This window comes from Rhinatrema bivittatum, chromosome 3 (genome assembly GCF_901001135.1).
Source record: "Rhinatrema bivittatum chromosome 3, aRhiBiv1.1, whole genome shotgun sequence".
Taxonomy (NCBI): domain Eukaryota; kingdom Metazoa; phylum Chordata; class Amphibia; order Gymnophiona; family Rhinatrematidae; genus Rhinatrema; species Rhinatrema bivittatum.
Genome location: NC_042617.1, coordinates 285,662,725 through 286,209,518, shown reverse-complemented (window position 1 = coordinate 286,209,518; position 546,794 = coordinate 285,662,725). Strand labels below are relative to the sequence as shown.

The window sequence follows — 546,794 nt, the reverse complement described above, 5'->3', positions numbered from 1 at the left end:
ATTCTGAGCTGCCTCCCCCAGTCTGAAACCATCATCGAAGGCTAGCCCAGTTTTATGAGTATTATAAAGGGGGACATTTTGGGCCTGGCCATCACTGATGACATCAAGTTGGGCATGGCAGCCCACAGTACCAGTTTCCCAGAGCAGGAATGGAACTTTGCTTTGCCCGTGTGCACTGCCACTGGTGCCTTTTTTGCCACCCATGATGCTTGAGCCAATCAGAAGTGGGCATGACAGGCAGCACTACAGCAAGAGCAAGCTCAGGCACAGAGGATTTGATCTGCACCCCATGCCAGCAACCTCCAAACTTGCCCCCGCCATCCACCACCACTCCTGAAGCAGCTTCAACCTCGTCAAGGAGCTGAACGCCTCTCGTCCTTATCTCTAGCCTGAAGGTAGGTAATGGTGGTGGATAAATGCTGCTTAAAAGAATATAATGAAATGGCTGCATTTTTCTTGGTGGCTTTCTTGAGCAGGAGATTTTTTTCTCTCTCTCTCTCTCCCGCAGCATGTCAATCCTCAAGCTTCAGCAAAGGGAGACTTTCGTTTTTGGCCTGATGCAGCCTGAGGACTAACCTGCTGGGGAGGGAGAAGAGAGAAGGGGTGGGGGATAAGAAATGGAAGAGAGAGGGGGATGTTGAGGACCATGGAGAGGGGAAGATAGAGGTCAGGTTACTGTTGAGTGGGGGATTTGTAAATCAGTTTTTTGTTGTACATTAAGTATTGAAATAAAACTGTATTTCAACTTTTATTCAGCCTTTATGGTTTTGTATACTGTTCTGCATAGATTAGGTTTCTTTTTTAATTAAATCCTGAAGAAAACTTGTAATGTTTCTGTGTGTTTCAGTTTTGAAATAAAATTAATGAAAACACTGTAAGGAGGAGGCATCAGAGGACCGACTGTAGCAGGAGAGAAGAACAGAGGCTGTGCAGGAGGAGGGCAGGCAACATCAGAGAAAAGAGGCTTGCAGGAGGAGGAACGGCTGCAAAGGAGAAAGGAAGCTGTGCCGGGTGATTGGCTTATGAAGAGAAGACAGGCTATGAAGGATGTCTGGCCTCAGAAGAGGTTTGTGGGAGGAGAACCAGCTAGAGAGGTGACGAGAGGCTGTGTGGGAGGAGGACCGGCCACAGAGGAGGACTGACTGCAGAGGAAACTGTGGGAGAAGGTCCAGCCGCAGAGAGAAGAGAGGCTGTGTAAGAGGAAAATGGCCATGGATGAGAAGAGAGGCTATGAGGGACGACTGGCCATAGAGGAAGCTGTGTATGATGATTGGCTGCAATGGAGAAGAGTAGCATTGTAGGAGGAGGACCAGCCATAGAGGAGAAGAGCGGCTATGTAGGAGAAGGATCAGCCACAAAGAAGAGCGGCTATGTAGGAGAAGGATCAGCCACAAAGAAAAGTGGCTGTATAGGAGGAGGACCGGCCACAGTGGTGAAGAGTAGGGATGTGCATTCGTTTGCGATGAAATAAGAAATAGAGACGATATTTCCTATTTCGTTGCATTTCAGGGGGGCGATGAAATGATAAGAAAACCCATGAAATTTCGTGTGGTTTTCTTATCATTTTTCGGGGGGGGGAGAAAGGGCTCATTAAAAAAAACAAACCCCCAAACCCACCCCAACCCTTCAAATTTAATTAATTGCAACTCCCGACCCCCCAAGACTTGCCTGACCTCCCCCCAAGACTAACCAAAAGTCCCTGGTGGTCCAGTGGGGTCCCGGGAGCGATCTCCCCCTCTCAGGCCGTCGGCTGCCACTAATCAAAATGGCGCCAGTGGCCCTTTGCACTTACAAAGTGACTGGGGCTATCGGTGCCATCGGTCGGCCCCTGTCACATGGTAGGAACAATGGATGGCCCGCACCATTTTTTAAGATGGCGCCAGCCATCCATTGCTCCTACCATGTGACAAAGGCTGGCCAATGGCACCGATAGCCCCTGTCACACGATAAGGGCAAAGGGCCATCAGCGCCATTTTCATTACTGGCAGCCGACGACCCGAGAGCAGGAGATCGCTCCCGGGACCCCTGCTGGACCACCAGAGAATTTTGGCAAGTTTTGGGAGGGTTGCAATTAATTCAATTTGAAGGGTTGGGGTGGGTTTCGGGCTTCGTTTCGGGAGCGGCCGAAATAAAATCAGCTCGAACCACGGGAAAACGAAATTTCCCGTGGTGGGCCGATAACAAAGGCTGAACTGAAAGATTCGGCCGAATCACATCTCTAGTGAAGAGAAACTGTGAGAGAGGACAGGCTGAAGAGAAGAGGTAAAGCTGTGTTGAACTCAGCCGACATGGAAGGCCAGGAAGATCTTTATTCCCACTCTGCTGCTGTCCCACCTTCTCCACAACCTATTGTCTCTCTTACTATCTCATTAAGAATCAACCCATCGGCAAGGGAGGATAATGAATGATGTCTATCTTGCAGACCAAGAATCTTCTTCACTTCTTCCCTTAAAGTCATTCCCCTCCCCATCATTCCTCTTCCCCTTCTAATACCCTTTCCCTTCCCCCTCTTTCCAAATCCCTCCCCCCTCTCTCGAAGAGGGATCCTTCCCCCATCCCGGGGCCACAGCAGGAGCGTCCACGTCGCGGCCCTGGGGGTCTTTATGACTGCTAATCCTGCTAACACCATCAACCAAGCAATAATACCAACTAAAGATCCCTGAAGACTGACACAGACATCAGGATCATCACAAAACTGGCGCCTCTTCAAGGGTTGACACTGAAAGTTGTATCTCCCAACATTGAGAGCCTCTCCTACAACAAACAACAGCTACTCTCCAAAATGTGCATTAAAAACAAGTGTCAAGTGAAGAATTTGCAAGAGACATGCAAAGGACCAACCAGCAATTGACCACAAATACCTGACATGAAGCTGGTGACTGAAAGACCACATGAAGAAAATGCCAGCACAATCCTTGCAAAGGCAGACCTGCCTACTGAGACAACATTGACTGATATCAACGATCAGGGGCATAGCGTCCATACTGTACAGTGATGCGCAGGCACCACCAACTTGAAAAGCTGTCTCCTCTGCCTCCCCTCCCCAAGCATGATTGTTCCCTCCACCTGCAGCATCACCATCCACTCTCATAGTCCCACCTGCTCCTCCGCTGAAACCAGTTATATTGGTAAAGTAAAGCTCTCTCCCATTCAGGGATACCGACTCTAAGCTGCCTCCCCCGGCCTGACATCGTCATTGAAGGCTGCCCAATTTCATGAGTCATAAAGGGGGACATTTTGGGCCTGGCATTCATTGATGACATCAGGCTGGGCGCGGTAGCCCAGGGTGTCGGCCTCCTGGAGAGGGAGTGGAGCTTTGCTTTGCCCGTGTGCTCTGCCTCTGGTGACTTTTTTGCCACCTACGATGCTTGAGCCAATCAGAGGTGGGCATGGCAGGCAGCACTACAGCAAGAGCAAGCTCAGGCGCAGAGGATTTGATCTGCACCCCATGCCAGCAACCTCCAAACTTGCCACCGCCATCCACCCCCCACTCCCGATCCAGCTTCAGCGTTGTCCAGGTGCTGATCTCTCGCCTTTATTTCTTCCCTGAAGGTAGGTAATGGTGGTGAATAAATGCTGCTTAAAAGAATATAATGAAATAGTTGCATTTTTCTGGGGTCAAAGGCGATGGTGAGCAGGAGACTCTTTCTCTCTTCTCTCTCTCTCTCTCCTCCCTCCGCAGCAGGTCAAGCTTCAGTCTGGAGCAGGCAAAGGGAGACTTTCTTTTTGACCTGATTCAGCCTGAGGACTAACCTGCTGGGGAGGGGGTGGGGGAGAGACATGGTAGCATTGTGATGGGTCAGGAGGGGGAGGAGAGAGGAGATGGGGGACAAGAAATGGAAGAAAGAGGGGGATGTCATGGACCATGGAAGGGGGGGGGGGGAGACAGAGGTCAGGATACCATTGAGTGGGGGATCTGTAAATCAGTTCTATGGTTGTGCATTCAGTTTTGAAATAAAATGGTATTACAAATGTTATTCAGTCTTTATGTTGTGCACACTATTGTGCACTAATCAGGTTTCTTTTGTAAATAAATCCTGAAGAAATTTTGTAATGTTTCTGTATGTTTCAACCTTGAAATAAAACTATTGAACATATTGCCAGAAGGAGGCAAGAACAGCTGCATCAGAGGACCGGCTGCAGCAGCGGAGATCAGAGGCTGTGCGGGAGGAGGACCAGCAACAGAGGAGAAGAGAGGCTGTGCGGGGCTCAGGACTCACAGCAGTGAGAGGCTGAAAACTGGTCTGGTTGGCGGAGGAACTACTGCAGCCCCCGAAGAAGGAAGAGAGAGCAGTGCAGCAGCAGGAACTGTCCCAGGTAGGAAACGGTTATGTACTTTTCTCTGTACTGAGATCAGTGGCGAACCAAGGAGGGGTAGCAGGGGGGCCAATACCCCCGGGCACAGGGACATACTTTTATGAGGAATGGTGGTTCTCTTTTTCCATTGTTACACACAGAATTGGCTTCTTTGGGTTTCCATTTCAGTTTTTGTCTGCATATTGCTGGTTCTAATTTGTGACCCTTTATTCTGTATTTGGTGAGGATCTGTTTCTGCTCTGTGCATGTGCCCATGATGAGAGATTCTGCTAGCATGTAGTGTGTGTGTAGGGATCTATAGCAATCGGGTTTGTTTTGTTTTCTCAGTAGGTGGTGTATTGGTATTGTTGCGCTCGGGGGTGGACCCTTGTCCTGGAGCAGTGGAGAACGGCTCCCTGGTAGGGACCAGGAAGCACCTGCCCCCAGGAGGCGGAGCACTGAAGGAGACAGAGGCTAGGATGAGCTTCACCACTGGAAGCCTGCGGTCCCCTCGGGTGGAGCCTGAAAGGACCTGGGCCGCTTGGACTTAGGTGGGGCTCGCAGGGTCTCCTGGAGAGGTAGTAGACAGGCGTGCCCACGGACAGCAAGGGAGCAAGATCGTAGGTCAGATGGAGCAAGGAAGACCAGAACAGCGTAGGCGATGACAAGGCAAGGGACAGAGCCAGAATCAGGAGATGTAGTCAATCAGGCAGAGGTCAGAATCCGAGGGTCAGTCCGAGGAGTGGTCAATAATTCAGAGGTCAGGTTCCAGAGGTCAGAAGGCAGGCAGCAGGCAGAGAGGTCAAGGAACAGGCTGAAGTCAGTACCAGTGAGACAGTCCAAGGGTACTACCTGGTGAGATGGACAGACGGACGCTGGAACAGTAGGATGCAGGAACAAGGCTGGAAGAGAAGGATCCTGGAACAAGACTGGAACGAAACTGGAATGAGACTGGAACAAGACTTCACTCTCATAGCCTTATAGAATTAGTTGCATGAAGCTAACAAATAATTTTGATAGTAGTTTTACTAAAAGTGTGAATCTTGCCAGTTTTTTAAAATTACACAGAAGACCCTTGGGCCTTTAATATTAAGACTTTATTTTATAGCCAGTTTTAAAGCAGGGAGCCATACTGCGGAGGTAGGTGGGATATGAGGAAATGCCATTTTGGCTTGCTCCCTCCCCCCCAATTCTTCTGTCTAGAGATACCACTGATTCTCTGTGATCTTTAACCATTAGTACAAGAAGGATGGGGGGTGACACTGGAGGGGTACACAAATGCATTGGCCCCCTGAGCACCAGAGACCCTTGGTACAGCCACCCGCTGAGATTGTTCAAGATTTTATTTTAGATACTGTAAGTAGGGACAGCAGTTCTCAAAGGGACTTCGGCAGGTAAAGTTACATACTAAACGCCGGCAGATAAGGATAAAATGATCCAACCAGTCTGCCCAGCAAGGTGATTAGTGCAGTAATTGCCACCATGCAGGTTACCTTAAGCCCCATCAGAGCTGTTAAAGCCAGGACCCCCCCCCCCCCCCCCCCCATTGTTATTCATTTCTTCTGTGGTGCACAAAGACTTGGCCTGGTGATTAAAGCACAAGAGAGGAAGACTGCCCCTGCCCTACCTCATCATGCCTGAACTTGATCTAACTTCATATAAGTAATGTAGAGACTGATAAATTTCTGGGAAAAAATAAAACTGACAATGAAAGTCCCTAACTATAAAAAAGAAATAAATTAAAAGAAAATACAACAAAAGGAAAACAATGTAAGTGCACCTCCATAGCCCTTTTTAAAAATTGACATTATATTGGATGCTCTCCAGTCCCTAGGTATAGTGACTGATTTTAATGATATGTTACAGATTTCCAGTAGCAGGTCTGCAATTTCCTATTTCAGATCCTGGTTATTTTCTGTTATTCAGCCCTCATTGGTGATCCAGGAAACTAAAGATCAGCGAGTTGGCAGTCAGTGCTGGGCAAAATGGTAGAAATGTTGCCACTGATGCTTAACATAGTAACAGCTTTTGTGGGGTCAGTAAAGAAAGATTTATCCCAAACTTAGCTGGACAAACTGCTGGATTTAAAATCTGCCCCAGACATAGCCGATTAAAGGGCCAATGCAAAACAGTGTGCTCAGCAGAGCGCACTGTTTAACCTGTGGTTGGATGTACGTCCAAATTCCCTTATGCTATAAGGGGATTAGTGCATCCAAAATGCGCATCCAACCTCCCGCAAAGCTAATAGTGCTAATCATATGCAAATGCATGTTGATGAGGCTATTAGTTATTTGCCCCAGATCGAAAAAAAAAAATGTGCACCGGAACCGCACATTTTTATACTCAGAAATTATCATGGCAATATTAAGCCAGAAGAGCCAAAAAGCTTAAAAGTTAAAAAAAAAAAATTGTAGGCAGTCAGGTTATGGAAACAGACGCTCAATTAACGAGCGCCATTTTCCTGACGCATGGCTATGCACCAGTTAGAAAAACGAATGCTTGTAAAATTGAGCAACTGCTTTCCAAACCCTCCGACAGCCGACCTCTCCTGGGCACCTGCTACCAAGGAGGCGCTAGGAGCACGCAGTTGTCCCTAGCGCTTCCTTGGCAGCACAACCCTCATTTAAATATCGCATCGTGCACCCAGGAGAGGTGTCTGGGCTTGCATTAGGAAAGCGGGCGCCCAACACTGAGCACTCGCTTTCCATGCTCATTTATTTATCAGGATAATTTTTTATCAGGGGTGGACGGGGGCGTTCCAAGCTGCAGTGCTTTTCTGTAGTTCCTTAGACTTAATATTGTGGAACCGAAAAAGGAAAAACCTTAATAAATAAAAAAAAAAGTGTGCCGGCAGTCACAATTAACCACTGTCCATTTTCCTAACCCCTGGCTGTGTACAGATTAGAAAACATTGAGAGTCCGTTTTCCTAACCTGCTGACAGCCACCTCCCCTGGGCACCCGCTGCCAAAGAGGCACTAGGGGTGCACAATTTCCCCTAGCACCTCCTTTTTACCACGGCAGCCCATTTAAATATTACATTGGGCACCCCAGAGAGGTGCATTGGCGCGTTAGGAGAGTGGGCGCTCAATCAGTAACACCCGTTTCCCGCGTGCTGATATTGCATCGGCCTGGTTTGGAGCCTGCAAGGCTGCTGTTACTTGAAGAGTCAAGACTTTCCTTTTTCTACCTGCTGGGTCTGACAGAGGAAGGCAAGGATAGGAGCACAATACCTTTCAGCACCCAGTCCAATATCTTGCAGCTTCAAAGGAATATCATGTCACACAAGTAATACCACAACTAGCAGCATTTCAGTGTTTGCTCCTGAAATCAGCACCCAGTGGTAACAGAACAAACAGACAGCCTGATGCAGAACGGCCAACATTCAGCTTGCCTGCAATTGAATGCTTATTTTTGAGCATAAATTTTACTGCCGACGCAGCAAGGAGTTTTATGCTCATAAAATGAGCATTCTAAAATGGGACTACTACTTAGTGCCCTCACATGGAAATTCCATGCAAATGAGAGCATTAAGCATTACTTCTCGATGCAGATGGCTGCCTTGGGCTGGCCAGTATTTTCTTAGTACTGCAAATTTAACTTCAGGATTAGAGTTGGAGTTAAGTATCCAGCACTACTGCGCTGGCATTTAAAACCTGTAAAAATTATATATTTAAAAAAAAAAAAATGTTAGACCCACTTTGCTGATAATTTGGTGGATAAGGGAGGATGTTGTCTAGTAGACTGCTCCTATGAAAATTTGTAGTAATCTACTCTCAAAATATTTGTAAAAGCACACTTTATATTGTCAATGCATGCGCGCGTATGTCTGAAAATCTACCCCAATATTACTATGACAAGTAATATAGCAGAATCAGTCTGTGCACATTTACATGTGCATACTCATACTCTATAGGAAACAAGCACTTGGATCTTGGGTAAAAGAGAAAAGTATTAGCATTGGAAAATTAGCTTTTTGTAAGTTATAATAGAAAACCACTACTCCAAAATTCGCACTTAAATTCTGGCTAGAATATTAGCATAAATTGTCAGCTTAATCTCATATCATTTTTTAATCCTTTAGATGAACTATGCGGTCCAGATGGATGGTGAACAAGTGGCAGATACCTGGGATACTTGATCTCTGGATTACTGGAGCATTGGAAACAACTTGCCTCAAAGAGAAACTCTCACAAAAATAATAAATGCCTTACCTCTTAGCTATCCCTTTCTCTCCTTGTCTTTAAATAAAAGCATAATTATGTTTTATACTTAATTCAGATGGCTCATTAGTATTCATTTCTTGTCTCTCATTGGCTTCAGGCAGGTATCACCCACCCAAGCTCTGATGCAGAGATACAGTATACCATTCATCATTTCAAATATAACTTAGTGTTTCATGGAAAGTGAATTATAATAAATCCTAGCATTTTCCCTTCAGTAATATCCACTTGGTATTTCTGTTGACCAAAAAATAATACAGCACTGATTTCCAACTAAAGAACTCCCCCTGTTAACATCAAACAAAGGTGTTAATGACCCTTCCTTTGACTTTCAAAGGAATGTTTGGTATTTGCATTCTTCTGTAACTGCCTTAAAAGATTTCAAGGAACTTTTTCAAGTTACCACTGGGCATTGCCTGAGTTCAAAAGAAACTGGCAAGGGGTTATCTCTTTTATCATTTAATTTACTCTAGCCAGGCAGGAAAAGAACAATTTAATGACCCCCCCTAGATTTCCCAAATCAAGCACCAAAATCCAACTACTAACATTTAAATTCTGCTTGAAAGACATCTCCAGGTCAGAGACTTCAAACTGCTTACCAGGATATTATAAATTGATGTTAGAGATAGGGATGTGAATCGTTTTTTGACGATTTAAAATATCGTCCAATATATTTTAAATCGCCAAAAATCGTTAGGGCCACGATACAATACCAATTCCCCCGATTTATCGTTAAAAAATCGTAAATCGGGGGAAGGGGGAGGGCAGGAAAACCGGCACACTAAAACCCCCTAAAACCCACCCCCGACCCTTTAAATTAAATCCTCCACCCTCCGGAACCCCCCCAAATGCTTTAAATTACCTGGGGATCCAGCGGTGGTCCAGAACGGCGGCGGTCCGGAACGGCCCCCTCAATTGAATCCTGTTGTCTTCAGCCGGCGCCATTTTGCAAAATGGCCGCCGCAAAATGGCGGCGGCCTTAGACAAAAACGATTCGACGCAGGAGGTCGTTCCGGACCCCCGCTGGACTTTTGGCAAGTCTTGTGGGGGTCAGGAGGCCCCCCCAAGCTGGCCAAAAGTTTCTGGGAGTCCAGCGGGGTTCAGGAAGCGATTTCTTGCCGCGAATCGTTTTCCGTACGGAAAATGGCGCCGGCAGGAGATCGACTGCAGGAGGTCGTTCAGCGGGGGTTCCGGACCGCCGCTTTTGCAAAATGGCGCCGGCTGAAGACAACAGGATTCAATTGAGGGGGCCGTTCCGGACCGCCGCCGTTCTGGACCACTGCTGGATCCCCAGGTAATTTAAAGCATTTGGGGGGGGTTCGGGAGGGTGGGGGATTTAATTTAAAGGGTCGGGGGTGGGTTTTAGGGGGTCGGCTCACGATTTTAATGATTTTCAAGATAGTTTACACACCCAAACGGCAACAATACGATTCCCTCCCCCTCTAGTTAGAGATGTGAATCGTGTGATCGATCATCTTAACGATCGATTTTGGCTGGGGGGGGAGGGAATCTGATCGTCGTGGTTTTATTTTTTTAAAAATCGTTTAAATCGTAAATCAGGGGAGGGCGGGAAAACCGGCACACTAAACAACCCTAAAACCCACCCCGACCCTTTAAAATAAATCCCCCACCCTCCCGAACCCCCTCCAAAATGTTTTAAATTACCTGGGGTCCAGTGGGGGGGTCCCGGTGTGATCTTCCACTCTCGGGCCACGGCTGCGTTAATAGAAATGGCGCCGGCACTACCTTTGCCCTGTCAGGCAAAGGTAGCGCCGGCGCCATTTTGGTTCCTGTCCCCCGACGTCACGAGCACAGGAGATCGCTCCCGGACCCCTGCTGGACCCCCAGGGACTTTTGGCCAGCTTGGGGGGGCCTCCTGACCCCCACAAGACTTGCCAAAAGTCCAGCGGGGGTCCGGGAGCGACCTCCTGCACTCGGGCCGTATTGCAAAATGGCGCCGGCCGTATGGCCATTTTGCAGTACGGCAATACGACCCGAGTGCAGGAGGTCGCTCCCGGACCCCCGCTGGACTTTTGGCAAGTCTTGTGGGGGTCAGGAGTTCCTCCCAAGCTGGCCAAAAGTCCCTGGGGGTCCAGCAGGGGTCCGGGAGCGATCTCCTGTGCTCGTGACGTCGGGGGACAGGAACCAAAATGGCGCCGGTGCTACCTTTGCCTGACAGGGCAAAGGTAGCCCCGGCGCCATTTCTATTAACGCAGCCGTGGCCCGAGAGTGGAAGATCACACCGGGACCCCCCACTGGACCCCAGGTAATTTAAAACATTTTGGGGGGGATCGGGAGGGTGGGGGATTTATTTTAAAGGGTCGGGGTGGGTTTTAGGGTTGTTTTAGTGTGCAGGTTTTCCTGCCCTCCCCCTCCCCCGATTTACGATTTTTGACAATAAATCGGGGGAATTCCTATTGTATCGTGCCTCTAACGATTTTTGACGATTTAAAATATATCAGACGATTTTTTAAATCGTCAAAAAACGATTCACATCCCTAATGTTAATATTCTCTATAAGTCCCTTTTATTGTTGGTTTTTTCTCTGGTGTCCTTTTTACTTATCTGTTGAAATTCTTTCCCTTTTTCTTTTAAAGTGAATATATTAATACTTTCTCCTGCTTCTCTCCTTTCTTCTCATCTTCCTTGTTTCCTCTTCAGATTCTTCCTGCCTGCCCACTTTTCCCCATTTTTATTTCTTTTTCTCTTTTTCATATGTTCTCTCCTCCATTCATCTACCCACATTATCTTCTTGCCCCCCCCCCCCTCCATTCATCTACCCACATTATCTTCCTGCCCCCCTATTAAATTCAGAGTCCTGAGTCAGCCCCATCCCCCGACCCTTCTCGTTTCCTCTTCCCTCTCATGTTGGGTCCTTTCTCCCTCTCCCTGCAACCAATAACCAATCCACTTCCTCTATTTTCATTCCTTCTCCATCACATTCCCTCCCACTCTGTGTACTTTTTCCCCCAGTCACCAGTTCTCTGTGGCCTCTGGTCCTATCTCTCCATTCCTTCCTCCATCCTGGGTCCTTTTTCCCTTTCTCTAATCACCATATCCTCTCTCTCTTTCTGCCCCCCCCCCCCCCCTCCAAATCCCAGGTTCAATCTTTCCTCTCCTCAATTTCTAGAATACTTTCCCCAAATTTTCTACCCTTGACTCCCAGAAAGCTCTTTCCACATCCCCAACCTTGGAAAGCTCTCACCATGTCCTCTTCCCATCAGGAAGGTTTTCCCTGTCTCTCCATTCCAGCTCTAGAAGTCCCTCCCTGCAGTCACCTCCTTCTCCTGAAAGTTCTCTCCACATTCCTCCCCCCAAAAGCCCTCATACATACCCTCCCCAGTTCCCTGAATTCTCACTGCCCTACGAACTCCAGAGCAGCCTAGCCTCCTCTCAATCCTCCCTGCTCAGCAGAAGGAGCAGCACAACAGTGTCAATGTCCTGTGCTATGTGTGTCCAGCCTAATGATGTGAGCCCCATGGATTCCATTGATGTTGTGCCTCAGACCTTGAGACTGGTCCTTCACAGCACAGATAGCTGATACTATGTGGCATTCAGTGATGGGGACTATGAAAAGAAACAGGACACACAGACAATCCTTTATTCAGGCCCTCCTATGTTGCCTATGCCGATTTCTTACTTAGAAAGGAAACCAAAGAGGCAGAGGAAAGGCCACTATAGGGTAACATCCATGCTATGACCTCTCTCTCATTCCCCATGCTTCATACCTCACTGCTGCTGGGAAAGCCTGTAGTCAGTTGGATTGTCAGCAATCATATTAATGGTCTAAACGCCCTGACAACCACCAGCATTTCTGTATTAAAAGCCTTGGTCAAATTTATTTATTTATTTATTTGTGGCTTTTATATACCAAACTTTGTAAAGAAACATCAGATCGGTTTACAGTAAAACTTCAAAATCAGCAAACAAAGGCTTTACATAGAACTTATAAGAAAAACAGTGTTTAAAACTATAAAATTGGTAACGAAGCTTAATATCGAAACTTAAATACGGTTATTGGAAAACAGAGATAAAGTTGAGGGAATTGTTTGGGGGCAGAAGCAAGGAGGAAAAATTGGAGGTGGGGGGGAATAAGGATAGCATAGGTTACAAGGATCTATTTACAAAAAAATACATTTGTGTGGTTATATAGATAATGACATAAAAGGTGGGTTTACAAAATAGTTGCGACTGTGATAAGATAGGCATCATATACAAGACTATGAATTTAAAACTGAAGGATCTGTGCTGGTGGCCAGTTTGTAACTGCAATCTATTGCTTCTCCTTAGATATTTTTATCATGTGAGTTGTGAACCATTGTGATGGTACCCCCAAATGAAGGTATAGAAAAATTGTCAAATAAATAAATAAACTTAAATGAACCCATAAAGAGATATTTCTCAGACATAATTCATAGCATAGGCATTTATGCAAGAGCACTTTTTCTACAATGAGATGCCTCACTGAGAGTGCATCAGAGGAATCTCATGCACAGAAGGTCCATATGTCACATGTATGTCATACGGGAACCCTGTAGACGTTTCTCTGCAATATCCGACTCTCTATTAAGCCCTAGTTGCACGGTTGATTCTAACTGGGACTCCTTTGCAACAGTGTCTTCACTGGAGGTACAAGCTATTTTAAAAAATGTAAATTCATCATACTGCTCCTTGAATCCAATCCAAGTTAGTGCCCTTAAGTGATCCGCAGACATCTCGTTTATAGCCAAAATAGTTAACTTGTCCTTGGAGGAAGGCGCGATACCAGATCCATGAAAAAAGGCCATAGTAGCACCTATTTTAAAAAATTCTTTGTTGGACCCGATGGATCCTATAAATTATCGACCTATTTCTAATTTATCCTGTCTAAAATTATTGAAAAATCAGTGCACAAACAGTTGTGAGATTATCTGGAGGATACTCCTTACTACATCCGAGACAATATGGTTTCAAGAAAAACAGAAGTATGGAAACACTTCTGTTATCTTGGACAGATAGCATTATTCTGAGGTTTTGAGTATGGTCAAATAGTCCTTCTTGTATTGTTGGATATCTCTGCTGCCTTTGATATCATTGACTGACCCAACTGACAGAGTTTGGAATCCGCAACTCAGTTTTTAGTTGGTTTCAATATTTTCTTAGCAACAGGAAATTTGCTGTGAGAATAGGTTCCTCCTATTCCTCATGGGTTGACATAAAAACTGGAGTCCCTCAAGGATCGAGTCTGTCAGCCACCCTGTTCAATATCTATCTGGCCCCACTTTGCAAACTGCTGGATGGTCTGGGGCTTAACTTTCAGATTTATGCTGATAATATTCAGTTCTCATTTCCTATAGGTGTTAGGGAATGTCAGTTTAGTGAACCCTTGGGCCGACCTGCAGGAGACTGGGAAAGATATTCAAAAGTCTCTAGTATACCACAGGCCGGGAGGCAGATGTTCAGGCTGGACATAGAGGTGCTCTTCACCATAGAAGCTGGTACTCCCCCGGGAGGAGCCAGTAGGAGCCCAACCGCTGGGACTTAGGTGGCTTCACCCTTGGAAGCTGAAGCCCCCCCGGGAGGAGCCCGTAGGGGCCCGGCCGCTGGGACTTAGGCGGTAGTGGATCAGGACTGGGAACTGGAACCAGACTAGGACAGTAGGTCAGTACTGTAACGGGGCTTGGGTTCTGGAACCAGGCAGGAACTGTAGCAAGACTCGGATACTGGAACCAGGCAGGAACTGTAGCAGGTAAACAGGAACCAGGCAGGTACTGTAGCAGGTAAACAGGAACCAGGCAGGTACTGTAGCAGGCAGGCAGGAACCAAGCAGGCACTGAAGCAGGCAAGTAGGAACCAAGCAGGTACCGTAGCAGGCAAGCAGGAATGGAGCGATTAGCAAAGCAGGACGCTCCGGGGCACAGCGCAACAGGGATCCGGTAGGTAAGCCCATTGCAAGGCCAGGACTGGGTGGCCGCGGCCGGCTTATCAAGGCCACGGCGTCTGACGTCAGGATTTGGGCGGAGTCACCACTGGCGGGTAACAGCCTATAAAAGCGCCCAAGTGGCGTGCGCGCGCACCTAGAGACAGGGCGTCCATCCATGGAAGGCTTCCCGGTGGCGCGGCCCTTGCCGGGACGCCACCGAACAAGACAGGAACTAGGCCGGTGAAAACGGGAACAGGTCCAGAAACACGGAGGTAAGGGTCTGGTCGTGACGCTCGCGGCCAGAACCGCAACAATAGGGACCTCAGTTGCTACCTCCTTACAGGAACGCAAGATATACGTCAGTTATCTTGAGATGGTTACATCAGAACAGACAACATAAAAAAAAAAGCGGAAATTATATCTCAAGATATCCTAAGACTGAAATTTTCCCGGCCTTCCATTTTCAGAACCAAGAAATAGCAGAACGTGATCTGGGTGTCATACTGGACACCAGGCTGTCAATGAAGCCTCATGTAAAAAACCTAGTCAAGTTTGACTACTATAAACTCAGAATGCTAAGGAGACTCAAGCCTTACCTAGAACAAGTGGATGACTTTAGATTAGTGCTCCAAACATTGATCTTTTCAGGCTTGGATTATTGCAATTCATTATTGCTTGGAGTTCCATATAATACCATTAAACCATAAAATAATACCATTAATACCATTAAACCAAAATGATAAGGGGAATGGAACAGCTCCCCTATGAGGAAAGACTAAAGAGTTTAGGACTTTTCAGCTTGGAGAAGAGACGGCTGAGGGGGGATATGATAGAGGTGTTTAAAATCATGAGAGGTCTAGAACAGGTAGATGTGAATCGGTTATTTACTCTTTCGGATAATAGAAAGACTAGGGGGCACTCCATGAAGTTAGCATGTGGCACATTTAAAACTAGTCGGAGAAAGTTCTTTTTTACTCAACGCACAATTAAACTCTGGAATTTGTTGCCAGAGAATGTGGTTAGTGCAGTTAGTATAGCTGTGTTTAAAAAGGGATTGGCTAAGTTCTTGGAGAAGAAGTCCATTACCTGCTATTAATTAAGTTGACTTAGAAAATAGCCACTGCTATTACTAGCAATGGTAACATGGACTAGATTAGTTTTTAGTACTTGCCAGGTTCTTATGGCCTGGATTGGCCACTGTTGGAAACAGGATGATGGGCTTGATGGACCCTTGGTCTGACCCAGTAAGGCATGTTCTTATTTTCTTATGTTAATTTTTGAAGAATTCTGCAGCAAGAATTCTCTCTGGAACACATAAATATGACCACATAACTCCAAAACTAAATAAGTTACATGGGCTACCAATTTTGTACAAGATTCAGTATAAGGCACTTACTTTACTTCATAGTACAGTTTATAATAATGACACTTCCTAGTTAGTCACTAGACTACATCTTTATACACCGGTCCCTACCATTCAACAGACACATTTAGGAGAAATAAGGGACAGGACAATCTCTGTAGCAGTCACTATTCTGTGGAACAAAATGCATGAGGCTTTAAGATTACTGGTTGGCATAAAATGATTTTAAAAAGGGCTGAAAACCTGGTTGTTTAAGCAGGTTTTTAGTGAATTACCAACATAACTAAAGGATGATTATTATCTGAGGGCTGCGTATTGTATGATCTTACAATATATCAGATGATGCAATTGATGATGATCAATACTTGATTATGTATATCAGGGGTCCTCAAACCTGTCCTGGAGGGCCACCAGCCAGTCGGGGTTTTGGGATATCCTCAATGAATATGCATGAGAGAAAATTTGCATGCACTGCCTCCATAACATGTACATTTTCTCTCATGCATATTCATTGAGGATATCCCAAAAACCTGACTGGCTGGTGGTCCTCCAGGACAGGTTTGGGGACCACTGATATTATTTTGTTGTTTTAAGGATTAGAATGTTTGTTCTGTCATTTTAATTGTGTGAATGTTTTCCTGTGAAACCACTTTAGTTTAGAGTGGTACAGGAGAATTTTTTAAATAAATAAGTTAAAGAGTACAAAGCAGAGTAAGCCAAACTTTCCCTGTTACATAGTACTACTTTGGCTATGCTGCTTCTTGGATAGCCTTCTGCACCTCTCTTCCCCTGCTCCACTGTCATGCTACTGGAAATTGTACTTCTAAGTTGTACAAGAGTGTGTTATTTTCTTTCACCCAGTGCTGGCTTGCCTTTTGCTTGATGGTATTTGCTCCCCTCACTCACCTCCTTGATTGTACCAAAACCATGTATCAAGGACTGAAATATTGCAGTTAGACATGTCCTAGTAATGAGGAACAGCTGGGATATGCATTTGGATAAATTCTGCTCAGCACTCAGCTTCCCCAACTCCAAATTAGAGTTGCATATTTGCATCGGGCTTCTTGCCACCAGTGGTTGTATGGATACAATATTGGATCAAAACCTAAAAGAAAATTATCTGGGTTCTAAACCGAGTGAATCTTGGCAAATTATAATTTACTTTTATTTATTTTTTTATACAGTGTTTCAACTATTCCTTTCCGGTGTCTTCTAATGTTTGTGAACAAATCTGATGACCCTGATCAAATTTGGGATGAGGGGAAAGCAGGTGAAAGCAAGAATTCTAAGCTAAACTACTGAAACTTCAAGAACAGGACACTTGGCCAGAATAGCTTGGTCTGTCCTTAATACAGTAATTTGGATTTACACGGCACCTTTCATCCAGAAAGGATCCCAAAGGTCTTTACAGTTCAATATTTCAGAAATAGGCATGCAGCTACCTCTAGGGTGGATGACCTGGTACCCCTACTGAACTCGGGCCAAGGAGTTTTCCCGGACGGATAGGGCAAGTCTGTAGATGGTGGCCAGGTGTTATGGTTTCGAGGTGTTTGAGTGGATTCTTGGTACTGTGGCAGATGACCATGCCCATGGGGAGGAGCCCCCGTGGGGAACCACAGTACTGGGCTAGACTCAGGACGTACAAACACAGAGTTTTGTCTTTTATTGTGCAGCTGATGTATACCACCAGAGGTGGCAGTAGTGAAGTGATCTAGATATAGCAGTCCAGGGACCCTCTGCAGAGGGAACCCATCTCACCAAGATGGTATAGGGATATCCAGGTGTAGGTTTCCCAGCACAGCAGAGCTGTAGATGAGACAGACTGAGAATTAGATTACTCACTAGAAGGTAGCTGTAATGTTGACGATCCCACCAGGCAGAAGTAGATGGTAACAGGCACCGAGGCAGGGAGAGCAGGCCCTCGAGGAGTGAGTACCTGATCCCAGTAAGGCACCTGAAAGAAAGCAAAGGGCCCCCGAGGAGCGGGTACCCAGGTTAAATGAATACCCCGAAGGGCAGCGAGAGCTTCCAGCGGCAGTACGGAAGCAGCAGAGTAGCTTAGACCAGACGAGTCCAATCCTTGCTTACTCAACGAGGTAGCAAACAAGTGTAGGTTAAATACCCAGATGGCAAGAAGTCACTCGAGGGGGACGCCCCCAAGGTTCCCACCATGACGTGGATAAAGACATGGGTGGCATGCGCGCGCGCACCCTAGGAGGCCCTTAGGAGAAACATGGCGTGAGGCTTTGCCATAGCCGTTCTGGGGACGCTGGAGAACACAGCTTGCTGACGCGGCAGTAGCCATCTTCCCAAGGCTAGCGGTGAGAGCAGAGAAAAAGGTGAGGCACAAGAGTCGAAGCCGTCTGAGACCGACGGACGCAACACCAGGTGCTCCACAATACAGACATAGGCCAGTTTGTCTCCACCGGAGGCGCTCTTCCGGTGTCACCCGCCCACGACTCAACTGCATAGGTTCTTCCGCTTTGACCACTCGAATATCACTGCAGGGTGCAGGGTTGGTAACCAGTGGGAGCGAGAGCGAACCCGCGAAGGCTTCTTGGGCATCCGACTCTCAAGGTGATACTCTTGAAGACGATGGTCAATTCGGCCTGCCAAGTCTATAAGTTCCTCCAGAGAGGAAGGGAGCTCCCGTGCAGCCAACTCATCTTTTAGCTGTGAAGAGAGTCCATCCAGGTAGATAGCTCAGAGGCAGTCTTCCTGCCAGGCGAGCTTGGTAGCCAAAGTCCGAAACTCAATAGTATAATCAAATAGACTTCGTTGTCCTTGACGAATATGTACTAAACTGGCGCTTGCCACGGCATGTCGCCCAGGATCAACAAATGTCCGTCTGAAAACAGCCACAAACTGAGCCAGTTCCTTTAACAGGGAATCCGAGCGTTCCCACAGGGAAGAAGCCCAGGCCAGCGCTTTCCCTTCAAGGCGGGACAGGATAAATGTAACTTTAGTCAACTCGTCCTGGAAGACGGAAGGCTGCAGAGCAAATTACATGTGACATTGATTTATGAACCCGCTGCAGAGTCTGGAGTTGTCATTGAAGCGTGGAGGCACTGGAAGTGCCAACAAGGCTAGAGGCATCGATGGAGGTGGCTGTGGAGGAGGAGGAGCCGAATTATTCGTAAGGGGATCAAGCCGGGCATGAAGATGATCCATAGAGGAGGCCAATGCCTCAAGGAACTACTGCTGTTCTTGTACCTTAGATGCCAAGCCTGGGATGGCCTGGAGGGCACGCAGCTCCACCGAGTCCATGGCCTTTGCAACCTGTTGTGTCGGAGGTGGACCCCTGGGCTGAGGTGGTATTGTGCAACCTGTAGGCGAGGACCTACGGGTCCCCACCGTCAGCAGGTGGAGTGGGCTGAAGCTAGAGACCACTGGAGCTTCACTTATACCAGCCCTCGTTCCCCTCAGGTTGAGCTTTGGGTGCTGGGGCCGGCAGGACTTAGGAGGGCCTCGAGGTGAGGTAGAGGTGAGAAGCTTTTCAGCCCAGAGACAGCAGTCGGTAGATGGCGTAGTTCTATCCTGGACTGGATATGGTACGAGGGCTCAGGTGCCAAACGAACAATAGGGAACTGGAGGCACCCCAGCAAAGGAAGGCCTAAGCCTTGAAAGTCCATGTCCAGAGGATTGGCGAGGAGAGGCGTCACTGACAGGCTAGATTCTGAATGGGCGATGAATGGAAGTTGTGGCAATCAATGAAGAACTCTGGATGAAGGATAGTCTGTAACATAGTCATGCAAAGCAAGGGTCAGGGCACGGAGAATGCAGGTATAGTCAATGCAGACAATAGTCACGGTATAGAGCAAGCAGACATGGTCAGGAAAGGCAGTAGTCAGGGCGCGGAGAAGGCAGGAGTGGTCAGGCACGGCAGTGGTCATGGCGCGGAGAAGGCAGGTGTGGTCAGGCAAGGCAGAGGTCAGGGTGCGGAGAAGGCAGATGAATAGCTGGGTGTAGCGGAGGTCAGGGGCTGGAGAGTAGCTGAAGAGTAGTCAGACATAGCGGAGGTCCGGGGCTGGAGAGTAGCTGAAGAATAGTCAGGCATAGCGGAGGTCTGGGACTGGAGAGAAACTGAAGAGCAGTCAGGCTTAGCAAAGGTCCGGGGCTGGAGAGAAGCTGAAGAGTAGCCAGGCGAAGCGGAGGTCAAGTCCAGAGAGTCAATCCAACACATAGGCGAACAGGAACTAGGAGAACAGGAACTGGGAACCACAGGAAGACAGGAACACATGATGAAACGATCCAAGGAATAGCAACTGTTATGACCGTCGCTGCCCGATGTCTCCACTCCACCCACCTTACTGCATTGGCGACTCCCTCCGGGATTGATGGAAGGCTGGCTGCTGCGGAGTTCTTCGGCCGATCTCGTATGGCATCCCCGGACCGGCCCGACGCTGCAATCTGCCATGTTGACCTGATGCCTAGGGGTGTGCACGCGGCGCGGCCCTGCCTCAAGTACCAGAAGTGGCGCGAACCTCAGGGGCATCCCCCTGAGATGACATCACCTGTTTCAGATATTTAAAGGTCTCTGAACTGCTAACATCTTGAGTTAGCAAGGAATGGCATCGGACTCACTACAACTTTCCAAGCTACTCTGCCTCCTCGGACTTACCAGGGGTACCCGCTCCTCGGGGGCCTCGCTCTCTCTCTTACTTTGTAGGTTGCAGTCTAGAACCGGAACTTGCTCCTCGAGGGCTCTCATTCCCGGACTTCTTCGGAGTTCACTTCTGCCTGGAAGTCATCGCTGCCTACTACATCTGTGAGTTACCATCGCACTCTCAGAGCTTTCCCTGGAACCAGGTACTCACTCCTCAAGGGCCTACTTCATTCCAGCTCCTGGGCTTCTATGAGACAGTGTGTGAGTGTACCATCAAGTTCTGTCTATAAATTCTGCATACCCTGCCTACTCATTATATTTCAGTTTCTCTACAGCTCAGCCTCCAGGGATCGCTGTTCCAGTATCTGAGGGACTATAGCCCAGCCGAGCATTCCAGCTCACTACTGCCACCTCTGGTGGTTCAGTATATTGTCTAATAAAAGATCTAGTGTGTCTGTCTCCTAACTCTGAGCCTGACCGGTGGTCCCTCTCGGGATCATCCCCCTGGGGGCATGTTCATCTGCCACCGGTCCAAGGATCCACCCACAACTCTCCTAAATAATAACAGCAACGAGTACACGGAGTACGAAGTGACCTGTTGCAAAGGCAACGCTATGGAGTGAGGCCTGAGCTTTATACGCTGAAGAGTTTGACGTCAGCATCCGGGTCTGCAACCAGGTTCCCACTGTGGGCTCTTTAAAGGAATCACTGATGCACGCGCAAGCGCCTAGGAAGGGGCGCAGCGCTGGTGGCGGCATCTCTCCACAGGCCAGGCGGAGAGGCCCGACAAACAGGAACATCCTGGCTGGCAACACTGGGCAGTGTGGCAGGGCTGGAGGCACCGGAGGGAACCTGAGGTCAGAGCTGGCGGCCCACCACTGCCAGCGAAGAGGAGACAGAAGCTGGAGTCCTTCTGAAGAGGTGAGAGGGTCACGCCGCGGGGCTGCTGCGGGCGGCATGCCTAACATTTTAGTTTATGATGATTATTATCACTAGAATGTAAACCACCCAGAACAGGTTCTGGAAATAGGCGGCATATAAATTAGTGTAAATAAATAATGATCCCCATCGTTACCCCTTCCATAACGTTCTCTAGTCTAAAAACACATACTTGGACAATATTTGAAGTGGTGAATCTGGTTAAATCCCAGACTTAGCCAAACTGCAGAATTTAAAATCTTGTTGGTCCTGCCAACCCAAACTTAACCTGCTAACCTTTTATCCAGCTAAAATGTTAAATGGCTACATCAAGGATGGAGGCAGGGCATTCCAGGGCAGGGCTCGTTAACTAGCTAGGTTAAGAGGACAAAGCAATTTTGCTCACCATACACAGGGCAGGATGAATTAGCCATGACATGCGGGTGATGTCATCCAACAGCACTGAATGGATCCATCTCTCTAGTTCAGTAAAACGTGTTTTTTTGTTTTTTTGTTTACTTTTTATTTATAAACAAGCTTTTAAACAGTAGGCATGCATAACAGATTGGCATACAATACAGTAAGTATACATAAGAACATGCCATACTGGATCAGACCAAGGGTCCATCAAGCCATCAAGGCTCAGTATAGAAGGAAAGGAAGGGAAAGAAAAAAAATATTATGGAGCTAGCCCATAAAACTCACCATAGCACCCCCAGATACATTCATATTCAAATTCCTCCTCTTGTAACTTATAGCATAGGAGCTCAATATTTGCAATATTCCAATTTTGTGTCTGTCAGTAAACTAAACATGGATGAAATTTTGAGAATGTGGTAACTGTAAATCTAGCAGAAAGGAGACGAGCCACCAAGGGTTTGTGTTTGGGAAGAATTAAAGAACCAGTCCATCTTCCCAGCAGACCAAGAAGTGGAGTCATATGCAATCATATATTTTTCCAAGCTGTCTCAACAAGATGTAGACCCAAGTCTATATTCCAAGTATCTATTAAGGACTGAGGGGTTGCAGTGCCGTTTTTGCATGTTTAACCCTACCTAGAGTCACTAAATGCTTCTAGAAAGTTTCTGGAGGGTTCCTGCTCTTCAAGTTTAGAGATTTCAGTAAGAAGTCTGAGAATTCTGCTAGTGCAGAGCTCATGCAAACTGCAGGACTGTGTGCTTTGCAATTATCCTCTCTGTTAGGGAAGGGTGAAAGGGGGATGTAGAGAACTGGATCTGGAAAGGATGATGAGATTTAGGAGATAAGTTAGTAACGAAATGTGATAATTTTCCACCATGGGGAATGAACATCTATATAAGATGCTCCCTGGCATCTGATAGTTGTTGTTTTGTGGGGTCCTAGGAGGAGACGGGGCTTGTGAAGCATCCATAGATTTCTGAAGCAAAGAGCAAGAAAGATTCTAAGTTGAAGAACAGGATTTTTGGTAGCCTACTAGAGGGAGGACACACTTATCAAATAAAAGAGTAACTCTTTGTCTGGGAGAGCTCCAGTGAAAGAACTTTCTAATTATGATGCTACCCCGAATGCCTAGGGGTTAGAGAAGAGTGTGAGTAGGATTCCTCCTGCTCAGAGAATAACTGAAACAAATCATGGTACAAGGACAGACTGACAAACTTAAGAGTACCAAATCGCCTGTACCAGATGGTACAGTTCTGCCAGAGATGTCAGAGTTCTGAAAGAACTAAAAAAATGAAACTGCTGATCTACTAACAGTCATTTGTAACCATTATTAGAATAGTTCATTGTACCTAAAGATTACAGCATGGCCAATGTGACACTGATCTTTGAAAAGGGCTCCAGAGCTGTAGACCAGTGAGCCTAACTTCAGTGCCAGGAAAAATTATAGAAACTATTTCAAATAATAAAATCACAGAACATATAGAAAAGCATGGTTTAATGGGACACAGCCAGCATGAATTTACACAAGAGATTGACTTACCAATCTGCTACTTTTTTTGGAAGGAGTTAATAAACATGTGGATAAAGATGATCCAGTTGACATAGCATATTTGGATTTTCAGATGACATGTAACAAAGTCCCCCATAAGAGACTCCTGAGAAAAATAAAAAGTCATGGGCTAGGAAGCAATGTCCTGTTGTGGATTACAAACTGGTTAAAAGATAGGAAATACAGGGTAAGAATAAATGGTCAGTTTTCTCAGTGGAGAAAGGTAAACAGTGGAGGACCTCAGGGTTATATACTGGGATCAGAGCTTTTTAATGTATTTATAAATGATCTGAAAAAGAGAACAGTGAGTGAGGTGATCAAAACTGCAGATGAAATAAAATTGTTCAGCATAGAGACATCAAAGGCAGATTGTGAGAAATTGTAGGAAGACCTTGCAAGACTGGGAGAGTGGGCATACAAATGGCAGATGAAATGTAATGTGGACAAGAGCAAAATGATGCACACAAGGAAAAGTAACCCACATTGTACATTGTAGTTACACAACGTTAGGTTCCATATTAGGAGTTACAACCCAGGAAAAGGATCTGGGTGTCATATACTTTGAAATCCTTGGTTCAGTGTGTGGTGGCAGTGGTTAAAAAAGCAAACAGAATGTTAGGCATTATTAGGAAAAGAACGGAGAATATAATGGAGAATGTCATAATACCTCTCTATCGTTCCATAGTGAAACCACACCTAGAGTACTGTGGGCAATTCTGGTCACTGCATCTCAAAAAAGATATAGCTGAACTGGAAAAGGTACAGAGAACAGTGACCAAAATGATAAAGGGGATGCAACAGTTCTCCTTTGAGGAAAGGCTAAAGAGATAAGTGCTGTACAGTCTGGAGAAGAGACGGCTGAGGTGGGATATGATAGTGGTCTATAAAATCAAGAGTGGAACAGAACGGGTAAATGTAAATTGGTTATTTATTCTTTCAAAAAATACAAAATTGTTTTTTGGTTAAGCAAAAGTCAATCAATGTGATTATAAATAAAATAAAATAAATAAATAAAATAAAAATCTCAATAAAATAAATAAAATATATTTGGCCCAGCTTGAAAAATGATATTCAGTGCACACCTTCCACTCTGTTCACAGGCATTTCTTCACCCAACACGAACATATTTCTTCATGCTTAGGGCTGGTATAAGTCTGGTCCAGAGTGCTGCCTGAGCTGGCAGCTCCCATTGCTTCTCTTGGGAGTGATTTTGTCACAATTTTTACGCATGCTTAGGCTTGCGGAAAAACAGAAGTGGTAGTTGCAACTAACCCTCTTCTTTTACAATGCTAAAAAATACATCTAATACCAAAATCAAAAATATATTTTTTTAAATTGTCCCAACTCATCAGGGCCTCTCAAAGACAATTTTATTCTTCTGTCTTGCTTGACCAAACAAAATTGTTCCTAACTTGGGATCTCAATTATTAAGAAGGGCATGAATGCATGTCAGCTGATCTACCCCAATTTCCTGATCCCTTTTCCTGTTTTCTCCTCAGAATGCGCCGATGCTCCTCGCACATGTCTACACTTTCAGTTCCCACCTAAGAAGACAGAAAACACTGAAATTTTCAAAGTGAATGTCTGGCTTTTCTTACAAGCATCTCACCACAGCAGACAGGTCACTGTGAGGAGTTCCCTCTCTGACATAAGCAGCCTGGAGCAGGCACTCGTCAGAAGCAACTTAAAGTAACAGGAACTGGCTGGCACATGCTCTCCATGTCATTATCCATCTATAGGATGCTCAGCAAAGGACAGAAAAGACTGAGGATTGAACTGATATGCAAGGGCTGCCAGGACCTCCCACGAACGGTGAACAATGGTAAGTACCAGAGATCATTCCTAGTGGCCAAGGCCAGAGCAAAGATAAGACAGCGCATCACAAAAAGGAGCATAGACTGTACTAGCCACTCAGACATGTGCTGTAGAAAAGGCTTCTACTTAGACTTCAAAGAAATTGGATGGAGTGACTGGATCATAAAGCCAAAAGGCTACTACATGAGCTACTGTCAGGGTGCATGTCCAGTCCACCTGGCTGGGATTCCAGGAATTGCTGCATCTTTCCACACTGCAGTCCTCAACCTGATCAAGGCCAACAATGTCTCTGCAATTGGGAAGTCCTACTGCGTCCCCACTGGGCGCAGACCCCCTCACCATGCTGTATTTAGACAGGGGTAACAATATCATCAAAACTGATGTCCCAGACATGATAGTGGACACCTGTGGGTGCACCTAATTACTGACACTGATTTGTTACCTAATCCCTAACAACCGGTTCAGTGGAATCCTAAAAATATAGAAGAGGAAATGGTTACTTAATTTTTTTCCAAATTATAGTTTTATTGATGATACACAAGTAGTTTCATAACATAAGCAAGAAAATTCCAAAAAAGCAAGTGTAATATAAATAGTCTGCATTGGTGCATAATAAAATATAGTTACACCAACCATGTAATACATTGTGCATTTTGTTTTTATTTCCCTTCATGTGTCTCCCCCTCCCCCCCCCCTTCCACCCTCATTCCTTTTCCTCAATCATAGAGTAGTAGGAGAAGGACTAAAGCAGCGGTCTGAGAACTTGAAAAGTACCAACATCTTTGTGTGTTATACATCACCCATCGGGTGGATGCTGTATGCAACTTCTGGTCAGCAAGCCAGGGGTGCAAATATTGAAGAACTTAGTGAGTGTCTTATTTTTTATAGCTGTTAATTTAGCTAGCAAGCATATTTATTTATTTATTTAACACTTTTCTATACCGACCTTCATGGTTAAAAGACCATATCAGATCGGTTTACATCGAACTGGGGGACTGAACCAAAGACAATAGTATAAAACAGGAAAAAACAAAGTTACATTCAACAAGGAAAATAAAACTTGGAGGCATAGACTGCTGGAAGAGAAAAGGCCTAGGAACGCAGAAAACAAGTATAAATGATTGGTGAGTCAGGGGAGGATCTTATTGGAAACTTCAAGGAGGTACGGTGATCCATAAAAACCTCGGCTAATGTGTATCAGGGGGATCTGAGAAGGCTTGGCGGAAGAGCCAAGTCTTAAGTTTTTTTTTGAATGTTGAGAGGCAGGGTTCCATTCTGAGGTCGGAAGGGATATTGTTCCAGATGGTTGGGCCTGCTGTCGAAAATGAACGATCTTTGGTCGAGGTGAGGCGAGTTGCTTTTGTGGGAGGGGCCTGTAGAGTTCCTTTATATGCTTCTCTAGTCGGCCTGTTGTAAATATGAAGATTGAGAGGGAATACCAGGTCCAGATATAGGTGATTGTAGATGGATTTGTGAATTAGAGTGAGTGATTTGTGAAGGATACGATAGTACACTGGGAGCCAGTGTAAGTTATGGAGGATAGGTGATATGTGTTCTCCACGGTTGGTGTTGGTCAGGATTCTTGCCGCAGCGTTCTGTATCATCTGTAGGGGTTTGGTGGTGGAGCCGGGGAGACCCAAGAGGAGAGCGCTGCAGTAGTCTATTTTGGCGAATAGCAAGGCTTGCAGAACTGTCCTGAAGTCATGGAAGAAAAGAAGAGGTTTGAGTCTTTTTAGAACCTGAAGTCTATAGAAACAATCTTTGGTTGTGGTGTTGATCATTTTCTTTAAGTTAAGGCGATTGTCGAGAAGAAACCCAAGATCTCTAACATGGGTATGTGTGAGCTGGCTGTTGTGGTTGGTCTGTGGAAGTGAGTTGTCTTGGTTAGTGGAAATGAGGAGGAGTTCTGTCTTTGATGCATTAAGAACCAGGTTAATACTGTTGAGGAGGTTGGTAATCGATTTTAGGCAGTTGTCCCAGTGCTTGAGTGATTTAGTGATGGATTCAATTATCAGAATCAGAATCTGCACATCATCTGCATATAGGTAATGTGTTAGGTTAAGGTCTGTTAGAAGCTGGCAGAGGGGGAGGAGGTAAATGTTGAAGAGGGTGGGTGATAAAGAGGATCCTTGAGGTACACCAAGTGAGGAAGAAGTCGAGGGTGATTCTTTGTTGTTAATTTTAACTTTGAAGCTTCTATTGCTGAGCTTCTATTTTGAAGCTTCTATTGCATATCTTACTCAACCTTTGCTTAACCTCATCTAGTGTAGGGATCGACTCTGTTTTCCATCTATAAGCTATGGAACACCATGCTGAGAGGGTAATTTGTTGAAACAAAGTGTTCTTGGATTCTTCTATTCTAGTGACAAGTTCATGTAATGGTCTGTGGGTTTGTGGGCCCTTGGCCAGAGTTGTTACTACCTGTGGGGAGGAACCCCACAGGTCCACACTGTCAGGAGGCAACGTCAGGCACAGCAGAGAGCTCTGGGTGAAACTGTGGAGGGGTCTCGAAAAGTGGGGTAAGAGACACAGCCAGGAGGGGTCCCCACAGTAAGTTAGATCAGTACCTGGGTAGAGACCCCGAAGGGGAAAGCGCTAGGCAGGCCCGTGGAGCGGGAAGCACGAGACAGGACGTGCAGGAGGTATCCAGGAGAGGCAACCCTGAGGGGCGGAGCTTGCGCAGTGAAGGAGGTAATGATGCGATGACGTAGGCCACCCCATGGAGCGGGGAAGCCTGAGTCAGGTCTCCAGAAATGACATAGTCCAGCCCGAGGAGCGGGCAGTACCGGCAGTGACCGGTGGTGGAATCAAGGGCACTGCCCCGAGGATCGGGGAAACACCAACAGTCCCAAGTGTAGAACGCAGGCACAGAGGTACAACTCCCAAGTGGTGAAAGTGTTCCCAGAGGCAGCCCTGTGGAGTGGGGAGCCAGGTAGATAGGACTTCTGGAGGGCGCAGGGCCAGCCCGAGGAGCAGGGGAAGCCAGGAGACCAAGTCCCCATAGAACGCCCACACTGGCCCCCGAGGAGCAGGTACCAGGCAGGATCCAGAGTCCAATAAGGTCCGGTAGCAACACCACAGGAATGAAGGAAACAAGAGTTCAAAGAGTAGTAATGGAACTCGTTGCCAAGTCGGCTAGCTGAGGGTGAAGGTGGAGCTTAAGTAGTCTGATCCAATGATGTCATCAATCAGGGATGCCCCCGAGGTTCACGACGAAGAGGCTTTAAAAGAGGGTCTGATGGCGTGCGCGAGTGTCTAGAAAGGCTCGGAGTTGGCGTGGGTGGGGGCAGCGTCTCAACCGCCATGAGGAGCCATAGGAAACGCGGCGGCAGAGGCTGGCCCACGCTGTGAGCAGGCCTGGAGAGGGAAGCAGGATGGTGCAGAACGTGAGTAAATGAGGTCGCAGCCGTCTGCGACCACCAGTACCCCACCTCTTAAGTCTCCCCCGGGGGTTTGGGTTTGCGAGGGCGCTTGGCATGGAACTTTTGAATGAGATCCTTGTCCAAGATATTAGCCATAGGATCCCAGCTGTTCTCCTCAGGCCCAAAGCCCTTCCACGAGAGGAGATACTCCCATTTTCTTCCACGTTTTCTAATGTCCAGAACCTCTCGGACTTGATATGTGACATCTGCTTCTGAGGACAACAGTTGAGGGTCCGGTGGTTTTTTAGAAACCATGAAAGCACCAAGGGCTTTAGTAGAGAAACGTGGAAAGCACTGTGAATCTTGAGCGAAGAAGGCAGCTGGAGTTGGTAGGTGACAGGACTCAGACGGCGGAGTACAGGAAAGGGGCCAATATATCTAGGGGCGAAGCGAGCCGAGGGCAGCTTGAGTCGAATAAATTTGGTACTGAGCCATACCTTATCCCCAGGTTGGAACTGGGGTGCTTCTCAAGCAGGCTTCTTTGATCTCTAAGAAGCCTGCCTGAGCAGCTGTTGGGTGTTATGCAACAATTGGTGCAATTCTTGAGCAGTTGCTTGAGCTGCTGGTGATGCCATGGACAGTGGGAGCGGAAGTGGTGGCAAGGGCTGGCGTCCATAGACCACCTTGAAGGGAGACGACCCGGTGCAGGCAGACTGATGGGAGTTTAGTGTGAACTCCGCCCATGGAAGGAGATCAGCCCAATCGTCCTGCCGCAGGCTCACGTAGGCTCACAAGAATTGCTTTAGGGTTCTACTGGTCCTCTCCGTTTGGCCATTGGCTTGAGGATGGTAAGCCGAGGTGAAATCTAATGAAATATTGAATTTTTGTGCAGAGAGATTTCCAGAAGTGTGCAGTGAATTGGATTCCATGGTCCGAGAGGATGTGCTTGGGGAGGCTGTGGAGCCGGAACACATGCCGAAAGAACAGTTTGGCAAGCTGAGGTGCCGAAGGAAGGCCGGGTAGAGCCTTCCTTCGGCACCTCAGCTTGCCGAAGGAAGGTATTGTTACCATGGAAACAGACAAATCCACTATAAAGTCCGTTGCGATATGGGTCCAAGGCTCGCTCGAAATGGTATGGTATTGTTACCATTGGAAACAGACAAATCCACTATAAAGTCCGTTGCGATATGGGTCCAAGGCTCGCTCGGAATGGGGAGCGGTTGCAAGAGTCCCCAGGGCCTTCCTGCTGGAGGTTTATGATGGGCACACGTGGGGCACGATTCTACGTAAGCTTGAGCATCCTTTCGTATAGTAGGCCACCAATAGTACCGCTGAAGAGTGGAGAGTGTTCTGGACTGGCCCGTATGTCCTGAGGTCAAGGAGTCATGAGCCCATTGCAAAACCCTCCGTCTTAGCTGGCGAGGGGGCCACCGTCTTCCCTGGTGGTACTGGAAAAGTGGCAGACAGAATGACCTTGGCAGGGTCTATTATATGCCGTGGGATATTGGGTACATCCTCAACGACAAACGATCTGGAGAGCGCATCAGCACGACCATTTTTATTGGATGGGCGGTAATGCAGTATGAAATTGAATCAGGTAAAGTAGAGGGACCTCCGGGCCTGGCAATAGTTTAGATGCTGAGCGTGATGTAGATACTCGAGGTTTTTATGATTCATGTATACGGTGATCTGGTGTTGGGCTCCCTCGAGCCAAGGTCACCATTCTTCAAAGGCCAGCTTGATGGCCAGCAATTCTTTATCCCCAATGGCGTAATTACGTTCTGCCAGCGAGAAGCGCCGGGAAAAAAAAGAACAAGAGTGTAGTGTATGGGTGGTTGAGTATTGATTCAGTATGGCTCCTACTCCAATGTTGGAAGCGTCAACCTCGACGACAAACAGTTGTGGCTGGTCCAGGTGGCGGAGACGTGGTTCCTTGAGGAAGGCAGACTTGAGATCCTGGAAGGCGGTCATGGCTTCAGGCGATCACTAAGAGAGGTTGGCCTCCTTGCGAGTCATGGCCGTGAGTGGTGCAGTCAGGGTTGAATAATGGTGAATAAAGGAGTGATAGTAATTGGCAAAGTCAAGGAATCTGTGAAGTGCCTTGAGGCCTGTAGGTTGTGGCCAAACAAGGATGCTCTTCAATTTCTGAGGATCCATTTGAAACCACTGGCTGGACAGTACATAGCCAAGGAAAGGAACGGTCTCTTGCTCGAAGGAGCACTTCTCAAGCTTGGCAAAAAAGCTGGTTATCTCGCAGATGTTGGAGGACATGAGAGACATCCTGGCGATGACTTTGAAGGTTTTTCGAGAAGACTAGAATGTTGTCGAGGTATACATCCATGCACTGGTAAAGCATATCTCTGAAAAACTAGTTCATCTTGTTTTGAAATACCGCGAGCATTTCAAGGTATTCAAAGTGGCCGTCACGCGTGTTAAAGGTGGTTTTCCACTCGTCGCCCTCGCAGATCTGAACCAGATTATAGGCTCCGCGGAGATCCAACTTTCAGAAGATTTTTGCTCATTGAAGCCGGACGAAAAGCTTGGAGATAAGAGGCAGTGGGTAGCGGTCCTTGAGAGTGATTTCATTTAAGCCTTGGTGTTGTGTCCATCACTGGCCGATGTCTCCGCTCCGCCGACCTCACCTCATTGTCGACTCCCTTTGGGGTTGATGGAAGGCTAGCTGCTGTGGCGTCTCCATGCCGTCCTCCTCCAGCGTCCCTGGACTGGCTCGACGCTGCAAGCCGCCATGTTGACCAGATGCCTAAGGGTGCGCGCGCGGCCTGACTGATGTACCAGCGTTGGCGTGAACCTCAGGGGCGTTCCCTGAGATGACGTCATCAGCTCCAGATATTTAAGGTCTCAGTTTTCGCTAACAAGACGAGTTTGCAAGGGATTGGTTTACCTAGCTTCCTCCTGGTCGCTGCGGATGGGATTCGCTCTCCGCAAACCCAGCTACTCTGCCTCCTCGGACTTCACTAGAGGTACCCGCTTCTCGGGGGCCTCACTCTCTCTTTTTCTTTGCAGGTCGCAGTCCGGAACTGGTACTCGCTCCTGAAGGGCCCACGTCCCGGACTTGCTCCTGAATACCACTTCTGCTAAGAAGTCATCGCTGCTTACATTAGCGAGTTTCCATCTATCTCTCAGAACTTTCCCTGGGTTCAGGTACTCGCTCCTCAAGGGCCTAATGCATACCATCTCCTGGGCTGCCTCAAGAGACTATTGTGTGAGTGTTACCATCAAGGACTTGTTCCAGAACTCTGCATATACTGCCTACTCACTTTCTTAGTTTCTCTACAGCTCAGCCACCCTGGGACCGCGTTCCAATACTGAGGGACTACAGCCCAGCCGGGCGCTTCCAGCTCACTACTGCCACCTTTGGTGGTTTAATATATTGCTTCTAAGAAGTCTTTGTTGCTTAACATCAGTGAGTCTGTATCTATCTCTCAGAGCTTTCCCTGGAACCAGGTACTCGCTCCTTGAGGGCCTAATGTATACCAACACCTGGGCTGCCTTAAGAGACTATTGTGGGAGTGTTACCATCAAGGACTTGTTCCTGAATGCCGCATGCTTTGCCTACTCACTTTCAGGCTGATACTTTACAGTGTGCTCCGATGGAGTGCACTGTTAACCTGCCCTTGGATGCGTCTTTTCCTTACCCCTTATACAGTAAGGGGCGGAAAACGCGCGTCCAACCTGTGGCACCTAATAGCGCCCTCAACATGCAAATGCATGTTGATGGCCCTATTAGGTATGCCCGCGCGATACAGTAAGTAAAATGTGCAGCCAAGCCGCACATTTTACTTTAAGAAATTAGCGCCTACCCAAAGATAGTTGCTAGTTTCTGCTGGCACCGGGAAAGTGCACAGAAAAGCAGTAAAAACTACTTTTCTGTGCACCCTCCGACTTAATATCATAGCGATAATAAGTCGGAGGTCCTGAAGGGTGTAAAAAGTAAAAAAAAAAGAAAAAAAAATTTAAATTGGGCCAGCGGCTGTCGGGCCAAAAACCGGATGCTCAATTTTGCCGGCGTCCGGTTTCCGAGCCCATGGCTGTCAGCGGGCTCAAGAACCGACGCCGGCAAAATTGAGCGTCGGCTGCCAAACCCGCTGACAGCCACCGTTCTGGGTCAAAAGGAGGCGCTAGGGACACTAGTGTGTCCCTAGCGCCTCCTTTTGCCCGTTTCTACCACACCACCTAATTTACATACTGAATCGCGCGCACCGCCGAGTGGCTGGTCCGCTCTCCTGCATTTTTACTGAATCGGCCCGTTTCTTAGTTTCTCTATAGCTCAGCCACCCAGGGATTGCTGTTCCAGTACCTGAGGGACTACAGCCCAGCCGGGCGCTTCCAGCTCACTACTACCATCTCTGGTGGTTTACTATATTGTCTAATAAAAGAACGAGTGTGTGTCTGTCTCCTACACTAAGCCTGATCAGTGGTCCCTCTCGGGATTTCCCCTGAGGGCGTGGTCACCTGCCACTGGTCCAAGGATCCACCGACAACTATTCTAAATAACTACAGATTGCTAAATACCAGCTTTATCAACAGAGCTTTCTGATAGATTGCTAACTCCCAGCTTTCACTACAGAACTTTGTTAACAGGTTGACAACAGATTGCTAACTCCTCTCGGAGAACACATCAGATTGCTAACTCCAAGGATCCGGTTTGACTACATGATTCCGGCTTGATTCCAGGGTTCTGGTTACTCCAAGGATCCGGCTTGACTACTAGTTTTGACTTGACTCCAGAGTTCGGGTAACTACATGGATCCAGCACAACTCAATGCTTTGCAGGCTATACCGGGCCTGGCTCAGCGCATTGCAGAACAACAGGACGCCTTGGAAAAACTTGCTTCAGCTTTTCATCAGCTACACACACAGGAGGTTCAAAGTACTGCTTCTAACTATGAAAGTCAGTTACAGGAGGTAACTTTTAAGACTGCTGTACCACTGGCGGCTCCGATCCGCTTCTCTGGAGAAATACAGAAGACCCGGGGCTTTTTAAACCAGTGCTGCATGCACTTTACCTTACAACCATCTTTATTTCCTACTGCTCTCTCCCAGACTACCTACATCCTTTCATACCTGGATGGTGGGGCTTTGTCTTGGGCATCTACCTTGTGGGAACGTAAAGACCCCATTTTGCAGGACATAGAAGGATTTATGGATTTGTTTAAATCTGTTTTCAATGATCCTGCTCGAACCTCTGTCGCCGGTTCTGCTTTGGCTGAATTGAAGCAAGGCAACAGATCATTGGCTGAATTTGCCATAGAGTTTAAAACTCTTGTGGCAGAACTTTGCTGGGACCCCAAATGTCTCAAGACTCTCTTTTGCAGAGGCCTGGATACCAGTTTAAAGGACGAGCTGGCTGCTCGTGAAACACCTGACTCGCTGGATGAATTGGTGGCTTTGGCCACTCGGATTGATCAACGACTTCAGGATAAGGTGAAGGAACTCCGGCCTAGGGTGTTACCCAGGTTGAAACAGGCCAGTGCTGTCTCTACACCTCAGATGGTTCCAATAATCCCTGCTGCTGATACAGATGAACCTATGCAACTGGGTCATGGACGCTTGACCTCCAAAGAGAGAAGATTTTGGAAGAAGCGTGGCTTTTGCTTGTACTGTGGTCAGCCCGGCCACGATGTCTCTACATGCTCCACTCGTCCGAAAGCAAGGACGGGCCAAAGTCCTACAGGAAGACTATTCTTAGGGCTTACTGCGCCCTCTCGTACGCTCTCTCTCCCAGTCTCCTTGACCTACGGACCAGTCACGGTTCAGACTCCTGCCCTGGTGGACTCGGGGGCAGGAGGCATCTTCATTCTCAGACGTCTAGTGGAATATTTGAGGATCCCCCTCATCAAGTTGAAAAACCCACTATGATTATCCTCCATTCATGGAGAGCCCTTACCGGAAGATGTGTCTTGCCAAACCGAATTAGTTACTCTCTGTACTGGAGCTCTTCATATTGAATCACTCTCTTTCTTCGTACTGGAGAAGGCTGTGCACCCTATCGTCCTGGGGTTACCCTGGTTGCAAGTACACCAATCCCAATTTGACTGGGCATCTCTGGATCTCTCCCACTGGGGCCCAGAATGTCATGGGAAATGCCTTAAGGAGATATTGCCTATTATTGGCATGCCTGCGACTCCAGCAGTACTAGGACTGCCGCTCCAGTACACCCCCTTTGGGGATATCTTCTCCAAAGAAGTTGATATTCTTCCTCCACAGGAGCCCTATGACTGTGGCATACGACAGAAGTCTAAAACTGAGTCTCCAAAAGGACAGGTGCACTCTCTCTCAGCATTTGAGAATAAGGCAACATCGGAAGATATTGAAGAAAATCTCCAGAAGGACATTATCCAATCATCTCAGTCACCAGCTGGTGTGGACACTTGTTTTGGGGGAAAGGAAGACAATACACTAACCAGAAAATGTTCTTCAATATCTCAAAATGGGCTCTTGAGGAGCGAGTACCGGTTCTGGACTGCGACCTGCAAAGACAATACACTAACAAGAGAATGTTCTTCAATATCTCAAGACGAAGACAATACACTAACCAGTGAATGTTCTTCAGTATCTCCAGACGAAGATGATACTACTCTTAGTGAACTATCCTCTATATCTCAAGACTCATTTATCATCAATGCAGAAGATGCCCTAGAGTTCAAGGTTGAAGAGGTTCTGGACATTTGTAGAAGAGGAAGACTTTAGAATACCTTCTAAAATGGGAAGGTTTTGGCTCCGAAGAAAACTCATAGGAGCCTCAGACCAATATCTTGGATAAAGAAATGCTTCGTTGATTCCATCTCGCACATCCTTCGAAACCTAAGCCTGGAGCCCGAAGAGATCGCCCTTTGAAAGGGGGTACTGTGGTGTCCGTCGCTGCCCGACGTCTCCGCTCCGCCCACCTCACCTCGTTGGCGACTCCCTTCTGGGTTGATGGAAGGCTAGCTGCTGCGGCATCTCAATGCCGTCCTCCTCCGGCATCCCTGGACCGGCTCGACGTTGCAAGCCGCCATGTTGACCAGATGCCTAAGGGCGCGCGCGCAGCCCGACTGATATACCAGCGTTGGCGCGAACCTCAGGGGCGTCCCCCTAAGATGATGTCATCAGCTCCAGATATTTAAGGTCTCAGTTTTCGCTAACAAGATGAGTTTGCAAGGGATTGGTTTACCTAGCTTCCTCCTGGTCGCTGCGGATGGGATTCGCTCTCCGCAAACCCAGCTACTCTGCCTCCTCGGACTTCATTGGAGGTACCCGCTCCTCGGGGGCCTCGCTCTCTCTTTTTCTTTGCAGGTCGCAGTCCGGAACCAGTACTCGCTCCTCGAGGGCCCATGTCCCGGACTTCCTCCTGAATACCATTTCTGCTTAGAAGTCATCACTGCTTACAACATTAGTGAGTTTCCATCTATCTCTCAGAGCTTTCCCTGGGTCCAGGTACTCGCTCCTCAAGGGCCTAATGCATACCATCTCCTGGGCTGCCTCAAGAGACTATTGTGTGAGTGTTACCATCAAGGACTTGTTCCAGAACTCTGCATATACTACCTACTCACTTTCTTAGTTTCTCTACAGCTCAGCCACCCTGGGACCGCTGTTCCAATACCTGAAGGACTACAGCCCAGCCAGGCCCTTCCAGCTCACTACTGCCACCTTTGGTGGTTTAAAATATTGCTTCTAAGAAGTCTTTGCTGCTTAACATCAGTGAGTCTGTATCTATCTCTCAGAGCATTCCCTGAAACCAGGTACTCGCTCCTTGAGGGCCTAATGTATACCAACTCCTGGGCTGCCTTAAGAGACTATTGTGGGAGTGTTACCATCAAGGACTTGTTCCTGAACGCCGCATGCTTTGCCTACTCACTTTCTTAGTTTCTCTACAGCTCAGCCACCCGGGGATCGCTGTTCCAGTACCTGAGGGACTACAGCCCAGACTGGTACTTCCAGCTCACTACTGCCAGCTCTGGTGGTTTACTATATTGTCTAATAAAAGAACTAGTGTGTGTCTGTCTCGTACACTAAGCCTGACCAGTGGTCCCTCTCGGGATTTCCCCCGAGGGCGAGGTCACCTGCCACGGGTCCAAGGATCCACCCACAACTATTCTAAATAACTACAGATTGCTAAATACCAGCTTTATCAACAGAGCTTTCTGACAGATTGCTAACTCCCAGCTTTCACTACAGAACTTTGTTAACAGGTTGACAACAGATTGCTAACTCCTCACGGAAATGCATCACTTGGTAATCGATGCAGGGCTGGAGAGAGCCATCCTTTTTCCCAACAAAGAAAATCCTGCTCCATCAGGGCCGAATGAATCCTTTGGCCAGGTTCTCCCGGATGTACTCAGACAAGGCTTGGATCTCCATCTGTGAGAGGGGATAGATCCTACCCCGAGGAGGCTTTGTGGTAGGCAGCAAATTTATTGCGCAGTCGTAGGAGCAGTGAGGAGGAAGAGTATCCGCGGCCTTCTTAGAGAACACATCGGCATAAGAGGCATACTGCGGTGGAAGGCAGTCATACAAGGCAGAGGAGAGACGGATTCTAGGCAGTTTTTATCACAGGTGCGACCCCCAATGAGAGAGTTGTAGGGTAGCCCAGTCAAACTGTGGAGTGTGCTGCTGTAGCCAGGGCAGCCCCCAAACTACAGGATGAATGGCCTTGTCCAATATATAGAATGAAATGGTCTCCACGTGCATGGTCCCGGTGCGTAACTGAATGGGAGCCGTGGTGTGGGTGACCTCACCAGGGAGAGATTCTCCATGGATCGAGGAGAGTAGCAAGGGCACCGGAGAACGAATGGTGGGGATCTGCAAGTGTTCCGTGAGTTGTTTCAATATGAAATTCCCACCAGCCCCGGAGTCCACCAATGCCAAGGTGTGAAACTCCTGGGTGTCCATCTTAATCGACATAGGGACAGTCAATGGAGGAGACGGTGAAGTTAGGCCTAGGAGAAGTCCTCCAGCAGAACCTAGGCCTGGGAGTTTCCCGGACAGACTGGACACGAGGCAATGGCATGTCCGGGTTGGTCACAGTACAGGCAGAGGCTGGATTGCTGGCGCTGCTGTCATTCCTTAGGGGAAAGTCTGCTCCAACCCATCTGCATAGGTTCTTCCTCTACTGGAGTCTGCGAGGTGTGCAATCTGGGAGAAGAAGAAAGTCGTGTATGAGACGAGAATGGAGTAGTCTTCCAGGATGTTCTTGTAGACGACAGTCAATACGCCCAGTGAGGTCTATCAAAGAGTCCAGGGACGAGGGCAGTCAGAGTTCCAGTGGAGTTCCGAAGCAAGAGTTCTGAATTCAATAAAGTAGTCCGTTACTGAGCGAGAGCCTTGTTGGAGATGAAGAAGTGATGCCCTGAAAACGGCTCTACGACCAGGGTCTTCGAAGATGGACCGACACAGGGCCAGGAACCCTGGGAGATCCCGAAGGACCGGGTCCGCTTTTTTTCAGAGGGGTGACACCCAGGCCAAAGCCTTACCATCCAAAAAAGGAAAGGATATCTGGTCTTGGTGATAACATCTGGGAAGTAGGCTGGTTGCAGGTAGAAGTGCATATTGCATTGATTCAAGAAACCCGTGCACATAAGAGGGTTTCCTGAAAAGCGTGGAGGTGCCAGCAAGGGCACAGTCGACCAAGGAACCGGCATAGAGGTGGAGGTATTGAGCTTGATAGATGTCGTGGTGGCAGTCACGGTAGCATCTAGACGAGTACTCAGGTTGTCTATGGCAGCAGCCAGAGACTCCAAGAATTTTTGCTGTTCGCTGATCCATGCCGCAAGCAGGCCTGGAGAGGGAAGCAGGATGGTGCAGGACATGAGTAGACGCGGTCTCAGCTGTCTGAGACCGCTGGTCATAACAGTTCAGTAGTACTTGCTCAGGGGTTGGATCAGAATCGATCCCACCAACCTGAATGCAAAGAGAAATATTCTTTTCCAGAATTGGTGTATCTTCGGGCATTGCCACCTAAGTGGAAGAAGGATCACATTCCCCCACATCCTTTCCAACAGAGGTTCAAGTAAGATGGGGAGAACTTACAAAGCCGATCTCGGGTTATATGCCACCTCAACAGAATCTTATAGCTATTGTCCTGTAAGAGTGCAGATATGGAGCTGTGCTTGGTATTTAAATAGATTTGGTCCCATGTCTCCTCAGATAGCTCCCAAGTACTTTTCCCAAGCTGTTATATAAGAGGTTTTATGTGAAGGGTCTTAGTTAAAGAAATCTGTAAAGGAGTGAAAATATCCCCTTCAGGGAGTTTGCATGATTGCACCAGTGCTCAAATTGGGTTTTCTCTAATAGGAGGTCTGCCTCCACTTTTTCTGTTAGAAAAAAATGTCTAACTTGCAAAAAACGGAAAATTTCCCTGGAGTCCAACGTAAATGTCTCCTGAAGCTCTTGAAAGGCGACCAATCTCTGATTACCCGAGAGAATCTCAAAGATCCTAAGACCCTTATATATCCAATGTCTAAAGGAGGATAAAGATTGTCCTGCAGGGAAATGAGTGTTTTAGTTAATAGCTGACTTGTAAAAATATCTGTGAGAACCTATGATCTTAGACTTCCATTGCAGCCATATTTTCAATGTGGTGCAAACTGTAGGGGGATGACACTGCACTGGCGGCCACGTTGAATGTGGTTGCCACACCAAAATTCCAAGTGGTATCCCTCCCACCACTGCCGATTCTAACCAGACCCATTGTTTCCCCGCCTTTGTTCTATGCCAGTCTACGATGACCTGAAGCTGTGCCGTTGCATAATATCACGAGATGTTAGGTACACTTAGCCCCCCTTGTAATTTATGCCTGATTAATATTGCTTGCTTAATCCGTGGCGGGGGGGGGGGGGGGGGTCCTACGTTTCCAGATGAAAGCAAAGATTCTCCTCTGCAACTTTTTTAATATAACAGTAGAGATGTAGATGGGAAGAGATTGGAAAAGATAACTCAAACTGGGGATTATACTCATCTTAACTGAGGCTATCCTACCAAGCCATGAGAGGGCAATGCTGGACCATATATCGAGGTCCGAAAAAATTGACTTCACAAAGGGGGAGAAATTTAGATCATGCAGGTCCTCTATCGAATTACTAATTCATATACCCAGGTACTTAATATGTTTAGTAGCCCACCTGAAGGAGAATCTTTGTTTCAGGTACAGAAGCTGTTCTTTAGGGACGTAAAAATTCAAAATTTCTGACTTTTCTATATTTAATTTGATGCCTGAGACCCCACTAAATTTGTACATCACCTCTGTCACCATCTCCAATGAGTTCTTCAGGTCAGTAAGGGTAAATAAGACGTCATCTGTAAAAAGGGGCAGCTTAAACTCATGGTCTCCAACTCGAACCCCTGCTATTTTCTCAGATTGCCTAATGTGAGTTACCAGAGGCTCAAGGATTAATTCAAATAACAATGGCAGCAAGGGATACCCCTGCCTCGTCCCACGCTGAATTGGGAATGTGGTCGAGTACGAACCATTGACTTTGATACAGGCCTCCAGTTTAGTGTATAATTGACGCAACCAATTTAAAAAGAAAGAACCAAACTACATGTTGCGGTTGTGGACCCTTGGGCCGGCTGAAACAGTGGATGGTATGCTGCGGAGGCCCGCAGCAAGTGTCTCAGCCGGGAGGCGGCACTGAAGAGACTCGGAAGAGGCTTCACCACGGGAAGTCTGCGGTCCCCCCAGGAGGAGCCTGTAGGAACCCGGACCTCTTGGACTTAGGTGGGACCCTATGCAACCAAGGGTCCGGACTGCGGCCGAAGAGATGGATGAAGGATGGCTGGGCCCAGGTAGTTGAAGAGTCTTCACCTTCGGAAGCCCGCAGCTCCCCCGGGAAGAGCCTGTGAGAGCCCGAGCCGCTGGGACTTAGGAGAAACCTCTGAGCCAGCAAGTATCGGATACCTGAGATGATGGAGGAAGACGAAGTCGGAGTCCAAAAGTGAAGCTGGGTCAGAAGCCAGAAGTCCAATGTCCAAACCAAAGCCAGGGACGTAAGCCGACAACGAAGTCGTGGGACGGAGCTGGGTCAAAGCCAGAAGTCAGAGAATGAACCAAACCAGGAGCGGAAGCCGGAGACGTGGTCAGGAGACGAAGCAGGGTCAGAAGCCAGGAGTCAAGAGTCAGTGGAGGTGAACCAGAGTCCAATGCAGCAACTAAGACACAGAAGACTGTGGAACCTCGTTGCAAGGCAAAGGCTTGATCGAGCTGCAGGGTTTAAATACCCTGCAGCGTGTGACGTCAATAGGAGACCGTCCTTGCATTTCCCGCGCTGGCCCCTTTAAGAGTCAAGCCCCCCCCCCCCGCGCGTGCGCCTAGAGGGTGGGGCTCAGCGTGTCAGATCGGCGGCATCTCCCTTGAGCAGGGAGAGCCGCGGCAGGCTAAAGATCGGGCCTACGCGGCCGAGGAGAGCTCCGTGTGGGCCGGGCCAGCCCCAAGGTAGGAGGAGGGACCGGGGCACGGCCCGGTCCCATAACAGTAACAGTAACCACCCTCCTGCGCCCCCTCCCTGGGGGCCTGGGTTTACCCGCATGATCCAGATGGAACTGGTGAAGAAGGCCTTTGTCCAAGATGTTGGCGGCTGGCTCCCAGGAATTCTCTTCGGGGCCATAGCCTTCCCAGGAGAGGAGATACTCCCAGCGCCTGAGACGGAAACAAACGTCAAGTACTTCTTTAACCTGATAGACAGTGTCCTCCTGCGCCTCAGGCGTGGCTGGTGTAGGCGACTTCTTGTGTTAGGGAGAGAGAATCAAGGGCATCAACAAGGAAACGTGGAAGTCGTTGTGGACCCTGAGCGTGTGCGGGAGATGGAGACAGTAGGAGACTGCCCCTATCCTATCTTTGACAGCGAAGGGGCCAATGTACCTTGGGGCCAAACGCATCGAGGGAAGCCGTAAGCAGAGGTGTTTGGTGCTTAACCACACCTTCTCCCCAGGAAGGAACACTGGAGCTGGCTGTCGCAAGCGGTCCACAACTCTTTTCATAGTAACTGCCGTGCGCTGGAGTCTCTCCCATGTGGATTTCCAGATCTGGTGTAACTGTCAGGCGGTGATCTGTACGGCTGGAGACAGCACTTCTACCGGTAGTGGCAAAGGAGGCCGTAGACGTCTGCCGTAAACTGTGTAAAAGGGAGACTTGCCGGTGGCGGAGTGCTTGTGATTGTAAGAGAACTCTGCCCACGGGAGCAGAGCCACCCAGTCATTTTGCAGGTCTTCTATGAATGAATGGAGGAACGTCTTCAAGGTCCGGTTTATGCGTTCTACTTGACCGTTGGCTTGGGGATGGAAGGCGGTTGTGAAGTCTAGCTGGACCCCAAATTTTTCACAGAGCGCCCTCCAATATTTGGCCGTAAACTGGGATCCCCTGTCTGAGACGATATGTAGGGAGAGCCCATGATGGCGAAAGATATGCTGCGTGAACAAGTTCACTAGTTCAGGTGCTGAGGGCAGTTTGGCAAGGGGCACAAAGTGTGCCATTTTAGAGAATCGGTCTATAGTAACCCATATGACTGTTTTTCCCTCTGAAGCAGGCAGATCTACAATGAAGTCCTTGGATAAGTGGGTCCACGGTTCTGTGGGCACAGGTAGAGGCTGGAGGAGGCCCCAGGGGAGACCGGTGGGAGTCTTCTGTCGGGCGCAGGTCGGGCAGGAGTTAACATAGAGACAGACATCCCTCTTAAACTGAGTCCACCAGTAATACTCGGAGAGTAACTCCTGGGTCCTGGCTACTCCCGGATGGCCAGCGGTTAGGGAGTCGTGGGCCCAGGAGAGGACCTTCTTCCGTAGTCGGAAGGGCACCACAGTCTTCCCCATTGGAACCGTGTCAGAGGCCGCGAAGAGCACCTTGGCCAGGTCAAGGATGTACTGTGGTGGATTAGGGGTGTCCTCCATCTCCGCTGTATGGGAGAGGGCGCCAGCCCGAATGTTCTTGTCTACCGGCAGGTAGCGGAGAAGGAAGTCAAAGCGGCTAAAGTAGAGAGACCACCTGGCCTGCCGGGGATTAAGGCACTGTGCGCGGCATAGATATTCGAGGTTCTTATGGTCTGTGTACACAACCACCGGATGCTGGGCCCCTTCGAACCACTGGCGCCACTCTTCGAACGCCAGTTTGATGGCCAGTAATTCTTTATCCCCTATGCCATAGTTCTTCTCTGCAGGCGAGAATCTACGTGAAAAGTAGGAGCAGGGCAGGAGTTTACCTCCAGGGGATAGTTGGCTTAGGACGGACCCGACACCAGTGTCGGAGGTGTCAACCTCCATGATGAACTGTTGTTGAGGATCTGGATGCCGGAGACATGTGTCCTGGAGAAACGCATCCTTCAGTTCCTGAAAGGCTCGTATGGCCATCGCCGGCCAGTTCTTGGCGTCTGCTCCTTTTCTGGTGAGGGCCGTCAGCGGTGCCACCACCTGGGAATAACGTGGGATAAACTGCCGGTAGAAATTGACAAACCCGAGAAATCGCTGAAGCGCCTTGACCATCACAGGCTGAGCCCAATTCTTGATGGCAGCGACCTTCTCTGGGTCCATATGGAACCCCGTGGATGATATGATGTACCCAAGGAAGGGTAACGATTCCTGTTCGAATAAGCATCTCTCGAACTTGGCGTAAAACCGATTCTCTCGTAGCTTCTGTAATACTCGACGGACATCGTGGCGGTGTGTCTGCAGATTCTGGGAGTATATAAGCACGTCATCTAGGTAAACTATTACCGAGGTATGTAACATCTCTCGTAGAACCTCGTTCATGAGGTTCTGAAACATAGCCGGGGCATTGCAGAGACCGAAGGGCATGACCAGGTATTCGTAGTGGCCATCCCTTGTGTTGAAAGCGGTCTTCCATTCGTCTCCCGGCCGAATTCTCACTAGGTTATATGCCCCATGAAGATCCAGCTTGGTGAACACCTTGGCCCCCTGTAGCCTGTCCAGCCTCTCCAGGATGAAAATCTCCTCTACATGCAAAATACCAGTGCGTAGCGTGAGAGGCCTGGTACGAGTGTCAATGGTCCCTGGAAGAAGTCTCCCCTGAATAGATGACACACAGAGCGGGGGTCGTTGGGGCTGAACCGCAATCCGGAGTTGCTGGGCCAAGTCCTTGAGAATGAAGTTTCCCTCGGCTCCTGAGTCAATCAGGGCTAGCGTCTCAAACTCTCTTTCGGGAAGGAGTAAGGTCATTGGGATGGTGCACGGGGAGGCAGAAGTGGTGTGACCTAGGGTTAGCTCCCCGACTGTCCCTAGGTCCGAGCGTTTCCTGGACGCTCGCTACAGTGGGCAAGGAAATGGCCCTTGCCAGCGCAATACAGGCAGAGGCCCAGGGACTGACGTCTTCTCCTTTCTTCCTGAGAGATAGGCCCGCGGCCCACCTGCATGGGTTCAGGATCTGAAGGCCCCGGAGAGGCAGAATGAGAGCACCCGCATTGGGAAGGTGCATTTCCGGCGCTCCCGGGTCTGTGAGCAGGCCTCCTCTCTCGGAACCGGCGTTGGATACGGCGGTCCACACGGCCCGCAAGATCAATGAGATTGTTCAAGTCGTCTGGGAGATCTCTGGCTGCCAACTCGTCTTGAAGCCTTGGGGAGAGACTTTCCAGAAAGATGGCGTGCAGGCTGTCGCTTCCCCAGTTCAATTCGGCGGCAAGAGTCTGAAAATCCACGGCATGATCAGCCAAAGGCCGGTTTCCCTGATGCAGCTGGAGCAATTCCGATGCAGCCATAGGTTTATGGGAGGACTCATCGAATATCTGCCGAAAGGCGGTAACGAACTGCACCAAATTGGTCAGGCGGGGGTCCTGACGCTCCCATAGTTTGGAGGCCCATGCCAGAGGTCTCCCTTCCAAGAACGAGATGATATAGTTTGTCTTCACTCGGTTCGTTGGGAATTGAGCTTGAAGCATATCAAAGCGAATATAGCACTGATTCAAGAACCCTCGGCAAAGCTTTGCGTCTCCTGAATATCTCGAGGGTGCAGGCATCTGTATGGGTGTTGTAGATCCGGAATTTGTCCCTGCTCCAGGTACTGGAGAACTGGCAGCCGTGGCAATCTGTTATGAATCTGGCTGCTGGATACTCCCGTTGAAGGAGGAGTTAACAATCTGTTAGTGATCACCACACCAGGGGAAGCGGAGTTAGCACTCTGTTACAGATCTTGCTAAGGAGTAGCAATCTGTTAGTGCTTTGCTCTTCCAGAGGGAAGAAGTAGCAACTGTTATGCTTTGTTCCTGTAGAAAGATGAACCAGCAACCTGTATGATTCCCACGGGGAGATAGCTATCTGATATGGATCAGCTTCCGCAGAGAGAGGAGTAATGGTCTTGTGTGGGTTAGCTCCCACAGAGTGGCAGATGATAATACCACTCTATTAGTGTAGGAAGTAACACTTAGTAGAAATAGTGAATCCTTGGGCTGATGGCAGATGACAGCGCCCTCAAGTGGAGATCCTGAGAGTGACCACCGGCTAGGCTGGAGTATTGAGACAAACACAGATAGTTCTTTATTAGACTGGAAGTAGAACCACCAGAGGTGGCAGTAGTGAGTTGATATGTCGGCAGGGCTGAAGTCCTTCTGATACTGGAACTACGATCTCTGAGTTGCTGAGCTCTAAGGAGAGACTATAGGTAGTGAGTAGACAGGGTATGCTGGGCATAACCAGTGGTAAATGATACATTCACAATTGTAGATCTCTGTAGAGTCTTCTTTATGCAGCAGAAAGTCTTCAGTATACAGGAACAAGAGCCACAGGCGAGTACTGGTTTCTAAAGGCAGTCTGAAATAGAACTCACAATAACTGTGTATGGGATGGCTTCTGGAATAGAAGAGAGGCTAGAAGAGATTTAGGAACGTAGGCCCTCGTGGAGTGAGTACCGGTTACTATCTGTTAATCTGTAATAGTAATCCATAAGATATAGGTATGCAATATCTTCTGAGGAAGAAGAGAGTATGAGAAAGGAATTAGGAACATAGGCCCTCATGGAGCGAGTACCGATTTCTATCTGCAATCTGCAATGGTAACTCACGATTAAGGCACTGTGCGCGGCATAGATATTCGAGGTTCTTATGGTCTGTGTACACAACCACCGGATGCTGGGCCCCTTCGAACCACTGGCGCCACTCTTCGAACGCCAGTTTGATGGCCAGTAATTCTTTATCCCCTATGCCATAGTTCTTCTCTGCAGGCGAGAATCTACGTGAAAAGTAGGAGCAGGGCAGGAGTTTACCTCCAGGGGATAGTTGGCTTAGGACGGACCCGACACCAGTGTCGGAGGTGTCAACCTCCATGATGAACTGTTGTTGAGGATCTGGATGCCGGAGACATGTGTCCTGGAGAAACGCATCCTTCAGTTCCTGAAAGGCTCGTATGGCCATCGCCGGCCAGTTCTTGGCGTCTGCTCCTTTTCTGGTGAGGGCCGTCAGCGGTGCCACCACCTGGGAATAACGTGGGATAAACTGCCGGTAGAAATTGGCAAACCCGAGAAATCGCTGAAGCGCCTTGACCATCACAGGCTGAGCCCAATTCTTGATGGCAGCGACCTTCTCTGGGTCCATATGGAACCCCGTGGATGATATGATGTACCCAAGGAAGGGTAACGATTCCTGTTCGAATAAGCATCTCTCGAACTTGGCGTAAAACCGATTCTCTCGTAGCTTCTGTAATACTCGACGGACATCGTGGCGGTGTGTCTGCAGATTCTGGGAGTATATAAGCACGTCATCTAGGTAAACTATTACCGAGGTATGTAACATCTCTCGTAGAACCTCGTTCATGAGGTTCTGAAACATAGCCGGGGCATTGCAGAGACCGAAGGGCATGACCAGGTATTCGTAGTGGCCATCCCTTGTGTTGAAAGCGGTCTTCCATTCGTCTCCCGGCCGAATTCTCACTAGGTTATATGCCCCATGAAGATCCAGCTTGGTGAACACCTTGGCCCCCTGTAGCCTGTCCAGCCTCTCCAGGATGAAAATCTCCTCTACATGCAAAATACCAGTGCGTAGCGTGAGAGGCCTGGTACGAGTGTCAATGGTCCCTGGAAGAAGTCTCCCCTGAATAGATGACACACAGAGCGGGGGTCGTTGGGGCTGAACCGCAATCCGGAGTTGCTGGGCCAAGTCCTTGAGAATGAAGTTTCCCTCGGCTCCTGAGTCAATCAGGGCTAGCGTCTCAAACTCTCTTTCGGGAAGGAGTAAGGTCATTGGGATGGTGCACGGGGAGGCAGAAGTGGTGTGACCTAGGGTTAGCTCCCCGACTGTCCCTAGGTCCGAGCGTTTCCTGGACGCTCGCTACAGTGGGCAAGGAAATGGCCCTTGCCAGCGCAATACAGGCAGAGGCCCAGGGACTGACGTCTTCTCCTTTCTTCCTGAGAGATAGGCCCGCGGCCCACCTGCATGGGTTCAGGATCTGAAGGCCCCGGAGAGGCAGAATGAGAGCACCCGCATTGGGAAGGTGCATTTCCGGCGCTCCCGGGTCTGTGAGCAGGCCTCCTCTCTCGGAACCGGCGTTAGATACGGCGGTCCACACGGCCCGCAAGATCAATGAGATTGTTCAAGTCGTCTGGGAGATCTCTGGCTGCCAACTCGTCTTGAAGCCTTGGGGAGAGACTTTCCAGAAAGATGGCGTGCAGGCTGTCGCTTCCCCAGTTCAATTCGGCGGCAAGAGTCTGAAAATCCACGGCATGATCAGCCAAAGGCCGGTTTCCCTGATGCAGCTGGAGCAATTCCGTTGCAGCCATAGGTTTATGGGAGGACTCATCGAATATCTGCCGAAAGGCGGTAACGAACTGCACCAAATTGGTCAGGCGGGGGTCCTGACGCTCCCATAGTTTGGAGGCCCATGCCAGAGGTCTCCCTTCCAAGAACGAGATGATATAGTTTGTCTTCACTCGGTTCGTTGGGAATTGAGCTTGAAGCATATCAAAGCGAATATAGCACTGATTCAAGAACCCTCGGCAAAGCTTTGCGTCTCCTGAATATCTCGAGGGTGCAGGCATCTGTATGGGTGTTGTAGATCCGGAATTTGTCCCTGCTCCAGGTACTGGAGAACTGGCAGCCGTGGCTCCGCCGACACGGTCAGCTAATCCCTGGACTGTCGCCATCAGGGTGTCGAGGCATGTTTGCTGCTGTTGCAGCCTCTGGGCAATCCCCGGGATGGCTTTCAAGCCTGCAAGGTCCGCCGGGTCCTTGGCCTTGCAAACTGTTGCGGTTCTGGACCCTTGGGCCGGCTGAAACAGTGGATGGTATGCTGCGGAGGACCACAGCGAGTGTCTCAGCTGGGAGGCGGCACTGAAGAGACTCGGAAGAGGCTTCACCACTGGAAGTCCGTGGTCCCCCCAGGAGGAGCCCGTAGGGACCCGGACCTCTTGGACTTAGTTGGGACCCTATGCGACCAAGGGTCCAGACTGCGGCCGAAGAGATGGATGAAGGACGGCTGGGCCCAGGTAGTTGAAGAGTCTTCACCCTTGGAAGCCCGCGACTCCCCCGAGAGGAGCCCGTGAGAGCCCAAGCCGCTGGGACTTAGGAGAATCCTCTGAGCCAGCAAGTACCGGATACCTGAGATGATGGAGGAAGCCGAAGTCGGAGTACAAGAGCAAAGCCAGGTCAGAAGCCAGAAGTCCGATGCCAAACCAAAGCCAGGGATGTAAGCCGAAGACGAAGTCATGGGACGGAGCTGGGTCAAAGCCAGAAGTCAGAGAACGAACCAAACCAGGAGCGGAAGCCGGAGACGTGGTCAGGAGACAAATCAGGGTCAGAAGCCAGGAGTCAAGAGTCAGCGGAGGCGAATCGAAGTCCAATGTAGCAACTAAGACACAGAAGACTGTGGAACCTCGTTGCAAGGCAAAGGCTTGATCGAGCTGCAGGGTTTAAATACCCAAAAATAAAGAATCCACGTATACAGGAAATAACTAGTAACCTACATATCCCTATATGTACGTTATGACGTACATATAGGGATATGACGTCCATATAGGGATATGTACGTCATAACGTACATATCCCTATATGGACACTCATATCGAATTGGCGCCCTTTTCACCCTTTTAAAGGTCGGCGTCTTTCCTTCCTGCCGCCGCCGATAGAAGTGTCACGGCCGAGCGCATTGCCTTCAGTCCAGCATCGTCAAAGTCAGTACTGCGTGAAGGACAGGTACCCTCTCATAGCATAAGACCTATGCTTACAGCTCCAATTTTACAAATTGTGTTTTATTGCATTCACAGAGCTAAACCGAAATGCTAGCGATGCTGCCACATTAATAAATACTCTTGCATCAGTAAGTGTTCTCCCATACCTCGGCGCCATTTCTTAAAATTGAGTGGTACTATTTATGCACATTGGTTCTTGCTTTTATTTTTCCTTAGTATGGTAAGATTTTCCGGATATCAACAGAGCCCCTGTCGGTGGTACCCGGCCCCCTGAAGAAGGAGGTTTCTCCGAAACACTCAGTGTCGGGGCAACGTCGGAGTCGACCATTTTTTCAACATCTTCACAAGGCTCATTGACGGACAAGGCAAGATAAGTACATTTCCAGATTTAAGCGTGGGAGCAATCCATTTATAAGTACTTATAGACTCAATGTGCATAAAAGGGTAGCTTTTTTGGTAAAAGCGCCCCTTATATTCAGCCCACTGAGACCAATGATTAAAATGTAATTGAATGCTATCAAAAGCTTACATTAGCTTAGCCTGTTGGCATCTAAATATGAGGTCTCTATGAGCTCATCCACTCATGATATTATTTCAGGATCTTTAATGACGTAGTGGGTTTAAATACCCTGCAGCGTGTGACGTCAATAGGAGGCCATCCTTGGATTTCCCGCACTGGCCCCTTTAAGAGTCGAGCCCCCCCCCGAGCGCGCGCCTAGGGGGCGGGGCTCAGCACGTCGGATCGGCGGTGTCTCCCTCGAGCAGGGAGAGCTGCGGCAGGCTGAAGATCGGGCCTACGCAGCCGAGGAGAGCACTGTGCGGGCCGGGCCGGCCCCAAGGTAGGAGGAGGGACCGGGGCACGGCCCGGTCCCGTAACACTACATTTTTTCCAGCACCCGAAACAGGAAAGGCCAGTGGACTAAGTCAAAGGCTTTCTTGGCATCTACTGAGAGGACTGCTGGGATTTTCTTTTTTTGTACCCATCAGATCAAATCTAGGATCTTTTGCACGTTATCGGATGCCATTCGCACTAGGATAAAACCTGACTGGTCGGGTTGTATCACTTGTGACATGATTCTATTCAAGTGATTGGCATCTTTGCTAATATTTTGAGATCTAGATTTATTAGCGATATAGGACGATAAGACCCAGAGTGTAGGGTCTCAGCTAAGTTTAGCAATTAGAACCAGGAAACAAGTGATGACCTATGCGAAGTGAGTTAAACCATTTCAACAGGATGTGGATTAAATGCGATGAAAATTCTTTGTAAAAGAAAGATGTATACCCATCTAAGTCTGGGGCCTTATTCACTTTAAGTTCCTTAACTGTTATAGACCTGCTCCCCAGAGGGGAGGAGTTAGCAATCTGTTATGAATCTGGCTGCTGGATACTCCCGTTGAAGGAGGAGTTAACAATCTGTTAGTGATCACCACACCAGGGGAAGCGGAGTTAGCACTCTGTTACAGATCTTGCTAAGGAGTAGCAATCTGTTAGTGCTCTGCTCTTCCAGAGGGAAGAAGTAGCAACTGTTATGCTTTGTTCCTGTAGAAAGATGAACCAGCAACCTGTATGATTCCCACGGGGAGATAGCTATCTGATATGGATCAGCTTCCGCAGAGAGAGGAGTAATGGTCTTGTGTGGGTTAGCTCCCACAGAGTGGCAGATGATAATACCACTCTATTAGTGTAGGAAGTAACACTTAGTAGAAATAGTGAATCCTTGGGCTGATGGCAGATGACAGCGCCCTCCAGTGGAGATCCTGAGAGTGACCACCGGCTAGGCTGGAGTATTGAGACAAACACAGATAGTTCTTTATTAGACTGGAAGTAGAACCACCAGAGGTGGCAGTAGTGAGTTGATATGTCGGCAGGGCTGAAGTCCTTCTGATACTGGAACTACGATCTCTGAGTTGCTGAGCTCTAAGGAGAGACTATAGGTAGTGAGTAGACAGGGTATGCTGGGCATAACCAGTGGTAAATGATACATTCACAATTGTAGATCTCTGTAGAGTCTTCTTTATGCAGCAGAAAGTCTTCAGTATACAGGAACAAGAGCCGCAGGCGAGTACTGGTTTCTAAAGGCAGTCTGAAATAGAACTCACAATAACTGTGTATGGGATGGCTTCTGGAATAGAAGAGAGGCTAGAAGAGATTTAGGAACGTAGGCCCTCGTGGAGTGAGTACCGGTTACTATCTGTTAATCTGTAATAGTAATCCATAAGATATAGGTATGCAATATCTTCTGAGGAAGAAGAGAGTATGAGAAAGGAATTAGGAACATAGGCCCTCATGGAGCGAGTACCGATTTCTATCTGCAATCTGCAATGGTAACTCACGATCTCCATACCTGCGATAACGTCTTAGACTGAAGGGAGCCTGAGATTAGGAACAATGGCTCTCTTGGAGCGAGTACTGGTTCCTGTCTGTAATAGGACTCACTGTGTTCACGTCTGTGATCGCCTCCAGGCAGTAGGAGTCTTCTGAGTCTTCAGGAACGTAGGCCCTCGAGGAGCGAGTACCGGATCCCGTCCAACAATCTGAAAACAAGAATAGAGAGAGCGAAGCCCCTGAGGAGCAGGTACTCCTGGTAAGTTTGAAAAGGCCGAGCAGTGGAGAAGACTTCCTCTTGCTGACTCAGAACGTGGTTGCAAGTAGCGTGGATTGCCGAAGCAAGTCCCGTTGGAGTTCCTTGCTAACTCGCTTATAGTTAGCAAACAAAGACCTTTTAAATTGAAAACGGATGACTTCATTACGGGGGGACACCCCCGAGGTTCGCGCCCTTGCTGGTACAAAGTCTGGAGTGCGCGTGCGCGCGCGCCCTTACATCATCAGGAACATAGCGGATCTGTAGCGTCAAGCCAGCCTGGGGATACCGGGACCAAAAGGTGGGGAGAAGCCGCGGCTGCATCTGTCCGTCTGAGCCGAAGGGAGTCGCCACAAAGATAGAGAAGGTGGAGCGAGGGCGGAAATAGGCACGAACATTAACCACCTGTTCCACCTCGAAATATGTGATTTCAGCATTGAAAAATAGTTGTTCTTCCTCCAAAAAGAGAGATAACTTTACTCCCTGCAAATAATGAACTATGCTTTCATCACAGATGGATGGATTCGCCTTATATAAATTGCCAAAAAAGAGTGTAAATTGTTGATGGATCTCTCAAGGAAGCAAGAGAATCTCCCCCTTGTCTGATTTGAATTTGGCTACGGATTGCTGGGCCATCTTCCTTTTCAACTGGAGTGCTAGCAGATGGCTGGCCTTATTGCCCCATTCATAATATTCCTGCTGAGTCTTTTGTAATTGAAATGCTATCTGATCTAAGTCTAGGGTTTGTAACTGGTCTCGCAGGCGCAGCACCTGGCTATACATGGCATCTGACAGAGTGAGTTTAATGCTGCTGCTCAAGCCTTGTGAGCTCTGACAGTAGGCATCTCTTTTGGTCTGTTTTCTGCTTTTTAACAAAGGAGGCCTTGGAAATAATCTTCCCCCTGAGTACTGCTTTTAGGCCTTCCCAAAGTAGGGAGGGGTCAATATCATCCTTTCCCGGACTCCAACTAATGTCCTTCAACTGCAAGTTCTATAATACAACCAGCTCATTTAACTGTTCGTTGTAAATATTTAAAATGCTATTAACCTTTTCTTTTTCCTTCCTCTCCCAGTTTAAGCATCCCTGTTTTTTGTAACTGCTTTCTTCCGCACTACAGTTCCAGTTTGTTTTTTCTTTCTATGCACCACTGTTTTAATGTAAACCAGCATGATGTGATTTTATCATGAATGCCGGTATATAAAAACCTTAAATAAATAAATAAATAAATAAATAAATAAATAAAATCATTCAATACCATGTATTCCCTTATATCTCGTTGTAATTGGGCGTAGAAGGGTTCATCAGCTAAGAAAGAATCATTTAATTTCCAATATCTTCTGCCATCCTCATTGCTAGAGCAGCATAAGGTAATCCATATTGGTGCGTGGTCAGACCATAAGAACATAAGAACATGCCTTACTGGGTCAGACCAAGGGTCCATCAAGCCCAGCATCCTATTTCCAACAGTGGCCAATCCAAGCCATAAGAACCTGGTAAGTACCCAAAAACCAGGAAATAGCATGGATTCCTGCTAGTGATAGCCGTCCCAGCAATAGCCTATCAATAAGGAAGTAGTCTATTCTGGATCTGGAGTATGTCTTATGAGGGGATGAACAGAAAGTGTAATTTCTAGCAGTTGGGTGCAAATGTCACCAGGCATCCACCAGCTCCCCCTTTTTCATTAACCTTCTGATCCCGGCCTGTGAAGCCAGACCCTGCTCCCCCTCCCCCACTGAGTTATATTAAAATCTCCAGCAACGATCAACAGTCCCTCTCCTTCAGTCTGAAGAAAGTCGGTAAGAACAGAAAAGAAACAACATTCTCTTTCATTAGCTGGACCCTCCCTTTGGAACACAATGCCTACCTAATTACGCCTCGAGACTTGCCCAAAGAAATTCAGACAGAAACTTAAGACATGGCTGTTCACACATGCCTACACATGACACCTATACCACATGATACCTATACCACATGATACCTACACCACAGCACCCCCTACTCATCATACCTACACCGCAACTCCTCCCACTCATTTATACCTTCAGCCCTGAGCTTCGTCTCAATTCCTCTCGTACCACTACCATCCCTCCTCCCTGTATATTGATTATTCATATTTGTGTTTTTGCATTTAATGACTGTTCTTAAAATCCTTTGTTTACCCTACTCCCTCCTTCTCTTCTCCTTTCCCCTGTTCTATCATCAGTTACACTGTAAAGCCCTGTTGGCTGTTTTCTCGTTGTATGGAAACCGATGTGATGTCTTTTTTAATGAATGTCGGTATATAAAAAACATTAAATATAAATAAATAAATAAATACTTACTGCCCTCAAAAGAAGCATAAACATTTATCAGTGAGTACAGCATTCCTTCTTTTTGAAACTGAACCATGAGGATCCTTCCAGAGAATCAGCTTTGGTTTTTACTATTGAACCCTTAAATTCTTTGTGGAATAGTATACCTACGCCCGCTTAATAGGAATGAGATGGGGCAGCAGCATGAAACTGAGTGGGAAAGACATTCCAGCACATCAGATATTCATAGCACTTTTTTAAGTGTGTCTCTTGCAGAAATATAATAGAAGCCTCCCCAAGTTAGTAAGTCGGCTATGAGAAGCTGGCACTTTCGAGGAATGTTTAGTCCTTTTACATTTAGTGACAGGATTCTCAAGTCCGCCATGTTATGTATTATCGTTAACAGACAAGTAAGCATGACCTCCTGAAGGATCCCTGCCCTTCACCCGATTTTGAGAAACAGATTAAAGGTAACCAACATTGATTGCCATACAACGAAACTACTCTTAGTCTTTAGTTCCCCTCCATACTGGAACAACATGTAAGAGTTACCCCGGTATCCCCCCTCCCCTCCCCTCCAGCCGCTTTCTGTTATTGGTGAACCAAAGTAACACCAACATAACAAAGTTGGAGGAGCTCATAAATTCCCTGATTGGTGAGTCTGAACCAAGCTCGCAGGTCGGCTCCACAGATCCCTCATCATGTAAAGATATAAGAAAGAAAAAAGAAAAACATTACCTATTAAGTATACAGGCCCATCCCCGAAACTATGTTACCCAGGTAGAGAGTCCAGGTAGAGAGTAGATGTTATTTAATTTTTGTTTCAGATCCGCTCGAACTTTTCCATTTTTCTGTCAGACTATATCAGAATGAAGTTTTCACAGTGTTCTTAATCTGTACATACTTGTTGGTCATTGATTTGATTTAGCCATTAAATTTGGATTATGGTTACCTGCTAGAATTTAATTTCTGCTTTGATACTGATTATACTGAAGGGGGCTGCAGGTGGTGCACCGTACTTACAGGGGGTGCTCTTTGGGTTTTTCTCTGATACCACCTGCTGGAGGGGAGGCATAGCCCAGTAGTCTGGGCTGATCTGTGATACTACAGGAACAAAAATTAGCAGGTTAGAACCAGTTTTCCTTTGTGGCATCTGTTCTAAGAATTCACACCCATCCCACTATTTGAAGAAATACTCATCTGTAGTACTGGAGCTTGTTTCTGGTGGAAAAGCTGGCCTTTGCCTATCTGAAGGGGGGGGAGGGGGCAGACTCTGCCAGCACTGTGTGCACTCAACTGCCCAGCGATATTCAGAAACCATAGACCAGTGAGCCTGATTTCACTGCTGGGAAAAATAGTGGAAACTATTCTAAAGATCAAAATCACAGAGCATATAGAAAGATATGGTTTAATGGAACACAGTCAACATAGATTTACCCAAGGCAAGTCTTGCCTCACAAATCTGCTTCAGTTTTTTGAAGGGGTTAATAAACATGGATAAAGGTGAACTGGTAGATGTAGAGTTTATTTGGATTTTCAGAAGGCATTTGATAAATTCCCTCATGAGAGGCTTCTAAGAAAAATAAAAGGTCATGGGATAGGAGGTGATGTCCTTTCGTGGATTACAAACTGGTTAAAAGACAGGAAACAGAGAGTAGGATTAAATGGTCAATTTTCTCAGTGGAAAAGGGTAAACAGTGGAGTGCCTCAGGGATCTATTGGACTGGTGCTTTTCAATATATTTATAAATGATCTGGAAAAGAATACGACGAGTGAGGTAATCAAATCTGCAGATGATACAAAATTATTCAGAGTAGTTAAATCACAAGCAGATTAAGATAAATTGCAGGAGGACCTTGCGAGACTGGAAGATTGGTCATCCAAATGGCAAATGAAATTTAATGTGGATAAGTGCAAGGTAATGCATATAGGGAAAAATAACTCATACTATAGTTACACGATGTTAGGTTCCATATTAGGAGCTAACACCCAGGAAACAAGAGATCTAGGCGTCTCAGTGGATAATACATTGAAATCGTCTGCTCAGTGTGCTGCGGCAGTCAAAAAAGCAAATAGAATGTTATGAATTATTAGGAAGGGAATGGTGAATAAAACGGAAAATGTCATAATGCCTCTGTATCGCTCCATGGTGAGACCGCACCTTGAGTACAGTGTACAGTTTTCTTGTCGCTTCATTTCAAAAAAAGATATTGTTGCGATGGAGAAGGTACAGAGAAGTACAACCAAAATGATAAAGGGGATGGAACAGCTCCCCTATGAGGAAAGGTTAAAGAGGTTAGGGCTGTTCAGCTTAGAGAAGAGATGGCTGACGTGGGATATGATAGAGGTCTTTAAAATCATGAGAGGTCTAGAACGGGTAGATGTAAATTGGTTATTTACTCTTTCGGATAATAGAAGGACTAGGGGGCACTCCATGAAGTTAGCATGTAGCACATTTAAAACTAATTGGAGAAAATTCTTTTTCACTCAACGCACAATTAAACTCTGGAATTTGTTGCCAGAGGATGTGGTTAGTACAGTTAGCATAGTTTGGTTTAAAAAAGCTTTGTATAATGTCTTGGAGGAGAAGTCCATTAACTGCTATTAATCAAGCTGACTTAAGAGAATTCCCACTGCCATTACTGGCATCAGTAGCATGGGGTCTACTTAGTGTTTGGATACTTGCCAGCTACTTGTAGCCTGGATTGGCCACTGTTGGAAACAGGATGCTGGACTTGATGGATCCTTGGTCTGAGCTTCTATGGCAGTTTCTTATGTAACATTGCATAAATCTTAGCTTTGTGTGTTTCCTTACTCCGAAGGTCATCAAATCTTCACAAGAGAGCACTGTTCTGTTTGTACATCTCTCTTTGAATGTCAAAGTGGTCCCTAACCCCCTACACAATAACTAAACCTCACCTCGAGTGACTAGGTAGGCCTCATATAGAGGTATAAATACCTACCTAGTATGAGGGCATTATGGCTAGTCTCTCTTTCTCCCCCTCCCCCCAGTGGTTGTAGAAGGCCCCTGATAGCTAGGCTGGCTCTCCAGGAGCTTAAAATGGTCCTCCCAGTGGTTTTACATAGGAAAATCAACAATTCTGGCACTTATCACAAAGTGCAAAAAAGTTATTGCAGTTTGCGGTAATACCTATGCGAAGCGCTAAGATAGCGCACTTTGCAATAAACTGCTATTACCATAAAACATGCCCCTTTTCCTATCGCAGGCGATATTTAGTGCATTTTGATAAATCCAGGCCTTTGATTGCCATGCCTACTGCTACCAAAATGGCCTCCGCTTCTGATACTGTCTTTACTTTAGTAGTGGCGCCATGTATTGTAATGGCCAGGCCCAGAGGAAACAACCATCCATATAGGTGGCCTTCTTTGTGCAGCGCTGAGGTGATTTCACGAAATTCTAGCCATTTTCTCACAGTAGTCAGGGAAAGGTCTGTAAACACTGCAGTCATGTGCGATTCCCATAGCCACGTTTATTGTTTTCTGGCTACCGCCAGGATTTACTCTTTAACAGGGAAACGCAAGAAGCACGCCATTATATCCCATGGTTTGTTTCCCACTTTGGGGCCTAGCAATCAGTGAGCTCTTTCGATCTCCATGGGCGGTGCGGGGGAGGGGGAGGGGAGGTTTGAGCCATTCGCTTGGGCTAGGAAAAATGCACTTAATCTTTTAACCACCTCGTTGCAGTCTTTATATTCCTTCGCTTCCGGGATGCCCCGAAATCGGAGGTCGCAGCACTGGTTTTTGTTTTCAAGATCCTCGAGCTTCGCTTGCAAAGTGGCAGATTCGTCAATTATTTGCTGAAGATTATTTTGTAAGTTCTTTAGTTTGTCTGCTTGGGCTTTTTCTGCATACATCGCATTCATCTACAAGACGGCCAATGTCTGCCATTTCCTCTTTCAAGACGGACATCATTGCCATAAGATCCTTTTTGGAGTCCTTATTTCCGAATTTTACAAAACCATTATCTAAACTCATCCCGGGTTGGGAGGGTAGTTTGTTGCAGCTCCGCAGCGGCAGGAATTGGATGTTCTTCAATCGGGGAGCACATTTCTTCAGACCCACCCAGGCCTGCTGACTCCTGTGGCTCCAATGCCATTTTTACATAGGAGAATTGCCCAAAATCAGGTCCTTTTTTCTTAGCAGCCATAAGAATAGGTCAAATACTGCAGTATAATTTTCTAGAATCCCCTAAGGCAGATGATCTGGGATTGCCGTTGATTGGGATCTGGGTTAGCCGGAGCTCAAGATCAGTCAGCCATCTTGCATGAAGGCCACACCTCTTCCCCATGGCTATTTAACTTTAAGGTAACTTTTTTTTTATAGGGGCCATATCCAGACTAGAATTAATTGCATAAATATTTAATAGGATTAGATGAGAAGGGGCTGGATGGATGTTCCTAGCATATAAAGATCATGTCCATCAGAAAATGAGTCAGTAGTCTTTGTCTAGCTATCAAAGGACAGGTATCCTCATCATTATAGACAATCAGCATTAAAATTTGGCCCTCAGAGGCAGCACTCACAGCCACTGAAGAGAGGAAGCCTCAGCCATCACTCAATGGTGATACTCATTGTCCAGACTCAGGATGTGTCAAGTTCTGTGGCCCCTGCCTAAGGACCATCACTACAAGGACTGGGCTAGTTTAGGGGATAACATGGGTATAAAATAGGAGTAAACTTTTGAGAGATTGTGAATGAAGGATCATGGTGCCATAATCCACTACAGACTGGTTCTTACTGAGCTGGAAACACAAAGGAGCAAGCGGAAACAACCAGGACAAAAAAAAATTCATCCTTACTCGCATTCCTTCTTGGGAATCTCAGCAGAGAGGAAAAAGACTGATAAATTCACTTATCCTTACAGCTAAAATGGTGTGCTAATATATGAAAATAAAATAGAAAAGCATCTCCAGAGTTGTTACCCTATTTCCTATTGCACACATGCACTCTTGCTTTACTTTTTTTTTTCTCGCCATCTCTGCCTAGTTTGCTATATCTCCTATACAGGACTGTGTTCTAAAACAAGAACCCAAGAATTGTGAAGGGTTTGTTTTTTTCAACTTCTAGATGTCACCCAATACCAGTAGACTGTTCCTGGCAATATTTCAGCATTAATTCTTGATAAATAGGTTATTTATTGGCAATTAATGCCCTCTATGGAGCAAGTTGCCTGAGATGAAGCTGTAGCCCCTTTAATTGACGGTAAATGTGAATTATTATACTGTAAAATTTGTTGCTTTTATGAGAACTTGTGGGTGTCAATATTGAATGCACTATTTTTAGGAACTTGAATTACACGCGCGCACACACACATATATATATAGAGAGAGAGAGAAAGAGAGAGAGGGAAGATAGATATGTTTTTAAAAAAGCAGCAGACAACATAAATATTAATGACAGAAGAAAATTATTCCTTACCTGCTAATTTTCGTTCCTGTAGTACCATGGATCAGTCCAGACGGTGGGTTATGTCCCCCATCCAGCAGGTGGAGTCAGAACAAACTTCTGAGGGAGGTGCTACTTAAGCCCTCACCCCCTCTATGCCTCTTCAGTATATAGACTATCAAAGCCATAGAAGAGAGAAAACGGAGGGATCAAGTAGACCAACTGATCAGAAAACAGATAAGTCTGAAATCTGAATAGTAAAAAAACGCAATTGATGAGACAACTTGCGAAAGAGGACTGTAAGAAACACAGCTCCACAGGAGAATAGCACACCACTGGAAACAGGAGAGTCACAGAGCAGAAGAGACAATCGAGCAGTAGATCCCCTGAGAAAAAAACCCATCCAAACTGAGGGAGGGTGTCTGGACTGATCCATGTTACTACAGGAACGAAAATTAGCAGGTAAGGAATAATTTTCTTTTCCCTGTACGTACCAGGATCAGTCCAGACGGTGGGATGTACCAAAGCTTCCCCAATGAGGGTGGGCCAAAGATCGCCCTGCTCGAATGACACTGTCGGCCAGCGAACCAGAAGACGATGATTGAACATCCAGATGTTAGTGCCGAGAAAACGTATGTAGCGACTGCCAGGTAGTCGCCCTGCCAAATCTCCTATGACGAGACCAAGAGCACTCCACCCAGGATGTCGCCTGAGCGTGCAGAGAATGAGCCCTCACGTCCAGCGGGGGTTCCTGTTCCCGCTCTGAGGTACGCTGTCCCAATGGCCCTCTTCAACCAACGAGAGATGTTCGTTTTAGACGCCAAACGCCCTTTCTTAGGTCCCAACCAAAGAACAAAAAGGAGAGCCGAAAAACCGAAACTCGACCCTCAGACGATAAGAAGGAAGGCAGGTCCACCGTCTGCTTCAGGAGAGAGTATGAAAAAAACCCACCTTGGGCTGAAATGAGGGTACTGTGCTCCAGGCAAAACCCCGAGCTGGTGTAGCGAAGATACAGTTCCCTACAGGAAAACGCTTGAAGTTCAGAACCCCGCCGGGCCGAAGAGATAGCCACCAGAAAGTCGTCTTGAGAGCAGGATCCTTGAGCGTAGCCGTCCACAGAAACTCGGAAGAGTCCCGCCGCGGGTCCGAAGTACCAGATTGAGGCTCCAAGAGGAGCAAGGGTGACGGAACGGTGGCTTCAAATGCTTTGCCCCCCTAAGGGAAACAGACAACATCCGAATGTGAGTAGAGAGAGAGAGAGAGAGAAAGAGCTTCGTCCCCCAGTGAAGCAGGGCTCCTAAGACCGTGACCTGTACTCAGAGAGAGTTGTAAGCCAAACCCTTGTCCAATCCTGCCTGAAGAAATGAAAGAATCTGGAACACGGACACGTGACCGGGCTGCGTAGCCTGAGCCGTGCCCCATGACTCGAAAACACTCCACACCCGGACGTAGGCAACAGCATTGGATCTCTTTCGTGAACGCAGGAGGGTCAAGAACCCAGCCTCTGGGTGGCCATGTCTTCTCAAGTTGGGCCTCTCAAAAGCCAAGCCGCTAGACAGAAGCGAGATGCCTCGGCGAAAAATATTGGCCCTTGACGAAGGAGGCGAGGAAGATGTCCGAGCCGCAGCGGTCCGTCCTCTGCCAGGTTGAGAAGATCCGCGAACCCAGGACTGCGGGGCCACTCCGTAGCCAACAGAATTACCGTGCCACGGTGGTTCACGATCCCTCGTAGGAGCGTGCCCACTAGAGGTCAAGGAGGAAAAACAGAGGAGAAGATGGCGGAAACATAGCAACACCAGTGCCTTAACGCCCTCCACGCTGGGTTCTCTTCTGCGGCTGAAGAAGCGAAGGGCCTTGCCATTGCGGATTGTGGCCATGAGGCCTACATGAGGAATCCCCCAACGGTGGAACAATCAAGTGCATAACCTCCTCCGAGAGCTCCCACTCCCCTGAGTCGAGGTGTTGACGGCTAAGGAAGGCCGTCTTGGCGTTGTCCACTCCTGCGATGTGTGAGGTCGCCAACAGGACAGGTAGAGCTCCACCCAGGACCTGACAGTGTCCGCTTCCAGAGAGACGCGATGACTCCTCATGCTCTGGTTTCCAGGCGGTTGATCGGCCACCATGCCTGAGCCTGTGACCCCCCGACCTGAAGAGAACTCGACTGACAGACCGCCCCCCCAGACCGAGGGACTGGCATCTGTCGTAACTACAATCCAGTCCGGAGTCTCCAGGGATACCCCCTGAGGGAGATGGAAAAGGGTCTAGCCACCTGGCGAAGCCGTCCTGGGCTGTCTGCGGTATCGGGAGGAAGCTTGAAGAAAACCTCCCAACACCGGCTTCCAGCAAGAAAGCAGGGCCCCCTGTCGTGTACACAGATGCGCAGAGGCCCATGGTACCAGATCCATCATGGAGGCCATGGATCCCCGAACCTGTAGATAATCCCAAGCTGTGGGTGACGGGAAAGCAGCGAACTTCTGTAATTGATCCCGCAATACCTGAGCGTGCTCCGGCCGCAGGCACACCTTGCCCTCCTCCGTGTCGAATCTCGCGCCCAGGAGAGCCAATGGTTGTGAAGATGTGAGGCTGCCCTGGCAAAATTGAGGAACCCCCCTGAGCGACTGGGGAAAGTTGCAACCTCTGTCGACCACTCGGCAACACTCTGTCGACCGCCCAGTAGCCCTGGTGCAAGGATCTTGTCCCCATGAGCCAAACGGCCAGGTAAGGGTGAAACAAGGTGCCTTCCCGATGCAGGTTCGCCGATACCACCCCCATGACCTTGGAGAAGACTCGAGGGGCCGGGTCTGGGACTGAAAATGTTGACCTAGTACCATGGACCGGAGGTACCGTTGATGTGTCTTGCGGATTGGAATGTGAAGATACGCCTCCGTGACAACCCGGGAGGCCAGGAACACCCCTCGAAGTACAGTCGATATTACCGAGCGCAGAGTCTCCATCCAGAAACACGGAACCTTGAGAGACTTGTTCAACCACCTGAGGTCCAGGGTAGGTGGAAAGCGCCCTCCTTTTTGGGCACCACGAAATAGAGGGAATAGTGTCCCCGGCCCCCTTCTGCTTGTGGCACTGGAACCATTACTCCCATTACTCCCAGTGCGAGGAGCCGATCCCACGTCTGGCGAAACGCAAGCTGTCTTGGGAGGGATCTGCCTGGATGGGCGAGAAGAGACATCTGTCTCTTGGGCCTTACAAAGACCAAGGAGTGGCCATGCTTGAGAACATCTAGGGCCCAGTGATCCGACGTAATCCGGACCCACTCATCGTAGAACATAACATAAGAATATGCCATACGTGGTCATACCAAGGGTCCGTCCGGCCCCGCATCCTGTTTCCACCAGTGGCCAATCCAGGCCATAATAGAGCGATCCGGTCCCGTACTATCCAGTCCGGAGAGGAAGTCCGCAGAGGCTGCTGTCTCGTGATGCGGAAACGGCATTGGGTGCGGAATCTAGTCCTGGAGAAAGTGTAGAATCTCGGGGAACGCGGTCGAACTTCTGGGCCTCTGCACCGCGTTCTCTCTAAGGTTCTTGATGATCTGATCCAGATCTTCCCCAAGAAGGAACTTACTCCTAAACGGGAGCGCACCTAGACGAGACTTGGAGGAGGTGTCTGACGACCATTCCAAATCCAGGGGAGTCGTCGAGCCGAGACCGCCGCCAACATCGATCAGACAAGGACCCGGAGCAGATCGTACAGGGCGTCTGCCCCATAGGCAATCACGTCCTCCAACCTGTCCGCCTGGTGCACCGCCTCCAGGGGCAGAGCCTGCGACGTGCGAAGCTGTTGCCCCCAACGAAGCCCAGCTCTCTGGACCAGAGAATCGCAGATGGCCGCCCGCACTCCCAGCGCGGACACTCCGAGCACTCTCTTGGGGTACACCTCCAGCTTCCTGTCCTGGAGGCCCCGCAGGGCCGTGCCCCCTGTCCCCGGGATGGTGGTCCGCGGAGTCCACTGTCGGGACCTTGCGAAGGTCCAGAAAATCTTCCGGTAGCCGATAACGCTGTTCCATGGCCCTGCCGACCTTGCGTGAGGGCTCTGGTTTGTCCCATTCCCGGCCTATAAAGTAGTTGCAGGAATATAGGATGGGTGGAAAATGCTCTCGCCGGCGGCCGGAACCCCGCCAGCACAGGGTCTGCCTCCTTTACTGTGGGGTTGGGTCCTGGAGAATCAGGCAGTACATCAATGTCCGGTTCCTGCAGGATGTACGGGATCAGATCCTCCAGTACTCCCTTCTGGAAAATGCGCAGGACCGGAGGGTCGTCAACCTCCCTCTGAGCCGCCCATAGCGGGGCATCAGTAGCCAAATCCAGGTACGGGTGATCCCCTTTCCCCGTGGATCCCCTCCAGAGGATCTAGGAGGAGCCCGGTTCGGGACCGCCACCCCCACTCCATGGGGACTGAGACTCTGGTGGGGGGCTCCCCCGGGGGCAGGATCCTACCGTGCCAGCTTGGTGGAGGAAGGTCCGGGAAAAATCCACAGCGTGAGCCATACGGGCTGGTTATGTATGAAGACCACGAATTCCAGAAAAATGGCGGGATCAGCTAGGACCGAGGCTCCCCCAGCGGCAGCAGACAATCCGGTGCCCGTATAGGTTCCAGGACCGACGGTAGAGCAGCAAGGGAGGCCTCCACGTCCCCCTCAGAGGTGCTGGAGGCAGCCTGTTCCTGCAACAAGATGGCCGCAGTTCCCGCGCTCCACGGGAACGGGGCAGGTCGCTCTCCGTAAGTATGGTCCTGACCGCGCGCCTCCGAATCATCCACTGGCCTCGAGCTGGCCTCCCCACCGGGGAGGCAGTCGGCACATAGTCCCTCCTGGGAGCGGCGACCCCTGGGCTGGAAAACGCGGCCTGTCGCGTGGTGGGGGAAGGGAGGTCAGAAGAGGGAAAGGAGACCCGTCAAGGCCGTGTGCGTCAGGCTCGATCCCAGGCCGCTGTTGCACCCCCCCCCCCCCGATCCTAACATATGCAGGGACCACCGGGGAATGTAGCCTCCCAGTGATCGGTAGCCCCGGGGAATGTGTCTTTGCGGGGCCGCCGGTCGAAGACGACTGGGGGGGGGGGTGGGGGGAGAGGCTGGCACCACCAGCTTGCACCCCAGCGGCGCAGCACGGGCAGAAATCTGTAAGGAAAAAAAAGAATAACACAAGCAGGCACTTACCATCTCGACGCAAAAACGGCGGCAGAAAAAAACAGACAGGAAGGAAAGGCAGAGCAAGAAACCCGCACAGACCTGTTCACAAGTGTCCTGATACAAACTGCAGAAATCCTTTTTTTTTTTTTTAAATAGTAAACTTGATCCCTCACAAACCCAGTTAAGTCAAGAAAGACCTAAGAGCTAGAATTGCAAAAATAAACCAACGTGCTGGGGAACTGATGTTCCCCTGCTCCATTCTGCTGGAGTCAGAACTATACTGAAGAGGCATAGAGGGGGTGAGGGCTTAAGTAGCACCTCCCTCAGAAGTTTGTTCTGACTCCACCTGCTGGACGGGGGACATAACCCACCGTCTGGACTGATCCTGGTACGTACAGGGAACGGACATTTGTAGAGGTATTAATATCCTGTGCTTCAACCAATCAGTTCCGCTGAAAACAAACTATGTTGACAAAAACTAATAAAGGAGCATACCTATGCTACCTGCTTAAATCTATTTCTGACAGTTATATCTCTGCACACCAACCCAAGATGGCTGTAAAACCATATTTTCATTTTGAATATAATAATTCTGCATTCTCACAGCCTGGCTGCTTCCCACTAGCCTCAATATAGGTCAGGAAGACAATCTTTAGCGTAGTTGATGACAGTCTTATGCAAACACTGTATGCTCTCACCAGTTGTGAGACATCTGATAGTTATTATGGCTCGATGCCTCAGTATTTTTAACATGTACAAAGCTTGTCTACACGTTGTCCCCAGGAGAAACAGCATTAGTACAGAATTAATAGCACTCTGAAGATCTCCCAAAGCTCTGCCATTTTATAATATTCTGGATCTGTAACACACTGTATTTTTTTTCCTAATGGTTATGTCCGACTGAATCCCCCACCCCTTGGGAGGATGAAGGAACCAGACTATAATCAAGTCTTCATTGAAGTGTTGCCAGGAAGCAAGCCAAGCCAATCCTTAAAGATTTCTCTTCAAATACTTTGGGTGGCCACTGTTGTGTACATCTTTGCTTTCTTTCAAAAAACAAAAAGATGGAATTAGAAATTAAAATGGAGTTTGTTACCAAGGCAAATATTTTATATAGGTGGGCATTTAATTTTATTCTTAAAGATGAAGCTTTGAATAAGGAAACACCCCCACAAATTTCTGCAAAGTGACATTTCAAAAGTAAGTAAGTAGAAACAAACTCATATCCTTTCAATAATGGAATAAGCATGTTTGAAATTTTGAAGAATTTTGTTGGAAACCTAAATATTTTGCTGGAGACTCAAATGCAGTATTCTTCGTTCCACCGTTTTCTGCCTCCTGTGTTTTGCAGGCATCTCTTGACATTTTCAGTCTCTGGTGTTCTCTGCATTTAGCTGTTGTCTACTCCAGCATTTTCAACCCCCTATGTTCTCACAGAGTGGCCACTGATGCATCCCCCAGAATACTGTACATTCCGTTGGTAAAGGCTGTACAAAACATTACTATTTTTAAAAAGCTAACTTTCCTCCACCTTTCCTCTTTCTGGTCAGTTGTCAGATCAATGGCAGAGAAAGGAGCATGGGGACCTATCAAGCACACACTTCTTGTTTTTGTGGTTGCACCTCCTCCTCTGCTTTTTGATTACAAAAAAAATGTATATCATGTGTTTGTAATAACAACTCTGATTGTTTGCAAATAAACAACTCTGACCAAGTCTTAAATCACACAATAATATATTTATTATACTGAGTATAAGCAATGGTATACGCAGGAAGCAAAGGTATACTTACAACAATGTACATAGCACATCTATGGTCTGGAACATTTGCTTAATTTTTTCTTTTTGCAAACTCTTTTTATATACATTTTCAATAAGCTAATTGATAACTACTATTTACTCCAAACCACAAGATTTCAGTTAACCTTGCTGCAAATACAGCTGCTCTTTGTTCCTGTTTGATCTTATCTTACTTCATATGTACAAACTTTCTTCACAGATACCCTTTTTCAGATCTGTTATCTTCACAGATACCCTTTCTCAGACCTGTCATCTTCTTATCTTATGCTCATCCTGTGACTTCACTTGTTGACGTTTCACCTGGATTCTGCTAATGTGTGTTTTGCTTTGCAAAACTAGGCCATAGTTCATATGTTGCTTTGCAGAACTAGGCCATAGTTCACCATAGCTTCTTCTTCTTTCTTCAGAGCCTTGATTCATTTTGAGGCCTCTGGTATTTTTTTCCTTCAGGATATTCTACAATCCTCCCTTGAGCCAGATTGACTCTGGCTCACATTAGGTGTCTTCATTCTTCACACAGGGGAACAGCATAGAGACTAGGGTTTTCTTCTTTGTATCTGTGGACACCTCCCTAGGACCTCCCTTTTTTAACTGCTCTCACTTTCCGTTTCCCAGCTATCATCTGTACTGATTGTGGTTTGGATCATTCTAGTAGTTCTCAAGTTTATATTGCTATACGCTATCATATTGGTTACTGGTTTTGGTGTTGGCATCTTTGGTCGACAATATTGTAATACTGAACAAATACATGGAATACAAAAACATAACATTATACCTAAAACTAGTAATCCAAGAAAAACTCCTACTATCCCCTTCAAATGACTAGATAAGTTAGAAAACCAGGAGGTTATGGAATCCCACCAAGTTACTGAGATTCCTCCCTCAAAATCGCTAACTTGAAGTCTAGCCAGTTCTTGTATCTTTTGCATTGCGTTGTAAACTATATAAGAGCGATTAACCACTACTGTACAACATTCAGAGCTATTAAGTACCGTACACAATCCACCTTGGGCAGCCAATATATAGTCCAGACCATGTCGATTATATGTAGAAACAGTAGTTAATTCATCTACCGTGTCTTGAAGGGCTTTAAGGGCGATTTCTAATTCATGCGTGACTACATGGAGAACAGATTGTAGTCGCCGAATGGCCATTCCTAATTCAGCTGCAACTGCAGGTTGGGCAAATGGTAACCATGAGGTATAGCTTAATGCATCTAATCTAGTTTTAGTTAAAGGGTAGGTTGAGTTAATATAATCCAATGAGAGTTGGATTGCTTGATCTTCAGGGACAGCTGAGGGAATACTCCTTCGGGAGCGGGTATGCATAGGGTGATTTAATGGAATAATTCGAGAAAAATAGTTAAATGTAACTAACACACAAAATTCATAGTATGTAGGGAGTTTGAGGAAAACTATTCCATCACACAACCAATAATGTCCAACATAAAGATTTGCAAAGTTTTGTATTACGGTATCATTGCTATTGTCATAAGGACCATAAACAAAAGGAGATTTATATTTTCCTAATACACTACAAGGAACCAAAGATAAGTCATTTTCAGATGAACAGTTATTGTCTGCTATGTTGAAGAGGTCACACAGACGTGGACAGACAGTGTATGTGGAATTGAAAGTGCGTATGTATTGGGTGTCGGTGGCTACATGTACAATCTTGGACAGATTTGCTATACATGGGAGGCAACCTGGTGGAGGAGATGCAGTAATATGTGAAAATGTGCAATTACAGCTTATTACAATGTCAGTGAAAGGGGTGCTGGGTAAGATGGTTCCCTTACGAATAATCCATGTTGTATTGTATGTGGAGTAAGTATAGTTGCAAGGAATAGGGTTTGGGGAAGTAACATTACTAAGGCAAAGAAAACCATTTTTTGGTAAATCAGCTGTAAATGGGGGAGGTTTGGCATTACCCAAATATTGTGTCCATGTTTGTCCTGCTAATGGATCTATGGTCATATTGTGTGGTCCATTATCTTTAAATCCTAAAATATGGTGTAATGGAACTGGAAAGGAAATGGCTGGGACATGTGAATGGGCTTTTTGATGTGGAGTACAGACGATACAATCAGTAACATCTGCTGGAAGAGTCTTTACTAATTCTTGTATTGTCTGTACCCACAAATTTGTTAAACCTGAAACAGGGGCCTGTTGGAGAGGGAAAGAAATAACAAGTGGCCATGTATACGTTAGTACATATAAACAGGTTAGTAAACATAACATTTTCTTTTCCTGCAGTCGTCAGTCTACTTCAGAGAGAAAAGATAATGCAACAGTCCAATTATAGTATCGGATTAAATGTCCGTATATCCGACAAATGTACCCAAGTGGAATGTTCAGATAGTTTAGCAGCAGTATGGCTGAGGTCTGTGATAGTGAAAGGTCCAACGTATATCGGATCCTTCCAAGTCTTGTGGGTGTAATTCTTTCGTAGTACTTGATCACCTACTGAAAAGGAAGCGCAAAAAGATTGTTTAGGAACCTTTTTCGATTCAGTCTGTATTAGATCTGCTGCCATGGCTACTAGGGGCTGAACTTTTTTCCAATACTCTACTTGAGTATCAGTTTGTCTTATTCTCACCGGATTCATAATCCGTCCTGTCTGTAATTGAAATGGAGTAATCTCATGGATTGTACCTGGCGTATTCCGTATATTCATTAAGGCCAATGGTAATACATCCAACCAGGTATATAATTTGTTTGTTTTGTTTTTATTTAATGCTGCTAGCAATACCCTCAATTTGGTTTTTAATATTCCATTATATCGTTCTACCAAACCATTCGAGGTTGGCTTATAGACTGACACACGTCGATGGATAATATTACAGATCTCTTGTAATTCATTCATAATTTGATTATTAAAGTGTGTCCCATTATCAGATACAATTTTGATTGGACATCCATGGGCTGGTAAAATTCTATGTAAAAAGGTATCAATAACTACATGAGCTGTTTCTTTTGTACATGGGAAAGCTTCTATCCAATGTGAAAAGCTATCCACCCATACCAATACATACCGTTTTCCTTTAACTGCTTCAATCATATCAGTGTAATCAATGTGCCATTCCAAACCTGGTCCCTGGGGGATAGGCAAGTTCCCAGGACTCACAGCTGGGCCTCGACGAGCTATATGAGTAGAACAGACTAAACAGTTATGAATTATCTGTACAGCTAAAGCATAAAGATTCTGGTTCCAATGGTTACTTTGTATGCCTGCTAATAGTGCAGTGGCAGACAGATGCATGGTTGCATGCCATGCCAAGAAGTATCGCAACACTTCTGATGTTGTCAAACATTTTTTTCCATTAGGGTGGAGCCATTCTTTCCCTTTTTTATAACATCCAATTGTCACCCATTTCTGTAATTCCTCACCACTAGGTTGTTCATGGAGTATGTCAAGTGGCATGGGATATGGAGTATGCATTAATTCTGAGCTAAACCGTGTTTGCATAGTCATTAGTTTCACAGTAAGCACTTCTGTAGCAGCTTTATCTGCTAGGTCATTTCCTTGTGCCTCAAAGCTCATATGTCCAGTATGTGCTGGCGTCCATACTATAGCAGTTTGTTGGGATTTTAAAGGTGAGAGTTAATCCAAATTGAGTAAGTAAGTCTCGTCCTAGTAAATTTACAGGGCAATGTTCAGCAATTAAGAATTTAACTGAAGCTTCTCTTTTACCTTGTGTAGTGTTAATTACTACTGGGGTTAATTCAGTTAAATGTTTTTTACTGGGCTTGCCATCAAAGCCAATAGTGGTGTTTGTTTCAATGGATCTTTTTACAGCGCTTGGTTTAACACAAATAACAGATGATGTAGCGCCTGTATCAATCAAAAATTGCATTGGAACCTGCTGAGGACCTACTAATAGTTGAATAAACGGCTCTGAATTCTGTAAAAACACAGTATCACCCTGCATTATTCCCTTATTCCCCGACGTCTGTCAATAATTACCTTGGTCCCACACAGGGAATTGTGAGGGCTGTTGGCCAGCCTGTAACTGATCTGGTGCAGATAACGGTGGGGGTGTCTGCAATGTTTGGTTAAGCGGCGGCGGTGTCTGTAATGTTTGTTGTGTGTGATCAGGGACTCCTGATCGCCTGCATTCAGTTGCATAGTGTCCAAATGACTGGCAATTCCAGCACTGCACATGAGCTCTTCTATCAGGGGACGGTCTATTCATTATCCCTTGTGCAAAACCTCTTCCTCCCCTTCCCCTTCTCATCCCTCGACCTCGGGGGATATAGGAGGGATATGCTCCCTGATATATTCCTGCATACGGGGTACGCGGAGGACCCTGTAACACATAACAATCCTGTATATCACTGCCTTGTAGGTTTACTGTATCCTGATTTCTTTGTGTTTTCATATTCTTTTTCTCTTCTAAGTCCGCTATCTGTAATGTCATTAATTTGCTAGCCATTTTCTGTTGCTCTTTATTAGAAGTTCTTATCATTTTGCAATGCACTGAGGCGAAATGCATTAAAGTGTTTCTCACCTCTGGCCATGTTTTTGTTGAAAGTGCCACAACATTATTCAAATTAGTCTGCATATTTGCAGGCAAAGTAGCATAGAATAAATGTAAAAATACAGGGATGTTTGGCTGTATATCAGCATCCTGCCCGGTTTGTGCCTTATACATGTCCATACATTTTGTCAAGTGCATTGCAAAATCAGTTAAGCCATCCCACTTGGCTGCAGTGATGGCCGTAAAATCTATACTTGTAGGATACAGGACATTTAAAGCATTTACCAAATCTATCCTATCTTGGCCTTGGAAAGGAATTCCGTCGGCAATATGGGTGAGAAGCCTTGGACGTGCGCTTACTGCTGAGAGTTGTGGTAAACTAATGCCGCAAGCTGCACATAGCGCCTTAAAATCCCCTATGGCTAAATGTGTTCCGGCCGTATTAGTATCTATTGCCTCGAGCCAGAGCCTTGCTCCTTTATGTATACTAGGCAATTTTTGTATAATCGTACTAATATCTACTGGTGTATATGGTTTATAAGCTGCAATGGGTGGCTGTTGCCCATTATCTCTTAGGAAGATAGGAAATTCTTTCAATTCCACATTATCTTTCTTGTTTCTTACTCCCTTAAAGGGTGGCGAGTTTAAATCTTGTATACATTTTAACCATATGTCTAGACCTTTCTGAATATATTCCCAATCTTCTGACTCCGTACAATATTTGCCGATTAATTCCCTTATTTCTGCAAGCTGTGCTTCATTTACTGGCCCTTCTGGGTGGCAAGGAATGTTTATATTTGCATTGCTTAATTCTGTCTTAACAGTGGTCCACCATGGAGCCCCATATGAACCTTCCTCATTCGTTTTAATCCTTTCTTTAATCATCTCTGGTGTCAAGGATGACCCTTGAGCCGTTTCTGTTGACCGACTCTGTGGGGTTTCTGATAACACATTAACCCGTAATTGCTGACAGTCCTTGCCATCGGCAGGTGTCAGGTGCACTAATCCCTTAATTTTAAAGTTATCTGTTCCAGGGAAAAGCTCAGCAGCTTCCCGTTCAAATTTAGCTGCTTGTTCTAAGTCCGGATATAAGGGTTTAGGCTTTTGTACAGGACCTTTCAACGGACCATAGCCTGCTGGTATAGGCATTAAAATTTCGTGATCACTGTCTTCCAGCAGGGGACATGTAGTCACATATGGGGGCGGATTTAGGGATTTTGATCCTATCTCACCTATAACCTTATTTTTCTTTTTTATTTCTTTATCAGCTGTATATAAGTCACCTGTCACTGAAAATAAATTCCAGACATGCAGGTGTTTCTTTAGACTATTTTTCTTTTTATTATCTTGTAGGAATGTTAACAATGGCAATAAATGACTAAGTTTCAAAGATCCTTCCATGGGCCAGGAAAGAAAGGAATCTTTAGCAGAGTATTTACCCCATTTGTCATTCGTTTTCTTAATAAGGTCTTTTTCAAATGGAAATAAATTAATTACATGCTGGACAGCCGTACATGTATCATCACTGTTAACATATAATGTACGTACCGTGGTAGGCTTTCCTAATTGTCCTTCTGGGACCCTTTTAGGGGTTGGGTGTGTGTTAATCATTTTAAACTGTCGTTTACTTAGGCTACGCACATATAACTGTATATAGTAACCAAAACAAAATAAGAACACAAAATATATACACGCTAATATCAACCCACACAGTAAATACAAGAAAAACAACAATTGCTGCAGCGTTAAAACCTCAGGCGCCTTTTCTCAAAACTATCACCACGATTTACACAGGACTCCTGGCTTTAATTACCGATCACTCCTGGACCAGTTGATCAAGCTGGGCCCTAGGGGATCACACCAGGAGAACGTAAATCTTCTACTCTTCCCAAGAAACAATCAGAGCTGCTTCCACAAACATGTGACGAATGCCCGCATTCAATCCACCAATTGTTTGTAATAACAACTCTGATTGTTTGCAAATAAACAACTCTGACCAAGTCTTAAATCACACAATAATATATTTATTATACTGAGTATAAGCAATGGTATACGCAGGAAGCAAAGGTATACTTACAACAATGTACATAGCACATCTATGGTCTGGAACATTTGCTTAATTTTTTCTTTTTGCAAACTCTTTTTATATACATTTTCAATAAGCTAATTGATAACTACTATTTACTCCAAACCACAAGATTTCAGTTAACCTTGCTGCAAATACAGCTGCTCTTTGTTCCTGTTTGATCTTATCTTACTTCATATGTACAAACTTTCTTCACAGATACCCTTTTTCAGATCTGTTATCTTCACAGATACCCTTTCTCAGACCTGTCATCTTCTTATCTTATGCTCATCCTGTGACTTCACTTGTTGACGTTTCACCTGGATTCTGCTAATGTGTGTTTTGCTTTGCAAAACTAGGCCATAGTTCATATGTTGCTTTGCAGAACTAGGCCATAGTTCACCATAGCTTCTTCTTCTTTCTTCAGAGCCTTGATTCATTTTGAGGCCTCTGGTATTTTTTTCCTTCAGGATATTCTACACATGGGAGAAGAGCAGTTAAGGGGTCAGGAAATACATATTCACTGTGACCCCCCACTCTGCAGGCCTATCACTATTCTGCCTATTGTACTATGCCCCAAAAAACTAAGAACCTGAAAAGTCAGGGGAAGGATTACAGAAGAGAGTGGGGAAGGTATAGATGGTGTCGAGCCTAGGGAAAAGGACCAGAGAAATGGAGGATTTAAGAAAGTGTGAGGTTGGGAGGGTGGAAAGTAGGGAGAACCAGTGAGGTCCAGAGGAAGGGTAAGGCAAAAATGATGAAGGGAATTAAAGTGTTATATAATATTTTATTTATTTATTTGTTTGTTTATTTATTTATTTATTTAGAGCTTTTCTATACCGGCATTCATGATACAATCATATCATGCTGGTTTACAGGTAACGGGGGTGCAATAACCTTGAACATTTAACAAGTGGACAGGAACAAAAGTTACAATAAAACAGGGTTGCTGGAACTGGGGGAGGAAGGAGACAAGAGTAAGAGTAACTTTACAGTAATAATTATTTACATTGTGCTGAAACGTCTCTTAATAGTTGTTGTGGTGAATCAATTAGACTCGGGAAAGGCTTGTTTGAATAACCAAGTCTTAAGCCTTTTTCTGAATGTTAATAAACATGGTTCCTGTCTGAGATCAGGGGGTAAGGTATTCCATTGAGAAGGACCCGCTGTAGAATATCTCAAACAGCAAAAGGGGTTAGAGATGTCGAAGTTGGGCAGGCATATGGGAGGAACATTAGTTTGAGTATATGTTCAATAGCACCACTTTGAGATCCATGTCCCAGATAAGATGAAGCGGAGGATATGAAAGGGGATATATGTGGATATGTTTAAGCTGTTGAGGGATCCTGAGGGGACAGGTGATGAGGAAGGACAGACAAAAAGCGGGATGGGGGGAGGGGAGTGTAGAAAAAGGCGAGGGCCCAGATCAATAAACAACTGGATCTTGGGTTTTCACATATTGGCCAGCATAACTGGGGAGAAAAGTTCTGATTTGCATGCAGGTCTGTAGAGATATTCTGACATGATAATTAGAGCCCACGGAACCTACAGCAGTTGGGCCTGGTTAAACTGTCAGAAAGTTCAGAAAGATGCTAGCTCATAGCAAGTCAGCAGCTTGGGGATTTAGGGATATAGACCTATGGCCCAGTGAGATGACCTCACAACGGCCATAATCTAGCTGGGACTCACCAATCCTTGCTGGAGGGCGACAGGGCAGGGAAGCATGAGCTCCCCACTACTTTGGTCCCTTGAGCAGCAACCAGAGACACACCACTAGTAGGACAAAGCACAGGCAGCTCCACCTACTGGAATTCAACAGCAGTTCATGGGGGGAAATAACCAAGGGTGCTGTCCTATCTGGTGGTGGGAGATGATGCAGATCACAGGTTTGGCATGACAGTAGCAAGACAGCCAAATCTGGAATAATCTAACCTACTCGAAGGCCTCCCTGAATTAGGCCAGAGGAAGAAAGTTTGAGTCGATTCAATTAAGAGCACGGCCGGGTCGATCTGGCAGACTGCAGGTGTAAAAGTGTTTAAAATAGTTATGGATAGGCATAACCAGGTCGCTCTGGCAGGCTATGCACTCTATACCTCGGCGGGTCGGTCTAGGTTATTAAGATAAACCTTAGATAGTTAGGATGCATAAAATGTAATCGTACTTTGGAATACAAATAAAGCTGTGGCCAGACTTCTTCCACAAAGAGACTGCCTGCTGACTTATTGCATGCCCTGTTAGGTGTTGTGGGGACAGGCTAAGGGGCAATAAGCTCAGTTGAACTCTTTTCTTTGCATGACTAGATTGAAACGTAGGACAATTATGTGTTCTTGCTTACGTAGGACAATTTTTTTTTAAAGAACAGAACCATCCTATTTAAAGCAGGGCATTTTACTTGAGTATTCTCCAGCATTTTAAGGCCCTGTGTTTTGTATTTTACTAAGATTCTATTAGGTCAAGAGTCGGAGAGTATCCAGTGAAATAAACAGAATTTCAAAACACTTCCAGAACAGCTCAGTTAACTCCAAATGATTCAATTTGTTCATATTATCCACAGAAAGTAACCGACTGCCACCATCAAAAGCAGAGCCACTTTAGCGAAGCTAGCCGACCCTACCGGAAATGCAGAAAAGGAAAGACAGCGACAAGTTCCGAGTTAATCCTTGCGTGACATCACATAGTACCGCCCAATTCTAGGCCTTCCCGCTTCCCGGGCAGGAAAGGAGGCGGGACGGGGGAAAACCTTTGGTAACCATAGAAACACGAGCGTGGCGGCGAAACCAGTTCCGGGCTAGAGCAGCTTCCCGACCCTGCGCTTCGAGATGACGTACGGAAAGGTGGTAGGAGAGAGCACAGGAAGTGTCTACGTCACGGTCTGCTGCAGAAGGCGACTGGGTGAGGTATTATGCGGGAATCGCTGACGTGGTGCTCACTGCCAGAGGAGGAGGCGGAGGAGGGGGCCTCGGCGTTTTCCTTCTTTTCTCTTTTTCTTTTTTTTCTTTTCTTTTTCTTTCTTTTTTCCCCTCCTGGTATTTTAGTTTATTTTTTTATTTAATTTTCTTTCTGGCGGTGTGTGTTTGTGTTTTCTCTGCTCCTCCGGGCCCCCCCTCCCCTCCCGCACGGCTTCTTTTATTATCTGGTTTTTCTCTGGGCCCTGTTGAGAGCGGGGTGCACACAACACTAAAGGGGAGAGGCGCTGAGGCAAGAAAGACAAGGTAAGTGTTGCCTAATGAGTTGCTCACTCTTTAAAGTCTCGGGTCTGTGTATCCTCATGCCTTCCTTCCAAGCCTTAATCCTCTTCTAAACTAACCCTCATCTAAGCCAAGCTCATCCTCGCCCTTTAAATTCCCTAAATCCACCCCCCCCCCCAAACTTCATCAACCTCCCTCAACCCCGTAAGCCTTCTCCTTTGTGTAGCCTCCCCCTTTCAGTTTCCAAGGCCCCCCTTTCAAGCTTACCTTTTTTTTTAGTTCATTAATAGTGCTAATTATTACTTTCCCTTAGGCATATAATGGGAGAAAACCTTTAGTAAATAGGCTTCACATTCTACAGTTATAGCAGGAATTTTCCACTGGCGGGTCCTCAGATGTACGTTGTAGGTTTTGTAAGGGATTTTTTCTCTCTTCTTCACCCCCTACCCTAAAATAGGTGCTGTACTAATATTGTTGCAAACTTTTCAGTTTACCCTTAAAATGAGGCATAAAAAGGAATGGAATTAGGAGAAGATTGAAACCTGTGAACAATAAAACCAGTAGTTAAGGCTTCAACCCTGGCTGCTGACCATTTACACATTTTTTATACATTCATAATTCAATCACTTTTAAAAGAAATCTTTCTTAAGATGACATATCTCACATTTTCCCTTTGAGGATAGCCTCCCCTAGTTCTTTGTCTCCACTACTCCTACACCCTCCTGATTAAATGTCATGTTTCCCTAAAATCTATACAAAATCATCTTCATTTGGAGATCAGCAAGTGCTGTGAGCTGATTACTGCATTCTGCACTTTCTTAGTGAATGGTAAGGGTTTGTTTTCTCACATGAAATATGTAGTGAGATCTCTTGCTACCTACCCGTTCCATAACTATAATGGTAGTCCTGTCAGCTGAATTGTGCATATTCCCTAATAACCATCAAGGTTATCATAATATAACTGACAAACATAACTAGGCAGGGTCACCAAATATGGATTCTTTGGGTATCCTGAAACCCTTGCAAAATAATAACCACTATTGCATTCTGTACATAACATACTAAGGAGCAGGTTCATCTTACCAGTGGTCTCAGAAATTCCTAGATGTATCTGGAGACAGATGACAGGCACTGTTATTCTCTGCCTCTCTCCCCCCAAAAATCGAAAATAAACCCTGCCACCATATTAGTAATTGCATTACTGTATTTTACTAAATCATCACAATGGTGTTCTTATTGAGGATGGTGGAGAATTGCTTTCATGGTTGGTTGTTATAGTTTTGTTTATATTTGCATTTTTATTTTGATGTTCCTTGCCCAGAGGGCCTGGCCTGTTGGTTTGTAGTATGAGTTAAAACAAACAAAATCAGGACTACGTATCTTTATTGCCGAGGGATGTAGTTAAGGCATCAGCATGGCAGGATTAAAAAGGGATTTGGACAAGTTTCAGGAGGAAAAGTCCCTAAACAATTATTAGGCTGGTGGATTATCCTTAGGAACTGGACCTGCTCTTTGTGATCTGCCAGGTACTTCCTAATGACCCAGATTGGCCACTGTCTGAGACAGAATGCTGGGCTTGAAGGGCCTTTGGTCTGACCTAACAGGGCACACCTTATGTTTTTATGTATGTGCAGAAAAGAGTACTTGGGGATTTCAAAATGAAATCCCTGCCCCCTTTTTGCTGCAGGTAAAAGTACCCTTTCTCTGTTCAGCATGGGTACTTTTATCTGCAGCAGAATGATTGTTGTGTGTGACTTTGTGGTCAGTATTAGTAGTGTGGCACTTTTTAGCAGCTTTTTACATAGGTAAATGCCTTTTTTACTTGTGTAAAAACGTTTTTGAAAATTGTCCTCTTTATTCTCATATGCCTTTTGGGGGACTGCTTTTTTTTTCTTTGTTCAAATTAGATTGCAAGAGGCTTTCATATACCTGAGAAGTGCTACAGTGGTGGTTTATTAAGTAGTACACTTATAAAGTGCATTGGGATTCTATGTCTCTGTGTGTAATTCTAATTATTATATGTAAACAACTGAGAGCAATTAACAGGAACACTTGAGGCAGAAAAAGATCAATCTAGAGAGGTTTTTAAATATAATAGAACTATACAGATGTGATCTCCAGAGTTTATACTATGAAGCCATATGTAAAGAAATATACAAGGTGTAAAAACAATACATTAGTGGAAAAGTCAGCTTTGCTCAAAATGCTTTATCACTGGATAGATTGGTTAAAGATGGATATGTTTTTCTCTAAAGTATCTGCTTGCCTCCTCTTGTAGTGGTTAAATTCTATTTTAATTTTTGAAAATGATTTAACTAGATCATACATTCACATATTGATGACTGTTATGCTGTTTATCTACTAATGCAAAAATACAAACTATAACAGTTTGCACACGTCCAACATCACCAATGTTCAGTTTTTTTGCTTGGATTCTTATGTGGAGCCCTCAGAGGCCAATTTATGAAACCTAGTTAATGTGTCTACTTTGTCATTTTTGGATTCCTGTTGCAATAGCCAGTTAGACAACTGGAATCTGTGGCTACATTTTATACAGGTCATAGAGATTTAACTTTGGCAAATTACAGAATGCATCATACTTGGTATTTTTGCCAAAACTCACAGAAAGCATGATGGAACTGGCTTGGGTAAGGGGCCCTGTTTTATTTTTAATTAAGCTCTCATTTTCTGAGGTCCTCCTACATTTCTGTTTTGACTATCTCCCTTTGCCAAAGAGCAGCAGATTGGGGAAGACTGGCAAGCAGCTTCTTCACGATTTTAATCTCAAACCTTGCTTAGAAATAAAAGCAGTGTTTAATTGTGGTTTAAGCAAAGTAGTGGAGATAGTTATATTAATAAAATCAGTACTAAACACCCAAAACACACAGCTTTGCTAATGTGCCTTTCCTGTCTTGAAGCTCATTTTGCTATTTCTTCCTTTCATACAGATCTGACTGTTTATTTAGTGTTAAGGTTTTAAAATGGTGCCTTACCCAGGGCACTTCAAAGACTTATTGCTAGAGTGGAAAAGTTTTATAAAAGGTAGACGTCAGCCAAAATTCTTAGGAGCCAAGGAGGAAAAATCTTTATAGCTTTTATTTATATTTTACTTGTTTTTATTATCTGATTCTTTTTTTACTTTTGCTCTTCTGGCCATGCTCAACATTTTTTTCCCTCTCCTCTATCCTTTCCCCTCCAACTTGGCAGCTGCTCTTTCTGGCTTCTCCTCTGGCTTTGGGCTGCTGCAGCTCCTCCCCTACCCCAGCTCTTCTGCTTGGTGGCAGGTGTTAGGTGCCAAATTTTAGGCACCTGATTTTTTTTTTTCTAGCCCTGCCCATGTTGTTCAGAAAGCTCTGCAAGTGCATCTCAATCCTGCCCTGGGGGCATCTTCTGTTGTTCTAGTACTGGGATTCAATGTGCACATCATACTCACCTGTCAAGGAAACTCCTGAGTCAATAAAAATGAACAGTGTGATAAAGTGATAGAATTGGTGATCTTTATGGAAGCATTTCTCTGATCAGGAATTTATGTGATTTAGAAACCAGACAGCATTCTGAGCTAGAAATGACTTTTTTTTTTTTGATTTATTGATCAATGAAACAGTGATTATAAAGGGACTTTATGCAGTTTGCAAATGTTAGACAACAGTGTTGAAAACTTACTCCTGACAATAAAACCTCACTGATCATTATACTAAGGGCTTTCGTATTGTAAGGACAACAGTGGGGCAAATCCCTTGGTACACTGTGGTGCTAAAGAAGTTATTTAAGTTATTAAAACACTTGTCACAGACTCTTTTTTTTGCCATGTATTGTCTTAACTAGATTGTAAACTCCATGGAGTATGGACTGTGTTTTTATATAGAGGTGTCCAGTGTCCATATGTCCAATGGTGCTTAAAAAATTTGTAGCAGTGGTAAGCAATCATTTCTTATCTTCCTGCTAGACCAGCCATTACGTATGGGATTACCTTCCTCCTCAATTTATGGAGACAAAGGATACATCTCTTTTTATGACATCCCCCTAGGCTATAATGCATATGTAGTGCTGGCAAATATCAGTAGGCTCTGTCTCCAGCAGTTGTGTTGCATAACGACAGAATCTCTGTTTGTTCTCGGCCTGGTTGAGCCCACTGGCTCCCGGGGCAACAGTCCTTTGGGGCTGCTTTTTCCAGTAGAAGCCTGTTCCTGGGAAATAGACCAAAAAACCTACCTCCCAGTTGAGCTCTCTTGTTTCCCCTCACAGTACCCTTAGGGGTCTGATGAGTATCCTTGGGGGGGGGGTGTTCTTTTTCACTTCAGAGATTTGGGAACCTGTGAGGTATGGTGGGGCTATGGGCTGCTCCTCCCCGCCCTCTCATCTGCCTTATGTGGCTGTCTCTCTGTGCCTGTCCTCTCTGCTTCTGGGCACAGAGGGCTTAAAGAGTGGAAGACTTATGAGTAGGATCTATCCCCTACCATTAAGGGATAGGGAGCGCTCCTAAGAATTCCCAAGATTGATAACAGCCATATCAGTTGAAAGAGGACTTCCTTGAGGGATGCTCAGGAAAGGAAAATTGAAGTGCTCCTTAAGCAGGCCTTCTTCACCAATGTCTTGACCTTACAGGCCAAGGTATTCGTGAAGGATACATGGCATAGGCGGTGGTGGGCTGGGTTCAGCAGCTCCCAGAAACGGAGGAAACTGTGAGAATAGAATCAGGTGTAGCATATCTAGTGGACACCCTGTATGAAGTTATAAGGATGATATCCAGGGTAAGTGGTGAGACTAGGGATAGGGAAAGAGGCCAGAGAGAATGAGGAAGTGGAGGAGTAAGCATGACAGGTGGGAACAGGAAAAAGTCTAAAAGTGTATAAAATTAAATAAGCAAATCAAAGCATGAGAAAGTAAAACAGCTGAGCAAACAAAGAAATAAAAAAATAAAGAGAACAATTATTGAAATCAATAAAATAAAATTGTTTTCTAAGCTACTAAAAAAAAGTTGGCTGCTACCCAACTTTTCCTGAAACATTTTCCACTCCTCACCATTGTGGTGTATGGCTTGTATTTCTGGGTATGAAGTGTAGTGCCTCATTGGCTTAGGTTTGTTCAGTGGGAAGTACACAGCAAGAGTAACTTTTATATCTACTTGCTAGATGTCTTTCCTCCGTTTTTATTCTTTAATCAAGTGCTTTTCTGCTTTTTGTTTTTATTTCTTGATTTATTTCTTCAAAAAATAAAAGCAAAAAGTTCTTGATTAAAGAATAAAAACTGAGGGAAGACATCTGGCAAGTAGGTATAAAAGTTACTCTTGCTGTCTACTTCCTACTGAACAAACCTAAGCCAAAGAGGCACTTAAGATCCTCATATTTTTGTTATATGCTATAGTGTTCATTGTTTAAAAATACCATTTTAGAGGAGACCAGGAAAGGGAGAGACTGAGCGTCTGGAGTGTGTGTCTTGGAAGGAGACCGGAGGCCTGTCGGGACCGGAGAGATTCTGGTATGCCGACATGATGGGCCGAGGACACACCCCTTGAGGGACGTCATCAGCGTGCGACGTCGGAGGAGGCTTAAAACCTGCCTCCCTATGGTGCGCAGCCGCTGCCGGCGCATGCCAAAAGGGCACGCGGCTTTGGTTTAAACATCGAGGTTCCTGTTACTTCTAAGAGGCTTTCTGACCCTTCCCGTCTCCACCCGAGGGAATTTGAACTCAGACGATCCACTCAGCTAAGTACTTTCGTTTTTCCTTCGTATATTTCTTATTTACGAAGAAATACGGCCTCACTCAGCCCGTAAATGAAGGGCTAGAGAGAAGTCTATAATGGAAAGTACAATGGCAAGTCCGATGTTGGGCCCAATGGACGCCCACATCAGAAGGGGAGTCATAGCACCGGGTGAAACGTCACTTGGAGGGTTGCAGGAAGGCACGGTAGCCCTTCGTGACTAGGAAATCTCGTTGACCCCGGACCAAAGAGCCCCCCGGCCCCCGAGAACCCTGCAATAACAAGATCGGAATCAGTCAAGGACACTCTGTCACCTCTTGAAAAGAGTGGTGAACAGGGTGGTGGACTGGGAACAACTTTGGTTCCACTTGCAGGTGTGACCAGTATGGTTAATTCCTCAGAGGGGAATGTTATAGAGGGTTCATTGTTAGCTCAGGAAGCTAGTTCAGGAAGGGATGATCCTGGAATAATACCAATTGTGAGACCGCCTGTATTTTCCTTAGATGTCATATGGGAGACTTTAGCAGTATTAAATAAGAATGTTACCTTGCAATTAAAACCCATAGGGGTAGATTTTCAAAGGGATACACGCGTACCCACCGAAAACCTACCCCAAACCCCCCCTGCGCGCTGAGCCTATTTTGCATAGGCTTAGCGGTGCGCGCAAGCCCCGGGACGAGCGTAAGTCCCAGGGCTTGCATGGAGGGGCGTGTCAGGGGGCGTGCCGGGAGTGACGTGCCATTTCGGGGGCGTGTCACAAGTGACAGGGCGGTGCCGTGGGCGTGGTTTCGGCATGGGGCATTCTGGGGGCGTGGCCGCGGCCTCTGGACCAGCCCCCGGACCAGAACATGGAGCGCGGCAGCCGGCCTGGAGCACGCAAAGTTAGGGGGGGTTTAGATAGGGCCGGGGGGGTGGGTTAGTGAAGGGAAGGTGCTGGGGGGTGGAAGGAAAGTTCCCTCCGAGGCCGCTCCGATTTCGGCGCAGCCTCTGAGGGAATGGAGGCAGGCTGCGCGGCTCGGCGCGCGCAGGCTTCCGATTTTGGGCAGCCTTGCGCGCGCCGACCCCGGATTTTAATGGATACGCGCGGCTACGCGCGGCTACGCGCATATCTATTAAAATCCCGCGTACTCTCGTTCGTGCCTGGTGCGCGAACAAAAGTACGCGTGTGCGCAGATTTATAAAATCTGCCCCAGAGTAAATAATGTAGAAAAATTGGAATCTAAGGTTAATAAGGTAATTGAGGAGGATAAAATGAGAGATCAGGCAATTGAGAAAAATATTGGAGAATTGAAAAGGCTAAGTATTCAAAATGAGTTAATAATAAAAGAAAATCAATATTTGTCTAGGAAAATGGAAAATCTTGAAAATCAATTACGAAATAGAAATTTAAGGCTGGTAAACTTTCCAAAGTTGCCAGCTTTATCCACTAAATAAATGTGGAATCAATTTGCTCTAAAAATTTTTTAAATTCCCCAGCAAGTCCTTCCCCAAGTTTATTATGTTCCTGCTTGGAGAATTACATCTGAGAAGGAACAAGAATATCAATCTATAACACCACTAAATGTTACTGAAATTCTGGAATCTGCAAATTTAGAACTGGCTCAGCCAGCTACTATGATTATTTCCTTTCTATTAAATTCAGATAAAGAGTGGGTTCAGAAATTATTTTTTAGAAATATCAAAGAGAACTTTTTCCAGCTGGATGTTAGAATGTTTCCAGATGTAACTAGAGATATGCAGAGAAGGAGGAAAGAATTTCTTAATTTAAGGCCTAAAATGTTACAAATGGGGGCATTGTATAAATTAAAATTTCCATGTAAATGTTGCATTACTTATCAGAATATAAAGTATTGTTTTTTTCCAGCCATCACACTGATAAAGTTTATTACAGAAAAACAATCTGAGAGAAATTTAGGAGCTACAACTCCTCAGTAATATAACTAGGAGAGGCGCTAAGAGATAGAAATAGGAAAACCTTATGAGATCGTCTATTATTTCTTAATAAATTGTCTGTGAATGATATGCCTTTAAAATGTTTTCCGTCCAAACTCCCTCATTTTGAGGACTTAGAAAAAATATGGCTTATGTGGTTTTTCTTATTTATAATCTTATATGTATATCATGTTTAGATAGCCATACATCTTTATCAAGGTATTCTTGATTGTATACTTGAAAATTTTGAGAAATAAAAAAAAATAAAAATACCATCTTAGAAGTGCAGTCCAGATGTATTCCACGCATTGAGAAAGGTGGAAGGAAGGCAAAATGATTAAAAGGATTAAAAACAATTAAAATGGTTAAAAGGTGAGGTAAAAGAGGCTAATTTAGCCAAAAAAAAGTCTTTCAAAAATTGGAAGAAGGATCCATCTGAAGAAAATAAGAAAAAGCATGAGCATTGTCATGTTAAGTGTAAAACCTTGATAAGAGAGGCTAAGAGATTTTGAAATGAAGTTTGCCATAGAGGCAAAAACTCATAATAAAATCTTTTTTATATATATCTGAAGCAGGAAACCTGCGAGGGAGTTGGTTGGACCGTTAGATGACCGAGGGATTAATGGGGCTCTTAGGGAAGATAAGGCCATTGCAGAAAGACTAAACGATGATGATTCGGATGAACTGAGCCAAATCATGGAGAAGCCTGGAAGATATAGTAGGCTAGATTGACCAACTAAAGAGTAGCAAATCACCTGGACCGGATGGTATGTACCCCAGGATTCTGAAAGAACTAAAAAATGAAATTTCAGATCTATTAGTAAAAAGTTTTAACCTATCATTAAAATTGTCCATTGTACCTGAATACTGGATGGTGGCCACTGTAACCCCAGTATTTAAAAAGGGCTCCTGGGGTGATCTGGGAAACTATAGACCAGTGAGCCTGACTTCAGTATTGGAAAAATAGTAGAAACTATTCTAAAGATCAAAATCTCAGAGCATGTAGAAAAGCATGATTTAATGGAACACAGCCAACATGGATTTGCCCAAGGGAAGTGTTGCCTCACAAATCTACTACATTTTTTTTTAAGGTGTTAATAAGTGGATAGGGGTGAAGCAGTAGATGTAGTCTGTTTGGATTTTCAGAAGGTGTTTGACAAAGTCCCTCATGAAAGGCTTCTAAGAAAACTAAAAAGTCATGGGTTAGGAGGCGATGTCCTTTCATGGATTGCAAACTGGTTAAAAGTCAGGAAACAGAGAGTAGGATTAAATGGTCAGTTTTCTCAGTGGAAAAAAGTAAACGGTGAAGATTCTCGGGGATCTGTATTTGGTCCAGTGCTTTTCAATATATTTATAAATGATCTGGAAAGGGATACAATGAGTGAGGTGATGAAATTTGCAGATGATGCAAAATTATTCAGGGTAGTTAAATCGCATGTGGATTGTGATACATTACAGGAGGACCTTGCAAGACTGGAAGATTGGGCATCCAAATGGCAGATGAAATTTAGTGTGGACAAGTGGTGGAAGGTGATGTATATAGGGAAAAATAACCCTTGCTGTAGTTACACGATGTTAGGTTCCATATTAGAAACTACCAAGAGGACGCCCTGAGAGTGTGTGTGTGTGTTCCTTTTTCAATAATGCCTCCGAAGAGAAAAGGCAAGGTGCGGGTTTTCCCCCCGGAATCCCCCTTACCTTAAAGGCAGCAGCGGATCACCTCATTTGCTACCGTCTCGATGGAAACGGGAGGAATTTTCCCCACTTCAGCGACTGGAGAGGGAGCTCCGTCGCTGTTTGGGGATACCACGCCGAGTCCCCCGGACTGTCGACCCCCACTTCCTCCAGTGCCATGGGAGAACCTATCTGAGGCAGCGCCTAAAGATGACATCGCTCGCTCAACGGGAGGGGGAAGTCGAGATGGAGGATCGGCGTTGCAGCCTCAATTTTCCTCTAGCGTGCCGGAGACAGCCCCAGCAAGGATTCCAGGCGAAGTTGAGACATCTTTTTCGCCGGTTGTCTTTCTGGAGAAAGAAAGGAGGATAGCGGCAGCACAGGCGGTGGAGTCTCCAGAGGTCCTGAGGGTTTGTGAAGGGGGTGAGTCGTTTCCACTACCCCCAAAACCAGCTACTGTAACTCTGGATAAGCTGTGGGATCTGGTAGCTAGCCTTGCCAGGCTACTTAAGGACAGTGAGTGCAAATAACTTAAAACTAGAATCAGAAATGCACTTTATGAACCTGAACTTGGGAAGCCAAATCAAGGACCTTAATTCTAGAGCGGATTTAATGGAACAAAATATACAACAAGCTCAAAATGTGAATGTGAAGCTGATAAAATATTATGGAATCCAGTCCAAAATACTGGAATCCTTGGATAATTATATGAGACACTTTAATTTAAGATTCTTGAATTTTCCTCGTGTCCTAGGAGAGGATACCTCTTACATTAAAAAAAAATTCTTTATGGAAAATTTAAAGTTTGAAGAGCTTAAACTTCCTATGGTTAACACAGCTTATTTTTTGTCCAAAGGGGAAAGGAATAATGAAGTTAACCAATTTAAAGCCCTTGATAATTTAACACAATTCCTGGAGAGTTCAGGGTTAGAGTTATTGGATTGAGGGGTACTTTTAGTGTCATTTGTGTCTGAGAAAGACATTAATGACATTCAGGCCGATACAGTAAAGTTCACTCCAGTGGAGCGCACTGTTAGCCCGCGTTTGGCAGTGCGTTTTCCATGCGCTATTTTTACCCTTTATTCAGTAAGGGGTAATAGCACGTGGAAAACACGCGGACAAATCCCCCAAAACTAATAGCGCCTGCAACATGCAAATGCATGTTGATAGCCCTTTTAGTTATTCCCGCGAGATTCAGAAAGTAAAATGGGCAGCCAAGCCGCACATTTTACTCTCAGCAATTAACTCCTGCTGGCACCGGGAAAGTGTACAGAAAAGCAGAAAAAACTGCTTTTCTGTACACCCTCCGACTTAATATCATAGCGATATTAAGTCGGAGGCCCCAAAATTAAAAAAAAAAAATTACAAATCTGCCCACGGGTCGGAAGACGGACGCTAAATTTAGCTGGCATCCGTTTTCCGAACCCGTGGCTGTCAGCGGGTTCAAGAACAGACGCTGGTAAAATTGAGCATCGGCTATCAAACCTGCTGACAGCTGCTGCTTCTGTCAAAAAGGAGGCGCTAGGGATGCGCTAGTGTCCCTAGCGCCTCCTTTTACCACAAGCCATAATTTACATACCTGGGCTTTCTGTATCGCGTGCCCAAAAGAGAGGCCTGTGCGTGCGTTGGGAGAGCGGGCGCTCGCCGGCTCTCCTGTGCGTTTTTCTGTATCGCCCTGATTATGAGAAAATACTTTCAAAATTTTCCTAATATGTTTGATGGTCAAATTGTAAAAGTTTTTTTCTTGATTTTGCTAGGGCTACCCAATTAAGGAGAAGGGAGTTCTTGAATATGAGATTACAAGTACTCATTTTAGGTTAGACATTTGCTTTAAAATACACTTGCAGATGTCTAATACGAGGGAAAGATGAGAGTTTTGTATTTACAGCACCAGAACAACTAAGATCCTTTTTGAATGCTAGGGAAGTGAACATCATCCCTGGGTATCAGATCCCTTGATAGTCATTAAAATAAGCCACCGATTCCGTTAAGTCAGTTTGTCTTTGTATAGATTTCCTTAGTAACTCCCCTAAGTTTAAGGGCCTCCTTGTTTCCTGTAATATTATACCTCGCTGAAAAGGATGTAATTAGATAATATATTATCTTCTATGTTAAGGTGAAATTGGTTTTATGTTACATATATTTTTACTTTAAAGTAAGATGTTTATTAAATTTTCATAAAGAATCAAAGTGTGAATTATAATAAAAAAAAAAAAAAAAAAAGAAACTACCACCCAGGAAAAAGATCTAGGAGACATAGTGGATAATACATTAAAATCATCAGCTCAGTGTACTGTGGCAGTCAAAAAGCAAACAGAATGTTAGGAATTTGTTATGTTTGGGAAACGCTAGGAGAGCGATCCCATCTTGAGGGGATTGTGTGCCCTTGGGCCTCGGCATGATCGCAGACAAGTCCAAGACAGCACTGAGGGTTGGCGAGGTGTGTCCTAGCATGGGCGAAGACAAGTCTGATCCTCTGCTGGACCTGCACACTTTGGGAAGACCAGCAACGCAATGGAGGTCTTATGAACAGTTCTCTGACCGTTCCAAGCCCTTTCGGACCTGCTGCTGGGTAACGGCAAGAAGCGGCAGGCCGGATGGAGACTAGGGCAGCGAAGGCCTGAACATGGAGATTCAGATGAAGACTCAGGAGCGAGGTACTTGGGTGCACAGACGAAGACTCAAACAAGGTTCAAGGTATTCAGAAGCTCAAGCAAAGTACTGGGTTGAGACTGCGACGCAGCGCGCCCTACACAGTCCACCCGCGGGACTGGTCGCGGACCACGCTGGAATCGAAGTAGTCTCTAAGACGAGATGTGGAATAATGAAAGGAACATGTCTCAGAAGCTGTCGAGGCCTGCACCGGGGCGTGCCCTACACAGCCGCCAACGGCTGGTCGCGGACCACGCTGGAATGGCACAGGTACTGGCAGAGTCTTTGGCATGGACGGAGCAAGCACAAGGAACTCCGTAGATCAGGGACAAGGACAGAAGCAGAAGTCTTCTGGAGGCTTGTGCTGCAGAAGTGAGAAAGGCATTGCACCACGAAGCGTCATACACAGCCCGCCCTTGGGACTGGTCGCCGACCACGACGTGGCACGCCAGGAAGGGTGGCAACGAAGAACCAGGGGTACAGGACATCTGGACTGGATCACGGACATCAGGAACAGGAGACGGAACATCTGGACTCCTGGAACATCAGGAAGTGGAACCTCAGGACACGAAGACATGGAACATTAGGAAACCACAGACACAGGAAGCAGACGAGACATGGAGCTCCAGTGAAGAACGAAGGCCTGACGGAGCGCTGGAAGACAAGACTTCCAGGAGCAAGTAACTCCAATGCAAGGCAAAGCTGAAGTGTTGGAGAATCCCTTTTTATAGGGCTGAGACAGAAAACAGTCATCAGTTGGGGCCCAGGGCATATCCGGCCATGGGCCCTTTAAATCTTGTGAAGAGACGCGGCCCGCGCCTTAGGAACAGGAAGCAGGAAGTTGTGCAGGTCCATGGCCAGCAGCCATGTTGCTGCTAATGCTGAAGAGCAGGGCGGGGCCGAGAAACAGGCCCAGTGTTGTCTGCAGCTCTCAAGCCACAGAGGGCAGACTGAGGAGCGGCTCCAGCCGCAAGAAAGACCGGGGACTGTGGCCTCCAGGCCACGGGGCAGGCAGAGAGAAGTTAAGAGGCTGCCAAGAGGGCAGAATCGTAACAGAATTATATGAAGGGAATGGTGAATAAAACTTCATAATGCCTCTGTATGGCTCCTTAGTGAGACAGAAACCTCGAGTACTGTGTACAATTCTGGTCACCACATCTCAAAGATATAGTTACACTGAAGAAGGTACAGAGAAGGGTGACCACAATGATAGACATGGAAAAGCTCCCCTATGAGGAAAGGCTAGAGAGGTTAGGGCTGTTCAGCTTTGACAAGAGACAGCTGAGGGGGATATTTAAAGGTCTATAAAATCATGAGAGATCTGGAACGGGTAAATGTGACTCTCTTTACTCTTTCGGATAATAGAAGGATTAGGGGGCGCTCTATGAAGTTAGGAAGTAGCACATTTAAAACAAATCAGAGAAAATTCTTTTGTTATGATATCGAGGTGTTTGGTGGATTCTCAGGGGCAACAGTGATGGTATCTCCTATGGGGAGGAGCCCCATAGGGAACTGAAGCACTGAGCTAGACTCAGATGCACAAACACAGAGACTATATTTTATTATTCAGCTAGTGTGGTCCACCAGAGGTGAGGGAGGGGGTGTGGGGGAGGAGAGGGTGAGAGAGAGCATGGGAGGTAAGAGGGGGGTGGGGATGCTTGAGTGTGGGTTTCAGAGAGAGGGAGCTTATATGAGGAGATTGTGAAGGAGTGTATATGTGTGAGAGAGATTTGGAGCTGGTGTGTTTGAAAAAGGGATCGTGTTATGTGAGGGTGCTAGTCTGTGTGAAGGGATTGTGTATGTGTGACAGAGCCTGTGTGAAGGGGTGCATGAGAGAGAGACATAGGTAGCCTGTGTGAATATGTATGTGTGAGAGTGAGCTTGTGTGAGTGTGTATGCAAGAGAGAGGGCCCTGTATGAGGAATGTGTGTGTGTGAGAGAGTGAGGGAGCCTGTATGAGGGTGTGTGTATATGTACTAGAGAGAGGGAGCATGTGTGTGAGAGAGGGAAGGACAGAGGGAGCCTGTGTGAGGGGCAGTACTGAGAACGGGGTCAAACTCTGGGTCTGGCAATAGAGTGGAAGGGGTTGAGCCTAGAGGTGGAAGGGAGAGATACTGGCAGGTGTAGGAGTTGGGGCCTGAGAGGACAAAGTGGCCAGGGGAGTAGGGAGAGTGAGTGGAAGGGACACTTACAGTGAATTTCTAGGGAAATTCTGCTCAAAATATTTAAAATTCTGCATCTTTAAGTAATAACTTTTTTTTCTGTAATAATTTAAAATGCAATTACTTAAAGACTGTCTTGTAAATTGTGTTATTTTGACCAATATAAAGTTTGCAGAATTTTAAGTTTTTGTGCACAGAATTTTAAATTTTTTTGTGCAGAATGGAAATGGAATTAGCATCCTGCTAAATTACTCGCCAGTTGTCTAGAATCAAGTTAAGGTGCAATTCAGAATTCCGTTTCTGGATGATGGAGGAGGAAGCATTTTTGCCAAGACTTTGATAATCCTGATAAAATAACTTTAGAATGCTAACAGACTCATCAGAATGGCTAATCTTATCCTTTTAAGACCATCAAGGCCTCACAGAGACTACCTGAACTTACCCTTGCACCCCAAAAGTGTTGCATCTGTAATTACAGAAATCAAGTGTGACTACCGGTAGGCTGCTGAAACTGAGTGATTATTTTAGCCAACAATTTATAAACCCCACCCCATCATAACTATCCCAGAAAGCGAACAGCCAGTTTACATCTGCATCCAGAGAGTAGGTTACCGGTGACAGAGCAAGGTTTTCAGACATGGGGGAAATTTGAAAAGAATATATCCAAAGATTTTCAAAGCAAATTTGCATGAGTACCCAAATCCCTAGTGAGGGGGTAATATGATAGTGAGTTCTTCACCTAATAGGAGGAGTACTAGCAGGAGAATTCCAAAGTTTTCTCAAACATATCTGACTGCCCAGTGAAACCCAGGACTGGGAAAACAAATATGCACCCATGCTCTTAAGCATGCCAATCTGTCGGTCTAGTAAAAAAAAAAAAAAAAATACAGAATAAAGAGCCATAAAATATAAATAGAAACATGCAGACAAAACCTGAACTGGAAATTGCAACAAACCAGACTCAGTATGTTGTGCAACTATGGAAAATTACCACTCTTCATAAAACATCAAGCAATAAAATTAAGAAATATAAATCATCATTCATAATAAAACTATATTGATAAAAATATTTTAAAAACAAATAAGGAACAGAACATCCAACAATTTAAAAAATATCCAAATTTAAAAAAATGTTCCAAATACCCATCAAATAACAGTAATCAAAACTAATAAGAATAAAATAATCCCTGCTCTTCATACTTGGGATTTTTGATTTCCATTCACCCAGACATTGTATTGGATGTGTCACGGGTGTGCTCAAACTTTTATCATTTCTGTCTGTCTCTTTCTCTCATATATACATGTGTTCATTCTATCTTACCCACACACACATGCATACTTGCTCACACACTCCTGCCCACACTATCTCACACAAACATGTTCAGTCACACATTCCCTCAAATATTCACATGCAAGCTCGCTTACACGTTCCCTCACACAAACTTGCTCCCTTGTTTGCATGCATGTATGCATGCTCCTTTGAATGAATACATGCTGCCTGCTCCCTGCAGACTCCCCACATGCTCATTATCCCCTGCATTATGCACAGTCCCCTATACACGTGCACACAGATGCATGCACGCTCCCACACATGTATACACATGCAGGTTCCACCGCAGGCTTCCAGGCACACAGGCATGTTCCTCTGAAGGTTCCCTTACACACACACACATACACATGTGTGCTTCACCACAGGTTCATGTGCAAACATGCATGATCCACCGCAGGCTCCCTCATATGCACATGCACACTCCACTGCAGCCTCCTCATGCGTACACATGCACTCTTTATTACAGGCTCCCTTACACACATGCAAGCTTTACCACAGGCTCCCTCGCACACACACATGCATGCCCCACCACAGGCTCCTTTACAAACACATGCATGCCCCACTGCAGGCTCCCACACACACACACACACACACACATCCCCCATTGCATGCTCCCTCACACACAGTTGCATGCCCCACCTCAGGCCCACACACACATGCAAGAATACTCCACCACAGGCTCCCTCGCACATGCAGGCAATCTCTGTCATGCACACGTGCCCTCATGTGCGCGCATGCACATACGTAGTCCCCTGCTAGCACATACGCACTCCCGCACACTCCCTTGCACAGACACACCCATTGCTTCTTTGCAAGTGCATGCTCCCCTGCATGCACACCAGCCCTCCTGCATGCTGCTTCTAGCATGCTCCCCTCTGCACGCATACACATCCTCGCATGTTCCCTCAATCACGCACATACCAGTGTATGCTCTCTCATACATATAGAGACATGCCTATGCACGCTGCCCCTCATGCTCCCTCTCTCTCACTCTGGGCTTCTCCCTTCTATTCTTTGGCTGCTAATTGCTCTGCCAGGACTCTCCTTGTCTCTTCTTCAGCCACCGACAGTTGGGGGCTCTTCTCTTTTTTTGGCTGATGGTGGCTTGAATTTGCTGCTGTCAAGAGTTGGTGCACTTATTGGTGCCAAGTTCACCTAATGGAAGCGCCATTCCTCTGTGGCATTTATATGGAATAAGTTGGTCCAGTCTGATAAGTTTTTTAAAATCTTGGTCAACTCCTTAAAGAATTTCTTTTTCTCTTCTTTACAAAGACTTTATAATATAATTACCTAAATATCTAATATTATTTATGGCAACTCTAAACATACTTGAACAAGGGGGCTCACTTTAAATATTTCTGATTTGCAGAAATTGATCCTATATTTGTCTTGTAACACGGAAAGTAGTGGTACTGAATTCTTATGATCTGTCAAAAATGAGGATATTGCCCGTATAAAGAGAGATCTTCTGAGTTGTGCTTTGGCTTCTGAAATTGGAGGGCCTACAAAAGTCTTGAATCAATTGTTCCAAGGGTTCTAGTGCCAAGGTCAAATAAGAAACGTGATAGTGGACATCCCTGTCTAGTGCCATTTTTAATCTGGAAGAGCAGGGGTGGAAAGTGATTAACTGTGATCTGCAGCTGAGAATTAGCGTATATGGCTCTAATTGAAACTATAAAATGTTCAGATTACCTGAACTTATTGAGAATTGCAAATGAGTAAGAGATCTCAAGCTTTATCAGTGACTAAGGAAACAACTAAAGCTGGAATTTTATAAAGCCAGTTAGATCTTGATCTATGAGCAGGGGCATAAAGATGAGCTATAGTTGAACTAGTCCTTCGGTGGAGGGAGACAAAACTGTTGCAAATGTTTTCACATAGATAAGCATATGAATTAGCCATGCTGCCTGGGTACGTCTTCTGTGCCACTAGGTGACGGAGCTCTCCAAGTCCTAGTAAAGTCTTTCAGCTAGGTACTCCCTCTTGTACTCTTCCTGGTTTGCCTGAGGCTCCTCAGTCTGTTTATTTTCTGCACGACTGAAAGCACGCGGAGCTGTGTCTCTCCAGACACTTGAGTTACAGTTGTGAGATAAAAACAAGATATAAATCAAATAATTTTCCACAAAAAAGGCTGGTTTAACTGTCATGCCTCGACCAGGATCCAAGTTCTGTAATTGTGGCAAAATTAATGTCAGTGACTGATGGCCATCAGTCCTGTTACATATGCCTGGGACCTGATCATGATCAGGAAAGTTGCAGAGACTGCGGACGTATATCTCCTAGAGCGCAGTGCCAAAGTGCAGCGTGAATAGAGCAACTTAAGGCAACACCATCCGGCTCCTATGCCCCTTCAGAGGCTTCTGTAAGATCATCTCCGGGGCCAGAGAGAAAAAAGAAGGTAGCGTCCCAAAGAAGGGCTTCTTCGATGGAACCCCCCAGGGAAAAACACCCAGACCTGAAACCCCTTCAAAAACAAGGGCAGGGATCCGGGGATGCATCGATGGCATCGCGGCCGCGCGCCTTACCAACGCCAGCGGCTTCCTGGAACAAAGACAAAGAGCAGGGTATGAAGCTCCGACACACCAAAAGACCATTGAAGCTCCGGCACATCGACGCACCGATGCATGGAGCACAGCGCGTCAAAGATGTGTCGTGTTGAGACGGCACCGACGCATTCTACGCACAGTCTCAAAGGAAAGTTAAGCTGACGCATCAGACGCAATTGAGAAGCCCTACACCTAAAAAACATATCTCTGATCATAAGAGACCTAGGGAACAGTCTCCATTATTCATCATCGAGTCCGAAGGGAACGTGTCTCCTCCCCATCTGTCTGACAGCCCTTCATCCTCCCCTGGAAGCACACCAGTGGTACATCCACAGACCCCATTGCCTACTGTGCCGCCTCCGCTGCCATCGCCAATAGATCTGTTTCAACCATCAATATCTACCTTAGCTTCACAAGTTATGACACAAATAACTGGCATTCTATCGCAATTTTTAAAGTCAATGGAACAACAACAGCAAAACCTGCCCTACACACTTCCTCCAGTGGAAACTCCATCTGTGCCGGAGGACCCATCCATCCCAGGGCCATCACTGAAGGTACAACCAGTGAAACCATCAGCAACCATAGAAGAGTTCACTTTGACATCTTCCTCTGATGATTCCTCTATGGAATACCCCTCTGACCCAGCTGAGGTCCCACGTGAACCAGCATCCCCGCCAGATGATTTAACCTACTCGCAGTTCATAGAGCAGGTAGGTCTCCTGTTAAATGTGGAGACCAGAAAACTCCACGATCCCAGACAAGAAATGATGGGCATATTGAAAATATTTGATACCGGTTGCACTGCCTCAACATCAGGGACTCAACGCACTTATTTATTTATTTATTTATTTATTTATTTATTTATTTAAATGATTTTATATACCGATAGCCGTTTGCACATCGTATCGGTTTCCAGTAAACTAAAACTTTTTGACAGTGTCATTAAACAGAACTTTTGGCACTGCCATTACATAGAACAGTAAAACTTTACATACAAAAGAAGAACATCAGCAAACAGAAACTGGGTAACTATTTACAAGGAACGAAGGTTGGAAAAGTCATGGAAACACCTCTCACCACTCCATCCACTTCAAGAAAAATAGATATTAAATATCGCATGAGGGATTCTCCCTATTATGTGACTGTTCAATTGCCGCACCAGTCAGTGGTTGTGGAATCGGCAATGCAAAAGGCAAAAAAGGCAAGATTGCACGCCAATGCACCACCATCTAAAGATGCCAAGTTATTGGACAACTTTGCGAGGTGATCTTACCAATCCAGCATGATCGATGCCAAAATTCAAAACCATCAATTCTTTATAGCACAGTACCTTTTTGAAAATTTACAAAATCTTAAACCATACCTAACTCAAGCCTCTGCAGATTCTACCCTACCAACAGAATTCCACAATATGGAGGAGGATTTACGACACCTATTATGACCCATATATGAGGGATTCGAAATGTCTTCGAAAACATCAGCGAATGCGGAAGCTTCAAGACATTTGGCATGGCTTCATTCCAGCGCAATCAGGGACGACGTCCATGATAAACTAGTTTGTGCTTTAGGAGTAAATTGCATATGACAAACACTACAAGTGCTGTCTGTTTACATTGTAGGCTGCAGTAATGCTTCTCAATTTTAATACAGAGAATGTTTTTGGAGGATATTATGCCTCTAAAAAAAAAAAAAGATTGTTTCTCTGTCTTTTTGTAATACTATTTTTATGTAGAACATAGATGCCTCTGTCTCTTGAATAGACGTGCTGGTAAATTATTTTATTTTCCTTTGATAAAAATTTCAGAGTATAACAAAGTATTCTCACTTTATATAATTTGCTATGTTTGTGTGTTAGTCTCTGTCAGTCACACTCGTAAAGCAATATTTGCACTCAGTTTTTGGTACATGTATTGACTGAGTTCATTTTTTTCAGGGTCTCCTTTCGGTATCCCACCCAAAATTGTCCCTTAGGAATGTTAATTAAAGAAGAAATACAATAAAACTCAACTCGCCTTCCATGCACTTCCCACAGAAGCATGCAATCAGCGCTTCTGAACATTGGCTTCTCTGAAGATAATTGCGCATGTGCTATCTAAGCGCTCGTACTTTAACCCCTGGTGACAATTGCTCATGTAATCTATCAGCGGAGAATGAACAGGCATGTTGTGGGGAGGATTAGTGAAGTGACTCTACCCACATATATGCCATTTTGCCCTATCACTTTTGACAGGGCAACAATTACAATAATCTAACAGAGACTGTGTGTGACCTCTTTGAGTATCCCTCTAATTTAATTGCATTTGATATGTTCATTTGGTTTTTTTGTTTTTTTTTGTTTTTTCAATAGATGCCAGAAGTTCATAAATTTTGTAGACATTAGGATCATTCTTTGTCAGAGCCAGATTTAAGATTGTGACACACACAGCTAGTGTCATGGTGGGACACCTTTGACACTGTGTTAGCATAGGTCCTTAAGCAAGTAAAAGCAGGATCCTTTTTGGGATGGATATTTGGCGCCTTTGAAATATGGCACCCTAGGCAATTGGCTAGGGTGCCATATTTTTGTATAAAATCCACACTATCACTGTTAGCTTTTATTCTAGCTTAGAGGGAAGAGTGTGGAAAACTCCTGGGCACCTAGCTGAATAAAATTTCATTCCTGGTGCCTGCCGGTGAAGCCTTAATGGCTAGCCTGGGGAAAGTCAGCAGTGCCAATTCATGGAGATGTCTGTGCAGTGGCCCACAGAGGTTTGGGAGATGAGGTTAGAGGGAACAGGGAGTAGGTCTTTTATGGGTGGTGTAAAGTTACAAAGAAGAGACTGGGAAAGAGCATAGAGCATGAACAAATATATAAAAAAAAAAAAACCCAACAAAAAAACCCTTGGCAAACAAAACATTCCTCTAAAAGTAAAATTCCCTCCCCCTAAAACAAAAAAAAAAAAAGCTAAATGAGCAAACAAAAAAGAAAAGAAAAACAAGTTAAAAAAAAAAAGAGGCAAAAATAAGAGTGAAAAAAGAGGAACAAATAGAGCTAGCTATAAGGGAAAAAAATCATATTTTTCATGGCTCCTAAACAGGTGTGGAAAAAAAAAATCCTAGTTGCCCTGATGCAAAAAAATTAGCTCCTAACAGCTTCCTGACCTCTGGAGAGAGCCACTGCTTTCAAGGACCAGGGTTGCTCTTTGCTCAAATAGAAGATGAGGCTACAAGGAGGAGATAAAACCCCTCTCCCTCTCTAAAATAGACAAAACAAGAAAGAGAAAAAAAAATAGAAAAAGTCCCATAAAGAGCAAAAAAAGTTACAATTAAATACACTTCTAAAATTTGTTGGCTGTTGCTTAGGTTTTCTTGTCATTTTTTCTTCCCTGCTCCTAAACACTAAGTTGGAGGTTGGTCCAGTGCTGGTTGAGAGGCTGATGTAAAAGGATTCGCTAGGCTGAGTGCATGTTTTCTTACATTTGTGCCCATATTTTTGTGCACATAACTTTACTTAGGATTTAATAAGGATTTGAGTGCACAAAATATGTGCACACACATTATGGCACCTTATTGTAAATCCCATGCTATTTGAAGGCCTTAGCTATTGCTCCCTGATTTAAGGAACTGTATTTTAAAACCTTGATGGCCTATATTTATTTATTTATTTTAATACTGGAAATAACTCACATTTCTAGAGCTAGTTTTAGTGTATGGTGCTGTGCCAGTGTGGTCCTTGACTAAGGAATTGCTGGTGTGTGAGCATCCAGGGTGGCCCATTGAAGCTAGGAATCTCAGTTCCATGACCACACTAGCTCAGCACCATACATTTAATACTAGCTCCTGAAATGTGAGGTAACTCCAAAGTCAAAGATGGAATAAAAAGTTAAATTTCCAAGTCTAAAAAAAAAAAAAATCAGGCTAAGGAGTGGAGAATCAGTCTGGACCCCCTAGGCTAGTGGTCCCCAACCCTATCCTGGGGGCCCACCAGCCAGTTGGGTTTTCAGGATGTCCACTGCCCTAGACCAATGATGGCGAGCTCCAGTCCTTGAGTGCCACATACAGGCCAGTTTTTCAGGATATCTACAATAAATATTCATGAGAGAGATTTTGCATGCACTGCATCCATCGTATGCAGAACTGTCATGCATATTCATTATGAATATCCTGAAAATCTGGCCTGCTTGTGGCACTCGAGGACTGGAGTTTGTCATCGCTGCCCTAGGCCGAGAATCTGCCCCAGGACCCTACCAACCCATCTATGGCATTCTCCTTATGCTTACATTTACTGGTTCCTACTGTCTTCAATGCTGTCCTTTTTAGGTTTTATGTACACAAATAATTTTCTATGCTCGCCATTTGTATTGGGGCTGATGTAATAGGGGTTAAGACATCTGTTACATAACTGACTATTACGATTGTTCAAACATCTGTTTCCCCTCTCATTGACTACTGTAATGGTCTATACCTGGGTCTTCCTTTGAAATTATTGCAGCCTTTGCAGCTTTTGTTAAACTCTGCTGCACGGTTGATCTCTGGGACTCAGCAGCATGAGCATATCTCCCCGGCGCTTAACAGTTTGCATTGGGTGCCATTGCAATAGCGCATTAATTATAAAATTGGGATGACTATTCAAGCTAATTAATTTGAGCTCTTGCCCTCTCAACGGGTCGGCTTGATGTGCCCTCCGAGTTGCTCGCCTCACAGTAACGAGAGAATCCGCCTTTTCGGTGGCAGCGCCTATTATTTGGAACACTCTACCGCTGGAACTCAGAATGTCTGAATGTATATATATAAAAAAAAAAAGAACATTGATATTGATCCTCCTCTGAAATGCGTCTGTTCTGGGTATTATGATTTTTGTTTATGGAGTAAATGTTTAATATGTTTTTTTTTTTTTTTATATGTTGTTTTTGTGAATGTTTTATTTTGTACACCACTTAGGCCGTTAGTGTTAAGTGATACATTTTAATAAATGTAATGAAATAAATGAGTGCACATTTTTTGGGCTAGTGTGCGTTTTAAAATTCCCAATGTATTAGCATACCGTTAGTTTACTGCAGGGGTAGTTAACTTGATTTTCAGCGCTGGAGTAAGGAAAAGGTGAGCTGAAATTATCGCACATTTTTTTAAAATTTGCTTTATGTTCCATAGACCATGACTGGACACTTGAGGAGGGGGGTGCCCCTTCCTTTCTGACATTAGCATAAATTTGTTTTTGTCCCCCTGCTACTGTCTCCTCTCTTTTCCCCTCTGTTCCTTGTGCCTCCCGCTGCCCCTCATCTTTCTCCCTCCTGCCTCCTCTTGGTCCTGTGCCCCCCCCTCTCTTTCTCCTCTTCTTGAGTGCCCTTCTGTCTCTTTCCATCCTTATCCCCTATGCCACTATTGTCTCTCCCTCCTCCATCCCCTGTGCCATCCTCTGAGTCTCTGTCCCTCCAGCTCCTGTTTCCTCCTCTCTCCCTCCTTTATTCCCTCTGCCTCCTCTCTCCCCAACTTCCTTCCATGTCTCCTCTAGCTCTTTCATTCAGCCTGTGCCTCCCCCCTCCTTTCATCATTCCCTATATCTCTTATTTTTTTTCCCCTCTCGTCCCTTCCTTTTTGCCTCCTCTGTGCTTCTTTCTCTCCTCTGAGGCATACCTGAGATATGCAGGAAGCGCTAGAGCAGCCTGGAGGAGGGGAATGACTGAGCTGTTTCCTCATCCCCTCTTGCCACAGCTTACAGACACAATAGAGAGAGGAGGTGGGGGAAGAGCCACAGAGCAGGTGCTAGGGAGACTGTGCTGGGGTGAGGTCTCGCCCCCACTCCCCACATCAGCCAGTCACTGCACGGAGAGGGGGGAGGAGATAGGGCAGGGCTGCAGCTCCACTCTCACATTGCTCGTTCTGCCTTGGCTCCCTCCCCTGTCTGTAAACAGGGCCTTAGGGGAAAGGAGCTGCTTGCCGCGGGAGATAGATTTTTAGTGTCTGGTCAGTACTTCTGACCGGACACTATATAAGTCGACAGAAAACCGGACTGTCCGGTTCAAAACCGGGCAGTTGGCAACCCTAGTCACGTCAGCCCCTGGCAGGACAGAGAACCCCTAATACCGGTCTGTGCTCTTATTTGTCTGAGACACCAACAGAATTTTCCCCATAGCAGTGTGGGGATGGTCTTGCAAAAGAACCACTGCATTCTGCTTATGGTACTCCACCATTTTGTGTTCCTTGAAGGGTTTCATCCACTTGTTCTGGATGGCAGAGAGGAGTGGCTGCAGCATTCCAGAGCCTTTCCCCTCTAGGCCTCCAAATCAGATTTCAGCTCAGAAATTGCCTCAGCCTGTGTGAAAAGAGATGGTGGTCTCTCAGTCCAGTTCTAGGGGCCATAGCAGAAGCATTCACATCGTGGCTTCTATTGCACCCTACCAGTCATTTACTTGTGACAAGGATACCATGAGAGTGAGATCCATCTACTGAGCCAATTCACCTCAGCTGCTTTCGGGCCTACATTTAAAAAAAAAAAAAAAAAAAAAAAAAAAAAAGAATTTTTCTTTTTCCTTTATAAGGAATGGGTTTAATAAGGTGGGGAGGTGGACTTTGTTTTTCTTTTATAATAAAGGAAACTAAAAAAGTTGACAGTACCAGAAGGAGCCGTCAGTAAGCAGAAGGTGTGAAAGAGCCGAATTGGAAGTGGGAACTTGTTTGCTGTACAGGAATGGGAGGGGAAGCTATCGCTGTGAGAGCTGCTTTATCAACCTGTGGTGAGAACAGCAGCATAATTTGCATATCCGGTTCTGTGTATTAAGTGATTTCCATGTCACTCAGATGGAAGTTCTTAACCAAAACTTTCTTTTCATGTTCTGTTTTTGTTTTGGATACTGGCACTTTTCTGTTGTGTTATAAGTTACTATTGTTACCTTCTTCACTTCATTGTGACCTCCAGGACTTCATATTAGTTTCTTCTATACCAGGAGTTCCCCACATTTTTGAAAGTGTGGACCTATTTTCAACCTCCAAATGTTTTGCGGACCCCCACATGCTTCTCTTTAACATACTATATATGTTAAACATATTAATATATAATAAAAAAATAATTATATGCACCCCAGAATCATTCATAGTGTAATAAAACATAATAAGCAATTCTTACTGATATAAACTGGTGTGGATGGATGGAAGAGGGAGAGAGACTGGGGAGGATAGAGAACGACTGGTAGAAACAGATTGGGAATGGTTGGGAATAGAGCGACAGATAAGGATGGACTGGTGTTGAGCGAGACTGGTAGGGATAGAGGGAGAGGTGGGAATGAACTGGTAGAAGGAGAGATACTCGTGGGGATGGACAAAAAGAGGGATAGACTGGTGGGGGGAGACTGTGAGAAAGAGAACATAAGAAATTGCCATGCTGGGTCAGACCAAGGGGTCCATCAAGCCCAGCATCCTGTTTCCAACAGAGGCCAAACCAGGCCACAAGAACCTGGCAATTACCCAAACACTAAGAAGATCCCATGCTACTGATACAATTAATAGCAGTAGCTATTCCCTAAGTAAACTTGATTAATAGCCATTAATGGACTTCTCCTCCAAGAACTTATCCAAACCTTTTTTGGACCCAGCTACACTAACTGCACTAACCACATCCTCTGGCACATTCCAGAGCTTTATTGTGCGTTGAGTGAAAAAGAATTTTCTCCGATTAGTCTTAAATGTGCTACTTGCTAACTTCATGGAATGCCCCCTAGTCCTTCTATTATTCAAAAGTGTAAATAACTGAGTCACATCTACTCATTCAAGACCTCTCATGATCTTAAACACCTCTATCATATCCCCCCTCAGCTGTCTCTTCTCCAAGCTGAACAGCCCTAACCTCTTCAGCCTTTCCTTATAGGGGAGCTGTTCCATCCCTAAGAGGGAGAAGCTTAGGGATGGACTGTGGGGGGTGAGAGACTGGTGCCCGATGGACTGAAGGAGATAGATCTTTGAGAATGGATTGGCAGAAGGGGTGGACTGGAGGAGGAGAGAGACTAATGGGAATGGATGGAGGTGGACTCAGGGAGGGACAGAAACTGATGAGGATGGAATGGGGGATAGAAACTGGTAGGGATGCACAGGGAGGGAGAAAAACTGGGGATGGGCTGGGGGAAGGGAGAGACTGGTGGGGAGGGAGTTGGGGAAGGGAGAGAGAGACTGGTGGGGAGGGAGTGGGGGAAGGGAGAAAGAGACTGGGGGGGAGGGAGGGGGGGAAGGGAGAGAGAGACTGGGGGGGAGGGAGAGTGAGAGAGGCTCCTTGGAACAGAGGAATTAAAGGTCTTTGAGAAATTCCCATATCACTAAAGAGGCATGGTGGAGATGAGTTTGTGCACAGCTGTGGCTTGGTATCATTTTATATTTTTAGAAAATCACTCATGCTTCCTACCCTGCTTCCCTCCTTCCCTGATCTCCATCGCCCATGGCCCCTTTCCAAGTGCCATCACCCACTATCCCTCAGCTTCCTTTCAGATCTCTGCCTTCTGTGACCCCCCCCTACTGTACTGGCAGTGTGAAAAGGTGAGAAAATGATAAACATTTAAAATGTTTTACTTGAGTTGGGGAACTCCAGGTGCCCTTGCAATGGAACCCAGGTTGGGTGCTGAGGATGGCTGCAGGGTGGTATGGCTCAGATGTCTTGGTTTGGCAGCTGAGATTGAGGCCCCCGTTGTGGTAGTTAGTGGTTGCTGGAGGCGAGCTGATGGCTGCAGTGAAGGCAGCAGGAGTTCTGCTGCGAGGCTCCTCCTGCAAAGGAGACAGCTGACAATGCAGGGGCAGGATGGAGGATGCTGGTGGTAGTGCACCTGCAAACCCGGAAGTGAGGTCTGGGTTTGTAGCACCCAGATTGCTGCTGCTGAGCTGGGGAAAGCAGATGAGAAGCCAGTGAAGAAACAGGAAGCACGAGGAAGGCTCCTGCTGCCATGCTACGGTGTACATGGAGGGTGATTCCTGAGCCTGTGAATCTGGAAGTTGAGGTTGTTACGTTGCCACCAAGTGAGAGAGACAAGGGGGAGGTAAGAGAAATTGGGGAACACTAGGACAGGCGTTACCAACCTTTTAGAGAACACAGACTCCTTTTCAGCTCCAAAAAGTTTCATGGACCCCACACAAAGCTATAACAAAAGAAATGATGTGCACTCCAGAATCATTCATAATGTATAACTTTTTTTTTTTTTTTAAATCTAAACTGAATACGTGTGGTAGGCAGTTTCCAAAGCTATTTAAAAGTTTGCCCTCATAATTGAAGTTTGAATCCGTTCTACCTTCCAATTCAGCTGCAGTGGGGAAAAAGAAGCAAGTTCAAATAAGTTCCAGGTTGGCAACTTGGTACGATTTGGCAGAAAATCAGCACTGTTACCTGCAGACCTGCAGTTTAATTTTCAAAGGGAAACTGCCCACAGAGTTTTCTTTTGAAAACTCAGGTCAGTGGGGGGAAAGCCAGTAATTTTGTTCCTGTTTGCTTTTCACCTGCTTTAAAGCAGGTGCAAAGTACATGCATGAAAGTATGCATAGGACTCTCAAAATGAAATCCCTGCATATACTTTCCCTCGCTAAACTTAGCCCTGCTCCTTTCCGCCACAGGTAAAAATATGCATGCTGTTCACAGCCAGGCTACTTTTACCCTTAGTGGTGGGGAACAGCAATTTTCAAAGTGTCTTTTTACATTGTCAACAATGGAGTGCCTCGGATCCGTACTAGGACCGGTGCTTTTTAATATATTTATAAATGATCTAGAAAGGGGCACGGCACGTGAAGTGCTTAAATTTAGTGGATGACTCAAAATTAAGCAGAGTAGTTAAATCTCAAGCGGATTGCGATAAATTGCAGGAGGACCTTGTGAGGCTGGAAGACTGAGCATCCAAATGGCAGATAAATTTTAATGTGGACAAGTGTAAGGTGATGCATATAGGGAAAAATAACCCTTGCTGTGTTTACATGATGTTAGGTTCCATATTAGGAGTAATGTGGAAGGAATTAGGAGGAAAGAGATCTAGGCGTCACAGTGGATAACACACTGAAATCGTCGGCTCAGTGTGCTGCGGCAGTCAAAAAAGCAAACAATGTTAGGAATTATTAGGAAGGGAATGGTTAATAGAACGGGAAATGCCATAATGCATCTGTATCTCTTCATGGTGAGACCGCACCTTGAATACTTTGAACAAGTCTGGTCGCCGCATCTCAAAAAAGATAGTTACATTGGAGAAAGTATGGAGAAGGGCGACCAAAATGATAAAGGAGATGGAACAGCTCCTCTGTGAGGAAAGGCTAAAGAGGTTAGGGCTGTTCAGCTTGGAGAAGAGACAGTTGAAGGGGGATATGATAGAGGTTTACAAAATCATGAGAGGACTTGAACGGATAAATGTGAATCAGTTATTTACTCTTTTGGATAATACAAGGACTAGGGAGTTTTCCATGAAGTTAGCAAGTAGCTCCTTTAAAACAAATCGGAGAAAATTCTTTTTCACTCGGTGCATAATTAAGCTCTGGAATTTGTTGCCAGAGGATGTGGTTATGGCAGTTAGTGTAGCTGGGTTTAAAAAGGTTTGGATAAGTTCCAAGAGCAGAGCATAAACTGCTGTTAATCATTAATGATCTAGTCACTTAATGTTTGGGTACTTGCCTGGCTTGGCCACTGTTGGAAACAGGATGCTGGGCTTGATGGACTCTTGGTCTGACCCAGTATGGCATATGTTATGTTCTTATGGATAATAGGTGTTTACCCACATAAAAGGTTTTGAAAATTGACCCCTTTTTAGTCTGCTTTTCTTTTATACTTTCTTTTATTTTCTGATTCTTACAAATATATACAGAAAATGATAGTCGCTAAATTTACATTGTAATAAAAGCAAAACGATAGCCTGCTTTTCAAAGGAAAGAAGGCTTTTGAGAGCCCCATCTTTCTAAGTGCCCCCTTAAATAACTTTTGTGTTTGTTTCATCCGTCCTCCTCCTTGATTCCTGGCCATCTTTCCCTTCTTCCTTCCTGGACTATGGTGGGCCTCTAGCCCTTCCTTTCTCTTTAACTCTATCCAGCATGAGTCCTAGGAGTCCTTTCCTTGTCTTTCCTGATGGGCTGCCATCCATTCTCACTTCCCTTAATCAGGTCAATCATGGATTCCTGCCTCCCTCTGTCTTACATTTTTTCCTTCATTCCTGTCTCATTCCTTCTCTCCTCTTTCCCCTCATACTGTCAATCCCAGTCTCATTTCCTCTTTTCTTCCTTTGAGCCATCTCACTTTCTGGTGTAGCTCTCCCTCCCCTCTCTCTGTCAGGCCAGAAGGGGGAGAACGAGTGGCACTAGTGGGAAATGTTTGTCACCACTGTGATAACTCAGCCTTCCTCTCCTTTACTCAGTGCGCAGCTAAGGTTACAAACCATTCTGACCGTGGCAGTCAGCTCCTCTCTTCTCCGCATCCTCACAAAGGGCAGCGGTGGGGCTCAATCTGTCCCTCTTTTTCCCCTCCTCTGCTAAACATGCGGCAGTGCGGTTTGAGGCTTCTAAAGTGTGTGAACAGCCTCTCTCTGTTCCTCTTCTTCCTGGTCTGTAGCAGTGTGGGGTGAAGTTTTGGGGGCCCATAATAGGCCCTAATCTCACCCTCCTGGCCTGTGGCAGCAGTTCAACTAATCACAGATAGCAGCCCACTCGTTTTCTCCCCAGCTAAACTTTCTTGGATCCCATCTGGAGGACCTTGTGGGATGGTCTTGTGAACCCCCCCCAGGTTGACAACCTCTGTACTAGGGAGTTCCTACCACTAGTAAAGAGTCGCTGTTCCTCCTCTCAGTAGTGCAGCACTGGGCTTTTCACTGCAACAATTTGCCTCACTCCTCTCATTAGTGGGTTTTGGGGTTTTTTTTTTCTCAGCTGCATTTCCCCCAGACTCCAGGTTGGGAACCATTGCTGTATACTTTCTAGTAGTAAGGAAAGGGAGTTAAAAATGAGGGGCAAAGCTTTTAAGTGTGTCCCTGCTGTTTGGGTTGTAGAGGACTATTAAGGGATGAAAATCTAATACCAATTTTTAAAAAATGTAAAAAACATAGGATCCACTAAAAAAGAAAATCCTGAATCCTGCAGTTTTCCTTTGTAATACGTCTGTTTATAATGAAGGTCAAAATCATCTCCTGCTGCTTGATCCTTCTGGCTTTCTCATAGTCTGCACATCAGATCTTCAAGTCACTAGTGTTTCGGTTCATATGAGTTGCTCACAAACAGGCCGATACAGTATACAGTGCTGTTAGCCCAGGTTTGGACGTGCGTCCAAACCCCCCCCCCCCCCCGAAACTAATAGCACCCGCAACATGCAAATGCATGTTGATGGCCCTATTAGTTATTCCCACGCCATACAGAAAGTAAAATGTGCAGCCAAGCCGCACATTTTACTTTCAGAAATTAGCGCCTACCTAAAGGCTGGCATTAATTTCTGCCGGTGCTGGGGAAGTGTACAGAAAAGCAGAAAAAAAACTGCTTTTTTGTACACCCTCCGACTTAATATCATAGCGATATTAAGTCGGAGGCCCCAAAAGTTTAAAAAAAAAAAAAAAAAAAAGTAAATTAAAAATTGGCCCGCGGGTCAGAAGACGGACACTCAATTATACCGGCGTCCGTTTTCCGAACCCGTGGCTGTCAGCGGGTTTGAGAACCGATGCCGGCAAAATTGAGCATCAGCTGTCAAACCCGCTGACAGCCGCCGCTCCTGTCAAAAAGGAGGTGCTAGGGACGCGCTAGTATCCCTAGCACCTCCTTTTACCGCGGGCCCTAATTTGCATAGGCCACCCTCCTGAATCGCGTGCCCAGGAGAGTGGCCTTTGCATGCGCCGGGAGAGCGGGCGCTCACCCGCTCTCCCAAGCGTTTTTCTGTATCGGCCTGAAAGCCATTTTATGCTGTAGTTTCAAGAAACATATGCACACTTTCTCTTATAGCACTTAATGATGTCCTTTATGTACATCCTTCAACAGAGCAAACGGTGTCTAAAAGTCTTTTCCCTTCCTCCCATCAGCTGAGTTTACAGTGGGGAGGAGGTCTCCAGAAACTCTTCAGTAGTTTTTCCAGTAGGGATTAAGGATAGTTTAGAGGCATAGAATCCAGAAGAGGCCAAAAAATTATAAAGAAAACGATTTAAGCTTTATCACTCATTGAGTGGTATGCACAATGCAACATTTTACTGTCATATGCACCTGCTGGAGGGGAGGGGGCATTTCCGCTGACTACAATGAAACAGTGCTTGGACACTGATATAATGAATGATTGTAATTGTAATGAAAATCTGCAGCCTGCTGGGGGAGTTGGATACATAAGATGAAAAAGGATTTTAAGTAATGAAGTTACCATGAGTCTGGCCACTATGTGTTAATGCAAAATAGAGCAAAATTATGCATTTTGAGTGCAGGTATTGGAGGTCCAAATACTAATTTTGAAGGGGGAGATCTAGCAGTCAACAAACAGGAAAAGACCTGAGGGTCACCATATCTGACAGGACAGTTGGGAAAGAATAGTATATTGGGTATATAAGGAGAGGAATTATGGGGTTGGCCTGTTGACTGTGTGGGTTTGGTTCCTGGGTCAGGTCTTTTGCTCCTTGGGTCAGCTGGGGATGCTGTCACAGCCATTGAAGGCGGAGGGAGTCCAAGCTATTGTGCAAGGTCAATATCTCTTGGACACTAAGTCTATTAAGCCCATCTGGGAAAATGGAAGATACAGACAGGCACAGGAAGAAGCTGAGACACTAATGCCAGGTCTCCAACTTAATAGACCCAAAATGGTCCCCTATGAACCCCATCCAGCAAGACAATCTCAGTCCTACCTTCTACTTAACACCAGATGAGGCCTGATATCTGATGAATCAGCTGACTGTTTTCCTCACAGAAATCTGGCTCCCCAAGGATGGGGAAGTAAACATTGGTCAGCTCTTTCCCTCCCAGCTTTTTGATTCTGCTTCAAAACAAAATTGTCAAAAGAGGCAGCCTAGCGGTCACAATCGTTCACGACACCAATAGACTATTGAAGTCTCCCATCCCACAATATTGGCAGCAGTGAAGAAATTTGCCATGACAATAGTATATCACTCGCCCAATGAAATCCTTGATAATATGTCTGAGCTCCTTGAATTAATCTCATCATCCTGACTAGACTTCAGCTTCCTGCTTGTTCTTAGAGACTTCAACCTCCATGCTGATGCTTCCTCCACTTAACAGGTCAGAGAAGGAATGACCACCCTCGGGTTTGTTCAGTATGTAAAAGGGCCATTCATCAAACCAGGCATACTCTTGATATCATCTTCACGCCCTTGATTACCACCCTCTAACCATGGCAATCTATACTCCATCCCACTTGGATGTATGTAAAATAAAGCAGACATACCCTACAAAAAGAAGTATAACATAAAAACAATAAAAGGTCATAATTTCAGCATTTCTCCCAGGACAAGCAGGATAGTAGTCCTCACATATGGGTGACATCATCAGGATGGAGCCCTATCACGGAACACTTTTGTCAAAGTTTCTAGAACTTTGACTGGCACACTGTGCATGCCCAGCATGCCACTAACTCTGCATTCAGCAGGGGTCCCCCTTCAGTCTCTTTTTTGTTTTTTTTCACGCAGCAGTTGCCTCGCGGTTCTCAGGAGCTCTCTGAGAATTCCTCACAACATTTTTCCTCACGGAACTTTTCAAAACTTTTTTCCCCATCCCAGGGTCCCCTATCAACCGTTGACCTTCGCTAGCGCTGGTAAGTTTTTTTTTTTACCTCGTTCTTTGCGGTCGGTTCCTGACAGTGCTCTCATCGGTACCCGACGACCACCAACCGCATGCTGCGTTTACTTTAAAATAAATAACTAAATAAAATGGCGACTGTTTTTCGGAAGTGCCCCGAATGTCCAAGGACTATGTCCATTACGGACCCGCATGATGTCTGCATATTATGCTTGGGGCCTTCCCATGACGTACAACTGTGTACCAGTTGCGCCCAAATGACACCGAATGGCCACCAGGCCCGCTTAGAAAAAATGGAACATCTTTTCAAATCTAAGTGCTTGTTCCCGTCTACACCGGCCAAGAGTGCACTGACTCGAAAACAGTCTTAAACATCTACTCCATCCCCATCGACGTCTCAGCATCGGGACGTTGGGGAACGGCCTTCACCGGCATCGTCACGCTCGAAGGCCTCGACATCATCGTCCTCTGTGCCGGAGAAGGACCAGGCCGAGCACTGAGAAAAGCATAGGCATCGACACCGACGAGAACCTTTCTCCAGTGCCGGCTCCGACAAAACATCGACACCGTTGGAACCACCATCTAAAAAGTCCTAGGGAGAGGAGCCCCCATCCTCCTCTGGACCCGGGACACCAAGGCATTCCTCACCTGCAATGGTGCCGGGAGCCGAGACTCCACAAATTCCAGTGGACCCTCCAGTAACGCCCATGGACCCTCCAGCCCCGGTGGCTGAGTTACCAATACCAGCCTTCCAGGAGGAATTGGACCGGATGGTCCAAGAGGCAGTCCTCCAAGCACGTCGAGGATTTCAGTCGCCACCAGCACCGATTCACGTGCCTAGGCCTGACCCGGTGCCTACGATGTTGGCTCCACTACTCAAAAGGCTAGACACCCTTATTGGCGCACTTCCATTGGTCCTACCGCCTTCCGGACCGTCTGCCTCCAGGCCAGTCTATTCCACCACCGGCCCCGATTCCTCTGTCATCAGATGATGACGAGGGTAATCTGTCGATGCCTGACCCGATTCCGGGGCCATTGGGAATTTTTCCACCCCAACGGCCATCGAAAACACGATTCCATCGGTGCCACCTCCTGATCCGGCTGGATTAGGGCTTCTGCCTCCATCGGAAGGACCCACAAGGTGGAGGAGACTAGCTATATGATCCCTGGGGTGATGATTCCTCTGATACCCAGGATTCTGAAGCATCCTATCAGAGCCTTCACCCCCAGCAGAAAGATGCCGCTCACCTCCAGCAGATCTCTCGTTTGCCAGCTTTATAAAAGAAATGTCTGAAACCTTTCCTTTTTAAGCTGCAAATGATGAGGATGCCAGGAACAGAATGCTTGAAGTCCTACAATTCGTGGATGCCCCCAAGGAAGTGATGGCAATTCCAGTCCATGAAGTCCTGCTTGACCTGTTGCATCGTACCTGGGAACACCCAGGTACAGTTCCACCGGTTAACAGAAAAACTGATGCTACCTACCTGGTACAATCAGCTCCAGGATTCCAGAAAGCCAGCTCCCTCACCACTCCGTAGTGGTTGCATCTGCTCAGAAGAAGGCTAAGAGGTCCCGGCCTCATTCTTCTGCTCCTCCTGCCAAAGAGCAGAAGTCCTTGGATGCCTTCGGCCATAGGGTGTTCCAGGGATCTGTGCTGATGGGCACATATAGCAGCCTACCAGTTATACATGACACAGTACTCTAGAAACTTCTGGAAGCAAGTTCAGGATTTCTCCGAATCCCTGCCCGAGGAGTTTCAAGAGGAACTGCATTCCATCCTCCAGAAAGGCCTTGATGCTGGAAAACACAAGGTCTGAGTGACCTATGATATCTTTGAGACTGCATCCAGAGTGTCGTCAGCAGGTATCAGTGCCAGAGGCTGGGCATGGCTAAAGTCGTCTGACCTACGTCAAGAAGTCCAGGACATGTTGGCAGACCTTCCTTGTATGGGGGACAATTTGTTTGGAGAGAAAATCCAGGAAGCAGTTGCGCAACTCAAGGACCATCATGAGACATTGTGCCAACTATCTACTTTTCACTCTGACTTCTTGTCCACCACAAAAAGACCATTCCGATGAGAACCCAGGAGGCCAACCTATAAAACCTGTAGGTATTACCCTCCTCCATCCCTCACTCAACCAACCAGACCCTACCAAAAAACGCAACCAGCCCCTCAGACTTGTCCTGCATCAGGCTTTTGACTCCCTTCTAGAGAGCAGCAGTCAACCCCCGCCTACAACAATATTTCCTGTAGGAGGCTGCTTGTGTCACTTTGCCAACATATATGGCACTCAATCACAACTGACCAATGGGTCCTTTCTGTAGTTGCCCAAGGCTACCATCTAAAGTTTCTTACACTACCACCGGACTCTCCACTGCGTCCAGCGTGGAGTCTAACCGCCACACTCCACTTCTCGAGGCGGAACTCTCAATCCTCCTGCAGTCCAATGCCGTAGAACTGGTTCCCCGACGGCAACGAGGAAAAGGGTTCTACTCTCGGTATTTCCTAATTCCAAAAAAGTCAGGCAGCATTTGTCCTATACTGGACCTTCGTGCCCTAAACAAACATCTCCGCAAGGAAAAGTTCAGAATGATAACCTTGGGCATCATGCTCCCTCTTCTACAGCAGGGAGATTGGCTCTGCTCTCTAGATCTTCAGGAAGTGTATGCCCATATAGCCATAACCCCTCCTCACCGAAAATATCTGATTCCTAGTCGGCCACAGGCATATTCAATATAGAGTGCTGCTGTTTGGCCTAGAGTCGGCACCCCGTGTATTTACAAAATGCCTTTCAGTAGTAGCAGCTTATCTATGACAATGCAGTATCCACGTCTATCTGTATCTAAATGATTGACTTCTCAGAGGTCCATCGAAGGAGGTAGTGCTTCAATCCCTCCATCTCACTATACAACTACTACAGTCCTTGGGGTTTCTCATAAAGTATCCCAAGTCAAATCTGACTCCATCACGCACCCTCTCATTCATCGGAACAGATCTAAACACCATTCAAGCCAAATCGTTCCTTCCAAAGGATCGAGCACGCACACTGTCTACCTTGGCCAAAGCAGTAAGGATTCGTTGAACCGCCACAGCTCGTCACCTACTAACCTTGCTAGGTCACATGGCGTCCACAGTCTGTTACTTCAATGGTTCGACTAGCCATGAGAGTAACACAATGGATGTTAAAATATCAGTGATCCCAATCACATCAACATATGTCCCACATTGTCCATGTCACCAGCCAGCTTTGTTTCTCACTAGCTTGGTGGATACAGGAGTCCAGTCTTCAGATAGGACTACCTATTCAATCTCTGCATCCTCAGATTACTCTAACCACAGATGCCTCCAACCTGGGTTGGGGGGCCCATGTCAATAACCTGCAAACTCAGGGAACCTGGACCGCAGTGGAAACAAAGCACCAGATACATTTTCTGGAGCTCAGGGCGATATGGTATGCCCTATTCGCTTTTCAGGATTGCCTGTCCAACAAGGTAATCCTAATCCAAATAGACAACCAGGTAGAGATGTGGTACCTCAACAAGCAAGGAGGCACAGGCTCTTACCTGCTATGCCAGGAGGTGGCGCAGGCCTGGGCTCTCTCCCATTCCATGCTATTGAGAGCAACCTACCTGGCAGGTGGGGACAATGTGATGGCGGAGAACCTCAGCTGGACCTTTCATCCCTACGAATGGTCCCTATATCCCACTGTAGCAAACCGAATATTTCACCAGTGGGGCTGTCGCACATAGATCTCTTTGCATCAGTTCACAACTGCAAAGTAGACAACTTCTACTCTCTACACCGCAGCCACAGGACACCTCCAAGGGATGCCTTTGCCGGCTCATGAAAAATGGGTCTACTATACCCATACCCTCCGCTTCCACTCATCAGCAAGACTCTTGTGAAGTTACAACAAGACCGGGGCACAATGAACCTCATAGTCCCTCACTGGCTGCGGCAGGTTTGGTTTCCCATCCTATGGGCACAGATCCGACTCTAATAACACAGAACAGCGGACTGTTGCGTCATCCAAACCTCCACTCCCTGCCCCTGACGGCATGGATGTTGAAAGGTTGATCCTACAATCTCTTAACCTTTCTGACAATGTGTCTTAGGTCCTTGTAGCTTCACGGAAGCCTTCTACTAGGAAATCTTACCGTTCCAAATGGAAAAGATTCTCTGTATGGTACACGACAAAGGAAATAGATCCTTTTTCCTGCCCCACAACAAGGTTCCTGGACTACATGTGGTATCTCTCGGAGTCTGGCCTACAAACTTCCTCCATTCAGGTCCATGTCAGCGTCATAGCCGCTTACCACAAAGGTGTGGGGGATGCCCCGATTTCGACACAACCCCTTGTAGGGCGCTTTATGAGGCTTACTCCAACTGAAGCCTCCACTGGGTCCCCCAACTGCGGCATGGGACCTCAATGTTGTGCTAGCATGGCTCTTGTGTCCTCCGTTCGAGCCCCTACACTCCTGCGAGCTTCATCATCTTACTTGGAAAGTACTCTTTCTTGTTGCTATAACATCAGCTCGCAGAGTCAGTGAGCTACAGGCACTGGTAACATACCCACCTTATACCAAATTTCTCCACGACCGTGTGGTACTCCGCACTTACCCTAAATTTCTGCCAAAAGTAGTCTCTGATTTCCACTTGAATCAGTCTATAATACTTCCTACCTTTTTTCCAAAACCTCACTCGCATGCAGGTGAGCGGGCCCTGCATTCCTTGAACTGCAAACATGCGCTTGCCTTCTATTTGGACTGCACCACAGCCCATAGGAAGTCCAGCTAACTTTTTATCTCCTTTGATAAAACCAAACTGGGAGTTCGGTAGGCAAGCAGACCCTGTCCACCTGGCTGGCGGACTGTATTTCCTTCTGCTACTAACAAGCATGCCTTCTGCTACCGGGACGCATGAAAGCGCATTCGGTCAGAGCCATGGCAACGTCGGTGGCGCACCTCCGTTCTGTGCCTCTTCTTGACACCTGCAGAGCTGCCACATGGAGCTTTCTCCATACCTTCGCAGCTCATTATTGTCTCGACAAGTCGGGTAGATAAGATTCCTACTTTGGCCAGTCTGTCCTTCGTAGTTTGTTTCCAGTTTAAAATAACCCAACTTCCTACCTGCGACCCATTGACAATTCATACCCAACAGCATCCCTGTTGTTGTGCCTGTTGCATGTCGTTGGGTGCTTTTGGTTCACTCGATCTGGGCATCCTGTAGCTCGCTATTCACCCATATGTGAGGACTACCATTGCTTGTCCTGGGAGAAAGCAGAGTTGCTTACCTGTAACAGGTGTTCTCCCAGGACAGCAGGATGTTAGTCTTCACGAAACCCGTCCGCCACCCCGTGGAATTGAGTTCGCTTCTGTTTTATTATTTTATTTTTTGCTTGTACTTTTTACTACAAACGAGACTTAAGGGGGAGGACCCTGCTGGATGCAGGGTTAGTAGCATGCTGGGCATGCTCAGTGTGCCAGTCAAAGGTCTAGAAACTTTGACAAAAGTGTTCCGTGGTAGGGCTCCATCCTGATGACGTCACCCATATGTGAGGACTATAACATCCTGCTGTCCTGGGAGAACACCTGTTACAGGTAAGTAACTGCTTTATTCAGATCCAGAAGCCTGAGAAAAAGACAGCTTGTACTTTCTTTCTAAAAGTTAAATAATCCTCTTTTAACCACAGGTCATGGGGGAGCAAATTCCTACCCTCTTCAACATCTGTTTCCAGCCATTGAATAAAATGATCAGGAAGTCTGAGCTCTAATGCTTTGTCTATGCCAGCGACATTTAAGTCCTTATGTCATTTGGAACGGACAGAGACCTAGTCGCACAAAAGATTAACAACTGTCTTACAGAAATCTGGAAATGGGCCGCCACCAACAAATTCAAGCTAAATTCCACCAAACAGGGTACTAACTCTAGACTCATCCACTATACCTACCACAAGAGCCAACCTTGGCTTTGACTTGCACCCCTCTCTAATTAAAATCTGCAAAATGGAGCCTGGGTGTTGTCCTGGGTAGCAAAGTAAATATGGAAAGTCAAATCGCCACAGTTGTAAGGAATGCGTCCCACATCTTCAGTGTCTAAGGCAAATCAAATCATATGTTGAAAGAGGCAACTGGGCCACTTTGATATATGCATTTGTCCTATCTTGACCTGACTATTGCAACTCGCCGTAGGTGGGTCTTCCACAAACCTGCTAAAACATTTACAGTTGGTGCAGAACGCTGTGACACAGACATTGTATGACTGCACCTACAGAGACCTTGTTAGCCCAGTCTTCTGGAACCTATCTATACTGGCTGCCAAAACCCTACTAGGCTCAATTAAAAGCGCCCTGTGTTATCTTCAAGTCAACGATTGATCTGGGCCCCTAGAGCTCTCTGCTGCTAAAGACTCCAGGCTTCTCTTTCCTCCTCCGATTCTGGATCTCTTTCTCAGGCCAGACTGCTCACTGATATTTCACCCTACATAAAGACCTGGCCCTTGCACCAAACTCACTCTCCTTAACTAGCAGTGTTCCCTTGGCTGATCCTCACACCCCATCACACTGGCATGGCCTCCCCTCTTTTTCTAGCATTTGTTTTGCTGTGTTATTTATCTATGCTATGTTTCTGTATTGTGATTATGATTTATCTAGCTTTATTATGTATTTAATGTATTCTGGGAGGTGAATTTTAAAAGCCGGGGATGCGCGAAGAAGTTGGACTTGCTTGCGCCGAGCGGCTTTTAAAAGCTGCCGAGATATGCATGTACCTCCTGCAGCATGTGCATCTTGAAAGTTCTTAAGAATGGGTGGGGCAGGGTCTGAGTGCTCTGGGACGTGAGTTTAAGATGTGCATGTAAATACTGATGCAACCCGCTGCACGCCAAGGCCCCCTGCCACGTAGCTTTACGTCTGTTGTGGGTGACATGTACGTTTAAAAAAGAAAACTAGGCAGATATGTGGGGTTTTAAGGGTCGGGCCTGGGTGGGGGTGGGGGTTAAAGGCTATTAAACTAGGGGGTTTGGAGGGCCTGTTTCTTAACTGGGTGAATTGGGGACAAAGTGGTAAAACTGAGAATAGCGTCGGCACGCATCCCTTTTAAAATCCCCCGATTTATGTGGTGGAAGTGATGTTTGCGCGCACATGCGTGTGTCCACTTAAAATTTCATGCCCGTGTGCACGACCACGCAATTTTATAACTTGTGCGCATATGTTATAAAATGGCCACGTGCCTGGGCGTGGGCTGATTTATGTGTGCATGTGCGCCAGTTTGAAAGTTATCATCTGTATGGTTATGTATTTGTTATATTCATATATTGTGTATCATGTATCAGTTTATATGTAATGTATTCTATAACTGTATCTTACTCTGAAAACTGCACTAGGACAGTGAGTAACAAATCTTTGTAGTAGTAATAATCTAATGGCCAGATTTAGGGCCCATGATTGCAGGATTCAGGGAACAGGAACAATTACTACAATGAGTGAGCTAAAATAATTTGGGAGGGGAAATAAAACAGGAGAAAAAAATCTGCAGGTTAGGTGCACATGAAACTCATGACCCCTTATTTCAGATTTAGTTCCAGTTGAGTTGGGGCCCCAAAGGAGCAGGATGAAACCTGCTAGATTAAAAAAAAAAAAAAAAAAATTACTAGGAGAAAGAGAAGTAATATTACCTCCATACAGAGAGATTTGAGAAGAACCCCCCACTTTGAGTACTGTTTGGTTCAGGCAATCACACCTACAAAAGGACATTGATAAGGCAAAGGAAATTAGCGCTGTGCATAGGGAGTCTCAAGGAGCTAAAATGTATCCTTTAAAATATAGGAGGCAAAGGAGAGATGCCATACAAATATTCAAATATCTAGCATGCTTCAGAAAGGTACCAGAAGGAATCGTTTGCCATAGAATGGAAAGCTCAAGGTCAAGAGGGGTTGTTATATGAAGCAGGAGAGAAACTGAAAAGGAATGTGAGAAAATACTCTGGTCTGAGGGTGGTGGATGCCTAGACCAGATGTCCAGCGGAGGTTAGGAGCCAAATTAGTGGCAGAACTCAAGCATGTATAGGGGTAGACTTAAAGGGAGCAGAGTGGAAGGAGGGGGGAAAAGACCATAGAAGGAATAAGATCTGTCTGTGACAGCACAGTAAGCTGGCACAAATAGGCAGATTGGGTAAACAAAGGGGTCCTTTTCTATTTGTTTTCTGTGCATCTACTTGTAACCCTGTTTTTCATGAACTGATCTTCCTTTTATAACAAGCTGAAGTAAGTCAGCTGCCTTTTCCCCCTTAACTAGTCCCTGCAAGAATGACTGCAGCATTCCTCTCCACCACCTGTCCAAGTAGATCCCTAAACGGCGGCTTAATTGGGTTCTCACACAATTGTGCAGTCTGCCGGACCGAGAAGATGATTTGCTAAAATTAAAAAAAACTGCTTCCCTGATGTGGAGGATCGCCCTAAGTGGTATGCAACGGCAGAGAAACAACACACATAAACTAGTGCAATAATTAAAACATATCAGAACCCCCCCCCCAAAATAAATGCATCACAACAACATCCCTAATCAGCAAGAGCCTTCAAGGCAAAATGATTACTGTCATGGTTAAAAGGTGAGGTGAAAGAGGCTATTTTATCCAAAAAATCATCCTTCAAAAGTTGAAAGAAGGATCCATCTGAAGAAAATAAGCATTGTCAAGTTAAGTGTAAAACATTGATAAAACAGACTAAGAGAGAATTTGAAATGAAGTTTGCCATAGAGGCAAAAACTCATAATAAAAACTTTTTAAAATATATCCAAAGCAAGAAACCTGTGAGGGAGTCAGTTGGACCATTAGATGACCGAGGGGTTAAAGGGGCTCTTAGGGAAGATACAGCCATTGCAGAAAGACTAAATGAATTCTTTGCTTCCGTGTTTACTAATGAGGATGTTGGGGAGATACCAGTTCCGGAGATGGTTTTCAGGGGTGATGAGTCAGACGAACTGAACGAAATCACTGTCAACCTGGAAGATGTAGTAGGCCAGATAGACAAACTAAAGAGTAGCAAGTCACCTGGACCAGATGGTATGCATCCTAGGGTACTAAAGGAACTCAAAAATGAAATTTCTGACCTATTAGTTAAAATTTGTAACCTATCATTAAAATCATCCATTGTACCTGAAGACTGGAGGGTGGCCAATGTAACCCCAATATTTAAAAAAGGCTCCAGGGGCGATCCGGGTAACTATAGACCAGTGAGCCTAACTTCAGTGCTGGGAAAAATAGTGGAAACTATCCTCAAGATCAAAATTGTAGAGCATATAAAAAGACATGATTTAATGGAACACAGTCAACATAGATTTACCCAAGGGAAGTCTTGCCTAACAAACCTGCTTCATTTTTTTGAAGGGGTTAATAAACATGTGGATAAAGGTGAACCGGTAGATGTAGTGTATTTGGATTTTCAGAAGGCGTTTGACAAAGTCCCTCATGAGAGGCTTCTACGAAAACTAAAAAGTCATGGGATAGGAGGCGATGTCCTTTCGTGGATTACAAACTGGTTAAAAGACAGGAAACAGAGAGTAGGATTAAATGGTCAATTTTCTCAGTGGAAAAGGGTAAACAGTGGAGTGCCTCAGGGATCTTTACTTACATAGAAACATAGAAATGACGGCAGAAGAAGACCAAACGGCCCATCAAGTCTGCCCAGCAAGCTACGCACTTTATCCATTTTTTTTCCCTTTTTCCGGTGCTAATCAACATATATATATAAATGATCTGGAAAGGAATAAGACGAGTGATGTTATCAAATTTGCGGATGATACAAAATTATTCAGAGTAGTTAAATCACAAGCAGATTGTGATACATTGCAGGAGGATCTTGCAAGACTGGAAGATTGGGCATCCAAATGGCAGATGAAATTTAATGTGGACAAGTGCAAGGTGTTGCATATAGGGAAAAATAACCCTTGCTGTAGTTACACGATGTTAGGTTCCATATTAGGAGCTACCACCCAAGAAAGAGATCTAGGTGTCATAGTAGATAATACATTGAAATCGTCGGCTCAGTGTGCTGCAGCAGTCAAAAAAGCAAATAGAATGTTAGGAATTATTAGGAAGGGAATGGTTAATAAAACGGAAAATGTCATAATGCCTCTATCGCTCCAATGGTGAGACCACACCTTGAATACTGTGTACAATTCTGGTCGCCGTATCTCAAAAAAGATATAGTTGCAATGGAGAAGGTACAGAGAAAGGCAACAAAAATGATAAAGGGGATGGAACAGCTCCCCTATGAGGAAAGGCTGAAGAGGTTAGGACTTTTCAGTTTGGAGAAGAGACGGCTGAGGGGGGATATAATAGAGGTTTTTAAGATCATGAGAGGTCTTGAACGAGTAGATGTGACTCTGTTATTTACACTTTCGAATAATAGGAGGACTAGGGGGCATTCCATGAAGTTAGCAAGTAGCACATTTAAGACTAATCGGAGAAAATTATTTTTCACTCAACGCACAATAAAGCTCTGGAATTTGTTGCCAGAGGATGTGGTTAGTGCAGTTAGTGTAGCTGGGTTCAAAAAAGGTTTGGATAAGTTCTTGGAAGAGAAGTCCATTAACTGCTATTAATCAATTTTACTTAGGGAATAGCCACTGCTATTAATTGCATCAGTAGCATGGGATCTTCTTGGTGTTTGGGTAATTGCCAGGTTCTTGTCGCCTGGTTTGGCCTCTGTTGGAAACAGGATGCTGGGCTTGATGGACCCTTGGTCTGACCCAGCATGGCAATTTCTTATGTTCAAGGAGATGCTCTCATAATCCCAAGCAGTTTTACCAGAAACTACAGTTGCCACCCTGCCCAGCAAACTCTGCCAGTGGAAAAAGCCATGTTTTGCTTTTTTATAAGCCACTTTTATTTCCATTGAGAATTTGACCAGGAAATTGTGTTATGACTCAAATCAGACTGGCCACCAATAGCGATTTACCTGCCTATTCTAGTGTAGGTAGTAACATAGATGACAATAGATAAGGATCCAGTGTGACCAGCTATCTTCCTCTCTGGTATTCTACCACTGTCTGTAGATGAGTTTACAGCTTCCCATTCTTGAATTGGTGTTGGTTTCCCTCCCTGCTATGTTTTTTACTCACCCTTTCAATCCTGTTCCTACCACCTGTCCCCTGTTTAAATTCCATTACAGGCATGGCCTCCCATCACCTCTGTTGGTAGGCTCTTCCAGGCCTTATTTTCCTTTTTGGTTCTTACAAGTCCCATATTCGGTCCAAAACATAGGCCCCTTGCCATGTTTTACCATCAAGCTTTGTAATTTTTCAAACAGCCATCAAAATTAGTGAGGCTGTTATTGGCTGGCTGAAATGATAGTGTTGTGTACTACTATGTGGGGGGACCTGGGTTCATCAGAACATTCGAATGCCAAACTGCATCAGATTAAAGGTCCCTTAAGCCCAGCATCCTGTCTCTCACAGTGGCCAATTCAAGTTACAAGTACCCACAGGATCCCAAAGAACAGATTAAATTCTTATTGCTCATAACCAAAGATTAAAAAGTGGTTTTCCCAAGTCGACATGGCTAATCATGGTTAATGATTTTTACCTCCAGGAACTTGTCTAAATCCCTTTTAAAACCCCCTTACGCTAACTGCTTTCATCACAATCTCTGGTAACAAATTCCATGGTTTAATTGTGAGATAAATGAAAAAATACTTTCTCCAGTTTGTTTTAAATGTATTACCTATTAGCTACATGGAGTGTCCCCTAGCCCTAGTACTATTTGAAAGTATAAATGACCATTCCACTCCACTCAGGATTTTATAGATATTTGTCCTACCTCCTCTCAGCTGTCTCTTCTCCTTGCTGAAGAACATAGTAATGATGGCAGAAAAGGACCAAATGATCTATCCAGTCTGCCCAGCAAGCTTCTTGTGGTAGTAGTTTCTCACAGGACAAGCAGGATGGTAGTCCTCACATATGGGTGACATCACAGGATGGAGCCCAATCACAGAACACATTTGTCAAAGTTTCTAGAACTTTGACTGGCACCTATTGGGCATGCCCAGCATGGCACTAAACCTGCAGCCAGCAGGGGTCCCCCTTCAGTCTTCTTTTTTCCGCGCAGCAGTAGCCACTCGGGTTAAGGAGCTCCACAGAGATTCCTGACAGGAATTTTCCTCACGGAATTACTAAAAACTTTCATACCCCACAGGGGTCCCTCCTTCGAATTTTTGACTCCGCGGTACTCCGGTAAGTTTTTTGCCCATTTTCGGTCTATTCCCGTTGAGTTTGGCCCTCGCGGCCTACTGGCCGTCGACCGTACCACGGCTCAATTTTTTCAAAGGCCATGGCGTCGGGGTTCCGTCGGTGCCCGGACTGTACTCGCACCATGTCCATAACAGACCCTCAAAGTCTGTGTAATGTGTCTTGGGTGCAAGCATGATGTCTTGACCTGCACCAAATGTGCCTTAATGACACCAAAAGGTCGCAAGGCCAGAATGGAGAAAATGGAACTTCTCTTCAGTTCTCAAACACCGACGCCATCTATTGCATCAACATCGTCTGAACTGGCACCGTCCACTTTGCGCAAGTATCGGCCACCAGCCAGTGACCGCCCAGCGTCGACGACTTCTCGGCCTTCGACTACCTCTACCCCACCTCAGGACCGAGGAGATTGTAGAGAGAAACATCGGCATCGACCCTAGAAGTCTCGGACCATCGAGGAAGGAAAATCATCGACCTCGCCATCGTCAGAGCTGCCATCGAAACAACCCCATCCAGAAAAGGCATCGACCCTTTCTGCGACTGGGTCACCGAGGCAACCCTCACCCGGAGGGGTATCGGGAGCCGCGACTCTGCCTTTAACGGTGGTCCCTCTGGCTATGCCTCTGCCGCCTTCTTCCCTTCCGGAGCCTGGGCTGCTTGCTCCAGGTCTCCGTGAAGAACTGGACCGGATGGTCCAGGAGGCCATCGATAAGGCGATGCACAGACTCCAAGTTTCCCCGGCGCCGATATTGGTGCCGGCTGCGGAACCGACCATCGATCCCATTCCGGCAGCATTGGCACCGCTGCTCTCGAAGATGGACGCGCTTATAGCCGCTTTTCCACCGATGGATCCTGGGTCACCGATGGCTCCGGTGCCTTCCCTGCTTACCCTGTCATCTGGTGGAGAAACACCGTTCCGCGTTCCTCCATCGTGAGTTTTGCCGATGCCTCAACTGCCAATGCGTCCATCGGTGCCAATGATCCATGCACCGGTGCCCTTGATGCCTTCATTGGTGCCTCCAATTCTTCCCTCTGTGCCTTCAGAGCCTAGACCAGGACCTTCAGGAATTCCATCGTCACGTCCTTCTCAGGTTCCTAGGGGGACAGGTGCTGATCCCTATGATACCTGTACTGATGATTCATCTCCAGACACCGATGACTTGCCATCGCCACTTTCTCCTACTGAAAGCAGGAAGCGTTCTCCTCCAGAGGACCTATCCTTCATAAATTTTGTGAAGGAAATGTTTTAATTGGTTCCCTTCCAATTTCAGACTGAACAAGATGACAGGCATCAAATGATGGAGCTGTTACAATTCCTGGATGCTCCCAAGGAAATAACCTCCATCCCTATTTACCAGGTTTTTTTGGATCTCCTCAAAAAGAACTGGGAACACCCTGGTTCTGTTGCTCCAGTCAACAGAAAAGCTGATACCACTTATTTGGTCCAGTCAGCCCCAGGATTCCAGAAACCTCAGCTGGATCACCAATCTGTGGTTGTAGAATCTGCCCAAAAGAGGGCAAAAAGATCAAAACCCCACTCTTCCTTTCCCCCAGGTAAGGAACAGAAATTCCTGGATGCCATTGGCCGGCGTGTCTTCCAGGAATCAATGCTCATCTATCTGATCACCTCTTACCAGCTGTATATGACCCAGTACAACAGGGGCTTATTCAAGCAGATATAGGACTTTGCAGAGTCCCTGCCGCATCAATTCCAGGAACAGCTTCAAACCCTGGTACACAAGGGTTTTGAGGCAGGGAAGCATGAAATAGATCCTCTTATGATATCTTCAACACAGCTTCCAGGGTATCTGCAACTGCTATTTCGGCAAGAAGATGGGCCTGGCTTGTCTTCGGACTTGCGCCCTGAGCTACAAGATAGATTATCTGATCTGCCCTGCATAGGAGACAATCTGTTTGGCGAACAGATTCAGCAGACAGTGGTGGAACTCAAGGAGCATCATGAGACCCTTCGCCAGCTCTCTCTGATGCCCTCTGAGTATTCCTCCAAACAGCCATTCAGGAAGGATACTAAAAAGTCATTCTTCCGTTCAAAGAAGTCCTATCCACCACCGTCTAGAACTCGTTCCACGAGACCTTTTCAAAAGGCCCAGTCTCGTCAACCTTGTAAAAAAAAGCCACAAGCAGCTCCTCAGCCGGGCCCTGCATCTGGCTTTTGACTCCTGCATAGAGAGCAGCAGCCAGTTTCCACTGCCTCAGATACTAATGGGAGGTCGATTGTGCCATTTCAACAACAGGTGGCACACAATCACCTCAGACCAGTGGGTCCTTGCCATAATCTCTCAGGGTTATCACCTGAACCTTCTCTCCATCCTACCGGACTCCCCACCTCTACCATGGAGAACATCCGACCACTCACTACTCCTGGAGCAGGAGGTCTCCCTCCTCCTCCAGTCCAGAGCAATAGAGCCAGTTCCCTACTCCCAACAAGGCCTAGGATTCTATTCCCGGTACTTTCTAATCCCCATAAAATCAGGTGGCGTTCATCCAATTCTAGACCTACGTGCCCTCAACAAGTACCTCCACTGAGAAAAGTTCAAGATGGTAACCTTGGGTTCCCTCCTTCCTCTTCTGCAAAAAGGAGACTGGCTCTGTTCTCTCGATCTACAAGACGTGTACACACATATTGCGATAACTCCATCTCATCACAGGTTCCTGAGATTTCTGGTAGGCTCCAAGCACTATCAGTACCGAGTACTTCCATTTGGCCTGGCATCTGTACCACGAGTCTTCACCAAGTGCCTCGTAGTAGTAGCAGCCTTCCTCAGGACTCAAGGGGTTCACGTCTACCCCTATCTAGACGATTGGTTGATCAGGGCTCCCACTCGGCAAGCTGCTCTGTCGCCCCTACGTCTTACTTTGCACACTCTGATTTTGCTAGGATTTCTCGACAACTACGTGAAATCCTGCTTAGTCCCATCTCAAACTTTATCATTCATAGGGGCAGACTTGGACACCTTGCAGGCAAAGGCATTTCTGCCTCAACAGCAAGCTCTCACTCTCGTCCCTCTCTCACACCAGCTACATTCTCAGCACTGCACGCCACTTCCTCATCCTGCTGGGACACATGGCGTCCTCAGTACAGGTTACCGCTTGGCCATGAGAGTCATGCAGTGGACTCTAAGGTCACAATGGACTCAGTCTGTCCAACCTCTATCGACCACTGTCCACATCACCGACTCACTTCGTCAGTCTCTAGCCTGGTGGCAAAATCAGATCAATCTCCTCCAAGGACTGCCCTTCCAGGCTCCAGACCCTCAAATAATTCTCACCACCGATGCTTCCAATCTCGGCTGGGGAGCCCATGTCGCCGATTTGCAGACACAAGGAACTTGGTCTCCAGAGGAAGCCAAACACCAATTCAATTTCCTGGAGCTGCGAGCAATCAGAGATGCTTTCAGGGTGTTTCAGGATCGCCTTTCCAATCAGGTCATCCTGATTCAGACAGACAACTAGGTGGCCATGTGGTACATCAACAAACAGGGAGGGACGGGTTCCTATCTACTGTGTCAGGAAGCTGCACAGGTATGGGCGGAGGCCCTCTCCCATTTGATGTACCTCAAGATCACCTACTTGCCAGGAGTGGACAATGTGTTGGCGGACAGGCTAAGTCACGCTTTCCATCTGCACGAGTGGTCCCTCAACCCCACTGTAGCGGACTCAATATTCCAACGTTGGGGTTATCCTCGCGTAGACCTCTTTGCGTCACCTCAAAACCGCAAAGTAGAGAACTTTTGCTCTCTCACTCGCAGCCAACACTCTCAGCCAAGAGATGTGTTCTCCCTCTCATGGGCAACCGGTCTCCTATATGCATTCCCTCCACTTCCACTTCTATCAAAGACTCTCGTGAAGTTACATCAGGACAAGGGATGCATGATCCTCATAGCACCTCACTGGCCTCGCCAAGTGTGGTTTCCAATACTTCAGGATCTCTCCATTCGCAGGCACATTCCCTTGGGAATGGACCCGCTTCTGATCACTCAGAACGACGGGTGCCTACGCCACCCCAATCTTCAAACTTTGTCCCTGCCGGCCTGGATGTTGAAAGGTTAATTCTTCAGCCACTTAACCTTTCGGAGCCAGTTTCCCGTGTCCTGATTGCTTCACAGAAGCCTTCCATGAGAATGTCTTACCTCTACAAATGGAACAGGTTTAAGTCATGGTGTTCTTCTCAATCCCTTGATCCCTTTACCTGTTCCACCACGAAGTTTCTAGACTATCTCTGGCACTTGTCATAATCTGGTCTAAAAACTTCCTCCATCAGAATGCATGTAAGTGCGGTGGCAGCCTTCCATAAAGGTGTTGGGCATTCCTATTTCGGTACAACCCCTCTTAACACGTTTTCTGAAAGGCTTGCTTCATCTCAAGCCTCCACTGCGTCCTCCGGCCCTTTCTTGGGACCTCAATCTGGTTTTAGGTCGGCTCATGAAACCACCATTCGAGTCTCTCCAATCCTTTGATCTTCGCTTTCTCACATGGAAAGTGATTTTTCTTTTAGCAATAACATCTGCTCGCAGAGTAGATGAGTTACAGGCCCTAGTTACCTATTCGCCTTACACTAAACTTCTGCAGGACCGAGCAGTACTCCGCACTCACCCTAAGTTCTTACCTAAGGTAGTATCGGAGTTTCACATTAATCAATCCATTATACTATCTACCTTCTTTCCCAGGCCCCACTCCAATCCAGGAGAACAGGCTCTGCATACCCTTGACTGTAAACGGGCTCTAGCGTTCTATCTAGACCGTACAGCTGCCCACAGGAAAAACACTCAATTATTTGTCTCTTTCCATTCCATCAAATTGGGGCAGCCTGTGGGGTAAGCAGACTCTCTCCTCCTGGTTAGCGGACTGCATATCTTTTTGCTATCAGCAAACAGGCATTCCACTTCAAGACCGTGTTAAAGCACACTTGGTGAGGGCCATGGCGACTTCAGTAGCACACCTACGCTTGGTGCTGCTTCCTGACATTTGCAGGGCTGCTACCTGGAGTTCTCTCCATACCTTCCCAGCCCATTATTGCTTAGACGAGGCCGGAAGACAAGATTCCATCTTCGGCCAGTCTGTTTTGCGCAACCGTTTCTCAACTTGACGTACCAACACCCTTCCACCTGCCCGTTAGGGTTCAGGATGCCCTCTACCAAATTTCACCCCAGTCTTTGTGCCTATTGCACACCACACCACCCAACCACCCTATACCCCCCCCACCTTACACTTTACTGCACCCCATCTACCTTACAACCTGTACAATCTGCATGTTAAAAGTTAAAAGTTAAAATTAATTGTCTTTCTTCTCCTGCCATAACTGCTGTAAATAAGCATATATATATGTTCCTCGTAACTTGCCATAACTACCGTAAATAAGCCTCCATATATATACTCCATACAATCCTTATTTCCTTCATTATCCGCTGTAACTTTGTGACAATGTTTATCCCTCATTTATTGCCTCTCATGTAAATAATGTTACGTTCCTTTTAATTTCTCAGCTGCTATCTTCTTCCTCCTTTACTTTCCCCCCTCTTCCCCCCCCCTTTTTTCTCAAACCTGCTCCATCTCCCACTCCCTGTTTTTTGTAATTTCCTCTTTTCGCAAGTTTATTGTAAACCGGCGTGATGTGCTCGCACGAACACCGGTATATTAAAAGCTGTTAAATAAATAAATAAATAAATCGTGGGTACATTTGGTGCATTTCTCGGACAGCCTCAGCTCGGTACTCACCCATATGTAAGGACTACCATCCTGCTTGTCCTGTGAGAAAGCAAATGTTGCTTACCTGTAATAGGTGTTCTCACAGGACAGTAGGATATTAGTCCTCATGAAACCCGCTCGCCACCCCCGGGTGTTGAGTTCGTTATGTTTTCTTATTTTATTTTTTGGCACTTCCTGTAGCTTTAAACAAGACTGAAGGGGGACCCCTGCTGGCTACAGGTTTAGTGCCATGCTGGGCATGCCCAGTAGGTGCCATTCAATGTTCTAGAAACTTTGACAAAAGTGTTCCATGATTGGGCTCCATCCTGTGATGTCACCCATATGTGAGAACTAACATCTTGCTGTCCTGTGAGAACACCTGTTACAGGTAAGCAACATTTGCTATCTGCAGTACGGTGTAGGTTATCCCTATGTTTCTCTTAAAGGTAGTAACTGTCGTTCTGTGAAGTTATGTTGGGGAGTGCCCCAGAGGTCAGTGTTGTTGTCCATCCTTTTTAATGTATATCTTGCCTTCCTGGAGCCCCTTTTTCAAGGCTTAAATGTGACAGACTTTTTATGTACGCAGATGATTTTCAGTTTTTTTGCCATGTGAAGTTGAAAAGAGTTGCCAGAAAATAGACTTCAAGAAGTAATATCATCAGTAAAGATCTGGCTGACTGAACACCATCTATTTTTAAATATTAAAAAGACAAAGATTTTATGGGTGGGTAAAAACCCATTCAAAAGGGCAGATTCTAGCATTATTTAATAGACGGATTATCTGTTCCTATTCAGTCTGAAATTGACTTTAGGAGGCTTTCTGGACTCGCAATTAACAATGAAACAGCAGGTTCAACCTGTAGCAAAAACTGCCTTATATAAGCTGAAAATGGTCAGACCATTAAACTTTCCTATCACAGAATTTGTTTCATATTGTCGTGCAGACTTTGGTATTGTCTCATTTGGACTGCTGTAGTTCTTTGTATGTAGGCCTGCCAGATAAGTTAATTCATGTGTTGCAACTAGTTCAGCATACCACTGCGCAGGTATTGACAGGTTTCCCTAGAAGAGAGCATATTATACCAGTATTGAGAGACCACCTCTGGCTGCCCATGAAGTGGAGGATAAAGTTTAGGTTATTGGTAATTGCTTTTAAACTTCTTACAACTGCGCAGCCATGTATATGGAGAAACATAATTGAATGGTACACCCCAGTAGATCATTGTGATTAGAAAGTGCACGACTGCTTGAAAGCCCTCCGTTTAGCAGTTACAAATTGGTGCGAACCAGGTCCAGAGCTTTCTCATTTGCTGCAGTGGTTGCATGGAATGAATATCCAGGAAGAATGCAAGAGTTGCAGGAGATGACTTTTTTTGTTTTTGTTTTGTTTTTAGAAAGGGCATTAAGGCCCTGCCTTTTACTGAAGCATATGGGTAAGATAACATGATTTGCTCAGTTAATTTTTATACAGATATGTTGTTTCAGTATTTAACTTTTTTATTTTGTCATATGGTGTTTTGTAAAGAAAATGTGTTTTAGGAATGTATTCTTGTAATCTGCTCTGGACTGATACTTGGAAGTAGCAGAATATGAGATTTTAAATAAATTTCAAGGGTGGCCAACCTGTGGCTCTAAAGCCATTAATGGCTCTTTCATACATGAAATATGGCTCTTTCTCTCCTGTCTCTATGGCGACTGGGCAGCACTTGCAGAGGACAGGAGGGAAAAGAGCTGGAGCAGAGAACAGAAAAGAGGAGCTGTTTTGCTCCCTGCACCAGCCCCTCCTTTCCTGTCCTTGCTGTGCTGCTGGTTGTCATGGAGATAGGGAGGGGCTGGAGCAAGGAGCAGAGACTTTTTTTTTCTGACTTCCTTGCTCTGCCCCTCCCCTCCTGTCTGCAAACAGCAGTACTGAAGGGGAAGGAGTGAGGAAGGAGCTGATAGGCCAGCAGAGAAGAGCCAAGTGACCTCCCTGTGCTATAGCTCTTCCTGTCCTGTCCACCCTCCATCCCACCTGTTGCCTGAAGGGGGGGGGGGGGTGTGCCCCTCTTCTCACTTTTTCTATCTGAAGGGTAGGAGCTGGAATGGACACTGCCCCAGGTCCAGCAGAACACTGTGCCCCCGGGACTTGGGATTCAGCAGACAGAAGAGGGAGAAGGGCGTCATCTGAAGCTCCAGTCAAGCAAAATTTGTGGCAAGGGAAAGGGAGTGAATACTGAAAGGGGTGAGTGCAGGTGGTAAATGCTGGGGGACGGCAGTGCAAGAAGTGGTGGATGTTAGGGGAAGCGAAGAGTGAATGCTTTAGAGAGGAGGGGTGCAAGGAGAAGGGCAGAGAATGGTGCAAGAGGGGCGTCAGTGCATCTGGGGGGAATGACATGAAGGTTAAATGTTGGGAGAGATGATAGAGGAGGAAATCTGGAAGAAGGTGAGTAAGGGGTGAATGTCATCTTATCTTCCTGAAGTTAGCACTGCAAATTGGGCTGTCTGATACCTTATTCTTCAAAGCCTGTGCTGCCACATGGTCTGCACTAGGTGTAAGAGGATTATTTATTTATTGTTTTATATGCTGTCTGGTTTCGCCATCACAACGGTTTACAAATTTTGAAAGGAGGGGTGATTTAGGAGGGAAGTACAAAGATCGTCATCATAGTCAGGTATAAGTACAGGAAGGGACAGGTAAAGGAACAGTCAGGTCAAAGTACAGTATGGTAAGGGACCATATTAAGGTAGCAGTTAACAGTCAATGGGAATAGTTATGTTCTTAGTTGTCGATGTTAGGTGTTCATGTTATGTTGTCTTTGGGAACTGAGCATGTTTAATTCCGGTTGGGAGGTCTGTTGCGAGGAGGTTGTTGGTTGATCATGAATGTCTTTGTAGGCTTTGATGAACAGCCATGTTTTCAAATCTTTTTTGAATGTTTTTAGGTTGGGTTGCATTCTTAGCTTAGTTGGGAGCGTGTTCCATAATTTGGGACTGGCGAGGGAGAAAGCTCTTTCTCGGGTTGTTGTGAGTTGTACTGTTTGGATGGAAGGAATTTTCAGGAGGCCCTTGTTGTTTGATCGTAGATTTCGATGAGGCATGTGAGGCATGATGTTTGTGGTTGACCAGTTTGTTTGATCTTTATGTATTAGTTTGTGTGTGATGGTCAGAGTTTTAAATTCTATACGGTATTTTATTGGTAGCCAGTGTAAGGATATAAGGATGGGTGTTATATGTTCTTGTTTTTTTGTGCCTGTTAGGATTCTAGCTGCTGTGTTTTGTAGGATTTGGAGTGATGATTTGGTCTGATGTTGGAAAATAGTAGACCAAGTAGTAGGGAGTTGCAGTAGTCGATGTTGTAGAAAATGAGCAGTTGAAGTACGGTTCTGAAGTCTTCTGGGGTTAGAAAAGGTTTTAGACGTCTTAGAGTTAGCAGTTTCTGATATCCGTCCTTAATTTTGGTTGTGATATGGTTCTTGAAGGATAGTTCGTTATCGATGATTACTCCTAGGTTGCGTATATGTGTGACTGGGGAGATTGGGCTTTTTGGCTCTCGAGCATGAGGGGAGATGGTGGTGAGGGGCTGGGTTTCCGTTCCATGATTAATAATTCGTTTTTTTCGATGTTTATTATGAGTTTCATTTGGGTTAGTAGTTGTTTGATTGTGGATAAGTATGAGACTGTTTTCTTGTTTAGGGCTAGGATGGGGGAATAAATGAAGTGAGAAAGGGCTGGGATAGGGGGATTCTATGAGAGCTGTATGCGGGTGTGTTTGTGTGAGAAATTGAGTGGGGGACAAGAAGAAGAACATGCCATACTGGGTCAGACCAAGGGTCCATCAAGCCCAGCATCCTGTTTCCAACAGTGGCCAAACCAGGCCATAAGAACCTGGCAAGTACCCAAAAACTAAGTCTATTCCATGTTACCATTGCTAGTAATAGTTAGAGATGAGAGTAGAAGGGGTTCAGTAGAACTGTGCGAAAGGCAGAGGGGATGCAAGAAAGCCAGAGGTGGGGATAGGTGGGTGTGTGTGTGTGTGTGTGAAATGGTGTCAGGGTGAGGGTATGGTGTTGGTGATGATGAAGGGTGTGTATGAGAGAGAGCCAGATGTGGTGAAGGAGGACTGGGGAAGATAACAGAACCAGAAGTGGTGAGGGGTTGAGAAGATGAGTTGGGTGTCATGAGTGGAAGGCTGAGAGAAATGGTGATTGAGAGGGGGAAAAGTCTGAATGAGACATACAGAGTGGTGAAGAGGGGGATGGCTGTGTAAAAGCCAGAAGGAGTAATGGCAAAATGTGTAAATGGGAGAGGAGAGAGGGATATCAGCAGGGAGAATTAAAAAAAAGAGGGGTGAGGGTAGAAGGATGTGGGGGCAGGGGCATACCGTAGTGATGCTAGGCAGAGGGTAAGGGAAGAGAGAGAGGGAGAGGTTGGGATACTGGTGTATCCCAACCTCTCCCTCTCTCTCTTCCCTTACCCTCTGCCTAGCATCACTACGGTAGAGACTTGAGCTAAAGTAGGATATGCGGTGTGGTATGAAAAATGTTAATTTGGGGCTGCTTAGACTCCATTATTGTTCATATGGGGGATGATGGGCTGCTGTTGCTGAGAGAGAGACTGGTGGTGGGGGAGTATTGAGAGAGGGAGACTGGTGGGAACTGGATGGGACTGAAAGAGAAAGAGGCTGATAGGAGGAGTGAAAGATAAGTGGGGGAAAGGGTGGGTGGATTGAGAAGGGTTGTAGGGACAGAATGGAAGGCTTTAGAGAGACTGATTGGGATAGGGTTTGGGGACTGAACGAGACTGGTGGTGGCACACAGAGATATTCTTGAGATAAAGGAGTATCCTGCTCCTCATAGGGCCCCGCCTCCCCCCACCATGTCTCTTGAAAACATGAGGCTCTTTGGCACTGTGCATTCTTTATCCTTGACTCCTAGTGCATGAAAGGTTCACCACCCTATATATATATATATATATATATATATATATATATATATATATATATATATATATATATAGTTTTAATTAGATTGTTAATAAGAACATGAAACAGCAATGCCTCCTGCTTAGTGTACGGCTTTTCATTAGCACACGTTAAAAACAGATGAGGTACTTAGTCACCTGGGAGCTAGGACTCTGGCCTTCATCTTTCTTGCTCTTTGCCAAATTCCCTTAAAGTTATATCCCTGAATATTGAGAAGAATGGGTCTCTCAACTTTTGTCATCGAGAGGAAACTGGTCCGTTTAGTTCAGGATCACCACAATGTGCAAATGAACCACGTTATTTAGGAAAACCATGGATATTTATCACAGATATCCTGAAGGAATGGACCTGCATTGTGGGAGGCATGGGGGTCACAAAAACAGAACTAAGAACAGTGCTTTCTGGTTTGTTTGTTTTTTTGGCTCCCAGCTAATTTGTTTTCAGAATGTAACTAATGCTCAGTTTAGAAAAGTGGCCCTGAGTTAGCCTCCCCCAGTACAGCAAATGCTGTTTCTCCTAGCTGTCACAGAATGTAATGTTGTTAAGATCTGGAGCTACTAATATAATCTGAGTTGAGTGAAGTTTGTAACTTGGTCAGTAGTCTATACTAGATTATAGATTGATGCTGCTTTACATATTTTTTTGGTTGCATTTAACATTTCTGGACAATTGCCTGAAAATTGGTCGTACGGAGGAGAAAGGCAACGTGAAGGCTGAGTTATTAAAATGAAACCTCTTTCCGCTGTTTCCCTGTTTCTAAATTTAAGCCTGAGCCGGAGCTTCAGTGCCAGGGAGGTCTCTTGGGACCCCAGCAGAGGTTTGGCTGGGAGCCTGCCCGTCTTCTGGAGAGGCAAAGAGAGAGAAAAAGAGAAGAGCGGCATTGCAGGACAGCCATACAGAGTCAATTGTAGTTCATATGCTTCCTCCCTGGACCAAATGTGCTGATCTGTTATGCCACAAACCTTTCAGAAGGGGAAACTCCTCCACTCTTTTTAGCAAGTTACCAAATTCACAGCTGGCTCTTTTCCCTGGCATCCTGGTGAGGCCCAGAGAGATTTAGAAAGCAAACCAGGTCTTTGCTTTCATGAGACCATACTAATTGGTTGAATTATTGTGTATCAGTTGTAACTTGTTTCTTCTATGTAAGATCATAAATATAATCTTTCAGCATTGCTATGTTGCAGATTGGAAGGCATGATGGGGGCAAGTTTCTGATCGAGGAGATAGCTGTTGAAAAAAAATCATAAATTGCAATGTAATCAGGGCTAATACTGAGTACCAGCACTGTTTTCCGCCATCTGCTTGATTTGCCCTGTTGTCCTTCAAAAAAAAAAAAGCCATGCATCCTGCATGTGAGTACTGGCAACTTTCTTTTTTTTCTAGAAAAAAAGCACTGAAAGTAACAAAAATGTGTCTTTAGGCCCAAAAAGTCTCCTTCCATTCCCAGCACCAGCCCAGGTTGATGATACTGGTTTATTTTTTATCACCTTTGCTCTTTCTTCTGCCTGGTTAACACCATATGTTTCCACGAATGTCCCAGTCCACATCCAGGTCTGCTCCGTCCAGTCAGATGCTTGAAATCATGTAACAAGGGGCTCCTGGGAGCCCCATCCAGCACATCCTCAGCTGTAATACTTTATTTTAGTTTATGGACAAGAGATGATGTTAAATGTCTTTTAGTGGTTTGCTGTTATTTGTTTTGTTGTTTTTGGCTTTGGACTAGCAGAATAAAGGAGGTGGCATGGCAAGGCCATCACTTGGCTCCCACCAGAGTAGACTTTGTAGATGGAAAATGAAGCGCAAGTCCACTGGTAGCGTGCAGCACGTGGTAAGCCAGTTGTGCTGTTATGGGAGTGAGACAGCAAGGAAAGGTAGAAAAGAAATGTTGTTAATTGCTTCATTAGATGGTAAGAACACTTTTTCTTTTTTTTTTTTTTTTGCTGGAAAAAGGATTGGGGGAAACACATTATGATATCCCTTTAAATAGAAAAAGTGTAAAGAAAAAAAAAAAAAGGAAAAGTGCGAGCCATGGCAAAAGAGTGGGTTGCATCCACCCACACCTTGTAGTCAGCTGAGAGCCAGTGAGTGGAGTCGAGCATGAGTCATCCTGCAGTACAGAGTGAAAACAGCCTCTCTCCAGCTGAGCCTTCTTGGCTGGGCCATCTACAAGGGAACTCCAGCATTCAGTGGCATTGATAGTGGGAGACTGAGATCAGTCCTTAGTCTTCCTTATCCTCCCCACCCCCACATACAGCTGTGGGGATCAAGACACACACAACAATCTCTCAAGAACACAGGTGGCCTTGCTTTGTATTTCACATTGCTCCCCAGTTGGAGGTTTCTTTCCTCATTAATGTAGCAATGTCTTGTGCACGAGAGCAGCTTAACTGGCCTGGAAAAGAGGGACTGCTGAAACTGTTTGTGCCAAAATAGCCAGAAAGATAAAATCCCTGTTCAGCTTAATTTGAAAGGGATCCTTGCAAATCGTTGGTGGTAGCTTTGTTGCACTTCCACTTTGTCACTGTGTGTCGCCATTTAGTTGGATATATGTAGTAGGCGCTATGATGGCTCTATGATGAAAGATAAATGGTAAGGAGAGAGGTTGTGTATAGTGACTCCTTGATGAAAGCCTGATGAAAGGAGAGAGGCTGTGTTGGGCAGGTGACTGTAAAACATAATTGGCAGAAGTGAGATGTTTGCTATTAAAAGTAGGTCATGTCTTCCGAGTTCGGCTTCTTGTGTGATCCATAAAGTCAAGAGGCCGCCAATGAAGAGTGGGTGACTCGCCAGAATGATGGCTACTGCCTGGAGACAATACCCTTAGTCAATAAACATACACATGGTTACTGTGACTCCAACATCACTCTAAGATTCAACAGCAAGAGGAAATGTGGAAAAAAGGATTTGCACTCACAAAGACGGGAGTAGCTGCTTGTTACGGCGGTTACTACCCCAAACCAAATATCCAAATTACTACCTCCACCTTCCTCTATTCCTGATGCCTTTCAACTAGCTTGATCACTCCATTCTTATACTTCACTTTCAATGCATATCCAGCATAGTTCTCTGCTTCAACAGCAGGGGAAAAGAAAAACTGTTACTTCACACATCCAGCAGAGCTCTCTGCTTAAACGGCAGGGGAGAAGAAAAAAGGGTTCGCACTCACAAAGCGGGGAGTAGCTGGCTTGTTACGGCGGTTACTACCCCAAACCAAATGTACCTGATACTTCACTCTCGACGCATATCCAGCATAGCTCTCTGCTTCAACGGCAGGGGAAAAGAAAAACTGATACTTCACGCATATCCAGCATAACTTCAACGGCAGGGGAGAAGAAAAAAGGATTCACACTCACAAAGCGGGGAGTAGCTGGCTTGTCACGGCGGTTACTACCCCAAACCAAATGTGCCTGATACTTCACTTTCGATGCATATCCAGCATAGCTCTCTGCTTCAACGGCAGGGGAGAAGAAAAAAACTGATACCTCACGCATATCCAGCATAGCTCCCTGCTTCAACGGCAGGGGAGAAGATAAACAACCAATAAGGGCTGTATAACATAATCTGGGTAAAAACAAATAAGCATGGGTGTAGCTTGCTTATTGCGGCGGTTACTACCCCTACTACCTCTAACTAATCAAGCTAGATATTTCACTTGGATGCAGCTCCTCCACCGCTCTCTACATTAATGGCGGGGGTGGAAGGGAATTAGAACCAAGAGCTAAGAGAAACAGATAAGTATGGGAGAAGAAATGAGGGAAGCTTGCTGGGCAGACTGGATGGGCCATTTGGTCTTCTTCTGCCGTCATTTCTATGTTTCTATGATAGAAAACTGAGGTTCCTGATCTGAGGTAAAAATTGCAGTGAACAAAGCTAATCTGTGCTGAAGTCGAAGAAGGCAGGCCCTGAGGTCTTTAGCAGAACAGGGTATATCAACTTATTTGACTGAAAGGATTAAGTACATCAGTACATGAAGAGTTTTTGCTGGAGTATTAAAGCAGTAGTTCTTTCAAAATTTCAGATTCTATCAGAGTTTTGTCAGGGCAAATAAAATTAAGTCTGTTTTTTTCATTCTTGTTTCATATGGCAGAACTGGTGTCTGAAGTATTTGAAAGCACCACTTATCTTTGTAAATCAGGGTGTGCTGTTTCTCATCTGTAACCCACAGTAGCTCCATCCCCATGCACACAGAGGGGCGGATTTTCAGAGCCCTGCTTGCCTAAATCTGCCCAAATCCGGGCGGATTTAGGCGAGCAGGGCCCTGCGCGCCGGTGAGCCTATTTTACATAGGCCTACCGGCGCGCGCAGAGCCCTGGGACTCGCGTAAGTCCCGGGGTTCTCCGAGGGGGGCGTGTCGGGGGCGGGCCCGGTCGTCGCGGCGTTTAGGGGGTGTGTCGGCAGCGTTTTGGGGGCGGGTGTGGGGGCGTGGCTACGGCCCGGGGTGGTCCGGGGGCGTGGCCGCGCCCTCCGTACCCGCCCCCAGGTTGCGTCCCGGCGCGCAAGAGGCCCGCTGGCGCACGGGGATTTACGCCTCCCTCCGGGAGGCGTAAATCCCCCGACAAAGGTAAGGGGGGGGCTTAGACAGGGCCGGGTGGGTGGGTTAGGTAGGGGAAGGGAGGGGAAGGTGAGGGGAGGGCAAAAGGAAGTTCCCTCAGAGGCCGCTCCGATTTCGGAGCGGCCTCTGAGGGAACGGGGGTAGGCTGCGCGGCTCAGCTATACAAAGGGGTAGATTTTCAAATAGCGCGCATAGGCGTACTTTTGTTGGCGCTCCAGGCGCAAACAAAAGTACGCTGGATTTTAGTAGATACGCGCGGAGCCGAGCGTATCCACTAAAATCCTGGATCGGCGCGCGCAAGGCTATGAATTCTGTATAGCCGGCGTGCGCCGAGCCGCGCAGCCTACCCCGTTCCCTCCAAGGCCGCTCCGAAATCGGAGCGGCCTTGGAGGGAATCCTCTAACGCCCTCCCCTCACCTTCCCCTCCCTTCCTCTACCTAACCCACCCGCCCGGCCCTGTCTACACCCCCCCCTTACCTTTCTCTGGGGATTTACGCCTCCCGGAGGGAGAAGTAAATCCCCGCGCGCAGGGACGCGACCTGGGGGCGGGTACGGAGGGCGCGGCCACGCCCCCGGACTGCCCTGGGCCGTAGCCACGCCCCTGTACCCGCCCCAAAACTCTGCTGACACGCCCCCTAAACGCCGCGACGACCGGGCCCGCCCCCGACACGCCCCCGACACGCCCCCCTCGGAGAACCCCGGGACTTACGCGAGTCCCGGGGCTCTGCGCGCGCCAAAATCAATAGCCTTGCGCGCGCCGATCCAGGTTTTTAGCAGCGTACTTTTGCTTGCGCCTGATGCGCCAGCAAAAGTACGCCTATTCACGTTATTTGAAAATCTACCCCAGAGTCTGAATATATCACACACAGCTTATGATGGACTTAAGTGGAGTCCTGGGCATAGTAAAAGATGCAAACCTTTTATTCCCCTTCTTGCAAAAAAAAAAAAAAAAAGTCAAAATATATCTTTGGAGAATGGAGAATAAGAATGGTGATTGCAGCAGAACAAATGAATTTGATTTTGATCCAGGATACTAATATCCTCAATTGCAAGAATTTTCCAGTCTGGTCCTTGGAGACCACAGACAGGATATCCACAGTGAAAATGAAGCAGATCTCTGCATATATTTGTTGCACTGAGCTCCAGAGCAGTTTGAGGACTGCGAATACCACCAAGAACCCCTAAGTGAGTAGAGCCACAGGGCTGTTGAAAACCTGTAGACTCGGCCACACTGCTACCATCAGTTCACCATTGTGACCCTGTGCAAGTCGCTTAACCTAGAGGTCTATAAACTTAAAGACTTCGCTCTGCTCTTCATTTAGCTTGCTGAATGTGATGGACCAGTCAGATTGCCAAATGTGGCTCTGTTAACTCCTTGTCTTGTGGACTTTGCAGCTATAACGTTTATTTTTGTACCACATTGACAGCGCGTTATAAATATCAGCTGTGGGCCGCTTTTATACTGCTCTTGTCTGCAGCGCTGTACGTTTTGCAGGTTGGGGGTGCTAGAAAGGCAAAGCGATCAACGAATTGAGCACCATTAATTTTTCGCCCTGGGAGGAAAGAGGAGAGAAACAGATTAAAGAGCAGCTTCTCCTCAGTCGTGGCTGGAGGCAAACTATTTTGAGAGGTTTGCAATTATCTCGCCATATAGGGCAAGCTAGAAATAGGTCAGTTACAGCAGCAGGAGACCACGAGAAAAGACTGCTTAAAACCACATTGATTTGCACAGGTGGGCTCTTATTAATTAGTTCCAAGATTCCTGCCCCAAAAGAGATCTAGGAACCTGCTACACTAAATCTTTGAACTTTTGAACCACACCTACTTGTCTGGCCCAGGTTTCCCACTATGGATGCAAATTGAATTGTGATTCTGCCGTGCTGTTTGAGTAGGGGCTCTCATAGTTTGTTTAAAGCGTCCTCTGTTCTGCAGATTTGCCTGACCTGTGTGAATGACTGAATATTGGTCTGTCATTTTTCTGTGGGAAACTGTATTGGGGCACGCTTGGGAGTTGTGAATGAAGGCTCACAGCACCAGGATTCCAGCCCTGGTTCTTACTGAGCAGGAGGAAAATGACAGGTCAAAAAAACCTTCAGAAATCCAGAGGATATGGCTTCAGTTTTTATTCATTCTCTTCCCCCTCTCTTTTGTTTAATCCTTTGAGACCTTATCATGCTATACTGATGAAGTTATGCAGGTATAATCAGTGGTTTGTGCTGCTCATTTTCTCTGTTTAATAACTGGAACTGGAACAGTCAGGACCGTCTAGGGGTGCCTAATAGATCAGTCGTGGAAGTAGTTTTTGAGCAACTTCTTGTCCTTATAGCTGCTCCTCCTGCTGCCTGTTGTCCTTCCAGATTTAAACCTTTATTTGTTTAAAAACATTTTTATGCCACATTATTCCATGTCCTAAGCGGCTTACAAGCTGACATAATGATGTTAAAATACAGGACACATCTGCTGCTAATAAAAAAACAAACAAAAAAAAAAAGCACATAAAAATAGAAAACACATTTCCAAGGTACTGTGCGACTAAAATAAGTCGATGAACTGCTTCCTAGAATATCCTAAAAGCTTCTGTAAAGGCAGACTTCACTTATTCCCTCAATTTCTGTATGCACACTTCTTTCCTTAAAATCACCAGGAGATGGTTCCATAGTTTTGGAACCTAATTGTTTCCCTCAAAACTCAATTTTTTTTAAGAAAAACATCAGCAAGTAAATAGATTAATTTGGGGTGGGGGACAGTCTTGATTGGGGTAGAAGTTAATAGAAAGGAAACTGACAACTTTCTTATTCTCGACAGTCAGAATGGAGGGGACTTAACAGTTCCACCTTATATAGACAGCCTCCAGTTTCTTGTGGCAACTCAGGGGTAAATTCTGCAGCTAGGATTATGTGGCATACATTTTTAGATTCTGGAACATGTTTGCATAAATCAGCATAATGTTTTTTTTGTATAGTAACATGTATAAAAGGCTATTTTTTTTTATAGAAAAACGTTCTGTACACATTTTAATCTAAAGAATGCACATTTCCTACCTTTAGTGTGGATAAGATTTTGCTTTTTTTTTTCTTCATTTCTTTTTTTCCTCCATCTTTTACTTTTAAAATTTCTTCTCCAACCCATCCTCTCACCACAGCCCACTGCTCCCTCTCGCAAAGGTTTTTCTTTCCTCCTCATATCATCACTTCCTCTCCTTCCTTTCATACAGGCCAATGCATTGTCATACACGCAAAAAAACGTGCGTCCAAAGTTGGACGCATGTTTTTTGAACGCCCTCACATCCACCTCTCCTGGGCGCTCGATGCAATACACAAATGAGCTGCTGTGCAATGGGTAATTTGTGCGTCCTTAGCGCTCTGCATCAGACGCCCAGGAGAAGTGGCTGTGTGTCCACAACAGCCTGGCCAGAGCTCCTTCCCCACCTACCCCCAGCAGGGCCGTTTCCAGTTGGTCTTTTTCACTGTCAGTGAGTGTATATTGTACGCCCCCCAATTATTATTATTATTTTTTTTAATGTCAAGACTTTTTTTTTTTTGGCAAGGTGCTGCTTTTCTCTGGTTCCTCCTACTTAGTATCGTCATGATACTATCACCCTACTTAGTATTACCACTAATACACTACCCAGTACCGTCGCGATACTAAGTAGGAAGAACCACAGAAAGCAGTTTTGTTTTTTTTTTTTGTTTTTAAGTTGAGCCCTTGACGTCTGGGAAGACTTTACGCCTGCGCCGGGCAGGCATAAAATTTGACAGGTTAAAAAGTGCGCCTTGGGTGCACGGAGATTTTTTTGCATCACAGGGTAATAGCTAATAGCCTCATCTACATGGAATTTACGTGTGATGAGCACTATTAGCTTTGCGCTGGTTTGGACATGCTGATCCCCTTATTGCATCTGGGGTTATGGACGCACGTTAATCTGTGTGTTAGGCTCGGCGCACAATATTGTATCGGCCTGATAATATTTATCCTCTCCTCCCCAATCCACCTATCACGTCTTCTCCCTCTGTTCTCCTTAAGTTTCCTCTCCCTAAGCAGCTTCTCTTCCCATGTCTCCTGCCCCAAATATCCCGCTTCCCTGCATATTTCCTCTGCCCTTGCCCCACAGACACTGGTCTCTCTCCCTGTATGCCACAATTTTTTGCTTCCCTTGCTGTCATGGCTGCTCTGCTTATTACAGTATGAGGTGGTGTGCAGTGCCAGTCAAACCCTTACAAAATCTGTGTATGACCATCATCGTACACCTCACAGTAAGCTCAAGGGATGAAGAGGAGGGTGAAGGAGTAGGGACTGATGTTGGGACTTGTGCTTATAGGGTAGAATTAACAGCAATTTAGAAAACTCATCTTCCAAATGCTACATTTGCCGATTCCCTTTTATCCACTCGGTAATGTCTAAAACTATGAATAGACCCCCATTTAGCGGCTTTACTGATTTCCTCTACCAAGGCAAATACTTTATCTGCATAAGGAGGAGAACCCATTCTGGTAAAGTGTGCTCTGAGAGAGCAGTCCTGTGCACTCTTCTTTATATCTCAGTAATGCAGAAATGACTTCATGCAGTGATTTTAATTTAATTTTAATTTGGATTTGGTTTACACCTTATTCCTAGCTCAAGGTGAGTTACATTCCGGTAGTGTAAGTATTTCTCTATCCCCAGAGAGCTTACAAGTCTGAGTCTGATTTTCAAAAGCATTTGCATGCTAAAACTGTGTTTTATGTGTGTAAATGCACTTTACCTGTGTGAAGTGGCTTTTGAAAATTGCTACAATATACGCTATTGAATTATCCATAGTTTTTACCCATGTTAAGTGCACTTAATTTGGAAAAATGGTATTTGAAAATTGCTAAAATAGTACGTTACATTTATATGCGTAACTCCTTTGAAAATTCACTTGAAAGTTTGTACCTGGGGCAATAGAGAATGAAATGACTTGCTCAAGGTCACAAGGAGCATCAGCAGAATTGAACTGTGGCTTCCTTGGTTCTGATCACCAGGCTACTGAATTTTTTTGCCAGTACCAAGCAGTAGAAGGAGTTACTCTCCAATCTCCTGAAAAACTGTTTCTATCTAAATAAAATTTTAGAGTTATTTTAAAGTCTAAGGAATGTAGATTGTCTCCTTTAGAAGTTTTTGGGTTTAAACACAGTGTATGCAGAACCACCTCTTTGTTAATATACAAAGCAGAATTAATCTTAGGAACAAAACTTGGGATTGTTCTCAATACAACCTTCTTAAGAAAAACTGTAAAAATGGAGTTATAGAAGGCAAGCCTTTCAATTTACGAATCCTTCCTGCCAAGTAAATTGCAATCTCAAATTCAATCTTGATTAAAAAAAAAAAAAAAAAAAAAGTTTGAACTTACAGAACCACACTTGTGTTCAATGCTCTTAGCAATCCAAACATTCAGACACCAAGAAGGATAGCATCCTTGTTACCTTGGGCTACTGAAACTTTATTGCCCTAAACAAAATCTGCACTTACTGTGATGTGAAGACTGAAGTATTCCATCAACCATACCTCTATGGAAGTGACATCCTCATGAATCTTTAGTATATTCACACTTAAGTTTGGGTCTTGAAAAAGCATTCCAAACATAGTGTTAGAATTAAAAAACAAACAAAAAAACCCAAAAACAATTCAGACAAAAATAACCTCCCAGCCTAATCTCAGCTGTGATAGGACCTGGTTGTTTAAACATCTCTATTGAGCAACTGTTAATCTGGCTTTCACTTAGAAGAGAAAAAAAATACTTTGCAACACTTCATCTTTCATTATTTTTATGAGAGAAAAAATTATACAGGGCTGTGGCAGTTGCTGTATTCATCTGCTCTCCCTCTGCTCCCGGGGCTTGACTCTAATATCTTTCATTAACAGAGCATGTAACCAATCAATGCATTATTCCCTGATGACAAGCATTTTTGAATCACATCATTATTCTTATTGACACATAATTTGTCCAATCACAGACCTAGTTTAGGGTCTACTACTAATCATTTGACCAAGTCCGAATACTAAAATAACACCTATGTTTCATACATATTAGGTGTCATCAAATTGTATCATGTTAGGTATCAGCTGCAAAAGTCTTAATGCAACTCTGTACAATCCATCCTTCAAGTCATCATGTAGCCCGCTCCATATTTTGACTATAAGATGTTCAAAACAAATTCTAACAGTACATTCACTACTTGAGATAACAGCAAATCAGAATAATAACATGCTTGCTAAGCTCATCAAAATATAAAAATTTCTTTTTCTTATAAGTCCACTGTGTTCCTACATATAGCCATCCAATAAATATAGAGATCTTTAAGAACCCAGAAAAAGATACTTTTTTACTCAAATTCCACAATAGTCTGTAGAAGCTTTTGAGGCTCTTTAACATATTTGTTCTTATAACAGTTTACAAATTGTTTACAAATTGCATAGTAGGCTCTGTTTGTAGATGCTTTTGAGCAGCTAACAGGCCAGAGATTACTCTGTCAAAGTAACCCTTGGACTTCACAGATTTCCTCTTCATTTCCAAGTGGTCAGATTCAGATACTGTGGATTTGGAGGATTTATGGGTCCTGAACCCATATTATTAAGACATCCAACAGTCTGAAAGTTTCTTCTACCTTCTGGTCTTAGAATTTAGGAAACCATGTACATCTCAGCCAGTAAATTGCTAATGGAGCTGCTTCTGCTTTGACTGCCCTTATCTTTGCTAGAACCTTTGGCAGCATTGCTCACTCCTTCCACTCTTAGGCTTGTGTTTTATAAGGTAATCACTTGTTCTTCCCTGTAATAGCTGAAAAACATTGGGGACTTTGTGTTGTGAGAAATTGCCATCAGATCCATAAAAGCTGTACCCCCCCCCATCAAAAAACGTACTGCCTCAAATTCCTTGTTTTAAGTTCCATTCAGGTGGTCTTGGATTGATCATGCTTAACCAGTCTGCTTCTGCATTCAGCAGTGATGCAATGTAAATTCATGGGCACTATCTAAGTGTGCCTCTACTCACTCCAGCACCAGGTCTGTTTCTTCTAGCCTTCTGATTCACCTTGTGCTTCCTTCCTTGTTCAGTTAATTATCACCATCTGATCTGATTCTTGCCTGCCTGTTCCAAATCTTTTTGAAACGCTGTCAGAGCAAAATAAGCAACTTTAATGTCTAAGATGTGTATGTACAAGTTTTTCTCCTATGTCTATATCTCTCTTAAGCAGACTGGTGCCAGATGGTGGTACCTCATTCTGTAAGACTTGCATAGGTTGAGACATGCTCTGACCTTTTGCCTTTGTCAAAATTTGTTCTGGGTAGCTGCCGTGCCAAGGAATCTTTGACTTCCAGTAGCAACCTCGGTTGGTATTTCAAGTCGTGTCTTGGCATATAGGCTAACTGCAGGCAGTGGTCATCCTCTTATGTGTTCTCACTACAAAAAAGGAGGTTCTAGTCTAGGGCTGCCAAGTCATCTCACAACTTGCTACACACCTTGGCTGCAGACCTGGGTCCATTTTGACAGGCAGGGGGAACCTTGACTTCAGGCCCCTTAGGCTTAGGTCTGTCACTCTTCTCAAATGACAACTCTTCACATGAATTGGTGTTTCAACAAATAGAAACATGACAGAAAAAGATCATATGTCCTATCTAGTCTGCCCATCCACACCAATTGCATAATTTAAAACCCCCTACCACTTTCTCAGATTCCTTGCGTCCTCATTACCATCTTAAATTCAGATACTGTCCTTGTCTCCACCACCTCTACTTGGAGGATGTCCCATGCATCCACCACCCTCTCTGTAAAGAAATATTTTCTTCAATTACTCCTCAGTCTACCCCCTATTACCCTTATCTCATGACCCTTCTAGAGCCTCCTTTCCTTTATTTCCATTGAAAGAGGCCTGCTTCCTGTGCATTGATTCCTTGCATAATGCCCCATCCTGCCTTTCCTTTAGTGTATACATGTTTAGATCTTTAAATCTATTCCCATATGCTTATAATATGTCTATTTGGTACAGAAAAGAGGAGTAACAAGAACAGACCTGATCAGAGCACTGCAGCTCAGGTACAAGAGGTGTTCCAAAGAGTTAGGCAGCCTCCAGAGCCATTCCCAAGTAGCACCAGAAACCATTAAAAGTAAAGGGGATCACAACAGATTTCTGCTTGTGAATGTCACATTATGCAAACTATGGATTCAGCTCCAAAGAAATGAATACTGTATGAGAGTGTTTCCATTGAAGAAGCTGTACAAGTCCCCAGAGACACCTCATTTTGAATACTTTGTACAGTTCTGGAGACTGCACCTTCAAAAGGATGTAAACCAGATAGTCCGGAGTTTGGTTACTAAAATGGTAATTCTCATTTCTTTCTTTCCCCTCCTGTCTACTGAATAGGCACAGTCTCCTCCAAAATTCTGACTGGATTCTGAGCATTGAAATAAACCCTTAATACCTGCCAGCAAAGAGAAAAATTGTTATTAGTAAGATATCTTAGGATGACTGCAGATCAACATAGCAAATGCAAAACTCAGAGGTCTTTAGATTTTACAGTGGGTTATATATCACTCCACCCCCCCCCCTCAAACTTGCACATCAATGGGTTAGTATCTTTGTAAGCATAACAGTTTTCTAACTGATTAAATCTCTTATCTTTTCATGTATGTTAATACTGTATTCTTGTTAAGTAAAATGATTTTTTATAAGATGAGGCCAGAAGGCAGAAGCGAACCTTAATGCTGACCTTTAACATTCTTTAGCATTCTGACTAACTCTTAGCATACTTTAACATTCCTAAAGCCTTGGCTTTTTTCAAAAGTCTGATCAGTCAATCTTATTATGCTGTTATTAACTTTCTGCTGCTTTTTCACCACCAACTGGTCTGTCTTCCCAGAGAAACCTCTCAAAGCACCCTTACATTTCTCTGTTTTTGTCATATTTAGTATGACAATATTATGCTCCAATACCACTGGCCTACATCCCGTGTCTTAGGTTGGTTCCATGTAAGCTCAGCCTATAGAGCAGGGGTAGGGAACCTATGGCTCACGAGCCAGATGTGGCTCTTTTAATGGCTGCATCTGGCTCGCAGACAAATCTTTAATAAAAAAGTAAAAATCTTAACAAAACCACCTACCCTTCTGACGCCCCCCAAGACCTCCAAAATTAATCTACTACAACCCCCCTTCCTGCCTCCCCCCCCCCCCAAGACCTGCCAAAAGTCCCTGGAGGTCCAGCAGGGGTCCAGGAGCGGTCCGGGAGCGATCTCCTGGACTTGGGCTGTCGGCTGCCAGTGGTCAAAATGGCGTCAACGGCCCTTTGCCCTCACTATGTCACAGGGGCTACTGCTGCCATTGGTCGACCCCAGTGACATAGTGAGGGCAAAGGGCCGTTGGCGCCATTTTGACCACTGGCAGCCGACAGCCCAAGTTCAGGAGATCGCTCCCGGACCGCTCCTGGACCCCTGCTGGACCACCAGGGACTTTTGGCAGGTCTTGGGTGGGGGGTTGTAGTAAATTAATTTTGGAGGTCTTGGGGGGGGGGGTGTGTCAGGAGGGTGGGGGTTTTTGTTAGATTTTTACTTTTTTATTAAAGATTTGTCTGCGAGCCCTGGACACCCGCTGGACCACCAGGGACTTTTGGCAGGTCTTGGGGGGGGGGGGGGGGGGGGGGGGTGGCATCAGGAGAGTAGGGGGTTGTAGTAAATTAATTTGGTGGGTCTTGTATGGCTCTCACGGAATTACATTTTAAAATATGTAGCGTTCATGGCTCTCTCAGCCATAAAGGTTCCCGACCCCTGCTATAGAGCAATGGGTTAGACTAGGATTTAACCTGTTATAGGTGTGGAGGCGCTGGGCTAATCTCATATTAGTTGAGGTCAGTCTGTATTATCTGGAATTTTTCCTCTTTCGGGGAGGATATAAGAACAGGCTGGCAGACTCTTATTTGAGTGGAGATCAGAAAGTTCAATAGCAACAGGAAGTAGAGTTGATGTAATTGCAGAAACTATTAAACTGGTAGCAGACTTCAGCAGAGATTTATCACATATTAATAGCCAAGGCATAAGATCATAAGAAAATTAATGTAACTGCAATAATTATGCACATCAGTTTTTCCCAAACTTCTAAACCAGTTTGGGCACCAGTACCTAGGAAGTCCCAGCTGTATTTTATTGGATAGGCTGCAGTTTGTTGAAAGCGTAGAAAATATTTGGAAAATGAATGTAGTGAATCTGATTCAAATAGCAAATATAAGAAGGTCCATTGGGACTGAAATAGAGCAGTTCCAAGCCTTAAGAACATAAGAAAATGCCATACTGGGTCAGACCAAGGGTCCATCAAGCCCAGCATCCTGTTTCCAACAGTGGCCAATCCAGGCCATAAGAACCTGTCAAGTACCCAAAAACTAAGTCTATTCCATGTTACCATTGCTAAAGGCAGTGGCTATTCTCTAAGTGAACTTAATAGCAGGTAATGGACTTCTCCTCCAAGAACTTATCCAATCCTTTTTTAAACACAGCTATACTAACTGCACTAACCACATCCTCTGGCAACAAATTCCAGAGTTTAATTGTGCGTTGAGTAAAAAAGAACTTTCTCCGATTAGTTTTAAATGTGCCCCATGCTAACTTCATGGAGTGCTCCCTAGTCTTTCTACTATCCGAAAGAGTAAATAACCGATTCACATCTACCCGTTCTAGACATCTCATGATTTTAAACATCTCTATCATATCCCCCCTCAGTCATCTCTTCTCCAAGCTGAAAAGTTCTAACCCTTTTAGTCTTTCCTCATAGGGGAGTTGTTCCATTCCCCTTATCATTTTGGTAGCCCTTCTCTGTACCTTCTCCATCGCAATTATATCTTTTTTGAGATGCGGCGACCAGAATTGTACACAGTATTCAAGGTGCGATCTCACCATGGAGCGATACAGAGGCATTATGACATTTTCCGTTTTATTCACCATTCCCTTTCTAATAATTCCCAACATTCTGTTTGCTTTTTTGACTACCGCAGCACACTGAACCGACCATTTCAATGTGTTATCCACTATGACACCTAGATCTCTTTCTTGGGTTGTAGCACCTAATATGGAACCCAACATTGTGTAATTATAGCATGGGTTATTTTTCCCTATATGCATCACTTTGCACTTATCCACATTAAATTTCATCTGCCATTTGGATGCCCAATTTTCCAGTCTCACAAGGTCTTCCTGCAATTTATCACAATCTGCTTGTGATTTAACTACTCTGAACAATTTTGTGTCATCTGCAAATTTGATTATCTCACTCGTCGTATTTCTTTCCAGATCATTTATAAATATATTGAAAAGTAAGGGTCCCAATACAGATCCCTGAGGCACTCCATTGTCCACTCCCTTCCACTGAGAAAATTGTCCATTTAATCCTACTCTCTGTTTCCTGTCTTTTAGCCAGTTTGCAATCCACGAAAGGACATCACCACTATCCCATGACTTTTTACTTTTCCTAGAAGCCTCTCATGAGGAACTTTATCAAACGCCTTCTGAAAATCCAAGTACACTATATGTACCAGTTAACCTTTATCCACATGTTTATTAACTCCTTCAAAAAAGTGAAGCAGATTTGTGAGGCAAGACTTGCCGTGGGTAAAGCCATGCTGACTTTGTTCCATTAAACCATGTCTTTCTATATGTTCTGTGACTTTGATGTTTAGAACACTTTCCACTATTTTTCCTGGCACTAAAGTCAGGCTAACCGGTCTGTAGTTTCCCGGAGCCCTTTTTAAAAATTGGGGTTACATTTGCTATCCTCCAGTCTTCAGGTACAATGGATGATTTTAATGATAAGTTACAAATTTTTACTAATAGGTCTGAAATTTCATTTTTTAGTTCCTTCAGAACTCTGGTGTGTATACCATCCGGTCCAGGTGATTTACTAGTCTTCAGTTTGTCAATCAGGCCTACCACATCTTCTAGGTTCACCGTGATTTGATTCAGTCCATCTGAATCATTACCCATGAAAACCTTCTCCATTACGGGTACCTCCCCAACATCCTCTTCAGTAAACACCGAAGCAAAGAAATCATTTAATCTTTTCGCGATGGCCGTATCTTCTTAAGTGCCCCTTTTACCCCTCGATCATCTAACGGTCCAACTGACTCCCTCACAGGCTTTCTGCTTCGGATATATTTTAAAAAGTTTTTACTGTGAGTTTTTGCCTCTACAGCAAACTTCTTTTCAAATTCTCTCTTAGCCTGTCTTATCAATGTCTTACATTTGACTTGCCAACGTTTATGCTTTATCCTGTTTTCTTCTGTTGGATCCTTCTTCCAATTTTTGAATGAAGATCTTTTGGCTAAAATAGCTTCTTTCACCTCCCCTTTTAACCATGCCGGTAATCGTTTTGTCTTCTTTCCACCTTTCTTAATGTGTGGAATACATCTGGACTGTGCTTCTAGAATGGTATTTTTTAACAATGACCACGCCTCTTGGACATTTTTTAGTTTTGTAGCTGCTCCTTTCAGTTTTTTTCTAACAATTTTTCTCATTTTATCAAAATTTCCTTTTTGAAAGTTTAGCACGAGAGCCTTGTATTTGCACACTGTTCCTCTTCCAGTCATTAAATCAAATTTGATCATATTATGATCACTGTTGCCAAGCGGCCCCACCACAGTTACCTCTCTCACCAAGTCCTGTGCCCCACTGAGAATTAGATCTAAAATTGCTCCCTCTCTCGTCGGTTCCTGAATCAATTGCTCCATAAAGCTAATGTTCCATCCATCTAGCGTGACCCGATGATACATTTACCCAGTCAATATTGGAGTAATTGAAGTCTCCCATTATTACTGCACTACCAATTTGGTTAGCTTCCCTAATTTCTCTTAGCATTTCACTGTCCGTCTCACCATCTTGACCAGGTGGACGGTAGTATACCCCTATCACTATAGTCTTCCCCGACACACAAGGGATTTCTACCCATAAAGATTCAATTTTGTATTTAGTCTCATGCAGGATGTTTATCCTGTTGGACTCTATGCCATCCCGGACATAAAGCGCCACACCTCCTCCCGAGTGCTCCTCTCTGTCATTGCGATATAATTTGTACCCCGGTAGAGCACTGTCCCATTGGTTATCCTCTCTCCACCATGTCTCTGAGATGCCAATTAAGTCTATGTCATCATTCACTGCTATACATTCTAATTCTCCCATCTTACTTATTAGACTTCTGGCATTAGCATACAAACATTTCAAAGTTTGTGTTTTGTTTGTATTTTCATTCTGCTTTTTAATTGATAGGGATAAGTTAGAATATTTTAGCTCAGGTGAATTTTTAGTTACAGGCTCTTGGACTACTTTTCTAATTATTGGAACCTCACTGTCGGGATGCCCTAATTCTAATGCATCATTAGTATCCTTTAAAGATACCTCTCTCCGAACCATGCACTGCTGAGCGACTGTCGGCTTTCCCCTTTGTTCTAGTTTAAAAGCTGCTCTATCTCCTTTTTAAAGGTTAGCGCCAGCAGTCTGGTTCCACCCTGGTTAAGGTGGAGCCCATCCCTTCGGAAGAGACTCCCCCTTCCCCAAAAGCTTCCCCAGTTCCTAACAAAACTGAATCCCTCTTCCTTGCACCATCGTCTCATCCACGCATTGAGATTCCGGAGCTCTGCCTGCCTCTGGTGACCTGCACGTGGAACAGGGAGCATTTCAGAGAATGCTACCCTGGAGGTTCTGGATTTAAGCTTTCTACCTAAGAGCCTAAATTTGGCTTCCAGAACCTCCCTCCCACATTTTCCTATATCGTTGGTGCCCACATGTACCACGACAGCCGGCTCCTCCCCAGCACTGTCTAAAATCCTATCTAGGTGACGCGTGAGATTCGCCACCTTCGCACCAGGTAGGCGTGTTACCAGGCAATCCTCACGCCCACCAGCCACCCAGCTATCTACATTCCTAATAATCTAATCACCAACTATGATGGCCGACCTAACCCTTCCCTCCTGGGCAGTAGGCCTTGGGGAGATATCCTCAGTGTGAAAGGACAATGCATCACCTGGAGAGCAGGTCCTTGCTACAGGATCCTTTCCTGCTGCACCTGGTTGGTGCTCTCCCATCATGAGACCACCTTCCTCCATGGTAGCACTAGGGCTGCCAGTCTGAAGTTGGGACTTGACTACTATGTCCCTGAAGGCCTTAGGCCATTAGAATACGAAATAAGTTTCGCTTAAGGTGGGCCTAATAAGAGAGATGTTTTATTCCTCATGGCCGATCATACACATATTTTAGCACCTGAGATGAGGAGTTGCAATAGGAAATATTGACATTAAAAATAATTTTTAGTTCTAAATTCAAGGTAGTCCCCCCTCTAGGGGAAGGGGCAGGAAATGGCCATAACCAACAATTAGTAAGATTCAAAGAAGTGGCCCAGTGTGTGTAGTTAGTGTTTGGACGTGAGTAGACCTTCAGCACTAGTCAACAAACAACAATACACATGCATTACAAAAGGTGGAAGGAAGGCTAAACGACTATTGGCATTGTTAAAAGGTGAGGTAAGAGAGGCTATAATATCTAAAAGAACATCTTTCAAGAAATGGAAAAGGGATCCAAATGAAGAAAACAGGAAACAGTAAAGCACTGGCAAGTCAGATGCAAAGCATTGATAAGGGATGCAAAGAGAATTTGAAAAGAAGCTTTCTGTGGAAGCAAAAACTCATAATAAAAACATTTTCAAGTACATTTGAGGCAAAAAGCCTGCGAGGGAGTCAGTTGGACCATTAGATGATCAAGGGTTAAAAAGAGCACTTGGGGATGACAAAGCTATAGCAGAGAGACTAAATTAATTCTTTGCTTTGGTATTCTCTGAGGAAGATGTGAGAGAGATACCCATTCCAGAAATGATATTCAAAGGAAATGATTCAGAAGAGCTGAAACAAATCTCGGTGAACCTGGAAGATGTTCTAGGGCAATTGACAAACTAAAGCAAAGCAAATCATCTGGACCAGATGGCATACATCCCAGAGTGCTGAAAGAACTAAGAAATGAAATTGCAGACCTGCTGTTGGAAAATTGTAAACTCTCAGTATCATTATCTTGGTATGTGAAGACTGGAGGGTTACCAATATAACACCAATTTTTAAAAAGGGATCAAGAGGTGATCCAGGAAACTACAGACCAGTGAGTCTGAAGTCTGTGAAAGGCAACATAGTTTCTACCATCATAAAGAACAAAATTGCTGAACATATAGACAAGCATAGTTTAATGGGTCACAGCCAATATGGATTTAGCCAAGGGAAGTCTTGCCTCACAAATTTGCTTCATTTTTTTGAGCGCGTAAATAAACGTGGATACGGGTGAGCCAGTTGATATGGTATATCTGGATTTCCAGAAACATTTGAGAAAGGCCTTCATGAGAGACTTCTTAGGAAATTAAAAAGTCATGTGATAGGGGACAGTGTCCTGTTGTGGATTGCCAACTGGTTAAAAGATAGAAAACGGAGAGTAGGGCTAAATGGTAAATTTTCCCAATGGAAAAAGGTGAATAGTGGGGAGCCCCAGGGGGGGGTCTGTTCTGGAACCACTGCTTTTTAATATTTATAAATGACCTGGAAATGGGAACAACAAGTGAGGTGATCACATTTGCCAAGGACAGAAAATAATCCAAAGTTGAGAAATTGCAAGAGGACATTACACAACTGGAGACTGGGCATGCAAATGGCAAATAAAATTTAATGTGAACAAGTGCAAAATGATGCATTTAGGGAAGAGCAACCCAAATTTATAGTTACATAATGCAAGGTTCCACATTAGTAGTCATCACTCAGTAAAGGGCTCTAGGTGTTATCATTGAAAATATGTTGAAATCTTCTGCTTAGTGTGCAGCAGCAGCCAAGAAAGCAAATTGAATGCTAGGGATTTTTAGGAAAGGCATGGAGAATAAAACAGAAAATATTATGTCTTTGTATTGCTCCATGGTGTGTTCTCTTCTTGAATATTGTGTGCAGTTGTGGTCATCACATCTCAAAAAAGATATAGGAGAATTAGAAAAGGTATAGAGAAGAGCGACCAAAGTGATAAAGAGGATGGAACAATTACCTATGAAGAAAGGCTAAAGAGGTTAATTGAGACTCTTCAGCTTGGAGAAGAGAAGGTTGAGGGGAGATATGATAGAGGTTTATAAAATAAAATGAGTGGAATGAGTAAATGTTAATCAGTTGAAATTACTCTTTCAAAAAGAACAAAGACCAGGGGACACAAAATATTTTTTTTTTCTCATTGCATAATTAAGCTCTGGAATTCATTGTCAGACGATATGGTGAAAACTGTTAGTGTAGCTGCATTTAAAAAAGGTTTGGACAATTTCCTGGAGGAAAAGTCCATTAACTGTTAAGTAAGAGTTGTAGAAATCCACTACTTATTCTTGGGATAAGCATCTTGGAATTTGTCTACCCCTTGGGATCCTACCAGGTAGTTGAAACTGGCTTGGCCATGGTTGGAAACAGGATACTGTGCTTGATGGACCTTTGATCTGACCCAGTATGGCAAATCTTCTGTTCTTATGTTCACAAGAATGCTATGGTGGATCTCTAAACCACCGTTCAATGCAACAAGCTGAGGAAGGGGATTATTATGCCCAAACACCTGGGTGGCACTGGGTCCCTCTGGGTGAACAAACCAGAGTGCAAACTAAAGACTCCCAGTCTTCTACAGGCAAACCTCTAGAAGCATAAAAAAAATCTCTAAAAAGACTTTCTTCCAACTCTTGGGTAGCCTTTATTCCTTAACGGAGTCCTAGATCTTAGTATGGAAAATTTGAGTCTATCCCTAGAGTGGTAGTCTAGACAAAACGGGAGAAACAGGACACTAACCCCTTCCTTTAGATTGTTAGCGACTCAACAGAACACAAAAGATCCAATACTGTATGTGCTCTTCCTGCATCTACTTGCAGGGGAGAGGGAAAAAGTTGCTTCTGTTTTGGTGTCCAACACTATTTCTACTAACAAAAACAAAATTCTGAAAATCTCTAGAGGTCAGTGTATTCTTTGCTGGAATGATCCATTCTAGAACCTCCTGTGGGACTGTGCCATAGACAATGATTCAGGTTATCTGATTACGCTGCACAGGCATGTTATTTGCTAAAAGGGGCATGTGGGATGGGAAGGATCCAGTTGGTTCATATATATATATATATATTTATATATATTCACTAATATTGTAATACTCAACAGAAACCTGGCACTAGGGCACTATATCTGTCACTCATTATTAGACATAGGATTTGAAGAGAGACTCTGCAGATACCACTGTCTGCAGGTTGAATAGACAAATGGCCAAAAAAAAGAATCATCCTGACATCTGGGAGTTTAACTAGACCCCAGCTGGTGCAGAATCTTGCTCCCAGTATGTACCTGTTTTATATTACTTGTCAAGCGCATTTTAAGTGCAGTTTCTCGTTTACTCTAAACCGATGTGATATCCCTGATGAATGTCGGTATATAAAATCCACAAATAAATAAATAAATGATTTATTTTATTTATTTATTTTATATACTGACATTCGATCTGAGATATCACATCTGTTTACATGCAGGTACTATAGGTATTTCCCTATCCCCAGAGGGCTTACAATCTGTTTGTACCTGAAGCAATGAAGGGTAAAGTGACTTGCCCAAGGTCACAAGGAGCGACAGCGGGGAAATCCTGGTTCATAGCCCATTGCTCTAACCACTAGGCTATTCCTCCTCCCTCTTATGAGCCAGGTCCTGAAAAGTCTCCGTTGAATGCTTCTCCCTGTTGATAACCCAACACATTGTTGTGAGCCTGGCTATGTTCCAAATAGGTCTGAGCCCTTATGTAAATGTTGTCCAGATATAAGAGAACACACAGGCTCTTGAGCTTTGTAGTGAAGCTTATCAGAACTTTGAACACTCTCCATGCTGATGCAAGGTCAGATGGGAGCTCTGTACTGAAAATTTATTTTATTTATTTATTTATTATTTTTATTATACCGAGTTTCATGATCGGAATCACATCAACCCGGTTTACAATTAACAATGTGAGTAAAGACAGAGAGTAACAAAGTAAAGAACATTTCCCAATACAACAACAAATATAGTATGAAACTTAACAAATATTATAACAATATTTTGGATGTGAGAAAGTTACAAAAAACATGGAAAAATAACTTGGATATGAAAGGGGAGGAATTGTAGAACGACTATTAGCATTTTAACCAGCTGTATCAATTAATAAATATGTATAATATTATAAAATATAAAATATAGGTGTGTAGAAAAAAAAAAAAAAAATGCTGTTCCCTTAGGGCAAATCACTATAGGGTATCTGACTCTGGAGGTATAAGGTTCAGAGAGCACAGGAAATCTCCTGGTCTGACTACCTGTGTCAGGAACCTGTTCATTTTTAAGTCCACAATGGGGCAGAAGCTCCTCTCTCTTCCCAACCTTTTTGGGGACCAGAAGATAATTTGAGTAGATCCCTGCAAACATTTCTGCAAGGCAACTGGGATGATGGTCTGAACCTTCTGCACATGCAGAACTATGTTGAATAAGGCCTTGGTCTTTGCTGCATTTTTGAAGAACTGTGGAGGCCTTTGGAGTTCTGTTAGCTAATGTCTCCAAACTATATCCAGAGCTAGTTAGCCTGAGATGGACTGTGCCCAGAAATGTGAAATCTTGAAGCTATCCCCCAGTTTTTTTGACTGGTTTCTGCAAGACAGAAAAAAACATTCTCTGACTGGTCCTATTATGGGTGCTGCCCCTTCTGAAGGTTTTGCTACCTGTGAAGAGTTCTGGAGTAGTTGTGCTTGGGCACCACTGGAGGTTCTGCTGCCACTGAAATTCCCTGCCAGGAGACCAGAAAGCAGTAAGACCTTTCTTTAATCTTATCCTGGGGTGGGAAAACAGCCTTGTTGTCCGATGACTAACCATCTTCTCTAGATGAGACCTGAACAGAAAATTGCCTTCAAAGGAAATGCCCAGTAGATGACTTTTTTTGTGTTGAGGCATCTGCAAATCAGCAAACCACAGTCTTCTCCGTGCCATCATTCCACAGGCCATGACCCTTGAGAGGGGAGAGAGTGTATATTATGCCGCATCTGCTAGAAAGCGTTCTGCCAGTGTCATGGTCTCTAGAGCAGTAACCAGGCTCATTACATTGGCCCCTGGTTCTTCTCTATCACCTTTTGAGGTTCTAGCCCTCCAGTGGTGTGAATCCTTCAGAACACAGTCCAAATTAATCTTCTTGGTTTGTCTCTGTGATAAAAATTATGTAAGACTCAGGAAAATAGCCACAGCTCATTTTAGTCTGGTCCTCTGTTAAAACTTTCATATGTCCACAGCGGAACCAACTTCTACATTGCTACAGCTGTATCAGTGTTGACTCACTTTCAGGTGTGAGTCCCAAAACTCCTCACACAGTTCTGGCCCTCATTTCTCCTCTGTCAAGCTGCTTCTTTGCAGCTTAGCTCAGTCTCATAAACAGTTCATTGAGTGTGTCCGCACGGCAAAGTCTTTCGAGTGATTCACAATGCTCATCCCCTTACGCTGTGGGCTTACCTAGCAGGTTTAAGACCTTTGTCTTATCTCCTTGCATGACTCCTTGCATCCTTTGTGGCTTAGCTGTTGCACTCTGACAGTAGTACTTTCATCAAACAAATCTGTCAGGGGCTTCTACCTCTGGAAGTCTTTCAGGTTGAAGTTGGTTAAGTGTTCCCCTCCAGCCTCACCTTTGCACTCACGCTAAGGCAGGAAACCATGCTTCCTGCCTCCCTTTTATTACCCTACCTGTGCTGATAAAGCTGAGACCTAAGTCTGCCCGTCTCCCAGGGGTACTTCCCCCTAGAGCTCCCTTCATCTTACAATTTCATTAGATTTATTATTTTATTTATTTATTCTTAATGTTTTATATACCATTTTTTATTCTAAAATATATTCAAAATGTTTTACAATATATAATAAGGTCACAAAATAAAGTAGCACAGAGTAGGGACTTTAAAAAGAAATAAAAAAAAAAAACCCAAAACAGTATAATTCATAAAAATAAAGGACAGAGTAAAAACTATTAAAACAATAAAGGTTAAGAACAGTGTGATTCATCAAAGCTCAGAAAGGAGAACAAAGTATAAACAGTAGATAAGAGAGGCAAGGTGTGATGACTTCATTGGTGTTAAAAGCGCATTTAAAGAGAGGTTTTGCCTCCTCTCTAGCTTACCTCCGTCACACACTTGCTATATATTCTAGGACCATTTGTTATGTTTCTGGACACACAGACAAAAGTGTATTGCTGACTGGGGCATTTAAACCAGGTGTTGGAAAGTGGCTTAGTGGCAAGTGTGGATGACCTGGGTTCATTTCCTGGGCCCAGCTATGATCGGGGATACTGCAGAGGGGGAAGGGAGGACCCAGTCTTCGCTCAACAGGAACACACCCAGTGGCTGAACCTAGGAGCCATTTTTTTTTTGCAGGGCTTCAGAAGGAGCCCTGGTGCAGGGCCCCCAGCTGAGCGCTTTCACTACAATGTCTAGGCTAAGTGAATTGGGAAGTGGATATGAAATAGGGCCTGGTCCTAACTGAACTGGAAACCCAAGGAGCAGAAGGAAACTGACATCCCTCCTACTGCTCCTCAGGGTACCCAAAATTTGAGGCCTGGCGCTGCTCAGGTCCCAGAAGGAGCCACTGTCACCAGCCCAGGAGAATGTTCTCTTGGGCCTCATGAAGGAGTAGAAGGCCGAGGCAAGGGAAGAGGCTAGAATGATGGAGGGAGTGAGAAGAAAAGCAATTAGAGTGATAACCAAAAAAAGTGATGATGAAGCAGAAAAAAAGATGAAGTAAAATGAAAATAAGCATTGGGGGGGGGGGGGGAGAGAAGGGATAGGGAAACTTTCCCCTGGCTCCTAAATTTTGACTGGCACTTCAGTTTTAAAAACATTCTTTCCCCCTGGGTTCTCTCCAATACCTGTTCTTTTTATGTGTGAGAATTTGGAGTACTGCAGTCCCTTTTACTGGGATGGCAGATGTTGCAATCCCTGCAATTGCTACTTTCATAGGGGGTGCATTAACCCAACCCTCTGTCTTTTTCCAAGGAAGCCCGGTTACCCTAGCCAATATCATTTAATTCTGAAAAATCTGCTTCCTTTTTAATAAGACACTCCGTGGCTGGATATAGTGGCAAAACCTTAGGGCCTTTTAGACTTTGTGCTCAGGGGAGGCTCTGAAAGAACATCCATTTCTTGCTCCACCACCTGTAAAACAGTGCGGTGGTCACCATTTTTTGATTAAGGACATCATACAGGACTCCCTGACTGCCTGTTTCTGTTTTGCATCAGAAGATTCTTGGGAAACTGTAGGTGTAAAAAAAAAAAGTATTGAATTCTCTCAGTACTTGATCCTTCTGACATCTGGGAGAAGCCTGTGGATACTCACTTTCTCTGGAAGGAGCAGGGTTACCTGGCTGTCCACTAGAGGATGTTTTGAAAAAAGATGGGTCTTGTGGCACAATAGTATTTAACCAGATGACTACATCTGGCTTAAGACTAATATCGCAGGAGTGTGAGTCCAGATAACTTCGTAGCTGCGCTGGGTCTTGAAAGACATATCTAGTGTCTTGAAAAATTAATACACATTTTGAGGGATATCGTAATATAAATTTTGCACCCCTGCTTGTGACTTCTGGACGCATCTGTAGGAAAATCCTCCTTCGCTCCTGCGTAGCCTTAGTTATATCAGGATAGAGCCACAGTCTATAGCCATGAAACATCAAATCTTGATTTCTAAGATAATTTCTTAAAATAGAATCTCTTTCAGAGATGAAAACAAATGCGACAAATAGGGTTTCCCTAGTTGTTGTTACGGTTTCCAGAGTCATTTCAAGGTCTGAAACATTTAAAGACTCTTCTTTCCCCCTTTGAGAAGGTATAACTTTTTTTCTTTTCCTTAGGACTTGGTAAATAATAAATTCTTGACAAAGCCGGAATGGCTTCTTCTGGAAATTTGACAATTTCTTTGACATAACTTCGAAATAGATCTCTAGGGGAAAAACCCTTAATTTTTGGGAAATTTAATATACGGAGATTAAGATGTCTAAATTCGTTTTCCAACCTCTCCATTCTAGTATATTTATAGTTTCTGATTTTTACTAGGTTATTTTGAATTTCTTTTATGTTCTCAATCCTTTGCTCATTCTCCGTCATTCTTTTCTCCAAGGTATTAATTTTTATGTCATTATTTTTAACATGTTGGAGATTTTCTCTAAGTAACGAGGACATATTTTTTTTTATAGATGAGTCCATATTAGCAAACATATTCCAAATTATATCCACAGTTATTTCTTGAGGTTTCATTAAAGAATGGATGCCAGCTACCTGAATCTACGGCTCACTTCTTCCTGTTGCCCCTAGTTCTCCATTCTTGCCATCGGCATGACTTTTAGCTTTTTAATAATATTCCGGTTTAATTACAGCGCTTTACACTACTCTTAGCCAGCCTTGGCGTGAACAAAATAAGATTTAAATGGCCTCGGCAAGCGCTCATGACCACCACACACATCCAGGTTGTTAGCAGTAACCACGGAGGCGAGCTTGAAATGTGGTTTAACAGGTAAAAATTAAGATATTCCTATAGTTTTATAAGGTCCCATCCTTTATATTTTTATTATTTTTATTTTTTGTAAACTAGGCATACTCTGCCCCTTTTTCTCAGTAACATCCCGTTTTAAATTTAGGGATTTTTTATATAGATTGTTTTTAATCTGTAACTTTTTTTTGAAATATCCCACTCTGGTTACTATCCAGTTTCAAACAACCCTGGTCACAGGCAGGATTTGGTGCGTAAACACTGTGTTTTAAAAGGCTTTGAAAAGGAGGTACTCCTGCAATATACTTTGGTCTAACAGTGTTGCGATCCCCCCTGCTGCTGCGCTACAGGAGGTCTCTTACCTTCCTCCAGAGGCCGCTCTGAAGCCAGGGCCTCACCTATGTTCCATCCGGGACTTGCTCCAGGGCCTGAGAGGCCTAGCTGTGCCTGTGGCTTGCATGCCAGCGTTTGGACTTCCTGTTTGGCGACGCCCTTTTCCTAGGGGCTGGCCCGCAGCTCTCTACCCTAGTTATAGGACCAGCGGTGGGCGGTCCTGGCAAGCTCCTCCCAGGGAGTTGCCTTCTACCTCCAGTACTTAAGGACTTTCTGTTCACTTGCAAAGGGCCTCCGGATCGGGCTCTACAGTCGTCTGTAACTTTGCCGATCCAGGTCCCCCGGTTTCGCCTATGTCTTGATGGATCCCTGTCCAGTGTCTCTGCCTAGATGTTTGTTCCTGTGCCTGCCAGCCGTAAGGACTTCGGATGTGAGTATCCCAGCATCGGAGTTCCTGTTCGCCTGGAGTTTCCCTGCACCCTCCTTCTCAGCGTGGTCCGCGACCAGCCTTCCTGGGCTGTGTAGGGCGCGTCTGGGACAGGGTGGTCCACGACTCAGTCCCACGGGTGGGCTGAGTAGGGCACCCTGATGGACAGTGCCATGTTTCCGTCCAGCCTTGTCTACAGTGTCTGCTTCAGCCCTTGCCCGGATGTCTTCCTGTCTCTGCCTTGACTTACGTCCTCGTCTGGTTCCTGAGCCTTCTGTCCTTTTGGGCCCTGGAGTGGCCAACAGGAGGGATTCGTCCCACGGGCTCTTGAGCTTCTGCCAGCCGAGGGGGCTTCGGATGTGAGTATCCCAGCATCGGAGTTCCTGCTCGCCTGGGTCTTTCCTGTGTCTCGCTTCAGCCCTTGTCCTGATGTCTCCGTCTTGCTTCAGCCTGCTTCTGCCCCGTCTGATGTCTTCTGTTTAAGGACTCTGTCTGCCCTCGCCTCTGTCCGGCCTGCTGCCCATTGCCGTTCCCTGCGGCAGGGTCCGAAAGGGCCGGGAACAGTCGGAGGACCGTTCATTAGTCAACTTCCCCGTGTTGGCTACCATGGGCATGCTGGGAGTCCGGCTGAGGGTCGGACTCCCTGCTTCTGTTCCTGCCTGCCTGGCTCACCATGCCTGCCCAGCTCACCTCCCACGGTGTGGCTTGGGGCTCCTCCTTGAGTCCTGCCGTGGCCCAAGGGCTCACCACCACCCGCTTACGACGACCGTGCCCGCGCGCGCTCGTAACAGACAGTGAAGGTTGAACAATAGCAACAGGTAATAGATTTTGATTTAGCGTTATCTGTTCTTTTATTCTTATGTAAAATTGACCACTTAGTTTGGAATTGGAGTGTTTTCCCCCCTCTATCATCTTCTTCACTGTTAGCCATTTAAAGATTTAGGATTAATAATAACCTGCATTCACCAATAAAGTTATTATCTTGAATTCTGTGAGTGCCTGAAACTTTGGCAATGTCTAAAATGCAGCTTTTTTTAATTTAATTTTTATGTATATTTTATTTGGATCTTGGAACCCCAATTTCATTTTATGGTGACTTAAACTGAATGTAGGATATACTTTATTTCATTTTCTTTCAAAGATGAATGGAAAGATATTTGATTAGATTTTGTTTGGGATCTATACTCTTATATGTAGATTTGTTATGAACTGGGAAATATTCTGAGGAAGAGGAAGCCTATTTCGATGTGATAAGTACCTTAACTAGAGTGGACCTTAATTTTTAAAAAGGAGATAGAGCAGCTTTAAACTAGAACATGGGGGAAAGTAGACGGTTGCTCAGTAGCACATGGTTGGGAGAAGGTATCGTCAAAGGATTCTGGGAAAGCAAGTAAGTTAGAATGTCCTGATAGGTGGTTGTAAAAGCTGAAAAAGCCCAAGTGTATTTAAATACAGAGTATGCAGATAAAAATGACTCCAAAACTTTTAATACAAAGCACGCAGATAAAAATGGTTCCAAACTGCCCGTTTCATCTGATGATAAACAGGTTGTGGGTACATATAAAAACAGAAATAACAAGTAAACCTACTGTAAAATGTCTGTATGCAAATTCCAGTAGTTTGAAAAACAAAACTAGAAAGGTAGAATATGTGACACCAAAGGAAGATATAGACATAATAGGTATCTTGGAGACCTGGTGGAAGGATGATAACTAATGGGATACCAGAGTACATGTTATATCTACATAACAGGGCAGATAAAATTGGTGCAGAGGTGGTACTATATGTTAAGAATGGCATAGAGATAAGCAGGATAGGTTTTGCAGGAAAAAATTGCACTCTTTGAATCCTTATAGATAGAAATTTCAAGGGTAAAAGGGAAGAGTATAGTAGTGAGGCCAGGATGAGGAAACAGACTGTAAATGCTAACAGAGATTACACTGGATAGTAAAATGGGCAATACTATTGGTAGACTTCAATTATCAGAGTATTGACTGGGTAAATGTCACATCAGGACATGCAAAAGAAGTAAAGTCTTTAGATGCTACCAATTATGCAGCAGTTGGTTATTGAAACAACAAGAGGGAAAATTATATTATAAATAAATATTAGATCTAGTTCTCAGTGGAATACAGAACCTAGTGGAAGAGATAAAGGTTGTAGATCTGCTTGGCAACAATGATTATAATATAATAAAATATGACATAATCATCTGAGAGTGAATACTAAGGAAAACCACTGCAGTAAAATTTAAATATAACAATGGAGATTAAGATGAGGAAATGTATTAGAATAAAACTAAAAGGAGATATTCACAAGATTAAAACATGGTTTCAAATTACCATTCTTGAGACCAAGACAAAATGTATTCCATGCATTAAAAAAGGTAGAAGGAAAATCAAATGACTACTATTTTAGTTTAATAGTGAGGTGGAAGAGGCAATTAAAGCCAAAAAGTATCATTAAAAAAATGGAAAACTGACCCAAATGGGAAAGTGCATAAGTACTGGCAAGTTAGATGTAAAAAAAAGTTATTAAGCAGACTAACAGAGAAATTGAAGCTTGCCACAGAGGTAAAAACATGTAATAAAAACATTTTCATGTACATTCGAAGCTAAAAGCCTATGAGGGTGTCAGTTGGGCCATTAGATAACCGAGGGATAGTCAGGGCGGACAAGGAAATAGTAGAAAACGTAAATGAATTCTTTGCCTCTATCTTTATTGAGGAGGATGTTGGAGTCATCCCCATATTGGAAACATTTTTTGATGATAGACTCTGAGCGATTAAACAAAATCCCTATGAAATTGTAGGATGTAATAAATCAGATTGACAGAATAATGAATAACAAATGACTGGGACCAGATGAAATTCATCCCAGAGTTTTGAAGGAACTCAAACATGAAATTGCAGAGCTATTTCTAGTTGTTTGCAACCTATCATTTAAAACAGCCACAGTACCAGAAAACTGGAAGGTGGTCAATATGATGCCAATTTTTAAAAAGGGCTCTAGAGATGATCCAGGAAACTCTAGACAGCTAAGCCTGACTTGTGTGGGGCAAAATGGTCAAAGCTATTCTTAAAAGCAAAATTACTGACCATATTGATATACATGACTTAATGGGGGTGAGTCAACAAGAGTTTTGCAAAGGGAAGCTTTGCCAATGTACTAGAGTTTTTGAAAGTATAAATAAATATGTGAATAAAGGTGAGCCAGTTGATAATAGTGTATTTGGATTGTCAGAAGGTATTTGACAAAGTCCCTCATGAGAGACACTTCAGGAAATTAGGAGATCATAGGATTAGAAGCAGTGTCCTATTATGAATTGGTAACTGGATAAAGGGTAGGACTAACAGTCAGTGCTCTAAATGAAGAAAGGTCATTAGTTGAATGCCCTGGGTCCTCTGTTGGGACATGGGCTAAATATTTAGAATATTCCTAAAATGATCTGGAGAAAGGAACAATGAGTGAAGTGAACAAATTTGCAGATGACACAACATTGTTGTGAGCTGTTAAAACGGCAGCAGATTGTGAAGAACTGCAGAAGAAACTTGAGACTAGGAAATGGGGCTTCTAAATGGTAGATGCAATTGAATGTGGTTAAGTGCAAAGTAATGCACGAAGGGAAAAATAATCCCAACTATAGGTACAGGATGCTGGGTTCAGTATTGGTAGTCACCACCCACGAAAAAGATTTCAGCTTCCTTGTGGACAATACCTTGAAATGTTCGGCTCAGTGTATGACTGCAATCAAAAATGCAAATAGAATGTTGGAAATGTATTTAGAAAGGAATAGAGAAAACTGAGAATAGCATCTTAATGCCTTTTGTATAGATCTGTGATGTGACTGCTCCTTGAATACTGCTCAATGAGCGTTTAGAGAGCAGAAGACACACGCCGGTAAAGATGATGGAACAATGTGAAGCATAATTGCTCAGATATTTTGATGAAAAAAATTTTTGATCGTAACTTAGAGTGTTGGGGAAGAATACCTTCAAAGAAGTTAACATCGGTCCAGAAAGACGCCAGCAGTAGCTTTATACAACGCTGGATTCTTGGGAAACCACAGTCTGACGGTTCAAAAAGACGCCACAGTAGAAAACTTCAACTTAAGATAAGTAATTCTGACTATTCATTAATATAGTGGACATCCCCTGAGGAAAGACCTGTCACGGTCAGAAACAAGGCCTTGTCAGGTGGATTACAAATTGCACAGGCTATAAGTCGGTATTGCGTTGGTGGCATGGACATTAAACAGAATAGCATTTCTGAATATAAATAAGATCATCTCACACTCTAACAAATTATCATATATGATTTTAAAATTCACAGCGCACATTTCATTCACACAAAAAAGATTCTTAAGGTTGGAGGTGGAAAGTTCATGATTAAAAAGTAATCATAGCATTACAAGTCAGTAATGCATTGAAAGTTTATGAAACATTCCACTTCCTCCTTCAAAAATATTTTAGTAAATTCATTGTATCAAGTGTTTCTCATTAATTAGAGGCCATTCAGCCCTTTAAAAAAATAAAAAAATAAATATCTTAGAGGAATTCATTGGACATTTTTCATGAGTTGGAATTGATTTGCAGAGGATGTGTCCATTAGTGATTCTTGGGTGCATAGGATATTTTGGTTTTTCACAAATAGAATACAGCATCATCAGTTCTACACTACGCAGTACCTTTGTGAATCACTGCAAAAGCCGCGTCCACTTTGTTTATCAGAAGACAACACACTTCCACAGTCTTTTTTGGATATCGAAGAAAGTCTCAGGCATTTACTACGGTCCATTTATGAGTCATTCGAGTCATCGGCAAGGGCGTCCGTTTCTGCTATAGCGGCCAGATGTATCGCTTGGCTCAGAGCCAGCGCAATTCGTCCTGATGTCCATGAGAAACTCGCTGATATTCCATGCACAGGAGACAATCTCTTTGGAGATAAATTTGGGGAGACAGCCTCCCATTTGAAGGAACAAAGTGCAGCTGTACATTCCCTTACAAACCTGCAGAGTCTCACAAAACTCAACATCGTTTTTATCCTTACCGGCGTCGGTATTACGCAAGACCATACAATAGACCCTATTCCCAGTATAGGCCTCAATCATATGTCCCACCCAGGAACACAGCTCAACCTGTTTCTAGGGGTCGTGCTAGACAACAGAAGCAATTGAAGCAAACACCGGCACCTCAACAAAAGCAACCTTCGTCTTTTTTGAAATTAATACAGCCACCACCACTACCAGTATTCATAGGAGGACGCCTTCAATTTTTTCTCAACATTTGGGAACCATCACCTCAGACCAGTGGGTACTAAACATCATAAAAGATGGTTACCCTCTAAACTTTCAGTCCACTCACTCTCTTCCTCATATTTCTCTGAAGAGAATGATACATTCCCTTTCCACATCCCTCACAGCGGAATTGAACAACCTACAACTTCAACAATCCATACAGATCATCCCTCTTCATCAACATCAGGGATTTTATTCCCAATACTTCCTTATTCCAAAGAAATCAGGAGGTTTACGACCCATTCTGGCTCTATGACTACTCAACAAACACATACAGAGAGAGAAATTCAAAATGACTTCTCTCAAAAATATCTTACCGCTGATTCAGCCCAACGATTGGCTGTGTTCCATCGACCTGAAGGATGCATATTCCCTTATACCAATTCACCCGTCTTCTTGGCGTTACCTATGTTTCCAAGTTCAGAATATACATTACCAATACAAGGTTCTCCCATTTGGCCTATCTTCAGCCCCAAGGGTATTCACCAAATGTCTAGCAGTGGTGGTGGCTCACCTCAGGAAACATTTGATCCAAATTTTTCCTTATCTGGATGACTGGTTAATAGTAGCGTCGGATCAGTCTACACTGAAAGATCATACATTACGCACGATCGACTGCCTTCAGAGGTTGGGATTTCTTATCAATTACAAGAAGTCTCACATGCAACCTACTCAACTACTTCAATTCATAGGCGCACTCATAAATACGGTGGAACAGAGAGCGTACCTTCCCCCAGACAGAATACAGACCCTGCAATCATTGGCTCACAGTCTTCTCCACAAAAACAAGGCATCAGCATGCCAGATTCTCCAACTTCTGGGTCATATGGCGGCAGCGATCTATGTGGTTCCCCACACCAGACTTCACATGTGCCGCTTACAATGGGGCTTGAAAACTCAATGGTCTCAATTCTACAGCCACTCAACTGCAGGATTCAAATTATGAACACAATGAAGGATATTAGCTGGTAGCTCCTTCCCAAAAACCTTTCCTTGGGAGCCCCATTCCGCTTACCTCTTCATCAGATCACTCTGACCACAGATGCCGCCAACAAAGGTTGGGGAGCCCATCTGGGCGACCTGAAGACTCAGGGTCTGTGGACCCCTCAAGAATCTACATATCAAATCAATCTATTAGAGTTGTGGGCAATTTGGATGGCATTTCAAACATTCTCTGGTCAGATAAGAGGATCAAGCCTCATGGTATATATTGAAAACCAGGTAGCCATGTTTTACATAAACAAGGAAGGAGGGTCCGGTTCCTGGACCACTATGTCAAGAACCGACTCGATTTCTCCATTGGACAGTCAAAGCCCAAGTATCCATTCAAGCGACTTATCTTCCAGGTCTGGACAATGTAACAGCAGACTGTCTCAGTCGGATTTTTCATCCACACAAATGGACCTTAAATCGAAAGGTGGCGGAAAACATCTTCCATCAGTGGGGTTTTCCCACAATAGATCTCTTTGCTACAGAAGCCAACAGACAAGTCCAGACCTTTTGCTCAATTTATCCCAGCAACCAAAGGTTCGCTCCCGATGCCTTTCACATTCCATGGACACCAGGCTTGATGTATGCCTACCCTCCCATTCCACTCATCTCTCGAACAATTCAGAAATGCATCCAGGACGTGTCTGACATGATTCTAATCGCCCCGGCATGGCCGAGACAGCCATGGTATGCTTACCTCATGAGACTTTCCATTTGTCCGCTGATAACGCTGCAAAATCTTCCACATCTTCTGACACAAGAAGGGGGCTCTTTACTTCACCCCATGAATCAATCACTTCATCTCACAGCATGGAGATTGAAAGGCAAATACTAAACCCCTTAGGTTTATCTTCACAACTAGAGGATATTCTTATTGCTTCCAGAAAACCTTCAACCAGATGCAATTATACGGGAAAGTGGCAGCAATATTTGAACTGGTGCAGTCCAAAAAAACATAAACCCCTTTTCATCCACTGCCACTCAATTACTGCAGTATCTGCACACACTTTACAAAGCAGGATTAGCTACCACTTCAGTATGAGTTCATGTCAGTGCTATAGCAGCTTTTCATGAACCTCTTAATGATCTTCCAATCTCTAATCATCCGTTAATTTCCAGATTCATGAAGGGAATGATACGACTTCGCCCACCAGTGAGTAAACCACCAATCCCATGGGACTTAAATGTAGTACTGGGAACAACTAATGCTTCCTCCAATTGAACCATTAGACTCTAGCCACATTAAATATATGACATGGAAGACAATCTTTCTCATCGCCATAACATCGCAAGGAGGGTCAGCGAACTACAAGCCTTGGTTCACTACTCTCCTTATCTAGAGTTCTACCTCGACAGTGACCCTCCATCCTCACCCTTCCTTTCTCCCTAAGATGGTAACGTTTTTTCATCTTAATCAGACTATAACTCTACCTATTTTTATGCCAAAACCTCATACTAACTAACATGAAAAGCTTTTGCACACGTTGGACTGCAAAAGAGCGTTAGCTTACTATAAGAAAAGGACTCAATCAACTTCGAGGCCTTCTCAACTGTTCCTTTCCTTTAACCCAAATGACCCTGGACATCCAGTCTCAAAAACGACCATAGCCAGTTGGTTATTGCAATGCATACTTTTTTGCTACAATAAACATTCCATTAAACGTCTCGCAAAGCCTCAGGCGCACCAAATCCGCGCCACTGCAGCAGCAGTTGTCCACTTGAACAATGTTCCCTTAATTGATATCTGCAAAGCGGCAACATGGTCGTCCATTCATATCTTCACATCGCACTATTGCCTGCAACAACAAATGACCTCTGCAGCTCTAGGCACAGCAGTCTTATCAACACTCAACGATATGAGACTGTTTACCACTTCAAGGGTTGCTGTCCAAACTTCCAAAGACAAATATGCATGGACACAACCCAGGAGCTTGGGACTCCCAGACAACATGGCTAATTCAGCCTTGCTATCGACAGGGAAAAGCAAGTTTGCTTACTGTAAGCGGTGTTTCCGTAGATAGCAGGATGAATTAGCCATGTGTTCCCTCCCTCCTCTCTAGACAGTCACAAAAGGGACTGCGCGGTAACACTACCGCGTAGACGCACAGAGTCAAAACTCTGTGGTTAGCTGAGGAAACTCCGCCTACTCGGGATCGCAACGCTCTTCCAGATAGCATGGCTAATTCATCCTGCTATCTATGGAAACACCGTTTACGGTAAGCAAACTTGCTTTTTTGGGTGGGAGAAGAGTGAAACATAAGAAAATAAGATATTCCATACTGGGTCAGGCAAGGTCCATCAAGCCCAGTATTCTATCTCCAACAGTGGCAAATCCAAGTCACAATTACCTGGCAAGTACCCAGATCCGATGCTACTAATGCCGGCAACAAGAAGTGCCTGCCTATTCCCCATTGATTAATAGCAGTTTATGGACTTAAGTCAGCTACACTAGTTGCCTTACCCACATCCTATGGTAACGAATTCCAGAGTTTGATTGTGTGTTGAGTGAATCTTCTCCAATTTGTTTTAAATGTGCTAGTTGCTAACTTCATGGAGTGCTCCCTAGTCCTTGTATTGTCTGAAAGAATAAATGTTTCACATTTACCTGTTCAAGTGCTTTCATGATTTTGTAGACCTCGTATCAAATTCCCCCCCCCCCCCCCCCCCCCCCCCCAAATCCATCTCTTCTCCAAGCTTGTACAGCCCTAACCTCTTCAGCCTTTCCTCATAGGGGAGCTGTTCCATACCCTTTATCATTTTGGTTGCCCTTCTCTCTACTTTTTCCAGTGCAATTATATCTTTTTTGAGATGCGGTGACCAGAATTGAACACAGTATTCAAGGTGCAGTCTAATCATTGAACGATACAGAGGCATTATGACATTCTCCATTTTATTTGCCATTCCCTTCCTAATAATTCCTAGCATTCTGTTTGCTTTTTTTGACTGCCAGAGCACACTGAGCCAGTTATTGAAATCTAATATCAACTATGACACCCAGATCTTTTTCCTGGGTGGTAACTCCTAAAATGGAACCTAACATCGTGTAGTTTCAGCATGGGTTATTTTTTGTATATGCATCACCTTGCACTTGTCCACATTTTATTTCATGTGCCATATGGATGCCCTATCTTCTAGTCTTGCAGGGTCCTCCTGCAATTTATTACAATTCGCTTATGACAACTTCTCTGAATAATTTTGTGTCATCTGCAAATTTGATAACTTCACTCGTACCTCTTTCCAGATCATTTATAAATATATTAAAAAGCACTGGTCCCTGAGGCACTCCACTGTTTTACCTTTTTCTTTTGTGAAAATTGACCATTTAATCCTACTCTGTTTCCTGTCTTTTAACCAGTTTGCAGGCCACAAAAGAACATCTCCTCTTATCCCATGACTTTTTAGTTTTTCTTAGAAACCTCTCATGAGGGACTTTGTCGAATGCCTTCTGAAAATCCAAATACACCACATCTACAGGTTCACCTTTATCCACATACTTATTCACCCCTTCAAAAAAAAAAAAAAAAAGGTAGCAGATTTGTGAGGCAAGACTTGCCTTGGGTAAATCCATGCTGGCTGTGTCCCATTCAGTTCATTCTTATCTATATGTTCTGTGATTTTATTCTTTATAATAGTTTCCACGATTTTTCCCAGCACTGAATTCAGGCTCACTGGTCTATGGTTTCCCAGATCACCTCTGGAGTCCTTTTTAAATATCAGGGTTACAGTAACCACTTTCCAGGCTTCAAGTACAATGGATGATTTGAATGATTTATACAAATTACTTGTAATAGGTCTAAAACTTTATTCTTGAGTTCTTTCAGAACCCTGGGATGCATACCCTCCGGTCCGGGTGATTTGCTACCCTTCAGTTTGTCAATCTGGTCTACTACATCTTCCAAGTTCACCGTGATTTGGGTCAGTTCATCTGAATTGTCGCCCTTGAAAATTATCTCCAGAATGCGTATCTCCCCAAAATGCTCCTCATTAAACACCGAAAGAAAGAAGTCATTTAGTCTTTCCGCAGTGCCCTTATTTCCCCAAGTACCCCTTTAAACTCTCGATCATCTAACGGTCCAACCCATTCCCTCGCAGGCTTCCTGCTTTGGATATAATTTAAAAAGTTTTTATTATGAGGCTTTGCCTCTACAGCCAACTTCTTTGAAATTCTCTTTTAGCCTGTCTTATCCGTGTTTTACATATAACTTGCCAATGTTTATGCTTTTTCCTATTTTCATCAGATGGATCCTTCTTCCAATTTTTGAAGGAAGATCTTTTGGCTAAAATAGCCACTTTCACCTCAGCTTTTAGCCATAATATTGGCAATCGTTTGACCTTCCTTCCACCTTTCTTAATGCATGGAATACATCTGGACTGTGCTTTTAAGACTGCATTTTTTTTTTAAGTGTCCATACATGTTACACATTCTTAACCTTTTGTAGCTGCACCTTTCAGTTTCTTTCTAACTATTTTTATCATTTTATCAAAGTCTCCCTTTTGAAAGTTTAGTGCTAGAGCCATGGATTTGCTTATTGTCCCCCTTCAGTCATTAATTCAAATTTTATCATGTTATGCTAACTATTGTCAAGCTAACCCACCACTGTTACCTCTCTCACCACATCCTGTGCTCCACTAAGACTTAGATCTAAACTAGCTCCCTCTGTCGTTGGTTCCTTAATCAATTGCTTCATGAAGCAGTTGTTTATTCCATCCAGAAACTTTGTCTCTAGCATGTCCTGCTGTTACATTTACCCAGTCAATATTGGGGTAATTGAAATCTCCCATTATTACTGCATTATTAATTTGGTTAGCTTCCCTAATTACTCTTAACATTTCATCATCCATTGCACCATTTTGGCCAGGTGAACGGTAGTATAGTCCTATCGCTATACTTTCCCCCGACACACATGGGATTTCTACTCATAAAGATTCTATTGTGCGTTTTATCTCTGGCAGGATCCCTTATCCTGTTGGACTCTATGCCATCCCGGACATAAAGCACCCCTCCCACCCCCCAAATTGTTCCTCCCTATCATTGCAATATGGTTTGTACCCTGATATAGCACTGTCCCATTGGTTATCCTCCTTCCACCTTGTGTCTGAGATGCCAGTTAAGTCTATCTCATCAGTCACTGCTATACACTCTAATTCTCCCATCTTACTTCTTCATATGGACATTTCAAAGTGTGATTTTTGTTTGTATTAACATTCTGCTTTTCAGTTGACAGGGTAATTTGGAATCTCTTAGCTCAGGTGATTCTTTACTTATAGGCACATGGACTACTTTTCCTTTTCTTGGAACTTCTCTATTGGAATGTGCTAACTCTCCTGCTTCATTAGTATCCTTTGAAGATACCTCCCTCTGAACCATGTGCTGCTGAGCGACTGTTGGTTTTCCTCTTAGAGCAGCTTTTAAACTAAATCAGTCTCCTTTTTAAAGGTTAGCACCAGCAGTCTGGATCCACCCTGGTTAAGGTAGAGCCCATCCCTTCAGAAAAGACTCCCCCTTCCCAAAAGGTTCCCCAGTTCCTTACAAAACTGAATCCCTCTTCCTTGCACCATCATCTCATCCACACATTGAGACTCTGGAGCTCTGCCTGCCTCTGGGGACCTGTGCATGGAACAGGGACCATTTCAGAGAAAGCTACCCTGGATTTCAGCTTTCTACCTAAGAGCCTAAATTTGGCTTCCAGAACCTCCCTCCCATGACAGCTGGTTCCTCCCCAGCACTGTCTAAAATCTTATCTAGGTGAAGCGTGAGGTCTGCCACCTTCTCACCAGGTAGGCATGTTACCAGCCACCCAGCTATCTACATTACTAATGATCGAATCACCCACTATGATGATCGACCTAATCCTTCTCTCCTGGGCAGTAGCCCAGGGAGACACATCCTGCATCACCTGGGGAGCAGGTCCTTGCTAGAGGATCACGTCTTGCTGCACAAGGTTGATGCTCTCCAACCAGGAGACCTTCCTCCTCCAAGGCAGGACTAGGGCTGTCAGACTGATTGCATGTGATTTGGGGCCATGCTGGTGGTATGTTGAATGTCCCCACTTCAGTCCCTGGGTCAGATCTTCTGCTCCCTGGATTGGCCAGGGTTGGGGATGCTTTAAAGGTAGTGTTTTCATCACCTAGGGGGGAAGGGAGTGAATGGCAGTTACTTAAGGGTGACACCTAGTGGCTGAATTCAGGGCCTATGATTGCAGGTTTCTGGGAGGAGCCTTATGCTTGGCTCCCAGCTCAGAGCCATCATGGCAATGTCTGGATTAAACGTACGCTGGGAGAAGATATAAAATAGGGGAAAGAGAGAAATCCTTGGATAGCTGTAAATGAAGGCTCATGGTGCCAGATTCCAGCCCTGGTTCCATTTGAAGTGCAAGTAAAAAGAGGAAACTGCAGGGCCAAAAAAAGAGAATTGTATGTGATTTCATATCACTAATTAGTTCCCACCCCTTGAGGTATTTCTAGGTATATTTGAAATCACCTGATTTTAATTTTGTCTTGGAATAAAATGTTAATTTGATAGCTCCCTCTTTGGCTTTAAGAGCACAGAACTGTATCCTTTAATAAACTGGTACTCTTAGTTTAGAACCTACCATCTTGGCCTTAGCCTTGCTAGCTGGTTTAACATTTAACTGACAGTAGTGTGTGACTGCAAATTTCTCTGGGGACATCCTCCATAAATGAACTTTTGTGGAACTCCTGTAGTTTGACGACTTCAACAATTTTGTGGCGCAATTAGTTTAATACTAGAACTTCAAATAAATATATGTAAATTTCAGCATTTGAAGTCTTCTAGTTTAGGGGTGCTCAAACCGGTCAAATCAGCCAGGTTTTTAACATGTTGCAGTTTCCTGAAGTTGCTGGAGAGATGCTTTTAAACATACAAAATGGGCTCATGAAGGCGTGGCCCTTAAACCCCTCCTTAATCTGTATGGGATAAGGCATCTAGCCTGGTCCACCTTAACAGCCAGAGAGTTTGTGGGCTGGGCCCCTCAGGGTAAGATTAAGAGCTAACACTCAGTTGGGAGCAGCCAGACCAGGCCCAGGTCTCCAGGAGAAGGCAACTCCTGCCATAAGATACACGTTAATACTGCTGAAGGTAAGCAGTCGTGCTGTGTTTGTGCACTGTAAATAAAAATCCTGAAAGAAAGCCTTGAGTGCTCATCTATTGTGCCACAGGGCTACATATAATACCTTAGTAAATATCAGCAGAAAAAGGCCCAAGTGGTCCATCCAGTCTGCCCAGCAATATTTTTCTTTTTTTGTTTATTTTTAGGGTAATTGGGGTAATCTGCACAGAGCAACAATCAATGTGGGTTACCTTTTCTTCATCTCCATCATTTAGCCCTAAGAATCCTCTGTGTGTAATCCCATGCCCTTTTGAATTTCATTATCGTCTTTGTCTTCACAATCTCTTATTGGAGGGCATTCCATGCATCCACCACTCTTTCCATGAAGAAATACTTCCTAATGTTAGTCCTGACTCAGCTCTTTTGGAGCTTCATATCATAATGACTCCTTGTTCTACAGTATTTTTTTTTCCATTGAAAAGGTTTTGATTTCTGTGCATTAGTAATACCTTTCAGGTATTTGAAAGTCTGTATCATATCATTCCTCTCTTTCAGTGTATTAATATTTAGATCCTTCAGTCTCATCTTGCAACTCTTTTGGTGCAGACCCCACACCAAAATAATAAAGGGGATGGAACAGCTTATCTTCAGGAAAATCTAAAGCAGTTAAGGCTGTTCAGCTTGGAGAAGAGACAGCTGAAGGGGGGATATGATAGAGGTCTATAAAATCATGAGAGGACTAGAATGGGTAAATGTGAATCTGTTATTTATTCTTTCAGATAATACGAGGACTAGTGGGCACTGCATGAAATTAACAAGTAGCACATTTTAAACAAGGTGAAAATATGCTCAAGGCATAATTAAATTCTGGCATTATTGCCAGAGGATATGGCAGAAGCAGTTAGCATAGGCTAGGTTTAAAAAAAGTTTGGACAATTTCCTGGAGGAGAAGTCCATAAACTGCTGTTAATCAAGTTGACTTAGGGAATAGCCACTGCTTATTACCGACATCAATAGCTTGGGATCTGTTTAATGTTTTGGTACTTGCCAGGTACTTGTAACCTGGATTGGCCATGGTTGGAAACAGGATGCTGTGCTTGATGGCCCCTTGATCTGACCCAGAATGGCAGCTTCTTATGTTCTTACCAGTTTGGTCACCTTTCTCTGGACTGCTTCCATCCTTCTTGAGATACGGTCTCCAGAACTGAACATAGTACTCCAGATGAGGCCTCACCAATGACCTGTAGAGGAACATTATCACCTCCTTTTTCCTGCTGGTTATAGAGTCCAGCATCTCTCTGACCGTAGCTACCGCCTTATCACATTGTTTCACCCCCTTAATATCATCAGACTCTGACCCCAAGGTCTCTCTCCCAGTCTGTTCCATCAAATTTTCTCCCCCCCCCATCACATTCAGCTGCTTTGGAGTTTTGCACCCCAAATGCATGACTGCACTTCTTGGCATTGAATCCCAACTATCAAACTTTTGACCACTCTCTTCCTTCAGGTGTGTCCGCTCTGATGCAGATTTTAATGTCATCCACAAAAAGACCAACTTTTCTTTCTAATCCTTCTGCAATATCACTTACAAAGATATTAAACAGAACCGATCCCTGAGGCTCTCCACTTATCACTCTTCCTTCCTCAAAGTAGATTCCATTTATGACCACTTGCTGTCCTCTGTTAGTCCACTAATTTGCGATCCATTCCATTACCTTAGGACTCATTACTAGGCTTTTCAATTTGTTCGCAAGCCTCCTATATGGGACAGTATCAAAAGCCTTGTTGAAATCCAGATAAATCACATCAAGTGCTCTTCCTTAATCTAATTCTCTAGTCATCCAATCAAAGAAGTCAATCAGATTTGTCTGACATAATCTTCCTCTTGTAAAACTGTTGTCTCAGATCATTCAGTCTACTGCATTGCAGATATTTCCCCATCCTTTCCCTCAGAAGCATCTCCATTAGTTTTCCCACCACTGAGGGTAAGGCTAACCAGCCTGTAGCTACCATTTTTGTGAAGCGGGACCACCACCGCCCTTTTCCAATCTTACAGCACTGCTCCTGTTTCCAAGTATCTGTCGAACAGGTCTTTCGGTGTACCCTCCAGCACCTCTCTGAATTCCTTCTGTAGCCCGGGAAGTATTTCTTCTGGCCCCATGGCCTTGTCATTTCCAGTTTTGCTAGTTCAACCCAAACACTCTCTTCTATAAATGGAAGCTGTAGACCATTATTAGGCTGCCATGGACTGACCTAGATAAAAAAAAACAAAACAAAAAACATTTTTAAACATCATTAAACCTCAGCTGCAGAAACTTGTGTGAGGGCCTCTAAAGAGCAAGTCTGGCTTGAAGCTTTTCAGGGTACAAAGGCTTCTAAGATCACAGAACAAGCTAGCCTATGATCAGAGGAAAGTTGCAGCTCTGCCAGCCATAGCACCAAGCACCCAGAATGAGGCTGGCACGAGGAGGACATGTCAAAGGAGGTGGAAGAAAAGCCTTTCCAGGAAGGTATTTACGACTGCACTGTATCATAACAAGGGTTTTAAATCTGTATTAGTGGCATCACAGCTTATGACTTGAGTATACTGTGAAAATATATATATATATATCACACTTTAAGGTGTGCGTGCAAGATACAAGGGAGGTCGGGGTTTGGATGTTTCAGAAAAGTGTTAAAAACAATTTTGTTTTAACATTTTGAAATTTTTTTTCACATTTATTGAACAAGAGTATCTTGCTCGTTGAACCTGTGAGGAAATATAATTTTCACTTCATAACTATAAACTGACCTAATTTTGAAATACATGATCCTGCTCGACCCATTTTTTTCTTCTCCTTTTTTTAAAATATTAAGTCGCAGTATAAAGTAACGCAGAATGTGTGCAGATAATGTTTATGAAGATAATCTGTTTTATTCTAGAGGAAAATGTCTGTAACATTCAGCAAGACATGACTAATAATTGCCAAATTAAGATGCTGTTGCTGACCTTCCTACTTCCCATACTATAATGCTGTGTTGATGTTGCTGTGTGCCTGCAGTGTGTTGATTGTTGATGTACCAATGCAGTCACCTTGTTTTCAAGCCAGTTGAATTAGTATGTTTATCTCCCCAGACATCGCTTGCTTGTTAATCATCCTCCTTTTTAAATATTATATTTTTAATATGACAAATTGAAAACATGGCAGCTTGAATGTAAAGCAGCCGTTCTCCTTAGTAATAGTTAAACTTGTGTGCCTTAGGTATAGAGTACAAATAAATGCCACTTACATTCACTAACCCGTAGTAACTTTTAAATCACAGTAGTGGAAGAAGTTCTATTGATGCTTCTGTATTATGTTTCTTCCTAAGTACAGCCACAGAAAGGTGTGCTGTGTATAGACACTGCAAATGAGTTGAACTTGGAAGAGACTGGGGAGTTAAAAGCAAGTACAAAACGAAGGGTTTTTAAAACTTTTAAGGCACATCACCTTGTTCCCCAATAAAATAATGCAAGATACATTGAATAGTGTACTTTGGCACAGACAAAATGTTCATCTGAATTTAGCTACTATTTAATATTTAAAGCACCTTATAGCAGGTTAAAAGAAAAAGCTTGTGTGCACCATATTCTTGGAAGTAATAGTTTTCAATATTTCTGGTCTGAAACAAGTAAAACTCTAATAATTCATATGGAGAATGATTGATACAACATTTTTTATTACAGATTTGTAAATATAATATATGTCTATGTGTGAGTACTCATATAAATGTTTTGAAGGTTGCTGTTCATGCTCTTGGTCTTGTACCATAATTTGCCTGGCAGCTCTGTGACCTGCATGTTAGCTAACTTCTGCATCCTTGGATTTCTGCAACCCTGACCCAAGGAGATGACTAGACACATTTTGAATTTAATTTTAGTCTCCAAAGCCTTGACCACACAAGTTTTCTTAGGCTATTCATTTTTCTACTTCATCTGAAGTGTCCACCCTCAACATATCTTTGTATCATCTGCAACCCCCCCCCCCCCACCACTGAAATATCACTTATAAAATATGAACAGAACTGAACCCAGAACTGATTTCTGAGGCACTCCAATGATAACTCATCTATTCTTGAAGTGAATTACATTTACTACCGTTGCTCTGATTCCTATCCCTGAATGAGTTTCTAATCCAGGTTACCACCTTTGGGTCCACACTCAGGCTGATCAGCTTATTTATGAACCTGTGTGAAACGGGGTCAAAAGCTCTAGTGAGATCCAAGTATATAACATCCAGTGTGCAGCCTGAGCTAATTTTCTTGGGCACCTAATCAAACAAAACAATTTGATTTGCATGATCATTTTCTAGTAAAACCATACTGCTTTCAATCCTGGAACCTATGCTACCTCAAAAACATCTTTGGATAGTTCTAATGTTTGTCCAATAACAGCTTTTCTTGCCTGTAGAAAATCCAGTTTGATTGAAGAGAAGGAGATGACCATTTCATTGCATTGAGTAATGGGACCATTCAGAGGCAGAAGGTTGAATAATAGACTGGGATGTTTTTGTGGCTAACTAAGGCATGACTTTGCTAAAGAAGGCACAGATAAACCTTTCCTCTAGTGTCTGAGGCTCGCTATTATCAGGTTACATGTTAGTTTGGCCCACATACAGGCCGATGCGATATCAGCACGCGGAAAACGGGCACTCAATCATGAGCACCTGCTTTCCTAATGCGCGCTGATCGACCTCTCTAGGGCACCTGACGCAATATGCAAATGGGCTGCTGTGGTAAAAAGGAGGTGCTAGGGGAAATTGTGTGCCCCTAGCACTGCCTCAGCAGCGGGTGCCCAGGAGAAGTGGCTGTCAGCAGGTTAGGAAAAGGGACACTCAATTTTACGAGCATCCCTTTTCCTAACATGATGAATTGCACACTTTAGAAAAAAAAAATGTTTTTTTGGACAGTTCTACTTTTTCACTTCTTCTGACTTAATATTTCCCCAGAGAGGAAGTACAGAAAAGCAATATTTTCTTCTAGGACAAGCAGGATGGTAGTCCTCACACATGGGTGACATTATTGGATGGAGCCTGGCATGGAAAACTTATGCCAAAGTTGCTAGAACTTTGAATGTGCATGCCTAGCATGCCCTAAACCACGCGGGGTCTGTGTTCAGTCTCCTTTTTTTCCATGGAGCGGTTCGCATCGTGGTGAAGTTGAACTCGTGGCTTTTCTGCTTGAAATTGCCTTAGAAAACTTTTTCACGGATTTTTGCCATGTTCACGTATCTCATCGACATAGGGGCCCTCTTCGGTTCCCCTTAGTCTCCTCAGTTAGGATTTTCGGGTGGTTCGGTAAGTTTCATGTTTCAACAATTTTTATTTGCAATACTAAATAACATCATCCTGTGAACTTACGCTGTGAGTCTTCTGCAGGGAATAACAATATATGACCTTAATTTTGTAATAACATACAAAACCCTCACTCTAGTCCACAAAACCCTTCACAACCAAAATATGCATTTGTTTAATGAATACCTGACTTTTTTCACAACGCCATCAGACCTACAAGACAGCAACACCAAGCAACACTGAATATCCCTTCGCCCAAAGAATGCAAGCTTAGCTCCATCAAAGCTCAGGCACTCTCACTAGCTGCCCCCGTCCTCTGGAACAAACTCCCCCCTTCACTGCGACAAGAAGCATGCCCTAAAAAATTCAAACAAGACCTGAAAACCTACCTATTCAAAAAATCATTCACTGAACAACATACCACCCCCACATAACACCTACTCCCCCCTGCCCTCCCGCCTATTCTGTCAACCCGCCTCCTTTGTAAAAGTGACTTTTTGTAAACTGTGTAAATAATTGACTCTGTTAAGCCCTATACATTACACTCTTTGACCTTCTTCTTGTAACTTGTTGAAAATTATTCCTTTCTCTTCTAACAGTTCATTGTTACACTGTAAAGTGCTTGTTGCTGAATTATGTTTTATGTGAACCGATGAGATGTTCCCAACGTTCATCGGTATATAAAAACTTCTAAATAAATAAATAAAAAAATACAAGCCATCAAACTGCTGAGTTCAGTATGTTGCCTCCACTCTCCCTCCACCCTTTACCCCTCCCTGATCCCCCCCCTTCCTCTCCTAAAACCACTCCTTCCCAGAACAACAATGGAATTATGTCGCCACCCACAGTTCGCCTATGCATGAACCCATAACAGTCAGTCATTCAGAATCAAACTCCTGGCCCGATGAGGAAGCTTTGAATGTAGCTGTTCCACACTGACAAATTCCGACGACGGAGCGGGGAGAACCGAGAGGCCATATTATCCATTTGCATCGTTCGATGGAACTGATTCTGCCACATCCAAAATGATGGCGAGTCTGCCATAGTCCAGAGTCGAAGAATCGTATGTTTCCCAACCACACTTGCCTTCTTGAGTAGAAGACTGGATCCTTGACCCCTAACCTGTAAAGGGGGAATACAATCGAACAGAAACAGTTTGGGGGATAAGGGAAGTGAGACATGAAGTATTCCAGCAAGGTAGGCTGCGATATGGCCCCAGAAACATTTAATCGGGGGACAATCCCAAAATAAATGGGATAGAGAGCCCAATGCTCGGTGACACTTGACGCATAGAGCTGTCTGATAATTTATATAAATATCTGGTATAAGGGGTTACGTATGCCCGGCAGAAAAATTTAAATTGCATTTCTCTGTAATACATATTTATTGAGGTGGCTGAGATTTGCCTGAAACCAGACTGAAGGACCGAGGGAGTCAAGGCGAACACTCCCTCCCTGTTCCAGCGTGCCATCAAAACAGAACTGGGATCCGGGGAAACAATCCTTTGCAAATTGTTCTAGTATTTTGATAATGGAGGCTGTGGATTCTCCAGTAAAAGCACGTTATTTAAGGCATTAAGACTCTGGGAGTTCGAGATTCCTGTGATAGAGAGAAAACATAGTGTCGGGCCTGTAAGTAAGAAAAAATGTGGGAGGAGCGCAGCCCATAAAGATCTACCAAATCTTGAAATGACAGAATTATCCCCTTCCCATCTAGAATGTGCCCAATCTGTGTTATTCCTTGATCCGCCCATAAGCAGAAGGCTGCAGTGTGCAACCTAGGAGTAAATACATAGTTACCCCGGAAAGGCAAAAGGTACGAGCAGAGCCTCGGGATGCCCAATTTCTTTGTCAGCTGTGTCCATGCCCACCGCATAGGCTCTAATAAAATATGATGTTGCAAAGATGGGGGGGGGATGGTCTTTTGTTAGGGGCCTGCAGCACGTAACATAGATCTAATGGGGAAACTAATGCCCTCTCTGCCTCAAGGTTTACAAATAGGGATTTACCGATGATCTAGTACCACAAGAGGTACAGATTACTGGCTATGTTGTAAAGAGCAATGTAGGGAACTCCCATACCTCCCTTCCCCCACCCCCCTTGTAACCACCTCAGAGATATGCGTGACTTTTTACCTTTCCACAAAAAGGATTGTAGGGCTTTACTTATGACTAAAAGGTCCTTGGGCTTAAGTCTAAGGGGCCATTTTGGCAAAAGGGCCCCCCAGTGATAGCGGTAAATCTTTCCATGCCCGCATTTTATCTTGTGAGAGACGTTAAACTGGGGCAACATTAAGCCCATGGAGAAGTGTTAAATTTGTGAACAGTTGAACTCCAAGGGAGTGGATAGAGTCTCCAGCCCAGTGTAAGGGAAAGGTATCGCCCCAATGCTCCTTAAGAGCGTCTGGGAAGGCCAAAGTTTCAGATTTATCCCGATTTAAGCGAAGACCGGAGAAGGCTCTGTACTTCTGAAAAACTAATAGTAAACGTGATAGGGAGCGCTGAGGGTCCGTCAGGAATACTAAGATATCGTCGGCAAAAGCCACATATTTGAAAATTGTGTCACAAAATTTGACCCCTCTTATTGAGTTAGTAGACTGGATCAAAAGCAGGAGAGGCTCCAGAGTTAAAATAAAAAGCAAAGGGGAGAGGGGGCACCCCTGTCTAGTTCCTCTGTAAATTGGGAAAGGGCTCGAGCGGGCTCTGTTCGTGGCAATAACAGCCTTAGGGTGCTTGTATAACAGTTGTATGGCATCATAGAACAGCCCCTCTATACCCTGTCAAAAGCTTTTTCCGCATCGAAGCTGACCACTAAGTAGGGTTCTTCAGCACTCCCGCATAGTGCCATTGCATTGAGAACCTTACGGATGTTGGTTAACGCGTAGTGCTTATGGACAAAGCCAACTTGCCCTGGGGCAATTAGAGAAGGCAAAATGACAGCCAGTCGGTCTGCCAATATTTTTGCCAGCAGTTTTTGATCAAAATTTAGAAGGGAGATAGGACAATAAGAGGCGTGGGATAGAGGATCCTTCCCCAGTTTGGGAATAAGCGTTATATGCGCCGAGTTCATGCGGGGCAGGTATTCCCCTGTTGAAATTAGTGTTAAATGCTGACGCTAATGACATGCTCAGGGGTTCCCCAATGCTCTTATAAAATTCTGCAGTAAACCAGTCGAGCTCGGGGGCTTTGAGATATTTCGCCTGCTTAATAGCTGCTATGACCTCTCGCGGTGAAAGGCACATTCAGCCATGCGCATTGGTCTGCACTAAGGTGTAGCAAAGTGATATTAAGTTTGGCATAACAATTTGCATTCCTCCCCTCAGAAGTATATAAATTGGAGTAATATTCCCAAAAACTATTTAATATCTGCGGGGTATTGTTCACCACCTGACCTGACAGAGTCCTCAAAGTGGCTATGTGCCTGGGGCTCCGTGCAGTTCAAATCAAATTGGCCAGTAACTTCCCTGATTTGTTACCATATTGAAACAATTTAAACTGGTAATATATAATGCTGTTCTTTGGTGAATGAGGGAATTCAATGCCGTTTGAATAGACAGCGCTCACGGTTGTCCCAGGTGTGGGTTTTAACAGGGCCCTTTTTGCTCCTAAGGCTAACAAGCACCTGTCCAGCATTTTCCGACGATGGGCTAAGTAAGATATGTCTCCCCGCAATACTGCCTTGGCAGTATACCAAAACAGCACCGGATCATCTGCTTGGGCTCGATTCAGGTCTGCGAATTCTCTCCACTTAGAGCGGAGGAAATCCTGAAAGTGGGGGTCATCGGCCAAAAAATATGGAAGTCTCCAGGGACGCAGCGACTGGTTTATTAGTGGGCCCCGACAGGTCAATCCAGACAGGTGCATGGTCTGAGATTATGATTTCATAAATACCTGTATCTGTGATTTTTGAAAAGGCATGTGCACTTACCAAAAAGAATACGACGAGTGAGGTTATCAAATTTGCGGATGATACAAAATTATTCAGAACAGTTAAATCACTAGCAGACTGTGATACATTGCAGGAAGAACTTGTGAGACTGGAAGATTGGGCATCCAAATGGCAGATGAAATTTAATGTGGACAAGTGCAAGGTGTTGCATATAGGGAAAATTAACCCTTGTTGTAGTTACATGATGTCAGGTCCCATATTAGGAGCTACCACCCAGGAAAAAGATCTAGGAATCATAGTTGATAATACTTTAAAATTGTTGGCTCAGTGTGCTGCAGCAGTCAAAAAAGCAAACAATGTTAGGAATTATTAGGAAGGGTATGGTTAATAGAACGGAAAATGTCATAATGCCTCTGTATCACTCCATGGTGAGAACGCACCTTGAATACTGTGTACAATTCTGGTTGCCGCATCACAAAAAAGATATAGTTGCGATGGAGAAGGTACAGAGAAGGGCAACCAAAATGATAAAGGGGATGGAACAGCTCCCCTATGAGGAAAGGCTGAAGAGGTTAGGGCTGTTCAGCTTGGAGAGGAGACGGCTGAGGGGAAATATGATAGAGGACTTTAAGATAATGAGAGGTCTTGAACGAGTAGATGTGACTCGGTTATTTTCACTTTCGAATAATAGAAGGACTAGGGGGCATTCCATGAAGTTAGCAAGTAGCACATTTAAGACTAATCGGAGAAAATTATTTTTCACTCAATGCACAATAAAGCTCTGGAATTTGTTGCCAGAGGATGTGGTTAGTGCAGTTAGTGTAGCTGGGTTCAAAAAAGGTTTGGATAAGTTCTTGGAGAAGAAGTCCATTAATGGCTATTAATCACGTTTACTTAGGGAATAGCCACTGCTATTAATTGCATCAGTAGCATGGGATCTTCTTAGTGTTTGGGCAATTGCCAGGTTCTTGTGGCCTGGTTTGGCCTCTGTTGGAAACAGGATGCTGGGCTTGATGGACCCTTGGTCTGACCCAGCATGGCAGTTTCTTATGTTCTTAAGATAGTCAAGTCTGGAATAGGTAGAATGGGCCCTAGATATGTGTGTAAACTCATTTTCTAAGGGGTGTGAGGTCCTCCACGTGTCAACCAGATGGAGTGCATTCTCTAAAAGGGCGATGCCTTTGCTAAGCCCCCGATCTGTAGTAGTGGCCGGAGACTTGTCTAAGGAAGGATCCCGTACTGGATTAACATCTCCTCCCACCACCAGTGTGTGTGAAACATGAGGTAGTAGTGTATTGTAAATCTCCTGAAAAAAAAAAAGGTATTGTACATATTGGGAGCATAAAGATTGCAGAGGGCATATGGTTTAATTCTGCTATTAGAACTACTTAACGGCCCAGGGGGGTCCTTGATTTCCTTCTGTACCAGCAGGTGGAGGTTTTTATGGACCAGAATGGTTACCCCAGCCGATTTGGACGTGGCGGAGGCAAAATAGACTTCCCAGCTCTGGCGCAATTTTTTATGTTCTGGATCAGTAAGGTGCTTCTCCTGCAGGAATACTAGGTCTACGGATTTCCGCTTTAAAGTAGTCAGGATTTTAGTTCTCTTTGTCAGAGAGTGGATACCACAAACATTCCAGGAGTAGATGTGCGTGCCTTGCTTAATCATTTAAAACCCCCCCCCCAAAAAAAAACTGTAACCCAGATAAAGGCAGCGTTAAGTCGAGGAGAAGGACCCTCCCAGCCGGAGTCCCCACCTCTCCACAGCATAGAGGTAGGATCCTGTACAGGCAACAACATAAAAACAGCAAAGGCATGACACCATTCAAAAGGAGAACATTGAACCCCCCCTTCCTGCCCCTTCCTGCCCCTGAACCAAACCAACACCCCTCCCTCACAATTAACATTGAAGGAAGGTATGAGATCACTACCATGCCCACGAGTCTCCCCCCCCTCCCCAATCCAGCCCCATCCTTTCTTAGACATTCCAAGAATCTGCATTTATACTGTATCACTAGCAAATGTTGCAAAACACAAAAAGTATCCCTTACAAAAGAGAAAGATAACAGAAGCCACAGGATATATTAATGCCCTTGGTGGTCTGCAGAGGCAGGTAGTCGGGTCACCTGTCCTTCCTCCAGTCCCGTAAGAAGGGTGCAGTAAACCATTAGATAACCCTCACAGTGGGACTAAAGAGAGGCTATAAAGTCAGTGCAAGGGAAGCCAGTAGCTCTGGAGACTTGAACAGCATTTCCAAAACTTGTAATCCGCCTAAAATCAGCTGCGGCACGGATTGAAAGAGGTGCCTGCTTAAGAACCATCGCCGTCCGCTCCCCTGGAATCATTCGAACCTGTGGCTGCCTGAGTGTTAAAGTTCTGTAGTTCGCCCACCTCTGAGAACCATTGTACACCACCAGGCGCCTGCATTCACACCCTGGCTGGATGCACCATCACAGCGCGGATCCCCATCTCGAACAATTTGGTGCACAAATGGGGCCAGAGCCCGGCACTGGGCAGCTGAGTAACCCTTGAAAACCAGGATTCTTTTATTATTATAAATCAGCGTTTTCCCCGGAGCGTAAGGCCTGCAGCATTTCAGTCTTGTGAGTGAAATTAAAGATCTTTGCAATAACTACTTGGGGCTTACCTGACTGTGATCCCTTGGGCCCCAGCCTGTGAGCACATTCCACGTGGAGCGGGCCATGTGACTTAGAGAGGCCCAGCTCCCGGGAGAGCCAGGATTCCAAAAAGGGAGCCAAGTCTTTATCCTTCAGAGATTCTGGTAAGCCTATAAATTGCAAATTGGAGCGCCGCGATTGATTTTCTAAGTCATTGAGGCAGTCTGTGTGCTTAATGAGAGCTGCTTTCAACTGTGCTATTTCTTCCTGCGCGATCCGTAGGCCATCCTGCACGTCAGAGACCCGCTGTTTAACCTGAATAAAGCGGGCTTCATAACCAGCAAAAGAATCTGCTAACTCATTTAGCTTGGCTGAGGTTTTCTTCAGCTCAGGTTCTAGTGCCCCCACCACCGCAGCTTTAATGTCCGCGGCCGCATGACTGAATTCAGTGGGGCCGCCATCTTCCTCAGGCATCAGGTCGGCACTTCGGGCCTTTTCTTTTTTCACCACCCTTGAGGCCATTTGTGCTGCGATTATCAAAGTTCAAGAGAGCTCAGCGATAGCAACTGAAACAAGTTGCAGAGAATTAAAAGGCAGCACTATAGAGGGGGCTGGATTCACGAGAAGGGGCCCGGGAGGGGAGCTCACATCTGCTCTCCTCAGTGCATCACGTGATCTCAGTAAGTTTCTTTTCTTTTCACTTCTGTCCTCCCTCGTGGCGGTGATGCCTCAACGGCCACCGGCATCGGTTGCTGGCTGCCACAGTCTCTCATTTTTCCCCCTTCTTTTTGCCATCGATCATGGCCTCATTTGGTTTTCGTTCGTGCCCCCAGTGTCTGAGGAACATGACCATCATGAAACCCCATGAGGAATGTGTTCTTTGCCTGGGGCCTTCGCATGACATCTGGGGTTGCTACCTCTGCGCCCAGATGACCCCCAAAGGACGTCATGCTCAACTCAAGTACTGTGTTCATTGCTTCATCTCAATAAAAGATATAGTTGCACTGGAGGAGGTGCAGAGAAGGGTGGCCAAAATGATAAAGGGGTTGAAACGGCACCCCTATGAGGAAAGGCTAAAGAGGTTAGGGCTGTTCATCTTGGAGAAGAAGCGACTGAGAGGGGATATGATGGAGGTCTACAAAATCATGAGGACTAGAACAGGTAAATGTGAATTGGTTTTTTACTCTTTCCAATAATAGGAGGACTAGGGGGCACTCCATGAAGTTAGCAAATAGCACATTTAAAATTCTTTTTCACTTAATGCACAGTTAAGCTGTGGAATTTGTTGTCAGGGGATGTGGTTAAATTAGCTTAGCTGGATTTAAAAAAGGTTTGGACAAGTTGCTATTAGTCAAGCTGACTTAGGGACTAGCCATTGCTTATTACTGGCATTAGTAACATGGGATCAATTTAACGTTTGGGTACTTGCCAGGTACTTGTTACCTGGATTGGCCACTGTTGGAAACAGGGTGCTGAGCTTGATGGACCCTCGGTCTGACCCAGAATGATAACTTCTTATATATCCATGACCACAAAGACCCCCAATTTGAGCTGCTTGGACTTCTTCAAATACTGGACACACCAGCTAAACCAGCCTTCCTTCGAGTTTCCAACATCCTCAATGTTGTACAGATGAGAATGTGGGAACCCCCCCCCCCCCCATTTTGATTACTTCCGCAGTTAGAAAGTTGGACCTCAAATTCAGAATCCAGCACTCATCGGGCTTTGGTGTCACCCAGCTACCTCACCAATCCATAGTGGTTGAATCTGCTGTGAAAAAAGTGAAGAAGACAGTGTCATTCAAATTCTCCCCCAGGAAAAGACCAGAAACATCTAGATAATTTTGGTAAGGAGAGTTTTCAAAGTGCCATGCTATCTGCATGCATTATCATCCACCAATTCTACATGGTGCAGTATGTTCATAACTGCTTTCAAAAGTTGAAGCCTTTCTTACCTTCCACGGAGCAAGACAATTATTATCCACAACCACTCCTGGATGTCAACTTCTCCAAGAGTTATATAAATGCTTTGATTCTGTTTCATATTCCTCCTTTGCCTCTAATGGGTCTAGATGTCTGGCATGGCTTCAAGCACATAGCTTTAGAGTGGCATCCACAAAAAACTGATGGACCTCCCCTTCTTGGGGGATAATCTTTTTGGAGAAAAGCTCTGGGAGATGGTTGCTCAGATAAAGGACTAAATTGTGGCAGTGCAATCACTCTCAACAGCTTCTGAACAGCCCTCCACAGTTCGACATCACTTCTACCCAATCAAAATGACCATACTTTTCAACAGTAATGTCTACCACCCTTTCTGGCCCAGCAGTCAACATTCACTTCTGGCTAGCCTTGCCAAAGAGAATGTCATCAGCAGAAAACTGCACAAGAGACCCAACATAAACTAGGGCCTAGTTTTTGATGCCTTTGAATAATCTGTTTCTGACTCTCTTAACAGGGGGAAAACATCCAACAATTTGTGGAGGAGTGACATAGCACCAAAGACTCCTGGGTCCACAAAACTGCGCAGTCTGAGTACCGGTTACATTTTTCCCAGCCTCCTTCCTGCCCAAATTGTTTGATGCACCATCTGGATCCCTCTCATTTACTGTAGCTTCAACTGGCAGTCCACTCGCTTCTCCAACAAGTGATAGAACCAATCCTAGCATTTCAACATACTTTGGGTTTCTATTCTCGATACTTCCTTATTTCCAAGAGAATGGGGGGCATTGCAGCCCATTGTCAACTTGAGATGCCTGAACAAAGATATATTCCAAAAGAAATTCAAAATGAGTCCCTCACATGATCTAGCCTTGCTTACAGACGAATGAATGGATTTGTACCTTGGAGCTAAAGGATATATACACTCACATACCCAACCACCCTTTGCACTGATACTACTTCTATACACTCACATACCCATCCACCCTTTGCACTGACACTACTTCTGCTTCCAGGTGAATACTTCCCACTGCCAGTACACCTGTTTGGCCTTTTCTCAGCCCCAAAGGTCTTTATAAAATACCTCACTATAGTGGTAGCTCTTCTCCGTTGCCAGGGAATACAAGTCTTCCTGTACCCGAACGATTGCCTTATCACAGCAAACTCAACGGACGAATTTAACCGTTCTCTGAGCTCAACCATAGCTCTTTTACATTGCTTAGATTTCCTGATCAAATTTGAGAAATTGAGCATGGAGCCCACTCAGATACTCAAATTCATCGGGGCTTGGATAAACTTGATACAGGAAAGAACATTCCTGTCTCCCATCCGAGCAAACACCATAACTTCGCTCATCCACAACCTCCTCTCTTCACCATATTTGTTCACCAAATAGCTCCTAGTAGTTCTTGGTCACTTGGCAGCTGCCATCCATGTGGTTCTACAGATCTATCGTCACATCCACTACCTCCAGTAAGGTCTATGTACCCAGTGGGTTCAACTACACAGTGACCATGAAACAGGAATATGGTGGTGTCTATACCCCTGAGTTCTCAAGAAGGAGCCCCCTCTTCCCTCACTCACCTATCAAGTGGTTTTGGCGATTGATCCCCCACCAAAGGGCGCAGGGAGTGCACACCGGAACCCTTCAAGCACAAGGCATCTGGACTCTTCAACAGCGCCACTATCAAATCAGTCTTCTAGAATGGAGAACAATCAGATATGCTCTATCAACTTTTGTACATCTTCTTCAAGTGAAGATCTTGATTCAAAAAGGCAACCAGGTTGCAATGTTTTAAATCATCAAGCAAGGAAGAATGGGATCATGCCTTTCTGCCAGGAAGCCCTGAAAAGAACTTGGATGGAAAGAAATTGAGCTTGTCTTAGACCACCTATCTACTGGGCATCTCCAACATGTTGGCAGATCAGCTCAGCAGTATTTCAACCATACCAGTGGTCTCCACATCAATCAGTGGCCGATAGACTCCATGAGCTGAAGAGTATATATACATTTTTCTACCATTAGTACTTATTTCCAGAACAGTGCAGAAGGTTCAAGACTGCACTCATCTGATCCTTCTAGCCCCAGCATGGCCCAGATAGATCTGGTTTGCATATACTTTAAAACTTTCCAGCAGTCTTCTTACCTCTGGGAATGGACCCTGAGATGTTAACTGAGGAAGACAAGACATTGTATCATCCAGCTTTGCAGGCATCAACCTCACAGTTTGGATGTTGAGCACTCAGTGATCACTCACTTTCACTTACCTACAAAGATTGTGGACATATTAGTCTTATCCAGAAAACCTTAAACTATAAGAAACTATATCTTCAAATGGGATAAGTACTCCAACTGGTGTCATCAAAATGCTTTAGACCCATTTTCTTGCAACCCTAAGCACCTGCTGAAATACTTGCTCCACCTTTCCGACTCAGGTCTCACCACCTCTGCACTGCAAATGCACCTCAGCACTATCTTGGCTTACCATGTAGATGGCAAACTGATTTCTATTTATTCACTGATATCTCATTTCATGAAATGCCTATGGCATGTCAGGCCCCTGGTACAAAAGCCACTTGTTCTGTGAGACCTGAATGTGGTCCTTTCTCAACTAATAAAGCCTCCCTTTGATCCACTTGAGTTAGCTTCTCTGAAGTATTTGACATAGAAGATGGTGGTCCTCGTAGCAGTGACTTCAACTAGGAGCGGTGGTGAACTCCAAGCTGTCATCCACTATCCTCCATGCATGCAATTATTCTACAACATGGTGATCTTCTGTAGTAACTCAAAGTTTCTGCCAAAGGTCAGCTTGGCTTTCCATATCAGTCAGTCCAACGTATTGCCTACCTTCTTTCCTAGGCCCGATGTGCATGAAGGCGAAAAAGCCCTACATACCGTGGACTGCAGAAAGGCCTTAGCATAAGAAGCATACTCGGCTGCATTGTAAAACCTTCCAATTATTCTTCTCATATGATCCCAACAGGCTAGGAATAGCAGTTGCCAAGTGCACTTATCCAGCTGACTGGTTGAAAGCATTCACCATTGCTACACCTTAGCAGGACTGCAAGTCACAGACTTTCTGTAAAAGCTCAACAATCGAGAGCCGTGGGTGCTTCAAAGGCTTATCTTCGAGAAGAATCTATTGTTATTTGCAAAGCTGCAGCTTAGTCTTCTGTTCATACCTTTATATCCCACAACTGTCTAGAAAACCTCTCAAACACTGACAGTAAATTTGGACAAGCGGTTTTGCAAAATCTGGTCTCTGTGTAGTCCACTCTCCATGGTGGTGGCCAAGTTACTTACTAGTTAAACATTCTGTTGCAACCTTCAGCTTGGGACTCACCACATGTAATGGAAATTTAGCCTGGAAAAAGCAAGTTTGCTTACTGTAAATGGTGTTTTTCATAGATAGGATGAATTGGCCATGGAACACCAACCTGCCTCTCTAGAGAGTTGAGTACATAGCTGGATTAGCTCTGTTACTGACTGAGGAGACTTATGAGGCAATGCTTGTGTTGGTGACCTCTTGTACATGCTCAGAAGAACTCAAAGCTCTACAGCTTGGGGAGATAAATCCAGTGCTGGCAGATGACATCACCCACATGTAATGGCTAATTCATTCTGCTTTCTATGGAAAACACTATTTATGGTAAGCAAACTTGCTATTATCTCTGAACTTCCCTCATTTCAACTTAATATCACCAACCCCTTGTGCTTTTTTTTTTTCATAAGTACCAAATGTTTGAATGTTTGTCATATCCCTCCCTTCTCTCTTCCAGTGAATACAGTGTGAGTTCTTTAAGCTGCAATGGGCAATTTTCTGTTAAGTCATCAACCTGAAACCTTTTAGAGCTTTCTTCCTTTTCCTTTTTTTCAACTAGAATGGACAGCAGAAGCTGTCATTGGCCCTGAACTGGTACTTATTTTTTTTGTTTCTGTAGAAAATTTCCATTGTAGGATTGTATTGTAGGCCTTTTATCGTTTTAGTAATCCTTTTCTGAACTGTTTCCATTCTCTCATTGTCCTTATATGTCCTCCAGAACTGAACACAGTACTCAAAGAAACATAGAGCTCAATGTAGACTCTCATATACATGGAAATATTGGTTTTTGTTTTTCCTCCTGGTGATACCCATCTTTATAGCCCCAAGCATACGTTAAGCTTTCCCTGCTACTTTATTAGTCTGACAACCTTCTGAAATGATTACCTCTAGGTATCTTTCTTCGTTGGAGGATGCATAGGGAGAGGAATAACCAGTAAGAAAAAAGAGGTGAAAATGCCCTTGTACAGGTCCTTGGTGAGGCCTTATCTGAGGTACTGTGTTCAGTTCTGGAGAATGTATCTCAAGAAGGATAGACAGGATGGAGGCAGTCCAGAGAAGGACAACCAAAATGGTGTGGAGTCTGTATCAAAAGACTTATGAGGAGAAGGATCTGAATATGTACACCCTGAAAAAGAGGAGGTTCAGGGGAGATATGATACAGACCGTCAGATACCCGAAACATTTTCAGGATACTCACACTTGGAACCTTTTCTGTTGGAAAGGAAACTAGAACTAGGGATCACAAAATGAAATTCCAGGGGGGGTGACTCAGAACCAACATCAGGAAATATTTCTTCAGAGTGTGGAATGCCCTTCCAGAGGAGGTGGTGAACACAAAAACAGTAAATTAATTCAAAAAGGCATGGGATAAAAACTGTGGATCCCTAAAGGTTAGAGGTGGAAACGAAGAAAAGGATGCAAGGGGGTAATCTGCATGAGGTGGCAGCTATTACCCCTAGCAGAAGGGATTGGGATTACTACCCATAACCAATTAGCTTTCATGATTTTGATGCAAATGCAACATCACTCTCTGCTTTGATGACCAAGGAAAAATGTCAGGGTCCTGATGCAGACATTAGGGAAAATGTGCAGGATTGCTTTTACAGCCATGTCCAAAAGCATAGAATGTTCAAGCAGCATTGTCTCAATTATGAAGATAGTTATGTTGATAGTTATTTTGATATGCATTTGACAGATACAGATTTGGAAGAGCTTTGTTTTGATTGTTAATTTTACCTCCCTTAACATAAGGCTGTGTGTAGCAGCAGTTAATTCCACAAGAAACTTGCTGGGCAGACTGGATGGACCATTTGGTCATTTTCTGCTGTTAATCCAATGTTACTATGTCAGCCTTAAGGAGGTGGAACAGATACGACCACTGCAAAAGAATAAATGTGTTCTTTTTGTTCATTTCCTTCCCTTATGCTTGGATCTTGAAAGAAATAGCAGCAGTCATGTAGGAAGCTTTCTGATTGGTCACTTCAGCCGTACCTGTTTCTGATGATGATCCCATGAAAACTGCAGGTTGATGATATTGTGTTTAAGCATTTCTGTTCTAGCAGTAAGTCTAATATTTATAATAATTATTTTTTGAGGAGGAAGGGCAGTGCTACTTGGCACTATTAATAACTATGGGTACAATCTGTTGGATGGAAATATTTCTAGGAGCACTGAAAACTGGTATTGAAAAATCCAATACTTTACTAGGTAGAGTGTAGAGAACGACTTTTAAAAATGGGTGGGGGAGAGTCACTTTTTTTTTTATGCATGTGTTTAATGATGTCTATAAATGCTAAACTTTTGGTGTGAGTCAGGTGCTGTATATTATTCCATAGAACAGTTTCTGAAAGCTGCTCTTGCTTCTAGCTCTAGCAAACCAATCAGACAGGAGCTGCCAGCCTGGGTCTATCAATTAAAAAAAAACTGCCCACATAGCAACTGTCTTCCAGTTGGTTGGCACTTCTGCCTGCTGAAGATTAAGGGAAGGAACAGAACATATATATATGGTTTGATTTTTTTTTCCTATGTATTTTTAGCTGTAGGTGGTGTGAAGAGCTATTTAAATCTCCATACACATTTTTTGATTCTCTTGGTGAAATAAATAAAGGTGACCAGCCAACATGGCTCAGTGAAATCTGATAAGCACTTGTTTTTTTTTTTATATTTGGTTTAAAACTACAGTCTGTCTTGCTTTTGAAGGCTGAGGACTATAGCTCACGAACAATTAACTAGTTCCTGAGAAAACAGCCAGCTTTCTGGTCATGTGATGGACAAGGTAGAATTAACGTCTGGGTTCATTTTTTATGGTTTGTTTTTTTTTTTTTCAGGACAGATTGATTTAGTCCTGGTGTTACCCTAATGTGCATACAGACTTGTATTTTTGCTGCTGTAAGGAAAATCATGCATGCAAGGGGGATAAAAGCAGAACATCATAAGCCAGTTGTGGAAAAAGAGGAGCTTAAGTAGATGTCACCTACCCTTCTCTTGGAGCTCAGTTAACTACTGAATTTGGATTTTAAGGTCCCTGATTCATTTGGGGAAATGCTTTAACCCTTTAATGAGAGATGAATTGACATTGTTGGTATTTTTGATACACAAGTTACAGCTGAATTGATTTAAAAAAAATTGGAGGGGGGAGGGGGGTTTGCCAGGGAAAAGGAGTTTGCATTTTGTTTCTAATGACCTATACAACAAGAAAAACATTACTTGGAGTCCTGAAATAGCTCTGAGGAACCAAACACATTAACTAAAAGCTAGCATCCAAGTTATAGCTAGCCTATTCATCATATAGACAGCAAGGAAGTACAGTAACAGCCGGACTGTTGAGCCCTACTGTAAATAACTCTGGGGCCCCCAGACTTTGAGACATAGAGCAGCCTGAGAATGCTGGTAGCTTGTGGACTTAAGGCCCCTGTTTCATGTGTTAGTTCTCATCAGTAATAAATAAATAGCAAAGCTTTTTGGCATGTCCAAATTAAGTTTTGGGTGAGGTCTCCTCTAGTTACTACTGAATACACTATTAGAACTGCACTATAACTGTTGCTAGCTGGTAAACTGCAATTACTACCTAGTAGCGGCCAAATAGCATCATAGAAAGTGCCTAAAGGTGCTTTATCTTGTTATCTCTGTCATAGGAGAATGTGAAATTGGAAGGAGAGGATTTTTTTTTTGAAGGATATTGTTAAAATGAAGAAAACTGCAGGAGATAATTGTTAGATGACAACCAGATATATTAGCCATGCATGATGCCTCCTTGATAAGTCAGAGAGGCAGGTGTAAGGAGAAAAAATGGTCTTTGTAGTGTTAAGATGCAATCCTGCTCAGGATCCTGGCTAATTCTTTATCAAGATTTTTGTTGCCAGGACAGCCAGGGTGATCCATTCTGTGTTTTGGTGAAGACCAGAAGACTGGGGGAGAGGGGGGAGGCAAGAGGTAGTTGGCTATTAGATGTTTTTCTGAACCCTTCCACATCATAGAAACATAGATGTAATGGTAGAAAAGGACCAAATGGTCCAGCTAGTCTGCCCAGCAAGCTTATCGTAGCATTTGCCACGCCATACAGGTCATCCCCATTCTTATCAGTTTCCAAGACCATCAAAGTCAGTTGCAGACTAAGTCCAACTCCCTGTTACCTCTTGCCCTTGAAGCAGAGAGCAATGTTGGAGTTGCATCAAAAGTATCAGGCTTATTGGTTAAGGGTAGTATCTGCCACGCCAAGTTACCCCCATGCACGCTTTTCTTCATTTCCATCCTCTAGCCATAAGGGATCCACAGTGTTTTTCCCATGTCCCTTTGAAATATTTCACTGTTTTTGTCTTCACCACCTCCTGTAGAAGGGCATTCCAGGCATCCATCATCCTCTCTGAAGGCAGAGGGACAGAGAAGGAGCTGGAGTATTATGGTAGTAAGCAAAGGGTGGGGGAGGGGAAGAAAAGGGGATTCTGGGTACCGGAGAGAGACAAAAAAGGGGATGCTATGCTGCAGCAGCCACCATCACCACCACCACCACTGTGCCAGAATTGCCATCTTCAGAGGGGGGAGGAGAAGGACGCCAATTTAATTTTCCATAGGATGTCAGGTTAGGCTAGGACTGGTCCTGATGATACCGCAATGAATAACAAAAAGGCTTGAATCTAACCCTGGTTTACCGTTCTGTATGTGATGCCAGGGCGAGGGGTAGTATTTCAATCAGTTGGAAAAGTTGGCTCCTATGACGCTCAGAGGGCTGGAGTTGTATATGCTCGACGACTCCTGAATCGGAGGCTAGCAGCGCACACCTTGTCTCAGGAAATATTGACATTTAGGCTTGTAGGGATTTTTTTTTTAAACAAGGAAATAAATGTGGGTTGTGGGTAGCCAGCTGCTGGCTTCGCTGAGAGGTATGCAAGTTCCAGATTCTTATAGTGCTCCTCTGCTTCCGCTCCCCACTGCAAAATATTCCGGCTTTTTTGTCCCTCTGTAGTTTCTCTGCCCCTCTCCCTCCCGCCTCCGCACCTTCTATTTTTAGCTGCTGCTCCTGTTCTGTACTGCGGCATTTTTTCACCCTTGAATTATTTAGCATTGTTTGAAGCTGAATGGAAGGGGGATGCTTTTTTTTTTCCCCATTGCTCATTAGGACCCACGTGGCTCCTCTTGCACCGTTTGACATATTTGGTTCACATCAAAACATAGTCGCCCCCAGCCTGGCGAGTTGCAAAGGATGCTGGGAGTCCGGCTGTATCCTGTGAAGGGGAGGCTCAATTCAGATAGAAGAAGTGTGAAAAAGAGAACGAAACCAGATTTCCCTCGGGGCTATATATATATATATAGGAGTAGCGATGGTGACCAAGTGGGTTCGATCTGTTTAGCGTTGTGGCGGCTGGAGGCTGAGCAACAGAATCCGTGCTCCTAGACTAGGAGGGAGGAGATTGATTTGTGTAGGGAAGATTATGGTCTCCCGAGACCTGCCATGAAAGCGCACGGTCAACCCCTCTGTGAAATCCCTGCTACAGAAGCGCTTTCGTCTGTTCCCGAGTAGTCCCTGCCGATTCATGGCCGAGCGCTGTCATCTACTTATTGCTGGGCATGTTTGCAATAAAAAAATATCTTGTGCAGCAGAACAATAAACTAGTACCCCCCCCTCCCCTCCCCTCCCCCCACAGGCTACCGAACCTGCCAATTTCTTTTTTCACACCTACTTGGCGGAACTACCACTACTGCTTTTAATAATTCAGCTTCATAACCTGATTGGAAGGAGTGTTTTCCATGCGTTGCCAACGTGAGCAGGTATGAGCTGGACGCGGTCGGGTAGCTGCAGGTATAATGCACTGCCTCGGCTCCTCTCTGTAACTAAGCCTGAACAGCGGGCGATTAGCGTGGAGGCGCCGTTTGCAGCGCTCCGCGCCAGCGCACTGCTGGCGTCCCTGCCCAAGCCTGAGAGACAGGCCAGGCTCCCACCTTTCCCGGCAGGAGATTCTCTCGAAGGCGCCGCCCTTCCCACTCTGCTCCACCTCCGCAGGGTGGGAGCGGCTCTGACTGCGGGAGAGACAGCTTGGGTTTCTTCCCAGACGGGGGGCACACTCCACAAACATGTTTAGGAGGTGTCCCCGTTTTCTGAAATCGTGTTTTGTTTGATTTTTTTTTCCAGCCTTATGATTTGAGTGTGTCTATCTACATTTGTGGCTTTGGGTCCAGGTATTTGGGGGGGGGGGGGCGGTTTGTGATGCCCCCCATCGTCCAGTTTAAAGTAACAGACGTGCACGCTGATGTTGTAAATGTTGAGGTGCAGGTAGCCCAGTGCCGGCCCCCTAGCCCGTGATGTCATCAGTGCTGGACTGTTTGTTTCATAATGACGGCGACAGTACTTTTTTTTTTAATTTTATTTATAAAGGGAAGAAAAACAGGAAACGAGGTACCTTGACAAGAATTGCCAGCTTTTTCATGGAGCAGGACCGGACACTTGGGGCTGCAGCAGCCCCCCCCCCGGACTTATTTTTCTTTCAAATCGAACGTCGATCTTTTCCTAGGCAGATTCTGCCTGCCTGGTTTCGGGGCTCGGTTGGACTCTCCTCTTCCTCCGGGAAGTACAGTGCCGCACAGCTATGGGAGAGGAGGAGGAGAAGAGTCCAACCGAGCCCCGAAAACAGGCAGGTGATTGGAGCGCTGCCAGGCTGTCACCACTGATTGACCCCTGACCTTGCCTGACCGGGTTTTACAGTGCGCGGTTACCCTTGTAACCGGACTCTGTACATCAGGCTGCAAAACCGGGCTGTCCGGTGGAAACCTGGGCAGTTGGTCACACTATTTTCTTGTTTTGTATTGAAAATGTAATTCTTTTTAACGAAATGTAAGCAATGATGTAAACCCATGTGAGCTAGGAGTCCAACTCCAGTCGGGCATTATCTAAATGTCCCATTATGTGTGTTACACAGACTTTTTGTTTGTCACCTACAAGCCACTTTAAAAATTAGCTGTTTCAGTGTACTTTGGGTTTTCTCTGTTGTGACCTGACCTGACATGCTTTGCTTTCTCCTGAACTCTGCTGCGGTGCTGGATGGAGGATCCTTCTGTACCCCAGTACTAATTCTCAGCTCTGGCACTGATCCTGGGCAAGCCTCTGTAGCTTCCTGTTCCTTAAGTCTATTTCATACATTCTCTAAATCTGATATTTTGAAAGGGGATGGAAAATGGATGACAAGGAGAGCTTTTGAAGCCCATAAATAAATGGAAATAATTGAAAATATTAACATTCACTTGAAATTCTGAACTTGGCACTCAAAATTGAGATTTATTGCTGGTTTCTGGAGAACGTGATAGATAATTCCTAGCTCCCACTAATTGATTCTGTGCAGGCAGAGATACCTTTTATTGAACCAACATAAGAATCATCCAAAGATGTTGTAATGCATTAGCTTTACAGACCACACAGGTCCCTTCTTCAGATGTTAATGAATCCTGTTTTCTCCAGGACCGGCTACTAAAACCCAGATTAATTTGTGACACATAGAGTTCTGTTTCCTGCAAATTGAAATCTAGAGCAGAATACAGTTCGTTGCTGTATGCTTCTTGAGCAATAGTAATGATTCATTTATGACTTCCTTTTAAATTTGTTTTCCTGACTTTATTCTTGTTAATTCTATCAATAGCTATCCTTCAAAGCCTTTTCATTGAGTAATCAATAACCCTTTTCTACCTAACAATATTCATACATAGGATTCCATGATGTTTTCAGAAGTGCTTGGGTTCCAGATGGTCAGTGTGTTTCCTCAGGTGATAGGAGTCCTAATCTATATTTGAGACTGTATATGGTTGCTGTGTAGCTCTTATCTCATGTCTGCCCAGTTTACCGGCTGAAATAATTACATTTCTTTTTATTCTGCAACACTTTGTAACTGCAGAGAGAGTAAAAATAATGGGATATGTTCTTTCTGTGACAGGGTAGTTGCTGTTAATTTTCAGCATTTTAAGGGCCTGATTTACTAAGGCTTTTATCCCGTTCTGTGTGTATAGGAAGAATAAAGCTTAGTAAATCAGGTCCTTAGTGTGCAGTGTTTTTATTAATATTTTAGACTGCAGAAGGAAGAATGGGCTACTAGATGGACTATTGAACTGTGAATTAGAGTGCCTAGGAGAAAGATTCTAATCATAGCTTTCTTTTTTCATTTTGAAAGGGAAAAGTAGGATGTTCTTGCTTGAATTTAAAAGCTAGGGTTAAAATAAATTAAGAATTGCTAGCCTCAATTAAAGGTTAGTGTTTGCCTGGATTTGCTAGCTTTGCTAGGATTGAAACAAGTTAAGATGTTTTAGATATACTTCGGCTGGATATTGGATGCAGCTGATTAGTTAGACAATATATATCACCCTATGTCCATGGCTTCAAAAGTGTTATTTAATCCTGGTGAGGAATGGGTTGTAGGTGGGGGCTGAGGCACAGCTGGTAGTATAAATTGAAATCTCCCATGTGAGAGCTCTGAACTCAAGCAGAGTGAGCTACTGAGAGTTGAAATATTATAAGTTATGTTACAGGTAGAGTATGCTGAAGGGACTATACACTAGACTATTAAAATCAAACCCTATTAAATCCTTGAGGGGGCTAGCTGTACTAAATTTTTATTAATACATTCCTAATATCTAAGGCATTTAGCATTTGGAAAAACTTAATGTGTTAAGCAGTCCCCTCTCCCTTGAATAACAATATATACAGCCCTTTGTTTACTGTGGCAGATTTTTCAATATTCTACAGCAATTATGTGGTAAATTTGCATAATTTTGCATAAAGATTCACACCTTTCACAATGCAAAAATGTCAGTGTTTTTTATTGAAAACATTTCACATTGTTTTAAAACCATATTTAAACAATATACAAATGCAACATTTACAATCTACAAAAATCAACTGTTTATCAAGTAAAGGTACAGAACTTACAAACTTAATTGTGAAATGTCATTTTGAACTGAAATATAGTGAAACCATCCTTTTTATATTTTCTTGAGATAGTTCCTGTTTTTCTGAGTATATGAGCTTCTTACGCTGAAAAGTTATTTAAAAAAATTATATATCGCACAATTAATTTCTCGGCAGTGCCCTCAACATCAGCAGCTTATCATGCTGTTAATTACACATAAATATATGTGTGTATATATTGGGCACATGGTAGCAGACACAAAAAGGAATTAGCACAAGTTTTGAAGCTCATCAGCAGTAGTACCAGTTGTCAGCTGTGAGACACCAGCAATTGCAGACTTCAAAATACATTCAAATCTTTGTAGTTGCTGTATGGTTGGCAATATATTTGGGTGCAAGAACCTCTGTATAACGATGGCCCTTTAGAAGAATTCCCCATTCCATCTAGGAATTATGTCAAGAATTTTGGTTTCTTTTAAGAGATCATTGAGGGATCAAATATTCTGAATGCTTTCTCTGTCCACTCTGGTTTCGCTTTTCCCTTCTGTTCAGGAGGAGAAGGTGGGAGGTGCTGGATTAGAGATCAGAGTGCCTCTTCTCTCCTTTGCTCTGTCTGCTCCAGACACCCCCCCCCCTTCTGTTTTCTGCAAGCTACTTGTGAGGTGAGGGGATAGAGCAGGAAGCAGAGAAGGTCCAGTGTAATAAAACCTGTGCTAAAATTGGCGCAAAATTTTAATGCGTGTTTTACTTTATTCTTGCCGTACAAATCTATGGTACTGTGGGATGTAGTAAGCTAATGGCATGCAAATGCCCCCTGAATAAAAAAAAAGTGTTAATGCAAAACGCACTTGTTTAAAAATATATAGCCTATTTGTTAAACATTAAATTGCAAATCTGCACTATGGTGTCCCCGCTGCTCAGAAAGTCTGTTTAATCAGATGTTTAGGAAGATATACGTCCATGCCAAGAAGAGGGATTGAAGAAGCCTTGTTCTCTGTAAAATAGTTCAGCATTCTTTACATTATATTAAAGTTTTAGTTAAAAATTCACTGGAGCTGGAACTACAGACACCCCTATGTTCATTTTGAAATAGTACGATGATAGCTATGTCATATGTAGCAAGAAAGTCTTCTTATTTATTTATTTATTTTGTATACTCAGTCATACCAGTTCACAAATATAAAAAATAAATAGAATGCAAAAATTCATAATAAGATCATATGCAATATACAAAAAATCTAAAATTAGGATTAAACATGCCATAAAAATGTATTGTTAAACTGAAAATATGAAAACAGAGATAACAATAAGAAATGTGTAAAATAAAACATTGATAAAACATAAATTAAAATAAAAGCAGTAGTAGTCTTGCCGTATGTTCATAACACAGCCTTAGATAAAAGCCTAAAAAATTACACACTCAGTCTCTTCTCCAAAAGCCTTTGTAAAGAGCCAGGTCTTAAGATCTTTTTTAAAAGTTTGATAATTAGGTTGAAGTCTCAGTTCACTAGGAAGAGAGTTCCATAAGCCTGGGCCCGCTATAGACACTGCTCGCTCTCTAACTTTAGTCAAATGGGCGGATTTTACTGATGGAATTGTTAACAAACCCTTATTCATTGATCGTAAATTTCTCTGAGATGTGTGAATTCGTAAGGAAACATTCAACCATTCAGTATTAGCGTTATTGATGGATTTATGTATAAGGCAAAGCACTTTATAATTAATTTTTGTATTTTATGGGTAACCAGTGTAACTCTTTTAGCGTAGGAGTAATATGATCAAATTACTTTATGCCAGTTAAAAGTCTGGTGGCAGCATTTTGTAATAATTGCAGCAGTCTCAGCGAAGTATCAGGGAGACCTAAAAGCAAGGCATTACAATAATCCAGTTTAGAAAAAAGTAGTGCCTGTAAAACTGTTCTAAAATCATTAAATGCAGAAGTGGGCTCATTTTTTTAAAAAGTGTAACTGAAAGAAACAGTCTTTGATCATATTACTAATATCTGTTCTCATGTTTAATTCTGAGTCCAACATCACTCCTAGATCTCGAGCTGAATTCACTATAGTCTGAGTTACAGAATCAATAATATATGATGTAATTGTGTTAGTTAGGTCTGTTGCTTAAATACATTAGTTCATTTTTTTGATTATTTAATGCTAATTTCATATGTGAAAGTAATTGCTGAATGGAAGCTAGATATATACTCCAGAATTTTAAGGTATTTTCAGTAGAGTTGTTTATAGGAAGAAGAATCTGGACATCATCTGCATAAATATAAAAAGTTAAGCCTAAGCTTGCTAATAGTTTACAGAGTGGTAACATATAAACATTAAACAATGTAGCCGACAGTGACAAACCTTGTGGGACTCTCAGTGTAACGGAAATATCGGACTTGGATGTTCTAAGCTTAACACAATAAGAGCGGTTTAAAAATTTTTCTAAAACCAAATTGGGATGGACATAAAACATCATTTTCATCAATAAAATCTGCTATCTGCTTCTGTACTACTTTTTCAGTGCACTTGGGTAAAAAAGAGAGGTTTGATTTAGGGTCTGAAATTACTTAAAACTGTCATGTCTGCATTCTTGTTTTTTAAAATTGGTTTTACAACTGCAGATTTTAGGCTGTTCAGGAATTTTCCTTCTTCAAGAGAAGGATTTACAATATCAGCAATAGGTTTGGCAATAATATTTGATACCATTTTTAATTTCCTGAAGAGGTCTGGGGGTAAAGCACATGTTCATTTTTAAATCTACAGACCAAGGGAAAAGTGCAGTGTAATTATATTGAAGATCCACACAATGAGTCTCATGTTCATATAAATAATTTTAGTGAATGCGGCAACCCCACAATTTTAAAGATTGTCTGTAGTACAAGTTTTTGAAACTATTGCCATCCATCCCGATGCAGCCACATGGCGAAACATGGGACCGTGTTGGGGGATTGTTTAAGACTTGTACTACAGACAATCTTTAAAATTGTGGAGTTGCCGCATTCACTAAAATTATTTATATGAACATTTGACTCATTGTGTGGATCTTCTATATAATTGCACTGCACTTTTCCCTTGGACTGTTGATTTATACTGTGCAGTATCTCTCCTCCTTTGTTTGTGGAATAGTTCATTTTTAAATCTAACAATTTTGCAGCATGCTAACTCAAATATTTCAAAATCAAACCCCATAAATTGCAAAGTTAATTAAATCATGCCTCATTTCAGAATGATACAAACATAAAACGCACATGGATTTCATTGAATCGCCAATGACAAGTTTTAAGATAAAATGAAAAATGTTCAGTGAGAGAGTCTGTGCTAGGATGTTCTTATACGACCATTTGGACATAAGCTCTCTTTAGTGTCAGCCATGCACTGGAAACTAGCAGCAAATCTTCCAAGATAAGTTGATCAAACTCTCAGGGCCCAAAAAAGCCATGTTGGAAAAATCTATCTTACTCCTGCGACAGACTTCTTCCACCAATCCAAAACAGGGAGACAGAGAGAACCAGTCCTGCTGTCACTTAGGCACCACTCAGAAGCCACCATGACTGTCCCACCTAAATTGAGCCTTTTTAGTTGTATCACTACAACATTGAAAAATGTTACACATTTTAAAAAAGTAGTTTCTTTCAGATATATCTTTAATATAGGGAGAACATTAAATAATCTTCATAAACGGCATTCTTGATTCAGTACACTTAACTAAATTGAGTTAAACAGTCTGTTTATGGAATATAAAACTTTCTCCTAGAACAAACAGGATGATAGTCCTCTTACATGGGTGACATCATTGGATGGAGCCCTACATGGAAAACTTATGTCAAAATTTCTAGAGCTTTTGCCTCGCGATTGTGGAGCTCTGCTCTTTTCTTCAGTTTTTTGACACTTTTTTCTACGCAGGGTCCCTCTTCCATCGGTAAGCACCTAAAGGGCAGCTCGGTAAGTTTTTGCCATTCTGTGAGGTCGATTCCTAGCGTTACTGCTCCTTCGATGGCTGCAGGTCATTGACCGCTCACTGGTTCTTTTTCGAATTGTGTCTGGCTTTTGCCGATTCCAGCGGACCACGCCTCTCACAGATCTGCATGAGGTCTGTGTCCTTTGCTTGGAGGCATTGCATGACGTCCGGCGGGGGAGTGTATTTTTTTTGTGATCAAATGACCCTCAAGGGTCGTTGCGCCCTGTTAGATAAAATGGAAAAACTTTTCAGTTCCAAGAAATCCGATCCATCGACTCCAGCATTGGGGGCGTCAACACCAAAAGCTCGTGGGGAGCTCATGGTCATGGTGTCTTTGCTGTCCAGTCCCTCCCCCCCTCTGGGGCTTTCTCGGGAGAGAGGTACAGATATAGGCTGTCGATGGGATCATCGCACTCCAAGACATCAGAGCCATCTCCGTCCACCTCGGCATCTGGGAAAGACTGGGCCGAGCACCGTAGGAATCCTCAGAATCATAGTCACCAGTCGAAATTGTCACATGGCACTGGGCTCGGATTGGCACTGGTGCCTGCCATGATGCCACCAAAGTGACCCCATGGAGAGGAGGCATTGACCTCCAAGCCCGGGAGTCTCAGGTGTTCCCCACAGATACTGGTGCCGGGCACCAAGCTATCTCGGGGTTCCAAGGGAGTTCTGGTTATGCCTTCTTTACCTCCTCCTCAGTCTGTTCTATCTTCGGTGGACTTCCAGGAGTAGCTGGACCATAGGGTGCAGTTGGCGGAGCTCCGAGCCCTGCAGGGCATTGAGCCACTGGCTCCCCTGGTGCTCCCGCAGGTGTTGGAGCCTGCACCTTCAATGTTGGCACCGCTGCTAGAGTGCTTCAATGTCCTTCTGGGCGTCTTGCCTACACGGCTGTTACTGGTGCCCGGGGATCCGTCAATGCCCCAGCAGCCATTGATACCCCCTTCATTCGGTGCAATTCCCATTGTGGGTTCCTCCGAGGAGGATGATTCGCTGTAGCCTGCAGCACAGTCAGGGCCATTGGTTTCGTGTCCAGTGTATCAGGGCGCCATGTTGATCGCTTGTATTGCTTCCTACCAGCTGTACATGACCCAGTAGAACTGAAACCTGTGGAAGAAGGTTCAGGAGTTGCCCGAGCACCTGCCCCAACAGCAGCAGGATGCTTTTGTAGTGGTGGTCCTGCAGGGCCTAGAGTGTTGTAAACACGAGGTGAGGTCCACCTATGACGTGTTTGAAATGGTAGCTAGAGTGGCAGCCATGAGCATTGGGGCCCGCAGGATGGTGTGGTTCCGAGCGTCTGACCTCCAGCCGGAGGTTCAGGATAAGCTCACGGACCTATCCTGTACTGGCAAGAACCTGTTTGGAGACAAGGTCAGGGATGCAGTGGCTCAGTTGAAGGATCACCATGAGACTTCCCAGCATCTGTTGGCTAGTACATCTGATCTGCCTTCCTCAGCAGGAAATCCTCATGTCAGGGCTTCAGGAGGTCCTTCTGTCGCCAGAGCAAACTCCGACCTTGTGCACATGAACTCCACACGTGAGCTCTTGGGGCTGCCCTCAGCAGAAATGGACCCCTAGGCCTCAGGCGGCCCCTCAAGCAGAACCCTGCTTTGGGGTTTTGACTGGCTGTGGGGAGCATAAGCCTTACCACTGTACCTTTGATGCTGTGCCCTCTGGTTGCAGGCTTGCTGCAGCTTTTTGCAAACTACTGGCCCCTGGTTACCTCAGACCAGTGGGTCCTGTCCATCATTCGTCTAGGGTACTGGTTAAACTTCTGGGGTGTCTCTGTGGATTCTCCTCTATGCCCATTTGGGGCCTGACCTTGCGTCGGGGAAATACTCTTGATGAAGCTTTCCAACCTAATAATGGCTGGAGCTGTTGAACCCATCCCTTGGCGACAGCGGTGAGGGTTCTATTCTCGTTATTTCCTGATTTCAGAGAGAACAGGGGGCTCCGCCCTATTCTGGATCTGAGAGCCTTGAACAAATTTCTTCAAAGAGAAAACTTCAAGATGGTCTCTTTGGGCACCCTAATCTCTCTTCTGCAAAGAGGATATTGGTTTTGCTCCCTCAATCTAAAGGATGTGTCTGCACACATCAAGATCTTCCCCGGTCATAGGAAGTATCTTTTGGTTTCTTGTGGGCGAGAGGCACTTCCAATTCAGGATGTTTGTGTTCGGCCTCACTTCGGCCCTACAGGTCTTCACCAAGTGCCAGGCAGTAGTGGAGGCACATCTCTGCCAATGGGGGGTGCATGTGTTTTCCTAACTGGACGTCTGGTTGGTCAAGAGCGCTACCCAAGAGAGGCACTTTGCTCTTTGTGTCTGAGCATTCAAGTGCTGCAGTCTCGGGTTTGTCATCAACCACCCAAAATCCCATCTTAGCCCATTGCCTCAGTTGAGCTTCATTGGTGCCCAACTGGGTACGGCTTAGGCCAGAGCATATCTTCCCGTGATTGGGTGCTTGCTCTGGCGCCTCTTGTGAGCCTGGTCTGTTGGAGCCAGCAGGTCTGTGCCCTCCTTTTGCTTCGCCTTCTGGGCCACATGGCTGTGTCTGTCCATGTTACCCCCTTGGCTCGTTTGCTCAATGGACCCTGCGGTTTTAGTGGCAGCAAGCCACACAGGATCTCTGTGCGCACATCTGTGTTACATCGCCTCTCCAGGTCTCCCTGTCTTCGTGGGAGGGAGACCAATCCTGGGTTGGAGCGTGTATGTGGACAGCCTCCACATGTGAGGTCTGTGGTCTGCTTAGGAAGCTCAACGCCAAATCAATTTCCTGGAACTGAGAGCAATGCGCTTTGGGCATTCTGGGATCGCTTATCCAACAAGACAGTTCTGATCCAGACAATCAGGTTGTGATGTGCTACATCAACAAGCAGGAAGACATTGGGTTGTTCCTCCTGTGTCAGGAGGCAGTACAGATTTGGTCATGGGCTCAGTCCCAAGGCATGCTCCGGTGGATCCTGTGCCTGGCTGAGATGGAGAATGTGGTGGCAGACCACCTGAGTTGAGTGTTCCGACCCCATGAATGGTCCCTGAATCCAGCGGTGGTGGATCGCATCTTCCATCTTTGGGGATCCCAGATGTGGACCTCTTTGTTTCCCCCTGCAACAGCAAAGTGAAGCATTTATGCTCACTGTTCAGGGTGGATGGAAGGCCAGCCTCGGACACCTTTGCCTGCCACTGGGGCGAGGGCCTTCTATATGCCTATCCTCCACTTCCCCTGGTAATGAAGACTTTCTTGAAGCTCTGGCAGGACAGAGGGAACATGATTCTCATCGCTCCCCTTTGGCCAAGGCAGGTATGGTTCCCGCTCCTGAGGGATCTTTCCGTCAGAGAACCAATCGGTCTGGGGACCTCCCCAGACCTGATCACACAGGATCAGAGCAGGCTGCGCCATCCCAACCTCAGGGCGTTGGCTCTGACAGCCTGAATAGTGAGAGGCTAGTTCTGCAGTCCCTGGACCACTCTGACAACGTATCTCAGGTCTGGGTAGCTTCCAAGAAGCCTTCCACCAGGAAGTCTTTTAACCTGAAGTGGAAGAGGTTTTCTCTCTGGTGCGATGGCTATGGCTTGGATCCGTTCGCCTGCTCCATTCCAAAATTGCTGAACTACTTGTTCCACCCTTCAGAGGCTAGTTTAAAGACTAGATTGTAAGCCCTCTGGGGATAGGGAAATACTACAGTACCTGAATGTAATCCGCTTTGAAGTGCTGAAAAAGTGCAAAAGCAGAATATATAAAAAATAAACTAGCTCAGTCAGAATACACCTGAATGCCATCAGTGTTTATCACCAGGGTGTTGGCGGTACGCCTGTCTCTGTGCAGCCCATAGTGGGGTGGTTTATGCCTCCTGTTGTGTCCTGGGACCTTAACGTGTTAATGGCATCGCTCCTGCAAGATCCTTTTGAGCCTCTGCTCTCTTGCAATCTGAAGTACCTAACCTGGAAGGTCATCTTCTTGGTTTCGGCCACTTCAGTGCGCAGGGTCAGCAAGCTTCAGGCATTGATGACGTTTCCACTCTACACAAAGTTCTTTCATGATAGCATGATCCTGCCTAAGGTGGTGACTGATTTTCATCTTAACCAATCAATCGTTCTGCCCACCTTTTTTCCCAGGCCTCATTCGCACCAGGGCAAACAGGTTTTGCACAGCTTGGATTGCAAGAGGGCCTTAGCTTTCTACCTCGAGCAGACAGCAGGCCACAGGCAGTCCACGCAGCTCTTCTTCTCTTTCAACAGCAACAGACTGGGAGTTGCAGTTACCAAACAAACACTGTCAAACTGGTTGGCAGATTGTATTTCCTTCTGCTATGCGCAGGCAGGCCTTCAGCTTGGAGGCCATGTCAAGGCTCACTCTGTAGGAACCATGGCAGCTTCGGTAGCCCACTTGCGTGCGGTTCCCGAAGCTGAAGTCTGCAAAGCTACGATATGGAGTTCTCTTCACACATTCGCCGCTCACTACTGTCTGGACAGGGATGGCCGACATGATAGCAGCTTTAGCCAATCTGTCCTGTGGAATCTTTCAGCTGTAGGCTCCAACTCTCCCTGTCTGGGGCCCTTTGTTTGGGTTCAGGCTGTCTCACTCTGTTTCCAACAGCACCATTGTTTTTTGTGCTCATTGGCACCTGGTTAGGAACAGCCTGAAGCTTGATATTCACCCAGGTGTGAAGGCTACCATCCTGCTGGTTCTAGGTGAAAGCAGAGTTGCTTACCTGTAACAGGTGTTCTCCTTGGACCAGCAGGATCTTAGTCCCCATAAAACCCTCCCGCCACCCCGCGGAGTTGGGTTTCTCCCATATTTATATTATTTTTTTGTAACTCTAGGTTACGAGACCGAAGAGGGATAGTGGCATGCTGGGCATGCTCAGTGTGCTAGTCAAAGTTCTATAAATTTTGGCATAAGTTTTCCGTGCCTGGCTCCATCAGATGATACCCGTGTGTGAAGACTAACATCCTGCTGTTCTAGAATACCTGTTAAAGGTTAGCAAATCTGCTTTTTTTTTTTTTTTTTTTGCAAGATAGAGTTGGGACTATAAGGATCATCAGTTTCTGCAAAATAAAATATAATGTATGGAAAACATTGAGGAGTAGGAATATTAGGTTGATTAACTTTCCCAGAATGAAATCAGTTCCTCCTTTGCAGAGGTTAAGGAGGTATTTTTTTGGAAATCCTAAAGATTCCTGAGAACTTGGTGTCACTTATTTCCAAAGCTTATTATTTATCTACGACTAAGAAAATGCCTTCTACAGATTTCCCCTCATGGCTGAACTTAATGGATTATTTAGAAGAATCTTCGATTGATGAAGTATTTCTCTCTACCCTTGAGGCTACTTTTTTGGTTGACTTGGATACAGACTTTTTGTTTTGAAATTTATTCTTTTGTTTTAGATGGGTTCCTTTTCTTGATTTGAAGATTAATATTTTTCCTGATGTTGCTAAAGCAATGCAATTTTGGTGGAAGAAATTTCTTTTTATGATCTGGTGTTTTGCAGGGGAAGTTTGGATTGACTTCCCCTGCAAATGTGTTGTAAAATATAAGGGGGCAAAGAATGTTTTTTGTTTTGGGTTTTTTTTTTTGACTCGTCACATTTAGCTGATTTTATAAGCTTGAAACAGAGTCTGAAGGATTTCTCCTTTCCTCTACCTCCTAGAAGTATTTCCTCTGTAGGAGAGTGATTTAGGCTATGTGTAAGCTGCCTTAAGCTTCTTTGACCATTAGTTTTCTTTTTATTCTGTTCTTGACTTGGTTCCCCCTAATAGTGGATACTTCAGTATATTATGTTTGTTTTTCCTTTTACTTAGTTTTTTTCTTTCTCCTACATTAATCTGGTCAAGAATTTTTCTTGGTGTAGTTTTGAAAATTCTTAAATTTTTTTTTTTTTTTAAACTCCAAAATTCAGGACGCTTGCATACTTTACATTTTCTTGAATATTTTGTTAAGAAAAGAATACACGAGTCTTAGGTTTGTAAAATGAATGGTCAATGCAAAGGTTGATTGAAACAGAGAAAACATCATAATACATCTGTATAGATCGACCCCCATCTCAAAAAGGATATAGCGGAATTAGAAAAGGTACAGAGAAGGGCAACAAAAATGGTTAAGGCGTTGGAACAAGCACCCTTATGAAGAAAGGCTAAACCGGTTGGGGCTCTTCAGCTTGGAGAAAAGACAATTGAGCAAAGATATGATTGTCTACAAAATAATGAGTGGAGTAGAACAGGTAAATAGGGAATGGTTGTTTAATTAACCAGGTGACTCAGGTGATCAGCAAGAAATTGAATCTGCTTTTAAGGATTGGCCACTGTCACAGTATGCCAGGCTTTTGATGGATCTTTGGTCTGACCCAGCATGGCATGTCTTAAGTTTTTATGAATCCTCAATGCTTTTGCAAGCATTATGCATCTTCGAACATCATAATGAGGCTTGATACAACAAAAATTCATTTATGATTTATTTTTAATATGGAATTGTAATGCAGCAGCCTGAGCGAGGAATACGGTCTTAAGTAAGAAGTTGATTATTGTTCAAATGCAATTGCAGGAGTTAAATTTCCCACTGTGAAAAAAAAAAAAAATGCAGGCAAAGCAGTTTCTCTTTTACCACACTGCCCTGGATTGCAGGATAATAGCCGATTAGCATGGGATTTGCATGGACGTGTGTTAATCCTGACACGGGTTTCAACCTATGTTTTAGCATGCTCAAACCCCTGTTAAATACCAGGTTTAATTTTGTATTGAAAAATGTATGTTAAAATGCTGGTTAAAACTCCACAGTAAGGTCAGCGTGCCTTATTGCATTGGTCCCAGAGAGATGGAAGGCGGCACCCTGTAACTTTCTTCAAATGATTGAATTAGGAGGTGGGGGAACTTCAGGTTTGTTGAATGTGTGTCAGGTTGTAAATCTATGCAGGAGCAGGATAATTATACACTTTCCTGAGCAGCTGCAAAACCGTGGGAGCCTGTTGGCACTGACCGCACACACACACACCCAGCACATAGTGCAAAAGACCAAATAGCTGTCAGCCCCACTATTGGACTATCACTGGTTAGTGCAAGATGTACTTTCTGTTGGGAGTAGTTGTATGTGCACACTTGGCACAAAGAAGTCCTAGCTTTCAGAGAATACCTATGGCCTCTAGAGGTTTGGAGTAGCAGACCTGGAGGAGGTGAAGCAGACAGAGGTATATAAAGGAAACCTTCAGACATAGTAGAATGGTTCCATCTCTTCTCTAACAGCCCCAGCCCTGGATTTGTCAGTAAGCACCCATTATATTTGTATCAAGTGCTGCAAACATTTAGGGACAGCAGGCTGGCAAAGATATACTGCTGTCCAGCTCTGCTGAATCTCATTCAGCCAAAAACAGCTTTCTGCTTCCCTATAACAGCCCCTTACAGGAGGTGGAAGGTGAATGGGGGAGAAAGCACCAAAAGTGCCTAGGGTGGCAAAATCCTAAATCCGGTAAGGGAAGGACATAACTCCTTGGAATGGCAGAAAATGATTCTGTAGCTAGAACTACTTATTTATTTATTTATTTTAAGTTTTTCTATACCGGCATTCGCGATAAATATCGCATCATGTCGGTTTACAATTAACAAGTGGATAGGGAACAAAAGGCAAAAAATAACATTGATCTTAGTAATAATAATAATAATAATAGTAAAAACATTAAACAAGAGAAGGCTAAGGAATGCAGTTACAATAAAACAAGGGAGTAATATAACTTGGATCAGAGAAAAGAAGCAGGGGTTTAAATAGAGAGAACATATATGCCAGTCAATGTGCTTATAGCATTGATGAATTGCCCTTATGAGGTAGGGCTATTAATTACCATGACTAAGGTAAAGTCTGAGCGACTAGTTAATAATGGAATAGGTTCAGTTTAGTTCAGGAAAGGCTTTCATGAATAGCCACGTTTTAAGTCTTTTCCTAAATGTAGGAAGGCAGGGTTCCTGTCGCAAGTCTGGTGGGATGGAGTTCCACAATGTTGGTCCTGCAGTGGAGAAAGCCCTGTCTCTGGCGGTTATGTGCTTCATGGATTTGGAGTGTGGTACTTGTAGGGTTTCTCTATAGGACTCTCTGATTGGTCTTTTGGACGTGAATTTTTTGAGAGGAATTTGAAGGTTGAGCTGGGAGTGTTGATGTATAGCTTTGTAAATAGTGGTTATGGACTTATATATGATTCTGTAATGAATTGGCAGCCAATGCAGGTCTTTGAGGATTGGTGATATGTGGTCTCTTCTCCATGTGTTAGTTAATATTCTCGCAGCCGTGTTTTGGACCATCTGAAGGGGTTTAGTGTGAGATGACAGAAGTCCTAATAGCAAAGAGTTGCAGTAATCTAGTTTAGCAAATATTATTGATTGTAGAATAGTTCTGTAGTCATGAAAATGGAAGAGTGGTCTTATTCTCTTTAAGACTTGGAGTTTATAGAAGCAGTCCTTAGTAGTTTGATTTATGAATGCTTTTAGGTTTAACATCTATGATGTGTTCCTGATGATGTGTTGTTATCCTCTTGCATCGAGGATCTCTCTCATGGAGTGTCATTTTTATTGGCAATTTGATTATTAGGAGTGTAGATAGCTGAGTGACTGGTGGCTGTAAGGATCAGTTGGTACCTTGTCTGCCTGATGCAAAGATAGCAGATCTCACGTATCACCTAGATAGGATGTTAGAGGGTGTTGGGCACACGAGGGGAGTCATCTGTCATGGTACATATGGGTACCAAGGACATGGGAAGATGCAGGAAGGAGATTCTAGATTGCAAATTTAGGCTGCATAGTAAAAGATTGAACTCCAGAACCATCAGGGTAGCATTTTCAGAAATGCTCCACATGAAGGATCCCAGAAGCAGGCTGAGTTCTGGAGTCTTAATGCATGGAGGAAAGCTTTAGATTCATTAGGAACTGGGAAATTATTTTGACAATGGGAAGCCTACTCCAATGACATGGGCTTGCACTTTAACCTGAAATGGAATCCAGCTGCTGGTGTTAATTTAAAAAAAGAGAGAGCAGTTTTAAAACTAGATAATGGCGGAAGCATATAGTTTAGAGGTATCATCAAAAGATACTGTTAAGAGAGAATTTTGTGCGTCCTGATAGGATATGGAAAAAGCCCAGGTAGCTCAGGTGCATTTAAATGAAGAGAAGACAAATATGAATAACTATAAATTACCTGAACTAACTGCTAATTATAAGCTTATCAATAGGAACAAAAATACATGTATAGTGCCTTGTACAAGTCTTCATACCCTTGTCCATTTTTCATTCTGCTGTTGAAAAATACAAATCAAAATGCATTAAAGTAGTCATTGGTTTCACTGAATTGCACAACATAATCTACATTTTCCTCATGAAGGAACAGTTATAGAAATATTCCAAAAATAATTAAGAATAAAAACCCAAAAAGTCTTGATTACATAAGACTTTACACCTCTTGAATCAGTAGCCCTTGAGTTGCTTATGATTAGCAGGATGGTGATTTTTTTTTTGCCTATTCTTGGCAGAAGAGCTCAAGCTCTTTCAGGTTGGCTGGGTATCATCTGTGGACTGATGTGTTCAAATATTTTTACACATTTTCTAATAGTTTCAGGCTTTGAGTGGGCCACTCGAGGACATTCACTTCCTTCTTGCTGAGTCACTCCATCGTTGCTTTTGCTTTGTGCTTAGGATCATTGCCCTGCGGAAAGATTAATCTTCTCCCCATTCCCAGTACTATGGTAGACTGGAACAGGATTCCCCTAGGATCTGCCTGCTCTTTATCAACAATCTTTCTGTCTTCTGAAGCCTCTCTGCCCCTGCTGTGGCAAAGAATCCCCACATCATAATGCCACCACTATGCTTTTATTGTAGGGGTGGTTTTAAAGGATTATGTGCCTTGTTTATTTTATGCACACATATCAATTAGCATTAAGAACAAAAGTTCTACTTTGCTACACTAAGGGGCCGATTTTAAAAGTTACGCATGCGGGGGTACATTTGTGCGCGCCACCTGGCGCGCACAAATGTACACCCGATTTTATAACATGCTCGCACTACCGCGCACATGTTATAAAATCCAGGGTCAGCACGCGCAAGGAGAGATGCACACTTGTGCATCTTGCGCGCCGAGCCCGAGGGGAGCCCCGATGGCTTTCCACGTTCCCTCCAAGGCCGCTCCGAAATCGGAGCGGCCTTGGAGGAAACTTTTTTTTTCTGGCCCACCCCCATCCCTAACTAAATCCCCCCACCCTACCTTTGCTCCAAAAGTTACACCTGCCTGAGGCAGGCTTAACTTGTGCGTGCTGGCTGGCTGCCGGCGCATCATGCCCCGGCACAGGCCGCTGTGCCGGAGCACTGGATCCCGTCCCCAGACTGCCGCCATGCCCCTGGACCGCCCCCGAACCGCCGCCACACCCCCGGACTGCCCATTTTGGAAAGCCCCAGGACATATGTGCGTCCGTCGAGCCTATGCAAGATAGGCTCGGCGCACGCAGGGGCAGCTTGGGACAGCTTTTCGGGGGCACTGTCCCATTGGTTGTCCTTATTCCACCATGTCTCTGAGATGCCAATTAAGTCTGTCATCATTCACTGCTATACATTCTAATTCTCCCATCTTACTTCTATTCTGGCATAAGCATACAAACATTTCAAAGTTTGTTTTTTGTTTGTATTTTCATTCTGCTTTTTAATTGATAGGGATAAATTAGAATGTTTTAGCTCAGGTGAGTTTTTAGTTACAGGCACTTGGACTACTTTTCTTATCATTGGAACCTCACTATCGGGATGCCCTAATTCTAATGCATCATTAGTATCCTTTGAAGATACCTCTCTCCGAACCATTCGCTGCTGAGCGACTGTCAGCTTTCCCCTTAGAGCAGCTTTTAAACTAGAACAATCTCCTTTTTAAAGGTTAGTGCCAGCAGTCTTTTTCCACCCTGGTTAAGGTGGAGCCCATCCCTTCGGAAGCGACTCCCCCTTCCCCAAAAGGTTCCCCAGTTCCTAACAAAACTGAATCCCTCTTCCTTGCACCATCGTCTCATCCATACATTGAGACTCCGGAGCCCTGCCTGACTGCCTCTGGTGATCTGCGCGTGGATCAGGGAGCATTTCAGAGAATGCTACCCTGGAGGTTCTGGATTTAAACTTTCTTCCTAAGAGCCTAAATTTGGCTTCCAGAACCTCCCTCCCACAGTTTTCCTATGTCGTTGGTGCCCACATGTACCACGACGGCCGGATCCTCCCCAGCACTGTCTAAAATCCTATCTAGGTGACGCGTGAGGTCCACCACCTTCGCACCAGGTAGGCATGTTACCAGGCGATCCTTACACCCACCAGTCACCTGGCTGTCTACATTCCTAATAATCGAATCACCAACTATGACGGCCGACCTATCCCTTCCCTCCTGGGCAGTAGGCCTTGGGGAGATATCCTTGGTGTGAAAGGACAATGCACCACCTGGAGAGCAGGTCCTTGCTACAGGATCCTTTCCTGCTGCACCAGGTTGATGCTCTCCAATTATGAGACCTTCTTCCTCCAAGGCAGCACCAGGGCTGACAGCATGAAGTTGGAACTTGGCTACTATGGCCCTGAAGGTCTCATCTATTTACCTCTCTGTCTGCCTCAGCTCCTCCAGGTCTGCCACTCTAGCCTCCAGAGATCGGACTCGTTCTCTGAGAGCTAGGAGCTCTTTGCATCGCATGCACATGTACAACTTCTCACCGGTGGGTAAAAAATCATACATGTGACACTTGATGCAAAAGACCGGGAAGCCCCCCTCTTGCTGCTGGACTGCTGCCTTCATCTCGAATTTGTTCAGTTCCTACTTAAATTTTAGGTTGCTATGGGAGTAGGAATGTGTCTAATTAATGTCCTTTAAATGTATTAGTGAATTCACTATATGTCTGGTAGTGGCCTACAGGGGAATGATCAAACTCTCAATAAGGTGTTTTTTTTTCTTTTTTTTGTGAAAGTGGCACCTGCCTATAAATTAAAGGATGAGCCAGGGGTTGGTGGGTGAGGGGTGGGAGGGCTGGGAAATACAAACCGTCTAACTTCAGTTAGTCAGCCAGAGTGACTCACTGCTCTCTTGATTAACAAATGTTGGTACCTAATCAAACCAAATCACACTACCTTAACACCTTTCCAAGGGGAGTAACTGAACTGAACTTTTCAACCTTTTTACTTAGGTATACACTGCTCCTAGCTGATTTCTAATTTCTGGCTACTATTTTTTTGTTTGTTTTTAATATACAAACACTAACTACTGCTTACTAGCTGCCTTACTGACTGACTATTAAAAAATACAAACAGTCTAACTTCTGTTTATTTGCTGCCTTACTGACTATTAAAAGTACAAACACACAAAATAATATTCCCAAATAGTTAACTTCACCCAATACTTTTTAAAAAAGAAAATTTCCCAAGCAAAAACTTACTGATTCCTTTCAGCCACCAGCAAGGTGATCCTCTCCTAAAACCTCTCTAACTGTATCTGCTTAAAAGGTAAACCCTTTTTTTAAACCTTACCTGAGCTCAGCGCTTACTGGCTGAGTACAGAGACGGTCTCCCGCTGCAGGGGAAGAGGGCATCTGCCGTCACCACCACACTCGGCCTCCTGCACCCGCTGCCTTTCAGCTGAATGAGCAGCTAAGTCAACCCCAAGAAACCCAGCTACCGGACCAAAGCACACCGCTGAGGGACCACGGAAACCACCATAGGAATTCTCAATTGGGGGAGGGACCTTTTGGTATCAACACAGGAGAGCAGGGCTTTCTTTTCTTTAGATCAGAATTTCAAATTTCTTCTTCGAAAAAACACGAAGCAATCCCCATAGGGAGATGAACGTCTACCATCTGCTGGAGACGGAGAATACTGGCAGCCTGGGGTCACTGAGGGTTTATATATACTGTGACGTCAGCTTGCTCAGTCTCCATCTGCTGGCAGGGGAGCATAACCCACCTGTCCTGAGTCCATCTGTCTAACCACTAGGAAATAATTCATTAGCTTTTAACAAATTACATAATCAGTACAAACAAGTAGGAAATACCCTGGCATGAAACAGTGAGTCCATAATCTAAGAAAATAAGAACACAAGAAATTGCCATGCTGGGTCAGACCAAGGGTCCCATCAAGCTGAGCATCCTGTTTCCAACAGTGGCCAATCCAGGCCACAAGAACCTGGCAAGTACCCAAACATTAAGAAGATCCCATGCTATTGATGCCAGTAATAGCAAAGACCATTCCCTAAGTCAACTTGATTAATAGCAGTTAATGGAATTCTCCTCCAAGAACTTATCCAAACCTTTTTTAAACCCAGCTACACTAACTGCACTAAACAAACTAATGAAAAAGGCTTATTATAAGACCACATAAATAGGGCCAAAAAGTTAAATATTTCTAGGAAATCAAGTTCGGTATCAATATCATATAAGTAACTTAAGGAAACAACCAAATCAAGTTAAACCACTTGACTTTCATTAAAACTACAAAAAGGGAGCATTACTGATACAAAGACCTTCAATTTGATCCAGAGTCACAATTTCATTAGTTTAGTTACCCCCTGTAATAGTAGAAACACAAAGATTCTGTCCCAAAAAAGCAGCATTAGAAGAAAACAACAGAGTGAAAGATCCTTCTGGATCACCACACTTAGGACAACTGCCCAACTGCATAATTCCAGCTCCCATGACCGACTTTGGATAAATACAAATTCTACATGTAAATTTGAAATGTTATTTGGTTTGATTTATTAGCTTATATTCCACATTTCCAAAATAATTTTATTCAAAGTGGATTACAAAACATGAAATAAAAGACATCATAAATAAATCCATTAAAATACCATCAAATACACAAATATAAACACTACAAATACATCATATTATAAATATTTCATACCTGTACTTAATAATAAAATATACGATTTAAACAAACATAAAAATGTATTAAAAATTCCCTATCTAAAGATAAAACATGAAAATCTATACATAAAAATCCAATACCCATTATCTTTACACTACCTTTATAAAATTCTCTTAAATAATCCTACCTGTCAGAACCCTGCTTAATAAATGTTATCAGAAACCTCTGCAAAGAATGTTTCATAAGTATATACCTGGTTTAAGTACAACTCTTAACTTTTTTTTTTTTTTTTTTAAAGCCCATCTAAGGGCTAAGTAATTTAACTCCTCTAGTATGTCCAACTGGCAGGTTATTTCAAAGTGCCAGCACAGCCCTGGAAAGGTTCAATCATGGGCCCTAGGTATCATTATACTCTTCAAGATGGTTGAAGGTGGGCTTTCTGACTTGATATCAAGTTATATGAGGTACAATATTGCTTAAATGCGCTTTCAGGTATATAGGCGCTTTACTTCTTAAAGCTCTAAAAGCCCAGGTTAAAGCCATAAAATGTATGCAGTGTATAACAGGCAGCCAATGAAGATCCCTAAGGAGCCTTGACATACTCTCCTGCTTTGATTTGTAATCACGCTAGGAACTGTAGCCTGCACATTTCTTCTTGGGTAATTCCAGGTAAAGCAAGTTTGTTTACTGTAAACAGTGTTCTCTGTAGGGGCAGCAGGATGAATTATATCTCCCCACCTTCCTGAAGAGTTGACTACTTAGCTCTAAAATTGACTGAAGGGGCTCAAGAGGCAACGCCCACGTAGGAATTCCTGCTCATACTCAAGAGCAATAGTTCTACGAGCTAAAAGAGAAGAGTCCATTCAGCGCCATCGGATGATGTCACCATATGTCATGGCTAATTCATTCTACTTGTCAACGGAGAAACCACATTGCAGTAATCTAAGATGTAATCAACAACTACATCAATATCTTAAAATCAGAAATTGTAAGGTATGACTTCAATTCTTTAACCAATTTGAGTCTCAAAAATGTCATTTTTCTCCACATTTGTCACCTAATCCTCCATTTTCAAAGCAGAATCTAAGTGGCTACCTACAACTTTTGGAGTCTGACTGAAGGGTGAAATTTCAAAACTTTCCAAACCAGAGCAACTCAGCCTTTATTGGGCTTAATTTTAACATCCTGATTTCAGATATACAAGAGTTGAGAACTTTTATCACAACTTCATAGAAGCCTTTAATGGCAATAAGATCTGAATGTTATTTGCATATATATCTGCTTTAAGAGCTTCCTAGCAATACTTCCCAGCTGATGCAAGTACACAAACTGTATGGGGGAACAACAATAACCTCACACTTCAAAAGCCAAGGTAGTGAAGAAACCCCATCACCCAAAACACTCTGAACTCTGCAAAAAAAAAAAAAAAAGACTTCTCACTCTGTTGATTACAACTGAATGGTCCAACTTATCGAATGCAGTGGATAGAATCAACAAAATTTTAAAAATCCTCCTGCAAAATCATTTCCAATTATCAGAAAGACCCTCAACAAAAACATAAGTGACCAGAAACTAGAAATAAGTATGCAGACAAAAATTGAACTGAAAATCCCAATAAGCCCCATTCTGCATGCAATTCGACAGAGAAACAAACAGAAATGCATGTCTTCTTGTACTGTGCAAAATACATTTCCCAAAACTAACACAGAAAATCAAAGACTTCTCACAAAAGAATGAGTAGGAAAAACTTAATATAATCCTGGGGTAAAGAGGAGAAATAACAGCTAGAGCAGTAAAATATGATGTATCCTGCCACCAGGCCATAAAAGTTATCTGACCAGGATTAAAACTTGTGAATTGTCTTTGCTATTAATCTGTTTACTGTAATTCTAATTACTGTTATTAGCACTTATATATTTTTCTTTTTATTCCTTTTAATTTAAACAATTTTATGGGGGTGAGGGAAAGGAGAGGGGGAGACAGAGAAAGGGGGTCAGTTGTGGAAATATTTAGAAAATTTAAGCACTAATCCATAACTGTTTTAGGAGCCATGGAAATGTTTTCCTTAATGTTTTCTCACTTTCACTTTTGTTTTTTGTTTGGCTTCTTTCCTTTATTCTCTTTTAGTTTATATTTCTTTTTCTCTTTTCCTCTATTTTTGTTTTTTGTTTTTCTGAATTTTAGTCCCTAAGGTGATCTGACTTCCAGGATTCTCCCAGACCTGAAGGTTAGGAAAAAAGGAGGGGGAAAAAGGGGAGGGAAGGAATAGGGGTGGGATAAGAAAATTAAGGGGTAGGGCCGGATGCAGAGCGAGAGGTAGCAAGGAGGGTGGAGGTGGGGTTGGGGATAGGTAGGAGGTAGGGGGTAAAAGGGAGAAAGGATGACAAGATGGTGAGAGGAGGGGCAAGGAGAAACGCAGGAGGGGCAAAAAAAAAAGTGCCTACTCTACCCTACCTTGCCGTGGCTCTCAAACCCTAATCCCCACAATTCCCCCAAATGCCCAGTGGTCACCAGTTTTCCTCTTCCCCAAAACAGTGAGAGAGAGACACAAAAAAGAAAATGGACACTCCCAACTTACCTACTGTCCCTGGCAGCTCTGACAGGCTAGCTGCCAGCCAGTCAATCCTTTGTTGACTGGTCAAACAAAATGTTGCCTCCACAAAGTCATGATTGGCTTCTCTCGTCATGCTTCCATGTCTTAGGCCCCAATAAAAAGGTCTTCAGAGCAATGATCTTTCTGCTTCCAGGGGATGTGGGTCTTGTCACTATCAGTCCACTCTTCCTCCTAACTCTGGGAAGGAGGGGACCTTGCTGCAATTGGTCTGCTCTTCCTCTGTGGGTCAGGAGGAAGCATCAGCGATCTTGGCAAGTTCTTCCTCCTACCTCCGTCAGGGGGTGGAGAGCTTGCCATGATCAAGTACACTTCTTCCTGCCTCAAGGAGAGATGAAATCCTTGCCATGTTCTGCCTGGTCTTCCTTCTGCCATAGGGTTGGGGGAAGTCCTTGCCATGATCACTTGCTATTCTTACTGCCTAAGGGGAGGAGGTGTATCCTTGCTGTGATTGCCTGCTCTTACTCCTGCCTCAGGGAGAGGACTGGTCCTTGTCCCAATTGGCCTGCTTTTTGTCCTACTTTGGGTAGTGGAGGGGGGAGTGTCCTTGTTGCAACTGGTCCACTCTTAGAAGGTCTTCACTTGCACATGGAAACTTTCAGGTTGACTCATGCTAATTCCATGCCATTTCTCTTCAGTGACTAGAGGGCTTCACAAAAACGTTTGAGCCACATTCTGGCCCCCGACCTATGGGTTTGACAAGCCTGTTCCAACCTCTCACACTGAGATTTTTGTTCTGTCTACTTTCAACAGCCACGGGTTTCTCTAAAAAGAATCTGTCTGAGCATTTGTAGATAAGATAATTCACTCTTAAAAAGCAAGGGAATGCTATAAAAAAAAATCTCTAAAAACTCCCAGCTAGCAATTTCAACTATCAGAAACATAGTTTAGAAAATGAAGTAACATGGGACTGCTGAAGTCAAGGCAAGATCTGGAAGACCAAGAAAAATCTCTGATAGAAACTGGTCATATCTCAAGACAGAACCCACAGATCACTGCAAATGACCCAATAAAAAGTTAAGTTTACACTAGAGTAGCTGTCCACAATATAGCATTGCTTACACAACAATGATCTACCTGGGAGAGTTATCAGAAGAAATCCTTTTCTATGACCTCATTACAAAGCTCATCCTCTAAAGTATAAAAAAATCTTGATAAGCTTGAACATTTTGGAACAAAGTGCTTTGGACCAATGAAATGAAACTGAACTGTTTGACCACAACCACATGAGATACTGTAAGATAAAATTAGGTTTTTAACTGTTTTTCCTTTCCTTTAATCTGGGCAGACCAGTCTAGACGTGAGATATGTTTCCCTTAGTAGCAGATAGAAACAGAATGTGAAACTTTTCACTGGCGACTTCCTCTATATAACCTGGTGCAGCAGGAGAAGCAGTCAGTAGCCTCTTGCCCAAAGCTAGTAAATGGGTGCTCCTGGAATATCTTAAAAAAAACAAAAAAACCCTCTTCTTTATTTCCCCAATTAAATGAAAAATCAGCCAATAATCTGCTCTTCCTTCTCTAGGTTTCCTTTCAGTCTGGGAATATGCTATTTGGAGCTGACCTTCCATTTTCCCCTATTCTCTAATTCTTTATTTCTCTTCTTTTTTTTTTTCTCTTATGTGCCTTCTAGAGAACCCTTTCCATCCTGGTTTCTAGTGAGCTCTGGACTGATGTGGTGGACTCAAGGAAAGGAAATTAGCAGATAAACATCTTCCTTATCATCCCACCAGACTAGTGCAGAAATGTGGGATGACCAAAGCAGTGTCTATGCTAGACAAGAGGAAGCTAATGATTCTTGGATGACATTTGTTCAAAAAACTGCATCCTCCTTTGCCTGCAGATCTAGTGTGTAATGCTTACTAAAGGAATGTAAGGAGGCCCATGTTACTCCCTGTGAAACCAGTCTGCATTCTGCCCAAGATGCTGCCTGTGCTCTAGTGGAATGAATTCTCAGGCTTTCAGGGACTGATTTCCCCTTCAGTACAAAAGCCAGTGCTATTACCTCCTTAATCCATCAAGCAACAGACATTTTCAATGTCGCCTACCCTTACTAGGAGCTGCTAAAAAGAATGAACTTATTCAACTTTTGGAAAATCTGTGCAACCTTCAGGTAATGTAGCAGTGCTCTTTGGACATCCAGAAATTGTAGATCCTCTCTCTCTCCCATTCAATCAGATGCCCTAAAAGAGGGCAGGGTAACTGCCTAATTGAGAGGAAATCAGATACCATGTTAGGCATGAATGATTTTATTTATTTATTTATTTATTTGAAAACTTTTTTATACCGGCATTCATTTGCATAACACATTGGTTTACATGTAATGGGGTTATAACAAAAGAATTAGAAAATGAAAAGTAAGTTAATGAAACAGGGCGGCGAAGGAACAAGATGGGAGATAAGTGGCAGGATAAAGGGTCACGCAGATAGATAGGTTAACAAAAAATCATATAACTAATTTACAAGGTTTCTGAAGTTGCGGCTCTAGTTCAGGGGGTTAACTCAAGGCAAAACAGCTAAGTGTCCGTGGATTTCATTGGTGGAGGAAGGGAGAAAGATTATTGAGCAATGGTGGTAGGAGGTAATTGCTAACCATAGGCCCTTTTAAATAACCAGGTTTTTAGGTTTTTTTTTTAAAAGTTTTAGTGCAGTGTTCTTGGCGTAGTTCTGCTGGCATTGAGTTCCATAGTGTAGGTCCCCCTATGGAAAAGGCGCGATCTTTAGTGGAGATATGGCGAGTGAGTTTGTGAGAGGGTAGTGATAGGTTTCCTTTGTAGGCTGCTCTGGTCGGTCTGTTGGAAATGTGATACTGCAGGGAGTCTTTAAACCAATGAGTATTTTGATTATGAAGTGTTTTATGGATAATAGTGAGGGTCTTGTGTATTCTGGCAGCGATAGGAAGACAGTGGAGGTCTGTAAGGATTGGTGTAATAAGATCTATTCTGCGGGAGTTTGTGAGGATTCTAGCAGCTGCGTTTTGCAGCATTTGGAGGGGTGTGATGGAAATTGCGGGGAGGCCTAGAAGGTAAGGAATTGCAATAATCAATCTTGCTGAATATGGTGGCTTGGAGGACAGTTCGGAAATCGTGTAGGTGGAAGATGATGGTGCAGGATATTGCCTGAAGATCAGAAATTCCAGCTAAACAGCCACCAGGAACACCATCTTCAGAGTGAGATCTTTTAGTAATGCTCTCTTCATAGGCTTTAATATGGGACTGCTGCCAAAACTTGGAGAACTAAATTCAGGTCCCATGCTGGAGTGGTCATAATGGAGGGCAAACATGTTTAGCTTTCCAGAAGAAATGCACTTTATTTGGGAGCAAGGCTACAGAGCTGCCTCTGACCTGCCCCCATAGTAGGATTTGGCTGCCGCAATGAATTCAGGGTTAAACCTTTGTCCAGTCCATTTTGAAGGAACTCCAAGATGGAGGACAATTGCACTTTAAAGGGTTAAAGACCTCTCTTGACACCAGGTCTCAAAGATTCTCCATACCCTGGCATAAGCCAGGGATGTGCACACCTTTCTTGTTTTAAATAGCATTGATATCATTGCACCTGAGAAGTCTCGCTTGTGCAATGCCCCCACTCAAGAGTCAGGCCAAATGACAGAATGGACAGACTCCTTCAGGACTTCTTAGTCTTGGTGCAGTAGCCTTTGACAAGGGTGAACCTGAGAGGATCCCCTCTCTGAATTATGATCAGGTCCACATACCATGATTTCCTCGCCCAATCTGGAGCTACTAGTGTAACCTATCCTAGATAATCTGTAATTCTACGGACTCACCCTTATCAAGGGCCAGGGAGGGAACATGTATAAGTGGCCATCTCTTGGCCTCAGCTGCATTATATTGTCCAGTCTTCTGGAGCCTGCTTCTCTCTGAGACTGTAGGATTTTTTTCGTTTTGGTATTTCTGTAGGTCATCATCAAGTCCCATTGAGAGTGCCTCAGTCTGCTCACAATCTGCACAAATGCTTCCTTGGCCACAGTCCCACTCTTTTGGATCCAGAGTTTGCCGGCTCAGGAAGTCCACCTGCACATTGTCAACTCCCATGATATATTTTGCCGACAAGTCCCTGAGATGCATTTCCGCCCACATCATTAATATCTCTGCTTCCCTTGCCACCTGCAGGCTCTTAATGCCTCTTTGTCTGTTCACAGACCACCACTGTGGCATTGTCCAACAATAATTTGATAGCTTTGCCTTTCATCCATGGCAACAGATTGATTAAGGCTAACCTGATCACCCTGGTCTCCATCCAGTTTATCGACCATGGCACGTCCATGGCTGACCAGAGGCCCTGAGCTACCTGTCCCCTGCAATGAGCCCCCCCTGCCTACTAGACTTTTATCTGTTGTTACTGTTATCCATTCCGGATGCTATAAATTGACTTCTGCGTCCAGGTTGGTTTGATAAACCACTACTCCAGACTCTTCCTGGACTGTTTTGTCATTGGAAAAGCCATTCTGAATTCTTGCTTCTGTGGTGACCATCTTCTTTTTATTTTTAAATCAGCTTTATTGATGCACTGTGAGCAAATGGAAAGCTCTCTCCAGTGTGGGCCTACTACTGGCCATGGTTTATGGGGCCAGTAGTAGGCCCTAACCCAGGGGAAGAAAGATCAGGCACCAGATTCCTAGTCCATTGACTCTGTCCTGAGCTCTACTAGGGAAATCAACCTGTCAAGCTGTTACCCCAGGAGTTCAGTTTCTGCTCCTGTTGTGAAGTAAGACTTTTACCATCTGCTGGAGGCTGAAAAGTACTGATGGTTTCCCCTGTTACACCAGGCTATGTAGAAGAAGCCATCAATAAGAAGTTTCACTCTCTTCCTCCATCTGTTGGTAGGAGAACATTTCCCATGTCTAGGTTGGTCAGGCAGGATGCCAAGGAATTTATTTTCGGTCCCTTAAAATCAGCAAATAACTAGCAACTTTGCATTAAAAATTGAAGAAAGATGCTGTGTTTAACTTTGTATTCCGCTGAGGTTGTGTTGACTTCTGTTCACTTAAATATTCATTAAAACATACAGTTTGACCAGGGATGACTAAACTTTTATGTACAACTGTACTTGTTAGTTTAAAGGGACTGTCTCCTAGTATTATTTGATAGTGTAAATAATTGTTCTTTATTAACTTGTTCCACCCCACTCATGATTTTATAAACCACTTGTTCCTTTCTAAACTGTCTCTTCAATAAGCTGAAGAACCTTAATTTGTTTAGCCTTTCTTCATAAGGGAGCTGATCCATCTCTGTAATGATTTTTGTTGCCCTTCTCTGTACTTTAATTGGTTCTGCTCTATCTTTTTTGAGATGTGGTGACCAAAATTGTATACAATATATAAGGTGTGAACACACTACAGATCGATACTGAGAATTATTATATTCTCATTTTTTTTTCTATTCCTTTCCAAGTAATTCTAACATTCTATTTGTTGTTTTTATTTTGCTGCCACCATACACTGAGTTGAAGATTTCAATGTGTTGTCCACAGTGACCCCCAAAGTATTTTTCCTAGGTGGTCACTCCTAAATACAGAACTCAGCATTGTGTATTTGTAGTTGGGATTATTTTTCCCTATGTGCATCACTTTGCACTTGTCCACATTAAATTTCATTTGCCATTTAGATGCCCATGTCCCCGGTCTTGCAATATCTTTTTACAATTCCTCATAATCAGCTCATATTTTAATTATTTTGAGTAATTTTGTGTTATCTGCAAATTTGATCACATCACTTAATGTTCCATAACTGAGATGAGAACTGTCACTAGGCTAGACCCCAACTGAAAACTCAATCTATATGGATCCCGACTATCAAAGTCATCTCAAAATGTTCAAAATTAAGCTATGGCCACCTTCTCCATAATTTTTGAAAGAAAAGGTAGATTTGAAACTGGCCCTGCAGTTGTCACAAATAGACTGATCTAGTGAGTCCTTTTTAAAATAAGTGTATCATAGTCCTTTTTAAAGAGCAAGGTAAACTCTCTTCAAACAATGGTACATAAATAATCTGAGTAAGCCACTCTAACATAGTGCCAAGAGGGGGTGGGTAAAGAACACATAGCTGTGTTCATCTATGTTAATGCCCTTTTCACTCGATGAATATTAACTTCCTTGAAGCAACTTAAGATATAGTACTTCTTAACATCATTTAACTTGTAGGTCATATCATAATCAAATCTAGTATCAAATTACTTTTCAACATAAGGCCTAAAGCCATCTGAACTACTTCATTCCAAATATTCTCAATTTTCATCTAAAAAAATTGTACTAATGAATCAGCCTGATGTACTTTCAGATCTTTTCTCCCCAAAGGTGAATAATTCTACATGCCATTTGCTACACAAAACTGTTCCATGAACTTTTTTTTTTTTTTATTATTGCTCTCAAAATTGAGTCTGTAAAGAAATGTCTTTTAGCCTCATAAATAGCATTCTTATATAATGATACCTTTTCTTCACAGAATACTTTGTCAGCGTCTTCTCCCAATTTGTTCCTTCATCTTTCTCAGGCACAACAGACTCTCTTATGTTTAAAGAGAATATCTAAAAACCAAGGAGGGCTTTTCTTTTTAACCCTTTATATTTACTATGTTAATCCTCTCAGCTTCAAAAGGGCAACCACCTCAAAAGTTTATCTTAATTTATCTTCCCATGTATTTACTAAAAGCTCAAGAGGTTTACCTGCAGAGTCAGAACCCACCAACCCCATTGCCTCTATAAAACTAGTAATATAACCTTTCCCCTTGTCAGAACTTTAACCCAGGTCCTTTTTAACCAGAGGCCAAATAAAGGCATTCATAATCTTAAATGTAACAAGAAAATAATTGGACCAAGACACAGGGAGGACATTAAAGATCTACAATCCTTCCTGACACATCATTCTCACATCAATAATTTGTCCTGCCTTAAGCTTGGGTTCTGTAATAATCTGTTAGAATTATATATAGTGCCCCCATTGAGGAAAGATATTCAGAAACAGAAAACAGAGAGAGAGGTTATCAACATGAATATCAAAACTACCTAGAATTAAAAGGTATGGGCAGGCTAGAAATATATGAAAAATAGTATTTGGCAAGTCATTGAAAGTGCAAGATAGCTTTCCAGGCAGTAAATGTCACAGAAAGATCTCCTAGCGGATCAATGAGACCTAATTTGATAAACATATACTCCATCCCTACTGCTTAGTTGATACAAACTCTATTAAAAGATAACCATGCCCTAAAAATAAACCCTTCCCCCCCCCCCCACCCTTCCCTATTCTAGGTTGATGGGCGATAATACATGCTGGAGGGCATAACTGCAATAGAACTGAGCCTTCTGATTCTGAAAACCATGTCTCAACAATTGCAATATCTGGGTTAATCTCAATCAAATATAATATAGGATTTATTAACCATTAATCTGGCATTCATATATAAAATATTTAGATCTACAGAAATAACTAAGCCTTCCGTGGGACCACTTAACAACCACCTTAGTGCAAGAAATGCTTCTCCTTTCAACTTCACTACTCACATTAAAATGACTACCATAATGGCTCTACCCTGAGATAAATGGAATTAACGATTCCTCCAAATTGTTCTTCATTAACCCCCTGGAACCCATATCCCTTGACCTAATCAGGCAACACAAGTGCCTGCCAGAGGCAGATACCATGAATCTCTCATGACTAATCAGTTACTCACACCTGTAAGCACTGGCATAGGATAACACCCCTTCACCACCAATATCTTTAATATTCCAGCACAAATTATAACCAAGCAATATAGCTGTAAATAAACACCCAAATCCACCCCCGAGCAATCTGTAGCTTTCCACCAAGAATCTCACCAAGGAGCTCACTAATGCTATGTCCCTTAGGCAAAGCTACAGAAAAAAAAAAGACAGCACTGGTCTGAAATAGTGCAGCCTCAGGTATATGCTAAAGAAATCTCTCACGTACAGTCTGAAAAGGGAAAATAGGCAAAAATACTACCACACACTGAGGATTGCTCACAGATGGGGGCTTGCAAAGGGGAAATCCCTTTTGGGATGCCCCTCGCTACGGGTCCTGAAAAGTAACCGCTGAGCCAGAATCAAAAATGACATCTGACTAGTGGGTTGATCAGTCCTGCATACTCCTTCCGTAATAACAGGTGTCCCTTAATTAAGTTAACATTGTTTACTAATTTAGTTATATGTGGTAAATGTATTTATTTAAAAGTTTTTATATGCCGCACGGTGGGTAGAGATCTATCCATCTAGGCGGTTTACAATAAAACTTATATAGTGTCATAACATACATCATTAAAATACATCACATTTACATTAAGTTATTATTCTTGCAAACAGTGTAAAGTTTGGAGAGAAAATGTTCGTTATTGTATATTATAAGCACGTGTAAAAAGGTAAGTTTTCAGCATTTTTAAAAATTCTTTGGGATTTGCCATTAAACGGATATATTCTGGAAGAGAGTTCCATAAAGTCGGACCTGCGACTGAAAAAGCTCGCTTTCGGGTTAATGCTAGGCTGACAGTTCTTACTGAGGGAATTTCCAGTGTGCATTTGTCCAAGGATCGGAGTTGTCTGGTGGGTCTGTATATTCTCAATAATGAGCAAAGCCAGATTGAGTTGGAGTTATATAGTAAATTCTGAATGATAGACAGAATTTTGTATGTAATACGGTATGGTATTGGAAGCTAGTGTAGCTGCTGTAGTATAGGTGTAATGTGTTCTTTGTGTGGCAAATTAAATACCATTCTTGCTGTGGCGTTTTGAAAGAATTGCAATGGTTTTATTGTAGATAGAGGTAGTCCGAGATATAAGGAATTGCAGTAATCTAGGGTTGTGAGGATCAAAGCTTGTGTAACTAAGTGAAAGTCAGATGATAGTAGTAAAAGTTTGTTTTCTTAGCTTATGTATTTTGAAAAAGGATTTTTTTACTATTTCTGATATGTTGTTAGTCATTGATAGTTTAGAGTCAATGATCATTCCTAGATTCTTTGCATAGGATTTTATGGGTATGTGTTGGTTCTCAAATGTGAAGGTTTGAGGCGGCTGATGATTTGAATCCAGTACCGTTGATAGATAGATTAGCTCTGTTTTGGTGGTATTTAATTTTAATCTGTTATAAGAGAACCATATTTTTATTGTCGTTAGATAGAGTTGTAATAATGAAAAAGTTTTGGACCAGGATTCAGCGAATGGAACGGTAAACTGTATGTCGTCTGCGTAGATTTTAAAGTTTAAGCTTAGTCCAGCTAAGAGACGGCATAGGAGTAGAAGGTATATGTTAAATAAAAGGGCTGTGAGTGCCGAACCTTGCGGTACACTTGTTTTAGTGGTGTACCAGTCGGATTTAGATTTTCCCATGGTGATTCTTTGTGGGCAATTTGCAATAAAAAACGAGAACCATTGTAATACTGTACCATTAATGCCAATCTAGGATAGGTTGGAGAGTAAAATATTATGATTTAATGTATCAAACGCTGCAGATATATCGAGTAGCACTAAGATGTAATTCGTGTTGGAGTCAAATCCTCTGATGATGGTGTCAAATGATGAGATGAGTAGAGATTCTGTACTATGTCCTTTCCTAAATCCGTGCTGATTGTTGTGTAGAATATTATTGTCGTTTATATATTCAGAAACTTGGTGCAATACAACTGATTTTCGCTATAGAAGGTAACGTAGCAATTGGCCGATAATTGGCTAAATCTGAAGAGTCATGGTTTTTCTTTTTAGGAATGGGTAAAACTGATGTTTTATTAAGAGAGTCTGGGAATAGGCCTTGAGATAAGGTTGCGTTTACTATGTTAGAGATGGATGGTGCAATATAATCTTTCATGTCTCTAAGAAGCCAGAACAGGGGTTGAAAGGGCTTTTTGAGGGTTTTGATTTTGACAAGATGTTAATGATGGTGTTATCGTTGATGGGAGTGAATTCTGAAAAAGAGCATGCCAATTGGGAAAGTGTTGGTTTTGGAATGGGTAGTGAATCAAATTCAGAAGAGATGTTCTCTGTTTTCTTTAAAATATTTAGCTATATTATTGCATAGATCATCAGATGCAGTAGGAGGTGATGTCTTGAATTGTTAAGTCTTTCAAGATTGAGAATAATATTCTGGGGTTACCATTTGCGCTCATTGGGGCAGATTTTAAAAAAGTACGCACGCGCAAAATCGGCAGCCTGCGTGCGCTGTGCCACGCAAAATCGGCAGTCTGCGCGCGCAGTGCCGTGCAGCCTGCCTCCGTTCCCTCCGAGGCTGCTCCGAAATTGAGCGGCCTTGGAAGGAACTTTGTTCCCAGTGCCCCCCACCTTTCCTTTCCCTAACTAATTCCCCCCCCCCCCCCACCTTTATTTCAAAAGTTACGCCTGCCCGGGCCGGCTGCCGGCACGCCATGTTCCGGTCCAGGGGCTGGTCCGGAGGCCCCGGGAACGCCCCCGATGACGCACCGGCCGCAACACCCCCCCCTCGATGCCCCCGACACGCCCCCCAGGAAAGCCCCGGGACTTACGCGCATCCTGGGGCTTGTGCGCGCCGCCGAGCCTATGCAACATAGGCTCTGCGCGCGCAGGGGGTGGAAGGGGCAGTTTTTCGGGGGTTACGCGCATATCCCTTTGAAAGTCTGCCCCATTATTTTCGTTGTGTAGAATGCTTTTTTCGTTTTTAAAATTTCTTTCTTATATTTTTGTAGATAGGTGTAATTTTTGTTTTTGTTTTGGGAGGGGTTTTTTCTCCATCTACGCTCTAAGTTATGTAGTTTATGCTTAAGTATTTTTAATTAATCTGTATACCATGGTGATGTTTTTTTGGTGGAAATTTTTTGAGGTTTCAGCAGTGCTACAATATCTAAGTTTTCTATTATATTCTTGTTCTAGAACGATAGCATTTCAGTGACATCTGTATATGGGTTTTGGTTAATTATCTGTATTAATGCGTCACTGAAAGTTTCAATATTAATCTTCTTATGACGCAGTATTGTGTTTTCATTATGTGTATTGATAGCGTTATTATTTCTTAATATTTTGCTTTTACCTACAGCTTTTATTAGGTAGTGATCTGACCATGGGACGGGGGTAATTTCTATTTTAAAATCAAATGATGATTGATTAAGACAAATTTGATCCAAAGTGTTTCCTTGTCTGTGGGTAGGGTCTTTTATGAGAGTTGTCATACTTAATCCAGATAATGCATCTGTTAGGTTTATTAGTGCAAAGATTTGTTGTACATAAGAACATAAGAAAATGCCATACTGGGTCAGACCAAGGGTCCATCAAGCCCAGCATCTTGTTTCCAACAGTGGCCAATCCAGGCCATAAGAACCTGGCAAATATCCCAAAACTAAGTCTATTCCATGTTACCATTGCTAATGGCAGTGGCTATTCTCTAAGTGAACTTAATAGCAGGTAATGGACTTCTCCTCCAAGAACTTATCCAATCCTTTTTTAAACACAGCTCCACTAACTGCACTAACCACATCCTCTGGCAACAAATTCCAGAGTTTAATTGTGCGTTGAGTAAAAAAGAACTTTCTCCGATTAGTTTTAAATGTGCCCCATGCTAACTTCATGGAGTGCCCCCTAGTCTTTCTATTATCTGAAAGAGTAAATAACCGATTCACATCTACCCGTTGTAGACCTCTGATGATTTTAAAATGTAAATTGAAATCACCAGCAAGTTCCTTATAATGTCTATAGAGCCTTCTACTCTAAAAATCAGTTTACTATTTTATAGACATTTCATTAAGGGGATATAGTATAGAAAGCTGTGAATCAATCGCTTATACACAAGACAAATCAGAATTGCAAGGGGAACCCAGAATAATCATGTCAGAAGTGGCTATAAAAATATTATTGCCCTTATAAATCTCTTTTCAAGTCCCTATTATTAAGATCATTTGCTTCCCTTAATTAAGAGATCAATAAAATCTTTGCATCTTCAGAAAGGAACCTATTGTTATTATTCCAAGATTTTCACAATCCCTAAATATTATGCAGTGTTAACCAGGCTCAAAGCAAGATTACCTTGAAAAGAGATACAAACCTTTGAGGGACCAAGAACTTTTTCCTCATTATTCAGGGCCAACAAATTGGCTGAAATAAAATGCTGGAAACACACTTCTTGTCACTATGCTAGACTAAGTTAACTAGTACTGAACTAATTTGAGCTACTAGGGCTTCTGTACTGCTCTGTAACTTGTTTCCTGTTTCTGCCTGAGTTGAGCTGCTGTTTGCTTACAAGATTGGTTATATACCTTGTTATTAAAAACCATATTTTTACTGCTTTTGCAAAAAGGAAACCTCCTGGCTTTTTTGCTTTCTTTAGAAGGCATTCTCTTAGCTAAACTCTCCATTTTGCCACAGATCTCTAACACAAAATACTATTTTGATTCTAGAAAAAAATGATTCTGATTTTGCCTCTAACATATACTCTAAATGGGATTGTTTATCAGCTGTTTTATCAGGTCAAGATCACTTTATATTAAAGACCCAGCTAGCCGTTCTTTTGCATGCCACATAAGGTACACCAATTTATATACTCTAAAATCTGGGAGGGCAAAACTTCCATCTCAAACTGCAAGTGGGAGATCATTAAACAACAATACAATGCCTTGTAATATTCTTCACACCCCTGGTAGATTTTTCACTTTCTGCTGTATAAAAAAAGACAAATTGAAATGCATTAAAGTGGGAGTTTCAATGATCTATACAACATACTCTACACTTTAATCATGAAAGAACAGTTATAGAAATATTCCAAAAGTAATTAAGAATAAAAAACCAAAAAGTCTTGCTTGCATAAGTCTTCACATAGGTTGGCACTGCAAACCCAAATTAGATCCTGTCCAAAAAATTGCCTTAATAAGGCCCAGAAGATGTTAAATAGAGCCCACTGATGTCCAATCACAGTAGTTGAGCTGATTCAAATACTTCAGGATGAAGAATCAAGCTGTTTCTGTTGTACGAAGTGAATTTGAAGAATTGGTCAAAACATGCCGAACAAGGAGCTTCTGAAAGAACTCCAGGATAAATATATTCAAAGCAGAGATGGGGGAAGGCTATAAGAAAATTTCAACGTGTTTGAATGTACCTTGGGCCACTGTCATGTTCATCATTGTGAAGCAGAAACAGTGCGACACCACCAGTATACTGCCAAAAGTCAATTGCCATGGGTTAAGGAAACTGCTGCAGAAGGTCACTGTGACGCTTAAGATTGTTAAAAGAACTTCAGAGGTCTCTGGCTGAATCAGGGAAAATGTTGACTGTACAACAATTTCAATACTACTCCACACAAATGGCTGATATGGGAGGGTGGCAAGAAAGAAGCCGCTGCTGAAGAAAGGCCATATGATGTGCTGCATAGCTTTTGCAAAGCAACACTTAGGGGACACTACAGTCATGAGGAGGAAGGTTTTGTGGCTGTGTGCTGCGGCAGTCAAAAGGAATTATAAGGAAGGGAATGGTGAATAAGACGGAAAATGTCATAATGCCTCTGTATTGCTTCATGGTGAGACCGCAACTTGAGTACTGTGTACATGGGAGGCTTCTAGGAAAAGTAAAAAGTCATGGGATAGGTGGCGATGTCCTTTCGAGGATTACAAACTGGCTAAAAGACAGGAAACAGAGAGTAGGATTAAATGGACAATTTTCTCAGTGGAAGGGAGTGGGCAGTGGAGTACCTCAGGGATCTGTATTGGGACCCGTACTTTTCAATACATTGATAAATGATCTGGAAAGAAATACGAGTGAGGTAATCAAATTTGCAGATGATACAAAATTGTTCAGAGTAGTTAAATCACAAGCAGATTGTGAGACTGGAAAATTGGGCATCGAAATGGCAGATGAAATTTATCAAAAAAGATATAGTTGCAATGGAGAAAGTACAGAGAAGGACAACCAAAATGATAAAGGGAATGGAACAGCTCCCCTATGAGGAAAGACTAAAGAGGTTAGGACTGTTCAGCTTGGAGAAGAGACGGCTGAGGGGGGATATGATAGAGATGTTTAAAATCATGAGAGGTCTAGAACAAGTAAATGTGAATCAGTTATTTACTCTTTCGGATAATAGAAAGACTTAGGGGGCACACTCCTTGAAGTTAGCTTGTGGCACATTTAAAACTAATTGGAGAAAGTTCTTTTTCACTCAACGCACAATTAAACTCTGGAATTTGTTGCCAGAGGATGTGGTTAGGGCAGTTAGTGTAGCTGTGTTTAAAAAAGGTTTGGCTAAGTTCTTGGAAAAGTCCATTACCTGATATTAAGTTGACTTAGAAAATAGCCACTGCTATCACTAGCAACAGTAGCATGGAACAAACTTAGTTTTTGGGTACTTGCCAGGTTCTTATGGCCTGGATTGGCCACTGTTGGAAACAGGATGCTGGGCTTGATGGACCCTTGGTCTGACCCATTATGGCATGTTCTTATGTTCTTTATTCTCGTCGCCGCATCTCAGAAAAGGTATAGTTGTACTAGAGAAGGGTGACCAAAATGATAAATGGGATGGAACAGCTCCCCTATGAGGAAAGGCTAAAGAGGTTAGGGCTGTTCAGATCTTGGAGAAGAGATAGAGGTCTTTAAAATCATGAGAGGTATAGAACAGGTAAATGTGAGTCGGTTATTTTCTCTTTCAGATAATAGAAGGACTAGGGGGCACTCCATGAAATTAGCACATTTTAAAACTAATCAGAGAAAATTATTTTCACTCAATGCACAATTAAGCTCTGGAATTTGTTGCCAGGGGTTGTGGTTAGTGCAGTTAATGCAGCTGGGTTTAAAAAAGGATTGGATAAGTTCTTTGAGGAGAAGTCCATTAACTGCTATTAATTAAGTTGACTTAGAAAATAGCCACTGCTATTACTAGCAACAGTAGCATAGGAATGACTTAGTTTTTGGGTACTTGCCAAGTTCTTGTGGCCTGGTTTGGCCTTTGTTGGAAATAGGATGCTGGGCTTGATGGACCCTTGGTCTGAGCCTGCATGGCAATTTCTTACGTTCTTATGATTGATCTTGAATGGGACGCTGCAGAGGCAAATTTTAAAGGTGGTCAAATATTGGAAGGCCTGTACCCCAGGGATCCGACTCTGAGAGAGCATTTGCGTTTTCCCAAAGTGGATGCCCTGGTCTGTGCTGTCTCTAAGTGGACGACTATCCCTGTAGAGGGAGGAGCGGCCTTGAAGGATGTACATGATAGGAGGATTGAGGCTATTCTTAAGCCTTTGAGGCAGTGGCAAAGACTTTACAGATCGCTTCCTGTTGCATCCTAGTGGCACAATCTTGTCTGCTTCTCTCTCAGGAGGCTGATTTGTCTGGAGGGAATTTCAGAGTGATTATGGAGCCTGCTGCCACTTTTTTAGCAGATGCAGGCTGCAGTTTGGCCCATATCTTGGCCAGGGGAGTGGCTTCGGTGATAGCAGCCAGGTGTCAACTCTGGTTGCGAAATTGGTCAGATGACGCAGGCTCCAAAGTTAATCTTACAAAGATGCCCTTTAAAGGTTCGCTCTTGTTTAGGAGCAAATTGGAGAAACTGGTCAGTAAGTGGAGCGAATCTCCAGTTCCTTGGCTGTCATATGCTGTCTAATGGCTATCCAACGAAACCATGAAGCCTTCAAAACTGTTTCGCCACTTAGAGACCAAGCACCCTGCATCAAAAGACAAGCCTTTGGAGTTTTTTGAAAGAAAAAACCTGATCACGAAGGACAGAAGCAATTATTAAAGGCCACCATATCATCAAATGTGTCTGCACTGAGAGCATCATTCTTAGTGGCTAACTGCATTGCCAAGGCTAAGAAGCCCTTCATTATTGGTGAAGAGTTAATCCTGCCTGCCGCGAAGGACATTTGTCGTGAACTTTTAGGAGAGGCTGCAGTTAAAAAGGTAGCACCATAACTAGACGAATTGATGAAATAGCAGTGGAAATTGAGGTACAATTGTTAGAGAGGAATTAATGTGTCACCATGGTATGCAATCCAGATTGATGAGTCTACGAACGTTGACAACAAGGCAATAATGCTTGTTTTTGTGCGATATATTTTTCAGGAGGATGTGCATGTGGATATATTATGTGCATTATTGTTGCCAATCAACACCACAGGTGCAGAACTATTCAAGTCTTTAGATGATTACATATTGGGAAAACTAAACTGGTCATTTTGTGTTGGTGTATGCACAGACGGAGCGGCTGCCATGACTGGACGGCTTTCTGGTTTAACTGCTCGGGTCAGAGGTTTCATCTGAATGTGAGCCTACACATTGTCATCCATAGAGAAATGCTAGCTAGCTGAAAAATGTCACCTGAACTTAATAGCGTTTTGCAAGATGTGATTTAAGTTATTAATTACATCAAAGTACATGCCCTTAACTCACGTCTGTTCGAGCAGCTCTGTGAGGAGATGGATTCAGAGCACAAACATCTTCTCTTACACACAGAAGTGAGATGGCTTTCTAAAGGTAGATCACTGGCCAGAGTTTTTGAGATATGAGAGCCGCTTCATAGATTTCTTTTAGAAAAACAATCACCACTTGCAGCACATTTCAGTAGTACAGAATGGGTCACAAAACCTGCTTACTTGTGTAACATATTCAACTTGCTCAACGAACTTAATCTGTCACTTCAGGGGAGAATGACTACTGTCTTCAAGTTGGCAGATAAGTTGGCAGTATTCAAAGCCAAACTGGAATTGTGGGGACGGCAAGTGAAAATAGGGATAATTTGACATGTTTCAAACATTAGCAGGGATTTTGGAAGAGACGAGCCTTGGCCTTCATTCTTCCAGCTGCTGCACAATCACCTATCTCAGCTTTTAGAAGAGTTTGAGCTTTACTTTCCAACAACAAAAGACCTGCGAACTGGGAAGGAATGGATCTGCGACCCATTTGTGAACAAGCCTGGTGAATCCACCTTGTCCATGCTGGAAGAAGACCAACTGCTTGAGATTGCAAATAATGGTCGCCTTAAAAGTATGTTTAAGACTTCGAATTTCCAAATGTTCTGGATTAAAGTCAAGGTAGAATATCCTGCGATCGCCTCAAAAGCACTGAAAACCCTGCTTTCATTTCCAACATCCTATCTTTGTGAAATGGGGTTTTCTGCAGTGACAGCAACCAAAACAAGATTACGGAGTAGTTTGGACATTTATTTTATTTAACGGGTTTTCTATACCTTTGCAGACACCATCACAATGGTTTACAAATCGCACAATAAAATAAAATAACAAGATTATAATTAAAAAATGATACTAAAAATGTAAGCAAAAATAATAAAATAAATAATAACATCAAAGTATAAAACAAAAAAAAAAACAATTACATAAAATCATTAAGAAAGCATAAAAGAAATTAAATAAGAATAAAAGCATAAAATAATAAATCATAAGTACTAAGAAAATACCAACTATTTGCTCTTGGGGTCACCTTCCATTTGTTTAAAAGCCTGTGTGTATAACCAAGTTTTCAGGTCCTTCTTAAATTGCCTGTAGTCTTGTTGCAATCTAAGGTTTGCTGGCATTGTATTCCAGATTTTTGGTGCTGCGAGTGAAATGGCCCCTATCCCTGACCTGTGTGAGATGTGCTGTTTTTATTGACGGAATTGGTAATAAGCCTTTGTTTGCTGATCGAAGCACCCTTTGAGGAGTGTGTAAACGAATTCTAGTGTTAAGCCAGCTTGCATGTTCGTCGTATATCAGTTTGTGGAGTGTGCTAAGACTTTATACTGTATTTGGTATTCGACTGGGAGCCAATAAGGAACACACTTTGGGTGTCACTGTCTCCCATCACCCCTAGATGGGACCGTCTTATTGCAGGGAAACAAGCTCAGTGCTCCCACTGATTCTGCATTATGATGAGTCACATTTACATTATAAATGTAATAATTAAATTATACAATATGCACTTGCTTGTGTTTTGATATGTGCGTGACACCCCCTGCCCTGGTCCGTGGAAAATTTCTCTTGCATGAAACTGGTCCATGGTGCAAAAAAGGTTGGGGACCACTGTTTTAGAGGACTCGACCTTTCTGTAGGTCTCAGTCCTTTTGTCCCAGACAGCCCAAGAGAGGAGTTGGCTCGTGTGGCTTCCCAATGAAGGTTTGTCGATACACCTTCGGGAACAAGAGATAGGGGGACGCCTCTCTCTCTCTCTCTCTCATCAGAGGTGAGTTGAGATCACATTGGACCAGTGAGTCCTGGAGGTAATACGAGAAAGATCTGCACTGGAATTTTGCATATTCCTTGGGACATGTTTATGGTGTCTCCTTGCCACTCATTGCAGAAGAATTAGGCAGTGGCGTTTACGCTTCAAAGGCTCCTCAGGCTGAGGACTGTGGTTCCCATGTCTCAAGAAAATATGGGGCAATATTCCATTTATTTTGTTGTGCCCAACAAGGCAGGTTCCTTTTGTTCCATCCTGGATCTCAGAAGGGTCAACTGTCATTTGAAGGTGACTCATTTTTGCATGGAAACTTTAAGATCTGTGATAATGGCAGTGCAGTCAGGGGAATTTCTGACCTCCCTGGTTCTGTCCGAGGCCCACCTTGATATTCCTAACCATTTGGAACACTGTTTTCTATGTCTTGCAGTGTTGGGGGCATCTTTATCGGTTTTGGGCGCTGCCCTTTGGTCTAACCACTGCCCCTAGAACGTTTTCCAAAGTTATGGTGGTAGTAGCAGCGGCCTTGAGAAGAGAAGGGGTCCTGGTTCACCCATACTTGAACAACTGGCTGATTCGAGCCAAGTCTCAGGAAGAGAGCTGCCTGGTGACTCACAAGGTGATCTCCTTGTTGCAGGAGCTCGATTGGATGGTGATCCTGGCCAAGAGTAGTCTTCAGCCATCCCAGTTATTGGAGTATCTGGGGGTTCAGTTCAACACGGGGCAGAACAAAGTTTTCCTGCCGGAAGTTCGGATTCAGAAATTAATGTCTCAGGTGCATCAGCTGGTGAACACTATACTATACGCTCGAAGGTGTGGTCCTATCTACAGGTGCTCGGCTTGATGGCAACCCTGAAAGTGGTGCCGTGGTTTAATTTTTATATTTAATTTTATTTAATTTTATAATTTATTGTAAACCATTTTGGTCTACATTGTATTGTGAAAAACGGTATATAAATACTTTAAATAAATAAATAAACATGCGTCCTCTTCAGCGCTCACTACTGTCGCATTGGAACCCACAGTCTCAGGACTGTTTGGTTCGGCTCCACTTGCCGCTGGAAATTAGCTTTCGTCTTCAATGATGGCTGCAGGAGGCTCATCTGAGAGAGGGAGTTTCCTTGTCCTCCCTGACCTTGTTGATGCTCACGACAGATGCGAGTCTCCAGGGTTGGGAGGCTCACTGTCAGGAGCTGATGGCCTAAGGGCATTGGACTGCCGAAGAGTCCCATTGGAACATAAATTGCCTGGAAGCCTGGGCAGATGTTTGGCATACTTGCAGTTCGGCCACAGGCTGCAGGGTCAGGTAGTCCATGTGATATCGGACAACGCGACGATGGTGGCCTACATCGGTCGCCAGGGAGGAACCAAGAACAAGCAAATATTAATAGACCAACTTATGGAATGTGGCAGAAGGACATCTACAGATGATCTTGGCCTCTCATATTGCAGGAAAAGACAATGTAAGAGTGGATTTTCTTAGCAAGGAGAGTCTAGACCCAGGAGAATGGGTGTTGTCAGCTGAGGCATTTCAGCTGACTGTGGATCGCTGGGGCCTTCCATTCCTAATCCTGCTGATGACTTCTCACAATGTGAAAATTCCTCTATTCTACAGTCACAGGAGAGTTCTGTGGTTCCTGGGCATAGATGCTCTCGTACAGGTCTGGCCGGAAGACAGATTGCTTTATGCCTTTCCTCTGTGGCCATTGATGGGCAGGATAATTTGCAAAATCAAATGCCACAGGAGGCTAGTATTCCTGGTGGCGGCGGACTGGTCCATGTGTCTGTGATATGTGGATCTGCAGAGACTCCTGGTAAAGACCCCCCTTTGTCTTCCACCGCACATGGATCTGTTACAGCAGGATCTGGTTCTTCACGAGGATCTGACTCGTGATTTGGCCTTTGAGAGGGTTCGCCTTTTGAAGTGTGGATATTCCTGCACGGTAATTGCCACCTTTCTCCGTGCTGTAAAGTTCTCCGCTTCCTTAGCCTATATTTGGGTTTGGAGAGTTTTTGAGGCCTGGTGTTATGAACGTGGTGTTCTTCCTCGTTTAGTTAAGATCCCGCTGATTCTGGATTTTTTTCAGGATGGGTTGAATAAAGGTTTGGCCTTAATTATTTAAAGGTGCAGGTTGCGGCTCTTGCCTGTTTCAGGGGCCTGGTGAATGGTGATTCCTTGTCGTCCCATTCTGATGTGGTTCGTTTTTTGAGAGGAGTGAAGCATCTTCGGCCTCCCTTGCGGTTACCGGTTCCCTTGTGGAGTCTTAACTTGGTGCTGGATTTTTTGGCAGGCCCTACATTCCGACTCCTTTGCAGCCTTTCCTTGCAGTTGTTAACCTTGAAGACAGTATTTCTGGTGGCTATTTGTTCTGAACATCGAATCTCTGAGCTGCGGGCCTTGTCTTGCTGGGAGCCGTTCCTTCGGGTGACTCGAGGGACATTACAGCTACATACTGTTCCATCTATTTTTGCCCGAAGTGGTGAATCAGTCCATCTCCTTGCTGTCCCTGGGTAAGGTCAAGGATGTGGAAGAGGATCGCTTCTTGTGCTCATTGGATGTCAAGAAACTTGTCCTGCAGTATCTGAAGGTTTCTGAACCTTTCCAGAAGACAGATCGCTTGTTTGTCCTTCATGGCAGACGTAAGCAAGGTGCTCCAGCTTTGCAGACTACAATAGCTCACTGGATTAAGGAGATGGTCATGGCCGCGTATGTGGATGCTGAGAAGCCATTGCCTACTCAGGTTCAGTCTCAGGCAGTGTCATGGGCAGAAGTTCAATTGTTGTCTCCTGTCGATATCTGCCGAGCTGCAACGTGGTCCTCCTTATACACTTTTTTTCCAGGTTTTATAGTCTGGATGTGCAGGCCTGGGAGGATGCAGCCTTTGCACGTGCAGTGTTGACTGGACCATGGGCAGCTTCCCACCCTGTTCGGGAGTAGCTTTGGTCTATCCCACTGGTCCAGAGTCAGTCTCTCTACATACGAGGAAATGGAGAAATTACTTAGCTGATAATTTCATTTTCCTTAGTGTAGACAGGTGGACTCAGCTTTCCGCCCTTGGCTGCTGCATGAGTGTGTTAACAGTCCTCCTGTAGGGCTCTGGATCCCAAGGGATTGCTGGTAAGTGTTCATCCAATACCTAGATTGTGGTACCTAGATTCTTACGTCAGGTTCATGCTTTCTTCTTGGTTGAGTACAGTTATAGTTGCCTGTGTTTATTCAAGTTTTTTGCTAGCTTGTCCACAGTTGCTTTTGAAGAGAATACTGGCAGGCTAGGGTCACTGCAGGGTTATATATATACTGTGACGTCAGCTTGCTCTGTCTCCATCTGCTGGCAGGGGAGCATAACCCACTGGTCCTGAGTCCATCTGTCTACACCAAGGAAAACAAAATTATCAGGTAAGTAATTTCTACAATTAAACCCACGTAAATCCAGTGGTGTGACGGCTTTGTGCTTCCATGAATGCATTGGGGTGACCTGCTCGGAGCAACAGTTACGACCCTAAACAGCACTGGGTAGACTGGATAACCATTTTGGTCTCTTTGTCGTAATTTACTATGTTACAGCAAAAAGATGTTTATTATTGCAGTTGGTCACTACCTTTCTACTAACTTTGTGGAAAATGCATATGCTATTTTTAATGATAGAGAAGCAAATGGTAGTTCGAAAATTTGCAAACTCTTTTCAGGAGATGCTTTCTCCAGATCTGGGAGCCTTTTATTACGTCTTTACCTATAGGAACAAGAAGTTAAATGTTGAACACTATTCATATTTAGGTAACACTATTCTTTTTTTTTTTTTTTTTTGAGGAAGACATTGGAGAGTAACTGCACCGATTGCATGTTTTGTTGAAGTAGGCTGCTAGTTGTGTTATATGTTGGAGAGGGGAGTTAAATATGTCAATGCTCTACCTGTTTGAATTGCCTAAACACAATTTGTATTTACTTTGTCTGTGAATGTAGTGGATTACATATGTCAAGGCTTCAAGGAATAGGTCAGACCCCTAAAGGGGTCCCAAATCCTTCATCTGGGGTCACAAGTGCCTGAAACCGGAGTGTCTTTCAGATGCCAGCAGCATTAGTAGTGAAAATCACTGTGATGCCTGTGGTCTTGCAGTGGTCCCATGTTCACATGAGTGTCTGTGGGAATGGAAAACCTGTGCAAGGAGGGATCAGGACCACTGCAGGACTTGCACTGGATCACTGCGCCCCCCCCCCCCCCCCCCCGCTGACTTTTCATTACTAATGCAGCTGTCATTTGCATTTCACTGTCTGGCTTGGGACCAGCTGTGAGGGGAGGGGAGGGAAAGGCTGTGTGTGCATGGGCTGGCAGAGATTGCGTTCTTTTTTTCTCCTCACCCACCACTGAGCTTGTCCAAGAGAAAGATGTTGCTCCTGTCATCAGCCTATCCTCTTATCCCACCAGTTGTCTTCTGCCTTTGGCCCAGGGCTGAAGGGAAAATTTTGCTGCTAACCTTGGTCAGGGGGCTGTTTGGGTGAGGGGTATTTGAAGGGATGGGTCAGATGGGAAAAATTTGAGTTAGATCAGGTAAAGAGGGAGTGGCTATGGAGAGTGAGAGAAGGAATGACAAAAGATCATTGGGGTGAGAGGGGGGATGTGAGAGAAGGGTTGGAGGGGAGGCGGTGAGGAGAGAGGGAAAGAGGGTGGATGGATGTAAGTGGGGGATGAGGTGAGAGGGAAGGGATTTACAGGATCATTTGAGGGTTTTAAAGGCATGAGGGTGAGAGAAGGTCAGCTGGAGGAGGTAAGAGAGGGGGACAGGTGATGTAAGGAGGCCTCGACTGGAGGGGTTGGAGGTTGAGAGAGAGAGAGTGCTTGTTGGAAGGCAAAAGGTTCTTTTGAGAGATGGAGGGTGAGAAGAGTGATTGTTGGAAAGGGGACCGTACCTCTGATAATTTGTGGTTGTCCTCTGAGATCATGTGAATTTTCACACTGGCTAAAACTTTGGGAAGACCTGATGTATGTCATGTCACTGCTATGACATACATCAGGTCTTATACGAAAAAGAAGGTATACTACTGGGTATTAGAACTATAAAAACCAAATTACTATATAAATCTACAAATTGGCAAAACATTCACAATCAAATACAAATTTCAGATTGTAAATAATGCCTCAGTTTTTATAAATACACTTCAAAAGTACCCCACAAAGAGCCCTTGTTTCATCGGAACCTCTAGCTTCATCAGGGGATATGAATACACATGAATTCCTTACAGATGACCATCTCTAATTATTTAATTTGTCCTTGGTATTGACCAATTACATCACATAACATAATTCATGGAGGGAACAATAAATACTCAATTTCCAATAGATTGCTGTATAACCGGTGTGATACTATACGATTGTTGCACTTCTGATTTTTAAATCATAAAGCTTCCATATATTTCTTTCTTCCAAAAATGAAAACAGCTATAATTCATCTCAAATCTCCTTAGCATTCGGGTAGGTCAATCCCAATGAGTGGGTTATGCACCTCTGCCAGCAGATGGAGACGGAGCAAAAGCTGACATCACGGCTATATAGTCTCGCCCTGACATCAGCCCGCCAGTATTCTCCAACTCTAGCATATGGTGGACATACAATTCCCTTCAGGGGATTGCCTGTAAATTAAAAAAAAAAAAAAAAAAAGAAAAGAAAGAAAGAAGATGGAAAAAAAGATGTCTATCTAACACCGCTTGCCTCCTGAGGTGATACTGTGCAGTCGCTCCCTCGGTAGAGTGCCTCAGTCCAGTAGCCTTGACTGGCGTAGACCTAAATTCCAATTAACGGTTCAGATTGAGAGAGGCTCGGCAGTGAAGACTGTAGCTCTTTCTCACCCCCACAGCCAGGACCCATTCCTGCTCTCAATCATGGAGGGCTGAGCTCAGGTAAAGTTTTTAATTTAAAAAAAATAAAAAGTCAGCGACAGGAAGACAGTGGGAAGAAGGGTCTGTTTCCTCTGTTTTTGGCTATCCTGCTCATGCCTCTTGGGAGTTCTGTGAGGTGAGGAAAGAGTGCAGACTTTGAGCAGCTGTTTGGCTAGGCCCCGTTTCCAGGCTTCTTCCATTTTGGCTTGCAATAGGCTTTGGGGTACTTTCATGGCTCTTTTTCTGCAGACCGTCAATGCATGTTTGCTGTCCAAGTGTGCACCCATTCTCGGCATTCTTGTTATGTGTGCAATTGGGCATTCTTGTTATGGTTTAGCGGTGTTTGGGTGGATTCTTGGGAACTGTGGCAGATGATCACGCCCAAGGGGTGGAGCCCCGTGGGGAGCCACAGTACTGGGCTAGACTCAGGACGCACAAACACAGAATTTAGTTCTTTTATTATACAGCTGATGTGTACCACCAGAGGTGGCAGGTGATCCAGAGGTAGCAGTCCTGGGGCCCACGGCAGAGGGAGCCCGTCTCACCACGTTGGTATAGGGGATTCCGGTGTAGATTTCCCAGGCAAGGCAATGCTGTAGATGAGACAGACTGAGAGTTAGATTACTCACTAGATGGTAGCTGTAGATGGTACAGGCACCGAGGCAGGGAGAGCAGGCCCTCGAGGAGCAAGTACCTGATCCCAGTAAGGCATCTGAAATAAAGCAGAGGGCCCCCTTGGAGCGGGTACCCAGGTTAGTCAATACCCCGAAGGGCAGAGAGAGAGCTTCCAGCGGCAGCACGGAAGTGGCAGAATAGCTTAGACCGGCCGAGACCAATCCTTGCTAACTCAATGAGCTAGCAAACAAGTACAGGCTATATACCCGGATGGCGTGACGTCACTTGAGGGGGACGCCCCCGAGGTTCGCGCCATTGCTGGAGTAAAGACGGGGATAGCGTGCACACCCTAGTAGGCCCTTGGGAAGAACATGACGGGAGGCAACACCATAGCTGTTGCGGGGATGGCGGAGAGGGCGGTTGCAGACGCAGCGGTAGCCATTTTTCCAAGGTAAGCGGGAGGAGCTGAGAACAAGGTGAGGCATATGGGGCGAAGCCGTCTGGGACCGACGGATGCAACAGTACCCCCCTTCAAAGGGCACCCTCCAGGCTTCCTACTTGGTCTTGGTTTCTGAGGATGCATTCTGTGAAATTATTGAAGCATCTCTTTATCCATGATATTAGCCAACGGTTCCCAAGAATTTTCTTCAGGTCCATATCCCTCCCATGACAGGAGGTATTCCCATACTCTGCCTCTCTTTCTTACGTCAAGGATTGCGTCTACCTTGTATTCAATGTCGTCTTCTGCATCAATTGGTGTAGGTTCAGGTGTCTTGGGTGAGAACTCACTAAGGACTAGTGGCTTCAATAGTGAGACATGGAATGCTGATGGAAGCTTCAGACTGTATATGAGATTGCGTAGTCGTCGGAGAATGGGAAAGGGTCCAATGAAGCATGGAGCAAAACGAGCTGAAGGTAGCTTGAGTCTTAAATGCTTTGTGGATAGCCAGACTTTGTCACCAGGCTGGAAATCTGGAGCCTTGCAGTGATGAGCATCATAGCCTTTCTTTGCTCGTTGTCCTGCTTTATGAAGCATCTCTTTGGTCTGAGTCCATAGTTGTTGAATATCTTTGGCAGTAGATTGAGCTGCCGGGGACGACACTAACAGTGGCAGTGGTAGTGGTGGTAATGGTAGTCATCCATAGACCACTTTGAATGGTGTTGATCCAGTAGATGTTGCCAGATGAGAGTTGATGGTGAATTCAGTCCAGGGCAACAGTTCAGCCCAATCATTCTGGCGAGTGCCCACATAGGCATGAATGAACTGCTTGAGTGTCCTATTCATTCTCTCCGTTTGCCCGTTAGACTGTGGATGGTATGCTGAGGTGAAGTTGAGAGAGATATCAAACTTCTTGCACAATGCCTTCCAGAACTTAGCTGTGAATTGGGCTCCTCGATCAGAGACGATGTGCTTAGGCATACCGTGTAGGCGAAAGATGTGCGTGATGAAGAGCTTAGCAAGCTCCATGGCTGTGGGTAAGCCAGGGAGAGCTACGAAGTGAGCCATCTTTGAGAAACGATCTACTGTTACCCAGATCGTGTTTCCTCCTAAGAGTGGTAAGTCTACCACAAAGTCTGTAGCAATGTGTGTCCAAGGCTCGTCTGGTACTGGCAAGGGTTGGAGTAGGCCCCAGGGATAACTGGGTGGCGGTTTCTGTCTGGCACAGTTTGCGCATGAAGCAACATAGGAGAATGTGTCTTCCTTCATGGTGGGCCACCAATAATACTTTTGCAGTTTAGCCATAGTTCTGCGTTGACCAGGGTGTCCAGCCAGTTTGGAGTCGTGAGCCCATGCTAACAGCTTTTTTTTTTAGGTTCTTGGGTACAATTGTTTTACCCGCAGGTACTGGGTGAGTAGCTGCAAAGATAACTCTTTTCGGGTCGATGATATGTTGCGGTTCATCTGGAACGTCCTTGGAGAGGAATGAGCGAGAAAGGGCATCTGCTCTGATGTTCTTATCTCCAGGGTGGTATTTCAGCACAAAGTCAAATCTGTTGAAGAACAGGGACCATCTTGCTTGCCTATGGTTTAGGCACTGTGCGTGGCGGAGGTACTCCAGATTTTTATGGTCTGTAAAGACTGTGATCTGATGATGTGCTCCTTTGAGCCACGGGCGCCTCTCCTCGAATGCCAACTTTATAGTTAGGAGCTCTTTATATTCTATTCCGTAGTTCTTCTCTGCTGGTGAGAAGCGACGGGAGAAAAATGAGCATGGGTGTAAGGCCTTAGAATCCCCGGCCTGACTTAGCACGGCCACTACGCCAATGTCAGAGGCATCGACCTCAACGATGAAGGGCTTAGTCGGATCCGGATGTCGGAGGCACGGCCTGCTCGAGAAGGCGTCTTTCAGTTTCTGGAACGCTGTTACTGCCTCCGTAGACCAATTGGCAACGTTGCCACCTTTCTTCATCATAGCTGTAAGCAGAACAGTTAGTGGATAACACATTGACATCGTCGGTTCAGTGTGCTGCGGCAGTCAAAAAAGCAAACAGAATGTTGGGAATTATTAGAAAGGGAATGGTGAATAAAATGGAAAATGTCATAATGCCTCTGTATCGCTCCATGGTGAGACCGCACCTTGAATACTGTGTACAATTCTGGTCGCCGCATCTCAAAAAAGATATAATTGCGATGGAGAAGGTACAGAGAAGGGCTACCAAAATAAGGGGAATGGAACAGCTCCCCTATGAGGAAAAACTAAAGAGGTTAGGACTTTTCAGCTTGGAGAAGACGGCTGAGGGGAGGATATGATAGAGATGTTTAAAATTATGAGAGGTCTAGAACGAATAGATGTGAATCGGTTATTTACTCTTTCGGATAGTAGAAAGACTAGGGGGCACTCCATGAAGTTAGCATGGGGCACATTTAAAACTAATCGGAGAAAGTTCTTTTTTACTCAACACACAATTAAACTCTGGAATTTGTTGCCAGAGGATGTGGTTAGTGCAGTTAGTATAGCTGTGTTTAAAAAAGGATTGGATAAGTTCTTGGAGGAGAGAAGTCCATTACCTGCTATTAAGTTCACTTTGGGGTAGATTTTATAAATTTACGCAAGCGCGTACTTTTGTTCGCACACCAGACGCGAACAAAAGCATGCTGGATTTTATAAGATACGCGCGTAGCCACGCGTATCTTATAAAATCCAGGGTCGACGAGCGCAAGGGGGTGCACATTTGTGCAACTTGCGCGCGCCAAGCCCGGTGCGCGCTGCCTGTTCCCTCCAAGGCCGCTCCGAAATCGGAGTGGCCTCGGAGGGAACTTTCTTTCCACTCCCCTGCACCTTCCCCTCCCTTCCCCTACCTAACCCACCCCCCCCCCGGCCCTATCTAAACCCCCCCCCTACCTTTGTTGGCAGATTTACACCTGCTGAAAGCAGGTGTAAATCTGCGCGCACCAGCAGGCTGCTGGCGCGCCATCACCCGACCCATCACCCAACCTGGGGGCTGGTCTGGAGGCCTTGACCATGCCCCCAGGCTGGCGCCACACCCCCCTCCCCCCGCCCCTTTTACGAAGTCCCGGGACTTACACGCATCCCGGGGCTGTGCGCGCGCCGGCAGCCTATGCAAAATAGGCGCGCGAGTGCCCTGCGCGCATAAATCCGGCCGGATTTACGCGCGCAGGGCTTTTAAAATCCGGCCCTTAGAGAATAGCCACTGCTATTAGCAATGGTAACATGGAATAGACTTAGTTTTTGGGTACGTGCCAGGTTTTTATGGCCTGGATTGGCCACCGCTGGAAACAGGCTGCTGGGCTTGATGGGCCCTTGGTCTGACCCAGTATGGCATTTTCTTAGGAGTAGTTCTTGATGAATTTTCTGTAGTAGTTGGTGAAACCCAGAAATTATCTGAGAGCTTTTAGACCAGTGGGTTGTGTCCATTTCTTAATGCTCTCCAGCTTCTGTGGGTCCATCTGAAAACTTTGGTTGGAAACAATGTACTCTAAGAAGGGCACGGATTCCTTGTGAAACTCGCACTTAGACAACTTGGCGTATAGATGATTCTCGCGGAGTCTTTGCAGCACTCTTTTGACATCTTCCAGATGAGTGGTCATGTCTTGGGAAAATATCAAGATGTCATCTAAGTATACAATGACACATTTGTAGGGAAGGTCCCGCAGAATGTCGTTCATTAAGTTTTGGAAGACAGCCGGGGTGTTGCAGAGGCCAAAGGGCATCACTAGATATTCAAAGTGACCGTCCCGGGTATTGAAGGCTGTCTTCCATTCATTGTCAGAGCGGATGCGAACTAAGTTGTAGGCTCCCTTGAGATCAAGCTTGGAGAATATCTTGGCTCCCAGTAGTCTATCAAATAGCTCTGAGATGACTGGTAAGGGATATCTGTCTTTCACAGTGATCTCATTTAGACCTCTGTAGTCTATACATGGACGTAACGTACCATTCTTCTTCCCCCACAAAGAAGAAGCCTGCGCCGGCAGGAGACTTGGAGGGTCTTATGAAGCCTTTTTGAAGGTTCTCCTGTATATATTCGGACATGGCTTTATTTTCTACCACGGAGAGAGGGTAGACCCGTCCTTTGGGTGGTTCAGTGTTAGGCTTCAAATTGATGGCTGAGTCGTAGGGTCTGTGTGGCGGTAGTATGTCTGCAGCTTCTTTGGAAAATACATCTTGAAAAGATGCATATTGAGACGGCAACTCAGGCATCAATGGGGTAGTTGGCATGCAGGGTATAGGAGCGACCTCCATCAGACATTTACCATGGCAATCTGGATCCCAATGTGAAAGTTCCAGAGTGGCCCAATTGAATTGAGGCATATTGTTGTGTTCTGCGGACGGCTGCAGCCGCGACCCCCTACCTGAGTCGCGGTGTTAGACTGCCGCGACAGCGCCTGAGAGTCCGGGCCGTTTTGCCCCCGCACCTTGCCGCACCTTCCTGCACTGCTTGCCGGCGGGGGAGGCACCCCGGGCCTCCCCTCGCGGCGCCAGGCCGCTCTGCTCCACTTCTGGGGATCCAAGATGGCCACCGGTCTTAGGCGTGAGGCCGCGCCTCCTCTTCATATTTAAAGGGGCCTCGTCCTCCTAATTGCCTGCACCTGCTCCTAATAGATAGGCACAGGGGAAGTATATAAGGAGACTTCCTCTGCTCACTCTTCGACTTGGCAATGTGTGTGTTCAAGTCTGCTTGCTTTGGTTAGTCTTCGGGTGCTTCGGATTCTTGATTCCTGGTTCTTCTTGGTGATTCCTTGGTCTGTGACTTTGGACTGGCAAGCAGTGATTCCCTGGTGTGTGACTTCAGACTGGCAAGTGGTGATCCCTCGGCGTGTGACCTCAGACTGGTAAGCGACGACCCTCTGGCACTGGACCTCTGACTCCTTTTGGACCATAGTCTCCAAGGGCCCACTTAAGTCCCAGCGGCTCGGGTCCCTCCTCCTGGAGGGACCGCAGGCTTCCAGTGGTGAAGACCCTGTCGGCTTCCCCGACGTCTCGACTCTTCATGGCCGTCTCAGTCTCCAGTGCCGAGGGTCAGTCAGTCCCGTCTTCTGTTCCGCCTCGCCACCCGACGGGGGAACCTAAGGACCCACCTCCTAAGGTATACCATCCTCCCGTCAGTCCAAGGGTTCACAAGCCTGATCATAACACATATGCTGCTGCAGCCACGGTAGCCCCAGTACCATAGGGTGCATGGTCTTCTCTAAAACAAAGAAGGAGATAGTAGAGCATCAGTCCGTAAACATACTGGTTCGGTGAGCTGGGTTACTTCGCCCAGTAAGGGCTCTCCATGAATTGAAGATAGGAGTAGTGGAGACGTCATGGTGGTAGTGGGAATCCGCAAGTGCTCCAATAATTGTTGTAAAATGAAATTACCTCCTGTCCCTGAGTCCACCAGAGCAAGAGTCTGATACTCTAAGGGTCCGCAGATCAAGGATACAGAAAGAGAGAGTGGAGGAGAGGATGCAGTAAGACCTAAGAAGAGTCCTCCCGCAGGACTTAGGTCTGCCAGTTTCCCAGACATATAGGGCATGTTTGAACAGCATGGCCAGCTTGTCCACAATACATGCAAAGCCCAAACTTCTTCTGCGTTCTTCTCTCTTTTGACGTCAGGTGACTGCGGCCTAGTTGCAATGGTTCTTCCTTGCCCACAACTGGACCCAAGGGAACGGGCCTGGGTGTGGACTTGACTCGAGCTTCACCCTGAAAGGGTCTTCTGGGAGTCTTGGTCTCTTGAACCTTGTCACGAAGTCGGCAATCGATCCTTGTTGCCAACTTCACTAGTTCAGCCAAGGTCTAAGGATCTCACGAGCTGCCAGCTCGTCTTTCAAACGAGTTCAGTCCTTCAAAGAAGAAGGTCCTCAGGTATTTAGGGTCCCAATGTAATTCAGACATCAGTGTCTTGAATTCTGTAGCGAAGTCAGCTAAAGGTTTAGTACCTTACTTCAGGTGAACCAACGAAGATCCTGCAGTGGTATGCCGGGCAGGGTCATCAAAAAGTGATCTGAACAGTTCAAGGAATCCGGCAAGATCATGTAGGATAGGATCATCACACTCCCACAGCGAAGAGGCCCAAGCCAACGCTCTTCCGTCCAGATAAGACAAGATGTAGGTGGTCTTGGCATAAGCTGTAGGAAAATGGCTAGGTTGCAGGGAAAAGTGCATGCAACACTGGGTTAATAAAACCTCTACATTTCTAAACTTCCCCCGAGAAGCATGTTGGAGCAGATAGAGTAACAATTGTCTTGACCGTCACTTCTGGCGGTGTAACTTCTTTACCTGTGGTGGTGGGTAAGTTCATCTGTGCGTGCAGCTAGTTGAATGCAGCAGTCAAATTCTCCAGCGCATTCTGCTGTTCGGAGATTCGCTGGGCCAAGCCTGCAATGGCCTGCAATGTGGTGAGCTGAGCCGAATCCATCGAGTTAGCAATCTGTTATGGTTTAGCAGTGTTTGGGTGGATTCTTGGATACTGTGGCAGATGACCATGCCCTCGGGGAGTAGCCCCGTGGGGAGCCTCAGTACTGGTCTAGACTCAGGAAACACAAACACAGAACTTAGTTCTTTTATTATACAGCTTGATGTGTACCACCAGAGGTGGCAGTAGTGAGGTGATCCAGAGGTAGCAGTCCCAGGGCCCTCGGCAGAGGGAACCGTCTCACCACGTTGGTATAGGGGATTCTGGTGTAGATTTCCCAGGCAAGGCAATGCTGTAGATGAGACAGACTGAGAGTTAGATTACTCACTAGATGGTAGCTGTAGGTTGGCGATTCCACCTGGTTGAAGTAGATGGTACAGGCACCGAGGCAGGGAGAGCAGGCCCTCAAGGAGTGAGTACCTGATCCCAGTAAAGTCTCTGAAATAAAGCAGAGGGCCCCCTCTGAGCGGGTACCCAGGTTAGTCAATACCTCGAAGGGCAGAGAGAGAGCTTCCAGCAGCAGAGTAGCTTAGACCGGCCGAGACAAATCCTTGCTAACTCAATGAGCTAGCAAACAATTACAGGCTATATACCCGGATGGCGTGATGTCACTTGAGGGGGACGCCCCCGAGGTTCGCGCCATTGCTGGAATAAAGATGTGGGTAGCGCGCGCGCACACTCTAGTAGATCATTGGGAGGAACATGGCGGGAGGCAACGCCATAGCCGTTCCAGGGACGCCGGAGAGGGCAGTTTGCAGACGCAGCGGTAGCCATTTTCCCAAGGTAAGCGGGAGGAGCCGAGAACAAGGTGAGGCATACGGGGCAAACCCGTCTGGGACCGACGGATGCAACAATTCTTCCTTCTGGGCGCACATCTTTTGTGTTCAGTTTAGACATCGTTTCTAGGCTTAGCATAGTGCCCATGGCAAAAAAATCTAAATGCCTTTTTATCTGTGCTGCCTGCCAAATCAGAGCCATTCAGCCAGAGCTTTCTTTAAACCTGTGTCAGAACTGCCTGGATGCTTGGGGAAATTTTCAGACAATGGTCTATCTCCTCGGTCTGAGGGGAGTGGGACCGAGGGCGACACTGTAGGGGTGTCTCCTCTCTGATTGGTCAACATAAGAACATAAGAAAATGCCATACTGGGTCAGACCAAGGGTCCATCAAGCCCAGCATCCTGTTTCCAACAGTGGCCAATCCAGGCCATAAGAACCTGGCAAGTACCCAAAAACTAAGTCTATTCCATGTAACCATTGCTAATGGCAGTGGCTATTCTCTAAGTGAACTTAATAGCAGGTAATGGACTTCTCCTCCAAGAACTTATCCAATCCTTTTTTAAACACAGCTATACTAACTGCACTAACCACATTCTCTGGCAACAAATTCCAGAGTCTAATTGTGCGTTGAGTAAAAAAAAACTTTCTCTGATTAGTTTTAAATGTGCCCCATGCTAACTTCATGGAGTGCCCCCTAGTCTTTCTACTATCCGAAAGAGTAAATAACCGATTCACATCTACCCGTTCTAGACCTCTCATGATTTTAAACACCTCTATCATATCCCCCCTCAGTCGTCTCTTCTCCATCAAGTCGAATCCTCAGGGGACATGCTGGTTCGCAGGATGTCAGGTTCAGGCTTATGGGGCCTGGAATGGATCCAGCCTCCTTTTCATGGGTGGAATTCTTCCAGAGATTGCAAACATTTTTACAGAGCTGGTCTGCTGAAGTGGCAGTTCCTACTAAGGTAGGTTCAGGTGCTCAGATTGTTCCTCCACCTGTCTCCATGGTCAAGTGTCTTAGCACAGTGCAGTCTGACAGAGCTTGAATGCAGATGGATCAGGATGATACCAATGATGAAAGTGGGAGCTCTCCTGGTGAGGAAGGGAATATTTCCCCAAATTTGGAGCCATATAGAACTCATTTCCTTCAGAGAGAAGAGTTGCCGGGTCTGATATCTCAGACCCTGAAGACACTGTGAGTGGCTGGGCCTGACTCCTTGGGGATGCAGTAGAAGGATCCTATTTTGGTCACCCTGCGCAAGGCTTCTTGCTTCTTTCCCCTCTTGGATGCCACCCAGGAGTTAATTGATCTATAATGGAATGCATCAGAAGTGTCCTTTAAAGGAGAATAAGTCTTAGCTGGTTTTTACCCCTTGGATCCGCAGGCCAGAGAGCAGTTGTGTTTCCCTAAGGTGGATGCCTTTGTGTGTTCTGTCACGAAACCTACTACCATCCTGGTGGAAGGAGGTTTGGCTCTGAAGGATGTTCAGGATAGGAGGATTGAGGCAGTGACAATGAACTTGCAAATTGCTTCTTTTTGCACCTTGGTAGCCCAGGCTACCTTGCGGCTTTGTCAAGAGTCTGGTGGCGTTGGGTCTGATATAGGGCCTATGGTAGAACTGGGGGTTGCCTTCTTGGCTGATGCGGGCTGTGACTTGGTACGCACAGCCGCCAGAGGAGCTGCTTCAGTTATTGCGGCCAGGCAACAGCTGTGGCTGCGTAATTGATCCGCAGATACTATTTCACAGTCCAACCTTACTAACCTGCCCTTCAATGGCTCGCTTTTGTTTGGCAGTGAATTGGAAAAAATGGCAAGTAAATGGGGAGAGACTCAGGTCCCATTTTGCTGGAGGATAAGAAACCAGTTTCCTGGACTTCTCGGGCACGTGTTCACCCCTGAGAATACTGAATTTTCAGCCTTATAGGGGAGGTTCTTCCCAGAGATCCCATCCCTTCCGCAGATCTCAGTCCTTTTGCCCCCAAGGTCTTCTAAAAGATACAGGCTCTGGAGGCGGAGCCTCTCAGTCTTCCCAATGAAGGTTTGCAGGCTCACCTGGTGGTACAGGAGATAGGTGGTCATCTATCCTGGTTTTATCACAGGTAGGCCCAGATTACTTTGGATCAATGGGTTCTCAAAGTGGTTCGGCATGGCTATGCTCTAGAATTTCTTCGCATTCCTCCAGATGCTTTTATGGTCTGTCCATGCAACGCCCCTCAGAAGAGGGTAGAAGTGGAAGCCAGAACACCATATATCAACAATTTAAAAAAAAAAAAAAAAAAAAAAGCTTAAAATGCAGCCAACCCTTAATTTCATAGTGTGGTGCAATGAAATGGCATCTACACAAGTCAGTCATATTTTTTTGAATTGCTGATATATGATCTAGTAATCAGGATATGAAAATTTGTGATGAATTATGGCTGTGTATATCTTTTGAAAGAAATAATATGGAGGATTTATGATTTAAAGATCAGAAGTACAATAGTCTAGTATCACACAGGTTATGTAGCAATTTATGGGACATTGAGTATTTATTGTTCCCACCATGAATTATAATATGTGATGTAATTGGTCAATATCAAGGACAAATTATATAATTAAAGATTGTCATCTGTAAGGAATTATTGTTTTAATATCCCCTGATAAAGCCGGAGGTTCCAGTGAAAAAAGGGCCCTTAGCTGGGTACTTTTGAAGTGTATTTATAAAATTTGGGACATTATTGACAATTGGAAATTTGTATTTGATTGTAAATGTTTTGATAATTTGTGGGGAGTGAATATTTGGTGTAATAAATGAGTATAATGTGTGTGCAATAGGTACAATTTTACTAGATATCTAGTTTTAGTAGGGAATTTTTCGCATGTATATTGAATTTTAAAGATTTTTTGTAATAAAATTGGATGTATAATAGTAGGATTTACTGGTTATTTCTTTACTGTTTATACATCAGGTCTTCCCTTAAACTGCTATTAATCAAGTTGACTTAGGGAACAGTCACTGCTATTACTGGCATTAGTGGCATGGGATGTATTTTGGGTACTTGCCAGGTACTTGTAACCAGGATACTGGGCTTGATGGCCCCTTGATCTGACCCAGAATGGCAGCTTCTTATGTTCTTACCATTTTGGTCACCTTTCTCTGGACTGCTTCCATCCTTATTGAGATACGGTCTCCAGAACTGAACATAGTACTCCAGATGAGGCCTCACCAATGACCTGTAGAGGAACATTATCACCTCCTTTTTCCTGCTGGTTATAGAGTCCAGCATCTCTCTGACCGTAGCTACCGCCTTATCACATTGTTTCACCCCCTTAATATCATCAGACTGACCCCAAGGTCTCTCTCCCAGTCTGTTCCATCAAATTTTCTCCCCCCCCCCCCATCACATTCAGCTGCTTTGGAGTTTTGCACCCCAAATGCATGACTGCACTTCTTGGCATTGAATCCCAACTATCAAACTTTCGACCACTCTCTTCCTTCAGGTGTGTCCGCTCTGATGCAGATTTTAATGTCATCCACAAAAAGACCAACTTTTCTTTCTAATCCTTCTGCAGTATCACTTACAAAGATATTAAACAGAACTGGTCTTATGTTCTTATGATTGAATAAAAGGATCTGAATACAAAATATTAATTTAGAAAGAGTGTGGGGATCCTGTTTGTGTGAAAGTTTCTACATAAATTCAGATCCTTAGTTATTGTGCTGTTATGTTAATGGAGTTTAAATCATCCTTCTAGTGAATACCTTTTAGCACCTTCTTGTTGGGAGGCTGAGGCTGAAAGTCATTCCCTCAACCACATTCTCCATAGACCTGCCTGGCATCACCCTTTTGAATGTCAGATGTACTTTTGTGTAGTGAAATTCAGAAAAAACCTTCGTTATTGGTGACTCAGCATGATGAAAGCAATGTTAGCCATCTAAAGAGCCTTACTTTAAAGGTGAGAAGAAACAGGGCTTGGTGAATTAAAATGCCATCTTTTCATAAAATTGGATTTTAGAAGGTTAGAAATGCTCCTGAAAATGAAAATATTTTCATAGAAAGGGCAACGCCAACGTTAGATCGGAACACGGGGGGGACGGGGGGGGGGGGGGGGAGAGAGAGGATAAGAAAATAATCAAAACAATTCCAAAAACCATGGTCTCCATGACGACCATGAGGCACTTTTATAGCCTTAGTAATACATATGCGTAAAAGCATTTCTTTCGAAATGTGATTTGTCAGATATAGATTTCTCTCTTGCTATATAGCGGTTTCTTGCAATAATAATTAAAATAATCCTGTAGCTTTAAATCTTTCACTGAAGCTTGTCAGGGCTATTTTCCGGTGAAGCATCTGAATGAGAGAGAGAGGGAGTAGGGAGAGCGAGAGAACAGGGTGGGTGGGAGGCTGAGTGAGTGTCGATTGGCAGAAAGCTGCCTGTGACATCTCTGGGAACAGCTGCTGTGTGCTCCTGCCTCCGAGCTCCTTGTCAGAGCAATTAGCCTGCTGTAGCGCCGGCAAGCAAGACTGGCTAGCGTTTCATTCACGGAAAAAAAAAAAATATATATATATATATATACATATATAAAAATAATAATCCCAGGGCAGGCGGGACAGAGCAGCATGCTTTGCCAGAATCCAGACACCAGCTCATCTCTACAATGACAGCTCCCGTAACAATAATAGCAAATAGTTGATTTGTTCCGACTGCAGATCCACCTGGGTGAGTGGATTTAATTATGTATACCTCTTTTTTTATTTTTAAGAATAAATTCATTGAATTGCTTTTGTTGGTAATGGCTGGCAACTTCTAATCCCACGCCCCCACCCCCCGAAAAATGTATATTTTATTTTATTATTTTTTTTAGAAATAAGTTATATCATGAGCTAAGATATAGTCCTGGAATACAGGATTGGCGGTAGGGGAGGATTTAAAAACTGAAGCATCGTTTATTTCCGAAAAGCCGCCCTTGATGTCGGCTTTAAGGGTATCCCCTGCTTCCCTGCTATGGGTGGGTTTTCATTGAAGATTCCACGTCCGTCACTTTAGAGAGCCCGCTTTGGTCGCTCCGATTGGTGTCCTACCTTGAAAGAACGGGGGATTCCCTTTCCTTAAAGATGATGTAGAAGGGATCCTCCATTTCCTGCCCAGAGAAAGGGGCTGCTTGTATTTATTTTCTGTGCCTGTTTGGATTTTTGTGGGCATGTTCTGCTGTAACGATTTCATTGTGGGCTCCAGGCATGTGGTTTGACATATTCAGGCCAAGCCATGCTGTATGAGATTTTTCATCTCATACAGCAAGGCTCTGATTTCATCATGGCTCTGACTTATGAATGCCGTGAGTAAACTCTTGTAGGTATCAACGTTTACTGATTTTTATAGTATTCTGTTCGTTTTCATAAATTCAGAGGAAATTATTTTCTTTTAAGAAAAGGTAAACTATTTTCTCCTATTCTTCAGAACCGTCTTTTGAAAATGAACTTCAACAGAAAAAAAAAAACCCCGATTACTATTAATTGCTCCAGGATTTCAGTACCAGGTTTTGCCTATATGGCCTGTTGTACTGTTAGATTATCTATAATAGGAGTACTATTTCAGCTACCAGGGGGACCCCATGTATGATGCCAGAAATAAACTTTGAAATTCTAAGCAGTGAAAATCTGTTTCATTTCGCCTAATATGGAAATACGGTCTTTATTTCTCCCCAAGTTTTATTTGAAAAATAAACTTTCTGTAGATATCCAGGGAAATGTATAGGAGGGACAGGTGGCCTGTTTTCCAATATAAAGTTATATAACTAGGAAAATTATTTGTATTGGTACGAGGTATTCTTAATTAGACACATAGCACTAAATAATTTTTTGTATATTTGAATGGGTGTTTCATCCTAGCTGACTCAAGAGTTAGCTAGGTGAAATGCCTTTGAGCATATATAGTGCTGAAGCATAGTGATAGGCATTTAAAAAGGGTAAAATAAAAATGTAATGAGAAGTTTTCTTTCCGAAATTCGAGATTTTTTTAAATTTGTAGTTGCCTGGGGATTTAATGCGGGATCTCCCCGATGAGCGAGACACTTTTAGATTTTGCAACCAAGGCCACCAGTTCTCTCAGCACATCTTGAAGGATGATGAAGAAAGATCTTTATCATTCAAGTAAAATGTAGTTTTCCCCAGTAAGGCTCTACATTTTAATGCTGTATAGTTTAGTATTCAAGAGCTGTAATGCTTAGTGCCTAGGAAAGGAAGGATATTGTTAGAGAAAAAAAAATGAAGCACACTTTTTTTTTCCTGAAGGCTTTTAAGCTGTCAGCAGTGAAGGGGTTAAGAAATCCCCAAGTATTGACAGCGATGATGGTGGTGATGACATGGTGCATTTTGACACTGTGTAGGCGGATATATATATATATATATATATATATATAATATATATATAATCTTTTCCTTCCTTGCAAGCATTTCAGGAAACCCCTGTGGTGGACATCCCTCATTAATGGTTGCTGGGAGACGGCTGTGACGTCAGGCTTGCAGTTCCCTGTCTCGAGGCAGAGCTCAGTAACCGCCTTTGTGACGTGGGGAGTACAGAAAATGAAATCCCAGGGAAAATGGATGACGGGGGGAGGGGATCAGTATGTCTACATTCCTTTCCATCACCAGCTGGGCTTCCTTTTAGTCCATATACACCAGCTCAAACTTAAAACTAGGGTGAAGCACAGATGCGTTATTAAAGGATTCTTAGGACTGATTTTTAATTATATATGTAGGAGTATCTCCATATGTTGCCAAAAACACACAAATAGGTATATTGTGTGTGGGTATATAGATATAAATATACTGCATTATATTTACACCTATATGTGTATACATATGTTATCGCTGTAACAAGTTATTCTCATTGAGCTTTCAGAGAAAACATTTCATTTCTGCATTGTTACCTCTGTCCATTGCATAATTATCAAATCCCAAAACATCACAACACGGGAGTGTAAAAATATTTTACTGTTATTTTAACGTTCCCTCTCTTAAGACTTGAGTTGGGTTTGCACTTCAGTATAAAGTAAACTCCTCCCCTCTTCATTTTTTCCCCATTTTAATGTGAGTGCTTTGTTGCCCCTTAAATTTACCTGAAATTTGTTCTGGAAATGTAAGCAGTGCAGATTTCACATAGTTTAAGGCAGTGAATGTGATTTTTCATTTATACAATTAACACCTTTTTTCGTGTTCCTTTGCGAAGCGTTGGTGTGAATGAAGGCACTTCTTGCGATTAACAACGGCTGTGTTGAATTGGGGGTGGAGGGAGAAATGGGGAGGTAAATGTACAAGGCTGTTTAAAATCCAAACTTTTTCAGTTTAAAAGCATTTGTGCTAATTGGATATCGCAAAATATCAGCGTGCTGGTTTCTTGACTATACCACATTCTTTCATTTTTGGCCTAATAGATGTTATTTCTGATCTGCTGTTTGGAATAAAATGTGCATCTTTAATTTTTCATGTGAGCATTTTAAATCTTATTCTTGGGCCTCTCTTTCTAATTCTTGCTAAGCAAATGGGTCAGTGTGATGAGTGCATTGGGTTCTGAAGGGGATCAGCACAGCAGGCTTGTACTAATTGGGAGTTTTCCAAAAGTTTAGACACTTTATACTGCCTTCCATACAAATAAAAAGTTGGGGGTGAGGGAGGTGGGGGAAGAGGATTTTAATGATTTTGTTTGTTTATACTTCCCAACTGAATTGTGTTGAAAGGATAAAAAAAAAGGGTTTCCCAGAACTGCTGCTTTCATAGGGGATTCAGATGAGGTGCCACTTCAGCTTCAAATGTCTTTTGATTAGGTAGTGTGGTTGCCATGTCTTTTGATTAGGGAATGATGTTTTAGAATGATTACATTTAAATTGTTTTTTTTCCCTTTTGCTAAACCATACAAATTAACGCTTTTTCTATAAAAAGACCATTTGCTGTAGTTCATATTATCCCTGAATTTATTCATGAAGATTATAAAGTGAAATTTTGCAGTACAGCTGGAGGCCCTTTTTTTTTTTTCTGTGAGTGGGGAAAATCTAGCAGCATTGCACTTTGTTGAATTTGTGCTGCTACAGCCTTCTTTCTGTGAGATTCAGCAATTATGGGGGTTTGGGGAGCGGTGGCAGTGATGTGCAAATCTATGGTATTGCTTTCAGTAAAGGAAGCAGTGTATGACCAACCAGATTAAAAAAAACTGTGGCATGCCATGGAAAAACGTTTGGACTTTTCGTTAGGGAGCTACTATGAGTGGTTCTTTTACTTCTTCCCTTCCCGCTCTTAACAGGTAGTCCTATTCACAGGTTCTCTTCTCACGCACCTGTCATCAAAGAATCATTATATATATATGGCCTGATTTCTTAGCTGGCTCTCATCAGAAAGTCCTCTTTCACGCCCTCTCTCCTTATTCTTCACCTAGCTGTCATCAGTTTAATCAAGTTTGCCACTCTTTCTTTTCTCATCGCCTTTCATCAGCAAATCTCAGTACTTTTCCTGTTATTCTCCTTATTCCTCCTCTGTGTGTTGGTCAAGCACTAGAGCTGCCTTCTGTGACCCAGTAATCAGGCTGCATCTTGCTGGGGCTGCCTCCACTCTGCGATGGGAGGGGCCCTCTGTGGGTGTCTTCCGGTTCTTACTTTACAGCTCTCATCTGAAAGCATTGTGGGATTTAAAGTCCTTAAGATTTTTGAGACAAGAGAACTGTAAACTTCGAAATCATTTGGAACTGGAGGTTTAAGAAAAAGCCAAAGTATTGGAAATAAGTAATCTCCATACTAGAGCAAAATCCATGAATGGAGGGGGGAGGGGAGTAATCTTCCATCCAAAGGTATTTTTAGAGTTCGCAGTCTTGTCTTCAAGTGGAAAATGGACTTCATTTCCCCAAATATGACACCAGCAAAAAGAACAAATTATTCTTTATTGTTATCCGCGCACCTTAGTTTTGCTGCTGCACAAGATTAAGTATATATAGAACAATTTGGCATGCAATGTGTTCTTCAGGATTTTTATTTTTGGCCAGCTAGGTTGTGATTTAGGGTTCTTGCTGGCTATGCGCCTCATGTGCACCCAAACAGGTACAGGTGCCACATATTTTGAAAGCGAAAAGTTTTTACATTGTATACGGTGCACCGCTGTCTTTACAATGGAAACCTCGAGGCTTTTCCTCCTCACTAACCTCTATAAACATCAGACACGAAAAAGGTTAGCAGCAGTTTTATTTTATTTTATTTTTTTTTTATAAATGAAAGGTGAGTGGGAGGGGACCCTGGTCTAGTCGCTCTTGGTGATAGAGCCTGTTTCCATGGAGCCCTGTTTCTGATTGGCCAACCTGAAAGCCAATGAACAGCCAGAACCCTGAGCCTTGTTCTTGAACTTTTGCAGAATTTGCTTATTCAGGGTGTGATGTAGCGTTCATTGCGCCTGTGGGATTTTGATTCCTCTCTCCCTGGCTTTGACTTTTGACCTTGGTTATTTTTTGAGATCAGACCAGTTGAATGCATTTCTATGGCACCTGGAAGTTTTGTTTCAGATTGAAGAAGAGTGACTTAGGAAACTTTTTTTTTTTTTTAAATATATTCCTACCTCACAATATATATGACAGCCTTGCTGATTAGTTTTTGAGCGGTGAAATATAAAGGCTGATGTCATAAAGTATTCATGTATCAGAAAACAGCGTTAGAATTAAAATATATTCAAAGTTATGAATTCATGATAAAGAATTTTATGTGAAGCTCCACATTGTCCACTATTGACTCTATACATATATACATCTTTATATATAATTGATTATATAGAGTGTATATATATAATTGATTATATATTGACTATATATATATATAAACAAAAAATAGGGCAAAATGTAGAACTAACTAGTGCTTATCATATATACCAAAAAAACTCCATTAGGAGAAGGAAAAAAAGCACATCAACAATTATACAAACTCTACAATGTGAAAAATATAATTATTTAAAGCTATTTTTATTCAAAAAATAACCTCCTTAGAACAAATTACATACACTCATCCTTATATGATCCCTAAAATACATGTGTCTTAATACACATTAGGGGATGGAACAGCTTCCCTATGAGGAAAGGCTGAAGAGGTTAGGGCTGTTCAGCTTGGAGACGAGACGGCTGAGGGGGGGATATGATAGAGGTCTTTAAGATCATGAGAGGTCTTGAACGAGTAGATGTGACTCGGTTATTTTCACTTTCGAATAATAGAAGGACTAGGGGGCATTCCATGAAGTTAGCAAGTAGCACATTTAAGACTAATTGGAGAAAATTCTTTTTCACTCAACGCACAATAAAGCTCTGGAATTTGTTGCCAGAGGATGTGGTTAGTGCAGTTAGTGTAGCTGGGTTCAAAAAAGGTTTGGATAAGTTCTTGGAGGAGAAGTCCATTAATGGCTATTAATCAATTTTACTTAGGGAATAGCCACTGCTATTAATTGCATCAGAGGCATTGGATCTTCTTAGTGTTTGGGTAATTGCCAGGTTCTTGTGGCCTGGTTTTGGCCTCTGTTGGAACAGGATGCTGGGCTTGATGGACCCTTGGTCTGACCCAGCATGGCATGTTCTTAGACACACATTTGCTATTCCTTATTATATTGAGTACAAATCTTAAAAAAACAGACCCTCAAGCCTAAACTACTGCTAATCAATCTATAGCTAACCTGAGCTGGGACAACTCTTTTAAATGCAGAATGAGAAATCACACTCACTAGTGAACATTCTAATAGAGCTTCTCTTGTTCTACTGTATATAACCAAAAACATTAATTAAATATCATATGGGTGTAGAATTCTAATTTCCGGATGTTATGGTGTTCCTCAGGATTCCTATGAATGTCAAGCTGTAATGTCCAGATTACACCATAACATCTGGAAATTATATATATATATATATATATATATATATATATATATATATTCATTCTTTTTCGCTCAACAACCTCTCAATGGTGTGAGCGACTCTTATACTAAGGAATACTTTACAGGAGCAAAACTCCACAGTTCCAGCTGGCCAGTTGCTTTAAAACTTTAGTCAGAAAATGTTAGGAAGGATCAATCTGAGTTTAAATAATGTATATACATAGTACTGTACAAGGTAATTCACATAATGAGTTAATCTTCCTCCAGTGGCTAGCTGTTAGTCTCTTACCTTTTATAGCCTACCTTCTGAAAGGAAGGAGGATTATGAGATCATTTTGTCTGTGTATCTCCTGCCAATTACTTTTGTATTGGTGTCCTGTCTATATCAAATTTGGAGGACAAGCATTCTTACTGATCCTACTGGACCTTTCTTCAGCTTTCGACACCGTTAACCATTCCCTACTCATTAAACAGCTGGCCTCCATAGGTATCTCAGGCTCAGCACTCTCCTGGTTCATGTCCTTTCTCAGCAACAGAGGATACAAGGTCAAGCTACAGAACAAAGAATCCTCACAACACCCTTCATCAGTAGGAGTCCCACAGGGCTCTTCCCTGTCTCCTACTTTATTTAACATTTACCTCTTACCGTTATGCCAACTTCTCACCGACCTCAACCTCAAACATTTTCTTTACGCTGATGATATCCAGGTCCTGATCCCTATTAAGGATTCCCTTGCAAAAACGCTTGTTTACTGGAATACTTGCCTTCAAAAAATTCAACTCCTCCTCACCAACCTGAACCTAGTACTAAATTCCAGCAAAACTGAACTCCTGCTCATCACCTCTGAGAACAACACCATCACCTCGACACAGCAAGGCACAACAACAATTACTCAAGTGAGAGACCTAGGAGTCCTAATTGACAATCACCTGAATTTCAAAGTCACTATCAACAAAACTACTAAACACTGTTTCTACCAACTACAAGTACTGAAAAGAATTAGACCTCTTTTCCATGCCCAAGATTTCAGAACTATTCTGCAAGCTATCATTTTTTCTAAATTAGATTATTGTAATACCATCCTACTTGGCCTTCCCGCTTCTTACACCAAACCGCTCCAAATGGTACAAAATACAGCTGCTCGAATACTGACAAATTCTAGGAGAAGGGATCACATAACCCCCATCCTAAAGAGCCTCCACTGGTTACCTATACACTTTAGAATAATATACAAGGCCATTCTTACTACATACAAAAATATCCACCTACTGGCTCCCATTGACCTACAAATCCCTCTCCAACTACATAATTCGTCAAGACCGACAAGAGATGCATACAAAGGATCGCTACAGATACCACCGCCCAAATCTACCAGACACAGCACGCTAAGAAATCGGGCTTTCTCTACAGCCATTCCACCAATATGGAACTCCATCCCCACAAACCTCAGACTGGAAACATGCATCTCAACCTTCAAAAAAAGACTAAAGACATGGATATTCACACAAGCATTCCCGGACTCCAACTGATTCATTTCATCCACGACACTCCTTATCTCCGCCCACACTATAATCAATTATCTTCACTATCGTTTTACATGTTTGAATTATAATCTGTCCTTTCTCTTCTTTCCCCGCCAAGTTCTAATTACCCTGTTATATGTAACTGCTTTTTCCGCACAATTGTTTTAGTTTGTTTCACAATGCACCCCTGTTTTATGTGAACCAGCATGATGTGACTGCGATCTCGAATGCCGGTATATAAAAACCTGAAATAAATAAATAAATAAATGTTAGTGGGTCTAATAGGATCTTGATGGGATTTTTTTTTGGGGGGGATGAGGAGGGAGGGGAAATTCATATATACCTGCAGATATGCTGGGAAATAGGTTACATTAGTTCCGCATGGAACTTTTTGTATTCATTTCAGATCACTTAGCTTTGCATCAGCACGACTGCAGCTGGGATTCTTCTCTGTTCTGTTTCAGAGTCAGGCTGTTGTAATAAGCCAGAGGAGAACTCTAGCTGCAGCAACCTAGAGAGTAACTGTTCTCCAGGGTGTCTGAGAAAAGGGGGGAGGGATCTCTTGTGCAGGCCACTCAGAGGATCTAGAAAGTACTGCTCATCGATCTCCACAGAAAGCTCATGACGTTTGTTCATAACAGGGCCACATTCAAATCCATTCTAGTGTCACAGCAAAAGGATTTTAAAGCACTGAAAGCTGCTATTGTTGCTTGAATATGGTAACCATATCTATTTTAATATATTAAGCACAATAAAAAGGTTTTGTGTGTTTTATCTGGTACCTAGATGTTCTTGACTGCAGAAAATGGGAGAATGCAGTATAGGATGTGGCTTTCTGTAAATGACTCTGAATTTGTGAACACTTGATATAAAGCACTGAAATGTGCTTTCTGAGCTGACTCAGCATGTCCTGGTTGGCAGTATAAAAGAGAGGGGAGAACCAGACAAGTTGAGGCAAGAGATAGGCAAGGAAAGGTGAGGAGCTGCCCGTAGAGATGGTTTTTGGAACTATAGTGCCCAAAGGAAATCAGATAGGATCATACTAAGAAGGCACTTTAAAGTAGAGCCATTTCAGTCCTATCACGTGCAGGAACAGCATTGTTTTCCAACATTTTTAACACTGTTTCAGAATCATTACTTGGAAATTAGCACTGGATTTTCTGCTTTATATTCCTGACTTCTTTTTGCAGTTAATTTTATATTGCTTCCCCTGCTTCACACATCACAGAGCCCTTTACTCTTCCTTTCTGTCAATGCCCAGCTCTTTTTCACTCCTTGCCTTCCATTGTTCTCTTTACTGGCCTCTGTATTTGTCAAAGCCATGTGATGCTATGTTAGTCATCTTTCCTTGGCCTCGCACACTGTCCTGAGGGTCTGTGGCCATTTCATTTGTACCAGCAATCTTTCTGCCAGAGAATATGAAAGAATGAGAGAACCAAAAGGAATGAATGCCTGTGTGTGTACTCGCCTCCTGCTAATTTATGTAACGGAGGTGTGTGTGTGTTCAAGCTATGTGAAATGGAAAAAAAAACATTTCTCTACATAACTGGATATATAATGTCAGAGACTATATCACTATTACACATATCTGTATTTTTTTCTGCTGGCTGTGTCCTCTCTTACAGGCCGATACAGTAAAAATCGCGGGAGAGCGGGCGAGCGCACAGGCCACTCTCCTGTGCGCGCGATTCAGTAAATTAATTTATTTAAATTAGGGCCCGCGGTAAAAAGAGGCGCTAGGGACACTAGCACGTCCCTAGCACCTCTTTTTTGACAGGAGTGGTGGCTGTCAGCAGGTTTGACAGCCGACGCTCAATTTTGCCGGCGTCTGTTCTCGAGCCCGCTGACAGCCACGGGTTCGGAAACCGGACCCTGGCAAAATTGAGCATCTGGTTTTCAAGCTGCGGGCCGATTTAAAAATTTTTTTTTAACTTTCGAGACCTCCTACTTAATATCGCCATGATATTAAGTTGGAGGGTGCACACAAAAGCAGTTTTTACTGCTTTTCTGTGCACTTTCCTGGTGCCGAGAGAAATTTACGCTTACCTTTGGGTAGGCGCTAATTTCTGAAAGTAAAATGTGCGGCTTGGCTGCACATTTTACTTTCTGAATCGCGCGGGCATAACTAATAGGGCCATCAACATGCATTTGCATGTTGCGGGTGCTGTTAGTCTCGGGGGGGGGGGGGGGGTTGGACGCGCGTTTTCAACATGGTATTATCCCTTACTGAATAAGGGGTAAAGCTTGCGCGATGAAAACGCGCGTCCAAATGCGGGTTAACAGTGTGCTCCGAGCGCACTGTACTGTATCAGCCCATCAATTGGACCAACAAGAAATTTCCAAAGGTCATGTACATGAGCTTTCAAGGTCCTGTCTTCAGATGTCAATTTTTCAAACGATGCTTGTGTTTGTGACATGGTCAGAAGCCAGGATGGTCTTTACAGTTGAAGTTTAATCTAAAAACTGCTTTCGCTACTTATATGAAAATAAAAATGCAAGCATTAAAGGTAATGGGCCCAGTTACTGGGGCCCCTTGGAGAGTCCCCTTGCTTCGAGTGCAGCTCCCTGAGAAAGTTACTGGTCTAGTAGTTGTAACCTTACTGTCTTCCAAAGCTCCTGGCAATTCCAGCAATGTCTTTTCATATAGCTCCTTTTTGATGAATCAAGCTGATGTTTTCCAGTGGAAGAAAAGTCCTAAAGCACAGGGACTTGATAGAGTGAGTGAGTGGCATGGGGTGGGAGTATTAGGCACAGGAAGTAAGGAAGCATTTCCTTGCAGAAAGTGTGGTAGATTCATGCAACGGTCTACCACGGAAAGCGGTGGGAGCAAAAAAACAAGGAATATAAGAAAACAAATACACACAAAAAAATACAAACAAGTCTTATTAAGTCCACATTACAGAAGGGGAAACCATAAGAAGTAATATCATATCAATATATCTCCCAGCTATAATCACACAGCGAATCATTGAGGTTTATCAGTTAAAAAGGATTGCAATTGAACTGGTTCAAAGAAAATAAATGTATTGCCCTGATATGCTATTGAGGACTTACAGAGGAATTTTAAAAATAAAGTCACCTCAAAACATGACCTGATGATGAAAAAAAAAAAAAGTTTCCTTTTGGCCTGCCTTTCTCTGGAGATATCAGGAAAAATGTCGTTTTTAACCACAGAACAAAGAGTCTTTATACTTTAAAGTATTGTCGAAATAATACATCTCTGTCCACTTCTAAAACAAACGAAATCACAAAGGTAGCTCTAGATGATACATTTTCATCCTGAGAAACTGGGAAATCTCTGATGTTCCCTCCATAGACTCTGAGCTCCTTCTCAGGCAAATAGTAGCTATTTATTTTTATTTATTTATTTTAAAAGTGTTATATATATCACAGTCTACTATATCGCACAATGCGGTTTACAAAATACATAAATTATAGAAACAAAAAACGTACTCCTGCAGCAACAATACAAATCTACCTGGAATTAAGGTCAAGAGATATCTTCCATTAAGCACAGTTCAACAGAGGGTTATGCTGAATGTTAGGTACTTGAAGGCCTGTTAATAAAGTTTTGAGGTCCCTTTTAAAATCTTTTACTTCTGTGGTCATTCTTAAGGTTTCTGGAAGTGAGTTCCACAATTTTGGCCCAGCAATAGCAGAAGTGTGGTTCCTAGTAATCTTGCCACCTTCAGCACAGGAATGTCCAACAGATTTTATTGTCTGAGCATAATTACCGAGAAGGCTTGTGTATATACACAGTGAAGTGCATAACGAAACTGCAGTCATTATGCAATAAACTGGAAATTATGGTTAAAACTTTGAATTGTACTCAGAAAGCAGTCGGGTGTAAATTGAAGCACTTCAGTGACATGCAATTGAAACAATTCTGTCCCAGATAATCTAGATCTTGCAAAATTCTAAGATTCCTAGATCTGATAATCCATTTTCCAATATTTCTTGTTGAAAATGGATAGTCAAATTATATTTAATATTAGCTGACATATGAGCCAATGCAATATTGGCACAGGGAAAACGGGCACTCATGATTGAGGGCCCGCTCATCCAAAGCGCACTGATTGACCTCTCTGGGACTCCCAGTTTTAATATTTAAATCTGGTGCCATGGTAAAAAGATGGCACTAGGGTGAATTGTGCGCCCCTAGTGCCGCCTTGGAAGCAGGCGCCCAGGAGAGGTGGCTGTCAGCTGGTTAGGAAAATGGCCGCTCAGTTTTACAAGCATCCCTTTTCCTAACCTGACCGCCAGCATATTATTTTTCTTTAAAGGATGTCCTCCTTTTTTTGTTCCTCCAACTTAATATCGCCATGATATTAAGGCTGCTTTTCTGTACCACTTTTTGGGCTGCTCAGAAATTAATGCCTGCTCTGGGCTGGCGTTAATTTCTGAGGGTAAAAATATGCGTGTCTGGCAAATGTTTTTGTTTTCTTTTTTTTATCTGGGAGAATCGGTAATAGCCTCATCAACGTGCATTTCCACTTGATGAGCACTATTAGTTTTGGTGGGGGAGGGGGGGTTGGTTGGATGCGCATTTTGAATGTGCTAATCTCCTTATAGAATAAGGGGTATTATATGCGCGTCCAAAACCCACATACAACCACGGGTTAAACTGTGTGCTCGGCTGAGTACACTGTATTGCATTGGCCTGATAGTGCTTTGCAATGTAGTTATAGCACCAGCATAAGTAGTCACTTGAAATTCAAGTGCTCCCACGCTGATCTAAATCCAATAATTTAGTTGACACTCCTATAGAAAATGTACATAGATCTTTCACTGTATTAAAGAGTTATCGATTCTATTCACAATCCTCCATATATCTTTGAGAGTAACATCCTCAGGTTCAGGGTCAACATCATCCCCCAATCCCAACCTCATGGAAATAGGTCTCACAGATTCTGGGACAGGAACTACCACACTTTGCAGAGAAGTGTGAGCTGATTCTAAATGGTTCTGGTCAGTGCCTTCCATCAAAGACACGTTAAAGGGGTGTGTGTGTGTGTGCGTGCTTACAATTGTTAGTAAGAGTAGATGCAGACAGTTCCAGATGTCACCACAGGGGTAACTAAGTCCACTGGAGGGAACTGTCTTCTCTACCCCCTGAATATGTGAAGGCGTAGGTGGAGGGGTACAGGCCTCTGGGCTTAAGGTGGTGTCCTCAAACTCAGAACTCAAGTTATCCTGCAGTAGTGAGTAGGACCGGAACACACGGTTATCCATGGGACCTCTCATTGGTGTGGTAGACTTGGGGAATAAATGCCTTTCTCCTTCCTTTTCTTCCCCATTACATATTAATGAAGGGAAAAAAAAGGCTATAAGGGGTGTTCCCCTCTGGCACATGGCTTAGGCGCGCCAGCGGTTGGACACTACAGTGTGTGCTGGGTTTCAACCCCTGGGATCTGGATGATGTCTGCCTGGGATCAGGCTGTCCAGAACGGTACCCGCAGCACTTTCTCCTCTCAGGGCCTCTGGAATCTCACTTGGGAACACAGATGGTAATTCCTCACAGTGTCAGCATTCAAGCACACATGGGACAGCCACAGAGAATCCTAGCATTTCCCTTAATGGGGAAATTAGGGTAAAGTTGGAGATGAAACCTACATATAGAACATGATGGGAGATAAAGACCTTAGGGCCTATCCAGTCTGCCCATCCACATCTTCTGCTCATCTTTATAGTTCCTTCCGTTCCTTGATATCCCTTTGCCTGGACCACCACTACAGGGAGGCTGTTCTATGCGTCTACCACCCTCTTTGTAAAGAAATATTTCCTTAGATTACTCCTGCCTACTGTTTTTTACCCTTATCCGGTGATGAACCCTCATTTCCGGTAGGGTCTGTGGTATTGCAGCAGGAAGGGAGCATGGCCAGAGACTGGTAGGGCCTTGCAATTGTCTGCCATCATGTTCTTTGTATATTTAGTAAGAGTTACTTTCTTTCTTAGTTTCTGTGCTCCAGATGTCAGTATATGTGTGCAGCTTCTGGCTTACTCTTGAGTTCTTCCTCTCCCTTGTAAAGCAGCTATCCAATTAGTGTTCCATGTCATTCCCAGCTGCAGGAGATGAGCATTTACCAAGTTTTAAGGCAGAAACTCCTTCCTGATTGTGTCTGAGGCTCTAGGATGTGCAAAATGTCCTGGGTTCATAGGCCAGAAATATATCTCCCATGATTATTCATTATGGATATCCTGAAAACCAGACTTGACCTAGGATGTGAAACTGTGCGTGGTTCTGAGCCTGTGATATATTTGGATAGGCTATACCCACCCTGCCACAATATTAAAGACTGGTGCATGCATTCTTTGTCATTGGCCCACGAGTTTGTCACCATCTACATTCTCCATGTGTGTGGGAGAAAAAAAGAAAAATAAGAATAAATAAATTGGAATGTTGTGTTTTTTTTTTTTTTTTTACACTACGATTCAAGTGCAGAATTTGAGCCATGAGCTGATGGTTCTTTCTTGGCCTTTTGGCTTATAATCTTGGGGGTGGGGGGTGGAGAGAGGGTTAATGCCTGACCCCAGAGAGGCATGATGTAATGACCATTGCTGAAGCTGGAAGATAAAACCCCTTAAACAAAAGCAAAACATTTGACTTACTTAACTGGCAAGATTGTGGACTTCTGTCTCAAGCTTTCACATGAGCCATAGTCATTACATTAACATGACATAAACTGTAAAAAAAAAAAAAAAAAAAGGGGGGGGGGGGGGGAAGCATCTTTGTATTCCATTTTCTCTTGGCATGTGTCAGGGTTGGTTGATTTGTTTTGTTTTTTAAACCTGGCAGCTTCTTCCTGCTCCTTTGGACTTCCAGCTCACTGAACCAGGGCTAAGATCTGATGCTATGAGTGAGTGTTCATAATAATTGGGGGATTTTTTTTTCACTTATTTTATATCTCCATCCATCTCCTTTTAATCAAATCACTGCAGCAGTGACAATACTCAGCCAGGGGCTCTACGCTTGCACTCCTTCTGGTACCTTTCAATAATAGACCCACAATCCAGCCATTAGGTGTCACCATTGCACAGTAAATATGACCCTTGCCCCCACCTGTAGCATCCCCAGCCCTGGCTGTCCTGAGGAGGAGAAGACATGAGCTTGGAATCAAATCCCAGTCCCTCCACATTTCGGTGCACAGCACTAGACCTGCTCCATGTGTCAGGTTTTAACATTAGGACTGGGCAGATAAGGATGATTCAGGGTTTTTGAAAGGCTTCCTGATTGTAGAACAGCTTGTGTAAGTTGAAGGCTTTGAAATCATGGGAAGGGGGAGTGTGAGAAAAAGTTTTGAGTTGGTGTGATTTTGTATTCAACTGCAATATAATTTGTTAGTTTCATAGGGCTGCTTTGGCTTGGTCCTTGCTCCTTCAGTGGTTGCTTACCTGTTTTTGCATAGGTCACACATTCTTGCCTGTGCCAGATTAACATATTGTGTCTATATGTTGATCTTTATATATAGCTAAAGCAGTGATACACACTTGGATGTTAAACCAATGCTATAAAATAAGTTGTTATAGGTTCAGTGGTCTTTACGTTATAAAATATTTGGTTCCTGACTTACTAAGGCATTTTTCCTATTCTGTATCTATGGCAAGGGTTCCCAAACTACTGTTCATGGGTCACATCTAGCCCTGCAATGTTGGCAGAAGGAGCAGTAGGAGTGTGGGTTGCTGCTACCACCAATTCTAACACTACCTACTGGCTCTGCGAGAATGTTAAACACTCGAAGGCCAGCAATTTCTCATAGAACAAGCAGGATGGTAGTCCTCACACATAGGCGACATTATCAGATGGAGCCCGGCACGGAAAACTTTTGTCAATTTTCTAGAACTTTGACAGACGCACTGAGCATGCACGGCATGCCACTATCCATGTGTACACGTGGGGTTCCTCTTCAGTCTCTCTCTTTCCACACCACTGAAGCCTTGCGACCGAGGAGCTCGTGCACCTCGACAAAATAGAAAAGTTGTTTGGAGCCAAAAACTCAGAACCCTCAACTTCGGCATCAGGGGCCTTGACACTGAAGTGTTGAGATGTCCTAATGACCCCAATCCCTTTTGATATCTTCTCCGCTACCGGATACCTGGCTGGAATTGAGTGCGGGGGATTGTCCAATGTTGATTTCTTCTCATTCCAGGTCTGGATCCTCACCATCTCCCTCACCTCACCAGCTCTGGGGAAAGACCGGGCCGAGCATTGGGGAAAAACATCACCATCGATCCTCATTGTCACATATGTCCGACCAGAGGAGGACACCAGCACCAACCATGCTACCCCCAAAGTGGCCCTGGCCCAAGGATCTGGTTTTGCTGCCGCCACCTCCTCAAGCTGTCATGTCCTCGACAGCATTCGAGGAGGAGTTGGAGAGACATGAGCAACTGGAGGTCGGCCGGGCACTGCAGGGCATCGAGCCACCAGTTCCACCGGGACCACCACCAGATCCCACTCCATCAGTGCTTGTGCCTTTGTTGGAGCGGCTGGATCTGCTGCTTGGTGTATTGCCGACGCAGACTGCCCCGGGCCCCCTCGTTGATGCAGGGGGCATCGATGCGGTCTCCACTGGTGGCTATCCTGGTGAGTGATTCCTCCGAACAGGATAAGTCGTCGGGGTCAATGGCGCCACTTCCTTGCAAGACACCCCAAATGGTGTTACCCTCTCTGTTCCTTTGAGATCGATGCCGTCGAAACTGCTAATTCCCTCTGTGCTCCTAATGCCCACAGGGCCTTCGGTGCCAGTGCATCATTCGGTGCCCACACCTGTGCCTTTGGTGCCGCCGAGACCATTGGGGTCTCGACATAAAAGCTCACTCAGGGCTCCACTTCAAGTATCTTCGGGCACACAGAGTAAGAAGGAAGCCCCTTATGACCCTTGGGGAGAGTGAGGCGTCCCGTCCTCAATGGAGGACTCTGAGGAGAGGCATAAGTCTCCGTCGGATGACTTAACTTTTGCTGGGTTTGTGAGGGTCATGGCAGAATTGGTCCTTTTTCAGCTCCTGATCGAGCAGGATTCCAGGCATAAGATATGTTCTTATAATAGACTTAGTTTTTGGGTACTTGCCAGGTTCTTATTGCCAGTCCACGCAACTCTTTGTCTTCTTTGCTAAGAACAGATTAGGAGTTGCAGTGTCCAAGCCAGACCTTGTCAAACTGGCTAGCAGATTGTATTTCATTCTGCTACGTGCAAGCAGGACTGTAACTTGAGGTCCATGTCAAGGCTCATTCTGTAAGAGCCATGTTGGCTTTGGTGACTCACTTGTGTGCGGTACCGATGGATGAGATCTGCAGGACTGCGACTGGGAGTTCCCTTCACACCTTCGTCGCTCTTTACTGTCTGGACAAAGATGGTCAACGTGACAGCAGTTTTGGTCAGTTGGTCCTCGTAATCTTTTTCAGCCATAAAAACCAACTCTTCCTTCCTTGGGCCCTTTCTTTGGGTTCAGGCTGTCTCCCTCTGTGGCTGACAGCACAAGTTTTTTGTGCCTGTTGGCACCTGACTGGATGCCTGTTGGTCTTGTTTGTTGTTCGAGAGCAACCTGTAGCTATGTATTCACCCATGTTTGAAGATTACCATCCTGCTTGTCTTGGGAAGAAAGCAGAGTTGCTTACCTGTAACACGTGTTCTTCTAGGACAGCAGGATGTTAGTCACGAAATCCATCCGCCACCCCTCAGAGTTGGTTTTTCTTTGGGTTTGGTATTTTATTTTTTTCACGGAGTCTATATTATAAAACTGAAGAAGGAACCCACATGGATAGTGGCATGCCGAGCATGCTCAGTGAGTCTGTCAAAGTTTTAGAAACTTTGACAAAAGTTTTCTGTGCCGGCTCCATCTGATGAGGTCACCGATTGTGTGAGGACTACCATCCTGCTGTCCTAGGAAAATACCTGTTACAGGTAAGCAACTCTGCTTTCTCCCTGCTGATGTCATGATGCACAAAGTCAGCAGCAAGGAGAGGAAGTGCTGGCCCATGAGTGTTGAATATGTTTGCAGTACCAGTAGTCAGTGTCTGAGGGGACAGCAGCGGTAAAATATGTTTCTGCCTCTGCTGAATTATAGAGGTTGTGGAAGGGAGGAAGGCCGGGGGCAGATGTCAACTTCTGAGAAATACAGAAATGTTATTAATGGCAATCTGTGTGCCATACCCCAGGGGACACTTGTCCTCTGCCTCCATTCTTGCCCAGCATTTCAAATCATCGAGAGGGCCCATCTATCCCATTCTTTCTCAGCAAACTGTCTGAGGAGACCCCCCCCCCCCCCAGCCCTTTCAGTGATCTGAAATGTTTAATGTGGCCCTTGTCTCAAAGGTTTGAGGACCCTGAGCTATGGGAGGCAGGGTGAAAAACATAGTAAATCAGATGCTTAGAGAGAATGTTTTATTGCAAATTGGCTTATTGTACCTGTCTGTTTTGGAAGTCTGTGGTAGAAGGACTCCTTCTTCTCTCTAAACTTGTCTGTTTCTGTCTCTTGTCTTTCTTTCAGAATTAGCTTTTTCCAATGAAAGAGTGCTTTCTCAGCATCCAGGGCTCTGCAGTCTGCTGTAAATCAGTGTAGCCAGGTCTGCTTTTGTGTACTGCTTCATTCTTCCCATTGAGAAGAATCTGTGTTCCATTCACACCTCCGCAGCCTAGAAATTCAATGGAATTATTGCCTAGGTTCATATTGGCCTGAGTGTTTTGTGCAGGTGTAGTGGGAGGCGGAGGCTTTGTGGGATGCAGGAAGAGGAAGGAGCACTGAAAAATGCTGCTCAATGACTTCTCAGGAGGAAACACAGCTGTTAACCCTTTCCTGGGTCTTTCTCTTTTGTATCTTGGTATTTACAGTCCTGTGATGCCATCAGTTGCAGTTGGGCATCCGCAAAATAATTGCATGCATGTTTTGATGGAGGAAATACATTTGTGTGCATTTGTTTCTCTAGAAGGTTTCTGGTTCCCGGGTCCCTGCAACAGCAGCTGCCTTTTTCAGATACTGAAACTTCATTTGCAGATTTGTTCATTGCTTCATATATGCTTTTTAAATGAAAGACATAGTACATTATGACCTATTTTACACTGCCTAGTATCCAAATGCCTTAACTATTGTACATGCGTGTATATATGTATATGCATAAACATTTCATATTCATTCCATCTACATGCACAGTTTTTAAATTTGTTTCCATACCTTTAGATTGGACAGCACAGCTCATATCCCCCCTTCCTACTAAGCCAGAGAGGAATGAGAGTTTTGTGTGGTTTTCTGATATTTAGGCGATTGATGCCACTGTGGAGGTGAATGGCATGGTTGGGGAGAAGGAGATTACCATCTTGCTGCGAGGGTGGCTTGAGAAATCTATTAATGACTGTTCAAACCATACTAGCTTGAAGTGCAAGCGCCAAGTAGGAAGCTTTGCCCCAGCACACATCCAAGCTCTGCAGTGCCTTACATCACTTCCTTGATCGTTGGGCGTTCCACCATCCAAGACCATTCACTGAAATGGAGCAGCAAGATACCAGTGACAGACATAGGACCCCCTCCCCCCCCAACCTTCTCCATACTCCTCTCTCTCTCTTGATCTCATTTCACTTCACTTTCATGCTTGTCTCTCTCTTTCTCTTCGCAAGGGGAGATGATTACAAAAGAAGGAGAAGCAATTGTTGGAGGAGAGGCAGAAGTGTCTGCTTGCAAAGGCATAAAGTCCATTTAGTGAGTTTAGACGATTGGTTCAGAGTTCTCTTGCTTTCTGTACATTAATATGCAAGTGAGTGAATAAGTGCAGCTGCAAAGCAGGGGTTTGGCTGACAAGTCCAGATGTGCAGCTGAGGATGCCTTCTCAAGAATCCTTCAGCCATTAATCCTGGAGGAAATTGGTCAAAGTAACTTGTTATTCCTTGTGTCTTGGCGACCATTCCAAATGATGCAGCATCTGATTAGGATATAAAACTAGCTAATGTTCAGAAATATCATACTGCTGGTCTCTACTATGTATTTTCTTAACAAAAAACTATCACGAAACCCTATGTTCAGCGCCAGTGTTGACACAAAAACCGACGTTGGGTCTATCGGCATAGGGTTTCGTGACTCGGCCGTCCTCCGGTAAGGATAAACTCGGCGTCTGTTTTCCTTGCCGGCTGACGGCCGAGTCACAAAAACCGATCGGGTTCTCGTTAGCAAGGAGGCGCTAGGGTCCCTAGTGCCTCCTTGCTAACATGATCCCCTAAGTTAAATATTGCATGGCGCGTTAAGAAAGCGGGTGCTGACTGTTCAGCGCCCACTTTCTACGCAAATTTATTGCTTCGGCCCCTTAGTAAGAAATAATACTGGGTGTGCAAGAAACTTGGGCACTGGCAGAGAATGGACCACAGTAGGCATATCGTTGAGATAAAAGGCTAAACCCAGAAGCCAGCTTAAGAGCAAGTTGGTGAGATCTGCACTTTCATGGCTCCATACCATACATATCAGATTATTGTACTCGTTATGGCCTGTGGCAGTACAGTAGCCTTTAAAATTGATTCAGGAACAGATGTAATAATTTCAGAGAACACATACAAGGAACATAATCAGTGTCATTCACATCAGAGCTACACTTAAACAGCCCTGATAGTCAGATGAACTGCCTAGGCCAGTTTGTTGCCCACGAATATGGGACTCATAAAAATATTAGAAGTCACCCTACAGAGTCAGTACAATGTAGAGAATTCCAATTTCCCCCTTCCAAAGATGCAGGAAAAGTTGAAGAGAATACAGCAAAGTGAAATTATAGAGAAATTTACAAAACCAACAGCATGGTGCATTGCTATGATACCAGGCACAGAGAAGGGCAATCAAAATGATAAAGGGGGTGGAACAGCTCCATTATAAGGAAAGGCTAAACAGGTTAGGGCTCATCAGCCTGAGAAGAGACAACTGAGAGGAGATATAATAGAGGTCTATAAAATCTTGAGTGGGGTAGAACAGGTAAACAGGGAATGGTTATTTTTTCATCTACAAGCAGAGCTGGATTAGCCATGGCACATGGGTGATATAATTTGATGATGCTGAACCAGACCCATCTCTCCTTGGAGCCCCTCAGTCTTTTTTTGTCCGAGATCCTACATGGATGTGTACCCTCTCTTTACTAATCTTTTTTGTACTTTATAGTTTTTCATTTGTAGTTAGCTCACTTGCCTCATGCCTTAGCAGTCCCTCAACAGCACTTTTCAGTGCTACCAAAAAAGTTTAAAAAAAAAAAGAAAAAATGGCTTCAAAGATTGCATGTGTAGCCAAAAGATGTCCATCACCAATGGCCATATTTGCTGCATATGTCTGTGGCCAGACCACAGCGCAGCTAACTGTTATGATTGGGCTGGATGTCGCCAAGGTCCCAGAGGAACAGGACCTGGAAGATGGAGGAATTTCACAAGTTGGTGAAAAGCTGGAGTCATTTCCCCTCTCAGAGCAGGACCTCCTTGGCCACCCTCCATGCCAAGTTGTGCAGGAGCTGCTCGAGGAAAGCTCTGTCTTCTGTGGTGCCAGTTCCTGGATCTGCTGTTCCACCAGGGTTGAGCAAAACACAAAAGTGTTTTGAACAAGGATTTCTTATGTGCCAACAAGCCCTGTGGGGCTTGTTGGCACATAAGAAAAAGAAGCTCCATGCGTCAGAGCTGGCAGCACAGTTGGCACTGCCAAAGTTGAAGTCAGGATCAGTCCCATCAATATAGTGGGCCCTGGCGTTGTTGAAGCATGGTTAGTGTTGCCATTGAGGCACAGGCCCCTGGCATCATTGATGCACTGAGCCTTGGGCCATACATCTGACATCAGGCCTCAATTCAACCAACGTAGCTATTTGCTTCGTTGATGCATTTAGCCTTGGATTAATTGTTGCTTCACATCCTGGCACAATCGTAGCACTAGTCCCCCGGCTCCATTGGTGCATGAGGGTGATTCATTGCACATACCTCTGTCCATTTCAACATCCTGTCTCCTTGAGCAAGGACTTTGTTTGGAGATGCCAGATCCGACATGCTTCATAATACCTTAGGTCTCTAGGCATCCACCAGTTCAGTTGACCTAGGAGGTTGCTTCCTTCTGGAGTCCATTAGGAGCTTCTCAAGAGTTACTGGTCTCAAGAGTATGTCACTTCTTCCCCAAGCTCCTGGTCAGAGGACACAGCAGCCCATAGACCAGGTGATGAAATTGGTGAAGACTTTTTTGCCTCCCTAGCAGCAAGAGACTAGGCCCTTCAGTCTCTCCTGTCCAGAGAAACATAACATAGAAATGATGGCAGAAAAGGACCAATGGTTCATCCAGTCTACCCAGCAAGCTTCCCATGGTAGTATTTGCTGCACCGTGAAGTTTACCCCCATGTATCAGTCAGTGCTGCTTAACGTGCTTTGCTTATGGATTTGACTGTAGAAGCAGTCCTGTGTTTTTTCCCCAATGTCTGCTCATCATACCTCGGACTGTTAAGTCATGACTTGTGTTGGTTGTTTCTGAATACAAATTCCTCCTCTTTCCTTAAACCCCACCCCCATCTGTCGAAGCAGAGAGCAGTGTTGCAGTTGTAACAAATTTGTTCCCTCAAGGGGGAGTCCCTCTTGCCTCCATACCTCAGAGATCCCATCAGAAGTCCCACTGGTAGGATCTTGCCCCCAACCATCCCTTTTTGCAAAAGATTCTAGCCACTTGGAGGAGATAGCACAGGACAACGCTGTCTGGAGCGTGTCCTGAGATTATTCCCCTCTGAGACAACCGACAAACCAGCCCTTATTAGCCTCATCATCATTGGGGTTGTGGCTTAGTGTCTCTTCACCTCTTGGTTCCGAGAGAGAGTCTACGGGAATTCCCTCAGACCCTCTACCTAATCCACTGGAGCATTCTTCACCACCAGAAGACCTCTTGTACTCTAAATTCTTGGACAAGCTGCTAAGGTGATGGGAATAGACATCAATAAGGACAAGGATCCCCATACTGAAGTTTTTGGGCTTCCCCAGATTCTGGAAGCTCCATCCAAACCTGGTTCACTTGATTCTATTGGATTTATAAACAAGAATGTGGGAGAATTCGGCATCCTGCCCCTGCCCCAGTAGCCAAAATATTGGATCTAAAATATAAAGTACAGATAAACCCAGTGTTTGTTCAGCTACCATTTGTCAGTTGTAGTGGAGTCAGTACTTAAAATGGGCTAGGAAAACTGGAATCTTTTCCAACACCGCACTGCATAAGGACCCTAAACTATTGAATAATTTTGGGGAAAAGGACTTCCAGAACTCTATGCTAAATGCCTGCATCATGGCCTATTAATTCTACATAGTGCAATACTTACACAATTGTATCAACAAGCCAAGACCCCTGATAGAATCGCTGGACAGAGAACAGGAATACTATCAGCGGACTCTTCTGGATGCAGAGGAGTGCGAATGCTGTCTTCTCTGCTCTGCATATGAATCATTTGATACCATAGCAAGATCTTCTGCAGCAGCCATTGGAGCACGCTGAATGACTTGATTGAGAGTCAGCAGCTTCCATGAGGATGTTCATGACCAGTTGGCCAATGTGCCCTGTTAGGGGATAACCTTTTCAGAGGCAAGGTCAGGAAAACAGTTACCCAAATTGAGGGAGCAGCCTGCTGCCATCCAGCCAAAGGACCTGATCATCCATCTTCTTCTAGGTGTTCTTACTTTGCTTTTAAAAGCTCCTTCTTCCAGATATGCCCCTTCTGCCAATTTTAGCGGTATTGTGCACCACTTGTGCTTCCACAGTAGCAACTTCTGGCTCTTGAATATCAGTGCAAGAGATGTCAGCCAAAGATGCCACAACAGGCCCAGTCTGAAACTAGGCCTAGTTTTTGACTGGACTCAACCTTCAGGCCTCAATCCCTCGTGGAAGAGTGGCAGAAGGTCACCAAGAACTTTTAGATCCTCAAAATTGTCGAATCTGGTTACTATTTGTGCTTTGTCCATCCTCCAGTGCTGCAACATTGGCCTTCAATCTGGATCCATCTTACTCGACCCAGCTCCATGTAGGAGTTGGAGTCACTTTTCAGCCAGTGAGTGATAGAACCGGTCTCTCCCAACTAATTTGGCAAGGAGTTCTACTCCCACCATTTTCTTAGCCATCCTGGATTTATGAAGACTGGAGAAATTCAGAATTAATTTCCTCCACATCATCCTACCCTTCTTTCAAGCGGGAGACTATATGTGCATCCTAGATGTGTATACTCACATACCCATTCATTACTCCCATTGGAAATACTTCTGTTTTGTAGTGGATTCCTCTCACTATCAATACAAGGTTCTTCCTTTAGGCTTTTAGCAGCCCCAGTGGTGTTCATGAAATGTCTAGAGGTAGTGGCAGCGCACCTTCATTGCCAGGGAATTTGTCTTCCCTTACTTGGACAATTGGTTAGTGACTGGGCCTTCCCAAGCAGGTGTGTTGGATTCTCAGCAGAAGATGATCCAGCTCCTTCAATTGCTAAGGTTCATTATAAACTTCCCTAAGTCAAACCTTGTTCCTACCCAAAGAATCAAGTTCATTGGGGCATGGATAGACACCCTGGAAGAGAGAGTGTTCCTCCCATTGGAGCAAGCATTCTGCCTTGGACTTCTGATCCAGATCCCATTATATTCTATGTGAACAAGCAAAGGAACACAGGGACCTTATTCCAGGAATCCCTAAGATTTTGGGAGTGGGCTTGCAACTACAAAGCTTTTCTACAAGCAGTCTACTTTCTTGGGATCTCAACATGTTAACGGATCACCTCAGCAGAGTATTTCGTTCCCACAAGTGGTCTCTAGATCAAGCAGTGGCAGACAAGTTGTTCAGCCTCTGGGGTTGCCTGTTAGCTGATCTGTTTGCATCAGAGGACAATATGAAAGTAAAAAAAAAAAAAAAAATTCTCTTTCATTCTTTAAAGCAAGTTCATATCTGCTCGGATGCTTTTCTGCTCAAGTGGGATTCATATCTGCTGTATGCTTTTCCATCACTTCCATTGGAGGCAAGAACAGTGCAGAAGGCACTCAAGAATTGGATGCACCTGTTCCCTCATTGCTCCAGCATGACCCAGACAAGAATGGTCATCTTACTTTGTCCAATTTTCAATCAGCCCTCTGTCCCTTTTGATCCGATCCAACTTTACTATCTCAAGAGGAGGGTCGTCTATATCATCCAACTTGACGACATGAATGTTGAGCGCTCTCTAGACTCATTGCTGTTGCTGTACAAGAAAGTGAGGATATTGTGACTTCTACCAGGAAGCCTTCAACTAGAAGAGCTTACCTTTTTAAAGGGAAGAGATTTTTTTTCTTGGTGTCTAGCAAACTCCATGGACCTGCTTCCCTGTAAGTCATAGGAGTTGTTCCAATATTTATTCTCCTTCATTAGGTCTCAGTACTTTTTCAGTCAAAGTGCATCTCAGTGCCATTGTGGCTTACCATATTCATGTATGGCAAACCGATATCCATACATCCTTTAGTTTTGAAGTTCATGAAAGATTTGTAGCGTGCGAGACATCCAGTTGCCTAGCCACTGGTGTCATGGGATCTCCATGTTCTAATACAATTAATGCAAACTCTGAAAACACTGATGTTAGTCTCCATTATGTCAGCTTAGTTCATTACTCACTGTACATGTAGTTTTTCCACACCACAGTGGTACTGCATATTCACACCTACTTTCTGTCTAAAGTAGTCATGGCTTTTCATGTGAATCAAGCCATTGTGTTGCCCATGTTCTTTGCATGAACTTATGCACATGAAGGGGAGAAAGCTATCCATTCACTGGACTGTAAAATAGTCTTGGTTTATTATCTGACGAGAACTCAATCACATCATCAGGCTTCTTTACTTTGTATCTTATGATCCTAACTGTCTAAGAATAGCAGTTGCCAACCGCATGATGTCTGTCTGACAGATTGTATCGCATATTGCTATGCTCTAGCTTAGGGGTGGCGAACTCCAGTCCTCGAGGGCCACAAACAGGCCAGGTTTTCAGGAAAACCACAATGAATATACATGAGAGAGTTTTGCATACATTGGAGGCAGAGCATGCAGATCTATCTCATGTATATTCATTGTGGATATCCTGAAAACCAGTTTGCCACCTGTGCTCTAGCTCAGTGGTTCTCAACCTTTTTTTGGCCGGGACACTCCTGACAGATGGTTCTCACATGCGACCATCATGGGGCTAAATGTAAACATGCACTCTGCATCCACAGGAATCCCCTCGACCCCCAGCAATGAGTACAGAGCAGATCTAGGGCATTACCCTGTACAACTCGCCATACAAAAAATATGTTCTGGTTCTGATGACATCTCAGTAAAAGCAAAACAAACTCCCTTCACTACCAGGCACAATAGCCTTCCTTATGAAGACAGTAATTTACCACTAATGCATATCCTATTGAGAAAACACAATAAACAAGATTGATACAAATGCCTACATGCTAGTAAAATCCCTCACCTCTGTCACACACCCAGAACTGACCTTTACCAAGTACAGAAAAACCACAAATTATAAATATGGAGACAGAAACTGGAATGGAAAACCAGAAAAGCCACTCTGCATGCAGTGTGAACCTGGAGAAATGGAAAGAGAAATATAGCACCTAACAGACTCTTAAGATTTGCAATAATGCACACAAACTAATCCGCACAAAGCTACACCTATATTATGGAACACACTTAAACAGTAACAACCCTATCTAAGAAATACAACTATTAAACCAGGCCCTAAACACTAATACATTTCCTGTTGGGAAAACAGAATAAGCCAAGCTGCTATAGAGCCCCACATAAAAAAAAAAAATAATTGTAAAGCTATACTAAAAATGTTACAAAACAGCTGTTGAACAGAAAAATATCCAACAATTAAAATAAAAATTATTAAAACATGTCCAAATATCAATAAAATATTTCAAAACAGCAGACATCACATAATACCCAATAATTAAAATGGCAGTCAAACAAGAAAAAGAAATTTAAAAAGCCCCCTTTACTTACCCTCTCCAGCAACTCTCCTACTCCTTTCCCTTCAAGGCCAATATCACTCACCAGAAGCAGCAAGGGCTGCTGAAGCTCTGTCCTCACAGTCCTCTTCCTTAGCACCCACAACCAGAGAGAGAGACACACACCCACACACACACACCCCCACACACACACCCACGACCAGTCTCTGTCTCTTTCACACCAGTCGTCTTCCTGACCAGTCTCTGTCTCAATCATACTTATGCTCTCTTATATACAAGCTCTCAATCACACACAAATGCTCTCGCACCGATTCACACCCACAAGCTCTCACCCAGGCATCCAGTCATACCCACAGACACAAGCTCTCACCCAGTCACACCAGCTCTCACCCTGGCACCCATTCACACCCACAGACACAAGCTCTCACCCAGTCACACCAGCTCTCACCCTGGCACCCATTCACACTCACAGAAACAAGCTCTTACCCAAGCACCCAGTCACACCAGCTCTCACCCAGTCTTCCATTCACACCCACACACCAGCTCTCACCCTGGCACCCATTCATACCAGCTCTCACCCAGGCACCCATTCACACACCCACAGACACAACTCTCACCCAGGCACCCATTCACACATAGACACACAAGCTCTTACCAAAAACTTCTTCTTCCTTCACTGCAGGAATGGGCTCCCGTTCTGCCTCTGCTTTACTCTGGCGGGCCTTCTTTTTTCACTGCCACGGGGATGGGCTCCCTCTTTTTTGTTTGGGTGACTAGAGAATTAGATCAAAGACAAGTACTCAATGTGATTTATCTAGATTTCTTTTTTTTTTATGCATTTCAAATAAACACAAGAATTCCTTGTTACAGAATACTAAAGTATACAATGAAATATAAGACCAATATCGTGAAAAAAGACAGGCAAAAATTCAAGCATCCTCATATAATAAAAGGAAAATGGAGGGGAAACTAGAAAAAAGGGTAAATATATAACACCATGAAAAAGAATAATGAGAAGTCAAGCACCAGTTATCACCTTATATGGCCTATTAGGCATGTGAATCTAAGAACGACCGGAGTTGAGACTGTTTAAAGAAGATATCTAAATGTTAATTATATCTAATAAGGCACTTACAAGGATATTACAAGATAAATTGACCTCCCCTTGGACAACACTTCAGAATGCATAGAAAGAAATAGTTTCCTGCAGAGTTGGGTAGCTCTAGTGACATCAGGATATATCCTTAACTTTTGCCCATAATACAAAAGAAGTTGATTATGAAAGAAAAATCTAAGAATATTATTTCTATCGGAGGAAAAATCAAAGACTAACAGAGTTTCTCATTGCGAGATCTCTGTGGTATACGAAGTTTCAAGAATGTTCGTAATGTCTAAGGCACATTCCTGGGGCAAATTCCCACCTGGGTCGTCTTCAGCTTGTGGTAAATAATATGCCTTGGTTATTACTGGCATATAGCAGCATTATATCTAGATTTCTGCAAAGCTTTTGACACTGTTCCACATAAGAGGCTCATAAACAAAATGAGAAGCCTGGGAATGGGTCCCAAGATGGTAGAGTGGGTTACAATTTGACTGACTGACAGACGACAGCAGCAAGTGATGGTAAATCGGAACCTACTTTGAGGAGAGAAGAATGGAGTGCCTCAAGGATTAGTTCTGGGGCTGGTTCTGTTCAATATCTTTGTGAGCGTCATAGTAGAAGGGTTAGAAGGAAAACTTGGTTTTTTTGTTTTTTTTGCAGATGATACTAAAATCTGCAACAGAGTGGGCACACCTGAAGGAGTAGAAAGAATGAAAAGTGATCTAGGAAAGCCAGAGGAGTAATCAAAAATCTGGCAGCTGGAATTCAATGCCAAGAAGTTCAGGGTCATGCATTTGGGGTACAGTAATCCAAAGGAGCTCTGTGTGATAGGGAGTGAAAGATTGATCTTCAAGGACCAGGAAAGAGATCTTGGGGTGATAGTATCTGATGATCTGAAGGCAGCAAAGTAATGTGACTAGGGTGACTAAGGCCAGAGGGATGCTGGGCTGCATAAAGAGAGGGACAATCAGCAGATAAAAGGAAGTGATGATGCCTCTGTACAACACTGTTACTAGATGCCAAAAAGTTTTATGGCCCAACTAATTACAAAATCTAGCGCAAAAGTAGCCCAAATTTTATAGCTCCTATTATAGGCTATGACCGCTATACAGAAACTAAAAAAATTCAAATCACATTTTAATTATGCTAGATTCCACACAGAGTCCTGCATTGCATGCAGACATATTGACAGAAAATCCTGAGTCTAATAACTATGGATATAAAAAAGTCTTAAGGCTAGAAAAGCCTAGAAATCTTGGTATGCAAATTTACTATATTGTTGTTCTGTTTTACTCAAGGCTGACCAAGGGCCAAACCTACACCTAACACATGTTAAGATATGGGTTCCAAGTGTCTTTTTTTTTTTTTTTTTGTAGGGTTTTCTGGGTGGCACCACGGCAGTGTGTGTTTTTCTGTTCAACAACTTGCCAACTACAAGACCCTGCTGGCACCAATTTTACGTACTTGTAGATGGGGCTGGAGCACCTGGGAATCATTCCTGTACAATTTAGGAATTTTGAACCTGTGGATGAGGTGAAATAGGTTCAGGGGGTTTGTCAATTTTGACAGTTTGGATTGCTGTAGTGAGCAGGGCTTTTTTTCAATGGTGAAAGGGGGCCAAGGACAGAGCGTAAGAATGGCAGTTTCTATTGTGTGTTGGCTATTAGGGAAAGCACAAATTTTGTGTTAAAAAGAAAACAGAACGGAGGGAGGGGGGCAGCAATACAATCCCCATTTGGAGATGCATGTCCACCATCTGCTGGAGATGGAGAATACTGGCAGCCTGGGGTCATTGCAGGGTTATATATACTGTGACATCAGCTTGCTCTGTGTCCATCTGCATGGATGGCAGGGGAGCATAAACCCACTGTTCCTGAGTCCATCCATCTACACACTAGGAAATTACTACCATAAGCCACTTGCTGGGCAGACAGGATGGTCCATTGCTGCTATGCCATCATTGCTAAGTTACTGTGCTATGATTGTTCCTGAGTCTACCCCCTTGGAGTATCATATTAAGTCCTCTAGCTCTGATTTCTTTCTACTGCAAAAAGCTCAGATCTCCTTATTAATACCCCTCAGATATTTAAAAGTCTCTGTCATATCTCCCATGTCCCTCCTTTCCTCCAGAGTATACATATTTAGGTCCTTCAGTCTCATCTCATTTGTCTTTTGGTTGTCTTTCTCTGGACTATCTGTATCCATTTTGAGATACGGTCTCCAGAACTAAACAGCACAGTATTCCAGGTGAGGCATCACCAGAAACCTTTATAGCAGTGTTGCCATTTTGGCAGATTTCACGCCCAGTTGGGCTAGTTTTTTAGATCGGCTGTGGGAAATTTGGGGCTTTTGTGAGTTGCGTTTCTTGGGACTACTTTTAAGTGTATGTACTTTTTTTTTTTTGGTGCAATATTATCTTTTTGAAACTTTCAAATGCACCAATCAGAATGTGTGGGTAAAATAGAAAAACAGACATCTTCCAGCACATTAGTTCCGCCTGCTCTCCCAAAGTGCTAATGCTGATTGGTCATCAGCTACTGCCCAGTTCTAGAAGGATTGGCTCTGAGCTGACATGAAAGCAGACGTTCCCGCCATTTTTTCCTTCCCTTTCCACGCTGGACCCACTCCTCTTGGAGTTCATGCTTCAAAAGCTCCCTAGACTGAGGTCTGTGGTTCCGGTGCCCACGTTTCAAGAAAATATGGGGTGATATTCCATTTATTTTGTTGAGCCCAAGAAGTAGGGCTCCTTTCGTCTCATCTTGGATCTCAAGAGGATCAACCATCACTTGAAGGTGACTCATTTTCCAATGGAAATCTTAAACTCTGTAATAATGGCGGTGTAATTGGGGGAATTTCTGACCTCCTTAGATCTGTCAGAGACTTACTTTCATATTCCCATCTGATTGGAACACCAACGCTTTCTATGCTTTGCGGTGTTGATGCGCCGTTATCAGTTTTGGGCGCTGCCTTTTGGTCTAGCCACTGCTCCCAGAACATTTTCCAAGATTATGGTGATGGTGGCAGTGGCCTTGTGAAAAGAAAGAATCCTGGTGCACCCGTATTTGGACGACTGGTAGATTTGAGCCAAGTCTCAGGAAGAGAGCCACCTGGTGACACACAAATTGATCTCCTTATTGGAGGAGCTCGACTGGGTGGTGAACCTGACCAAGAGCAATCTTCAACCATTCCAGTTGTTGGAGTATCTGGGGGTATGGTTCGAGACAGGACATGACAGAGTTTTCCTACTGAAAGTTCAGATCCAGGTATTGATGTCTCAAGTGCGTTAGTTGATGAACACCATTTACCCGATGGTGTGGTTCTACCTACAGGTACTCGGCTTAATGACAACTACCCTGGAAGTGGTGCCATGGGCAAGGGCGCATATGCGTCTTCTTCAGTGCTCTCTACTATCTTGTTGGAACCCACAGTCTCAGGATTATGCGGTTTGGCTCCACTTGCTGATGGAAATCTGGTCCCGCCTCCAGTGATGGTTGCAGGAGGATCATATTTTAAAAATGGGAGTTCCTTTGTCCTCTTTGGCCTGGTTGGTACTCACAACAGATGCGAGATTCCATGGTTGGGGGGCTCACTGTCTGGAGTTAATGGCCCAGGGTCGCTAGAATGCCATAGAGTCCCGCTGGAACATCAATCGCCTGGAAGCCCGGGCGATACAGCTGGTATGCTTGCAGTTCATCCACAGGCTGCGGAATTAAGTGGTTTGCATGATGTCGAACAATGCGATGACGGTGGCCTATATAAATCGCCAAGGAGGAACCAAGAGCCAGCAATTGTCTCAGGAAATAGACCAGCTGATGGAATGGGCAGAAGTTAATCTGCAGATGATCTCGGCTTCTCACATTGCAGGAAAAGACAACATAAGAGCGGACTTTCTCAGCAGGGAGAGTCTGGACCCAGAAGAGTGGGTGGTGTCAGCTGAGGCATTGATTGTGGATCGCTAGGACATTTCATTCCTAGACCTGCTCACAACTTCTCGAAATGCAATGGTTCCTCACTTCTACAGTCGCAGGAGAGATCCGTGGTCCCTGGGAATATACGCTGTCATACAGGTCTGGCCGGAAGACAGATTGCTTTATGCCTTTGCTCCGTGGCCCTTTCTGGGCAGGGTAATTCGCAGGATTGAAAGCCACGAGGGCTAGTACACCTGGTGGTGCTGGGCTGGTCCAGGCATCCATGGTATGCGGATTTGCAACGATTCCTGGTGGAGGCCCCCCTTTGTCTTCCGCCGCACCTGGATCTGCTTCAGCAGGGACTGGTTCTTCATGAGGATCTGACTCGATTCTATCTTATGGTTTGAACCTTGAAAGGGCTCATCTGTTAAACATGGCTATCCCTCTGCGGTGATTGCCACATTACTCTGCATTCACAAATTCTCTACTTCCTTGGCTTATGTGCGGATTTGGAGAGTTTTTGAGGCCTGGTGTGAGGAGCAGGGTGTTCTTCCTCGTTCAGTTAAGATCCCTCTCAATCTGGATTTTTTGCAGGATGGATTGTATAAAAGCTTGGACCTTAATTCCTTGACGTGCAGGTTGTGGCTCTTACCTGTTTCAGAGGCCTGGTGAATGGTGTTTCCTTGTTGTCTCATCCTGATGTGGCCTGTTTTTTGAAGGGAATGAAGTATCTTAGGCTTCTCTTGAGGTTACCTGTTCCATTGTGGAATCTTAATTTAGTGCTGGACTTTTTTGGTGGGCCTTGCATTCCGACCACTTTGCTGCCTTTCCTTACAGTTTTTGACTTTGAAGACTGTGTTCCCTGGTGGCTTTATGTTCTGCGTGTTGGATTTCTGAGCTGCAGGCCTTGCTTTGCCAGGAGCTGTTCCATCCTTGCCCAAGGTAGTCTCAGACTTTCATTTGAATTAGTCCATCTCCTTGCCATCCCTGGATAAGGTCAGGGATGTGGAGGAGTTTCGCCTTTTGCGTTCCTTGGATGTTAAGCGTCTTGTCTTGTGTGGTATCTGGAGTTCTCCGAGTCCTTTCGAAAGATGGATCGCCTGTTTGTTCTCTGTGGCAGGAATAAGCAGAGCGCTCCAGTTTCGCTGGCTACCATAACTCATTGGATTAAGGAGGTGGTCCTGGCCGCATATGTGAATGCTGGAAAGCCGTTACTTACTTGAGTTAGGGCTCAGGCAGTGCCATGGGCAGAAGTTAGTCTGTTTCTCGTCGATGTCTGCCGAGTTGCGACATGGTCCTCCTTACACACTTTTTCCAGGTTTTATCATCTGGATGTGCAGGCCCAGGAGGATACAGCCTTTGCACATCCAGTGTTGACTGGACCGTGGTCAGCCTCCCACCCTGTAGGGAAGTAGCTTTGGTACATCCTGAGTCCATCTGTGTACACGCTAGGAAACAGAGAAATTACTTACCTGATAAATTTGTAGACAGGTGGACCCGGCTTCCTGCTCCCGGCTGCCGCATGAGTATGTCAGTAGTCCTCGTGTGGAGCTCTGGGTCCCAAGGGATTACTGGTAAGTGTTCATCCTAGCTTGGGGTGCCTAGACCCTTATGTGAATTCATTGTTTTATGGTTGGTTATCTATTTTTAATCATGTTTTTTAATAAAGTTTTTTGCTAGTCTGTCCACAGTTGCTTTTGAAGAGAATACTGGCAGCTGAGGTCACTCAGCCAGTGATGTCAGCTTGCTCCGTCTCCATCTGCTGGCAGGGGAACATAGACTCGGGGCCAGTGAATTTATCTGTCTACACTAAGGAAAACAAAATTATCAGATAAGTAATTTCTCTATAACTTATACAAAGTCACTGTTGGGAGGGGGGTTAACCTGCATGGAGCAGCAGTTTCTACCCTAAAAGAAGAGAAAAAGCTTGCTGGGCAGACTGGATTGACCATTGGATCTTTTTCTGTCATCATTTACTGTTTCTGTGTAACCTGAAGTTCTGCTGTTGCATAATTAGCCAGTCAGCACTAGTCAGTAGGGCACAGGTATGTGTAAAGAAAGACGTCTCTACAGACCCAATTATTAGTAGGGCTGCTGCCATCTCATGGTGAAGATATATAATTGTCTATTGCTCTTACTCTGATTCCAACTGAGAAGAATTTTTTGCCCTTTTGAAAATAATGTTTGCTACTTTATTTACGTGCATTTTTATCCCATTTCACCTTATCTTTTATTTTTTTTTATTTATATTTAATTGTATTTTTCCATAAAGGAGTATTCCTCATTTTCCATTAGTTATTGAATTCTCTGCCCCAGACAATGCTCTTGGGGATCACAGGAAACTCTTGCTAGCTCTGTGAACTACAGGAATGCATCTGTTCAGATTGTTCCTCTGCACCCCTCTATTGTTGAGACTGCTGCTTCTGCAGCCTTAATCTTTACTCTCCCCCAGGTTCAAGCACATCACATTTGCAGTGTGCCTATATAGAGCCAAAATTGGGGAGGGGAATGCGAGCAGGACTCAAAGGGGTATGGGGAGCAATGCAATTATTTAAAAACAATGTTGAAAGGCTTTCAATTTAAAAAAAAAACAAAACAAAAAAACTTTGCATAGGAAGAGATGTAAAATCATGCAAATTTGCCACAATGGCAGCACAGAATTTGCTAACACTTGCTGCAGAAAAGTCTGCCTCAGGAAACAGGGGGGCCTTGGATATAGTTGATTGTCTCCAGTCTCTTCTGTAAGTGAATGACTGATACCCTTGACGGTGGGGTTGAGGACCTCCTTCACCCAAACAGCCTAGGGCAGCAGCAGCAGGAATGGCAGATGAATTACATAAGATTAGGCAGAACCTGTGCATCAACCCCGGTGTGCAGTTTCCTTGCTTGCGGGTGAAGAGAATTTTGAGTGGATGAACATGGTTGGGCAGTGCCTGCCTCATCTGAAGTTCTAAAGAAAACTTGTTTTGGTTTGATACAATAGTATTAGTCAACATTTTCTCTTTTTTTTTGTTGTCTACATGAACTATTTTACATTTTTTTTTTAATCTCTTCCTTTGAAAAATAAATAAATTAAACTGTGACCTAGATTTTTTCTGTATGTCTCTGGCTTAATTTTTTTTTCTTTCTCCTGGCTACCTTTTGGTTCATTTTCTTTTAGGTTTCCATTTCAGTGTTTTTCCTTTTCTTGTCTGTTCTATCTTAATTTTCATTATTTCTCACCTTGTTTTCCTTTTCTATCATTTATACTCCATCTCCTGCTATTGAGGCGCTCTTAAATAAATTGCTCGTTTTCGTTTTGTGTGCATATTACTTCACGACCCATTTAACCTATAACAACTACAATTTCAGGATAAATAGATCTGTATCGAAACTAGTAACTGGAGTAACATTTTCTCAGAAAACCTAGGGATCTAGCCGGAAATTGGGAATAACCAGATTTTTTTTCCCTGTGTACACATTATCTCCTGAATTCAGCCTACAGCAACCGCATTTTCAGATAGGTAGATGCATAAAAAAGCCACAAACTGGAATAATGTTTTCTCAGAAAACTTGTCTATATACCCCAGAAATGGTGGGGAGGAAAATCCCTTCTTTTGGCTGCAGTAGCAGCACTGGCCAGAAAGGTGTCAGTATCTTATTATAATAGAGAATACAGACACATTGTGGCTACTTTGAAAACTGCAGCTTGTATAAATGGATGGATAACACCACTTTCAAACAAATCAATATTGTGAGAAAAAAAAAGCACCTCTTAAGAATAGTTCTGCAATTCTTTGCTTACCTCTTTATCATCCTTAGCACTTCTCTTGTTTGAGTGTTTTCTGGCCCTATTGACCCCCTCGCCATCTCCCTTCTTTTCCTTTAGTTCTCCCTGCCTTTCTGCTCTCCCTCTACGTCTGATGCCCAGTCCAAACACAAACCCCCCCCACACACACTAACAAATTGTGTGTGTAGTCCTGGGGTTCAGACTGAGCTGCTGAATTAAAATTTGTACTCTATCATGCAGCGCAAAGCACTCATCTGGCTGCTTTTGAAGTATGGAGTTATTTTGGGTATCCATCCATACAAGCCAAGGTACAAGGAAGAGCCCCTAAACTTGTAAAGGAGACACAAGGATTTACATATACTGAAACATTCTTTAAAATGTGGGTGTTTACATTAGAAAAAAAAAAGATGTTAGGGGGAGATTTAATTACATTCTACAATTATATCAGTGGATCTTACAGAAAATTCTTAGTTCAGGGCTTCCTAAACCTGTCCTGCAGATCCCACAGCTGGTCAGGTGTTTGGGAGAATAGCAGTGAATATGCATAAGAGACATTTTCATATTGTATCTCCAGTAATTCAGCTTTTTCCATTCATATTTATTATGGATCTCTTGACAACCTGACCGGCTGTGGGGTCCCTAGGACATGTTTGGGAAGGTCTGCATTAGTTGAGACTACTACTCCAGGAGCAATGAATCAAGTGGACTTACTCTTGGGTTGATTTCATCACCTTCACAAGGGATTCTTTACTCAGAGTGGTGGAATTAAGGAGCAGTTTTCCAATAGAGCCAGTCATGGCTGCCATACTGAATCACTTTTAGTATAAATGGGACAGGTTTTTCGAGGAAAAATATATTAATGGGAATGATGATGTAATTACACGCTACAGAAAAATGCTAAATCCAGCAGTTCTGAGCTGATCGCCAGACTTAACCTTGGGGTCAGGAAGAATGTTTTTTCTTCTGTTCGGAGGTTTGCATTCCTCTGGATTTCAACTTTCAGGCGTTTAGAGGAATCTTGAAGGACCACTGGTCCTCCTTCAACCTAACCAAGTATGTACATGCTCTTCAGCTGCCAATTTACCCATACACCCTTTGGAAGATAAGCCACTGAAGAAAGGATTTGATACTGCTTTCCTGGTTGACTCCTGTAATAGTTGCCTTACCTGTTTTCTCTCCCTAATGCAGGATTCTGCAGGCTTTGTCGTCCTTGTGGTGTCCAAGATGTCCAACAGCAACACCACCCAAGAAACGCTGGAAATAATGAAGGAGTCTGAGAAGAGGCTGGTGGAGGAATCTGTGAACAAAAGCAAATTTGTTTCCAGGTCACCAAGTAAAGAAGAGGTGGAGAAAGAGGGAGATGACACCAGCCAGCGGCAGGATTCTCAGGTAATGCCAAGGCACTAGAGGAAGGAACAGGGTATCAGTCAAATTGAAACCTAGAATGTGATGGTGGTCAGGGACCACAGGGCCCATCCAGTCTGCCCAAACCACATCTATTACATACCAAAGACTCCAGTGGATCTTTATTTTTTATTTTATTTAAAAGCATTTATCACCCGCCACTCCAAAGACTGAGGCGAGTTACAATAGTAAAAACATACATAATGGTAAGAGACATACATGAACATGTACTAATATCACAAAGAAGCCATAGCAGACTGTTAAGATGGCCCGCTTGATATGTATACACATGCTGCCCAGAATGGCGGCACTTGCATGAGTTGTTCAGTGGATCTTTCAGTCAATTCGGAAACTCCTGTTCGAAAAGACAGGTTTTTAGATTCTTTTAAAATTCCTTGGTATCCGTTGTAAGCTGGAGTTGTTCAGATAATGAGTTCCACAATATGGGATCAGCTACCGAGATCGCATGTTCTCGTACTTCGCCCAAGTGAGCCTGGTGTAATGTGGGAATGACAAGCAAACCTTTATTAGCTGATCTGGGTGTTCTTTGTGGGGTATAGACATGAAGAGCTGCACCTAACCACAGGGCGACTTTGCCGAAGATGATTTTGTGGATAATTGTCAATACTTTGTATTGAATTCTAAAATGGATAGGTAACCAGTGAAGCATAGAGAGAATGGGAGTGGGAGTGATGTGAATTCTGTAATAGCTGTAGTGCTCTCATTGTGCAATCTACCAGAAAAGAGCAATTGTAACACTGTTCTAAAATCTTAAGGCTTGAGGAGAGATTTTTGTCCGCGAAGCATGCGTAGTTTGTAACAACCAGTTTTTAACAAATTGCAAATGTTTTCTCATGTTGAGATTAGTATCTAATAGGACACCCTAAATTGCGAACATATGAGATTGTAATTATATGATTACAAAAAATGAACTTGGGTAATTATTCAGTAAGGGATTGTCTAATCAGATTATTTTGGTTTTTGAAATGTTAAGGTTAAGGAAGTTGCGAAATAGCCACTTGTCAATGGCTGCAAGATAAATTTGTAGATGTTTTAAAGTATTAGTGATTGAGTAAATAACCAGGAAAATCAACTGAATGTTGTCTTGTGCTTTCCTTCATCAATTTGTAGCTAGAGGCCATCTGTACTTATCCCATCCTTTCTTAAACTCTGTTACCGTTACCTCCACAACTTCCTCTGGAAGGCTATTCAATGCATCCATCACCCAGTCTGCAAAGTAATATTTTAGGATGTTGCTCTTTAGTCTCTCTATTGAGCCTATTATCATGACCTGCTGTTCTGGTTCTTCTTTCCACTGGAAAAGGTTTGTATCTTGTGCATTATTTATACCTTTGAGGTATTTGAATGTCTATGCCATATCCTTCCTCCCTCTCTCCAGGAAGCTCATTATGATTTTTTTTTTCAGCAATTGACTTAATATGGTGGTAACCTTCCTATGGGTTGAAGTCACAGCACCTGAAAGAATCAACAAGAGCTTTGCATTCCACTCTGGCATTGGCAATGGAGGAGCTCTTTACAAAATCTGTTCTGTGGTGGGGCAGTGTGTGGGACACGTAGGTGCCAGCTCTGTGAGTGCTTGAGTACTCCTAATATTATCTCCTGCATTTTTGTGGATTGGGAAGTGAGCGCTCCATGCTGTCCAACAGAAAGGAAGTGCTGCTCTTCCCTGCTATTTCCTTCACCTCCCCTTGAAGCCTATGGACTGCTGAGCTGCAGGGGTCCAGAGAGCAGAAGCAGTTGTAGGGCAGACAGTCTTCCTTCCTTTGGTGTGTCCTGAGGTGCAGTAGAGATGGGGAGGGCAACTGGTAGAGGGACTGGGAAAGCAAACAAGGAACAGAGAAGTAGTGAGGGGCCTGGCAGAGGAACTGAAAGAAGGAATCCTGGCTGGGAGATGAGAAGGAGGGGGAGGAGAGGGGGGAGGAGTAGACACAGGCCATGAGGGCAATGCCTAAGTGCTTTAAAAGAGGACATAGTTTGTCAGAAGGCAAAAGGAGCTGGAGGAAGGGGATACATGCTGGGTTAAAGGACATGGGCTATGATAAGAGGAGTGGGGTAAGGGGTTTGGCAAATGGAACTTAAAAAGAAAATAGGTGAAGAGGACTGGGACGGGGAGGAGGGGGCTGATAAACCAAGAGAAGGGGTTGTGAGATGAGAGGGGATCATGGTAGATGGAAGAGAAATGAAGGCGTGAGGGGAGGGATGAAAGTGGACGGAGGAGGTGAGAGAAAATAATGAGCTGTGGAGAGACAGCTAGTGAATAGAAAAAAAGATACACATGGTAGAAAAAGTAACAGAAATGATAAAGAAATGAGAGGAAGACCAGGAAACAAGTTTTAAAAGAAAATTTATGAAGAGCCAGAGAGGAAACTAAGAGAAAGCCAAGTGCAAGCATAGATAGAAGTTAGATTCAAACTATAGATACAAAGGCTGGAAAATTGTTTATTTTAAATTTATTTATTTATTTATTTAAAGTTTCTTTTATACCGATGACCGTTTACACATCGCATCGGTTTACAGTTAAAAAGGAACAAATGGGCAGAACCCTTACATATAACATTGAAAAAACAGGTTAACTTTTGGGCAGGGCCCTTACATGTAACTGAGAACAAGGTGGTTAAAAGTGGGATAGGGTATAGAGCTGACTATGCCGCGAGCGTCCGTGATATCAATAAATAGATACAGCAAAATCAGTAAAATCACAACTATTTACAAAAGCTAATTACATAATTAGCCGAGTCAAAGTACAAAATCGATGGGCATGAGACATATTCCGAGAAATAGATTCCTAGTCATGTAGCAAATTCTTAGTTACTCAATTTTTAGTTAAACAGTGGGGGTTTATGTAATGGCAGGTGATGTGTGGTAAGCTTGCTGGAAGAGCCATGTTTTCAGTTTTCAGTGAAGATTTCAGTTTTCAGTGAAGATTTCTTTGCTAGCTGGGGAGATGAAACAAGGGTCGGGGAAGGAAGTATCTGCCCTTTTATTCTAACCCTGCAGTCATCTGGGTAAATAAAGTATTTTACTGGAAGGATGATTAAGGGGGGAGGAGGTTGTGGTGGTATGCAATGCCATGGGCTGAAAATATCTTAAAAATTGCTCTCCCTTGACAGATCTAATATTGAGAAGGTCAGAGCTTGAATCGAGGTAGAGTGAAGGGGAACACTGTTCCCCCCTGTTCACAAAAATAAAAAAATTCCCCTGTTTTCTCCATTCACAAGCAGAATGGCAGTCCACACACATAAGGTGACATCATCCAATGGAGCCCGGCATGTAATTTTTATGTCAAAGTTTCTAAAACTTTCTGCCTCACTGAGCATGCTCAAGCATGCCAACTCACCAAGCATCCATGTGTGTGGGGGTGGGCTTTATTCTGTGAAGACTCCAGATATGATTCCTCACTGCTCCTGCTTTGGGCTTTGTTTTTTGGCTTCCTTTCAGCAGGATCATTTGTAATGTTTTTGCCTTCTCTCCTGGTAGTTTCTCTAGGTAGGTTTTTCACTTGTTTTCTTAAGTTTTCATTCCATCTCAGTTCCGGGTCATTGTACCTGGTTAGCATTGATCTCCACCATCAAGTTTGATTTTGCTTCCCTTCTTTTCGATCAATCCATGGCTTGTGGGATCCAGTGATGCTCCCGCTGCGCCAGGGTCATGTCTATCACAGATCCCCATTATAGATATCTTGTGAATGGGGGCATTGCATGATGTCCAGAGGTGTTGAAAGTGTGCAGTTATGACCCTGAAATGATGACTGACCAGTGTGGAACTTGTGGAGAAACACGTCTAGCATTGGAAGTCCAATGCATTGGCAGTGGAAGCATCAACATAGAGGGAATTTGGAGCCACACTGGTGGAGACAGAGACATTTGCATGGGGGAGCAGTCAGTTCCTTTGATGCTGAGTGTTGGCAGGAACGCCAAGGACAGGCCATTGTCTAATTCTTCCCATTTGAAGAATGCTGTGGGTTCTGCCTCTTCAACACCAGCATTGAGGACAGTGCTATATCAAGGTACAAATTATATCGCAATGATAGGGAGGATCATTTTGGTGGCGGTGTGGCACTTTGTCTGGGAAGGTATAGAGTCCTACAGGATAAAGTTCATATTAGAGACTAAATGCTCAGTAGAATCTATATGGGTAGAAATCCCATGTGTGTTGGGTAAGAGTATAGTGATAAGAGTATACTACCGTCCACCTGGCCAAAATGATCAGACAGATGATGATATGCTAAGAGAAATCAGGGAAATTAACCAATTTGGCAGTGCAGTAATAATGGGAGATTCAATTATCCCAATATTGAATGGGTAAATGTAACATCAGGACATGCTAGAGACTTAAAGTTCTTGGATGGAATAAATGACTGCTTCATGAAGCAACTTGTTCAGGAACCAACGAGAGAGGAAGCTATTTTAGATTTAATTCTTAGTGGAATGCAGGATTTGGGGTGAGAGGTAACTGTGGTGGGGCCACTTGGCAATAGTGATCATAACATCAAATTTGAACTAATGATTGGAAAGGGGCCAGTATGTAAATCTACAGCTCTAACACTAAATTTTCAAAAGGGAAACTTTGATAAAATGAGGAAGATAGTTTGAAAAAACCTGAAAGGTGCAGCTGCAAAGGTTAAAAGTGTACAACGGGTCTGGACATTGTTTAAAAATACAATCCTAGAAGCACAGTCCCCGATGTATTACACACATTAAGAAAGGTGGAAGGAAGACAAAATGAATACCAGCATGGTTAAAAGGTGAGGTGAACGAGGCTATTTTAGCCAAAAAAATATCCAAAGCAAGAAACCTGTGAAGGGAGTCAGTTGGACCGTTAGATGACCGAGAGGTTAAAGGGGCTCTTAGGGAAGATAAGGCCATCGCAGAAAGACTAAGGGGTTGATGCTGAACAGTCATGCAATATTTAAATTAGGGGGTCGCGTTAGTAAGAAGGCGCTAAGGTTGCTTGCGAGCCCCTAGCGCCTCCTTGCTAACGAGAACCTGATCGGCGTTAGCAGTCTACGGTTTAGGAAAACCGAGGCTGAGTTTATCGGAGTCTGTTTCCCTAAACGCCGCACAGCCAGGGGGTTCAGGAAACGGACGCTTGTCATTCGAGCGTCTGTTTCCTGCACCCGACTGCCAGTGTTTTTTGTTGTTTGTTTCTATTTTTTAACTTTATTTAATTTTGCTTTTCCTCCTACTTAATACCACTTTTTTTTTTTTTTTTGCATCTGGAGTGAATGCTAATAGCCTCAATCACATGCATTTGCATGTGATTAGCGCTATTAGGCTCACTCCAAATCCTACCATGTTAAATAGGCGCTAATCCCCTTACTGCATTAAGGGCTTCATTAGCGCCTATTCAACCCAGATCCGACTGCGGTTTATACAGTGCGCTCAGCTGAGTGCACTGTATTGCATCAGCCCCTAAATGAGTTCTTTGCTTCTATGTTTACTAATGAGGATGTTGGAGAGATACCAGTTCCGGAGATCGTTTTCAAGGGTAATGAGTCAAATGAACTGAACCAAATCACTGTGAACCTGAAAGATGCCAGATTGACAAACTAAAGAGTAGGAAATCACCTGGACCAGATAGTATGCATCCCAGTGTTCTGAAGGAACTAAAAAATGAAATTTCAGATCCTTTAGTTAAAATTTGTAACCTATCATTAAAATCATCCATTGTACCTGAAGATTGGAAGGTGGCCAATGTAACCTCAATATTTAAAAAGGGCTCCAGGGGCTATCCGGGAAACTATAGACCAGTGAGCCTGACTTCAGTGCCGGGAACAGTAGGGGAAACTATTCTAAAGAAGAGCATATAGAAAGACATGGTTTAATGGAATACATTCAATATGGATTTACCCAAAGGAAGTCTTGTCTCACAAATCTGCTTCATTTTATTCAAGGGGTTCATAAACATGGATAAAGATGAACTGGTAAATGTGTATCTGGATTTTCAGAAGGCTTTTGACAAAGTCCCTCATGAGAGGTTTCTAAGAAAACTAAAAAGTCATGGGATAGGAGGCGATCTCCTTTCCTGGATTACAAACTGGTTAAAAGACAGGAAACAGCGTAGGATTAAATGGTCAATTTTCTCAGTGGAAAAGGGTAAACAGTGAAGTGCCTCAGGGATCTGTACTTAAGAACATAAGAACATGCCATACTGGGTTAGACCAAGGGTTCATCAAGCCCAGCATCCTGTTTCCAACAGTGGCCAATCCAGGTCATAAGAACCTGGCAAGTACCCAAAAACTAAGTCTATTCCATGTTACCGTTGCTAGTAATAGCAGTGGCTATTTTCTAAGTCAACTTAATTAATAGCAGGTAATGGACTTCTCCTCCAAGAACTTATCCAATCCTTTTTTAAACACAGCTATACTAACTGCACTAACCACGTCCTCTGGCAACAAATTCCAGAGTTTAATTGTGCGTTGAGTGAAGAAGAACTTTCTCCGATTAGTTTTAAATGTGCCACATTCTAACTTTATGGAGTGCCCACTAGTCTTTCTATTATCTGAAAGACTAAATAACCGATTCACATCTACCCATTCTACACCTCTCATGATTTTAAACACCTCTATCATATCCCCCCTCAGCCGTCTCTTCTCCAAGCTGAAAAGTCCTAACCTTTTTAGTCTTTCCTCATAGGGGAGCTGTTCCATTCCCCTTATCATTTTGGTCGCCCTTCTCTGTACCTTCTCCATTGCAATTATATCTTTTTTGAGATGCGGCGACCAGGATTGTACACTATTCAAGGTGCGGTCTCACCATGGAGCGATACAGAGGCATTATGACATTTTTCGTTTTATTCACCATTCCCTTCCTAATAATTCCCAACATTGTTTGCTTTTTTGACTGCTGCAGCACACTGAACAGACGATTTCAATGTTTATCCACTATGACGCCTAGATCTCTTTTTTGGGTGGTAGCACCTAATATGGAACCTAACATTGTGTAACTATAGCATGGGTTAGTTTTCCCTATATGCATCACCTTGCACTTATCCACATTAAATTTCATCTGCCATTTCGATGCCCAGTTTTCCAATCTCACAAGGTCTTCCTGCAATTTATCACAATCTGCTTGTGATTTAACTACTCTGAACAATTTTGTATCATCTGCAAATTTGATTACCTCACTCGTCCTATTTCTTTCCAGATCATTTATAAATATATTGAAAAGTAAGGGTCCCAATACAGATCCCTGAGGTACTCCACTGCCCACTCCCTTCCACTGAGAAAATTGTCCATTTAATCCTACGCTGTTTCCTGTCTTTTAGCCAGTTTGTAATCCACGAAAGGACATCACCACTTATCTCATGACTTTTTACTTTTCCTAGAAGCCTCTCATGAGGAACTTTATCAAACGCCTTCTGAAAACTAATACATTGAAATCGTCAACTCATTGTGCTGTGGCAGTCAAAAAAGCAAACAGAATGTTAGGAATTATTATGAAAGGAATGGTGAATAAAACGGAAAATGTTATAATGCCTCTGTATTCCTCCATGGTGAGACTGCACCTTGAGTACTGTGTACAATTCTGGTCGCCACATCTTAAAAAAGGTATAGTTGCACTGGAGAAGGTACAGAGAATGTTGACCAAAATGATAAAGGGGATGGAACAGCTCCTCTATGAAGAAAGGCTAAAGAGGTTAGGGCTGTTCTGCTTGGAAAAGAGACAGCTGAGGTGGAGATAAGATAGAGGTCTTTAAAATCATGAGAGGTCTAGCTGTGAATCAGTTATTTGCCCTTTCGGATAATGGAAGGATTAGGGGGCACTCCGTGAAGTTAAGAAGTAGCACATTTAAAACTAATCAGAGAAAACTCTTTTTCACTCAATGCACAATTAAGTTCTGGAATTTGTTGCCAGAGGATGTGGTTAGTGCAGTAGGTGTAGCTGGTTTAAAAAAGGTTTGGATAAGTTCTTGGAGGAGAAGTCCATTAACTACTATTAATCAAGTTGACTTAGGGACTAGCCACTGCTATTACTGGCATTAGTAGCATGGGATCTACTTAGTATTTGGGTACTTGCCAGATACTTGTAGCCTGGATTGGCCACTGTTGGAAACAGGATGCTGGGCTTGATGGACCCTTGGTCTGACCCAGTTTGGCAATTTCTTATGTTCTCTGATGCCAGGCATTGAGGAAAGCCAAAGAAGTATCTGCATCACTCTCCATCAGTGCATGATGCTGGACATGGGGATTGTCCAGCAGCTACCAAGAAACCCCCTAAGCCAGGGCTTCCCAAACCTGTCCTGGGGACCCCATAGCCAGTCGGGTTTTCAGGATTTCCACAATGAATATGCATGAGAAACATTTGCATATCATGGAGACTCAGTATATGCAAATTTCTCATGCATATTCATTGTGGATATCCTGAAAACCCGACTGGCTATGGGGTCCCCAGGACAGGTTTGGGAAGCCCTGCCCTAAGCAGTTCTGTGGAGATGAGAGCTCATCCTCGCAAAAAGACTCAGGATCTGTAACAGGCTCCACATGTTCAGGTTACTGCTACTGATATACCTCTGTTCTGACAAAGATGTGACCACCCCTTCTGCCTTCCAGTCAGTGTTGGCATCGGCTGCCTTTAAGGAGATGTTGGCCAAAAAAATCCAGCAGGCTTTGGAGAAGGCTGTATGAAGCCTCTGTGTCTCAGCATCAAGGGCACCGGGACTAACAATACTCATTTTCGAGCCACTGCTTGAGTCCCTCCATCTGCACCAATGCTGGGGTGAACAATTTCCAAGTTAAGTACCTCACTAACTTTAACTTGACTAAGCTATTGTGAGTCCGATGAAACATTTTCAAAAGCAACCTATGATTATAAATACTGCACACAGAAGCAATTCCAGCTCTGATTAGGTTACCTGGTACATTATCCAGGAACCTAGTGCTATATGAAGGTTGCTTAACTGACACAGTGATCACATTCTTTAAGTCCTTAAACGGTGAGAAATCAGTATATATTATCGCTATTTTGCTTGGTCTTTCTCATTATTAGAAGTTATTTTTTTATATATAGTATTTTCACATTGTTGCCTTGGTGGCGGCACACTTGTGCAAGCTGGGGGATGCATGTGTATATGGACAATTGGCTAGCCAAGAGCATATCTCAGGAAAATGCCACAGAATCTATATGCAAGACCATCTGGGTATTGGAGATTCTAGGGTTTGTTGTCAACTACTCCAAGTCCTGCTTGATCCTCTCATCGCAATTGGAGTTTATAGGAGCTTTGCTAGACACAACTCTGACAAAAGCCTTCCTTCCACATCAGAGGGCTGCTATCTTGATATCTGCAATGGAAAGGATCCAGATGAATTGGCAAAAATGTTGAGGATGTTGGGCCTTATGGCATCCATAGTACCTCACCCTCTTGACACGTCTTCAGTCAGTGGACCCTTAGATCTTGGAGACTGCAATCCAATCAGGATTTACGGCCTAGCATCCATTTCACACAGCCACTCAGGGACTCTGTCCTGATGGCAGGACAATTTTAATCTAACCAAGGGGTATTCTCTTCCAAATTTCTCCGTTCCAAATTATCTTCACTGAGATTGTGTCCAACCTAGTGTGGGGAGCTCAATTAGAGGGACTCTGCCCTAGGGTCTTTGGTCTACTCAGGAAAAGCTTCACACTGGGCAACAATGAAAGTGTTACTGACCTAAAAAGGTCCTACTCTGTAGTATCTTGATGTGCTGAACACGAATATGACCATGAAAAGTTTTTATTGGCTCTTGTTTTGAAGATATTTAATATAGTTCACTTTCTATGTTTAGTCATGTAAATTTATCCAGTAGGACTATAAATAAGCCCAGAATGATGTAATATTGCATCATATTGCATAATACCATCATGCACACATCATCCAGAGTTTATTACATAATTTTCTGATGCAATGCAGTTCTACTGCCATGCTGCTGCTGAGTAAGCTGACGTCAGCAGAGTACTATATGAAGCCCAGTCAGAAAGGGTGAGCATTTGAAATATTCATGCTGGCTGACTACTGCTGGACACTCCGCAGAGATGCTCCCGAACAGGTGTACAAGAGACAAGCAAAGAAATCTAAGACGTAGTCTATGACTTTGTTTTTCAAACGGTATTAACCGTAGGTCTCCTATTGGCATACAATTCAAGATCTAATTATATTATTGCATATTACAAAACAACTAGAGCCAATTTTGCATTTTCACAGTCACATTCATGTTTAGCACATGGAAATTTATAAGAATTGACTAATTTCATTTCCGTAACATGACTTTTGTGAAAATTTGTTGCCCAGTGATTATTTAAAGCTTCTGAAGCCAAGGGTGATCCAGTACACGCTGATGGCTTTTAGAGATCGATTGACCAACAAAGTAGTTCTAGTTTAAATAGACAACCAGCTTACAATGTATTACATCAACAAGCAGGGAGGCAGGGGATCACACCTCCTGTGTCAAGAGACTCCAGCTGTGGGACTGGGCCATCTCTCAAGGGTTGGATCTCAGGTCCATGTATGAGGCAGGCATGGAGAATGTTCTGGCAAGCAGATTGATTTGGATCCTGGAACCACCTGAGTGGTCCCTGGATGGAGAGTACAGCAAGTCAGACTTTCTGCCAGTGGGGTATTCCTGTGGTGGATTTATCTGCATTGCCTCTGAACAGGAAAGTTTCACTCTTCTGTTCCTTTCAGCAGACACAGGGTAAATTTATCCTTGGACACCACTGCCTTACATTGGGGCAGAAGGCTTCTTAATGTATCCTCCAATACTCCAATATTTTATTTAATCCTCCAATATTTTATTTAACAGTTCTGATTCTCTAATATTTTATTTAACAGCAGGTTATATGATATATTATATTCTATTTAATATTTTATTTATCAGCAGGTTATATTTATGTACAAATTGTTCCAATGTTGTAACGTTTTTTTTTTTATGTTCTATGTAATCGCCTCTCGCGACAGTTCTGTTACACTGTAAACCGGTATGATCTGTATACTTTACAGGAATATCGGTATATAAGAATTCTAAATAAATAAATAAATAAATAAATACCGCTAGTGTTGAAAACTCTTTTGAAACTAAGAGACCAGGGAACAATCATTCTTATAGCCCCCCATTGGCTGAGACAGATCTGGTTCTCACTCCTCAGAGGTCTTCCCTAGAACTCATCACTCAGGATCAAGGTAGGTTGTGCCATCCCAATATCTAGTCCCTAGCTCTCATTGCCTGGATGTTGAGAGGTTGATCTTGGAACCCTATGATCTAGCTGATAATGTGTCTTGGGTTCTGTTAGCTTCAAGAAAGGATTCCACTAGTAAATCCTATGGATTTAAATGAAAGGAGTTTCCCTTTGGTTTGGGCAGAAGGCCTTAGATAATTTCTCCTGCTCCACACAAAAACTGCTTGAGTACCTTTTACATCTGCAGGAGCCTAGTCTCAAGACCAACTCAGTAAGAGATCATCTTAGAGCAATTAGTGCTTATCAACAGTATTTTATTTATTTTATTTATTTAAAGGTTTTTTATCTACTGACATTCGAAGGTACATCATGCCGGTTTACATAGAACATTGTTAAAGTAGACCCATCTCTGTACAGCCTTTAGTTGTCCAGTTTCTGAAGGACCTGCTTCATTTGAAGCCTCCCATCAGGCCTTCATTTGTATCTTTGGACCTCACTGTGGTTTTGAGCCTGCTAATGAAACTCCCTTAGAGCCACTGCACTCCTGTGACCTGAAATAACTGACCTGGAAGGTCATATTTTGGGTGGTGGTCACTTCAGCATGCAGAATCAGCGAGCTCCAGGCTCTAGTAACTTTTCCATCTTATACAATATTTTTTCAAGATAGGATGGTTGTGTGCACCCTTCCTGAGTTCTTGCCTAAGGTGATGTTGAAATTCCATCTTAACCTGTCAATCGTCCTTCTGACGTTGTTACCCAGACCATGTGTCCTCTTAAGGTTGCCAGAGGCTGTGATTAGTGCAGTTAGTGTAGCTGGGTTCAAAAAAAGGTTTGGATAAGTTCTTGGAGGAGAAATCCATTAACTGCTATTAATCAAGTTACTTAGGGAATAGCCACTGCTATTAATTGCATCAGTAGCATGGGATCTTCTTGGTGTTTGGGTAATTGCCAGGTTATTGTGGCCTGGACAATAATGAGATTGCTGGATTTGATGCTGGACTTGATGGACCCTTGGTCTGACCCAGCATGGCAATTTCTTATGTTCTTAAGATGAGTAAGCACTGCACAGTTTGGACTGCATGAGGGCCTTGACTTTCTACCTGGAATGAACTGAAGTCCATAGAAAGTCCACCCAACTTTTTCTTTCGACTGTTGTCAAACAGACTTTATCTAATTGGCTAGCACATTGCATTCTCTTCTGTTCTGCCCAAGTGATCCTGAATGTGGTGGATTATGTTGAGATTCATTCTATCCTAGCCATGGCTATTTCGGTGGCTCATCTATTATCGGTTCCCATGGAGAAGATCCTCAAGGCTGTGACATGAGGTTCTCTCCACACATTCGCATCTCATTATTGTTTGGACAGAGATGGCCGATGAGACAGTAGGTTTGGTCAGTCTGTCCTGTGGTATTTGTGGTATTAGAACCCAACTCCATTCCATTCTAGGGACCATTGTTTTTTTTATTCCAGACAGCCCCTCATAGGATAAATATACAATGGCAAAAAGGCATGTTACCAACAAAAATATTGTTGCACCTGCTGGCACTGTTGTTTCCCCATTTTTTGTTTTTATTTGGAGCAGCCTGTAGCTAGGAATTCCCCATGTATGAAGATTACCATCCTGCTTGTCCTCAGAGAAAGCAGAATTGCTTACCTGTAATAAGTATTCTCCAAAGACAGTAGGATGTCAATCCTCATATAATCTGCCTGCCTGCCTCCCTTTGGAGTTGACTTCAGTTATATATGCTAAGATCAGAGAGAGTAGTGTGCCTATGGCTAATATGGCCAAGGCCATAGGCGCGGCTACCAAAAGGCACCATAGCACTGCCTTGTGCCAACGAGCAGTATGGCCGCCGGGTCTCAGCAAGAGAAAAAGTAGTATGGCCATACTTCTGATTCTGGCAGGGCCCCGCTTCTTTTTCACTTACTAAGCCCCACTTACCATGCCGTCAATTTCAATGGAGCCGTGCTGCTTTGGAGGAGGAGCAGCACACCCTGCCATGCCGGAAGGGGTCAGTGTTAGAACTGGGTAGGCCCTGTGTCCAGAAGTCACTCCCTTGGCCATGGGGGCTGAAGAAGGAGACTGCTGCTGCCAGCTACTTCAAGGGGGAAGTGAGAGAGAGCATTTGTGCATTTGTGCCGGAGAGTGAGAGAGAGAGCATGTATGGGGGAGAGAGAGAGAATGTGTGTGGGAGAGAGTATGTGGAAGAGGGTGAGAGCATGTGTGCAAGGGTGTGGGAGAGGAAGAGATAGCATGTGTGTGTGGGAGAGTGACAGAGAGCATATTGCCTGTGTGTGGGGAGAATGAGAGAGAGAGCATGTGTGCATGTCAGTGTTGCCAGATGCCAAACATTTTTAGAGCGCAACTAATCACAAAATCTAGCCCAAAAGTAGTCCAGAACACAAAAGTTGCAAAAATAATTTTTATTATACAAGATTGTATATAAATTCCTGCATTGCATGCAAACAAATTTACAAAAATAACAATGTATATTAAAAGGTTTAAAAATAATGCTAGAAAAGCCTAAAAATTGAGGTTGTCGTGTTCAGTGTTGCCATAAAATCTGTACATATCGGATGTAAAACAAATCAACATAGATGATGTTGGCTCGAAACTGTTACTGCACAAACTTTTTCTGGACACTCTAGATCCCAGCTGGGACACTCTAATTCAGCACCATGGTCATCTTTACTTTCTCTTATTTCTCATTCAGTTATATTTTATATTTCTACACTGCCTTTTCAATTTTAGTTCAAGGCAGTTTCTAACATTTTTCAGGGACAAGTCCCTTCCTGAAAGAGCTTACAATCGGGTACTGAGGCAATGAGGAATAAATTAACTTGCTCAAGGTATGTCAGGGAGAGAAAGTAGGATTTGAACTCTGGTTCACCTAGTCCATTGTTCTAATCAGTAAGCCATGCCTTCCCCTTCACTTGGCTTGATGTTAATTAGTACAGAATTTTTGTAAAAATATTGCTCTTGGGGAAATCTGGACTCTCTGTAGGTTCCAATACGTAAGAATTATCCAAGGATGTTGCATATAAACGTTTACAAAAAAATGGTCCACTAATATATGTAAGAGAGAGTATTCATTAATGTTGCCCTGAAGAAAAATGACTATTCGAAACAGGGACCAATGTATTGATTTTGTGAGATGGGGACTCTGTGAGACTTTAAGTTTGAAATTTTGAAATTTACAGAAAATCACATTTGATTTTTTTTTTTTATGGATTGAGGGTAAGGAACATTTGGACATCCACTTGGAGATAAAGTACATTTTTATCTGCATATGCATAAAAGCAAAAAAAAAATATATATATATAAAAGTGTAATATTCATCAGATAATATATGACCAATGATTATATATGAGGCCAACTTGCATAAAAGTGTATGAATGGGCACTATAAACTGATGAAGCCTAGTATGATAGTCATGATTACATGATATGTTTATCTAAAAAATAAAATATTGTGGGATATACATTGTCAGGAGCACATAAACTTTCAATATCACATAGCTCTATACAGAAAAAACATCTATGGGTAATTCTTTTTTTTTGGTCCAATAAAAGAGATTACAGCCTGTGAAGAAATCATGCCAGATCTTACGGTGGCTTTAAGGTTGTACACCCTGCCCACTTTGCACCCCTTCTGGCAAGACTCTCAAAAATCCGCACACACCAAAGCAATTAGCCCAAAATCCCGCATCCAAAAAAAGTTACAAATTTCCCGCAGCCAGTCACACAAAGTAGTCCAATAGGGCGTGAAAACTGCCTATCTGGCAACACTGGTACTTGTGTGTTGGGGAGTGAGAGTATATGTGTGTATGAGAGGGGAGAATGTGTGTGTACAACTCACCCAATTATTCTCTGCATGCTAATCCAGGACTATTTCAGGGCATCTGGAAATTGAAAGTTCCAAGGTATGGATAATGGGAGATTTTTTTAAATCCTAATTTTAATTGTTGGGTGGTGTTTGATGTGTCTGTTTTGAAATATTTTATTTGTGTTTGGAAAATGTTTATATGAGTTTTTAATTATTGAATGTTATTCTATTCATTAATTTTGAATAATTATTTTTATTAGTTTGGTTTTACTAATTTTGTGTTATGAGGAATGGTAATGCTTTTGTTTTTCCATTGTTGCGGTACATATAGAATTTGGCTTGTTGCAGTTTGAAGTTTTTGACTGTACATTTCTATTTCTATTTTATGGTCTCTTTATTCTGTATTTGAGGGTCTATCTGTGTTTTGCATGTGTGACTGAAGTGAGTTATTCTGTTAGTGTGTAGTTTCTATGTAGGGATCTATAGCAGCCTGGATTGTTCTGTTTTCCTAATAGGGGGTTTATTACTATTTTAGGCCTGGTGTAATATTTGTAGTATTAACTGTTTGAGTGCTGTTAATTAGTGCTGTTTTGATATAGAAAATTATTTTTTCTCATGGCTGTCTGAGGTCATGCCTATGCCCGAGATGCATTACAGTAGGCCTAATACCATATGAGTTCCAAGTGTGTCTTGCTTTTTTTGCAGATTTTTCTGGCTGGCACCTCAGCAGTGCATGTAAATATAATCTACATATTGTAAGTGATATTTTTACCTTAGAAGACTGTGCTTTGTTCTTTTTCATGTAAAATCTGTTACTATAAAGGCATAATTGTTAATTGTGTGTGAGGCAGGTGTGATGGGGGGTGCAAGGCTGTAAAGTTTTCCTAGGGCACCTAATACTCTTGCACCAGCCATGGGCATTGCTGTACAAACATTTAAGAGTCTCCCAACTCGTGGTGTCATGTTTTTGTGTAATGGGTGAGGGCGCAGTTTTTCACTTGGCCATAGGCGCCAAATTTGCCTGGCTATGGCTCTGGCTAAGATATAAGACTGAAGGGGCCTTTGCATGGCATGTTGGCATGAGCGGGTATGCTCAATAAAACACAGTCAAAGGTCTAGAAATGCTGACATAAATGTTCGGCGCTGGGCTCCATCAGATGATGTCAGCCTACGTGTCCCACAGAGGACAGCAGTTATCTCTAGTGTTTCCAAGCTGAGTGTGGGAAGCACCACCTGCCACTTGCAGCCTTGGCTCTGGGAAGATGTTGACTGCTGAGCTGCCAGGCTTTCAGGCATGCAGATGCTGGAGTGTCTGATGTGGACTCTGCCGGCCTGGGTCTGTCTCTGGCCTGGAATCTGAGTGCTGGGAGAAGTGCTGCAGTGGATGGGGGGAGGCAGGGAACAGTTCCAGAAAATAAAATCTGCCTGGGCTTAGGGAAGGCGTATCCAAGCCTGATCACCTCACAAACTGAGAGGTGAGCCGAGCCTTTCAGTGGAGGGAAGCCTACCATGCTGAGGAGGGGTGAGGGGTGGCGAGAAAGCGAAGAGATGGGTGAAAAGGCGAGCTGGCTATGGAGGGGTGCGGAGCAGCCTGCTTTGAGTGGAGAGATGGGAAATGGAACTGGGAGAGGACCTGAAGATAGGTCAAGAGGAAATGAGGAACAGAGCAAGCTTGGGGGGGAGGGGGGGGGGAATATAAGGAGCGGAATAGGCAGAGTGATATTTAACCCCCAGTCCCAAATATAAAAGTCAAAGTTTGTCCATGTGTTGAGAGTAAGGAGTGGGGGGGGGGGGGAAAGAGGGTAAGATAGGGAGAAGAGGACTAATAGATTAGGAGAATGAGGGGAAAAAAAAGGAAGGGTTGAGAGAGAGTGGTGTGGGATAGGCGAGGCTTAGGGGGAGAAGCTGTTGAGGGGTGGGGAGAGGGATATGCTGGAGTTGGTGGAGAAGAATGATCGGTGGGACTCTGAGTGCTTCCTTAGCTTTGGTTTTGGCCACCTGAATCTTCACCATGTCAGCATTATCTGTTTGTCCCTGGACTTTTAAATATAGGCTAGTCAGTCCACGCATGACCCACAGTGTTTTATGTGTTCTTTTTTGCTGGGCGTGCTGTAATTTGTGTTGAGTTTTAGCAGTCATTTTGAAAAGTTGACTCCTTTGGTTGGACATAATAGATGATGGCAGATAAGGATCAACTGACCTATCCAGTCTGTCTAGCTCTTTCTTTCTGGTTCTGTACCAGTTTGGGTAGATGAACATATAAACCTCCATACTTAAATCAACACCAGCTCCAAACCTCTCCCTCCTGGCCCCCTCACCCCCCATATCTTTTACCCAGCTTCTCAAGCCATCCATTATCCTCTCTATCTGGCATAAGCATACTTAAATGCAATTACAGTACCGGCCACTGGTGCCTCCTGTGTCAGGCAGGCCTCATTGTCCATTTTTTTGTTCTCGTAAGTTCCATACTCAGTCCAACACCCAGGCACTTTCCCATGTTTTACCACCAAACTTTGCAATTCTGCAAACAGCTAGCAAAACTAGTGAAGTATCTAGCCATACCATGCTTGTTAATGATGGGTTATAATCATGGCTGCTCCACTTAGGTTTAGCCTATCCTATTTAATCCCCCTTCCTCATTTCTTGTATCTGTTATCCTCCCCCCCCCCCCCCCCCCCCCCTCTCCTCACCAATGCATTCTTGTCTATCTCAAGCAAATTTTAAATGTTAACTTAATACCTTTGCTGGTGTAGTATTTTTTTTATATATTTTCTGAACCTTCCTCCCTGCAGTTCATATCTGGCCCCTTGTCTTTTAATTGCTTTTTCTATTAAAAATCTTATCTTCTTGTACCTTATAGCAGACAAATGTTTCTATTATATCCTCTCATCCCGTTTTCTTCCAGTGAGTGCATTTTGAGTGTCTTAAGCCTTTGTAGAGCTTGCGTTGCAGGCTTCGTATCGTTGTAGTAACCCTATTCTGAACCATTTCCATGCTTTCAATGTCTGTATGAAGCTAAGGTCTTCACTTCTGAACCTAGCATTCATGGTAAGGTCCTAATAATTATATATACAAGGACAATATTATATCCGTCTCCCCCCTAGACAAGCAGGGCTGAATTAGCTATGACATGTTAATGATGTCACCTGACAATGACGAACGGACCCATCTCTCTAGCTCAGTTCTACCACAGAACATGGGTAGGAGTTCCTTCATGTGTGCTGCCTCATGAGCCCCTCAGTCTTTTTTTTTTTTTTTTTTTACACGTTCCTGCACATGTGTATATCTTTCTCTTTCTCTCTCTTGCTCTGAACATTTTGTCTTATTACATCTAATCTGATGTTTTGATTTAACTTGCTTTCAAGTTGCCTTGCTGCCTTAGCAGCCCCTCAACAGCACTTTTCAGTACTGTATATATGTAAAAGACAAAATATATAAAAGAAAACACGGTATATTCCAGATGACCAGCTACAAGAAAGCCACACCAGTGACTTCCAGGCCTGTGTTTATGGTGGCAAGATGTCCATCACAAATGGTCTCAATATCTATTACAGATGCTTGGGACCCAATCACAATTCAGCTAGCTGCTATGTCGTGGTTGGATGTCACCAAAGACCCAGAGGAACAGGACCTGGAAGATGGGAGGAACTTTGTAGGTTGGTGAAAAGTTGAAATTGCAGCACTGCCTTTTGCAGCACAGCCTCTTTGGGCTTCCTCTGGGGCAAGCTGAGCAGGAGCTCTGTGAGCAAAACTCCCACAGCTATGGTGCCAAGCTGCAGATGTGCCACGGTTCAGGGCTTGAGCAAGATGCAGACGTGTCCATAGCAGGAGTCTGAGCCCCGCTGCTTCTCCCTCTTCACGGGGCTTGTCAGCACAGAAGAAGAAGCAACACTATTTTTTGCAGCTGGCAGTACAGTTATCACTGTGGAACCTGCATCAACACAATGGCATTCAGCCTGTCAATGCACTAGACCTCAAAGCACTCGATGCAGGAATAGGCTCTGAGGGGATCTGGAGATGACTCCTTGCAGTTACCTTCCTCCATGTTGGTACCCTTATCTCAGTCTCACCTCCTCGGTTGTAGGCTTCATTTGGAGACTTCAGATCAGATATGCTCTATTGTGCCTCTGGTCTCTATGTGGCCACCAGTGCAGTTAACCCAGAAGGGTGTCCGTCCCTGGAGTCCAGTTAGTGTCTCAGGAGGATACCCTATACTAGTTTCAGAGGAGGAGGTCTTTTCTCCAACTCCTGTTCAAAGGACACTACAGTCTATAGACCAGGTGGCTGAACTGGTGAAGACTTTCTTTACCTCGGCAGTCAGTGACAAGGAGGGCACCCTTGAATCTCTTCTGTCCAGAATGTCTGTTTTGTGGCCCCCAAGGGGGAGTCCCTTTTGCTTCCATACCTCGAGAGCTCCCATCAGAGGTTCAAGTGGTAGGATCTAGCCTTCATCATTCGAGTGCACCATCCCTTTCTGCAGAGGAATCTAGCCAGTCTGAGGATGGAAAACAGGTCATCAGCATCTGGATCATGCCCAGGAGTATTCCCCTCCAAGATGTCTGAGGACCCTACCGTGATCACCATCATCTTCATCAGGGTCTTGGGCTAGTGTCCCTCCATCTCTTGGTTTGGAAGAAAGGTCTAAGGGGAGACCCCTTTCCTGATCTGCCAGAGCATTCATCTCTGCCCGATGATTTCTCGTATTCTAAATTCCTGGACAAGCTGAGTAAGGCAATTAGAGTCAATGTCCATAGGGGCAAAAATTCCCATGTCAAGGTCTTCAGGATACTTCAGATTCCAGAATCACCTTCTGAACCTGCAGCAATCCCAATCAGTTCAATCCTGTGAGGCCTGCAAATGAGAACGTGGGATAATCTGACCTTCTTCATCCAGTAGCTAGGAAACTGGACCTTAAATACAGAGTTCAGCAATCTCCTGGGTTTAGGATGGTCAATTATCGGACCAGTCTTGGTTGAGTCAGCATTAAAGACCAGACATTTTTCTAACACCCCATCTCCTCAGGTAAGGATCTTAGACTGTTAGACAATTTCGGGGAGAAAGTCTTCCAGAGCTTGATGATCAACACACACATTTCAGCTCATCATCTATACATTACTCCTGGGGGAATTCTGTGCTACGGCGGAATGCAGATTTTCTGCAGATTTCCCCCTTTGTGCAGATTTTCACATTTATCTTGTAGAATTTGCTACTTCCAGTCTCCACTGTCAAATGCAGGCAGGATCGCGGCAATAATAGCTCCATGAGCCTGCCAAAAGAGGAATTGCCTTCACTGCAGGACTTCACAATCCCTGGAAGCATAGGGCAGGATTGCGGGAGGCAGTGCAGCACGGGCAGGCTTGCAGGATGCAGTGCAGAACTGATTATAGCCAAACTCTGTGAGCCTTTCGGAAGAGCGGGGTCAGGGCCTTTGCAAATGTGGCACAACCAGGCAGCTTAAAGACTGGGAAATGAACAGTGGAGTGAAATCCGTGCATATTATTCCTGCACTGTGAGAAAGAAGTAAATAAATAAATGGCTGTAAATGTATGCTATGATCTAAGGGAGAAGGGAAATAAATGGTGATGGTGGGAGGGAGGGAGAGGAAGTAGGGTGATAGGGAGGGGGATGGAAAAGAAGGGGGAAGAAGGTGGAGAGGTGGCAGCAACTGCAGCGGTCCCTGCCAACTTGGCTCATCTGCCAGCAGCAGGAACTTCTGCCTTTGATGGCAGGCAAGTCAAATTAAAAAAAAAAAGAGTCCAATATTGTGCAGATGTATGAATCTTATCTATCTATCTTTCTCACAGGACAAGCAGGATGGTAGTCCTCACATATGGGTGACATCACAGGATGGAGCCCAATCACGGAACACTTTTGTCAAAATTTCCAGAACTTTGACTGGCCCCTACTGGGCATGCCCAGCATGGCACCAACCCTGCAACCGGCAGGGGTCCCCCTTCAGTCTTCTTTTTTCCGCGCAGCAGTAGCCTCGCGGTTTAGGAGCTCTGAAGAGATTCCTGACAGGAATTTTTCTCACGGAGTTAATTAAATTTAAATTGCCCCACAGGGGTCCCTCCTCAACTTTTCTCAGGCCGCGGTACTCCAGTAAGTTTTTGACCGTTTTTCGTCGATTACCGTCGAGTTTGGCCCTCGCGGCCTACTGGCTGTTGACCATACCGCGGCTCGATTTTTTTCTATGGCCATGGCGTCAGAGTTTCGTCGGTGCCCGGATTGTACTCGCACCATGTCTATCACAGACCCTCATGGAGTCTGTGTAATGTGTTTAGGCCGTGAGCATGATGTCCTGACTTGCACCAAATGTGCCCTCATGACACCAAAAGGTCGCAAAGCCAGAATGGAGAAGATGGGACTCCTCTTCCGTGCTCACACACCGCCGTCCATCGCGTCGACGTCATCGGAACTGGCACCGTCGAAGTCGCACCAGCATTGACCACTGTCCGGTGACCGCCCGCCATCGACGTCTTCACGGCCATCGACTCCCGTTTCTCCCCCTCAAGATCGAGGGGATCGTAGGGAGAAACATCGGCATCGTAAGTCTCGGACCGTCGAGGGAGCGAAATCATCGACCGAGCCACCGTCCGAGCCACCATTGAAGAAGCCTCATCCAGGAACGGCACCGAACATTCCTGCGACCGGGACATCGAGGCCACCCCCACCCTTTCGGGGTTTGGGAGTCGCAATTCCGCCTGTAAAGGTGGTTCCTCTGACTGTGCCTCCGCCTCCCTCTTCTGTCACGGAGCCGGGGCTGCTTGCTCCAGGTCTCTGGGAAGAACTGGACCGGCTGGTCCAGGAGGCCATCGACAAGGTGATGCAACGGCTCCAGGTTCCTCCGGTACCGAGAGTGGAACCGGTCACCGACCCGATTCCAGCAGCGCTGGCACCGCTGCTATCCCGGATGGAGGCGCTCATGACCGCCCTTCCACTGGTGATTCCCGGGTCTCCGATGGCTCCGGTGCGCTCCCCGTTGACAGCTTCATCGGGAGGAGAAACACCGGTCCGCATTCCTCCTTCGGGGGTATTGCCTCAGCCATCGATGCCATGTCGTCCCTCGCCACCGATTCATTCATCGGGGGCGATACACACATCGGCACCATCGATGCCTTCGATGCCAGCACCGATACCCTCCAGGGCGTCCACAGTGTCCCCGGTGATTCCTTCGATTTTCTCGGAGCCTCAGCCGGGCCCTTGGGGTATCCAACCCCCTTCTTGTCCTATAGGTCAGCCAGCTGATCCTTATGACACCTGGGAAGATGATACTTCCACAGACACCGATGATTTACCTTCACCTCCCTCTCCTACTGAAAGTAGAAAGCGTTCTCCTCCAGAGGACCTTTCTTTCATTAATTTTGTGAAGGAAATGTCTGACTTGGTCCCTTTTCAGCAGGATGATAGGCACCAGATGATGGAGCTTCTCCAATTCCTGGATGCCCCTAAAGTGATCACTTCTATTCCCATTCATCAAGTTCTTCTTGACCCCCTAAAAAAGAACTGGGAAAACCCTGGATCCATTGCTCCAGTACACAGAAAGGCTGACACTACCTATTTAGTGCAGTCAGCCCCTGGCTTTCAAAAATCTCAGCTCGACCACCACTCAGTTGTGGTAGAATCGGCTCAAAAGAAAGCAAAAAGGACGAAGCCTCACTCCTCTACCCCTCCTGTTAAGGAACACAAGTTCCTAGACAATATTGGTCGACTAGTGTTCCAAGGGGCCATGCTCATCTCCAGAATTGCTTCTTACCAGCTGTACATGACCCAATACAACAGAGTCATTTTCAAGCAGATACAGGACTTCTCTGAAACCCTGCCTGAACAATTCCAAGAACAGCTTCAAATCCTTGTCAGCAAGGGGTTTGAGGCAGGAAAGCATGAGATAAGAACAGCTTACGATACCTTCGACACCTCTACTAGAGTGTCTGCAATTGCCATTTCGGCAAGACGCTGGGCCTGGCTCAAATCTTCTGACCTTCGCCCAGAAGTACAAGACAGGCTCTCTGACCTGCCCTGTGTAGGAGACAATCTGTTCGGTGAACAGATTCAGCAAATAGTGACTGAATTAAAGGACCATCATGAGACCCTCAAACAGCTCTCATAGATACCTTCTGACTTCCCCTCTAGACAGCCCTTCAGGAAGGACTCTAAGAAGTCATTCTTCCGCCCAAGGAAGTACTATCCTCCACCACCAAGGTCCCGAACTACGAGGCCTTATCAAAAACCTCATCCTCGCCAGACCTGGAAGCAAAAGCCGGGGTCTGCTTCAGGTTTTTGACTTTCCCTTGGAAAGCAGCAGCCTGATTCCTCTGCCAATCATACCAGTGGGAGGTCGATTGTGCCACTTTCACAGCATGTGGCAATCAATCACAACCGACCAATGGGTGCTAGCAATCATTGCTCATGATTACCACCTAAACTTTCTTGCTCTTCCACTGGACTCACTACCTCTGCAAGCGTGGAGAATACCCGACCACTCTCTCCTTCTGGAGCAGGAGGTTTCCCTTCTTCTCCAATTAAGAGCAATAGAACCCGTCCCACTTTCGCAGCAAGGCCTAGGGTTCTATTCCTGGTACCTTTTGATCCCCGGGGGGCTTCGTCCAATTCTGGACCTACGTGCCCTCAACAAGTACCTCCAGCGGGAAAAGTTCAAGATGGTAACCTTGGGCTTGCTTCTACCTCTTCTGCAAAGAGGAGGCTGGCTCTGCTCTCTGGACCTCCAGGACGCATACACCCACATTGCGATATCTCCAGCTCATCGCAAGTACCTCAGGTTTTTAGTAGGCCCAAAGCACTATCAATACAGAGTGCTTCCATTCGGCCTAGCATCGGCACCACGAGTCTTTACCAAATGTCTCATAGTTGTCGCAGCTTTCCTCAGGAAAGAAGGTGTTCACGTCTACCCCTATCTGGACGACTGGTTAATCAGGGCCCCAACCCAGCAAGCTGCTCGGTCGTGCCTGGATTTGTCCCTACACATTCTAATTTCTCTAGGATTTCTCGTCAGTTACGAGAAATCCTATTTAGACCCATCTCAAACCTTGTCGTTCATTGGGGCAGACTTGGACACCTTACAGGCAAAAGCCTTTCAACCTCAACAACGAGCGCTAACCCTCGTGTCCCTCGCTCACCAGTTGCAGTGTCAGCATTCAGCAACAGCTCGGCAATTCCTCGTCCTTCTCTGACACATGGCGTCCTCAGTCCATGTCACACCAATGGCCCGCCTGGCCATGAGGCTCATGCATTGGACTCTGAGGTCACAATGGATTCAAGCTACTCAGCCTCTGTCGACCATTGTCCATATCACCGACTCACTCTGTCTGTCTCTCGCCTGGTGGAAAGATCAGAACAATCTCCTCCAGGGACTGCCCTTTCAACTACAAGATCCTCAACTCATTTTCACCACCGACGCTTCCAACCTCGAGTGGGGAACCCATGTGAACGATCTACAGACACAAGGATCTTGGTCTCCAGAGGAAGCCAAACACCAGATAAATTTCCTGGAGCTTCGAGCAATGCGATATGCTCTCAGAGCTTTTCAGGATTGCCTATCAAATCACGTCATCCTGATTCAGACGGACAACCAGGTGGCCGTGTGGTACTTCAACAAGCAGGGAGGCACAGGCTCCTTCCTTCTGTGTCAGGAAGCTGCGCAGATTTGGGCGGAAGCGCTCTCCCACTCGATGTACCTCAGAGCCACCTACTTGCTGGGAGTGCACAATGTCTTGGTGGACAAGCTGAGTCGTGTCTTCCAACCGCACGAGTGGTCTCTCCACCCCTCGGTAGTGACCTTCATCTTCCAACAATGGGGTTATCCCCAGACAGACCTCTTTGCGTCCCTTCAGAACCACAAAGTGGACAATTACTGCTTCCACAAGAAAATCTTATTCCTATAAATGGAAAAGGTATATATATTGGTGCTCTTCGCAATCCCTTGATCCCTTTTCCTGTCCAATCCCAAGGTTTTTGGACTATCTCTGGCATTTATCGGAATCAGGTCTAAAGACCTCTTCCATCAGAATGCATGTCAGTGCGGTAGCCGCCTTCCATAAAGGTGTCGGGGATGTTCCTATATCAGTACAACCCCTCGTAACACGTTTTCTGAAAGGCTTGCTCCATATCAAGCCACCTTTACGTCTTCCGGCCCCCTTCTTGGGACCTTAATCTGGTTCTCGGACAGCTCATGAAACCACCATTCGAACCTCTTCACTCCTGTGACCTAAAATATCTCACATGGAAAGTGATTTTCCTTTTGATTATCACTTCAGCTCGCAGGGTTAGTGAGTTACAGGCCCTAGTTACCTATTCGCCTTACACTAAACTCCTGCAGGACCGGGCGGTACTCTGCACTTACCCTAAGTTTTTGCCTAAGGTAGTTTCAGAGTTTCACATTAATCAATCCATCATACTACCTATCTTCTTTCCCAGGCCCCAGTCCAACCCAGGGGAACAGGCTCTGCATACCCTTGACTGTAAACGGGCTCTAGCGGTCTACCTAGACCGTGTTACCGTTCTCACGCGGTCCGGAGCGGCACGGCGCGAGGCAGGGCTCGTCCGGGGTCTGGGGCGCACTCGGGCAGCTTCAGCGTCATCGGTTGCGCGGGCTCCATAAGTGTTAGGGGATCCTCCTCCTTCTGGGTTTCCGTATCGCACGTAGGAGAGGGAGGTCTCGCGCGATTCTGAGCCTGGACACGCCCCCTTACGTCAGACGCCGATACGGTCCCTTTGCGCGGGAAAACAGGGCTATTTAAAGGAGTGCAGTTCCTCTGCTCCTTGCTTCGGCCACAATTGTCTTGAGAGATTGCTGGTTTCTGTTGTGTTGCTTTCCTGATTTGAACCGGACTGTGCCTTGGATTATCCTGCCTGCTACCTGCCTTGACCCGGACTGTGCCTTGGATTATTCTGCCTGCTGCCTGCCCGTTGGAGTTCTGCTCTGGTACCTGCCTGCTCGCTGCCTGCCTTGACCTGGACTGCGCCTTGGATTATCCTGCCTGCTACCTGCCTCGACCCGGACTGTGCCTTGGATTATTCTGTCTGCTGCCTGCCTCGACTCGGACTGTCTTCCGGTGTACGCCTTTGAACCTCGGAGTGCCAAATACTTCTACATTAGGTAAGCGGTCTAAACTGTGGTTCCACTATATCTGTCTGATAGCCATAACAGTTGGCCGAAGCCATGGAGCCAGTGGATTTGACCGCCTTACAAGCCATCCCTGGAATGGCTAATAAAATCCAACAACAGCAAGGGGTGCTGGATCAAGTTACAGGGGTCCTGGATCGGTTAGTTGCACGTATGGATGCGTTAGCCCACCTACCCACAGGACCCGCACCTAGCGCCGTGGTAAACCCTGTCCCAATCAGGGTACCACCACCGCCTCGCTTCAATGGAACTGCTGCCTTATGTCGTGGATTTATCAATCAATGCAGAATGCATTTCTCTCTGCAACCCGCTTCGTTTCCCAACGACAAGACGAAAACTACTTTTATCCTTTCCTTATTAGAGGGCCCGGCCCTCGCATGGGCTTCCCCTCTATGGGAACGAGATGATCCTATCCTCAACTCGTTAGAGCGTTTCCTCAAAGAGTTTCGTCTGATCTTTGATGAGCCAGGACGCTCATCTTCTGCGGCTAATGATATTCTTCAGATAAGACAAGGCTCCCGAACGGTTGGTGAATATGCCGTCCATTTCCGCACCTTAGCCACCGAACTTGCTTGGGGCGAGGAGAGTCTGACAGCGATCTTCCGTCAAGGCCTGGCGGAGAATATTAAAGATCAGATGGCTGGTAGAGATCCTCCAGAGACCTTGGAGGGTTTGATCCGACTCGCTATTCGATTGGACTTACGTTTTCAGGAGAGAAATAGGGAGAGAGCTGCCACTCGGAGAAATTTTCGTTTGGCACCAACCTTTCAGCAACCTTTGGTTGTTCCAGTAACTGGCCAGACGGCAGCAGATACAGAAGAACCAATGCAGATTGATCGGGTTCGTCTGACTCCCGAGGAACGCAATCGAAGACGAGCAAAGAACCTTTGTCTTTATTGTGCTGGAGCTGGACATTTTCTCAACAAGTGTCCAAACAAACCGGGAAACTCTCGGACCTAGGCCGGGTGGGAGAGGCCTCCCTGGGTCCCACCGTTCCCTCTCCACAACTACTATTACCCACAACCATTTGTTTCAACAACGAACCATTGCATTTGCAGGCGTTCATAGACTCAGGGGCGGCTGGCAACTTCATCCAAGAACATCTGGTGCAGAAATATCAGATCCCGGTGGAGCCTTTGTCCACTCCGCTGTCGGTGACTTCTGTGTCTGGGCGAGCAGTGGGAGTGCATATCACTCAGATTACCAGACCCGTGCGGCTGCATACCGGTATCCTTCACCAGGAGAATATTCAACTATTAGTACTCCCGTCATCTGTTAATCAGGTAATTCTAGGATTACCTTGGCTACGTCTTCATCAGCCTCACATAGATTGGGCTTCCCTACAACTTGCGAAATGGAGTCCATTTTGTTTCCAACACTGCCTCAAGAATGTTCCAGAAATTCCCCTGCAATCTACGCAACTTGTTAATGGTATACCATACTCCTATAGGGATTTTCAAGACGTCTTCAATAAACAATATGCAGAATCTTTACCACCTCATCGCAAGTATGATTGCTCCATTGACATTCTACCCGGCAAGATCCCACCCAGGGGACGCATCTATTCCCTATCGGAACCAGAATCACTGGCACTCCGCCAGTATATTGCTGAGAACTTGGAGCGCGGCTTTATTCGACCCTCTACCTCCCTGGCTGGAGCCGGATTTTTTTTTGTTCAAAAGAAGGATGGGTCTTTAAGACCTTGCATTGACTACCGTGGTCTTAATTCTATCACCAGGAAGAACAAGTACCCCATTCCCCTCATTTCGGAATTGTTCGACCGCATTAAGGTGGCACAAATCTTTACCAAATTGGACTTACGAGGGGCCTATAACTTGATCAGAATTCGGGAGGGCGACGAATGGAAGACCGCGTTCAATACCCATGATGGTCATTATGAATATTGCGTGATGCCCTTCGGTCTTTGTAATGCCCCCGCGGTATTTCAGGACATGATTAATGACATCTTCCGTGACCTTCTATATTCCCATGTCATAGTGTATTTGGACGATATTTTGATTTTTTCCCGCTCCTTGTCTCAACATGTCCTTCATGTCCGCCAAGTCCTTCAACGTCTCCGTGATCATCGTTTGTTCGCCAAACTGGAGAAGTGTGTCTTTCATCAGTCTCAGCTACCGTTTCTCGGTTACCTTGTCTCCAACAGGGGGTTGTCCATGGACCCTGCCAAGCTCAATGCCATCCTCAACTGGCCTCAACCGGTGGGATTGAAAGCCTTACAAAGGTTTTTGGGTTTTTCGAACTACTACCGGCAGTTTATTCCCCATTTCTCCTCTTTGGTGGCACCTCTCACAGCGCTCACTAAGAAGGGTGTCTCCTTGCAACCATGGCCAGAGGAGGCTGTTTTGGCATTTCATCGTTTGAAGGAGGAGTTCGCCACCGATCTCTGTCTCCACCGTCCTGACCCTGCCCGACCTTTTACTCTTGAGGTTGACGCCTCTGCCGTGGGAGTAGGGGCGGTGCTTCTCCAACAATCAGCAGTGGGACAGTGGGTAACCTGTGCATTCTTTTCCAAAAAGTTTACGCCTGCGGAACGTAATTACACCATCGGTGACCGTGAACTCTTGGCTATAAAATTAGCCTTTGAAGAATGGCGCCACATTTTGGAAGGAGCTCGCCACGTGATCACGGTATATACGGACCATAAAAATCTCGAATACTTGGCGACTGCCCAGCGTTTAAACCCCCGGCAAGCCCGATGGGCACTTTTTTTTAGCCGGTTTCACTTTCTGGTTCGTTTTCGTCCGGCCCCGAAGAATGTCCGGGCGGACGCCCTTTCCCGGAGCTTTGACTCTCTCGATGCTCCTGATCCTCCTCTTTATCTCATCGACCCCGCTCGGATCCAGGTGGCTGCCACGTTCACCGTACCCCTAGGAAAGACTGTCGTTCCCCAGCGGCTCCGCTTGCGGGTCCTGCGCTGGGCTCACTCGGCCCATTTGGCGGGCCACCCTGGGGTCGCTCGTACCAAGGAACTCCTCTCTCGGCATTATTGGTGGCCCTCCTGGGGGAAGGATGTCAAGAATTTCGTGGACTCTTGTCCGGTCTGTGCTGCCCAGAAGACGCCTCGACAACGCCCTTTCGGGCTGTTACACCCGCTCCCTCCTCCCTCAGCTCCATGGACCCATATTGCCACGGACTTTATTACTGATCTCCCACCCTCTGCGGGGAATACGGTCATCTGGGTGGTGGTGGATCGTTTTTCCCGGATGGCGCACTTTATTCCTCTTCCTGGGTTGCCCTCTGCTCCTGAACTGGCTCGCCTTTTCTTGCACCATATCTTTCGCCTCCATGGCCTTCCTCTCGATATTGTCTCCGACCGGGGTGTCCAGTTCACAGCGCTGTTCTGGACCAATCTCTGTAAACTCCTACGGGTGACTCTTGCTTTTTCCTCCGCCTATCATCCCCAATCCAACGGCCTTACGGAGCGGACTAATCAATCGGTGAAGACGTTTCTGCGGGCCTACGTGAATCAACGGCAGGATGATTGGGCTTCTCTGTTGGTTTGGGCGGAAATTTCCCATAACAATCTTGTCCACCAGGCCACTGGTTGTTCTCCGTTCTTCTTGGTGTATGGTCGGCATCCGAACTTTCCCTTGCCTGTTCGCACGTCTTCCAATTGTCCGGCGGTCAACGCGACCGTCGCTTCCATGTCCCGTTTATGGACGGAGACTCATGCCTTGTTGAACAAACACGCCGCTGTCATGAAGCACCAGGCTGACAGGCAGCGGTGTCCTGCTCCTGACCTCCAGTGTGGGGACCTTGTCTGGTTGAGTACTCGCCATCTTCGCTTGCGCTTGCCATCTGCTAAGTTTGCTCCGCGTTTCGTTGGGCCCTTCCCCGTCCAGCGGCGGCTTAACCCGGTCACGTATCAACTTTGCCTCCCGTCCTCTCTCCGGATTCATAACGCATTCCATGTCTCCCTCTTGAAACCTGCCATCCTGTCCTGGCCCCACCGGTTGCGGAAGCCCGCGCTCCCTGTTCTGCCTGAGGATGATCGGTACGAGGTTCAAGCTATCTTGGATTCCCGACGTGTGAGAGGGCGGCTCCAATATCTCATTTCTTGGAAGACTTTTGGGCCTGAAGAGAATACGTGGGAGCCTGCCGGTAATATACAGGCCCCTCGGTTACTCCGGGCCTTTCATCGCCGTTATCCCTCCAAACCGGGCCCTCTGGGGCGGCAGGGGGGGCCTTGCAGAGGGGGTACTGTTACCGTTCTCACGCGGTCCGGAGCGGCACGGCGCGAGGCAGGGCTCGTCCGGGGTCCGGGGCGAACTCGGGCAGCTTCAGCGTCATCGGTTGCGCGGGCTCCATAAGTGTTAGGGGATCCTCCTCCTTCTGGGTTTCCGTATCGCACGTAGGAGAGGGAGGTCTCGCGCGATTCTGAGCCTGGACACGCCCCCTTATGTCAGACGCCGATACGGTCCCTTTGCGCGGGAAAACAGGGCTATTTAAAGGAGTGCAGTTCCTCTGCTCCTTGCTTCGGCCACAATTGTCTTGAGAGATTGCTGGTTTCTGTTGTGTTGCTTTCCTGATTTGAACCGGACTGTGCCTTGGATTATCCTGCCTGCTACCTGCCTTTACCCGGACTGTGCCTTGGATTATTCTGCCTGCTGCCTGCCCGTTGGAGTTCTGCTCTGGTACCTGCCTGCTCGCTGCCTGCCTTGACCTGGACTGCGCCTTGGATTATCCTGCCTGCTACCTGCCTCGACCCGGACTGTGCCTTGGATTATTCTGTCTGCTGCCTGCCTCGACTCGGACTGTCTTCCGGTGTACGCCTTTGAACCTCGGAGTGCCAAATACTTCTACATTAGGTAAGCGGTCTAAACTGTGGTTCCACTATATCTGTCTGATAGCCATAACAGACCGTACAGTTGCCCACAGGAAGAGCACTCAGTTATTCGTCTCTTTTCATCCCAACAAATTAGGGCAACCTGTGGGTAAGCAGACTCTCTTCTCCTGGTTGGCGGACTGCATATCTTTTTGCTATCAGCAAGCAGGCATTCCTTTTCAAGACCGTGTTAAAGCACACTCTGTGAGGGCCATGGCGACTTCAGTAGCACACCTACGATCGGTGCCGCTTCCTGACATTTGCAGGGCTGCCACCTGGAGTTCTCTCCATACCTTTGCAGCTCACTATTGCTTGGACAAAGCCGGAAGACAAGATTCCATCTTCGGCCAGTCTGTCCTGCGTAACCTGTTTCCAATGTGACGTACCAACACCCTTCCGCCTACCCGGTGGGGTTCAGGATGCCCTCTACCAAATTCCACCCCAGTTGTTGTGCCTGTTGCATGCCGTTGGGTACATTTGGTGCATGCTCGGACATCCTCAGCTCGGTACTCACCCATATGTGAGGACTACCATCCTGCTTGTCCTGTGAGAAAGCAAATGTTGCTTACCTGTAACAGGTGTTCTCACAGGACAGCAGGATGTTAGTCCTCACGAAACCCGCCCGCTGTCCCGCGGTGTTGGGTTCGTAATGTTTTTTGTTGTTTTATTTTTCGGCACTACCTGTAGCTTTCAAATCAGACTGAAGGGGGACCCCTGCTGGCTGCAGGGTTAGTGCCATGCTGGACATGCCCAGTAGGGACCAGTCAAAGTTCTGGAAACTTTGACAAAAGTGTTCCGTGATTGGGCTCCATCCTGTGATGTCACCCATATGTGAGGACTAACATCCTGCTGTCCTGTGAGAACACCTGTTATACCTAGCTAATGCTTAGTATAAACCACCAAAAAAAAAAAAAAGGGGGGGGGGGAGGATAAAAGCACCTCAGTTTTCCTGTAATATTTATTACTCCAAAATTTTCTTTTCTGTGTTAAAATTCATTGTTTATTGAAAAAATTATAAAATGTGAATTTTATAGAATTTTTTTTTATGCTCTAAAATAATAGTGAAGAAGCAAAAGTCCCATTTGTTATGCCCATGTAAATCACATTTATACACAAATGTCCCCAGGAAATTGTTTTCAATACTTACACTTTATATTTAATGTCAAGAAAGCCATAAAACAATTTCTTGTAAAGTGAAGATCATCATAACACTCTGCGGATGCTGGAGAAAACTTTTTTTTTGGTTTGTTTTTTTTTTTTTTTAAATCTCCAGTGTTTTCACCCGTGAAAGGTCTTAAATAATCATAGATCCAATATTTTGTGGAACATTTTTTTAAAGAATTTTTTATATGCTCTAAAATAATAGTGAAGAAGCATAAGTCCCCATTTGTTATGCCCATGATGTTTCACAAAATATTAGGCCTATGATTATTTAAGGCCAGTGAAAATAGAGATAAAAAATCCCTTTTTTCTCCAGTATTCGTGGGGTGTTATGATAGTCCTTATTTCACAAGAAATTATTTTGTGGTTTTCTCGGTTTTAAATTTAAAATGTAAGATGTAAGTATTGAAAAATTGAAAACATTTTCCTGGGAATGTTTTTTATGTATAGGCAAGCCAAGTTGCCAGGGACATGCAAATGGAGAGATGACAACTGCTGGCAGATGAGCCTAGTGTCACTGAGAGTGAGTGGTGCTAGGCTCACAAAGAAGTCTAATTAATTCTCAATCAAAGAAGGTAAACATTCTCTGTACAGTTTGATACTTTCTGCCAGATGGAAATAACTAAGTGAGAAAAATGTGAAGGCTCTGCTTTCTGTACTACTATTTAAATGAAAATACTGGATTGCCCTGAAATCTAGGATGATTTGCAAAAATACTGCTATTTTGACAAATGTGTAGAATTTACAGAATGTGTACACAGAATTTTCAATTTTTTGGCGCAGAATTTCCTCAGGAGTAATACATAATTATGACTGCATTAACAACTGAAACCCTTAGTGGGACTTCCGGTTATGGCTGCTAGCTGATCAGATGCGCAGGAGGAAGGAGCTCCTGTCAGGTTCCCCACAAGCCAAGTAAATAGCAGCCAAAATAGGTAGTGAACATTTAATTTGGAGAGCGAAACTCTCTCAAGAGAATCGGAGCTTAATAAATAGCTACCATATACACAAGTCTGAGAAATGAGCATGAAACCGCTGCGTGGAACCCAGGAGAAAGCAAAGGTCGGTGAATCGATTCAGGCCTCTGGAGAAAGTGAGGAACTCATTTTGGTGGTGATGTCCAAAGAATCGCTATAGCAAATAACCAAGACTATATCGGCAGCTTTTGACAAACACCTTATTAAGTTGCAATCAGCAATAGATTAGATAAAAGGCACTCCAGAGATGCAAGCTAAGCAAATGAAAGCTGCAGAAAACAGAATTTCAGGGCAAGAGTTCAGCTCCACTTGCCGATGGAAATCTGCTCCTGCCTCCAGTGGTGGTTGCAGGAGGATCCTCTGAGAAAGGGAATTCCCTTGTCCTCTCTGGCCTGGTTGGTACTCCTAACAGTTGCGAGCCTCCACGGTTGGAGGGCTCACTGTCTGGAGTTAACAGCCCAGGGGCGCTGGAATGCCGAAGAGTCCCACTGGAACATCAATTGCCTGGAAGCCCGGGCGGTACAGCTGGCATGCTTGCAGTTCAGCCACAAGCTGCGGAATCAAGCGGTTCGCGTGATGTCCGACAACGCGACACTGGTGGCCTATATCAGTCGCCATGGAGGAACCAAGAGCCAGCAAGTGTCGCAGGAAATAGACCAGGTAATGGAATGGGCGGAAGGTCATCTGCAGATGATCTCAGCCTCTCACATTGCAGGAAAAGACAACATAAGAGCAGATTTTTTCAGCAGGGAGAATCTGGAAGCAGGAGTGTGGGTGTTGTTAGCCAAGGCATTTCAGCTGATTGTGGATCACTGGGGCCTTCCATTCCTAAACCTGCTGGTGACTTCTCGAAATGCGAAGATTCCTTGTGTCTGCAGCCGCAGGAGAGATCCATGGTCCCTGGGAATAGACGCTTTCGTACAGGTCTGTCCGGAAGACAGATTGCTTTATGCCTTTCCTCCGTGGTCCTTGTTGGGCAGGATAATTTGAAAGATTGAAGGCCACAAGGGGCTAGTACCTCCTGGTGGTGCCAGACTGGCCCAGGCATCCATGGTATGCGGATTTGCAACGACTCCTGGTGGAGGCCCCTCTTCGTCTTCCGCTGCACATGGATCTGCTTCAGCAGGGATTGGTTCTTTACGAGGATCCAATTCTATTCTGTCTTACGGTTTGGCCCTTGAGAGGACTTACCTGTTAAAGCATGGTTATTCCTCTGTGGTGATTGCGCTCGCACGTTCTCCACTTCCTTGGCTTAGGTGCAGGTTTGGAGAGTTATGAGGCCTTGTGTGAAGAGCGAGGTGTTATTCCTAGTTCAGTAAAGATCCCTCTTATTCTGGATTTTTTGCAGGATGGATTGAATAAAAGCTTGGCCCTTAATTCCTTGAAGGTGCAGGTTGCAATTGTTGCCTGTTTCAGAGGCCTGGTGAATGGTGTTTCCTTGTCTCATCCTGATGTGGCCTGTTTTTTGAAGGGAGTGAAGCACCTTAGGCCTCCCTTGAGGTTGCTGTCTGCATTGTGGAATCTTAATTGGTGCTGGACTTCTTAGCAAGCCCTACATTCTGACCACTGTGTAGCCTTTCCGTACGGTCAATGACTTTGAAGACTGTGTTCCTGGTGGCTATATGTTCTGCGTGTCAGATTTCTGAGCTGCAGACCTTGTCTTGCTGGGAGCTGTTCCTTCAGGTGTCTCTGGGGTCAGGGATGCAGAGGAGTTTCACCTTTTATGCTCCTTGGATGTTAAGCGTCTTGTCATGCAGTACCTGGAGGTCTCTGAGTCTTTTTGAAAGACAAATCACCTGTTTGTTCTCCATGGCGGGAGTAAGCAGGGCACTCCGGCTTTGTGGGCTACCATAGCTCATTGGATTAAAGAGGTGGTCATGGCCACGTATGTGGATGCTGGAAAGCTGTTGCCTATTCTGTGTGATGAGTTGAGCCAGAGCGGAGTCTCTGTGCTGTAAAACTTTGAGGTGTTTGCAGGAAGGAAACTACCTTTCCCAGTGCCCTGGTAGTCAGCCTCAGGAAGGGTTGGGGCAGGGAAACACAGAGGTGGTGTCTTCCTAGGGAGGGGCACTCTATCTGACATAAAGAGAATAGCCCTCCAAAGAGAGGGAGAGAGGAGAGCTGGAGGGGAAGGCAAGTAAGATCCAAAGCCTGAGGCTGGGGGATGGTGCCCAGGCAGACCTTTTCTACTAAAAGCTAAGTCAGCTCTAACAGAGTTTTCACTTTTAATGTCTGTGTAACAAGTGGTATGCATAAGTGTCTTCAGCAGTGCCTTGAGGGTTAATTAGAGGGATTAGCTCCGGTGGCATTGGAGAAGCTGAGGTGGGAAGGTTTATGTAAATGTGGGGAATGCTTATTGTGGGGTTTGGAACGAGGTATAAGTTAAAAAGGAAGAATATAAAATGGTTTTAGGACTGCACAAGCCAGGGGAGCTTGTGGCAGGGAAAAGAGTTGTTTTACTTAATCAAGGCAGCTGGAGGAAAAGAGGTAATTAGGACCTGGCAGCTGGCCTAAGGAGACGTTCCTGCAGTGGGGGAGGTTTCAGTACTGTGTCATACTTGGGGGAAGTAGAATGTACTGGGGGAAAAACCTACTTTGCCCACATGTTGTGCAAGGGAAAGTATACTAGAAACTCAGAGTGAGAAGCTTGGTTGGTAATGCTTGTTAAGTTGAGTGTTTTTCCTTTCTGTGGAGTTTGGTTTAATTAATAAACTTCAGAACATTATAAGAAGCTTCTGCCTGGATGTAATATGTTGTTTTAAAGGGCTGCCAGGGAGGTGACCCTTACTCTAGTGGAGAATGAGGGAAATTTGGTCCCAGGGGCCTAGTTGTAAGAGGGCCTTCCCTTACAAGTGGTGCTGACCCCTAGCCTCCTTGCCTTATGGTTATCCTCTACTCCTGTCTTGCGGGAGAAACTTCAGGAAGGGATCTGCTATAAAAGGACTTTGTGGAAGCAGTCCTTGATAATTAGCCCTGAGCCCGGAGTCACCGCTGAGGACCTGCCACCAGGGGCACCATCATCGCCACATCAGGTTAGGGCTCATTCCACTAGGGCTCAGGCAGTGTTATGGGTGGAGGTCAGTCTGTTGTCTCCTGTCAATGTCTCCCAAGCTGCGACGTGGTCCTCTTTACACACTTTTTCCAGGTTTTATCGCCTGGATGTGCAGGCCCAGGAGAATGCACCCTTTGCACGTGCAGTGTTGACTGGATGGCAGGCAGCCTCCCACCTTGTTGGGACTAGCTTTGGGACATCTCACTGGTCCTGAGTCCATCTGTCTATATACTAGGAAGTGGTGAAATTACTGTCCTGATAATTTTGTTTTCCTTAGTTTGATAGAATGACTCAGCTTCCCGCCCTCGGCTGCCACATGAGTATGTCAGTAGTCGTCCTATGGGGCTCTGGGTCCCAAGGAATTACTGGTAAGTGTTCATCCAGTCCCTAGCTTGGGGTACCTAGACTCTTTTATGTGATGTGAGTTCAGTGTTTATGGTTGATTATCTATTTTTAATCATGTTTTTAATTGTTTTTTGCTAGTTTGTCCACAGTTTCTTTTGAAGAGAATACTGGCAGGCTGGGGTCACTGCAGAGTTATATATACTGTCACGTAAGCTTGCTCCATCTCCATCTGCTGGCAGGGGAGCATAAACTCACTGGTCCAGAGTCCATTTTTCTACACTAAGGAAAACAAAATTATCAGGTAAGTAATTTCTCCATTCTAAGTATAAAGTTACTGCATACCTTTTATAGCAATCCGACAGTGCATCTACTTATTAATGACTCTGTATCTGATAAATTCTACCTGGATGGGCAGGGGGGCTGAGACAAGGATGCCATCTCTCCTTGTTATTTGTCTTGGCGATTGAACCTATGGCTACTATGCTGAGACAGGAGCATTCTTTTCAGGGAATTAGTGTAATTTGTTATTTCCCGTCCCTTGATTCTATTTGCAAATGATATCTTGCTTTTTATTAGTGACCCATACAAGAGTATACCAGTAATACAGGAGATGTTCTTTCAACTTGTGGTTGCTGCTGGCTTAAATAGATTGTGATACATTCAAGGCTCATTCGATTCTGACCTTGAAAAGTCATGGTGGGGACTTTTTCATTGTGATGGGTGGATGACAAAATTAAATATCTAGGAGTGTAGATACCCAAAAACCTATCGTAGTTATATATTCTCAACTTTTAAGAAAGCATAATGGCAGTACAGACACAAGAGAGCTACCAGGGTCTCTCATGGGGAGATGTGCACTATTGAAAATGATGATTTTACCTATGCTGCTATATAGAATGCATCCCTTGTTGGTGACCAAGGTTTGATATTTCCCTTCTAAGATCCTTGTTTATAAAATTCATTTGGAGGGGAAAGCGGGCGAGAGTGGGTTTTTAAAAATTGCTGCACAGTAAAGAATGTGGAGGATTAGGTCTCCCAAATCTCAAATTTTATAATGCTGCATGTCAGATGCGATTTCTTGAAGAATGGCTAATGGGCCAATATAAATACTGTGAGCAGGACATGGTGGCAAATGTGCTTACGCCTTGGACCACTTTATACTTTTTCATACTATGGAGGTTCATGTGCTCAGAATCTTATGGAAAAATGTATTGATTTGGGCAATTTTCTTGGCTTGGTGCTGGAACTGATGCTAGGGGCGTAGAAAGAATTCAGCCTCTCTCTTTCTACCATTTTTGGGAAACAAACCTTTTCCATCTGGAGGGGAATACAAAAGATTATTTCAAGAGTGGGCCAAAGCTGGGTGCAATGCTGTTGGGCATATAGGGGATATGGAAACAATGGCATGTCAGACATTTCAGTCTCTGCAGCTGTAGTATAATCTACTTAGATCTCATTTTTTCGCATTCTTTCAAGCCCAGCACTATCTCGACGCCCTTAAATGATCTGCAGAGGATGACAAAATTGAATTTGCTTTCTTCTTCACAGTACAGAGTGTGGGAGCAGCTAAGAACTCTATTTATCAATAGTATGCCGTATGCTAACAGAAGAGACTGTCGGAAGAATTGCTAAGATTAAGTGCGTTTTGGAGCAGGGAGCTGCTTGTGGATATCTCTTCAGAAAGAATGAAAAGCATGTGCGGCCTCCTGCACAAAAAAATATACTGATACGATTCTATGGGAATCTCAGTATAAAATATTGCATAATGCATACTTAGGTGACCTTAGTTGCTTTCATATGTGGTTGACAGATTTCCCTTTATGTATTAAATGTAAGTTAGAAAATGATGCATTGCTTTTTCACATGCTATAAGATGAACAATTTCTGGGATCAGATTATTAAGCTATTACATAACTGATCAGGGATATTGCTTCCTCAGGCAAGGTTCCATGTTGCATTTGGGAGATCTATCACAGATTGTTGACATGGGCAGTGGGGTAAACCGGTTTCTTTCATTGGCCCTAGCAGTCGCTTACAAGTGTGTCCTGATTACATGGACTGAGAAAGACTCTCTCACCCTGAGCCAATGGCAGTGTTAAATGTCTGATTATATGATTTCAGAATGGATGGAAGTGAAATTTGCTAAGCGAAAGGTGACAGAGGAATATGTGGAAGCTTGGAATAGATTTTTTCATCACTTCCCAGCTAATTCAGTGCAGTCCTTATGTGATCAGGGCTTACACAGGCTTTGTAATGGAATAGAGGTTGAAAGTTACTTACAAGCAGGCCGATACGGTATAGTGCGCTCTGGCGCACAGGAGAGCGGGCGCTCGCCCGCTCTCCCGCGATTTTTACTGTATCAGCCTGAAGGGTATTTCTCTCTCTCTTGGGCTGGGAGGTGGGGTGGTGTGAATGGGTGTGAGTGTGAGGTTGTAAATGCTGAAAAGAAGATGAATGATGATAATGGCTTGTTGCAAGTCATAAATTTAAAAAAGGGCTATGATGCAAACTATGCAAATGGGGATAGATATTATGGGATCATAACACTTATTTTATTATTGATTTTTGCACGGCAGTACCTGTACTCACTATATATCAACTTGTATATTGAATTCATTTCTGTTCCTCAGTTGTGCATTCTGTTTTTACTGGCAGTAGGTGCTGGGTGTTATATTTTCTTTTCTTTTTATATCCTTTTTATTAAGATATTTTCACACATACATCAGCTGAAGAATATAACAAAACATATAACAGTGTAGTGTTTAAACAAACCCTACATATAACAACAAAGAATCCGAGCTTCGCGACATCCGTGGCTCATTATGTAGGCAAGCTCCCATCCCCTTCCTTCCCTCCCTCTCCCTACCCTACTTGACACCCTTATGTTGCTCTGTCTGTACTCAAGTTAAAATATGTTTAAAGTACTTGTTGACCAAAGCAAGGGGATAAACAGTAGTTAACTGACAACAAAGAGACAGTTATAGTTTTTGAGTCGCGCCAGAAGATAGACACCACTGTTCCTATAATAAAGTAAGTCACTGTGGGAGCCACTCTGGAACAGACTCTTAAAATTCATATAGGAGACAGTGAGAGTGGGGCCTACAGCTCATTGCATGGCCAGACTGGATATCCCTGACCCAGACTCCCAACACTGATGAGACGGATAAGATGGATAGGGGGGATTAGACCTGGGGAAGGCTTGCTGAGATCTCGGTAGGAAGGCGTAGAAGAAAGAGCAGCCAGAGAGAGTGGATCAACTCCTTCTTCTTAGCAGAACATAATGATGCTGAGATGACTTCTATAGTATACATTTTGACCATTTTCCTTTCCCAAATTGAATGAGAGGTGGGGTTTGGACCAATCTAGTAAGTTAATATAGTTTGTTTCAAGCTGATTCAGTAAAGTCCGCGGGAGAGCGGACGAACACCCGCTCTCCCGGCGCCCGCACCGGCCCTTCGCTGGTGCGCGCGATTCTGTATTTAAATTAGGTGATGCAGTAAAAACGGGGAAAAGGAGGCGCTAGGAACACTAGTGCGTCCCTAGCGCCTCCTTTTTGACAGGAGCGGCGGCTGTCAGCGGGTTTGACAGCCGACGCTCAATTTTGCCGGCGTCAGTTCTTGAGCCCGCTGACAGCCACGGGCTCGGAAACCAGACGCCGGCAAAATTGAGCATCCGGTTTTCGGCCTGACAGCTGTGGGCCGAATTCAAATTTATTTATTTATTTATTTATTAACTTTTTTAAAAACTTTTTTTACTTTTCGGGACCTCCGACTTAATATCGCTATGATATTAAGTCGGAGGGTGCACAAAAAAGCAGTTTTTACTGCTTTTCTGTGCACTTTCCCGGCGCAGGAAGAAATTAGCGCCGACCTTTGGGTCGGCGCTAATTTCTGAAAGTAAAATGTGCGGCTTGGCTGCACATTTTACTTTCTGTATCCCGCGCGCATACCTAATAGGGCCCTCAACATGCAAATGCATGTTGAGGGCCCTATTAGGTGCTGCGGGTTGGACGCGCGTTTTCCTCCCCTTACTGAATAAGGGGTAAGGGAAAACGCGCGTCCAATAGCAGGCTAACAGTGCGCTCCGTCGGCGCGCACTGTACTGTATCGGCCTGTTTGGCAGCAAGGCTGGTGCTATCTAAAAACAGTTTAGTGCTTTTAGTTAAGGGATGGGGAATAGATGTGGAGCGCCCAAATAACCAGAAATATAAATCCAGTGGGAGAGGAACCTGGGCTATATTGGAGGACTTCTGGCGGATGGAGTCCCATAAACTCTGGACATTTGAGCAAGCCCAAAAACTGTGGAAATAATCGTTTGTAGTCTCTTTACACTTTTCACAAATTGGAGAAAGGCAACATTTAAACTTAAAGGCTGACACTTGTGAAATGTGTAATTGCCAAATCTGTATTGCAGTTCACATAATATTGCGTTTTCGGAAGTTTTTGGGATTTGGGAGAAATATGTTTGTATATCAGGTAATGTAAGAGATATTTCGGGCTAACGAGTAATCACTGTCGTAAGAAATGAAGGGGGGTATCTCTAACGAGCGCTTTGCAAAGGAGGCACAAGAGGGTTTTTGATTTTTAATTTAAATAAAAGAACATTACTAATTTATCATAATGACTTAGGTTGGGGATTTCCATTAGGAGAGAATTTGTAAATATGCAAAAAAATCAGTACGGGAAGGTGGAATGACTTTTGTAGATCCAGGAAACTAATTAGAGTATTCGAAGAGGGCAAAAACAACTGAAATATACTGAAGAACTTGCCTGTGCCATCGCTGGAGAACTCCTAGTGTGGCACCAGGAGGAAAATCTGGGTTTGCACTAATTTCTGTGAGGGCTGTAGTGATGCTTCTGAGTCCCATTTTCGTAGAAAAGGCGGACCATGCCTTGCAACAGACAGAAAGTATTAAGAACGGCGCCGGAAAAGGAGGTATAGATTTAGCTGGGCATTGGAGTAGGGCGGAGAGAGCAAACCCACCTAGCCACGTTCTTAGTAGATTGTTGGGGGGAAATAAAGAAGAGGCATGTAGCCAATCATTGATGATACGGAGCATGCAAGCCAAATTGTAGTGATGAAGGTCTGGACATTTGAGTCCCCCATTGGCTCCCAGGGATTGAAGAATGGTTAAAGGGAGTCTTGCTTTTTTCCCTTGCCACAGGAAGCGGAAGAATTCTTTTTCGACTTCTCAAATGTCTTTCTTCAAGAGCCATATGGGAACCATTTGTAACAGGTAGAGCCACTTAGGGAGTTCACTCATTTTTAGAAGATGGATTTTGCCGAATAGCAAAAGCAGGAGGTTTATCCATTTTTGGATATTCTTTTGAAGGGATCGTATAAGTGGGTGGACATTAACCTTGTAGAATTGTGATAAATGTGTTGGAATATGAATTCCAAGGTATTTAATGTCCGAAACTACCCATTTCAATGGGAATGAGCCCAGCCAGGACTGTTGGAGTTTGACCTCTGATGTCAAGAGCTTCTGATTTGTCCTGGTTTATTTTTAAACCAGCAGACCTGCCAAATTGGTGTTGAAGTGCAAGGATTTTAGGAAGGGAAACGGATGGGGATGTTAAGAAAATGAGCACATCATCCGCAAAGGCAGCTACCTTAAAGGAGGTGTTACCCAGTTCGAGCCCTGTAATAGAAGTATTCTCTGCGATTTTCCGAATAAGCAGGTCGATTGAGAGAAGATATAGTAAAGGAGAAAGGGGGCAGCCCTGACGCACCCCACGACCTATGGGGAAGGGATCAGATTTGCCACCATTGGCTAAAATGTAAAAGTTTGGGCTATTGTAAAGTAGGGCTACATTATTTAGAAAATTGCCTGAGAACCCAAATCGACCAAGGACTGAGAATAAATAAGGCCAGGAAACTCGGTCGAACGCTTTTTCTGAATCGAAACTCACGGCCATTGCCGGGAAGCCTGTTTTTACACAATATTGCATAGCCGTGATAAGTTTGGTAATGTGGGAACCAGCTGATCTGCCCTTGAGGAATCCTACTTTTCTGGGGAGAAATAATGGATGGAAGAATAAGGTTCAGCCTATTTGCTAGTACCTTAGCAAAAATTTTAAGATCACAGTTGAATAGAAACATTGGCCTATATGATGCTGAGAGAGTTGGGTCTTTTCTGGGATTTGGCAAAACTGCTATATGGGCATCGTTAAAATATTTTGAGAATTTCCCTGTTTGAAGGGCATCTTGATACAAGGTTTGTAGGGGAACTGAAACGTGCTCTTTTAATAGTTTGTAGTAATCAAAAGGGAAGCCATCTGCTTTGCTTAGTATTTCATGAGATTGAATAGGACTGTTTAGAAAATCTGATTGTGGCTTGGAGATATACAGGGAAGGGACATGTTATGAAAAAAACCTCCCTCTTTGTTGTCGGGCCGGTCATCACTGTAAAGCTTAGTATAGAAATCTTTAGAAGAATTGCAAATATCGACTGGTAAAGTCACCCAATTACCCTGAGGAGATTTTAGTTTCTCTATGAAAGATTTCCCTTTGGTGATCCGGACTGCGTTTGCGAGCAGCTTGCCTACTTTATTTCCATATCTAAAGAACTTGTGTTCTTGAGTTCTTAGGGCATATTGTGCTCTTTGATGCAGGTAAGTATTTAGAGAGGTGAGAATGGAAAGATATGTTGCTCTGGACTCTTCTGCTAAGGATTGGATCATTTTGAGTTTAGCAGCCTGCATTTGAGATTCTAAATCGAGAATAGTTTTATTTAACTTGGCATGCCTGGTTTTGACAAATGCAATAATTTCTCCTCTGAGCACATCTTTGCTGGTGTGCCAAAAGAGAGAGGGATTGTGGACGTGCTCTTTATTATGAAAAGAATAGGTTTCCCATTTCTCAATTAAGAGTTTCTGCAGGGTTTTGTAGTCACAAAGAGAGGCAGGGAATCTCTATAATCTTAATGATTTAGTCGCATTTGAGAGATATAGATCAATCCATATGAGAGAGTGGTCTGATATAGCATGGGACCTATGTCAGCTCTGGTGACGTGGGGGAAAAAGCAACAAGATCCAAGAATGTAATCAATCCTTGATAAAGAGGTGTGGACCCAAGAAGTGTGGGTAAAGACTTTGGCTGTCGGTTGCAGAGTTTGCCAGTAATCAAGAACTTGAAGTTGTTCACACATAAAGGATATGCCCTTTGAAGAGTTTGAAGGTTGTGGAGATTTTTTGGAAGGGAGTCTATCTAGGAGGGCATCAGCTACGCAGTTAAAGTCGCCAGCTACAAAGAGCCAGCCTTGCTGGTTAAGTAACAAAGTTTGACCCAATTTTTCAAAAAATGTGTGCTGGTAGTGATTAGGTCCATAGAGATTGCAAATGGTTATCTTTCAACCTTTAATAAAACCCGTTAGAATTATAAAACGTCCTGCCGGGTCTTTAATCTCTTGTGTTATGGAGAAGGAAATGGATTCATGGATAAGGATGGCTACATCCGCTTTTTTGCCGTGGGCGTTGGGAAAAAAACAGGAGCCTACCGAATCCCTTTGAAGTTTTTTTATGTTCTGTTTCGGAAAGATAGGTTTCCCTTAGGCAAGCTATTTTAACTTTGTGCCTTTTTAGAAACTGTAGTATTTTGGCTCTCTTAATTGGAGAGCTTAGACCATTAACATTTAGGGATGCCAATCTAATAGTCAGCCATGCATGCTAACCAAGACTAATGGACTAGATAGCTGACAGGAGATAGTAGAACCCTGAGCCTCCCAGCCTGAGCCCAGGGGTATGGTGAAGTTTGGACAATGAAGTGTCGCCCCTTGCTGCAGATAGACCACAGAAAATAACCTAAAAAGTTTAAGATTGACCCCTTGCGTGAAAAACCATAATGAAATAGAGTAACATAATCCCTTCCCACCCTACCCTCCCCCACGTGTAACATCCTTTTGTGCTGTAAAAAGCACATAGGAAGTTGAGGTACGTTAATTGATGTGTGAGCACCAGCACACCAAAAGTGTGACCAAGAAAGCCTAAATCAGGAACCAGAGTTGTGATTGCTTCTTATATATATATATATATATATATATATATTTTTTTATTTTTTTTTCCTGTTAATAAAGTCCAACCACCTCTTACTGTGTCCCCCCCCGGTCACTATCCATTCCCCCAGCAGGGAGGAAGTCAGAGCACTCCCGTGCTAGACAGGGACAGAGAGTCCGAAAAGGGCCAAGTTACCCGCGTCCCCCCCCCCCCCCCCACCCACCCCAAGTCCAATACTACAGTCTTTGAAAAAATGAGAATGAAAATGCCCTGGCTTCCCTGCTATAGTTTGGAGGGTACCACCAAGGCTGCATAACGACCCTGGGGCCGCCAGACCGCGTCCTTTGGAACCTGGAATCCTTTCGATCAGGCAAGCCTCCCTGGAGAGTGTGACCAGTTTGCACCGTGGCTCACCAAACTCTCTCTTCCGGGTACCGTGGACATCGGGGAGGTCTGCCCTGCATGCCAGAAAGCAGTAACGCTGTAAGATAGTTCAGTCAGCTGACATCAGGCGACTATGTTAGATCTCTTTAATGGAGGTTCCGGATGGGGTGGCAGGCCTGGCCTCGCACAGTACTGATACAGTTGGGGGGAGGATGTGGCCGCCCCCCCCCCCCCCCCCCCTTTAGAAGGGCCTGGCGAGGTTATCCAAAGGTCTCGCGAGATTTGCGCAGAAGAGGTAGCTCTTGGCCTTTAAATGAGCTTTATTGAAAAACCAATTAACATATAAATTAACAACTGCTTACCGAGGCTAAATTCAACACAACTCAGTGATAAAAAAAAGAAAAAAAAAGAAAAAAAAACAACTTTGCGCTTATTATTCAGTTCCAAATTGAGAGGAGGAACTTGTCCTTGCTGAGCCTCTCCTTCGCTGGTACCCCAGGTTAAGCTAAGCCCTCGAGGAATGTCTGTGCCTGGCTGGCTTCCTCAAAAAGGTGTGTAGTATTGGCTTGCCAGATTTTCAGTTTGGCTGGAAATTGGAGCAAAAATTTGATCTGTTTGGCCACGAGTGCAGAGCAGATTGGAGTAAAGAGTTTGTGGCTTTGTGAGACAGTCGCTGAGTAATCTTGAAAAAGGCGTACTTGAGCTGCCAACGTTGCCTATAAATTCTCAATATTTCCTGCTTGTGAGCTCCGCTAAGAAATGGCAATGGTGGTTCTGGGTCTGGAATCCTCAGGTTTTCTGATTCTCAGTCTGTGGGCTCTCTCTCTGTATGGAGGTGGCAAGCGATGGAATCTCTAGTGCCTCAGGTAGCCATTTCTCCAAAACGCTGGCTAAATTGGCCTCTGTTATAGATTCTGGGAGACCTGTGAAGCGCAGGTTATTTTGTCGGGATCTGTTCTCCAGGTCGTCCAGCTTTTCCTTGTATGATTTAATTTGGGTCTCCAGGGACGTTAGATGCCTGGCAGAGGTTTTAGTCATCCTCTAAGGTTGATATGCGGCCCTCTAATACTTCCAGGCACGGATGTAATTCTTCCAGTGAATTCTGGACCGTGGATATCTGAGAGGAGAGGTTGTCAAACCTAGCATCCAGTGCCGCCACTACTGCTAGCGTAACTTTCTCTGAAAGAGCATCCAGGGTGGCCTGCAATGGGGCCAGGTCTGTACTATCCCCTCCGTCTGCAGTGTGCTTTTCTGGAGCAGGCCTCATTTTTTCTTTTTCCTTTTTTCCTCCTTTAAGAGCCATGATTCCCGGCGATTTATGCATATACTCGTCTATTGACATAAGATCCGCAGGTTTTGAAAGGAATCTGGCCGATTTTGCTGGGGATGGCTAAGATATCGGCGGATAAAAGGCAGCTGGTGCTCAGAGCTCAAGAAAGCACGTCTTCCTCAGCCCATCACATCATGTGACCTCTCTGGGTGTTATATTTATGCATCTGGCTGAATAAAAGATAAATTCCAAAAAAATAAACCTTTAGTGGATTCTCTTGACAAGGAATTGGAAGGCTATCAGCAAGCCCTTATGGATATGGAAGATTTCAAATGTCATCTCCTCCAATCAGTGTATGAATTGTTTGACAACATGGCAAGATCACCTGTGGTAGCAATTGGAGAAAGCTGGATGCCTGCTGAGAGCCAGTGGCCTATGTGAAGACGTTCACAGTAAGTAAATCGGTGTCCCTTGTTCAGAGGAAACTCTCTTTGGCAGTAAGGTCAGAGAAAACATAGCCCAGATCAAGAAGCAACATATGGCCATTTAGTCCTTATTGGTGAAGAGAGCAGTCTTCTTCCTCTAGACATTCTTACTTCATTTTTAAGCACTGTTTCTTCCAGAGACTTCCCTTCCATCAACTTCAGTGGCATTGCGCCCCAATTGTGCTACTGCAATAGCAGCTTCTGGCATGTGGATGCCCACATGAAAGATAGCCTAAGATGCTGCAACAGTCCGAGCCAAACCTGGGCCTAGATTTTGACAAGTTTCAACCCTCAGGCTACGACCCCTGTTCTTTGAAGGGTGGTAGAAGATAATCAAGGACCATTGGGTCCTCAAAATTGTGGAGTCTGGTTACTGTTTGTGTTTCTTCCATCCTCCGTTGTACCAATTTTAGCCTTCAATCCAGAACAATCTCACTCGACCCAGATCCATCTTATTTATTTATTTATTTATTTAGAGCTTTTTATACCGATTTTCTTGATACAAATCAAATCAACTCGGTTTACAGAGAACAAAGATCTTAACAATAACATTAAACATGAAACCATAATTAGAAGAAGTGTCAAGTTACAATAAAACAAGGGAATACAACTGGGACTTGGAAATGAAGAGGGGGAGAGGACGATAATAAAACTAAATACAGATAAGTGTGTGGGGAGGCTTGAATAGCCTACCTCTAAACTATGACATGGTTATGTGAACGTAATCTTGAAGTGGAGTTGCTTCTCAGCCAATGGGCAAGAGAACCTGACCCTCCCAAAGACCATGACAAGATATTCCACTCCCACTATTTCCTTATCTCCAAGAAGTCAAGGAGGATTAAGACCCATTCTGGATTTATGAAGATTGAACAGGAGCTTGTTATAGAAAAAGTTCAAAATGAACTCCTTCCATATCCATCTTACCCTTCATCCAAGGGGGAAACTGGACGTGCATCCTGGATTTGAAAGATTCATATGCTCTTACCCATCCATGTGTCTCACTGGAAAAACCTCATGTTCATGGTGGATTCATCTCACTGTCAATTGAAGGTTTTCCCTTTGGGTCTCAGTGGCCCCGACGGGTATTCAAGAAAAGCCTAGCAGTAGTGGCAACACTTCTTTGTTGCCAGGGGATTTTTTATCTTTCCTTACCTAGACACTGGCTAGTGTGTGTGTATCTTTATTCAAAATGACATGACCAACAAGAATAACATCCAAGATAATACATATTAATCAAATGTTACCCTCTTAACCCTATATAACAGGACTAACATTACAAATCCCCCAACTCCCTTTTTCATGGTGGCAGTCCCTGACTCCAATTTCTGATTTTTAAGTATTATACCATTGCATCCAGTCCTTCATGAAGAAGCCAGTTTATCCTTAAATGGTCCTGTATGCATGGCCTAGCAGGAAGTCAGGAGTTGAAGACAGGTGAATACCCCAGTAAAAGCCACTCCAGCAACAATCATGGATCTACAAGCTATGCACAGTTACAAATGAAATCTCTCTTGTTCTTCCAAAGACAGATTTTGAATATATGGATCCCATTTAGTCAGGAACTTCACTTTGGAGCTTTTCAGATGTTATAAAGGCTGTACAAAATTCCATATTCAGCAAACATTTTAGAATGCCCTAAAGATAAATTTGGAGGATGCTCATCTAGTCATTTTAACATGATACATCGCTTTGCTATCAAAGAAGCTTTAACTAGAAATAATTTATATTTATTCATGAACGTGTGTTCAAAAACATGACCCAATATATAAAATTCCTAGTCACAGAGATTGATTTCTTGGTCATCCTCATCAACTCTTCAAAAATAGAATGCCAAAATCGTTCAATAAGAGAACATGACCATAAGCAATGTATCAAGTTGGCTTCTTCACTTTTACATGTCAAACAAATGTTACATTGTGTAAGTCCCGCTTTGCAAGCTTGCATTGGAGATGTTAATCATTCAATAATTTGATATTGAAGTTCTCTCAAAATAACATTTTCAGTACAATGATGTTTAAGAGTTATACAAGCTCGCATATCATCTTCATCTGTCATAATATGTAGATGTTTTTGCTACAACTCAGCCAAAATCGCTACTCTCTGATAAGAGGTTATTTTATGTAAATACTTGTAGAGGTTTGATAAGAGAGTAATGCTTTTTTTTTTTGTAAACAGTTATTAAACTAGTAAACAAATGAGAAGTGATTGGTATAGATTCAGATTTTAATAAAGATGAAATATAATGCTGAATTTTTAGATAATGCGATCATTATTCTACAATTGCATTTTTTCTTTACGATATGCAAATGTTTGAATCTGAGTTCCAGCTGTGTTTAAAAAAGTTGATATATTACAAGCACCTTGATTGTACAATTCCTTATATTTCGGATACATATCACTCAGAGGGAAGCTGGAATTTCTCACTAGAAGAAAAAACAAAGCGATGGTACTAGACATACTCTCCTCATCGATTGTAGTAGTAGAGAAGCATGTAGATGAGGCGGAAGCATTGCTATTGATGCATGTAGGCTAAACCTCAAGGATGGGGGTGACATTTGTTGTTCAAAGTCTAAATTTGTGTATTGATTGGAATTGAGAAACCAGTCCTGTAATGCCCGCATTAAACATGCCATATTATAATTGAAGTTGGGGAAATTAAGACCACCCTCATCCCTAGGAATCAATTTGTATATAAATAATCTCATTCAGAGGTTCCCAAACCTCACCTGGGGAACCTCCCAGCCAGTCAGGTTTTCAGGATATCCTCTTTGAATATGCACGAGATAAAATTTGTATGCTGTGGAGGCAGTGCATACAAATTTTATCTCATTCATTGTGGAAACCTTGAAAACTTGACTGGCTAGGGTTCCTCCAGAATAGATTTGGGAAGCACTGATCTAATGCTCTTATTGTTTCTCACTAAATGCTTTTGAAGAGTATTAATATCTTATTGCACCAATGCAATAGGTATCATCTGCAGGACATATAAAAGTTTAGGTTCCAAAATTATTTTGAATAAGACCACCCTACCTTGCAGAGAAAGTGGAAAGGCTAATCAGCTAGCCAGTTTAATCTTGAAAGTGTCAATAATTGATCTAATTCATTTATTTATTTATTAATTCTTATATACTGATGTTTCTTGAGAACATATCACATCGGTTTACATTAGTTAACAAATATTCATTTAAAAATATTTGCATTTCAAAAAGTAAATTGAAAGGAAGTAAATACAAACTTTCATATAAACTAATATAAACAAATAAAATAGTAAATAATTACTAAAAAGATTTAAACAGATAAAGATGCAGAACAGTAAGAGCAGAGATAATATACGTAACTAAGTATATAGAATAAAGGGGAAATATAATCATTAAGTTAAGACTCTTGGAAGGCTTGTTCGAATAGCCATGTTTTAATACCCTTTTTAAATATTTTAATGTCTGATTCCATCCTTAGTTCCTATGGTAGAGAGTTCCATAGTTGGGGCCTGGCAATAGAAATAGCCCTTTCTCTTACATTATTCAAATAAGCAATTTTAGGGGATGGTATGGGCAACATCCCTGTACCTGCTGATCTTGTAATTCTTGATGGGATATGAAAATGTAATGCTGAGGTTAACCATTCAATCTTTTCGTTGTAGAGAGTTTTATGAACTAGAGAGAGAACTTTATGTTGAGCCCTATATTTAACAGGCAACCAGTGTAGGTCTTTCAATATTGGCATATTATGATCTGATCTTCTAGTTCCTGTTAAAAGTCTGGCAAAGTCTGGCCGCTGAGTTCTGCAACAATTGTAATGGTCTGGTAACATTTGCTGGTAGGCCCAAAAACATCGCGTTACAAAAATCTAATTTTGACAAAACAGCTTGCAAAACTGTTCTGAAATCTTTTGGAAATAGAAGTGGCTTTAATCTTTTTAGAACATTCAATTTAAAATACCCATCATTAATGATGTTTTTCACGTATGGTTTCAGTGTGAATTCACAATCTAGAAAAATCCCTAGATCTCGGACCTCTAGGGAAATGGGATAATTTTTAGCAGCTTCTTGAATTTCAAGTTCCTTTGCTTGGGTCAATTTAGGACAGATATTTATTTATTTATTTAAACATTTTTCTATACCGTCGTTTAGTGATATACCATCACAACGGTTTACAAATAGGCACATAAATTCAAGATGGATTGTACTTTAACTAGGGGTGCCGCAGATGTTCAGATACATGATTCAATATTATAAGCTATATGTAAAGTGTATTAAAATTCCCTATATGGGCTAACCGTAGATGCGGTGTACTGTAATTCTTTAACTTAATACTTAAGTGTGATAAAATAAAAAAAATACACACACATGTTCTCAGGTGACTTTTGCTTGTGCATATAAGTCCTTTTCTTGTTTCTTAGTACTACCTATTTCCCATTCTCACTTGAAAGGCCTTTTGAAAAGCCATGTTTTTAAGCTTTTTTTGAAGAGTTTTTGATCCCTCATTAGTCTTATTTCGGGTGGCATTGAGTTCCATAATATAGGGCCGGCTAAAGACAGTGCTCTCTCCCTTACTTGTGTCAGTTTAGCTGTCTTTACAGAGGGTATTGTTAGTAAGGCTTTATTTGCTGATCTGAGATTTCTTTGGGGAACATGTAGTCTTAATGCAGTGTTTAGCCAATCAGTATTTTCTTCATTAATTAACTTGTGGATTGTGCAAAGTGTTTTAAATTGTACTCTTTGTTCGATTGGCAGCCAGTGTAATTCGGCAAGAGTTTGAGTGATGTGGTCCCTTCTGCTTTTTCCAGTTAGGATTCTGGCTGCAGAGTTCTGTAAGATTTGGAGTGGTCTTAGTGTTGAATGTGGTAATCCAAGGAAGAGTGTGTTACAATAGTCTGTGCTAGCGAAAATAAGTGCTTGGAGAACGGTTCGAAAGTGCGCTTGGGTTAGTAGTGGTTTTAGCCTTCTGAGGACCATTAGTTTCGCGTACCCCTCTCTGACTTTCAATGATATGTGGTGTTTGAGGTTGATTTCATTGTCCATTATTACTCCTAGGTTTCTAGTTTTTTCGGTTAGTTCCACTATCTGATTGTTTCTAAGTTTGATGGGATTCTGGATTAATTCAGTTGTTTTTCGTTCCAGGTGTATGAATTCTGTTTTTTCAATGTTAATTACTAGTTCCATTTGGCACAGCAGTTGTTTAATTATGCCTAGGTATAACATTGCTAGGTTCAACATTTTTTCAATTGTTTCGTCTACTGGTAAAATTAGCTGGATGTCGTCCGCATATATGTAATGTATGATACCTAGACCGGCTAAGAGGTGGCATAGGGGCAGCATGTAAATGTTAAATAGAGTCGCCGAAAGTGCTGATCCCTGGGGGACTCCGGTTTTTAGCTGGATTTTGTCTGAAATAGTGTTTTTTATTTGTATCTGAAAGAATCTATTGTTTAGGTAGGACCTGAACCATTCAATTGTTTTGTTTTGAAGTCCTATTTCTTCAAGCCTGTTTAGTAGTATGTTATGATTTACTGTGTCGAATGCTGCTGATAGGTCTAATAATATCATGATGTAGTGTTTCCCACTGTCAAACCCACGTAATACATTGTCTGTTAGAGAGATAAGTAATGTTTCAGTACTATAGTGTTTTCTAAAGCCGTGTTGTGAGGGGTAAAGTATGCTGTTGTTCTCTAGATGTTCGGCTAGTTGTTTTTGTATCGTTTTTTCTATTAATTTAGCGAGCATGGGTAGGTTTGAAACAGGTCTATAATTACTCAGGATGTTTGGGTTGCTGTTTTTTTTCTTCAGTATTGGTTTAATTATAGCCCCTTTAAGAGAGTCTGGCATAAGGCCTTCATTAAGCGATAGGTTAATTATTTTTGCTATAGTAGGGGAGGTTATGTCAGCTAGCTTTTTTATATCCATGATGGGAATGGTGTCAATTTTATGAGGGGCAGGGTTCAAATTTTTTATCATGGATTCCACTTCGATTTGGGATACTTCGTCAAATTTGGACCATGGTGTCACGTCTCTTTTTTGCATCTTAATTTCTTGCTTTGTTGATATCTGTATCTTAGCTTTGAGGTCAGTTATTTTGTCAGAGAAATAATGTGCGATTTCATTGCATTTATTCTTTTGTGGGGTATGGGGTTCCTCTGTTTTATCCGTAGTCAAATTTTTTACTATGTTAAATAGAGCTCTGGGGTTATTTGTAAATTTTTCAATTTTTGAGCTAAAGAATTGTTTTTTTGCATCAAGGATTACTTTTTTGTAATAGGCTAGTTGTTTCCTGAATTTGGTTAAACTATCCTCTGATTTGTCTTTTTTCCACTTTTTTTCTTTTTTTCTCAGATTTTGTTTGACTTCCTTTATTCTCTCGTTGAACCATGGGTTTTTTTTTCTTTAGGCTCCTGGATTTTTATTGTTTTTATGGGGTTAATGTCATCAGCCAATTTACTCATGCTCGTCAGCCATTCTGTAGTTGTGATTACACAGTCTTTGTGGTCAGAGTGTATTAGTGTTTCTTCTAATTTAATCTTTAAGGTTTCGATGTTAAATGGTGGACGGTATTTAAACTCCAGTGGTTCCTTTTTTATTATTTCCTTTGGCTTTATACACTTAATACTGGACTGAATTAGGAAGTGATCTGACCAAGGAATTTGATTATATTTAGTGCTTAACTGTTCAAAGAAGCTATGGTTGATGTATGTGAGGTCAAGTGAGTGTCCTGCTTTGTGTGTGGGTTTATCTGTGATTAATGTGAATCCTAGTGCTGTCATCAAATCGTTTAGGGTCTGGCATGAATTGGATAGTGGATGTGTGTCCATGTGAAGGTTGAAATCTCCAAGAACGATGGTTGGTTGGAGGGGTTTAGGTTTACTGTTAAATATTCAATTAGCAGGGATATATTTAGCTCAAGTATGCTGGGGGGGCAATAGATAAGGCATATTTCGGTCTTTTTTGTATTCAGAGAAAGATTCATTTGGGTTAATACTTTCTCAGTGGCAGATTGATATATGTCCCAAAGCTTAAGTGTTAGGTCAATATATTCTGGGATTTATGTACATGAATGCCTAAGTATTTAAGAGAATCTTATTTCTCACAGGACAAGCAGGATGGTAGGCCTCACATATGGGTGACATCATCAGGATGGCATCCAATCACGGAACACTCTTGTCAAAGTTTCTAGAACTTTGACTGGCACCTACTGGGCATGCCCAGCAATGCACTGATCCTGCATCCAGCAGGGGTCCCCCTTCAATTTTCTTTTTTCTGCGCAGCAGCAGCCACGCGGCTTAAGGAGCTCTGGAGATTCCTGACAGGAATTTTCCTCACGGAACTTCTGTTAAAATTTTTCAAAAATTTCTACCCCATAGGGGTGCCCCCCCTATTGATAACCATACTCCGCGGTCGAAAGGTAAGGTTTTACCCTTATTGCGGTCGAATCCCGTCGAGTTATCCCTTCGGGGCCTACTGGCCAGCGACCGCACTGTGGCTAAATTTTTGTCGGAGTCATGATGTCGGGTTTTCGTCGGTGCCATCGACTGTACTCGAACAATGTCCATCACTGACCCGCATGGGGTCTGTTATGTGTTTGGGGTCCGGCCATGATGTCCTAACTTGCATCAAATGTGCCCAAATGACCCCGAGGGCCGTAAGGCTCGGTTAGAGAAAATGGATTTTCTCTTTCAGTTAAAAACCCCAACTCCATCGATAGCCTTGACGTCATCTGAGCCAGTGCCATAGACTTCTCGCCAGCACCGGGACACTGCTGCTGTTCGACCGGCGTCAACGATTCCAAAGGTGTCGATTGCCTCCTTGCCTCCTCAAGAAAAGGATTGAGGAGAACATCGTGAAAAGCATCGACACCGGCATCGGAAGGCTCAGTCCATCGATCCACTCACGTCCTCGGCATCGACGTCACGTCCTCGGCATCGACGTCAACAGAGCTACTGACTAAGAAACCCTGTCCAGAAAAGGCCCCATCCTCTTCTGTGACCGGGACACTGAGGCATTCCCCATCTTCAGTGGTGCCGGGATCCGCGATTCCACCTTCGCCGGTGGACCCTCCAGCTACGCCAGTGCTGCCTCCTACTCCGGTGCTGGGGTTCCATGCCCCAGGCTTCCGCAAGGAATTGGATCAGATGATCCAAGAGGCCATCGGTAAAGCACTTCAGGGCTTCCAACCTCCATTGACGCCGGTACCGGTCACCGATCCGATTCCCATAGCACTCGCACCGCTACTGGGTAAACTGGATGCATTGATCGGTGCCCTGCCTCTGATGGAACCAAGAGCACCGATGGATCCAGTACCTTCCACACCGATTTCATTATCATCAGATAATGAGGAAACATCGTTACCCATTCCACCGTCTGGGATTTTACCACCGACTTATCCATTGATGTCACCGGTCCCTTCAATGCCTCCATCGATGCCATTGGTGCCTCCTTCGATGCCGTCAATGCCTAGGCCTGGTCCTTCAGGATTAGCACCATTTCTCCCTGCTGGAGACCCACTAGGTGCTGGAGATCAGTCCTATAATCCTTGGGCCGATGATTCGTCCCGGGATTCAGATGATTTACCATCAGAGCCCTCTCCCCCAGATGAAAGACAACGCTCTCTACCAGAAGATCTGTCTTTTATTAATTTCATCAAGGAAATGTCTGAAACCATTCCCTTTCAACTTCAGATGGAAGAGGACTCTAGGCACAAGATGCTGGAAGTACTCCAATTTCTAGATGCGCCTAAGGAAATCATGTCTACACCTATCCATGAAATCCTGCTAGATCTCCTGAAGAGAAACTGGGAATACCCATGTTCGGTCCCACCGGTTAACCACAAGACAGATGCCTCCTATCTGGTGCAGTCAGCTCCTGGGTTCCAAAAATCACAATTGGATCATCACTCTTTAGTTGTTGAATCAGCTCAGAAGAAGGCACGACATTCAAAACCTCATTCCTCTATACCTCCAGGGAAGGAACAAAAATCCCTGCATGCCTTTGGCAGGCGTGTCTTCCATGACTCCATGCTCATATCTCGCATTGCCTCTTACCAGTTATACATGACACAGTATAACAGAGACCTTTTTAAAAGAATCCAGGACTTCTCTGATTCTTTACCAGAGCAACTCCAGACTCAACTTCATACTCTGGTTCAGAAAGGTCTAGATGCGGGAAGGCACAAGGTCCGCACTGTATATGATATCTTTGACCCGGCCTCTAGAGTGTCTGCAGCGGGAATTAGTGCCAGAAGATGGGCCTGGCTCAAATCATCAGACTTAAGACCAGAAGTCCAAGACAGGTTAGCAGATCTACCCTGTGTGGGCAATAATCTCTTCGGGGGAAAAGATCAGAAAGACTGTGGCGTAGTTGAAGGATCACCATGAAACTCTGTGCCAGCTTTCTTCTGTGCCATCTGAGTACCAGTCTGCCCCTAAGAGAACTTTCAGACGTGACTCTTAAGTGGCCGACCTACAAGCCAAGGATGTTTTATCCTCCTGCTTCTAGAGAACGCCCTTCTAGACCTTACCAAAAAGGCCAATCCAGGCAGACTCTGCCTCAAAAGTCTCAGGCAGCTTCTCAGCCTGGACCAGTGTCAGGGTTTTGACTCCTTCCTAGAGAGAGTGTAAGCCAACCTCCTCCTCTTTCCATTCTGGTCGGCGGTCGGCTCTGCCACTTCAACAGTGCTTGGCATACGGTCACCACAGACCAGTGGGTATTGGCAGTAGTCACTCAAGGTGATTTTCAGAAGGCAATTGACAAAGTCCCTCATGAGAGGCTTCTACGAAAACTAAAAAGTCATGGGATAGGAGGCGATGTCCTTTCGTGGATTACAAACTGGTTAAAAGACAGGAAACAGAGAGTAGGATTAAATGGTCAGCTTTCTCAGTGGAAAAGGGTAAACAGTGGAGTGCCTCAGGGATCTGTACTTGGACATGTGCTTTTCAATATATATATAAATGATCTGGAAAGGAATACGACAAGTGAGGTTATCAAATTTGTGGATGATATAAAATTATTCAGAGTAGTTAAATCACAAGCAGACTGTGATACATTACAGGAGGACCTTGCAGGACTAGAAGACTGGGCATCCAAATGGCAGATGAAATTTAATGTGGACAAGTGCAAGGTGTTGCATACAGGGAAAAATAACCCTTGCTGTAGTTACACAATGTTAGGTTCCATATTAGGAGCTGCCACCCAGGAAAAAGATCTAGGCATCATATTTGATAATTCTTTAAAATCGTCAGCTCAGTGTGCTGCAGCAGTCAAAAAAGCAAACAGAATGTTAGGAATTATTAGGAAGGGAATGGTTAATAGAACGGAAAATGTCATAATGCCTCTATATCGCTCCATGGTGAGACCACACCTTAAATACTGTGTACAATTCTGGTCGCCGCATCTCAAAAAAGATATAGTTGCGATGGAGAAGGTACAGAGAAGGGCAACCAAAATGATAAAAGGGGATGGAACAGCTCCCCTATGAGGAAAGGCTGAAGAGGTTAGGGCTGTTCAGCTTGGAGAAGAGACGGCTGAGGGGGGATATGATGGAGGTCTTTAAGATCATGAGAGGTCTTGAATGAGTAGATGTGACTCGGTTATTTACACTTTCAAATAATAGAAGGACTAGGGGGCATTCCATGAAATTAGCAAGTAGCACATTTAAGACTAATTGGAGAAAATTCTTTTTCACTCAGTGCACAATAAAGCTCTGGAATTTGTTGCCAGAGGATGTGGTTAGTGCAGTTAGTGTAGCTGGTTTCAAAAAAGGTTTGGATAAGTTCTTGGAGGAGAAGTCCATTAATGGCTATTAATCAAGTTTACTTAGGGAATAGCCACTGCTATTAATTGCATCAGTAGCATGGCATCTTCTTAGTGTTTGGGTAATTGCCAGGTTCTTGTGGCCTGGTTTGGCCTCTGTTGGAAACAGGATGCTGGGCTTGATGGACCCTTGGTCTGACCCAGCATGGCAATTTCTTATGTTCTTAAGGTTACCACCTAAATTTCCTGACTGTTCCAGCGGACTCTTCACCTCGGCTGACATGGGGATCGTCCGACCACTCTCCCTTGCTCGAACAGGAGGTCTCATTGCTCCTCAAATCCCGAGCAACAGAACCAGTGCCCCTCTCCCAGCTGGGGCAAGGGTTTTATTCCTGGTGTTTTCTAATACCAAAAAAGTCAGGTGGCGTATGTCCGATACTGGACCTCTGTGTCCTAAACAAATTTTTGCAGAGAGAAAAATTCAAAATGGTAACCTTGGGCTCTCTACTTCCTCTTCTACAAAGAGGAGATTGGCTATGCTCTCTTGATCTCCAAGACGCTTACACACACATCTCAATTACTCCATCTCATTGCAAGTATCTGCGATTCCTGGTCGGCCCCCATCATTTCCAGTACTGTGTACTACCATTCGGCCTGGCATCCACTCCACGAGTTTTCACCAAGTGCCTGGTGGTGGTCACAGCCTTCCTCAGGAATCAGGGTATGCATGGTGTACCCTTATCTCGATGATTGGTTGATAAGGGCTCCGACTCAGCAGTACTCTTCATGTGTCTCACTATCAACACCCTGATTTCCTTAGGGTTTCTAATCAACTAACCCAAATCCAAGATAGTTCCATCCCAAACCCTATCCTTTATAGGGGCCGACCTAAACACAATACAGGTGAAAGCCTTCCTCCCCCAGGATTGTGCTTTCACCATAACATCTCTGGTGCATCAACTACAGACTCGAGTATCTTCAACTGTTCGTCACTTCCTCATACTGCTGGGTCACATGGCCTCCTCGGTGCATGTCACTCCGATGGCTCGCCTTGCCATGAGAGTAATGCAGTGGACCTTAAAGTGCCAGTGGATTCAAGCTTGTCAGCCAATGTCCAGCATTATCCAGGTTACCAAACAGCTCCGTCTGTCACTAGCCTGGTGGATGCACCACTCCAATCTATTTTTATTTATTTATTTATTTATTTTTAATTTCATAAAATTTATTGATCGCCTAACACAAAGTAGGCCTAGGCGATGAACAAAAATACATACATAGTAAAAACAATAATAAACATACACTTCAGACAAAAATTCACAGAAACTGGAGAAAAGTACTACCAAATACTGGTATCTATATCCCTAGTTCAAGTTATTTATTCGTCAGTTGACATTAACGAGAACTCATAGCAATTACTCTACTCACATATTCTCATTTTTCTAATAACCATGTTCTCACATTCTTTTCTCTGATAACTGAATTACACATACTGCAGGCTGTTACATATAATAAGCACGATGGAGTAAAAACTCTTTAAATTCTAATTTAAATCTTTTAACATCATCCAAAGACCTCAATTCCATGGGAATGAGATTCCACTGCGTTGGAGCTGCTATGGAAAAAGAGGTCTCCCTCGTACTAAACAACTGAACATGTCGAACTGAAGGGATCTCTAAAAGATTCAATTGAGAAGATCTCAAACATCTTACAGGTTTATAAATCCATAATAATGCATTAAGCCAGTATGAAGAATCTGAGGCAAGAAGCTTATAGACTATCATGCCAATTTTAAACACAATCCGCTCAGTAACTGGCAGCCAATTAAGCCTACATAAAGTAGGAGTGATCCGCTCGAAAAGCTTAGAATGAGAAACTAACCTGGCGGCTGAATTCAATAAAAGCTGTATTGAATGAATCAAACCTTTAGGTAAACCAATATAAAGACTATTGCAATAGTCGATATGCAGGAATATGATCGCTTGTACTACTGTCAAGAAATCACTATCATAAAGTAAGTGTCGTAAATTTGCTAACAACCGGAGTTTAAAGAAACCGATTTTAATAAGAGACCTAATCTGAGGTTTGAATGAAAAGGTAGAATCAAGCAACACACCAAGGCTCCTTATAGGTTTACCTAGAGAAAATGAGATCTTATCTATAGACACTGTATCATGAGAAGGTATCGAATGTGGTCAATGAATGAGGAGAATAGTGGTCTGTCTTGTATTCAACGAGAGTTTATTTTGTCTCAACCATTGTTTAATGGTGTCCATACACAAAAGTAAAGAATCAACTGTTTCTTGCCACGAATGTTGAACTTTTATGTAAAACTAAATATCATCAGCATAGATCTTAAAACCATCGGTGATGATAGTCAACAATTTAGCAATGGGGGCAAGATAAATATTAAATAACATTGCCGAAAAGGCAGAGCCCTGTGGCACCCCAGCTTTCAACTGTTGAAATCTCATTCAAGGCCTTCCATTTCAGGCTGCAGATCCTCAAATTACCTTAACAGACGCATCCAACTTCGGGTGGGGCACACATGTAGGTGACCTGCAGACTCAAGGAACCTGGTCTCCAGAGGAAGCCAAACACCAGATAAATTTCCTGGAGCTATGGGCGATCAGATATGCCCTCTAGGCTTTTCAGGATTGCCTATCAAACAAAGCTATCCTGATTCAAACCGACAATCAGGTTGCAATGTTCTACATCAACAAACAAGGGGGAATGGGCTCCTATCTCCTGTGTCAGGAAACTGCACAGATATGGGCATGGGCCCTTTCTGGCTCGATGTGCCCCAAAGCAACCTACTTGCCGGGAGTGGACAATGTATTGGCGGACAAGCTGAGTCGCACTTTCCATCCGCACGAGTGGTCTCTCAACCCTATGATAACGAACATGATATTCCAACATTGGGGTTACCCTCGCATAGACCTCTTTGCGTCAGTCCACAACCACAAAGTAGACAACTTCTGCTCTCCTATTCGCAGTCACCACTCGCAACCAAGAGATGCCTTCGCCCTCTCTTGGGCCAGCGGTCTCCTTTATGCGTACCCTCCACTTCCTCTCATTTCAAAGACTCTCGTGAAGCTCTGGCAGGGCAAAGGATTAATGATTCTGATAGCTCTCCACTGGCCACGCCAGGTGTAGTTTCCAGTCCTCCAGGATCTATCAGTACACCAACACATTCCTCTGGGGAAGGATCCCCTTCTAATTACTCAGAACAAAGAGTATCTGCAACACCCCAACCTCCAAGCTCTGTCTCTGATGGCCTGGATGTTGAAAGGTTAATACTCCAACCTTTTAACCTTTCAGAGTCCTCTATCAGAGTGCATGTTAGTGCAGTGTCTGTGTACCATAAGGGTATAGGAAATGTCTCCATTTCAAGGCAACCCTTAGTATCCCGTTTCATGAGAGGCTTGCTCCATTTAAAACATCCAATGCGCCCTCCTGCCCCTGCTTGGGACCTTAATGTGGTTTTGGGACGGCTCATGAAACCTCAGTATGAGCCTCTCCACTCCTGAGGTAGCGCTGGCGCCATTTCTATTAACGCAGCCGTGGCCCGAGAGTGGAAGATCACACCGGGACCCCCCCACTGGACCCCAGGTAATTTAAAACATTTTGGGGGGGTTCGGGAGGGTGGGGGATTTATTTTAAAGGGTCGGGGTGGGTTTTAGGGTTGTTTTAGTGTGCCGGTTTTCCCGCCCTCCCCCGATTTACGATTTAAACGATTTTTAAAAAAACAAAACCGCGACGATCAGATTCCCTCCCCCCCAGCCAAAATTGATCGTTAAGACGATCGATCACACGATTCACATCTCTATTAGTTACCTATCCGCCTTACACTAAAATTCTGCATGACAGGGTAGTGCTTCGCATTCACCCTAAATTTTTGCCGAAGGTAGTGTTGGAATTTCATATTAACCAATCTATTATCCTACCTACCTTTTTTCCCAGGCCCCATTCGAACCCAGGAGAACAGGCTCTGCATTCTTTGGACTGCAAACGTGCTCTAGCTTTCTATCTGCACCGCACGTCGGCCCACAGAAAATCCACTCAATTGTTTGTTTCTTTTGATACCATCAAATTGGGAAATCCCGTGGGAAAGCAGACCCTCTCCTCCTGGTTGGCGGAATGCATCCCTTTTTGCAATCAGCAAGTAGGCATTCCGCTACAAGACCGTGTAAAAGCTCACTCGGTCAGGGCCATGGTGACATCAGTAGCACACCTCCGTTCGGTGCTGCTTGCTGATATTTGTAAGGCTGCTACCTGGAGTTCTCTCCATACTTTTGCAGCCCATTATTGCTTAGATAAGGCTGGCAGACAGGATTCCAACTTTGGCCAGTCTATTCCTCGCAACCTGTTTTCAGCTTAACTTCCCAACGTCCTTCCACCAACCCGTTTCAGGGTTCAGGATGCCCTCCTAACCAAATTTCCACCCCTGTTGTTGTGCCTGTTGCATGTCATTGGGTGCATTTGGTACTTTTCTTGGGCATCCTCAGCTCGGTACTCACCCATATGTGAGGACTACCATCCTGCTTGTCCTGTGAGAAAGCAGAGTTGCTTACTTGTAACAGGTGTTCTCACAGGCCAGCAGGATGTTAGTCCTCACGAAACCCACCCACCACCCCTCGGAGTTGGGTTTGTTTACGCTTTCTTATTTTATTTTTCGCACGTACTTTTACTATAAAACCAGACTGAAGGGGGACCCCTGCTGAATGCAGGGTCAGTGCATTGCTGGGCATGCCCAATAGGTGCCAGTCAAAGTTCTGGAAACTTGGACCTTAAAAGTGTTCCGTGATTGGGCTCCATCCTGATGATGTCACCCATATGTGAGGACTAACATCCTGCTGTCCTGTGAGAACACCTGTTTACATGTAAGCAACTCTGGTTTCCACTTCAATGGGAAGTTTTGTCACTCTGACCGCAGATTACCCAGGACATCTAATGTCTCTGACTTATAGAGATTTGAGACCAGAAAATGTCCCTTAAGTTTCAAATATATTTAAAATACCAGAAGGGGGAAGTACAAGCTCTTGACAAAAGCATTAAAATATTATCCACAAACAATAATAATTTTAAAGTTCTATTCCCTGTACCAATTACAGAGGCCTGCAAATCCCCCTCCAGTTTGTGAACTAAAGGCTCCAAAGTAAATTCAAACAGTAAAGATGACAGAGGACAGTTTTTTCTTGTTCCTCTGTGTAAAGCAAATGGCTCAGATAAGAGGGTTGTGGTGTTAGAATAAAGGGTACATATAAAATTGTAAATATGTCCTTGAAAGTCAAATGCTTATAGTTTCTTTCAAGCAGCATCGATTCCCTCCAAAAGTGATCGGGAACTCCTTGATGGAATTTCTTTAGGATTACCAATAGTTTCCGTACATTGACACTACATTTCCTGCTGGGTACAAATTCTGCTTGTCTCAAGTCCATTAAAGATGGCAATACAGTTTTCAGGCTATTGGCAATTAGTGTTGCATACATTTTTATATCTTGGTTCAATAAAAATAACTGATCTAAATGAACCAGTCAGTTTTGGAACTCTGCCCGGCTTAGGTAATACTATAATTAAAGCATTTTTTTTTTTTTTAAATAGGATTGGACATAGCTTTTTTGGCGATCTTTGTATCCAAAAGGTCTTGCAAGTCCACTGCTATAAGGTTTACTAGGGATTTATAGAACCCAGCATCTAACCCATCTGGTCCAGGGGTTTTAAAATTTTCAGGCCCTTTATAACTATTTTTCTGACTCTGTTGGAGCTATTTTTGTCAGACATATATCCTGCATAAATTGATTCCTCTTTTCAAGGTCCTCCTCCTCCCCTGTATAGAGATTTGCAGAAAATTGTAGAAAAATTGATCACATTTTCAGGGGCATTGTATATATGTCTATTATCTTTCAGTACCCCTATAATATAGTTCAATCCTGTTTGCGCACGTAACAAGTTGGCCAATAGACTGTTAGCTTTATTACCATAAAAGTAAAATTTATGTTAGGGAATGCAGAGTCTACCCCACCTTACAGTGTAGTAAATCATTTAATGTTTTGTTGTGCCTTCAAGTATTCAATTTTATGCAGAATGAAGCCAGTCTTGCTTACATCTTTTTACATGTTTGACTAGGGACAGAATATCTGCATTTAGTTTCTTTTAATCAATCACATAGCTAATAATTGTACACCTCATTACCACCTTCCCTACCTCCTAAAATAAGTTTGGGTCTGATTTATGCATATCATTAGTTGTTTCATACTTCTTCCAGCTCTCAGTTAGGAAGGTTGGAAAATTCTATCAAGAGCAAGACCTGGGTGGCGTTCTCCATACTGAATTCTGAGATCCATTATATCCATACTGTAAGTGGCAGGAAACGGGTAGTGATCCGAGATCACCATATTATCATTTTTAGCTTTTGCAAGTTTACTAAACAACCTCTCCAAAGCCAGTAAGTAGTCAAGTGAGGGTGTCATGGGCTCAGGCCTGATGTGTATAGTCCTTGACAGTGGGATTTAGTTTTTTCCCAGGACAAGCAGGATGGTAGGCCTCACATATAGGTGACATCATCAAATGGAGCCCTGTCACAGAACACTTTTGTCAGAGTTTCTAGAACTTTGACTGGTACACTGAGCATGCCCAGCATGCCACTAACCCTGCAGCCAACAAGGGTCTCCCTTCAGTCTCTTTTTTTTTTTTTTTACCACGCAGCAGTTGCCTCGCGGTTTAGGAGCTCTGTGAGAAATTTCTCACAACTTTCCTCACGGAACTATTTGAAGTTTATCTTCTCAAAAAATCCCTCAGCGGGGTCTCCCATCGTGCTCCGTTCCCTCCGATGCTCAGCAAGTGTTTTTTTCGGTACTTGCGGTCGGTTCCCAGCGGCTTACCGCTTCGGTGCCTGAAGATCACCGACCGCGTGCCCACCAAATTTTAACATGGCAACCGGGTTTAGAAAATGTCCTGAGTGTCCGAGGACCATGTCCATAATGGACCCGTATGAAGTATGTGTTTTGTATTTAGGTCCCTCGCACGACGTTAGTCAATGCCCTAGTTGTGCACAAATGACCACCAAAGGCCGTCGTGCTCGCCTGGACAAAATGGAGCAGTTGCTTGCTTCTAAACAAACTGCTCCATCGACTCCAGTTCAAGCGCCACCAATAGTGGGGGGGGGGGTCCATCGACCTCAGAGGCAATTCACCAGGAGCACCGTGGACAGGGTAACCATCCGTCACCAACTCCATTGACATCGGCGTCATCGTCCTCGTTGCCGGGGAAAGACTGGACCGATTACCGAGGGGAAACATCAACACCGGCACTGACGGGCATCCCTGACTGGTGCCGGCACCGATACTGCAGCAGCATCGACTTCATTGAGCCACCTGCGAAGAGGGCCCGGGGAGAGGAGCCCCAATACTCCTCTGGACCCGGGACCCCTAGGCGTTACCCACCGATACCGGTGCCAGGCACCGAGCCTCCATGGGCCCCCTAGCCTGCCTCCTACCCCGATCGCCATGTCACCCATGCCGGCTTCCCGGGAGGAATTGGACCGCATGGTCCAAGAGGCAGTTCTTAAAGCCTTACAAGGCTTCCAGCCGGCGCCGGCCTCCACCGGCTCCCTCGATGGTGGCACTGCTCCTTGAGCGCCTCGATACGCTCATTGGTGCCTTATCAACTCCTCTGCCACCGGACACGCTGGCATCGAGTCATCTGTCGAGGCCTCCACAGGTCCCAATTCCATCGGGTCTACCAGTACCCAAGCACACCTCATCTGCCCCAATGTCCTTGATGCCGGTGCTGATTCCATCGATGCCAAAGCCGCATCCATCGATGCCTTCCCACCCTCTCGGCTTTGGCATGCTTCCTCCATCAGGAGCTTCACCAGGAGAAGGCGAAAGTCCCTATAATCCATGGGGCGATGCATCCTCAGATGATTCATCACAGACATCTGAGGACCTACTCTCAAGAGCCTTCACCACCGGAGGAAAGCCGAAGATCTCCTCCAGAAGATCTCTCCTTTGCCAGTTTTGTCAGCGATATCTGATACTATACCTGGTCGTGGAGGAAGATGCTTGCCATAAAATGTTGGTCTTACAATTTGTAGATGCTCCAAAAGAACTAATGGCAATACCGCTACATGGACCTCATGCACCGTCTGTGGAACATCCAGGTACGGTATCCCCAGTCAATAAAAAGATAGATGCTACCTACCTGGTTCAACAAGCCCCAGGTTTTCAAAAGTCAGCTGCCCCACCACTCTGTAGTTGTGGAATCAGCTCAGAAAAAGGCTAAGCAATCACTTTTACATTCTTCTGCCCCTCCTAGTAAGACTCAGAAAGCATTGGATGCGTTGGGACGAAGGATTTTCCAAGGCTCCATGTTGATATCGCGAATTGCAGCATATCAACTATACATGACCCAATATAATAGAAATCTCTGGAAACAAGTCCAAGATATTGCGGAGACACTACCACAGCAACAACAAGAAGCCTTGTCCTCCATCCTACAAAAATGAATGGAAGCAGGTAAACATGAAGTCAGAGCTGTCTACGATTCTTTTGAAACAGCATCCAGAGTCTTGGCAGCAGGTATCAGTGCTAGACGCTGGGCCTGGCTTAAGGCCTCAGACTTATGCCCGGAAATGCAGGACAAACTTGCAGATCTACCCTGTACAGGAGACAACCTGTTCGGGGATAAGATCCAGGATGCAGTGGCCCAGTTAAAGGACCATCATGAGACCCTGCGCCAGTTGTCAACTGTCTCCCCAGATGTTCCCTCCGTATCCCACAGGCCACGCGTAGAGAACCCAAGAAACAATTCCATAGGCCACGCAGATATTACCCTCCTGCATCCCGTGCACGACTGGCTTGGGCACCTCAGAGGGGACATGCGTGCCAAACTAGAACATCTAGACCACAGCCAGCTCCACAAGCTGGCCCCACATCTGGATTTTGACTCTTTCCCAGACAGCAGCAACCATATTCCAGTGGGGGGCTTCCTGTGCCACTTTGCAACAAATTGGCATCCAATCACCACAGACCAGTGGGGTACTGTCCATTGTAACCCATTTTTACCATCTAAATTTTTCAAAAATACCCTTGGACTTCCTACCCAATCCATCCTGGAGTTGGGACGACCACACAGGAAAACTTGAGTCAGAGCTCTCAACCCTTCTGTCTGTCAGAGCTGTGGAACCGGTTCCACCGAATTAGCAGGGAAAAGGATTCTACTCCAGATATTTCCTTATTCCAAAAAAAGACCGGCGGCCTCCGGCCTATTCTGGACCTCTGTGCCTTGAATACATTTTTTCGCAAGGAATGGTTCAGGATGGTATCCCTGGGCACCATGCTTCCTCTACTTCAACAAAGAGATTGGCTCTACTCTCTGGACCTTCAAGACACATACACACATATTGCGATCTCCCCTCATCATCGTAAATATCTGCGATTTGTGGTGGTCCGCAGTCACTATCAATACAAGGTACTAACATTTGGCCTATCCTCGGCGCCTCAGGTTTTTACGAAGTGCCTGGCAGTCGTGGCTGCGCAGTTGCACAGCAGAGACATATATGTTTTTCCATACCTGGACGACTGGCTCATAAAAAGCCAGACAAAACAAGGAGCCCTCGACTCTCTCGGTCTCACCATAAGGCTTCTAAACTCATTGGGATTTCTAATAAATTACCCCAAATCCCAATTGACACCGTCTCATCTTTTCTCCTTTATAGGAGCAGACCTAGATACGACACTATCCAGAGCATTCTTACCCAATGACCATGCAATTACACTGTCCAATCTTGCCAGCTTTATCTGCCATCGAAAAACAGCCTCAGTTGGCCAGCTACTAAGATTGCTCGGCCACATGGCATCAACAGTCCATGTCACCTCTATGGCACGTCGTGCCATGAGAGTGACCCAGTGGACTCTGAAATCCCAGTGGCGACAAGCTACTCAGCTGCTGTCGTCCATGGTACACATAACCAGCCAGCTTCGTCTGCTCTTTGCCTGGTGGACACACAAAGCCAACTTACAAATGGGTCTTCCTTTCCAACAACCGGCTCCTCAGGTGACCTTAACTACAGATGCCTCCAACCTAGGTTGGGGAGCCCACTTCTAAGGCCTTCAAACTCAAGGGACTTGGACAAAAGCCGAAGCGACCCATCAAATCAACTTTCTGGAGCCTCGAGTGATGCAGTACGCCCTTTATGCATTTCAGGATTACCCCACCCACAAAGTTGTCCTGATTCAAACACACAACCAAGTTGCATTGTTGTACGTCAACAAACAGGGGGGCAAGGGCTCTTATCTGCTTTGCCAGGAGGCGGCACAGATTTGGGCCTGGGCCCTGTCGCATTTTCATTGCTTAATCGACATCCCGCTCCCCAAGTGTCGCTCACTTTAACAGCTGCTAATTCTTTGCCTAGTTTCTTCCCCTGTTCTATGTAATGCCTTTTTTGCAATATTGTTACACTGTAAACCGATATGATATGTAACTTTTTACATGAATGTCAGTATAGAGAAGTTCAAAATAAATAAATAAATAGTTCTTTTACAAGGCTATTGTAATAAAATAATCAGCAGAAGGGAGATGTTCTTAAATGCACCAAATTTCTTGGGACTCCCAAGGATAGTGCATTTAGGAAGTTTTGCAAAATAAAAGGTTACATGAACAATACATCAGAAAAAACAGGCTTCATAGGACGTAAAGAGGCCAATATTCAGCAAGCTGTTTAGGGGACATGTTAACAGACTAATGTTAGCTGGATAACTTGGCCCATATATTCAATGGGATAAACCTCCTGCTGAATATACTTGTGTAAAGTTATCCGGCCACCTGTCTCCGGCTAACTTTAAAATCTAATCGGCTACTTTTGAATATAGCTGGTTGGATTTTAAAGTTAGCTGGAGACAGATAGCTGGATAATTTGCTACTATCCGAATATGTTTAAAAGATATCCAGATAAGTATCACTGTATCAGTTTAAAAAAAAAAAGGGCCCACAGCATCTGTCCTCATGTAAATTAGAATTGCTGGCCCAGCGCTCCTCAAATACATTCCAGGGCTGTCTGTGTCGTGCCCCCCCCCCCCCCCCCCACCCGGCACCCTTTTGCCATTTAGCAGTTTATACATTTCTGTTGCGCCCCACCCCTGATGTTTGAATCCCCTCCTCCTGTCTAAAAGTATTTGTTTGCTCCTCCCCAAGCATCCATTCCACCTCCTCTCCCATATCTCCACCCCATCCTACCCTCCCCCAGAGATGAAAAAAATCATCCCTGTCGGGAGCAAGGATCCCACTCTCCTACTCCCAGTGGCTCCAGCGCTGCAGCTGATAGGCAGCGTTAGAAGCGTAAACTACGCTCAGTTTACGCTTCCAAGTGTTACATATTGCCATATATTCTAAAAGTGATGGCCTACTTCTCTATTACATAACATAGAGGCTGCAGATGAATATTAAACGACACCGTCAAACGTGCTGAACTCCGGAGCGCACCTGACATAATCATAGCCCATGCTGTTTGACCTGTTCCTGATTACACTTGGTGATTTAACAGAAATGACGCAAACCATCTCAATATTGCCTCTCTTAAACCATGTACCTTCTCTCAAGAAGCATGCTATGACTTAGAGTGAAATGCTGCAGAAGTATCCAAAAATATCATAATTATTGCTCCCCCTTTATCCAGGTCCCATAGCAAGAGATCCATAAAAGATAGCAACAAAGTTTCAGTACCACTTGTGAAATCCACACCAAAAAGGACTCAACTATTCTCTTCCAAAATATCAAGTTTTGTAGCAAAACTACTTTCTCCATCACTTTTCCTAAAATTGACAGGTTGAATATGGGGTCTATAAGTCAATGGTGCAGAAACAGGCAAATTAGATTTCTTCAATATTGGCCTAACCACAGCTTTCTTTAAACAATCAAGACCTCACTCTTCAATCAATGATAAATTAATACATTTACTAATTACTTCAAGGATTAAGTATTTCAAACTACAAAGCATCCAGAAGGACAGACATCAAGGGAACAATAAATACTTTTCAGATTACACATAAACCTATCTACCTCTGCGAGCTTTACAGTAGAGACGTGATCCCAGATGGGGAGAGCACGCAATATCCTTCAAACTTTGTATAATAATATTAATTGCTATGGAGGAAACCTTAAGGTTACTCACTTTTTAAGAACAATATACAGCAAACCTTCCACAGTTCAACTCTGTGCTCTCACTTATACCTATAGGGGTTGCATTACATTTTTTACAATATTCAAATGTTCAAATGGGCAATTTATCAATACTTGAAATCGCATTACAAAATATGACCTCCTTGCTAGGTTAAAAGCATTGTTATAGTTACAAGGTGTTTTTATGCTCATAAACATATTGAATAAACCATTTCTTGCACCATCTGCGCTCAGCCCAATGTATAATTCTTTTTAATTTAAGAAGCTCCTGAGAAAATCAAGATACTTGTGAAACAGCGTTAGTCAGAATTTTAACTCTTAATGGAACTACCTTATCTAAAGTAAAGCCAAATTATGATTCAATGTCAGTCAATGAGCAAGCAGTTTCAGGGTTAAGCGTATTGGTCTCAAGATATGTAGAACATATAAACTGCTGTCAACTAGATATAATGACCTGGCCATCATCCATTTTTGGCTGTTACTTGAATTCTGTAAAACAATGATCTGACCATGGTACTCTACTGTAAGATCAAAAATATTTCTACAGCTCTTCCAAGGTTCAAGCACAATCACTATATTGCGCATATGTCCAGCTTGGTGCATAGGAATATTAACAACCTGCACCATATTTAAAGCAGAAAAAGATTAAAGAAAATCTCATTTGACTTTTAGTAACATTCTCAACATGTAGATTAAAATCGCCAACCAGTACCAGGTGGTCTATCTGTGCAACTGTAATAATTTTATTTATAGAAATTTTTAAAACACCTTTCTAAGGCATGTTGAGGACTGATAGTAAAAATGAAAATAGGGGGTAATTTTCAAAAGAATTTATCTATATAAAAGTAGCATATATCATGGAAATTTTCAAAAGCCCATTTACACACTTAAGTACACTTACACATGTAAAATATATTGACAATTCAATAGCATTTATTGTGGCAATTTTCTAAAGCCCACTTACATGCATATCAAGTGCATTATACGTCTAAAACCAATTTTAAGTGTCTCTTTAAAAATTACTCCCATATAGTGTAAATCAGCAAACTACCTACAGTTTCCAATGACAATTTACATGAAGCAAGATAATATAAAAGACCTTAACAAACAAGACAAAAAAATATATGTATATGGAACATACATAAAACAAGACTATAAATAAGCATAAACAAGCAATCTAAAAGTATTACTATAACAATAATACTAGTAATTTGAATAAATAAGAATCAGTAAAATAAAAATATGAACCATATAAAGCTTCTGAGATGTATCCCTGTCAGGTCCCATAATCTTATCTCCCTAGTTGTGCCAATATATCCTTGGTAAATGGTAACATATTCACTCCACTGTCCCATCTGTCCTTGCCTTTTGCCTTTGCTCCATCACCCTCTCCTTTGATTTGAATACCCAGCAAAAATATTTGTTTAAGCCATCATTTTCCTTCTGATCCTCTTCACCAAAACATAAGAACTGCCATTCTGAGTCAGACCAAGGATCCATCAAGCCCTGTTTCCAACAGTGGCCAAACCAGGCCACAAATACTTGGCAGGATCCCAAATAGTAGGTGGATCCCATGCTGCTTAAGCTCATGGATAAGTAATGGCTTTCCTCAAGTCTACTTGGTTAATAATTGTTTATGGACTTTTCCTCCAGGAACTTGTCCAAATCTATTTTAAATTTATCTATGCTGTCTTTATCATATCCTTGGCAATGAATTCCAGAGCTTAATTGTGCATTGAATGAAAAAATATTTTCTATAATTTGTTTTAAGTTTTCTAGTTAGTAACTTCGAGTGTCCCCTAATCTTTGTATTTTTTGAAAGAATAATCAAATAATTTGCCTTTATCCATTCCATTCTATTCCTTATTATAGACCTCTTCTCCACACAGAAGAGCTCTAACTTCTTTAGCTGTTCCTCATAGGATAGCCATTCCATCCCCTTGATCGTTTTGGTTTCCATTTTCTATATCTTTTCTAGTTCTGCTATAACTATTTTGAGATACAGCAGCCAGAATTGCACAATATTCTAGATGCGGTCACACCATGGAGCGATACCAGTATTCTCTGTTTTATTCTCAGTTTCCTTCCTAATAATTTCATAACTTTCTGTTTTCTTTTTTTGACTACTGCTGCACACTGAGCCAAGGATTTCAACATACTGTCCATGATAATGCCTAGATCCTTTTCCTAGGCGGTAACTCTTAATATGGAATCTAACATAAGTTTGGTTTATTTTTCCCTATGTGCATCACCTTGTACTTACTGCATTAAATTTAATCTGCCATTTGGATATCCATTCTCCCAGTTTTGCATGGTCTTCCTGCAATTTTTCACAATCCACTTGTGATTAAATATCTTAGAAGAATTTTATGTTATTTTCAAATTTGATCACATCACTTGTTCCCTTTTCAAGATCATTTTTATGAATATTAAAAAGCACCAGTCCCCTTGAGGCACTCCACTATTTAGTTTCCTTCATTGAGAAAACTGGCTGTTCAGTCCTACTTTCGGTTTCCTATCTTTTAACAGTTTTCAGTCCACAAAAGGACATTGCCTCCTATCCCATAACTTAAAAAATGTTCTCAGGAGTCTCTTATAATGGACTTTGTCAAACGTCTTCTGAAAATCTAGATCATTGTATATGCCATCTTATCTAGTTAGTAACTTCGAGTGTCCCCTAATCTTTGATTTTTTGAAAGAATAATCAAATAATTTGCCTTTATCCATTCCATTCTACTCATTATAGACCTCTTCTCCACACAGAAGAGCTCTGACTTATTTGGATAGCCATTCCATCCCTTTTATCGTTTTGGTTTCCATTTTCTATATCTTTTCTAGTTCTGCTATAACTATTTTGAGATGCCATCTTATCATTATCCATATTATTTACACCTTCAAAAATTAGCAGATTGGTGAGGCAAGCCTTCACTTGAGAAAATCCATGTTTGCTCTGCCCCATTATATGAGGACCTATTGGGCAGCAGAGGGCCTTCGTGGGCCCCTTGGGTTATCTATTTAGTCTTCTCGGTTCTAGAGCCTGCTGTCTAGACACTCTGGTTAGTCTTCCCGGCTCTATGACCTGAACCTCCTGCTGGTGGCCATCTTGTTCCTGTTGGACCTGTGCCAGATCTTAATCCTAGTCTGTCTCTTCATAGTCTTATATTTGATCCTAGCCTTGATCCTCATGCTCTTAGACTCTGGTCCTGATTGGCTTTAGTTTGTGGCATTATGTTGGTTTTACACTTGGACCTAGTTTCTGTTCTTGTTTTGTCCTAACTTGCTTTGAGTATCTTGTTCCTGTCTGGCCCTAGTTTTCTTTGAGTATCTTGAGTTCCAGTCCTGCTTCTAGTAGGCACCTTTTCTGACTGCTGGTTTCTGCAGCATTCCAGCCCTGTTCCTGAGAACATCTCTATGTTCCCAGGTTTGTTTGTCTTTGTCGCCATGTGTTTCCTGTTCCTGCTGTCCAAGTCCTGCTGCCACCAATACCTAAGGGTTCAATTAGACAGAAAAGTGCCCATCACAGGCAGAAGATACTCTATTCCTGCACCTACCAAAGCCTCTGTCGCATCTTGCCATGTACCACCTGCTTCTGATTTTGTAAATCATACCCTCGACAGACTATGCTGTCGCACACTAAACTATTTCTGTCTATATGTTCATTAATTTTGTTCTTTAGAATAGTTTCTATGATTTTTGTTTCTTGGTAATGACATCAGGCTCACTAGTCGATAGTTTCCCAGATCACTTTTGGAGCCCTTTTTAAAGAATGGCATTACATTGGCCACCCTCCAGTCTTCTCTTATGATAGATTATTTTAATGATAGGTTACAATTGCTAGTAATAGGTCTGCAGTTTTATTTTTGAATTCTTTCAGAACTCTGGGATGTATACAGTCTGGTCCAGGTGATTTGCTCCTCTGTAGTTTGTCGACTTTCTCTATTACATCTTCCAAGTTCAACATGATTTGTTTCAACTTCTCTTTAAAGAAAGTGTGTCCCATGCCTTTATAGAGTGAGTAATATACTCATCTTTTTGAGTCTTTGCCTATCTGGAAGGTTCTTGCCTTTGTTGCTTCTCCTGGTAATTTTGACTGTCCTCTTCCTCGTCCTGTGACCCTCTTAATGCTCTTCTGTTTGCTTTTTTCCCCCTTCTGAAGAATAGTGGTCTTTGCATTTATTTTCCCTTGCTAACATGCCTGACTCAATGATTTCCTTCCATTTCAGTATGCCATTTTATTTCTGTCTATAGTTCCTCTGTATCTCTTAATCTCCTGTGTCTGACCAGGCTTCTTTAATATATTCATTTTCTTAAAGACAGCTCTTCTGAAGTTTAGGACCTTTGTTCTAATATAATGTAGTTTTGTTGAACCACACAATATGGTAAGATTTTGCCCTACCAAAAACTCAGTAATACTGTCTTCATTTATAGGTACATGGTCCATGTACAAGCTTGCTCCTTAGTTGCTTGAGAGAGATTTCTTGCAAGGATTTCAATATCCCCCTAGTTGTTCCAGCAACTGGCACTCTCTAATTTACATCTGATATTTAAGTCCCTCATTAACAGCACCTCACTTTTGCATGCTATCCTTTGGGTGGCTCCTATCATGTTTATATCTACCTATTTCTCTTATGATGATGGCCTATAGATAATACTTACATATATGTTAAACCTTTTAGGTCTCTTCAAGACAACCCACAACAACTCAGCTGTTTACTTGACATCTCAATGGCTTTTATTGTGTCCTTAATATATAAACTTACTCCCCTCTGTTTTTTAAATACCTGTTCTGTCCCTTTTAAAAAGTGTATATTCACCTCCCACTCCTAATTATCATTGAACCATAATTCAGTGATTGCAACTACATCATTGTCTTCTAGATCATTGAGTTTTTTGGATAGACTATGAGCATTTGTACACATGACTTTCCAAGTTGTATTTCTACCTCCCTCTCTTTCTCTATATCTGTTCCTTTCTAGGAATTGCACTAATCCTACCACTGTCACTTGATTAGTCTCCTCGCACAAACTTCCAGTTTAGAGCTGGTATTTTAAATGCCTTCCAGTTTAGTATTACTTCAGTGTATCTACCTACTAATACAGAACTCTGTACACATCCTCAATTTCTACAACTTTATTACAGCTTTTCCTAGCGTGTAGACAGATGGACTCAGGACCCCGGTAGGTTATGCTCCCCTTCCAGCAGATGGAGATGGAGCAAGCTGACATCACAGTGTATATATACTCCTGCAGTGACACCAGCCCACCAGTATTCTCCATCTCCAGCAGATGGTGGGCGTGCATCTCCCTATGGAGATTGCTTCAGATTGTGGAAGGAGAATTTAAAAAAAATAAAAAGCCCTGTTCTTCTTTGGTGATACCAGATGGTCCCTCCCCCAGTTGAGAATTCCTGAGGTGATTTCTGTGATCCCTCACATGTGTGCTTTGGTCTGGTAGCTGGTTTTCCCAGTGTGGACTTAGCTGATTGTACAGCTTAAAGGCAGCAGATGCAGGAGGCTGAGCGAGGCGGTGACGGTACAGGCCCTCTCCTCCCGCAGCCGGACACCGACTCTGTACTCAGCCAGTAAGGGCTAAGCTTGGATAAGTTTTACAAAAAAAAAGAGAATATAATAAAGGCAGAGACAGTGAGAGGGGAGTTGCAGGACTTCCTCCGGACTCCGTGCTCAGCACGCCATACCGATGTTCATTCCTGCTCCTGTGGGGATTAGGGGAACTGGGCAGCCGAGCAGGTTGAGCAGCCCCAGTGAGCTGGGACTCAGTTAGGCTTTTTTCCTGTGCGCCGCATGATAGGCGCTTCTGTGCGTGCCTTACTGCCCTCTACAGAATGTTGGTGTGCGCAGTGCATTGGCTCTGCGCACTTGTGCACTCAGTTTTGGGTGCGCTTTTTGTGCGCACAAATTTTTAAGCATTGGTGGTACGCCCAGGTTTTGGTGCACAGTTTGTGCGTGTGTTTTTTGCGGCGCCTAATTTTTGTGCGCATAAATTTTATGTGCATGACATTTTTTAGTGCGAGCCGGCTGGACGCACATTCTCCATCAGCTGTGCACTGATGGCGTCAGTGAGCAAGAAACCTAGGCGCCTTTCTCTCTGTGTTGCCTGTCATATTCTGGCATCTTAACCTTTACATGCCTTCTAACATGTTTCAGTGCTGCCTAGAGGCTCAAGGAAATTCTTTCTCTGATTTCACTAAGCCTTGGTCCTCCCAGCCCGATAATGGTCTGCTTAAGGATTTGTCTGGATCTTGGAACTTCCTTGACTGGTTCCTCCACAGATTTGGCCTGGATCCTGCTTCTTTTTCTTGGGTGGAGTTTTTTCAAGGTTTGCAATCCTTTAGGCGCAGTCCTCAGCTTTGCCCAATCCTGTCAGGTCAGATCCTCAGCTGGTGGCCCCTCCCTCTTCCAGTCCTATGTTTAAACGCCGGAGCACACCTCGATTTGCTGTGGGTATTCCAGACAAGAACCCGGAACTCCCTGGAAGACAGGGAAATTCCTCCAGGACTGGAACCGTATTGGACCATATTGTGGTTCTTTCACAGAGATGAACTGCCCGTCCTGATTTCCCAGACCTTGAAGATGCTGGGTGTTCCTGGTGCAGATTCCATGCCTGAACTGAAGAAGAATCCCATTTTGGTTTCCTTGCGTAAAGCCTCTTGCTTTTTCCCTGTTATGGACGCCATTCAATAATTTATCTTGAATGGGGTACTTGAGGCAGATTTCAAAAGGGGTCAGACATTGGAAGGCCTGTACCCCCTGGATCCAGCGATGGGTTTTCCGAATGTGGATGCGCTGGTCTGTGCCATCTCTAAGTGGACAACTATCCCCGCAGAGTGGAATAGTAGCCTTGTGGTCAGAGCAATTGGCCCTGAACCAGGGAAGCCAGGGTTCAATTCCCAATCAGGAATTACTAAAGGCAATAGGGGCCCAGTGAATGGTGATTCCTTATCTCATACTGATGTGGCCCATTTTTTTTTGAAGGGAGTGAAGCAGCTTTGGCCTCCCTTGAGGTTACTGATACCATTGTGGAGTCTTAATTTGGTGTTGGAATTCTTGGCGGGCCCTACAGTCCAACCATTGCATAGCCTTTCCTTGAGGTTATTGACCTTGAAAACAGTGTTCCTGGTGGCTATATGTTCTACACATTGAATTTCAGAACTACGGGCCTTGTTTTGCTGTGAGCCGTTCCTTCAGGTGACTCCAGGGGTATAACAGCTGCATACTGTTCCATCCTTCTTGCCTAAGGTGGTCTTAGAATTTCATTTGGATCAGTCCATTTCCTTGCCGTCCTTGGATAAGGTCAGGGACATGAGGAATATTGCCTCTTGCATCCCTTGGATGTCAAGAGACATGCCGTGCAGTATTTGGAGTTTTCTGAAACTTTCTGAAAGACAGATCACCTGTTTGTCTTTCATGGTGAAAGGAAGCAGGGCAAACCAGCTTCGCAGGCTACAATAGCTTGCTGGATTAAGGAAGCAGTCACAACTGCGTATATGGATGCTGAAAAGCCGTTGCCTACTCAGATGAAGGCTCAGGCAGTGTCATGGGTTGTCCTCTCTCAACATTTGCCTAGCTGCAACATGGTCCTCCTTACACACTTTTTCCATGTTTTATCAACTGAATGTGCAGGCCTGGGAGAACACAGCCTTTGCACATGTGATGTTGACTGGACCGTGGGCAGCTTCCCACCCTATTCGGGAGTAGCTTTGATACATCCCACTAGTCCAGAATCCATCTGTCTACACGCTGGGAAAGGAGAAATTACTACTTACCTGATAATTTTGTTTTCCTTAGTGTAGACAGATGGACTCAGCTTCCCGCACTTGGCTGTCAAATGATTGTGTCAATGGACCTCCTGTGGAGCTTCGTGTTCCAGAGGATTACTGGTAAGTGTTCATCCAGTCCTTAGATTGAGGTATATACATTCCTTGCTTGAGTTCAGTGTTTCCTGTTGGTTGAGTAAAGTTATGGTTGACTATTTTTAATCAGGTTTTTTGCTAGTCTGTCCACAGTTGCTTTTGAAGAGAATACTGGCAGGCTGGGGTCACTGCAGGGTTATATAAACTGTGACGTCGGCTTGCTCGTTCTCCATTTGCTGGCAGGGGAACATAACCCACTGGTCCTGAGTCCATCTATCCACAGTAAGTAAAACAAAATTATCAGGTAAGTAGTAATTTCTCCTTTATGTATCCTGCTTAGCTCTGAGTTTTTGTCACCATCCTCCAGTTAACCTACCGTAGTTTAAAGCCTTCTTCACTAGGTTGGGCAAGTCTATGAGCAAAAATACTTTTTGTTTCTTGCGAGGCATATCCCATATTTTCTCAGCAGACTTTTTTTCATTGAATATCGGACCATGATTCAAGAAAGCAAAGCTTTGACAGCATCATCCATGCAGCCTGTATTCACCTTCCAGATGACTCTGTCTCTAGCCAGGTCTTTACTTTTGTGGGCCCCTGCTTTTTTCGTCCAGGCTTCCAGTGCTCTGGGCCCTACCTTGCAATATCATTGGGCTGTAGCCTGAGGGTCTGATGTGTTTCTGCATCCTTTCGCTTTGCTTCCTTTCTACTGCATGTTGTTTGTATCCTTCCTCCAGTGATTGTTTTTGGAACTGCATAGAAAGGAGGTCAGTTGTGGTTTGCTCTCTGCTGTTAGTGTTGACTGTCTTCCGGTTTTTGTGTAAATAGGATGCACTGTTTTCCTTCTCATCTACTTCCTCTCTCATCCTTTATTTCTTGCTCTTTATCATGGACATTGAGGTCTCCATGTATAATCTGTCAATAAAAACGTTCATCTTCCAAGCTCAGTTATCTGCTCCCAAATTGGATATTGTCAGTAGGCTGACATTCATTGACTGGAACATACAAGCCACATTCCCAGTAAACTGAGATCAGTAGCTTGATGGAAGCCTCCTGTGTCGGATGACCAGGTTCAGCAAGGATCCCAGAAGTGCAGGCAGAGGAGGAGTTACCAGCGGTGATTGGCTTGATGTTACAGTATCATACTGACATTATGGGTGCTTGTGCAGAGATTTCTTTCCTCTCTGATTACAGTCCAGAGTTTGCACTTTGGCTTTTGCAACTCTGTTTTAAAGACTAAGTTTAACAATGAATTAGGACCTTCAGCAACAACAACAATAGCAAAAGAAAAAAAAAAGTCTTATAAAAATTTCACCATCTCCTGCCTTTTCCCAATAAGCTTTCTTTTCTGCAGTCCTATGTACTTATTCCTGTGCCACACTAAATTTTCTAGAAAAATAAAAAGGCATTAAAGGGGGGGGAGGGGAAGTTGTGGTAGTCTGTGACCGTTCTAACATTTCCTTGCTTGTTTTTTCTTCTTTCCACATGTACAGAGGCGGGCTCCGCACCACAGCCATGCTAGGAAAAGAGCCAAGGTATGCGAGCTGAGCTTCAGACATCTCTTCATCCTCCTCACATTTCTGTCTCTCTTTGTACTTCCTCCTGTTCCAGGAGAGGCGATAAACACCGGGTGGAATTACATGTTTTTCCTACCTCCACGCCTGCCATATGACTTAATGTCCTGGCTCTTCAATTAGTGCCCCAGCCCCCCTTCCTACCCCTCCCCCACTTCACCCTCATGTTGTCATTCCCTGACTTTCATTTAATGCCGGGAGTTTTCCAGGCTCTTTTCTTAAATTTAAAAAATTATTATTAATCTTCCAGCCTTTAGTGATGCTTCAGAGCAGATTCCATTTAGGTGCTGGAGGTATTTCCCTATCCCCAGAGGGCTTACAGTCTAAGGGCCTGATTTACCAAGTACCGTATTTTTCCCATGGACACAGAATGGGAGGAAAGCATTGGTAAATCAAACTCTTGAGTTTGTACTTGAGGCAATGGATGGTGAAATCACAAGGAGTGTAAATGGGATTTGAATCTTGGATTCCCTGGTTTACAGCCCACTGCTCTAACCACTAGGCTACTCCTCTGCTCCATAATAATAATAATAATAGTAGTAGTAGAGGAAGAAGCAGCGGTACAAACGTTTTCTTGCTGCCAGTGTAATTCAGGTGCTCTGGAGAGTATGGGGTAACCTTCAGAAAAGAGAATTTATACTCCCAGAGCCTCCCTACCACTCGCTTCTGTGCTAAGGTTACCAAGTAGCGTTATCATTATGCTATTGATTTTAGTATGTCAGCCTACTAAGCCATAGACTGGAACCAATAAAATTCTGATGGCAGAATCAGAGAGAACTTACCATGTAATATCCATCCTCCTCCAAACCTGCCTAATTATGCGATTAGGAAGGTGAAGGCCAGGCAGACTTGATTGCTCAGTGGCAGTGCTGTGGGCTGCAACACAATCAAACTGGGTTTGATTCTCAAGTCAGGTCTTTCAATCCTTGGACTGAATGGGGTTGCTGTAGAGACAGCCCCTAGGAAGGGGGAGGGAGACTTAGCCATTGCCTAATGGTGGCACTCTGGTGGCCAGAGTTGGGATCCATGTTAGCCGGATACTAGAGGGAGTCAGGCCTCTAATATCTCACCTGGAATTCAAGAGGAAATTGCTGGACAAAAAAACAAAAAGTGAATGCCAGAGCTAGCCCAATGACTGTGCAAATGATCTAGTTCAGTTCCTTGATCAGGATTCTGCTCCCCAGGCTGACTGCCAATGCTATAGGGCAATGTTCATAGACTCCAGGGAGTGGGGAGGGAGTCTTAGCTGTTACTCAGTGGTAACATCTAGTGGCCAGGCTCTGTGCCAGTTTCTAGGGAGAGCTTTGGTCTTTGGCTCCCTAGCCAAAGACTGTAACTGTAATGGCTAGGCTAGTTATTCAATAGGGGGAATGTCCTGGGTAGTTGTGATTGAAGGCTCATGATGCCATATATTAGCCCCAACTGAGCTGGAAGCCTGAAGGAGCAGGAGGAAATTTCTAGGCCAGTGAAAGTGCATGCTCTGCCATGAATTTGATATGAAACCCTTGCCTGTTGTTTTTGGGTGCTGTGACCTTTCTCTGTTTGAATTGTTACCTCCTCTCTTCATTGCTCCCACCCAAGAAAGTCCACTGTTCAGTAATAGTTCAGGATGACTGACAGTACCATTGGTAAATTAAACAAGGATCTAATTGAATTCCTTGTGGCTGTAGGCACTGTGCATCCCTGTGAAACATCCCTGAGCATCCCTGTGAAACATTATAGACTGACTGAATGGAAAGTTCAGATGATAACCCTGCAAGGGGCTGCCACTCCGCTCCATACCTAGTGCTTTGAATTTACTGTGTCTTTGCATATACTAGCGTCTCTGTCATGCTTTTGTTGGAGCCCTGTTTTAGTGAATTCCTCCTATGTGCGTGCTCCTGGAAACATGTGAGGCTGTGTATAAATCCTGAATATGTTGAATTTTAACATACTTTCTCCTAGCGTGTAGCAGATGGACTCATGACCAATGGGTATAGTGTACTCCTGATAGCAGTTGGGAGACAGAGTCAGATTTCAAGCTGATGTCAGCCTACATATACCCGTGCAGGAAGCTTAGCTTTTCAGTATTTCTCCATCTCCTAAGCAGTTAGTGTCACTACACACACTTGCACAGTGTTAGAAAATCCAAACCAAAGAAGAAAGAAAATCTTAACTCTACAAGTCGAGCCCCGCTCTCCTGCGGTGATACCTAAGGGTCCCTCCCCCAGTTGAGAATTCCTGAGGTGATTTCCGAGATCCCTCAGAGGTAAGCCTCGGTCCGGTAGCCGGTTCCCGGCGTGGACTTAGCCCCCAGAGTGGCTGAGAGGCAGTGGGTGCAATATCGAGTGCGGCGGTGAAGGTATTTTCCCTCTCCCCCCGCAGCTGGAGACCGCCCGGCACGAGACTGGGAAGCGCTGAGACAAGGTAAGGTAGAAAACTTTCTTAAAGTCTCCGGTCTCCGAGGCTTTGTTAGCCGCACAGATCGTCCTTCTGGCGTCTGTTTAATCGGGTTGAGCAGCCCAGTCCAGGCTACACCCCGATCCGGTGTGAGGGTCCTCACACGTGGAGACCCTCCGGGGGGGGGGGGGGGGGGTCGCCATCTTGCCCGTGTGATCGTCTGTGCCATTTCCCCCCCTTGGTCGCCGTATTGTCCGCACAACTGAGCTGTGTGCACAGCGGCGAGCCGGGCTCACAAACAACTTGTGCGCACAGCGGCACACGCATCCCCGCTAAGCGCACAAACAGCGGCCTGCACACGCATCTTCTGCATCCTGCATGCACAGCGTCGGCGCGCACAACTAAGTCTCCCGGCACGCGCACCTACGCACATAGACTAGTTTTGAGCCACTCCACACACACAAACCATGGCACTGCCGGCCAAGAAAGCCAAGGGACAAGCCCTCTGCCCAGCCTGCCACCTGAGAGCTGCGCAACCCGAAGTGGCCTCTGCCCTATGCCTGCAGTGCGAAGAGACTCAAGGGGAACCAAATTAAGGCCCCCCCTCAACCAGTAGAGGAATCCGGCTCCACCAACGATAGTACCCCGGACTGCTGTATCTCCAACCCGGTCCCTCCTCAGATGGGCACCTCGGGGAACTCCACTGGATTCAATATGGACCCAGGGACCTTTTCCTGGGTGGAATTCTTCAAAGGACTTTAAACCTTTGTCCAGGCACAATCGGTACCACCTGCGACACAGCCACAGTCTCCACCTGAAGCGCAAGTCCTTCCAAGCCCCTCTGACCCCCCCCCCCCCCGAGACGTGCCCCAGCTGGGCAAAAGCCTCCCCCTAGGGGACACAGACACCTCAGGGGAAGAGCCTGACTTCCTGGAGGAAGGGGAAATCCCTCCAGGGATGGAACCATACCGAACCATAATGCGGTTCTTCTTCAAAGACGAGTTGCCAGATCTCGTGTCTCTGAGCCTGAAGACGCTGGCCATTCCTGGTGCAAGTTCCACAGCGGAGCCAAAGACGAACCCAGTTTTGGTCAGTCTCCGTCAGGCCTCATGTTATTTCTCAATGCTGCAGGCTGTACAACAACTGATTGACCTGGAATGGAACGCCCCAGAGGCCAGCTTCAAAAGAGGATGGGCCCTAGAAGCTCTATACCCCCTGGAACCCATGGCCAAATAACTCCTAGGGTTCCCAAATTTGGACACCATGATCTGCACTATCTTAAAGCGCACTATCATTCCAGTCGAAGGAGGAGCTGCACTCAAGGATGCCCAGGACAGACGTCAGGAATCCATCCTTAAACAGTCATTTGAGGTCGCAGCAATGACTTTGCAAATAGCCTCTTGCTGCACCATCGTGACACGTGCCTGCTTGCTCCTCTACAGGGACGCAACCATTTTTGCCGAAACATTAGAACCGGCGATATCTTTCCTCACTGATGCGACCTCAGACTTGGTGCGCACCTCAGCCAGGGGTGTCTTATCCATAGTGGCAGCCAGAAGGCAACTATGGCTCTGGAATTGGTCAGCCGAAGTGACCTCCAAGGCGAAACTCATGAGAATGCCTTTTAAAGGATCCCTCCTGTTCGGAAGCGAACTGGAGAAGTTAGCCAACAAATGGGGCGAATCCCCAGTACCTCGGTTACCGAAGGACAGGAATAAAAGAACCCAGCGATCCTCTCCCTGAAGAACCAAGGGCAGAGGAGCCCAGTGTTTTAAACCATACAAAAACACATACCAAGCACCTCGCCCCGCAGGCAGGGCCCAGTCCTTTTGGAACAGACACAACAAGAGGGGAACCGGCTCAGGTACAGGCCCCGGCTGTAACCCACAGTGACAATCAACAGACCCATCCATAGGAAGAAGCCATAGGGGGCAGACTTACCCTCTTCTACCAAAGATGGGTCGAGATAACATCGGACAAGTGGGTCCTAATCATCATCCGAGAGGGATACTATCTGGACTTTCACAGCATCCCTCCAGACAAATTTGTGAGATTACCGTGCCACTCCCTCTCCAAGAGGATGGCAGTGGAAACCAAACTGACAAAACTCAGCCTAAAGGCGATAACCTCGGTGCCCACGCACCAACAAAATACTGGTCACTATTCCATCTATTTTATCGTCCCCCAAGAAGGAGGGAACGTTCCGGCCCATCCTGGACCTCAAGACCGTCAATCGCTACTTGAGGGTACCACACTTCCGCATGGAAACCCTACGCTCAGTCATAAGGGCAGTACAACCGGGAGAATTGCTGACTTCACTGGATCTATTCGAAGCCTATCTCCATATCCCGGTCCACCACGACCATCAGCGCTTCCTACACTTCACGATACTGGACCATCATTACCAGTTCCTGGCGCTTCCCTTCGGACTAGCTACTGCCCCTCGGACGTTCACCAAAATTATGGTGGTAGTGGCGGCGACACTGAGGAAAGAAGGAATCTTCGTACACCCGTATCTGGATGATTGGCTGATCAGGGCAAAATCTACAGAGAAAAGTTACCAGGCGACCACCAGAGTCAAGAATCTATTACAGAATCTCAGGTGGGTTGTCAACACAGCCAAGAGCTGCCTGCAGCCCTCCCAATCGCTAGAGTTACCTGGGAGTCTGGTTCGACACCAAACAAGACAGGGTTGTTCTTCCCCCTACAAAGAGAAGGAAACTGATGGACCAATTGCGAAAACTGTTGACCTATGCTCGCCCCAAGGTATGGGACTACCTCCAAGTTCTCGGTCTCATGACATCAACCCTAGAAGTCGTCCCATGGGCAAGGGCCCTCATGCGCCCACTACAACGTTCCCTACTGTCACGATGGAACTCGATGTCCCAGAACTACTCCATTTGCCTCCACCTACCGGCAGAGGTTCGGACCCAGCTCCAATGTTGGCTACAGGAAAACCATCTGAGCAAGGGAGTAAGACTATCCCCTCCGACCTGGATCTTGCTCACCACAGATGCGAACCTGCGAGGGTGGGGAGCCCACTGCCAGGAACTGACGGCCCAGGGGCAATGGGACAAGGAAAAGTCGGGATGGAACATAAACAGACTGGAAGCTCAAGCTGTCAGACTTGCCTGCCTGCATTTCAGTCATAGACTCCGGGGCGAATCTCTGAGTCATGTCAGACAACACCACAACAGTTGCCTACATCAACCGCCAGGGAGGAACCAGAAGCCAACAGGTGTCCCGGGAAATAGATCCCCTAATGGCATGGGCAGAAGCAAACCTGCAAGGGATCTCAGCCGCCCACATCGCAGGAAAAGACAACGTCACTGCGAACTACCTCAGCAGAGAGAGCCTAGACCCAGGGGAATGGACGCTGTCGACCACAGCCTGCCAGTTGATAGTAAACCACTGGGGAACCCCAGCCATGGATCTCCTGGCAACCCGGTCCAACGCCCAAGTTCCCAGTTTCTTCAGCCGCAGACGAGAATCGCAATCCCGGGGAATCGACGCCCTCGTCCAGACCTGGCCACAGGAAATCCTGCTGTACGCCTTTCCTCCATGGCCACTACTGGGCGGGATCATCCACAAGATAGAACGCCACAGGGGGCTAGTACTTCTAGTGGCCCCGGATTGGCCAAGAAGGCCATGGTATGCAGACATGCGAAGACTTCTTGCGGGGAACCCTCTGTGCCTACCTCCACACAGGGACCTTCTCCGACAAGGACCGATCCTCCACGAAGACCCAACTCTATTCTCTCTTACGGTCTGGCCATTGAGAGGACTCGCCTGAAGAAGAGCGGATACTCTAAGGCAGTGATTGACACCTTGCTCCGAACACGCAAGTTTTCCACGTCTCTAGCTTACATACGAATATGGAGACTATTCGAAGCCTGGTGTGAGGACTGCGAGATACTTTCGCGGACGGTCAAAATCCCCATGATCCTGGAATTTCTGCAGGACAGCTTGAAGAAGGAGTTGTCTCTCAATTCCTTCCATGTTCAGGTGGCCGTGCTGGCCTGCTTCAGAGCCAGAGTGGACGGCGTCAGCCTATCAACCCATCCAGATGTTTCCCGCTTCCTGAGAGGTGTCAAACAAATCCGACCACCCTTAAAGTGGCCGGTGCACCTATGGAATCTCAATATAGTACTAGGCTTCCTAGCTGGAGCTTCCTTCAGACCTACTCATGGCCTGTCACTATGATTACTGACCTTGAAGACTGCATTCCTAGTGGCAATATGTTCAGCCCGTCGCATCTTCGAGCTTCAAGCTCTATCCTGTCAGGAACCGTTCCTCAGGTTCACACCGGGAGCCATACAACTACGCATGGTCCTCTCCTTTCTTCCGAAGGTGGTTTCTCAGTTTCATCTAAACCAAACCATATCTCTACCATCTCCAGATGAACATAAGGACTCTGAAGACTCAAGCCGCCTTCGCCACCTAAACGTCGGCAGACTCCTAGTGTAATACCCGGAAAGATCGGAATCCTTATGAAAGACGGACCACCTTTTCGTCCTTCAAGGCGGGAAGAAACAAGGGGAACCGGCCTTGTGGGCAACCATAGCCCGCTGGATCAAAGAAGTATTCAAGGCGGCCTACGTAGAGGCAGGGAAGCCTCCGCCTCTACAAGTCAAGGCCCATTCTACAAGGGCCCAGGCGGTGTCTTGGGTAGAAACCAAGATGCTGTCACCCGCCGAGATCTGTCGGGCGGCAGAGTGGTCCTCCATACATACCTTCTCCAGGTTCTACTGCCTGGATGTCTAGGCCTGGGAGGACACATCATTTGCAAGGGCAGTATTAAGTGGGCCACGGGCAGCCTCCCACCCGGTTCAGGAGGAGCTTTTGTACATCCCATTGGTCCCGAGTCCATCTGCTACACGCTAGGAAATGGAGAAATTACTTACCTGATAATTTCGTTTTCCTTAGTGTAGACAGATGGACTCAGCATCCCGCCCACAGCTGCCCCAAAATCAGGAAACCTTGGGTGACAATCCCCGAGAGCAAGACAAGCACGGGTAAGCCAAGTATTACCCCTAGTGCAAGACACCCCTAGTTCCCGGGTGTCGGCATTTTTCAGTTCAGTGCACTGACTGTCTCCAATTTGGAAATCAGTTGAACCAGTCCTAGTTAATCAAGTTAGCCAAGTTAATCAAGTTATTAAGATACACATATATCTACAATTGCTTTTCGAGGAGAATAATGAAGAGCTAAGCTTTCTGTACGGGTATATGTAGGCTGATGTCAGCTTGAAAACCCGCTCTGTCTCGCAACTGCTATCAGGAGTACACTATACCCTTTGGTCCTGAGTCCATCTGTCTACACTAAGGAAAACAAAATTATCAGGTAAGTAATTTCTCCATTGCTGCTGATATTCACTTTACAGTTCAGCATGTACAAAGTAGGTTTCCAGGCATGTTTAGATTGAAGAAAAATAGGTTAAGAGCAGCTAATCTTTTTCTCTCGAACTGCAGAAAAATTGCAGCAGAGGCTATTGTCATCTTACAACTTTTATCTGGTGCTAATTAGATATTAAGGCCCAATGACCAGTAGATGTGGTAGACCCCAAATCAAAATTCTATGGGCGATACTGGGGAATCTGAGAATATGTGCATGAAAACAAAAGGTATATACATCTGAACTGTACACAGCAACAACATCAAGCGCATCTTGGTTCATGTAGCTCTGCTATTCACTTAATTAGGGGACTTGATGCTATCTCTAGAATGCATTAAGCTCATTAGGAAAAGGATGAGATTTCCTGGATGGATAAATTACAAAGCCACTGCTGTTCATTTTCTGTTTATTTTATTTTAATGTAAGCAATTTTTTTCCAGTCCAACTCAAAGCTAAAGCTTGTTCGGAGTCTGGCTGTTTGTGAAGAGTCCTCAAATCCTTTTGTGGATGGCCACTTAGAAACGCAGGTAGGCATATGCTGTGTCTGTCTGTCTGTCTCTCAGCACTTAGAGCTCATGCTGTCATTTTTCAGGGCTGCAAGAGAGGCCTTGCCTCTTGTTTGGTCTGTGAGTCAGTGTTGTCACTTCTGGCTCTGTCCCAGACTCTGTGATTCTTGGTGATACTGATTTAGTTTCTTCTGCCTATTGCTTTTCCAGCTATAGTTGTATGATAATGTTCCTGATCCCTTTCTCCATAGTTGGTATGACCATCCACCTCAGAGGTGGCTGCATATCCGTACAGATGTGCACCAACTATAAACATTTGGGATCTAGGGCTGTGTCCATATTATCAAATATGCAACTTAGATTCAATTGTTTATGCTATGTAATAAGATCAATAAAGAGAACCTCGTGAAAACAATTTATCAATTTCACAGGGCAATGACTTCTAAAAAATTTTATAAAGTGGAAAGGGGAGGTTTCAATTATTTTTTTGCAGGAACCATCCAGGTTATCCCCTATTTGTTTTTAATCATCAACACACCCACCTTCCACCACTTTTTTATATAAATCAATTGCGTGAACCACTGTGAAATGAATAAGTAATTTAAGTGCATTTATATCGTGACAAAATATATTTTTTTGTTTAAAAAAAACAAAGCAAAAAACTGCCCGACGAACTTTCCAGTTTCTATGTACAGACTGCCCAGAACAAAAACTTAGCTGAATGAAGATGAGATGTTAATATCTGTGTTTCATCATCCAACCCGACTCGCACAAGTTTCGGAATGTATCCTTCTTCAGGAGTTAATGTTCTTATAACAAAGGTTGTTACGCTTCTGGATCATAAACTTCTCCCATTTCATCATTAAAGTTCCTATGCGGGCAAAAACGCCTCCTCGCCAAACACAATCAATGGTGGTCTGACTATCCGCCATCTTTCTCCATGTTATAAAGTCACCTGAGAATACCTGGAGCACCAATCAGAATCCTGAAATTCAAATTAATGACGCCCAATCCAATTCGTCATTCAACCCATGGGGTTGTTCTGTCTTCAATTTAAAAATCCAAAATTGTTCACAATAGTTTAATTTAGCTGACCGGTTTCCTTCCCCTTTGGGTATGTGATCAATTACTGTCCACTTTAGATGTTCGAACTTATGGTGAGCTTCTAAACAATGTGGAACAAGTGGAGCTGTCATGTTAGCAGTATTTAATCTCGACTGATGTTCGATCATTCTTTGTTTGACTATTATGCTTGTACGCCCAACATATATCTTGGGACATGGACATAGAATAATGTAAACAACGTTATCCGATGTATAGTTGGTGTTATGTTTTCTTCTGATGACATAATTTGAAACGGGATCAACCCAATTACTGCCTTCAATGGTGAAAGCACAGACTGTGCACCAACCGCATTTGTTATGAGTTCCCCCCTCTAGTTACGCAAACCTGCGTGTACAAGCTGATCTCTGATGTTTCTGCCTCTACTGGTTGCTATAAGCGGAATATCCTGAAAAATATCGTGTAAAGCCAAAACGTGCCAATGTTGTCTTATGGATGCTATGATCGATTCTGTATATACACTATAAGGTAGCACGCAAACCAACCTGTCATTTTCTTTTCGGGGTTTGTACTGTAATAAAAGACGAGGAGGTGTGTTTGCCCGCATAGGAACTTTAATGATGAAATGGGAGAAGTTTACGATCCAGAAGCAGAACAACCTTTATTATAAGAACATTAACTCCTGAAGAAGGATACATTCCGAAACTTGCGCAAGTCGGGTTGGATGATGAAACACCGACATTAACATCTCATCTTCATTCAGCTAAGTTTTTGTTCTGGGCGGTCTGTACATAGAAACCAGAAAGCTCGTAGGGCAGTTTTTTAACAAAAAAATATATTTTGTCACGATATGTGTGCACTTAAATTACTTATTCATTTCACAGTGGTTCATGCAATTGATTTATATAAAAAAGCGGTGGAAGGTGGGTGTGTTGATGATTAAAAACAAATAGGGGATAACCTGGATGGTTCCTGCAAAAAAATATATGAAACCTCCCCTTTCCACTTTATAAAAATTTTTAGAAGTCATTGCCCTGTGAAATTGATAAATTGTTTTCAAAAGGTTCTCTTTATTGATTTTTTGAATGTTTTTGAACCTCGTTCGATGATCTTTTTCATTGATTTGATGTAATAAGATCAAACATTTGTGAAATTGCAATTTACATTAGTATGTTTTCAAATATCTAATAGTCTCATGAGGGAGCAGCATACATTTTGTGCTTCCTGTCTGTCTTTGAGTGGAGGAGTAATTGCAGTGAGAAACTGGAAGTGTCCTTTAAGTCAAAATGAGCTCCAAAGAGCATCATGGGACAAAATTATCATTGTATGCATAATCAAGTAGCTCTATTTGTAGATGCATCCCATAATGCACTTGGTCAATCCCCAGTGTTCATAGTGTTCTTGCAAAAACGCATGCTGTTTTTATGGATTTGCACTGACATCTGCCCGTGTTTTCCCTACTTGACTTGGAGTGTCATTTTGTTCTAAATGTGTCTAGTAGTGTGTATTAGTGCTGCACTCAGTAGTCAGTTTGGAACAGCATTCTCTGCAGAATGGTTTGAGCAAGAATATAATGCCAGTTTTGGGCAAGGGAAATAGCTTTATAAGGTCTACATGACATCCTTCCAGTCTTCGCTCATGGAAAGATGTCTTTTACACTCCTGCAGGATATCATTCAGTTGCATGTTAGCTGCTCGTCTGATAAGGAAGAGGAGAAATCTTCCAAGGATGGCTCTGAGAAAGAAGATCGAGAGAAAACGAAAGAGAAGGGCCCAAAGAAAATGCTTTCAAGGGGTGAGAAATGGAGCTAATGTTTTACAGTGAAAAATATCTTGTTTAGCTAATTTCCCCTTTTCTGCCTTGGGGAAAGACACTGGTTCACTATTCTAGTCAGTAGCCTGAAGACGGAGGACTAAATATTTGTTGCTGTCTTTTTTTTTTTTTGTTGTGTGTTAAAATGTTTCTCCCCTTTTCTCTCGCTTCCTTTGCTCCCTGCACACCAGATTGCATGCTCAGGTAGCATAGTTGATGACCCTTGCCCACCCCAGGGCTGGATGAGGCATCTCCTCAGGGGTCACCACAGTAGCAGCAGCCATCTTTCCTGCCACCCTTCCAGGCCTGGGTGCCCCACCACTATGGCACACCCAGACCCAACCAGTCCTGATGGATAGGGGAGCTGAATTGCATGGCCTGGGCTGTGAGGCTTACCCCAGATGGCTTTTTTTTGTAGTTTGTCTTTGCTTGCACATGAAATTATTTTGTTAAATATTTTTTATTTTATTTTGTTGTTCACAGACTCTAGCCAAGAATACACAGATTCCACTGGAATAGATGTACATGAATTTTTAGTAAATACACTGAAAAATAACCCAAGGTAAGATATTGACTGTGCTATGAACTAGTGTTTTACAATAATAGCACTTGAATGTGGTGAGAGGGTAGCGTTATAATACTGACACCGTCGTCATAGTATACCATGAGTTATTTCTGTAAACCGATGTGATATGCCAAATCGAATATCGGTATAAAAAAGACAAATAAATAAATGCTATAAGTACCAGGATGGCTTGGTGCTGCAGCCATATGACAAGGCCCTAAACTCTTGCAGCATTCCAGAGGTCTGCATACATATGTGAGGGTCTGGCACTCCCTGCAGTGCTCCTTGGTGCTATAACCATATGCAGCTTGCAGTGCTTGCAGTGCTCCCCATTATTACAGCCACATTTGAGGGTCCCATACTCCCTGAGGTGATCCCCAGTATTACTTCACATATGTGGGTCCTACATTTCCCACAGTGCTCCCCAGTCTACGGCCATTTGTGAGGGCCCCTCACCCCTGTAGCCCTCCTTAGTGCTGCAGCCATAGGCTTGAGGGTTCCACACCTCGGGCAGCACTGCTTAGTACCTCCATATGGATGATGGAGGTTGTTCCCGTGCAAAACAATTTATGACTGCTTTGGAGGCCATTGATTACACACAGTTAATCTCTATTCTAACTCACAAGACAGGTCATATTTTAGATCTAACCAAAATTGTGTACAATATATAAGGGATGTAATGGTTTGAGATTTGCTATGGTCAGACCATTGCCTTTTGGATTTTTATCTATCTTGTCAACGCAAGCTTAAAACCTGAAAAATTTGGATTAAAAAATAGTGCATCCTGATGCACTCCCAAGTGATGTTCTAGAGGGGTAGTGAGCTGAAACAAAGGCGTTCGACTGGAAAAGTAATTAGGTTGATACCTCCATTGATACATGGCAGTCTGCCTTATCTAAGATTTATGAGAAATTAGCCCCAAAACAAGAAAAATGGGTTCAGCTTAGGAGATCAGATTCATGGTTTACAAATGGCCTATGGGATAAAAGAAAAGCTCTTCAATGGCCTGAAAGAAAATGGCATCAAAGTCTTGGTGTCACGTCTAACAGGCTTATTTAACAGAACTTCAACAAATATAGAAAAGCTGTTGTTTGGCAAGAATGAGTTACTATTGTAGTTCTCTAACCACAGCTCAAAACCGTACATCTCAGGTATTTTATTTAGTTAAAAAATTAACTTTCCCTCATTCAACAAGGAAACAACTACCTTTTGCTTCTCAGACCTTTGTTGATTATTTTGAGAATAAGGTTGCTAAGGTTGATAAGTCTAGAGGATGTGAATGAAGAATGGGTGGCTCACGGGAATGACAGCTACTACCTGAAGTTAATACCCTTATTCAATAAACATACACACGGTTAATGCGACTCCAACATTGCTCTAAGCTTCAACGGCAAGAGGAAGTGTGGAAAAAAGGATTTGCATTCACAAAAAAGTGGGGAGTAGCTTGCTTGTTACGGCGGTTACTACGCCAAACCAAATAAGCCTGATACTTCACTTTCAATGCATATCCAGCATAGCGCTCTGCTTCAACGGCAGTGGGGAATGAAGAAAAGTGGATCTATATACAGACAACAACCAACAAGGACTGAGTTACATAGTCTGGGTAAACAAATAAGCATGGGTGTAGCTTGCTTATTGCGGAGGTTACTACCCCTAACTAATTAAGCTAGATATTTCACTTAGATGCAGTTCCAACACTGCTCTCTACATTAATGGCGGCGGTAGAAGGGAAATAGAACCAAAAGGTTACTAAGGGCCAAGAGTAACAGATAAGTATAAGGGAAAAAAAAAGTGCGAAAGCTTGCTGGGCAGACTGGATGGGCCGATTGGCCGTCTTCTGGTGTCATTTCTATGTTTCTATGCAACGTGAGCAGTCGTAGGTACATGACCAGCAAAAGGACAAACTTTGCCTTGAATGGTCGAATTTAAATCTGGGATGGTCCCGTTTTAGGTCTCTTTCCTCTAAGCAGATGGTATCTGTTATCGTAAATTTAAAATCTTCTTTTTCCTTACTGGACCCTTGTCCTTTCCTAATTGTAAAAAGTATATGGGTGGTATCTTATGAAGCAATTTAGGGATATGGTGAATGGGTCCCTTGAAAGAGGGTCATGTCCCAGAGGACCTTAAACAGGCCTTATTTAAACCAATTTCTAACATCAGTAATAAAGTTAGCCATGATCTCGCCAATTACTGCCCCATTTCAAATCTACCAACTCTTGCTAAGATCTTAGAGAGAGCAATATTAATTCAATTGGATGAGTATTTGTTGGAGTATAACTTACTTGACTGCAATCAGTATAGATTCCGCAATCATTTTAATACTGAATTATTATTGCTTGCTTTGTCAAACACATTGTTACATAGACTTGATATGGGAAAATCTGGAACTTTAGTCCAGCTTGATGTCTCAAGTACTTTCAATGTGGTAAGACATGATGTACTAATTTAAGGTTGAAGAATACTGGTTTTCAGGAGTGGTCTTACAATGGTTTGAATCATTTGTAAGTAATCTGAACAGTGTGTACAACTGGGGGATTAGTGCTCTTCTTGGAAAAATTTGGCTTCTGGAGTACCACAAGGATCAGCCCTATCATCGGTCCTTTTTAATTTATATCTAGCACCACTAGGGCTGTTACTGAAAAGTTTAGGCCTTACTTATTACATGTATGTGGTCGATGTGCAAGTGTTCTTTCCATGCTCAGACTCTGGTTGTTTGCCTGTCCGAGAGTGCCATCTGCAGTCCCTCAGTATTTTTCTGTCTCCAGCAGATGGTAGAGGTGCAAACCTGCAGTCTGGAGTTTAAAAAAAAAAACCCAACAAAACAAAACAAGGAAGAATTCAGCTCCCCAAGGTGTTAGGTTCCTTCATGAGCCATCCCTTGGGTAGAGCAGGACAAGCAGAGGGTTGGAGATCCCTGGTTGAGCTCAGCCCTTCTTGTTGGGGGGGGTGAAAACCAAGGGGTCCTGGTTTCCTCACCCCCTCTGGGTCCCTAGCACCCTCTGCACTTGAATGGCTGAATGTTTTAAGTTGTTGGGGGGGGGGGGGGGAAGCTATTTCCAGGCCGAAAAGGAGCAGGGCTGTAGAAGTTGAGCGGCTGGATTTCTCTGCCAGGAGGCAGGTTGAGGGGGGGTGGGGATCGAATTTGTTCCTCGGTCGGGCCTGGGGGCTGCTTTCAGCACCAGACAGCACAGTTTTCTCCTTGCATCGGTTGGAGCTATTTTTAGGCCCGATTGCGCTGGCATGCCGCCTCCCATGCAGTGGGACAGAGTTTGTCGTGGCTGTGGTTCGAAACAGGCTCTCCTCGATTTGGCCACGTTTTGCAGGGAATGTGTCTCCAGGGGGGCTGGGACCTTTGGGAGGGCGGCAGGAACACGAGGTCAGCTGGGCCAGTTCTGGAGGCCCTGGGGGGGGGAGGGTCAGAGGAGCCAATGGCCATTTTGACAGCACATGCTGGGAGCCAGGCTGCTATGGCAGAGCCTCTGAACTCCCCTTTCATGCTGTTTCCCGTGGATCAGAACCCTTCTGGTAACAGGAGAAGTGAAGGAGCGCAGGGGGACGCGGATCCGGACCCCCCTTCTTTGGATATGGAAGCTTTTTCCGCAGATTTTGTCCTTCTGCTCCATAAGGTCTATTTGACCAGAAAGGGAGCAGGCATCAAGAGGCTTTTGCCCAAGAAGTCCTGGATGGCTAAGAAACCTAGGGATCTGGGGCATACGGAGTCCGGAGGGATCCTGTGAGCCTTGGGTCTCAGTTGGGCAGTGGTAGAAGATGACTCTTCAGAAGAGACAGATGATCCGGATCAGATTCAGGGAGGGCTGATGGATCTGGACGTGGATCCTGTTAGTACCTTAGTGGATCTGATACAGGATCTGGATCAGGATCCTGTTAGTACATTGGGGGATCCACTGCAGGATCCAGACGAGGTTCCGATCATGGACGGTGATGACCCTCGGTTGATTGGCTGTTCCGTAGGGATGAGCTGGGCCCGCTAACTCTCCAGGTGCTGGAGGAGCTCGGGATTAAGGTCACTCAGGAGGGTTTGGATAATGAAGGGGTAAACCTCATCTCAAAGGGATTATGGGGACCCCCTAAGGCTTTCTGTTGCCAAAGAAGATGAAGAAGCTAGTGGATCAGGAGTGGAAATTTCCTGAAGTGGGCTTGAAGATGGCCAGAGTTATGGCTAAATTATATCCCTTGGCGGAACAAGGTGGATGCGGTGGTGTCCGTGGTTATCAAGAAGACGACCATCCTGGTGGCAGGTTCAAACCACACTGAAGGATGTCCGGGAATGGAAACTGGAAATTTTACTTAAAAGGTTGTTTGATGTCAGCCTTGAGTCTTCGTGTGGCAGTGTACGGAAGCTTGATGCAGAGCCTGCTTGTGCTGGGTGCAGAAGGCGCATGATAAGCAGTCTGGATCGGCGGCTGAGGGTAGCTCAAGCTACCCGTTTGGAAGCAAGCGTGGCCTATGTAGTGGCTGCCCTGTGTGACATGATCTGGACCTCCGCCAGGAGCTTAGTCTCTGCGGTGGCGGCGTGAAGACTCTTATGGATGTGAAATCGGTCAGCAGATGTGTGTTCTAAAGCCCAGCTGTCTAACCTTCCTTTCAGGGGCAAACTGCTGTTTGGGGAGTATCTGGAGCAGCTCATGAAGCAGTTGGAGGAGTCGTAGGGTAATAAGTTGCCTGAGGACAGGAAGACCCCCAAGAAGTCTTTTCCTCCGAGAGCTTGCTTCTGAGAGACGAGGAGGTTTCGCACTGGCAGGATCCCTGGGCCAGCAGTGCAAAAACAGATTTCGGGCAGGTAGCAGTCCTTTCGAGCCCAATGCAGACCTCTGAGGGACAGTGCGTCCTAGGGATTGGACGGAAATAAGATTGGCCAACGAAGGCAGGTTGATCCACTTCTCTCCGGTGGCTATTGGATGGAGGCTGTCCCTCTTTTATGAAGAGCGGACCAGGATCACTTCAGATCAGTGAGTCCTGGAAGTGGTAAGAGACTGTTATACCTTAGAATTTCCTTGTATGCTCAGGGATGCCTTTGTAATCTCCTGCTGCATCTCCCGGTCCAAGCGAGAGGTGGTGCAGGATACTTTGCCACAGCTACAGCTCCTGCATGCCATTGTTCCAGTGACCCCTCAGCAGAGGGGACAGGGTCGGTACTCCATGTACTTCATGGTGCCCAAAAAGGAGGGGACTTTTCAGCCCATTCTTGATCTGCAGAAGGTCATTGCTGCTCTCCGGGTGTCGTGGTTTCAGATGGAGACATTGCAAACACAAACGGGAGTTTCTGGCGTCATCAGACTTGTTGGAAGCTAATCTCCATATCCCCATTCAGGCCACCAGAGGTTCCTGAGGTTCATGGTCCTGGGGAAGTATTTCCAATTTCGAGCCCTTGGGTTGGCGAAAGCAAAGCACACATTCACAAAGGTGATGGTGGTAGTGGCGGCGGTGCTCAGAAAGGAAGGTATACTGGTGCACCCGTACCTGGATGATTGGTTAGTATGGGCAAAGTCAGAAATGGAGTGGTGTTAATTAGTCCAGCGGGTCCTGCATCTCCTGGATTAATGAATCCAGGAGATGCAGGACCCGCTGGACTAATTAACACCACTCCACCACTCCATTTCTGACTAGGTGACTAATCTGGTAAAGAGCCATTTAAAGCTGACCCATTCATTGGAATATCTGGGGTCACGCTTCGATACCTGGATGGGGAAGGTGTTTCTGACTACAAAGTGGGTAGCCAAGTTGCAGAGTCAGGTCCTTCAGCTGCTGCATTTATCTGTTCCCAGGGTCTGGGACAATTTGCAGGTCCTGGGTTCCATGGCTTCTATGCTGGAGTTAGTTCCATGGGCCTTTGCTCACATCTGCCCACTGCAGAGGGCGCTGTTATTCCTTTGGAATCCGCTTTCGGAGGAATTTCAGCTTCCTTTGCCGTTGCCGGAGGATGCCATGTCCAGTCTCTTGTGGTGGCTGTCTCTACACAGTCTCGAGAATGGGATGGATCTGGAAGTGCCTGACAGGGTGGTGGTGACCATGGTTGCCAGCCTCTCTGTCTAACGGCTTGGCTTTTGAGAGGAGGTGGCTCCACGTGAAGGGTTATTCTGAGCCTGTGATTGAGATTTTGCTTCAGGCAAGGAAGCCTTTTCACGTTTTGGCTTATGTTCAAATGTGGAGAGTATTTGTATTGTGGTGTTTGCAGAATAGGGTGCAGCCTTGAATGTGGACATTCCGCAGATTCTGACATTTTTGCAAAGCGGCTTGACTAAGGGTTTGGCCTATAATTCCCTTGGGGTTCAGGTGGCAGCTTTAGGGTCCCTTCAAGGTAGGATTCAAGGAAGGAGACCGTTGTGTCTCATCCGGATACAGTTGTTTCCTCAAGGGGGCTAAAACATCTTCGTCCTCCGGTCCAGAAGATTTGTCCAGCATGGAATCTGAATTTGGTTCTTCGAGTGCTGTATGGTCCTCCCTTTGAATCGGTTAGAAGGGCTTCTTTAAAGGATTTAACCCTGAAGGCTGTTTTCCTGGTGGCTGTCTGTTCAGCTAGAAGGATTTCTGAACTGCAAGCATTGTCGTGTAGGGTCCCCTTCCTGCATTTTTCAGAGGATGGGGTTTCTTTACGTATGATTCCTTCCTTTTTGCCAGCTTGTTGAGCTACTGGCCTTTCCGAATTTGGCAGCCAATGCTCCGATGGCAAGGGAGCTCCACTTATTGGATGTGCATCAGATTCTTTTGCGATATCTTAAGGTGACGAATACCTTTTGGAGATCTGATCATCTCTTTGTCCTGTTTAGTGCTGCAAGAAAGGGTAATAAGGCTTCCAAGGGCACTATTGCGCGATGGTTGAAGGAAACGATAGCTTCGGCTTACATCTGTAAGGGCTGGTCAGTGCCAGAGGAGTTGAGAGCGCATTCCATTAGGGCACAGGCAACCTCATGGGTGGAGAGTCAGTTACTTTCTCCGAGATGTGTCAAGTGGCGACGTGGTCTTCTCTTCATGCTTTTACCAGACGTTACCACTTGGACGTGTGAGCGCCAGGAGAGGCGACATTTGGGGAAAGTGTGTTGCACGCGGGTATTTCAAGTTCCCGCCTAATAGAGAGGGGTTTGGGTACACATCCCATTTGTCTGGACTGATCCGGAGTACGAACAGGAAAGGAAAATTGGTTCTTAACCTGCTAATTTTCATTCCTGAAGTACCACGGATCAGTCCAGAGACCCGTCCCTTTCTTTTGAAAGACTTCCTTGCTTCTGGATGTTGCTGAGCTGGTATGTGATATACTCAGATTAATGACAAGTATACATAGTTTGGTATGTGCTTTATGTTAAGGGAGCTTAGTTTTCAGGGGGCTCAAACTTTTAAGTCTCTGTACACCCAAGGTTTAATGGGGTTTAAGGTATACATCTTGGCTTGGATACAGGTCAATACTGAGGGACTTCAGGTGGTTCTCTTGGTTATGTAGCAGTGCCTCAAAGTTTTGTTCTCTGCCTCCATCTGCTGGTAGGGATGCATAAACCCACTTCTCTGGACTGATCTGTGGTACTTCAGGAACGAAAATTAGCAGGTAAGAACCAATTTTCCTTTCTGATTCTTTTTGTCCCCTTAGGAACTTGATTCAATGGTATCAGCCACCCCGGGTATTATGTTCAATTGGACAAGGCCAACTAAAAGTGCCAATACTACAAGGTTATAGACTCTAGGGGACTAGGTCTATAGTATTTTCTTATGCTGTTCCAGTCCTCTGGAATTCACTGCCAGTGGGGTTTAGGATTGAAGAAGTGATGCTCGCTTTTAGGAAACAATTGAAGGCTGTTCTGTTTAGGGATGTGTTTGGGAGTTAAGCCAGTCTTTTATTATTATTATTATTATTTCTTTTTTTAGATATACGTAGGTTGTTTTATATATTTGTTTGTATTGCAATGTTTTATTTTAACTTCTACTTTATTGTACCATTGTATTCCGCACTGAATTCAGTGTGGGAAGATGCAGAATAGAAAACCTTTAAATAAATAATAAACACAACCATTTATGAGAGTCTCACATTCTAGCAGTGCTCCCTAGGTACGACAGCCATTTGTGATGGTCCCATACTTCCTACAGAGCTCCCCAGTGCCACAGCCATATGTGAGGGACCCACATTCACTGCAACCTTCCCCTGCTCTCTTTTACCACATCTGTTATTTTGTGCTGTCCTTTCTCAAGCTTTTATTTATTTAAAATTACTTTTAGCCCATCAATCACAGCACTCGCCATTCTAGGCAGGTTACAGAATATATAAATTATTCATAAAAAACATCAAACTTAATTGAAAACACACAAAATAAACAAACAATGCAATGTAATAAAATGTAATCAAATGCTTGAGTAAAAAGGTAATGCAAAACTCTTTCAGGTCCAACCTGGAACACAGTTTTCATGGCACAGTATTCCATTATTTAAGATCTGCCGAAAAAGCCCACTCCCTCATAGAAACAAGTTTTATTTCTTTAAATGATGGGACAGTTAATAGCTCCTACTTCTGTGAATGCAGTGTACGACAAGGAGCGTAAGAGAACAGCATATCTTTTAAATATTGTGGTTTCCATTCTTGTAATACTTTAAAAACTAATAAAAAGCGCTTTTGCTTGGGCGTGCTGTGATTATTAGATTGCTTTGGAAGTAAAAAAAACAATTTTATGTGTAAATGAATGTGTTTACCATTTTACAGGGATAGAATGATGCTGCTAAAATTAGAACAGGAAATTCTGGAATTTATTAATGATAATAGGTAAGTAACCTATAATGAGGTCCATATTCAAAACTTATTTAGATGGATAACTCAAGTTATCCGTCTAAATACCAAATGTGGCATATTCAGCCACATATCCGGCTATAATTTAGCCGGATAAAAAAAAAGGCATTTCAGGGGCATTCCAGGGGAGGGGCTGAGATATCCCGCTAACCTAGCCAAATATCTTATGTGGCCAGATAACTTGCTTCTTATCCAGATATCTTTAAATACTATCCGGGTAAGTAGTGCTACATCAGTATAAAAAAAGAAAGAAAGAAGAAGAGAAATGAAAGGGCCTGCGGTTCCCATCCTTATCAGTAAATTACCCTGTCTCACCCAGCGCTCATCAAAATACATTATCGGGACATTTATTCCCCGCTCGCCCCCTTTCCCCTTGTTAACATTTCTTTCAGGCTCCTCCTCCCTGAACTTTGGCCACCTGCAATGTCAAACTATTTGTTAGGCCCCCCCATGAACCCACATCCCATCCCCCCCCCCCCCCCCCCCCCACCCACGTGACAAAAATCATCCCTTTTGGGAGCAAGGGTCTCACTTACTGCTCCCGGCGCCTCCAGTGCTGCATCTGATGGGCAGTGCGGGAAGCGTAAACTACGCTCAGTTTATGCTTACAGCGCTCCCAAGTGTTTGTTTATAGACATTGTGGCAGGATTTATGGAACTTCCTGTCAGTGTATATAGTGAACAGAGATCACCAGGTCTGAATGGGCAGCAAAGGATTAACTACCCTTTTTTCGTATTTCTTTGTCACCATTTCTTATACCACAGGACACCACTCGCAGTGCTTGTGATAAAGGATTTAATTAATTTCATAAATACATAATCTCTTGTGTTATTTTCTATTTTTTTTTTGCCTCCATTCTGATTTTAGCAACCAATTTAAAAAGTTTCCCCAGATGACCTCGTATCACCGAATGCTCTTACACCGGGTGGCTGCTTACTTTGGTATGGACCACAACGTTGACCAAACTGGAAAAGCTGTCATCATTAACAAAACCGGTAACACAAGAATGTAAGGGAACAATTATTCCTGAGATATTGATTCCAGATGACACTTCCTTGCACCCAGTCTCGTGAACCATGACAATCGGTGGGGGAGAGGGTTAATATTATATCCAAGGCCAGGCAGCAAGAACCAGGTGAGAGCTGGTCACTCACCTCACAGTACATGCTACTTCTCAGCCATTATGCAGATTGCAGTACATCATGAACAGATGTGCTGGCAAGTAGGTAGGCTATAGATCACTACAAATAAATAAATAATGAGGTTTCATTGCCGGGACTTTCAGGGTACTGGGGCCGAGAGCCAATAAATTTTGTTTCTGAAGAAGAATAGCTGCAGAATTTGGCTACTGTTATAATGCACCAAGGGTACTCAGTCAATTGAATTGCTAAATTGATAGCCCACCCTTACCCTCCTGCTGGTAATTTTGTGCAATGGAAGGCTAGTGGAAGTGCTAGAGCCTTTTACCATGATGTTTATTTAAATATTTTGTGTTCTGAATTTCTTGTAATGTACTTACATATAGCTCTATAACAGGCCGATACAGTAAAGCGCGGCCGCGGTTACCCTGTTTCTAACCTGCTTCTAACTCACTATTTGGCCGCGTAAGTCCAACCCGCAATTCACTACCCCTTTAAACTCATCCTTACCGCTTCTTTAAATCAACCGGTAACCCTTTCGCCCGCAGCATGTATATGAGATGTAAACGCTCCGATTAGCTATTCCCTCCCATACAGCAATGTGCGCCCCGATTATCTCCTTTTTAACCTGTAGTTTTGCCGTGTGTTTAACCTGCTAACTTACCGCCTACACTTACCCCTGCGTTAGTGTGGAGTGTCAGGTCAGAGAGACGAAATTTCTTTTTTTTTTTTTTTTAAATTTATTAATCGCTTAACACAATTGGCCTAAGCAATGTACATAATTACACACACAGCATTACAATAAAAGTTTGACAAAAACTAAATTCCACAAAAATTTAAATTTAAATTTAAAATTTAAATTAACAAAAATTAAATAATAAAAAGATTTCATGGGCAAACGACCCCCTCACCCCCCGGGACCCTTACCCTGGCGTTAGTGTGGTGTGACAGCAATAGGCAGGCTTCGGTCAAAATCCCCCCCTCCCGAAGCAGGGCGCAGGGCGAAAATCGACATGTCATTAAATAAAGTATAATAAAAGTAAACTTACTGCATGTGAATTTTCTTTGAACAGTCCTCTCTCTCTCTCCTCCTCCTGAGGCGTGTACTGCAGCTCACCTGCCTCCCGGGGGCAGCCAGCGGCGAAAGCGGCGGGCGAAAGCGTGCGGGCGGGCGAAAGCGTGCGGGCGGGCGAAAGCGGCTTTCAGCAGCCCCCTCCGGCGAAGGTGAATGAATGCGCGCCTGTGCGTGCAATTTGGTCGCTCAAGGCGTGACGTCACGACGTTTGGCGTCACGGTGTGTGACGTCGGCGTTCGCTAATGCACTGCTTTGAGCGCCCAAATTGCATTCATTTACCTTCGCCGGCGGGGGCTGCTGGAAGCCGCTTTGGCTCCCCTGCCCCCGCTGGCGAAGGTGAATGAATGCACGCCTGTGCATGCAATTTGGGCGCTCAAGGCAGTGCATTAGCGAACGCCGACGTCACACGTCGTGACGTCACGCCTTGAGCTCCCAAATTGCACGCACAGGCGTGCATTCATTCACCTTCACCGGCGGGGGCTGCTGGAAGCCGCTTTCGCCACCGGCTCCCTCCGCCTGGATGAATCACGCCCCCGCGTACGGGCGTGCATTCATTCACTTTTGCCCATACGCTTTCGCCCGCTGCTTTCGCCACTGGGGGCTGCGGCTGCCCCCAGGAGGCAGGGGAGCCGCAGTACGTGCCTCGGGAGGAGGAGAGAGAGAGAGGACTGTTCAAAGAAAATTCACATGCAGTAAGTTTACTTTTATTACTCTTATTACACTTTATTCACTTTTGTTTTAATTTTCGCGCTGCCTTGCTTCAGGAGGGGGGGAGAGGACTCGCAATCCCCCCTGGTACCTGTCATTTCAAACGTCATTTGAAATGACATTTGAAATGACAGGTACCAGGGCACCCAGGATACTGTATAGGCGCTGTATAGCGCTCTATACAGTAAAATGGATTGCGCGGGCCTAACGCTTCACGGACGCTTCTTGGACGCGGCTTGCATTTGCAAGCTATTTAAATACAGTATCGAGCGGTAGGTGATCCGAACTGTTCGTGCGGCAAACGCGGGTGCGCCCGGCCGTAACGCACCTCTTCCTACCGCTCCTTACTGTATCGGCCTGTAAGTTAGCATGTGACGTTTGTGTTAGCTAGGGGAGCAAGAAGAGCCAGGCCTGAGATTTGTTTCTGCCCCTCTGCTGTCTGGCTGGGCCTCTGGTTAGCAGCTGTTCAGCCTCTCTGGAACATTAAAGATTCTTGACTGATTTTGCAGCCTAACCAAACGGGTTCTCTCTTCCTGTATTTCTCTTTCCACCTTTCAGCCCGGAGCAGAGGTTCTCAGAGCACATTAAAGATGAAAAGAACTGCGAGTTCCAGCAGCGGTTCATCCTAAAGCGGGACGATGCTAGTGTGGATCGAGATGATAATCAGGTGAGGGTAGCGCCTCCTAATAGGATAGATCCTTATGCAGCTGATGACATGACAGTTTACTTCCACATTGCACCTTTTCATATATTCTTCAGTCACCTTTGTTCCTTCTTTTGGAGTGTGTTGGAAGTCCACTTGTTTAATCAATCAGGTTGCTTAAATTCTAAGTTTTACAAATGTTTCTAAAATCAATATCCCATTCAGCATTGTAGTATCCTCAACATAGGGCTATTTGTGTGTATTAAGCTTAGTATATAGAAATTTCTCCAAGGACAAGCAGGATATGCAGTATTCAGAGGTGGGGTGATGTCATCCGATGTAGTCTGGACCAATGTGATTTCAAGGAAGCATAGCTCTTCTTCAAAGTTGAGCACCAATAGAGCATCCTCTAGTTCAGCGCTTCTCAACCGGTGTGTTGCGTCTCCCGGTGTCCCACTGCCCGTTGCACTTCCCGTCTCCCTTTTTTCCAGCCCCCGCGGGCCAATTGGAAGCCTCCTTTCTTCCTACCCTCATTACCCAATGGGAAGCCTCCTTCATTCTGCTTGCCCCCGCGCAGGCCAATCGGAAGCCTCCTCCCTTCTACCTACCAGTGGGAGTAGGAAGAAGGGAGGAACCCTTTGATTGGCCGGTGAGGCAGTCATTGCCTAACCCAGGGCGCGATGGAAGAAATAGTTTCAGACACTGACGAAGCAAGGCCGCCACAGCCCGTGGCGGCGAAGTGGAAACTCGACCCCGACCGAGGCTACCATGGGAGCCCATCCCCGTGGTGGCACAAAAAGAAGGCCCGCTGGAGTAAAGCCGCGGCCGAACTGGAGCTCATCCCTGCAGTGAAGAAAGAATACATTTTTTGGAGAGAACGGGTGTGTCTGTGTGTGCATGAGTGCCTGGGTGAAAGCTGGTGTGTGTGTAGGTGTGAATGGAAAGCTGAGTGAGAGCTAGTGTGTGTATGGGTGTGAATGGGTGCTTGGGTGAGTTCTTATGTGTGTGGGTGTGAATGGAAGCCTGGGTGAGAACTTGTGTCTGTGGGTGTGAATGGATACATGGGTGAGAGCTGGTGTGAATGGGTGCTTGGGTGAGAGCTTGTGTGTATGGGTGTGAATGAGTGCCTAAGTGAGAGCTTGTGTCTGTGGGTGTGAATAGGTGCTTGGGTGAGAGCTTGTGTCTGTGGGTGTGAATGGGTGCCTGGGTGAGAGCTTGTGTCTGTGGGTGTGAATGGATGCCTGGGTGAGAGCTTGTGTCTGTGGGTGTGAATGGATGCCTGGGTGAGAGCTTGTGTCTGTGGGTATGAATGAAAGCCTAGGTGAGAGCTGGTGTGAATGGGTGCGAGAGCATTTGTGTGTGATCGAGAGCTTGTATATATGAGACCATGAGTGTGATTGAGAGAGAGACTGGTCAGGAAGATGACTGGTGTGAGAGTGACCGAGATGGTCGTGGGGTCTAATTGGAGGTGTGTGTGTGTGAGTGACTGGTTGTGGGCGCTAAGGAAGAGGACTGTGAGGCCAGAGCTTCAGCAGCCCTTGCTGCTTCTGGTGAGAGCTATTGGACTGAAAGGGAAAGGAGTAGGAGAGTTGCTGGAGAGGGTAAGTAAAGGTGGCTTTTTAAATTTATTTTTCTTGATTGACTGCCATTTTAATTATTGGATATTATGCGATGTCTGCTGTTTTGAAATATTTTATTGATATTTGGACATGTTTTAATAATTTCTTATGAGTTTTTAATTGTTGGATATTATTCTGTTCAGCAGCTGTTTTGTAACATTTTTAGTATAGCTTTACAATTATTTCTGTGTGGGGCTCTATAGCAGCTTGGCTTATTCTGTTTTCCCAATAGGAAATGTATTAGTGTTTAGGCCTGGTTTAATAGTTGTATTTCTTAGATAGGACTGTTATTGTTTGAGTGTGTTCCATAATGCAGGTGTAACTTTGTGCGAGTTAGTTTGTGTGCATTATTGCAAATCCTGAGAGTCTGTTAGGTGCTATATTTCTCTTTCCATTTTTCTCCAGGTTCGCACTGCATGCAGAGTGGCTTTTTTGGTTTTCCATTTCAGTTTCTGTCTCCATATTTATAATTTGTGGTTTATCTGTGCTTGGTGAAGGTCAGTTCTGGATGTGTGACCGAGGGGAGGTAATTTACTAGCAAGTAGGCATTTGTATCAATCTTATTTGTTGTATTTTCTCAATAGGATATGCATTAGTGGTAAATTACTGTCTTTTCATAAGGAAGGCTATTGTGCCTGGTAGTAAAAGGAGTTTGTTTTGCTTTTACTGGGATGTCATCAGAACCAGAATATCTTTTTTGTATGGCGAGTTGTACAGGGTAATACCCTAGATCTGCTCTGCACTCATTGCTGGGGGTTGAGGGGATTCCTGTGGATGCAGAGTGCATGTTTACATTTAGCCCCGTGATGGTCACATGTTCAGTGTGTCACGCATGTGAGAACCATCTGTCAGGTGTGTCCCGGCCAAAAAAAGGTTGAAAACCACTGCTCTAGTTCAGGGCTTCCCAAACTGTGGGTTGGACCCCAAATGGGGTCACAAGTGCCTCAATGTTTTTCAGGTTCCAGAAGCAGTAGCATTAGTAATAGAAGACTAGCACACGTTCATAGGCCCTGCAGTTCTCCCACACTCACATACGTTTCTGTGGCAACTGAAAGCCTTGCATGAGAATGGATTGGGGTCATGAGGGATGGGGAGAACGGAGTATGCATGGGCTGATAAAGATTTCTATGACTCCTTTCTTCTTACCCACTAAAACTTCCCAAGAGAAAGGTGTTTCCTTTGTCATCCATGTCTCTTTTCACCAGTTGTCATCCTTTTTTTGTCTGAGGCCCATAGGAAAATGTTGCCATTGGCCTTGGCCCAGCGTGGTGTTTAGAGAAGGGGACTGTTTGAAAGGAGGGATTAGATGCAGAGGTAGTTTGAGGGTTGGATCAGCTGGAGTGGGATTGGCTTGGAAAGAGAGAGGGGGCATGAAAGATTTACTGGAGGGTTATAAGAGAAGGGTTGAAAAGGAGGAAGTGAGACTGGGAAGTGATGGATGGGGGATGGAGTGAGAGGGAGGGGATTGCAGGATCAGTTGGGGGTTATGAGAACAGCTTGGGGGTGAAAGGATCAGCTGGGGGAAGCAAAAAGGGCTGGAGTAGGTTAAAGAGCCGGGGTGGATTGGGGAGGAGCTGGGAGATACAAGAGGGGATCATCTGGAGAGGGGGAGGTTAGCAAGAGGAGGGTCTACTTGAGGGGAAGAGGTTAAGAAAGGAGGTCCTCTGGAGGGGGGTGCAGGTTGAGAAAGAGGATTGACTAGAGAGGGTGGAGGTTGAGAGAGAGGTTCAGGTGGAGGGATTGTTGAAAAGGGATCACTCCCTTGCTAATTTGTTTTGGTCATCCACTAGGGTCATGTGAATTTTCAATTGCTAAAATGAGATGGCATTTGCTAAAAGTTTGGGAAGCCCTCTCTGGCTGCTTTCACCCAATGAAAGCAAAGGATTCTGCTTCATCAATATTGGCAGTGGGGACATTGATTGGAGCATCAAGTGAAGGCGAAGAAGCATCCACATCAGTACCTTTTGAAATATGGTATTGAGAGCGTGGAGATTTGGGGTAGTGACAATACCTCTTCCCAAATACCCTCTCAGAGAGGCATACTCACTCTCTAAGGAATCTGGGGGATTGAGTCTATCTCTAAGGGACGAGGTCACAGCCACAGATACTCCTAAAGCCACCAAAGAGAATGTGACCTCTCCTGCCTACCCATGCTCCATTTGCATTAGCAATATTTGAGGAGGAGGAGTTGGAGAGCCAGGAAGCTCTGGACTTACCATCTTGTAAGCATTAGATCACCAGCATCGATTCCAGTTTAGACAGAGTGCAGCTGATCTTGGAAACTCAGACCTGCAGCTGGAGGCATTATCAATATCTATGCCTGGAAAAAATTGACATCAGTACCAGCTACATCATTTTTAATTTCAAGTGCATTGAAGAAGAAAGCTCCACAAAGGTAACAGACTGCATTGGTGACTAGAGGAACCATCACTGAGGTCTTGGCTGCTAGCCAGATATAGACTTGAATGTCTCAAGTATATGATACAGATTCAGAATCTGAGCACACCTGGGATTACCAATAAAGATCTGATCAGGAATCAATTACAGGTCTCCCTTCAATCCTTCTCCTTCATAGGAGAGGAAATCTCATCAAGAACATTTCTCCATTGATTTCTGTAAATGAAATGATGGCATCCATTCCATTTACTTTAGAGGAGGAGGATAAGCCCAGGGCAAAGCTATTGGGCATCCAGTTTCTCAACCCCCTAAGGATATCATGGCAGTTAGTTTGGATGAGCAAACTAGATAGGCCTTATGGTCTCTTACTGCCATCATGCTTCTATGCCCATATATGCTGTCCTTAAGGAGGTACATTGAAAATGTGGGAGACCCCCCCTCTCTGTACCACCTGTCAACAAGAAGGCAGACACTATGTATCATGTCCAGAAGGCTTCTGAATTTAAGAAACAGCAGTTGCCTTATCAGTTAATTGCAACTGCTGTCTTCTAGAGAGCAATATCTGCTCTCCAGAAGGCAAAGAGGTTGAAGACTTGCTCCTTGCTTCCTCCAGGAAGAGGCCAACATACATCTGATCTTCATGAGGGAAGGTTTATCAGAATGCTATGTTCACTTCCTGTATAGCATCTTACCAGTTTTTCATGGGCCAGTATATGCAAGACTTCCTGTAAAAGGAACAAGGCTTGTTGGGGTATTTCCTTGGGGACAAACATGGTGACCTTTATTCACTGTTTGTCTGAGAGTAAGGAGTGTGGAAAACTTTTCTCAGATAAAACCTGTGATGTTTTTGAGATGGCTTCAAAGGTTTCTGCTATTGGTATTGGTACCTACAGACTTTCATGACACTGGTTTTCAGATCAGTTGTGCAGGGTAAACTCGCTGATGTGCTTTGCAAAGAGGAAATATCTTCTGAGATAAAGTCAAGGAAATAGTGGATCAAATAAAGGATCATTGTGCCACACTTCAGATTCTCTCTGTAACTACTTCTGATGCCCTCCACATTATCTAAGAGGTATTTGAGTGGGGTGCCAAGGATGTACTTCTGTCCTCCAAAGTGGCATTATTCTCTACCCTCCCATACTCAAGAACAGCAACAGGGGCCTTGCTCTTATTCCAAACAGCAGAGGACTCTTAAAACCATAGTCAGCTCCTCAGTTGAAACCTGGGATGGGATTTTGACTGGGTTCAGGAAAACAGTCTGTTTTGGACAGCCTACCTGTTGGGGGAAGAATGAGGTTTTATGTAAATTGGTGGCTGAGTATAATTTTGGACAGCTGGGTTCTAAATATAGTACAAAACACATGCAGCTTCACTTATTCAAAATTCCACAAAATTGCCTCTGAGGGGTTATCACTATTTAAGGAAATCTCCCTCATAGAGACTGATGTGGTCAAACCCATTCTCCCAGGACAAGCAGGATGGTAGTCCTTGCATGTGGGTGACATCATCTGATGGAGCCCGGCACGGAACTTTGACTGGCAGACTGGGCATGCTCAGCCTGCTGTTATCCGCACATCCATGTAGGTCCCCCTTCAGTCTCTTCTCTTCCACTGTGCAGTAGCCTCGCGGTTGTGCAGCTCCAAGTCCTTCCAAATTTTTCGAGCGTTTTATTTCCTCATCGGGTCCCCCTTCGCAGTTGGTTCCTTCTGTCTTGGTAGGTACCCTTATTTTTCAGCTTTTTTTTTTGTCATTCCTCGCCATCAATTCCCGACCGTTGCTCCATGGGGCCTGTCGACCATCAACTGCGCGCTGGCCTCTCTTTCGATGGAGTTGTCAGGTTTTCGACATTGCCCCTAGTGACCATGGACTATGTCCATCACGGATCCAGATGAGGTCTGGGAGCTTCGCACGACCTCCGTGGGTGCCGTTTGTGTGACCAAATGACACCCAAAGGGCGTCGAGCGTGTCTAGATAAAATGGAAAAGCTCTTCGGGACTCCGGAATCTTCCATTCGTGCTTCAGGGTCCTCGACACCCAAGGATCGCTGGGAACAGTCTCTGTCTCTTCCCCTGGCGTTCCCACTATCTAGCACCCCTAAGGATGGAGAGAGGGAGATCGAATCTCTGCGGTCTCTCCCCTCCCGCAGACCTCGGGGTCCTCGTCATCCTCGGCACTGGGGAAAGACCAGGCCGAGCGCCGGAAGTCCAGAAAGCATAGACACCAATCACTGTCTCGACACAGTTCTGGTTCTGGAATGGCATCGGCGGGAGCCGAGCTGCTGTTGAAGTGGCACTGGCCACTAGAGGCCCTATCTTCCTGTGCCACCGGTAGACTGAGGCGTTTCCCCCACCGACTCCGGTGCAGGGCGCCGCACCACCTTGGGAACCCGAGGGTGTGCCGGCGACACCTCGTCTACCTCCATCAGTCCTGACTACTCAGGACTTCCAGGAGGAGTTGGACTGCAGGGAATAGTCAGCGGTGCTCAAAGCGCTCCAGAGCGTTGAGCTGCCAGTGCCACTGGCCCTCATACCGGTGCCTGAGCCTCCACCATCGATGCTCGCATCCCTGCTGGAGCGTCTGGATGTCATTGACGCCCTACCAACGCAACCAGAGTCCGAAAGTCCTTCAATGCCTCCTCGGCCACCGATGCCTTCCACTGGAGCGATCCCGATTCCCGGGTCCTCCGAGGAGGATGAGCTCTCAGGGACCAGGCAACCTTGCCCGCGGTTCCCCCTGTCGCCGCTGGTTCCTCCTGGCTTACCACGGCCGATACCCCCCCTCGATGCCAAGGATGCCGTCAGTGCCCCCACGGCCTCCGGTGCCCTTGGGGCCCAGGCCAACTGACCTTCCTGGCCCCTGCCCTCTGTGCTCAGGCCCCAGTGAGGAGGGAGGGTCCTTTTGACCCGTGGGGCAATGACTCCTAGGACTCATCTTCTGAGTTCTCCGACAATCCCCTCTTGGAGCCTTCCCCTCCGGAGGAGCAGCATTGATCTTTGCCCGAAGACTTGTCGTTTGCAGGCTTTGTAAAGGCTATGGCGGAAGCATCCCCTTCCAGCTCCTTTCGGAGGAGGATACCCGCCATGAGATGCTGGAGGTTCTCCAGTTCATCGATGCTCCCGAGGAAATCGTGGCAGTGCCTATCCACAACATTTTTAAGGAGCTGCTTCTCTGTATGTGGGAACACCTGGTGTCTGTGTCCCCGGTCAACAGGAAGGCCGATGCCACCTAGCTAGTGCAGCAGGCCATGGGCTTTGAGAGGAGGCACCTCCCCCACCAGTCGGCAGTTGTGGAGTTGGCCATGAAGAAGGCGAGGTGTTCCCCAGGAAACATTTCCGCCCCTCCAGGGCGTGAACACCGGGAACTTGATGGCCTAGGGAGAAAATGTTTCAGGGTGCCATGCTGGTGGCCCACATTGCTGCCTACCAGCTGTATATGACCCAATACAACCGCAATCTGGAAACAAGTCCAAGATTTTGCGGAGGGTCTTCCTCAGCAGCAGCAGGAATCTCTTGCAGCCATTGCCACGCTGGACCTTGAAGCGGGTAAGCACGAGGTGAGGTCCACCTATGACATGTTCGAGACTGCAGCCTGCCTGGCCGCCGGAGGCATTGGCACCAGATGGCTGGCATAGCTCCGAGCCTCAGGACTCTGGCAGGAGGTTCAAGACAGGCTCGCAGATCTCCCCTGTACAGGTGAGGACCTGTTTGGGGACAAAGTGAAGGAGGCCATGGCGCAGCTGAAAGATCAGCATGAGACTCTTCAGCAACTCTCCACCAGCCCCTCAGAAGGCCCTTCCTCCACAGGAAATCCTCTAAGCTGGGCTCTCGCAAGCCCTTTTACTGGCCGAGGAAATACTATCCTCCAGCCGCCTGTGCTCACCTGCCTCGGACCAGTTCAAGGGGTCACGGCCAGCAACAACAGGCTCCGAGAACCCAGCCAGCCCCCCAGCAGGCCCCATCTGCGGGCTTTTGACTGGACTCATGTCCATGAGTCAGATGCTGGTTCCCCTGGCAGTCGATCCCCCGGTCGGTGGCAGGCTCACCGTTGGGAACTGATCACTGTGGACCACTGGGTCTTCTGCATTGTCCGCCAGGGCTACTGCCTGAATTTCAGCAGGCTCCCAGAGACCGTTCCCCCGTGTCTATCGTGGGGTTCATCCACCCATCAGGTCATCCTTCAGTTGGAACTTTATGCCCTTCTTGCGGCAGGCACAGTAGAACCGGTTTTCCACAAACAGCGGGGTCAACTTTTCTACTCGAGGTACTTTCTAATTCCGAAAAGGAACAGCGGCTTGCGCCCCATTCTTGACCTCAGGGCGCTAAACAGGTTTTTCGTAAGAGAAAAAGCGACTCTCACTCTGGAGCCTTGCAAGCGCTAGCCCTGATGGTTCAGACCCTGCAGATGTTGGGATTCATCATCAGCTTCCCCAAGTCGCAGCTCTGTCCGTCTCCACAGCTGGACTTCTTAGGCACCAGGTTGGACACAGTACAAGCAAAGGCTTTCATGCCAAAGGACCGGACGGTTTCCCTCTCCTCGCTGGCCACCCTTGTCCACAACAGCAAGAGGGTGCCAGCCTGCCTACTGTTCTGCCTGCTGGGCCACATGGCCGCTTCCATCCATGTGACCCTCTTTGCCCGCCTCCGCATCAGGAACCCTTAATGGACCTTGCAGTCCCAGTGGCGGCAGGCATCCCAGGATCTGGAAGCTCCTGACATGGTCGAGGACCCCCTCCATCTCTCCCTGACCTGGTGGGGTGCCCTCTCCAATTTGGAAACTGGGCTCCCTTTTCAGCCCATGCCACCCCAGATGACCCTCACCCATTGATGCCTCGCCTCAGGGGTGGGGGGCCCACGCAGAAGGCCCCCATACTCAAGGCCTCTGGACTGCAGCTGTACTCGATACCAGATAAACTTTCTGGAGCTTCGGGTGATCCGGTACGCCTTGTGGGCCTTCCAAGACAGGTTGTCCTCCAAGGTCATCCTTATCAGAACGGACAACCAGGTGGTGATGTGGTACATCAACAAGCAGGGTGGCACGGGCTCGTTCCTCCTCTGCCAGGAGGCAATGCAGGTCTGGGATTTGGGCCCTCTTCAGGAGGCTGTATCTACAGTTCTAAAAGGACAAGCAGGATGGTAGTCCTCACGTGACATCATAGGATGGAGCCCAATCACGGAACACTTTTGTCAAAGTTTCTAGAACTTTGACTGGCCCCTACTGGGCATGCCCAGCATGGCACCAACCCTGCAGCCAGCAGGGGTCCCCCTTCAGTCTTCCTTTTTTCCACGCAGCAGTAGCCATACGGTTAAGGAGCTCCACAGAGATTCCTGACAGGAATTTTCCTCACGGAATTACTACAACTTTTCTTACTCCACAGGGGTCCCTCCTTCAATTTTTTCAAGCCGTGGTACTCTGGTAAGTTTTCTACTCGTTTTCGGTCGATTCCCGTCGAGTTTGGCCCTTGCGGCCTACTGGCCGTCAACCGTACCGCGGCTCAAATTTTTCATGGCCATGGCATCGGGGTTCCGTCGGTGCCCGGACTGCAATCGCACCATGCCCATAACAGACCCTCATAAGGTCTGTTTAATGTGTCTCGGATGTGAGCACAATGTCCTGACTTGCACCAAATGTGCCCTAATGACACCAAAAGGTCGCAAGGCCAGAATGGAGAAGATGGAACTTCTCTTCCATGCTCAAACCCTGACGCCGTCTATTGCATCGACGTCATCAGAACCGGCACCGTCAACTTCGCTCCGGTATCGACCACCGACTGGTGACCGTCCGGCATCGATGACTTCTCGGCCTTCAACCACCTCTACTCCCCCTCAGGACTGAGGGGATCGCAGAGAGAAACATCGCCACCAACATCGGAAGTCTCGGACCATTGAGGGAGCGAAATCATCGACCTCGCCACCGTCAAAGAAACCCCATCCAGAAAAGGCACCGACCTTTTCGGCGACTGGGTCACCGAGGCAACCCTCACCCGAAAGGGGATTGGGAGCCGCGACTCCGCCTTTAACGTTGGTCCCTCCGGCTATGCCTCTGCTTCCTCCTTCTGTTCCGGAGCCGGGGCTGCTTGCTCCAGGTCTCCGAGAAGAACTGGACCGGCTGGTTCAGGAGGCCTTCGACTCCAAGTTCCTCCAGCACCAACACCGATACCGATCGTGGAACCGACCTGATTCCGGCAGCATTGGCACCGCTGCTGTGGAGGATGGAAGCACTCATTGCCTCTTTTCCACCATGGATCCCGGGTCACCGATGGCGCCGGTGCCCTCTCCGCTTACCTTGTCATCGGGAGGAGAAACACCGTTCCGCATCCCTCTATCGGGAGTCCTACCGATGCCTCAGCCATCGATGCTGATACGTCCATCGATGCCGATGTGTCCGGCGCCACCAATCCATTCATCGATGCCTGCACCGGAGCCTTCGATGCCTCCAATTATTCCTTCGGAGCCTAGACCAGGACCTTCAGGGATTCCACCATCCCATCCCGTCCCCCTCTGGCTCCTAGAGGGGCAGGTGCTGATCCCAACGATACCTGGACTGATGATTCTTCACAAGACACCAATGACCTGCCTTCACCACCTTCTCCTACTGAAAGCAGAAAGCATTCTCCTCCAAAGCACCTTTCCTTCATAAATTTTGTGAAGGAGATGTCTGAATTGGTTCCCTTCCATTTACAGACTGAACAAGATGACAGGCATCAAATGATGGAGCTGTTGCAGTTCCTGGATGCTCCCAAGGAAATAACCTCCATCCCTATTCACCAAGTTCTTCGGATCTCCTCAAAAAGAACTGGGAACACCCTGGCTCTGTTGCTCCAGTCAGACAGCACTTATTTGGTACAGTCAACTCCAGGTTTTCAAAAACCTCAATTGGATCACCAATCTATGGTTGTAGAATCTGCCGAAAAGAGGGCAAAGAGATCAAAACCCCACACTTCCTTTCCCCAGGCAAGGAGCAAAGATTTCTAGATGCCATTGGTCGCCGGGTCTTCCAGGGCTCAATGCTCATCTCCCAAATCGCCTCTTATCAGCTCTATATGACCCAATATAACAGGGTCTTATTTAAGCAGATACAAGACTTGACAGACTCCCTGCCTCAGCAATTTCAAGATCATCTCCAAACCCTAGTAAATAAGGGTTTTGAGGCGGGCAAGCATGAGATAAGATCATCTTTGACACTGCTTCCAGGATATCTGCAGCTGCTATCTCGGCAAGAAGATGGGCCTGGCTCAAATCTTCAGACCTTCACCCTGAAGTGCAAGACAGATTATCCAACCTGCCCTGTGTAGGAGACAATCTGTTTGGCGAGCAGATTCAACGAACGGTGGCGGAACTCAAGGACTATCAAGAGACCCTGAGAAAGCTCTCTCTGATGCCTTCTGAGTACTCCTCAAAACAGCCTTTCCGAAAAGACACTAAGAAGTCCTTCTTCCGTTCGAAAAAATCCTACCCGCCATCGGCTAGAACTCGCTCTACGAGACCATTTCAAAAAACCCAGTCTTGTCCAATACAAAAACAAAAGCCGCAAGCAGCTCCTCAGCTGGGCCTTGCTTCCGGTTTTTCACTCCTGCATAGAGAGCAGCAGCCAGCTTCCACTGCCTCACACACCAGTGGGAGGTCGATTGTGCCATTTCAACAACAGGTGGCACTCAATCACCGCAGACCAGTGGGTCCTACCGATAATCGCTCAAGGTTATCATCTCAACTTTCTCTCCATCCCACCGGACTCCACAGCTCTACCAACGTGGAGAACATCTGATCACTCCATCTTTCTGGAACAGGAGGTCTCCCTCCTTCTCCAGTCCAAGGCAATAGAACCAGTACCCTACTCTCAGCACGGCCTAGGGTTCTATTCCCGGTACTTCCTAATCCCCAAAAAATCAGGAGGCGTTCGTCCAATTCTGGATCTACTTGCCCTCAACAAGTACCTCCATCGAGAAAAGTTCAAAATGGTAACCTTGGGTTCTCTTCTTCCTCTTCTACAAAGAGGAGACTGGCTCTGCTCTCTAGACCTCCAGGACACATACACTCATATTGCGATAACTCCATCTCATCGCAAATACCTGAGATTTCTGGTAGGCCCCAAGCACTATCAGTACCAAGTGCTTCCATTCGGCCTAGCATCTGCACCACAAGTCTTCACAAAATGTCTAGTAGTTGCAGCCTTCCTCAGGACTCAAGGTGTTCACATCTTGCTTGAAGCTCCAGGAAGCTTGAAGCTCCAGGAAGCTCGTCTAGATAGGTCTACCCCTATCTAGACGATTGGTTGATCAGGGGCTCCCACTCAGCAAACTGCTCTGTCGTCCCTACATCTTACCTTACACACTCTGTTTTCACTAGGATTTCTCGTCAACTATGACAAATCCTACTTAGTCCCATCTCAAACCTTATCATTCATAGGGGCAGACTTGGACACCTTGCAGGCAAAAGCTTTTCTACTTTGACACCGAGCTCTCACTATCGTCTCTTGCACACCAGCTGCCGTCTCAGCGCTACACGACTGCATGCCGCTTTCTCATCCTACTGGGACACATGACGTCCTCAGTTCAGGTCACTCCAGTGGCCCGCCTAGCCATGAGAGTCATGCAGTGGATTCTAAGGTCACAATGGACTCAATGCATTCAGCCCCTGTCGACCATTGTCCACGTCACCGACTCACTCCGTCAGTCTCTCGCCTGGTGGAAAAATCAGATCAATCTCCTCCAAGGCTTGTCCTTCCAGGCTCCAGACCCTCAAATAACTCTCAACACCGATGCTTCCAACCTTGGCTAGGGATCCTATGTGGCCAATCTGCAGACACAAGGAACTTGGTCTCCAGAGGAAGCCAAACACCAAATCAATTTCCTGGAGCTTCAAGCAATCAGATATGCTCTGAGTATTTCAGGATCGCCTCTCCAACCAAGTCATCCTGATTCAGACAGACAACCAGGTGGCAATGTGGTACATCAAAAAACAGGGAGGCACGGGCTCCTACCTCCTGTGTCAAGAAGCTGCGCAGATATGGGGGGAGGCCCTCTCCCACTCGATCTATCTCAGGGCCACCTGGAAATGTGGACAATGGGAGTGGACAATGTGTTGGCAGTCAAGGGAGTGGACAATGTGTTGGCAGTCAAGCTAAGTCGCACCTTTCATCCGCACGAATGGTCTCTCAACCCCTCAATAGCGGACTCGATCTTCCAACAGTGGGGTTACCCTCAAATAGACCTCTTTGTGTCACCTCAAAACCGCAAAGTAGAGAACTTCTGCTCTCTCACTTGCAGCCAACACTATCAGCCAAGAGATGCGTTCTCCCTCTCATGGGCAACTGATCTCCTATATGCATTCCCTCTACTTCCACTTCTTTCAAAGACTCTCGTGAAGTTACGTCAGGACAAGGGAACCATGATCCTGATAGCACCTCGCTGGCCACCCCAAGTGTGGTTTCCAATACTTCAGGATCTCTCCATTCGCAGACACATTCTCTTGGGAAAGGACCCGCTTCTGATTACGCAAAACGATGGGTGCCTGCGCCATCCCAATCTTCAAGCCTTGTCCCTGACGGCATGGATGTTGAAAGGTTAATCCTTCAGCCACTTAACCTTTCTGAATCAGTTTCCCGTGACCTGATTACTTCACGGAAGCCTTCCATGAGAAAATCTTATTCTTACAAATGGAACAGGTTTCAGTCATGGTGCTCTTCTCAATCCGTGGACCCCTTTACCTGTCCAATCATGAAGTTTCTGGACTATCTCTGGCACTTGTCGGAGTCAGGTCTTAAAACTTCCTCCATCAGAATGCATGTTAGTGCGGTGGCCGCATTTCATAAAGGTGTCGGGGATGTTCCCATATCAGTACAACCCCTTGTAACACGTTTTCTGAAGGGCTTGCTTCACCTCAAGCCTCCACTGCGTCCTCCGGCCCCTTCTTGGGACCTCAACCTGGTTTTGGGTCGGCTCCAATCCTGTGAACTTCGCTATCTCACATGGAAAGTGATTTTCCTTTTGGCAATCACTTCGGCTCGCAGAGTTAGTGAGTTACAGGCCCTAGTTACCTATCCGCCTTACACTAAACTTCTGCAGGACCGGGCAGTACTCCGCACTCACCCTAAGTTCTTACCTAAGGTAGTATCAGAGTTTCATCTCAATCAATCCATTATACTATCTACCTTTTTTTCCCAGGCCCCATTCCAATCCAGGAGCGCAGGCTCTGCATACCCTTGACTGTAAACGGGCTCTAGCGTTCTACCTAGACCGTACAGCTGCCCACAGGAAAAGCACTCAATTATTTGTCTCTTTCCATTCCATCAAATGGGGCAGCCTGTGGGTAAGCAGACTCTCTCCTCCTGGTTAGCGGACTGCATATCCTTTTGCTATCAGCAAGCAGGCATTCCACTTCAAGACCGTGTTAAAGCACACTCTGTGAGGGCCATGGTGTCTTCAGTAGCACACCTACGCTTGGTGCCGCTTCCTGACGTTTGCAGGGCTGCCACCTGGAATTCTCTCCATACCTTTACAGCCCACTATTGCTTGGACAATGCCGGAAGACAAGATTCCATCTTCAGCCAATCTGTCCTGCGTAACCTATTCACAACTTGACATGCCAATACCCTTCCGCCTGCCCGGTAGGGTTCAGGATGCCCTCGGCCAAATTTCACCCCAGTCCTAGTGCCTTGCACACCTGGGTACATTTGGTGCATATTCGGACATCCTCAGCTCGGTACTCACCCATACGTGAGGACTACCATCCTGCTTGTCCTGTGAGAAAGCAAATGTTGCTTACCTGTAACACAGGACAGCAGGATGTTAGTCCTCACGAAACCCGCCCGCCGCCCCACGGTGTTGGGTTCTTTATGTTTGTTTTATTTTTCGGCACTTCCTGTAGCTTTTTAAAGAAGACTGAAGGGGGACCCCTGCTGGCTGCAGGGTTGGTGCCATGCTGGGCATGCCTAGTAGGGGCCAGTCAAAGTTCTAGAAACTTTGACAAAAGTGTTCCGTGATTGGGCTCCATCCTATGATGTCACCCATATGTGAGGACTAACATCCGGCTATCCTGTGAGAACACCTGTTACAGGTAAGCAACATTTGCTGTCACCTACCTGCCAGGTCACCTCAACACAATGACGGACTGCCTCAGTTAGTCCTTCCAGCCACATGAGTGGTAGCTGACCTGTTCTGCCACTGGGGTACGCCGGACATGGACTTTTTCGCTTCCCCCCCTCAATCACAAGGTAAGCAGGTTCTGCTCCCTAATGCCGGGGAAGGGCCATTCGGTGTGTGATGCCTTCTCTCTTCACTGGGGGCGGGGTCTCCTGTACGTGTACCCGCCTTTTCCATTCCTCTCGAGAACTCTGATGAAATGCCAAGAGGACGGGGGACCTGGTTTTCTAGCATCGATCTTGGTTGGAATGGGAATGTCCCAATCAATCACAGTGTCTTTATCTTCTCTTCTGTTAGGTTTATGCTCACAGTGCTTTTTTTGTACATCAGTGTTAGTGTTTAAACAGTTTCTAATGGATAAGCCATGCCACCTTGTACCTTTCTATATACAGGCCTTCTGAAATTAGACCATTACATCTAGTGATGAGATGTATAACTTTCCAGTTCTGTTTTACAGAATCTGCATTTGTCTGTTTTACCATCTTTTTTCCCTATGTTAACAGTGAACCATCTTGTTCACAGTCCACTACCCTGTGCTGCAATTATCAATCTTTCATTTCTAGGTTTAAGTTCACCTTTTCTTAGCCACTGCTGTGTCAAACATTGATATATGTGGGGTTTCTACATCCCACTATAATTTATGTGTTTGTCAGTTCTCTCTCCTTGTTTACTGGTCTGCTTCTTTAAAGAGTTTTTCTGTTTTGCACATTCTGTTGCTTCCTTTCCCTTGTGTACTGGTAGAGTCTCGGTGATTCCTTCTGTTCGTCGGAATGTTTGTCCAGGCATAAGGACCAAGACTGATGTTACTTGCTCATCTTCTTACTTCAGCACTTTTTTTTTAGCATTTGGGTCAGTTGATGCCATCAAATAAAGCTGAAGGCTTATGATTGTAGCTCTTTCTATAAGACCCATATTGCCCTCCGTTCTAGGGCTCTACAGCCCTGAAATAGACTGGTTATTATAGATTACCTCATGAGAATGAAGGAGCTTTCTTGTTTTTACATCCAATTTTTCAAGATCCAATTGTGGCCAGACTGCTACTCCAACTCTGTATGAGAGTGCAGGGGGATTGCAAGCTGGTCAATAGCTTGTATTTTATTCTGTGCAGATAAAGCACTTTTCAATATCAATTTAAATCTCTTGAAGTACTCTTTGATGATCTTTTCTGTCAGTACTTTATGCTGAATTTTGTTTCACCTTTCTCTACTCCTTAGAATTTATATATACTTTCCTGTTCCAATTCCTTTATATTACAATTCTCAGTCAGGAAGATGTTTTCAGTTTTGCTTAATTTTCCTTTAAGGAAAGATCACCGTTATACATTTGTCCAACCCTAAGGTCATCCTCATATCATCTCAGAAACTCTTCATTACTCAGAGTTGTTCTGCTAAATGACCATCTCCGGGCATGTATGTGTTTCCCTATGTGGGTGAAGTAGTTGACCAGGAAGGTCATATTTTTGGTGGTGATCATTTTGGCACACAGAGTTGATGGATTCAACGGCTAGGGGGTGCATGCAGCGTGAGCCAGGGCATGGCCTTTTCCCGGAACGGTCTCTACCCCTGTCCTTCCAACAGCTCTGTGCCTGCATTAATTTGACCTGGACACTGAGTTCACATGCAGCTGTGCTGGATATAGCCACTACACATCACCATATTTTAACCTCCCTCCTCCACCCCTGCCCCAACATAAATCAGAGTGCTTACTTTTTCTAATGTAACAATGAAACCTGAAGTGAAGAGCTTCCTGTATTCCTTCCACAGCGCAGCACCAAAGTGAGGATTCCTATGTGTTTTATGTTCCTTCACCACAACCAGCCCTCCCCTACTACCACACCAGGATACTCATGGAGAGACCCCTCCCCCGCAGAGACCCTATCCCTCCCATTCAACATTCCTCAGCCAAAATAAAGGATATGCAATGGGCACTTAGCACCAGTGAACTGCTCAGAATGCCCCCTCACCCCCCCCCCCCCCCAGAGTCTCTGGATGGAAAGGGGGAGATGGGGGATGGCCCCTCATTTGCTGCCAGTCGCCACATTCTTGAAATCCTCAGCATTGCAGAACTCCTTGATGGTGACGGTCAGCAAGTTGCTAGTGTCGTCGGTGACCACCACGTTGGAGCACGGAGACATATCCAGGCGCCAGTCTCCGGCTTCCTCAGCATCAGAGGGCGGACTCTGGCCACCAGCAGGCGGGGTCCGCTTGCTGGTAGCAGACTGTGGCGGGATGGACAGATCAAGTGCCTCAGACTCGCGCCAGTGGGGCTGGGGGCCTCGGGCAGCAGCTTGGGGGGGGGGGGGGGGTGGATCGTCTGGGTCATCCGAACGAGGTGGCAAGGGGCAGTCAGACGCGGAGGAACCAGAGCTGTGGGCATAGGCATGGCCAGTGCCCGTGCTCAGTGCCAGGCCGCAGGCAGAGCCCATGCCCTGCGTGCTTTCCTCCTCCCCCTTGCCCTCGCTCCACCTGCTGGCCGGTGAGGCTGGGCTTGTTGTGAAGAGAGAGAGCCATACTTCATGTGCCGGATCTGGGTGTGCAGCATGCTCTCGCTGAACTTCTTGCTTTTGCCGATGATCCAGTTGATGAGCTCCAGGCATTAGTGACTTTTTCGCCTTATACAAAATGTTCAATAACAGTGTGGTTTGGTGAAGCACCCTATAATTGAAAGGTGAAAGTTCTCCGTAAGATAGTGTTAGACTTCTACTTTAACCAATCAGTTGTCCTCCCAACATTTTTCAGGCCATGTGTCAGCAAAGGTGAGCAAGCCTTCATGGTTTGGATTGCAAAAGAGCCTTAACCGTCTACTTGGAGCAGACTGAAACCCTTAAAACATCCACCCAGCTTTTTGTTTCTTTTGATCCCAGTAGACCTGGTATTACCTGGCTATTTGGCAATGCATTCACAGTCACAAGCAAAATATAACAGCAAGCTTAAATTAGATTGAAGGTCCTTGAAAATTGATATAATGGTCTTTTTATATTTTGATATTGCAATTCTGTTTTGTTTGTAAGCCAATTTTATGTCTTTGTAAATTTTGATTTTATTGTAAACCGCCAAGATTGTATTACAGATTGATAGTATATAAATAAATTAACATTAACTAAGTGCACACTGTCTAATTAGTTAGCAAACTGCATCATTTTTTGGTTATGCCCATGCAGGTTGAACTCTAGAAAGGGGCATGTCAAGACTCAAAAAGTCAAAGCCGTGGTAGTATTGGTAGTCCACTTGAGATCAGTCTTCATGGAAGAGGTCTTGCAAGGCTATGATGTGGAGTTCAATCCACACAATTGCATCATATCATCATTTGGATAGGAATTCCTGGCATGACAGTAATTTGGGGCAATTTGTCTTGCAAGGCTGCTTTAAGGTTAGAATCCAGCTCCATTCTCTCTCCCCCCCCCCCCCCCCCCACAGAGACCACATTTATTATACCAGTTGCCAAAAAATGGCATGTTGCCACTAAACATATTTTTGCCTGTTTGCACTGTGGTTGCGATATTTTCCCCTATTTTTGTTCAGGCAGCTTATAGCTAGGGATTTCCCATCTGCAAGGACTGCATATCCTGCTTGTGTTTTGGAAAAAGCAAAAGTTGCTTACCTATAACATGTGTTCTTTGAGGACAACAGGATGTCAGTCTTCTTAGAATCCACCTAGCCTCTTCTAAGAGTTGGCTTCTTCTTACATAGCTACATACTGAATTGAAAGTGACACTGTGTGATGGCCATGATGTAGGATAACCTGCACATGCTCAGTACAGCATGCTAAAAGCTCTGGATGACCTGGGTTCCTGTCAGATGGAGATAGCCCTATCTGTGAGGACTGATATTCTGCTATCCTTGAAGAACATCTGTTACAAATAAGCAACTTTTGCTTCATTCACTGAAAGATTTAGATTCTAGGGATGTGCATTCATTGGTCATTTGTTTTGCAGTACACACATATCTAGTATGTGTGTGTGTTTTCCAGTGAAAAGCATGAACACGAATGTACCATGAAACAAATGAACGACGAATACACATCCCCATCAATGGATTCATGAAATAATCTCCCAATGGAGTGTAGTAGAGGTGAAAAAAGTAATGGAATTTGAGATTGTAGGATAAGCACAAATGATCTTGGATGCAAAGATAAAGCCTAAGAGAGGACAGATTCTGCAGAATTGCATCAGGATGGGCAGACTAAATGGGTCTTGTAAGTCCTTATCTGCTGTCTTTATTTTTTTTTTTGTTCTTCCTTATGTGATTTCTGAGTCTACTCTCTTGGGATATTATATCATGACCTCTTGTTTTAGAACTTCCTTTCCACTGAAAAATGTTTCTTTTGCATTATCTATATCTTTGAGATATTTGAATGTTTTGATCATATTCATCCTGTCCTCCAGGGTATACATATTTAGGTTCTTAAGTTTCACTTCATGGGGCTTATGGGGCAGACTATTGACTGCACCATCTGGTTGAACTGTCTCTCCTCTGACTATATTCTTTTGGAGATATGTCCTCCAGAACTGGACATAATATTCCAGATGAAGTTTAAACCAACAACTTTCTCAGGATCATCGCTTTTTTCTTTGTTTTCACTATAATGCCTCTCCTATGCACCTGAATTGCTTTTGTCATCCACATACATTAGGCAGTGAATCAGTGACAGGAGCAACATTTTGGGAAGGATGGCTGCTCTTATCCTTGTGTGGCCTAATCAGTTGTTAAATACAGTGACTGGAGTGACTTTCAAATAGCTTTGAAATCACAAGTGATTTTGATGGTGGTTGTGGGGGAGGCGAGTGTGTTGTAATACTAGTGTGATAGATATTCTCCTAGGACAAGCAGGATGGTAGTCCTCACAAGTGGGTGACATGATATGATGGAGCCCGGCACGGAAAACTTTTATCAAAGTTTCTGGAAGCTTTGACCAGCACACTGAGCATGCTCAGCATGCTGCTATCCATGCATTCATGCGAGATCCCCCTTCTTTTCCGTGGTGCAGTTGCCTCACAGTTCGTAGAGCTCCACCTTTTTCTCATTTTTTTTGCAGGAAAAGTGTTTATTTCCCGTTCCATCATTGGGTCCCCCTTTGCAGTCAATGCCTCCTTGGCATGGTAGGTAAAGTTGCCATTTTTGTTTGCTTCTTTGCAGTTGATTCCTGACATTTCACCTCCAGTGACTGCCAGTCATCGACCACATGCCGGGTAATTTTTATGGCATCTGATTTTCACCGGTGCCCCCAGTGCCCGCGGACCATGTCCATCACGGATCCACATGAGGTTTGTATCCTCTGGCTGGGGGCCTCGCATGATGCTCGGGGGTGTCGCCTGTGTAATCAGATGACCCCCAAAGGCCGTTGTGCGCGTCTTGATAAGATGGAGAAGCTTTTTAGTTCCTTCAAGTATGCTGTATTCACTCCAGTGTCTTAAGTCAACACCTAGAGGTCGCGGCGAGCCCCTGGATAGGCTGAGCACAGTGGGAGATCCCACAAGCATTGGCACCGATTGCCATTGGCTCCCAGCTCCAGTGCCGACGCAATACTGGCAGCGGCCATACCACCACCGAAGCAATCATGGCCATCCTCGGCTCCATCCTCGGATGTCCCCAGGAGGCCCAGGCGTTCCCCACCGGCATCAGTGTCGGGCACCATACCACCTCGGAGGACCGAGGAAGAGCCAATGACACCTCATCTCCCTCCTTCAGTCCTGGCTTCACCAAACTTTCAGGAAGAATTGGACCACAGTGTTCAGACTGTGGTGCTCAGAGCTCTCTAGAGTATCAAGTCAGCCATGCCACTGACCCCCAAACCAGTGCCCGAGCCTCCACCATCTATCTTAGCACCCCTGCTTGAGCGTCTGGACGTCCTATTAGGTGCCCTACCAACGCAATCGGAGCCTGTGGGGCCTTCGATCCTCTAGTGGCCACCGATACCCCCCACTGGAGTGATCCCAATTCTCGGGTCCTCCTCCAAGGAAGATGCGACCAGTACTGCGTTCCCGAGGCCTTGGTTCCCTGAGCCTCTACCGGGTCCTTCCGATCTCTAATGGCCTCCAGTCCTCTTGATGCCAGGGGAACCATCGATTCCCACGGTGCCCTCGAGGCTTCCGGATCCCAGGGCTGATATCCCCACAGGCCTTGCCCGCATCGTGCTAGCCCTAGTGAGGAAGGAGGAACTTACGACCCATGGGGGGATGATTCCACGGAGTCTTCCTCCGATTATTTGGATGACCCCCTTTCAGAGCCTTCCCTACCAGAGGAAAGGCTTTGGTCTCCCCCTGAAGACTTGTCCTTCACGGGATTTGTCAGGGCCATGGCCGAGGCTATCCCCTTCCAACTCCTCACGGAAGATGATGCGCAATCACAAGATGTTGAAGTACTCCAGTTTGTTGATGCTCCTAAGGAGATAGTGGTGGTTCCCATCTATGATATCTTCAAGGACCTCCTCTTCCAGATGTGAGAACATCTGATCTCCCTCTCTCCGGTCAGAAGGAAGGCAGATGCCACCTATTTGGTACAGCAAGCCGTAGGGTTCGAAAAGTGGCACTTCCCCCACCAGTCAGTGGTTGTAGAGTACCCCCTCAAGAAAGCCAGGTGCTCCCTCATTCACGCCTCTGCCTCTCTGGGGCAAGAGCATAGGGAGCTTGATGCCTTTGGCCGCAAGGTCTTCCAGGGCACCATGCTTATCGCCCGGATTGCCTCCTACCAGTTGCACATGACTCAGTACAACTGGAACCTATGGGATCTTGCAGAGACCTTACCACAGGAACAGCAGGAGGTGATCTCTGCTATTGCCCTGCACAGCCTCGAGGCTGGCAAGCACGAGGTGCAATCCACCTACAATGTTTTTGAAACCGCAGCCCATGAAGCTGCTGTGGGTATCTGCGCCCGTAGGATGGCCTGGCTCAGGGTTTCTGATCTCCGCCCAGAGGTGCAGGAGAAGCTGGCCGACCTCCCCTACAAGCCTTGGCGAGGGAGCAGGAGTCAGTTGATCACACCCCTGATGCCGGATCCCCTAGTGGGAGGCAGGCTTGTTGGCTTCGCCCATTGCTGGGAGGATGTCATCTCGGACCGATGGGTCCTTACCATAATCTGTCAAGAGTATCGTCTCAACCTCTGACAGCTCCCAGTGACCTCTCCCCCATGTCCATCCTGGGGTTTGTCCGCCCAGCAGGTCATACTTCAAATAGAACTCTCCACCCTTCTCGCTACTGGTGCGGTAGAGCTGGTCCCTCATCCCCAGCAGGGCTGAGGGTTCTATTCGAGGTATTTCCTAATTCCAAAAAGGAACGGCGGCTTACACCCCATCCTTGACCTCAGGGCATTGAACAAGTTTCTCTCAAAAGAAAAGTTCAAGATGATCTGAGTATACTGATTCCCCTCCTCAAAAGAGGAGACTGGCTCTGCTCCCTCGATCTGAAGGAAGCTTATGCTCACATAACCATTTTTCCCAGCCACAGAAAATACTTGCTTTGTGGTGGGGAAGGTGCACTATCAGTACAAGGAGCTGACTTTTGGATTGGCCTCAGCACCTCACGTCTTCACCAAATGCCTGCCAGTGGTGGCTGTGTATCTCAGGCGTCATGCAGTGCATGTCTTCCCATACGTAGATGACCGGTTAATCAAGAGCAATACCCATGCAGGGGCGCTGAGTGCTCTAACCCTGACAATGCGGGTCCTACAAGCCTTGGGGTTCGTGATCAACTATCCAAAGTCTTACCTCTGCCCATCTCCTCAGCTGGACTTCATAGATGCCAGACTGGACACGGGGCAAGCAAAGGCTTTTTTGCCACGCGATCGGGCTCTTGCCCTTGCCTCACTGGCAGCCACGGTCTGCAGCAGCCGGTGGACCACATGGCAGCTTCCGTCCATATTACACCTCTCACCCGCTTGTGCATGCGAAGGGCTCAGTGGACCTTGAGGTCACAGTGGCAGCAGGCCTCTCAGGACATTGTGACTTGTGTTGCAGTCACAGAACTTCTGTGGGTGTCTCTGTCCTGGTGGGATCACCTCTCCAGTGTGGAGCGGGGGATTCCCTTCCATTTTGCTCCTCCTCAAGTGATCCTCACTACCGATGCCTCTCCTCAGGGCTGAGGAGCCCATGTGGATTGCCTCCACATGCAGGGTCTCTGGATTGCTCATGAAGCCTGCTATCAAATAAACTTTCTGGAGCTTCAGGCGATCTGTTATGCCCTATGGGCGTTCAGAGACCAGTTGTTGCACAGAGCAGTCCTGATCCAGTTGGACAACCAGGTGGCAATGTGGTATGGCAACAAACAGCAAGGCACGGGTTCATTCCTCCTCTGTCATGAGGCGGTGCAGGTGTGGACCTGGGCCCTGTCTCAGAGGATGTCGTTGCGCGTGACGTACCTGCTGGGGACTCTGAATGTACTGGTGGACTGACTAAGTCGCTCCTTCCAGCCGCCGAATGGTCCCTGAGCCCAGAGGTAGCAGCAGTACTGTTTTGTTGGTGGGGGACACCAGATGTGTACCTCTTCACCTCCCCACACAATCATAAGGTGAGCAAGTTCTGCTTCCTGTCATCGGGGGGGGGGGGGGGGCGCGCCATCTCGTCTGTGATGCCTTCTACTTCCACTGGGGGGAGAGGTCTGCTGTATGCATACCCTCCTTTTCCGCTCCTCCTGAAGTCCCTGCTGAAGCTTCAACAGGACATGGTGCCCTTTTGGCCCCAACAGGCCTGGTTCCCTCTGCTGTGGGACCTGTCTATCAGGCCCCCCCATCCGGATGGGGACCACACCCGATCTGATCACGAAGAATCAGGGCACCCTGCGCCATCTGAACTCCAGACACTGGCCCTGACGGCTTGGATGTTGAGTGCCTAGTCCTTCAGTCCTTGGTCCTTTTGGACAGTGTGTCTCAGGTGCTGGTGGCTTCTAGGAAACCTTCCACCAGAAAGTCCTACAGCTTGAAATGGAGAAGGTTCTCCATCTGTTGTATGGGGCAGGGCTTAGATCCGTTCTTATGCCCCCTTCCCCAGCTGTTGGACTACTTGTGGCACCTTTCCGAGTCTGGGCTTCAAACCAGCTCAGTCAGGATCCATCTCAGCGCTGTGAGTCCTGTACGATCGAGGCATCGCTGGCACACCTATATCTGTGCAGCCTTTAGTAGGTCACTTTATGTGGGGCCTGCTCTAGCTGAAGCCCCCTCTTCGGCCTCCTGTTATGTCCTGGGACCTCAACATTGTCCTGGTGAGGTTCATGCGTCCTCCCTTTGAGCTGCTGCTTTTCTGCAACATGAAGTTCCTCACCTGGAAAGTTATATTCCTGGTGGCGATTACTTCCGCTCGAAGGGTCAGTGAGCTTTCAGGCCTTGGTTACGTACCCACTGTACATAAGGTTCTTTCGCGATCATGTGTTTTGCCTAAGGTTGCGACTGATTTCCACCTTAATCAGTCCATCGTTTTACCCACCTTCTTTCTTAGGCCTCATTCCCACCCGGGAGAACGGGCTCTTCATACCGTGGACTGCAAGAGGGCCTTGGCTTTCTCTTTAGATCACACAGCCAGTCACAGACAGTCCACTCAGCTCTTTGTGTCCTTCGATGCAAACCAGCTGGGAGTGGCGGTGGGTAAACAGACCTTATCCAACTGGCTGGCTAATTACATTGCCTTCTGCAATGTGCAAGCTGGCCTTCTGCTGGCTGGCTCACTCTGTACGGGTTATGGAGATGTCTGTAGCTGATCTGCGAGCAGTCCCCGTTGTCAAAATTTTCCAGGCAGCCACATGGAGTTCTCTTTGTATGTTTGCGACCTACTACTGATTGGACAAGGATGGGCATCAGGACAGTGCCTTTGGTCAATCTATCCTGCGCAATCTATTCCAGACCTGAACCCAACTCTTCCAGCTTAGTACCCCTGGTGGGAGCCAGACAGTCCCTTGATGACCAACAGCACCGCAGATGATGTTGTGCCCATTGTCACCTTTTTCAATAACTGTTGGTCTCTTCGGCTAGCGGGCACAGCATTGAGCTTGGTACTCACCCACTTGTGAGGACTACCATCCTGCTTGTCCTAGGAGAAAGCGCAGTTGCTTACCTGTAATAGATGTTCTCCTAGGACAGCAGGATGTTAGTCCTCAGGAGTCCCGCCCGCCACCCCACGGAGTTGGGTTCTCCTTCTGGTTTGTTGTTTTATTTTTTCACTAGTATTTTTCTCTTATGTTACGAGACTGAAGGGGGACCTCGCGTGGACGTGCAGATAGCAGCATGCTGGTCAAAGCTTCTAGAAACTTTGAGAAAAGTTTTCCATTCCAGGCTCCATCGGATGATGTCACCCACTTGTGAGGACTAACTTTCTCTTGAAGCTTAAAGGGCAAATCTAAATAAGTAACTTTAAAAGCAGGCAGTCTGTGTCGACAGAATAATCAATGTTTCTTCCCATTGCACTTCCTTGTTTTTATTCCATGTCAGTGCTTGCAGTTTTAAGGCTGATTGGTAGGGAAGGGAGAAGCAAGGTGGGGAGATGGGACTCTGTATATAGTAACAGATTTGCAGTGCTAATGTATTAAAAAAAAAATGTATTTAATAACAATTTTGCTACCCTATTTAAGTATAGACAACTTACTCGGATTCACCTTGAAATATCTATCCTCCTCATATGTTAAATAGTTGTAATAAGGTTCAATGGCTGTAATAAGGTTAAATAGTTGTAATAAGGTTCAATGGCTGATTGTTATTGTTCAATGTTCCATGTAAAAAAAACCCCGGTCTAACCTCCCAGACCAGGGCAACCTCTTCGTTACTTGTAAACCGGATTGATTTGTATTGTATACAGGAATTCCGGTATATAAAAATTAAAAATAAAAATAAATAAATATGTTGACCAAATAGGCTGGTGCCATCTTGTGCATAAGAATAGACGTGTTTTGAAGGCCCCCCCCCCCCCCCCCCCCCACTACTTTTACAGTTCTGCCTAGATCAGGGGTGGGCAATTCCGGTCCTCGAGGGCTGCAAACCAGTCGGGTTTTCAGGATATCCTTAATGAATATGCATGAGAGAGACCTGCATACACACTGCCTCAGTTGTATGCAAATCTATTTCATGCATATTCATTAGGGGTATCCTGAAAACCCGACTGGTTTGCAGCCCTCGAGGACCGGACTTGCCCACCCCTGGCCTAGATGCTAGCGAATGTGCAGCCTCCGACTTTGGCTCTTTCCTAGTACTGGGACTTGAAAGCGTTATCTCCTGAGTATGTCTGAAGAACTGTACCAGCCATCTCCTTCACCTTCCAGGGCATCACAGTGCACGGACTGTAGGATCTGCTCATGCTTTTATATGTGGGACATTCTGGGAAGTAAACATTTCTTTCCTGTTGTACCCCAGATTAGTCCAGATGAGTGGGTTTATGCATCCCTTCCTGCAGATGGAGGCAGAGAAAAAAAACTTTGAAGCACTGCTACATAACTGTGAGAGTGCTTCCTGCAGTCCCTCAGTATTTCTCTGTCTTCAGCATATGGTAGAGGTGCAAACCTGTAGTATGGAATTCTTAAAAGAAAAAGATTTAGATGAGAAGAGGATTCGGCTCTCTGAGGTGTTAGGTTCCTTCGTGGACCATCCCTCGGGTGGAGCAGGACGAGCAGGGGGGTTGGTGTTCCCTGTCCAGACTTGGCCCTTTGTGACAGGAGGGGTAGATAGCCAGGGGTCCTGGTTCCCTCGCTCCTCTGGACCCTTCACTCCCTCAGTGGGCCTGGCTCCTCAGGTGCGGCTCTCCAGAAGCAGGGGAGTAGTTCTTTCCCCTTGTGTTTTTTCTTTGTGCATGTCTCTGTAATTTAATTAAAAAAAAAAAAAAAAGAAGAGAGAGTTGGAGCAGGGAAAGTGGCAGCAGCGGTTCTCTGCAGGGCTGAGGAGCGGGTAAGTGCTTGTTTCCTGCCAGGAAGCAGGCAGGAGGGAGCGGGTCAAATTGCCTGCCTTCGTTGGGGCCAGGTGAGTGCTGAATTTCAGCACCAGACAGTGGCGGGAGCGATCACGTCGGCACATTATATTTTTAGGTCCGACTGCCCTGACATGCTGGCTCCCGCGCATGTCCCGCGGCCTAATTTTGCCATGATTGTACCTCGGGGAGGGGGGGGATTGGCACCCCCTGGGGGAGGGCGGGGCGGCGAGAAGGTGCAGGTGGCTGGGTCGGCTCTGGAAGCTCCAGGAGTTCAGAGGAGCCAGAGACTATTTTGAAAGCATATGTTGAAGTGCCAACTGCCATTTCTGAGCCCCAGGACTTCCCTCCCACACTTTTTCCGATGGGAAAGGACCCTGCTGGTAGAAGAGGATGGGGAGGGGCTCAAGAGGAAGTGGATCAGGACTGTTCCTCCTCGGACCTAGAGGTGTTTTCCATGGGCTTTGAACTTTTCCTTCATAAGGCTTATTTAATCAGGAAGGAGTTAGGAAGTCCCAGATGGCCAAAAAGGTTAGAGGGGCAGTGGAGTCAGGAAGGATCCTGCATATGATGGGACTCTGAACCCCGGAGGAGAATGATTTGTCAGATGGGTATGGATGACTCTGATCCTAGGGAGTTCGGTGGGACCGGACAAGGACCCTGTTGGTGCCCTGGGAGATCTGAGGCAAGCTCTAGACCAGGATCCAGTGGATACTTTGGGGGATCCGATGCAGCATCCGGATGCAGTTCTGATCACAGAAGGAGGTGACCGGCAAGTGGTCTGGCTGTTCAGGAGGGAGGAACTGGATCCATTGATCCCCCCAGGTGCTGGCGGAGTTAGGGATTAAAGCTGCCCAGGAAGACTCCGGCAAGGAAGGGGTGGACCCACTCCTGAAGGGATTGCGGAGTCCCCCTATAGCTTTCCCGTTGCCGAAGCAAGTGAAGAAGTTGGTGGATCGGGAGTGGGAATCTCCCGAAACGGGCCTGAAGGTCGCAAGAGCTATGGGGAAGTTATATCTCTTGCCGGAACAGACCTTGGAGTCGTGGAGAATTCCCAAGGTGGATGCAGCTGTATCGGCAGTTACCAAAAAGACGACCATCCCAATAGCAGGAGCAGCGGGCCTCAAGGATGTCCAGGATAAGAAGCTGGAGATTCTACTCAAACGGCTGTTTGGAGTTTCTGTTTTGACCCTTCGTGCAGCGGTGTGCAGAAGTCTGATGCAGAGAGCCTGTTTGTCCTGGGTGCAGAAAGGCACATGACAAACGGTTAGGAGCGGCAGCTAACGCAGCGCAGGCAACCCATCTAGAAGCGGGGGTAGCCTAAGTGGCTGATGCTCTGTATGACATAGTCTGGACTTCCGCCAGGACTATGGTCTCTGCAGTGGAGGCACAGAGGCTCCTGTGGCTGCGAAATTGGTCAGCAGACATATGGACTAAAGCCCAGCTGTCAAACCTCCCCTTCAGGGGGAAGTTTCTCTTCGGGGAGGACTTGGAGCAGTTCATGAAGCAGTTGGGAGAGTCAAAGAGCAATAAATTGCCAGAGAATAGGAAGGGTCCTAGAAAGTTCTTTCTGCCACAAGCTCGTTTTCAAGAGGCTAGGAGATTTCGGGCGGGCAGGACCCCTGCGCTGGTACTGCAGATACAGAGTTCAGTCAGACAGCAGTCCTTTCGGAATCAGCGCAGATTCCCGAGGGATGGTGGGTCCCAAGGGGGAGGGGGGCAAAAACTTAGTTGGACAATGAAGGTGTGTTGGTCCACTCCTCCCTAGAAGCTATCAGAGGGAGGCTGTCTCTCTTTTACGAGGAATGGACCAGAATCACATTGGACAAGTGGGTTCTGGAGGTGATAAGAGACTGTCTTAGTATTTTATCGGCCGCTCAGGGATGCCTTTGTAGTCTGCCGCTGTGCTTCCCGGTGCAAGTGGGAGGCAGTGCGGCATGCAATATATCTGTTAAAACGTCTGTGCGCCATTGTTCAAGTGCCTCCTCCAGAGAGGGGACAAGGCAGGTATTCCATGTACTTTGTGGTACGAAAGAAAGAATGACCTTTCATCCCATTCTCGATTTGCAGAAGGTAAATGCCACCCTCTGGGTACCGCGTTTTTGGATGGAGACACTGCACATGGTGATAGTGGCGGTGTGCAAAGGGGAGTTTCTGGCATCGTTAGACTTGTCAGAGGCCTATCTTCATATCCCCATTTGGCCCGAACACCAGAAGTTTCTGAGGTTCATATTTCTGGGAGAACATTTCCAGTTTCAAGCTCTTCCCTTTTGGTTGGTGTCAGCGCTATGCATATTCACAAAGGTGATGGTGGTAGTGGTGGCAGCCCTCAGGATGGCAGGTATCCTGGTGCACCGTACCTGGATGATTGGCTGATACAGGCGAAGTCAAAGGTGGAGTGTGGTCGCTTAGTCCAGCATTTACTTCAGCTTCTAGAGGCATTGGGCTGGTTGACAAACCTCGCAGAGAATCATCTGAGGCCAACCCAATCTTTGGAGTATCTGGGGGCACTCTTCAATACCCTGCTGGGGAAGGTGTTTCTTTTCTTTTTTATAAATTGAATTTTATTGCAAGATATAATAAAGAACAATACATTGAAACCAAGTTGTAATAAACAAGTTTTAGCCCTATACAGCTTCTATATCGAATAGTCCCAACATATTGCTGCTAAGAAGCTTATATTTCTTACACAAAACAATTATATTTCCACCTCCCCCCCCCCCCCCATCCAAAGGGTAATGTGGTCTAGAACCTTAATCACAATGCATCACCAACGGTACTCAGACTGCGTGTGGTGATTTTCCTACATACTTGAAGAAATCATGAGTATCGAGAGACTCCAGTTGTTTGGTTCAGTTTGCTTTTTCCTTACCCAAGGAATGAAGGGACCCCACATCTTTTGATAGCTGGGCATATTATGGTTCTTCAGTGCAGTGAGTGATATAGGGCACAGATCCTCTCCAGGTGAGAGATAACTGACACTCTAGAAGGAATCACATTAGATTTCCAGTTGGCAGCTAATTCACATCGTGCCGTTACAATTATAAGATGGATTAATCTGCTTATATCAGCATGAGTCTCAACAGGTAGATTAAGTAATACGCATTCAGGCATGTTTGATACTGTCTGTAATGTCATTTCCTGAATGATTGTAAACATCATTTCCCAGAATTGAGTAATTTTAGGGCACTCCTACCACATATGAAAAAAAGTACCCTGCTGCCCACACCCTTTCCAACATAGATCTTCTCGCCCAAGATATGCCTTGTGAATCCTAACTGGAGAAAGATGCCAGTGCAATAGCACTTTATGACTATTCTCAGACATTGTGGCAGAGAGAGAGCCCTTCTTAGTATGATAGAAAATATTGTCCCATTGTTCCTCTGTCAAGGTGTGGTTTAGATCCTTCAACCATGCTATAAAAAATGCCAGTTTAACCACTGGATCTGTATTAAAATATTTGTATAAACAAGAGATCAGGCCCTTCATTCTGTCTGTGTGATCGCACCAATGCTCAAATTGTGTCCTGCCCGGAGATAAATCCGTTCCCATCCTTTCAGCAACCATAAAATGGTGGTTTGAAGATAGGGGAATACATCTAAAGGGGATAGCTGAAACCTGTCATTTAAAGTAGAGAAGGCTAGAAAAGTCCCTGATTCCCAGAGTTGGCCCAGCCAATAAAGCCCCTTCCCTGCCCAGGAAGAAAAGGAGTGAACCCTACTGCCTGCTGGGAAGGATAGGTTGTGTTGTATGGCTGAGTTGAAAAAGTATCTCCGGTGGCCCTCCAACCTCACACACCATTGTTGCCACAATCTCAAAGATGTGGATCTAGCAGGCGGCAAATTAGTTATAGGGTGCAGAGGCTCCCTTGGTTGCCATAGCAACGTCCACAAAGACATTTTGCCAACCAGTGCCTGCTCCAAAGTTAGCCAGGGTTTCTGTTCCCCCTTCCTACTCCAATAAAGAAGGGGTCTTAGTTGGGCTGCCGCGTAATACGAATCTAACCGTGGAACCCCTAAACCCCCCTTTAATTTAGTCCTATACATGATATTCCTGGCAACTCTTGGAGGCCTCCTCTTCCAGATAAATGCAAAAAATCATTGTTGCACTGTTTTAACATAGCTGGAGATAAATAGATAGGGAGGGATTTAAATAGGTAAGAAATTCTTGGAAGGGCATTCATCTTAATAGATGCTATTCTACCCAGCCAAGAAAGGGTCAGCCCCGACCAAATGCCTAAATCAAAAAAGATTTTATTAAGGGTTTATAGTTTAAATTGAACAAATCATCAATGTTGTTGCTGATATGAACCCATAAATATTTGATCTTTCGTGGGGCCCACTTAAAGGGAAAAGCAGCTTTTAGCCTCTTGTAGGTCGAGTGCTGCAGTGCATTTAGCTTCATCCACGCAGAGTGATTCTGGTGACACCCGAGTGGCCGCGTCAGCCTGATTTGCAGACCACCTGCGTCTGGCAGTGGATGGCCCCGTTCACTTGGCTCACTTCTCAAGGTTGCTATGGCAGGTACCTATATTTTCAGTCCAGGAGGATCACGTCTGTCTAGCAGCTTGGCTTTTGAGAGGTGGCGACTCCATTTGAAGGGATATTTTTAGCCTGTGATTGCAACTTTGCTTCAGGCGAGGAGACCTTCCACTTCAGTGGCTTATGTCCGGATGTGGAGCGTTTTTGGATCCTGGTGTTTGCAGAACAGGATACAGCCTTTAAAGGTGGACATCCCACAGATCTTGGCCTTCTTGCAGAGCGGTTTGACTAAGCGGTTGGCCTATAATTCTCTCTGGGTCCAGGTAGCAGCTTTGGGTTCCCTTTGTGGTAGGATTCAGGGAAGGCTGCTGGCATCTCATCCGAATGGGGCTCTTTTCCTAAAAGAGGCAAAGCATCTACGTCCTCCGGTGCGAAAGATCTGTTCGGCTTGGAATATGAATTTGGTTCTTCGGGTGCTGTGTGGCCCTCCCTTCGAGCCAATGTAGAGGGTGTCATCGAAGGATTTAACCCTGAAGACTGTGTTCCTGGTGGCCATCTGTTCAGCTAGACGAATATCTAAGCTGCAGGCATTGTCGTGTAGGGACCTTTTCCTGTGCTTATCGGAGGGTGGGGTTTCTTTACATACGGTTCCTTCCTTTTTGCCGAAGGTAGTGTCCTCCTTTCACCTTAATCAGGTGTTGGAGCCTCCGGCTTTTCTGAACTTGACAGCCGATACTCCAATGACTAGGGAGTTTCACTTATTGGTTGTGTGTTGTATCCTTTTGAGATATCTCAAGGAGATGAATGCCTTTCGGATATCTGATCAGCTGTTTGTCCTGTTCAGTGGAGCAAAGAAGAGAAATAAGGCTTTCAAGGGCATTATTACTCACTGGTTAAAAGAGACAATAGTTTTGGCTTACATCTGTAAGGTTCGGTCAGTACCGGTGGGGTTGCAAGCACATTCCACTAGGGTGCAAGCGACCTTATGGGTGGAGTGTCAACTGCTATCTCCACAGGAGATCTGTCATGCAGCGATGTGTTCTTCTCTTCACACCAAACATTACCACTTAGATGTGAGAGTTCCGGAAGAGGAGAGTGTATTGCGTGCAAGTCTTTTGAGTTCTTGCCCAGAATAGAAGGACTTGGGTACATCCCACGTGTCTGGACTGATCCAGGGTATGAACAGGAAAGGAAAATTGGTTTTTACATGCTAATTTTCATTCCTGAAGTACCACGGATTAGTCCAGAGTGCTGTCCCCATCTATCGAAAAACTTCCTCGCTTCTGGAGATACCTGAGCTGACTGTGCTGGCATCTGATATTCTCAGACTATTGAGAAGTGTGCATAGTTTGGTATATGTTTTGTGTTATATCAAGGGGGCCTAGTGTGCAGGGGGCTCCAACTTAAGTCTCTGTTCGCCCAAACGTTTATTGGGGTTTAAGGTAGTCTTCTTGGGCTTGGGTACAGATCAATACTGAGGGACTGCTGGTGGTGCTCTGTTATGTAGCAGTGCCTCAAAATTTTGTTCTCTGTCTCCATCTGCTGGTAAGGATACAAAACCCACTTGTCTGGACTTTTATCTGTGGTACTTCAGGAACGAAAATTAGGTAAGAACCATTTTTCCTTTATTTTATTTATACACATTTGTATTTGTATATTTTAGATCCGGGTCCCGCTGCAGGATGGGAGGAGAAGTAAGTCTATAGAAGAGAGAGAGGAGGAGTATCAGAGGGTCCGGGAGAGAATCTTTGCACGGGAAGTAAGTCCAAATCTCACCAATGCTGTCTATACTTTGCTTTAATATGCATTATTTCGTTAACACTTCCTGAAACACGTGACCTGTGATTATGTAGCACGTTAAATAGTGGCAGTCTGTTATACAGGTATAGTCTTCCTCTATATCTTGGGACTAAGCAGTATGTCTCAGCTTGGCCCTGATTTATTTATTTATTTATTTATTAGTTTTATATACCGCCTTTCATCAAAGATATCACATCGGTTTACAGTATAACGAAAAACATATGCATGGGCATGCATTTGACATAAAACAGATATGAGTGACTAGGCATCAATATGGCAACTGATATCCTGTTCTCCAGGATATCAAACAGTGCATATGCATGAGGTATATTTGTATGTACTGCCTCCACTGTATGCAAATGTATATTATTCATATACATAGCATAGTAATGATGGCAGAAAATGACCAAATGGTCCATCCAGTCTGTCCAGCAAGTTTCTTATGCTAGTATCTTCCAAATTGTGCATGTTACCTTCATGTTTCTCTCAAGAACATAAGATTTGCCATATTGGGTCAGACCAAAGGTCCATCAAGCCCAGTATCCTGTTTCCAGCAGTGGCCAATCCAAGTCACAAGTACCTGGCAGGATCCCAAGGGATAGATAGATTCTTAAGGGTAGCAACTGCCGCTTCGTGCAGTTATCCCCAAGCCTTATGATAACCCTTAAAAATTTACTACCAGCAACATTTTTACTGGTTGAAGAGCCTTCTTGAAAATTCAGTCAGTGCTGCTTGACGTGCTTTGTTTATGGACTTGGCTGTAGAAGCAGTCCTGTGCTTTTTCCCTTATGTCTGCGTATCAGTACCCAGACCGAAAAAGTCAGGCCCTGTGGTGTTTGTCTTCTGAATCCAATTCCTCTTCTACCACTGTCAAAGTGGTCTGGGAGGGGGGAGTTGTAGATTTCTGAGAAAACAGACTGGTCATATGTTCCCTGAGGACTGGGTTGAGAACCCGTTGGGTTTGCTGCACTATACTCTACTGGCAACTCCCTAATCTCTGAAACCATAAACTGAACCTTTTGTACTTAATGCTCAGCTCCTGGTGGTTGGGCTCATAATATAGTAACATAGTAAATGACGGCAGATAAAGACTGAAATGTCCCATCCAGTCTATCCAGCAAGATGTTTAGGGTTGTAACTGCTGCTCCATGTAGGTTACTGTCTACCTTCTGTTTAGCAATACTCTGCAATGGGAGTCTTATTATATCGCCTGGTGATCGCATGCTGTCCTCAGCATTCAGGTTGCTTTAAGCTCCTGGCCTGATCTGCTGCTGCTCTCCCTGACTTTGTTTCCCTTTTTCTGCTTCCCAGACTGCACAGAACGGATACCTGACTGACAGCAGGTCAGTATGATATGGCAGCTCCTGATGCATACTGCTATGAATTTTCTAGGGACATGGGGAATGGGGAGGAGGGAGCTGCTGGGTGGGTTGAAAGACAGTAGAAATATGTAATCATCTTTTTTTTAATGTAATCAACAGACTCTGCCGAGAAGTCTTCTCCTCTAGCTCTCACAAAAGGAGGCAGATTTTTAGGTATCTTTTGGTTTTTGGTTTTGTTTTTTTATTTTTTTTTCCTTTTAATATTTTTCAATTTTGTTGTTTGGTTTTGGGGTTTTTTTCTTTTGCTTTGTTTTTCAGTCCTTTGTTCAGACCCGTGTTTGTCTCTGTGCATGGCTGCTTGTGCAGTTCTTGGATTGAGATGGGGTATTATTTTTTACATTTTATTTTTTTCCTTTTCTTTCCCCCAATTGTTTTTTAAATTCCAGAACTGTTTTGATGGAAACCCGGAGAGGCAAGGAAGAAGTATATGAACACCTGTGCCTGTTCTTGCTATGGCTTTAGATCTGGGCAGATTTCCCAGCTTTGTGAAGCAAGAGGCTTTTGCAGGGCTGTCTCAGGAAGCTGGTGGCTTTGTGATGTCGTCAGGCATGGCAAAGACATCAGCTATTCTTCCTTCTGCTCATGTGTAGATCAAATTAAGAGCATCAGAGGGGAGTTTGGAAAAATAGCAGCAGATCTCACCTTTGTTTCTACACGTTTTCCACCCACTGAACTGAGCAATACAATGTTAATGAATCAGATGATATCGCTGAGGGAAAGGGGCAGAGGTAGTCCTGCAAACTTGCATCTTTCTGTATCCATTAGCCTTATGAAGGGATCATCCCTACCCAAGTGCTTAGTTGGTTTTCTTGCAGCTAATTTGTAGCTTGGTTGGCTAGTGTAGTGTTCTACTAAAATTAATGAAGCTTGGTCAAACCCTCTTCTCTTATGAACCTCTTTACTATTCAAGAGAGCAGATAGAACCATCCTCCAAGGCGAGCGTAATTATAGTACAAACCCTTGGAGGAATAGGGGAGAGGTGGAAGGGGGCTCAGAAAGACCCCCGTCAGTCTTGCTGGCTTTCATTTTTGCTCCAAGAGTTGCACAGCCTGCTGGCTCAGTGGCAGTGCTGTACCACTGCCATGAGGAGTGCCCTGGATTTGATTCCCTGCTTAGGCAGTGGAGGCAGCCCTTGAGGGATGGGGGAGGGGCTAGAAGAGAAACCATGGTCATTGTGTAGTGGGTCATATCTAGTGCCCGTGAATGCAAGACTCTAGAAGGAGTCCTGTGCATGGCCTCCAATCAGGGGCTGTCACTGCAAAGACTGGGCAAGTTGGGAGGGAATCCGAAATTGCAAATACCCAGGGATTTTTCTAAGGAAGCCTCATGGTTACAAATCCCAGATGAGTAGGAGAAAACTCCTGGGTCAGAAAGAAGAAGTGAGATGCATCCTTTCATGCTGTAAAATGAAATTGCACAAATATATGATATAAATTGTTTTTTGGAGAAAAAATGGTTAAACCACGAGTGAGGCCACGAGAAAGCAGAGCCCATAAAGAAAATGAACCTGAAGTTCTGATGGGTGTACCTTGACACTGTTTTGCAGGGAGATTTCATTATTTACAATCAGGTCGATACAGTAAAGTGTGCTCCGTCGGAGCGCACTGTCACCCTGCTCTGGACACGTGTTTTCCCTTACCCCTTATTCAGTAAGGGGAGGAAAACACGCGGCCCACCCGCGGCACCTAATAGCGCCCTCAACATGCAAATGCATGTTGATGGCCCTATTAGGTATGCCCGAGCGATCCAGTAAGTAAAATGTGCAGCCAAGCCGCACATTTTACTCTAAGAAATTAGCGCCGCCCAAAGGTCGGCGCTAATTTCTTTCGGCGCCAGGGAAGTGCACAGAAAAGCAGTAAAAACTGCTTTTCTGTGCACCCTCCGACTTAATATCATAGCGATATTAAGTCGGAGGTCCCCAAAAGTAAAAAAAAGTAAAAAAAAAAAAAATAAATAAATTTTGAATTCGGCCCGCGGCTGTCGGGCCGAAAACCGGACGCTCAATTTTGCCGGCGTCCGGTTTCCGAGCCCGTGGCTGTCAGCGGGCTCGAGAACCGACGCCGGCAAAATTGAGCGTCGGCTGTCAAACCCGCTGACAGCCGCCGCTCCAGGCCAAAAGGAGGCGCTAGGGACGCGCTAGTGTCCCTAGCGCCTCCTTTCCCTCGTTTGCACCGCGTCAGCTCATTTGAATACTGAATCGCTCGCACCGGCCAAGGGCCGGTGCGTGCGCCGGGAGAGCGGGCATTCGTCCGCTCTCCCACGGACTTTACTGTATCGGGCTGAATGTGAGAAATACCTGTATCATCTATATAGTCCTTTTACCTTATAACTGTGCTTCCATGGTTGTCAGTGCTTGGTGTTTGCTTTTCAAAGTGTTCTGTCTAGTTTGTGTATTGGCCTGCAAACCAGTAGGCTAAATAGTCCTGTTTCCTGCATAAAAGTACAATTTAAAAAAATGTGATTGCAGTTGACAGCTCTTTCTGAAGGAGGAGCAATGCAATAAAAATCTTTTCATTGTAATCTGAAACCACTGTGGTCCCACTACAGGGGGAACAGAGACGGGCTGAGCCGTGCTTCGAGCAGCCTGCAAAGTAGTGCCGAGGGTGACCTGAGGTCACTGGAGCCACGGCCCTGGAGCAGTACTGACTCTGATGGCTCCAGTCGCAGCATGCGCCCACCTGTCACCAAGGCCAGCAGTTTCAGTGGGATTTCTATCCTCACGCGAGGAGACAGCATTGGCAGCAGCAAAGGTGCCATTGGCCGGCCTGGCAGGGCAGGTAGGAGAACATAGTCCTGGGCAATGGAGCATCAGAATTGGTGAACAAAATAGCTGTGCGTTGGGTAGAGTTGCACTACCGAAATAGCAGGGGGTGCTGCAGGGCAGGATTGACGTGCACTGGCAGAGCTGTGTGTGGGAAGGTCTTAGTATTGGAATAACAGGGAGGTGCTGGAGGTCAGAACTGAGGTACATTGGCAGAGACATGTAACACTGGGGTCTTGTACTGGTGGTATGAGCGAGTACTGAATGATTCGAATGACTTGATATCTTCTGGTAACTAAGGAACAAGACTCCAAGTAAGAATAGCTCTTGCCTTCTGCATATATTCTTACTTTCCTATTAAGAGCATCTTTATGTTAAGGAAAGCTGCCTAGTTCTTTTACTGCTCCTAAGATACTAGTGCTGCTCTAATAATAATTTTCTGTGAGGCAATGAACATCTCAGACATTGGTCTTCTCTTTAGGCATGGTATGACATGCTTGGTATACACTCCCCTCCCTACCCTGGTTCAGAGCTGAATTAATGGGTGTCATGATATGGAAACATGCAGGATGAATGAATGGAACAAAGAGTACTAGACATGGACGCCCTATAGCCTAGAACAGCCTCTTGTGAACAAACTAATCTTTTTACTGGCTTCTCTCTCCTGACTCCCCCACCCTCTTGTGCTTAACAGGTTTGTCGTTGGGCAGCCCAGAGACCTGCAGCCAGGTTTCCTCTCCACAGCCCACTCGCAGCCTCTTGCAGTGCACCACGCAGCAGCATCCAACACTTCCACCCACTCCCCAGCAACAGCAGCCACTCAGTACTCACATGATCTCCCAGGTGAGTCATGCAGCCGGCTGTCTCCAGCCCACGGAAATGCAAGCAGGATGTGACAGTGTAATAGCACTTGGGCACTAGGTACATCTGGGGGTGGTTAGAAGCTTAGTATTGTGACCTCCATTCTTCCTTTTGTATTTTCTTTCAAGCTTTTAAAGCAGCAGCTCTGTCATCTGATTCTCTTTTTATCCTGCTCTGACTGCAGATCCCTACTCCAGAAGATATATATATATATATATAGATATAGATATATATATATATATATATATATATATATACCTGTGTTTAGTTGATGTGAAATAAGTACATTTCCCATACCAATCAGACTCTCAGATCCCTGTAGAAGGAATCTGCTCAGTCTTTTACACCCAAATACTGCTTAAGTATTCAGTAAAAGGAATCCATGCCTTCCCTAAAGTGTTTTAAAAACCTGTATTCTGTCTGTTCGCTGTGTATCCTTAGCAGTGCTTCTGGTGTTTGTTGAGAGGATATTACGGTTATTTTTATATGACTAATCATGTCTTTTATTCCCCCCCCCCTCTCCTTCTCTCCCTCCACTTCCCTAAACACCCCCTTTTTTTGTCCCACCTCTTTCTCTCTCTCTCTTTCTGTGCATGCCCTCAGCCTCTCCCAGCTCTACAGCCTTCTCCACAGCCCATGCAGTACTCTTCCAGCCCCTGTCCCCAAGTCCTCCTGCCAGTTTCTCCTCCCCAGCAATATAACATGGTATAAAGTCTTATTGCTCTACTCACATGCTTTGTGTGTCGTGCTTGTAAACTTGGCCCAAGAGGCACTTGAAAATCTGTTTGCATTTTTCTTCTTTTGCCATAAAAAAAAAAATTGCACTATTTGCTTTAAATCCCCTTTCGCATTAAGCCTTTATTAATGGCAAACAGCTGAAATTTAAGTAACTTCATAATGCTGGGAGTGGCCAAGTAAGAAGAGCTGCCAAATCTTATTTCGCCAAAATAAATGAAAAATTAGAATGGGGATCTAAACAGTTGATTGATTTTTTTTTTGGGTTGGTTTGTTTTTGATAACTGCTTAACTTATATTCATTGCTTATTTTATTCACTTGCTTTTTCAGTTTTAAATTGTATTTTAAATAATGCTTGTTTTAACAGGTAATTTTATAACCGCCTGCATTGGTGTAAAGTTTACCACTATTTTCCCTTTGAAATTATCTCAGAAAAACTACCTACATATGTTTACACCTGCTAGTATGTATGCATAGTTTTTCCAGGGGAAAATATGCTCATGCTTTTGAAATTACAAAATTATTCGTTTCTGATCACTGTAGTTAAAATTACATAGATACAAGGCCATACATGCATACTTTAACCAGCATATTGGTTGTGCAATTTTGTAAAAAGCCATTTTTCCATGGACAAGCAGATTGGCAGTCCCTCACACATGGGTGATGTCATTCCAATGGAACCCAGCCCAGAACTTTCTAGAACCTTGGCTGTGCCCTACTGGACGTGCAGGCTGGCATGATACCAAGTGTCCATCAGGGGTCCCTCTGTCTCTTCTTTTCTGCAGAACCCACCAGTCGTATACGTCCTTCTTCCTGCTTGTCTTGGGTTTTTCTCTAAAGAATCAGATAGGAATCATTCGTCACAGGGCCCCGTGGTCTTTTATCATCCTCTTTAGTATCCCTAGGTCAGCTTGTCAGTTCTATCGGTGTACTGCTCACTTATGGTCAGAGTTCAGTTTTGCTTCCTTGGTTTTGTGTCTAGTCATGGAAAAGTCTCCAACAGCTTTAAGAAATGCTCCCTGTGCAACAGGATCATGTCTGTCATGGACCCCCATGATAGATGTGTTCTGTGCCTAGGAGCATCTCATGATGTCCTGGAATGTCATCAATGTGCAACCATGACTCCTGGGAAGTGCCAGTCCCACATAGAGCTCATGAAGAAGAAGTATGGGCACTGTGAGTCTGGCCCATGAGCATCAACACTGAATAACCTAGGAGCTGCACTGGATACTGGGGATGCAACGATATTAGGAGGTCTTCAGGCCTTTGCAACATCAAGCATTGAGCAGGACTGCAGAGATATACTTTTGTCTGGTTCTTCCTGCCTGAAGAAGGCCAAGGGGTCAGTGTCTTTGGCTCCAGCATCAAGGAGTTCTGATGCCGAGCATTGAGCGAAGGCAAAGAAGCATCAACATCAGTCTCCATCAGTTTGCAGTGCCAGGAGTGGGGACGTTCTTGTCTGCAACCATTAATTCCCCATTGAATCCATTTTCAAGAGGGCCAAGAATACTATGACCCATTCCTCTGTGCCTCCAGAGAAGGATTCTATTACCCTGGATACTCTTGAGAGAGAGGTTTTCCAGGTAGCAGTGCTTAATGGACACTTTGCTTCTTACCAGCACTTCATGGGCCAGTACATGCGGGACTTTCTGAAGCAGTTGTAGGAGTTAGCCAAACAGGAATTGTGATGATCTCCAATTAGTTGTGAATAGGGGTATGAAATGTGTAAAATACATATTCATGTTGACCAAGTCTCTGCTGTGGGGATTGGTGCCTGTAGACTCCCTTGACTGTGCCTGTAGACTCCTTTGACTGTGGACAGCCCTCCACTTGAGGTCCAGGAAAGACTCACTGATGTACCATGCACTGGAGAAAATCTCTTTGGAGTTAGGCTCAAGGAAGCTGTGGCACAGATCAGAGAACACTGGAAATTCTTCATGGCTACTCTAGATCCAGCATCCTCTGCTATGAAGTACCCAAGTGAGATCCAAGATGGCACTTCTTCCAACCGAGAAGGCGTTATATCCCACAGTCCAATACATAGCAGGCCCTGTCCTCATTGAGGCAGGAGAGGGCACCTAAGCCACAGTCAGCAGGCCACTGAAAACTAAGGATGGAGATTTTACTGAATCGTAAAGAGTATAGCCCAGATCTCAGTACTTGTACCAAAGAACCTTCCAGTTGAGGACAGGCTGAGGTGTTAAACTGTTGGCCCAGTGTAACTTCAAACTCGTGAGTCCTCCGCATAATATAAAAAGGCTACAGATTGCATCTTTTGGCTGGGCCACTAATTCAGTCTCATGACTCCACTTGAAGTAATTATCCACATCAGGAAGTGCTGCAGAAGGAACTGTCCTTCCTCTTAGAGGCCAATGGCATCAAATCTGTTCCACCAAGAGAAAGAGGGCAGGGATTTTACTCCAAGTATTTCTTGGTTCCAAAGAAAACCGGTGAATGCCATCCCATCCTAGACTTAAGTGCCTTGAATAAGTTTCTAAAAAGAGAAAAGTTCAAGATGGTTTTTCTGGGCACCTTAATTCCTTCCCTACAAAAAGGGACTGGCTGTGCTCTCTCGATCTCAAGGATGCTTACATCCACATAGAGAGATTTTCAGGTCACAGAAAATATCTCAGATTTGTTGTAGGGGGACCATCATCTCCAGTATTGTGTGCCGCCTTTTAACCTAGTGTCAGCCCCACATGACTTTACCAAATGTCTTGCTGTAGGAATGGAAATACTTGTGTTGCCCTACCTGGACGATTGATTGCTCAAGAGCACATCTCAGGTAGCTGCTATGAAATCAATGTACAGAACCATCCAGGTGTTGGAATTGCTAGAGTTTGTCATCAACTACTCTAAGTCTCACGATGGCCCATCATCTCATTTGGTGTTTATAGGAGCTCTGCTAGACATGACTCAAGAAAAGGCCTTATTTCTTTATTAGTGGGCTATCACATCGATATCCACAGTGGAGAGGATTCAAATGAGTCAAAGTATCAGCATGGGACATGTTGAATATGCTGGGCTTTATGACCTCAACAGTGCATGTTACTTCCTTGACATGTCTCTTTATAAGAAGAGCCCAATGGACTTTCAAGTCTCGGTGGCTTCAAGCCACACAGGATCTTTGAGACAGCATCCACATCCGTCAGCTGCCCATGGACGTCTGTCCTGGTGGTGGATTCATTCCAATCTTACCAGAGGTACATCTTTTCAAATTCCTCCAATCCAAATTGTCCTGAATGGATGCATCCAACCTGGGGTAGGGATTTCACATGGAAGGGTCTTTGGTCTGCTCAGGAAAAGCTTCATCAGATAAACTTCTTAGAGCTAAGGGTAGTTTGTTCTCCTAGGACAAGCAGGATGGTAGTCCTCACATGTAGGTGACATCAGATGGAGCCTGGCACAGAAAACCTTCTAGAAACTTTGACTGGCAGTCTGAGCATGCCCAGCCTTCTGCTATCCGCGCGTCCACGCGAGGTCCCTCTTCAGTCTCTTCTTTTCCGCAGTGCAGTAGCCTCGTGGTTGTGGAGCTCCAAACCCTTGAAACGTTTTTTGCATATTTTCGGGGTTTTTCTTTCTGCGTTGGGTCCCCCTTCACGTTTGGTTCCTGGTAGATACCATTGGCTTTTGCCTTTGCTATTTGTGGTTGATTCCCGACTCCCACTTCTGGGTCCCCGTCGGTCATTGACCTTTTTTTCAATGGTGTCGTCAGGTTTTCAACTATGCCCCCAGTGCCCGCGGACCATGTCCATTACGGATCCGCATGAGGTGTGTATCCTCTGCCTGGCGACCTCGCACAACATCAAAGGGTGGTGTTTGTGCAATCAAATGACCCCCAAAGGGCGTCGTGCTTGCTTGGACCAAATGGAGAAGCTCTTTGGCTCTCCAAAACCCTCCGGTGTCTGTATCCTCCACGCCTAAGGACCGCAGGGAACCATCCCTGTCTCTTCCCCTGGCAGTCCCACTCTCCAGTACCCCTAAGGATCGCAGTGAGGGAGATCGATCCTTGGTGGTCTCTCCCCTCGCCCTAACCTTGTGGTTGTCATCATCCTCTGTGCTGGAAAAAGATCAGGCCGAGTGCCAGAAACAGAAGCATAGACAACACCGGTCATTGTCTCGACACGGTTCCAGAGCAGCCGCCATCGAAACGGCACTGGCCACTGGAGGCCCCATTCTCTGGTACCCCCGGTAGCCCAAAGCGTTCCCCACTGGCAACGGTGCTGGGCGCCTTGCCCCCTCATGATTCCTCCGAGGGGGTGCCGGCGACGCCTCATCCCCCTCCATCAGTCCTCACCACTCAGAGTTGGACTGCAGGGTGCAATTGGCGGTGCTCAAAGTGCTTCAGAGCATTGAGCTGCTGGTGCCATTGGCCCCCATACTGGTGCCCAAGCCTCTGCCTTCTATGCTCGCGACCCTGCTAAAGCATCTGGACGGCACCCAACCGACGAAATTGGTGCCCGAAAGGCCCCCATGCCTCCTCGGCCACCGTTGCCCTCCAGAGCGATCCTGGGTCATCCGAGGAGGATGAGGCTGCGGGGAACGGGCGCCCATACCCACGGTTCCCTGGGCCACCGCTGGTTCCCCCCCCCCCCCCCGGTGTACCACAGCTGATGCCCCCCTCGATGCCAGAGGGCCCATCAATGCCATCAGTGCCTCCACAGCCCTCCGTGCCTTTGAGGCCCAGGCCTGCTGTCCCTCCCGGTCCCAGCCCTCGGCGTCCGGACCCTAGTGAGGAGGGAGGGCCCCTGTGACCCGTGGGTTATGACTCTTCGGACCCATCCGAGTTCTCCGACAACCCCCTCTCAGAGCCTTCCCCTCCGGAGGAACGGCGTCTCTCCCCACCCCGAGGACCTGTGTTTCATCAGCTTTGTGAGGGCAATGGCAGAACCATTCCCTTCTAGCTCCTGTTGGAGGAGGACTCCCATCATAAGATGCTGGAGGTCCTCCAGTTCATCGACACTCCAAAGAAGGTTGTGGTGGTGCTGGTCCGCGACATCTTTAAAGAGCTCCTCCGTATGTGGGAACACTCGTTGTTGGTGGCCCTGATGAACAGGAAAGCTGATGCGACTTATCTGGTTCAACAGGCAGTGGACTTTGAATGGTGGCACTTACCCCACCAGACTGCAGTGATGGAGTCCGCACTCGAAAAGGCCAGACGCTCCAGGGGCATGAACACAGGAAACTCGATGGCATTGGGAGAAAGATGTTCCAGGGGGTGATGCTGGTGCGCCGTATTGCAGCCTACCAGCTGTACATGACACAATATGACTGCAACTTGTGGAAGCAAGTCCAAGAGTTTGCAGAGGGCCTTCCCCACCTACAGCAGGAGTCCCTTATGGCCATCATCACGCTGGACCTTGAGGCAGGTAGACACGAGGTCAGGTCGACCTACAACGTCTTTGAAACCTCAGCCCGCCTAGTCACCGGGGGCGTCGGTGCCAGATGGCTGACTTGGCTCAGAGCCTCTGATCTCTGACCGGAGGTGCAGGACAGGCTTGCGGACCTCCCCTGCACAAGCGATAACCTCTTTAGGGACAAGGTGAAAGAGGTCATGGTGCAACTGAAGGATCAGCATGATACTCTTCAGCAACTCTCTGCCAGCCTCTCTGAAGGCCCTTTCACCACCAGGAAGTCTTCCAGGCCGGGCTCTCGCAAGCCCTTCTACAGGCCAAGGAAATACTTCCCTCCAGCTGCTCATACTCTGCCACGTTGGCCAGTCCCAGAGGCCACGGCCGAAAGCAATGGGTACCGAGGGCCCAACCAGCCCCCCAACAGGCCCCATCTGCCGGCTTTTAACTGGCGGCGAGGGGACACGAGCCAAACACCGGTTCCCATGGCGGCCAATTTCCCAATCGGTAGCAGGCTCCTTTGCTTTGCCCGCCGCTGGGAAGCGATCACCTCGACCATTGGGTCCTCTCCATTGTCTGCCAGGGCTACTGCCTGAATTTTAGCAGGCTCCCAGAGACCATTCCCCCATGCCCATCGTGGGATTTGTCCTTCCATCAGGTCATCCTCCAATTGGAACTTTCCACCATTTTAGCAGCAGGCATGGTAGAACCAGTTCCCCGCGAACAGTGGGGGCACAGCTTCTACTAGAGGTACTTCCTCATTCCAAAGAGGAACAGCGGATTGCGCCCCATTCTTGACCTCAGGGCGTAAAACAGTTTTCTCGTAAGAGAAAAATTCAAGATGGTCTCTCTGGGCATGCTGATTCCGCTCCTCTGAAAAGGAGATTGGCTCTGCTCTCTCGACTTGAAGGAGGCTTATGCCCATATTGCAATTGTCCCCATGCACAGGAAGTAACTACACTTTCTGGTGGAGATGGCACATTTTCAATACAAACTATTGTTTTTTGGGTTGGCATCAGCCCCACCCATCTTCACGAAATGCTTGGCGGTGGTAGCTGCCTACCTCAGGCATTGCTCGGTCCACGTCTTTCCATACTTGGATGACTTGGCTGATCCAGAGCAATTCACATTCTGGGGCCATGAATGCTCTAGCCTTGACAGTCAACACCCTACATACTCTGGGATTCGTTATCAACTTCCCCAAGGCACATCTCAATCCGTCTCCACGGCTGGACTTTATCGGTGCCAGGTTGGATATGGCACAAGCGAAAGCCTCTCTGCCCAGGGATCGAGTGGTCGCCTTCTCTTCGCTGGCTACCCTCGTTTGTAACAAAGCAATGGTACCAGCCCATCTGCTGCTCCACCTGCTGGGCCATATGGCAGCCTCCGTCCACATGACCGCCTTCGCATGAGGGACCCGTAGTGGGCCATGAGGTGCCAATGGCAGCTGGCATCCCAGGATCTGGAAGCACCAGTGACAGTCACATACCCTCTCTGTCTTTCCCTAGCCTGGTGGGAAGCCCTGTCCAATCTGGAAATAGGACTCCCATTCCAGCCCGCTCCACCCCAGATGACCCTCACCACCGATGCCTCGCCTCAGGGGTGGGGGGCCCACAGAGACAGCCTGCATAATCAGGGCCTTTGGACTATGGCCGAGTCCCATTGCCAGATAAATGTTTTGGAGTTGTGGGCAATCTGGTACGTTCTGTGGGCCTTCCAGGACAGGCTGTCCTCCAAGGTCATCCTCATCAGAATGGACAACCAGGTGGTGATGTGGTACATCAATAAGCAGGGAGGCACGGGTTCCTTCCCCCTCTGCCAGGAGGCATTACAGATCTGGGATTTGGCCCTCTCCAAGGGGATATATTTGCGGGCCACATACCTGCCGGGCCACCTAAACACGTTGGCGGACCGCCTCAGCCAGTCCTTCCAGCCACACGAGTGGTCCTTGAACCCAGCGGTATAGCCAGCCTATTCCGTTGCTGGGGCATGCCAGACATGGACCTGTTCACCTCTTCCCAAAATCACAAGGTGAGCATTTTCTGCTCCCTGATTCCGGGGAAGGACCGTCCGGCCTGCAACACGTTCTTCCTTCACTGGAACAAGGTCTCATGTACGCGTACCCCCCAATTCCGCTTCTCTTGAGGACTCTGATGAAGCTGCAAGAGGACGAGGGGACCATGATCCTAGTGGCACCCTCCTGGCCAAGGCAAGTGTGTGTTTCCTCTGCTCCAGGACATGTCCATGAGTGCACTGGTTCCACTGGGGATGGCTCCCAACCTCCTATCGCAGAACCAGGGCACCTTGCGCCACCCGAACCTCCAGGCCCTGGTCCTTGCGGCATGGATGTTGAGCACATGATCCTCCAGCCCCTGCAGCTCTCGGACGTGTTCTCCAGGTCTTGATTGAATCCCAGAAACCTTCCACTGGAAAATCTTACAGCTTAAATTGGAAGTGTTTCTCCATTTGGTGCGGGGGCCACGGACTGGACCCTTAATCCAGCAAGCAGGGGAGCAGGTAGGAAAATCTGTGGCACCTGTCCAAGTCTGGCCTCCAGACCAGCTCGGTCCGAGTACACCTCAGTGTCTTCAGCGCCTACCACCAGTGGGTCCTGGGGCGCCCATTTCAGTCCAGCCACTGGTCGGGCGTTTCATGCGGGACCTGGTTCAACTGAAGCCGCCGCTTTGCCCGCCGGCAACCTCGTGGGATCTCAACATTGTCCTGGCGAGTCTCATGCGGCATCCGTTCGAGCCTCTCAAATCCTGTGACTTAAAGTTCCTCACCTGGAAAGTTATGTTCCTGGTGGCGATCACTTCCGCTCAGAGTCAGTGAGATCCAGGCCCTGGTTATGTATGCTCCCTACACGAAATTCTTCCATGATGGTGTGGTGCTGTGCATGCATCCAAAATTTCTGCCGAAGGTGGTGACTGCTTTCCACATCAATCAGTCAATTATCCTTCCCATGTCGTCCCACGGCCTCATTCCCACCCAGAGGAATGTGCCCTTCACACCCTGGACTGCAAGCGGGTGCTCGCTTTATACTTGGACTGTACAGCGAGCCATAGACAGTCCACCCAGCTCTTTGTGTCTTTTGACACCAACAGACTGGGAACAGCAGTGGGAAAGCGGACCCTATCCAACTGGCTAGTGGATTGCATTGCCTTCTGCTGTGAGCAGGCAGGCCTCCAGCTGGCCGGCAGAGTGAAGACTCGCTCTGTACGGGCTATGGCAACATCAGTGGCCTATCTGCGTGCGGTCCCCATCACCGAAATCTGCAGAGCCGAGACCTGGAGTTCTCTCCACACATTCGCAGCGCACTACTCTCTAATCAGGGATAGTCATCAGCACATCACTTTTGGCCAATCTGTCCTCCGCAACCCATTCCAGTCCTGAACTCAACTGTTCTCATCGTTCTCTCTGTGGGGCCAGACTGTCCCTGCTTCCCACAACGCCGCAGTTGTGTTGTGCCCGTTGGCACCTTGTTAGGCCATTGTGGACCCCTCTGATCACAGGGGGGCAGTCTGGAGCTCTGTAATCACCCATATGTGAGGACTGCCATCCTGCTTGTCCTAGGAGAAAGCGCAGTTGCTTACCTGTAACAGGTGTTCTCCTACGACAGCAGGATGTTAGTCCTCAGGAATCGTGCCTGCCTCCCCACGATGTTGGGTTTGCCTTTGGTTTATTGTGTTGTTTTTTCTTGCTTGTATTTTTACTATGTTACGAGACTGAAGGGGGGCAGATAGCAGAAGGCTGGGCATGCTCAGTCTGCCAGTCAAGGTTTCTAGAAACTTTTGACAAAAGTTTTCTGTGCCAGGCTCCATCTGATGATGTCACCCACATGTGAGGACTAACATCCTGCTGTCCTAAGAGAATACCTGTTAAAGGTAAGCAACTGCACTATATGCTCTGTAGAATTTCAGAGAGCGATTAGCCAACAAAGTCATCCTGGTGCAGATGGATAGTCAAGTAGAAATTTAATTTCAATATATAATGAGCTAATTTTTTTTTTTTTTAACAATTCTTTGTATAAGAAGCAAAAATATTATATAATTCTTTCTTTATGGATGAAAAAACCTCAGAGACTAGCTTGTTGATAACAAGTCTCAGTTCAAGCTTTGAATAATCATTAGTCAAAAAAACTTCCGACCTCCCTGTTGTTATTTTATTATTTTATAATTTCCTTTTTTAAAAATTTTTTCAAAATTAAGTTTCTCTTCTCATTTCTTGTCACTATTTTCCCCCCTCAATAAAGTTTTGTATTATAAATTTCCATTATCTTCTTTCACTCAAAATCCAACTTTATAGCACCAAACTCCAACTAGTAAATCTCATAAGAACATAAGAAAGTGCCATACTGGGTCGGACCAAGGGTCCATCAAGCCCAGCATCCTGTTTCTAACAGTGGCCAATCCAGGCTATAAGTACCCAAAAACTATGCTACTGATGCTAGTAATAGCAGTGGCTATTTTCTAAGTCAACTTGATTAATAGCAGGTAATGGACTTCTCCTCCAAGAACTTATCCAAACCTTTTTTAAACCCAGCTACACTAACTGTACTAACCACATCCCCAGGCAACAAATTCCAGAGTTTAATTGTGCGTTGAGTGAAAAAGAACTTTCTCCGATTATTTATTTATTTATTTATAGATTTTTCTATACCGGCATTCGAGATTAGGAACCCCATCATGCCGGTTTACAAATAACAAGAGGGTGTGCACAAAAACAGAACATAAACAAGTGCAAAGAAATAAAAGTTACATTACAACAGGGTCATAAAACTGGGGAGAGAATTAGAGTAAGATAGTTGAGTAGTAAAGATGAATTATTTACATTAATAATTTACATAATATTGTGTAGTGTCTTATAAGATGTTACTGTCTTTCAATATGGATCTGGGAAGGCTTGCTTAAATAGCCATGTCTTAAGCCTTTTTCTGAAAGTAGGAAGGCATGATTAGTTTTAAATGTGCTACCTGCTAACTTCATGGAGTGCCCCCTAGTCCTTCTATTATCCGAAAGAGTAAATAACTGATTCACATTTACCCGTTCTAGACCTCTCATGATTTTAAACACCTCTATCAAATCCCCCCTCAGCCATCTCTTCTCCAAGCTGAGCAGTTCTAAACTCTTTAGTCTTTCCTCATAGGGAAGCTGTTCCATCCCCTTTATCATTTTGGTTGCCCTTCACTGTACCTTCTCCATCGCAACTATATCTTTTTTGAGATGCGGCGACCAGAATTGTATACAGTATTCAAGGTGTGGTCTCACCATGGAAGGATACAGAGGCATTGACATTTTCTGTTGTATTCACCATTCCCTTCCTAATAATTCCTAACATTCGGGCCGATACAGTAAAGTCTGCGGGAGAGCGGGCAAACGCCCGCTCTCCCGGCGCGTGCACTGGCCAGTCGCCGGTGCACTCGATTCAGTATTTAAATTAGGTCCGGTGGTAGATCCCGGTAAAAGGAGGCGCTAGGGACACTAGCGCGTCCCTAGCGCCTCCTTTTTGACAGGAGCAGTGGCTGTCAGCGGGTTTGACAGCCGACGCTCAATTTTGCTGGCGTCGGTTCTCGAGCCCGCTGACAGCCACGGGCTCGGAAACCGGACGCCGGCAAAATTGAGCGTCCAGTTTTCGGCCCGACAGCTGCGGGCCGAATTCAAACCTTTTTTTTTTTTTTTTTTTACTTTTTTTACTCTTCGGGACCTCCGACTTAATATCGCTATGATATTAAGTCGGAGGGTGCATAGAAAAGCAGTTTTCACTGCTTTTCTGTGCACTTTCCCGGTGCCGGAAGAAATTAGCTTGGCTGCACATTTTACTTTCTGTATCCCGCGCGCATACCTAATAGGGCCCTCAACATGCATTTGCATGTTGAGGGCGCTATTAGGTGCCGCGGGTTAGATGCGCGTTTTCCTCCCCTTTCTGAATAAGGGGTAAGGGAAAACGCACGTCCAATAGCAGGCTAACAGTGCGCTCCGTTGGAGCGCAGTGTACTGTATCGGCCTGAAAGTTTGCTTTTTTGACTGCCATAGCACACCGAGCTGACGATTTCAATGTATTATTCACTATGGCTCCTAGATCTCTTTCCTGGTTGGTAGCTCCTAATATAGAACCTAACATCGTGTAAGTATAGCATGGGTTATTTTTTCCTATATGCATCACTTTGTACTTATCCACATTACATTTCATCTGCCATTTGGATGCCCAACTTTCCAGTCTCTCAAGATCCTCCTGCAATTTATCACAACCCACTTGTGATTTAACTACTCTGAATAATTTTCTATCTTGTGCAAATTTGATTACCTCACTCGTCGTATTCCTTTCCAGATCATTTATAAATATATTGAAAAGCACAGGTCCCAGTACAGATCCCTGAGGCACTCTATTGCCCCCTACCCCCCTCTACTAAGAAAATTGTCCATTTAATCCTACTCTCTGTTTCCTATCTTTTAACTAGTCTGTAATCCATGAAAGGACATCGCCACCTATCCCATGACTTTTTACTTTTCCTAGAAGCCTCTCATGAGGAACTTTGTCAAATGTCTTCTGAAAATCCAAATACATTACATCTACCGGTTCACCTTTATGTACATGTTTATTAACCCCTTCAAAGAAGTGAAGCAGATTTGTGAGGCAAGACTTGCCTTGGGGAAAGCAATGCTGACTTTGTTTCATTAAACCATGCCTTTCTATATGTTCTGTGATTTTGATCTTTAGAACACTTTCCAGTATTTTCTATGGCACTGAAGTCAGGCTAACTGGTCTGTAGTTTCTCAGATCGCCCCTGGAGCCCTTTTAAAATATTGGGGTAACATTAGCCACCCTCCAGTCTTCAGGTTTAATGGATGATTTTAATGATAGGTTACACATTTTTACTAATAGATTTGAAATTTCATTTTTGAGTTCCTTCAGAACTCTGGGGTGTATACCATCTGGACCAGGTGATTTACTACTCTTCAGTTTGTCAATCAGGACTACCACATCTTCTAGGTTTACCGTGATTTGGTTCAGTCCATCTGAATCATTACCCATGAAAATGTTCTCCGGAACTGGTATCTCCCCAACATCCTCTTCAGTAAACGCTGAAGCAAAGAAATCGTTTAATCTTTCCGTGATGGCCTTATCTTCTCTAAGTGCCCCTTTAACTCCTCAATCATCTAACAGGCCAACTAACTCCCTTGCAGGCTTTCTGCTTCGGATATATTTTAAAAAAATTTTACTGTGAGTTTTTGTTTCTATGGCCAACTTCTTTTCAAATTCTCTCTTGGCCTGTGTTATCAATTTGCCAGCGCTTCTGCTTTATCCTATTTTCTTCTGTTGGATCCTCCTTCCAATTTTTGAATGAAGATCTTTTGGCTAAACTAGCCTCTTTCATCTCACCTTTTAACTGGACCAATCGTTTTGCCTTCCTTCCACCTTTCTTAATGTGTGAAATACATCTGGACTGTGATTCTAGGATGGTATTTTTTTTTTAACAATGTACATGACTCTTGCACATTTTTTACCTTTGTAGCTGCTCCTTTTAGTTTTTTTCTATTTTTCTCGTTTTATCAAAATTTCTCTTTTGAAAGTTTCGTACTAGGGCTGTGGATTTGCTTCCTGTAACACTTCCAATCATTAATTCAAATTTGATCATTTTAGGATCACTATTGCCAAGCGGCCCACCACCGTTACCTCTCTCACCAAATCCTGTGCTTCACTGAGAATTAGATCTAAAATTGCTCCTCTCTCGTCAGTTCCTGAACCAATTGCTCCATAAAACTCATTTATTCCATCCAGGAACTTTATCTCTCTAGCATGTCCCGATGTTACATTTAACCAGTCAATATTGGGGTAATTGAAATCTCCCATTATTACTGCACTACCAATTTGGTTAACTTCCCTAATTTCTCTTAGCATTTCACTGTCTGTCTCACCATCTTGACCAGGTGGAGGTAGTACACTCCTATCACTATAGTCTTCCCCAACAGACAAGGGATTTCTACCCATAAAGATTAGATTGTGCATTTAGTCTCATGCAGGATCTTTATCCTGTTGGACTCTAGGCCATCCCGGACATAAAGCTCCACCCTGCCTCCCAGATGCTCCTCTCTGTCATTGCGAGATAATTTGTACCCCGGTGTACCACTGTCCCATTGGTTATCCTCCTTCCACCATGTCTCTGAGATGCCAATTAAGTCTATGTCATCATTCACTGCTATACATTCTAATTCTCCCATCTTACTACTTAGACATCTGGCATTAGCATACAAACATTTCAAAGTGTGTTTTTTGTTTGTATTTTCATTCTGCTTTTTAATTGATAGGGGTAAATTGGAATGTTTTAGCTCAGGTGAGTTTTTAATTACAGGGACTTGGACTACTTTTCTTATTATTGGAACCTCACTGTTGGGATGCCCTAATTCTAATGCATTATTAGTATTCTTTGAAGATACCTCCCTTCAAAACCATGCACTGCTGAGTGACTGTCGGCTTTCCCCTTTGTTCTAGTTTAAAAGCTGCTCTATCTCCTTTTTAAAGGTTAGCGCCAGCAGTCTGGTTCCACCCGGTTAAGGTGGAGCCCATCCCTTCGGAAGAGACTCCCCCTTTCCCAAAAGGTTCCCCAGTTCCTAACAAAACTGAATCCCTCTTCCTTGCACCATTATCTCATCCATGCATTGAGACTCCAGAGCTCTGCCTGCCTCTGGGGACCTGTGCATGGAAGAGGGAGCATTTCAGAGAAAGCTTCCCTGGAGATTCTGGATTTCAGCTTTCTACCTTAGGAAAATGTAGGAGGGAAGTTCTGGAAGCCAAATTTAGGCTATGTCGTTGGTGCCCATATGTACTACAACAGCCAGCTCCTCCCCAGCACTGTCTAAAATCCTACTAGGTGACGCATGAGATCCGCCACCTTCGCACCCAGGTAGGCAAGTTACCATGCGATCCTCATGCCCACCAGCCACCTGGCTGTCTGCATTTCTAATAATCGAATCACCAACTATAACGGTCGACCTAACCCTTTCCTCCATTATTTCTGTTTTGTTATAATGCTGTTAGCAATCTCTGATTCCCACAAAATATCAAAATTGTTCCATCAGTGCGAAAGCATTTAAAATCCAACTTTACAACTTGCAAAACTCCAGCTGGTATTTATTTTATTTAAAGTCTTTTATATGTCGTCTATACTATTTTAGGTAGGTCTAAGCAGTTTACTTAAATGAACATAATTTAAAAACTGAGGAAGAAACATAGATGGGAGATAAATAGATTTAGGGCAAACAAAATTTTAAAAACACAATAAATGAGACTGGAATTATTAAAATACAAGACAGAAGAGAACGGAGGGGTTGTGTCATACTGCTTGGAGCTTGCTAAAGGCGGCGGAACATAAGTATGTTTTTAACAAAAGAAATAAGAAATTGCCATGCTGGGTCAGACCAAGGGTCCATCAAGCCCAGGATCCTGTTTCCAACAGAGGCCAAACCAGGCCACAAGAACCTGGCAATTACCCAAACACCAAAAAGATCCCATGCTACTGATGCAATTAATAGCAGTGGCTATTCCCTAAGTAAGGCCACACCAACTGCACCAACCACATCATCTGGCAACAAACCCCAGAGCCCAACTGTGCATCAAGTGAAAAAGAATTCTCTCCAATTAGTCCTAAATGTGCTACTCGCTAACTTTATGGAATGCCCCCCCAGTCCTTCCACTATCAGAAAGTGTAAACAACCAATTCACATCCACTCGCTCAAGACCTCTCATGATCTTAAAGACCTCCATCATGTCCCCCCTCAGCCGTCTCCTCTCCAAGCTGAACAGCCGCAATCTCTTCAGCCCTTCCCCATATGGAAGCCGTTCCATCCCCTCTATCACTCTGGCCGCCCATCTCTGTACCTTCTCCATCGCAACCATATCCCCCCTGAGATGCAGCGACCAGAACTGCACGCAGCATTCAAGTGCGGTCTCACCATGGAGCGACACAGAGGCATCCTGACATTTTCCACTTCATTAATCATTCCCCTCCCAATAATTCCCAACATGCCATCTGCCTCTTTGACCGCTGCAGCACACTGTGTCGACGACTCCAAAGTAATATCCACCATGACGCCCAGATCCTTTTCCTGGGTAGCAGCCCCTAATATGGAACCCAACATCGTGCACCTATAGCAAGGACCATTTTTCCCCATATGCAACACCCTGCACCCATCCACATCAAATTTCATCTGCCATTTGGATGCCCAATCTTCGTCCTGCAACATTTTCTTAAACTCCTTTGTGTTTGATAAAAGTCGGAGCGAGTCTGGGATCGAATTCCATATAGTGGGGCCTGCTTCTGAAAAGGTGCATTTCTGTATTAAATCTAGCTTCACCGTCTTGATTGTCGGAACTTGCAGAAAATTTTTATCGATAGACAGTAGGTGATGCGGTGGTTGATACAGCCGTAATGAAGAGCAGAGCCAAATAACTGAGGAGTTGTGAATTAGATTGTGAATGATTGTCAGAACTTTATATTGAATGCATTGTCTTATTGGAAGCCGGTGAAGTGATTGAAGGACTGGGGTGATGTGATCTCTGAAGTTTATATTAACAACTAGTCAGGCAGAGGTATTTTGAACCAACTGAAACGGACGCACAGTGATATCTGAGAGTCCTAGATAAAGTGAGTTACAGTAATTCAGTGGAAAATGTCAGTGAACTGTCATTGAACTTTAACGAGAAAAGCAGAACGCTGGATTCAATAAGAAGTAAAAGATTCTGAGCAACATTGCCCTGAAGCAGCTATTTATAGCGAAACGTGTGCCATGTCGGTAACTGGCATTGGCATTTGGAAATTGTTTAAAGCTCCAGCGGTTGGTGTGGGAATAAGCGACCACCAATAAATTGATTACTAAAAAAAAAAATAAGTTGAGATTTACCAGCTGGAGTTCTGCAAGTTGTATTTCTGGAAAGGGGCCCAAGACAAACTAGCCTCAGATGCCTTTGCCCTTAAGTAGAGCTGTGCTTTTTGCATATCCTCCAATTTCGTGCATTGTGAAGACTTTGTTGAAGGAGAGGGAAGATCAGGTGATCATGATTTTCATACCTCCTTTTTGGCCAAGACAGATCTCCTGAGAAAAATATCAATCAGTTAGCCGGTTAGACTGGGGAATTCCCCTGCTCTCATTACTCAGAATAAAGAGCAGTTGTACCATCCCAACATCAGGTCCCTGGCTCTCACAACCTGAATGTTGAGAGGATAACCTTGCAATCCCTGGATCTCTTAGAGGGTGAGTCTCATGTTCTGTTAACCTCAAGAAGGGATTCACGAGGAAGTCCAGTGAAATGGAGGAGGTTTGTCTTGTAGTGCCAAATGGCTGTAGATCCATCTTTTTGCTCCACACAAAAACTGCTTGCTTACCTTCTACATCTGTCAAGTCAGGTCTCAAGATCAACTTGGTAAGAATTCACCTCAGCATGTAGAAGCCTGAGTCTTTAGTTGTCTGATTCATGTAGACCTTGCTTGGGTTGAAGCCTTCCATCAGGACTCCTGCTATGTTATGTGACATCATGGTTCTGCCCCAGCTAATGAAAGCTCCTTTTGAGCCACTGCACTCCTGCAATCTGAAACACCTGAACTGGAAGGTCCTGTTTTTGGCAGCAATGACTTCAATCTGCAGGGTCAGTGAGCTTTCAGCCTCTAGTGACTTAGCCACCTTACACTAAGTTCTATCATGATAGGATAGTTGCAACTAAGTTTCTGCCTAAGGTGGTGTCAAAATTTCATCTTAAGTCAAATCATCCTTCCAACCTTCTTTTCCAGGCCACATGTCCACCAAGGTAAATGATCACTGCATAGTTTGGACTGCAAGAGAACCTTGACATTCTACCTGGATCCTGGATCAGACTGAAGCCCATAGAAATTCCACCCAGATTTTTGTTTCTATTGACATCACTAAACTGGGGATTGCCATTGCCAAACACACTTTTATCAAATTGGCTAGCAGATTGCATTTCCTTCTATTATGTCCAAGTGGGACTGAATCTGGTGGATCATGTCAAGGCTGAGTTCCATGTTATCTACCCCTTTGAGGCATGATTTTCTTGCTGTACTCTCGATATTTTGTTATGTTCTATTGCTTTTTGACTTGTGCTTTTTTTTTATTTTTTTATGCGTGACTTTTATGTTTTTATTATGAGTGTGCTCCTTGTAAACCACTTTGATCTAACCCCATTGTATAAGCGGTATATTAAAATGTTTAAATAAAGAAAGAAAGGCTCACAGTGTTAGAGCCATGGCAGTGTTGGTGGCCCACTTAAGATCATTCTCCATGGAGATCTGCAAAACTGCGATGTGGCGTTTTCTCCATACAATCTCATCACATTATATTTTGGACAGGGACTCCCGATGTGACAGGTTTGGCAGTCTGTCCTGCAGAATCTCTTGAGGTGTAGAACCCAATTCCACTCCCTCCTAGGGCCTATTTGTTTTTGTTCCAGATTGCTCTTTAAAACAATAAAATTAAAATTAGAAAAAAGGCCTGTTGTCAACAAAAATAGTTCCCTGTATGTACCCGGATCAGTCCAGACTGCTGGGTTTTGCCTCCCATCCAGCAGATAGAGACAGAGAAAAACGTTAAGAGCACCTCCTCTTAAACTGGTATGCCACCTGCATCTCTTCAGTATTTCTTTGTCTCCATTAGATGCAGGTGGTGCAAAACCTGTGGTTCAGAACTGATCTTGAAGTTCCAAAAAAAAAAAAGTGTTTTCATTCTGCTCAGCTCTGCGGATCAAGCAGACAATAAGTCATGGTAATCCTCCCAGGGGGTTGAAAGGTCCTGGTGGGACCAACCCCCCCCCCCCCCCCCCCCCCCTCAGGTAGCAGGTATACCCAGAGCAAGGGTTGGATATGCTGCCTGCTTCTTGTTCCAGTGAGGCGCCAGAGGTGATTACCGGTGGTCCAGTCTCTCCCCCTCTTCGCCCTGGATCCAGAGAAGCCTGCATTTCTCCGGTTAAGCTACCTTTTGGTTTTGCAATAAAAAAAAATAAAATAAAATACAAAGCGAGCCAGGAGCCTCTCTTCTTTGCTTAGCTGCACGACTGTTCTTTTCGTCCATTGCGTTGACGGCTGTGGGTTCGTCGCGGCCGCATCTTCAGGTCCCGGGCTCAGTCTTCTATTTTAACTTGATCGGCACCTCATGCGCTCTTCTTCACCGCGCCGGCCGTGCCGTGTGCTTCCAGGTGCTTGGCCTGCGGGGAGCCAACTTCGCGGCTCTCCCGTACAGGCCTGTGTTTTCGGTGCCTCCATGGTGGGGAGGGGACATCGGACGCAGCGAGGGGAGCAGCAGCTAATTCCCACGGTGCAGTCAAGCGGCCAGCTGTTCAAGAGAATGTGGCTGACCCGTTCTCACTGAGTGCGGGAACGGCCATCTTAGACACTTTTGCTGCCGCGTCAGAGCGGCAGGGGGAGGGGATCTCCCGCCTTACCTCTCTCCTGATGACTTGAGCCCTGACAGTCCTCAGGGCTCATTTCATGATTTCTCCAATGACGACCCCAATCCCCTGGTGGGGGATGCTAGGGGCCAGCCTGCCTTTACTGCTGACTTTGTGCTCTTGATGCACAAAGCTTATCTGGCGAGCCAGTCACAGCAGGATGAAGCATCAGCACGCAGGTGGATTGAAGGACCCCAGATGGCTGGAGCAGCAAGGGGCTGTTAGGATCCAGAAGATCCAGGGCCACTCGCTGCGAGGGGATACAGTGACCCTCCTCAGGGGAACTCTGATCTCCTAGGGCACCCAAGCCCTGACACTCCCTCAGCTCCCCCTTCCTTCACTGGGCTTGATCAGGACAAGGAATCGGAGAAGGTCTTGCCATTGGATGGCGATGACCCGAAGATCGTTCGCTTGTTTCAGAGGAATGAGCTAGATCCTCTGATTCCACATGTCCAGGCAGAACTGGGCATTGTGCTCCTCCAGGATGACCCAGGCTAGGACACGGTGGACCCATCTTAACCAGGTTACGAGGTCCAGTTAGACATTCCCTTTCCATCAGATGGTTCAACAATTAATGGTCCGGGAGTGGGACATTCCAGAGTCGGACCTACGGGTGGGCCGAGCTATGGACAAGCTCTATCCCTTGCCCGAGGAGACCTTGGAACATTTGAAGGTTCCTAAGGTGGACGATTCAGTGTCAGCTGTCACGAAAAGGACAACTATTCCTGTGGTAGGAGCAGTGGCCCTTAAGGATCTACAGGATAGAAAGCGTGAAGTCCATCTTAAAAGAATCTTCAAGGTTTTGGCCCTCGGCATTAGGGCCGCAGTCTGAGCAGCTTCATGCTTCAAGCGAGCCTGAGGAGGGTACAGCAGCTCCTGAGTTCCAGGGATCTCCCCTTCAGGAGTCGGAGCAGGCAGAGCGCTTAGAGGCGGCAGTGGCTTATGGCGTGGAAGCCTTATATGATCTCCTCCATTCCTCATTCAGGACTTTGGTGTCCATGGTATCAGCGAGGAGGCTCCTGTGGTTACACATCTAGTCTGCTGATGTTTCCTCTAAGTCTCAACTTGGGGTGTTCCCCTATAAGGGCAAATTCCTTTTTGATGAGGACTTGGAGCAACTAATAAAGTCTCTGGCGACAATAAGGTGCATAAGCTTCCTGAGGACAAGCCTAAGGCGGCTAGAGCTTTTCTTCCTACCCGTTCTTGTTTTCGGGGTCAGAGATGCTTCCGGCAGAGCAGGGCATCTCCACTGGGCCAGAGGCAAACCTCAAGGAGGTCTCAGTCCTGGTCCCACTCCTTTTGCGGACACAGACCGAACCGTAACAGGGTCAGTCGGGTCTCTGGGGTCCAAATCCTCGCAATGAGATAAGGCCGACCCATTCCTCCATCCCAATCATCAGCGGATAGCTGTCCCTGTTTTACGAGGAGTGAGTCAAGATAATGTCGGATCAGTGGCTTCTAAACATCATAGAGCACGGTTACTCTTTAGAAATTTCTTGACCTCTTCGAGACCTGTTTCTGTTTTCCCCTGCGGTTCACCAATGAAGAAGCAGATTGTCTGTCAAACCCTCCTTAGGCCTGAAGTGCGTCGGGGCCATCGTTCCCGTTCCCCCAGATGAGTGGAGGACAGGGTGTTACTCCATCTATTTTGTGGTGCCAAAAAAGGAAGACTCTTTCCGTCTGATTCTGGACCTCAAGAAAGGGAACAAGGCCCTCAAAGTACTGCACTTTTGGATGGAGACCCTGCGCTCAGTCATTGCCGCAGTGTGCAGCAGAGAGTTCTTGGCTTCCCTATATCTAACAAACATAGCTGCATAAGAACATGTGAAATTGCCATACTGGGTCAGACCAAGAGTCAGTCAAGCCCTGCATCCTGTTTCCAACAGTAGATAATCCAGGCTACAAGTACCTGGAAAGTACTCAAAAATAAAGTATATCCCATGCTACTGATGCTAGTAATAGCACTGGCTATTTTCTAAGTCAACTTGATTAATAGCAAGTAATGGACTTCTCCTCCAACAACTTATCCAAACCTTTTTTTAAACCCAGCTACACTAACTGCACTAACCACATCCCCTGGCAACAAATTGCAGAGTTTAATTGTGCGTTGAGTGAAAAAGAATTTTCTCCAATTAGTTTTAAATGTGCTACATGCTAACTTCATTGAGTGTCCCCTAGTCCTTCTATTATCCGAAAGATTCACATTTACCAGTACTAGACCTCATGATTTTAAAGACCTCTATCATATCCCCCCTCAGCCGTCTCTTCTCCAAGCTGAATAGCCCTAACCTCTTTACTCTTTCCTCATAGGGGAGAATTTCCATCCCCTTTATCATTTTGGTCGCCCTTCTCTGTACCTTCTCCATCGCAACTATATCGTTCTTGAGATGCGGAGACCAACATTGTTCACAGTATTTAAGGTGCGGTCTCACCATAGAGCGATACAGAGGCATTATGATATTTTCCGTTTTATTCACCATTCCCTTCCTAATAATTCCTAACATTTGGTTTGCTTTTTTGACTGCCACAGCACACTGAGCCGACGATTTCAAAATATTATCCACTATGACGCCTAGATCTCTTTCCTGGGCGGTAGCTCCTCATATGGAGCCTAACATCGTGTAACTACAGCATGGATTATTTTTCCCAATATGCATCACATTGCACTTATCAACATTAAACTTTATCTGCCATTTGGATGCCCAATTTCCCAGTCTCACAAGGTCCTGCAATTTATCACAATCCGCTTGTGATTTAACCACTTTGAATAATTTTGTATCATCTGCAAATGTGATTACCTCGCTCGATGTATTCCTTTCCAGATCGTTTATAAATATATTGAATAGCACGGGTCCTGGTTCAGATCATTGAGGCACTCCACTGTATACCCTATTCAACTGAGAAAATTGTCCATTTAATCCATGAAAGGACATTGCCACCTATCCCATGACTTTTTACTTTTCTTAGAAGCCTCTCATGAGGAACTTTGTCAAATGCCTTCTGAAAATCCAAATACACATCCACCTGGTTCACCTATATCTACATGTTTATTAACCCCTTACAAAAAGTGAAGCAGATTTGTGAGGCAGGACTTGCCTTGGGTAAAGCTGGGCTGACTTTGTTTCATTAAACCGTCTTTCTACATGTTCTGTGATTTTGTTCTTTAGAACACTTTCCACTATTTTCCATGGCATTGAAGTCAGACTAGCTGGTCTGTAGTTTCCCGGATCACCCCTGGAGTCCTTTTTAAATATTGGGGTTACATTTGCTATCCTCCAGTCTTCAGGTACAATGGATGATTTTAATGATAGGTTACAAATTTTAACTAATAGGTCTGAAATTTCATTTTTGAGTTCCTTCAGAACCCTAGGGTGTATACCATCTGGTCCAGGTGATTTACTATTCTTCAGTTTGTCAGTCAGGCCTACCACATCTTCTAGGATCACCATGATTTGGTTCAGTTCATCTGAATCATTACCCATGAAAACCTCCTCCGGAAAGAGTATCTCCCCAACATCCTCTTCAGTAAGTACCAAAGCAAAGAAATCATTTAATCTTTCCGTGATGGCCTTATCTTCTCTAAGTGCCCCTTTAACCCCTCGATTATCTAATGGTTCCATTGACTCCCTAGCAGGCTTTCTGCTTTGGATATATTTTAAAAACATTTTTACTGTGAGTTTTTGCTTCTACGGCCAAATTGTTTTCAAATACTCTTAGCCTGTCTTATCAATTTGCCAGCGCTTATGCTTTATCCTTTTTTTTTATTCTGTTGGATCCTTCTTCCAATATTTGAATGAAGATCTTTTGGCTAAAATAGCCTCTTTCACCTCACCTTTTAACCATGCCGGTAATTGTTTTGCCTTCCTTCCACCTTTCTTAATGTGTGGAATACATCTGGACTGTGCTTCTAGGATGGTATTTTTTAACTATGCCCATGCCTCTTGAACACTTTTTACATTTGTAGCTGCTCCTTTCAGTTTTTTTCTAACTACTTTTCTCATTTATCATCGATATCCACAAGGATCATCAAAGGTTTCTCCGATTCATGGACCTTTGAATGTATTTTCAGTTCCGTGCCTTCCCGTTCGGTTTAGCTATGGCTCCCTGCACCTTCACCAAGGTGATGGTCGTGGCGGTGGCAGCTCTCAGGAAGGAGGGAGTACTAGTTCACCTGTACCTGGTCGACTGGCTCATTCGAGCGAAATCGGAAGAACTCTGCAGGCAGGCAGTACACAGTCTTACACAGTCTTCCTCATGGAGGAACTCTGCAGGCAGGCAGTACACAGTCTTCCTCATGGAGGAACGGATCTCCAAGCTGAGGACACAGGTTCAACACCTCTTGGCAGCTCCTGTATCCAGAGTCTGGGATTACTTGCAGGATCTTGTCTCCATTGCGTCCACTCTAGAATTCGTCCCATTGTCATTTGCTCATATGAGGCCTTTACAGAGAGCTTTGCTCTCCCACTGGGATCGGATGTCGGAGGAGTTTCAGATTTCTTTACTGCTCACAGAATCTACTATGTCCAGTCTTGGTTGGTGGCTTGCCAATGATCGCTTGAGGTGAAGGGTGGACCTCGAAGTGCCTCAATGGGTGATAGTGACCACGGACGCTAGCCTGTCCGGTTGGGGAGCAGTGTGCCAATCTCAGTCGGCCCAGGGCCAGTGGTCTCAGGAGGAGGTGCAGTGGCCTATCAATTGCCTAGAAATGAGAGCGGTGCGCTTGGCGTTGCAGAAATTTCTTCCTCTCGTCCGCAACTGGGCGGTGTGAGTTTTATGCGACGACAGTAGCCCACGTCAGCCATCAAGGAGAAACCAAAAGTCGTCTGGTAGCCTTGGAAGCGGAGATGCTGATGGCCTAGGTGGAACAGAATCTAACCCTGTTGGTGGCATTACACATAGCAGGGATCGACTGTGCAGGCAGATTTTCTGAGCCACCAAAGGCTAGACCCTGGAGAATGGGAGCTATCCTTGGCCGCAATGACCCTCGCCTTGCGCCGGTGGGGTGCTCCTCATCTGGAATTGATGGCAACTAAAAAGAATTCCAAGGCACCTTGTTTCTTCAGTCGCAGAAGAGAGCACGGTGCGGAAGGGGTCGATGCCCTAGTGTGCTTCCTTGGCCTTACGATGTTCTGCTCTGTGTTTCCTCCATGGGCTCTGATAGGCAAGATTCTAAGGCAAATAGAAGTCCACCCAGAGAAGGTAGTGTGTTAGTGGCTCCTGAGTGGCCTCTGCAACCAAGGTTCACGCACCTAGTCAACCTTGCAGTGGACGATCCCCTGCGCCTGAGTCATCTTTCCAAACCTACTGCATCAAGGTCCTATATTTTTCGACCAGGCAGATCGCTTTTGTCTATTGGCCTGGCTTATGAAAGGAAACGGGGACAAAAGGTAATCCAGAGGATGTCATTGCCACCCTACTGCGGGCTCGGAAGACCTCTACTTCTCTAACTTATGTCAGGGTGTAGAAGGTCTTCAAATCTGGGTGTTGCGAGCAGGGAGTTTTTCCTCATAAGTCTCTGGTGACACAGATTAAGAACATAAGAACATGCCATACTGGGTCAGACCAAGGGTCCATCAAGCCCAGCATCCTGTTTCCAACAGTGGCCAATCCAGGCCGTAAGAACCTGGCAAGTACCCAAAAATTAAGTCTATTCCATGTTACCGTTGCTATTAATAGCAGTGGCTATGTTCTAAGTCAATTTAATAGCAGGTAATGGACTTCTCCTCCAAGAACTTATCCAATCCTTTTTTAAACACAGCTATACTAACTGCACTAACCACATCCTCTGGCAACAAATTCCAGAGTTTAATTGTGCGTTGAGTAAAAAATAACTTTCTCCGATTAGTTTTAAATGTGCCACATGCTAACTTCATGGAGTGCCCCCTAGTCTTTCTATTATCCGAAAGAGTAAAAAACCGATTCACATCTACCCGTTCTAGACCTCTCATGATTTTAAACATCTCTATCATATCCCCCCTCAGCCGTCTCATCTCCAAGCTGAAAAGTCCTAACCTCTTTAGTCTTTCCTCATAGGGGAGCTGTTCCATTCCCCTTATCATTTTGGTAGCCCTTCTCTGTACCTTCTCCATCGTAATTATATGTTTTTTGAGATGCGGCGACCAGAATTGTACACAGTATTCAAAGTGTGGTCTCACCATGGAGCGATACAGAGGCATTATGACATTTTCCGTTTTATTCACCATTCCCTTTCTAATAATTCCCAACATTCTGTTTGCTTTTTTGACTGCCGCAGCACTCTGAACCGACGATTTCAATGTGTTATCCACTATGATGCCTAGATCTCTTTCTTGGGTTGTAGCATCTAATATGGAACCTAACGTTGTGTAACTATAGCATGGGTTATTTTTCCCTATATTCATCACCTTGCACTTATCCACATTAAATTTCATCTGCCATTTAGATGCCCAATTTTCCAGTCTCACAAGGTCTTCCTGCAATTTACCACAATCTGCTTGTGATTTAACTACTCTGAACAATTTTGTATCATCTGCAAATTTGATTATCTCACTCGTTGTATTTCTTTCCAGATCATTTAGAAATAAATTGCAAAGTAAGGGTCCCAATATAGATCCCTGAGGCACTCCACTGTCCACTCCCTTCCACTGAGAAAATTGCCCATTTAATCCTATTCTCTGTTTCCTGTCTTTTAGCCAGTTTGCAATCCATGAAAGGACATCGCCACCTATCCCATGACTTTTTACTTTTCCTAGAAGCCTCTCATGAGGAACTTTGTCAAACGCCTTCTGAAAATCCAAGTATACTACATCTACTGGGTCACTTTTATCCACATATTTATTAACTCCCTCAGAATAGTGAAGCAGATTTGTGAGGCAAGACTTGCCTTGGGTAAAGCCATGCTGACTTTGTTCCATTAAACCATGTCTTTCTATATGTTCTGTGATTTTGATCTTTAGAACACTTTCCACTCTTTTTCCTGGCACTGAAGTCAGGCTAACCAGTCTGTAGGTTTTCGGATCACCCCTGGAGCCCTTTTTAAATATTGGGGTTACATTTGCTATCCTCTAGTCTTCAGGTACAATGGATGATTTTAATGATAGGTTACAAATTTTTACTAATAGGTCTGAAATTTCATTTTTTTAGTTCCTTCAGAACTCTGGGGTGTATACCATCTGGTCCAGGTAATTTACTACTCTTCAGTTTGTCAATCAGGTCTACCACATCTTCTAGGTTCTCCGTGATTTGACTGTCCATCTGAATCATTACCCATGAAAACTCTCCAGTACGGGTACCTCCCCAACATCCTCTTCAGTAAACACCAAAGCAAAGAAATCATTTAATCTTTCCGCGATGGCCTTATCTTCTCTAAGTACAGAAAGGCCTTAGCTAAGGGTTGTTGTTTAACTCCCTCCGGGTGCAGGTGACGCCCTTGGGATGCCTGAGAGGCAAGATTGATGTTGCGGCCCTGACGGTGCATCCTGATGTGGTATGTTTCCTTCGAGGGGCAAAACATTTGAATCCTGCAGTCCATCCAGTATGTCCTTCGTGGAGTCTTAATTTGGTACTCAGGGTCTTATGTGAACCTCCTTTTGAGCCCCTCAAAAGGCCACCTTAAAGGATTTAACTCTCAAGATGGTGTTTTTGGTGGCTATCTGAAATTCAAGCCCTCTCTTGTAGGGAACCTTTTTTGCGGATTTCTGATTCTGGGATCTCGCTCAGAATTGTTCCATCCAGTGGAATTTCGGCCTTTCCCAATATTGAACTGGATGCCCCTCATGCTAGAGAACTGAATTGTTTGGATGTCAAGAGAGTTCTCTTGCATTACCTCAAAGTCACTAATGCCTTTCAGGTTTCAGATCATTTTTTATTCTATGGAGTGGTGCTAAGAAAGATCATAAAGTGTCAAAAGTGACCATAGCCCGTTGGTTGAAAGAAACCATTGCTTCCGCTTATATTCGTCGCGGACGGCCTGTTCCGGAGGGGTTAAAAGCACATTCGATCCAGTCGCAGGCTGTTTCCTGAGCAGAGTGCCAGTTGATCTTGCCGCAACAAATCTGCAGAGCGGCGACTTGGAAGTCTCTGCACAATTTTGCCAGACACTACCGTTTGGATGTCCAAGCACCGGACATCAACTGTTTTGGAAGCAGTGTCATTCGAGCAGGACTCTCAAGGTCCCATCCCAAATAGGGAAGCTTTGGTACATCCCAGCAATTCTGGACTGTTCCGGGTATGTACAGGGAAAGGAAAATTGATTATTACCTGCTGATTTTCATTCCTGTAGTACCACGGATCAGTCCAGGCACCCTCCCATTGGGGGGGGGGGGGGGGGTGACCAGTATTTTTCTTGAGAGTCCCCTCGTTTTTTATTCACAGCAATTTGTCTGATTTCCTAGGTGCTACAGAAGATTACTTCACCTTATCCTGGTTATCACATGTACATAGTTTGATTGGTTTTCTTCTTATCCTTGCTTGATCTGACCATTGTTTAATTACTTATTTCTCTTTGGTAATGTTAATACTGAAGAGATGCAGGTGGCACACTGGTTTAAGAGGGGGTGCTCTTCAAGTTTTTCTCTGTTTCTATCTGCTGGAAGGGATGCAAAACCCAGCAGTTTGGACTGATCCGTAGTACTACAGGAATGAAAATCAACAGGTAAGAACCAATTTTCCTTTCTTGTGTCCATTGACATTATTCATTATTTTTTTCCCCTTTTTTCATTTGGGGCAGTCTGTAGCTAGGAATTCCCCATGTATGAGGACTGCCATCCTGCCTGTCCTCCGGGAAAGCAGAGTTGCTTACAGAAGAGGTGTTTTCAGAGGACAGCAGGATATCAGTCTCATGAAATCTGCTTGCCTTTCCTTGGAGTTGGTTTTTCCATGTTTAAGCTGAGAGGCCTCCACCTGGACACATGTATTATGCCAGCCTGCACATGCCCAGTAGGTCACAAAGTTATAGGAACTTGACATAAAAGTTCCAGGCTGGGCTTCATCGGATGATGTTAACCATATGTGAGGACTGAATTCCTGCTGTCCTCAGAGAACACTTTTGTTACAGGTGAACAAATCTGCTTTCCGGAGGCAAAGCACTGTTTTTCCTGCAGAAATGGCTTTGAAAATTACCCTCTAAATGTATTTTGTAAACAGCTTACATTAGGGAACATTCATAAAGATTAATGAAAAGAAAAAGCAATTCAGTCCAAAATAACTCTTTAAGATCTAAGATGTCATCTTTTTCTAACTATGTTTAATGGGAGCTTGAAGCTGTGTGGCAATATTTGGGGGGGGGGGGGGGCCGTGTCTAATTGGCTGAAAGTTTCTCAATGTTTTAACTGTGACAAAAATAATGCAAGCGGGGATAGAATAGTTCTTGGGCAGGAGGTGAGTTTGTAGGTTTTATATGGATTTTATAGACACATTGCAGTTTGCATTAATATTTGTGCCCTTTTTTTCCCTATTATGATTTAGGCAGATGAGTTGAACAGCCACTTTGGTCAGATGAGCCTCAGCCGGCAGGGTTCCTCCGAGGCTCCTGACAGTTCCTCCACTCTCTTTCAGCCTCCGCTCATTTCTCAGCATCCACAGCAGGCCGGCTTCATCATGGCTTCTGCAGGGCAGCCCATGGCTGCTAATAGCTATTCTTCCTCAGGACATCCTCCTCCCAGCCAGCAGGTTTTGCAGCCCCAAGGCTACATACAGCCACCACAGCAGGTACACAAAACTTGCTTATAGGATCAGCTGCCAGAAGATTCCATGTCAATCAGGACAGGCTAAGCTAATCTTGGTTTTATTACTTTTTGCAGGCATCAAGAAGTAGTTCCTGCTTTTCTTAGGGAAAAAGAAACTGCGTCTCTATGCATGCAGTGTAGCCAAAATCACAACTGGCTCAGCCTATCCTTGGTGACATGAAGCCACCTGGTCACTATATGTAGATGTAATCAGCTCAGCTATATGTAAATTATCCTGATAGTGCAAATGTTTGTCTCATCTGAGGAATTCACTGGGATTATGATTTTCTTTTGATGCATTATTTCAAGTTACAATGGCATAATGCAGGATTCTACAGGTGTCTGTTGGCACAAAAAGCCTGTACAGCCTCTCTCCTGATCAATTGCCATCTTTCTCTTCTTTCCATCCATTTTATTTTATTTTTTCCATCATCGTGAAATGTGACTTCAGATCCAAGTATCCTATTATCCTCCAGCACAATACCCAAACTCTAGCCAGCAATACCGACCCCTGTCACACCAGGTAGCCTACAGCTCTCAGCGCGGTCAGCAGCCTCCAGCACCACAGCAGCAGCAGCCTAGTAAGTAGCTTTACCTCTCGTTTCTGTTGGAGATGGCAGCATGCTATATGCTAAATATAAGACCCTTAATAAATATAACAAGTAATCTCAACCTGAATTATATAAGACCTGTTAAATAGATGTCTAATTTGAAATCTGTGATGCTGAGTGTACCTTCATACGATGCTGCTCAATGATCAAGCTATCGTGTCTGTGAGCCTGAATATAAGGCTTCTAAATCATTAGGTACCTCAGTGATACTCTTTGAAATGGACAACTAGGTGTTTCGGAGGCTGGCTCCTTCATCAGGGGCTGGTTCTTTGAAGAGAGACTCGTGGAATGTAGATTGTTGTACAGTGGCCACTGTCATTCATCAAATTGTGGACTGCGCCGCTGAAAATGCGGTCTGTGGGGCTCCGTACTTGACGACCGGCTGCTCCTGCGGCTCCTTTATTGGCGCCAATAAAGGAGCCGCAGGAGCAGCCGGTCGTCAAGTACGGAGCCCCACAGACCGCATTTTCAGCGGCGCAGTCCACAATTTGATGAATGACAGTGGCCACAGTACAACAATCTACATTCCACGAGTCTCTCTTCAAAGAACCAGCCCCTGATGAAGGAGCCAGCCTCCGAAACACCTAGTTGTCCATTTCAAAGAGTATCACTGAGGTACCTAATGATTCAGGCTCACAGACACGATAGCTTGATCATTGAGCAGCATCGTATGAAGGTACACTCAGCATCACAGATTTCAAATTAGACATCTATTTAACAGGTCTTATATAATTCAGCATGCTATATGGGCATTTAAGTAGTACTGCATTTAACAATGTATGCTGGTGGTAAATATTGGCATGACTTAGGAGGAATATGAGACATGACACTGAGTGACTTCAGCCACATGAGAAATGTCAAAATCCTACAATAGGGTATTCCTTATCATCCTGCCATACCAGTCTTGACAAGTGGGTTTTGCCTCCCTGCCAGCAGGTGGTGACAGAACTATAAATTTTCCATGACATCATGCACAGTACATGAATTTGTGCAGTAATACATTTTGTTAGTATTTCTCTGTCTCCAGCAGATGCAGACATATTTGAACTGATGCAGCATTTAGAGGGCTCACAATTAACTGCCCTTTGGAGTTCCCAGTGGAGCCCAAGTGGTGAGGAAGTAGACTCAGGTAGCCATAAGGTTCCTGAGACCGAAATACTTCTTTTGGGACCATTGTTTATTGATTTCTTCTCCTCTCTTTCCTTCTACCCCCACCTTAGCCTTCTCCATTTTACTCTCAGAAAAAAACACCAAGGGCAGGTGTTAAGTTCTAAGCAACCCTGAAAAGGGTACAGAAAAGCAGTGTTTATCCTCCGACTTAATATCCTAGCGATATTAAGTCGGAGAAACCAAAAATTTAAAAAAAAAATCTGCCCGCCAGTTGGCGGGTTAGAAAACACTCAGTTTTGTTGGCATCTGTTTTCCGAACCCCCGTGGCTGTCAGCAGGTTCGAAAACCGATGCCAGTAAAATTGAGCGTCCGTTGTCGGACCCGCTGACAGCCATCCCTAATGCTAATAAGGAGGCACTAGGGATGCACTATTGTCCCTAGCGCCATTAGCGTGCGGCCTCATTTAAATAGAGAATCGCGCGCCCAGGAGAGGTGCCTGGGCGCACATTGGGAGAGTGGGCACTCAACACGAAGCGCCAGCTCTCCCACACTTTTTATTGAATTGGCCTGTTTGTGTGGCCAGAGGTCAATTTTATTTTTTTTTTTTAATTCTTTATTTATTCATTTTAATACATAAACAAAAAATTTTTGCTTATAAAGAAATATTGCGATTCCAATAACAAACAGAAAAACAAAATTATTTTGTCACCTTCATAAGGTCAAAAACAGAGACATTCACCCCCAAGGAATAACTTATATAGATACTTCCTAAACACCGGTGACCAAAATACTTATATAATTTCTAACATTATTTAATATATTGAATCTCGCACCCAGCAGAGTATTAATTTGTGGATCCGGAAATCTTTAAAGGAACACTTTTAGAACAATAAATCAATATTTAAACAGGCTGCTCGTAACAACACATCCATTTTCTTCCAATTTAGGTTAAGATGTTAACTTTCCTGGCCTCAATAAACTCCTTTAATTGCTCAGGAATAAAAAATACATAACGTTCATTATCTTTCATGAGAAAACATTTGCAAGGAAATTGTATTTTAACAGTATAGCCCAGCCCTATGGCCTCTTGTCTGAGGGTTATAAACCCCCGACGCCTGGCCTGTGTGGCCGGAGCTAAATCAGGAAAAACGTTTACTACAGCCTCATGAAAATTATGGGGATATTTCCGAAAATATGCTCTCATCACTAGACGTATATCTTTAACGGTAATAAATGACACCAACAGTGTTCCCCTATTTATAACTTTGTAATGTAGAATCTTCAAGGAACCCAGTTAGGTCCCCTGCAAAGGGAACATTTGCAGGATCTCCTGTGCGCGTCGATGCAGGTAGAAAAAAACAGGAATTTATAGAAGGTAGATTTTCTTCTGTTATCTCCAAGTTCATTTGTATGAATCTTTTCAAAGTTGTGTAAGGGATTTCTCCCACAACTTTGGGAAAGTTGGTAAATCGTAGATTCAAATGTCTAGATTTGTTTTCTATAAATTCTACGCGTCTGGAGATAGCTTGAGAATCTTTAATTGCTGCAATTTTATACTGTTGAAGCTGTTTATTTTCTTCTTCCATTTTACTTATTTTCCCTTTCATACCGTCTAGTTGTGTTTGCACTGCATCAACTTTATGAACGCTCTGCAAATTAGAAATCTCCATTTTTCCATTCATGGAGTTTATTGCCGAGGCCATGCCCACCATAAACTCCCAGAGGGATTCTAGAGTCACCTGCGCAGGCTTCTCAGGAATGACAATTAGGTCTTTCTTTGTGCTATTTTCTGCGGACATACCTTCTCCCAGACTCGTGCTGGTTACGATTAGCCCCTCAGATCTTAGCTTCTCCTCTTAGCTTCTCCACCGGACTCGATGTTAAAGGTCCGGCTGTTGCCCCGTCTGGAGTCAGTGAGGTAAACCCTGGAGTTTGGCCGGCTTGAATCGCTGCCGTGCCTCCACTCCACATCTCCTCTGCTGCGCTCTGCGTAGGTGGTTCTCTCTGCTCTGGGCTTAGAGACACCTCCCCCGTCGGCAAGGTTAGCCGTTCCACGCTTTCCTGCACATCGGTTTCCTCAGCTCTCTGTTGAGGTGTTGGACTCACAAAACGGGTAATCTCTGTCTGAATACTTGGGGAAGGGTTTGTTCCGGTCGGGTAGGTCCGAACTCTACCTTTCCTCTTAGCAAGCATTTTTTTCCTCCAAAAAGCAAAAGACGAAGGCAGAGCGTTCCCGTTTAGGTCTCAATACGAGCGGCCATCTTGGATCCCTCCAGAGGTCAATTTTAAGTTAAGCATCCTGTTTCTTTTCCTCAAAGTATCCAATTCAAGAGATATTGGATTTAAAGAAGGTAAATGCAGCTCTCAAGGTTCCCCGTTGCCACATGGAAACCCTGAGATCCAACTCTGAGGTCCGTCATAGCGTGGTACACAAGGAGAGTTCTTGGCATCTCTCGCCTTGATAGAGGCATATCTGCACAGGCCGGAGCACCAGAAATTCCTGAGGTTCATGGTCCTAAGGGAACATTTTTGGTTTTGAGCCTTTCCCTTCGGCTGGTGACAGCTCCACATAACTTCACCAGGGTGAAGATGGTGGGGGCAGCTGCATTGCAAAAGAGAGGGTGTGTTGGTGTATCCGTATCTGGATGACTGGCTTATTCATGTGAAATCAAATGACCTCTGACAATTAGTACAAAATGTACTGATGCACTTGAAGTCTCTAGGATGGGTGGTGAACTTAGCAATGAGCCATTTAGTCCTCTTTCAAACTCTGGCGTATCTGGGAGCTCAGTTCAATACACTAGCGGAGAAAGTGTTTCTCACAGAGAAAGATTGCTGAAATTGCAGTCAGATTCGGCTTCTGCTAGAGTTTTCGGTACCCAGAGTCTGGAAGTATTTACAGGTTTGGGTTCTATGGCATCAACATTGGAATTCTGAATTGGATAATAGTCACTACCGATCCAAGCTTCTCTGGATGGAAGGTGTTGTGGCAAGATCAGTCAGCATAGGGCCAGTGGTCGAAACTGGAGGCCTCATGGCCTAACAATCTGTTAGAGACTAGAGCGGTGCATTTTGTGTTGCATGCCAGTCTGCCAAGGTTATGCGGCCTTTCAGTACTGGTCATATCAGACAATGTGACAACAGTGGACTACATCAAACGTCAATGCGGAACCAAGAATCAGGCAGCGGCTCGAGAGGTCCGGGAGTTGATTCTCTGGGTAGAACAGCACTTGGAGCAGCTGGCAGTGTCTCACATCACCGGAATGAATAACGTTCAGGCGGATTTTCTCAGTCAGAGAAAGTTAGACCCCAGGGAATGGGTACTGTCAGAGGCAGCAATGTTTCTCATTCACGGAAGATGGGGATATCCCAACCAAAAGAACACTAAGGTGTCTCGATTTTTACAGCCACTGAACAGAACACGGTACAAAGAAATCGGAGCTCCGGTGCTGTTGTGGACTCGAGAGATTCTTCTTTGTCTTCCCTCCCATGACCTCTGGTGGACATGGGATTACGGCAGATAGAGAAACATCCAGGCAAACGTGATCCTGGTGGCTCCAAAGTGGCCACATTGACCATGCTTCCCAGATCTGATAAACATGGCCATAGATGGGACCCTGAGGTTCAGACATCGGTTGACTGTTTTCCACCAGGGCCCAATATTTTTGGGTCAGGCGGCTCACTTCTGTCTCGTAGCATCGCTTCTGAGAGGAGACAACTGTGATGGAGGGGATATTCCGACGTGGTTATTTCCACCTTCTACATCCTTGATGTATGTGCAAATTTGGAGGATCTTCGAGTCCTGGTCTGCTGTTGACGGAGTGCAGCCTCAGTCTGTTCAGGCTACAGTGTCGCATATTTTGGCTTTTCTTCAGAAAGATTTTGGTCAGGGGACTGACCTTTAACTCTCTGAATGTCCAGGTAGCGACATTGGGTTGTCTCCATGATAAGGTGCAAGGGTATCCTCTGCCCACACATTCGGATGTTCTATGGTTCTTTCAGGGAGCTAAGAACTTGTGTCCTCAGGGGCGGCGCATTTGTCCATCTTGGAATCTGAATCTAGTCCTTAGATGATTGTGTGAGGCGCTATTTGAACCACCAAAGAGAGCTACGGTTAAAGACTTGACTCTTAAAGTGGTTTCTTGATTGCTATTTGTTCAGTCAGGAGAATTTTGGAGTTCCAGTGCTGTCGTATTGAGATTCCTTCCTACAGATGTCTGATTCGGGAGTATCTTTATGCAATGTGCCTTCTTTTCTGCCTGAGATAGTCTTGGTGTTCCATCTTAGCTAGCAGTAGAGCTTCCGGTTTTAATGGATTTGGATTCCTCTACACCTCATGTGGGGGAGCTTAGGCTCTTAGATTGGAGATATGCATGATTGAGGTATCTAAAGGGCACTTAAGATTTCCATAGATCATATCACCTCTTTGTACTGTGGAGTGGTCCAGAAAAGGGAAATAAGTTGTCTAAGGCTACAATTGTGCGGTGGCTGAAGAGGGGTTTAGGGGCGCACTTGACGTGTTCTCAGTCGACTTCCTGTGCTAAGTCACATCAGGTGTCTCCGCATGAAATTTGCTGGGTGGCTACTGGGAAGTTGTTGCATGCTTTTGCTAGGTATTGTCACTTGGATGTCAGGGCTCTGGCTTCCATGTGCTTTAGTGAGAATGTTCTACGAGTGGAACTCTCCACGTCCCACCCAAGTTAAGAGGAGCTTAGATACATTCCAGGAGTCTGGACTGATCTGGGTATGTACAGGGAAAGGAAAATTGGTTCTTACCTGCTAATTTTCATTCCTGTAGTATCACAGATCAGTCCAGAGACCCTCCCATTTATTTGGGGGGGGGGGGGGGAAATCCGCCGCTCATACTGTGTGGAGTTGTTGGAGGTTTCAATGCTGATCACTTATGTTAAATTTGGGAAATGAGTTTTCCTTTTTGGGCAACTTCACCTTCTTCCGGCTCGGAGGGGAGAGAGTTTGCTTAGAAGCTTGCTTAGAAATTTATGGCTTGGATACAGGTCAATACTGAGGGACTGCAGGTGGCACACTGGGTTATGTACAGTGTCAGTGAAACTTTCTCTGTCTCCATCTGCTGGCAAGGAGGCAAAACTACCAGGAGTCTGGACTGATCTGTGGTCCTACAGAAATGAAAATTAGCAGGTAAGAACCAATTTTCCTTTATTACTCATTTGCTGGTCTGATAATTATTAGTTGATTAGCTTTGACAAAGGTATACTGATAAGGTTTACTGCTGCTCATGCTCATGTACTGTGAGTGATGTCATGGAAAACTTGTAGCTCTTTATCTCTGCCTATGGCAGGGAGGCATGATCCACTTGTCTGGATTGGTATGGCAGGATTCAAGGAAAGGAAATTATCAGATAAGATTATATTTCTCCTCTTTTGAGGTGCTTTTCTGTACTTGTGAGCTATATTTAATAAATTAAATTATTTCTAGAGTTTGGATTTAAATTGTTTTGTTGTGCAGGAATAACATTACAAGCAGTATCTTCAACAGCTAGCCAGGGATCAGAGATCTTCCTGGACAAGCCAGAGAGCAGGGGGTCCTTCTGTACTTTTTTTTTTTGCACTGTATGCATACTCAGTGCCACCATTTGCACATCATATAAATACTGAAATCCAGTTTCTCTCCTCCTACAGATCTACAGCCCATAATGCCTAACCAGCAACCAGCGTACCCAGGCATGATGGGAGTCCAGCAGCCCCAGAACCCAGCCTTGATCAGTAACCAGAGAGCTGGCATGGGTAACCAAATGCAAGGTGTGATGGTCCAGTACACTTCATTGCCATCCTATCAAGTGAGTGATGTTCACAACTATAAATGGAATTTCCAACCCACAATCCAGATAGCGTATATTATTTGAATCATGTAACCGAAAATCTATTGGCACCTACTAGTTAATTTATAATCCAAACCAAACTTATTTATGTGCCTATCTGTAAACCGTTGTGATGGTATACCACTAAACGACGGTATAGAAAAGTTTTCAAATAAATAAATAAACTACAACTACAACATCAAAAACTGTTCTGGGGAGGCTCCAGAAACTTTGGAAAGTTGTAATTCCTTGTTCTAGAGTAGAATTTCCATGGGGCATGGTGGTTTTACAGATGGCAAGACTAACTTATTATTTTATTGGAATAGTATTCAACTCCTGCTGCTGTCTCTGGATGCAGTCATCTAGCGACATAGCATTATGCAGAACGTACCTTAGTTCTCTGACAGAATTATTGAGTTTTCCTAGAAATCATTCAGTTGTATTGTTTGAAAACATGGTGTGAACCTCCTGCCTCCTTTCCCCCACTGCCCCTCCCCAAGTCAGAACATGGGGGGGGGGTGGGGAGAGACGACACTAAGGTTTACATGTTAAACAATAATTATTTAGACAAGTGTAGCTTAATAAACTAATGGACAAGGGAAGCCATGGTACAGAGACAGCTCATAATTTCAGCCAGAGCTGGAGGCTGCATTGCTGTAGTTGCCTGCATTAACTGGCTGGTAAACCCAGCTGAGTTGCAGGCATTGGCTAGCGAGATCATGTTTCTTTACTGCATTTTGTGTCTCCATTACTTTTGGCCCAGGTTCCGGTGAGTAGCGACTCCCCGGGTGTCGTGCCACAGACGTATCAGCAGCCAGTGCTGATTCCGGTGACTCAGTCTGTTCAGGGAGGGCTGCCTTCTGGGGGCATGCCTGTGTATTACAGTGTTATTCCTCCAGCACAGCAGAACGGCTCCAGGTGAGGACAGGGGTGAAAGGGACCATCCAGAGAAAGCTCTTTACAGCATTTAGGTTTCTCACTTTTCTTCTTTCCTATACAGGCCAGCTCTTTACACCTGCTCACTGGAAATCCTTCACAAGCAGTCAAGATTTTGTATTTCTTCACATAATCTCTCCCATAGTATCCCAATATTGTGGAAATCTCTGTGAAAAAGAGAGCAGAGAATGTTCATGCTGGCTTAAGTCCTGGGAAAGCTGAATTGAGGGTTGTGGGATTGTGATTTTTTGCATACAAAGAAGCTATAATTTTCTCCAATGCTGCTCATAGAGGGAACAGGAACATAAACCAAGGATCATATTCTGCTCTCTCTCCTCTTTGGCAGCCATCTGGTTGGCTTCATTAGTAGTTTAGATTCTTTGCAGACTGTGATACATTGTCTTGCATTAACATAAAAGTTATCTAAAGATCACAAATCAAAATATGGCAAGAGATGTCTTCATAGTGGGATAATTCTGTCGGTCTTACAGAAAGTACTACAACCTGTAGAGAATCCAGCTTTCTGCACTGCAAATCAGTTACTTTGAAAAGACCATTTTTGCCCACATCGTTCTAAATATCTTGAAAGAAGAGCTTAGGAAACTACAGCTGTGTTCATTGCACGCTCAGCAGCCAATCCCCTTCTGCTTTTCAGCCCGTCGGCAGTGGGTTTTCTTCAGCCTGTGGGCTCCGAACCATACCAGATGCCTCAGTCCTCATCCCCCTGCAGCCCGCCACAGATGCAGCAGCAGTATTCAGGTAAAGCATGCCAACTTAGTTCAATCTACCCCAGCAACTCTTGGGGCTTAAATGGGAGACTTTTGGTTAATAGTACTGTAAATGAACTCCAATTGCCACAGTAGCTGGATGATTTGAAATGGTATATTTTTTTCATCTTGTTTTGCATTTAATGTGGTACTCTGGTTGTGAGAACAGTTTCTGATATTACTGCAGGAGTGTGCTTTCATATATGGTGTAGTAATGGTCACTGCAAGAGTGCATTTACATATATGGCACTGCAGTGATGGAACAACACCATAAGCCAAATTTTCATTATTGCAGAACTATATTATATAGGGAGAAATACATGTATCTGTTTCCTGCCTTGTATGAAATGCATTTAGGGAAACCTTTTGCACCACCTGGAAAGGCAGTATAGTATCTTGACCAAAGATTCTTTTAAGGATTAGTTTCTAATATGATTGTTGTTGAGAAGTGGTTGCCATCTGTTGGGGACTCATGTGTACTGCAGAGGTCTATTTGCAGACATTATTGATGCTACCCACCATTGTTTAAGGTAGTAATAGTCTTATGAAATTTTCTTGAAGCATGCAACAAGTAAATTCCCTTTAGTTTCAAACGATAAAAGTACCCTAAAAAGTTGTTATCCTTATACTTAATGTAAAGGTATCCTAAATACCCAGGGCCAGGGAGGGCAAGTTTTAAAGTGATGTAAGAAGGAAATGTTAAGAATTAGAAATGTTTGCTTGTTTCTCCTTAGTGTGCATAAGAAACAAATGTATACGTGGTAATTGCTTGTAAGTCTTTATTTGCTCTCAATTAAAAGTTTAAATATAGTGATTTACCTATGTAAGAAGCATTTTACCTGTGTGTGCTGGCTGTCTGAACATTGCCCACCCTCACTGTGGCTAAAAGTCTGTCCATTGTTTTGCAGCAGATTTACTCTCAGCCACATTGAGAGGCGGTATTCCAGAATGCATGTTTAGATGGGAGGAGCGGGAAAAGAGAGCACAGATATTACATTTTCCATGAAAAGATTTCGGCTTAAAAAAAAAAAAAGAGCAGGTGCCAGTGACAGCATGTACTTTGAACCTGCATCAAGTTTCAAAGCAAAAGTACGTGCATACTTTACCTTTGATCATTGGTGCAAAGCTCGCAGGTTAAAAGTCCCTGGGATTTAATCCCATTGTGGATAGTCTGAAAACTGTCCCCCCAAATGCCACAACTCCCATAGCAATCTAAAACCTAACAAAGAACTGATCAAATTTGAGATGAAGGCAGCAGTCCAGCAGCAAGATGGGGGCCTCCCAATCTTTTGCATCGAATGTCACATGTATGATTTTTTACCTTCCGGTGAAAAGTTGTACATGTTCATCCAATGCAAACAGCTCCTGTCTCTCAGAGAATGAGTCCAGTCTCTGGAAGCTAGAGCGGCAGACTTGGAGGAGCTGAGGCAGACAGAGATGTATATAGATGAGACCTTCAGGGACATAGTAGCCAAGTCCCAACTTCAGGCTGGCAGCCCTGGTGCTGCTTTGGAGGAAGAATTGAAGAGCATCAACCTGGTGCAACAGGAAAGGATCCTGTAGGAAGGACCTGCTTTCCAGGTGGTGCATTGTCCTTTTGCACTACCCATGTGTCTCCCAGGGCTACTGCCCAGGAGGGAAGGGTTAGGTCAGCCAACATAGTTGGTAATTCAATTACTAGGAATGTAGACAGTCGGGTGGCTGGTGGGTGTGAGGATCGCCTGGTAACATGCCTACCTGGGTGCGAAGGTGGCAGATCTCACGCGGCACCTAGATAGGATTTTAAACTTTGCTGGGGAGTAGCCGGCTGTCATGGGACCATGTGGGCACCAACAAAATAGGAAAATGTGGGAGGGAGGTTCTGGAAGCCAAATTTAGGCTCTTAGATAGAAAGCTGAAATCCAGAACCTCCAGGGTGGCATTCTCTGAAATGCTCCCTGTTCCATGTGCAGGTCCCCAGAAGCAGGCAGAGCTCTGAATTCTCAATGCATGGATGAGACGATGGTGCAAGGAAGAGGGATTCAGTTTTGTAAGCAACTGGGGAACCTTTTGGGGAAAGGGGGAGTCTTTTCCGACAGGATGGGCTCCACCTTAACCAGGGTGGAACCAAACTGCTGGCATTAACCGTTTAAAAAGGAGATAGAGCAGCTTTTAAACTAGAACAAAGGGGAACGCCGACACTCACTGAGCAGTGCATGGTTCGGAGGGAGGTATCTTCAAAGGATACTAATGATGCATTAGAATTAGGGCATCCCAATAGTGAGGTTCCAATAATAAGAAAAGTCCAAGTGCCTGTAATTAAAAACTCACCTGAGCTAAAAAATTCCAATTCATCCCTATCAATTAAAAAGCAGAATGAAAATACAAACAAAAAACACACTTTGAAATGTTTGTATGCTAATGCCAGAAGTCTAAGAAGTAAGTGGGAGAATTAGAATATATAGCAGTGAATGATGACATAGACTTAATTGGTATCTCAGAGACCTGGTGGAAGGAGGATAACCAATGGGAGAGTGCTATACAGAGGGACAAATTATATCTCATCTGGGAGGCGGGGTGGCACTTTATGTCCGGGATGGCCTAGAGTCCAACAGGATAAAGATCCTGCATGAGACTTAATGCACAATCTAATCTTTGTGGGTAGAAATCCCTTGTGTGTTGGGGAAGAGTATAGTGATAGAAGTATACTACCGTCCACCTGGCCAAGATGGTGAGATGGACAGTGAAAAGCTAAGAGAAATTAGGGAAGCTAACCAAATTGGTAGTTCAGTAATAATGGGAGATTTCAATTACCCTATTATTGACTGGGTGAGTGAAACATCAGGGCATGCTAAAGAGATAAAGTTCCTGGATGGAATAAATGACAGTTTTATAGAGCAATTGGTTCAGGAACCAACGAGAGAGGAAGCAATTTTAGATCTAATTCTCAATGGAGCACAGGATTTGGTGTGAGAGGTAATAGTGGTGGGGCCGCTCGGCAATAGTGATCATAATATGATCAAATTTGAATTAATGATTGGAAGGGGTACAGGAAGCAAATCCACACCCCTAGTGCCAAACTTTCAAAAGGGAAACTTTGATAAAATGAGAAAAATAGAAAAAAACTGAAAGGAGCAGCTACAAAGGTAAAAAGTGTGCAAGAGGCATGGACATTGTTAAAAAAAACAACAAACAAAAAAAAACAAACCCAACCCATCCTAGAAGCACAGTCCAGATGTATTCCTCACATTAAGAAAGGTGGAAGGAAGGTAAAACGATTACCGGTATGGTTAAAAGGTGAGGTGAAAGAGGCTATTTTAGTCAAAAGATCTTCATTCAAAAATTGGAAGAAGGATCCAACAGAAGAAAATAGGCATAAGCATTGGCAAGTTAAATGTAAAACATTAGTAAGACAGGCTAAGAGAGAATTTGAAAATAAGTTGGCCGTAGAGGCAAAAACTCACAGTAAAAACTTAAAAAAAAAATATCCAAAGCAGAAAGCTTGCGAGGGAGTCAGTTGGACTGTTAGATGATCAAGGGGTTAAAGGGGCACTTAGGGAATATAAGGCCATCGTGGAAAGATTCAACTATTTCTTTGCTTCAGTGTTTACTGAAGAGGATGTTGAGATTTTCATGTGTAATGATTCAGATGGACTGAACCAAATCACTGTAAACCTAGAAGATGTGGTAGGCCTGGTTGACAAACTGAAGAGAAGTAAATCACCTGGACCAAATGGTATACACCCCAGGGATCTAAAGGAACTCAAAAATGAAATTTCAGATCTATTAAAAATTTGGAACCTATCATTAAACTTATCCATTGTACCTGAAGACTGGAGGGTGGCTAATGTAACCCCAATATTTAAAAAGGGCTCCAGGGGCGATCTGGGAAACTACAGACCAGTTAGCCTGATTTCAGTGCCAGGAAGAATAGTGGAAAAAGTCTGAAGATCAAAATCACAGAACATATAGAAAGACATGGTTTAATGGAACAAAGTCAGCATGGCTTTACCTAATGCAAATCTTGCCTCACAAATCTGCTTCACTTTTTTGAAGGAGTTAATAAATATTTATTTATTTTATTTTTTATTTATTTGTGTTTTTCTATACCGGCATTCACAGGAGTACGTATCATGTCGGTTTACATAAAACAAGGGGTGATCAATACATTATAACGACATAACTAAAACATAAGAGTATACATTACAGGAGTATAAACAAGTGCACGGAAGAGAAAGTTACAATAAAACAGGGGTTATTCTAACTGGGATTAGAGTTAAAGGAAAGATAAACAAGTTTAACAAGAAGTAAAACGTAGTGATTGGTTTGTAGTGTCTGATTCAGTTAGAAGAGAATGTTCAATTAAATAATTGTTCTTTTAAATAAATATTTTATTTGATAGAAAATGTTCAGTATTGCTGTATTTGATTTTGCTGCAATTGATGGAAGTGAATCCTTAAGGGTCTGGAAATGCTTTCATGAACAGCCATGAACAGCCATGTAGATAAAGGTGAACCGGTAGATGTAGGGTATTTGATTTTCAGAAGGCATTTGCAAAGTTCCTCATGAGAGGCTTCTAGGAAAAGTAAAAAGTCATGGGATAGGTGGTGATGTCCTTTCGTGGATTACAAACTGGCTAAAAGATAGGAAACAGTAGGATTAAATGGACAATTTTCTGTGAAGGGGGGTGGGCAGTAGAGTGCCTCAGGGATCTGTACTGGGACCTGTGCTTTTCAATATATTTATAAATGATCTGGAAATCTGGTAATCAAATTTGCAGATGATACAAAATTATTCTGAGTAATTAAATCACAAGCAGATTGTGATAAATTGCAGGAGAACCTTGTGAGACTGGAAAATTGGGCATCCAAATGGCAGATAAAATTTAATGTGGATAAGTGCAAGGTGATGCATATAGGGAAGAATAACCCATGATATAGTTACACGATGTTTGGTTCCTTATTAGGAGCTACCACCCAGGAAAGAGATCTAGGCGTCATGGTGGATAATATATTGAAATCGTTGGTTCAGTGTGCTGCGGCAGCCAAAAAATGCAAACAGAATGTTAGGAATTATTAGGAAGGGAATGGGGAATAAAATGGAAAATGTCATAATACCTCTGTATCGCTCCAAGGTGAGACCGCACCTTGAATACTGTGTACAATTCTGGTCGCCGCACCTCAAAAAAGATATAGTTGCCATGGAGAAGGTACAGAGAAGGACGACCAAAATGATAAAGGGGATGGAACAGCACCCCTATGAGGAAAGACTAAAGAGATTAGGACTGCTCAGCTTGGAGAAGAGACGGTTGAGGGGGGGATATGATAGAGGTCTTTAAGATCATGAGACATTTAGAATGGGTAAATGTGAATAGGTTATTTACTCTTTCGGCTAATAGAAGGACAGGTGGCACTCCATGAAGTTACCAAGTAGCACATTTAAAACTAATCGGAGAAAGTTCTTTTTCACTCAGCGCACAATTAAACTCTGGAATTTGTTGCCAGGGGATGTGGTTAGTGCAGTTAGTGTAACTGGGTTTAAAAAAGGTTTGGATAAGTTCTTGGAGATGTCCTTTACCTGTTGTTAATCAAGTTGACTTAGAAAATAGCCACTGCTATTACTAGCATCAGTAGCATGGGATAGACTTGGGTACTTGCCAGGTACTTATAGCCTGGATTGGCCATTGTTGGAAATAGGATGCTGGGCTTGATGGACCGTTGGTCTGACCCAGTATGGCAATTTCTTATGTTCTTATGTGTCTGGTTGGGAGACCTCACAGACACAGGTAAAGGAATGGGGAAAATCCTTTCAAAAATCCATCTTATGAACATTTTAGTAGAACTGGATAAATTGCTTAAAAGTGTGGGTTTATCCCCGTTAACCTCTTTGTTTATATGTAGGTGTGAGCCCATCAGGGACTGGTGTGGTGGTTATGCAACTGAATGTCCCCAGTGTCCCCAGCAGTCCTCAGGCTCCCCCCCAGAATCCTTCCATGGTCCAGTGGAGTCACTGTAAATATTTTGCAATGGATCAGCGAGGACAAAAGCCAGAGCATCTGTATAGCCATGATGGAAACACTCAGGTGAGAGAAGACTGACGTGGAGGAGTTTCACACTCTGGGGGCAAAGCTTCCTTTGGAATTAGTGACTTTCTTTAGGCTGCCTAGGAATCTGTTATTTACTTAAAGAAATAATTGTTAGGTGATACTTGTTTGGACCTCAGGATTGTTGTCCTAAGCAGTACACCTTCAATTCTGTCTCAGTCGTGGCCATTAGCTGGAATTTCTTTTACCTGGGAGATACATCAAATTTGAGGGCACTGTTCATCTTCCCAGGGGATTAACCAGAACAGGGTTCCACTGTCATTGATGTCCTCCCATAGAGGGCCTAATGGGGAGAGGGGTGTCATATGCTTTTGTGGATGAAGACAAGTTGGAATTAGCCCTGCTTGCTTCTATGATTAATATACTTTTGTTTCTGTTTCCATTCAGGCCAGCACCCAGATGAGCAGCCCTATCACATCCCCAGCTCAGTCCCCGACACCTTCACCCATCACCAGCCTCAACAGTGTCTGCAGTGGTCTTGCTCCCCTGCCAGTAATTGCACAGTTTTCACGGTCTGTGGGTCCAGCACAAGGTAAAAAGCGAGCATGGACAATCAAATTTACACAGCACACTTCATGAACACAGGATCTCCCTGCTCTTTACTTCAGAAGCAAGCATTGGCCACCTCTGGGGTGGATGACCAGTCAGCAGGCAGTCTTCAAAGTGGCGAGGGAAACTCTTGGAGATGAAACTACCCAAAAACGGGAGTGGAGTGGTCTTTGCTATTATAATGTGACGCACACTCTAATAGCCGCTGTGTTTTTGGAGTGCTATTGGGGTGTTAAAACTCCTCGTTTCTCAGTATTCAGACAGGTTAATCCACAACCAGTGGGTTATGCAACAGATGGAGATGGAGCAAAGCTGACATCACAATATACATATCCCTGCTCTGACATCACCCCGCAAGTATTCTCCGTCTCCAGCAGATGGTGGAAGTGCAACTCCCTACTGGCGATTGCTTGTTTTAGGGAAAAATAAAAAGAGAAAGAGAAGGATTAATCACACACCACTTCTCCTGAGGTGATATCTGGTGATCCCTCCCTCAGTCTAGTGCTTCGGTCCGGTAGCTGGTTTCCAATGTGGATTTAGCTGCCAGGAGAGAATCAGCTGAGAGGGTAGCAGGTGCAGGAAGCAGAGTGCGGTGGTGAAGGCATTAGCCCTCTCCCCCCACTGCCGGAGACCAACTCTGTACTCAGCCGGGATGGGCTGAGCTCAGGTAGAGTTTAAAAAAAAAAAAAGTAAGTAAGTAGAGAGATTTAGGGATTCCTCTCCCCTCTTCTGATTCTGGTCTCCGAACCTTGGCATGCTGATCCAACGTGTGTTCCCGTCTCCGTGTGGAACTTGCGATAGTTTTGGTGGGTTGAGCTGCCCTTTAGGCTAGGCCCCACGCTTAGGCTTCACTGTGACACCGCATGGTTAGGCCGTGATGGCGTTTGCATGCTTTCTTCTGCTCAAGTCACCCACAAAAGCAGTGCCTAACGTCTGTTCACGCCTGTGCATTCAGCCTGAGCATCCATCTGGACTGCGTGGTTGGACGTCCAAGTTTTGGGCATGCATAGTACAAGCGTTAACACATAAATATATGCGTCCTATAATTGGGCATCCTGTCCGGGCTTGCCGGGTACGGACGCACTGTTGGACGCACAATTGTTCAACGCTTGTTGTTGTTGTTAAGTGTGCTGTCTCTGGATGTCCTTTTTCCATCGTGCCGGTAACAAAGAAGCCTAAGTGCCTTGTGATTTGTACTGCTTGCCATATTCGGGCATCACAGCTGGAGGTCCCTTCTAATCTTTGTCAGTGCTGCTTGGAGGCTCAGGGCAAATTGTCTCCAACTGATTTTGCTGATCCTGGCCCTTTCCAGCACGTTGCAGGAAGGGAACCGGAGGGGGACCTGTCATAAGTTTCGCCTGGTTTTGAGACTCTCCTAACTGGTTCGACAGCAAGGAAGAGCAACTCACAGTTTGGAGTAGATCCTTCCGCCTTCTCTTGGGTGGAATTCTTTCAAGGGCCGCAGTCCTTTCTATAGACACATTCGGCATAGCTGGCCAAACCTGCAATTTCAGGATCGCAGGCTGTAGAATTCCAAAAAGCTGGTGCCGCAGGTAAACAGTGGAAGATGTCTCAGGCTGTTGTGGGTCACACTGATGGGGACCCAGATGGCACGGATGAGGAAGGCGATCCTTACTCCCTGGAGGATAGGGAAATTCATCCAGATTTGGAACCTTATAGAACAATGCTGTGTTTCTTTCATAGAGATGAGTTGACAGCGCTAATCTCTCAGACACTGAAGATGCTGGGAATACTGGGTACTGATCCCATGTCTGAGCCATTTTGGTTACTTCGCTTAAAGCATCCTGTTTCTTCCCCGTTATGGATGCTATTCAAGAGTGATTGGTCTTCAATGGGGTGCTTGGAAGCTAATTTTAAAGGGGGTTGAGCCTCAGAAGATCTGTACCTCTTGGATCTGGTGGCGAGAGAGCAATTGTGTTTTCCGAAAGTGGATGCGCTGGTGTGTTCTATCACCAAGCGGATGACCATTCCGGTAGAAGGAGGAGCGGCATTGAAGGATGCTTGGGATAAGAGAATTGAGGCTATCCTTAAGCAGGCCTTTGAGGTAGTAGCAATGAATTTGCAGATAGCCTCTTGCTGCTTCCTGGTGGCTCACGCTTGTTTGCTTCTATCTCAGGAGGTTGATGAGACTGGTTTGAATTCCAGGGCAGTGATGGAACTGGCAGCCACCTTTTTGGTGGATGCAGGCCTTAACTAGTCCATACGTCTGCCAAAGGAATGACTTCAGTGATTACAGCCAGGCATCTGCTGTGGCTGCAGAATTGGTTGGCTGATGCAATTTCAAAGTCTAATCTTATGAAATTGCCTTTTAAAGGATTGTTCTTATTTGGGCGTGAATTGAAAAAAATGGCTGATAAGTGGGGTGAGTCCCAGGTTCCTCAGTTGCCAGAGGATAATAAGCAGGTGACACTCTCATTCGGCATGAGAGGCCGTATTAGGGGTTTCAGACATTTTTGACCCTACAGAGAGTGGCTTATCAAAGGGCTAGACCTTTGGGTAAGTCTCAATCCTTTCAGCCCAGGTAGCCCAGACGGGTGTAGGCTTGGGTAGTGGTGCCTCACGACCCCCTCAATGAAGGTGTACTGACCTACCTCCTGGAGCAGGAGATAGGAGGTCATCTATCTCTGTTTTATTGGAGGGAGGGGTCAGGATCATGTCAGATCACTGGATTCTGGAGGTGATAAGGGACAGCTATACTCTGGAATTTCTCAACGTTCCTCGGAACATCTTCATGGAGTATCCCTGCAGCTCCCCACAAAAAAGGGTAGGCAGTAGAGACTATGTTGTCGAGGCTCCTGAGCTTGTGGGCTGTGATTCCAGTGCCCAAATCACAAGGAAATAAGGGCCGTTATTCCATTTACTTCATTGTGCCCAAGAAGGAGGACTCTTTTTGGCCCATCCTGAACTTGAAGGGAGTCGATTGTCATTTGCGATTGGCTCTGTGATAATGGCAGTACAGTCGGGGGAGTTTCTTATGTGTCTGAATTTGTCAGAGGTATATCTACATATTCCCATTCATCTGGAGCATCAATGGTTTCTGAAGTTCGCTGTTTTTGGGACAATGAACTCAGTTTCCAACACTACCCTTCGGTTTGGCCACCACACCTAGAGCCTTCTCCGCGGTAATGGTGGTGGCAGCGGCAGCATTGATGGCATTCTGGTCCACCCATACCTAGACAACTGGCTAATTAAGACCAAGAGCTTGGAAGAGAGTCTTCACTCCTTGCGCAAGGTGGTCTCCTTGCTGAAGGTGCTAGGTTGGGTGGTGAAAATTGTAAAGAGCAATTTACAGCCATCCCAGACGCTGGAGTATCTCGGTGTTTGTTTCAACATGAAGCAAGGCAGGAGTTTTCTGCCGGAGATCCGCATTCAGAAGCTGATGGCTCCAGTGCGACTACTGATTGAAGCATTTCGCCCAATGGTATGGTCCTACCTGCAGGTGCTCTGTTTGATGACTGCTACCCTAGACATGGTTCCGAGGGCAAGGGTGCATATGCATCTTCTTCAGCACACACTACTTGCCCAGTGGAGTCCATAGTCTCAGGACTACTTGATACTGTTTCAGTTGCCGATGGAGATCGGCATCCAGCTGAAATGGTGATTGCAGGCAGATCATCTAAGGAAGGGAGTTTCCTTGCAATCTCTGGACTGGCTGGTGCTCACGCAGGAAAAGACAATGTGAAAACCAATTTTCTCTGCAGAAAGTCTGGATCCAGGAGAATGGGAATTGTCAGACAAAGTGCTTCAGCTCATAGTGGGCCACTGGGGCCTTCTGTATCTAGACTTGATAGCAATGCCATGCAATGTGAAGGTTCCTTGTTTCTTCAGTCGCAGGTGAGATCCAAAGTCTCTGGGCATCAATGCTGTAGTGCAGGCGTGACCGAAGGGCAAGCTTGTATATGCCTTCCCTTCATAGCTCTTGTTGGGCAGGCTGGTTCGGAGGATCGAGAGGCACACAGCGATGGTGCTTTTGTGGCTCCTGACTAACCCAGAAGACTGTAGTATGCAGATCTGCAGAGACTTTTGTCCGACTTCCCTCTCTAGTTTCCACTCCAAAGAGATCTGTTGCTACAGGGGCCTATTCTTCACGAGGATCTGACTCAATTTTGTCTTACAGTATGGCTCTTGAAAGGGCTCAGTTGCTGAAGCGTGGATATTCCACTGCTGTGATTTCCACCTTGCTTCGAGCTCGAAGTTCTTAACCTCCTTAGTTTATGTTTGGGTTAAGCGAATGTTTGAGGCTTGGTGTGAAGAATGAGGAATTCATCCTTGTTTGGGTAAGATCCCACTCATTTTAGACTTCTTGCAGGATGGGTTGATTAAAGGCTTGGCCCCTCCTCCCCCCCCACCCCCTCCCCCCAGCAACCCCCTCCCCTCCCATCCTTTCCTTGCTTAGCCCCCTACCTCTCACTCGCCTTGTATATTGAATGTATATAATAGAATGCACATAGAATGTACTTAACTCCTGCCTCTCTGTAAATAATCCCCCTATTCCCCGCCACCTATCCCAGCTGACTCATATAGTTCCAAGTTACTGCCCTACCCTTTCCCATCCCTTCCCTCCCCCCAGTTATAATATCAGTTACAATGTAAAGCCCTGTTGGCTGAATTTGCTGTTATCTGGAAACCGATGTGATGTCTCGTGCGAATGTCGGTATAGAAAAATGTTAAATAAAAATAAAAAAAAAAAAATTAATTCCTTGAAGGTATAGGTGGTGGCTATTGCCTGTTTCCGGGGCCAGGTGAATGGTGGACCCTTGTCGGCCCATCCGGATGTGGCCCAGTTCTTGAAGGGGGTAAAGCATCTTCGTCCTCCCTTGCGGTTGTCTGTGCCTTTCTGGAGCCTTAATCTGGTTCTGGATTTTCTGGTGAGTCCCAAGTTTCGACCACTGCGTAACCTCTCCATGAGGTTACTTACCTTGAAGACAGTTTTTCTTGTGGCAATTTGTTTTGCACAAAGAGTTTCTGAACTGCAGGCTCTCTTGCCGGGAATAGTTTCGCTGAGTGACTCCAGGGTGGCCAGCTGCGAACTGTTGTCTTTTTTGCCAAAAGTGGTTTCACTTGAATCAATTGATTTCCCTGGACAGGGAAAGAGATGTGGTTGAATATAATCTGTTGCAGACCTTGGATGTATTTGAAGCTGTCTTGACCTCTTAGGAAGACTTGACCGTCTGTTCGTACTCCACGGTGGGAGTAAACAGGGTGAGCCAGCATCACAAATTACATTAGCCCACTGAATTAAGGAGGTTATTACAGCCGCGTATGTGGATGCTGAGCAGCTGTTAACTAAACAGGTTAGGGCTCATTCCTCTAGGGTTCAGGCAGTGTAATGGGCAGAGCTTCGATTGTTGTCTCCCATCGAAATTTTCTGAGCAGTGACCTTGTCCTTATACATAATACCATCTGGATGTGCAGGCCCGGGAGGACGCAGCCTTTGCACATGTGGTGTTGGTCGTACCATGAGCAGCTTCCCACCCTCTTCGGAGTAGCTTGGATACACCCCACTGGTCGTGAATTAACACGTCTGAATGCTGAGAAATGAGAAATTTCCTAGCGTGTAGCCAGATGGACTCAGGACCAGGTGGGTTATGTGCACCCCTGCTAGCAGATGGAGACGGAGTCAGATTCCAAAGCTGATGTCACCCTAGATATACCCCTGCAGTGACCTCAGCCATTCAGTATCTCTCCTTCTCCTAACAGATGTGGACGCTATCCCCACACCAGCAACGGTGTTTAGCAGGATTGCAGCACTAATTCAAAGGAGAAATTTACCTTTCATAGTAACATAGTAATGACAGCAGAAAAAGACCAAAATGGTCCATCCAGTATGCCCAGCAAGCTTCCCAAGGTAGTAACTGCCGCTCCATGCAGGTTACTCCCAAGCCTTTTTATTTATTCCCATCCTGTAGCCTTTAGGGATCCACCATGTTTATCCCATGCCCCTTTCAAATCCTTCACAGTTTTAGTCTTCACCACTTGGAGAAGAGATGGCTGAGGGGGGGATATGATAGAGGTCTTTAAGATCATGAGAGGTCTTGAACGAGTAGATGTGAATCGGTTATTTACACTTTCTGATAATAGAAGGACCAGGTGGCATTCCATGAAGTTAGCAAGTAGCACATTTAAGACTAATCGGAGAAAATTCTTTTTCACTCAACGCACAATTAAGCTCTGGAATTTGTTTCCAGGGGATGTGGTTAGTGCAGTTAGTGTAGCTGGGTTAAAAAAAGATTTGGATAAGTTCTTGGAGGAGAAGTCCATTAACTGCTATTAATCAAGTTTACTTAGGTAGTAGCCACTGCTATTAGTTGCATCAGTAGCATGGGATCTTCTTGGTGTTTGGGTACTTGCCAGGTGCTTGTGGCCTGGTTTGGCCTTTGTTGGAAACAGGATGCTGGGCTTGATGGACCTTGGTCTGACCCAGCATGGCAATTTCTTATGTTCTTATGTTCCTCCAGAAGGGCATTCCAGGCATCCACCAGTCTCTCCGTGAAGAAATATTTCCTGACATTGGTTCTAAGTCTTCCTTCCTGGAGTTCCAAATTGTGACCGCTAGTTCTACTAAATTGTTTCCAATGGAAAATGTTTGTTGATGACTATCATTAAAACCTTTAAAGTATCTGAAGATTTGTATCATATCACCCCTCCTCCTCCTCTCCTCCAGGGTATACATATTCAGGTTCTTCAACCTCTCCTCATAAGTCATTCGATGGAGACCACCCACCATTTTGGTCACCCTTCTGTGGACCGCGTCCATCCTGTCTCTGTCTCCTTTGAGATACAGTTTTCAGAACTGAACATCTTCAAATCAGAAGGAAGAATCGAGCCCCACTCTCCTGCGGTGATACCTAAGGGTCCCTCCCCCAGTTGAGAATTCCTGAGGTGATTTCCATCATCCCTCAGAAGTGTGCCTTGGTCTGGTAGCCAGCTCCCCAGTGTGGACTTTGCTGCTGAAGCAGCTGAAAGGCAGTGGGTGCAGAAGCCGAGCACAGCGGTGAAGGCCTAAGCCCTCTTCCCCCTCAGCCAGAGACTGTCTCTGTACTCGGCTGGTAACCGCTGAGACCAGGTAAGTAGAGAAGAACTCCTCCAATGCAGAGTTGTGGAAGGGCTTCAATACGTTTTTCCTCCAGTCTCCTTGCTTGGCGCGCCGTACCGACGACATTCCCGTTCAGGTGAGGGAAGGGGGTTTCTGAACGGGTTGAGTGGCCCCCCTTGATGGGCTAGGCCCTGCTTCCGGCTCAGTGGACTCTCCACGTGCGGTCCACGGTGGTGCCATCTTGTGTGCGGTTTGGTGCAGCATCATTTCCCCCCTTTGTCCGTCAGTACCCACAGTGCGGGCCGGCCTTCTGTGCTCGCAAGTATGCGCTTAGCTGCGTGCATAAGCACTCGCACTCCTTAGCACACAACTGGCCACTTAGATCTACACGCGCCGAGGTGAATCTGTGTGCACACGAGAGGCATTTGCTGGCTACACGCATAAGATATAGAGGTCATGGCCCCGGCAGCAAAGAAGCTCAAACGACACTCCCTTTGCCTGCCTGCCTGCCTGCCATATTAGGATGGCACAGTCTGACCTGGAATCCTGCCTGAGTCAGCACTGTGAGGAGGACTGGATTCTCAGAACTTTTCCAGGTCCGGTCCATCCCAGTCTGAGGGCAGGTCAGCCACAACCTTTTCGGGCAGCACCCCAGACCTGAGCAATTCCGGGGCTGCGTCCTCCCCGGGAGAGGGCAATTCAGCGGCCTCTATCCTGGTTCTTCCTGGGCCAAATATGGACCCGGTGGCCTTCTCTTGGTTCGAATTTTTTCAGGACCTTCAAGCCTTTGTTCAGGCGCAGTCAGGCCCTGCCCCTGCTGAGTCCCAGTTGGGAAGGCCTCGCCCTGTCAGCAGGCCTCGGGACATACCTCGCCTCACCAAGGGTATCCCTGACAGGGACCCAGACACCACGGATGACGACGGGGATTCATTGGAGGACGGGGAGATCCCTCCAGGCCGGGAACCATACCAGACCATTCTCTGATTTTTCCACAGAGATGAATTACCGGCCCTAGTCTCCCAGACTCTGAAGACTCTGATAGTTCCGGGCACAGACCCTATGTCAGAGCCAAAAAAGAATCCCCTCCTGGTGTCTGTAGGGAAAGTCTCTTGCTATTTCCCAATGCTGGAAGCCATCCAGGAGTTGATTGACCTAAAATGGGATGCCCCAGAAGCAAGTTTTAAAGGAGGTCGGGTCTTGGAGGCCTTGTACCCTCTGGATCCAGTGGTCAAGGAACACCTGCATTTCCTGAAAGTGGATGCCCTGGTCTGCGCCGTCTCGAAGCGAACAACTATCCCTGTAGAGGGAGGAGCGGCCTTAGAGGACGCTCACGATAGGCGGTTGGAATCCATCCTTAAGCAGGCTTTTGGCACAACAGCAATGATACTGCAGATCGCTTCCTGTTGTGCCCTAGGGCTCGCTCATGTCTGCTTCTCTCGAGAGAAGTTGATAGCTCTGGGGCGTATACCGGAGAGGAGATCAAACCCGCCGTGGGCTTCCTGGTGGATGCAAGCTCGGACCTAGTACGTACCTCGGCCAGAGGAGTAGCCTCAGTGGTGGCAGCCAGAAGACAGCTATAGTTGCGAAATTGGACAACTTCTAAGTCGAACCTCACAAAGATGCCCTGTAAGGGATTCCTTCTATTTGGAAGCAAATTGGAAAAGCTAGCCAGTAAGTGTGGTGAATCACCAGTACCCAGACTACCAGAAGATAATAAAAAGAGGTCACAGCGCCCCTCACCCATGCCAGAGCCAGCAACCAAAAAGATAAACAGGTTCGGGCCAACCCAACCCATCCACGGGACGAGGAGATAGGGGGGCCGACTATCCCTCTTCTATCAGCGATGGGTCGAGATCACGTCGGACAAATGGGTATTGGACATTATATGAGAAGGTTACGCTGTGGAATTTCGTAGCACCCCTCACGACAGGTTCATGATGTCACCTTGCCACTCCCAGCACAAGAAACTGGCAGTGGAATCCATGCTGATAAGACTCCTCATCTGAGGGCTATAACTCCGGTACCTACACCCCAAGTAAATACGGAGCGTTATTCCATCTAGTTCATCATGCCCAAGAAAGAGTGCTCATTCTGACCCATCCTGGATCTCAAGGATGTCAATCATCATCTAAGGATAATCCACTTCCACGTGGAACCTCTTTGCTCCGTCATAATGGCAGTGCAACCGGGAGAGTGCTTAACCTCTCTGGACCTCTCAGAGGCCTACCTTCATATTCTAATCTATCAAGACCACCAGCGTTTTTCTATGATTCGTGGTTCTGGGCTGACATTACCAGTTCTGGGCATTGCCCTTCAGCCTGGCAACCACCCCTAGAACATTCTCCAAAATTATGGTGGTTGTGGCGGCAGCACTGAGGAAAGAACGAATCCTGATGCACCCTTACTTGGATGACTGGCTGATCCGGGCGAAGTCACTGGAAGAGAGCCTCCAGGTGACCAGCATAGTTAGGTCCCTCCTACAGGAACTCAGTTGGGTCATGAATATGGACAAGAGCAGCCTCAAGCCCTCCCAGTCCTTAGAGTACATGGGGGTCCAATGCGACACCAAGCAGGACAAGGTCTTCCTCCCTCCCTCAAGGAGAAGGAAACTGATGAACCAAGTGTGTTGGTTGACGAACACTATGCGCCCCAAGGTGTGTGACTATCTCCAGGTCCTTGGCCTCATGGCATCGACCCTGGAAGTAGTACTGTGGTGAGGGCACAATGTGGCCTCTCCAACACTCCCTACTGTCACGCTGGAACCCACTGTCTCAAGACTTCTCGATTCGCCTCCACCTACCGATAGAGATATGCTCTCGGCTCCAGTGGTGGCTACAGGAAGTTCACATAAGCAAGGGCATAAGCCTGTCCCCACCAAGCTGGATTGTTCTCACGATGGACGTGAGCCTCTGAGGGTGGGGAGTTTACTGTCAGGAACTGACAGCCCAGTGACGATGGACTGAGGAAAGAGGCAAACTGGAACATAAACCGCCTGGAAGCACGAGCAGTCAGATTAGCATGCCTGCAGTTCAGACACAGGCTCCAGGGACAAGCAATCAGCGTGATGTTGGACAACGCAACAACAGTTGCCTACATCAACTGCCAGGAAGGAACCAAAAGCCACCAAGTGTCTCTGGAAATAGACCTCCTCATGGAATGGGCAGAGTTAAACCTACAAGGGATCTCGGCCTCCCACATCGCGGGAAAAGACAACGTCAGAGCAGACTTTCTCAGCAGGGAAAGGCTGGATCCAGAGGAATGGACACTGTCGACCAGAGCCTTCCAGCTCCTAGTAGAGCACTGGGGCCTCCCATCCTTCGACCTACTGGCTACATCTCACAATGAGAAGGTTCCCCGGTTACTCAGTCACGGACAAGATCAGCGCTCCCAAGGGATCGATGCCCTCATCCAGACCTGGCCAGAGGAGGACTTGCTGTACACCTTCCCTCCGTGGCCTCTACTGGGCAAGATCATGTGCAAGATCGAACACCGCAGAGGACTAGTCCTTCTGGTGGCCACAGATTGGCCCAGGTGCCCGTGGTATGCAGACATGTGGAGGCTTCTTGTGGAGAGTCCCCTTTGCCTTCTCCCGCACAGGGACCTTTTCCATCAAGGTCCGATTCTTCACGAAAATCCAGCTTGATTCTCTCTTGAGGGCTTACTTGACAAAGTGTGGATATTCAACAGCCATGATCACCACATTGCTCCGCGCGCGAAAGTTCTCAATGTCCCTGGCATACATAATAGGGATGTGAATCGTTTATCTGACGATTGAAAATATCGTCCGATATCGGGGGGTCCCTGATAGGGATAGGAAACCCCACGATTAATTTTGTGGGTTTTCTTATCGTTATTGGGGGGGGGGGGGGGGCGGGAAGAAAGGACACAACCTAAAAACACAACCTGACCCTTTAAAATGAGTTTGTTAGTATCCCCCCACCCTCTGGACCTCCCCAAAAAAATTTTAAATACCTGGTGGTCCAGCGGGGGTCCCAGGAGCATTCTCCCGCGCTCGGGCTGTCGGCTGCCACTAATCAAAATGGCACCGATGGCCCTTTGCTCTTACCATGTGACAGGGGCTATCGGTGCCATTGGTCGGCCCCTGTCACATGGTAGGTGCACTGGATGGCCCGCGCCAACTTTAAAAATGGCGCCGGCCGTCCATTGCTCCTACCATGTGACTGGGACCGGCCAATGGCATGGATACCCTGTCACATGCTAAGGGCAAAGGGCCATCGGCGCCATTTTGTTTATTGGCAGCCGACGGCCCGAGCGCGGGAGAATGCTCCCGGGACCCCCGCTGGACCACCAGGTATTTAAAAATTTTGGGGGGGGGGTCCGGAGGGTGGGGGGATACTAACAAACTCATTTTAAAGAGTCGGCTGTATTTTTTGGTTATCGGCTCGGGCGCAGCCGATTTAAAAAAAACAAAACAAAAAAACAAAAACCCGATCGGACTGCAAGATAAAAATTTCACGATGTGAATCCGAACCGGAATCCGAACCAATACCAGTTCCGATTCACATCTCTAATACATAAGGATCTGGAGAATATTTGAGGCCTGGTGCGAGTAGCATGGGTGCCCCCGTGAACGGCCAAGTTCACCATGATCCTGGAATTTTTACAAGATGGTCTGAACAAAGGATTATCCCTCAACTCTCTCCTGCTTCAGAGCAGAGGTAAACGGAACCAGTCTGTCGGTGCATCCGGATTTGGCCCGTTTCCTAAAAGGGGTTAAACAACTCCAACCACCCTTAAAGTGGCCGGTCCCCCCTATGGAACCTCAATCTAGTATTGGACTTTCTGGCAGGGCCTTCCTTCAGACCACTGCACAGTCCATCGCTACACCTATTAACACTAAAGATGGTATTCTTGGTGGCAATATGCTCGGCTCGGCTCTGAGCTACAGACGCTGTCTTGTTGGGAACCATTCCTTCGGTGTCCTTCAGGAACAGTACAGCTTTGCACCGTCCCCTCCTTTTTACCAAAGATGGTTTCAGAGTTTCACCTGAACCAGGCCATTTTCTTACTGTCCCTGGACAGCTGCAAGGACTCGGAAGACTACCGCCTTCTATGCCTTTAAACATCAGTAGACTTCTAGTGCAGTATCTGGAATGTTCAGAACTGGTGCTCAAGATGGACCACTTGTTCGTCCTCCACAGGGGAAGAAAACAAGGCATAGCGGCTTCGTGAGCTACCATAGCTCATTGGATCAAGGATGTGATCACGGGAGCATACGTAGAGGCAAGGAAGCCCTTACCCATTCACGTTAAAGCTCATTCCACTAGGGCCCAGGCAGTATCCTGGGTGGAAGCTAAACTACTGTCTCCCGTCGAAATCTGTCAAGCAGCGATGTAGTCTTCCTTGCACACCTTCTCCAGGTTCTATCGCCTGGATGTGCAGGCCCGAGAGGACACAGCCTTTGCGAGGGCGGTTCTAACCGAACCGCAGGTAGCCTCCCGCCCCATTCGGGAGTAGCTTTTGTACATCCCATTGGTCCTGAGTCCATCTGGCTGCATGCTAGGAAATGGAGAAATTACTTACCTGATAACTTTGTTTTCATTAGTGTAGACAGATGGACTCAGCATCCCGCCCATGGCTGCACATGAACAGCACCAAGGAATCACCCAGGAGATGAATCTCGATTCCATGAGGTTACAGGTAAGCTGTCACCCTATCCTTAGTTCAGGGCATCTTTAATATTGCTGGGATCCTGTGCTTACATTTGGTTCAGTACAGTGGCGGTCTCCAGTTTTAATCAAAGTTATAAAGTTGTTTCCAAATTCTAATCAAGTTTTTCAATAGTATGTCCACAATGGCTTTTGAAGAGAATACTGAATGGCTGAGGTCACTGCTGGGGTATATCTAGGGCAGTGGTTCTCAACCGGTGTGTCGCGACACATCAGTGTGTCGCCAAGAACACGCAGGTGTGTCGCCACACTTCCCGGTCCCCTGCTGACCCAGCTGCTCCCCGGTCCTCCTCCGCCCGGGCTTAAAATGCTGTCAGCCCAGGCGGAACACGGCAGATCAAGTGGCGTCAGCAGCACCAGCATGGTCTCTTCTTCCCGCCCCGCCCGCGGCCCGGAAGACGAAGTGGTGAGCAGTGGGTGAGAAGAGACCATGCTAGTGTGGTCAGCATCGGTCCGACGAAAAGAAGAGAGGCACAGCCGGAGGAATGAGCAGCGCGGCTCAGATTAAAAGGAAGAAGAACGTCAAACCCCACGGTCGATGGAACTCCTCCTCTGCGAAGGCTGAAAATGAAGGAGGTTAGCGTTGGGGGGAGGAGGCTGCTGCTGCTGCGAGTTCACGGGGGGCGGGGAGGGAGAGAGAGAGTGAATGAGCAAGCATGTGTGTTTGAGATCCTGTGTGTGTTTGTTTGTGAGTGAAATAGCATGTGTGTGAATGATTGAGAGCCTGTATATGTGAAAGAGAGTGTCTGTGATTGAGAGCCTGCCTGTGAGAGACAGAACATGAATGTAAGTTTGTGATTGAGAACCTGTTTGTGTGAAAGAGTATGTGTGTATGATTAAGATCCTTTGTGTGTGAGAGAGATCATGTGTATGTATGATTAAGAGCCTGTGTGTAAGTAAGAGAGAGAGCATGTATGTCTGTGTGTGATTGAGAGCTGGTTTAGATGAGAGCATGTGAGTATGTGATTGAGAGCCTGTGTTTAAATGAGAGAGAGCATGTTTGTAAGCATGAGAATGAGAGTGTGCGAGAGAAAAAGACAGCATGTATGTGTGTGATTGAAAGCCTGTGTGTGTAAGCATGAAAAGATAGCATGTGTGTAAATATGTAATTAAGAGCCTATATAAGTGAGAGAAAAAGCATGTGTATATGTGAGTGACTGAGAGCATGTGTGTATAGGTGTGTAATTGAGAGCCAGTGTGAGGGAGAGCGCTGGTATGTGACAGAGAGAGAGGAGAAAGTTCCAAGCAAACCACCCCTCCTGCTAATTCAAAACAATCTTAGGAGACCTGGATATCAAATGTTCCCAGGTATCCAGAGCAAAAAAATGTTTGTATCCTTATTTTTCATTACTGGGTCTTTGTGTCTGCTATTTTGAAATATTTTATTGGTATCTAGAAATTTTTTATATGAGTTTTTAATTATTGGATATTCCACTCATCAGCTGTTTCGAAATAATTTGTTAGTATGGTTTTACTGCTACTGATTTTATATTTCTTGATTTGTTTTATAAGGATGTGTGATGTTTCTTTTTTCTTTTATTACACTGCATACACAGACTCTGGCTTGTTTCAGTTTCCAATTCAGTTTTTTCTGCATGCTTCTAGTTATGCATTTTGGTCTCTTTATTCTTTGTTAGGTGAGGGTCAGCACATATGATTCAGGTGAGGTTTTCTGCTGGAGTGTGTAGTTTCTGTATAGAGCTCTATAGCAGCCTGGCTTGGTCCGTTTTTCTAATAGGAGATGTATTGGTGTCTTAAGGCCTGGTGTAATATTTTCAGTGTTGCCTTTTCTTAGGTAAGGTGGTTACTGTTTAAGTGCTGGAAATTGGTGCTGTTTTGGTGTGGGATGTTTACTATTTATGCAATTTCTGTTCAGACAGAATACGTATCTTTTCCTTGTGTCATTTTAAACAAAAATAATTACCGGCCCTTTACTTTTTATTTCCGCTGTGAATTGTAATGAGCAGTGTGTCACACATGTGAGCGTGGCCTGTCAGGTGTGTCACGATGGGAAAAAGGTTGAGAACCACTGATCTAGGGTGATGTAAGCTTTGGAATCTGACTCCGTCTCCACCTGCTAGCAGGGGAGCACATAACCCACTGGTCCTGAGTCCATTTGTCTACACTAAGGAAAACGAAACTATCAGGTAAGTAATTTCTCCATTACTGCTTACCTGATAATTTCATTTTCTCTAATGAAGACAGGTTAATCCACCTTCCTGCCCTTGGCTACCGGTTTGTTTCTCTTGTTCTGAGTGGCTGCGTTCTGGGGATAACTGTTAAATGTCAGTTTCAGTCCCTAGATTAGTGATGTTACAATCCTTGGCTGAGCTCAGCGTTTCTTGTTGCTGAGTGCTTGAGTGATTGTCTGTTAATGTTTATAATCTAGTATGGTTAGTTTGTCCACAGTTGGCTTTTGCAGAGAATACTAGTGGGCTGAAATCAGAGCAGGGGTAAATATACCATGATGTCAGCTTTGCTCAGTCTCTATCTGCTGGAGGAGGTGCATATAACCCACTAGTCATGGATTAGCCTGCTTCACTAAAGAAAAGGAAATTATCAGGTAAATAGTAATTTCTCATTCCAATATTCTTTTTTTATAATAATTGCAGGCCAAGGTTATGAACTAAGCCAGCCCAGTCAAGTAAACCGAGCTATTGTTACAGTCTGACACACAGCAGTTCCAATTTACTGCGGTGGTGGAAGGCGGCAGGTACAATTAATGTAAATGGACAATAATTCTTTCCACTGCTAAAAACCAAAACAAAATGTTTTATCCCAGGACAAGCAGGATGCTAGTCCTCATGTGGGTGACATCATTGATGGAGCCCTGTGCGGGAAAACTTTGTCAAAGTTTCTAGAAACTTTTGACTGGCCCTGTGAGGCCACTGAGCATGCCATGATATTCTCTGCCACAGGGGTCTCTCTTCAGTCTTCGTTTTTCCGCGCGGCTGTAAGCATCGCGGAGCAAGGAGCCTTGTGAGTTTTCTCACAGTGTTTACTGACTGAAAAGTCACTTATTTTCTCATTCTTTTTCTCCCACAAGGGATCTCTCTCAGATTTCCACCGGTTGGTGAGTAATCATAGTCTCGTTTTTACTCCCTGAGTAAAAACTTTTTTTTCTCATAGTTTTTTCCCTCATTTCATCGACGGCTGTCGAAAGAAAATGGCTACCGGATTTAAAAAATGTCCTGTCCACACCTCAAGTGTGTCCTTTGTTTGGGGGACAAACATGATGTCTCAACCTGCCCTAAATGTGCAGAGATGACTCCCAAAGGAAGAAAACTTCGCCAAGAGAAGATGGAACATCTTTTTCACCTACAGCTTCTGCCTTCTCCCTCAACATCAACAAAATCGTCTCCAGCCGGAGTTTCAAAAAGAATAATATTGAAAAAACGTTGTCCGGAGGGATCCGGAGATCATCCATCGCCATCAATGGCATCGACAAGGTCAGTACTCGAACACCGACCGAAACACCGTCACAGACATCGGCATACATCGACTCCAGCGGCGCTTCTCTCCCCGGGGGAACGGACCGCTAAGCGGCTTAAACTTCAGGAAACACCGCTACCCTCGATGCTGGGGCCTTCACCTTCTGAAGAAATACCAATAGTCAAACCTCCACAGGGCTCTGTGGAAGGGGTATCGATACCTCCACCGCCACTGCGTTCAGCTGCTCTGCCTGCACCAGCTGTTCCGCAGGAATTGTCGGATTTTATCCGGCAAGCGATACTCCAGGCCCTTAAGGAGCAGATGCCTATTCCGGCGCCTTCGCCGATGCCGGTGCCTTCGCCAGTACCGGTTCCCAAACCGATGCCGGTGATTGCACCGAAGCTGGTGACTACACCGGTGCCGATGACTCAGTCGATGCCGGTACCTATACTGATACCGACGATTCCGTCAATGCCGGTTCCTACACCGATACCAGCCAAGGTGACACCATCACGACCATCAATGGCACTGACGCCATCTCCGATTCTGGCCCCTATACCATCGATGCCTAGCTTACCTGAAGACCAAGGACATCCAGAACTGACACTCTATCAGCTATTAATGAAGAGATTTGATGAGGTAGTCGGTGCTCTTCCTCCCAAGCCTCGGAAAGAACAGCCTGAAGGCATACCCTTCGATGACCCGCAACCAGGTCCTTCAGGGCTTCCTCGTCCACCTAGACCTTCTCCACTATCTCCATCTAGAGAAGATCCATATGATACTTGGGATGATGGACAAACAGACACCTCATCTGAAGATTTCATGTCAGATCCTTCACCTCCAGACCCAAAGAAGAAATCTCCACCGGAGGATTTGTCATTTACCAATTTCATCCAGGAAATGGCTGACACCATACCTTTCACCTTGGTGACAGAAGATGATTCAAGGCAACAAACATTGGAGGTTCTCCAATTTGTATACCCTCCAAAGCAAGTAGTAGCCATACCGGTCCATGATGTCTTTCTGGACCTACAACATCGGCTTTGGGAGCATCCATGCTCAGTGCCTGCTGTAAATAAAAGAATGGACACAACGTATTTGATGCAGTCTACTCCTGGCTTCCAAAAGTCATAGCTTCCACCCCAGTCGGTAGTGGTGGAATCTGCACAAAAGAAGTCAAAGAGGATAAGACCACATTCCTCAACTCCCCTGGGAAAAGACAGATTCTTGGATTACCTGGGAAGGAAGGTCTATCAAGGAATCTTGTTAAATTCTAAAATATCTTCTTACCAATTATACATGACTCAATACCAAAGAAATCTGTGGAAACAGATGCAGGAGTTTATACCATTGTTGCCACAACAACATCAAGAAGCAGCCAAGGCAATTATCCACAAAGGGCTGAAGGCGGGCAAGCACGAGGTCTGTGCTGCCTATGATGGCTTTGAAACAGCATCCAGAGTGGCTGCATCAGGTATAAGTGCAAGACATTGGGCTTGGCTTAAAGCCTCGGACTTCAGGCCTGAAGTCCAGGAAAAATTGGTTGACCTCCCATGTCTTGGTGATAACCTCTTTGGTTCCAAGGTACAAGATGTGGTTGCTCAATTGAAAGAACATACAGAAACCCTGCGACAACTTTCATTGATTCCACAGGATCCGGCCACACAGTCATCTCGTAGGCCTCAAAGGAAAGAACCTAGAAGACCCTTCTACCGACAGTGGCGGTATTACCCTCCAACATCTAGGAGCAGATCTTCTAGGGCGCAACAAAGACCTCAGCCCAACCTAGGGCAGCTAGGCCTCAACCTCCGCCACAGACGGGACTGGCTGCTGGCTTTTGAGATTTTTCCCAGAGACTGAAGCCATCTCTCCAATCCTCATCCACAGCTTCCAGTAGGAGGTTGAGTATCCTCCTTTTACAACCATTGGGTGAAAATAACAACAGACCAATGGGTACTTGTCATAATATCTCGAGGTTACCAACTCAATTTCCTCTCAGTTCCAAAAGATTCTCCTCCGAGACCCTTTTCTCTAAGCGAAAATCACATAATTCAACTGCAAGTAGAATTATCCACCCTTCTGAGAGCCAGAGCAGTAGAGCTCGTGCCCCGGACTCAGCATGGCAGAGGATTCTATTCCCGTTATTTCCTTATTCCAAAGAAAACCGGAGGCCTACGTCCCATCCTAGACCTCAGAAATCTCAACAAATTTCTGAAGAAAGAAAAGTTCAGGATGGTCTCTCTAGGCACCATGCTTCCACTTCTTCAAACAGGAGATTGGCTTTGTTCTCTGGATCTTCAAGATGCTTACGCTCACATTCCAATATTCCCCCCTCATCGCAAGTACCTGCCCTTCATGGTGGGTCATCAGCATTTATATATATATATATATATAGAGAGAGAGAGAGTTTAGAGTACTTCCATTCTGACTCGCCTCTGCTCCCAGAGTATTCACCAAATGTCTGGCAGTAATAGCAGCACACTTGTACAAAGAAAGTGTCCATGTCTTTCCATATTTAGATGACTGGCTCAGCAGAAGTCAATCTCAACAAGGAACTCTGGCTTCTCTCAGGCGAACAATTACTCTACTTCACTCCATGGGCTTTCTCATCAATTATCAAAAGTCCCATCTCATTCCATCTCACCTGCTTCAGTTCATAGGAGCAGAATTGAACACCATCCTCTCAAAGGCCTTTCTACCCGAGGATCGAGCGGAGACACTTTCCCTTCTGGCAAACTCGATTCATTCGAAGAAACAAGCAAGAGCTCATCAGTTTCTAACCTTACTAGGCCACATGGCCTCCATGGTGCATGTCACTCCTATGACTCTGTTAGCCATGCGGGTAACCCAATGGATTTTACGATCACAATGGATCCAAGCCATTGAACCTCGACAAATATGGTTTCCCACACTTCTAGACCTCTCGATCAGGGATCCAATTCGCCTGGGTGTAGCTCCCACTCTCTTAACTCAGGATCAGGGTTGGTTGCGCCATCCCAACCTTCCATCCCTATCCCTGACAGCATGGATGTTGAAAGCTTGATTTTACAACCACTCAACCTTTCAACCAATGTATCTCAAGTGCTTATAGCTTCACGTAAACCTTCAACACGAAAGAATTATTCTTCAAAATGGAAAAGGTTTACTTTGTGGTGCAGACAAAAGAACATTGATCCTTTCTCCTGCCCCACAATTTCTCTACTTGACTACTTATGTCATCTTTCAGACTCTGGCCTACATACTTCATCTGTTAGAGTACATTTAAGTGCAATCTCAGCTTACCATACATCCCCTTGTCAGATTTATGAGAGGTTTAATTCACCTCAAACCACCAATTCGGCCACCAGTTACAGAATGGGACCTGAATTTGGTCTTAACAAGACTCATGCGTTCTCCTTTTTAACCCATGAATTCCTGTGATCTTAAATTTCTCACATGGAAGACGATCTTCCTCATAGCCATTACATCGGCTAGAAGGGTTAGTGAGTTACAAGCACTTGTCACATACTCACCCCATACAAAATTCCTACATGACAGAGTGGTTCTTCGTACGCATCCAAAATTCCTATCCAAGGTAGTTACGGAATTCCACTTGAACCAATCCATAGTTTTACCCACTTTCTTTCTAAGACCTCATTCTCACCAAGGAGAATGAGCTTTACATACCTTGGACTGCAAGCGTGCGCTAGCATTTTACTTAGACTGCACTGAAGTCCACAGGAAATCCACTCAACTCTTTGTATCTTATGATCCAAACAAACCGGGTAAAGCAGTGGGTAAACATACTCTATCCAACTGGTTAGCAGATTGCATATAGTTTTGCTATGAAAAAGCAGGCCTTCCTCTCCAAGGGTGAGTAAAGGCACATTCAGTACGGGCAATGTCAACTTCAGTAGCACACTATCGTTCAGTGCCAGTTCTTGACATATGTAAAGCAGCAACATGGATTTCTCTTCACACCTTTGCAGCTCATTACTGTTTGGACAAACAAGGATGACAAGATTCAGCCTATGGACAATCTGTCCATAGGCTGTTTCCAGTTTAATCCCAACTCCTTCTACATCCAATCTGCTGTGTTCTTCGGCTGCCTCATTTTCAACAACAATACTTCACTGTTGCTTCACTACAAAATGACTCAGCCTCTAGCTTGCTATTCTCCCACATGTGAGGACTAGCATCCTGCTTGTCCTGGGATAAAGCAAAATTGCTTACCTTGTAATAGGTGTTATCCTAGGACAGCAGGATGTAGTCCTCACGAAACCCACCTGCCACCCCGCGGAGTTGGGTCCGATACGTTTTATTATTTTATTTTTTGCTAAAGCTTATTGCTACATACGAGACTGAAGAGAGACCTCTGTGGCAGAGAATATCATGGCATGCTGGGCATGCTCAGTGGCCTCACAGGGCCAGTCAAAAACTTCTAGAAACTTTGACAGAAAGTTTTCCCGCACAGGGCTCCATCAATGATGTCACCCACATGTGAGGACTACATCCTGCTGTCCTAGGATAACACCTATTACAAGGTAAGCAATTTTGCTTTCTACTACAAAGGAACCTCCAGGTGCACCTTCACGCCAACAGAAGGTTGAACTCTTCAGTGCTGCAGCATAGCCAGCAGGTGGCATAGATGCAATTTACAATATAATAAGGAGCCACCACACCACATATTAATTATGCAAAATAATCAAACAACCATGGAGACAAAAACAGTTTTGAAAAAAACTTTTTAAAATTTTTTTGAAGGCATCAAATGGGGAGCTTCACCAGAAAAACTTTTAAAGTGAAAAACTCCACCCCATGTCATCAAAGGCCAGTCTTAATTTTTTAAAGCAAAAACTGATAGTGAAAGTGCTTTCAAGTGTCAAAAAAATTTTCAAAATGATTTAAAAACGATGTCCCCAATATCAGTCATAATAATGGCAATACTTAACCTCTCCCAAGAATTCTGTAACTTGACATGTATGAGTCTTTCACAAAACTGCAAGTCCCAATTGATGTTTCAAAGAAATTCTTCAGGAGAACTGCAATGAAAAATGAGTAAATTCACTATTTTTAAACTGAAAACGTCAAAATAGCAACAACCACATGTTAAGAAGCAATCAATCCCAAAATTAGGAGCAGATGCTGTAGCAGAACGTAAGTGGATGAATTGACGCAATTATATACAATGCAACTAATTACAAAAATACAGTCCAATCTACATTATGATTTAAACATGTGGAAATACGGTTTTTTAATATATAAATTCATTTCTGTTCAAGATGCAATAACTGTAAATCCAAATTTCCTGTTCGAGTAGATGGCATCATAGTATCCAAAATGTCCCACACAAGCAATTCGCATGTGTCAGTCAATACAATGTTGAACGATCGGGAGCTTCAATCCTCATGTTGTTCACACAATTTCAGTGTTCAGTCATCCTTAACCAAAAGGAACAGGATGTTTCCCAATGAACAAAAATGCACCGGGGCATTAAATAAAACATATAACGCATACAGAATTGCAGCTAAAATCATGATGGAGGCTAATTGGAGTTCTGTTGGGAAAAATCAATGGAGACACCATAATTGCTTGACAATAGATGATACAGATCCGATTGCATTTAGCAAACACATTAGTACGCATAGGATTTAAAGTGGGACAAATGACTTCCAAGGTATCATAAGACCGAACCAATAAGTCTCATAATTTTTTTCACACATTTCACATTGGGGAGGGCTTCTGATTTGGAAAAATGCATTTTGAGTCCAGCAAAAAAGCCAAATTGTTCTATGATGGTCCTAGTGATAGGCAGGGATACTTCAGGATTCTGCAAGAATAAAAGCATATCGTCAGTGAAAAGGCAAATTCTAAATTCTTGGTTACCGAATTGAACCCCCTGAATTTCCATAGCAGCTTTTATTTTAAACACTTGTTAGGATATATAACAAGGGGGAAAGTGGACACCCCTGTCTTGTATCACATTTCGGTAGAAAGGGAGCTGAAATCTCTCCATTAATATTTATGCTAACTGCTGGGTCAGAATAGATTAGCTCAACCCACTTTATAAAAAGATCTGGAAGGCCATACTTCCATAGTAGCCAAAACATATATACCCACTGTACATTGTCAAACACTTTCTTGGCATCTAAACTGACAATGAACCCATTTGGATTATTCACCTCTCCAGACCAAAGAGCTTCAATCAGTTTTCAGATGTTAGTAACCCCATTCCTATTTTTAACAAAACTGGTTTGATCTGTAGTTATGAGGTCCAGTATGCCTTGAGTAAGCCGAGTAGCCAATATAGAGGCTAATATTTTTATGTCCACATCAATTAAAGAAATTGGCCTGTAAGAGCCAGCATGTTCAAATCTTTGCCAGATTTAGGAAAAACTGTGCTCGATTCATATCTGGATACCACATACCTTTAATGAGGCAAGTCTGATACAGATTTTGCAGAGGGGACACCACTTCCTCTTTAAGTATCTTTTATAAAATTCAGCCCCAAAACCATCAAGTCCCTGGGCCTTCACCAAAGACAACTTATTGATGGTAAAGAATATTTTAGATAGAGAGAGAGGGCCAGCCAACCTCCGTCTCAGTTGATCTGAAATTTATGGCAGATGCAGGTGTTTAAAATTTTTATTACAGATCTCCACTCTATCCATTTTTTTTTTATAGAGTATGATCGATAAATTCAGCATGATTTCAGTAATGTTTGCGTTAGATGTATGTTCATTTCTAATAGAATCAGATAGATTAGTGATAAAATGCTTGGGTTTAATGTTTTTCACCACTGTAGCCAAAAGCTTACCCGCTTTATTCCCCTGACAAAAAAACTGGGCCTTATGGTGCAGAATGTGCTCAACCTCTGTTTGATAACAATAAATGATTTAAGGGCGTAGTTATCTGTTATCTCATTCTGTAGGCGAGAGGTTAAGGACTGAATATGCTTTTTCTTCAAATTTCACAATTGACTTTGCAAAAATAAGATTTCCTGATCTCGAATTCTATTTTTTGTGAGCCGTATAGGCTATAATCTGTATATCACCAGTATCATTAAAGGCAACATACTCCTCCCATTTAGCCTTCAAATAAACAGCAAAGTCTTTATTATAGTACAGAGCTGGCTGTATCCGCCACTGAAATGTACTCATCTTACGTGCACAGAGCCAAATCTATAGAGATATGGGCATGGTCAGACACTGTAATATCAATAGTAGCGGCACAAAGCTTAGGAAATAAATCTGCAGAGATCAGAAAATCTATTCTAGAGTAAGATCCATGTACTTTAGAATAATAAGTGAAATCTAATTCTATAGGATGCAACATTCGCCAAGCATCAATTACTTGAAGTTCTTTCAACAAAAAGTGAACTCCTTCGGTCGGTTAAGGATAAGTTGATAACTACATGTGTTTGGTATCCATGGCAGGCTGAATTGATAAATTAGTCGTGCCCTATAATTAGCTTATAATGCAAAAATTGTCCGATCTCGGCCACCAAACCTGAGAAAAAAGCATGACTGTACATATTAGGAGCATACACATTACAAAGAAGAATTTTCTGATTTGCAGTTGTACCACATAAAATAAGGTTTCTACATTCTTTATCAGATGTCTTCTTTTCTAAGAAAAATTGACAATCTTTATGTATCAGAATTACAATACCTCTTTGTCTGGTAGAGTAACATGAAAACTTTGACCCACCCAATCCCATTTTAATTTTTCATGTTCTTTATTGGACAAGTGAGTCTCCTGTAAGAACACAATTTGATTCTTGGCTTTCTTGAAGAAATTCAGAATTTTTTGTCTTTTAATCGGGGAATGCACTCCATGTACATTTAAGGAAAGAATCCAAAGATCAGCCATAATCTCTGAGAAAGCCGAGATCAAACTGCAAAAGCAATACCTGCCGTTGACACATCAGGACACTGCCCAGCCTCAGCGTCCCAGTCTCATAAAGTGGAACAGATCCTAGGTCTCTCTGACGCAATGAACTAGAATACCATCTTATCACAAGCAGCATATACTGACATATCCCCACATACACATCCAGATGACCCAAACATCCCACATATTCCTAATCACATACACATCATGTTCCATACATACCACATATCCAAAGCACACCCATACCAAGAGCTATGCTCCTACAGGCAATATCATCATCCAAGCACTTTCCTTCTGGATGATCACTTCCCTTCTGGATGATTACACGCCCACCAGGCTTAAAGGCAATAATACAAAACGCAAATAATAGTAAATACACATTCCAGTATTCACATGTGTGAAGGCCATTGAAGTAGGGAAAACTCTATAAATAAAAAGTTGAGCATTCTAGCCACAATATCTGAGAGTATAGCTATGAATGAGTAGTAGTCCCCGAACTCTCATGTAGAAACACAGATTAATGGAACAACTTCCACGAGGTCAGATGAGATCCAAAGAAAACTCCAGAGAGCGGCATGAGGAGACTAGGAACAAAGAGAATAAAAAGAGAAAACCAATAGGGAACATAATGTAGATGTTGTAGCTAGAACACACTGAGAAATGTCCCAATTCTGCATTCTAGTAGCACAAAATGGCGCCCAAACATAATCCAAAAAAAAAAACCAGGCACCAAGCTTGTTTTCAGAGTGGACCAGAAGCATTAAGGTATTGTAAATAGCGCTTCCCAAGTCATACAACCCGTCTATATTGTACACTTGATGCAAACCAAAGATATGGAGTGGCCATCATGTTTCCCCACAGTCAAGGACCATCCGCTCTCATGCCCCTCAACTCGCTCAGTCCACACACTTCACCAGATCACACACAATACTCTGGCAAGAATTGACCTGCGAGTCCTCCATTGTTTTAAGCAAGGAGGGGAACTTCTGTGTCATCTCTCTGGAAAATTAAGTGCTTGTTTTGCCTGCATGGAAAACTTTAAGCTTCACAGGATATTGAAGCGTAAACTTGATTCCCCACTGGAATAATTCTGAACATACCGTTGAGAAGGCTCATCTGTCCTCCGACATCTTTGCTGAATGGTCGTTAAACAAGAGAATATGTGCATCTTCATACTTCAGCAGCTGCGATACCCCTCATTTTTTGTACGCTGTGTGTATCTTTATTTTATCTGTAAAGTTTAAGAGTTTTACAATGACCAGCTCCTCTGCTTAGAAGTATTCTGGTTTTATTGTCCAAGACGATGGGCCATCTTCACTATCACAGGCTCCGTGATTAAAGAGAGGCCAAGTGACTCGGGTAACCACACCTGCAGAAGTTGAATTAGATCTGGATCTTTCACTGATTCCAGAACACCAAATACCTGCAAATTCTTTCTTCTTCCCCTTTTTTCCTGGTCTTCAATGCGGTCTTTTAAAGTGGCATTTTCTTTTTTTTTAACCACCTACAATTGTGTATCCATACAATCCGTGTTTGCTTTCTGCATCAATGCAAGATTCGAGATCGTCGATCCTGTTCTTTTGAGACTCAAGAGATTCTTTTATCTCATCAATAGAGGACTGTAATTTATTCAGTTTATCTTGTAGAACTGCCAAGCCATTCTTCGAAATTTCTTTTATGAAATTGACTTTCATTTCCTGGATCGTCTTCTCAAGTTCCGTCGCCATTTGCAATTCTCCGGTCTTCACCTTCTCTCCTGTAAGTCATTGCGTTTTACCAGTTGTACCTCTCTAAACCAGACAGAGAGCAGTCTGGCAACTGCCACCATCCCCCAGAGTAGGAATGGAATATTTCCAGCGACAAAAGAGCAGGTTTAGGAGGAGCTTTTAGTAAGCCTGAACAGAGCTCTTCTGAAATGCGACTTCACAGCTTCATGACGGTACCAGAAGCCTCCCATTTGTCCCATTTTAAACCATATGCATACTAATGATGGTTTTTTTTAAATGCAATCTGGTCTGAATCATCTGTCAAGCAATTACGGGATCTCCATTGATTTTTCCCAACAGAACTCCCATTGGTCTCCATCATGCTTTTTGTGGCAGTTCTATAGGTGTAATATATTTTATTTAATGCCCCTGTGCATTGTTGTACATTGTGAAGGCATTCTGTTCTTTTCGATTAAGGATGATTGAACATCAAAACTGTGTGAACATGAGGATTGAAGCTCCGATTGTTCAACATTGCATTGACTGTCAGCATTCCAGCGAATCGCTTGTGTAGGGCATTTTGGATATCATCTTGCCATCTATAAAACCATTTATTTTGTCTCCATGTTTGTTTGATTTTATAGATGTGACTTGCACATTCTTAGTGATTTTTCAAGTGCTTGGTATTTTTCCTGGATTGTCAGCTACTTCCTGCATCTCTGAAATTAACCATACTGTAGCAGCCCTCCTTTGTGAACTGATCTAATTTTTTCTCAACAGTGCAGTTGCTCATGTGTTGCCCTCTGGTCAGACAGGGGCTGGGATTGCCAGCTAGCTCAATTTTTTCACTGACAGATTGAGGCAGACTTTTTTCTGTGTGGCCTGTAGTTCTGCTTTTCCTAAGAAAAACAGAACTATGGCTCCCTTCATCCAATGGGATCAAATCAAGACTGGATCCACCTTCCAGTATAAAAATGGAGCCAGATGGGCGCTCTAACAGGAGCTCAGAAACTGTGTTGCTATTGACTGAGCCCTGAAGCTTCCTAAAATATTACTTTTAAATATTGTAATCATCATCCTTGCATGATAGACAGGAAGAAAAAAAATATAGACAGCTATTTTTATGTATTTTTAGGTGATGGTCGATATTCGCTGCTCGGTCAGCCCCTGCAGTATAACCTTTCTGTGTGCCCTCCACTTCTGCATAGCCAGCCCTCTTACTCGGTACATCAGGTAAGCACTGACCAGACCCAACCCTCATTCTTTTGCCAAGTCCCATTCCCTCCCCAGGCTAAATATTGGATATTAAAACAGCAATACCCTCTGCATTCCTCAAAGTATTCCATGGTATAAACCTCTTATCTCATCAACATGCAGACACTAAGGACATCCAGGCTCATCCAGTCTTTGCCTGTTCGCCCTCCCTACTGCAGTACCTGCTGATCTTCAACTGTATCTTTGCTTCTCCACCGCTAAGGAGCTCACGTGCTTATCTCGGGATTTCCTGAGACCCAGTATCATTTTTGCCCACACATCTGCTCCTTGCACTTACTATACTTTCCATGATGGCATTTTTCTCCTTTGGTTGCAGGGACAGGCTGGAATGAAGCACGGGAACAGAGGGAAGAGGCAAGCACTCAAATCTGCATCAACGGATCTGGGAACTGCTGACATAGGCAAGAGCTTGGCATCTCACGTCAGGGGTGGCGGGAGGTATTTTGGGAGGGAGGGAAGGGAGGCAGAGCATTTTTGGGGCACAAAGTAGAGGAAGGGGACCAAAAAATCAATAAGTATACATTGAAAAGCTGTACAAGGCAGTCTTCAGTGTATAATGTAGGCATTTGTGCTTTCTAGATTTGTTTCATTAATATAAGATTTTTGTTCATATTGAGGGATTAGCAATGAGTACTGTTCTTGTTGCTGAAGTGAATGTGTTACTTTTGTTGCTTGCAGCTGACATACTCAAGCAGGATTAGGGTGGGGGATGATGAATCTGTAGATGGGTATGTATGAGAAAATGCAAGTATGGACTAAGAAAAGACAAATGATGGTTTAAGTGGGAAAGATTGTGGTCAGGTTGATAAGGGGGGCTTAGAGAGGGTGAATGACTAAGTTGGTATGGGAAGGTAAATGAGAGATCAGGCAAGTTAAGTTGGGTGAGATAGGTAATTTAGACTGCAGGTGGTTGGATGTGTGGATGATGGAGGGTAGGTGACTAAAGGTAGGTGACTGATGAGTAAGTAAAAGACAGGGATTGTGAATGAGCAGATGGATTTGATGATGGGAACGGAGGGTGAGTAGCTGATTAGGGAAAGTAGATAGTGAGCACAAGGAGAGCAATATTCACAGTCTTTTCCATAGGTAAAAATGCATTTTCCCTGTATGTACCAGGATCAGTCCAGACAGTGGGTTGTTCTTCCCTCCCCCCCCCCCCCCCTCCCAGCAGATGGAGTCAGAGCAAAAACTGAGAGGGCACTCTCTCATAAGCTGGTGCACCCTCTGCATCCCCTCAGTATTTCTCTGACTCCAACAGATGCGGGTAACACCTTCTGTTCCCCAGTTACTTTAGAGAAATTACCATTTGGACAATTTATTTTCTTTTTCTCTAATACTCTTTCCTGGATGGATCCTAAGTTTAAAAAAAAAAAAGAGAGAGAATAATTTCCTCTGTGGACAGTTCTGCTGAAGACTTGCAGGCAGAACCTTTGTTCCTGTACGTACCTGGATCAGTCCAGACAGTGGGTTGAGCCTCCTTTCCAGCAGGTGGAGACAGACTAAAACTTGCAGGATGCCCTATATCAGGACAGAGCCTATCCTTTCCACCCTTCTGTATTCGTCTGTCTCCCAGCAGGTGCAGCATCTCCCCTTCGGTTCTCTGCTGTAGGCTAGTCAGCCTCTTTATTCTCTTTAGGTTCAAGCAAGTACTTCTTTTGGTTCTTGTTTTTAAAAATTATAGAAAGTGATTCTCTGAAGGAATTTGTACCTTCTTTAGTGCCTTTTTGTGTGGGAGACTTCCGTCTCCCAGCTCTTGCCTGGCTCAGGGGGGCTTGTTCCCTTTTGCAGGAGGGGGTTCCCTGTTTAGTCCTGAGTCCGTGTACGCTTCCAGGTGTGGGGACCGACGCTCTCTGGGCCTCGTTCCCCCTCTGGCTGCCGAGAGGGTTTTGAACCCGCTGCTGCGCTCAGTAAAAAAAAAAAAAAAGGAGTTTCAAAGTTTTAACTTTCAATAAGTTGCAGGTACTCACCTACCTCTAACTTATTTGCAGCAGTTGACCAGCTTTTTTAACTTTTTCTGGTCAGTATAGGATTAGATCCGGCAGTCAGAGAAGCAGAAGGCAGCAGGTTCCCGCCTGCTCTCTCCTGCTGTGCAGCCGAGGTTGCTATGTCCCGGCTGACAGCCTGTGTTTCTTGTGGGCTGTCCTCCTCGCGTTTTTCGCAGCAGGGCCTCTGCACTGCTTGTCTGCCGGGTGGGGAAGGTCCCTCCTCGGCAGGACAAGCAAATTTAGCCCGGGGCTCCACTCCTCCCGGCATGGCTAGGCCTTTCCCGGGTCGGCAGAGCCCGGGAACGGCCGCCATCTTGGATTTTTCGTCTGGGCCAATTTCAGTGTTCCCTGGGGCTGGGGGGCCGGATTTTTTCGATTTAACCCCCGATTTGGCCACCGCGGGTTCCCAGGAGGGGGGTCCTGACCTTCCCTCACCCCCCCTCTCTTCCCCCCCCCCCCCCCCCTGGTAAATCCAGGGTCCCTTTTTCCGCGGATTTCGTCCTCCTCATGCACAAATCTTATTTAGCTAGCCTGCATGAGATGAATGAAAGCCCCCCCCTTGCCCCCCCCCCGTCTAAAATCCCTCGCTCAGCGCCGTTGACCTCTGGATCGGCTGCGGAGCCTCAGGGACCAGTGCGGGTGGTCCCGGGGGTGCCCCCCTCCTCCCCTCCCCCGGTGTCTCCTGGGTCCTCAGACCCCGCTGCTTCCTCGGATTCGGCAGATGCCCCCCCTAGAGGGGGATGACCCCAGAGCCCTTCGTCTTTTTCGTAAGGAGGAGCTAGAGCCCCTCCTCCCTTTTGTTTTGGAGGAGCTGCGTCTGGAAAGTCCCTCCGTGGATAATCTCATGGCCTCACTTCCTAAGGATATGAACCCAGTTTTGGGAGGGCTCCGGGCTCCGGCCTCGGCCTTTCCCTTCCACCCTATGCTTAAGCTCCTTATCCTACGGGAATGGGAGGCTCCTGAGTGTTCGCTCCGGGTGGGGCGTGCGATGGATAAGCTCTATCCCCTCCCGGAAGAGGGCTTGGAGCTGTTGCGATATCCATCAGTGGATTCTTATGTTTCTGCAGTGGCCAAGCACACCACGATCCTGGTGGAAGGTTCCTCGGCCCTAAAGGATTCGCAAGATCGTAAGCTGGAGGCTCACCTGAAGCGCATCTTCGACGTGCTGGCCCTAGGGGTTCGGGCATCTTGCTGTAGCAGCCTCATGATGCGGGCAGGCCTCCAGTGGGTCCAACAGTTACTCTGCGCCCAGGAGCTTCCGCCAGGTGAGGCAGAACAGGCCGAACGTCTGGAGGCGGTAATCGCTTACGTGTCGGACGCCCTCTACGATTTGGTCCATGTCCAGGCGAAGGCGATGGTTTCAGAAGTGGCTGCCCGGAGGCTCCTTTGGCTTCGCCACTGGTCGGCTGATCAGTCCTCGAAGACCCGGCTGGGCATCTTTCCCTTCAAAGGTAAGATGCTCTTTGGCGAGGACCTCGACAAGCTTATGGACTCCTTGGCTGACAACAAGGTCCATAAACTTCCAGAGGACCGCCCTAAGGCTTCTCGGTCCTTCGCGGCCTCTCGCTTTCGCTTCAGGGGTCAGCGTCGCTTCACTTCTCGAGGGCGGGGCGGTACTCCTAGGGGGTCTTCTCGTGCGCTGTCCTGGTCGCAGTCCTTTCGTGGCAGGCGGCCCTTTCGCGAGGGCCAGCCCGTGCGTACTACCGCTAAACCTGCCACACAATGAAGTTCAGCCGGCCCATCCCTCGGTCCCTTACCTCGGCGGACGCCTCTCCCTGTTTTTCGAGGAATGGGTCAAAATCACTTCAGATCAGTGGGTCCTTGACATTATCAGAGACGGGTACGCTTTCGACCTCGTCAGAGAACTTCCAGATCTCTTTCTGTTCTCACCTTGCGGCCGGGCCAAGAGGGACGTGGTGGTCCAGACTCTCTCCAAGTTTCTGGATCTGGGGGGGTGGTCCCAGTCCCAGAAAGGGAAATTGGCGCTGGCCAGTATTCTATTTACTTCACCGTGCCCAAAAAGGACGGGTCCTTCCACTCAATCCTGGACCTCAAGAGGGTCAATCGAGCCCTCAAGATCCCCACTTTCGCATGGAAACCCTGCGGGCAGTCATTGCGGCGGTCTGTCCAGGAGAGTTCCTTGCTTCCCTTGATCTCGCAGAAGCATATTTTCATATCCCCATCCACTGCGACTACCAGAAGTTTCTCCGATTCCACATTCTCAACCAGGACTTCCAGTTTCGAGCTCTCCCCTTCGGCCTCGCGACCGCTCCTCGCACCTTCACGAAGGCAATGGTAGTAGTGGCTGCGGCCTTGAGCCGGGAAGGGATTCTTGTCCATCCCTATCTGGACGATTGGCTCATCAGGGCCAAGTCGGAGACCTCTTGCCAGCGGGCAGTGGATCGAGTCCTGGAGCTCCTTGCCTCTCTAGGGTGGATAGTGAACTTTTCCAAGAGCAAGCTTCAGCCCTCCCAGGAGTTGGAATTTCTGGGAGCACACTTCGACACCCGAGTAGGCAAGGTTTTCTTACCTTGGGCGCGAGCCCTCAAACTGATCGGTCAGGTTCAGAATTTGATTGCGCTCTCTTCACCGACGGCCCGGGATTAACTCCAAGTCCTGGGCTCCATGGCTTCTACCATCAATCTGGTCCCCTGGGCTTTGCTCATATGCATCCATTACAGAAAGCTTTGCTGTCTCGTTGGCAACCAGTGTCGGAGCAGTTCCACGTAGTCCTTCCCTTCTTGGAGTCTACTGCCAACGAATTACAATGGTGGCTGTCCCTTCCTCATCTCCTACAAGGGATGCCTCTTCAAGCTCCACAGTGGACGATAGTAACCACGGACGCCAGCTTGTTGGGCTGGGGTGCGGTCTGCCTATCTCAGTCCACCCAGGGGACATGGTCTCAGACTCAGTCGTGCTGGCGCATCAATCGGCTGGAAACTTTGGCGGTCCGCCTGGCCCTTCAGGAGTTCCTTCCTCTGATCCGCGACAAATGTGGTACGAGTCCTGTCCGACAACTCCACCACAGTCGCCTACATCAATCGCCAAGGGGGCACTCGCAGTCCCCTGGTAGACATAGAAGCCAGCCGCCTACTCGCTTGGGCGGAGCGTCACCTACAGTGCCTTGCGGCCTCTCACATCGCCGGAAAAGACAATGTTCAAGCCGACTTCCTCAGCTGGCAGTCGCTCGATCCGGGAGAATGGGAACTCTCGGACGCGGCCATGGCTCTGATAGTGGACAGGTAGGGTCCTCCTCATCTCGACCTCATGGCGACTCTGCGCAATGCCAAAGCCAATCGGTTCTTCAGCTGCTGGAGGGAACACGGCGCAGCGGGCGTGGATGCTCTGGCTCTCCCTTGGCCGGCGGACGTGCTTCTGTACGTGTTCCCCCCCCCCCCCCCCCCCCCCCCCCGTGGCCTCTGGTAGGGAAAGTTCTCAGGAGGATTGAACTCCACCGGGGTCCGGTGATTCTCGTCGCTCCCGTGTGGCCGCGAAGGCCGTGGTTCGCGGATCTCATCAATCTCGCGGTGGACGGGCCCCTGCGCCTCAGTCATCTCCCTCGTCTCCTCCGGCAGGGGCCTGTATTTTCGACCAGGCCGATCGCTTCTGTCTAGCGGCCTGGCTTTTGAACGGCGTCGTCTGAGGCGCAAAGGTTATAGGGAGGAGGTCATCTCCACCCTGCTGCGAGCCCGGAAGCAGTCGACTTCTCTGGCCTATGTGCGCATCTGGAAGGTCTTTGAGTCCGCATGTACGGAGGCGGGCGTCCCGGCGCGCTCCACCTCGATTCCTTTGGTTCTTTCTTTCCTTCAGAAGGGTCTCTCTAAGGGTCTCTCCTTCAGTTCCTTACGCGTTCAAGTCTCTGCGCTTGGCTCTCTCCTGGGTCGGGTGGATGGTCATGCCTTGGCTGCTCACCCGGACGTCATTCGTTTCCTGAGGGGCGTTAGACACCTCCGCCCTCCCTCTCGGGCCACGTGTCCATCGTGGAGTCTCAACCTCGTCCTTTGTGCTCTCTGTGCGGCTCCCTTTGAGCCTCTTCACCACTCTACGCTCAAGGATCTTACTCTTAAGACTGTCTTTCTAGTCTCTATCTCCTCTGCTCGTCGTATTTCCGAGCTTCAGGCGCTGTCCTGTCGGGAGCCCTTCTTGCGTTTTTCTGATTCCGGGGTCTCTCTCAGGACGGTTCCTTCCTTCTTGCCTAAGGTTGTCTCCGCTTTTTACGTCAACCAGTCGGTGGAACTCCCCGCGTTCTCTCCGGAGGAGATTGCGGGTACGGCTGGGGGCGACCCCCGTCGACTGGATGTCAAGCGAGTCTTGCTTCGTTATCTTCAAGTCACCAATGACTTTCGCGTTTCGGGCCATCTCTTCGTCCTTTGGAGTGGTCCCAACTGGGGTAAACAGGCTTCTAAGACCACGATTGCGCGGTGGTTGAAGGAAGCCATTTCCTCGGCATATCTTTGTCAAGGTCGTCCACTTCCTGAGGGTCTGAAAGCCCATTCTCTGTGTTCTCAGGCTAGTTCTTGGGCGGAGAGTCAGTCTGTCTCTCCACAGGAGATTTGCAGGGCTGCCACTTGGACGTGTCTGCACACTTTTGCTCGGCACTACCGTCTGGATGTACACGCTCCAGTGTTCGGTTCCTTTGGGCAGCAAGTGCTTCGAGCGGGACTGTCTCGGTCCCACCCAGTTTAGGGAAGCTTTGGTACATCCCACTGTCTGGACTGATCCGGGTACGTACAGGAAAGGAAAATTAGTTCTTACCTGTTAATTTTCATTCAGTCCAGACGCCCTTCCCTGTCTGTCTTCTGTCCTCTCGAAGCTTGTTTTCTTGCAGGTCTGCAGATTTCATATTTTCCTTGGTGCAAGATTACTGAGCATTTACACCGGAAGCCTTGGTGGTTATTTTATACCAAGTTTATGCAAGAGCGTATAGGTATACTATGCTTCTACATTATTCTATGGTTGCTCCGTTGAGCTTTTGGTTACTTGCTTGATCCTATTCTTGGTTTTATTGTTTTCTGCTTTGACATACGTTATACTGAAGGGTGAAAGGATAGGCTCTGTCCTGATATAGGGCATCCTGCAAGTTTTAGTCTGTCTCCACCTGCTGGAAAGGAGGCTCAACCCACTGTCTGGACTGATCCGTGGTACTACAGGAATGAAAATTAACAGGTAAGAACTAATTTTCCTTTCAGTGGCAGACCTGTCATTTTCCGCCCAACCGTTCCTGACCCCCGTCCTCCTCCGGCTGACCTGGCGATGGACCCGGATTGGATGACCTTGGTCCTTTGGCGCACATTGAGGGGGATGATCCTCGGTCTTGCGCCTTTTTCAGAGGGATGAGTTGGACCCGCTTATTTCGCATGTCCTGGCTGAATTGGATATCGAGGCTCCCCAGGAGGCCCCTGGACCCAGCACTGTGACAAAGGGGGACCCGGTCCTGGCAGGCCTCCGGCCCCCATCGAAGACCTTTCCTTTTCATCCTATGCTCCTCCAATTGTTGTCCAGGGAGTGGGAGACTCCGGAGGCTTCTCTGCGGGTTGGCAGAGCGATGGACAAAGCTGTACCCACTCCCGGAGGAGTCCCTGGACCTGCTGAAGGTACCGAAGGTGGATGCTTCGGTATCGGCAGTCACGAAAAGGACTACTATTCCAGTGACTGGAGGAGCAGCCCTCAGAGACCTGCAGGACCGCAAACTTGAGGTTTACTTGAAGAGGGTTTTTGAGGTCTCCGCCCTGGGGGGTTAGGGCTGCAGTGTGCAGCTCCCTAATGCAGAGAACAGGTTTTTGGTGGGTCCAACAACTGTTCAGCACACAAGAGCTTCCTCCAGGAGAGGCACAGCAGGCGGAATGACTAGAAGCCGTTATTGCTTATGGCGTGGGCTCTCTGTATGATGATCTCAGAGTACTGGCCAGGTCCATGGTATCAGTGGTCTCAGCTAGATGCCTCCTCTGGCTCAGAAACTGGTTGGCTGATTCTTCTTCCAAGTCTCAGCTGGGCTCCCTTCCCTTCAAGGGTAAGTTGCTGTTTGGAGACGAGCTGGATCAACTCATTAAATCGCTCAGAGAGAACAAAGTACATAAGTTTCCGGAAGATTGTCCTCTGAGCTCCAGAACATATAGCACCACATGAAACCATTTCAGAGAACAATGACGTTTCCGCCAGGCTAGACCAGTTTCTCACAGACCTCCCTCTTCAAGATCGCAGTCCTGGTTGTTGGAAATCTGCTGTATTCTCCGTGAGGAGTTAGCAATCTCTTGTAAATCTGCTGTTAGACTGCGGAGATAGCAATCTGTTAGAAACCCGCTATCTGATGGGAGGAGCAATCAGATAGGAGTTAGCAAACTGATGTAATTCTGTTATGATTGGCTCCTAAGGGGAGGAATCAGCTATCTTGTAGTGTCTCAGATATCATCTTGCTAAGGAGTAGCAATCTGTAATGAATCTGATATAGTTGTAGATGGGTCCCTGGGCCGGTGGCAGATGACCACTCCCCTGGGAGGATATCCCGAGAGGGACCACTGGCTATACTTGAGTATGGAGACAGACACACATTAGTTCTTTTATTAAACAGGTTATTGAAACCCCCAGAGCTGATATGCCCAGCAGGGCTGTAGTCCCTCAGGTACTGGAACAGCAATCCAGGCCGGCTGAGCTGTTGAGAAACTGTAGAAAGTGAGTAGGCAGAGTAGACAGAGTTCATGAACAGAACTAGATGACAAAAGGTCTCAAGGAGGCTCAGGAGCTGGAAAGGTTTAGGCCCTTGAGGAGCGAGTACCTGGTTCCAGGGAAAGCTCTGAGAGAGCGATGGTAACTCACGAATGTTTGTAGCAGCGATAGCTTCCAGGCAGTAGAGGATCTTCAAAGTGTCCAGGAACATGGGCCCTCGAGGAGCAAGTATTGGTTCCTATCTGTAATCTGAAAGTAAAGAAAAAGAGCGAGGCCCCCGAGGAGCGGGTACCTCTGGTAAGTCCGAGGAGGCAAAGTAGCTTGGGAAGCGAAGCCGAAGCAATCCCCTTGCTAACCCAGTTAGATAGTGAATTAGAAACCTTTAAATATTGGAAGCGGATGACGTCATCTTAGGGGGATGCCCCTGAGGTTCGCGCCCTTGCTGGTACGTCAATCAGAGCACGCGCGCAGCCCTAGGTCTTCAGGCAACCTGGCAGATCTGCAACGTCGATCTGGTCCACGGACGCCGGAGAGAGATGGCATGGAGACGCCGTGGCAGCCAGCCATCCATCAAACTCGGAGGGAGTCGCCACAGAGGTAAAGAGGGCGGAATGAGGGCGTCGAGCAGGGACGGACACAACACTGGTCTCATTCCTTTCAGGGACGATGACCAGCCCGAGACACCCACGCCCAAGGGACTTCTGCTAAATCTGCCCAATGAAACATTGCCGGCCCACTCTTCGATTCCCCAGATAGGAGGATGTCTTTCCCTCTTCTACGAGGAGTGGGTCAAAATTACCTCAGACCAATGGGTCTTGGATATTCTACAGCACAGTTATGCTTTAGAATTTGCTCGACCTCTCAGAGACAGGTTTGTCTTCTCCCCGTGTGGACCAAGAAAGCAGTGCGCAGTGCGACAGACTCTGGATTGACTCCTGGATTTGGGGGCCATTCTCCCTGTGCTGGTACCAGATCATGGGTTCGTCCATTATTCCGTCTACTTCATAAGAACATGCCATTCTGGGTCAGACCAAGGGTCCATCAAGCCCAGCATCCTGTTTCCAACAGTGGCCAATCCAGGCCATAAGAACCTGGCAAGTACCCAAAAACTAAGTCTATTCCATGTTACCGATACTAGTAATAGCAGTGGCTATTTTCTAAGTCAACTTAATTAATAGCAGGTAATGGTCTTTTCCTCCAAGAACTTATCCAATCCTTTTTTAAACATAGCTATACTAACTGCACTAATCACATCCTCTGGCAACAAATTCCAGAGTTTAATTGTGCGTTGAGTAAAAAAGAACTTTCTCCGATTAGTTTTAAATATGCCACATGCTAACTTCATGGAGTGCCCCCTAGTCTTTCTATTATCCGAAAGAGTAAATAACCGATTCACATCTACCCGTTCTAGACCTCTCATGATTTTAAACACCTCTATCATATCCCCCCTCAGCCGTCTCTTCTCCAAACTGAAAAGTCCTAACCTCTTTAGTCTTTTTTCATAGGGGAGCTGTGCGGACGGCAATCGACGCAGGGTCGATGGACACCAGTACAGACAGCTTGGCCCATCATAGTCCCCAAGAAGGAAGGCTCCTTCCGACCAATATTGGATCTCAAAATGGTCAGCAGGGCTCTCAAGATACCACACTTCAGGATGGAAACCCTGCGTTCAGTTATTGCTGTGGTGCACCGGGGAGAGTTCGACTTGATGGAGGCTTATCTTCATATCCCCATCCTAAAGGACCATCAGCGCTTCCTTCGCTTCAAGATTCTAGGGCAGCATTTCCAGTTCCAGGCCCTGCCCTTCGGCCTGGCAACTGCTCCTCGCACTTTCACCAAGGTAATGGTAGTGGTGGCGGCGGCGGCCCTGCGGAGGGAAGGAATTCTGATCCATCCCTATTTGGACGACTGGCTCATCCGGGCTAAGTCCAGGGACCTGTGTCAGCACGCAGTCGAGAGAGTACTACTTCTCCTCCAATCGCTCGGCTGGGTCGTCAATTTTGCCAAGAGCAGTCTGACTCCGTCGCAGTCCCTCGACTTCTTGGGAGCTCATTTTGACAACAAAGTGGGCACAGACTCTCTTCGTTTGGATCGGGCTCAGTCTCTCCTCAATCAGGTTCAGCGCTTTCGAGACCTCCGGTTTCCCACAGCAAGAGTCCATCTCCAGGTGCTGGGCTCCATGGCCTCCACTATAGATATAGTGCCTTGGGCGTTTGCCCACATGCGTCCCTTACAAAGAGCATTACTCTCCCGTTGGAAGTCGGTGTCTCGGGAATTTCAGGCTCTTCTGCCGATACCACCCTTAGCCAAGGACAGCCTGACCTAGAAACATAGAAACATAGAAATGACGGCAGAAGAAGACCAAACGGCCCATCCAGTCTGCCCAGCAAGCTTCACACATTTTTTCTCTCATACTTATCTGTTTCTCTTAGCTCTTGGTTCTATTTACCTTCCTCCCCCACCATTGAAATATCTAGCTTGATTAGTTAGGGGTAGTAGGGGTAGTAACCGCCGCAATAAGCAAGCTACACCCTTGCTTATTTGTTTTACCCAGACTATGTTATACAGTCCTTATTGGTTGTTTTTCTTCTCCCCTGCTGTTGAAGCAGGGAGCTATGCTGGAAATGCGTGATGTATCGGTCTTCTCCCATGCCGTTGAAGCAGAGAGCCATGCTGGATATGCATCGAAAGTGAAGTATCAGACACATTTGGTTGGGGTAGTAACCGCCGTAACAAGCCAGCTACTCCCCGCTTTGTGAGTGCGAACCCTTTTTTCTTCTCCCCTGTCGTTGAAGCAGAGAACTATGCTGTATATGCATTGAAGGTGAAGTATCAGGCTTATTTGGTTTGGGGTAGTAACCGCCGTAACAAGCCAGCTACTCCCCTCTTTGTGAGTGTAAATCCATTTTTCCACATTTCCTCTTGCTGTTGAAGCTTAGAGCGATGTTGGAGTCACAGTAAGCATGTGTATGTTTATTGAATAAGGGTATTGTCTCCAGGCAGTAGCTGTCATTCTGGTGAGTCACCCACTCTTCATTGGCGGACTCTTGACTTTATGGATCCACAGTGTTTATCCCACGCCCCTTTGAAGTCCTGGTGGCTCAACCTTGATCACTTGCTACGAGGGGTGGACCTGGAGGTCCCATAATGGGTGATCATTACAGCAGATGCCAGCCTCGCTGGCTGGGGGGCAGTGTGCAGACGGCTATCGACGCAGGGTCAATGGACACCAGTACAGACAGCTTGGGTCATCAACCGTCTGGAGACAAGAGCGGTTCGTCTTGCGCTGAAGCACTTCCTTCCCCTAGTCCAGGGTCGATCAGTCTGAATCCTCTCTGACAACACAACGACAGTAGCGTACATCAACCGTCAGGGAGGGACAAGGAGTCTCCATGTCGCTCAGGAAACGAACAAGCTAATGCCATGGGTGGAACTCCACTTGTCCCATCTGGCGGTATCGCACATTGCAGGGATGGACAATGTTCAAGCAGATTTCTTAAGTCACCAACGCTTAGACCCCGGGGAGTGGGAACTGTCCCAAGAAGCAGTGTCACTCCTCTTCATGCGATGGGGGACTCTCCATCTGGATTTGATGGCCACTCAAAGGAACCGAAGGCTCCGTGCTTCTTCAGTCGCAGAAGAGAACCCGGCGCAGAGGGCGTCTATGCCCTAGTCCTCCCATGGCTGCGGGACCTCCTGCTCTGTGTTCCCACCTTGGCCCTTGATGGGGAAGGGTGCTCCGAAGAATAGAGAGTCACCAGGGGCCTGTGATCCTGGTGGCTGCGGAATGGCCTCGACGGCCGTGGTTTGCAGACTTCGTCAACCTAGCGGTGGACAGCCCGCTTCAACTGGGACATCTGCCGAACTTTCTACGGCAGGGCCCAGTAATTTTCAACCAGGTAGATCGCTTCTGTCTAGCGGCCTGGCTTTTGAGCGGGCGCCGGCTGAGAAGAAGGGGGTATCCAGAGGTGGTTATCTCCATTCTTCTCAAGGCTAGGAAGACTTCCACCTCCAGGTCCTGTATCCGGGTCTGGAAAGTTTTTGAGTCTTGGTGCCAGTCCACACAGCTTTCTCCACGTCATGCGACCATAGCCCAGATCTTGTCTTTCTTACAGCGAGGTCTGGAGATGGGATTAGTCTACAATTCCCTTAGAGTTCAGGTGGCAGCCCTTGGTGCTCTCGTTCATCATCAGGATGAATCTACTCTTTCAGCACATCCTGACATAGTCCAGTTCTTGAGAGGAGTAAAGCTTGTGAAACCACCGATCTGCAATTTTTGCCCTTCGTGGATCTTGAATTTGGTCCTTCAAATTCTAGGCGGTCCACCTTTTGAACCTCTGAAAAGAGCTACCCTCAAGGACCTCACTCTCAAGACAGTATTCCTGGTGTCTATCTGTTCTGCTCGCAGAATCTCAGAGCTTCAAGCCTTGTCATGTAGGGAGCCTTACCTACGCTTCACGGATTCAGGAGTGTCCTTGTGTACTGTGCTATCATTTCTACCACAGGTCGCCTCATCCTTTCATTTAAATCAGTCAGTGGAGCTGCCGTCCTTCCAGGATGAGGATTCCAGAGACTTTAGACGCCTCGATGTCAAGCGCGACCTCCTTCGATACCTGGAGGCTACCAATGACTTCCGTTTATCAGATCACCTCTTTGTCCTCTGGAGTGGTTCCAAGAAAGAAAACAAGGCTTCTAAAACCACCATTGCCCGCTGGCTAAGGAAGCAATTTCTACGGTGTACATTGGCGCTGGGCATCCATCGCCAGACGGTATAAAGGCTCATTCTCTACGAGCTCAAGCAGCCTCCTGGGTAGAAAGCCGAGCGGTCTCTCCGTAGGAGATTTGCAAAACAGCTACCTGGAAGTCGTTGCACACATTTGTGCGTCACTATTCCTTGAATCTTCAACCGCCGATCGTGGGCTCTTTTGGGGCTCAGGTCATTTGAGCGGGGCTATCAGTGGCCCACCCTACTTAGGGAAGCTTTGGTGCATCCCACTATCTGCACTAATCCTGGTATGTACAGGGAAAAGAAAAGTATTCCTTACCTGCTCATTTTCATCCCTGTAGTACCATGGATCAGTCCAGACGCCCACCCTAAATATTTTTGTGGGATTTTGGGAAAATTTCCAGCTCGACTATCTAATCTTTTCAGGACCAGTATGGGACTGATTAAGAGTTCTTGTTGCAAGTTTGCATTTATACATGTTTACAGTTATTGTTCAATTTGTCTTGATCCATCCAAGGTATGTCTTTCTGGCTTTGATATTCTTTATACTGAGGGGATGCAGAGGGCGCACCAGCTTATGAGAGAGCGCCCTCTCAGTTTTTGCTCTGACTCCATCTGCTGGAAGGGAAGGACAACCCACTGTCTGGACTGATCCATGGTACTACAGGAACAAAAATTAGCAGGTAAGGAATAATTTTCTTTTTACCTGCTTAGGCGGAGTCTTTGAATATTGCCTAACCTATCTGCAGATAAAAGTATATTCATTGTTCAACGTGCATACTTTCACTTGTGGATTCTGGAGACAATGGTTGGAACTTTATTTATTTATTTAAGAGATTTTATATACCGCGGCACGTTTGGAACATCACCTCGATTTACAATAAAACATAATGCAGCAACGGGCTTTACAAGAAACATGTGAAAGATATAAAGAAGTAGCAACAGACTTTACATTACAAATTCATAAGTTAACAGGAACTGCATAATAACTGATATATGTACAAAAATGTACAGAGCAATAACGAGTTACTGGAATTGCTTTAAGGATAGGGTTACAGGATGAGCTATCAGGGGAGGGTACTACCAGTGAATTTATATTGAGGGGAGGTAGGGTTAAGTATAAGTACCAGAGGGTCCGATATATTGAGTGATTAACAGGGTAAGATAAGGGGTTGGGGGGGGGGGGGGAGAGGATGCGTATAGATCATGCAAAGGTTTGATTATGCAAACATACAGAGAAAGTAAGAAGGATCTCTGCAGGCAATATTTATAGGGGAAATAAATCAAAGGTTGTGCAGTCTTTCGCTTTGATTATTAGTGCAAAGCCTGTGGGTGAATGTACTTTCAGACAGGCCGATTCAGTAAAAACACGAGCGAGCGGACAAACACCCGCTCTCCCGGCGCGCGCACCGGCGAGTGGCCGGTGCGCGCGATACAGTATGCAAATGAGGTGGTGCGGTAGAATCGGGCAAAAGGAGGCGCTAGGGACACTAGCACGTCCATAGTGCCTCCTTTTAGCTCGGAGCGGCGGCTGTCAGCGGGTTTGACAGCCGACGCTCAATTTTGTTGGCATCAGTTCTCGAGCCTGCTGACAGCCATGGGCTTGGAAACCGGACGCCAGCAAAATTGAGCGTCCGGTTTTCGGCCCGACAGCCGCAGGCCGAATTCAAATTTTTTTTTTTTTAACTTTTTTTTACTCTTCGGGACCTCCGACTTAATATCACCATGAAATTAAGTCGGAGGGCGCTGGAAAAGTGCACAGAAAAGCAGTTTTTACTGCTTTTCTGTGCACTTTTTACTGCTTTTCTGTGCACTTTTCCAGCGCCGGAAGAAATTACCTTTGGGTCGGCACTAATTTCTGAAAGTAAAATGTGCGGCTTGGCTGCACATTTTACTTTCTGTATCCCGCGCACATACCTAATAGGGCAGGGCGCTATTAGGTGCCGCGAGTTGGACGCGCGTTTTCCTCCCCTTACTGAATAAGGGGTAAGGGAAAATGCGCGTCCAAGAGCAGGCTAACAGTGCACTCCATCGGAGCACACTACTGTATCGGCCTGAGAGTTTGCAGTTTTGATTATTGCCCCCCTGAGTAACTGAGGAGGTGAGAAAGGGAGAGTTGCATTGGTTGTCAGCACTTAACATGTGTTTCCTTTCTTCCTCTTCCCTGCTCCCTCCACCCTTAGTCCTGGGTCGTGTGCTAGAGGTCACCGATCTCCCGGAGGGAATCACCCGTGCCGAGGCAGACAAACTCTTCACTCAACTTGCCATGTCTGGTGCCAAAATCCAGTGGCTGAAGGACACTCAGGGGCGTTCTGGTGGGGGTGCCGGTGATGGTCGCGGCACAGTGGAAAATGGCAGGCACCCGGGTGACCTCGCTGCCTTATACACCATTGTGGCTGTCTTCCCCAGTACAGTGGCAGCTCAGAATGCCTCCCTCAGACTTAACAATGCAGTCAGTCGGTTTAAGCTGCGTGTGGCCAAAAAGAACTATGACCTGCGGATCCTGGAACGGGCCAGCTCGCAGTGACGGGAGGAGGAACAGGAAGAAAAACTAACAAAAACCAAATCAAACCAAGCACACTGGACCCTCGGATTTCCTCAGTTCCCTTCTCCACACTTTATATCTTCCTTTGGATACTTCTACTGCCTACATTTTTGGGGAACTTCCCTGTCTTCCCCCTTAACATTTTTTTGTTTGGTTGGTTGTTATTTTTGGCCTCCACAGTGATCCAAACATGCTCCTTATATATATATATATATATATATATATATATAATTTTTTTTTTTTGGTCTTTCTGAATATATTTATATGGATGGAATTAAGAGACACAGACAAGAGTAGCGACCAGGCAAACTGCATTGATTTGGCACAGAAGGCTCTACCCACGTATCTTTCCCTAGGACACACTTTGTAAATCTTGGGCTTTTGTTTTGGTTTGGTTTTTTTTTGTGATTTAGAAGTGGGGAAGGAATGGGAGAGGTTATTTAATTGCACAGAGATATGGACTGGGTTATATTTCACTGTATGTTTTTATTTAATCTGTTTTTTTTTTTTGTTTTTAAATATAAAAACAAAAAAAGGATTGTCACTTTAAGGTGGTGGTTTTTCAATGCAAAGAGTTAAAATCTGGAGGAGGGCGGGCAGGAAGAAAAGAAAAGTTACAGTATATAAATAACCCAAGGCTGGTTCATTTTTTTCTTCAAGGACAAGCAGGATGGTAGTCCTAACACATGGGTGCCATCGGGGTGGAGCCCAGATGCGGAAAACTTATGTCAAAATTTCTAGAACTTTGACTAGGCACACAGAGTATGCCCAGCATGCCCTATACCACGCGTCCACATGGAGTCCTTCTTCAGTCTCTTTGTTTTACGTGGAGCTGCAAGCCTCGCGGTGATTGAGCTTACTTTGGCTGTTTATAGCCATGTGGGAAACGTTTTTGCGGGGTTTTTTCCATCAGTTCCATCGCTAGGTTCCTCTCTGTGCCTTCCTGTAGTGCCTCTAGTCAGATTTTTGGCGTTTCAGATAATTTACCTTTTGCGATTGATTCCCTCCTGTGATGGTGGTGCCTTGGTGCCTGCCGCCATCACTTTCAGCTTTGCAGGCCTTTTGTTTGCCTCGACATGGTCACGTCCTGTTTTCGCCGGAGGGCATCGCATGTGGTTACCGCTTATGTGCCAAGATTACCCTGAAGAGATATCTGCTTTGACTCAACAAGATAGATCAGCTCTTTGGGTCGAGGAAGTCCGAGACATTGGCATCGAGGGAGCATGGACACTGTGCTATCGATATAGGCAGGACCATTGGTTCTGTCGATGCTGCCAGCAGATAGGGGCACTGGAGACCGACCATTGTCGATCTCCTCTGAGCCATGGACGCTGTGTTCATTGTCTTTGACCTTGGCACCAAGGAAAGCCAGGTCGAGCATCAAGGGAAGCCTAAGAAGCATCAGCACTGGTCTCCGTTGATTCACGGGGATGCATCGGCTTTTGCCACGATGCCCCCGAAGCAACCTCACAGCGAGGATAGCCCAGGGATCTGCAGTGGTCCTGGTGCCAGTTGCCGATCCACCTCACGGGTCTGAAGAAGATATGGCCACCCAGTTGGTCTTGGCACTGGCAACGTTTGAGGAACTGGAGTGCCAAGTCCAGCTGGTGGTGGAGCAGACACTGCAGGGGTTCTGTCCTGTGGCACTGGCACTGGACCCAGTGCCACCCATTCTCGTACCACTTCTGGAGAAGCTCAATGTGCTCATCGGTGCATTACTGACCCAGCTGGCACCGGTTCCCAGGACAACTTTGGTGCCTGGCGAAGCACGAAGGCCTCCCCCTACCGGTATAGTGGTCGTTGCTGGCTCCACAGAGACCTGCAGCCTGTCCAGTTCTAACAGTGACTGCACCTCTGGCAAAGGCCAAGCACCTGGGGCCCCATCCCCTGTAGCATACATTGAGGATGATGGTCCCTATGACTCCCTGGGGGGTTGATCTGACTGAGTCCTCCTCCGAGGACTTTGATGGTGTCCCGTCAGACCCTTCTCCAGATGAATGAAGGAAGCCCCCGCCTGAGGACTTGACCTTCGCAGGGTTTGTGAGGGTGATGGCGAAGGCCATCCCATTTCAACTTTTGACAGAGGAGGATGCCAGGCACAAAATGCTGAGATCCTCCAGTTTGTCGAACCTCCTAAGGAAATCATGGCAGTCCCGGTACACGTGATCCTTGAGTTGCTGCTGAGGATATGGGAACACCCCCTCACAGTGCATGTTGCTAACAAGAAGGCGGACTGGGTCTACCTCATCCAGAAGGCTGCCGGATTCGATAAGCATCAGCTGCCTCACCAGTCAGTGGTGGTCGAATCTGCTGTCAAGAGGGCCAAGTGTTCTCGGACCCATTCCTCGGCGCCCCGGGGAAGGACCACAGAGCGATGGACACTCTTGGGAGGAAGACGTTACAAGGCGCACCATGTTTATTGCCCACATTGCTGCCTGCCAGCTCTACATGAGCAGGTGCAAGAGGTGGCTGAACAGCTGCCTCAAAAGCAGCAAGACACCCTCATGATGCTGGTGCACAAGAGTCTGGTGTGCGGGAAACACATGCGTGCGACCTATGATGTTTCAGAAACGGCATCGAGATTCTCTAAAGTGGGAATCGGCACCCGCAGAATAGTATGGCTATGGGCCTCGGATCTCCAACCAGAGGTACAGGAATGACTCACTGATGTGTCGTGTACCAGAGAAAATCTCTACAGAGACAGAGTAAGGGATGCTGAGGCCCAACTTCGAGACCACCATGAAATCCTCCAGTATCTCTCGCCACCAGTACTCCGAACCAGTCCTCCTCATCCAGGAAGCAATTGAGACTGGGGCCAAGGAAGTCTTTCTTTCGCCTGCTCGCTGCTGTCAACACTGCAGCTGTCCCAGGCAGCAAAGAGCCCCCAGACTCCAGCCAGCTCCTCAGTCAACTCTGGGGTTGGGGTTTTGAGTGGACTATAGGGAGTGTAAGCTAGTTGCCCGAACCTGGGATATTTGACCCTCTGGTCGGGGGTAGGCTGCGGTTCTTTGCAAACCAATGGCCCAGTGTAACCTCTGACCAGTGAGTTCTGTTCATCGTCTGTCAAGGGTACCAATTGAATCTACTGGGTGTCCCGCCAAATTGACCTCCGCGCCCACATTGGGGGCCGGTAGCACATCAGGAGGTATTACAAGCAGAGCTCTACTACCTCTTAACAGCCAATGGTTGAGCCTATTCCACCAGAAAAAAGATGGCAGGGATTCTACTCCAGGTACTTCCTGATTCCAAAGAGAACAGGAGGACTCCATCCCATCCTAGACCTAAGTGCTTTGAGCAAGTTTCTAAAGAGAGAAAAGTTCAAGATGGTTTCCTTGGGTCATCTTGATCCCCCTTTTGCAAAAAGGGGACTGGCTATGCTCCCAGAGTTTAAAGGACGTATACACTCATATCAAGATCTTCACAGGACACAGGAAGTATCTCCAATTTGTGGTGGGAACACGGTACTTCCAGTACCAAGTCTTGCCGTTCGGGCTTGCATCCACCTCACAGGTCTTCAAAAAATGCCTGGCCATGGTGGCGGGGCCTTTCTGTCCCACCAGAGGTCTGTCACAGTGGCGACCATTGCGGCAGAGATTCAACAGAGCCAGCAGGTGTCAGCCTGGCACATGTTGAGGCTGTTGGGCCATATGGCCGCAACCATCTATGTTACTCCCTTGGCATGTTTACACTTGTGCAGAGCCCAATGGACCCTGAGGTCACAGTGGCGCCAGGCCACTCAGAGTCTCCAGGATTGCATCTGAGTTACCCCGTCTCTCCAGAACTCATTGTTTCATTGTCCTAGTGGCGGGTACTTTCCAATCTGGAGCAGGGGATCTTGTTTCGGAGTCTCCCCACTCAAATTGTCCTAACCACTGATGCATCTACCCTGGGGTGGGGAGCTCATGTAGATGGGCTCGATACCCAGAGTTTTTGGACCGCTCAGGAATGTTCTTGTCAAATCAACTTCCTGGAGCTTTGGGCGATCAGGTATGTGCTATGGGCTTTCAGAGATTGGCTGTCTAACAAAGTTGTCCTGATCCAGACTGACAGCCAGGTAGCCATGTGGTATGTCAACAAGCAGGGAGGCACAGGATCACACCTCCTGTGTCAAGAAGGGGTCCAGATCTGATCATGGGCCCTGTCCCACAGGATGGTGCTCAGGACCCATGTACCTGGCCAGGTTGAAGAACCTGGTAGCGGACAGTCTGAATCGAGTCTTCAGACCCCATGACTGGTCCCTGGAGCCCAGAGGGTAGCAAATCGGATTTTCCACCTCTGGGGGAGCCCAGACGTAGATCTGTTCATGTTTCCCTGCAACAGGAATGTGCCTTGGTTCTGCTCCCTGTACAGGCCAAATGGCAAACCAGCCTTGGATACCCTTGCCCGTCAATGGGGCAAGAGTCTTCCTTATGTGTAGCCTCCGATTCTCTTAGTGGTGAAAACTCTCTTGAAGCTGTGAGAGGACAGAGGGACTATGATCCTCATAGCCTCTCACTGGCTAAGAAAGGTCTTGTTTCCACTCCTGTGGGAGTTATCCATCTGGAATCTGATCAGTCTGGGGACTTCCCTAGATCTCATCACGCAAGATTAGGGGTGGCTGTGGCATCCCAACCACCAGGCCCTGTCGCTCACAGCCTGGATTTTGAGAGATTGATTCTGCAGCCACTTGATCGTTCTGAGGATGTGTTTTGGGTCCTGATGGTTTCCAGAAAGCCTTCTACTAGAAAGTCCTATGAACTGAAGTGGAAGAGGTTTTCCGTGTGGTTTGAGCAGAAGGCTCTGGATCTGTTCTCCTGCCCCACACAAAAATTGAAGGCTGGCTTGAAAACCAACTCTGTTAGAGTTTATCTGAGTGCAATTGGCTCTTACCACCATGGTGTAGATGGTATGCCTATCTCTGTACAGCCTATAGTTGTATATTTCATGCGGAGTTTGCTTCAGTTGAAGCCTCCCCTAAGGCCTCCTGCTGTCTCTTGTGACCTCAGTGTGGTAGCTCAGCAATTGAAAGCTCTTTTTGAGCCATTGCGCACCTGTGACCTGAAGTACCTGATGTGGAAGGTCATATTTTTTGGTGGAGGTCACTTCAGTGCACATGGTCAGCGAGCTCCAGGCCTTAGTGACTTAACCAGCTAATTTTATCATGACAGGGTGGTCTTCCATATGCACCCTAAGTTCCTGCCTAAGGTGGTGATGGATTTCTATCTTAAGCAGTCAATCGTCCTGCCAATATTCTTCCCCAGGTCCGATTTGCACCAAGGCGAACAAGCTCTGCACAGTTTTGACTGCAAGCAAGCCTTAGCCTTCTATCTGGAGCAGACAGAAACCCAAAGACAGTCCACCAGTTTCTTTTCATAAGAATAGGTTCCCTGTATGTACCCAGATCAGTTCAGACTCCTGGTTTTGCCTCCCCTCCAGCAGATGGAGACAGAGAAAGTTTTGCTGACACTGCCATATAACCTGAGGTGCCACCAGCAGTCCGTCAGTATTTCTCTGTCTTTAGAAGATGGTGAAGGTGGAAAACCTGCAGCCTATGACTAGTTAAAAACAGCAGATTTGACCACCACCGACTGGTGAGGCAGCTTGCCTGGTGGGGCCATCTCCCCTGGTTGTAGAGGCAGACAAACGGGGGGCTGAGGACCCTTATTACTCAGTCCTTATCGCCCAGGGTTGAAAGCTGGTGGTTCCAGTTCCCTCACCCTGTGGAAGATGGACAAGCCTGCTGCTGCTTCAGATGTCAGGGAAGTGTTTTTTGGTTTTTTTTTTGGGCGGGGGGGGGGCTATGTTTTTCTTTTTCTCATAAAGTTTAAAAAAATAAAGAAAGAAAGAAGTAATTTGAGCTTCTTCTATGCATTTATCTCTGGCCAGTGGCAGGGCTGTTCTGTCAGCGTTTCAAGCGGCTTCTTTGGCTCCGTTCCTCAGGCACCTGTCTGCGCTTCAGGTCCCGAACTCCTGACTTCATGGGTACGTACAGGGAAAGGAAAATTGATTCTTACCTGTTAATCTTCTTTCTTGTAGTACCACAGATCAGTCCAGAGTCCCACTCAGTGAAGGTAGGGGAGATTGGGAGTGTCCGCTTGATGTGGTGTTATGTGGCAGTGTCAGCAAAACTTTCTGTCTCCATCTACTGGAGGGGGAGGCAAAACCAGGAGTCTGGATTGATCTGTGGTACTACAGGAATAAAAATTAGCAGTAAGAACCAATTTTCCTTTGGGCGTTGCCAAACAGACACTGTCCACTTGGCTGGCAGATTGCATCGCCTCCTGTTATTCCCAGGAAGGATTGCATCTTGGGGGTCATGGCAAGGCTCATTATGTCAGAGCAATGGCAGCATCGGTGGCCTGCTTGTGAGCAGTTCCCGTGGAGGAAATCTGTATAGCTTCAACGTGGCGTTCTCTCCACACATTCACATTACATTACTGTCTGGATAGGGATGGCCGACAGGACAGTAGGTTTGGCCTGTCTGTGCTTCTGAACCTTTTGAGGTGTAGAAACCAAGTCTCCCAACCTAGGGCCCGTTATTTGGCTAAACACCAATGGTGTTGTGCCCGTTGGCACCTGGTTTATTTATTTTAGATTTTTTTATATTCTGCTTTTTGCATTTTTTTTTCAGCACTTCAAAGCGGATTACATTCAAGTACTGTAGGTATTTCCCTATCCCCAGAGGGCTTACAATCTAAGTTTGTATCTGAGGCAACCCTTTTTTGTGTTGAGGAGCAGCCTGTAGCTAGGAATTCACCCATGTGTGAAGACTACCATCCTGCTAGTCTGAAAGCAGAATTGCTTACTTGTAACAAGTGTTCTCCAAGGACAGCAGGATGTTAGTCCTCATGAAACCCACCCACCACCTGCAGAGTTGTGTTTCTATTTTTTTAAATTATTTTTAATTGTAATTCTATGTTACGAGACTGAAAAGAGTCCCTGCATGGACGCGTGGTATAGGGCATGCTGGGCATGCTCAGTGTGCCCAGCCAAAGTTCTAGGAACTTTGACATACGTTTTCCACATTGTGGCTCCATCTGATGAGTCACCCATGTGTGAGGACTTAACAATTGGGAAAGCTGTGTGCTTTAACTATTTGTCCATAGAATCATAGAAAGATGGGACTGGAAGAAACCTCAAGGTCATCTAGTCATCTGACTGCTCCTAAACCATCCCAGGTGGGCGTGTATCAGACAAGCTCTTAAAACTTTCCAGTGATGCAGATTCCCCTTCTTCCATGGGTAACTTGTTACATTGCTCGCCTGTGCTCATAGGAAGAAAGTTCTTCGGACTCCCCGCCCCCTCCCCCCCTCCCTTTGCTGGAATTTAAACCCAGTGAGGTCCATATTCAGACATAGTCCAGATAATAAAGTTAGCTAGATAAACATATCTGGCTAACTTTGGCGGTATATTCAATAGTGTAGCTGCACTAATGACTAAAGCTGGCTATATCTTAAAGTTAGCCGGCTAACTATAGGACTGCCCTTAGGCCTGACCAGACTTAGCTGGTTAACTCAACTCCTCTCAGTTACACTTGTGGAACATCCCTAACTTATCCAGCTAAATGCTTTTGAATGTGGACCTCAGTATTTCTTTCCCCAGTGTAAATGAAGAATAGCTGTTTCCCATCCTCTTTGTCAATACCTCTCCCTCCAGCATTTAGATATTTGAAGGCTGCTATGAATTCAGCCTTCAGTCCTCTCCAGGCTAAATAAACTTAAAACAGGATTATTGGGGTAGGAAAATGTTTTGTTTGAATTCCTGTTGCATAACAGTTTCAGCTTTTTCTGCAAATTTAGTTCACCAAATCCAAACAGGTAAATAAATCCTTGGCTGTAGAGGTAAGAAACTTGAGCAGCCTTACCTGTACCAGCCTGCTGATGAAAGAATCTGTGCAGGTAACACAGGCAAAGGCAGAGCATTACCGAGCTGGATTTGAAAGGGGCCTCTGATGTTACCACATGGACATTCAGCTTTAAAAAAAAAAAAAATAAAAATAAGTGTTGTGCACACAGTGCTGACAAAACTGGCTCTTATACCCAGAAGTGGGAGGTAGCCTGGGATTAGCATTCTGTCAACGTGCTTGCAGAAGTCGCTCTCTCTCACTCTTCTGGCTTGTGAGTTATGTGTACAGTATCATTATATACCATCACTGAAATACTGTTGGCTGTAATGGGGGTGACTGCAAAGGGTACAAGACCAATCATTTTAATGTCTAGAATGTTCCAGCATTAGCATTGAGATGGACTGGTCTGTAAAGTGTCTGAGACTGTTAAATAAATCAAAGGGCATTGCAGGCTGGTCCTTTACAACAGATGTAGGACTGGCCTTCACGGTGTTACAAAACCTCACAGCATCAACTGCATTAGAGAACGTCAAAGAAGGTACGGTAGGTGTTGACTAGTCCTGTGTGTCAGAACTTTAGGTGGTACGGACTGGTCTTTGAGGTTAATAGAAACCCTCAGCAGTGATTATGAACTGGTCTTCATATTTGCCTATAGCATTAAAGTAGTGATAGCAATGCAAATATGTCTTCACAGGGTTAAAGTATTGTAAGAGCAACAGCTGTAGTCCAGGCCGATCCTGCTTGCCGTGCATCTTGAAAATCCAAGTGCCGTAGATGCTGGTTTGATTTTGGTTCAGTTTAGTTAGTCTTGTGCCAATTGTGAGAAATTAAAACTACTTGTTCACCTTTTGGCAGTCAGTACATATGTACCCTGCACCTAGTCAGCAGGTGCCATTCTCCCAGGACAAGCAGGATGTTAGTCCTTACATATCGGTGACAGATGGAGCCCTGTCACGGAATACTTTCATCAAAGTTTCTAGAACTTTGACTGGCACACTGAGTATGCCCAGTATGCCACTAAACCTGTAGCCACCAGGGATCTCCCTTCAGTTTCTTTTTTTTTTTTTTTCCGCACAGCAGTTGCCTCACGGTTTAGGAGCTCTGAGAAATTTCTCACAACTTTCCTCACGGAAATATGTGAAGTTTATCTTCTTAAAATATCCCTCACCGGGGTCCCCCATCACGCTCCGTTCCCTCTGACACTCTGTAAGTCTTTTTCCCATACTTGCGGTCAGTTCCCGGCGGCTTACCCACCACTGTGCCTGACAGTCACCGACCACGCACACTCCATTTTTCGGCATGGCGAGCAGGTTTAGGAAATGCCTCGAGTGTCCGAGGACCATGTCCATAATGGACCCGCATGATGTTTGCGTTTTGTGCTTAGGCCCCTCGCACGATGTCCGTCGATGCCCCAGTTGTGCACAAATGACCCCCAAAGGCCATCTCGTTCACCTGGATAAGATGGAGCTTCAAAATGTACTGCTCTATCGACGCCAGTTCAAGTGCCACCGACCATGGAGGATCCATCGACCTCAGAGACGCTCCACCAGGAACACCATGGACAGGTGCCAATTGCACCCGTCCGTCACCGACTCCATCGAAGACATTGGCGTCATCATCCTCTGTGCCAGAGAAGGACCGGACCGAGCACCGAGGGAAACACAGACACCGGCACCGACGGGCATCCTCGACCGGTGCCAGCACCGATATCACAGTGGCATCGACTTCCATCAAGCCACCTGCGAAGAGGGCCCGGGGAGAGGAGCCCCCATCCTCCTCTGGACCAGAGATCCCTAGGCATTCCCCACCGATACCGGTGCCAGGCACCGAGCCTCCACAGGCCGCCATGGAGGCTCCGGTGATACCTGCCTCCTACCCCAGTAGCTGTGCCATCCATGCCGGCTTTTCGGGAGGAATTGGACCACATGGTCAAAGAGGCAGTGCTGAAAGCCTTACGAGGCTTCCAATTGCTGCCAGCACCGGCCCCGGAACCGGCTCCCTCGATGTTCACACACCGCTCCTCGAGCGCCTCAATACGCTCATCGACGCCTTACTGACTCATCTGCCACCGGACACGCTGGCACAGAGTCGTCCATCGAGGCCTCCGCAGGTCCCAATTCCAATACCGGGTTCCTCGGAGGAGGAAGAATTGATTCCCGGCCAGATCCCTCCATGGGAACCATCGATGTCGGAGCCCATGCCAGGGCCATCGGGGCTGCCGTTGCCCAAGCGCACCTCATTTGCTCCGGTGTCCTCGAAGCCAGCACAGATTTCATCGATGCCGGTGCCGCATCCATCGATGCCTTCTCGGCTTTGGCATACTTCCTCCTTCAGGAAATCCACCGGGAGAAGAGGAAAGCCCCTATAATCCATAGGAAAATGCATCCTCAGATGATTCTTCACAGACCTCTGAGGACTTGCTCTCAGAGCCTTCACCCCCACAAAAAAGGCAATGATCTCCTCTGGAAGACCTCTTCTTTGCCAGTTTTGTCAGAGATGTCTGAGACTATCCCATTTTCATTAGTTACGGAGGAAGAAGTGGTGCATGAAGTTCTTCTAGACCTCTTGCACCGCCTGTGGGACCATCCAGGTATGGTACCTCCAGTCAATAGAAAGACAGATGCTATGTACCTGCTACAACAAGCCCCAGGTTTTCAAAAAAGTCAGCTGCCCCATCACTCTGTAGTCGTGGAATCGGCTCAGAAAAGGGCTAAACGATCGCATCCATATTCCTCTGCTCCTCCTGGTAAGGAACAGAAGGCCTTAGATGAATTTGGTCGAAGTGTTTTCCAAGGGTCCATGTTGATAGCGCGAATAGCAGCATATTAATTATACATGACACAATACAGTAGAAATCTCTGGAAACAGTCCAGGATCTTGTGGAGACATTACCTCAGCAACAACAGGAGACCTTGTCCTCCATCCTACATAAAGGATTGGAAGCAGGCAAACATGAAGTCAGAGCTGCCTACCATTTTTTTGAAACAGCATCCAGAGTCTCGGCAGCAGGCAGCAGTATTAGGTGATGGGCCTGGCTCAAGGCCTCAGACCTACACCCGGAAGTACAGGACAAACTTGCAGATCTACCCTGTACAGGAGACAGCCTGTTTGGGGACAAGATCCAGGATGCAGTGGCCCAGTTAAAAGACTAGCATGAGACCCTGTATCAGTTGTCAGCTGTCTCCCCATATGTTCCCTCCGTAACCCGCAGGGTCACACGTAGGGACTCCAGGAAACAATTCTACAGGCCACACAGATATTACCCTCCTGTGTCCCATGCACAACCAGCTCGGGCACCTCTGAGGGGACATGCGTGCCAGTTGAGAACACCTAGACCGCAGCTCCACAAGCTGGCCCTGCGGCTGGATTTTGACTCCTTTCCAGAGCAGCAGCCATTCTCCAGTGGGGGGCCGCCTTTGCCATTTTGCAACAAATTGGCACCCGATCACCACGGACCAATGGTTATTGGCCATCATAACCCACGGTTACCGTCTAAATTTTTCAAAAATACCCCCGGACTTCCCACCCAATCCATTCTGGAGCTGGGACGATCACACAAGAATACTCGAGTCAGAGCTCTCAACCCTTCTGTTGGCCAGAGCTGTGGAACCGGTTCCACCGAATCAGCAGGGAACGGGGTTCTACTCCAGATATTTCCTAATTCCAAAAAGAACCGGCGGCCTATGGCCTATTCTGGATCTCCTTGCCTTGAACACATTTCTTCACAAGGAATGGTTCAGAATGGTATCCCTAGGCACCATGCTTCCTCTGCTACAACAAGGGGATTGGCTCTGCTCTCTGGACCTTGAAGATGCATACGCCCACATTGCAATCTTCCCTTCTCATCACAAATAACTGCGATTCGTGGTGGGCGACAGTCACTATCAATTCAAGGTACTGCCATTTGGCCTGGCCTCAGTGCCCCGAGTCTTTACGAAGTGCCTGGCAGGGTGGCTGCACAGTTACACAGCAAGGGCATATATGTTTTTCCATATCTGGACAACTGGCTCATAAAAAAAAGTACAAACAAAGAGCCCTCGGTCTCACCATAAGACTTCTAAACTCATTGGGATTTCTAGTCAATTATTCCAAATCCCATTTTACGCCTTCTCACCATCTCTCCTTTATAGGAGAGATGGTGAACGTATTTAAAGTTTTTTATATAAACTTTATGTAGGTATTTTAAGTTTTACTGCTTTATAGATCATGCTCCGCATCTGGGAAGTCATTTGCACTTTGTTTCTAGGTTTGGCTGGGCTTTTTACTGTTCAAACCCTAGATCTGCAAGTCTGGGGCAGGGAGTGCATGGTGGGTTGGCAGAGAGATAGGACTGGGACAGGAAATTGTTCAGAAGCTTAACTGTCCCTAGAATTTGTAAGAAGGTGGAAAAGTATGGAGAGGGAGGTGAGAGAGCACTGAGCAGTTGTTATTTGGATATATAAATGCTCACACAGGCATAAGGTTTCAGGTGTAGCTGATGTAGTGCAGCATAAGATCCGTTTTTGGTTACGGAATCATTTCTTAAATGTATCGATGCCTCCAGGTTATCTTTTTCAGGTGCAAGTGGGGGAAGGGATTCAGGAGGTGGGGTGTGTATTAGTATTTTATAAAATCAAGATTATTAGTGCAAAGGGTTCTGATAGTATTAGGTGATCTTAGATATCAGATATCAGAGAAATGTGATCGTTGATATCTTAGATATTAGGGTTCTGATAGTATTAGGTGATCTTAGATATCAGAGAAATGTGATCGTTGTTTCGTTATTTGTTGTATTTTTATTTTTAACAGTTGTTCTGTTGTTTGATGTATTATAACAGTCCTATAACATTTTACTCTGTTTGGTGTATCATAACAGTTTAGAACAGTTATTGCTCTTTGGAGGAGCTCTTTATTTATCTGTACCCATTGGATCCCAGTTACCTGTATCCCTTGTTCGATGTAATGCATTCGTTGTGATGCCATTCCTCGTTTCGATGTAAACCGATCTGATATGTTCTTTTGCACATGAACGTTGGTATAAAAAAGTTCCAAATAAATAAATAAATAGGAGCAGACCTGGACGCGACGCTAGCCAAAGCGTTCTTACCCAACGACTGTGCGATTATGTTGTCCAAACTTGCCAGCTCTATCCACCGTCGGCAAAAAGCCTCTGCTGGCCCACCTACTCAAGTTGCTCGGCCATATGGTATCAACAGTCCACGTCATCCAATGGACTCTAAAAGCTCAGTGGTGACAAGCTACTCTACCGCTTTCGTCCCTGGTACACAATACCAGCCAACTTCGTCTGTCCCTTGTCTGGTGGACACACAAAGCCAACTTACAAGTGGGTCTTCCTTTCCAGCAACCGGCTCCTCAGGTGACCTTAACCATGGACGCCTCCAACCTAAGTTGGGGAGCCCATGTCCAAGGCCTTCAAACTCAAGGGTCTTGGACAACAGCTGAAGCAGCCTCTCAGATCAACTTTCTGGAGCTTCGGGCGATGCGGTACGCCCTTTATGCATTCCAGGATTGCCTCTCTAACAAAGTTGTCTTGATTCAAACAGGCAACCAAATTGCAATGTGGTACCTGAACAAACAGGGGGGCACGGGCTCTTATCTGCTCTGCCAAGAGGCGGCACAGATTTGGGCCTGGGCCCTGTCGCATTCCATACTTCTGCGAGCCACTTATCTAGCGGGCACACAGAATACACTGGCGACCGCCTCAGCTGACGTTTCCAGCCCCACGAATGGTCTCTGGATCCCTCGATCGTGAGCAGAATCTTCCACCAGTGGGGTTAGCCAACCATCAACCTCTTTGCGTCCAGTCACAATCACAAAGTGGAAAGCTTCTGTTGTCTGTACAGGGACTGGCAGGCACCCTCCATGGATGCCTTCGCCTGCCCCTGCCCCTGGAACACAGGCCTGCTATATCCGTATGCTCCGATTCTGCTAATAAGCAAGACTCTCGTGAAGCTACAACAGGACCGGGGCTTAATGATACGCATAGCCCCATATTGGCCACGCCAAGTTTGGTTCCCCATACTTCTCAACCTCTCTGTCCAGAAACCCATTCGCTTGGGCACGTCACCCAACCTCATAATTCAGAATCACGGCAAGTTACACCACACGAACCTCCAGACCCTGTCTCTGACAACCTGAATGTTGAAAGGTTGATACTACAACCATTCAATCTTTCTAGTAATGTCTCTCAAGTCCTCGTAGCTTCACTGAAGCCTTCCACACGGAAGTCTTACCACTCTAAATGGAAGAGGTTTACTTTGTGGTGCACACAGAAGGGCTTGGTCCCCTTTTCTTGCCCCACATCGAATCTGTTAGACTACCTTTGGCACCTCTTGGAATCTTGTCTCCAGATGTCATCTATCCGAGTACACCTTAGTGTCATCTCTGCTTACCATCAAGGAGAAGGGGATGCCCCGATAACGGCTAAACCCCTTGTGAGTCACTTCATGAGAGGCTTATTACAGCTTAAGCCTCCTCTACAACCACCAGTTGTGGCATGGGACTTCAGTGTTGTCCTTGCATGGTTCATGCACACTCCTTTTGAGCCCTTGCACTCCTGCGAACTCAGATACCTTACATGGAAAGCTCTTTTCCTAGAAGCCATCACGTCTGCTTGCAGGGAAAGTGAGTTACAGGCCCTTGTGACCTACTCACCCTACACAAGGTTCCTCCATGACCGGGTGGTTCTCCGCACTCACCCTAAATTCCTTCCTAAGGTGGTAACGGATTTCCACTTAAACCAGTCCATAGTCTTGCCCACTTTCTTTCCAAGGCCTCACACTCACCCAGGTGAGCAAGCTTTGCACACCTTGGACTGTAAGCGTGCACTTGCATTTTATTTAGACCGCACCGCAGTCCATAGAAGTCCACCCAGTTCTTTCTTTCTTTTGATAAAAAAAAATTGGAGTTGTGATGGGCAAGCAGACACTCTTCAACTGGTTGGCAAACTGCATTGCATTCTGCTACCAGCAAACAGGCCTTCCACTGCAGGGACGAGTGAAGGCACACTCCATCAGAGCCATGGCAACATCAGTAGCGTACTACCGTTCAGTACCGATTGCCGACATCTGCAAGGCTGCGACATGGAGCTCTCTCCATACCTTCACAGTGCACAATTGTCTAGACAAGGCTGGACGACAAGACTCTGTCTTTGGCCAGTCTGTCCTAAGGAATTTATTCCCAGTATAGAAACCCAACTCGTCCTACCTCAACCCACTGTGAATTTCAGGCTGCCTCATTAGTGCCAACAGCACCACAGTTGTGCCTGTTACACATTTTGAGTGCTGGTTGGCCCTCTGTGTTATGAGTCAGCCTTCAGCTTGCTATTCACCCATATGTGAGGAATACCATCCTGCTTGTCCTGGGAGAAAGCAGAGTTGCTTACCTGTAACAGGTGTTCTCCCAGGACAGCATGATGTTAGTCCTCACGAAACCCACCCGCCACCCCGCGGAATTGGGTTTGTTACCATTTTCTTATTTTATTTTTCGCTCATACGTCTGCTACAAACGAGACTGAAGGGGGACCCCTGGTGGCTACATGGTTAGTGGCATGCTGGGCATGCTTAGTGTGCCAGTCAAAGTTCTAGAAACTTTGACAAAAGTATTCCGTTTCAGGGCTCCATCTGATGATGTCACCAATATGTGAGGACTAATATCCTGCTGTCCTGGGAGAACACCTATTACAGGTAAGCAACTCTGCTCTGTTGCATGATAGTTGACATTCCCTTCCTCCTCTTAGTCTAGCAGCAGTATGTGCTGCCACTGCTGACCCAGGGAACAAAACTCTGGAATCAAACCCAAGCTATTCATAAAGGATCATTATCAGAGGTAAGTTCTGTAGTCTTCCAGCAGTTGTCATAACTTTACTGTTATGGAAGCACTAATTCACAATTGTATCTGGACTGGGATCACTTGGAAGACCCATCCGAGCAGCAAAGAAGCATGAGGAATATTTGACAAGTGTACAGTAAAACTGGCTGCCAAAAATTGCACTCTTTGGAGAGGTTGTGATATTTTTTGGTTGGTTCAATAAAAGATATACATAGATGATACTGCATATCAGCTTTTGGAGCCAGAAGGCCCTTCTTCAAATGCCTCTGCAGCTCTGAGAGAGAGGATAAGGGCTGCATACTTAACAGAAATTGTACTTATGGAAACTTGTAATTTTTCAGCAAAATTGGCACTTTTTTGAAAACTTACCATATTTTTGAAGAAATTGTCTATTATGGGGTGTGTTGGGTTTTGGGGGGGGGGGGGCGGGGGGGGGGTTAGTGCTTTCTAAGATGTGAAAAACATTGGCACGCTAGTTTAATCTGTCTGTCTGAAGACACATAGAAGTCTATATTCAGGAGTGGAGGAGTAGCTTAGTGGTTAGAGCAGTGGGCTATGAACCAGGATACCAGAGTTCAAGTCCCACTATTGCTTCTTTTGACCTTGGGCAAGTCACTTTACCATTGCCTCAGTTACAAACTTAGAATGTGAGCCCTCTGGAGGTAAGGAAATACCTACAGTACCTGAATGTAATCTGCTTTGAATTGCTGAAAAAGTGTGAAAAGCAGAATATAAATCTAAATAAAATGTTGAATATAAGACAAGTTATCCGGCTAACTTGATAACTGGATAACTTGTCTTATATTCACAAGGGAAATGTACCAATGAATATAACCAGATAATTAAAACCTTGATTGTAAACTTACAGGGCAGAGAGTACCTCGCTCCTGGCTGAGCTGAAAAAGGTATCGGCAGGGATTGGGAGGGGCAGGGGGATGTGGGTGCAGGCTGGACACTTCTTCCTTGTGGGTGGGTGATTGGGAAGAAGGGAGGCAGGCTGATCACGTTTTGAATGTAAAAGCGGGACAGGGCCTGGTGTACAATACCGGGCAAACTGCTACAACTTAAAAAGGGTTAGGGGGTGGGGGGAAGGGTTAGGATATATGCCTAGCTTCTGATATGTTGGGCTGGATTTTTTTTTTGGGGGGGGGGGGGGGGAGGGGATTGGATAGCTTATCGCTTACTTTAGTTTAGTTGCTAACAGTGTTACTTCACCGAATATTTTTTCAAGATATCTGGTTAAGTAGCACTTTATCCGCTCTGAAGCAGGTCTAAAGTTATTGGACTAACCTAGCCAGATATACCCAATATTTGACTAGGTTAGTCGTATATATTAGCCCTTCCCCAGAATGCCCCTGAAACACCCCCTTTTTATATGGATAAATTATAGCTGGATAAGTAGTTATCCAGCTATAATTTAGCAGTTATTCATCTAAATGGCTTTTGAATATTGACCTCAATATTTTCTGCTAAACTGCACTGATCAGGTCCAGTTTTGGGGTAGAGGGGAAGACATGTCATGGTCTTATTATATGCTGTTGATGACCAGAATTTAAGAGGTTCAGCTCAATTTTAATAGGGCCACATTGAAAATCAGTACAAGATCCAATGCATAGTTTTCACATCCCTTATTTAAAAAATATATATAGCAAATGTTGCTCACCTGTAACAGGTGTTCTCACAGGACAGCAGGATGTTAGTCCTCACATATGGGTGACATCACAGGATGGAGCCCAATCACAGAACACTTTTGTCAAAGTTTCTAGAACTTTGACTGGCACCTACTGGGCATGCCCAGCATGGCACCAAACCTGCAGCCAGCAGGGGTCCCCCTTCAGTCTTGTTTAAAGCTACAGGAAGTGCCGAAAAATAAAATAAGAAAACGTAACAAACCCAACACCGTGGGGTGGCGGGCGGGTTTCGTGAGGACTAACATCCTGCTGTCCTGTGAGAACACCTGTTACAGGTAAGCAACATTTGCTTTCTCACAGGACAAGCAGAATGGTAGTCCTCACATATGGGTGAGTACCGAGCTGAGGATGTCCGAGAAATGCACCAAATGTACCCAAGATGTGCAATAGGCACAAGGGCTGGGGTGGAATTTGGTAGAGAGCATCCTGAACCCTAACGGTCAGGCGGAAGGGTGTTGGTACGTCAAGTTGTAAAAAGGTTGCGCAAGACAGACTGGCCGAAGATGGAATCTTGTCTTCCAGCCTTGTCTAAGCAATAATGGGCTGTAAAGGTATGGAGAGAACTCCAGGTAATTCCTGCAAATGTCAGGAAGCAGCACCGAGCGTAGGTGCGCTACTAAAGTTGCCATAGCCCTGACAGAGTGTGCTTTAACACGGTCTTGAAGTGGAATGCCTGCTTGCTGATAGCAAAAGGATATGCAGTCCGCTAACCAGGAGGAGAGAGTCTGCTTACTCACAGGCTGCCTCAATTTGATGGAATGGAAAAAAACAAATAATTGAGTGCTTTTCCTGTGGGCAGCTGTACGGTCTAGATAGAACGCTAGAGCCCGTTTACTGTCAAGGGTATGCAGAACCTGTTCTCCTGGATTGGAGTGGGGCCTGGGAAAGAAGGTAGGCAGTATAATGGATTGATTAATGTGAAACTCCGATACTACCTTAGGTAAGGACTTAGGGTGAATGTGGAGTACTGCCCGGTCCTGCAGAAGTTTAGTGTAAGGTGGATAGGTAACTAGGGCCTGTAACTCACTAACTCTGCGAGCAGATGTGATAGCCAAAAGAAAAATCACTTTCCATGTGAGATAGCGAAGATCACAGGATTGGAGAGGCTTGAATGGTGGTTTCATGTGCCGACCCAAAACCAGATTGAGGTCCCAAGAAGGGGCCGGAGGGCGCAGTGGAGGCTTGAGGTGAAGCAAGCCCTTCAGAAAACATGTTACGAGGGGTTGTACTGAAATAGGAACATCCCCGACACCTCTATGGAAGGCAGCTACCGCACTGACATGCATTCTGATGGAGGAGGTTTTTAGACCTAATTCTGACAAGTGCCAGAGATAGTCTAGAAACTTCGTGGTGGGACAGGTAAAGGGATCAAGGGATTGAGAAGAACACCATGATTTAAACCTGTTCCATTTGTAAAGATAAGATTTTCTCGTGGAAGGCTTCCATGAAGCAATCAGGACACGGGAAACTGGCTCCGAAAGGTTAAGTGGCTGAAGAATTAACCTTTTAACATCCAGGCGTCAGAGATAAGGCCTGAAGATTGGAGTGGCGTAGGCACCCATCGTTCTGAGTGATCAGAAGCGGGTCCTTTCCCAAGGGAATGTGACTGCGAATGGAGAGGTCCTGAAGTATTGGAAACCACACTTGGCGAGGCCAGTGAGGTGCTGTCAGGATCATGCTTCCCTTTTCCTGACGTAACTTCACGAGAGTCTTCGAGAGAAGTGGAAGTGGAGGGAATGCATATAGGAAACCGGTTGCCCATGAGAGGGAGAATGCATCTCTTGGCTGAGAGTGTTGACTGTGAGTGAGAGAGCAAAAGTTCTCTACTTTGGAGTTCTGAGTTGATGCAAAGAGGTCTATGTGGGGTAACCCCAACGTTGGAATATTGAGTCTGCTACAGTGGGGTTGAGGGACCACTCGTGTGGTTGAAAGGCACGACTCAGCTTGTCCGCCAACACATTGTCCACTCCCGGCAAGTAGGTGGCCCTGAGGTACATCGAATAGGAAAGGGTCTCCGCCCATATCTGCGCAGCCTCCTGACACAGTAGGTAGGAGCCCGTCCCTCCCTGTTTGTTGATGTACCACATGGCCACCTGGTTGTCCGTCTGAATGAGGATGACCTGGTTGGAAAGGTAATCCTGAAATACCCTGAGAGCATATCTGATTGCTCGCAGCTCCAGGAAATTGATTTGGTGTTTGGCTTCCTCTGGAGACCAAGTTCCTTGGGTCTGCAAATTGCTGACATGGGCTCCCCAGCCAAGGTTGGAAGCATCGGTGGTGAGAATTATTTGAGGGTCTGGAGCCTGGAAGAGCAGGCCTCGGAGGAGATGGATCTGATTTTGCCACCAGGCTAGAGACTGAGTCGATGATGTGGACAGTGGTCGATAGAGGTTGGACGGACTGAGTCCATTGTGACCTTAGAATCCAATGCATGACGCTCATGGCCAAGCGGGCCATTGGGGTAACCTGCACTGAGGACGCCATGTGTCCTAGCAGGATGAGGAAGTGGCGAGCAGTCGTGCGGTGCTGAGACTGTAGCTGGTGTGCGAGAGAGATGAGAGTGAGAGCTCACTGTCGAGGCAGAAATGCCTTTGCCTGCAAGGTGTCCAAGTCTGCCCCAATGAATGATAACGTTTGAGATGGGACTAAGCAGGATTTCGCGTAGTTGATGAGAAATCCTAGCGAAATCAGTGTGTGTAAAGTAAGATGTAGGAACGACTGCAGCTTGCTGAGTGGGAGCCCTGATCAACCAATCGTCTAGATAGGGGTAGACATGAACACCTTGAGTCCTGAGGAAGGCTGCTACTACTACGAGGCACTTGGTGAAGACTCGTGGTGCAGATGCCAGGCCTCATGGTAGCACTCGGTGCTGATAGTGCTTGGGGCCTACCAGAAATCTCAGGAACCTGCGATGAGATGGAGTTATCGCAATGTGTATGTACGCGTCTTGGAGATCAGGAGAACAGAGCCAGTCTCCTTTTTGCAGAAGAGGAAGGAGGGAATCCAAGGTTACTATCTTGAACTTTTCTCGTTGGAGGTACTTGTTGAGGGCACGTAGGTCCAGAATTGGACGAACACCTCCTGATTTTTTGGGGATTAGAAAGTACCGGGAATAGAATCCTAGGCCTTGTTGGGAGTAGGGCACTGGCTCTATTGCTCTGGACTGGAGGAGGAGGGAGACCTCCTGCTCCAGGAGAAGTGAGTGGTCGGATGTTCTCCACGTTGGTAGAGGTGGGCAGTCCGATGGGATGGAGAGAAAGTTCAGGTGATAACCTTGAGAGATTATGGCAAGAACCCACTGGTCTGAGGTGATTGTGTACCACCTGTTGTTGAAATGGCACAATCGACCTCCCACTAGTATCTGAGGCAGTGGAAACTGGCTGCTGCTCTGTATGCAGGAGTCAAAAGCCGGAAGCAGGGCCCAGCTGAGGAGCTACCTGCGGCTTTTGTTTCCGCGGTTGACGAGACTGGGCCTTTTGGAAAGGTCTCGTGGAACGAGTTCTAGACGGTGGTGGATAGGACGTCTTTGGACGGAAGAATGACTTTTTAGTATCCTTCCTGAAAGGCTGTTTGGAGGAATACTCAGAGGGCATCAGAGAGAGCTGACGAAGGGTCTCATGATGGTCCTTGAGTTCCGCCACCGTCCGCTGAATCTGTTTGCCAAACAGATTGTCTCCTATGCAGGGCAGATCAGATAATCTGTCTTGTACTTCAGGGCGCAAGTCTGACGACTTAAGCCAGGCCCATCTTCTTGCCGAAATAGCAGTTGCAGATACCCTGGAAGCAGTGTCGAATATGTCATAAGAAGATCTGATTTCATGCTTCCCTGCCTCAAAGCCCTTGTGTACCAGGGCTTGAAGCTGTTCCTGGAATTGCTGAGGCAGGGACTCTGCAAAGTCCTGTATCTGCTTGAATAAGACCCTGTTGTACTGGGTCATATACAGTTGGTAAGAGGCGATCCGAGAGATAAGCTTTGATCCCTGGAAGACATGCCGGCCAATGGCATCCAGGAGTTTCTGTTCCTTACCTGGGGGAAAGGAAGAGTGGGGTTTTGATCTTTTTGCCCTCTTTTGGGCTGATTCTACAACCACAGATTGGTGATCCAGCTGAGGTTTCTGGAATCCTGGGGCTGATCGGACCAGATAAGTAGTATCAGCTTTTCTGTTGACTGGAGTAATAGAACCAGGGTGTTCCCAGTTCTTTTTGAGGAGATCCAAAAGAACCTGGTGAATAGGGATGGAGGTTATTTCCTTGGGAGCATCCAGGAATTGTAACAGCTCCATCATTTGGTGCCTATCATCTTGCTCAGTCTGTAATTGGAAGGGAACCAATTCAGACATTTCCTTCACAAAATTTATGAAGGACAAGTCCTCTGGAAGAGAATGCTTCCTGCTTTCAGTAGGAGAAGGTGGCGATGATAAATCATCAGTGTCTTGAGATGAATCGTCAGTCCAGGTGTCATAGGGATCAGCACCTGTCCCTGTAGGAACCTGAGAAGGACAGGACGATGGTATTCCTGAAGGTCCTGGTTTAGGATCTGAAGGCATTGAGGGAAGTACTGGAGGCACCGGTGCGGGCATCGAGGGCATCGATGACTGGATTGGTGGCGCCGATGGGTGCATCGGCATCGATGGTTGAGGCATCGGCAGGACTCCCGATGGAGGAAAGCAGAACGGTGTTTCCCCTCCCGATGACAGGGTAAGCGGGGAAGGCACCAGAGCCATTGGTGACCCAGGATCCATCGGTGGAAAAGTGGCTATGAGCGCTTCCATCTTCGAAAGCAGCAGTGCCAATGCTGCCGGAATGAGATCGATGGTCGGTTCCACGACCGGCGCCGATTTCGGTGCCGAGGGACCTTGGAGTCTGTGCATCGCCTTATCGATAGCCTCCTAAACCCATCCGGTCCAGTTCTTCACGGAGACCTGGAGCAAGCAGGCCCGACTCCGAAAGGGAAGAAGCAGGCAGAGGCATAGCCGGAGGGACCACCGTTAAAGGCGGAGTCGCGGCTCCCATACCCGTCCGGGTGAGGGTTGCCTCGGTGACCCAGTCGCAGACAGGGTCAGTGACTTTTCTGGATGGGGTTTCTTCGATAGCGGCTCGGACGATGGCAAGGTCGATGATTTTCCTTCCTCGATGCTCCGAGACTTCCGGTGTCGATGCTGATGTTTCTCTCTACGATGCCCTCGGTCCTGAGGGCGAGTAGAGGTAGTCAAAGGCCGAGAAGTCGTCGACCCCGGATGGTCACCGGCCGGTGGCCGATACTGGCGCGAAATGGACAGTGCCGGTTCAGACGACATCGATGCAATAGACGGCGTCGGAGTTTGAGAACGGAAGAGAAGTTCCATTTTCTCCATTCTGGCCTTGCGACCTTTTGGTGTCATTAAGGCACATTTGGTGTAAGTCAGGACATCATGCTCGCACCCGAGACACATTACACAGACTTTATGAGGGTCTGTTATGGACATGGTGCGAGTACAGTCCGGGTACCGACGGAACCCCGACGTCATGGCCTTTGAAAAATTTAGCCGCGGTATGGTCGACGGCCAGTAGGCCGAGAGGGCCAAACTCGACAGGAATCGACCGAAAATGGGTAAAAACTTACCGGAGTACTGCGGAGTCAAAAATTCGAAGGAGGGGGAACCCTGAGGGGTATGAAAGTTTTTAGTAATTCCATGAGGAAAATTCCTGTCAGGAATCTCTGTGGAGCTCCTTAACCCGCGTGGCTACTGCTGTGCGGAAAAAAGAAGACTGAAGGGGGACCCCTGCTTGGCTGCAGGTTTAGTGCCATGCTGGGCATGCTCAGTTGGTGCCAGTCCCCCCTCAGCCGTCTCCTCTCCAAGCTGAAAAGTCCTAACCTCTTTAGTCTTTCCTCATAGGGGAGTTGTTCCATTCCCCTTATCATTTTGGTAGCCCTTCTCTGTACCTTCTCCATCGCAATTATATCTTTTTTGAGAAGCGGCGACCAGAATTGTACACAGTATTCAAGGTGCGGTCTCACCATGGAGCGATACAGAGGCATTATGACACCATCTCCGGTCTGTTCCTGCTACCTTGTTGTCTGTTCTGCAGGCCACTGACCGTTTTGCGGCCCCTTTTTTTGCCATGGCGACAGGCTTCAGAAAGTGCCCAGAGTTTCTGCGTATGATGGCTATCACTGACCCGCACGATGTCTGTGTGCTATGCCTTGGCCCATCACACGATGTATGTCTGTGTCCTAGCTGCGCTCAAATGACCCCGAAGGGCAGGCGTGCCCATTTGGACAAAATGGAGTCTCTTTTCAAATTAAAATTAACTCCCATCAACTTCTGCCCAGTCATCACCTACAGGAAAATCTTCCTCCATCGAAAAACCTCACCGGGAGCAGCAAGGTGTTATGCTCCTTAACCCTGAAGGCTGGGGTCGAGCCTGTTCACCTACCTCCGCGGCGGCTCATTGGTCTCTGGGCCGCCGAGGCGGGGTTGAAGGATGCAGCTGGTCTCTCTCGGGCCTGCTCCGGGGCTGAGAGGACTTCCCTCGCGCCTGAGCTGCTGCCGAAGCCCCACCCCCTGACATCGCCTAGACGTGTGTGGCGATGTCAGTTGTTGTTTTAAAGGAGCCAGCGCGGGAATTACCCAGGTCGGCCCGGAAGTTCTCCATCTTTGTCCGGGTATTTAGCCTGCCTATTTGCTGACTGACTGAGTTAGCAACGATTGGACTTCTCCGGTCTAGCTACTCTGCCGCTTCCTGCTGCCGCTGGAAGCTCTCTCTCTCTCTACCCTCCGGGGCTCTACTAATTTGGGTACCCGCTCCTCGGGGGCCCTTTGCTTTATTTCAGGTATCTTACTGTGATCAAGTACTCACTCCTCGAGGGCCTGCTGTCCCTGCCTTGGTGCCTGGAACCATCTACTTCTGCCTGGTGGAATCCTTCTACATTACAGCTATCATCTAGTGAGTATTCTCAGTCTATCTCATCTGCAGCTTGCCGTGCTGGAAACCCTACACCTGGACCTCCCTATATCAACTTGTTGAGAAGGGTCCCTCTATCGAGGGTCCCTGGACTGCTACTTCAGAACCTGCTCACTACTTCCACTTCTGGTGGCTTACATCTGCTGTTTAATAAAAGACAATTCAGTGTTTGTGCGTTCTGAGTCTAGCCCAGTACTGTGGCTCCCCTCGGGGCTCCTCCCCATGGGCATGGTCATCGGCCACAGTACCTAAGAATCCACCCAAACACCTCAAAACCCTAACACAAGGGGACGGTGACAGTCTGTCACCGATGCCATCCAGGGCATCAGTAACGTCTTCCTCGATGCTGGAGAAGGACCGGACTGAGCACCGAGGGAAACAGTCACCGGCACCGACGAGATTCCACACCCGGTGCCGGCACAGACACCACATCAGCTTCGATGGCCATTGAACCAGTTGCGAAGAGGGCCCAGGGAAAGGAGCCTCCATCCTCCTCTGCACCCAAGACCCCAAGGCATTCCCCACCGGTGCTGGATACTGAGCCCCCACAGATTCCTGTGGAGGTGCCAGTAGCGCCTAGCCTGCCTCCCCCTG

At 45.2% G+C, this 546,794-nt stretch overlaps 1 protein-coding gene across 10 annotated transcripts; it reads left to right on the top strand.

Annotated features, from left to right (window-relative positions):
• Nucleotides 1-75,153: 75,153 nt before the first annotated feature.
• On the top strand, nt 75,154-522,444 carry R3HDM2 (R3H domain containing 2). 10 transcript variants are annotated; one of them, XM_029594890.1, is made up of 25 exons: nt 75,154-75,232; nt 292,222-292,422; nt 371,367-371,408; nt 379,661-379,747; nt 382,456-382,582; nt 383,084-383,162; nt 391,867-391,926; nt 392,818-392,958; nt 395,431-395,539; nt 428,684-428,779; nt 430,132-430,163; nt 430,302-430,355; nt 432,750-432,979; nt 433,658-433,806; nt 434,428-434,529; nt 462,808-463,050; nt 463,519-463,648; nt 470,446-470,603; nt 471,382-471,542; nt 472,216-472,319; nt 478,207-478,388; nt 478,797-478,941; nt 505,851-505,948; nt 506,307-506,391; nt 521,548-522,444. In XM_029594890.1, exons 1-25 carry the CDS (start codon nt 75,155-75,157, stop codon nt 521,889-521,891), a joined length of 3,237 nt encoding a protein of 1,078 aa, XP_029450750.1. In that variant the 5' UTR covers nt 75,154; the 3' UTR covers nt 521,892-522,444. The 10 variants fall into 10 exon arrangements, with proteins under 10 accessions (XP_029450750.1, XP_029450756.1, XP_029450749.1 ...); XM_029594896.1 differs by lacking the exon at nt 75,154-75,232 and adding an exon at nt 75,250-75,547; XM_029594889.1 differs by lacking the exon at nt 75,154-75,232 and adding an exon at nt 217,052-217,072 and having other exon boundaries at nt 471,388-471,542.
• The last annotated feature ends 24,350 nt before the right edge of the window (nt 522,445-546,794 follow it).

What these genes read in the sequence shown, in the direction of transcription:
- R3HDM2 (XM_029594890.1), top strand. Translation starts at nt 75,155, where the DNA reads ATGACGTACGGAAAGGTGGTAGGAGAGAGCACAGGAAGTGTCTACGTC. An exon ending in ATGCTAGGAAAAGAGCCAAG is followed by an intron (nt 371,409 to 379,660) that starts GTATGCGAGCTG and finishes ATTTTTTTCCAG; the next exon opens with TCCAACTCAAAGCTAAAGCT. An exon ending in ACCACAGCAGCAGCAGCCTA is followed by an intron (nt 463,649 to 470,445) that starts GTAAGTAGCTTT and finishes CTCCTCCTACAG; the next exon opens with ATCTACAGCCCATAATGCCT.